General features: G+C 53.4%; 5 protein-coding genes and 1 pseudogene across 17 annotated transcripts; 4 read left to right on the top strand and 2 right to left on the bottom strand.

Annotated features, from left to right (window-relative positions):
* Positions 1–15,880: 15,880 nt before the first annotated feature.
* LOC121446836 lies at positions 15,881–22,095 on the bottom strand. Of its 3 annotated transcripts, none has more exons than XM_041649670.1 (5): positions 21,952–22,095; positions 20,944–21,017; positions 17,330–17,497; positions 16,796–16,927; positions 15,881–16,110 (listed from the first exon to the last, which is right to left on the bottom strand). In XM_041649670.1, exons 2-5 carry the CDS (start codon positions 21,014–21,016, stop codon positions 15,974–15,976), a joined length of 510 nt encoding a protein of 169 aa, XP_041505604.1. In that variant the 5' UTR covers position 21,017; positions 21,952–22,095; the 3' UTR covers positions 15,881–15,973. The 3 variants fall into 3 exon arrangements, with proteins under 3 accessions (XP_041505604.1, XP_041505603.1, XP_041505606.1); XM_041649669.1 differs by having other exon boundaries at positions 21,982–22,065; XM_041649672.1 differs by lacking the exon at positions 21,952–22,095 and adding an exon at positions 21,656–21,679.
* On the top strand, positions 19,162–19,661 carry LOC121446885 (annotated as a pseudogene).
* Positions 22,096–22,187: 92 nt separating the features above from the next.
* Emc8 (ER membrane protein complex subunit 8) lies at positions 22,188–37,517 on the top strand. The gene is made up of 5 exons (XM_041649668.1): positions 22,188–22,546; positions 32,466–32,542; positions 34,406–34,475; positions 34,971–35,065; positions 35,374–37,517. Exons 1-5 carry the CDS (start codon positions 22,325–22,327, stop codon positions 35,531–35,533), a joined length of 624 nt encoding a protein of 207 aa, XP_041505602.1. The 5' UTR covers positions 22,188–22,324; the 3' UTR covers positions 35,534–37,517.
* Positions 37,518–58,356: 20,839 nt separating this feature from the next.
* CUNH16orf74 (chromosome unknown C16orf74 homolog) lies at positions 58,357–80,267 on the top strand. The gene is made up of 4 exons (XM_041649673.1): positions 58,357–58,485; positions 61,815–61,863; positions 77,694–77,846; positions 79,853–80,267. Exons 1-4 carry the CDS (start codon positions 58,399–58,401, stop codon positions 79,909–79,911), a joined length of 348 nt encoding a protein of 115 aa, XP_041505607.1. The 5' UTR covers positions 58,357–58,398; the 3' UTR covers positions 79,912–80,267.
* Positions 80,268–96,985: 16,718 nt separating this feature from the next.
* Gins2 (GINS complex subunit 2) lies at positions 96,986–106,966 on the top strand. Its single transcript, XM_041650957.1, has 5 exons — positions 96,986–97,431; positions 97,518–97,632; positions 101,933–102,032; positions 106,058–106,184; positions 106,489–106,966. Exons 1-5 carry the CDS (start codon positions 97,324–97,326, stop codon positions 106,603–106,605), a joined length of 567 nt encoding a protein of 188 aa, XP_041506891.1. The 5' UTR covers positions 96,986–97,323; the 3' UTR covers positions 106,606–106,966.
* Gse1 (Gse1 coiled-coil protein) lies at positions 106,889–447,332 on the bottom strand. Of its 11 annotated transcripts, XM_041650945.1 has the most exons (17): positions 445,290–447,332; positions 326,619–326,808; positions 135,495–135,713; positions 125,541–125,740; positions 122,120–122,292; positions 121,591–121,788; positions 120,730–120,921; positions 120,187–120,518; positions 119,254–119,578; positions 116,956–117,563; positions 115,798–115,910; positions 115,307–115,577; positions 113,952–114,065; positions 112,981–113,352; positions 111,767–112,045; positions 110,310–110,413; positions 106,889–109,771 (listed from the first exon to the last, which is right to left on the bottom strand). In XM_041650945.1, the coding sequence occupies exons 1-17, from the start codon at positions 447,210–447,212 to the stop codon at positions 109,637–109,639; spliced, it is 5,748 nt and encodes a 1,915-aa protein (XP_041506879.1). In that variant the 5' UTR covers positions 447,213–447,332; the 3' UTR covers positions 106,889–109,636. The 11 variants fall into 11 exon arrangements, with proteins under 11 accessions (XP_041506879.1, XP_041506881.1, XP_041506883.1 ...); XM_041650947.1 differs by lacking the exon at positions 113,952–114,065; XM_041650949.1 differs by lacking the exons at positions 326,619–326,808; positions 445,290–447,332 and adding an exon at positions 196,407–196,562.
* Between the last annotated feature and the right edge of the window lie 39,875 nt (positions 447,333–487,207).

Below are 487,207 nucleotides of genomic sequence, written 5' to 3' on the forward strand. Positions count from 1 at the left end.
TGACTGCAATGAGCTCCTGTCTCCTCCCACCTTATATTCCTCTCTCCACTCAGGCATAACTCTCCGGTCTCCACCTCCGGAGTGCTGAGATTAAAGGTGTGCACTACCACCGCCTGGCCTCTGGTGGTGTAGCTCTGCACTCTGATCTTCAGCCAAGCTTTATTTGTTAGATTACAAACAAAATATCACTACATAAAATGCTCACAGTGGCAAAGTTTAGGCACAATAAAAATGAACTGTCAAAGCCAGGCAAGGTGGCACATGCCTGTGATCCCAGCACTTGGGAAGCTGAGGCAAGAGGATCCCACTGCTGCTTCCACAGTGAGTCCCAGGATAGACTGGGCTATGAGACCAGTCTCCAAAAACTACCAACGATTCAGGATGATTGCTGAAACTGGAGTACCTTTGTCCTTGGGACTTCCATGTTTAAGATCCCCCTATGAAATGCTTCCTTGAACACTTTCAGCTGGCCGTCCATCCCACACTGCTGTGGAAACCACAGCAGAAGCATGCTTGACAGATGACAGGGTCTGACGACCCAGCTGAGTCTGTGCTGTGGCTTAAATTACATGCAAAAATATACAACCGAGAGGCATAAAATGCACCGACATTGCCACCGCTGGAAAACAGGGATGATGGTCCTGTCCTCCTTTCCTTCCTGCCTTCCTGTTTTATTTTTCGAGACACCATAGCCCAGGCGGACCTGTAACTTATTACATTACCAAGGTTGGCATTGAGCTTAAGGTGATCCTCCTATCCCAGCCTCCCAGGTGCTGGAGTTTGGGGTGTACACACACCACTGATTATTTTCTTATTCTAAACATTCTGTAGCAGGGCCTTTTGCAAAAACTTCAGAATGAACTCCATACAACCCAAGGTGGTAATAGGCAGGAACCAGGAATAGAGGGCACTGTACCATCAAAGGAACAGAGTCCCAAGAACGAGTCACCTGCTCCCTGGGGAGGCAGGCTGAGAACCTTCTAGGAGAGCCACAAGCTCCAGGCCAAGGGCTGTCAAAGGCAGCCTCCCACAAGGACAGGCTCTGGTAGGCATTGGGGAGAAGACCCCATCTTCCTGCTTAGAGAGTCTCGCAGTTGGGCCTTAGTCCGAAAGCTAGCTGCCAAGCCTTTGTACTCAGTCACCAAATGACTGGGCTTCTCCAGAGGATGCAGTGGGCCACAGCCCCTCCTGGTAACAAGCAGGAACAGAACTACAAACCCCCCAAACACCCCAGCAAGGCCTGGCTCTGGAGGGTGCTTCCTGCCTGGTTGCGCCTGAAGGCCAGCCTCTGTGCCAACGCCAGGCAGCTGTGGTGCCCATGGCTTGTGGTTGCCTCAGCCCCAATCTGGGCTCCTAGTTGCTCAACCCACCATGCTTTTCCTGTTCTGCTTTTCCCAGGCAGGCTGAATCCTGCTGCATGTGGCCCCCAGGGCTCTGTGGGTGCACACAGAACACCCCACGTCCCTGATTGCTTTTCCCTCCCTAGGTTGCTAAACAGCCTATGAAGAAAGCCCTTTCTTTTGCCTTTGTATTTTGAGGAAGGAGTAGGATGGGTCGGGTAGGTCTTAGACAGACTCCAGGTCCTGGAGATCAGCCCCTGACTAGAGGGACCTGTTTTCTCTCCTGCTCAAAGACGCCCCAGGCAACTCAGAAGCAGCTTTCAATTTTGCAGGCAAAGGAAGCCTCAGAAGCTTTGTCTGCCAAGTAGTCACCCAGAGCTCACCTACTAGGCAAGGGGAAGGGGTGGAGAAGAGCCTGTGGGGGTCAGGGTGGAGGGAAGCTGAGCATTGAGATGTGTTATTTCTTAGGCCCCCATGGGCCCCTGCATTGGCCTTTATGGAGCAGGTCCCTAGGGCAGCACTTCTCCACCGGTGGCACGACCCCCCTGGAGGGTCTGACCACCCTTTCACGGGGCTTGCATATCCGATATACACCAGATACTTACATTATAGTATATAACAGTAGAAAACTTTACAGTTATGATGTAGCAACAAAATAATTTTATGGTGGGGGATCACACTACATGAGGAACCATATGTAGTAAAGGATCACAGCGTTAGAAAGGTCAAGAACCACTGCCATAGAGTCCGAAGAAAAGGACCTGATCAATTCTTGCTCTAGTCCCGAGGAAAAACAAGAAAATTAGCTTAGTGACTGTGCCCCGTGAGTGTAAGACCAGACTCAGTTACCCCAGAATCCAGCCGAGTGCCCACTGACAACCTAACAGAAAAAAAGACCCTGCCTCAGCGCCGTGGTGCAGATGTGCCTCGTGCCTTGTATGAGGGTCAAGCCTCAGGCCCCTCAGGGCTCCAAGGGCACTCTATTCAGCTTGCAGGGGCCAGGCCTGTCCAGGCCAACCCACAAATGGCTGTTCCTCCTCCTCCACGGGAACCCTAAAGCACTCCTGCACGGAAGGAGCCTGCCAGGTTTTTCAAGTCCCAAAAGAAAAGCCAGGCTGTTCAGACATCTGAAACAAATACTGCCTTTCCTGATCCCCAGGTCTGGAGGATCTTTCTTCTGTAAACATCTGAGGGGTCTGTTCTCTAGAAACGGACAAAAAGGCATAACTCGCTCTCAGCATAAATAGCTTGGCCTCCCGCCACCCAGGTCCTGGCTTATATTACTAAACATCTGAAGGCGTGTGGAGGGCTTGTGGCCGGGGGCCAGCACACTTCTCCAGTACAAGGCTGGCAGTAACCAAGTCTTCAAGAGCATGAGTACCTGACCCTGAAGGCAGGGAACAGCTGTCCCATGCCTGTGGGTTCTGAGAGCACAGGGCTAGTGTGGACAAGCCTGGCTCATCCATCTCAGTGCCTGGGGAAACTCAGGGCAACCTCTGTACAGGTGTCCAGAAACTTCAAAACAGTTTAAAACTGAGTTTCAGTCTGAGATTCTCAGAGCCTAAAGGCCTACAGCAGAGACCATGGTCATAGGTGCTCCACTACACACCAGGATTTACGTTCCTGCGTGTATTCAGGAGTGGATCCTCAGCTTTGGGGCTCTCAAAGGGAGCATGACTCTAAAACACCAGCATCTGTGTGCCTAGCCTGGCTGCCTGCTATGAATAAAAAAAATCAGAAAAATAAATAAATAAATAAATAAATAAATCAAACTCCAGACACGCACCTGGGATCCCAGCACTCAGGAAGTGGAGAGATTCTCTGAACAGAGCCTGTCCCTCCCACCTGAACCTCAGACTGCAGAAGTCTGAGGAGGAATCTCTGTTTTAAGCCCTCACCCTATCCAGACAGTCTTATAAAGCTCCAAGGAGACACATACACATTTAGTTCTGCTGTCAGAGTTAGGGGGCCACCTGCTGTGATAAAACACCATGACCAAAAGCAACCTGGGGAGGAAAGAGTTTATTTCAGTTCCCAAGTCTCAGGTCCACCTTCCAGGGAAGTCAGGGCAGGAACTTAAGGTGGCAAGGTGGGGGCGGGAACTAGTGCAGAGGCCATGGAAGAAATGTTGCTTCCTGGCTTGCTCCTTGTGACTCACTCAGCCTGTTATAGCATCCAGGACCACCTAACCAGGAGCAGCACCACCCACAGTGGGCTGGGCCCTCCCATATCAATCACTAAGAAAATGCCACACAGGCCTGCTTGCCTTTAGGTCAGGCTGGTGGGGGCATTTTCTCCCTTGAGGTTCTCTCTTCCCAGATGACTCTAGCTTGCATCAAGTTTCAAGTTGACATAAAACTGACCAGAGGGAAGAAACCAGGCATGCCAACATGAGTTCATGGCCCAACTCCCAGTGTAAGAGCATGACTCTTCCATCCCAACATCCCAACGTGAGGGCACAGCTCCTCCATCCCAACATCCCAACATGTGAGGGCACAGCTCCTCCATCCCAACATCCCAACATGAGTACATGGCTCCTCCATCCCAGTATCCCAACGTGAGTGCATGGCTCCTCCATCCCAACATCCCAACGTGAGTACACAGCTCCTCCATCCCACATCCCAACGTGAGTACATGGCTCCTCCATCCCAGTATCCCAACGTGAGTGCATGGCTCCTCCATCCCAACATCCCAACATGAGTGCATGGCTCCTCCATCCCAACATCCCAACATGAGTGCATGGCTCCTCCATCCCAGTATCCCAACGTGAGTGCATGGCTCCTCCATCCCAACATCCCAACATGAGTGCATGGCTCCTCCATCCCAGTATCCCAACGTGAGTGCATGGCTCCTCCATCCCAACATCCCAACGTGAGTTGCACGGCTCCTCCATCCCAACATCCCAACGTGTGAGGGCACAGCTCCTCCATCCCAACATCCCAACGTGTGAGGGCACAGCTCCTCCATCCCAACATCCCAACGTGAGTGCATGGCTCCTCCATCCCAACATCCCAACATGAGTGCATGGCTCCTCCATCCCAACATCCCAACATGAGTGCATGGCTCCTCCATCCCAACATCCCAACGTGAGAGCATGGCTCCTCCACCCACTGTCCAGAAGTCTGCTCTTCCATACTCAAGCATCCCAACCCGGGGTTTTCCAAAAGAGGCCACAGGGACATTTGAGGAAGTAGTGGCCATAACGGCTGGGAAAGTCCTCTGGGCCTCATGACTCTACTTTCCAGGTGACCCCAGACAATCTAAAAAGGCACCCTCCTCCAAACTCCCCAGCAGGTTCTTCAAAGGGAAAATCCCATGATCCCCAGCCCTCCAGCCCAGTCAGCCGTAACACTTATGGAAGTGTCTGAGTGGCACCAGGAGCCAAGATGTCAGTAGCCACAAGACTCCACACACAAAACCCAGCATTAAAATCCCCAGGGGCCGCACCCTCTAACCACATACGGTCATCTCCAGTTGGGACTCTCAGCTACCCAAACACTGGCTAGTCTCCATGGCTACTAGAGAAGCCAATTCTTTGTAAGCCAGCTTCCGAGTTCCATTCTGACCCAAGGTCCATGCTGTGCGCTTCGGGCTAATCTTCAAGGACGAACACAGTCAGGTCCTAGAGCTGGCAGACCAGGGACTGCCCCCGACTTGCTTGTCTACTTGACAATTAGCATTTAGAAATGATCCGGTTTCCAACAGAAAACTAAGCTTCCTACCTCCTAGCACTGGAGTAAGAAGTGGGTGACAGGAAGCATAGTTCAGACACAAGGGAGCATAGGCATATTACACAATGGAAGCATCCCTCAGAAAGGACCAGCTGCCCGGCAGGTGCCAGGTGGAGGAGGGTGATGGTCATAGCCACACTCATGGTAGTAATCACGATGATGGTAATAAATTATAGTAATTACATTGATGATAATGATGCTGATGGTGGTGGGCGGTAGTTGTTATGGTGATGGTAACGGTGGTGATGGTTGTGATGATGATGATTGGTAACGATAGCGATAACCACGGCTGAAAGTGATGATGGTGGAGGTGACAGAGGTCGTGATGGTGAAGAGGAAATTGAGACTCCTATCCAGAGCCCTGGCTCCTTGGCAGGAGCTGCGCTGCAGAACTGTTACCCTCTTCTGTGAATCGCGCCTTGCCCGTAGTAGGTGCTCAAAAAGTTGCCGGTGGATTAGTTTGTTTTCCAAGTTGTTAAAGTGAAGGAGCTCCCGCACAGCTATCCACTGTGTGTTTTATCTGTGAAGCTGAGCTTTCCTTTTCATTCTGTGGTACAGCCATGTTTGTCCTGCTTATAAACAAGAACATTTTTCCAAACTTCGGATGAAAGTGATGCCCCCAAGAAAGCATGCCCTGTTTACAGCTTTTGGGACCTACATCGCTCCCACACACCAACATGTTTCTCAACCCTTCAGGCTTCGCCACATATGTCCAGAGGTCTCCAGAAAGTGAGGTCAGGAGCGCAGACACAGACTGTTGGGCCACTGTGGAGAAAACACTTCCCTCTCTGGCCCCACTGGCCTGCGTGTGAGCGGGGGTGAAGGTTAGCCCTGTGGAGGGGGATCTTCTCAGCTAACTGGAGAGTAATAGTCTACTACTACTCTGTGTTCTGAGCGGACCTGAAATGAGGCCATTCCCCAGCAACTCTGTATTCAGGGTCAAAGGACGTCAGGACAAAAAGGAAAGCCTTTGACCCAGGCCTAGCTTTTTGCCCCAAGCCCCATGTTATCTTCCACCTACTGGCCAACCTTTCTGAGTTATCATTTCCTGTTCCTCCTGTTCCTACAGGAGTGTCTGCAGCAGAGGTGGAAACAGCTGGATCAAATGGCAAAATATGGTCAGGGGTTAGTGATGTCTGAAGTAGCTGGGAATGCTTCTCAGCAGGCCTGAGGATGAGCATCCCACCCTTCCCTGGACAGAGCTTGAGGAAATAGACGTGGGGAGGCCTGCAATCCCCTTTCTCCTGGGTGCCAGATAGGTCTGCGGTCCCACAGATGGTGACACCTCTGTCACTTCCTTGAGGGTGGCTCTGCATCATCTGTGGAAGTGGCTATTTCTATTTTAAAAACCACAGCAGCATCCTGGAGCAGCAAACACACGTCCCGTGGATTGTCCAGATCAGGCAGAGGGCTTGCAGGATGAGGCCAGTATCCTGCTTAGAATTACTCAGCAGGGAAGACCAGGCCTGCGGACCTGAGTTCATTCCCCAAGACCCAGGCGGTGGAAGGAGACAGCGACTCCCACAGATAGTCCTCTGACCTTTCACAGGTGCTGTGACACACATACACCAAAATAACCAAATAAATATAAAGATTTTTTTAGAAACATTTTAAATTGTAAAGTTTTAAATTGAAAAAAAAAAAGGTCTGATAGTTCAGACCTTTAAATAGGGCAGTTTGTAAAGGAGAAGTAGGGGGGCCGGAGAGTCACTGGAGACCCAAGACAAGCACGGAGTCTTCACGCCCCCTGCTGTTCACTCTGGATGTGACAACTACGTTCTCACTCCCAAATTGCCAACTACTTTTCCTGCAGTTGTGAGAAATTACCCGAGGAAGCAACCTAAGAAGAAAGTGTTGATTTGGGCTCATAGTGCAAGGGTAGTTCTATCGTGGCTGGGACGTCATCCATGACAGCAAGAGCATGAGGCACCCGCAGTCGGGAACCAAGAACGTGAATGCTGCTGCTCCGCTCACTCTCTCCCTTGTATTCAGCTCCAGCCCCCAGCGCACGACGGAGTGGAGGCACCCACTTCAGTTAACCCAATCATGGCTATTCCCAAAGGACTTCTCCTAGGTGGTTCTGGGTCCTGCAGAGTTGCTAATATTAACCACCGCAGGCTGTGCATGTCCCTAGGTTATGCCCCAGCAGCTGGATCTTGGGGGAGTTAGATGGTGGCAGCCTCAGTGCCCCTTCCCTACCTGCCTGTTTCAAGGCAGGGCTCCCCATTAGGCAGGGCAGTGACCCCCGATCTTGCCTAATTTCCAAGAGACCGACAGCTTGTTAACGTCTGCTTGTTCCCTTGAATTCTGTTGAGCCTCTTGGGGTGGAGAGACCAAACCTACGTGTCCAGCCAGTTTCCCAGGGGACTCCTATGCTCACACCATTCTGGAGTGAAGGCAGTGACTTGAGTCTCCATTAGGACACTGGGGGACTTAACAGCCCGTACACTCAGACTGACCACCTCCAAGCTCCTGTCACTGTTGTCAGACAGTCCTTCTGCCACCTGCACTGTGGCAGCAGTGCAAATCCTAGACGGTCCTGGGCTCTGTTCCTGAGAAGGCTCAGGAGACCATCCCTCCTATTCCACCGGGAAACACAGGAGTGGAGGGGGCATGTGGGCTGCGTGTGTCCTATGTGAGCATATTGCATATTTAGTGAGCTTATTCTACCCCAATATTGACTCAGGACCCCAGAGATGTCAGCAAATCCTCATGCAGCACCCAGGGCTGTCTTGTCACAATTATGGTCTGAGCTGATTGGTTAAATGACCACGCTGTGGAACTTCGGTGCTAAAACTGGAAAGGTTGGTTCTGTGTGTAACCCTGGCTGCCCTGGAACTCACTCTGTAGACCAGGCCAGGTTTGCACTCAGAAGAGATCAGCCTGCCTCTGCCTCCCAAATGCCGAGATTGAAGGTGTGTGTCAACACACCCAGTGCCTATCAACCACAGGGCTTTGTTTTGCTTTGTTACGTTTTTTTCCAAGACGAGGTTTCTTTTTGTAACAGTTCTCATTGTCCTGGAACTCACTCTGTAGACCAGGCAGGCTAGCCCTGACCTCACAGAGATCTGCCTGTCTCTCCCAGGACTAAAGGTGTGCCCACCACTGTCCAGCAACTGTAAAATCCTTAAAGAACTCTGCACTCCTTCCCCAAGGCCGGGAACGCCTGCTTCCACTCTCATGCCCAGATCTCTCCTTGGTCATGCGTAGATCAACCTGACAAGGGCATTTTAGGGAAGGAGTGGAATCCAGAACACCCATCCCAAACCATGGTGCTGCCCACAGCCTGCTCTAGTCAGTATTTGAGTTTAGCTGCTTTCATTGCTCACTCATGGAGGAAGGGAGGCAAAAGGAGAAAAAGATGAAGTAATTTCAAAAGCCCCTCAGAGACGGGCCCATCCCTAGAGTTCGGATGTGTTTGATTACTCTCTAAGCACTTACTAAACTCCTGCTGTTTGCCAGGCACTGTACCAGGTGCTCCGGCTGAATTGGGCCCCAGCTTTGGTTCAGATTTCTGATGCTCAACTCGACATTAATTGCTTAGGTCTCAGAGTGCCCTCTGCTGCCCGGAGCTGAGAATACACTGCATGGAAATAGTACTTCCCAAAAAGATTCCTGGGAGCAGAAGACAGCCCCTTTAAAAGGCCTCTGAGCCCCTTTTCTGGGGCCAGAGTTGTGTGTCTCGGGAACGGCAAAGAATATAAGTATGTACCACCATGATGGCTCCTCAGATAAAGGCACTCAGTGCCAAGCCTGAAGACCTGAATTTTACCCCTGTGGGCTCTAGGACCACAGAGATATCTGTGTAGGTATCTGAGTAGAACGGATACCCAGATACCCACAAGTGACCTTCTGACTGCTACACACTCACCATAGCACATACGCACCCACCTCACACATACAAAATACACAAAAAACAAGGAATTTTAACTTTTCTGGGTTTTGTTTTTTGGGTTTTTTTTTTTTTTTTTTTTTTTTTTTTTGTTCTCACAACTTTATTCTCTATTGTGGTTCCCTCCATGAGCTGTTAAAGCAGCATGTTTGGGGGGTGGGGGTACCTTCAGTCGCAAGCTGTTTTCTTGACACAATGCAATACAGATGAATTAGTGGGAAGGTAACCTAGGCTCTCAGAGACCGTGCAAGGGTCTCACTGCTGAGTCTGGCTTTCTGTGCCCAGTTGTCTCCCCTCCAGGAGCCATCACAGTCCCCAGAGGGGAGCTGCTCCCCAGCGTGCTGAGACTCAGAGTCCATGGCCCCTCGACGACACGTGCAGGAATGGAACACTCGTTTCACTGGAAAGATCTTGACATTGGCAAATAATCTATGCCACAGACTTATATTTGATACTGGTTTACGGTCGGGGTTTTTGAGATTATGGGTTTAACGCAAGGAAGGCAGACTATTCCAAATACTTCCTTAGAAGCTTAAACCCCTGCATCAGGTTAATTGGTGACTTTTAGGTAAGATTGCCTCCGTGGACCCTCTTGACAGCTCCACAGGGTTGGATACACGATCACCTCCATTTTCCAGAGAGCCAGCTGCTAAACAGTGGAAGACGGTGGTGGAACAGGGATTTGTGCTGACGCTTTAGAGCCCAGATTAGTCCCCTTCTGTCGTTTGTCCCCATCACTGTTTTAAATAAAAAATTGCCACTGAGGTCACAGTAATACGTAGTTATTGGTGAAAATCTGCTAGTTTCCGACCCTGAATCTTTTTGGAAAATAGCACAGTTTTTTTATCTACAGGATTATTATTTTAAAACCAAACTTTGGGGTTTTTTTTATTCATTTATTTGTTTTTCCAAGACAGGGTTTCTCTGTGCCTTGGCTGTCTCTTTCTAAACCAGGCTGGCTTCGAACTTACTGAGAGCCACCTGCACCTCCCAAGTGCTGGGATTAAAGACATGCGTCACCACCCCCAAGCCCAGTCTTTTTGTTTCAATAGGATGTAGTCCTGGCTGTCCAGGAACTATGAAGAATAATAGTCTGGCCTCAGGCCCCTAGAAATCCTCCTGTCTCTCTCAAGTCCTGGGATTAAAAGCAGATACCACCATACCCCACCTCTAAAGGTTTCTTTTTAAATTATGTGTTTATGGGAGGCATGGCTATGGGAGCACAACTGCCTGCAGAGGCCAGAAGAGAGCATCAGATCCCCTGGAGCTAAAGTTGCAGGCAATTACCTAATGTGTGCTGAGAACCAAACTCAGGTCCTCTGGAAGAGCAGCAAGACCCTAACCTCTGGTCCATCTCTCCAGCTCCTAAATTTGCTTAGTTTTTAAGAAAAAACACAAAGCCTAGCGCTATAACTCAGTGGCCTAATACTTGCCTTGTGTGAGGCCCCAGAATCAAGGCCTGGTATTGACCAAAGGGGAACATTTGCACTTCTTGTCATGACCCTCCTTTATGACATGGTATGGGATCCAAGACTCCCGGACCCCAAGCCTCTGAAAGCCTCAGGTCTGAGGTAACTCCCCAACTGCCTGTGCTCGCAGTGACCCCCCTCTCAGATGCTGTTAGCCATGTAAAGTGCACCCAGTTAGGAAGCACAGAGGAAGTCTGAAGGAGCAATGTGACCAGCAGCCCCACTGCAGCTGGTCTCCCTATCAAACAGAGATGCCACACCTGATGCACAGGAACGCTGAGACCCTGCAGTCACAACAGACCAGATGCACAGCCACATGCCCACCATCAGGCCAGTAGCATGCAGCCCACACAGTAACATGCAGCTCACTCAGTCAAACTGAGTGCAGCAGAGCTGGGCATGGTGGTGCAGACCAGGAATCGCAACCCTGGGGGGATAACGGCAGAGGACTGCCATGCATCCCTGGCCAGCACACATAAACCATCTTGGTGGGGGGGGGGACATTTTCCAGCAACTTCAGCAGAAGGCTAGAGGTGGAGACCAGTCCTGAACCTGGAATAAGGTGAGTTGGTACTCAAAGGCTTCCACATCCTACAGAGGCTTCAACAGAAGCAATGGGCCCAGGGTAGAGACCAGGTTTACCTCTGGCTTAGGTCCACAAGCACAGGAGAAGTTCCATGTCGTTCTGTGGCCTTGGCAGAAGCTGCAGACCCAGAGTGTAAGAATTCTTCATGGTGAAGCTGTACACCCAGGCAGAAGGTCCACACTGACACTGGAGGATAGCCTGGGACAGAGCCGTCAACCTGAAGCACCAGTCCCCTGGGAGGGGAACAACAGGCAGCATCAAGGAACATGGCTTGGCAGTCAGCAAGGCTTCTACAAATGAGCAAGCCTAGGGGAGGCAGAGCCTCGAGGACTACATGTCCTGAGGACGTCATGCTGTTATTGAACATAGCTCTGCTTATTGCCCTCATGGTCACCATGTCCCTCATAATCTATGGGTTGTATGAAACCTCTCAGGGGGTTTCTAGTCCCTCACTGGGCAAGGTTTCTGGTACTTACAGTAATAGTGATTGACTTTTTTCAAGCATTGCTGCTGGAGCAGATTAAGGATTCAACCATCACCCTTAGAAAGACTTTAGACATGTAGATTGTTAGTAAAGTTAGGTTAAGATGTCTTTGTTAATGCTTTAAAGTGGAAAATCTTGGGAAACAACTTAAAGTTTAAAACAGTAGCAGCCTGGCTATTGCTGGCTGGTGCGCCTGTCTTGCTAGGATGGGTTGGGGTTCCTTGTACCCGTTTCCGCCCTCAGCGTCCTGGTGGGAATTAATAAAAACTGCTGAGTGGGTATGCACCGTGAGGATTTAGAGATGACTGTTTTCCATATATAAAAGTTCAGATTTGTGCTCTTTCAAGGTTTTTTTATAAGATTACATTTAGAGATAATTACCTTTTGAGATGCATAATAAAATGATTGATCTTTTCTTTGTAGCCACAAACTGCAGCCTGTCATTAGAAGAACCAGCTGAAGAAAATACCTTACTTGCTTACACTCTGTTAATCAATAACAAGTTGCTTGGTTATGAACGTATGTGGGTCGTTGGGGATAATTTGTTTTCCACCTGTAATACACAAAATGTTTAACCATGGAAGGGAGATGGGAAACATGCTGTTTTTCAATTGTATTCATTGTAACATGCTGTTTTCCAATTGTATTCATTGTAACATTCTGTTTTTCAATTGTATTCATTGTAACCATTCACTTAGAAACAATGTAACTACATTGTAGCAGAAGCCATCCTCGACTGTGGATAGGTCCCAGCAGGGGATGGAAGGAGTGGGGGGGGATTGAACCAGGCCATGATGGGAGGGAGACTCTTGCAGCCTGACTGGCAGCCAGAGTGCTTCTTTATTTATACAGAATTTAGTAAGCAGGGACATAGTCGTGTTGTTCCAAAAAAATAGATCATATCATTTTTGTTTTTGGACATGTGTTTCACTTCCTTTTGTTCATCTTAGTCATCATTAATAAGCTATGACAGAACAGAGTTATTTCCAATAATTTTCACTCAAGTTTTGACATCAGTGATAAAGTTATCTTTCATACCCATTTTTATTCATTAACCCATAACCCAATTTTTAAGAACCTAGAGGTATATGACAAGCTGTTCTCTGGTTAGTTGCTTTTGTGGCTACAAGAACATTAGATCAAAAAACAATCTTCATGCCCTCCAGGCATACTGCCATGTCCCAAACAGTGTATTAATGGTCAGAAATATCCTCAGGCCAAAGCTGCTGCAGTTATTCAAATTCTGGCGTAACACAATATTTACATCTTTGTAGAATACTTTTATCATCTTTCCACATCACTCTTTGCCCATCAGTGTAAGTCTCTGTGTATGACAGAGGTAACCAGCTAGTCTAACTTTGTTGCTGCCTGTGCCAGGAAATTGCCTGAGTGTATAGTGGGAAAAGACTTGCAATCTGAACCATGGTCAGCTCCTCTAGCCCACCGAATCTTGTTGTTCTTTTTAAGTTTACTTTGTTTTGATTATCTTGTTCCTGAGTACATACAGGGACAGATGTTTCAAAAATGTCTCATAGCCTCACAAAGAGACCTCTGGCTTCTTTACGTGTCACAACCTCCACGGTGTAAGGATGACTTCAAGTAGATACGGTTATCTCCCTAAAGCAGGGGAATAGTATACTCAGGACTGTCCTGGGGACGCTTAGAAATAGCGTTCCTGTTATGTTCAGAGAGTCCGGTTTTATCCCAGGCTTTTCCAGACCCAGGCCAGCTGGTCTTGGTGAGTTCCCAGTAGAACATCCCCATTGTCTAAGTGTGTGGGTGCACCCCTCACGGTCCTGAGTTCCTTGCTCGTGCTCTCTCTCCTTCTGCTCCTGATTTGGACCTTGAGATTTCAGTCCTGTGCTCCAGTGTGGGTCTCTGTCTCTGTCTCCTTTCATCGCTTGCTGAAGGTTAATATTCAGGAGGATGCCTATGTTTTTCTTTGGGTTCTCCTTATTTAGCTTCTCTAGGATCACTAATTATAGGCTCAATGTCCTTGGTTTATGGCTTCTGATCCTACTGCATGCACTGGCTTTCTGGGAGCCTAGGCAGTTTGGATGCTCAACTTACTAGACCTGGATGGAGGTGGGGGTTCCTTGGACTTCCCACAGGACAGGGAACCCTGATTGCTTTTCGGGCTGAGGGGGGGGGGACTTAATTGGGGGAGGGGGAGGGAAATGGGAGGCGGTGGCGGGGAAGAGACAGAAATCTTTAATAAATAAATGAATAAAAAAAAAAAATAGCGTTCCTGGGAAAAGGCGTAAATGATTCATAAGAACTTTTCCATCAATCCAGTATTCCCAAATAGTACAAATATTAAGTCTCCCAAGTATGCAACAGGTGAGATGAAAACCAAAGGTGGCATGGCAGCCATCATGCGGCTCAGCTTTGCTGGATCTTTGTCAAACAGCTGTGCTAGCTTTATGACTTCTGCTGTTCCCATCTGATATGGCTGTGCCAATACTGTGATTTTAATATTGCTTTAAAGATTTTGCTGGGGTATATAAACTGTAAGAACAAACTAAAGACAAGGGACAACAGGGTAGCAGAACACAACAGAGAAAGAATGGAGTAGAGCAAGCAACAGGAAGAACAGCATGAAGAACTAAGTTTTGGCCCTCAGGAAAGTCCTCGTGTGTCTGTCTGTCTGTCTATACAGTAGTTCACCTGCTTTGCATCTCCTCATGAGTTTCTCTGATCTGCTAAAGGCCTGCCATTCATCAGATCCTGACATGTTAAAACGTGTGTGTTTCTTTTTCACCAGTCCCAGAGAACTGAGTTTTACTCCTCCATTGAAAAGTCAATTAAGTGATTAGCCCACCGACTCTGAGGCTCCCCTTCATTCCTGAGCTGCTGAGAGCTGGTCCCTACAGCAGCAAGTTCCAGAGAAAGAGCCACCTCCACCCCATGACTTAGTCCTCCACTGAACACTACAAACACCACTGGGACCTGAATTTAAACAATAAAAAAATACAAAAGAAAAATGCAACCGAAAAACAAGGATCAGGTGCTTCAGCCTCCTCTACAAACCACTAACCCTGCAATAAGGTCCCAGTGAAAACAACCTGGACGAACTAAAGAATCTAAAACAATGACTATGTGTGTCCAGACAAGGAAAGACATGGATATGCTCTCAGAAAACAAAAGACAGAGACAAATGAAGTAAGGATGTCAGCCTAAGGTATGAGAACACAATTCAACAATAGCCAGAATCGCTGAAGAAAATCCAGACTGAAACAGTGCTGAAAATCAGAGCCAAATAAAAACACGGGGGGAGGGGGGGGGGGTTCTAGAGCAGCATGAGAAACTACAGCTGGGACTATGGCTCTGGGTTAGCTCACTGCATGCTGTCCAGAAAACCCAGGACCCTCTGCTCAGACTCCTTAGGCCAATACCTGTTTCTGTCTTTGCTAGGCTCCTCTAGGCCTACCTCTTGCTGTTCCTGCCACCAACCCAGGGACACAGCCACCCAATTGCAAGCCACTCTTTGAGGATCTCTTCCATTCTGGACAGGGTCTCTGGTGCTTACATGGGACAAGGTAACAGGTGTTCCCTAGGTGCTTGCCAGGGGCCAGGAGGTTACTCATGAAGCCATGGATCGCCAAGCTCCAGCTCTGTTGCCATCTTATAGCAGAGGCTGGCTGGGCAGCCATCACTTGACTGGGTCACACCCCAGTTCCATTACCACATTTGGTTTTGTCAGGGTCTCTGTAACCCTGACTGGTTATCACCCTGCCTCGGCTTGAGTGCTGGATGGCAGAACACGCCACCATGCCTGACCAGCTGTTAGAACCCAGCCTGCTCTGCACAGCCTAGTGGTTACCTCCCTTCAGTGGTAATTTTGAGACGGAAAAGCCCCAGGAGTAATTCATGGTAACTTCTGTGTGCTACACCAGGATTCAACCATGAATGTCACAGCTCAAATCTCCCAGATAACAGGAGTCACACAAATTTCATTTTTGTTGTTTTGTTTTCAAGACAGGGTTTGTGTAGCCTTGGCTGTCCTACAACTAGCCCTGTAGATCAGGATAGCCTCTGCCTCCCAAGTGCTGGGATTAAAGGTGTGAGCCACTGCCACCCAGCAATTTGAATTTTTATATGCTTTCCCTCAAGACCCCCCTCAGAACATTTACCCATCACAGTGGGTAGAAGAAGCACAGCCATGCAAGCCTGGTGACCTGAACCTGATCCCCAGAACTACATCAAAATGGAGGGAGAACACCAACTCCAAAATTGTTCTGTCCTCTGCATGTGCATCCTGGCAACACACACTTCATACACAGTAATGCAAAAAACTTAAAACCCTCTTTACCTCCACTATGAGAAACCTAGCATCTCAATTCATTTAGTAATTATCAAAGAATAAATCACACGGGCGTCACGTAAACTGGTCATTTATTAGCATGGACCTTTGGACACAGCGGCTTCCAGCATGCCGAGTGAGGGGAGGGGGCTGGCAAGCAGCAAGGTCTCACTTCTTCCACTCGTTCTTGTCGTAGTCCCACTTGGCAGAGAAGCCCTGAATGGGGTTGGCCTTCATGTCCAGCATCCGCTTGGTCTGCATGGCTACCCAGTCACGATCAAATGTATGAGGGATAGGGCCGTACACTGCGATGCAAAATGACTATGTGAGGAAGGATGCCCTGCTGGGAGGACACAGCCCAAGCCAAGCCACCTGCCACTCAATCCACTCACACACAGGCTTTAATCCAGGGCACTGAGAATTCCTATCTCAGAACCATTCTCTGCTTGTGAAAGGTCAGCACGGAAGTCATTATGCATTTAGTTGGGCATCTTCCTTCTAGCTGCCAGTGGCAGACTCTGCAGGCTGGCTCAGCATACAGCCAGTGGGTGCCACTCATAACATCTGTTACTAATCTGCAGCTACACTTACTAGGGGTGGGCCTGCTCAGAATGCAACCTGACCTGATCTAAAGAGAATGCATGTTAGAGAACAGGCAAGCAATAATGTCCAAACAGTATGGCCTTAACACTCCAGATACTCAGGTACAGCTAGCCATGTAGCAAATGGGCTCCTCCTAGCTCCTAACACTACGAAGTCCTCTGAGACTTATTAAGCCGGTCCAGTACTACTGAACATGGCATGCTGTACAAGCAAACCTACCCTGCCCTGCCGCAAGAATGGCTGGTCATACGAAAGGCAAGTTCTAGCTTATAACTGTTCCCATGACTATAGTTTCTCTATCCAAACTGGGCCTGGAGGTCATGTGAAGGCCTCGAAGCACCAAGAGCTAGAGCTGTCCTGGGCCACTCCTTCTCCCTCTCCACTTACCATAGTGCTTCTCCCAAATCAGAACAAGTGCAGTGAAGCCAATAAAGAACATAGCCAGGCCCACAACTGTTTTCCACTCGTTGGTGCTCCTGTTCATCTCAGCGAAGCTCTCATTAAACTGGATTCGGTACACTGAACAGAAACATAAGCAGGGTAAAGAACTTACAGAGGACTCAGCTCCTGTCCGGATCCCAGGGTCAGCACAGGCTAGGCCAGGACACACAAATGTGCACAAATCTGCCCTCACACACCAGCACATATAGGAGAAACTGCAGAACTGACAGCATGCAAAGACCTCTGGATATGAGGTCAGCTTGGCTCTTCCATGCTTTCACACCACATGGAGAGTATTTAGCTGATCTTTTGGCAAAGCCTGTGTACAATCTCCATGGCCTGCTCCTCACCAGGGCTAAGCCAGCAGCATCAATAGGGATACCCAGAAACTCAGCAGGGATATCTGGTCTAGCACAAGCAGTCACACACATGCACCTATACTTGTTGCTACTGAGTTTTCGGGCAAACCCTGATACTCACATTCAACTTTCTCATCCCTGGACAGGCTGCTCCAGTCTGCCTTCTCCTTCTCCTTCAGGGCCTTCTGGCTGGCAGACAGCTGCTTGACATGTGCCACATCGGGCAAGGGGTAGTCACGCCGATCAACATAACTAGGGAGAGCATAATCTTCACTCTTCACAACACTCCCTAAAACACATTGGATGAATCTGAAAACCCATGTGGGTAAAGTCCAGGCAGAAGGGTGATTGCAGGTCAACGGTTAAATGGAAGCACTTAACCTAACCAAACCCTCAGGTTTATAGTCACTAGAGGTGGGATCAGGGCTGAGGGTTATTTACTGGACAGGCAATTGGACTAAAAATGAAGTCCCAACTGCAGGGACTCATGTACAGAACACGAAACTCAAAAAAGGAAAGGCAGTTGCTGCAGGGTACAGTGATAGCCCACTGAGACTCCAGAGACCACTCAGAAACTGTGGGTCTGATACAAAAGGTGTCAACACGGAGTCACCTACTCATTTGTTGATTAACAACTTACCAAGTACCTACTGTTCACTAAGGAGGCTGGCTCTATACATATGGGACTGTCAGCAAACAACCGAGCATTCCTACCTAACCATGCGCTTACATTCTGTAAGTGAGAAACAAGCAAGACCTAACACACGGAGTCACATGCTAGGAATGCACATGTGGCAGGATCCTGAACTTACCAGAGGAGGTCGCCCTGGAAACTCCAAGGGAAGAACGATGTGCTCAATAAGCAGAGCCAGGTAGGTTCAGTTCTGCTTTCCTTCCAATTTATGCTCACTTAATACTCACCAAGTCAAGTCAGCCCAAACTGAGCAGTGGAAAGAGCCAGAGCTGAGTGGAGGCTCTTTCTTGCTACTCCACTGCATCACGCGAGCATGCACCTGTGCATCCCACAGGACACATCAGGACAAAGCTCAGGCTACAGGAAACAAGTTGGATTGTCCCCTCATGGTTTCCTGCTGCTAAAAGTTCTAACTCTGTCCGACCTGTCTTAGGGACAAAGCCTTGATGAAATACGTTGCTCCCCATAAGCTGAGCCCCATGCCTAAACCTCCCAGATCATGTTGGTAAACATCACTAAGCCTTAAGCAAGGCTATGATCCTTCCAGGTGTTTATTTGGTGCACAAAAGACCAGTGAGAGTCTGTTCTGTTTAACCTCATCCCAAACGAATCTGAACCAAAACAGCCAGAATTACTTTTCCATTTTAACTCTTAGCATCCCATAAAGCTGGGCATGATCGCACATGCCTCTAATACAAGCTCTTGACAGGCTGAGACAGAAGAATTGCAAGTTCGAGACCTGCCTGAACTACATAGGGAAAAACCATCTCAAAGCACAGGGAAGATGCTCAGAAAAAGAAAGGCAGCTACTGAACACTTCCACCAAGTTCAACACACCCCACCCAAGCCCTATTTCTCCAGGCATAAAACACTTGTACTTTACATCAAAGTAGATGTAAATTAGAATGAGAATGTCCTTGAACTAACCATGGTGATAATAGCACATACCAGCAACTATACTAAAAACAATGAGAAGCATCCAATTTAAGCAAATCAATATATTGTGTGAATTACAGCTCAGCTATTAGACTGCCATAAACTCTCATGGTCTCAGAATACACTAGCCATAAAATGGCGTATTCTAGACCAAGAGTGGTTAACATATTTTCTAGGTGCACTTCAGAGTTTCGTGCTTATCCTTGGATCAGAGAAAACCAAAGGCTCACAAGCCAACCACTGTCTTAAAAGAGACAGAGGGTCCCGATCCCACAGTCTACTTCCTCCTAGATGCAGCCACTTGTGCAAGACCAGGTGCCACCATGCCCAAGTGTTCCAAGCGTGACAAAGAGGTGTATTTGCTGAATGACCTCACTAGGTAAAGACTGGCATCACCCACACCTGAAGCGTGAGAAATATGGTAAGACGCTGACCTCTGGGGTCTATGCTGAGCATGAAAGACAAGCCCTACTACAAGCAACCTTGCTATGCAGCCATGTTTGGGCCGAAAGGCTTTGGGTGAGGTGGAGCTGACAGTCTTACTTCCAAGCAGACCCAGGTTGTGGAAACCCTCCTCCCTGCCTAGGCACATGCCAGGTCTTACCCTTGGACATCAGGGGTTCCCAAAAGCCCTTCACACCCTAAAAGCTGAATCTTTCAGAGGAAATTAAAAAAATATTAAAAGGGAGACAGAAGCAAAGATTTTGAATTCAATAAGGTCACTTCTGTTCTCAACCAAGATGAGTTTTGCACAGCTTGTGAGATCTGTTAGGTCTCAGCTCCCTTCTTGTTCTCGCAGTCACACTATGAAGACCTCAACTGACAGCAGTGCCCCAGTGGCGTTCCACCACACCCTAGTACTGTAAGCATATGCTAACCATGGAGGGCTCCTATGAGGGTTAATAAAGGAAGAGTTTTCCTTTTCCAAACACCTTTCACTAATGCTCAGCCTGCGTCCACGGTGCCAGACTAAACAGTGCGCCTCTGGGACTCTCACTGTCTACCACTGCCTTCATCTCACCAGCCCACTCCACAACTGCGAGCTCCTTGGGGAAGGTCCACCTCTCACATTATCTTCTCAGTATTTAACACCACTACAAAGAGTATGCTTCGTGAACGCAAAGCGAAAATGCTGCTGAGCCAATCTCAGAACTAAAACCTTGTGTGTCTGTACATTTCAGGTGAGAAGGTAGATGCTTAGACTTCAGGAGCTAGTCCATGACAGCAATGAAATCCAAACACAGCTCAGACCCAAGCCCACCTTTGCTTCCATTGCTTCTGTGACGCCAACAGAAGGGGACTTGAGAAGTTTAGAGTGGGAAAAGAATTCAAGTCAGATATGGAGACGCTCTCTAGAAGGGACAGAACTTTACATGTATGGTAATGCATCTTTAACCCCAGCATTCAGAAGGCAGAGCAAAGAACCCCGGGAGGTCAAGGCCAGTCAGAGCTACACGACAGGGAAGGAGGGGAAAAAGGAAAGAAGGGCATCTTTTTTTAAAACCCCACCACACTTTTAGAAATAAAGCAAAGAAAAAACAGCCACAATTCACAATCCCAGAGAACCTAGACAATAATGCGGGCCCTAAGACAGACATACATGGATCTAACGTACAAGGGAAGTAGAAAAAGACAAGATCTCAATTGGGAGCATGGGGACCTTAGGAGAGGGTAAAAGGGGAGGGGAGAGAAAGGGAGACAAGATCTCAATTGGGAGGGAGCATGGGGACCTTAGGAGAGGGTAAAAGGGGAGGGGAGAGAAACGGAGGGGAACGGAGAAAAATATATAACTCAACTAAAACAATAAAATAATGATAATAAGCAACAACAAAAATTAAAACCCTACCACAGTGTCTTAGACATAGGAGCAAAATGACATTAAGTTAATCTATTTGGAAGTAAAAGTTCTTAGCTAGGCATGGTGGTACACGCCTTGAATCCCAGCACTTGGGAGGCAGAGGCAGAGGCAAGCAAATCTCTGAGTTTGAGGCCAGCCTGGTCTACAGAGTGAGTTCCAGCACAGCCAGGGCTAATAGAGAAATCCTGTCTTGAATAACAAAACAAAACAGATAGACAGACAGACAGAAAAGTCTCACTTCACTTACCATGTGCTCGAACACACACCGAGGTGGAAATGGCTCTCTTGCCAATTAGGCTAAGTGTCCTTGCAGCCAACATTCTGAAAGACAAAAAACGTACACTTCTAACAATGAAAGAAAACACCTTTTAGTGTGCTTCTTGCCATAGAGCACTTATGAGCTACATGCAACTCATTCTTCCAACGTTAAATGATTTTTTGTTGCTATGATTTCATCAGACTTTTAAAGCACAGGCTGCTGGCCTGTGTGGCTTGCACCCTATCCTCCTCTACCTCATAAGAGCTCGCATTACAGGCCAGCAGCACGCGCCCAGGATCCGTTTTTATAACCGATGCGGACGCACGAAGTGGCGCAGGATGAGTTGGGTTTTCTTAGTCTGCATTTACAGAGCGCCCCGGATCAAACCAAGGGCTGTAATATACGGCTTTGGCCAATGAATCAAAAACTCGGCTTCTTAAGAAACAATTAGACAAAATTACTAAAATAGCGAGAACTCGACAGAGCACACGGTGCAGCCACGAGCTGTTCCTCGCGCTGGCGTTGGAAACACCGCCCGCAACTGGATTTTACTTAGAAACGACTCGCGCGGAGACTACGGAAGGGCAAGCGGAGGAGGGAGGAGGCCTTCCAGGCCCTGGCCCACTTCCCGTCCCTGCGGCCCACAGGCGATCTCGATGACCCTGTCGCCCGCCCCAGCGACCGGAGCTGCAGGCCTCACTTCTGCACAGCCTCTCGGAGACACGCTCCCCGAGAAAGGACGCCCGGGGCGGCAGAAACCGTAGCGTGACGTCAGGGCTCGGCTGGCCGCGCCTAGGGCCTGGTGGAGCGGGAGCGCAAGAAGCGGGCCAGGTCCTAGCCGAACTAGCCAGCGGGGACCCAGGAAAACAGACCCGCCCGGGAAGCGGGCGCGCCAAGGTCACTGAGCGGCTCAAGTCCCGGTCCCGCGGGCGCCTCAGCGTCACCGCTGCCGCCCCGACGCTCCAACTCGTCGGCCCCCGGCCACGCCGCCCTCACCCGCTGTCAAGGGCCGACACCCGCTGTCACCTGCCACCTCTGCCCTAGCGACCGCCTCGACCGCCCTCTACACCCCGGCAGCTCGCGACCGGAAGAGCAGGGCCAGCACCGGAAGTGCAAGATGGGGCCGCGGAGCACCGCGGGATCGAGGAAGCCCCTCCCACACGCGTCGGGCCGGGGGCGTGGCGCCGCAACTGTCGCGAAAAGCCGCGCGGGTTACGCTGCTTTCCGGCAGGCGCTGGCAAATACGCTTTCCGGCGGGCGGGTCGAGGAGGGAGGTTGCTAGTGGAGGCGTGAATTTGCCTTTGGGTGCAACGCGGTCGTGTTTTGTACCTTGGGGGCCTCCTTGGCGAAGTGAGCACCCCGACTCAGCATGCCGGGCGTGAAGCTGACTACACAGGCCTACTGCAAGATGGTGCTACACGGCGCCAAGTACCCGCACTGCGCGGTCAACGGGCTTCTGGTGGCCGAGAGGCAGAGGCCGCGCAAGGAGCATCCGCCGGGCTCAGGCAGCCACACTCTCTTCGTGGACTGCATCCCGCTTTTCCACGGCACGCTGGCCCTGGCGCCCATGCTGGAGGTGGCACTCACCCTGGTAAGCTCGAGGTCAACGCGGGATTCTGGGCTGGGCGAAGTCAGGTGCCCTTCTTTCGAGAGGCGTCTCCTCTTGGGTAAGCAAGGTAACGTGCTCTCACGGTTTTGTAAAATTACCAAGAAACCGAGTGTGGTGTGCATTCTTCAAACCTGCGCTCGGGACATGAAGGTGGGTGGAGCTCCGTGAGTTCGAGGTCAACCTGGTCTACGTAGAGATACCTGTGATAGTTAACACTGCATTTAAAGTTTAAACTAAGCTTGAGTAACCAAAAAGGAAAAAAAGCCTCAAGCATGTAAACCCCTAGCATGGCTGTACCCTGTATCCTACCCCAGACGGTGAAGACTAGTTTTTAAATCGACTGATCTTGAAGAATTTGCTCTTCTAGCAAGCTAGTAGGTCATAAAACTATTCCTGCTTTTGTAATCAAACTTGGCTTTCTCTGCTCAAAAAATAAACCCAAAATTATAGCTTTGTGATTTTTGCCTTTATAAGCCCTGGGCTGATAATGGCTAGGTGCTACGTCTCGGGCACTCGCTCAGATGAAGACCTGATGCCAGTGCAAGTCAGTCCTCGTGCCAGTATCTCAGTCAAAAGCTCCATCTTACCAAAATGTATTCATGAATGACCCCAGACCCATAACAACTCTGCCTCAAAGAGGTAAATAAACAAAAGTTGAAGTAAACAGTAACCCCTCCTTAAGAGACTTTAGCCTGCCTGAGCATGGCCGCCATGACCCTGGAGGCTGAGTTTGCCCTTCTCCCCCATTCTCTCTGCCTTGCTAAAGACTGTGAGATTCCATTCTCGCAGCTTGCCTGAGCAGCAGCACTCACCACAGCTCCGTTTACATCTCAGATTGAGCTCTGAGATGAAACAAGAGCTGGCAGGGGTGACGTGCCACTTCTGGCCGTCCCCGCCCCCCAAAATTTTCTAAACGTGTAGCCCAGACTAGCCTTGAACTCTCAATACTCTTCCTGCTCAGTTCCTGAGAACTCATGAACAAGCATGCCTTGCCATCTGTTCATTTTGTTTTTTTGGAAAGGGTTTCACTTTTGTAGCCCTGGCTGGTCTGGAACACTATGTAGACCAAGCTGGCCTCCAAAATACAGAGGTCAGCCTGCCTCAGTCTCAAGTGCTGGGATTAAAGATGGTCACCACTGTGCCTCTCTCATCCTTTTCTTAATTTACATTACAACATTACAACACCAAGGGAAATGTCTTACCAACTATAAGTGCCTTTAGGTGATTGTCTTAAATTTACCGAGCATATTTTTTGAGTATTTTGTTGTTGTTGTTTTGGTTTGATTTTGATTTTTTGAAACAAGTTTTCTCTTTAGCTTTGGGACCTGTCCTGGAACTAGCTTTTGTAGACCAGACTGGCCCCAAACTCGCAGAGATCAGCCTGCCTCTTGTCTCCCAAGTGCTGGGATTAAAGGTGTGTCACCACTGCCCAACAAATTTTTTGAGTGTCTTAAAAAATTATTGCATGTATTTTGTTTTTAAATTTTAGATTCTTGGGGGCTGGGCAGATATGTGGGTGATATTTATAAACTCGTGAATTTTAGTTTCTGAAGAAGTGTACTTTTGGTACCTGAAGCATGGCTGAGGATTCCTATGCATTTTCCAGGTCAGTCTTGTTCAGTTAGCAAAGAAGTTGCGGGTGACTTAATATTGCAGGTTTCTCAGGCTTGAACCCAGGACTGGGTTAGACTTGGATCTGCAGTGGGCTGACAAGCTCTATACAAAAGAAACAGCAGCTAATAGCGGGGTTGGGGAGGTGGCTGAAGCACTTGCTGCTCTTGAAAGGAAGAGGTAGTTCCTAACACTCAAGTCAGGTACCTACAACTATCTCTAACTCCATCCCCAGATCTGACTCCCTCTTATGACTTCTGTGGGCACTGTACTCACATGCCCATACCCACACAAGAGGCAGGCAGATTGCTGAGCCATAGCACATGCCTTTAATCCCAGCACTCGGAAGACAGAGGCAGGCGGATCTCTGTGAGTTTGAGGCCAGCCTGGTCTACAGAATGAGTTTTAGAACAGCCACAGCTACATAGTGAGACCATGTCTCCAAAAAAGAAAGAAAGAAATATAAAATAAGATTTTTTTCCCACCTTAAAAAAATCAGTTCATCCGGGCTGGAGAGATGGTTCAGAGGTTAAGAACATTGCCTGCTCTTCCAAAGGTCCTGAGTTCAATTCCCAGCAACCACATGGTGGCTCACAACCATCCGTAATGGGTCTGGTGCCCTCTTCTGGCCTTCAGGCATACACACAGACAGAATATTGTATACATTTTTTATATATACATATATATATGTGTATATATATATACATTTATATATACATATATATTTATATATGCATACATATATATATATATTTAAAAAATCAGTTCATCCAAGCCTGGGGGTTAGGATAGTCAGGATGTTTAAGCCAGCCTGCCACCCCAGGCTTTGTGACCTACCCTGGGGCCTTTACAGGCACCAGGAGGTTCTGCCTTTCTCAATCTCCACTTCAAGCCCAAATCCACTTTTCAACTTTTAGCATCAGGAGTTCATTTGACTGTCTTAGACTCTTTGCACCAAATGCTCTGCCTATTCTCTCTTGGTGCTACTCTCCTGCTGTATCCCTGAGACAATGTGGAGCCTCTGAGGCCATGGACTGTCCTCCCTCGGGCTCTTTGTTGAATCCATCCTTTCATCTCCTGCCAGCCTCTAGTCTCAAAACGACCCTTATCCTCTGCAGCAGGCTACGGTTCCACTTGAAGACCTGCAGTCTAACAGGACCTCCCCAGACTGGTGTTCGGTCTGTCCCCAGGATGTGGCCCCCATTCCCACTTCTTTTCCCTCCCAAACACCCACCCCAACTGTCCCCACTACTATTCCTCCTGCAGATGCCCCTGCTCTGAGTATTCTCCCCCACCCACGCTGGGACTGTCTCACTAGCCCCCATTGCAGCCATAAATTGAGTTTATTAAATTTGTGGTGTTTACTTTTCAACCATGCAACCTTGTACACCAAAGGCTGTGAGAAGTCTCTGGGTTTGAAGCCTGCTACTGTTAAAATATGACTGTGGAAGTTTTAACAGCCGCAGGACTTATGCAGCTGTGTCTATGAGACCCCCCACCCATCCTGGTGGCTCCCTCTGCTGGGGAGCACACACTGAAATGATTGTTGAACATGGGAAAGCTTAGCTAGCCAATTTCTAACATGCAGTCTGGCAAAGGGCAATGTGAGAGTCCTTTAAAAGGATTTCTATTATTATTTTCCATTTTTTAAAAAGTCCTTGCATTTCTGGGTGCTTTTCATTTGTTTAAGTACTTATGCCTATTATTTATCCTCAGCCCTTTGACGTAGGTAGTGAAGGAATTACCTCAAATAGCAAAAAAAAAAAAAAAAACATAAAAGTGTTGGTAGGAAAATTAGCATAACCCTGTTTCTCTAAGCCCGTTGTCTTTTTCTCGTGCCTTGATTTCTGCTGCTCTGGGCAATTCTCTGTACATTCTGCTCAGATGACTTTCTTGCTTACCATGGTGTGATTTCAGGCCAGTGTTCTTCCTGCCGTCTCCATTCCATGCTCCACAGCTGTTGCCCCATCTGCCCTGGGTGTTCTTCCTCAGCATATGACCCCTCTTCCCTGCTCATTAGCCTCCCAAGCTTCTCTTTCAGGGAAAAGTCACAGCTGACCTGAGAAGGAAACTCAGGAAAACTCAGCCAAGGCTTGCTTCTTGCTACAAACAGGGAGTTTTACTGGATGACCCTCCGTTTGGTCATGTGGGATCAGGAGGGAGGGAGACGCTTAGCCTTGCCCATTCTCCTGTTGTTATGGAGTCACCTGAGGTAGATGGTGATGCTTACATAGAATGTTAGCAGGCTTGCAGAGAGGGGCCACCTCTGCAGAGTCAACAGGAATCAAGGGGTTGACCCTGGCCCCTCAGCAGGTCTCCCATGTGACTGGCTCCGAACAGCATAGAGGACATTAAGCAGAGGGGGCAGGTCACACCCCGTAATTGCTTTCTCCTTCCCTGTGAAGGATATGGTGTCTGTATCAGTTCTGTGTTTGCTGCTCCTCTTGTGGTCTCACAGACTCCATTTTAGGGGCCTGGGTTTCAGACAGCCGTGCCAGGAAGATGGACATGAGCAGAGGTCAGCTTCAAGGTTGTGCTTTGTCATGGCCCGCTTGGGAGGGGCAGGTTACTTGACTGTGTGCCGCCACTCCAGGCTACCCCCACTTTTCATAGGACACATGGGCTAACTCTGGTCTGAGGCTTCTGTATTCCTGGACACTGCAAAGCCCTGTCCAACAACCTATCCCCATCCTCACTCATCTGAAGCTGCCCTCATCCATTTTTTAATTTTGCCTTATTTACTTAGGGGCTAGAGAGATGACTCCATAGTTGAGAGCACTTGCTGCTCTTCAGTGGACCCAGTTTGGTTCCCAGCACCTATGTCAGGTGGCTCACAATAGTTCATGACTCCAGTTCTAGGAAGGCTGACGCCTCTGGCCTCAACAGGTGCCTGCATTCCTGTACACATACCTACACATAATAAAAACTAGTAAGTCTTTAAAAAATAAATTTTTATTTTGTGTGTATGGGTGTTTCCCTTCATGTATGTTTGTGCACTCTCTGCGTGCATGTGGTACTTATGGGAGCCAGGATATCAGAAATCACCTAGGAGTTACAGTTGTGAGACACAGCGATAGGTGTGGAGAATTAAACCCAAGTCCTCTGCGAGAGTAGCCAGTGCTCTAACCACTTGGTCCTCTCTTTGGTCCTTCTTTCCCTGTTAAAACATGTTTCCCTGCCTCTGAGCTCTGGTGGTGCAGGGTCTGTTCCTCGGTTAGTGGAGAGGCCATGTGCAGGTCTGTGTTGGTGGAGACGTGTGCACAATGTAAAAAAAAATGTTGCATTTCCTAAAGCCAAGGTGGGACTTTTATGGCCTGGTTTGCTTTAAACCTCCCCACAAGGTCTAGAAGTTCTAGGTCACAGCATTATTTCTCCCACTGATTTGGTTAGGTTCCTGGGATCTTCACATTGGCCTGTGTCGTCAGCAGATATAGGCAGGTTGAAGCATGTGTTAACATTTGTCACAGGTATCAGTCCCGTGTCAAGTGCTGTCTGTGCCCAGGTTCAAGATGGTACCATGTATGTTTGAGGCAGATGTGAGTCCTGGACCTTTTGGCCAAAGAGCCAGATTTGACAGCTCGCTGAAGGCTGATGCTGTGCTGTTGGGGAGTAAATTTGCATTGCACCCCAGTAGTAAGTACAACAGAGTTGTGGGCGGAGAGATTGTCCCTGCTTCTCTGTGTCAGACCAGAGTAAGAATAGGGATTGGTAAACAAGTCAGTGGGTAATGTGTGAAGGCAAGCAGACAGGAGGATGTGACTGTAGGCCTAAGAAGGCTAGAAAAGGGGTGTCCAAAGCTCATAGAAAGAACCAGCCTTGCCATGGGATATCTTATACACTGTAACAATTTTGTCATAAGTAAAACACTGATTGGCCAGTAGCCAGGAAGGAAGTATAGGTGGGGCAATCACACTAAGAGAGTTCTGGGAAAAGGAAAGGCAGAGAATCAATCATCAGTCAGACAAAGAAGAAGAAAGATGCCTTACTGAGAAAAGATACCAAGCCACGTAGCTAAACAGACAAGAATTGTGGGTTAATTTAAGTTGTAAGAGCTAATTAATAATAAGCCTGAGCAACTGGGTGGTGGTGGTGCACACCTTTAATCCCAGCACTTGGGATGCAGAGGCAGGTGGATCTCAGTTCGAGGCCAGCCTGGTTTACAAAGTAAACTCCAGGACAGTCAGGACTGTTACACAGAGAAACCCTGTTGTGGGAGCTGCGGGCCTGCTTTTCATCCCGCCCGCCCGGCTCCCACATGGCTAGCTTTACACCAGAAATAACAACACACAAATTGTATTCTTTTAAACACTGCTTGGCCCATTAACTCTAGCCCTTACAGGCTAATTCTCATATCCCAATCAACCCATCTCTAATAATCTGTGTAGCATCAGTCTTACCGGGAAAGATTCAGCATGTCTGACCTGGCAGCTTGCTTCATGGCGTCTGCCCGGGAGAGGGGAGCATGGCCTCTGCTCCAGAGAGCAGAGCTGTCGAGTCTGAGCTCACTTCCTCTTCCTCCCAGCGTTCTGTTCTGTTTACTCCACCCACCTATGTTCTAACCAATAAAATGGGCCAAGGCAGTTTCTTTATTAGCCAATGACCTTCCTCCATCAAAACCCTGTCTTGAAAAACCAAAATAATAATAATCATCATAATAATAAAAATAGACCTGAGCTAATAGGCCAAACAGTTTATAATTAAGCTTCTGTGTGTTTCTTTGGGACTGAATGACTGCAGAACCAGGCAGGACAGAACCTTCCTACATAGCCTCATCCCCATTGTAGACCTGAGATGATGAATTAACATTGTTCTGTGCCACTGTGTTTGAGTGCCTTGTTTCAAGAACAGTAAGTGGCAAACAAGCAGGCCCTGAAACAAGGGGAACTAGCCCTAAGGGCTGGGAGAGCTGGCCAGATGTAGGGTCACCTGCAGGAAGGACAGGCAGGTCGGCTTTTATTAGAAACAGCCAATGGATCACTTAGGTTTGAATTAAGGTAAAGGTGCCAAACCCAAAATTTAGAACAAGGCCCACTGATGCAGTATGGGGATAAATTTGGGGAAACTTGTAGGTAGGGACAATTCCAGCACCTATTCCCTTAAGATGAGATGGCAACATGTGACTAATCTGTGGGGATTTGTGCAGTGGAGCCATTATAAATGTTTGGGGACATAATCCTAATCGTTTGGGTGGATGACCAGCATTTTTAGCTGGTTTAGTGAGCCCTGGTTTTGACCCAATATGGTAACTCATGAATTCTCAGGAATTTGGAAATATTCTAGTCCACATGTGATTCAGGGACCCTAAGACTAGACCTGTCATGTCAGCTTTGAGTCATGACGGAAACTGAGACCAGAAGGAGAGTCCAGCATTTAAAGCAGGTTTTAAACACACATTTTTTTTAAATATTTGTTTATTTATTGTGTATATATACAATGTTCTGTCTGTGTGTATCCCTGCAGGCCAGGAGAGGGCACCAGACCTCATTACAGATGGTTGTGAGCCACCATGTGGTTGCTGGGAATTGAACTCAGGACCTTTGGAAGAGCAGGCAATGCTCTTAACCGCTGAGCCATCTCTCCAGCCCCCTAAACACACATTTTCTAGAGACAGGGTATCTCTGTGTAGTTCTGTCTGTCCTGGAACTCTCTAGACCAGGCTGGCCTTGGACTCAGAATCCATCTGCCTTTTCCTCCCAAGTGCTAGGATTAAAGATAGTCTTGTTGTGTGTCCCAGGCACCCACCCTGTGCTGTCAACAGGCTTCTGGCTGCCACAGCCGCCAAGTGCTAAGATCACAAATGCATGCCATTATGTCCAGCTCACGTTGTCGGGCATTGGATTTTCTGTTTAAGATTTAATTTGTGTGAGTCTGCCATGGGCAGGCGTTAGACCTGCAGAAAGCTAAATCAGATTGACAACTGTATTACAGAGCCGGCAGCACTGAAAATCTGCTGCCTGCCCCTGTTGGAAGCACATGCAGGAGACTAAGTGTGCTACACTGCAGAGACATGGGTGTATTTACACCTGCCCAGGTGCCCATTTATGGTAGAAAGCTCTGACAGGCATCACTACCAAGTCGCTAAGAACTTACTCCTCTGTCTTATAATCAGAAATGTCTTGGACCACATACAGACACATCTGTGAGGTGTCTGGAATACCTCACTATTTGCCATCAATATGGACATACTCCATTCTCAGATTAGTGCTATTAGTCATTTTAAAATACAAGCTTCCAGCCGGGCGGTGGTGGCGCACGCCTTTAATCCCAGCACTCGGGAGGCAGAGGCAGGCGGATCTCTGTGAGTTCGAGACCAGCCTGGTCTACAAGAGCTAGTTCCAGGACAGGCTCCAAAACCACAGAGAAACCCTGTCTCGAAAAACCAAAAAAAAAAAAAAAATACAAGCTTCCTCAGCAATAGAGGTAGCCAATTACTTTGCTAACTCGGGCAATTTTGTAAAGCATAATTCCTTATGGGGCTCTTTTAAATCTGGAGCTCCTCATAGGAGTAATCATTTGCTCTTGTTTTCCCTTCTAGTCATCTTCAAATGTTTAGGATTTGCTATCCATTCAGCTCAGAGAAATATTCATGTTTTTTGGTTAAACAATAATTTTTAAATGACGGGCAGTGGTGGCGCTCACCTTTAATCCCAGCACTAGGGAGGCAGAGACAGGTGGGTCTCTGTGAGTTCAAGGCTAGCCAAGTCTACAGAGCTAGTTCCAGGACAGCTAGGGCTGTTAACAACACAGAGAAACCCTGTCTCGAAAAATCAAAAAAAAGAAAAGAAAGAAGAAAGAAAAGAAAAATAATAAAAAAGGAGATACAGCTCAGAGTATAACAAAGCTATTCTGGGTGCATCCTGGAGATCAGAGCCCCAGGAGGGTTGTCTCCAGAATGTCCCTTGCTGCTGTGTTTCTGCTGTATTTGGCATGGTGTGATTACTGTATGACTGGATCCCACTGTATCTAGTACAGTGTGATTGTTTCCTGGGAAAATCTCACTTCTCACTGGGCAGTTTACTTGCAGACCATAATGAGGATGTCTTTTATAAAAACAATAATAATTACTTAGATCTATGAATTAATTGAACTTTGAGTTTAAGATACAGGTGGTTAAGACAGTAAAGATGATTAGGGAAATGATTTAGGTTATTCTCCAGTTGCTCCAATAAAAGATACAAAGAAGACAGTATAGGCTAACCCTTTGTTAGACGTGAGATCTACAGAAGACAAAAACAGTAACAAGGAAGTTCCATGCACTATAGACCCGTGAGTTCTGCCTGTGGAGAAACAGGCTGATGATCAGAGAAAACAATTCCGTCCCTACAGCCAGGTTTGGCCTGAGCCCCTCTATCATGGAGCTTACAGAATTAGTCACAGGCCCTGGTGTGCACCTTGAAAAAACCAGGTTGTGAAAGGAGAGTAAATGACCCTGTTGTGTAAAGGAAAATAGGTGGCGGACTGGCCACTGTTGAGTGTTTCTCTAGAGCAGAAAACAGAAACGTGTTGCACTGAGACCGCAGACTGCGGCCTGCCAGGACAAAGGAGCTGGACTACACTTGGCTTGCTTAAAACTTTGTTAATTGGTTATAAAAGAACCGTTGCTTTGGGGTGAAGAACATATAACTTGTGTTCTTACTGTGATTTTTTCTTGCGTAAAGATTTTAATTTCTTTTTGAAAAATATGTGGCTTATGGCTAATGAAGTAATCTTTTCATGCATAGAAATCTTTGTATTAGGAGGTATAAAAGGGATCAGAGAAATAGAGAGGAGGAAAGATGTAAAGGAAAACATTGGAAAAGAAGGATAAAGAGGATTAGGGGAATGTTCAAGGGGAAACAACTGAAGAGACAAATGGGGTAGAAGAACAGAACAGAGAAAGATAGAAAAAGAACAACCAATAGGTCCTCAGAAGAAGTCTCCTGTGTGCAGCTCTGCTGACACCACACCTCCTTTGCAGTTTCTCTGAGCTTCTGAAAGCAGGTCTGCACAGCAGCACCACAGATGCTGTGTGCTTTAAAGAAATGGGGAATGAATCAAGATGCTTCCCTCTCCAGTCCACACGGCACTGCTCCGTGCTGTCAGTCGCCAAGGACCCCAGCTGCTGCACCCAGTACAGCCTGTCTAGGAGGACCCTGCTTCTGGGTCCTGCCCTTGCACATTTCCCTGATGCTCGTTTCGTTGTGGTCAGGAAAAATGCAAGGGCTGTTTGGAGTCTGGCTTGTCCCACGTGTGGTGGGGCTGTCACTGAGACCTGGTGCTAAGGTCATTTTCCCATTTGTGTTCCTCTCAGATCGACTCATGGTGCAAAGAAAACAGCTATGTGATCGCCGGCTATTATCAAGCTAATGAGCGTGTGAAGGATGCCAGGTACGGGTTGCACACCTGTGGATGGTGGGGTTGGAAGCCATGGAGCCATCCCTGAGGTGCTTTTGACACCCCCCACCCCCCCACCCCGGCTTAAGTTTCAAAGCTTGTGTAAGCCCCCACTCGCTTTATCAGGTGTGTGGGCAACTGGCCAGATAAGTAGCTAGGAATTCATCCATGGCTCCTCTGTCATGCAGGGAGGGAACTTAAAGAGGGGGAGCAGCAGCCAACCCTGCTTGTGTCCACCAGCCTGTTGCCTCTCCAAAACAAGAGGCTGTGGAATGGAAGGCAAAGTAGCTCTCTTGCGTAAGTAAAGTGGTTTGGGATTTGGAACTGTTAGAATGGGACCTTTGGTAAAAGTGTGGTCTTTGGCGCCTTAATTGGCACCAGGTTCCTGCACCAAAGATGCCACCACCTCAGCTCTCTTGAACAGTATGATAAGTTAACTGTCTGCTGTCAGCTTCAGACTGGGTCCCAAGAGCCTACCAAAGGACACCTTCAGTCAGGGCAGCTTAAGGAACTCATGGACAGGCTACTCAAAGGGGGTGGGCCATAGATAGAACTCAGGACCTGTGTGCAGGGACCAAACAGGTGACAGCAGCCTCCATCCCTCAGCCCTCCAGGGCCATCGAGGAAGAGCTGGTAAAAAAGGCCACTTCCAGAGGAGCAACATCCTTTGGCCACAAGACATGGCCAGCAGCCAGCCTGATAGGGAAGGGAGGCCCAGATCAGTCAGTACTGATGTCCCTCTTCCATGCCCTCTGCTGTCCTCCAGAGGCTTCCTTTGGCTGCAGCCAGCTAGAAGCCAGGGGCAGCTGGAAAATACCCACACAGTAAGTACTGGGGTTTTCTTGTGTGGTCAGATGGAGCCAACAGACCCCAGTGTGCTTCTCTGGTATGGATGATGGGGTGGCCCACGGGCTCTTCTAGAAATAAAACAGTGAGTTGGAAAATCCTCACAACAGTCACTGATAAGGCTTAGGAGTATCCAAGAAATGTGCCCATCTTATCCTTGGAGGCCTACATCCAGACAGGGATTCTTATTAAGTAAGTTGATGGCCAGCTAGATGCTGGGCTCATTGGGTACATCAGGGCACCTTCTGGGACCACCCAGATCCTGTAGAAGCCCTGTACTCAGGTCCCATTTCTTCTGCCACCTCTTGTTCTCTGTGCCTTCTGGCCCTTATTCTGCCTCTAGGTGGGTGACAAGTACTGTTCAGCCTGTTACAAAAACTGCTCTGGAGAAGGCTGTGGATGCCACACAGCTAGCCCTGTGCAGAGCCATGTGGGCCCTTCAGTTGACCTGTGAGGACCCTGAAGGAAAGCGGCTACAGCAGCTAAAGTTCAGGCCTACCCAGCAGCATGGCTAGAGAAGCTTTGTCAACATGAGATACGAGTGTCACTCGTTGGTCAAACTAGGATGGCATCAAATTGAAAGCTCACGGCATAGAGAAGATGTGAAATGACTTAGAGTCCTAAAGGTGGCTTGGTTTAAAAAGAGGATTTGGTTGCCAGGGCCCTGAACCTACTTGGGTAGCAGGCATGTAGAGACTCAAGCTCATATAGTCCACAGCCCAGCGGGTCATCAGCCTGCCCTAGGCAGCACTCCATTAAGTCCCAGAAGAAGGAATAAGCCCCATCCTTTTAGGAGGTGCCCTCAGGGTTCCCTCTCCAAGGCCCGCTCTGGCAATGTGCCCCATGGTCCCAGTGGCATTCATAGCCCCCAAGTCATCTCAGTGAGCCACTCAGTCAGTTGGCTCCATTGTTGCCTGTCAGTTCAGGTGTTGGTGAACTATACTGACAGAGGGCCTATTTGATGACTTGGTTACAGTATGTATGGTAGAGCTCATGGGTCCTTCTCTACAGCCCAAACCAGGTGGCAGAGAAGGTGGCCTCCAGGATCGCTGAGGGCTTCAGTGACACTGCACTCATCATGGTGAGTCTCATTCCTGCTGCTGCTTAAGCTTCCCTCGTGTCCCAGCTCCGGGCCTCAAGTGTTCCATCACTATAGTGGGCTGGGTACTACTGCAGGCACAGCACTGCGGTGGCAGGGACCACTGAGAAAAGCCAGTGTATCCTAGGGAGTCGGGGAATAGCCTATGTAGTCTTAAGAGTGAAGACTGGGCAGTGGTGGTGCACACCTTTAGTCCCAGCACTCAGGAGGCAGGTGGATCTCTGTGAGTCCGAGGCCAGTCTGGTCTACAAGAGCTAGTTCCAGGACAGCTAGGACTGTTACACAGAGAAACCCTGTCTGGGGGAAGAGGAGGAGTCTAGTTGTTGGAAAGGTGGGGAAGTGCCTCACACTCACTCTGCTATAGAGTTCTCTTGGTGTGAGCCTGTCTGTGCTATTGGTGCTGCTTGCATAGGAGCCCAGGAAGGCATTGCTCTTCTCAGCCCCGTCCTCATGCTTGTCACGACCTCATCTTCTCAGGTGGACAATGCCAAGTTCACGATGGACTGCGCAGCACCTACAATCCATGTCTACGAGCACCATGAGAACAGGTGGCGATGCAGAGACCCACACCAGTGAGTGCAGTGCCCTCCTACAGGGCCTAGACTGTAGGGCTTCTATGAAAGACGGGGTCTGGGTGGTACTTGCTGGTCTCCACACGGACCCATGGCACAACACTCCTCCTGTGTTTGGTTTGATTTCTGATGACATGGATTCTTCAGCCATGTCCCTCTAGGTTCTTCAGTGCCCTGTTTGGAGGGGACCTGTCCATTAACAAGTGTCTTGGGTCCATCCTTACGTGTTTCCCAGCAGCTGCTCTGTCCTTAGCAGCCTGTGTGGTCTTGGGGTGGGCATGAGGCTGATTCTGCTGTCTGCCCTGCAGCGACTACTGTGAGGATTGGCCAGAGGCACAGAGGATCTTAGCATCGCTCCTGGACAGCCGTTCCTATGAAACACTTGTGGATTTTGATAACCACCTGGATGACATTCGGAACGACTGGACAAACCCTGAGATCAACAAAGCAGTTCTGCACCTGTGCTAGAAGAGAGCCACCACAACTGGACACTGCATTACAGAGAAGAGAAAAACCTATTTTTAAATTTCGAGTAATAGTGGACTAAAGTCTGTGGTGTGTGCCTTGGAAGGGAAGTCCAATCGGCATCCTTCAGGGGAAGGGGAGTCCAATCGGCATCCTTCAGGGCAGGGTTGTGGAGAGGTGTAGGCCGCCTAGGCTTTGGGTTCTTTTTCTGTGCTGCCCAGTCCTGCCCATCAGAGCTCTTTCTGCTTGTCCCAGTTGTTCCCATTAAACAGTTCTAGCCTTTTATAATCTAGAAAGGGTGCATTTCCGTCTTTACTCTGGTGAGTGTGTAATGCATCAGGCAGCCTCGTGGACTGTTGGAGCATCATCTGATCAGCCAAGTTGGTGTCAAGGCTAGGAGCTGTGGGCTCCACAAAGCTGCACAGGGGAAAGAGCCAGCACCGCTGCCTGAGAAACCTCACTGTACAGTGAACACAGCACATTGGTAATGAGAACCAAGATGCCATGAGGAGAGGAAGCTGAGACCTTGAACATTCCCAAAACCTGACTCAGCTGCTCTGGGTCTTCAGAGTGAGACCTGCTTTGTATTTAAAATAAACAAAAAACAAACATACAAAAAGAAAAAAAAAAAAAACCCTAGTGTTCAGTGTCTCTGGGATGTCCCAAGCAATGTGCTTGTTAGCTTGGATCATTTGACCAAGTGTTCTGACCATCTTAGGAAATAGTAAGAAGACTTTTGGTGCATTGTATGTTGTCCTTTGAACTGTTACACAGAGAAATAGTGCCTTTCCTTAGGCTTCATGAGGCTGGTGGCAAGGGTTGGTGACAGCATTCTCCCCTTCATTCCAGCACCTCTTCTTGCCTTTAACTGTTTTGTTTTGCTCTTGATATTGTTTGTTGGCTGGGGGAAGTGTTCAGTTTCGGTGACTAAGAATATACCTTTGCCGTCCTGATTGACTTGGTGTTGGCTATCATGTGGAGGAGCCTGGCCTTGAACGTGCAGTGATCCCTCTGCCTTTGCTTCTCAGTTACTGTGATCAGCACCCCTCCCAGCTCTCCTTAACCTTTCAAACTGACCTTGTCAGTTCCTGAACTAAGGAAGGTTGAGACACCAGTCACCATCCTTCCTCACCCTCATACAGAGAGGGCTTTTCAGGCTCCTCTGTATCTGAGGACAGCCGTTGGCATGTGCTGGAGCCAGAGTTGGGCAGCAGCTCACAGTTCTTCTGTCCAAGCCAGATATGGTGCCCATGCCTGTGTCCTAGCACAGAAGGGGAGGATCTCAAGTTTGAGTCCAATTCTTCGTAATGAGTTTCAGGCCAACTGTAGAGTGAGAACACGTTCTGAAAACGAAATCTGAGGGCTGCAGGTCACTTGCGTACCTTGTCTTCAGGGACAACTCCCTTAGAGCTGCAGCTGGCAAACAGTTCTGTATAACTCGCACGTCAAAGAACAGGAAGCTGAGGCAAGAGCTGAAGCAGAAGCCATGGAGGAACTTACTAGGCTCGTTCTCTGAGGTTTGTTCAGCCTGCTTTCTTACATGATTCAGACCATATGCCTGAGAGTAACACCACTCAGTGGGCCCTTCCACGTCAATCATTAATCAAGAAAATAACCCACAGACCTGTCTACAATCTCATGGTAGCAATTCTTTAATTGAGGAAGGAGGTGACTAGACTATTATCAAGTTGACAAAACTAACCTGCAAAGTATTTGTCAGGATTTTCTAGAGAAACAGTTGATGGGAGTGTTTCTTATTCTATAGATACATTTATGTAAAATGGGATTTATTAGAGTCACAGGTAATGATCCAACTATTCCAACAATATCTGGCAACCAGTGGATAATTCAAGAATCCAGAGTTCAGGGCTGGAGAGATGGCTCAGTGGTTGAGAGCACTGGCTGCTCTTCCAGAGGTTCTAAGTTCAATTCCCAGCAACCACATGGTGGCTCACAACCATCTGTAATGAAATATGGCGCCCTCTTCTGGCACGCAGGTATACATGGAGGCAGAATGTTGTATATATAATAAATAAATCTTTAAAAAAAGAAAGAATCCAGAGTTCAGTCCAGAAGACTGGATGTCTCAGCTGGTCTTAAGTGTACACTGAAATCACAAAGAAGTAGGCTCTAATGCCATTGAAAGAATGGACTTGCCAGTGTGGGCAAGAGTAAGCAGGCAACAAACAAAAGCTTCTGTCCTTGTTCTTTATATAGGCTGCCACCAGAAGGTGTGGCCCAGATTTAAGGTAGATCTTGCTACCTTAAATAATAAATCAAGGAAAATCCTCACAGATGTACCCAGCAGCTTGGGGTTCAATTAATTCCAGATGTAATCAAGTTGATGACCAAGAATAGCCATCACAAGCAGACAGTTGTCCCTTGTCAACTTGACATATAAACAGCACTATTAAACCATAACCTTTCTGTTCTTGTTTACCCCCAAGTTGCTTTGGTCAGTTGTAGCACAGCAATGGAAACTAAGCTAAGACACCATTAACAAGTATAGTAAAAACTATCAATATAAAATTTTCTTAAACATCAGAAAACTAGAAAGGATTTTGAAGGTCTTACCGTAAGGCAATGATGAAAAGGTAGGCCTATATCAGTTTAAAATTTTTTTAATGAGTTTTCCCCTTAATTTTGTTTGTTGGTTTTTCTGAGAAAGGGTTTCACTGTGTAGACCAGGCTGACCTCGTCCTAAAGATCTACCAGCCTCTGCCTCCTGGGTCTTAAAGGAATTTTTCACTTCTACAATTGCCTTTAAGGATTAAGGATACTGGCAGACAGTGGTGGAACATACCTTTATTACCAGCACTGGGAAAGCAAAGGCAGGTGGATCTATGTGAGTTTAAGACCAGCCTGGTCTAAAAGTGAGATCCAAGACAGCCAAGGCTACAAAAAGAAACCCTGACGTCGTCGTGTGCCCCCCCCCCAAAAAAGTGCCGGGCAGTGGTGGACATGCCTTTAATCCCAGCAGTGGCAGGCAGATCTCTGTGAGTTCAAGGCCAGCCTGGTCTACCAGAGCTAGTACCAGGACAGGCTCCAAAGCTACAGAGAAACCCTGTCTTGAAAAGAAAAAAAAAACTAAGACCAGGTGTGGTACTTGTTTTTAATCCCGGCACTCTGAAGGCAGAGACTGGCAGATGTCTAAGAGTTCTAGGCCAGCTTGATACATAGATGCAAGACAGCCAGAGCTATGTAGAGAGACCCTGTCTCCAAAATAAAAAAGGATACTATCCAGGCATGGTGGCATACACGCATAGTCCTGACACAGGCTGAGAAAATTGCCACAAGTTGAGGCCAGCCTGGTCTATATTGTGATTTCCAAGACAACCTAAATCTAGAAGAAGACTCCAAAAAAAAAAAGGAATAATACTAAAGGATGCTAATATGGAAAAACAGCCTCATCGGAAACTGCAGCTGAGGAAAAGCTGACTGCTAATTTAGGGGTGTGGGAGTGGCTCTGCAGATAAACACACCCCTTCAAGCCTAGCAGTCTGTGTTCTGTGCCTGGGACCCACTGTTAGAAAGAGGTTGTCCTCTGACCTCCACACGTGCACATAACTGATAAATAAATGTTATTTTTAAAGCCTTTGTGTAATTGGCATCATTTATTCTAGGAGCTTATTTTTCTGATGTCTGGAGAAACTTATTTCCGTATGATATTTCCCACTTCTGAAACGCCTGCTTTGGGCAGGATCTGTATCTCAGCTTTGGCAGAAAACTCAGTGGAGTGCTGCCCTGCCAGCTCACAGATGAGAGCATGGAAGGGGTGTGTGTGTGTGTGTTGTGCATAATTGAACCTGGGGCCTCATAACATGCTCATTGAGCTTTCTACCCTGTGAGCTAAATCCCCAGCCCTGTAAATACTTCTTCAAATTGGCTTGCAACTTCTCGTGTGCCTGTGATCCTCAATGGGACCGCTGTCATTCCTTCAAAGCTGTTTCTGTAAGCCTCCATCCCCCGAAGACTAGCTGCCTGAAGAACCACTCCTTGCAGGTTCCTGAAAGGCTGCAGTCTGAAGGGCTCGCTCTGGATCGATCGACTTCTCTGTTGCCTCTGCTTTCCAAGCAGGCAACACCAACACAGCTGAGACCTGACCCGTACTGGAGGTGAGCCTTGGCTCAAACTGTTGCAAAATGGAATAGCATGCTGTGTTGAGTGCTGGCTGCGAAAATTCCAGATACCTTCATAAGTCTAATGAATTAAACTTCCAAATACCTGTCACTTCCATGGGCAAAGCCCCCACCCATCAGGAGGAACTAGGAGTGGGGAGTCAACTGTTCAGCCTCAGGATCATCCTCACCTCCAGGTTCTCTGTCACCTCCCCCTGGGAAGGAACTGGGTATTTGTGAATGGATTCATTCTTGAATACTCTCTGGACTTCCGGCAGGCTTCGCCTCTTTGGGTGATGGCTTATAGAGCCTGGCAGATAGTGCCAACAGCCCTATAGTACTCTGGATAGTCCAGAATGGGTTAGGTGAATCCCATTTGCCACTTGACTCTGTGGCCCTGAGCATTTTACTGCCCACAGCCCTCTGATAACATCCACCTAGAGGGCCATGCGCAGTGGAGAGAATATGCTCATGCTGGAATATATTCAGGTGGCGTTGAAAAAGCTTTTAGCTGCTAAGTGTTCTAACATCTAGAATGTGTCACTGGTCAGATGCATCCAAGGGCACCACCTGGCCATAGACAGCAGTCAGTACTGAAAGGGTAAGAGGATAAAATATTCAAAAGCTGGCACAACTTTCACATCGTCCCACTGTTTCTATCAGCTGCCCCTTCAGCTAGTGTTGGTTTTGTCTCCATCTACAGACGCGGACACCAAAGCCTGCTCAGCCTGCAAAAATAACTTAAGTTCGCACAACAGTAAGTGATGGGTAGAGGAGGGGTTTTGAGCTGGCCATGCCTCTACCGGAGAGAGTAGCTCAGTGCTGGCTTGGCATGCGTGAGTGAGACTCGGGTTCAATACCCTGTACTGCAGAAAACCCTCTCTCCGCTCTCGGTTCCCTTCCCGCCCCGGCCCAGTCCGAGTACCTTTATTACAGAGCCAACAGGAAATGAGGAACGGACAGGCACTCAGAGCTGCAGCAGCCTTGCCGGCCCAGAGGTGGAGAATGAGAGGTGTAGTGGGTAACAGTCTCTGCTCCAGCCCAGGGGATGGAAACCTAAGGAGACTGGGGCCCAAAGCCAGCGTTTGCAGCCAACAGAGCCACAGTTGGTTTTGTTTGGTTCATTGTCTCCTGTGTAGTGCAGAACAACTCAGCCCTCCTGCCTCTACTTCCCAAATACAGGCGTGCCTGGCTGGCACCTGATGTGCAGCCAGGACTTAGGTATGTTTTTATCTAAATATCAAATAATACAGCTTCTAAACCAGGTGTGGTGACCCATACCTAGCACTTGGGAGGAAGAGAAAGGAGTATTGTGGGGTGGAAGTTAGCCTCGCAACATAGTGAATTTGAGGCCAACATGGACTCAATTACAAAAAAACCACAAAGGGGAAAAGTACTACTTCTAGGTACCCAGGGATTATGACCTCAAATTTGGCATGGATTTTTAAACAGGATGCATACAGGCGTGATCGATTGTACTACATTAAAATTAAGAAACTTGTTCATAAAAAGGACAGTTAGGCTGACATTCAGGAAAGCGGGACTGGAGAATGGCCTAGAAGGTAAAGTGCTGTGCAGCCATAAGGACCGGAACTCTAATTCCAGCACCCACGTGAAAAGCCAGACAGGCCGGGCAGTGGTGGCGAACATCTTTATTCCTAGCACTCTGGAGGCAGAGGCAGGTGGATCTCAGTGAGTTTGAGGCCAGCCTGGTCTACAAGAGCTAGTTCCAGGACAAGCTCCAAAGCTACAGATGAAACCCTGTCTTAAAAAAAAGAAAAAGGGGCTGGAGAGATGGCTCAGAGGATAAGAGAACTGACTGCTGTTCCGGAGGTCCTGAGTTCAATTCCCAACAACCACATGATGGCTCACACCCATCTATAATGAGATCTGGTGCCCAGAACACTATATACATAATAAATAAATTTTAAAAAAAAAGGAAGGAAGGAATGAAGGAAGGAAGGAAGGAAGGAAGGAAGGAAGGAAGAAAAGCCAGACAGAACCACAAGTAACTGTGACGCCAGCACTGCTAGGTCCCTGGAGCTCGCTGGCCAGTTTAGCTGAGTCAGAGCTCTGAGTCAGTAAAGAGACCCTGTCCCAAAAACTAATGTGGATTGGCTGGAGAGTTGGATGAGCAGTTAAGAACATGACCTGAGTTAGGTTCCCAGCACTCACGTTGTCTGTAACTCCAGCTCTAGGAATCCAACACCGTTTTCTGGCCTCTGCAGGGCACCCACACACACATGCACAGTGTACAGTGACAGTCACAGTGTACTGCCATCATGTGCTGGCACACCTGCTGAGGCAGGCCCACTAGGCGTGTTCATGTGACCAAAGGGCCACTGGCCCCAGAAGTGAGAAAGGGGCTGTGTGCATTTTAGGGACTGAGGAGTGAGTGAGTGGGTGGGAGAGTTCAGAACTTCAGGTCACTGAGAGCATCCCTCCACAGCTGCTTCCCAAGACCCTCATGTCCCATCCCAGCATCCCAGAAAGCTGTAGAAGCTGCCCAGGAGCCCTGCTGATGGCCAGGAGCCCTGCTGATGGCCAGGTGCCCTGCTGATGGCCAGGTGCCCTGCTGATGGCTGCCTTGCCCCTGGACTGCTTCAGTGCTCCAAGCTCAGTTCTCAGACCTCCCTTTTCAGTGTCTGATCTGGACTAATAGCCTCCGATGTTTTTGTTTCCATGATGGGGTTTGAACCCAGGGCCTCGCACATGGCAGACAAGACTCTTACTGCACTATTATCTCCGCTACCACATTCAATCACCGAAGCCTTCCTGGGATCACCGTTTGGGAAAATAGAGGGCAGGCAGAAGAAGGGGTGAATGGGGACCCTTCTACAGCAACGCATGAAGAGCTGTATGTAAATAGACAGGCTGGGGGTAATGGTAGGGGCGGTACCCTGGAGGCTCAGAGCAGAGGGAAGTCTAGATAGGGTTCCCACCTGCCCATCCCAGACTGCAGGGAGTGCCCACTCCTTCAGAGTTGGGAGCAGGAGAGTTGAGAGGAAGCCAGAAGCCCTTCCTGCCTTCAGCTACCACTGCTTCCTGCTCTCCTTCCCCTGGGGCCACTGTTGGAGGGTGGTGAGAGCTAGTGAGTGGACCAGAAGCCAGCATCTCGGCCAACATATTTTGTGTTATATGAGTAACCCAGAGTACCCAGGGTCCCACTAGACCACATCTAGTGAGTGTGGGGTATGGCCACACTAGCACCATCAAAAAACCAAAAACCAAACACCTAGGAAGGGAAAGATATTCCCAGAGAACCAAGAGAGATTGTCTGATCACATACAGATTTTCCCCATTATTGGGCCACAAACCAAGAGAAAGAGCACCCCCTGGGGCTAGGAGCTCGACCTTCCCTCTTCCCCAGTACCTACCAAGTTTATCTACTTCCTACTCTGCTCAGCACCCTAATCAATGTCCTCCTCAGCATCCTGTCTAACATCTACACAGAGTTTCGCTGTCCACCTTCCTTCCCAGCTTCCTATTCAACATCCCTGCTCAGCCTCCTGCTCAGCATCCCTGCCCAGCCTCCTGTTCAGCATCCCTACTTAGCCTCTTGCTCAGCATCCCTGCCCAGCATCCTCAGCATCCCTACTAAGCCTCCTGATCAGCATCCCTGCTCAGCCTTCTTCTCAGCATCCCTTTTCATCCTCCTGCTCAGCATCCCTGCCCAGCCTCCTGTCCATCATCCCTGCCCAGCCTCCTGTCCAGCATCCCTGCCCAGCCTCCTGTCCAGCATCCCTACTTAGCCTCCTGCCCAGCGTCCCTGCTCAGCTCCTTGCCCAGCATTCCTATCTAGCCTTCTGTTTCTATCTCTAACAAGATCCTAGAGAGAAGACTTTATCCAACACAAGCCTAATGCCTCGTCTCTCCTGGGATTGATTTGGGTGGGAGAGCAAGGGTCCATTGCTGAACATGGCACTGTCTGATATACTGTTTATTTTTTCCCAAGGGCCAGCAGCTGGAACAAGACCTTACATCCCCAGACAGTTCAACCGAGTTTGTTGCTGCCTCCCGAAGGAAGACTGAGCTGGTCATTTGGCTACCATCAGCCAATTTCTCTCACAGGATTCATGGCCCCATCACCCTCTCCCAGGCAGGGAGAACCACACTGATGGTGGCACACTGAACTCACCAGTCAGAGACTGCCATCACCACCAACTGAGGCAAATACCCTCCCCAGAGGACTGAGAGGAGGAACCAAGGTCAAGAGGCCTTCCCCACACACTGGTAGAAATGGCTACCCACCATCCCAGATAGACCACTATGCAAGAAGTCAGACAGTCCTTGGAGGCCTAACCTGTGCCTGGGGACAACCACCTGCACCTGTCTCAGTTAGGGGGGGCAGTGGAGCTAGGCACTCCCCAGATGTGTGACCACACAATTCTAAACACCAAGGCACATCTCAGGAGAGAAGCCCCTGTCCTTTCTGCAGCCTGCTTCTCCCAGGGTCCATAGCTGATGTACCAGGGTGAGGTATTGGCTCAGTTCTTACTCTGTTCACTTTTGACAGCTCCATGGTTTGTTTGCCTTTGTCTGTTTGTTGTTGTTGTTGTTGTTTTGTTTATTTTTCCGAGTCAAGAGTTTCCCTGTGGAACCTAGACAACAATGAGAACCCTAAGAGAGACGTGCATGGATCTAATCTACATGGGAAGTAGAAAGAGACAAGAAGCCGGTGGTGGCGCACGCCTGTAATCCCAGCACTCGGGAGGCAGAGGCAGGCGGATCTCTGTGAGTTCGAGACCAGCCTGGTCTACAGAGCTAGTTCCAGGACAGGCTCCAAAACCACAGAGAAACCTTGTCTCGAAAAAACCAAAAAAAAAAAAAAAAAAAGAAAGAGACAAGATCTCCTGAGTAAATTAGGAGCATGGGGACCTTGGGAAAGGGTTGAAGGAGAGGGGAGAGGCAGGGAAGGGAGCAGAGAAAAATGGAGAGCTCAATAAAAATCAATTTAAAAAAAAAGAGTTTTTCTGTGTAGCCCTGGTTGTTCTGGAACTCGCTCTGTTCCCTGTACCAGGCTGGCCTTGCACTCAGAGATCTACCCGCCTCTGCCCTTTGCCTCCAGAGTGTTAGGATGAGAGGCGAGTGCCACCCCCTCCCCATTATTTACTTTTTAAAAAAAGCTTTAAACTGAGTGTGATAGCTCCTGTCATCTCAGTCTTCAGGAGTCTGAGGCAGGAGGATTATCATGAGTTCAAGACCAGTCTCAGCTATATAGTGAAGTCCAGGCAGCCTAGAATACAAGATGAGACTCTTGTTTCAAGAAAAGAAAAAAGAAACCTCATTTAAACAAAATATTTGAGCTGGGTAGTGGTGGCGTGTACCTTTAATCCCAGCACTTAGAACACAAAGACAGATGGATCTCTAAGTTCGAGGTAAGCCTGGTCTACAGAACAAGTTCCGGGATACAAGGCTACACAGAAAAACCCTGTCTCAAAGAGAAAAGAAAAAAGGGCAGAGGGCTGGAGAGATGGCTTAGAGGTTAAGAACATTGGCTGTTCTTCCAGAAGTTTTTGAGTTCAATTCCCGGCAACCACATGGTGGCTCACAACCATCTGTAATGAGATCTGATGCCCTCTTCTGGTGTGCAGGCATACATGCAGGTAGAACACTATACGTAATACATACACACATACCTATATACATACATACATACATACATACATACATAAAGATAGATCTAGATATGTAAAGTGTTTGGGATGGTTGTTTCAGAAAGAGGCCTGGCTTGGCTGTCAGTCATACCCTAGGACTGAACAATCCACTCAGTCTTGTGAGACCCAGAAACTTGAGTTCAGGACAAGTCATGGTCACATCTGACCTGGCCAGGGTCACTCAAGAGGTGTGTGGTCCCGTAGCTGAGGCTTTCGGGGTTAGGGGAGCAGAGTTGGGACAGAGAGGCACCTCAGTCTGACCCACAGTATACTGCAAACCCGAGGCCTTTCTAGCATGCATGTAAAGAATAGCCCAGGATCCCCCGGGCTCAGCTCTCTCCGGCAGACTGCACGGGTTCTCATCCACCCTACATGGACGTGGCCACTTTTGACTCCAGGCCTGCTCCTAGGAGGTAGGAAGGGTGTCTTCGAACGTTCTCAGAGCTCAGAAGCTTGTGTGGCAGGCTGCTCTGATATGTGTCCTGGTTCCAGAGTGGATGTATGGACAAGGTTTTATGATGCCCTCGCTGAAGGTAACCTGGTCTCAGTTGGGCACCTACAGTCCCTGGCCTCCCTTTCCCCAGTCTGTCCTATTGCCCTACAGCCCTTCCCTGGGGCCAAGCAGAGGAGGCTCTATGCTCTCTCCCCAGCATGAGTTCTGGCACTCACCTGTCCCCTAGCCAGCCCTGTGGTTCTCAAGTGGATCAAGCCTCACAGGCCTGGGGAAGGGCATTCCTGGGAAGGCAACACCACGTGGAGCCAGAGTTCATGCCTAACACAGGCTTGGAAGTGTTCTGAAGTGAACCAGCAGTTCCCTAGCCAATCAGCTCAGATACCCGCAGGCTTGGAAGTGTTCTGAAGTGAACCAGCAGTTCCCTAGCCAATCAGCTCAGATACCCGCGGCCACCAGCAGACCTGCGTGTGGCTGGGGCAGGTGCATACTTAGCAAGGGGCTCACTCACTGCTCCTCAGCAATCCAGGGTGGTGACTCAGCACTCCAGACTCAGGGAACTCACTGGGTCTGAGTTCATCTCCTCTGCTGGCTTATACCCTCAGGCTGCATATAAACCTAAAACCTCCACTGTTGTCTGATATCCTCCTAGGGTCATGCCAGATGCTCACAGCTGCCTTTCCTGGGACAGATACCCACCAATGGCTCTCCCTCTTCCTCCCCACTGGCCCATGTTCTGCTTGGGCTCCCACTGGCCCACCCCTCTAGCCCTAGGCCGGACATGAGGATCCAAAGCCAGGGGATTAAAGCTTCAGACGCCACAGGGCACACACCAGGCCTGGGCTTAGGGATAATTTCCCTTCTCTGCAAAGGCCAGGCATTTAGTCCACATGAGCCAGGAGGTACGGGGAGCCGGGGAGCAGCCCGAGCCCAGATGGCCACTGCAGAAGAACAAGCAACTGTCCCCAGCCTGAAGGAGTTCCCTGAGGCTAAAGACAATCACTGAGCTCCTGTGCCAACAGGTAGGAGGGGCAGAAGGGGGATGGTCCTAGAAGGCATGGGGAGGACCCATCTTCAGCCTCCTGAGCTCTTAACCAGTCCTTGTTCCCTGTCACGTGCCATGAGTTCAGTACCCTCTTCCCAGAAGAAGGCTAAGAAGTCTCATCTTTACTTTGTTAAAGGGGCCACCCATGTGTTGTTGTTGGCTTATTTTATTTTAAACAGAAACAGTTTACATTCATTTATTTACTGTGGTGGGCAGTTGCCATGGTGCACATGTGGCGAGGTCAGAGGGCAACTTGCGGGAGTCAGTTCTCTCCTTCCACCATGAGGGCCCGGGATCAAACTCATCAGTCTTGATGGCGAGCACCTTTGTCTGCTAAGCCGCCTCTACCGTCCCGTGTTGGATGATTATAAGGTAAAGATGATGGACATCCATCCACACCTGTGAAAGAGCAGCCTGCCATGCTGCAGTCCACGCTTGCCCACTGTGAGCTCTGCCTGCTTCCATCCCAGTTGAAGTTAACGAGGAAAGAACTCACTTCTTCTCACTGCTGGCCGGCAGTGGGGGGGGGGGGGGGGGGTAGGATTTGCTCCACAGCCGCTTTGCTCCCGGAGATGAGCAACCTAACCTTAGAGGTTTCCTGGGTTCCTCCCCAGCAGAGGCACTCTCTTCCAGGACAGCCTATGCAGCCGGCCTCACTGAATGTCTTTCTGATTGGAAGACAGGAGGAAGGGAATACCAGCTGAGCCATATCAGCCTCCTTCAATGAGCTGGCCGGCCTTGGGTCTGCGGCCTCTGAGAGTCAGAAGTGGCTTTCTGGGCATCCATATAGGCTTGTCCGTATAAGGGATAGGTCCAGGAGGGCCTGTCAGCAGCCAGAGCAGCCACCTCTGACTCCCAAGGGCCCCTGGTGCCAGGGTGGAGGGTGAGTTAGCACCTGTAGACTGAAATAAGCCTCAAGCTGGGCCTGGTGGCTCACACTTGTCCCCTCAGCTTCCAGGAGGCTGACGCAGGACGGTTGCCACCAACCTAAGTTGTGTGGTGAGTTCCAGGCTAGCCTGGTCTACAGAGAGTGAGGCTTTTTCAAAAACAAAACAAAAAGAGGGCTAGGATGTATCTCACTTGGTAGAATGTTCTGGAAACATTCGTGAAACCCTGGTATTCATCTCCAGCATCGCATAAACCAGGTGTGGTAGGACACACCCATAGACCTAGCCCTTGAGAGGAGGATTGCCTCAAATACAAGGCCAACCTGGGCTACACAGGACCAGGCCAACCTGGGCTACACAAGACCAGGCCAGCCTGGCCTCACAGGATCAGGCCAAGAACAAGATTTTTTGTTTTGTCTCAAAAAACCAGTATCTTCCAAGCACAGAAGACCTAAATATCAGCCCCAGTACTCCCCAGATTTTAGTCTTCTGATTAATTGATTGATTGGTCTTCTGACATGAGTGTGTGTGTGTGTGTGTGTGTACACAAAGCCATTGCGTCCCCAGGGCAGAACTTCCCAGATGCCGGCAAACAACAGAGGACCGCACTGTCCACAGCTTCAGCTGTGAGGTCTCTGCCCAGTGCAAAGCCCTTCTGTTGGTTTAAGGAGCTGCTGGGTAGAGTGTGGAAACTCCTCAAGATTAGCCCACCAAAGCATTGCACAGCCAAAAGCTGTGCCCAGTCACCAGGTGACAAGGCAGCCTTGTTTTACACAGCCAGCTACAGGCAGTGACTGTCACTAGACCTGGATCTGCAACTGACTGATGCAGATAGCAGCTCTGAGACAGGAATGAGCAATCTTGGAATGTTTATAGCAATGATGGACTCGGTGAGGGTGTGTAGACAGACCCAGTGAATTTCACAGGCTTTTTAGCATTGTTTTTTGTTTGTTGGTGTTTTTTGTTTTAATTTGGGGGGGGGGGGGAAGAGAGGGTCTCATGTGACCCTGGTTGGCCTTGAGTCCCTGATCCTCCTGCCTTCACTTTTTGGGTACTAAAATTACAGGCACGGGCCACTATACTGGTTGTTGTTGTTGTTTTGGTTTGGTTTAGTTTTTGGAGGCAGGGTTTCTCTGAGTAGCCTGGCTATCCTGGAATTCACTCTGTAGACCAGGCTCAGAGAACTGCCTGTCTCTGCCTCCTGAGTGCTGGGATTAAAGGCATGCACCACCATCGCCCAGCTTCTAGTAAATCTTTTTTTTTTTTTTTTTTTTTTTTTTTTTTTTTTGATTTTTCGAGACAGGGTTTCTCCGTAGCTTTTGGTTCCTGTCCTGGAACTAGCTCTTGTAGACCAGGCTGGCCTCGAACTCACAGAGATCCGCCTGCCTCTGCCTCCCGAGTGCTGGGATTAAAGGCGTGAGCCACCACCGCCCGGCTTCTAGTAAATCTTAAATGGTGTCTGGGACTCTGCTGGTCTTTTGTCCAACCAGTCTGATGTCTCACAATCACAGCAGGGACTCAAGGAAAGTATCACAGACAATGGATGGATGGACAGGTGGGCAGATAGGTGAGCAAGTGCCAGATACCTGAAGTGCAGAGTGGCCAAGGCCCGGCAGCTTCCTCTTTGTTCTCAGACTTGCAATGAGGGTTGGAGCCTCTTCTCTCCTGCCCCCCATACCCAGGAAGTCTCAAGTGCAGTAGCCCTGGGGGGCCAGGGGGTGGTGGGAGGTTGAGCCTCTGCCCTGCAGCATTGGCCACCAGAGCCTCCTGTCCTAGGAAGAGCTCCCTGCCCCTCACCCTGCCGCAACCCCCCCCCACCCCCCGAAACTTTCTGGCACCATCCCCAGTGTGCTGGCTCAGAGCCTGCAGGGCAGAGTTGCTCTGTGGAAGGGTGCAGCCATCAGCCTGAATTCTCAGGGAGGAAAACGCCAGCATGTGGTCTGTCGACCCTGGGCACAGTTCCCAGGCCGGGGCCGGCAGTGTCTGGACACCATGGTGTCGCTTTGAAGCTGCCGGGCCAGCACTTCACAAGGGCCTGGGCTGGCACCCAGTTAGCCTGGGAATGAATGCTCACACACTGAGTTGGGGGACACATGAAGTTGCCCAAGCTCCTGATCAGAGACTGCTACTTTGTGCAGCTCTGGTCTGAGAACACGGAACCCCTCCCCCTTCACTCATTGTGCCTATCTTAAAGTGGGAAAGATTTCACGGAGGAATCTGTCCTGTTCTGTTTGCGCTTTGTCAAACTGTGAGCCTCTAGGGCCACTGAGCTGCATCCAGGCCTCTTTCCACTTCGTTGTTTTTTTTTCGTTTGTTTGTTTTTTTTGTTTTTTGTTTGTTTGTTGTTTTTGGTTTTTCGAGACAGGGTTTCTCAGTGTAGCCTTGCTTGTGCTGGCACTCGCTCTGTAGACCAGGCTGGCTTCAAATTCACAGAGATCCAACTGCCTCTCCCTCTGGAGGGTTGGCATTAAAGACACGTGAGCCACTGCCGCTGGGCTCCACTCTCCGTTTTGAGATAGAATCTGGTTGAGCTGAACTCACTCCGGCCTTGAACTCACTCTTTAGCCTAGACAGGCTTTTGGCTTGCCATCATCTTGCCTCAGACTCCGGAGTAGCTGGATGACAGGCCTGGCCACAGGGCCTGGCAACGTTTGTAGCTTTGTGCTCTGAGCTTACTGGTCCACAGCACTGGTCCACCCAGCCCCACCCCACTCCACTCCAAGATCTCCTTAGATGTGCTGAGCTCTAGCATGGACTTGGAACCTTCAAGGCCTTCTGCCATCTGGTTCTCTGTGGAGGTGTGGACAGGTGGAAGATGACATCGCTGTCCTTCAAGGACACCTTGGCATATGAGCAGAAAGACAATTCTGCAAAAGCTGCTGCCTCTCAGATGGCAAAGCTCCGATCTTTGTCACAATAGCTCACGATTTCCCAAATGCTGACTTGGACAATGTGAGTGTATTAACTCACCAAGGATTCCATGGGCTGCAGGAGGCTCAGGAATGAAGTCAGGAGCCGACAGCATGCCACCACACCCAGCAGGCGAATCCCATCACCACTCAAGCCCACTTGTGAGCTTCTCAGAGACTCACTTCCCTTTGCAGTCCTCACCCTAGCCTCACCCCACCAATCTGGGAGCCCTAAATTCCTCTGCAGAGCCTACCCACATCCCACATTCAATACCATTTGTTACGGGACATCTTTTAGCATTGATTTGAAGTTACAGTGTTCCTGGCTTTTGGAACTCAGTGTGGCCATGTGTGACATTGTATTCATTTGTTTTTGAGTCTGGTGTCTGGTGGACTGGATGTGATGACAGGAACACTGTATCCTGGACGAACTGTGGTCACTTGTATTTGACGCTTTTCTCAATATTCTAGAACTGTAGTTTCTTATGCTTCCGGTCAGTCTTGGGGCTGAATAGCACACCCTCACTCTTTGGCCACAGAGGGCAGTGCAGGTGGAAGCCAGCAAGCATTGAACCTGGCAGAGGCTTTCAGATTAACTTCACACCTGCGCAGAGATGGAGCCGACCCACATCCCCTCCCTTATGGTGACTGAGGGACAGTCACACTTAATCTGATCTGAGCCTCTTGGAACCTTCCACTCTAGGACAGGGAGAGCTTTGATATTTTCTTGTAGGCATAGAGCTCTTGTAGACCAGGCTGGCCTCAAACTCACAGAGATCTGCCTGCCTCAGCCTCCAGAGTGCTGGGTTTAAAGGCGTGTTCCACCACCGCCCAGCCCAGACATTGGTTTGTTCCTTGAACTCTGGGACTTTTTTCCCCTTAAAATTGTTGATTCAATTCTACATTTATTTATTGTGTATATATGTGTGTGCCTGTATGTGTATGGGCCACAGTGTGCTTATGGAGGTCAGAAGATGTGTGGAACTCAGTTTCCTCCTTCTGTGTGTGGGGGCCAAACTCACGTTTTCTGGGTGAGTGGCAGACACCTTTACCTGCAGAGCCAACACAATGGCCCCTTGGTTTTATTGGAAATGGATTTCACTTCAATACAAAGAAATAAATTACAAAGAAAGAAAGACTGACTTTAGATTTTGGCTAGGGATTGGAGACCTGACTCCTGATAAACACGGGCCCTGTGTGATGGTAAGCTGGGTGCCTAAGAGCCCTGTGTGTCCCTGCATTTTTCTCTCCCCTCATGTCAACTCTGCACCCCCCTCCTGGGCAGCTGCAGTCTGTTTGCCTCTTCCTCTCTCACACCCTTCTGCTCGGGTACCCACTGTGCCCTCTTCCTCCTTGCTGGAGGCTCTGGTGGCTGTTGTTGGTACGGTCATTAAAGCCACCCATTAGAAGTGCACAACTCAATAGTTTCAGTTAGCTGACAGCTCTCCCAGACCTTCCTGGGTCCACCTGCAGCCCTGGCAACCACTAATCCGATTTCCATCTCTGGATTTGCCCGTTCTCGGTACTTCCTGTCAGTGAGATCACACACGACACACATTGTGGCCTGTTGCATCTTCTGGCTTCTTCTCCTGAGCACCATGGGTTTGGGGAGACAGGGAGGGAGGGTTGTTCTGCTTTGCTTTTGGAGACAAAGTCTGGTTGTATAGCCCAGGCTGGCTTTGGACTTGAGATCTTGTCTCTGCCCCCGGAGTGGGGGTCGGGGCATGCTTCATACCCACCGGACAGTGGGTTTTGAGGTCTGTGTGCAGGACAGTGTCGGTACCCCAGTCCTCCCTCTGTGGCTGCCTGAATACTCTTGTGTAGTTTTATCTTGAATAGCAACTTGACACACCTGGGAAAAGGGAGCCTCAAGTGAAGAATTGCTTCCATCAGATGGGACTTGTGGCCATGTCAGTGGACATTTTCTTGATGATGTGGGAGGGCTCCGCCCACTGTAGGTGATGCCATCCCTAGGCTGGTGGTCCTGGGTAGTATAAGAAAGCAGACTGAGCAAGCCAAGGAGAACAAGTCAATAAGCAGAACTCTAAGGCCTCCGCATCAGTTTCTGCCTCCAGGTTCCTGCCTTGAGTTCCTGCCCTGGCTTCCCTCAATGACGGACTATAAACTGTAAAATGAAATCAACCCTTTCCTCCCCAGGTTGCTTTTGGTCTGTGTTTTCTCACAGCAATAGGAGCAAACTGGGATAGTACTCCAGAGTTTGGATGGACCGTGGCTGTTGTTTCCATTCCAAGCTATTGCAAGTGTGTTACCAGAATGAGACACAGGGTACTTTCTTTTTTTTTCTCCCCACTTGGTTATTTATAGGTAATAGTGTACTGTGTGTGGATCTTTTTTTTTGTATTTTTTTAAAAATTTTATTGATATTTATTGAGCTCTACATTTTTCTCTGCTCCCCTCCTTGTCTCTCCCCTCCCCACTTCAACCTTCCCCCAAGGTCCGACATGGGAACTTTCAAAGGACAACTTTAGGGTGCTGGCGGTAGCTCAGAGATTAAGAGCACTGACTTTTTTTTCCAGAGGTCCTAAGTTCAATTCCCAGCATCCACCTGGTGGCTCACAACCATCTACAACGAAATCTGATGCTCTCTTCTGGCCTGTAGCAGACAGAAACAGTGTATACATAATAGCTTAATCTTTTTTTTTTTTTTTTTTTTTTTGATTTTTCGAGACAGGGTTTCTCCGTAGCTTTTGGTTCCTGTCCTGGAACTAGCTCTTGTAGACCAGGCTGGCCTCGAACTCACAGAGATCCGCCTGCCTCTGCCTCCCAAGTGCTGGGATTAAAGGCGTGCGCCACCACCGCCCGGCTTAGCTTAATCTTTTTTAAAAAGAAAAAAGAATGACTTTAGCTTTTAGCCTTTCCAGTTGCAGGGGGACTCAGCCTCTTGAGGATGGAGAGCACTCCCTTGGCGCAGGTCTTTCTTATTTTCTCCAGTTTATACCTTTAACAAGTTTATTTCCATATCCCCAAAGCATCCTAATTAAGCTTCCGAAGGGACAACACCAAATGCAAATTCGATTAAGGAATGTCACCATGTGCAGGATTTTTCTCAACCAAGTTTTGCCTAGGCTTTGAACCCTTAGATTCCCTGTGTTAAAGAGAAGGTGCTGAAGACAGGGCAGATTGAGGCGACGCTGCAGAGGCAGCCAGCTGTACAGATCTCCCCAGACCTCTTTCTTTCTCTCTTCCTTCCTTCCTTCCTTACTGCAGAGGCAGCCAGCTGTGCAGATCTCCCCAGACCTCTTTCTTTCTCTCTTCCTTCCTTTCTTACTTACTTACTTATTTTGGGGGGCGGGGGAACTAGCCTTGAACTCAGAGATCGGCCTGTCTCTGCCTCCCAAGTGCTGGGATTTAAAGGTGTGAGCCACCACTGCCCAGCAGGCTCCTATTTCTAGTTTCTCAATTCTGAGAAATTTTATAAATTCTGGCACCTGCCCTTCACCAGATAGATAATCTGCAAGTACTGAAGCCCAGCCTGTGGCTTTTCTTCTTCTTGTTTTCTTTTAATTAAAAAAAAAAAGTTTTTCCCAGCCAGGTATTGTGGTGCATACCTTAAATCCCAGCAATCAGGGGGCAGAAATAGGTGAATCTCAGGTAGTGAGGCCAGGCTGGTCTTCAGAGTGAGTTCCAGGACAGCCAGGGCTGTTACACAGAGAAACTCTGTGTTGAAAAACAAAGACAACAATAAAAAAGTTCCCCCCCCTCCATACAGTATATTCTGATCACGACTGTCCCCTCCCCTAACTCCTCCCAGATTCTCCCCTCCTCCCCTGAAAATTTTCATTATTATTTTAAATTCTGTGTGGGTATATATATATCTGCATGTTGGAATTGTTATCCCAGGTCATGGAGTCCCCCAGCTAGGAGACGGAGTCCTATATGTAAAATCAAAGAGCCTTTATTCTTATACAAGTTCGAACTCAGACTCTCTGTGTGTCCAAAATATTGGTGTGAAAGGAGAGGAGACCCAAGCTCAGTTGGTGGGGGTGGGGTTTCTATAATACCAGAGGGGTAAGGTCTAAGGTTCAGGACTCCTGATTGGCTGACATTTGTCTAGGGGCAGAAACTGGAGGCAGGAGCTGATACAGAGACCACGGAGAGATGCTGCTTACTGACTTGTTCATCTTGTATGCCTGCATGTCAGAAAAGGGCATGAGTCACCATGTGGTTGCTGGGAATTGAACTCAGGACCTCCGGAAGAACAGCCAGTGCTCTTAACCTCTGAGCCATCTCTCCAGCCTGGGGACAGCTACCTACCAAGGGCTGGACCCTCCCCCATCAATCATTAATGAAAAAAATGCCCTACAGGCTTTCCTGCAGCCAGATCTTAGGGTGGTATTTTCTTTTTTTTTTTTTTTTAATTTATTTATTATGTATACAGTGTTCTGTCTGCATGTATGCCTGCAGGCCAGAAGAGGGCACCATATCTCATTATAGATGGTTGTGAGCCACCACGTGGTTGCGGGGAATTGAACTCAGAACCTCTAGAAGAACAGCCAGTGCTCTTAACCTCTGAGCCATCTCTCCAGCCCCCGGGTGGTATTTTCTTAATTGAGGTTCCCTCCTCTCAGATGCCATTAGCTCGTATCAAGTTAAAACTAGCCAGCACAGGGTTCACCGTGTGGTGCACAGCAGCACCGTGCCAGGCTGCGAGGGCTCCTGACTCTCTGGAATGCTTTCTCTCTCCCTTCTCATCCTCCCTGTGACCCCCAGTCCGGTGCTCCTCACCCCAACGAGACAGAGAGGCTGAGTAGCTGGCCATGGTCTATCATGCCATAGTCCCAGCTGAGGCGGACTTTCTCAATTCAGTCTCTGCCTGGCCTACAGAGGGAGACCCTGCTCTTCCAGAGAACCTGAATTTGAGTCCCATACCCACATGGCAGCTCACAGGAGTCTGCTGTTCTAGGGGACCTGATGCTGTCTTCTGGCCTCTGTGGGTATCAGGAACACAAGTGGCACACAGACATACGCGAAGGTGAAACATCCATATACATAAAATAATTTTAAAAAATATATTTAAAGCCAGGTGGTAGTGGTGCACACCTTCAATCCCAGTGCTGGGGAGGTAACGACAAGTGGCTTCCTCTGAGGATGGATGCTGGCATCCACTGCAGTCCATCTTAGTCCTGGGGACTCAGGCTTTCCTTTGCCCTCCCACTTAGGCCCTTGCAGAGGGCTACTGTAGCATGCCGGTCAGGCCCTGCTCTTTATACTGAATGCCCAATGGCAGCAGGGCAGCCATCCTGCCCGCATTTCTGGGCTGCCAGAGGAGCAGGCAGAGTACTAGATGGGGCTCCATGGTTGCAGGGAACTAAACAGGAGCAGAGGGTTGAAGAGGAACAGCCAGTGAGAGGCAGGGGTGCCCCCACACCCACCCTTCACCCTTCCGGGCTGGTCACAGCCAGAACTTTCTCAGCCCTTTTCTAGTCTGCCTCCTCTGCCAGGCCAGCCCCACCTCAGCCTGGAGGGCCTCCTGATGTCTATATTTCTTGCTCTCCTTGGTCCTCAGAGTCTAATGCCAAGAAGGGCAGATATACCTGGCACAGGAAGGACTTGGATCCCGTAGAACGGCACACAGACAATTGCTACGGAGACTGATAATCCTTGGGGATGAGGACCAACCGTCCCACTGACCACACAGATGGAAGGGGTCCCAGACCTCAAAGGGGACCCAACTTCACAACCACCCACCCAGGATGCCCAGTCTGGCCACTGCCCTGCCCTAAAGCTTTAGACGATTCAGAGATGGCTTCCCAGGTATGAACTGATTATCAATGTCTCTGCAGCTGTTTTCCGCTGGAGGGTAAGGTGACCCTCCTCCTCCAGAACTCAGGATCCCTTCCAGAAGCTTCCAACAGCACCCTGTCGAAAAATCAGCCATGCACCTAAGCCCAAGTCCCAGCCTGGATGCCAGATGGGCTCTGGACACTAAAGTTTCAGGTCTTTATTGTGGCCAGCTGACACTAAGTGATTGATTACCCCTTCCCAGCCTCGCTTGACCCAGCTAAGTCAGACTCCAGGCTGGACAAAGTTGGGGACATTTACCACGTCTGCTTTCACTTACTTTTTCTTTGGATGAGACTTTTGCTTGTAGCCTTGGTTGGTCTTGAACTTGTTATGTAGCCGAGGATGACCCAGATGCTCCTCTACCCTCCACCTCCAGAGTGCTGAAACCACAGGGTACCGGGTTCTGGTGCTTGCCATGCTAGGCAAGAAACCACCAAATGAGCCCCACCCACAGCCACTCGGTCTCATTCTGAGCTCCCCAGGTGATTCCTGCAGGTGGCTCAGAGAGCAGCTAGAAAAATACTCAAGGGTTCTTATCTAAGAGCTGTCACACCCTAGGGACAGAGGTAGCTTTGGTGCTCCTGACATCAGGGGACCGTGCTTCTGGCATCCAGCGGTGGATGTTCGGGGAGCAGTTCAGCCTCATGCAGGGAGCGGTGGTAGAGAGAAAAGTCATAGCCCAGAGGGCTGAGACCCAAGCTCTCAGAGGCTGTGTGGAGGAGCCCCATCTCAGTACAGGCAGGTGACAAGAGCATCATCCTGTCTCCTCTCTGTCCTCTGCCTGCCCCCCCTCCCCCCCCCCCCCAGAATGACTGGTGTTCCCTTCCTAAAGACAACTCAGACGTTCAGTCCAGAAGTTCTATTTGTGGGATGGCCTGTGACCTCCCTAAACCAAGGTTGCCACAATGAGGATAAGTGAGAATAACCGTCTAGCCTGGGCCGGTGTCACAGGCCCATGGTGATAGCAAGGCCCCTTGTAATATTTGGAAAATAGCACAAGATGTGGAGACCTGGAGCTTGTAGAGTGGGCGTGGCACTACAGGCTTGTGACAAAGAATTGATATAGGTAGGTGAGTGGGGCTTCAAGGAGGGGCCCCTGAGAAAGCCATTAAGACACAGATCTGGACACCACATCTATGGTTGGAAGTATGTGGGAATGTGATTCAGTGCTGAACACGTGCTGGGCTTGTAGAGGAGAGGGAATGGGGGAGCCATGTCTTTTTATTTCTTTTTCTTTTATTTTGGTTTTTCAGAACAGGGTTTCTCTGTAGCTTTGGAGCTGTCCTGGAACTAGCTCTTGTAGACCAGGTTGGCCTCGAATTCATAGAGATCCACCTGCCTCTGCCTCCGGAGAGTGCTGATCCCACCACCACCCGACAGGGGAAGCCATGTCTTATCTCTGGCACTGAAAATATAAAAACAAAGAAGCCAGGGCCTTGGCCCCTGTTTGAGATCCCAGCACTTGGGAGACAGAGGTCAGAGGATCAGGGGTTCAAGGGCAGCCTGGGTGGGATACAAGAGCCCCTATTTCAAATAATACAAAGGAAAGCATGATGCTAGCTTTAGGGGTAGGGAGTCGATAGCCAGAGTCGTCTTAGCCTGAACCTTCAGGTCCTCTGCCAGCTGTGGCAGATGGAGGCACGTGGCTAGTTAAAATGCCAGAACCCAGCAGCGGGGGAAGCCCGCGGGTCACAATGCCACCTGAACCTCCCAACCGCAGCGACGAGCTGGGGGCGTTATTTCTACGTCTCTGCAGGAGAGGCGGAGCTGGACGCCCCTTTCCCTCTATAGCACAGGGGACAGCCGACTGGTGCCCAAACTTTCCCGGGTGCTGGGAGCGCGGCTGGGGTGGGGGAGGCGGGCAGGGAGGCGCGGCAGCCGGGGTTGTGACTGCGCCCAGGGCGGGCTGCGGGGCGGAGCGGCCTGGGCGGCGCCGCCCTTCAGGTGCCGGGCGGGGGCCCAGGCAAGCGCTGCTGCGGGGAGAGCAGGCCGGGCCATGACCCCCGCGGTCCGCGGCTGCAGGCGTGTCGCCTGGTGTCCCGCACGGCCACCAGCGTCCGCGCCCAGCGCGCCCCAGAAAGCGGTGAGTGCGCGCGCGCCGTGCGCGCCACGGCGGGCGCACCGGGACCTGGGAGGGACGTGGGGAGGGACCCAGGACAGGGGACCCCTGTGCCGTGGAGACCAGGGACGGTGGGGATCCCGGAGTGTGTGTGTGGGTAAGCCGGGACGTAGAGACCGGGGGTTACAGAACCCCGGAGGGTAGGTACCCCCGGGTGGGGTGAAGACACGGGGGGGAGGGGCTGTGGAGACCCCCAAGGTGGTGGGGACTCCAGAGTGATGGGGGACCCTTTGGTCCCAGGCGTCCCACAACTTTCCGCAGACTTCGCTGTCCAGCTCGGCTCCTTTTGGCCGAGTGCCTGGCATTGGGCGGGGGCGTGTCCCGCGCGTGGCAGCCTCAGGCCCCTCTGTGCAGCCGGCTTGGCTGTCAAGTAGCAAGTAGCGGAGCAGTCGGGCGAGGTGGGGGCAGGAGGCCTCGGGAGGAACCGCTTCCCTCCACCAAGTGTTTCAATTGTATTATTGATGAGCTGCTTCGCTTAGGGGCGCCCAGTACATCAAAGCAGCTTCGCGACCGCAAAGGGCGACCCGCGCAAGGCAGGCACTTCTCTTGGCAGGGCTGGCCTGGGGAAGATCTGGGGAGGGTGTGCGTATTTGAAAGAGGCCCGGCAGCTCCCCTGGGGGACTCTGAGGGCAGGAGGGACTTCTGGCCTTTGCCAAGAGAACAGGGTAGCAGCAATGTAGAAGTCATTCCGGAGAGAGTATAGAAATATTAGAACACACCCGGTTTTACAGATAAAGAAACTGAGTCCAAGGCTGCTTCATATGAATGGCAGACTTTGATGTCTCTCTTCAGCCTGAGACTCTTCCAGGAGATCCTCCCTATCTTGGGTTGTGCTACCAGCTCAGAGCACCCCTTACCTGTCCAGACCCCTTTCCTACCCAGGCCACAATGTAGACTGGTCCTGTCTAGGCCATACCCAACTCCGGTCCTGTCCTGGTGCCCCTCCCCCGGGTCCGGGTCCTCTGCACAGGAAAGAGGCCGTGTATTTATGGAAAGACTTAATCCCTCCACCAGCCCCAAGGCCTGGAAAGCTGTGTCTAATCTGTCCCTGGAAGGCCTCAGCTGGTGGGCACACACCAGGCAGGAGTGTGCCTCCCCTAGGGAGGTGTAGGTCACTCAGGAGACTCCACTCGTCCTCCTGGGCTGAGGACGCTGAGATGTTAGTGCTTAGCCAGCAGTAGGCCCATGCCAGGCCTGCGCTGGCTCTTTTCACACTCACACCAGCCCTCTAACCAAAGCCTCTTCTTGTCCCCATTTTAAAGGCAGGAAACTGAGGCAGGAGAATAGATAAGGCCAAGTGTTAGCCTCGAGGTAACAGGAAATGGCTCTTATCCAGGGAAGGGAAAGCCAGGCCAGCCCTGTAGAATCATGGGAAATGAACCCACCATAGAGACTGATAGAGAGCCCTATCAAAAGAAACTCAATCTTCTTCCAGGCCCCACACAGCCTTGGGTTCCTGATAGTAGCCACTAAGGTCACAGTACCCATCTCTCCCATGTCCCTGTGTCCAATCTTTCAGAAAAAAAAATTTTATGTGCATGAGCATTTTTGCTCGCATGCATGTCTGCCCCATATACATGCATGGTGCCCTTGGAGGGCACCGGATCCCATGGAGCTGGAGTTACAGATGGTTGTGAGGTACCGTGGGAAGCTGGGAACAGAATCCAGGTCCTCTGCATGGCCCCTGAGCCATCTTCCCCTCACCCACCCTCCATGTTCAGTCTTGGCTGCTATAGAAAACACGGGACACTCTCTTGCACACACATGGTCAGCTTTAGTGTTTAGCAGATGTTTTTAATGGTGTGAAGACAGAGTGAGGCCCGAGTGCCACGAAGTGGCCCAGAGCAGGCAGCAGGCAGGTGGGAAACCGGGGCTGTTGGCCTCTCTGGCCTTGGCAGGGAGGTACCACACAGCCAGCACTGTTCTCAGCATGGTGCCTGGGCTGAACTTGAACGGATTCTTGTCCTGTTACACAAATGAAGTGACTTCCTAAGCAAGGTAGAAACCCAGATGTGGGTGTGTTCATCCTGCTTGAAGCAGGAAACAGCTCCACATGGGAGCTTGGGAAACAGCTAAGGGACCAAGATGCTCTGCCCAGCCTCCTCTTGCCTCTCAGGTCCAGGAGCTAAGCCGATGGTCTGGCTGCTCCTGCCTGGCCTGTTAAAGGAGGGCTTTGTTAAGGAGATGGGGCACCATGCCACTGTGACTCAGGCTTTCTTGGCAGGGTAGGTTCTCCTAGGAGAGGTGGCTGGACAGCGCCATGGCCAAGGGGGCTTCCGGCCCAACTGCCTGCTTAGTATTCCTTCCCTCCACTCATGACAACTGGGGTCGGAATCAGAACTATGGACACAGTAGCCATAGAGAGAGTGAAGAGGCCCAGCTCAGGCCAGTGGCAGGTCCACACCCAAGTGGGACCCAGGCATCCTGCCTTCAGCCTGGAGCCTGTCACTTGGGCTGTTGTCCTCCCTCCTCAGCAGCTCTAGGTTTGTGTGACCCTTAGAGCCCAGTCTTCCCCAGGCACAGGCTGGAGACTGCCTTTTATGCACCCCATAATGGCTTTTTTCCGGGGCTGCGAACTTGTGAACGCCAGATGGTGAAGTCACTCCCGATGGACGCTGGTCCACTGAAGACCGCCATGCCCACTCTGTGTCTCTTCCCCTGCTTCCTCCCTTGACCGCTCAGTTGCTTGAGTTCTAAGAAAGCAGTTGCAGGAAAAGGTCAGGAGAACACGGGTGGGAAATGTTCTCCTTCTCATCCTCCACAGCCTGTTAGAGTTCAACCCATTCCAAGAATCTGTATTGAGAGGACCAGGGACTGGGCTGCGGCTCAGGTACTGTGGGTATGCCCACTATGCACAAGGTCCTGGGTTCGATCCCCGGAGCCCCAATGAATCAAGTAGACAATGAGGCCAGTGACTAGAAACTGAAAAGTCAGCAGAGCACCTGTTAAAATAGAGAGATTGCCTGTTGTGGCAGGTTTCATCTGCCCCCCAGCCTGTGGGTCCTCCATCCCTGAGGCTGACCACTGTCCTGTGGCCCCTGAAAGGAGAGACTACAGGGTGGTTTCCACGCCCTCAACCCTGGCCAACCTTGCCTGAACTTTCCTGGACAGCAGCCCTCTGCCCCAGCACACACTCAGCCCAGATGTGGTCAGCAGGCACTGTGACCTCACAGCTGGCTTGTTTTACCACTGCTTCCTATTGTGTGCCCAGCTGGCCAAGTAGGGGCCTGGCCACCCGTGGCCACGACAATGACATCCCCTGTCCCGCTCTAAGTGCTCTCCTTTCTTCACAGGCCTGCAGCGGTGACAACGCCATGGGGCTGAAGCCCTCCTGTCTTAAAGGTAGGACAGAGTGTGGGGTGCTGGAGGCAAGGGGACTGGGAGAGCAGAAAGGGGGAGGACTGGGGTGGAGATAGTACGGGGGGGACCCAGAGGCCTGGGGTACTGGCCTAGACTGATGGGACCTCATCTGTAAAGGCAGCTCGTATATACAGTAGGTACTCTATAAATGCTTATTCTGCCTCTGTGACCTCTTCCAGGCCTTCTTTCACCAGAGGTTTGTGCCCTAGGGCTTCAACTTTCTCCTCAGGCTTCAACTTCCTCCTCAGAGGAGAAGTCCTCGAAAAAGAAGGTAGCTAGGAAGGGGGAAGCCAGAGCAAGAATCCAGGCATAACTTGGGTAACTGCTTCCCAGGACACGCTGGAAACCTGCCATCATCCAGCCAAGAGGTCAGCTTGGTTAGTACTGGGAGAAAAATAAGGCCATCAGAAAGTTCTAGAAGGGTGCATATCAGTGAGAGGTATTGGTGGAGGCAGCACAGACCTCTGTCCTGATGTCTCCCTGTGACACAGGCATGATCCCCACCCCCATCTCCCAGCCTTGAAGTCCAGACTTGCCCTGGACAGCCCTGCAAGGTACCATAGGCCCCACCCCCAACTGCTTGTTGGCATCCAGCTTGCCATGGTTCCATCTGTCCCCACAGCTCTCCTGGGCCATCCCAGCCCTAGTTCTCCACTCACTGCTGCATTTTCTCTTTCTTTCTTTCTTTCTTTCTTTTTGTGACACGGTTTCTCTGTGTAACAGTCCTGTTCTGGAATTTACTCCATAGACCAGACTGGCCTCAGACTCACAGAGATCCACCTGTCTCTGCCTCCCAAGTGCTGGGATTAAAGGTGTGCACCACCACTGCCCAGCCCAGTGTGTTTTCTTGATGGCCCCTGCCAAACACATCACTACCCCACATGTTGAGCCACTGGCCTGAACCCCAGGTTCTCCTCCCTGCCCACCCCAGGCTCCCCTCCTCGCCCTCCCTAGGCTCCCCTCCCCAGCCTTCCTGTGCACCTCTGCCTTCCAAGATCAGCCTGCTCAGAGGTCTGTGTTCCCCAACCTGTTCAAAGCTCTGGAGACCTGAACAACAGCCTTGATTTCCTTAAAGTGGGGTCACAACAGGACATGGCTGTGGGGTGTCCAGAAGTGCCAGGCTCCGAGCACCCAGGCTGCCACTGGGGTATAGCTCTCCTGATGATTTCATCCCTGGGCCCTTCTGTTCCCTGGGTTTTCCAGCCCCTACTTCCAGGTCTTAAGAGACTTGAGGTCTCTGAGTACTAGCTAAAGCATTGATTGCAGTTAAGATGAGCAAGATGAACTTCTGGGAAGAAAGAGAGAGCTCTTTCCCCCAGGAGAACTGCAAAGGCTGGGAAAGAGTGGATGGATGTCTCCTGAGCTTCCTCTCACTTTGTGGGTGGGGTAGGGGAGGGGCAGATATAGGACAGCACTTAATTGGCCCAAATGAAGCCTTGTGCCTTGGCCTGGGAGGGTGGAGCATCTTGACTGACAGCTCCACCAGAACTGCTAGCAAGAGTACTGTGCTGATCTCAAGGTGGCCAGACGTTGGAGGAGCGGAGTCAGCCTTCACTGCACTCCAGGGCTGGTGCTCAGAATGACCAGTGAGTGCACAGGTTAGGGATATAGACTGCCTTGCTGCTGTGTGGCCAGGGCCCCTGACACCCTGCACTTCTCTATAGTGTCAACAATTCTAATGCCTTGTGTATGTGGACCCCAGGATTCTTAGAGAATCTAGCAATCGTATGCATGGTGTAGTCAGACTTTTCTTTGACCCCCCCCCCAGCTCACAAATAAGAACACTGAGACTTATTATTAATTATGAAAGCTCTTTTTGTGTGTGTGTGATTTTTTTTGAGACAGGGTTTCTCTGTGTCGCTTTGTTGCCTGCCCTGGAACCCTGGAACTAGCTCTTATAGACCAGGCTGGCCTCAAACTCACAGAGATCCTCCTGCCTCTGCCTCCCGAGTGCTGGGATTAAAGGCGTGTGCCACACTGCCCAGCTCCCAACTAGCTCTTATAATTTAACTTGTTTTTAGTAACCTATGTTCTGCCACATGTCTTGGTTACCTCTCCTCTTTCTGACTTCTTCAGTGTCTTGCTGGCATCTCTTGCACACCTAGATTCATCCCAACACCTCTCTCTCCCCGGAAATTCCACCTGTCCTCTCCCACCTAGCTACTGGCCATTCAGCTCTTTATTATTAAACCAACCACAGTGCCACGCCTTCAAAGAGTGTAAACAAATACTGCACAACCGCGTGGGCCAGTTTCTTGCCTGGCTCTGTTTACTGAGTAATGCCTTTCCCAGGCTCAGTGCGTTGTGGCATGCATCTGTGTGTCGTAGGGGCCAGATGTTTCATTGTGTGGATTTCCAGCCAGCTTTGCATTGCTGCCACAATATACCTGAGAAGAACAAGGTACAAAGATGAAAGGTTTATTGCAGTCCATGGTTTCGGAGTATTCCATGGTTACTTTGAGCCTGTGGGTAGGGACTGTGGAGTGCTGCAAATGAGGTGCCGGGGCTGGAGGGACAGCTCAGGGGTAAAGAGCACTGGTTGTCCTTCCAGAGGACCCGGGTTCAATTCCCAGCACCTACATAACAGCTTACAACTGTCTGTAATTCCAGTTCCAGAGTACTCAACACCGTCATACACACATGCAGGCAAAACACCAGTGCACATAAGTTTAAAAAGAAAGAAAGAATGAGATGCCCATCTATGACTGCTAGGAAGTTAGAAGGGTTGGGGCAGAAGCCACAGTCCTAGCATATACCTCAAGGCCATGTCCTCAATGACCTAACTTCCCATGGGCTTGCTTTTTACAACTATTCTCATGGTCTGGGGACCAGGACTATGACACATGGGCCTTTTAGGGGAGTTTAAGATCCAACTAGGTATGTACCTGAAATCCCACCATTCATGGGACTTAGGCAGGAGGGTTTCTACAAGTTTGAAGCCAGCCTGGGCAACATAGTGAGCCCCAGGCCAGTCTGGGCTGTGCTGTTACCCTGTCTCAACAAAAAAGCAGTAGACCATGGTCCAGCAGGATGGGACGTGTTTTCTTTCTCTCCCACCCATCAGTGGGATCTTGCCTGGTTATATTAGGATGTCCAAGATGGTTCAACCCGGACCTAGACTATCTCCCCAACAGGACCCACCTCTATCCTACCCCACCAGAAGCCTAAAAGCCACTGTGCACCAAGGACCTCTGGAACAGGAACTTTGAAAAGGGTCCCTCCAAGGTGTCAGCTCATATAATTTTCCTTGCATGCTTTGGGTGTGTTGGACCTTGGCCTGCCTCCAGCTAACCAGCCTTGGTCCCTGGAGGTAATGAAGCCGAGACTTACCCACCAGCCAGACCCACCATGGTGGAGCCTGGATACACATACACACACACACACACACACACACACACACACACACCATGCAGCGTGATATTGTCCACACAGGCCTACTTGTGGCTCCATTTCCTGTGTGGCCTGCTCCAGTACAGCCACAGGTTTGGCTCCATGCAGTGCTGTGTGCTGTCGGGTTTGCTTCCTTGAGACACTGTCTCATATAGCCCAGGCTAGCTCAAGGTCTATGTAGCCAAGGATGACTTTGAGTTCTACACGGTTGCTTATATAAGTAAGCCATATAGGATATTTTGGCATGATGGTGATGATGATGATAACTTGTTTGGAATATATTCCAGGAGTCAGAATGGTCAAATGACAATAAATGGCTGTTTTACTTGGGGGGCTTAGCCTGGGAAAGGCTCTTGTCTGTGAATTCCATATGGATTAAGTCATTTGTCTCCCAGACAAGGAAGCTGAAACCCAGAGAGGGAGTCCAGCTTCCCTGAGATCACACAGCTTTGGCGCAGGCTGTATTTGAACTCTTCCAGAAGCCTTGCTCTAGCCACTCCATCATCTGCCTCCATCCTCAGGCAGCCCTTCTGTCTTCTCTGTCCTCATTTAGCTCCCCTCCCTTTTAGCTTCCTCTTCCTCTTTGCTTCTGAGTGTACAGCTGTTGGACTCAGTCCACCCAGTTCCAGGATGCTGCCTCTGTGAGGTCCTCAGACTGGTTAAACCTCCAACACCTTGTTCTAAAAAGGCTGGATTCACCCTGAGCCAATTCACCCCAGAGGTGGAGGGGGTGAGTCACTCATGGGGCAATAGGCAAGGGACCCAGCTGGGACCCACCTAGAGCCTCTGTCCCTCCATCCCCAGGACTGCCCCTGGGGCTCAGCTGTTCCCAGCTAATCTTTGTAACGCTCCCAGCTCCAGGCCACATCAGAGCTCCAGAGCATGCACGCAGCACAGGGCAGCTAGCTGCCCTCCTCTGCACAGCACAGCATCCCGCCACCCCAGAGCCTGGCTCAGCTTAGCACTCCAGACTCATTTCCCGTGAACCCCTGCACCAGGACGGTCCTGTGTGTGTGTGTGTCTGGGCTCAGGGTTTTCAGGGAAATATGAGACATCTTCCACCCTGTCACACCGTGGATGGAGAACCATCTAGAGAATTCTATGAACTGCACATGCTGAGGGCTCACCAACTGACAGTACCATCCCTTTGAGGCCAGGACACTCAGAAATTTGTAGCTGTCATGGGGGTGGACCCTGGAGGCAGAAGGATGGTGAGCTAGAGGTTAGCCTGGGCTACACAGTGAACCCTCAGGTTTTTTTTTTGTTGTTGTTGTTTGTTTGTTTGTTTGTAAACCCTTGTTCCTTGTTTTAAATATATAAATTTTGGGCTGGCGAGATGGCTCAGCAGTTAAGAGCACTCGTTCTTGCAGGGGACTTGGGTTTGGTTCCCAGTGCTCCCACGGGGGCTCACAATTGTCTATAACTCCAGTTATGGATGTCATCATCCTGTCATCTTCTATCCTCTGCCAGCACAGACCTATTTGCAAACAAATACTCATACACAAAAAATACATAGTTATTCTTTTAAAAGATAATATATTTTTTTAAAAGACTTTTTTTTTTTCGGGTTTTCTAGACAAGGTTTTTTTCTGTGCAACAGCTGTGGCTGTTCTGGAACTCTCTTTGTCAACCAGGCTGACCTTGAACTGATCCGCCCGCCTGTGCCTCCTAAGCGCTGGGACAAAAGGTGTGCACCACGTGCGTTCAGGTAAGGCCAGAAGAGGGTGTCAGATCCCCTGGAGCTGCCTGATGTGGGTGCTGGGAACCACACTCAGATCTCGGGTCCTCTGCAGGAGCAGCAAGTGCTTCTGACCATTGAGCTGCCTCCCAGCCCCAAATCTTTTCTCAGTGGCACAGTCTGGCTCCTACAGTGCCACCTGCCTCGGTGACCCCTACTGCCCACGCCTGTTCTTCCCCAATAATCCGCTTCCCACCACTTTTGTCTCCTTCTGCCTCGGGATCTTTGCACCTGCTGGTCTCTGCCTGAGATAGAGCTCTCTCTCCATAGTCAGGGTGGCTGCAGTCCAGTCCAGATTACTATTGGGGTTCCTCGGTTTCTCTCCTGTACCCCTTTCCTCTGCCAGCCTGGGCTTTATGTTCACATAGCTATCCGTGTTTGTCTCCTCTCAGGAACCCCGCCCGGTGATAGCACATAGCAGATACTTGGTATGCTTGTTGGCCAAAGAAAGCCTGCCCGGTTTACAACCGTGGTCTGGGCTCTACTCCCAAAGTAGGCATTTAGCCTCCTGGAGTTCCATGTGTGCCTAGCTTCTATTTTGGGCTCAGATACACCTAGAACCCTACCCCATGGCGGTGGCATTGCCGGGCATTGAGGTTGGGAGTTGCCCAATCCCTTGGAAGCTGGAGCCCATTTTATAGATGGGGACATTAAAAGCCAGGAGGTCAAGGTCATAGTACAGCAGAGATGGGAGGTGACTTAGAAGAAGCAGAACAGGGTCCCTCTCAGGTGAGCATCGCAGTGGGGCAATGTCCAGCTCCCTGCCCCATGCTAGGACTTAGCCCTCCTGTCTCTCTGTCACCAGTGCTTAAGCTAAGCCTCAGCAGCACCCGATGGCCTCAGGAATTAGGGCAGATGCCCTCCCTAATCGCCAGTGCCACCTCACCCCTGTCTGCTGGAGCCTCTTAGTGAGGACCCTCAGCTTGAAGCCACCCTGGACTCAGAAGTCAGCCCTCCATTTGCTGTGTATCTGCCCAGACTCAACCCCGGTCAGGAGGCTAGCCAGCCTGCTCCTCCCGAGCCCACCTCGCTCCTCCCCAATTTTTAAAGAATATTTTTGGCCAAGTGTGGTGGCACAGGCCTTGAATGCCAGCACTCTGAGGCAGAGTAGATAGTAGTTCCACAGGGGTGGTTTGAGATCAGCAGGAGCTACACAGAGAAACATTGTCTCCAAAAGAATAGTCCCTCTGTGTCCCTTAACGGTTTGACGCGTGTACACCGTGTGTCCCTTAACTGTTTGACGCGTGGACACCATGTGTCCCTCAGTGTCCCTTAACGGTTTGACGCATGTACACCGTGTGTCCCTTCACGGTTTGACGCGTGTACACTCGTGTGTCCTTTTATGGTTTGACGCGTGTATACCATGTGTCCCTTCACGGTTTGATGCGTGTACACTGTGTGTCACAAACATGTCCACAGCTCTGCACAACCACTCCCCCAGCATGTCCCTAATACCTTAGTGTTCTGTTCTAACACACTGGGCCCTTGATGTTTTCAGGGCTTTGTGGCTCCAGTCTTCCTAGTGTACAAACAGGAGTTCTACAGCTGTCAAGTACCTGCTCCAGGCCTTGAACACATCTGGGTCACTACCAAGAACAATGCCACACACACACACACACACACACACACACACACACAATTTTTCTTGAGACATAGTTCACACTGTAGTCCAGGCCGCTCTGGAACTTAGTCTGTATTCCAGGATAGCCTCAGATTCAACAGCCATCCTCCTGCCTCAGCCTCCCATATCCTGGGATTATACAGCTCGCACTTGTGACCCTCAGCTGAGGTTGATATGTGCCTGTGTCTGTGGACGTGTGTTCCACAGTGAGAATGTGCCAGATGTCAGAGAAAAGCCCCATGGAGTGAGTTGTGGTGACCATGCACATTGCCATCTCAGCATGCAGGAGGCAGAGGCGGGAAGATCAATTCAGGATCTGCACGGTAGAGCAAGACCTTATCTCAGGATATAAGCAAGTGGTGCACACTACTTTAATCCCAGCACTTGGGAGGCCGAAGCAGGTGGATCTCTATGAGTTCAAGGCCAGCCTGCTCTACAGAACAATTCTCCTGTCTTCCCCTCCCACCCTCTCAAGTGAGGATGACAAGTGTCTGCTCTTCATCCAGGGATGACTGATGTGTGCCATGAGTCTGGCTTTGCTTGTTTCCTGTGGTTAAGCTCTTATGGTCACTCCCATAGGGTGGCCACCTTTGTCCATTGTAGGGTTGACAGGCTGAGGGCCAGGAGAAAGGGCCAGAGCTGATCAGTGATGAATCCAAGCTAGACCCTGTCTCCTGCATGGAACCCTTGCTCTCCACAGCCGAGACCACAGCAAGATGGCAGGGACAGGTTGCTGGGTGTGCCGGGTGCAGGCAGGAGATCAGCCCTTAGCCTGAACTCCCTGCCAACCTCTTCACAGGCTCTGCCCAGTGCAAGCTCCAGCTGCAGGTCCCTGACGCAAGCAGGAGCTTTTCCCTTAATTGAAAAGAGACTTAAAACCATTTCTGTTGGGGCCCAGGCTGCCGTGAAAAGGTGAAAACTGCCAGCGCCGCCGGCCATTGCTGAATCTGTAGTAACGCTAGGCTTTCCCCGTGGTGGGAATTATAAACCGTGAAGGAGAATGAGGATTTCATGTCTGGATCTCTCACAGGCCTTGACCCTGTGCTTTCTCCAGCATGCCCTGCCCCAGTGCCCTCTTCTCCGTCCCTCCTGCGGCTTTGACTGTTCCCCACCCCTACCCCCAGCAGCCTCCTGAACTCTCACCGTCTCCCCTCCAGCCACCCATGGCCTGTTGTTTGTCCTTGTCCCTCTGTGACCAGACTCTGAGTTTCTGTGCCTATGTCTCCAGGACCCAACATCATTTCCGTGTGACAAGTGCTCGGCCCCCAGAGCTGTCCCTTCTCTCCCCAGGCAGACCCTGAAATTTCTATGGCCCATTCTTGGGGAGGACGTGCGAGTGAGAGGTCACTTGGCAGCTGCTTTTGGAAAAGGGGGTGAAACGAACACGCAGGACAGGAGGTTCACTCGCTGGCTTTTATTCTGAGGTAGGCAGGGACGTGTCTCGCCCCCCTGCTGGGAGCTTCACCTCGTTCTCGGACATGGTTGCCTAATTGGCACAAAGGGGAAACATGTGACCGAGCTTCAGGAATGCCCAGGGTTTGGGAAAACAAGAATAAGGTGGGGGAGGTTCGTGGCATATTGGCTAGCTAAGAAAAAAAAAAACCTCACTGTTTCTGTTGCTGGGCCCTGGAGTGGAAGGCAGGAAAGGCTCTGTGGGCAAGCAGAGAAACGTCTGGGTGGTCATTTTGCTCTCGATTGTGTAGCCAGCACACAGAGCACTGCCTGGTACACAGTGGGTACCCAGAAAATGCCAGTTGTCGGGGCCTGTGCTCCTTTCTCCAGGGCTTCCCGGGTGCCATGCTGAGACTAAGCTCTTGTTCCTCCTGCCTCCACCTCCCGAGTGCTGGGATTACAGATGCTCAGGTCACCACGTGGTGTTGGGGCTGGGCAAGCTCTCTACCTGCTAAACTGAATTGCCACTCCTAGAATAGTACCATTCTGTCTAGCACCCACCCCAGTGGTACTCAGAGAACAGTAGAGCATCTCCACGTGGGTGCCATGGCATACCAGGGGCCTGATACTGGTTGATTTGATGAAATCTGCCGAAGAGTAAACCACCTGGCGTTAGTAACATCTGGTGTTCCTGGGAGGTGCATTAGGGGGCCAGCTCTGGGGCTACTCGCTTGAGTGGCCTGCTATAGAGTTCATGACAGACGGCAGTCTAGCTCAGTGGTTCAGCTGATGCTGCGACCCCCAATCATAAAATTATTTTCATTGCTACTTCATAACTGTAATTTTCCTACCTATTGTTATGAGTTGCGATGTCAATACCTGTGTTTTTCGATGGTCTTAGGCGATTCCTGGGAAAGGGTCATTTGACCTGTGGTCTCAATCCACAAGTTGAGAGCTGCTGGTCTGGCCCCTCTGTGGGGTCATTATATACCCCACCCCCAGCAGAGGAGAAGACAGAGGCTGAAACGGGTGGGACCACTGCCCAGGTGGATTGAAGCCCAGATGTCTGTATCATGCTGCACTGTGTTCAGGAGATTGGAGCAGAGCCCCTTGTGTGTCGAAGTTGGTTTTTATGTGGCGAGGGAGGCAGGCGGTTGGACAGGATCCCAACGAGCCAGAGTGCTGTTTTACAATGAGCCAGTAGAGGGCGCCTGCGAGCCATCATGCCTGCTCAGGGCGGTAATTTGTCTTAGGGGGCAGCCTGAGTCTGTTCAGGCCTGAGAGATCTGGGGAACGCTGAAGGGATGGAAAGTAACCTTGTGAGCTCACCTGGCCCCAAGCTTTAAAGAATGAGACCTGGGGCTGAGGCAGGAAGGGTTAGAATCACAAGAGGCCATGCCTCCTCTAGATGGCCTATGATCCTAGTTCCCTCTGGTGTGAGGATAGAGACAGTGAACATAAAGGCTCTGCTCACCTCGGCTGGGGAGGCTGCAGCAGGAGGCTGGCCAGCTTGGTGGGGAGATGGCAACCAGCTTCGTGACCCCCAGGCAGGCCATGCCATCCATGTGTGTATGGTTTCCATATTTTACAGCCGGGGAGATCAAGGTTCAGAGAGTCAAGCTACCCATTTCCACAGCCACCCTGGTTCAAGGGTTCCCAACCCTGACTGTGAATCTCCAGGAAGCTTTATAAACAGCCAGTACCAGCTCAGAAGGCATAGACTCAGCCCCTTTGGGCGGGGGAGGGGAGAGATTCCTGGGTAAACTGTTAAATCCCCCAGAGTGAAAGCCAATAAGAGAGAGGAAGAGGAGGAAGAAAAGCTGGGTGTGGTGGGGTACACCCGCAATTCCAGCAGGAGTTGGGGGCAGGAGGGTCAGGAGTTCAAGGCCAACCTTGGCTATGGGAAGCCCTGGTTCAGTATCAAAAGAAACTTCTCAGAGAATCCCCAGAGGCAGCCACGGGGTCGCCACAGCCACAGACAGCAGAGCTAACCCTTTAGCTTGCAGCCCAGCCTTGCCTAGCTGTGTTTTAGCTTCTCTGAAGGCAGCTTAGGCTGTGGCTGCGGGGTCTGGTTGACTGAGGTGGTGTGTAGAAGGATGCTCAAGGTGGGGGAACCCTAGCGCTTGGCACAATGCATGAAGGCCTCCTGCCCAGGCTCCAGACCTAATCCATGTCTGGCTCCCTGGCCAGTCCTGTGCCCTGCTTCACCTGTCCCTCTGGAAACAGGCTTCTGATCGCCTGAGGCAGTCCCAGAACTGACAGATGACAGCTCTGACTCCCAGGGTGACTGGCATTTGTTTTTCAATCTTCACTGTTGTCTAATCCTCCTGAGAGCTTTGCCCAGAGGCTGCACAACGGGGCTGAGGGAGCCAGGGACCTGTCCCTCCCTCTCCCTTCTTCCTTCCCCCTCTTCCCTCTCATCTCTCCTCCCAGTCTCCCTTCATCTTGCCTGCTTATACCCCCTTCTTCCTTCTTCCCTCCTCCCTCCTTCCCTCCTCCCCTCCTCCAGCATCTCTCCTGGGCCCACTGAGCCCCAAAGACTTCCAGCATAAGCTGTGGGCTCCATCCTCAAGCTCCAGACCCTGCTGATGAGTGTAGTTACTGTGTCAGAAGCGGGGTGGGGGTGAGGAAGGAGTTCGAGTGGGAGGCTCCTGTGTCACTGTGGGGTGATCCGCACCATCTTTTGTTGAGGTCTCTGGAAGCCATAGGGACAGGACTGCCAGGCCAGAGCCAAATCCCCAAGCCCCTGCATTCAGTCACATACAAATGGCCCAGGTGTGCACACGGTCACATGATCAGGCTCTGCTCCCAGATGTAAGGGTGGCATGACAATGCCCAGGCTGTGGGACTCTGCTGGCTCCCTGGGACGTCAGCCTTGTCCTAGACCCACTTCCTGGGATCATCCTGGATGGACTGCAACAGGAACTGACCAGCCACAGGCACTCCTCTCGGACCTTTTGGCTGCCTATAAGTAGAACTTTATCAGGATGGGCGCGTGCCCTGCCATCCCTGTAAGGTCCTTCGTTGCCACCATCCACAGAGGCAGAGCGCTGTAGGTGACAGCCTGCTGCCGAGGTAGTTACCGCAGGCTCTGTGCAGGGAGCCGTGTGTTCCGTTATTCATGATTTCCAGGGACAGGAAATGTTGGCACTAAGAGTCGTCATCCAGTCTCTGGCTTAGGGACCCTGGCTGCCTCCTACCAGCTGGTCAGTCATGTGCAAGTTATTGCTCTCTCTGGCCCTCAGCTTCCACATCTGTGTAATGGTAGGGTAGCACTTGGCAGAGAGAGCTGTGAACTGAGGGGAAAAGACTGTGTCAGCCCCGGGAAGTTTGGACCCTAGAAACCACCTCCTGTGTCCTGGCTGTTTCCCACGCTGGCTCCTGCGTGACACCACCATGCTAGACTGTCTCAGCCAGGAAGTCTGCAGGTCAGAGGGGGAAAGGGCTGAGGCACTGCCAGGAGCTTGTCAGGTCCCAGTGTGCGAGAAGGAGAGGGTCACACTGGCCACACACCCATCACCACGGTGACTATTTTCCAACAGAAACGGATGGGTTTGCTTCTGATTTTGTCAATAGAGAAGGAAACGCTGTGAGGAGACAAAACTAAAGCCAAGGGTGACGTGGAGTGAGCTCTCACTCCGCCTCCGGCAGACGGAAAGCTTCACTGCGCAGGCAGATGAGGCCTGGAGCACCAGCTGGCAGGTCATCTGCCCCTGGGCTCCTTCTTGGAGGCCGGCGGGGAGGAGTGACCTGAATTTGGATCACATGAGAGGCGAGTGCTGCTCCACAGAGGTTTGTATCCTGCGGGGATTTTGAGCTGTGACCTCATTGGTCATGGCTTCTGTTGGCTGTCTTCCAAGCTGTCAGAATCCTCCATCAATGGTCTGGAGACTTCTCCCGGGAGAGACTTCAATTGTTACTTAAGGTACTGGCGACTAAGTGGCCAGCAGGTGGCGCCCTCCTATGTGAGGAAGCTAGGTGCTAATCCCACCCCCTTGCACGAGGTCACCCACCCTGCCTAGCCAGCTGCTCCCCAGGCCCCCTGGGATTGCTAGAAGGACGGATGGACCTCACCCGTCTGTGGAGTCACAGATGGTGCTGACCACCCTCTAACCCTGCCCACCGTGTCACAGTACACGCACAGGGTGGATGTGTGATGCTGACGTGCGATGGCACTCAAGAGTCCTTACCTGGGAAGCTGCTGTTAGTGGTTTTACTCTTTCCTCTTTTGACTTTTTTGGGGGGCCACCACCCAGGTCCCAAATAAATCACACACGGAGGCTTACCCTTAGTTATGAATGCATGGCCTTAGCTTAGCTTGTTGCTTGCCGGCTTTTTTGAAATTATCCCGTCTATCTTTGGCCTCAGGGCTTTTATCTTCCTTCCTGTATACCTTTTCTTCTTACTCCTTGTCTGCCTGTGTCGCTGGTCCCTAAAGTCCTCCTTCCTCTCTGTTCCCAGATCCTTTTACTCCCAGATTTCTCATATTTATCCTCTGCCTGCCAGCCCGCCTATTTCTCTCTCTGGCCTTGCTATTGGCCATTCAGCTCCTAAGACCGTCAGGTGTTTTAGACAGGTAAAGAATCACAGCTTCACAGAGTTAAATACAAAAAAACAAAAGTCACACCCCCTTAAAATAATTTCCCCAACAGGAAGCCCCTTGAGCTTCAATGTCCTGTTCCACCGTGGGTTGGATTATATCACCGCTAGATTTGCATATTGGGAGGTTTGTGGGAGCTCGTGCCTGCAATCCTAGCACTGAGGAGGCTGAGGCAGAAGGATTGGGGGGTTTGTGAAGCCTGAGATACATAGAAAGACCTTGTCTCAAACCAAAAGAAGGAGAAGACAGGACAGGGTTTTAACTAAAATGCCATTTATTGGGTATGGTTCATCAGCCAGGGTCAAGGTGACTCTTGACTGGTCAATGTCTTGTTCAGTTCTCCAAGGTGACTTGGACAAGTACTGCCCCGGTACCCGTGAGACAACTACTGGGCTTGGATGTGGCCTTACTGTGTGGTGACATGTTTACAGACTTCTATTCTTCCTGGAGCCCTGGATCACTGCAGGCTGAGGGCGGGGATATGGAGATCGCTGGGTGCCTTTTCCAAGGACCACAACACTGTCAAGGCCACTAGGTCTTTCAGGGGCTCCTCTTCCTTTCAGCCTTGAAGGGAAATGTACATCTGGACTTCTCAGCCACCGGTTTAGACAGACCTTCGGGGGAGTCACAGGCCTTCATGCAGAGTTAGGTGGTAGACAGAAGCCATCCTACCATGCTCTCCCGTGGCCCTGACCTGCTGGGGTCAGAGCTAGCAACAATTCTCTTTAGTTTTTATTTTGGTTGGTTTTTTGAGGCAAGGCTAAAATCGTGTGTGTATGTTGTTCTTTTTGTTGTGATTGTTGTTGTTTCTTCTTTAATTGTTATATGTGCATTGGTGTTTTATTTGCAAGTGTGGCTATGTGAGGGTGTCCGATCCCCTGGAACTGGAGTTACAAACAGCTGTGAGCTGCCGTGTGGCTCCTGGGAATTTAGCCCAGGTCCTCTGTTCAACCACCGAGCCATCTCCTGCTCCTTCCCCTCTACCCCCCCCCCCCCCAGACAGAGTGAGTCTTGGCTGTAGCCCTGACTGTCGTGGAACTCACTGAGATCCATCTTCCTCTGCCTCCGGAGTGCTGGGATTAAAGGCGTGTGCTGTCTCTACTACCCAGCTAGCTTTTGTTTCTTGAGATAGTCTTACTGTGTCTCCTGGCTAATTGTAGTCTCCTAATCCTGCTGCCTCAACTTCCGAGCATGCCTCCACCACTTCTGGCTGTAGGAAACATGGTCTCCAGGACCTCGTGCACTTGGTGGCTTCCAGGGGCAGTGTCTGACCTCCCACATAGCCAGCGGCTCAAGGCAGGACAAGGACTGACACTTCTGTCATTCTCTTCTTTAGAATGAGTCCCCTGAGTCCCCTCCCCTCTAGGACTGAAGCTCCACAGCTTGGGGACATCCTGATAGTGACCAGGGCTTACCTGGAATGTGGTAGAGACAGTTACTCAGGACTGGGTGATTTTTTTTTTTAACTAATTGTCCCCTTCTCATCCTGCGTGGCTTAGTTCTTCAAAGCTAACTGGGGCCAAGTGGAAATGAAGGGAGGACAGACACACAGACAGAAAAGCTGGAATGAGGTGGGCTGTGCTTGTTCTGATGGGGGATAGCTACAGTGTAACCGCAGCATGGAAACCAGGTGCATTTATTACGTACGGAGTAAGGAAGGGTTTGCTAGTCTTGGTGCCAGGTCTCTGTAGGGGAGCAACATCTGAACTGTGAATGTCTGGGAGAAGGAAGATGCTATCAACCTTCCTCCTCAGACCCGGGGAGGCTTTGCCATTTCTGTGGATCTCAGGTACTGGGGCCTGTCACGTGGCTGTGCCCACATCAACAATACACATTCACTCAGGGCTTCCTCTACTCCCCGCAATCTGGTGTTCTCTGGAGTCAAGACAGGACCCCGGAGTTCAAAGGTTTCTGAAGGTTTCGATTATTTAATGTAAATTTAAAGCTTGTCACTTACTCTACTCCAGACTCTGCTGGGCTCAGGCCCTCAGCAAAAGCAGAGATAAGAGCTGTCCCCTCCGCCCCTGTGACTAGAGGAGCACAGACAGGTCAAAGAGGTCATGAGTTCATAGCTTGGGCTGTCTTTCCCGAAGATGGGCATGCTATGCTGGCTTTTGAGGGATGGGTAGGAGCTCATTCCCCTGGCAAAAGAAGAAAGTGTATATCAGGCATGGGACCAGCATCTGCAAAGGTGTGAAGAGGCTGAAGGACTTTGTGACTCTTGGTTCTAGGTGTGAACAGGTGTCCCTCCAGATGGGACTCTAAGGTCATCTCTCCACTAGGGCTAGAGAGATGGCTCAGTGGGTAAGAGCATTTGTTGCTCCTCCAGAGGGACCTGGGTTTAGTACCCAGCGCTTCCATGGCATCTCACAGCCTTGAAACCTCCATGGGCACCAGGCACTTGGTTCACAGACATTTATTCAGACTTTCAAAAATATAAAATAGAATAAATAAACCTAAACTTAAAAGAGGGAAACCTTTTCACGCTGTCTGTGGTGGTTCATGCCCGCAGTTCCAGCGCTAGGAAGGTTGGGGTAAGAGGATTGCCTTGCATTTGTGTGCTGAGCGAGTTCCTGGTTAGCCTTAACCTGGGCTAGAATGAGATCTAGAAAACAAACGAAAACAAACCACAACCCAAATCTTTTCCTCATGCAGGACTTCTCAGAGCCTTTGACGGGCGGAGTTGTGAGCGTCCAGCAGAGGATAAAGTAGATGGGTTTCAGCCACCATATATATGGTTCCCAAACTTATTATGAGGCCCTTCCTGGAGCATCTCAGAAGTCAGATGTTCCAGGGGACAGACCTTGGGAAATGTTGCTCGTACCTGAGAAGATGCCACCACTCCCATGCATAGCTCTAGGGACAGACAGAGCTCAGTGCCCCCGTGGAACTGTGTAAGGTTGGGGATACATTTCCCCTTCCTGAGTCTCAGTTTCCCTATCTGTGCGGTGAGATTGGCAGTGTCCCTTTGTGGAGTGTGGCCACTCTTCAGAGGAAGGCAAAGGGACTGACTTGGGCAGGTACCACCCAGAGGGCCTGATGCTCTCTCTGTCATATCCTGTATCCCTCAGGCTTTAAGATGTGTGTCAGCAGCAGCAACAACAGTGGCGACAACCATGACGAGGCCCCTGTGCTGAACAACAAGCACCTGAGTGTCCCCAACATCATCATTACACCCCCAACCCCGACGGGCATGGGGCTTCCCAGGGACTCCAAGCATGCAGGTGAGGCAACACCGCTATGCGGAAGACTGCTCCCAGGATCCCTTCTGTGCCATGGCCTGACCTGGTTCCCATCTCCCCCTGAGCTTGTTAATGTACGGTCAACGCTGACAGCTCCATTCTGGGCCCTTTGTCATGATGCCAGCCCTAGCTAGATGTAGCTTGTTGGGCAAGTGTGTGAGCAGCCCTTGCTGGCAACCAGGAGGATGATGGATTTCGTCTGGGCTGGCCCGCATGCCATATCTTAGCCACTCACTGGAACTGAAAGATGCACCATCCCTGCCCACAGCAGGGTGTCCTGTCCTCCATGGTGCTGGCTGCAGCAGCTTGGTCAACAGGAAAGACTGGGAAACGGCCCCACGCCAGGCTATGGCTGTCCTTGGGTCTTCTAGATATGAGGAAAGGGAAGATATGAAATGTTCCTAGCCAGACAGCATACAGGGTGGGGTGCAGACTGGTGTCTCATCTGCCTCCTGCTGATGCCCTCGGAGCTGGCAGGTAGACTCTCTTGTGCAATGAACGGAGTTACATTGAGTCAGGCCTGGCAGGGCAGGCCCACAGTCCCAGTTATTGGGGAAGCTAAGGCAGAAGGATCACAAGTTCAAGGTCGCCTGAGCTCCAAAGAAAGCTTGGGGCCAGCCTGGGCAACTTAGCCAGACCCTGTATCAAACACGGACAAAAGGGTTGCTTGTGTTCAGTGGTGGAGTTCTCGAGGCCCTGGGTTCTGTCCGTCTCCAACACCGAAGGGGAAAAGGAGGCTGTTGGTGTGGGGACTGTTGTGGCTGGTGGCCCATCCGAGGAAATGGGTCATTTTCTCACAGGTGCTCAGAAACAGACTTAGTGTAGATCTCGCCCCTTGACTACAGACGAACAAACTGAGGCTCACAGAGGCTGATGAGCAAATGATGTAGAAACTCCATTGAGTCTCCTAGGGCGGGGAGGCATCATGGTGGAGCAGGCCCAAAAGGAATAGGTCCCAGGGTGCGATAGGAATCCGGCAGGAGGGCAGAAGAACCACCTTTGTTCCTTTCCACTCTCAAGAGAGAACCAGCTCAGATCCCAGAGACCCACCCTGGGTCCCTGCAGAGGGCAGCCACACCAGTTACCTCATCAGGCCGCCCTCTGAAAGGACCTGCCAGCTCTCGGCATCTCCACACCGAGGGGCCAAGTTTCCAGCACACAGAGCCCAGTCAAGCCACAGTACCCACCCTCCTTCGTGGCCTTCCCCAGGCTACGTGATGGATGCACACCCACTACTTCTCACTCCCACACTGTGGGCTGTAGCTCTGCTTTAGAGAAGAGGGAAGGAAGGGATCCAGAGAAGGCCAGCGACTCACCGGAGGGCCCACAGCAAGGTGCAAGAAGAACTAGGCTCCCGCCCATGGCTTCTCTGCCTCACAGCTAGAGTCCAGGCAGACCCAGAGAGGACATCAGAGACCTGGTCCTCAGCTTCACCGTAAGGACACCTCTCTCTGGGCCGCAATATCCCCCTCTGGAAAGTTCCCAAGGTCTATACTTACCACAGCATGGTGAGGTGACATTTCAGGCTGAAGCTGAGTGCTTAGGAGGCTCCTGACCCTTGGGGGAAGTTCCTTTTAAGTTTGAACAGCTGTGGGGAGCATGGGTTCAGAGAGGTGACCCACACAGTCTCTCGAACTCACACTTTGGTTCCACCGAGTTTCCAGATGTGCTACTGTAAGTTCCCCTAAGCCTCAGTGTCATCCTCTGGGGACGACAAGAAGAGATGGAGGTCTCTTGACCTCAGAGAAACATTGCTAGGCTGGAATAGGGCCCGGCGAGATGGGAAGCCTTGATACCTACTCTAGGAATCCTGAGGAGTTTCTGATCTCTCCCAGTTCCCAAGAGGACTTAGGTGGTGGGGGACTTGAAGCACTGGTGGTCCTTCTCAGCCTTTGGTGGTGTCCTGAGATAGAGAATGTTAGGCCTAGGGAAGCCGACAGAGGACCTGTTAAGGTGAGCTCTTCCTGATGCCGATCCCTCTCTCCTAGTCTGGATGGATGAGGCCATGTTCTATCAAGATGACGGAGAGCTGGACCCTGAAGCCTGAGAAGTTACCTGGTGGTAGGACCTGTGTGGCAGCTTCCTGCCTCACTGCCCCTTGCCCCAGGTGTTGGGGACATGGCTACCGGAGCAGCTCAATGAGGACAGTGAATTGGGCCCTGGACCGGGACAGGAGCGGTCAGAGGAACACAGCAGGGCTCTGGCCCCAGTGGAGCAGACATCTGTTACCTCCATGTTCTCGCCAACCCAGACCCCAGTTTTGTGAAGAGGAGGTGACCCTGCCCTACAGCCACTGTGACCACAGACCCTGGCCCTCAAGTTCACAGCACACAAGGACTTCTCGCCAGAGCAGAGCCTCTGTTTTTTACAAGTTGTTTTACAGGTACAGAAACCACGTCCTGAGCGAGATTTATAAAATAAAGCACCTTTGTGACTTGTGGGGTCCTGCTTCTTGGTTTGGGGGTGTCTACCTCTCCAGGGTGGGGGGCAGGGAGGACATCACAGGCAGTTAAGGCTGGGAGCACCGTGTGTCCACACTCTTGGCTTTTTCTCAAGGAGCGGAAATAAAAAGCCCACAGAGATGGCAAAGCAGCCTGGGAATGTTATTTAAAGGAAGCGACAGGCAAGCTGGGAGCACACTGCAAGGACCACCCACTGTCGGTGAAGACAACGGTGCTTCCTTTCCTGAGTGCAGCAGTATGAGCGGTAGGGTCACTTACTGAGGGACATCTGTGAGGGTTGTAATACTTATTTTTTGGGTAAGAGTGTTTGTCTCAGCACACCCACAGACAGTACCCACAGAGGCCAGAAGAGGGCATTGGATCTCCTGGAACTGGAGTTATAGGTGGTTTGAGAGCCACCGTGTGGGTCCTGAACCTAACTTGAGTCTTCTGCAAGAGCAGCCAGTGCATTTAATCATTGAGCCATCCCCCCAGCCCTAGCTTTCTGCTTTGTTCGGGGTTTAGGTCAGATAATCATTTTTCTACTATGCAACGTTCCTTTCTCATAATGCAATTAAGTTTGATTATGTGCATGCATAATTATGCATAAACTTAAAATGGCAAACAGATTTTCTCTAAAAGCTCACTTGGGGATATAGTTTTGCTTTTTTTTTTTTTCTTTTGCACACATGCCCACAACCAGTTCAGGCTGGACTGACCCTCCTACCCTAGGACCAAGATGTCTTGGGTATGTGTCTGAATAGGAAATATCCAAGTTTGGTGGGGCATCCAAGGGAAGGGAAATTTGACCCATTGTTCAGAGAGGGGTGTAGATGTCGCCTGATGCAGGGTCTGAGGTTGGTAGGTGCATTGCTTGGAGAGGGGTGTGTGCCTAGGATATGCAGGGCAAAGCTGAGGCGGTACTACAAGAGGGGGTGTGTGTAACCCAGCCTGAGTGAGTCCCCGGTCACTCAGAGCCCAAGCCGACCTTCCCACAACTTGAGTCAGGTATTTGGCGACAGCCATATAATAGTAATGACTACGGTTGAATTTTCCCATGCTGACTATTTAGGCTCCAACATGATTTTGAAGGGACTTTAATCTTCAGACTACAGCTATAGCGCCAATGGCCTGAGTCAAAATTGCTTGTGGGCTGGTGAAGGCATTTGCCACCCCATCCAGCTCAGTGACCTGAGTTAGACTTCCAGGATTCACACAGTGGAAGGAGAGAACTCACACACACACACACACACACACACACACACACACACACACACACACAACTTGTCTGAGCTGAGTGTTAGTGGCACATGCCTTTGATCTCAGCACTTGGGGGAGCAGAGTAGAGGCCAGCTTGGTCTACACAGCAAGTTCCAGGCTAGGCAGGGTTACACAGTAAGACTCTCAAAAAAAAAAAAAAAGTAGTACAGTAATAAAAAATAAAAATTTTAAGTTTGTTTACTAATTTTGAAAAATCTAGAAAATAGAGTCTGACTCAATGACCATAGCGTTAGTTTTAACAGAACTTCAAGTATTGTTAATTGTTATCCAGAAATTATGCAAGATTGTTATCCAGAAAGATCATACATTTGCAAATATCCAGAGACTGGGGAACAGCCAACCAGAGCCACACTGCACTCTGCACATGCAGCCCCAAGCAGGGAAGGAAGGCTGCACCACGCCGCTGGGCTGTCTCTCCCCTGTTCTGCTCACCTCTCTCCCCTCCTGCCCCAGCTCAGGCTCTGGTGCCTCTCTCAAGGATGTCTTTGCTCTGTATTGACTTGTGTTGATGTCTGCTCTCCTTCTGCCTCGGCCCTTTTCACCAGGGTCCAGGCCAGCTCAGTTTACCTTGATGGCAGAAGGCTAGGATGCTCCGTCTCTGCTTCCCCTATGACCCTGCCCTTCGTTCAGCTGCCATTTTACTCTCTGATCTGCCTCCACGCTGCTTAGCAACCTCCACGGGCTTCCCGCTACCCCCCAAGAGAACAGAGCTCAGCCTCACTCCCCCTTCATTCCAAGCTAGACCCATGGCTGTCTTTCCCCTTCCTGTGTGCTCTCTGTTCTTGTCATTGCTGCTGTGGAACACCCCAGTGTTGTGACAAAACCTCTCGTCACAAATCTGTAACCTGGGCGGAACTCAAAGAGACAGCTCCTCCCTGTTTCATGAGACTACAGCTGAGATGTGTCATGCAGGGCTGAAATGTTGACATCTAAGGTGACCCACCCAGGAGACCCATCTACCCACCACAAGGCTGGTGAGTTGGTCCCTGACTCTTGCTTTCTCTCTACAGATGGCTTGGGCTTCCTTGCAATTGGGTGGCCTGGTTTCTGGTGAGGGCTCTGCAAGGACCTTGTCTCTCAAGTCACTTGGTGTCACTTCAGCCGTGACATGGGGCTGCGGGGTACATTCCCAACCTGAGGGGAGGGAACAGCAATCCTGGTTTCTCGTGGGAACTGTGTCAAAGGCACAGTGGCAGAAGCATATGGGGAGAGGAGAGGCATGGCCGTCCTATTTGTGAGACAGAGCTCTCAGGAGCAGGGCCAATAGAATGTATATATATGCATACATACATACATACATACACACATTATATATACATACATATTCTAGAAGGGATTTATTAGATTGACTTGCAGGATCCGGGCTGCCTGCACAATGTGGGGGCTAAAGGCTTGGGAGTTCCCTAGAACAAAGAGATGGGTCTGATGTCTGCCCAGGGCTGCTGCAGCGAAAGCAGGAAGTGCAGGCAGACACAGGCTGCGCCCTGACTTCTTCAGATCTGGGTTGTCTGCCCCCGCCATCTTCTGTGGAAACACCCCCATAAACAGGCACCACTCATGGGTCTTAGATGGCTCTTCACAAGCACACAGGTTTTGATTGGTACCTCTATATATGTATTTGCGGATAGAGTATGTGCACAGGTGTCATGGCGCCCATGTGGCCGTCAGGGACAACTTGAGGGAGCTGGGAGCTCTCCTACCCACGCATCCTGAGGGTCAACGTTCTCATCCTGACAAGCACCTTTACCTGCTGAGCCATCTTTTCTTTTTCAGATTTGGGGCTTTTGTTTTGTTTTGTTTTGTTTTTTGTTTTTTGATTGAATTTCTTCGACTGGCTGCCCTGGAACTCACTCTGTAGACCAGGTTGGCCTCAAACTCAGAGATTTATCTGCCTTTGCCTCCTGGGTGCTGAGATTAAAGGTTTGCGCCATCATACCTGGCTCTTTAAAAAATATTGGAGATTTATTAATAATAATTAATAATTCTTATTTTATGTGTATGAGTGTTTTGCTTGCATGGATGGCTGTATGTCGTATGTGTGCCTGGGCTCCAATGAGGGTAGAAGAGGACATCAGATTCATTGAAACTGGAGTTATAGATGGTTGGGAGTCCCCATGTGTGTCCTGGGAATTGAACCCAGGTCCTCTGGAAGAGCAGTCAGTGCTCTTAACTGCTAAGCCATCTCTCCAACCCCTTGTTTTTAATTTTTAATTTAATAGGGTGGGGTCCCTATGTGGCAGGGTGGAAGTCAGAGGACACCTTGTGAGAATCGTTCTCACCTTCCACCGTGGGGCTGGGAGAAGGGAGCTCAATCACCTTCCACCGTGGGGCTGGGAGAAGGGAGCTCAGGTGCTCAGGCTTTGCCTGCTGAGTCTTCTTGTTGGCTGACCCCTTCTACATATCTTTTTTTTTTGTTTGTTTGTTTGTTTTTGTTTTTCAAGACAGGGTTTCTCTGTAGCTTTGGAGCCTGTCCTAGAACTAGCTTTTGTAACCCAGGCTGGCCTCGAACTCACAGAAATCCGCCTGCCTCTGCCTCTCGAGTGCTGGGATTAAAGGCGTGCGCCACCACTGCCTGGCCCCTTCTACATATTTTAAGTCATGCTGTTCTTGTGGAAACATTGTGAAATGGTTTATTAGTTTCCTTTTCTCTGTGACATTACTGTGTCACAAAGTCACCCCCCCACACACACATACAACCAGAGTCAATGACTTTAGCTGGGAGCACTGATCTGCCTCTCTAGTATGTGGCTTGGTGGGAGCCCTGCTGGGAGCCCTGAGGTTTGGGCTACATCAGGCTGCAGCTAAGTTCCACTTTCCAGCTGGGTCCCTCCACTAAGTGACACTCAGAGTCTTTTCCGCAGTCTCAACCTCTGGGAATACAGATGTGCTCCAACACACCCAGATTGTCTCAACAGCGTCTAGGTGAACCTCGAATCTGTTACTAGTTGAAGATTCAGTGGCTGGCAAGATGGCTTAGTGGGTAAAAAAGCAGTTGTCACAAATCTTGATGACCTGAGTTCAGTCCCTGGAACCCATGTACAGGTGAAAGGAGAGAACCGACGCCACAAAGCTGTCCTTGGACCTATTTGGTAAACACACGCACACTCGCGTGTGTGCGTGCACACACACACATCATCATCATCATCATATCATCATCATCATCATCATCATCATCATCATCATCATCATAGTATTGGCACTGGCTCAGAAGGATGGTTGTTGTTTGTTTTTGGAACAGAGTCTCCCTGTGTAGCCCTGACTGTTTTGGAGCTCTCTAGGCTGGCCTTGAACTCACAGAGATCCACCCACCTCTGCCTCCCAAATGCTGAGATTAAAGGAATGATCCACCAAAGCCTGTTTTTCTTTTTCCTTTTTGTTTTTCCCCTTCATTTTTAAAGTTTTATTAATTTTCGGCAGCTATTTAATGCATGTGGATGGTTCTTTGCCTGTATGTGTACCACATACATGCAATTCCAGAGGAGGCCAAAAGAGGGCAGAAAATCCCCCGAGACTGGAGTTACAGCTGGCTGTGAGCCACCATTGTGGAACTGAAGTTGGGCCCTCTGCAAGAGCAGCTGGTGCTCCAAACATTATTAACTTAAGCTGGGGCTTTAACTTTAGCTTTCCAGTCCCCACCCAACCCCCCTTTTGGGGACGGGATCTCACCATATACCTGAATGAGTTCAAAACCAGCCTGGGCTCTACACCACACAGACCAAAAAAACCCCATGAATCTAATCCTGAGACCCTGGTTCAGGGCTGTATTCTCAGGGGCTGAGGCAGGAAGACAGATAATGCAAGCCCTGTGTGAGACTGTCTCAAAGAGTCAAAATACTGGGGCTGGAAAGGTGGCTCAGAGGTTAAAAACACTTGTTGCTCTTGCAGAGGGCTGGATTCCCAGCACCCAAACGGCTGCTCACAACTGCCAGAAACCGCATTTACAGTGCAACTTAAGCCCTCTTCCAGTCTCTGAGAATGCCAGGGCAGACAAGGAAGCAAACACACACTTATACCTAAAACATTTTTATTGTTGATTTTTTTTTTTTTTTTTTTTGAGACAGGGTCTCTCTGCGTAGCCCTGACTGTCCTGGAACTCTATGCAGACCAGCCTAGACTCAAATTCACAGAGATTCACCTGCCTCTGCATTCTGAGTGCTGAGATTAAAGGCATGCACCACCACACCCAGCTTAAAACAGAAATCTTAAAGCATTGTGAACAGCTCCTGTCTGCACTAGGGTGAGCGGAGATCATTGCCAAGGCTACTAAAGAGGAAACAGATAGACAGGTTCTGCTGCTCGCAGGCTACCAGCCCAGCCCCTGAGTGTGTCCAGGGACAGTTTTCAGGCTCCCGGAGACAAGGACCGGTCTGGTCTCAACGCTTGGGATTCCTGCCTTTTCCTGCAGGAAGAGAGCTGGGGAGGGGGAGTGTGAGAACAGATGGGAATGTAATTTTTTAATGACAGCAGCAGATGGTAAAAAGACACAAGAGTGTATTCACACCATGTCGGAGCCATGTGAGAGCGCCTGGCCCAGCCAGAATATGCACGGTGGGGCTGTCGCGACGGGCTCCCCCGCCAAACCCAGGAGGCGGGCCAGCTGCAGGCAAGAACAGGCCGCAGGGAGGGGTGGAACACACTGCCAGGCTGCAGGCAGCCACAGGTGGATGGGAAATACCTGTGGCCACCTGGTGGGATCTGGGATCTAGAGACTTGGTGTGCTGGCTCTGCCAGACATGGAATTACTCGGAGCACTGGGCTTCAGGTGCCCACCACTCCCGAAGGCTAGACTCTCATGGTAGCTCCTCTGTCCCTGCTGCCCAATGCTGATGCGATACATTGCACCGCGGACTCCACCCACCTCAAAATTCCTGCAGCAGTATAGATAGCAGCTGGGCACAGCGGCTCACCCCTCTGGTCCCCACACTTGGGAGGCAGAAGCTTCAAGTTTGAAGCAAGCCTGTGCTACTTAGTGAATTGCAGGCCAGTCTTGGTTACAGACTCCCTCAAAAACAAACAAACAAAAAAAAAAACAGAGATAAGTTAAGGCTGGGCTTGGTGGTGCATTCCTTTAAACCCAGCATTTTGGAGGCAGAGGCAGGAGGATCTCTGTGAGCTTAAGGGCAGCCTGGTCTACAAGGCGAGTTCCAAGACAGACAGCCAGGATGGTTACACAGAGGAAACAAACCCTGTTTTGAAAACAAACAAACAAACAAAAAAGTTAAAAAAAATAAATTAATTAATTAATTAAATGTAGATAATGTCACCTTACTTACTCCAGCTTCCTATAGTGCTGGGGCTTCCAAGGTCAGTTTCAAAGTTTGTTTTATTAAAAACAGCCTTTCCCCCAAACATTTATTTACTCTGTGTATGCTTATGTTTGGGGGTGGTTGGGACAGTGCCTGCCACCCTCAGTGTGGAGAGCAGAGGACATCTTTGTGGAGTGTGTCCTCTCCTTCCGCCTTTAGGTAGGTTCTGGGGACCGAACCCTGGCTGCCTGGATTGCACAGAAAGCCCCCTTACCCTTTCCTAAGCCATCTGGATAAGCCAATGCCTTATTTATTTGTTTGTTTTTGAGACAGGGTTACGTCTGTGCCAGGCTGACCTTGCCTTTGAACTTCTGACCCCTGCCTCCACCTCCAGAGCCCTGGGATCCCAGGCAGGTACCACCAGTCTCCACTAGGACTTGCCTGCTTTTCTTGAGGTTAGGTTGGAGCTATGGAAGTTGTGGATTGTGTAGGGAGGAAGGCAGGGAAGGAGAATATCCATTGTCCATTAAGGGTGACATCAGAGACATCTGTCACGGCTCAGGGCTGGAGGTCACGCTGCTGCAGAGTGATAGTTTTCCCACCACTGGCCCCCAAGCACAGTTGCACTGAAGGGGTGGACCTCAGGAGGTGCCTCCCAGAGGAGGGGTCCTGTATGCCATTCAGAGTTATGATTGCCTCAACACCCTCATTTATTCTTGTTCATCCTTCATGCTAGTGTGGACCTTGGTATCTTATACTTGGGGTTATTATCTGACAGCCTTGGCTCGAGTCGCCGCCGGGAGCGAATTCTGTTGAGTCGTGTGTCCAGCAGGGGGCTTGGCGTGGGTCTCATCTTATCCAGGGGCCAGACCTGTCATCTCCTTTCCTCTTCCTCTCTCCCTCTTTTTCCCCCAACTTCCCTCCGTTCCCTTTCTCCCTTTCTCCTCTCCTTGATCTGTTTGTTCCTAAGATAGTGGCTTACTGTGTGGCCTGATCTTTTAATCCTCCTCTCTCAGCCTTTCGAGTGCTGGGGTGGTAAGCATCCATCCACTGATTCTATATCTTGGGGAACAGAAGGGAACCAAGCGCTGATGGTTTTGGCCCTCTAGTGGCCGGAGAGGGAACTGCGTTGAAGGTTGCGCCACCCCAGGTCACTCAGTTCACAACTGCCAAGTCAAATCCAGTGAGACACTTAGTGAATGAGGAATGCAGTCTCATTCCATAAAAGTACCAGCTATCGTTAGGAAGCAGCGAAGGAGCTAAAGAGACGGCTCAATGCTTAAGAGCATTTTCTGTTCTGTTTTCACAAAAGACACAGGTGTGGTTCTCAGCCCCATGCGGGAGACCCATAACTTCCACCTCCAGGACATCTCTATGCCCTCTTACGGCCTCCACGGCACAAGCTCCTACACATAACTAAATAAAATGAACCTTTTTTTTAGTTTTTTGTTTGTTTAATTGATTGATTTTATTTTCGTTTTTGTTTTTGTGTTTGGTTTGACTTTTCGAGACAGGGTTTCTCTGTGTAGCCCTGGCTGTCCTGTAGACCAGACTAAGAGATCTGGCTGCCTCTGCCTCCTGAGTGCTGGATTCAAAGATGTACACTACTCCTATCCCACTGAAATATTTATAACAAAGAAAACAGTAAGCCTGTCACTTGCTGCTATGTCTGCAAACAATACACTAACTGAAAAAAGCCAGGCACAAAAGACAACCTCCACACTGTCCCTCGTGACCGTGGAATGGGAACTCTGACCTCAAGAGACAGAGAAGAGAAGAAAGATAAGATAGCAACCTGGAGCAGGGCCTGGGGGAAGGCAGGGAACGGGAGAAAGGTAGCCAGGGGCCACAAAGAGTGTACAGACGGGTGAGAAGTGGCCTCTGGTGGCCGCTGCCCAGAGTGGTGACCACAGGTAATAGCAATGTATATTTTGAGCTAGACACAGTGGTATACTACATGTGTAATGGAGGGACTTGAGAGGCTGAGGAGGTGGATTTTATTTCAAGGCCCCTTAGTGAAATCCTTCCGAATAAAACAAATCAATACCAGTATGTGTTTCCAGATAGCTGGGGAGTGGGGATGGTTTTGGTTTTTGCCATGTATGGAACCCAAAGCCCTGTGTATGCTAAGTGCCTGCTCTGGCCCAGCCCAGGGAGTCTCATCACAAGGAAAGACCTGTGTTTTTAGTTATTCCTTCTTTTTTTTTTAATATTTATTTATTTATTATGTATACAACATTCTGCCTCCGTGTTTGCCTATGCGCCAGAAGAGGGCGCCAGATCTCATTACAGATGGTTGTGAGCCACCATGTAGTTGCTGGGAATTGAACTAGGACCTCTGGTAGAGCAGCCAGTGCTCTTAACCACCGAGCCATCTCTCCAGCCCTAGTTATCCCTTCTTGATTGATATTCCACAATATGTACACATATTGAACCAGCATGTTGGACTCAATAAGTAAAGGATATATGTAAAATGAATATTTTATTTTATTTTATTTTTTTTTGATTTTTCGAGACAGGGTTTCTCCGTAGCTTTTGGTTCCTGTCCTGGAACTAGCTCTTGTAGACCAGGCTGGCCTCGAACTCACAGAGATCCGCCTGCCTCTGCCTCCCAAGTGCTGGGATTAAAGGCGTGCGCCACCACCGCCCGGCTAAAATGAATATTTTAAATGGATGTTTACATTTTTACTTATGAGCCAGGTGGGAGTGGTACACACCATTAGTCCCAGTACTCGGGAGGTCTATAGAGGCAGGGGGATCTCAGTGAGTTCAAGCCCAACCTAGTCTACAGGGTAAGTTCCAGGACAGCCCAGGGCTACAGAGAGAAACACTGCCCAGAAAAACCAAACCAAAACAAAAAGAGCACTTGCTGCTGTTGCAAAGGACCCAGGTTCAACTCCCAGAACCCCATCAGGCAGCTGATGGCCACCTGTAATTCCAGGGGATCAACACAATCTCCTGGCTTCCTTGGGCACTGCTCCCACAAGGAGCTGGGTGGTGGTGGTGCACACCATTAATCCCAGCATTTAGGAGGCAGAGGCGGGAAAATCTCTGAGTTCAAGCCCAGTCTGGTCTACAAAGCAAATTCCAGGACAACTAGGGCTATAAAACAAACAAACAAACAAACAAACAAAAAACCCAAATACTCTTTCTCTAGGTTCACCAATACATCCCTGTTAAGTCCTTTGTTTTGTTTTGCTGTTTTGCAGTACCGGGTATTGAACCTGGGGCTCTTCAAATTCTAGTCACATGCTCTGCCACTGAGCCATATCCCCCAGCCCCTGTCTCCTAACTGGATGCAAAATCATACCAGTGCCTCCAGCCAGCTCCAACCCTTTGCCTCCTGGGGTAGGCAGGCTATTTTCCGGAGCATTAGAGAATGAAGACACGGTCCTGACCACCCACCTGAAGTAGCTCCTGTTCGTGTAATTTGTCCTCTTGATACAATGTTGAGGCAGAGGTGGTCTAGATCAGGGTGGCCTGTGGGGGAGTGTCTTGATCGATATGGGAAGACCCAGATCGAAAGTGGGTGTCAACATTCCTGAGGTGGGGCTTTGGGCTTCTAAGAGGAGAAAGCTGACTGAGCAGGAATCACAGATGCAGGCCCTGCTCTCTGCTCTTGGCTGTGGGTGTGACATGGTCATCTGTCTGCCGTCCTGCTTTGATGTCCCTGCGACAATGGGCTGTAACTGGGAACTGTGATCTAAAATGAATGCTTCTGTCCTAAGCTGGTGTTTTTTTTTTTTTCAGGATATTTTCTTACAACAGACATTAAACTAGAACAACATTGCCCAACTCCTCGTCTTTGTCTGCTCTGCTTCCCCACTGCCCACTGTCTCACCTCCCCTGTCCCTTCCCTTCTGTTCACAATGACTCCACATTCACAGAGGCCTCATAGAGGATTCCTCTTTGGAGACCTTCAGAGCCCTCAGCCTGGGTGCTGGGGTGGCCCTAGGAGCTTGTTAGTATTCAGGGACCTGGGCCCCGTCAGATGGCCTGAATCTGGGCCTCACAGAGGAACCTGTCACTGGTAAGGAGGGGTGAGTCACACCGTTTAAAGTCGACCTTTTGAGTATGTGCCATTCAGTGACTTCTAGTAAATTTACAGAGCTGTGTAACCGTTACCATCAACCCATTCTAGGACATTTTATCACAACCTCCGACAAAGAGTGAGTGCCGTTAACAGTCTTCTTCTCTCTTCCTCACTCCTGACAACGGCAAATCTTTCTGTTGCTAGGGCCCTGCCTGTCGTGGACGCGTTGTTGACGGAAATCACACCGCACAGACTTTGGTGTCTGGCTGCTGTCGCTGCTTTTTATGATTTTATTTTCTGTGTATGAATGTTTTGCCTGCACATATGTCAGCGCACCATGTGTGCCCAGTGCCCAAAGAGGACAGAGGAGGGCTTCAGCTCCCCCCACTCCCCGAACTGTAGCTGCAGATAGCTGTCAATCACCATGTGGATGCTGTAATCGAACCCAGGTCCTCTGGAAGAGCAGACAGAGCGATCTCTTTATTCATGTGTCTGAGGTTTTTTTTTTTTTTTTTTTCCTCTTCAACACCTCAGGTTTTAGGCTTTTCTTGTTTGTTGTTTTTTTTTTAAGATTTATTTATCATGTATGCAACATTTTGTGCCTGCGGGCCAGAAGAGGGCGCCAGATCTCATTACAGATGGTTGTGGGCCACCATGTGGTTACTGGGAATTGAACTCAGGTCCTCTGGAAGAACAGTTAGTGCTCTTAACCACTGAGCCATCTCTCCAGCCCTTGTTTGTTTTTGTGTATACATGTGTTTATATGTATGCAGGTGCATGTAAACATGTGCACACATGTAGAGACCAAAGAACAACCTCAGGTATCACTCCTCAAATGCTATCTGCATGGTTTGCTTTTGGGAGAGGATTTCTTACTGGCCTGGAGCTTGCCTCAAGTCATACAGGATGCCAGTCTCGTGAGAAACAGAGGTCTGTCTGCCTCTGCCTTCCCGGAGGTGTGATTTCCAGTGTGTACTACCGTATCTGGCTTTCGTTGTTGTTTTGAGGGAGTGTCTTACTGTGTAGCCCTGGCTGGCCTTGAACTCACATGAATCTGCCTGCCTCTGCTTCCCAAGTGCTTGGGTTAAAGGTGTATGCCACCACACGTGGCTGACTTCCTGGTCCTCATGATTGTATGGCAAGCGCTTTATCAGTGGAGACATCACGGAGGCATCATAGAGGGGTTTTGTTTGTTCATTTACCCTTTTTTTTTTAATTAATTTGTATTTTTCATGGATATTTTGCCTGCACGTATTTCTGTGCACCACTTGCCAGCCTGGTTCCTGCAAAGGTCAGAAGAGGGCATTGTGTTCCCTGGAACTGGAGTTACAGACAGTTGTGAGCCACGTGAGAGCTGGGAGTCAAGCCAGGGTCATCTACAAAAACAAGTGCTCCTAACTGCTGAGCCGTCATCTCTCCAGCCCCTGATTTTGGTGCTTGTTTGATTTTTTTTTTTAAGGTTTATTTATTTACTATGTACACAGGGTTCTGTGTACATGTACACCTGCACCAGAAGAGGGCGCCAGATCTCATTACAGATGGTTGTGAGCCACCCAGTGGTTTCAGGAAGTTGAACTCGGGGGCCTTTGGAAGAGCAGCCAGTGCTCTTAACTGCTGGGCCACCTCTCCAGCACCCGTTTGGTTGTTTTTGCAGAATCACATGATGTATCCCTGATTGGCCTGGAACTTTCTGTGTAGATGGGGCTGGCCTCGAACTTACAGAGATCTGCTTGCCTGTGCCTCTCCAGTGCTGGGGTTACCAAAGATGTGCAATACTATGTCAGGCTTATTGTTTTGTGTTTTTGTTTTTACAGTATTACTATATAGCTCAGGCTGGTCTGGAACTTACTATATAGCCCAGAATGGCTTTCAGCTCAGTCCTCCCGCCTCAGGCTCTGGTGTGCTGGAATTGCAGGCATATGTTCAACCAACATCATGTTGGGGGCTTATCTGTGCCTTGGTGTGTAGCAGCTGCTTTGGGCTGAGTATTACCCTTGGCATGGGTTAGCCACCTTTCTTCTCCTGCGTATCTGCTGCCAGGAGTTGGTCACACCTGCATTTTGGGTGTTAGGAAACTCACTGCTATAGAGAGACAAACAAGCATCCTGGCACCACCACTGTGGAGAGCACAGAGTGTGCGCAGTCTCATCCATGCCCCACCAAAAGCCTGGGGGCTGCTCAGTAGCACCGCCCCCATCTTACAGGAAAAGACACCAGATCTGCCTGCTCTTCTACCAGCCCTCCTGTCTGTCCCCTAGCCCCACTGTGTGCTCCCCTAGCCCCACTCTGTGCTTCCCTAGTCCCACTGTGTGCTCCCCTAGCCCCACTGTCTGCTCCCCTAGCTCCACTGTCTGCTCCCCTAGCCCCACTGTCTGCTCCCCTAGCCCCACTGTCTGCTCCCCTAGCCCCACTGTCTGCTCCCCTAGCCCCACTGTCTGCTTCCCTAGCCCCACTGTCTGCTCCCCAGCCCCTGCTGTCTGTCTCCCAGCCCCATTCTCCACATTACTTTCGTTGCCTTTGCTCTTTTAGAGACTGTGCAAACCAGGAAGTGAAGCACAGCCAACTTGGGAACACAAATATTTGCCAGTCAAGAAAACACTCCCCTGTCAATCAAAACCCAGACAAGCTGGCACACATACTCCGCAGGAGCGGGAGGCAGCTTCTGTTTTGGCATGGTCCAGGTGGCTGATGGCTTCTCCCACTCTGAATGCACCCTGAGCTTCTTCTAGCCTCCAAAGAAGATGAGGAAACTGAGGCTCAGAGTAATCACTCAGCGTCCAGTGACCTTTACTTCTTTTGAGAATAGTTGTATGAATTCATAGCTTCATAGAGGGGACAGAGGGTTTGCGAGGGACAACTTCCAACACAGCTAAGTGGCAGACAGGCTTCCAAGCCATGGGGGTGGGCAGAGCTTGATCAGGGCTTTATTACAGCTTTTCAAGGTCCCTGCAGGGAGCAGGATACAGCCCAGTCAGGGGCCATAGTTGAGATGCAGCAAATTTTCTGCCTGGCTACAGAAACCCAGACTGCACATCCCTTATGCTGTGTGGATGTGTGTGTTTTGCTGGGATGGAACCCAGACAGCCTATTTTTCTATTGCTGAGATAAGATACCATGAACAAGTCAAATTAGAAAAGTAAGTATTCAATTCGGGGTTCACTTTCTGAAGGTTAGAGTCTGTCACCATCTCGGAGAAGAGCGCCTCGGCAAGTAGCCAGGCATGGTGCTGGAGTAGTAGCTGGGAGCTTCCATCCTTATCCGCAAGAGAGCGCACTGGGAATGATGATGTGGGCTTTTGAAACCTTAAAGCCCATCTGTTTGGGATCTCCAGCTTGGGACCCCATTCCATGCTCAGGTCTCACTCCTCCTGTTCCAAACCCCACCCTCAGTGTACAAAACGGTGGCCCCGCCCCTGGAGCTTCCCTCTTCAAACTCTGCCTCTGAGAAAGTCTGCCAAATGTCAACTCCTCCTTGGGGCTGCTCAAGACCATGCCTATGGGCTCCTTAAGACCTGGTAGCCGTATTTGTCCTGTGATTCCTCTCCTGCCCTCCTGAGGGTCACCCAGGAGTTGCTTTGTTCTGTTCATTAAGCCTGGATTTAATAATTTGGTTTGACTGGCTTATTACATCTGCGGTGGTGGATTTCCATAATCATCACCCCTAGTACCACACCTCCTCCAACAAGGCCACACCTCCTAATCCTTCCCAAACAGCTCCCCCAACAGGGGACCAAGTCTTCACGTCTGTGAGCCGTGGGAGTCATTTTCATTCAAACCACTACAGTAGGACCTTGCACACCGGAGGTAACTGCTCTGCAAAGGTATGCACCCGTCCTTGGGTTTCTTTAGTTTTGAGATCGTTAATGCTGTATGGCTCAGGGTGGCCCCAGCTGAAGACCCTTCTGCTTCCACCTCTGAAATGCCGAAATCTGAAACAGATTACAACTCACCCCTGGGCTTAATGGTGGGGATTTCCATAACACACATCCTAATTGTTTTTTTTTTAATTAATTAATTATTTTTTCACATACCAATCCCAATTCCCCTTTTTCTCCTTCTGCTCTCCCCCTTCCCCCTACCTCCCATCTGCTCTTCAAAGAGGTTAAGGCCTCCCTTGGGAAATCAAGTATGACTGTCTCAGCCCCCTCACTGAGGCAGGACTAAAGAAAACCCCTCCCCCGCCTGTGCCTAGGCTGAGCAAGGAATGGGCTCTGCAAAGTAACCTCATGCATTAGAGTTAAGTCTTGGTCCCACTGCCAGTTGCCCCATATACTGCCCAGGCACCTGTGTTCAGGGGGTCTAATTGGTCTTAATAATAAAAACTCAGAGTCAGATATTAGGAGCTGAAAGCTGAAGGATCAGAGAAGCAGAGAGGCAGCCACTAGAGAGTCTTTACCTCTACCAGTGCAAGGGGAAAATCCTTCCCTACAAATCCTCAGACCGCGTGCCCCAACTGAATCCTCAGACTGCATGCTCCCATTGAATTCTCAGACCGCGTACCCTGACAGCATCCCCAGACTGCATCTCTGACTGCATCCTCAGACTGCCTCTGAGCTCCTGTCTCCTCCTGCCTTATATTCCTTTCTGACCAGCCATATCCCTTCCTGTTTCCACCTTTCTAGTGCTGGCATTAAAGGCCTGTGACTCCCAAGTACTGGGATTAAAGGTGTTTCTTGTTTAAACTGGAACAATCTCACACAGCCCAGGGTGGCCTTGAACTCACAGAGATCAGTCTGCCTCAGTCTCCCAAATGCTGGGATTAAAGGTGTCACTGCCTGGCCTCTATGGCTAACTAGTGACTTAGCTCTGCACTCTGATCTTCAGGCAAGCTTTATTTTTTTAAATATTTATTTATTATGTATACAATGTTCTGTCTGTGTGTATGCCTGCAGGCCAGAAGAGGGCACCAGACCTCATTACAGATGGTTGTGAGCCACCATGTGGTGCTGGGAATTGAACTCAGGACCTTTGGAAGAGCAGGCAATGCTCTTAACTTCTGAGCCATCTCTCCAGCCCCAAGCTTTATTTGTTAAATTACAAACAAAACATCACTACCGGTTTCAAACTTGGGTCCAGCCCCTCTTGCCCTTACCAGTTGTGGACTAACCACTCCCTGTGAGCTACCCTGATCTGCTGCCACCCTGCTGGAGTCATCTATCTTACAGGACTTCGGATAGTTCAGCTCTTCTCACCAGACTCGACTCAGAATTTCCCTGCAGCGCCATAGTAACATGGAGACTTTCAGGGATTTGAGCGTTCTTGGCTCACCTAGGTCCACTGTACAGAGGGCTTGAGGGCATCAGGTTCTGAGGTGTAGCTCGGCAGAAGAGGGTGTGCTTAGCATTTTTCAGGAGTAGGGTTCAATTTTTGCAGTCGCAATGATAAAACATTTGTAGAATTGTCCCCTCAGGTGACTGACATTTGTTTGGTTTGCTACAACTTTGATTCTGGGCTCTGTCCCAAAAGATCAGACAGGAACAGACAGGGAAGTCCCATTTTTTGCTTTTATTAACCCATGTTCAGAAAGGGCAAAGACTGTAAAATTAAACGGAAGACCCTTCCCTCAAGATGGTTTCTGCTTTAATCCCAGCACTCGGGAGGCAGAGGTAGGCGGATCTCTGTGAGTTCGAGACCAGCCTGGTCTACAGAGCTAGTTCCAGGACAGGCTCCAAAGCCACAGAGAAACCCTGTCTCGAAAAACCAAAAAAAAAAAAAAAAAAAAAAAAGATGGTTTCTGTGTGGACCAGTTAGCCATGTCCCAGGTTCCGGAGCTGAGTTTGGGATGAATGTGTTTATTTCTGTATCTGCGTTTAGGGCTGGTGAAGACAAGGCTCCAAAACTCTACCCTTTTAGAGTGGAGGCAGGCAAGTGACTTGAGCTTGCAGAGGGCTGCAAAGGAGCGGGTTGCGGCAGGTGCTGTAGGGGAAGGGGCGGGTACAGGAGAGACATGGGCGGGGCAAGAGGCGGGGCCGCGCACAACTAAAGAAGGTAGGGGCGTGGCCATGAACACGGGCAGGAGGAGGAGTCGTGTGCGGTCGGAGGGTGGGGGCAGGACTGAAGACCAATGAAGAAGAGGGGACGGGGCTAAAGGCGGGGCCGGGAGAGGGTAGCGATGCCCCGGGCGCTGGGCCATCAGGGGAGTAACTAACTCACGACCCCGCCGAACCAGGATTAAGGAGGCCTGGAGTCTGCGGATAGGAAAGGGTGAACCAGAGAAGGGCGGGGCCCTGTTATAGTTCTCGGCGGGGCTTGAGTGCAGCCGCGCTCTGACAGACCAATCCGCGAGCTCGTACCAGCTGCAGATTCTTGTCTCGGCTGCGAAGGTCGCAACGTCTCTATAGGTCGCCGCAGGCCGTCTTCCGGTAGGGTGGGCGTGTCGGGGGCGGGTCACCGCGTCGTGGCGGGAAAGCCGTGGCCCAGGCTGGACCTCTGAGACACGGAGGGACGGAAACGGATCTGATGTGTGATCTCTTCACCATGGACGCCGCCGAGGTGGAGTTTTTGGCCGAGAAGGAACTGGTGACCATTATCCCGAACTTCAGCCTGGACAAAATCTACCTGATCGGGGTGAGGCGGGCGGGACGGGGCTGCGGCCGCGGGGTCACGGACAGGTCACCGCTCCTTTCCACCTGGGGTCTGCCTTGTCCTTGCAGGGGGACCTGGGGCCCTTCAACCCCGGCTTACCCGTGGAAGTGCCCCTGTGGCTGGCCATTAACCTGAAACAGAGACAGAAGTGCCGTCTGCTACCTCCAGAGTGGATGGATGTAGGTGAGCTTCCCTGGGGTCCGGGTGGGTCGGGCTTGTATCTGGATCTGCCTTCTTCCTCGTTCCGGGTTCCCGGACAGCCGACTCGTTCCAGTGGCTCGTTGATGTGTAGTGTTTGTGATACTTCTAGTTCCTATTTGGATTTTAGATATTTACCTAGCCTTAAAATCAAAGATGTGGGGCCGACGAGATGGCTCAGTGGGTAAGGGCACTTGCAGCAAAGCCTGAGAACCTGAGTCCAATCCCCAAAATCTACCGTGGGAGGAGAGAACCGGGTCCTGCTGTTCTCTGACTTTCCTATGCGCTCGACAGCATACAATAATAGTAAATTTTAGTTTATATCTGGAGCAGAGATTCAACTTTAAAGAAGCATTTTAAGTTTTTCTTAGTTTTTTTTTTTGTTGTTGTTGTTGTTTGTTTTTTGAGACAGAGTTTCTCTGTGTAGCCCTGATATCCTAGAACTCACTCTGTAGACCAGGCTCGCTTGGAACTCACAGAGATCCGACAAGTTTTGTTTTAATTGAGTGTCAGCGTGCTAGGAAATTCTGTTACAAAGACTGTGAAAATGTGCAGTTAGTTTTGTCAAATCGACACAAACTCAAGTCACCTGGGAAGATGGAACCTCCACTGAGAAAGGTCCACGGAGAAATTACCTCCATCTGACCAGCTTGTGAGCATGACTGTGGGCGTTTCCTTGGTTAATGACTGACACGGGAGGCCCAGCCCACTATTGATATGGTTACCCGTACACAGGTGGTGCTGTTGTACAAGAGGACAGGAAAGCCAGTAAGCAGCCTTCCTCCATGGCTCCTGTTTCTGTTCCTGCTTGAGTTCCTGCCCTCACTTCCATCAGTGATGGACTGCCATCCGGCCAGATAAACCCTTTCCTCCCCAGCTTGATTAATGGTGTTTATCATAGCACAGCAAAGCAAATTAGGACCGGCACCCTACAATGGGTTATTATTCGGCCGTGTAAAGGAATGGGCTGCTGATACATGCTTCAAGGTGGATGAACCTGGAAAATAGGATGTTGAATAAAAAAGCCAGGCACAGCAGACTACAGATCGTATGATTCTGTTTATGTAGGCAGTCAGAAATAGAACCACAGGCACGGAATAGTGACTGCTTAGGTAATGGTGGCTGGGGAAGTGATGGAGGAGTTATGGGGTTTTTTTGGGGGGGGAGTTGATAATGAGATTAAATTGATGGTTGCACAACTCTTTATTAAAAGCCCTTTGCACAGTTTGATTCAGAAGTATAATGGTAGATTAACGATGTCTCTGAAGATGTTAGAAAAAAATGAAAGAAGACATTCATGAGCCTTTGCAGTCTTTCTTGGTCTTGTTTTTTGGTGGGAGAGAGGTTGTGCATCACGTGTTGATTGGAGGCAGCTGAGAAGACCTAGAAAAAAGCTTAGTCACGGTCAGTTTTGTTGTCAGTTCAACAGACACACCTGGAAACAAGCGCCCTCAATGGAGACATCAGCTCCATTAGATTGGCCTGTGGGCATGTGTGTCGGGCAATGTGTTGATGCATGCCGGAGGGCCCAGTCCACGGTGGGCGGGCCGTGCCACCCCTAGGCAGGTGGTCCTGGGCTGTGTAAGCAAGCAAACTGAGCCAGCCAATGAATAGTTTTCCCTCGTGGTTCCTGTTTGAGTCCCTACCCTGACTTCCCTCCATGGTGGACTTTGATCAGTGAGCCAAATAAACCTATTCATCCCCAGTTTGTTTTTGGTCATGGTGTTCATCGTGGCAAAGGAAAGCAAATGCGAGCAGACTGTTTAAGCCAGTCGCTCCCAGGTAGAGAGATGTGTTTGAATTTAGGCCTCTTGTTCCCCGTGTAAAGGAGTGGATGACTCACAGTCCTGAAACTGGAGACCCCAGTTCCTGTGCCTCAGGGGGCAACTTTAGCCCCTCTGTGTGTGAATCTGTTAGAGACTCATTACTGGTTTCAGCTGGCCCAGGCCCAAAGTCAGAGAGGTGGGCAGAGTTCTGTGCTTTTGCTGTCCAGGTGAGGGGCAATCAGATGGTGCTGGTTTGGGTAGCCTGTGCAGGAGGCCTGTCTGCTCTGGGACTTCACATTCATAGAATGACATCATGTGCCATGCTTCTCTGACTTCTCTTGTGGGTGTGTGGCTTGCAGATGGCCCCATGGCCACATGTACCTTGTCTCCTGCCTAGCTGCTCCCTTGTGTGAGTACTCTGCATCTGCTCGCCCGGTCTGCGGGTGGGCATTTGGGTTACTTGCCATTTATACATCTTTATTTTTATTTTATATGTGTGGGTCATGTGTGCCACATGCATGCAGTGCCTTTAGAGGCCACAGGAGTTTATCTGATCCCCGGAAGTGGGGTTCAGAGCTGCTGCATGAGTGCTGGGGTCCAGACCCAAGTCCTCTGGAAGAGCAGCAAGTGCTCTTAATTGCTGAGCCGTCTCCTCAGCCCATTTCCCAGTTTTAAAAGTCGTCATTGTGTTTGTGTGTGAGCACGTGTGCCGTGGACAACTTGTTGAGTCAGTTGTGCCCTTCCTGTGTCCACCTTCGTCAGCCTTGCAACAGGCACCTTCATCTACTGAGCCATCTCGCCAGTCTCCAGGGCATTCCCATTTTTTATGATTTTGAATGAGACTGTTGGAATTTTCTTGTCTGAGTCTTTCAGTAGATAGGTGTTGCTCTTTGACTTGTTGGGACAGGGTCTCATGGAGCCCAGGCTGCTCCCTCCTTGCTATGTAGTTGAGAATGGGTCCCCACCTCCCATGTTGCTGGGTTACAGGTGTCTGCTCTGCCGCACGCTTGTTTTCCTTAGGCAGACAGATACTGCATGTTGGGGACTTGGGCCACAGGACAAATGATCTGAAGTGATAAGCAGCAGTTAGTTTACAACTTTAGGATCCCTGGGAAATGTAGATGAGATCACATTGTCCCACATCCTGGCCAGAGGGTTGGCATCGCCAGTCTGAGTGGTGAAGACACTGCACAGATGTGTTTATCTGACTCAAAGGTAGAAGGAAAACTAATCCCGTGCAGCGGGTCCAGTCCAGTAGTGGACCGCCTGCCTGGCATGTGTGAGGTGTGCAGGAAAAATCATATCATTGCTTTCATGGCTGTGTGGTGAGGCTGCTTGCAGCTGGCCTGGGTGCTTTCAAGGGAGCAGTAGCAGGCTTTACTGATGTCTGTGTGGAGCACCAGCTCTTCCCTAACCCTAAGAGCTGGTGCTAAGACATGCCCAGCTGCGGCTTGAGGCTCAGCTCTGCTTAGATGTTTTGTGAGGTTGGCAGAACACAGGGCAGTGAGGGGGCCCAGGGTATGTTGTAGTCTGAGCCCACCATTTTAGGGGTGCTGGATAGCTGTCCAGGTGGAAGTCCTTCATGTGAACAGTGGGACATAGAGGCAGGAGTTGGGGAAGTCCTCCAGGAGTTTCGGGTCTCCACTTGGGCAGAACGAGATGGCTGGAGTGTGAGCCTAGGGTGTGGCAAGGACTCACCTGTGGAGCTCTGGACTCCAGCACTGAGAGGTCACAGGTCATTGGCTACAGACGTGAGTAGAAGGCAGATAGATCAGGAGGTTCAGGGGTAGTGGTGACATCAGACTCTGTTCTTCCCGAGCAGCGCTTGCAATGCGTCTCATCTAAGATAGGAATATCCCACCTCATTTGTATGCAGTGTAGTTGCTTATCGGCCATGTAGGCAGTACCAGCACCTGGGCAAATTGTAAGATTACAAGTGTTTTTCTACCAGGTGGTAGTGGCGCATGCCTTTAATCCCAGTACTTGGGAGGCAGAGGCAGGCGAATCTCTGTGAGTTCAAAGCCAGCTTGGTCTACAGAGCGAGTTCCAGGACAGTTAGGGCTGTTGCACAGGGAAACCCTGCCTTGAAAAAAATAAAAATAAAAAATAAAAAGTTTTCTTGGGACTGGAGAGATGGCTCAGTGACTAAGAATATTAGCTGCTCTTCCAGAGAACCTGAGTTCAATTCCCAGCAACCACATGGTGACTCACAACCATCTATAATGGGACCTGATGCTCTCTTCTGGCGTGCAGGCATACATGCAGACAGAACACTCATATACATAAATAAATAAAAGAAAGCAAACTTTTTTTCAGCCAGGAGTAGTGATGCATGCCCTTAATCCCAGAACTCTGGAGGCAGAAGCAGATGGATTTCTGAGTTCAAGGCCAGCCTCATCTACAGAGCAAATGCCAGGACAGCCAGGGCTACACAGAGAAACGCTGTCTTGAGAAACAAAAGAACACATGTCTTCTCTTTGTTATGGTGTTGGTGAAGCACATTGACCTCTGCGTTTCAGAGAAATTGGAGCAGATGCGAGATCAGGAGCGGAAGGAGGAGACATTCACCCCAGTGCCCAGCCCGCACTACATGGAGATCACCAAGCTCCTGCTCAATCAGTGAGTCAGCGCACAAGGCTGTGCATGCCCTCTGTGGACTCGGATTCTCGCCCTCTCTTCATACCCATTCCCATGGTGGCCCAGCCACCCAGTTTCTCACCTAGGTGACCTGGAGAGGTGTCTCTATGCAGGGTGATGAGGCTATCTTTCTGTTCTCTTCTGTTCCTTCTCTCCCCGCCTTGGATTCTGTATGTCCAGGCCTGTCAGTGTGCATGCTTTGTTTAGTCCAGCTTTGCCCGGAAGTGTGTGCATCCGGGTTCCCTGTGTCGGTGTCTGCGTCTGTCACAGGAGTGGCCAAGGGCCTCATGTGGGCCTTGGTCTTGAGCTATAGAGATGTGCCCTGCAAGTTCTGGGTTTGTGTGTCCACATCTGCCCCAGCTGTCTGTCTTCTGCTTGGTGCTGCCTGTCTGCAGCTTCTAGCTTGTTTCAGGTCAGTGCTCACAGCGGTCACAGCTGGCAGGCGTTGTCGCCCCTCTCACAGCTCTGTGTCTGTAGGTTTATGCTCCCACTGGATCTTCGGCAGAACAGGTTTGCTTGTCAGATAATGGGGTATTGCTATATTGCATACTTTGGTTCTCAACTCTGGGCTTTAGTGGTCCTACTGCCCTAGCTCCTGGCCTAGCACCGTGTCTGCAGCACTCTGTTCTGGCATTTGCTCCAGGGCAGTTTTGTCGTCTGCTGTCCGGCTGTGCCATTATGCAGCCTGTACTAGACAGGCAGGGACTGTCCCCACACGGGCTTCATGAAGGTTTGTTGAATGAAAGCGGTGGGTGCCTGAACCTAACGTAATGAGCCTCCAGCTGGACCGCACCTTTCAGCAGGTTCAAAAGCAGATCTGGCACCAAGACCAGAACTGTGCCGCCCTCTTAGATCGGCTGGGCAGTAGGGAACTGTGTCACCGCATGTCCAAAGGTGAACTCAAGAGGGATGGGTGGCTGTAGGTCACCTATTCCTTCCTACAACAGTATATTTACTGGCTGGGCGGTGGTGGCACACGCCTTTAATCGCAGCACTTGGGAGGCAGAGACAGACGGATCTCTGTGAGTTCAAGACCAGCCTGATCTACAGAGCTAGTTCCAGGACAGGCTCCAAAGCCACAGAGAAACCCTGTCTCGAAAAACCAAAAAAAAAAAAAAAAAAAAAAAAAAAAGCAAACAAACAATATACTTACTGTTCTAAACATGGTCACATGGTCTGAGTTCCCCTTTGGGTAGGGAAACGTGACCCTGTGAACTGGTCACAGTCAGGGCCTGTGGGAGTCCTTGGGGCATAGCAGGGCCTGGTGGGGCCAGAGAAGGCACTGAAGGAACACAAGCGTGAGGAGAGCAGCAGACTGTCCCAGAGGAGCAAGGCTTGGAACCAGGCTGGTGCTACCAGTATAGAGAACTTTTTCTTGACGTTCTGTTGTATTCTACTCTGCCAAGAACCTTATTGTTGTCCGAGTATGGTAGTACACTTTTAATCCCATCACTGTGTAGGGGTGGAGGGTAGAGACAGATGGATCTCGGAATGCCAGTTTGGTCTACTTTAGGAGTTCCAGGCCACCCAGAGCTATACAGGAAGACCATGTCTTTTAAAACAACAACAAAAACCAAAGCCTTACTGTGTAATTTATTTAGTTAAGAAACCCAATTAACATTTTTTCAGCTTGGTGGTGATGGTACACACCTTAAATCCCAGCACTCAGAGGCAGAGGCAGGCAGATTTCTGAGTTCAAGGCTAGCCTGGTGTACAGAGTTCCTAGACAACCAGGGCTACACAGAGATACCCTGTCTGGAGAAAAAAATGAATGAATGAATATAAATAAAAATGTAAAAAAACATTTATTTTGTGGATACCTGTGTATGGCATGGTATGCAGTGCATATGGAGGTCAGAGGACAACTTTCAGGAACTGGCTCCAGAGTCTGAACTCAGGTTGCCAGGCTTAGCCACTGATACCTTTACCTGTTGAGCCATCTCGATGGTCTGGGGACCAGTTTTACTTTGTTTGGTAGTTGATAAGGATCTGGAGGGGTTTTTTTTTGTTTTGTTTTGTTTTGTTTTTGAGGCAGAATTTCTCAGTAGCTATGGAGCCAGTCAGACCAGACCAGGCTGGGCTCAAACTCACAGAGATCTGCCTGCCTCTGTGCCCACCCCCACCCCCACTGTGTGCTGGGATTAAAGGTGTGCGCCACCACCACTCAGATCTGAACATGTATGTTCATCATTCTATACCACAGACCTGCCTGCTACTCCTGTGTTGACAGGCTGGGGAGAACCCCTAGTGATGGGCTACAAGAGTCCCCTTGCCTCTGTCTTGTGTGAGCTTCTTTCTTCAAAGGTTGGCTTCTAGTATGTCGTAAAGGAAAGTTGTTACTAACTGCGACCTTAAACTCTGCAGACACCCGCTACTCTGCGGTTTTCGTAACCTGTGCTCCCCACAGTGGCAGTCCCGTTTCTCTGCCTTTTGTGAGCACTTAAAGGGCTTAGCACAAAGCTTGCCCTTTTCTTCCCCTGTGGTGCTGGGTAGTGAGGTTATGTCACTGGTAAAAACAGGGGATCTGCTGACCTGAGCCAGCTTGAGATAAAGTTACATAGCACAGAATGTTGTTACCTAAAGGAAGTGTCCCCAGCCCAATTTTCCACTATTCTTTTTTGTTTGTTTGCTTTTCGTGACAGGGTTTACGGGAACTCACCTGCAGACCAGACTGGCCTCGAACTCACAGAGATCCACCTGCCTCTGCCTCCCCAAGTGCTGGGATTAAAGGCTTGCGCCACCACCGCCCAGCTCTATTTTTTAATTACATGTGTGTATATGTCTGTGTGGGGCATGTGCATGTCAGTGCAGCTGCAAGGAGACAGGAAGAGAGTATTGGATCTTCCAGAGCTGGAATTACAGGGAGTCTAGCCATCCCACATAGGTGTCTGGGAACTGATTGAGCCCTTTGCAGGAGCACCAAGTGCTCTTAACTGCTAGCCTTCTCTAGCACCTCCAATGTGTTATCGTTTTGAAGATTTATCTTTATGTGTCTACGTGTCGGTATGTGCATGTGAGTGCAGGTCAGTGTCCTCAGGCCAGAGGTGTGGGATCCCTTGGAGCTGGGGTTAGAGGTCGTTTTGACCCATCGGGCATGGGTGCTAGGAACCAAACTGTATACCCTTCAAGGGCAGTGTGTGCTGATTACTGAGCCATCTGTAGCCTGTGTTGTTGGTTTGGATTCGCACACTCTACTCCGTGACCAGGTATTCTCCTGTCTCAGCCTCCCAAGTGCTGGGAGTAGTCACCACTTCTGGCTCTCAGCATTTTGCTTTGTCAGATCTGTCATTGTGTATAGCCACTGGACATGGACAGTGAGAATGAATGGAAACACTGGGTACCAAGCTTACCTGCTGACATCCCAACCCTCAAGGAAAGAACAGAGCCCAATACTCTCCCAGGTCCATGCAAGGCTTTTTTTTTTTTTTTTTTCCTTCTCACCTTGAAACAGAGTCTCTAGCTGTATATCCCAGCTTTCAACTTCTGGTTCTCCTGCCTCAGCCTTCTCTGAGTGCTAGGGTTACAGCCATGTGCTACCATACCTGGCTCAAGCTTTGTTTATCTACACGTGTGGCTGTCTGTCACAGGTGTTTGTGGCCTATGGTTTATAAGCAGTTGTGAGCTGCCTGATGGATGCCAGCAACACAACTGGAATCCTCGGGAAGAGCAGCAAGCACTAACTGCTGAGCTGTTTGGGGCCGCAAGCTTTGGTTTTAAAGCAGCCATTGTGCCTGTGTTGGGCAAGCTCACCAAGTGCTCCTATCTGTTTTGCCTGTGTGTCTGTATCTTCAGTACTGTGTGTTATCTTCAGTGCTGTGCGTCTATGTTATCCTCAGTGCTGTGTGTCTGTTCTCCTCAGTGCTGTGTGTCTATGTTATCCTCAGTGCTGTGTGTCTGTTATCCTCAGTGCTGTGTGTCTATGTTATCCTCAGTGCTGTGTGTCTTATGTATCCTCAGTGCTGTGTGTCTTATGTATCCTCAGTGCTGTGTGTCTATGTTTTCCTCAGTGCTTCCGACAACATTCCCAAGGCAGACACCATCCGGACACTGATCAAAGATCTGTGGGACACACGCATGGCCAAGCTCCGGGTGTCTGCTGACAGCTTTGTGCGACAGCAGGAGGCACACGCCAAGGTAGGCATGGCTTTCCTGTCCCCGCCCAGTGCCAGTGGGCACTGCCAGCCAGTGTGAATGCTTCCAGGGAGTTGTCAGGGCATTCTGCCTGCTCAGCCATGTAAACAGGGATTTGAAGCTGCTTTGAATAATAACTCATGGGGACTCGGGATATGGCTCTTGGAGAGCCGGCCTGGTGCACACAGGCTTTTGAGCTTCACCCTCACACCCAGGAGTACACAACTCATTGGCTTACAAGCGTCTGCTCAGTGAGATTAGTTTTCTGAAGTCCAAACCTCCTCTGCTCACTGGTTTTTTGTTTCAGCTGGATAACCTGACCCTGATGGAGATCAACAGCAGTGGGGCCTTCCTCACCCAGGCACTTAATCACATGTACAAACTCCGCACAAACCTCCAGCCCTCCGAGAGTACACAGTCTTAGGACTTCTAGCTCGACTGAAGAGGCTCTGGAGAGATGGGTGTGGACACGGGTGGAGGAACTCGGCTTGCCTAAAGCTCAGCTTCCATCGCTGTAGAAGCCACCAGCTTCCCCGTCTGTGGCCCAGGACTTCTGGAATGAGCACGGACTCCTGCGCATGCCATGCACAGCAAGTGTTCAGTTAAGTTCAGCGTCTTCAAGTTTGACCTGTGAGAGCTGTGTAGTTGAGAACTGGGGGGAGGGCTGGGTGGTGGCACTAATATAAAAAGGTTTTCCTCTTAACATGATTTAGGAAGATTTTATTTTTGGGATGTTGTCAGAAATTACAGCAATATATTCATAAATACCTAATTACTACATTCAACAAATAATATTACAATACAGTTAATTCAAACAAGTACACTTAGAACGGGTTTAATTTCACAGCATCTAAACTGCCCCCAGAGTGACCGAGGCACCTGTCCTCCCTCCTGCCAGGGTCCACCGCCCCAGCAGCGAGGCGTAGGGCACACACAAGTACAAAACTAGTGAGATGCCTCCTCGGGTCAAGGCAGCCTCTAGGGTTGAAGTTAAGCACTGGATTAGACAGTGGGGACGGGCTACGGCAAGTAGTGAAGTCAAAGCTTGAGTACTTGAAAGAGCACAGCCGGCTGCTGAGTGGCTAGCGCACACCTGGGAGGTGCTGAGCCTGCTGTGCGGGCCATCTCCATGCTGGGTTCTGGACGTGGGGGCAGGGGTGGGAGGCATCTAGTTTGCAGTTCAGTTTAACTGATATTTGGCAGTGCTGTGAGCATGGCTGCAATTCCCCACTCGTAGGGCAGTGCTCCTCTGGGTACCTAGCCATTAAGTGTTGACAGTCCTAGCTTCCTCATCTGGGATGATGGCAGGCCTTACCAGTTTGGCTCTGATGATGTGGAACAAATCTGATCTGATGAAACACGGAGCCATGGGATCTAACACTGGACTGGTTCATCACAAGCTTGGTGAATTCTCAGCCAGGAGAGATGGCAGCTATCCCTTGAAGGTGAAGTAGGAAGATACGGTCAAGGACTAGGATTCCCAGGTACGTAGTAATTTTCTAGTCCATCCATCCTAGAGCAGATCTGTTGTGGGAAAAGATTGGGAGAGGCTGCCGGGGACTATGTGTGGTACCTGGACGGGTGTGCTGTGTTTTTACCTTCATCAGTGTCTCAGACTATATGGGATGGGAGAACCACGTGTGTGTGGTATGAGTGGCATACTTGCCTGCCACCTTACTGGCTTGTACCTGGTTCTGATTGTCACTTTACTTGTGAGCATGAGAATATTCAGGGCTCCACAGGCAGGCCAGGGCGTTTGGAAGGGACATAGGCATTGCCAGGTCAGTGGCTCAGCTTGTGCCCCAGGCCCACCTGGGAGGTTATCTCTTGCATTGGGTCACACACTCATTCAGGGGAATTCCTGTGAGATAAGGAGAAGGGGGCTGTATGTGCGCCTTAAGTTATGGGGTCTACTTTTCCCAAAGCCATTACCAAGCAGATTAGCAAAAGCTTCCGGTCATCGGTGTGGAGTTTGGACTGGGACAGGAACACTAAGGTGAGCGCAAGCAGCATCTAGTTAGGAGCTCGGTAACTTTGTCCCAGGGCATGCAGCCTCTGCTCACCTGAGCCCGTCTTCAGTTGGTGTAGGACAGAGACCTCAGCACCCCCCACCTGCTGCTCCTGTGCCAAGCCGCACTTGTTGACGGCTGACAATACTGGTGGCACTTTCTTCTCTGGGTTTGCTACTAACTAGAAGATTCTTGGCAGGGAGACAGCAAACTGCAGGGGGCGGGCAGGCAGGGGCTGCCGGCAAGCTGCTTTATACAACCATTAAGCCTGGTGGCAAAAGGTAGGCTCAGCCTCCCCTCCCCATCCTCCGCGGAGTGGAAGAGGTTCTCTTAGTTGGCCAACCCTGACTGAGGAGTTAAGCTGGGAGATCCCTGGTACCGAGCTCTCTGCCATGGCTGTGCTGTCACAGCTCAGCTCCCACAGCTCTGCCTCAAGCTCCTGCTGCATGTGGGTCACTCATGCTCTGAACACAACTAGCCCAGCCCCAGGTGCCCCTCAGCCCTGCCATGTGGGATGATACAGGTGAGCTCTTCTATTTTCTAAAAGGAACTTCAGCATTTTAATGTCCTGACCAGCAGCAGCACAAACACTAGAAGCAGGTTGTTTTTTTTAACCAGAAAAAACAAAAACGAGAAAAACAAAGGAAACCCCCAAACAGGAAAAACAAACAAAATTCCCCAAACCACATATTAAAAATGGCAGGCTTTTTATAACAATAATTAAAGTAATAAAAACATACAAAACTTTTTTTTTTAATATATACACAGTACAAGGCTGAAGCACCTTTGACTTTTCTCTCAAAACATGTTTGTATGAAAACGCCACACAGCGGTAGCAATCCAGTCGGTGGGCTATCAGTGGACAGCTCCACCCGTCTTCCCCAAGGAAAACAAGGTACCTTCGGGTGTGGGTTTGCCTCTTTTCCTAAGAGCTGTTCCAGGTTGAAGCCTTGACTGGCTTGCATGCTCCTGGGACCTGTGGCTTTGACGATGGCGCAGGAAGGTGACTGATCGTGAGCCCTTTGCTTGTGTACACCCAAGGCCTTCTCAGCGCAAGTTAGTCTTCCTCCTGGGAGGAAGGGGTTAACACTCCTAGGGCCGTAGCAAGAGCGAGCTGGGCTCTTGGCACAGCAACACCAGAAACAACCGACTGGCTCTCCCTCAGCCACATGCATGGTGGGCATCAGTACTGGATACAAAGAATGTGGGGGGAGAAGGAATAAACCGCCATCAGAAAGAGAAACTGAGTCTTAGTTGAGACAGGGTGACTCGATCACACTGGAGTCAAGGTGACGTCCTCGCTGGAGCCTGGAATTCTTCGCTTCATGCATGGCACGTTCTCAATTTGTAAGCTTCAAACCTCCCAGTGAAAAATATTAAATATTCAAGGTAATAAAATAGATAATATTTCTATGCTATAGGTTCAGCCTAGTGCAAGGGAAATCGTCACCTCGGATATCCCTTAAAGTAGCCCCTAGGCCAGTGCATGGTGGGCAAAGCAAGGCACTTCCGTAAGTGGTCCAGCTCCGCCTGGAGCCGCTCCCGCTCCGAGACCATCTTCTGTTTCTGACTCCGAAGCTCCTGTGGAGAAGATGTACGTCAGAACACCATTGGTACATACACCAGAGTGAGTGAGTGACCTGGGGATTGCTAGAATATTCTTCCAGCAACATGTGCTCCTAAAGAACCAGCGTGTACTGCTTTATGCTGACATGGCTCAAACTCTGGATGCCGGCCAGGTCTGACCAGCCTTGTGCATGTCCCTCTGAGGGTGGGAGACACCTCACTGCCACAAGAGCTTTGTGTGTGTGTGTAGCCTTGGCTGTCCTAGAAATCACTTTATAGACCAGGCAGCCTTCGACTCAGCTAGACCCACCTGCCTCTGCATCCCAAGTGCTGGGATTAAAGGTGTGCGCCACCACCACCGCCCCGCAGATCTTTTTATTCCATATTTCTAAAGTAGAATCTCACTGTGTGGCCCAGGCTGGCCTCACAGTCACAGATCTGCCTGCCTCCTGGGATTAAAGCATGTGCTGCCATGTCTGGCATTAGCTTTGATTTCTTGAGAGCAGACTTCTCCTCTCTGGGGGTGCCTGTAAAGAGCCCATGCCTGACTCACCGCCATGCTGTGTGAGAGCTGCTCGGCAGTCAGGCTGAGGCTGTAATTCTGGGCCTCCAGCCGCCGGCACTGTGTCTGCAACACCTGCCGCTCCAGGTTTTGCTCTGAAAAGACAAGAGGAGGGGATGCATCCATCAGCTCTATATGAGGCTCTGTGTCTTCAGCTGCACCAACTAACAAGTCAAAACAGCCACTCCAGTGCGGTGGGGAAAACCTGGAGTCAGAAGGCAAGGTTAGAGTCCGGGGAAACTAAACTAACGGCTTTCAGATGGACTTCACACCAAGTTGCTGGCGATGGTGGTGTGAGAGCTGAGGCTATTAGAAAAGGGCCAGCGTGTGCATCTCTCCAAAGCTAAAATGATCCTGATAACAAGCTGTCATTAATGGTGGAGCAACCAGAGTAGGAAAAGTCAGCTCAAGAAGGGAAACAGCCTGCAGAGGAAAAGCTTAGGTTGTCTCAAGTTTCACAAGCAGGACAAGAGCCCCACCACCCAGGTCCCAGGTGGCACAATGACAATGGAAAACGAGGACCCCACCTGTTACCGGGGTTAGCACAACCATGTGGCAAAGCTCAAGCCCCAGAGTTAGGCTTGTGTTGTCACGGGACTGAACTGTTGAGTTGGAGGGCTAGTTCTCCGGTCCCAAGTGGAGAGAGGGAAACCCTCACACAGTTATTGTCAGGGAGTCAGTTAACAAGACCCCGAGATTCATGCAGCTGCTAAGGACAGCCAGAGTGGTGCCATAAGGGAGCTTCTGCCAGACACAGGGAAGTATCCCAAGAGCCTTCAAAAGCCCTGTAGACCCCACATTTCCCTCTACTCCAAACCATTTGCGATGCTACTGAGCCCTGTTTCTACATGCCTTAGAGCAGCGCACAGTGAACCCAATAATCCCAAAATGAGGGCAGGGGGGAAAGGCGGCCGCTTGGGAAGGGGCTCCGGCTACCTGTGTGTCAGTATTTGTTCCAAAAATACCTTTCAAGGGGGTGCAGTAGCAAGCATATGCAATGTTTACAGCTTGGTCATGTGCCAAATAAAAAAGCGTAAGATACAGGAGGAAGTAACTGATAAGTAGCTGAGGCCAAAGGCAGTGCACTGGAGTAGTCTCTGGACACTGGGGAGCTGGGTACAAATGAGAGCAGTTTGGGTGTGCTGAGGTGTGTGACTCAGGCTGCTTTCAGGAAAAGCATCTAGGGGTAAAGTGAGCTGCAAAGTGTCTAAACTCCTTCAGTGTGGGCTCACAAGCATGGTAATCAGGACTGGCCAGAGCTTTGCTATGTGTACAAGTCAGCTGCATTCTGCCACCCCCCCTTGAGCAGGGCCTCAGGGCTAGGGCCATACCTTATGCTTGCCCTGCAGGAAAACCAATGTCTCCGCACAACGACTCAAACAGCCCCTGACTAGCAAGGCTCCAGTGTGGACCAGACTTGCTGATCATCCCTCCCCACAAATCCCTACCTTCTATGTGTTCCTGGTAAGCTTCAAAGATTGCCTCAATCCCTTGCCACTGGCGCCTGGGGGCTTCCTCTGCTTCCTCGTCACTGTCATCTTCAATGTCGTCCTCAGAGTCCTGGTCCACCTCCTGCATAGGGGGGCCCTTCCTCCCAGCTGGGGGCTCCTGCTGTCCATTGTGCTGGGGCAAGGGGACCCGGCTGGAGGACTGCAGCTCAGGAATGTTGTAGTGGACTGCCGTGTCGACCTTGTGGTTCTGCTCTGCAGACAGCACAGCTGAGCTCCCTGAAAGTCACCCACAGAGACAAGCACATGTCAGAGCTCTGATCTGTAAGTTTGTGAGCACAGCCTCCTTCGAGAGGGCAGAGGTGTTCCCGAGGATCAGGGATTGTCCCTCCAACAGGAGGTGGCTCAGCCCTGCTGGTGGCCTCACCCCTTAGATGCCACTTCAGAGAGCGCATCCATCATAAAGAGCAGGGAGCAATCTGCTGCCTCTGGCCAAAGCACATGTCCCCAATAAAACCACAAAAACCCAGTTAGCACATCTCTCCTGGGGGCCTTTCCCTCACAGGCGAGGTGACATGAGGCCAGAGGTCAACACTGGTTTTCTGCCTCTCTTGCTCTCCTGTCTTGTTTAATCTGGCTGGCTAGCAAGCTTCAGGAATGCTGTCTCTGCCTCTAGTCAGCCACCTGAGCTCTTGCCTTTTGCTCCCTGGGCCCCAGCAGCAGTCAGTCAGCTCAGTGAGGGACACTGTGAGCTCAGTGTGAGCTTCTTAGCTTGGTGTGGAACCCTTAAACAGGACTGGGCATGGTGACTCAGTTCTCCCTGCTGGGTTTGCAAACACTTCACCTGTGGGGAACGGGCAGGGAAACTACTGTCCTACAATCACTGGGCCCTGGGGGTGGGCACATAGTACCTTGGCAAAGAACCAGAGCGAGACCTCCAGAATTTGTGGGTGCTGGGAAGGCCCCTGCTGACACGCAGAAGACACTTTGGCCCTACTGAACTGTCATTTGCTAACTAAGGTGTGTGGGTCTTGAGGCGGTACATTATGTCCTGCTACAAGCCTGAAAGAGATCGAGGCTACCCTCCCCCACCCCCATGCCCAGTGAGACCTCTAAGTGCTTCACAGGCATTAAGGTTTGGGAGGTACTGTTGGTATGAAAATGGCCCGTGGCACCCAGCACTAACAGGCGACAGGGGACGTGTGGCCTGTTACCTTTATGCTTCTGCAGCGCCTTCTGTGTGGACTGCAGTACAGACTCGTGGAACTGGTGTGCAAACTCTTCTGCCATGAAGGGCTCCCAAGGCTTGCTCTTCCCGTTAATGCTGTGGGACAATGGCACAGGAATGTCCTTGGGCGCAGCGCCCCGGAGATAATGAAGCATGCTCAGGCTCTTCTTGCCCCCAGGGGCCTCACTCAGCCTGGCCTTCTCACCGCTGCTAGGAGCTGGCTCCTGGACTCTCAAGAGCTCCTGGGGCCGGAGCTGTTCCAGTCTCCCAGTCTCCGCGGCCTTTGGGGCGTCTGACACGGAGGCAGGGACCCCGGCAGGCTGATCTGTTTCCAGAGGAGCTGGCTGTGTGGCTGGTTCTTTGAGAGACAGAAATGAGGAAAACATTACAAGCTGTGGAAAGACAGGCACAAGGAGCTCACATTTCGCAGAAAGACCCGGCGTGTCCACCCTATGTAAACGCTGTGCACGAGCTAGAGCCTCGAGAGTAGCGTGTTTAGGAGCAAGTCCAACTGTGAGCAGTTCCCAAGGGACAGGTGGGAGAGAACAGCAGGAAGTGCCGAGAAGGTGAGAGTAACTTCATCCAACTTAGGAGAGCAGGTGAAGAGACAGCAAGAGGGACCCCTGGGCTTCAGCTTTCTTCAGCTGGAGAGCAGCAGAGAAGAGCGAGAGAGCAGGTGCTGGAGTCTGGAGAGCCAGGCAGGATCTGCAGCGCAGCCTCCTCTGGGGGAATGGCAGCTAGTGCCACCGCCATCTGGACTTCATGCCCGCCTTCTAATTTGCATTGCGTCCTAAGGCCCTGCTCAACCAGGATGGCAGTAGACCACACAAGAGGGATGGAGAGAGAAGCCCAGCTTCCAGTAGGTCAAGTTCACCACGAAGACGAGACTTTGAATGCCACTTTTAACCCTGTGGCCCAAGCTACAGGACGCTGGAGGGCAAGGTGCCCTTGCCTTACCACTCAAGGAGATGGTAGGACTGTCCCTCGCAGAGTTTGTCACTGAGTCTGCCACTGCTGCGGACAGTGCCCTCTGCTTGATTGCACGGAGCATCTCAACAAGCCTCTCTTTGTCTGTGAGGAAAGCAGTCCGAGGTTAGCAGGACTTCTGTGAGGGAGGAAAGGCGGGCTCTGGCCACCGTGATTGGCAAGTACAAGCCCTTTATACCAAGAGGCACCAAAAGCAAGCACCACGGCTGGCTCTGCAGACAGGAAGAAGGTGACGGCAGCCAACTCTTTATTTTCCCTGCATGGCTCATACACTCCAGGCAGCCACATCTACAGCCACGAGCAGCAGCTGCCTGGGCGCTTCCACGGTGACTTTCTTCTCAGCAGATAATCTGAAGACCAGGGGTGGCCCCAACACAAGGGCACCCCCAGAGACCAGGGAGGGTCACAGCCATTTCCCGTGAAGGAGAGCGTGCGGCAGATCCCCGCTTAGGCGACTCTTCCTGCCAACTCTGAAACTTAAGAGCCTTCAGTGCTGCCGACGTCCTTTAGACAAGAAGCCAGGTGGAAAGTCGGGCTTGCAAACAACGAGGCCTGTGTCCAAGGCTTGTGCTGGCAGTCAGCCCGTCACTAACCCTTGCTAGGAAGGCAAGACCTCCACCATGCTTGTTAAAAAATGGAAAAAGAAACTGCCACCTCCAATAAAGAAGCATGTCAAACCGACTGAAGACCTGGAGACACTGTTTTCCGGTGACTCTCTGGAAGAAGCCAGTGCCCTTAAGGGGCCCAAGGCTATGTACATTAATGCCTTAGCTCGAGACGGTGTTGAGCCGATCAAGGAAGCCTCAGCCTTCTGTGGCAACGCCATATCTTCTATGCTGTGAATTCCAGTTCCAATCTCTCTTCCAACATGGCCCTAGGCTACTAGACTGATCTGGAAGCATCTTTCTGGGCAAGTTGTGTGTTTACTATGTGTTGGCTGGGCTTGATATCTACAGGTCACCCGTACATATGGCTTGCTCTTCAGGATGCCCAGCATCAAAAACAGTGCTCCGCAGAGCTCACTGGTGTCCCCAAGGGGACACTACAACAGGAGGCAACACCTCCTGTCAATCCTAGTGAAAGCCCTGGAAGCACCCTGTTTCAAGAGGCCCCCTGATCAAGTGTTAGAGGATGCAGGAGGGGCTTGATAGGCATTGGCTGTATACAGTACATTAGCCTTCACATCCCAATAGGACATGGGCTAGAGCAAAATGCGACAGGGATGACACCATGGGATGGGCCAACCAGAGCAGAGAGGCCACTCATTAGCCCATGCTACCCAGGAGCCCCCTGGCCTATGTGTGCAGGCCAGAGTAAGGCCATACCTTTCCTCTTCTCTGCACTGATGTGTGTCAGGTTGAAGAAGGTCAGGAACTTCCTCTTCTCCTCAAAGTTAGGGCTGTTGTTCATCTCATCGGGGCTGTAGCGAGTGGACAGAGCCAGCCTGGGGGAAGGCGTCTGCCGCTTGCTCTGAACCGCAGGTGGAGATGGGCTTCTCTCTCTCAGCATCCGCCTCCGCTTCCGGCGCTTCTGTGCTACCAGCTCCTCCTTCTGCTGCTGGGTGGTCAAGCCAAAAAGTTGCAAAAACTCTAACTTCTAGAAAGGGAAAGAAAACAAACGAGTGTGAAGTGCCGTCGCCAGGATGCTTTTACTGCCCCAGGGGTCCCGCGGGCTACAGTCTGAACTGGAGCTAGGCAGGCCACAGGGGAGCAGAAACAAGGGCCTGTGGGATTTGGAGGCCAAGAGATAGGCCCAAAAGTGGGGACCAACAGCCCAACCAGCCCAAAGCATGCAAGAATTGAGAAGGATCTGTTACCTCAGAGGATGTATCCAGTTTGAGGGGTGGCTGCTCAGCCACGCAGCGGAGGTGTGCCCTGACCTCCTCCTCATCGCTCTCGTCATAAGAGTCATCGAGGTCATAGTAGTACCCTGATGGCAGAAACAGATGCACTGAGCCAGGCTCAGAACCCAGGATGCTCCATGGACACGTGTACCTGGGGGCATGTGAGTGAGACCACAGGCCAGGCCTGCTGGCACCTGTGAGAAGCCTTGCTAAGAGAGGGCCTGCTTTCTTCCAGTATGCCTGGACACCTGCGGTGAGCTAAGGATGACAAGTACTGAGCTTCTGTGAGACTCAGAATGGGATGTTCCCTAGACCAAAAGTGGAGCATGCCTGACAAAGGCCTGTGTCCATGCTGCCCCTCTGTTGTGAGCCTCATGGGAAGGCAACTAAAAACTATGGCGCCCCCATTCCTTTTCAAGGCGAACTGATAGAAAAGCCCCAGTCAGGCCCTACAGCTACCACAACCAGCACACAGGAAGATGGCCTACATCATCCCCAGCTATAAGGAGCTAGGTGCAATACCAAACAGGCCAATCAATTCCAGAGGAAACAAGACTGGCCTGGGGCACTCATCCCCATCAGGTGTGTGCTGTGCCACAGCCCCCGCTGGCTCTTCTGGCCTTCTTGGGACCTCAGGGAGCTGCTGTCTCTACTTTGTGGGGGCAGGAACAGTGCCAGCTGCTGTCCCTTATTTCCTGGTGCACATCACATGCCAGCAACCGTCACCTATCAATACTGTACATCCATGGCACTGTCTGGTGACAGGCTGTAGCTTGTCATTTTAGGATAATGTGCCTCACAGCAGGACAGGCAAGGGGCCCTGAAACTGCTACCTTAAACCAGTTTTTACAAACTGCACTGGAGCTGGGCGGTGGTGGCGCACGCCTTTAATCCCAGCACTCGGGAGGCAGAGGCAGGCGGATCTCTGTGAGTTCGAGGCCAGCCTGGTCTACAAAGAGAGTTCCAGGACAGGCTCCAAAGCTACAGAGAAACCCTGTCTCAAAAAAAAAAAAAAAAAAAAAAACTGCACTGGAGATTTGAATGGGAGAAGGTGAGCAGCTGGCACTGGGGTCTCCTGTCCTGATAAATCCCCACCCCTCAGGCAGGTCGGGACCCACTCAGGAGCCAGACCTTTCTCCTGAGCTTCGCGCCGCCTGCGTTCCTCCAGGTCCAGCTTGCTGACCAGTCTCCGGCGTTGCTGAAGAAACTCGTCATAGATGTATGCTGGGTCAGGGCCCCGCGGTGTGGGGTGGCAGTAGGGCGAGCCTGGCTTCAGGGGCCCACTGAGCTCCCCGAAGGGGGTTGCCTGGGAAAGGGAGGGCCGTTGCTGGCCCAAGATGGTCTGTGTTGATTTCTCCAGTTCTGCAAGGAAAGGCCCAGGCCCATGGGGAAAGGTCTGAGGCTCCAGACTTCCTGCCTCCCGCGGTGGCGGCTGGTATTTGTCCAGTGGTGTGGCCTCACGCTTCCGGGGCTCCTCTGTCTTCTCCGTGCAGTAGACACGCTCCACTTTTACCAGCGGCACAGCTGCTGGACGGCTCGGCTCAAAAGCAGTCTGGTGGCTGTGCAGAGAGTGGCTCTCAGCCCGCCGTGTCTCCAGGGCATTGTCCATCAAAGACACTGGGTTCCAGAGGGCTGTGGGCACAGTATGGTGCTGGGGCTTGGGTGAGATGAGGGGTGGTGGCCCACCAAAGTGCTGTGGGGGTTCGCGGTTGCTCTGGTCATGCCGGTTTGGTCCTGGCCTGGGAAGAACATACTGAGTCATCAGTGATGGGAACAGATCTGCCTACCGGCTCCTATAGCACACCCAGGGTAACTTGCTGGGCTCCCCAGACTGCCTGTGAGTGCAAATCCCTGAGGAGAGTTCATCCCACCTCCCCGGGAGAGTCATTTCCTCCTGGAGGTGAAACTCTGACATCACAGCCCTTCCTCAAGATCTATCAAGTATGGGCGTGAGGGCAGGCTAGGGATGAGCCAGGGACACTTAGCTTTGGGTGTCCACCTAAGCCCAAGACTTCCCACAGGAATGGAGGCTGTGCTGCTGCCCCCCTGTGGTCCCTGTCAGAACTGCAGCAGTCCCAGAGCAGCAGCTCGGCCTAAAGGACCTTAGGGCGGTCCAGCAAATAAGCAGCTCACTTCAACAGGTGTACTGCTCTTGCCCAGTCTGCCCAGGACCCTCACCCCTTCACCATGCCATCCAGGACACCCTCAAAGCCCAGGTGGAGCTGTATCTGCAGGCTTCTACTGAGATATACTACTAGTCAAAATACAGACAACTGCAGCCTTGGGGACCCAGTCCTGATTGGTAGTCTACAATGCAACTCCCACACTTAAGACTCAGGGAGCACTGTAGAAGTGGAGGAAGACTGTAAAAGTCAAAGTACAAGGACTCCTCTAGTAGGCGGTGCCATCTAGACACAGCAGGGAAGCTGTCACCTACACAAGGCTGCAATGTTGACAACACTAGAGGACAGGCCAACACAAGGAAGTTGTCACAAGGCCCTACCGCTATAGAAAGAGCCACAGGCAATCGATGGCTGCTTCTAGAGGAAGAAACATCCAGGGACAAGCAACTGGGTAAGTTATCCAATCCCAAGTGGTGAGTCCTAAACTCATATTCATAAGAGCAACACACAATGGATGTGTGTATGCGGAACAGTAATAGTTGCAGAAGAGGTCATGAACTTGCGGTGGGTGTACAGGAGGAGTTGGGAGGGAGGGGTGGGAAAATGTGAAAACAGCACTTATGAATGAAATTGTCAAAAATCTTTGGTGCATTGTAACAGAAAAAACAACCTATAAAGTACAGTTTCAGGAGCGTTTCTAAAGCTTAACATTTCTTTGAGGGTGACATGGGCTGCTTAGACCCATGCTGCCCAGTGGGCCATTGCTAAACTCCTAGGGTCTTCCCTGGTTGGCTGGGGCACCATTTAACACTCCTCTTGCCGACTCAAGCCTGAGACTCCCTTCAAATTCAAAAGTAAAGGGATAAACAAACACCACATACCAGAGCCAAACAAAGTTCCTAGCTAAGGGTATGTGGCCTGCCCCTTCTACAGCATGGCAGCAAGCGAGACTAGGCTGGTCCCTGTGTGGCGTGGGAGCTCGAGTGGAGATGGCTGAAGAGCCGAAACACTCAAGCTAGACTCATGTTTAAGGCTAGCAAGGCCTCAGAGTAGCCTCCCTCCACTTGTGTGAGGTGTGGAGGGCCAGGGCTGGGCATCTAGGCCCCTTCCAATTGCAGCCCTTTCTCAACATGGAGGACAGGGAGCATGAGGAGCCGAGACTTACGCTGCTGGAGTGGGGCAGAAAGATGAAGCAGGGCGTGGGATGGGCCAACAGAAGGGACAGGAGTGCAGACACTCTTTCCCTCCATCCCTGACCTCTGAACCAGGAGCACCCGCCTCATGCGAGGTTCCACTCAGGACCCACCTGGTGCTCTCAGGCCTGTGTTCCACCTCTGTGGGCACCGCGGGCCGGCCCAGGTCCAGGTGCTGCTCCAGCACCTGCTGCCGGAACTCGGACACCTGGGACTGGCGGTCTTCCTTCTCTTGCCGCAGCCTCCGCTGGCGTGCCAGCCACTTCTCCTCCTCGTTGGTGCGCTGGATCAGCAGGGCTGTGGCAGCACTGTTTCCCGGTAGAGAGAAGATGCCATGGCTGGAGATAAGGCTGGGCACGGTATGGTGCGGGGCAGGCACTGGGTGCAGGGGATGCTGCACAGGCTTGGGTGCCTGCAAGCCCACATCCTTCAGCTTCTCTGTGGGAGAAAACACTGTCACTGCGGGAGGCCAGCACACCCTCGCCCCTGCTCAAGACCCATGACTGAAGGGGTTTTGTAGGGCTTTCGCTCACAGCACATGGTCACGTTTTTAGGACTCATGGAGGGCAGTTGTTAAAACTGTCATAAAAGTAGCTCAATTACAGAGATTTTCATCAAATAAATTATATTCAAAACAAGGTTGGGATGGCTCATGCCTGTGCTCCCTACACTCGGGAAGCTGACACAGGATGACTGCTCTGAGTATGAGGTAAACCTGAGCTCCAGGCTAGCCTTGGACACATAGCTACGGCATATAATTGACTAAACAAGCCAAGGTCAGATCTGGGGCATCTCAGCAGTGAGTGCACAGTGCACAGCAGGCCTCCACCATCAGCACAGCAAAAGGCAAAGACAAACCTAGGTCCCAAAGCAGTGCTTCGGCCAGTCACTCCTTCCATCTTTAGGGGCACCTACATCTACCCAGGGTGCCATGGCACACCTCTTCCCAGTTTGGTGCTCAGTGTTTTGCTCGCTGCAATGGGACAGCACCCCTCACATGCCAGGTAGGCACAGGTCTTGCCCTCCACACAGCTCAGCTCAGGTACCTGTTCGGGTTGGGGTCAGCTGCTCTGAGGGCTTGGGCCGCTCCTCAGTGGCATGGCCCCGCAGTCCATGCAGCTCGGCCACAGGCAGGAAGGTGGGCTCCAGCGCCTTGGCAGCCAGCAGGTCCTTCTCCCTTGCCCGCTGTTCACGTTGGCGCTCCAGTTCCCGCTCCCGCTCCTTCTCCCGTTCTCGTTCCAGCTCCTTCTCCCGCTGCTCTCGCTCTCGCTCCCGCTCCCGTTCCCGTTCCTTCTCCCTTTCTCGGTCGGCCTCCCGCTCGCGCTCACGCTCCCGTTCCCGTTCTCTCTCCCTCCGCAGCTCTTCGTCCATTTGCAGTCTGGGAGACAAGCAGGGGGCAGCATGCTGAAGGGGATGTGCAGAAGGGGCAAGTCCATGCCCCAGCTCAAAGTGGGGCCAGCCATAGACAAAACCCTCTTCCTCTCACCCACACATGGGTACCCCCCCCACACGGAGTGCTGCCAGGCCAAAGCCTGTTAAGGACCGAAGCATGCTCTACCGCCGTCCCCTTGCCTAGAAGCACAGCTTACCTCTCTGCGCTGAGGCTCGACATCCGCTCTGAGTGCAGCGCGGCCAGGGACGAGTGTGAGAGCTCAGGTGGGTAGCGGACCCCAGAGAGATGCAGGTGCATAGCTGATGGGTGCAGTGGAGGCAGGGAACCGGGGGTGGGGATGGGGTAGAACGGAGACCTTAAGGCTGATAGGCAATAGGAGTCATCCATCCTGTAGAGAAAGATGGGAGTGGTGTGTGCCAAGGCCGCAGTCACAAAGGATAAGCTTGTCTAGCAGAGGTAAAGCTCTGGACTGAGTCCCTACCACTGCAGGAAAAAGGCTGAGACCCAGGCCTGGGGACAGACGCTTCTCTGCTAGATGAGTCCACTGCTAAGCAGACTCAGCACAGCAGAGGCCACAGGCAAAGGACATCTCTACATGGTCAGAGTCCACTAGGAACCGGCCACATTGGCACCAAGGACCTCCCAGATCCTGGGAAAGTGGGCAAGAAGGGCAGACTGGCTGTAAGCAGAGGCCTCTGGTGTGACACTGTGACAAAGGCCAGTCAGGCTGGGAGTCTGCAGTTAAGAGGGCATGACTCTCACCATGGTCTCTGTCACACTGCCCACATTCATAACTGCTGTTAGTGGTTACTGGCTGCTGGCAGGCTGATGTTGAGACATGGGAACTGGGGAGCATCAGCAGGTGGCTCAACTGAGGGCCAACAGATACGTTTGGACTAAACTCAGCTGGGACCTCAGGAAAGCTACAGGGATGGACCAAGTCTCTCTTGAGTGTGTCTGGCTTCAGGCCCTGGCAACTTCTGACCCAGCCCAAGAGGTTCTGTCTTGCTGAGGACACAACAGCACATGCGTGGACAGTGTGTGTGGGATGTCTCACCTGAAGGCCGGGTGTGGAAATGGGTGTGGGGCCAGGTAGCTGGGATGATAGTAGGCAGCAGCGGTAGCTGGGTCCAGGCCAAGCGGAGGCAGGGAGGACATGCGCAGGTCCTCGGCGGTGTGATAGGGCCGGAAGCTTCTCAGGTAGTCCTCAGTCACAGTGCTCGGGGGCACCACGTGGTGCACAGGCCGCTGGAGGCTGCAGGAGAAAAAGCAGGTGAGCAGAGGACCCATTCGAGCTGGGAAACACGTCACACTCCTCAGTAGCTCGAAGGCTGCCCCTGACCCCAGCTCCCACCAGGGGACATAGCTGCTAGAGGAGCTCTCTGTCCCTAGACCCAGAGGATGGGCTTAAATGTGGTTAGGGCAAGGGCTATGTCTCAGCATGGAGTGCACCACAAGCTCAGATGGGGGCCAAGGACCTGGGGGCAGAGCAGGCCACAGAGGCTAACAGCAGCACTCTAAGCCAGCAGGTGCAAACTCCAAGCCTGCCTGAAGCCACTCTATGTCCTCCTTAGTCTGGTACTTACTTGAGTGGTTGGAAGCGGGAGTCCTGTACAACTGAGCTGGGGGAGAGGCCGAAGGGGTAGGGGGTGCTGAGCAAGTGGGAGGGGATAGCTGGGCCTGCCGCCTTCTCCTGGGCTAGAGGAGGTTCCACAAGCAGGCGCTCCCGACCACTGCTGCTGCCTCGTGAGGCAGAGTCCTGTGGGAAGAAGAAGCAACATTAGGGCTTGGGGAGCCATCCAGACGCACAACAAGGCCACTGTTTAGCTCATATTCTAGAAATAACCTTCCTCTAATAATGTTCTCTTTACAATAAAAAAGTGGTGTTCAGGGAAAAAGGCATGGGGTAAGGTAAGTGTGGCCTCCCACAAGCAGGTCTACCAGGGCCTGGCTCTGCCCCCGAAGGGACTCAGTGATGCCTCAGACTGCTGAGTCCCAAGACAGGGGCATGTGAAAGGATCTGCAGGATAGGGAACCCCTACTTCCCACAACCAGTCCCACACAGGGTAGTCATGGGTCACAGCACACACTCTGGGGACCTGCAACTCAGGAAGAGTGTCTCCCAAGATGCTAGCTATGTCAGCAGCCATCCAGGACACTGGGGACACTCTTGCATTCATTTCGGCTGGGGGCCCCAGGAGAGGCTCGCTTCAGGCACAAAGTGAGAGATGGCAGTAACCCAGGGTCTGGAGAGATCTAGCTTCACGGGTGTCCTGTATACACAACTAAGGTGGCATCTAACCTGGAGAAACCAGACCAAGCAGCCCTGCCTGCCTGTGACTAGGAAGGAAGGCTCATGGCAAAGCAGTGGCACCACTAGGACCATGGGAAAAACAGAGACCATCACTTAAGGAGACCTGGCAGCGTTCTCAGGCCCCTCCCTCACACTGCAGGTCAGAGGCCCAGCATGAGCAGCTAGCAGTACACAGGGCCCTCTTGCTGATACTTGATGAACCCGTGGTCCGACTCGAAGGCTCATGGTAGCCAGGCCTGCCAGCTCTTCCTGGACTAATGTCTTGTTTTCCAAGACCGTGGTGGCACCCCCAGGTCAGCCAGCAACATGAGGGTGTTGGTCACTCAAGCACATGTAAAGACACGAGGGGAGGGGCTACTGTTGTATCACAGCTAAGCCTCTGTGTGAACTGAGGGGGCAGTTTACCATACCACAGCACTCTCCAGCTCCATTCTCTCAGAGCCTAACACAAACCCTCCTGCTCCCCGCAGACAGACAGCCACGATTAATTGAGGGAGACAGGCTGCTGATTGAATTTTTAATGAGCAGCAACATCTGTTTCCTTCCCAGAGTAGAGCAGCAGGCTGTCTCAGTTCCCTGTGGGGTCCTCATGGGTTCATGACCTCTGACCTGCCCTTCTCACGAGGGGCATGCACCCCAGCCACACCAGGACAAATGAGGAGACCCCAGTCTCCCTAGAATGGTCACCAGGCTGCTGGGGGCACCGTGTCCTCTCTCATCAGGGCCTGGCTGAACTTGAGCCAGACACCGGGGAACTAGGTCAGCTGGGAGCTAGGGTGCTGCATGGGTGATGAAGGACGGGAAAGACCAAGCTTGGTGGCCACCCAAAAGCACTGCGCGCCGGTGGCTATGGCAGACAAGACACATCTGCAGAGCTGTTTGACACAGCTGCATCCATGAAAGGCAGCGGCTGGGGGAGGAGGGAGCTGTCATTCTCCAGTGATTAGAGCAAGGTCTCCACAGTTGGGCAAGTGGGACATGCCTGTTAGCTTCAAAATAGACCGCTTTTCATTTCATCTCTCCTCGTGCGGCTTCTACTGCCTGGTCACCCCCTGAGAAGGGCCCCGGAGCCATCCCCCCTTGACTTCCAACAGTGGATGCAGCCTCCAGAGGCTCCTAGTGACTCATGGCCACACTGCAGGGAGAGCCGCATCCCCGCCCTCCTGGAAAGGATTAAACTCTCTGCTGAGCTCTGAGCATCATCTGCTCATCCACCGAGCTTGTCGCCCTCCCTGGTGGCACGCAGGTCTCATTAACTGCAGCGTGAACTGCTGGAGCGGAGCCATCGCGGCCCTTCTCTGGGTTACTAAATGTTTCTGAGGCGGTAAGGACCCTCTGAGGACAGTGATGGGCTCCAGGCACAGCAGTCACGAGGCAGAGGCACAGGGACAGGGGACATGCAAGCACACGAGGTGTCTTGGACCTGGGCCAAGGGCTCCAATCAGTGGAGGCTCCAGGCTCAAGTCAGGAACGGGAAGTGTCCTGCAAGCTTCTCTCAGGAGTGAACCCAGAGCCAGGTAATCACCAGATAGGCCGGCTGCCCTGGGAAAGGAAGCTGTTTGGAGATTTACGTAAGGGCTAAGTTCTAAGAGAAGTCCTCAGACAGGAGATCACAGTGGCAGCTTCTTCAACCTCTCTTAAACCAGCATAGGGTGGTTTTAGGCTGCTCTGAGTCAAGCTGAGATTGCTCTGAGTCAAGCTGAGATTCAGGGACAGACTTACTGACAGGCTTCCCGGGGTAAATGCTACTCCAGGTGCAAGAAGAAGGTGCCAAAAAACTGGTCCCAAACTTCTTTTCGGAGCCTACTGGATGCTTGGAGCACTTTACTGGGGACCAGGGACACCCAGCAGACTGGAGGGGCAGATGGAGGTCACACCCTGCCTTTCCTGTCCCAGCCCAGCTGGGGAGAGGTGCTCCTTCCCTTCCCCCTCCATCTTTGTGGTTTAATTAGTACTTCCTAGCAGTACAATCCCTCTGGGAATGGGGCTAGAGAATCCAGGGAAAGCCACAGCTGACAGCAGTTCTTAATTAGCCAGGCCCCTCCGGGCGGGCGGGCGGGCGCCAAGCGGGTGGGAGGCACAGCAGAGTAAAGGGGAAGCTCCAGGCATTGACTCTTCCAGTTCAGTTAGCTTAGTGAGTGACCAGCTGAGGGCTGCAGACGCACAAGACCCCTCACGCTGGGATCAGGCACTAGGACTATCAGTTGGCTTACACTCTCATCCCTAATCCCCCAAAGCAGGGATAGCTATTGTCTACCCAGGGACCCAAGGCTCAGATACCACCTCAGGCACTTTACTGCCCCCTCATCTCTCAGCCTGATGCCTATGGGTAAATCTGTCTACAAAGACCCCCCAAAGAAGTGATTACAGTCAAGGCCACCCGAGGACACAGTAAGATACCATCTAAAAGTAAAGGAACCTCGCCAGCCCCTCCCCTCCCGCTATGGCCTTCTAAACCAGGTTATGTGTCTGCTGTACTCTGCCACAAGCCTGATATAAGGATAACCTTAATCCGAGCATCTTCCAGTATGGGATGCACATCGAGCCCACCTTGTAGAAGAATCTGAGGACCAAAATGAAGGGTCATCCTTGCCCACAACCTCAAGATCCTGACAGCTGTGGATAGAAGTCAACTCCTTTCAGGGACATCCCCTGACCCCATTTTGTCTACATCTCTGGACTGGGTCACTCACCTGGCGGCTCTCACTTCTCCAGACTCCATTGACGGTTTTGGTGGGGGCAATGGTGACCACAGGGGGAGTGCTGGGGACACTGTGACCCCCAGGGGGGACAATGATGGGACCCATGGGCACTCTCTTGGGCGTGCTGGCTGGAGAGCTATGGTTGGTAGCTGGGGAGGACACGGGGGATGATTCGCTGCTCAGTGAAGATCCTGTGGAAAGAGAACACAGAAGCTCAGGAGCTACATCACTGCCATGCTGCCCACTGTACCCACACGTCTGCAATTCCAGAACTCTCACTGGAAGTGACGCCCCAGGGTGGCCAGGCAGGGAAGAACCCAGTAACACCAGCTACTCAGTATAGTCCTCTGCACCCAAGAAGAGTGGGAAGCAGAGGCCAGGTGTGGTCAGCAGCTCAGTCTCCTTAAGTACTGGGCATCTTTGCTGGCCTCCCTGTCATACTGCCTTTTAGGCCTAGAGGTGGGCAACTAATTTTAAAAAATCTGAGATATAATCCACTAGTTTAAAACCGTGTCAACATGCTTCAGTATGTCCACCATAGCTGAGTGAATACTAGAACAGCCTCGCCCCAGAGAGAGACAATATTCCTTCCCCCACATAGCGAGAGAGCAGGCAGGAGGGGGGATGGGCAGCATAATTCTTGGGGTGCCATTCCCACTAGGACATGATAGTTGGGGATGACTTCAGTCAGATGGCCAATGCTGACGTTGGGACAGAGCTTTGCTCTGTCTGGGAAAATTCTGCCACCTGCAGAAACAGCTCGTAAAATTGTGCAGAGCAGCCCCCTCCCCAAACAGTTCCCAGTCAAGCAGCCCTCTTGTTCACATGCCTACCTACCAGGGTCTGACCCAGGTAGGCAATGAGGCCTGAGGACCATAGCCTAAGGAAGAACCCTCTAGTTCTCAAGATGGGCAACAAACCCACTGCCCATACATACCCTAAGAACTCTGTAGTCTCTGCCCCATGGCTGGGCAGGGAAAACTGCTACAGTGATAGCCCAGGAAAAGGCTTCTAGGATCTGGAGCAGGCAAAGCACAGAGTTGGAGCAGCCAGGCCTGGCCCTGAGAACCTTGGGAACAAGGTAGCTATCATTCATGAGTTAGGGGAGGCTTGGCATCCAGCAGGAGGGCACCCCTCTGTGCAGCTGAGAAATCCTGCTGTCAGCAACACCCTAGGGTCTGCAATGCCAACCCAGGTATAGGTCCAAAAGTAAGGGCTCCTGTCAGCCACAGACCTTGAGAAAGTCCACGCAAGTATGACATGATTCATGCCTGCAGTCACACTAAGTGGAACTGAGGTAACACTAAGTACTAGGCTGGCCTGTTCTATGAATGCTCCCGACAAGAGAAGCCACCAGGAGCAGAAAGAGCCAAACTGAGCACACTGTGGGGTACAATCACCTTATTCAGAGACACAGTGAGGCAGGGGGCCAACTTTTCAGACAGGGTCTTACTACATAGCCCAAGCTGACCTGGAACTCACCACCAGGTGTCTCTTCGACCATGCCAGACTTAAAAACTCAATCACTTTCAGGAATTCTAAATCTCCCCAAACAGCAATCTGCTTGTGTTTGCCACCATCCTTCCCAGGAGGCCCATGGTATAATGCACATGTCTTTTTGTTGTTGTTGTTTTTTCGAGACAGGGGTTCTCTGTAGCTTTGGTGCCTATCCTGGCACTAGCTCTTGTAGACCAGGCTGGCCTGGCCTAGAACTCACAGAGATCTGCCTGCCTCTTCCTCCCGAGTGCTGGGATTAAAGGCGTGTGCCACACCGCCCGGCTTTACTGGCTGTCGATTTTTGTGTGGCTTTACAAGCTGTCGATTTTTATGTATGTTTGTGTGCAGGTGCACATGTGTGTGAATGTGCGAGCAACGGTCAAACTACAACTTTGAGTGGATTCCTCAGGAGCAATGCTTACTCTGTTGTTGGTTTTTTTATTGTTGTTGTACTGTTTTGGTTTTGGATTTATGAGACAGGGTTTCTCTGTAGCTTTGGAGACTGTCCTGGAACTAGCTCTTGTAGACCAGGCTGGCCTTGAACTCAGAGAGATCCGCCTGCCTCTGCCTCCTGAGTGTTGGGATTAAAGGCATGTGCCACCGCTGCCCGGCTCACCCCCTTTTTTAAAGATAGGATCTCACTCTAGAGCCCTGGGCTGGTCTGGACTCATGGCAATCCTCCTGCCTTTGAATCCTGAGATGAAAGGCGGAGCCATTTCAAGCAAAGCCAGTCTGCACGCATCACCAACATCAATGTGAGAACACTTTTATAACCTCCAAAGAAACAGGCGTGCAAGCCTTCAGCCATGTCTGCTCCACCCCTGCATCCAGCATCTGTGTGGACAGATTTGTAGGCCCTGGGATTCCCTGGCCCCTCCTGTTTTATGGCGTTCCTTGTACCAGAACTCCATCCATACTTCAAGGTTGCTGACCTTCACACCAAGGAGGACTAGTCACCAATTTTTCAGCCTACCCGGCAGCTACTGTGAGCAGTAGCTACCTCACACTGCACAGACACTAGCACACAGGCAGGGAACATGCTATCTGCACACTAGACTGAAAACAGTTAACACTTGCACACAGAAGTCCACCAGCAACCAAAGCAATGGGTGGCTCACACTACCCAGCTACCTGCAGAAGCTGGGCCACAGTTGAGGATAGGTAGATGGAAGCGACCCTTCTCAGTAAACAGGGACCTCCCAGCCCCTTTGTACCTCAGTCTGTATGGGAGGAGCCCCCAAGGCAGTCAGCTCGACTGGGCTCCATCCTTCTCCTCCCCGTCCTAACCCAGGCAGGCAGAGGACCAACTAGTGCAGGGCAGGATCTGGTGTGGTGCTGGCTTGGAGAGGATGAGGCTGGCCATGGACAATTAGCAGCCTAATCCCATTGGAGGTGGGAGGCCAGCGCTCACCAGCAAGAGCCTTGGGATCAATACCTCACAAGGCGCTGCCAATTAGTGAGGCTGGCGCCTGGCTCCCAGCCCTGTGCTCTCGCTGTGCTGCCGGAGCAGGCGGGTCCGCCATCACTGTAATTAACTGCCACTATCCAGCCGGAATGGCAGAGTGGGTCAGAGAGCTGGAGACAGCCTGCAGATGAAGAGGCGCGCGGTGCCTGCATCACCTTTGCTGCCTGATTCCACAGATCAGGCCGAGACCCTATGGGTGGCGCATGTTATTAACAGCTGAGCCCCCAAAGACAAGAGCTATCTTGGGCAGCCCTAGCCAGCTAGTATAGATACAAGCATAACCGTACAGACAACTGCTGAGCGTCAACGGAACGTCTCTCTTCCTGAATCCGTGTGCGTGTGTTTGTGTGTGAGAGAGTGATTTCAAGGGTCTTTCTTAATTGTTCTCACTGTATTCATTGAGTGTCTGATTGAACCTGGAGCTCAACTACTGATGTATTGTGACTGGCTAGCTTGCCCCGGCATCCTTCCATCTCTGCCTCCTAGGGAGCTCACATGGGCACAACGGGCACTTTATCCCCAGCTCCCAAAGCCACAGGCCTGGGCCCGGCCAACAAGGAACACAGGAAGTGAGGAGGGTAAGGGCTGTCCCACATAGCCCTGTGTATCTGCGGCTTGACTCTGTGGCACAGTACCTTGCTCAGCAAGGGAAGGGAAGAGTTGCTGAACCAACACAGTATCAGAACAAGCCCGTGGCTCCCAAGCCCAAGGATGGCTTGAACAGACACAGCCCACCCCTTCTCGTGATGGAAACAGGGTGAAGGATTCTGGGACAGTTAGCAAGTCCACAGAGGGTCTAGTTCCAGCCTCTGTGAAGAAAGGACCCACTAAGTCCCCGCCCCAACCACAGGGCAGGCAAGCCCAGAGGTCCCTGCACCTGTTCTTATGGCCGGCCACTCCTGTCAGGTATCCTCTCTGTCCCCATCAGCTCTGACAAAGCCTCTGAGTAGAGAAAGCTGTACTGCTATGCATTCCACTGGGCCTGCAGCCTGGTGTCTGGGCTGGTAGAGGGGTCCCCCATCTCAGGGACTGTTCCTTTCTTCCCGGTAGACTTGAGCTACTGCCACCGGGCCAGTCTGGGAGGGGGCACATGTCACGGGATAAGAAAATCCAACCAGCTCTATGGTCAACTGTTGCGTGTGGAAAGTGAGTACTGGCAGTGAGAGACCTAGGACCAAGGCACGGTGACCCCAGGCAGGGAAGCCTCTGGACCGCCCCCCCCCCCCACAGGTCCCCGTGTGGTAGGCACAAACACCCAGGCATGCAGCAGCAAACACTAGAGATGGTATCAGTCATGACCCGCAGCTTTGAGGAGAGATAGCCAAGCAGAATCACAGGGCAGCCATGTGCTGCTGGACAGGCCTCGCCTCCTGCTCCACCAGCAGGTCTTCATGCATGCTGCAGACCAGAGGGTGGGTGGCCTCGGTGCCCAGCTGTGAGCCAAGGGGGATGTTGGCAGCTGCTGAGGTCCTGTACCCAGGACCAGTCATTAAACCCAAGTCAACAAGGAGGAAGGTGCTGAGATTTCAGAGGAACACTTTCCAGGGCTACTCGACGGGCCAAGAACATGATTGCGGCACACAGCACAGATCCGGAAGAATGGAGGCTGGGAGGGGGAGGAGCCAGCAAGAGTCCCTTGGGTTGGGCTCTGCCCCAACACCATCAGGACACTGGAGGGGGCGATATATAGAGAGAGGAAGGGAGGCAGCAGAGGGGGTCTGGGGAGGGAAAGCGAGGGGATGTCATCTTGGCACCAGCCTACTTGCCTCTCCTGCCACCTGGGCCAGCTGTGGCTACAGACTCTTCCTGGCCTCTTGCACGACAGCTAGCCCCACTGCTCACACCTGAGCCACAGACAGTCGGGGCTCCAGACACCCACTGAGACGCCTCCGCCCTGCCAGCCGCAGACTGACAGGCAGGCAGGCCCGCCAGGCAGGCCATTTGTTTCGTTGCTTTCTCTGAAAGAGGCAGATTTACAAGGAGATGCACATAGGATGTGTAGCCTCCACCAGCCCACCCTGTAGCAGATGCAAGCAGGTGGGGGCTACCTGCCTCAACACAGAGGGGTGTTCTCCAGCCTCGGCCTCTCTGGGGACTGGTATGGATTTCATCCACCACCCACAGTAACTAAATGCCCCTGGGTTACAAGGTCTGTGACAAGACAGGCAGGCGGCGAAGGCTCGGAGAACTGGGGATGTCTAATCGGAAGCTCAACCACTGCATCCCACCCTGTCAGCTTGCTCCCCGCAGGTGCCCAAGTGGCGAACAGTGGGTACAAGAAGGATCTTCCTCCCCTCTCCCCCATGTACTTCCTGGGAAAGAGGGGGCCCAAGGCTCCAGGTGTCCTGGAACCGAGGGTACACATAGCTCTGAGTGCTGTGTGGGCCTTCCGACAATCAGCTAAGGACATGTGGGCTCCCGTTGCAGCCCCGCCCCCCTCAGCAGACGGCACCAGGGCCCCATGGGAGATGAGCAGATTGTCACACAGCTTGGGCCCTCCCTGGCAGCACCCGGCTTTATCTCTCACAGGTGGGGGCAGTGACGAGGGGGCTCTACAGCTTGCTCTCCATAGAGTCCAGGGAGCTTTTGCCTAGGGCAGCTCTGAGGATTGTCTATGGGGCCAGGCTGGAGGCTTGAGACATGGCTCCGGGTATCAGAGTTCCCAGAGGCTGCTGCCAGGGGCTCCCAACACCCCTCCTTACCCAGTAGCTTAACAAAAAAACTGAACACCCTGGGGACCCTTGCTCAAGGCAGCTGTGCTAATGTCTTGGAGCTGGGAAGCACAGAGAGATGAAAACCCCTACAAGAGCAGCAGGGTGGGCAGGGCCAACGGCAGTCTCTAAAACAGGGCTCATTCACCAGGAAACATGAGCTCTGTGCTGAAGAGCCTTTGCCGGGGAAAGGGCAGTGCCTCTGACAGGGTGAATCCCATCCTGTGCAGCTGAGAACCTAACGCTGTCACAACACACAGATGGAAGCAGCTTCGGGACGGCTGAGCAGCCTGGGGACGGTTTTCGGAATCTACACTGATGGGAGCAGCTAGCGCAGGACAGATCCAGGGGTCCAGCTTGGGGTGGGACTTACTCAAGCCCATAGCCTAATGCTTCTTCCAGAAGCCAGTGTACAAGCTGGGGTGCTCCCTGTGTCCTCCTTCCTCCTAGGAAGCCCATATCTGGCATCATAGGGAGGCCAGAGGACAGTGGACCTGCAGCTGCCTAGGCCTAGTCAGGCCAAGAGAACCACAGCAGTGGGAACCACAACGGCTCACTAGGTTCCCCTAAATTTACAGATTGAGGACATTAGCAAGGGTTTAAGCCAGGAGGGGAGGAGCATAGCCAGGGGCAGTAAGATTGGAAGGTGGAGAGGCTGGAGAGATGGCCCAGAGGTTAAGAGCATGGGCTGCCCTTCCAAAGGTCCTGAGTTCAATTTCCAGCAACCACAGGGTGGCTCAGAACCATCTATGATGGGCTCTAGTACCCTCTTCTGGCATGTAAACATGCATGCAGACAGAACACTGTATATGTAATAAATAAGCAAATCTTTGCCAGGTGGTGGTAGCAGATCTCTGTGAGTTCGAGGCCAGTCTGCTCTACAGAGGAAGTTCCAGGATAGGCTTCAAAGCTACAGAGAAGCCCTCAACAACAACAAAAATCTATCTATACCTATTGGAAGGTGGTATAGATACAACCGAACCCCAGAAATAGCATGGGGGAAGGAGTCAGGGCCACACTCATTATGCAGTCTATGCCTATTCTGTAGTTTCTCTCTAGAGCAAAACAGACTACATCAGAGGCACCCACTTGTCCTAAAAAAAAACAAAAAACAAAAAACAAAAAAAAAACAGACGCTCAGAGAATTAAGCCAACCTGCCAGGGCACACAGCAAGTAATTAAAGGTGTCAGGATGTGAACTGGAGCTGGCTGGGTGAATCTTCTGGCCTGTCATACCTTGGCCTTCCCTTAGGCTAGGGCTCCCACCTGGCCAGCTGGGCGTGACTGAGCCCCTTGGGGCCAATGGAGGACTTGGGAGGGGCCAGCTTCTCTTCTTTGGGGCAGAGCAAATGAGGCGGCAAGCTGATTGCATTGTCTGGATTGAATTTTTAAACTGTACCCTCGAGACACGATGAAGACATCAGCCTAGGAGAGCACAGTCAGACGGCTAAAAGTACAACGATGTTTCCAGGAAAGGTGGGCATGGGACAGAGCTTGGGGTGAGGTCGGGGGTGCAAGGAGCAAGCCCCTGCAAAAGCAACAGCACCAGCTCTGAAAGCCACCACCCCTCCACTAAAGAGCCTTCCACTGCTGGAGTGGGCCGAGAGCCACCATGGGCTTTCAGGGTAGGCAGCTCAGAAGCCTGCCTTGTAGGGGCCTCCAGAACACAAGCCTGGAATTGCCTGAGATCAGTGTCCCCAATCTTCAGGCTCAGCTTTCTCTCACAGTGACCCGGAGGGAGAGTCAGAGTCAAGAGCCAAAGCGAGACATTGGGTGGGTCCTACCTGCCTGCCTCCCCATGGGATCAGCATGGGAAGGCTGGATGTCCTGCATAGAAGGATGCAACAGCTAGGAACCACATGGCAGATATACCAACCCAACCTGGCACTATCAGAGCAGGCTAGGGACTGGGGACTTGGGGGAGGGGCTGAGGGTAGATAGGCAATCCTGCAGGGGACACAGAAAATGTTCTGGAGTTCCAGGGAAGGTGACAGCCGCACAACTATTAAAGGTTGAGAGGGACTGGCTATATGGTTCCGGGGTAGGACTTGCCTAGCATGCACAAACAAGGCTTGGGTTCCATCTGCAGCACTTTGTAAACTGGGTGTGGCAGCCATCAAGAGAACAGAAATTCAAGCTACACAAACAGTTCCAGGCTAACCTGGGCTACAAAACACCCCATCTCAAGAAAATATTTATAAACAGGGCGGTGGTGGCACACGCCTTTAATCCCAGCACGCACCAGGGAGGCAGGAGAAAGCGGATCTCTAAATTTGAGGACAGCCTGGTCTACAGAGCGAGTTCCAGGACAGTCAGGGTAACATAGAAAAAAATCCTGTCTCAAAAACAAAAACCACCACAAAATTTAAAATGTGGCTCGGGGAATGAAGTAGTCCGGAAGCACCTACCTGATAAAGGTTCTGATAATCTGACAGTCCGAAGCCCAGGAGGCAAGTCCAGCCCTCCACAGCCCTCAGCCTAGTCCTCCTGCACCACAATGGTGGGTACCGAACAAGGAACTTCCTCCTCCTAGAACCGCTGGCTTCAGCCCTAGCTCCAGCTGTTCAGGTCCTTGCAGAAGTTCTCAGCAGTGGACAGGAGGATTCACTACTGTGACCCCCTCTGAACTTTAGCTTTAGCATCTGTATGACACACCATCCCAGCAATGCCACCAATCCAACAGCCTGGTCCAAGCTGAGGTGGCGAAGAACGGCTAAGGGTCCTGGCAGATGGGGGGGGGAGGGTAGGCCTTCGCTTCACTCTGCTGTCAAGATGCCCAGTGTCCAGCAAGATAGGAGACCAAGGCCCAGGCCCAGCTGGACACCAGAGTCAGTGCCAGGATGTCCTGGGATCCCCAGGCTACCTTGTGTGTACAGACACCAAGCACCCCAAGTCTGAGATCCCCATCTGTATGTACATGGGGAAGATTCAGGAGACAAGTTGGCAAACACAAGTCTGAGTCGGCTGCACTGCTGACTACTCCATCGTCCCTGTCCCAAAGAGGCACAAAGTTCCTGGGCACCAGGTGCCCAGGTCATAGCCAAGAGAGGGTAGGCCTGGGGGACACTGCACCTGCTGTCTCCCATCTACCCTATTTCCACCCACCGAGGCCTGCAGCCTCTGGCACTTGGCCCACCAACCGGCCATAGGATTGCACCGGATGTGATGTTGGGAGATGAAGAAGCAGATGTGGCCAGCTTCTTCAGGGCCACCAGAGCCAGGCCAGCATCCAACATAGGTGGGCTAGTTCAGGTGTGGTTCTTATCAACAGCCCCCCTCCACGAGATAGACAGAGAGGCCTGCATTGGGTGGAGGTGGACCACCTTCCCCCTGCTCTGGTACCCCTATTGCCCATTTCAGTCACGTCCCCACCTCTGCCAGCACCCAGAGTAAACTTCCATTCCTCTGTCGAGCCTGAGTGTAGGCCATTGATGGCTCCTGAAGCATCCCTGGGGTCCAGGGCCTTGGGACTTTGAGACAAAGCAGATGGCACCTGGGTTTCCGTACTTTGGCTACCTGCCTCTGAGCAGCGAGTCCAGGAGGTGCCAGAATCCAAAGGGCTCAAGTGTGCAGGAATAAACTGACCCATCTGTGCCATTGGCACTCCCTGACCAGCATGTCACAGGGCACGAGAAGTGCCCCAAAAGCAGAGCCAAGGGGGCCTAAGAGAGCCTTGTGTGCCAACAAGAAGACTAAATTCAGAAAGGGCCAGCCTTTGCCCAAAGCAACACAGTATGTCCCAGCTCAGAGCAAATCTCTGGACCCTCTAAGGCATGTGCCCACTCGATCACAAAGAAGAGCCAAAAGGATACAGGCTACAGTGGCTTTGGCTATACCGGAAACCCCATGTCCTCTGCTATACCAGGGATGGGGAGGCACACGGCTGGCACTAATTAGGTCAAATAACAGATAAGAGGCTACCCGAGTGAGGTGGGGCTCCAGGACGCAGCCACTCGGAATCTACCACAGCCTTCCCCCATGGCAAGTCCACTTGCCCACCAAGGAGCTCCTACAGTGGCCACTGAAGCTAAGGAGGGCAGAGGCGGGCAGAGGCAGGCAGAGAGGAAGGCACAGCGAAGCAGGGTGTAGGTCTGGGGTCAGGAGCTAGAGTTATGATGACGGCTGCATCCAGGCTGGTCCTGCCTGGATGCAGTGTGGGGTGGGACGACACGCAGGCTGCGCAGTTGTCTCCTGTGGCCATGCCAGCCAGAGATATGCACTTTGTGGGTGGGCAGGGGGCATCCCATGAGCTGGTGGCCTGGTGCCTCTTACCTCTGGGCTCCTCTGCCTGTTTGGCGAGTTTGCGCAGCGCGGCAGCAAAGCTGGAGGATGGCGCGGCCTGGGCCGACAGCGTACTGCTGGTGGCCGGGCTACCGGTGGGCACCAGGGCGCCATTGAGTGGCGAGGGGGTGAGGGGGTTGACGGTGGCGGTGGTCCTGGTCGCCGTGGAAAGCATCCCTATTGAAGGGGACTTGGGCTCATGGCTCATGCCTGAAACAGGAAAAGAAGAACCAGTGTCACCCAGAGAGCAGAGCGCCAGCACCAGAGGGGCTGCAGCGGCATGCAGCAAGAGCCGAAGGCCACAGGAGCAGAGCACAGCCAGCGCTGCAGACAGCAGGACCCATTCCCACAGTCCAACTGGCCCCACGGGTGTGAGGGCACCCCAACGATGCTGGCCCCTGGACCAGCTCGCCAGAACCAAGCCTAGAGACGGTACCCCAAAGCGTCATATCCAGGGCCCTACCAGACCCAAGTGTTGAGGAGGGAGACTGAGGCAGGGTCTGGAGCACAGAGCTGAAATGACCAACGACAACACAGCAAGCAGCTGACAGTTACAGAACTGGAACTACCAGTCATCTGCAACAGCATTGAAGATGCCTGCATAACTGCCCCATATTACAGAGAAGGAAACCCAAGGCCCCAGTGGGGTCAATGCAAACGCAGCATCTATCACTTCTCAGGCCAGCCTGGGGTCATACCTTCCCTACATTCTCTGACTCTCCAATCTACCTCAGATGGGAGGGGTTGGCAGCAAAGAACACAGACAAACTACAGCCCCTGGTGAAGCCTTCCAGTCCTCAGGGCAGATAAGACAACACTCAAGCCACAATGCCAGAGAAGAAGCTCCCACAGTTCTTGGCAGAGTCCCGGTTTAGGAGGCCACCCCAAAGGTCTCATCCATGACTGTGAGCCAGACCTGCCCAGCTAAGCTTTCAGTCCCTGACCCAGAGACTCCAGGCACCAACCTTGGGGCAGTTTATGATGTAGCACAGGGTCTGGAATGAGCTGTTAACCAAAGCTGATCAAAAGCCAAGAAACGCCAATTGGCACACAGACCTGAGCCTCAGCCTCCGCCACTGCACAGCTACCTCAGGTGCCATCAGCTCCTCCACCCCAGCAAGCCGGCACCTGCCTCTAGTCCTCATTCCATTCAGTGAAGGTGTCCTTGGACTCATTTCACAGATATGAGTGGGTAGACCCAGCACAGGGTGGCTCAAAGTAGGACTGGGACCACTCCAGCGCAGCGCTATGTCCTGTGTGACACAAGCTGCCTCAGACCCAGCTACCCACACCAGGTGGGTGCCAAGGCAGATGGAGATGCTGAGAGCTGCAGCTCACTGTATACAGCTGCAGGCTTATCTTCCGAATCTGAGGAGGAAAACGTGCCACTGTGGGGACTTTCAAGATGCCTAGGGGGTCTGGGCAGACACGCCAGGCCCAGTAGGCGTGGGGAGATGGCAGAGAGCCGGCAGAGCACAGAATGTGTGGTGAGTAGGACCCCTCCCCCTCTGTACCACATGTTACCAGTGTCCCCATCATGCTCCTGTGGGGGACCCACTCCTGGGGACTCCAGCAGCCTCAGGTCCAGAGCATAGCTGCCCTTCCTCCCATTCTTAGGGGGGTCCCCCAAGCCTAGGTCCTAGAGGTATCAGTATGTTCCCAGCATGGGAAACTGCTCTCATGTCAGGTCACTTAAAATAGAATGCCAAATGAGCGGCTTCATTAGGGGGAGTCTAAAATTAGCATCGCTCCTCACATGCGCACATGGGGCTGGTGGGGGAGGGGTGGGGAACAGCTTTGGGTACCAGAGAGGATACACTGCCAAACTGGGGGTGCTTAAGAGTCCCCTCACTCACTGGCCTAGACCCATCAGAGCTGGTGCCTGTTCTGTGTCTGGCATCCTCTGAAGACAAGCCACCTCCAACAGGCAGGGGCACCAGGAGAGGTGGGCATAGGATGCTTGCTCTCCCTGCCCTCATTAGGGGGCATTTATTAACTTCTCTGCTCCCAGCCGTTGACTGAACCCTCATCTATGAGATCACCTCATGTGAATTCATTATCCTAACAGCTGGGAATAAGCTCTGTGGTGCAAGGGCCATGATGGATGAGGCCAGGGGCTGCCTGCACAGTCCACGCAGCTCAGCGGGGAAGCGAGCCTGGATCTAGGCTCCTGCGCCACCCTACACAGGCTCCTTCCGGTTGCTTTGTCCAAGCATTCACTCGCAACTAAATCAGCTTTAGCTTTCTTCTCCCTAGATCCATCCAGAACTCAGCTGAGAGCTCGGGTTTCTGCCAGAAGCCACTACGAGCACCCACAAAACGGCCCAGGACGGCCAGGTTGCCTCGTGTATCCTGCCTTGCCTGCCCCACATAGAGTGTTTCCTCCCCTTTCTCTGCATAGGTTTCTAACATGGCCAGAAGCATCATTGCTTTCGGACCCTGCCAAAGGTCTGACCCCAGGGTACCAGGCAGGTGATACTGTACAATTCCCCTCACTCCCATCCTGCACTGCTGACCCCAGCGGGCTTCACGGCCAGGGCGGTGCGCGGGGGGGGGGGGGGGGGGGGCTCCAATGCCACTTCCCTCCTGCTGTATGTCAGGAGTTATTAATCAGCCCAGCCTCCCTCCCGTTGAAGCCGTAATTACTGCCCCTTTCATCCCAGCTCCTCCCAGCACCAGACCTCAGGCTTGCTCCTTCTGCTCTGTAATTACCAGCTAATAGCTGAGATGAATTTTCTGGAGGCCCGGTTCAAGCACCAATCCGCCCCCTCCTCCCCCAGAAGCCCCTCACCCCGGGGTAATTACACCCAGGGAAGCTGCACCCAGCAGAGCCGAGCTCTCAGGCAGTCTGGACCTGGATGCTCGCTCTATCTGCCCCTCTCCATCATTTCTCATTACTGCACACTGAAATGTTTGTGAATAGACAGGGGCCGGCCCAGCCCAGGCTGCACACCCGCCCCCCCCTTGATCCCCGCTACCCTGAGGGTGATGCTTCCGAAGCTCTAACAAGGCTGGGGTCACCCTGCTGCAGGGACCCGGCGGCTGCAGTAGTACGGGGTGCCACGTGATCCTCCTCAGAGCCTGGATGGCTTCATAATAAATTCATTATTATGTGTGCTGCTGGCTTGTTTTGAGGGCACCCATGTGAGGCAGCTTCTCCACTGGTGGGGTAGGGAGGCCTGCTGATGTTCAATGGTGAGCCTAGGGCCCAGGCTGCTACCGGTGCTCCCAAGGTCAGTTCCCCCAAGGTCTCCCCCAGCACAAGGCATCAGAGCAGGGAAAACAGCAGATGGTGGCTCCTGACCCAAGACCCTGAAAGCAGAGAAAACAGCAGGCAAGTGGGGGTGGCCTGGATATGACAAGGGCTCTGATCTGGGGGTCAAAGGGGAATAAAGCAGCCAGGCATAATGAGGGAGGCAGAAGAGACTACTCACGGCTTGGAGTGCAGTTAATGCCTAAGCAGCCTCTGGGGTTCCCTGCAGCCACAGCAGGGCAGAGGATGGGGACACCCTGGGTTTACTGACACTCCTCAGCATTTCCCTGTCCACCACCAAGCTGTCAAAGGTCCTGCTGACTTAGTGTTCAAAATACTTGGAGTACTGTGCGACAAGAGGGCCACATGAGTGGCTCAAAATTGTGCAAAGAAATGGTGTGCAAACTTGTCACCCCAGGTACTCAGAGGGCTGAGGCACGAGGACCGCAGGCTCACTGCCAACCCAGTGAGACTTAGTGAGAACCCATCTCAAAACAAGTAGTAAAAAGGCGGCTGAGGAGGTGGCATGGGGAGTCCCTGAGTGTAGGGCCCAGAATGGCAAAGTAAGGGAGGGAGGGAGGGCAGGAGGGTGAGAGGAAGGAGAGCCACAAGGCTCTACAGCTGCAGGAGGAGAGGGTGAGACAAGAAGGCACCGCGCTTGGCCAGTATACGCTTGGCCAGCTGACAAAGGCCTCCGAGAATCACCTGATGAGGTACAAAGCAGTAGATCAGGAGCCTCAGAGGTTCCCAGGCGGCAGCAGGGATGAAAGGGAGGCAACAGATGGCAACGACATTTGACGCGATTATTCTAAGTGGCTGCTGTGTGTGAGAAGCCTGGCGTGGGCAGAAGAAGGGCTGCAGAGCCACCCACACCAGCTCGGCAAAAACCCACCAGAGAAGAAGGCCACTGAGGTCGGGAAGCCAGCAGTGAGGGCTGAGGCTACTAACAGTTCATAACCCAGCAGCATCCCTGATGGTAACCTAACCACAGGCGGTGGAACTAGCTTGGAGTCAGGCGTGTGAACGTGCCTTCTGTAATAGTAAGGCTCCCTCCCTGCAGGTGCCCTTCACATCACAAGATCCCACAAACCAACCTGAGCAACAGGCAGGAGGCAGAGCTGATCCTGTCCTTCTACAAATCCCCTTGCCAGCTGCTGCTAACACTGTGGGCAGGGACTAGGGACCTCGCTGTGTCCTGTCCTCAGTGTGACTACTGTACCTATCCCATACTGCCTCCCGGACATAGATGCTCTGCCATTCCCCAGTTCAGCTAGGTGTTTTCCCCAGAGGGCAACTGAGGCTGGAAGAGAGCCACACCTTGTTCTAGGCTCTGTCCTGCACCACTGAACTGGCACCCACTGGGCAGGAGGAGATGCTGGGTTCAGGGACCCTCCAGCAGCACCTGGCCTCAACAGTGCAGACAGCTGTCCTGGGGAGCCCACCACATGCCATGCCAGTTACATGTGGACAAGGAGGACAGGCAGTCTGCTGCTAGGCAACATATCCCAGCAGCTTCTGTACACCGCAGCGAGCCCCATGTGGCCCAAGGCACCTTCAGACACCTCATAGGCCACAAAGAGCTCTTTCAGCAGACACTGCTGGATTGCACCTCAAATCCCAAAAAGAAAACGCCCAAGCTGTCCAGGACTGAGGCTATGTGCTTTCAAGTTTCCGTGGGATGGAGGCCTGGAGCCAGCAGGTCAAGGCCAGGGCCCTGAGTGGTCGAAGCCTGCTGGGAGGCTACAGGCATGTGAAGCCCAGTTCCCCAGTGATTCCCAGGTCCCCCCAAGACAGGCCCTCCAGTCCCACTTCCTGTTTCGGCTGGAGGAAGCTGAGCAGGCCCAGGGGACTACACGAGAAGTTGGGACAGAAGTCCTAACTCAAAGCCTCTCCCACAAGGCCCTGTACCCAAGCCGGAGCTAGAGACCAGGCCATACACCAGCCACTACTTCTCAGCACATTAACAGGTGCTAGGTGCCAGGCAGATTCCTGAAAGAGGGCTGGAGACAAGGCTAGCCAGGCTGGTTCCCGCTAGGCAGAAGGTAGGTGTACATATACCCTAATGGAAGTCATGCTCTACACTGAAGTTCCTTGGTCCCAGCCAGTCACCAGCTCTGCCACAGGTCGGGCAGCCTTTGAGGGTTACCTTCAGCTTTCCCGACCAACCATGCTCTGGCTGCATGGGACACAGTGACCTGAGTCTATCTGCCCTAAAGTCATGTCATGTTGTTTAAATGAGAACAGAGGGACAATCTTAAGGCAGAGTTCAAGTCAAAATGAAGATTCAGTTTCGTTCAAGCCACAAAATTACAAATCCCCAAGTCAGGGGGTCCCACGATTGTCTCTCTAGGTCTCATGTAGATACACTCCCCGGCTCTGGCCTCACAAGCAGACAGGGCAGTATGCAGATTCCAGGAACTGGAGACACAGGGTCCCACTAGGACCCTCAGGTTCCATTCCACGATGTTAGCATGCTGACTCCTTCCTGAACAAGAGGAAGTGGGGGAAGGACCCACCCAGGAGCATCCCTCTTCTCCGACTGCAGCCTGTTAACCCAAATCCACCTGTCACTCAAATCAGGTTGTGGACTTGCCCAAGATTGTATTGTAAATAGTTAAGTTGCTCTCCCCAAGGTTTGTCCCGGGGGGCCTGCAGAAAGGTGCTGACCACCAAGCCTGATGACAGCTGGAATTTGAAGGTGCAAGGAGAGAACCAACTCACAAGCTGACCTACACACACACACACACACACACACATACAAAAGAAATGTAATTTTAAAATTAAAAAATATCCACTTGGGGGCTAGGACGTATCTCAGGAGCGGCCTGCTTGCCTGGACACAAAGGTCCATTCTACCAGCTGTTCTAAGTGGCAGCTGGGTCCCTAGTGCAGTGACACATGGGGACTTGTGTGTAAACTGACAATGTACATGAACCTGGACTACAGACCCCTGCAGCAGAGTTCTGAGGAGTGCCCCTACAAGTATCATCTATCTAGGACAAAGTCACTCGAGGACTGAAAGAAAGCTCCAGAACATTGTCTCAATATCGGACTCTTCTACCATCTTCAAAACCCAAGATGCCATGCCCAGGCATCATTAAATGTCTCACTGGGGTTGGGGGTGGAACTAACCAAGTACCCTCAGGCCAAGATGGACTCCTTGAGAGAGAAACTTCCTCCACAAACAGCTACAATCCCGGACAAAGAGGTTACTATCTCTAGATTGCACGTGTTCTTTGTCCACCTGAGTGGCCAACCATCCACACCCAAATAATCTTGGCAGCTTAGGCATACCCACATCCTGCAGAATTCTAATGGGGAAACTCTGGTGTGCAACCCAGATTTGACCCAGCCCTGTAGCAGGATGGCCTAATGCCTGAGACCCAGGCTACTAGAGATTCCCATGTGGGGAGGCAATACTCACAGCCAAGGGTGGCTAAACACAGGATCAATTTCCCTCATCAGCACCTCCACCCCAGGGCAGGTGAGAGCCAGCAAAGTCCTGACCTGAAACAAATGGGACCAGCAGCTTGGGCAGGGATCCTCAGTGTTGGAATATCGGCATGTTCACCATGAGCTCCCATGGAGAAGCAACCCAAGTCTACATACAAGACCCACAGATGCGTCCTACACATGAAGACACGAGGTCTAATGTGAGTTTATTTACTTTTAGCTTGCATCCCCTCTGAGAACAGTACATGCTTTAAGTGCTGTCTCGCCAACCCCAAGTCCGAAGTGATCCCACAGCCTCCAACACGCCAGATCAGTAACCGTTGCTAGGCCACATTCTCAACCCCAGAGTAATTTTAATAATTTGAGGTATGGGACAGTTTCACAGTATAGAGTTTTCTACTGTGGAACCAGGTCAGTGTTTACAACTGGTTATGATTTTGGAGTGGTTAGGGGTTTTGGTTCAGGGCTGTTTAACCAGTCTTAAAGACTTAAAAGGCTTATCTCCACATTCCCTTCCCACTTGGGAACTGCCATGCAGGTAGAGGCTTGGTGCATAAGGGATGGACACCAGGAAACTTCCAGTCAACTTCTCAGAACCCCCCAGCCCACTTCCCCAAATCCAGTCTATTTCATGGGCTCTAGCTGGAAACAGCTGGGCATGGTGGCGCACAACTTTACCCCAGCAATAGGGAAGTAGGGAAACAGAGGCCCATGGTGTGGGCTCAAGGCCAGCCTGATCTACATAGCCGTTGGAGGGTTCGAGGCCAGCCGTGTGTTACATGGTAAGACCCTGTCTCAGCAAGATAAAACAAAGTAACAGATAAGACTGAGGCTCCTAGCTATATCACAAGTAGAAAATATCAAGAATGGAAACTGGGGGCTGGAGAGATGGCTCAGCGGTTAAGAGCACTGACTGCTCTTCCAAAGGACCTGGGTTCAATTCCCAGCACCCTCACAGCAGCTCACAACTGTCTGTAACTCCCAAGATCTGACAACCTTCACACAGACATGCATGCAGGCAAAACACCAAGGCACACAAAATAAAAATAAATTAAAAAAAAAAAAAGAATGGAAAGTGTATTTACAACCATAACCTACTGAACATGGTAGTGGTCCACAAAGTTCCCCTTACAACCAGCAGCTAACCTGGGACAGCAGCTGCTTCCTGGCACCAGGAGAGGTGGCCACCCCCAAACAGCAGTACCCTAGAGGAAGGTTCCGATTCATAGTAAGTGAAATGAATTTGTCTATACTGCAATCCTAGCAAGGCTCTAAGTTCAAGGCCATCTTTGCTACACAGTCAGTTGGCTATAGTTGTCCAGCCTGGGTTACAGAAGACCCTCTCTCAAACAAAAATAGCATCCCCCAAATGGGGGGGGGGGGGACTGGGGAAATGGCTCAGTGGTTAAGAGCACTTATTATTCTTGCAGAGGACCTGGCTTGGGTACCTGGAACCTACATGGTGGCTCACAACCATCTAACTAGGGAATCCAGCACTTTCTTCTGGCCTGAGATCACCGCATGCTCATGGTGCACATATACACCTGGCAAAACACTCATACATATAAAATGAAAACAAATCTTAAAGAGGGGGAGGGACTGGTGATAGGGCTCTGTGGCAGATGCCTTAAATGCACAAGGTTGTAGTTTCCATACCCCGCCCCTGGCCCCAAAAAGAAACAAAAAAACTGAAGTGTGACTTCTACCCAGTGTGCACTGCTTTCTGTCATAAAGTTCAAAGTGTAAGTTGAGCCATCTGAAGCCTTCTGCTCGGCACCTTGAACCCAGAGACTGGCAAGTAGCTAGTGAAACCAGAGCTGCGCTTTAGTTAAGGGGTACACTGCACCTAAGAGATGAGGTCTGAGGCCCCAGGACTAAGGAATGGTTATCATCCTAGCTCTGCTTACCAGACATACACTCTGGGAAAAGAGAAGTTGGGGAAGGGTCACCTGGATGGGAAACAATTACAGCATACACCTCCCCAACCCAGGCGAGGTCAGTGGTCACCCTGGGGCATTCCGAAGACTGACCAGGGTCATTCCTGGCCATTCAGGGACTGGGAGCTACAGGGATGATACTTAGACCATTTTCTTAACCCTGTAGTGGGGACCAGACTCCACCAACAAACAGGTGGCAGAGTACAGGGCATAGACCTCAGGTCTTAGCACCTGGAGGAACACCTGCATGCACTCACTATATGTGAGTAAAACACCACACCCCCAAGGCAAAAACACAAAGCCAGGCGCACACCAGCAGCCCATGGCAAGAATTCACTCTCGAAATAAGTGTTTAAACAGGGTCTTCATTTCACACCAGCCAGCAACCTGTCCCTTGGGGAGAGATCTGGAGTAGGGACAGGACAGAACTTGGATCCTGGCTTTTCTCCAAGCTTGGCAGACTGCCCCATGGGTCCAGTGTCTGACCACAAAGTAGGAGACCTGGTTCGGGAGGCCAGAGCTCATCTGGATGCAAAGACTCAGGTTATGCCCATCTGGCTGCAAAGTGTCTGGATTCGGGCTGCCCAGCACACCCTGGGAGATCCTGGGAAGACACCTGCCCCAACTGTGTTGCAGGCCCCAGTGCCTGCCCCCAACACCACTAGGAAAGGGAAGCCAGCATCAGTTGGAAGGAGCTCCGAAAGCTGCCATCTGTAGCCTCAGTCTGCCCCAACTTGTGAGCCTGTTGTCCTCAGTTCAACACATGGATTTTCCTTTGGGACGGCTTAACCTGTCCAACATCAATATGGCTCTGACCAAAAGCGCACAGATCGATTGTTTTTATTGCTGCTTGCATCCACAGGCTCACCATGCGAGTGCAGAGGCAGAGATGAGGGGCAGGGTGTGCTGGAGCGCCTCCCAAATTCAGCCCTGAAGTCTAGTGCACGGTCCCTGAGGGAGCAGCAGGTTGGGAGAGGGTATGTTTGTGCACACAGGCACTCCAGCTGATTTTGGAGATCCCAGGGGCAGGTGACACTCCAGAACAGTGGTAACCCCACCTAGCAGCATGGCTCAAAGGCTTATTTATATACAGAAAAAGGGTCCCCCTTCTGCCCACCAAGAGGACAGAGTATCTAGATCTACGTTCAAGTTCCAGGGACACTATCACCCTTTATGGGAACTGTGGGTGCCAGGTGTCCCATAAGCACCAGTAACACACACTTGATAGTCAAGGCACCTGCCCAAGCCCACACACAGGCTGAGAGAATTCAGAGCAGCCAGCCAGCTAATCATCCCACCCTTAGGCTATGTTAGTCCCTTCTCTTGCTTTGCTGGCCTCTGCCCACTCTGGGGCACACGAATCATTGCATCTGAGCATCCCCGAAACAGGACTTCCACATGTCCATCTCACAGCCCTGGAACCCATCTGTAGCCCCTCCCTCTGACCTGGCACCTCCTAAGTCCCCACTAATTACAACTTGAGCCAACTGCAAACCCACAGGGAAGGGCTCAGGACATAGTTAGACCAGATACAACTCAGGTCCAGATCATCTCCAGGCTGACGACCTTCCAGCAGGAGGACCAAGGGTGGGAGTGGAATAAGACAGTGCAGAGGTCCAAAGCCAAGCATGGTTGGGATCAGGAGTTCAAGACCAGCTGGTAGAGTGACTGCCTGGCAAGGAAAAGACACCGAGCTCCATCCCCGCCACCTGATAAAGAGTGGCGGCACACTTTAATCCCAGTACTCGGGAGCAGAGGTAGGGGAATCAGAAGTTCAAGGTCATCTTCAGACTGCAGGTTGATACCAGCCAGGGCAGAATACCTCATCAGAGAAGAACAGAGACACAGAGACAGGAGACAGAGCGCTTGGGCTACACAATGAGAGGCTCTGTGAATAAATTAGTTCAGCTGTGGTAATAGCCTCTAAACCCAGGAGAGGCAGACAGATCCTGAATTTGAGGCCAGCCTGGTCCACAAAGTTTTTGACGCCAACCAGAACTACACAGTAAGACTATCTAAACACAACAAACAGGGCTGGAGAGATGGCTCAGCAGTTAGGAGCACTCGCAGCTTGCAGAGAGGACAGTGGTTTGATTCCCAGAACCTACACTGTGGTTCCCAATCAACTCTAACTCCAGTTTCAAGGGAATCTGACGCCCTCTTTTGACCTCTGAGGGTACTGCACACATGGTACACAGACACACACGCAGGCATTCATACAAACACATAAAAATAAATCTTCTAAACAGTAAATAACAATATACAGATGTTAAGTCCCACCACAGACACAGAGACTTATTTGAATGGAGGCATGGCCTGGATATGAGTGTTTTTTTCTAAACTGTCGTCAATAATGATACTCCTGAGCCAGAGCCCCCTTTCCACACAGCCCACATCCAGTTAATGATGGCTCCTTCCCCAGAATCCCTTACAGCCAGACCCCCTTTTTTCACAGTTCACGGTAACTGAGAACACTCTAGTGTTCAAGATTTCCCCGTTAGCTACAACCACTCCTTCAGGCCCGAGTCCCAGTCTCCCTGAAGCTAGCTCTCCTCTATTCCCTAAACAGTGGGCACACAGAGACAGGCACCAGGGAGGGAGGGGCAGGTGTCACCTAGAGCTGGCCAGAGAATCAGGGGCAACCTGTGCAATGATAGGGCCTTTGCCAGACATGGCTGCTCAAGGAGCTTCACCTGGCTGGGGTGGGAAGAGCTGTAGCAGCCAGATTAAAAGGCACCCCAAGCGCAGATTGGCAGCCGCCAAGTGCTGCTGCTGGATGCACTCCCGTTTCATCTGTCTGCACACCCTCCCGGCGGCGCGCACAAGGCTGGTTCAGAGGAGGCGCTCGATATTCTCATTGACAGGAACACTCAGGCTGTGGCCTGTGTGTCTTGGGGGGGGGGGGGGGGCGGGGAGAACGGCCAGTGTGGGGAAGGGAAGCCAGCAGCACTGGCGGGCTGCACTTGGCCAGGCCTCGGAGATCTGAGACTCCATAGGGGCAGAAATTAAAGCGAGTCGGCAGGTCGGCCGCACAGCCACCAGGCTGAAATGTCACCTTAAACACCGATCTCTGCAGGTTAAACATGCTCTCGCCCCAAGAGCCCAGGAGAGGGAGGGAGAGAGGGAAAAGAGGTGGGTTGGGCCTAGCCGAGGGTTTGTGGCTGTTGCCACAACACTGGTAATTAACATGCCCCCCCCCCCCCCCCAAGAGGCTTCCCATCCAATCCCACCAGGCTTTGGAGTTACCCAGCCTGGGCATTCCAAGGCTGCAGATGGGGCCAGGAAAAACCGGCCTTGCTGGCTCACTCCACAAGCCCCTGCGGGTTCCTGGGGGCAAGGGGGAAAAGTGGCAGCTGGCTATTACTCACCCGCGTCTCTAGGAAGGGGAGGAGGCCAGCAAGGGGCTAAGGCTAGACCTCTGTCAGAGTAGGGAAATGGACCACACCTGCCTGAAGGGTCAAGGGCAGCTAGGGACTCAGTGGGCTGGGTTGGGAGGTGCAGGCCCCAGGTCTACCAGTGGTGTAGCCCTCTTCGCTCCTTCTGGCCAAAAATGCAGAGTCCCGAGGTGGCTGCAGTTCTCAAACCACACAGCCCTGAGATCTGCAGCTTCCAACTTCCTCCAGAGACAGGGAAGTTACGGCCAGAGGCCGCCAGCCTGCCAGAGGGGACAGCTTTGCCAAGAGCAATGGAGGCTTCCAAAGGGTCAGGTTTTTTTTTTTTTTTTTTAACTTTCCAGCCACCCTAAACCAATTAAAAACCACCTAGAGGCATCAGAATCGCCCCAGGCCAGTCCCAAGGTTAGCTAAACGGGACGTGAAGAAGCCCAGTTCCTATCAGCTTTAAAATGCTAAATTTAAGGAACTACACTCCCCTTTCAACCCTAACTGGCCAGGATCCTAATAGCTGCCCCCAACAGGTCAGGGCCTGCTCTGGCCTCTCTGCCTTCCTGGTTCAGAGCCTGCCCTGAGGCAGACAGAACAGAGCCCAAAGCCAGGCCAGGCCTCCCACCTCCTTTCCGAAGGCGTGGCTGACCCCGGTCTCGGGCTGGCTGCTCACCAGAGACCCGCTCCCCCCCCCCCCCCCAAAGCCTCCTCTGCTCCAACTGCCAGACCAGGCGACAAAAGCCAACCTTGTACCAAGCCATCAGGGCACCCCCCAGGAGGTGGTCAGGCGTGACCCGGTGGCTGTGAGAAGTGTTGAGCAAGCGGCTTCTGTACAGCAGAGCTCCATCGAGTGAGCCTGCCAGCAACCCTGTTCCGGTCCACCCGGTGGGGCGTGACACCCAGCACAGCAGATGACACACGCTGCCAGTCGGAGCCTGTGCCCCGGCCCCCCTCACCTGTGGCGGGGCGACTGAGTGGCTGAGTCAGACGCAGCCAGCGCCTCAGGTTCCCCCGCCTGCGGGTGGGGGCGGCTGTAAACACAGGCTGAGCAACACTTAAGTAGCCAAGCTTAAGTAACACGGACGCCCAGAGGAAGGCTGCTCGCCAGGGGGGCCCTGTCTTCCTAGAGAAGAGGGGGTAAACCAGTCTCAGGCTGGAGATTGAGACACAGCCAAGCGCCCAGCCAGGACCTCCTGCCTCTTTGTCCCCCGGTGCTGGAAATCGGCTTAGGCCCAATGCTCCCTCCTAGAGCGAGGCTGCGCCTTTTGTTCCGGTCCCCTTTACAAAAGGATCTTGGGTTCCCCCCCCCCCTCCATTTGGTGGTCCCGCTTTTTGTTTTCAAACCCCAACCTGTGTGGGCCCCAACCGCGGCAGATAAGACACCGCAGGGGCTAGCAAGCGTTTAGTGTGCTTTAAACATACGAAGACAAAGGCTGGTTTGCAAGCGCCAAACCGACCCAACTCGGGCTGGCACCCCCACCCCGGGCGGCAGGTGCGCGGGGGCGCCCCTTGCTCGCTCCCTGCTCCGATGCCCAGACCTGCGGCCCCAAGCCTACTCCGCGCGGTCCTAAGCGGCCCCCGCCACCTCCCCGCGCTCGAAGAGGCGGGCAGCGGGGAGGGCAGCCCAGCTCCCGCTCCGCCTCCACGAAGAGAATTTAATTAGCCTGCCGGAGAGGCGGCGGGCGACGAGGTGTCTCTGGTGCTGCAATATAATTGAATCGGCTCCACTCGGGCGGGCCACTCGCCGTCAGCGCGGCCGCGGGGGGCGGGGAGGCGCATCCAGGCGGAGCGGGAAGGGCCGGGCGGGGGGCGCCGAGGCCCTTTGGGCGGCCATCCCAGACAAGGCAAGCCGGTCCCCAGCACCTGCCTGGGCGCCCCCGCCCCATCCAAAGTTTTGTTTCAACCGCGCGCCCCGTAGCCGCCCCCGCGCACTTTCCCCGCGCACTTCCGCGGCCGCAGACCCCGCTGCACCCAGCGCGCGCGCGCAACCGCGAGTGAGGCTTCGGGTCGGCCGCGCGCCCCGCGCTTCCAGCCCTCATACCCGCGGGACCTGGCCCCGGCCGTTGGCGCCCCTCCCGAGCCCACAAACTTGAGCGGGTGGGGGAGCGAGGGAACCCCCGCCAGCCCACCCACCCACCCGCGCGCTCACCTTTCATGCCAGGGCTCCGCTGCTCCGCCGCGCCTGACACATACCGGAGCCACCGTCGCCCGGGTTGGTCTGAACTGCTTATCTCACCCGGGGCTGCGCGGCGGCGGCTCGGCCGCTCGGGGAGGTGGAGCTTCCGGGGCCTGGGCCAAGAAACACCTGCTGCTGTCGCCGCCGAGGACACACCCAAGCGCAACGCCGCCCACTCCCCGGCCCCGGCTCGCTCGCGGCGGCCTGACCTCAGCCGGCAGGAGGTGTCGGGTTTCAGCCGCAAGCGCACGCGCGCGCGCACCGACGGACCGCCCGGAGCACCCAGCAGGGTCACAGCCCGCCGGGTAGGTGCCTCCCCCGTGCTCCTGGCGACCCCGGCTGGATTGTCCCGGGATCTCAGAGGCTCGGAGGCCACTCGTCGCCAAGAGTAGAGAGGAGTGGCTTACAGCATGCCTGCCATATCCTAGCCTCACAGCCGCCTCCCCAAGCGCCTGGAACAGTGCCTGGCACCTGGCCACCCACTAAGCGAGGGGAGGGATAAACCCAGCGCTCAGGAAGCCTTTCCTTGAGCTGGGTGGAAGGGACCACACAATATAGGCCGTTGACCTCCCAGGTTCTCCAAGATGTGTGACCTATTACCCCAAAGACTTAATGTTTAAGAGCTCAGGCTGCGAGCCTCTGACCCAAAGTTTTACAAAGTATCCGTCTCGTTTCAAGCAATTTTGGGGGAAGGCCATACGGCAGGGGTCGAGTTCTTTAAGAAGCCCATGTTTGAGAAGCTGTAGTCCACGGAGGCGCCGCTGCGCCAGGGGCATCATTAAGTAGCTGGGGTTGCGGTCCGAGGCGAGGCCGCCGCCTCCAGAAACTGGCACAACCTACCGCGCCACCGGCCCCAGCGCACCGCCTTCCCATTTCTGGGTGCCCCCACCCACCCTACCTCACCCAGGCACTTCACGGGGATGACTCAGGGAGCGTCCTGAAATTCCTCGGCACCCACAGGCGGCGCGGAGAACTGTGGGCCCCAGCCTTCCCGCCCCCAACACGACGGGCGCGCAGGCGACCAGTCCCCCAAATAGCCCCCTCCCGCCACCCCGGAGGCGCGGACTCAAAGGGCTGGGCTGGCATCCGGGGTCCCGAGGCCGGGCCCGGCATGTAGGGAGCAGCCAGCAAGGTGGCAAGGTCGCCGCGAGGTCCCGAGGTCCCCCCCCCACCCCGCCCTCTCAGCACAGCTCTCTGATCCTCCGCTTTCATACTTTCAAGCCCGGAGGCCACCGCACCCGGGGGGGGGGGCACCCCAGCGCCGCTGAGGGTTTCAACTTTCTACCGCGGTGCCAACCCCAAACCTGCCCCGGGACATGCCCGCGCAGTGCTCCGCAGGCGCGCGCCGCCTCCCCCGCCTTCCACTCCGCCGCGCCAGCCGGGACAGCGCCGGGAGCGAGCGCGGGCGCCAGCACCCCCGTCCATCTGTTCCCGATGACGCCGGCGGCGGGCAGCGTTCGGGGCCCGCGCCAGCAGAAGCCGCCGATGCCGCGGGGCGGGGGTGCATGCCGGGCCAGTCTTACACAAGCCCCTTGGCCGACCACAAACGACTAGGGAAACGGGCGGGCAAGGGCAGGCCGAGTTACTGCTCCTACCTGCGGCCACCCGGTCCCTGTCCCCCCACACGCGCCGTGGCCTTCGGTCCACACGTTAATCTGCGCCACCCCCGGGCAGTGTGGCCCCTGCAAGTTTACGATGCTCGCGGTCCGGCGGATGCACCGGGCTCCCCGGGCGTCGGGGATTCCGAGGAGGAGAGGCGCCTTCACCCGCCGGGAAGCGCGCGCAGGAGGGGGAGGGGAGGACAGGGAGGTGTCAGGAGAAAGAAACAACTGGCCTCGAGCCGTAAAAACAAAATGAAAAACCTCCCGGGCGGGTCCAGCCCCTTTCCCACCTGGATTACTGGCTGTGGGGGAGGGGAGCGACATGTAAATGAGCAGCTCGCACCTGGCTGCGCTGCCTGCAGGCCAGGTTCCCCAGGTAACAACACCGGGCTCTTCCTACAAATCTTGTCGCACCTTTCTCCCTTGGGAAGGGGTGTCTTGGAGGCCAAGTCCGTTCACCTGTTTGCTGGGGACCAGACTGGCCAATCAATAAATTAGTGGGTGACCGCTACGAACTACCACCTGTTTTTTTTTTTTTTCGAGCTGATCACTCCCTCTAGTACACTCCGGTTCTACTAAAGCTGTCCCCTGCAACCGGGGCTTCAACTCAACTTGCCCAGAAGTGCTCAAGGTTACAAGTCTGCAGGTGAACCGGGCATCCTCCTCAGCTTCTTTAACCGGGAGTCAGTCCAGCCCAGACTGTCCAAGGTAGCAAGAGTGACAGACACCCCTAGTGGCCACGTGGGGACAGCAGCGAGCCAGCTATGTGCACCCAGGCCAGAAAATGCTGGCAGCCACCAGGAGATGGATGGCACTCACTATCAACTACACCCTGCCCCAGGAAATCAGTAATCCCAGAGCAGGGCCTCTGAGTTTTATGGGTGGAAACTGTCCTCCTGCAGCCATGTGGCCCCTTGCTAACGAGCTGTGCCCTGCACGGAGCCTACTAATTCCTGACTCCAAGGCTATGCTAACCTCCCCTGGCTGCCCTCCCCCTCCCTGAGCAGCTGCTCCACTCCCACCAACAAGGCTAAACCACACAGACTTCCCTCTGTGGCTTTCTTTTCTGTTTTGTTGTTTTGTTTTTCCCAGACAGGGCCTCTCTGTGTAGTCTTGGCTGGCCTAGAATTCACAGAGATCCGCCTGCCTCTGCCTCCCACATGCTGGGATTAAAGGTGTGGTCCAACACCGCTGCCTGGCTTCCTCTGTGGATTTTTTTCCCCCTCAGTTCCCATTTGCTTGGGAAAAATTGACTGAGAAAGGATTTGAGACAGAAAGTGCCAGGGGCAGTCCCAGGGAGTGGGAGGAGCCTCCTAGCTCACCCTCTCCTTCTTCAGCTCTCCTACTGAGGGTTCTGCCATGCTGGGCCTCTTAGAATAAAAAGCAGGAGGCCGGTCGGTGGTGGAGCACGCCTTTAATCCCAGCACTCTGGAGGCAGAGGCAGGCGCATCTCTGTGAGTTCGAGGCCAGCCTGGTCTACAAGAGCTAGTTCCAGGACAGGCTCCAAAGCTACAGAGAAACCCTGTCTCAAAAAACAAACAAACAAAAAAGAATAAAAAGCAGGAGCCCCTAGCCCCTCACAGGTAAGCTGGGTCTCTGCAAATCCCACCCTTTCTGGGAGCCTGGAATCTCAGAAACCTTCCCCAGGACAGATGAACCTCAAACCCGAGTCAGGAGGGGTTTCCAGGCCTAAAGGGGCTACCAGAAATAAAAGCGTGCTGCCACATAACCAGGACAGGTGTGGCACTTATCCACCGGACAAACACGCAGTCCCTGGGGCGGTTTCACAAGGCCTCCCCTGAAACAAAACTGAAAACGGCAACAGCGGCAGGCAGCTCAGAAAGACCAGAGGGCAGACACCAGAGGCTCACAGGTCAGGCCACGTGAGGCAGCAGGGCTAGGAAGGTGAGAGGGCAGGCTGGCAGATCAGGGCATCCCCACCAAGGTCAGGTTCCCACCTGAGCCTGCACAGATGCCAGCCCTATCTGAAGGGAGCCCTGGGTGCCGGGGTGGCATCTTGCCTTCGGGTCTTTGCTATTTTGCTTCCTTTGGGGGTAAGCAGGGAGACGTAAAACAAAAACCTAACAGGTGTGTTTTCCACTCTGACCAGCTGCTCTCACCAGAGGCGGCTGTCACCTCCTCTTAGTCACCTGGCATCTCCGTGTATCGGAGCCCTAGACTCCGACACAGACTTTCCCAGCACAGGGGTGCTGAGCTGTCATGGAGTACCCTCTAGGCTTGGCGAGGCAGGTGGTGACCTCCACTACCCAAGAATCAGGAGACCAGAGAATGTTAATCAACCTGCCTCTGGCTCAGAAATCAGAACATAAGCCTGCCACAGACAGTTACTACACCCGGCAGCATTCCCAAAGCCCCCTAAGAAAGCTTCAGCAGGGTTTGTCACCCCAGTGACTCCCGAGGCTGCGTTGGGTGGGGGGGGGGTGTCTCTGAGTTCAAGCTCTGCCCCATGAAGCAGCCCCGTGGAAGGGAAGGCAGACTTGCTTCCTCTTTTAACATCTATGCTTCTTTGATGTCTCTGGATAAACACTTAGTAACCTGAAAACCGTCTGGGTGGGGAGGGGGCTGAGGCGTAGAGAGAGGGGTCTGCCCAGCCCCCAGCCAGCCTCACCACTAGGCCCATGCTCTCTCCACTGCAGCTACCAAGGCCTCAAAGCTTCTCCACTTGCTCCTTCCCTGTCTCACATCAGTGACCATTCTTCAAAGCTGAAGTCTAGCTTCCTAGAAGGCTTTCCCATCCCTGCCTCCGGAAGTCACCTTTTCAGTCTGGCCTTGCCCATTCGGGTAGCAGCGGGCCCGGAATGATAGGCCAGCCAAGTCCTAAGGTCTCCTGGCAGGGCCTGGGAAGCTGCATTTATCTTTGCTAAACTGTTCTCGGGGTTAGAGGGTGAAGTTCTGTGGTGGTGGTGTTTCAGAGTTTCCTCAACCCAGTCTGAGTGTGTGGGGGGCAGGGAGACGACCCTGTTTCACAGCAGTGACTGCCCTGGGATGGCAAAGAGGCTCTACGCTCCTGGAACACAGGCGTGTTGACCCAGGACATAACAGAGGACAGCAGGACGTGGAAGGGAGCCGGTGTTCTAGAGTGGAGACCCGACCTCCTGCATCCATCTAAGACGCTGTCTAAGGGCTACTGGGGACTAAGGTCACCCAGGCAGCAGGAAAGGGTTAAGACCTGCCGGATCCCCCTCGGCACTTTGGGGAGTTTTCCTCTTAACCCTGGGCCTCGGCGCCACTTCCTGCGCTTTCAGCGCCGGCTCCCACCCGCGCCCCGCACACAGCTGCACTCCTTTGCAATCAGTTAACAGCTGTTTTGCATAGATTTTCAATTCTAATTGCCTCGCTTTGTGAGCGCCTCGGAGCCCCGGTGAATGGGGACGCAGTGGCGTACGGCTGGAAGGCGGGCGGGAAGAGGGCACTTGAGGGGAGAAGAAGGGAGCCAGTGTGCGCAGGCTGCCTGCCTTTATGTCTCTAAACACGAAAAGAATGTACTGGCCACCAACTGCCCCAGCTCCTGCATCTCCACCCGCAGCCTCGAAATTTGTACCAAACCCTGGCCAGGCCTCCACCCTGTGACACAGCCCCTTACCCCACCCCTAGTCCCCAGCCAGGAGCAGCTTCCTACCCGGTAGACTCAAGGCCCCTCCACCCAGGCTACCCCCAAGCCACTCCCCAGACAACAGCCTTCAGAGCCACCAGCTCAGAGCCCAGCTCCCTCCCTCCCCCGCCCCCCCCCAGCTCTCTAGTACTCAGATATGGGAAGCTAATTGGACAATGAAGTTGAGCAGGGAGGAGTCACGCTCTCTGGAGACAGCTGGCATCTATAAAAGAGAAATATTTGCATTTAAAACCTTTAAACTTTATATGGCTGGGCCAGAGCCAGGCAGGGGAGGAGGGGGTGGAAGGGGAGTGTTTGGACCCTCCAGGGAACAGAGATTCCTGGGAGAAGCTCTGGGGCGGCTGGTACTAGATTTATGTGACCAATGGCATGCCAGTGGGCCCTGGCCTGGTCCTGCTCAGAAAATCTCCTTTGACTTATGAAGTCCTGAGGAGTGCTTACATCAGGGGGGCCGAGGGTTCTAGCTGAACTACTGCTGTCCCAGTCTATTACCCCAACTCTATTACAGTGCCTTTCCCCTGTGGTGGGGACAGCCCTCTCCTGCAGCCTGCAGTCTCATGCCTATTCACCAGACACCCACACAGGACAGTCTGTGGGGTTAACATGTGCCATGGTGGTGACACCACCTGGGGGGGGCCTTGTCCTGCACACAGTGCCATCCAGGTGGGATGCCAGGTTTCCCATTTCCTTGCATGCCTACTCCCCATTTTTCACGTTGGAGAGAAACCTGGCCACATTTTCACCCCGCTGTCAACATTTGTGATGGAGAGCCAGGAAGCCCTGTCCCTGAGTGGCCTTATTTTAGCAGGCTTTTATGAAAGCACAGAACAGTCAGAATCTCATTGAGTCCTGTCTACCTGGCAGGCCCTGGGGGAAAGAAAAGCCCAGACAGACAACAGGGCCCTTGCTTCAAGGGCATGCAGTGTGCGTGTGTGTCCATGTGTGTATGTGTGTGCGCACGCATGCATGCACACAAATGTGTGTGTCCAAGAGTGGTGACCAGTAATCCGTGTGAGTTCCCAGCATCGTCTTCACCAATGTCAATTACACAAAACCCCATTTACAACGAGCAAGCTGCCCTTCCCTGCTCCTGTTCCTGTCAGATCTGGTTCCTGGGCCTGGACTGCCTGTATCCATTCTTGACATTGAGGACCGTGAAGGATGGACACCCCCTCATCAGCTTTCATTCTTCCTACGGTACCACCCGCTAGCCCTTGAACAGCTCACAGGTCTGTGTGGTTTCCCACCTACCGAGGGACCCTCACGCCTTTCTTAGGTGGCCTCTGGACCTGGTAGCGATCATTCAAAAACAAGCCGGACGGTCACAGCACATACTACCAAGTGCTTGAGAAACAGTTTCCCACTCTCACGAGCAAGCCTTGGAATACAGCTCCCTGAGTGCCAGTTCCTGCTAATAGGAGGGGGACATTAGTACGTGCTGGACTTCAGACAGCACCACCCACCCCCACCTGGGGACAGGAACCTAGAAAGAGCCACGCTCAGGGACCAGGATTACCATTTGAATCACCAAATTCCTTCCATGGGGCATGAGGAGGAAATGGTAGGGAATAACAAAATCAATAAAGATAGAGTTTGATGAGTGACCAAGTCACCTCTTTATCCTGTCCTAATGGTACAAGTGTCAGACCAGCAGCTTAGAAAAGAAAGCACAGCCCCTTATGCTTTAGGTCTCTGGACTTGGCTGGTCACCCCCAGACACATCTATAGGTCCTCAGTCCAGTCCACCTGTGAAGCAATAGCCAAGTAGCCAAATTATGGTGGAATACTAAGCCGTGAAAAAATAATCGGGTCCTGATATGTGTTCTATGGTAGCTGAGCACAGGGACAAAGAATAGACACAATCATACATGTTCATTCCAGTACCACACACAGCTGCTAAGGGGTGATGATAACCTAGGAAAGCTGGGGAATAAATTTGAAAAGTATGGTATATCTATTCACTGGAATAGTGGTTGGTCCTAAAAAGGAATGAAGGCCAGGTATGGTGGTTTATGCCTATAATCCCAGCATTCAGGAGGCTGGAGCAGGACAAAGCACACAGATCCAGTCTTAAGGAAAAGGAGCCAGGTGTGGTACCACAGGCCTTTAATCCCAGCACTTGGGAGGCAGAGGCAGGTGGATCTCTGTGAGTTCAAGGCCACCCTGATCTATAGAGCAAGTTCCAGGACAGCCAGAGCTACACAGAGAAACCCTGTCTCGAAAACCAGATAAAGGAAGGAAAGAAAAAAGAAGCAAGCAAGTTTGAACACAGACCACATGACAAGCCTGAAAAACACGGTCCTGAGGGATAGACACCAGGCCCAAAGGGTGTCACACGAGTCCCAAATATGCAATCTCCAGAAAGAGCAGATCCATACAGGCAGACAGCAGATGCATTAGCAGCTACTGGGGGAGGGGTGGCTGCTCTTATGGGGGCCGTTTCCTGGGTGACGGGCCTGCTCGGTTCAAGAAGGACAGGCGCGTGTGGTTGCACAACACTGTGTACGTGCTAAATGCCACTGGACTGTATCACTCTGGGTTGGCTTTTGTTTTTTGTTTGTTTTTTTTTTTTTTTTTTGAGACAATAGCTTTACTCTGCAGCCCAGGCTAGCTTGGAACTCAAGACCTGCCTGCCTCAGTTGGAATTCCAGGTGTGAACACTGTACTTTTGTCAGTGAATTATTTCGTGTGTATATGTGTGCAGCCCGTGCAGCACAGCATTAGGGTGGAGGTCAGTGGACAACTGTCAGAAGTTCTCTTTCTACCATGTGGGCTCTGGGATCGAACTCCGGTCATTAGACTTAGAGGCAGACATCCTAGCCCACTGAGCCACCTCCCTGACCCAGCCAGCACTGGACATTTTAAAAGGGTGTCTGTCCTCCCCCAACATTTGCCTTTTCGATTTTCTATATAGTTGAAAACGACTTGGAATGCTTGATCTTCTTCCCTTCCCCGCCTAAGTTTTTGGAATTAGAGGTGGGGTCACTGTACACTTTAAAATGAAAGTCATGGACCAGGACAGAGTGGGTGTTTTCCAGGGGACCCCAGTAGACCCTGGAAACTCCCCTTCCTCTAGCACCCTTGCCTGTGGACATTTCAGACATATGGTCACAGGAAACAGTCACATGCCATCAAAGTCTTGCTCCAGGGAACTTTCCCAGGCTGGCGGGTGCTCTGTGGACACACACACACACACACACACACAAACACACACGCTGAAGTGGCATTAGCATGTGGCTATGAACCCTCAGGATAGAAAGTCACCATGTTCCATCCCTCCTGCCGAGGTCCCCAAAGCTATAGGCCTCTGTCTTCCCCAGCCTCAAGGCCTGCAACTCTAAACAGCTAGGGGTGGTGACACTCCACACAGGACTTCCAGCCATTCTTGCCACCTGCTGCCAAGCAGACAGTGGTGACATCGGCAGGACTGGGGGATGGGGTGGAGCAGCCCAGGCAAGAGCAGGGGGAGCCAGGTAGGTAGGAGGCCCCAATCCTGGACCCCTGTCCTGAGGAAGAGTGGCCAGGAGGGGCTCATGTTCTACCCCATGGGTTTATTTCCACCTTCTGAACCAGAAATACAGGAGCCCCCTCCAGCACATTTTAGGAGTGACCCTGTGTTCTACAGTTGAGAGGAGGGGAAGGGCAGGCCATCCTACAGATACAGCCACACATTCCAGGAGACAGAGGTCTGGGGTATCCCCCAGGGTCTCCACACGCACCTGCATAGACCCTAAGGATCCCTTACAAATGTACTTGGGTGTCCAGGCTCTGTGGTTCTCTCTGCAGACTTCAAAGCCAATTGAGAGCTGAAACTGTTCGAGAAGGCCCCCTCAAACCACAAACCTCCCTGCTGCTCCTCACACTGACTCTGGTTGAAAGCCCATAATGGACCCATGCTCAGCTGACTGCTAGGACCCTTTCCGTGCCTCTGTGGCCTGAGACACACACAGCCTGTGTCACAGCTGCAGACCACGAGGCTGGTGTTTCACCCAGGGAACATTCTTCAAGAATTACTCTCTTGTTTTTCCTTTAGTTCTTTTGAAATAGGGTCTTCTCCTTTACCTCCCAGCTCTCAACCCTCCTGCCTTAGCTTTCTGAATACTGGGATTACAGGCATGGGCTCCCAGCTGGCTGGGCTCCCCTTCCCCACCGTTGTTTCCCATCCTCTGATTCCCGTCTTGATCTTCCCATTGCCTGTCATCAGAGTCCCAAATTGTCACAGACACTATGAGATTCCAGAGGCCTTTATGACTTGCAAACTCCAGGAGGGAAACAATACATAGGCGAGTCGGCCCTCATGTCCCTGGGAGCGAGCCCTTCACAGAGTGAGTGCTTGGAGAGGAGGTTCTGGGGTCCTCGTGGTTAAGGCCAGGTCTTGTCTTTGTAAGCTCTAGGCAACTGCAAGGATCCTTTGGCATCTGCTCTCATGTTTATGTCATTAGAAGTTGGTGTCAGAGGTTGAGTCACTAACAAGAGAAGGTTAAACACAAGCCATTTCATCGTGGGAAGTTCTGGGCATCAAGCTCCTGGCCCACTTCCCAGTGCTCCTGTGAGTGGCAGCAGGCCTCAGCAGCAAGGCCTAGTCACAGACCCTGCCTCAGTTTCTCCCCATCCTCAGGCTCTGCCTTTTCCCAGATGGGCCTTCCCTTGCCCCCACCTAGTGTTGCGCCTGGGTCATGTCTGAAAGCAAGCACCTCTTCCCTACCTGTCGCACAGAGCAGACACTGGGGTGTACGTGTCCAGCCTCACTGAAAACTGCCCCAGAGGGGCCACTTCACCGGCATCCTCTGACCCCCCAGCGACCTGGCAGGCAGCAGGGACTGCCCTCTCCCGCCATCTGCCATCTGTCCCTTTGCCTCCAGTAGCAAGCAGCATCTCCTAGTTCATTGAGTGGCCTTTCTCCTGGGCCCTACTCTGGCTCCCCGAAGGCTGTATCATCTACTATCTCTATCCTCAAGACCACATATTTGGAATCTAGACACTGTATTTCTAACCTCCCAGACCCCACGATGGGCCTTGGAGAAGTTCAGCCCCTCCCCAAGCCCCCAGCCTCCTCCTCTCTCCACCTCTGTTGCATCTGGAGCCCTGCTTGGGCCTTCCAACCCTCCACTTTGAGCAATTCCCCCATCTATAGTCCCAGACCAGAAAGTGCACCTCTTCCAGGGATGTGACACCCATCCCCCTTCACCAGGCCCTATTTTCACCAGGCTCAGAGACCCAGGCAGGGCTACAACTTTCACCTTGATATGAGCACCTGGAGAGGCAGAAGCCTCTTTCCGTGCCCAAGTGTACCCCCAAAACAAAGTGGTGGGAAGAGGTACAGGCAGCCCTGGAGTACTCAGGAGAGCCTGGTTCAGAAATGACCACACTTGCCTCCCAGCATCAGGGTGGCACATCTATGTGGCATCAGGTCCCTCCTAAGAGCCTCAGAAAATGAATGTGACTTTGTTTCGTACCAGCCCCAGTTGATCTTAAAAGCCACACACAGCCCACACAACACACCCTAGCATCGGCTAAAAACTAGGCTGTGTTCTCAGTGCCAACCACAGACCAACACACTCTCCTGGAAGTGACAGGCCCGCAGAGAGCAAGGCCCAGCTTTCCCTTAGGTTCTGCTGGCTCCCCATCTCAGGAGCTGAGCCCCCCTCCCACTCTCGCCCTCTGCACTGACGCTGACCTGCCTGGCTGGCAATTTGAGCTCAGGGTTAGCACAGCCCAGCTCAGGAGTTCTATTCCTGGCTCATCCAAAGAACTGCTCCTGACCTTGGGAAAGTCCCCCATGCTGCTCTGCCTCCTCCCAAGCACCCCTGTTAATAAACCAAAGTAACACTTTAAACCCAGGCTCTCTTCCAGGCTGCTGTATAGCGTTGGGTGGTCTAGAGAGGGAGCTGGGTCCCTGGCCAGATGCGCAGAGCTACAGGAAGACACATTTACCGAAGACCTGAAACCCCTCAGAAGCCACAGACCAGAGGGTCACAGCTCCCAGGCCTGACCATGGAAGACTTTAGCAGGCCTATGAAATGGGGACAGCTGTCACAATACTGTCAGAGAAAGAAGGTACATAAAGAGCTTTGCCTGCTCACAGTTGGGGTGACAGCCTCACCTGTCCCCCAGGTGACAAGTCTGCACAAGTCAGATGGGAGCAGATGGAGAGATGGGAGAAGGAAGGGGAAAGGGAAGGGGAAAAGGGGGGAAGAAGGGGGAGTAAGGGAGGAGGAGCAGAAAGAGGGGGGAGCAGGAAGAGCAGGAGGAGCAGGGGCAGGAGGAGAGGGTAGCTGGTGCCTACAATGGCCGACAAGGTAGCTCAGGGCCACAGCAGAGCAGAACACAGACAAGTGGTCTACAGGCCACCTTGATGGCTACTGTGTACCTGGCATCCCCTGGCTCCACCAGCAAGCACCCATTGGCCAAACCACCACATTAAGGCTGAGTCACTGTCCAACCTGCCTCTATCAGACACACCTGTGAAGTAGGAAATCTGGGAGGCAACATCCTCAAACCACCCGGCTCTTAGCTGGACCCTGCCCCCCTTCCCGCTCCCCACTCCCCAAACGTCAGAACACTCTAAGACACCAGCTCCTTCTGTCATCAAGCTGTGGTGTGATCCTCTTTTTAAAATTAATTTCAAGTAATTCACCTCCTTCCCAACAGGATCTGAGGAAGTGTTAGGAACTTCTGTTTATTCTTTTTACGGTTTCTCCAAGAAGCTCCTGGTAACAGAGGGGAATTACATTCAGAGAGAATTGGGTCCCTGGAGTAAGTCAACGTTATTCATTTAACAACTTCTGTGGGTGCTGGAGATGTGAGCGGGCCGTACCCAAAGATGTCTCCTGTGGTTACTGGGAGATTTAATTCACAACAGCCAAGGAAAATAATTAAGAGGTGTGGGAGGGGTGGGCCGGAGGCAGTATGGCTACAGGGGGGAGGGGTGGTGTAGCCTCGATGGTGCTAGCACCAATCACCACCCTGCCACCCAGGGACCACAGGTCACAGGTCTCTGTGTTCATTTGAGGATGGTCCACTAAACACAGTGGTTAGTGCCTCAGAGTCCACTAAATGAACATACATGTCCCCACATCACCCAGTCACAGGGAGTAGCCCTAGTCCAGGGTGCCCCTCCATGTCCACTTAGGGATACCCTCCTGGCCTTAGTTGGGACTCTTACAGTGACAATAGGGCTCAGCCGTCCCCATGTGGCTGTGTGAAGAGCTGGCTCTGTCTTAAGCCTCCATGGATCAAGCGGGGCTATTCCCAAAGGGTTAAAACTGTCTTTTAACATGCATCTTGGGTGGCAGGCACCATGGGAGCCAGGCAAGAGGGAGGTTTACCTTCAAAGCTTACACTGACATAGAAAGAGCCAGGGAGGTCTGAAGACCAGGCAGCCCACCAAGCTGCCCTGTCTAAGACATCACAAGCTATCACATGGGGACAAGAAGCTGGAGGCCCCCCATAGGGTGTTTGCCTGGAGAAAAATGGAGAACCCTATCCAGTGGTCAGTTACCAGCCGTGATATCTCAGACTGCACCAGCTGCTTTCATGTCTGTGGTTTTACCACAAAGTCCATAAACCTGGGGAAACATGGACAGTCCCACCATTCCTAGATGCAGTGGGACCCAACCGCCACCAAATGGCCCCTGGATGGGCCAGAGACTCCAAGTGACTGGATCCAGGCCACACTCCACCACAGACAGCAACTAAAACACCAATCCAGGCTCAGACCACCCTCCCTTATCCAGTCAGGGACAAATCCAGAAAGATCTAGCCTGAATCCAGTTACAGCTGAGGGCAGCCCATCTTTGTTGATTTAAGAATGCCTCTGAGTTGTCACAGAAAAAGCTGTTACAGCCCCCTGTGGCCACTAAGCACCTGGAATGTGGTCGGGATGACTGAGAAACAATTGTTGGGTTCATTTAATTTCACGTTTCTATAGCCACGTGTGGCTAGCGGTGCCAGTGCTGCTGGGACTGGACATTTGGATCTAGCAAGGGCCACAGTCTGTGAGCCATGGAAAGAGGCAGCTGAGCCCAGTGGTACACATGTGCTTACAGACACAGGCAGAAGGTCTGAAGAGCCCAGAGCCCAGCCTTGGAGAGTGTGGCCCCCAGATCGCCCCTAGGGTTTGAAAAGCCAAGTCTAGAACATTACAAAAGCCACGGTTCCTTCCCCACCCGCAGTGAACTGCTTTAGGACCTCACCTCACAAGGCAACACGGGGGTCTGAGGCGAAGGTTGGTCGGGTCCCATTTTCAGGTTGGGTAAGGAGACAGATGGGAGAACAGACATAGAGGGATCATGGAAGGAAGGACGGAAGAGTGGGTGGCAGAAGAAAGGAAGAGGGATAGAAGGAATGAGAAAAGTATAGGCGGGTGGATGGTTGGATAAAAGGGTGGATGGAGAGGTTGATGGACGATTGGCTGTTGGATGGATGGATGGATGGATGGATGGATGGACAGGTTGATGGATGGATAGATAGGCAGATGGATGGGTGCAGAGGTGGCCTTCATTCCCATAGTGCTTTAAGTCTAAATGCGTAGCCTTGAGCACCTAGATTGTCCTCTGTGGAGTTGGGAAGGCAGAACTGGATATTGGAGAGAAGGGTAGCTCCATAAGTCCCTGTGCATGCAAACGCAGGAAAGCCCTAGAACCAATGCCCAGAAATGCTCATCAGGCCTTACAGGGAGCAGGTGGACTGGGAAGGGGCTGCAGGAGTGCCATGGAATCTTGGTGTCCATCAGTTTTGAGCCCCAAGGAGCATGGGTCTGGGGAGGCACAGAGGCAGCCCTTCTCCTACGCCCTACCTACTTGCTCTCCCAGAAACCATTTCTGGGTTTGCCCCACCACACACTGGGCTCCATTTGGGTTCTGGGCATAGTCTGTGGGCTGGTAACAAGCACTCAGAACCACATCTGCCATGAGGCACCGGGCATGCAGAGTGGTTCTGACCTGATCTGTCTTTTGATCATAACAAGCCCGTAAGCGCAGAGACGGGAGTGAGGGTTGGGCTGGAGAGCCTGAGGACCTTGACCAGATGGCTCAGCCTGGGCATGACCCACTCAGGTTCGGAGCAGGGGAGGTGCTGGATGATACAGTGAAGGCGCTGGTCCATGCATGCATGAACGTCTCTGAGGATGGGCAAATGAAGAGCCACTGGAAGCAGTCCTGGTATCCAGGGGGCTGAAGGCCGGCAGACCAGTCTGAATGGCAGGCAGCCCCCAGGAAGGCCCAACCAGCCCAGCATCCCAGTTCCCCCGGAGACTTGGCTCACAGATGGGCCGACAGTGTGGAAAGAAAGGAGCTTCCAGCAAACAGCAGATGGACGTGCTGACCATGGTGGGCAGGGAGGTCTGCCTGCTCCAGCTCTGCCCACCAACCAGCCCCCTTGAAGCCCCAAGGAACGGGGGAGACCCAAGCAGACTCTGCACAAGTGATCCCACGTCCAAACAGGCCAGGCTGGGCCCCCCTCCCGTCAGACCCAAGCAGCTTCCCTTTCTGCAGTAAAGCCAGAACTGCCTCTCATACACATTAACCATGCAGGGTGATGAACGGCAAGTGTGAGGCGCGCCTGGCTTGGGGAAGAGAGACCCCCAGCAACCGGGCAGTTTTCCAGGCTCGGCTTCAGAGCCCCTCCACTCAGCCCCCTCCGCCCCCACAAGGGAGCAGCAGTGTGCTCTGTCATCAGAACCGCATTGTTCTGGCCAGAAGAGAAACCGGGTCCAGCAGATGGCAGGTGAAACAGAAGCAGCTTGCTGTGGCCAAACCAATTATTTATCTAATTATGATTTACCACTTAACCACATGATCTTTCTGCAGAGTTGTGGGCAATTAAAACCAGGGTGCCTGTGTGGATTATGCAAATGGGCTGCAGCCCAGCAGAATAAAATTGGAGATTAGACATTCACACAGGCTGTGCTGGCCTAGGGCAGGGCCTGGGGTGGGGGGGAGTAGGCATGGAGGAGAGGCTGTGGGAGGCTTCAGGGCGGGGCGGGGGGGGTGGCAAGGAAGGGGTAGCGGTGGAAATAACTCCTCCCTGACTCTGCCCCTTCCTGGCTGCCCCCAAGATGACATCAGGTCCCTTGGGAAAAGAAATCACGGCATCTGGCCTGAAGGGCGAGGTGGAGAGCCTGGTGTCACGGGTCTGTTCGATCCTGGTTGAAGCAACTGAGAGCAAGCTGCCAAGACCATGGGCATCCACCACCCCTGCTTAGCTGGATGGTTCTGGGGGAGGGGAAGAGAGGGTGAGGTGGGGGGAAAGGTTTGGTTCATTGTCTCTGTCTCTGAGGCTGGATGGGGCAAAGACCCTGCCCTGGCAGTTCTGGTAAGTTCCTTTAGTCACATTCCATCTGCATCTGTGAAGTGAAGCCACTGTGGCCCTTTTATAGGTCAGGAAACTGAGGCTGAAGGAGCTCACGCTCACGCAGGTGGGTGGACCTCCACAGCTAAGCCCAGCTCCTAGCAGATCTAGGTTACCGGCCTACTGAGAGCAGGGCAAGGTGTCTCTGAGCCTGTCCCTCCAGCCAGCTGCCAGACAGGCACCACCTGCCAGGGCACCCAGTGAGAACGGGTTTGTTCAGGTAGGTGACAGTCACCACAGTGACACACCCACTAGATCAAGGTATCCAGGTTGTCTCAACTCCTTGGCTGGTCACCCTGCTGCCACAAGCAGGCTGCGTGTGGTCTCTGAGCTCAGTTTCCAAATCTTCTAAGGGATTAGAGAAAGATGAAGATCCTGACTCCTTTGCAATTCTAAAAGACACAGGATCTTAGGACACCTAAAAGCCATCTGGTCTCCCTGGGTTGGCTGAGCAGGGGGAGAAAGTTCCAAGAAAGAGTGGGGCAACCACTGGGGATGTTGGGGAACCCGCTCTGAGCTGGCTTCCTCTGATCGGAAAGCCCCGTGCATCCTACACAGACTTTTAACTGATCTGCGTATGGAGAGTCACAGTCATCATCTCTCAGACACAGAGATGGTCCACAGTTTATCCGAAGAGCCAGATCTGGACTCTTCATAGACTCACTGCCCAGGGGAGGCACCGAGATGCCAAGTTCCAGGTGGAATACTGAGCATAAAAGCCAACCTAAAAGCCCCAAGGGGTTGCCTCCTCTGCTGTGATCCCATTCTGGGATCTGCCTTGACTAAGCAGAGGGGCTGTGACTGGGTCCATGGGACACCTGTGCTGGATCACGGGCCTTCACAGATACTGGTCACGTGGGGCTCTTCCCACTCTGCCAGAAGAGCTGAGATGGTGGCCCCAGCCACTGCGCAGCCTCAGGCTGATACGAGGTAAAGTACACCAGAGCTGCCACGCCTCAGCTGTTCAGTGTGAAAGTGCAACAGTCATGTGGCGGGGGTGGCGGGGGGTGGGGTGGGGGGGCACTGCAGAGCTGGAACCTTCTGTCCTTGTAGCCCTGGGTGGACAGAAAGTAAGTCATGGAGAAGAAAGACTGGTTCCTATTTCATCCAGATGAATCTCCAGCGCTTTCAAAAGCTTCGACACCACAGGAATACCCCCACAACCCTGCTGCTAGTACTCCAGGTCTGTGATCCCGAACTGAGTCTCTGCCCATACCATGCCAGGAAAGCAGTACCCATGCTCGCACTGGCCTCCCTGGAGCAGGGGAGAAGACGGGTATCCTTTGGGACGCAGGCTCCTTGGGGGCCAGATTCTAGACACACACACATCATATATGCACATGTGCATGCATACACGTCACGTTCATAAATAGCATTCCCTTGGGAAACCAGTGGATGCCAAGAATCCTGCCCTGCCGGAAACAAAGCCCTGCCCACTCGGCATCCCAGCCCTAACAGGTTCCACTCATGCTAGTACCCAAAGGCTTTAGGCCCTCCACCCTCATCCTGTCTCTCTCAGATAAGCTGGTTTGCAGCTCAATAGCCCTGTTCCTCCTGAAGACCATTGAAACTGCCCTCTCAGGGACCTGGATGGTGTTATGGATCTCCCAAGTGCATTCTGGGACCTGAGAGAGAAGCCGGGAAGCATGCATGCTGCTGTCAACAACGGTCTGAGCCACGGGGAACGGCTGAGGTGATAGGAAGGAGTTACCTGGGCCCACCCAGCCGCACTGCACCCAGCCTTCTGCAAACTAGCTCCTTCCCCAGCTGTGGAACGCTCACCCTGTAGGGTGTGAGGGAGTCCACGAGGTGAGGGGCCACCTCCTTTTCCAGGAAGGCATGCCCTGCTCACAATGAAGAGCAGCTCTCATGCTGCTCCTGCCCAAAGGGGATGTTTGCAGCTCAAGAAGTCCAGAAAGAATGTTCTTGGTCATCCTTCTCGGTGAAGCAAAGGCCATAGATGGGAGCCATCAATCCTGGGAAATAATGAAGGTCCTGGGTTCTGCTGGTTCATCCACGGTAAAGGACTGCCTTAATCGCCTCCCCCAGGGAGCTGGCCTGGTTGTCCAGGCTCAATTACTGATGCAGCAAACTGACCAGATGTGGGTCTCTGGCCAGCCATAAAGGTGTTTACACACTGACAATTAGCGGCCTCAAGGACCAGGAAGGGTTACCAGTTCTAAGGTACACAGTGGCAGGGGAGGTGGACAGGCCATAGTGGGACACGTCTGGTGTTTCAGGTGGCTCTAAGGCCTATAGCCCAAAGGGGACACTGCTCCCAGAAGCCCAGCTCTGTCTTGGTGGGAACTAAGTTTCTAAAAGCAAGGAGCCAGATGGGGACTGTGCTTAGCCCTGGGACATTGCTGAGGAGTCCTCCTGCCGCCAAAGGACTTCCAGCGGCTTGTAATAGGCTGAAGCCAGCCAGGCTTGAGGTCCAGAGCAGAAAGGCCTAGGAGGAGCTGGAAAGACCTAGGAGGGAGCAACACTAGGTCACAAACTCTGACTCCACACCCCAGTTCTCTCTACTGACCCCCAGTGGATCCACAAGCCAGGTTGTCCCTAGCAAGCCCTACTCAGGCCTCCGCTCTGGAAACCATGCCAGGAAGAGAAGCCATGCTACCTACATGGTTGAAGCAGACCTGAAGGTGGACACCACAAACCCATCCCAAGTCCCAGCAGGTGCACGGTGCCCCCCCCCCCAGCCCCTGCCTGAGGAGTCTGACCACCCAGATCCTCACGTGTGCAGTCCGGCGCCCCATCAGTTCTGCTGCGATATATTTTATGAACGTGCAGATGGTGCGGTGAGGGCCAGGGGAAGGCTCTACCTTGGGATAAGAAATTAACACTGGCGAATAGTGAATTTACGGCGTATTTCTTCATTTCCCTTATATCAATGCCATCTGCCAGCAATTGGGGCTCCACATCACCGTTTACCCCCTCTTTTCTCCCAGCCGCTTTTTCAATTTTTTATTCCTCTTTATTTTCATCTAGTGTAGCCTGGGACCTACAAACACTGCGCAAGGTGGGGAGTAGATCCACAGACCAGAACATCCCAGCTTTGAGGGATCCCATGCATTGAACTCCCCGCCCCAGCAGCCTTCTCGGGCCTGCAGGACACAGACACACACTTGGGTCATGTGAGTCAGCTGGAGGCCAGGCTTTAACCAGCTCTGCCTCTGCACGGGGTAGGGTAGTAGAGAAGCGCTCATCCAGCCTCCCGGCAGCTGGGGCCACTTATTCCACTCTCTCTGTTTTCTGGAATTATTTAAAATCAAAAGGAAGCTGCCGCAAGTTGAGCCGCCCGCTCGCCTGGGGAACACGCTCAGTGGGGAGGGTCTGTGGGTGTGAAGCAGGGAAAGAGACGAGAGGTGACAGGAGAAGGGAGCCCTGGAGCCCAGGTGGGAGCCCAGGTCAAGCTTTCCACAGGCAAAGCTCAGAGGAAGACGGTGGGAGGGGCGAGGCCTGGGAGCCCACCAAGTCCGGCTGCACTTTTGGCTAGGAGGATTGGCTGCCAGACAGCTGGACTGGCCCTGCTCCCAGGAGGTCAGGAACTGATCCTAGAGCCCCTGTAGGAGCCAATATCCGGGGCCTGTGGGAGGATAGACAACCCAGTAGGTTAAGTCCCCACCCCTGGGACCTGAGAACAGGGCCTTATGTGAAGCAGAATCATCAATACTGAGACTCGGGCACACTGGGGCCATCTGAGCAACTGGAAGAAAGTGGTCGTGTAGAATCAGGACCAGAGGCTTCCTTCCTTTGAAACACTCAGAGGAACCCGCCTGTGGGTGTCTGGCCTCCAGGAAGAGAGTTGGATGCCAAGCTTTTCATTCCAGACATCAGAACTGAATCCTTAAGTTCATTCCAGCAGGCCCAGGGGCCAGATCTATGAATGGAGACACCATTGAGGTTGCATGGGTGACTGATGGGAAATTGACTTTAAAAAAAAAAAAGCTGTGGTTTGGAGGCATCTCTCCATGTAGCCCAGGCTGGCCTGGCTCTCCTGACCATCCAGCCTCCATCTCCCCAGTGCTGAGACTGCAGCCGCACCGCACCCAGATGGAAATTTACTATCAATAGCAACACCATCTGTGTTTAATCGCTGCCAACTCCCACCTCCCACTGGGGCGCAGTTTATCCTCTTGCCCCCATTTTACAAGTAGGTGACTGAGTCACAGAGAGGTTGAGTCCCTTGCCACACAGCTAATGAGCGGCAGGGGCAGGAAGTGAACCCAGGCAGGTTGGCACCCAGCCCACATTCCTCACCGCAGTCAGCGGGGCACCCCTATGCAAACACGAGGAACACCTGTGTTGCAGCTGAAGCCTGTCTCCACGGCCCCCAGGATAGGAACCAACACTGACGTCAGCCTAAGAAAGGAGGCTCAGAATGGACCAAGGCCACAGGTGGCAATGGAAGGTTCTAGACCTGGGCTGGAACAGACCCCAGAACTGGCAACCGGATGCAGGGAAGTCTGGAGGGGCCGTACGTGATGGTGGAAGCCACTGTGCCCTGCCCTACAAGCCGCAGGCTCCAGGCTCCAACCCCAAGCTGCCTGTGACCTGGCCTACCACATAGTCACCACTGAGACAGAAGGAAGGGCGGAAGCCCTCAGAAGCATCACCAGAGCCACCTGGACAGGTCTAATCTTCAAAGGCTCTGGAGACTAACAGGTAGACAGGCCTCTGGGACCCAGGAAGCGATCCTGAGTCTAGAGGTCAAGGCTTCTTGGGGCCTCTTAGGCCCTCCTCAGACAACATCAGGTAGGAGCTGCAAGCATCAAAGCTTAGACGGCCCTTTCGGGCCTCACTTTTAAAAGATGGCTCAGGGCTGGAGAGATGACTCAGGTGGTTGAGAGCACTTGTTGCTCCTCCAGGGGACCCTGGGTTTGATTCCCAGCACCCACGTGGCAGCTCACAACCATCTGTAACTCCAATCCCATGGGATCGGATGCCCTCTTCTGACCTCCATGGGCACCAGGCATGCACACCAGGGAAAGCACTCGTAAACATTAAACAATAACAAATAGATCTAAATATAAGCAAATAAAAGATGGCTCGTGGGGTGAAGGTGTGATTCAGTCTCTGGGACCTACATGGTAGAAAGAGAGAGCTGACTTCTTCCTACAAATTGTCCTCTGACCTTCACTGACATGCGTGCAGCCTGAGGGTGTGCAAACACACAATAAATACAGACAGTAAAAAGGGTCCTTGTAGCTTTTCCTCCCTTCCTTCCCTACCTCCTGCTTCTCTCCCTTCCTTATGTCTCCCATAGCCCAGGCTTGCCTCTTGCTGGCTACTGTAGTCCAGGATGACCCTGATTGCCTGATCCTTCCTCCAGTTTCTGAGTGCTGAATTACAGGTCTCTGCCACTGTGACTGGTTTATGTGGTACTGGGAATCGAACCTAGAATTCCATGCATGCTAGGCAACCATTACTTCAACTGAGCTGTGTCCCCAACTATCTTCAAAACTTTTCTTCCCTGAGAAGCTGAGGGTAGTGCATGACTGGATGTGGGCTCAGGACACCAGGTGTCCTCTTTCCCTGGGTTATTTGGGGTGGGTCTCTTAAGGATCACCGGATTCAAGAAGCCCCACTGAGAGGGCAGGGGACGATGGGAGCTGGATCATTCGGGGAAATCTCAGGACACCAGGCACTTGAACCCAACAGAACACTCCGCCCTTCCCCCCTTGTCCTGCTGCTGCCCCCGACTAACTCTTCCCGCCAGAGGGAAGCCAGAATTCGAGATTGGAGAATAAAATTTGATTTGAAAGAATTTTATGGCTCAGCCCAACGACAGCTTTAAATATTAAAAAGGCATAAAACAGAAGGAGGATGGGAAAATCGTACCAAGTACCAGCCTTGCTGGCATCTCCAAAACACATCACCTTGTGCGAAGGAGCTTGGGAGAGAAAAGGCTGCTGGGGAGGCCACTGCCTCCCCACCCTCTTCCTCCCAGATCTCCCAAACCTTCCCTAGACAGGTAATACATCCATTATTGATGGACCAGTACCCAGAGAGTGTAAATTACTGAAACAAACACACCATAATTAGGGCATTACAGGCGGCGTGGAGGGAAGGCAGGGTGTGCAGCGCTTGGCTGCGCCTTTCATCTTTGCAGGTGTTCGGGCGGCCTAGCCAGCAGCCCAGCCTGCTTACCATATGCACAGCCCCGCTAGCCAGTTCTCAGCTGGGAGGCCTATGAGGGGGGAAGGGGAGACTCCATCCTGTCCCCCACCAATCCAGGAGAGAGACCCAGCCAGCCAAAGCAGGCCTCCAAACGTGCAGGGTGCACACAGAAGCACGCACACAAAGACCCGAGGCCAGTCTGGGGGCTGTGCAGCTGGCAAGCCTGTGTCCTTGTCCCCATGCATGCCCTCAGGATTTCATGACAAGAGGGAAACTGATCAGGCAGCCTCCAGCCCCATAATTAGGGCCAATTGAAGGTGACAAAGGAATCTACAGACATCACAGTGGGACGTGGTGGCGATGAAGGCGCTTTGAAATGGTGGTCTGTACTTAGCGGGTTATCACCGTCCCTACATAAAAGCTGCAGCTCCCTCCAAAGCCCCCACCCCCACCCCAGCCACCACCAGGGAGGCCAGGGAAGCTCCAGACGCCCCTCTCTCTACCAACCGCCTTTTCTGGGTCAGGCTTCACTTGGGTGGCACCACCCGGAGGGGGGGCTGGGCCTCTGCTTTTGTTTTTTGAGTTTGGACGGTGGGAAAGACAAAAGGTAAGCACGGAAGGCAAGTTCAGGAGGCTTTGGGTTTGGGCGTGGGGTGGGAGCGGTGGAGTAGGTGGGCTTGCAGGCTGGGGGGGGGCGGGGGTTGAGTGTGTGACTACTCCTGCGTTTATGGGTGGGATTGTGTGTGTGAGTTCACAATAGTACTTAGGTGGTGGATGTGAGTTTATGTGTGCCCAGAGGCCCAGTGTCTGGGGTCGGTAGCCCGTTCATTCTCGTTTTACTTTCTAAAGAACAAACAAACAAACAAACAAAAAACCAAAAAACTAGGACCCAGGCTGGGGGTGTAGCTCAGGTGACCTGACCTGCAGGAAGCCCTAGCAGCAAACCCAGCACAGTAAAAACAGGGTGTGGTGGCACAAGCCTGTAATCCCTGTAGTGGGGGGAGGGGGAGGCAGGAAGAGCAGAAGTTCAAGGACATCTTCAGCAACACAGTCAGTTCCAGACCAGCCTGCGCTGCAAGAGACCCTGTCTCAATATAAAGTAATAAAAACAAAGCCACACTCGACTCTAATCGGAGAACTTTAGTCGTCGCGGGCAGAGAGAGATGCGTCTGGGGATGGAAGCTGTTGAGGGCACCGGGCTGCTCACGTTAGGTTACACACAGCTCTCAGTGGGGAGTCTAGGAGTTCCTGCCAAGAACTAAAGGATCCTGAATGCTGGGGTAGCCCAGCCTGCTGTCTCCCAGAATCTCAGCTGGAGAGCCTGGATAAGCATCTCAGAGGAAGGAGTCCCCTGGAGGCTAGGGCAGTGTTCTGCAGAGGAAAGCGAGGCTCCAGGAAGCTACCCCCAGCATATCCCCAGCTGGGTCCCTGGGGCTGTGCCAGCCTGCTCACACACACGTGTGCTTCACTCCTTGTGCCCACGGTAATCTCCGACTTTACAGCAAATTATTAAAACTCACTTATATTTAATCTGCCTTCTGGAATTAATTGAATTTTTACGCTCAGCAAATGCCACAGTTTGCAGGGCCTCCCGATCGCTGGCTCGGAACAGCTAAATGACAAGGCAGCCGACCAACTGTGGGCTGTGCAGACAGGCTCCAGGGTGAGAAGGCATTAAGAGACGAGGGGTACTGCCTGGGACAGGCCATGCCCACTCCAGATGCCCTAAACCGTGAACCAGAGGCAGCTACAACCGTAAGCTTGGAGGCCTGAATTTGGGGCACATTGGCCGAGACATCTGCTCAGGGGTGATCTGTGCAGAGCAGGGGCTTCTCTACACTCTAACCGTGCAAGGAAATGCCCATACCCAGGGTCCTCCTGGTACTGTCTAACTCCAGCAAACCTTGCCCTGTCCTGGTGACCCAGCCCCCAAAAGAACCAAATTCTGGTCCTGAACTTGATATTCACAGGCCAGGGTACCTCCCTGACCCCCTAGGACCCCAGCCAACCTTGGCAGCCAAGTGCCACCCTGGCGGCAGAGGCACTGGGAGCTAAGGTCACGTGGAATGCTGGCATGCTCCTTCTTGTGGAGACACATTAATCAGGGGTGCTGCCACCCTGGGAAGAGGGGCAATGTTTTCTAAGCCTGTGCGGGTGCTAAATGCATCAGCGCACACTTGCCGCGTTCAGAGAGCTAGGTGAGATGACACCAGGCTCCTGCTGGCTCGGGGCACTGACTGCTCATCGCTAGTGTGAGTGCAGAGGTCCTGAGGAAAACCCAGCACCTCCACCGAGACACACCATACCGCAAGATCCACTTCCTAGAGCAGCCCTCCTCCCGTCTTGGGGACTTTGAAAAATGCAGATTCCCAGGCTAGCCCCGCCTTCCCATGGGAGATGTAGCCCCGGGGGCGGTGTTTTCATTCAAGCTGGAGCCCTGACAAGGGACTCTGGGTTGGATGGGGACAGGACTCCATCCATCCTTCTCAGGGCGAGGCAGTGAAAAGGAGGCTGGCGAGGTAGGCAAGAAATCAGTCTAATTTGCCCTAGGCTCAGAAAGTCCCAGGCAGCTGTGTGTCTCATTCCAATTTCCCCAGTATCTGTCCCTCAATATGTAGCCAAGAGTGGGGCCTCCTTCCCAGCCTTGTGGGGCTCCCCACGGAAGAACAGGCTCACCAGCTCTTCCCACTCTCTGGAAAGCTCTTCTTAACTCCAACCTTTCTCGGCCATGGCCAGGGCTCAGATCTGCCAATAGTAAACAGTTCTCATCCTGGCTGAAATTGGCATCCATCACCACCTTCTCCTGGCTTGGCAACCCGGCCATTGATGCCAAGACATTGGCCTTATCTTCTCTGCCTGCCTAAGTTCCAGGTACTCAAGGTACCCCTCCCCTGCCCCCAGCCATCAGTTCTTCCTGGGAATCAGGTTGTGGTGCTTAGGCCTGTTGTACCAGCTACTTGGGAGACTGAAGCAGGGCGGTAGTAGGTTCAAAGGTCAGTCTGGGCAACTCTAATGAGACTCAATCTCAAAATAAAAAGGGAATGGTGGCTCAGTGGTAGAGCACTGGCTCAGCGGGTGTGCCGCCTTAGGTTCGATCCCTAGTACCGCCTCCTTCTCCAAACTCATCTGCATGTCAGGACCAGCATGGAGGCAAAACCAGCCAACAGCTCCCTTGCCTCCCAAAAAATAATGAGCAGGCCTTATGCCCCTGCTGCAGCAGCTGTACCCATGAAAACACAGCAGGGCATCCTCCATAGTCTTACGGGCTGCTGGTCCAGGATCAGGGTACAGGCGGTCTCTGTGCAGAATGCCGGGGGATGTCACACACACACACATACACACACACACACCCTGTCAACCCCCTCACTTCTGCAGGTGACTCAACCTCCCTGGAGTGACTGGGGAGAGGACAGGGAGGGGGGGTTGATGTGTGCAAAGGCCAAGGCCCTGAGGCTGGAGCTTGGCTTCTGGAACAACTTCTGCTGAAGGGGCAGGAGGCAGGGGAGGGGTAAACTGAGGAAGGCAGGAAGCAGCCAAGGTCAGGGGGAGGCCCAAAGTTGCTCTTCCTCTCCTGAGATGGTGGCTATCACCCCACATCCCACAGGCTCTTGCACCCAGCCCCTGCTCCTCCCTCCCTGAGTTGGCTCACCCTTCTCCGCCTCCTACCAGCAAGTGCTCCATTGGGAAACTGGAGTATCCTACCGGCTCACAGCTGCCTCTGGTTCTTTGCCTCCCCTAGAGCAACGTGAGCCCAATAAACGTCCGAAGAGCATTCGAGAGTTGGAAAAATCCATTGCTCGAGACAGAAGCCAATTTCCATCCCCAGGGCCTTGGCACCTGCCATCTGATCACATGGCTTATTCTTCTCCAGGGAGCTCTTGGACTGCCCTCTTCCTCCATCAGAGCCTAAACAAAAAGCCATCCCATCGAAAGCATGCTCACTGTACCTCTCCATGACCCTAACTCCTACCTTTGCATCCACCATCCCCATTACAGTATGAGCACAGGTACACAAAGACATCTCCCCACTGTGTCACTCATTCTAAGCCTGTCTTCTGATTCCAAGTCATGTGTTCCCCCAGCACAAAAGGATCAAGAACCACTATTGGGCACACCCCCAGAGCCCCCCAGCCAGTTCTGGTCTAAGGCCAGAGTCAGGTTCCTTGGAGAGCTGGCCAGGAGCAGAAGGCCAGACAACCTGCCTCAGTGGGTCTCCAAAGCTCAACACTAGGAAGCCCTGGGTCTCTGGGACACGCCCCTTTGACCCCCACATGTCACCTGTGTTCTCCAGCCCACATCCAGTAGTGGTCCAGGCTCCCATAGACTTAAGCAGCGCAGTCTCTGGGCCAGTGGATTACCATATATCAAGACATAATTCTCCATGGAAATTTACAATACAAAGCACCCCCACCCCAATGGCTGTAGAAGGAGCCAGGACACAAAGCACGGCTGTGTCTGGCAGGACCCCAGAGCTGGCCTCAGCCAGGCTTCAATAGAAGTGGGTGGGTCCCTTCTTTGGGAGCCTTTTCCACACTCTGGGCAGAAGCCCTGCCCTTGGGGAGGGCCCTCTGGTGTACTGCTCTTCCAGAGAGGACCTCACCATTTCCCTGCCCTGCCCCTACCGACTCCGGAACCCTGAAGCCTGGGCCCCGGGCTGACACTATTGGGATTTCACTCACAAAGGGCAGGGCAGGGAAGCCTGCTGTGGAAAGAACCCTAAACCCCAGGCTCCCTACGGACTTGCTACCTCCATCCAACTGACTGACGAGTGTGTGCTCACTATGTACAAAGGTCATCTATCCAACTAATGGACATTTATTGATCACTCACCCACCGTGTACCTAAACCACGTCAGAGATCAGCTGCAAAAGAGAACAAACAAATCGGACCCCTCAGTTTTGGGAGTTTTTATCGCTTGGCTGGGAGACACCCCCATCCCACCCCTAGTTCCAAGGTGCTTTCAAGAGCTGCAAGAAAATCTGAACACCATGGGTGAGGCTGACCAGGGCACAGGGTGATAGTGGTGGGGGTGGGGCTCTGAGAGGAGGTGGCTTTTGAGCAAAGGTCTAAATGAGCAAGCAACTGTGCGTGCAAAGGCCGAGGCAAGACCACACGTGCACACCATGGGCACAGTGGGGCAGATGAACGTGCGTGCCCAGTACTATAAGGAAGGAGGTTCTGGTTCTAGAGACTCAGGCTAGGTGATTTGACCCTAATGGACCAAAGGGTTCGTGACTTAGGGCAGGGCAGATGCAGGTCTAAATCCCACCTCTAAGATCCTGGCCTCGGACCATCTGCACAAAGCAGTCAGCCCTTCTGGGACTCTGCTCTTTGCAGAAGGAAGCTGGTAACGGTGACCACGCACCTGTTGCACGGGTGATGGCCAGTGAAAACCAGTCCAGATGGGGTCCAGAGAGGCCTAGCACTGGGGAGATGGGTATTCACGGCCAGACTTCCCACCCTGCATGAAAACACAAAGCTGGCTGGGGTCATCTGTCCATTTGCCATAAAACCCCAGAGAGGCCCAGCCAGCAGCTGTTCTGGTGCCATTTCCCAGGTGTCAACAGGGTATGTATGGCCAGGATCCCAGAGGCGAGGCCCCCACCAATCCCAGCAGCTTGCTGGCCAGTCTAACGCTGGGAGGAGGTGGCTTACCAAGAACCACAGGTCCATCACCGCCTATGACTCTGAGAACAAAGACCTCAGCTTCCCCAGGCTGCTGAACTGTGGATAAGCAAGAGGGAGCTGGAGGTACAGCTGTAGCATCCTGGGGCCCAGCACCCACCCCTCCCACACACAGCATCCCCCCAGACCCAACACAGTCATTTCAGATCCCACACAGCACTCCCAGATCCAGCACAGCACCCAGATCAAGGCCCTGTTCACAGGCAGGTGGAGGTCAGCCCAGCCAGTAATGTACTAGGAAGAGCTGATGGCTTGTGGACCAGCCCGGACAACTCCACTGGAAAAGCAAAAAGCCAGAGGCAGCAGTAATCTGAGTCCTGGCCTTCATCAACCTTGGCCTCTCCCTGAAGTCCCTGGCCACGGGGAGGAAGACGCGCAGCTCTGAAGTCAGGCAGAGGTGGCCATCTGTGCAGAACAGCTCCTGGAAAACAGCAACTCTTAGCCTCTTGTCCTATGCTCAAGTCCTGCTAGTGCCTGGGGCTCTCTGGGGGCTCTCTCCCTCCCCGGTGCAATGGGAACATGGGTGGGAAGACAGCAGGCATTCAACAATTCCCAGCTCTGCCAGGAATAGCACAAAGGACTGTGGGGTGTCAGATGTCTCTGGTGCTGACCAGGTATAAGGACGGGAGGTTTGTCCCTGTCAAAGGTCTGTGTTCTGCTGGCTGCCTCCACCCCCGAAAGTAACAATTTGTGCCAGATACACTGAAGAGTGCCTTGGGTGAGTCCCTGTCTCCACGTCTCCACAAGGGTCCTCTCCTTCTTCAACACCAATGTCTTCTCTTCTTGGACCCCAACATCCCTCACCATGGAAGGAACCCAGTGCAGGGTTGGGTAACCTGACCTGCAGGACCTCAACTTCCTGTCTGTGATACTCCAGGCAGGGTGACACTGAGTTTCCTCACTGGGTACCTGTGGTCAGGGAAAGGTCTGTCAGGCTGCACGCACCAGCCTGTGATGGCCACAGGACAGCTCAGGATTCCTGTGGCATGTCTCTCAGTGACAACGGGTACCCACCTCAAGGCAAGCTTGGAACAGGGAGCCTCAGGGCATCTTGGCTTCCACGGAAAGTGTACAACTGTCCAGCAGATGTCAGAAAGATACTTCAAATTGTACCCTTCCTAACACCCAGAGCAGACACACCTGCACAGCACCCAGACAACCCAAACCCTGACCAGCATCCCAGACTCCGCATGGCACCGGGATCCCACGTGAGACCTCTCAGACCATGTCTAACATCCAAGACCCTAACCAGCACCCAGGATCTGGGAAGAGGTCCTGCACCAGGGAGCAAACTCTGGGCCGGTGGCTGGCCTGGTTCAGGGCCTCAGTAGACCCCAGCCAGCCGGAAGATGCTCAGGACCCTGGGGAAAATGCAATGGGCAGGGGCAGGCACAGATGCAAGCTCAGTCCTGACGAAAAGTCTTGTAAAGACAGTGCTCTAGATCTCACAAAACCCAGTTATTTTTTTTTTTTTTTTTGGTTTTTCGAGACAGGGTTTCTCTGTGATTTTGGAGCCTGTCCTGGAACTAGCTCTTGTAGACCAGGCTGGTCTCGAACTCACAGAGATCCGCCTGCCTCTGCCTCCTGAGTGCTGGGATTAAAGGCGTGCGCCACCACTGCCCGGCAAAACCCAGTTATTTTCAAATTCCAGTTCCATCGCAAAGCCTCGGCAATGGCACTGCTGGAGCCCAAGACTACCCGGTAGTCTCCGGCTACACTGTGTACTAGCGGCTCAGGGCAACACTGCCCTCCGCCAGCCAGTCTGAACTAAGGACTAAATTCTGATTCCCAGGTGACCGCTTGGGGAGATCAGGTCTCTCAGTGCCACTGGCTGGCCTCCGCCTTGGTCTTGCTCCTGACTCCAGCCTGGCCCAGGGCTGTGGGACCAGCAGACTGGCTGGGGCAACACTGCCTTCCTGAATTCTGCTGTGCTCAGAACCAGGCACTCATGAACACAGCTGTCAGACGCACTAAAAACAGGAAGAAAAGAAAACCCCAACAAAACGGAGGCAACATACCAAATGCCAAAATACAATGAAAATCCGAACAGCTAAAACAAATATAGCCATAAAAAGACGGGAGCCCTCGCAAAGCCATCTCTACAATTAAGCAGCTTTTTGCTATACACTGACAGTCACCTAATTATACCACTAATGACAGTTCAACCTGCTTCGAAATAAAAGGCCAGTTTCCACAACAGGAAGCCAGCTGTTAGTTACACATGTCAAACATCTTTAAAGCGTTATTATTAAGGGGGAGAACAAAAAAAACACCCTATAAAATGAGCGCATCCATCTCACGCCCCACTCCATGAAAAAAAAAAAATCACAATTAGCTATGCGCTTCTGCTCAATAATAATAAAATGTGAATTCACAAGGATAGGGGGAGAAAAGAGAGACGGGGAAGCCGCCCCCTTTGGGGTCGTCTGAGGGGGCTTCCCACTCTGTGGTGCAGAGTCTACTTCCTCCCTCTGCATTTTTTTTTTCTCCCTCTGCGTTTTTTAATTCCACTTGGTGAAGCAGTCTCTACAGGCTGAGAAGATCTCCCCGGGGCATGGGGGTGAGGGGCTCAGCCAGGGCTCCTCCAGCAGGAAGCCCTGTCAAGTGCCTGTCTGGGAGGCAGTTAGCAGCAGCCAGAGCAGCAGCAGCAGCCGCAGGTCGCTGAGGTGGCAGTGGCCTGGCCGCCCCGGCCTCGTAGACATATGCTCGGGCTATTCCCTGCCAGCATGTCTTCAAACCGTGTGCGCCTTTGACATTCTGGAGGCGTAATAAACACCCGCGTTTCTCTTCTGACAATAGCCGAGCGGATTTAATTAACTGGGGCGGAAAGGGCTGCGGCGGGAGGGGTTGGGAGCCAGCTACAGAGTGGGGATTAACCTTTAAGACCAGCAACTGGGAGGAACATGGGATGTACTCACTCATATTTGGTTTCTAGCCATAAATAAAGGACATTGAGCCTATAATTCATGTTCCTAGAGAAGCTAAATAAGGTGAATCCAAAGACAAACACATAGGCATCCTCAGGAATATTAACCTTCATCAGGCGATGAAAGGAGACAGAGACAGAGACCCACACGGGAGCACCGGACAGAAATCTCAAGGTCCAAATCAGGAGCAGAAGGAGACGGAGCACGAGCAAGGAACTCAGGACCACGAGGGGTGCACCCACACACTAAGACAATGGGGATGTTCTATTGGGATCTCACCAAGGCCAGCTGGCCTAGGTCTGAAAAAGCATGGGATAAATCCAGACTAGCTGAACATAGCGGACAATGAGGAATACTGAGAACTCAAGAACAATTGCAGTGGGTTTTTGATCCTACTGCACGTACTGGCTTTGTGGGAGCCTAGGCAGTTTGAATGCTCACCTTAGGAGACCTGGATAGAGGTGGGCAGTCCTTGGGCTTCCCACAGGTCAGGGAACCCTGATTGCTCTTCGAGCAGATGAGGGGGGGGAGGACTTGATCGGGGGAGGGGGAGGGAAATGGGAAGCGGTTGTGGGGACGAGGCAGAAATTCTTAATAAATAAATAAATTAAAATAAAAAAAAAAAAAAAAAAAAAAAAAAAAAAAAGACCAGCAACTGGCTGCCAGGGGAAGGGGGACAGTGGCCCGCTGGGGGCTCAGGGCAAGCTTACTGCACCCATGGGAGCACTGGGGTGGGCAAAGCCGACGCAGAGAATGGCGCAGGGCGCGCGGGGGGGGGGGGGGGGGGGCGGATTCGGGCTGCTCCCTCCCACGCTGGCTGCAGCTGGGCCACCTGGGAGCTCTTAGGTGTGTGTAGGTCTCTCATCAAGGGGTCTGAGGCACAGGAGGACCCTTCAAATCCAAGTCAAGCTACAAGACGAGGTACATCTGTCCAAAGGCACCCTTGGGAGACAGTGCAGCAGCCCGGAGAGAGGTTGGGCCCCTTTGTAGGCCACAGCGGCTCCTGGAGCCTGACCTGTTGTGGCTGTAGGTAGGATTAGGCTCCAGGGTCAATGGGGCAGGAGGGCTGTGTCAGGGGCAGTGAGGGTGTGAGAACTGCTAACTGGCACAGCTGCTGCCAGGATCCCTCCCGGTCACTCTCTCACCTCCAACTACTGTGTGACCCCAGACAAGTGTTTTTCCCTCTCTGAAGTGTGGCTGAATCGTGGGCACTGGGTCTTTCCCAGGCTTGGTTCTTCCTTAGACAGGAGGGAGGCATTCTGGCTGCCTGCTAGGGAGAGCCATTTATCCTTACAACTTCCACGGCCAGCCCTTGATAGCTTCCTCTCTCTCAAGAGTGTGCAGCCAGCCGGGCCAGCTCTCTGACCAGCTGGACGCCCTCCAAGAACAACTCAGCCTGGGGCTGCCTGTCACAGCCGGCAGAGGGAGGCAGGCGCCCCATGCTACCAAGGTGGGCTGGTTTCTTCCAGACTATGCCCAGGGAAGCTGAGCCTGTGGAGGAGCTGAGCCCATGAAGGTCCTGCGTCTGAGCCTGCTCCTACCGTGAGATCTGAATACAATGGCCCAGTCGCCCACCATCCCTACTGTGGTCTCTTTTCTATGGCAACATTCTGGTAGCAGCAATTTCTCCAGAATTTCCATACTCAGAAGCGAAGAGAGGCCCTGTGCTCAAGATGAGTCCAACCTGCCATCAGCCGCCTTTAGTCCCAGCCCTTGGGAGGCAGAGGCAGGTGGATCCCTATGAGCTTGAGGCCAGCCTGGTCTACTTAGAGAGCTCCAGGCCAGCCAGTGAGAGCTTGTGTGTGTGCATCTGAGAGTTTCCCAAGGAAACAAAAGCTGGGGCCTGTTGGCTACCCGCTCTTGACTGGGCCCTGTGCTGAACCGGTAGTTACCACTGGACACCCTAGCATTTACAAACAAAAATTTTTGTTGTCGATTTTTATTTATTTATTTATTATGTATACAATATTCTGTCTGTGTGTTTGTCTGCAGGCCAGAAGAGGGCACCAGACCTCATTACAGATGGTGGTGAGCCACCATGTGGTTGCTGGGAATTGAACTCAGGACCTTTGGAAGAGCAGGCAATGCTCTTAACCGCTGAGCCATCTCTCCAGCCCTTGTCGATTTTTGAGACAAGGTTTCTCTGTGTAGCTCTGGCTGTTCTCCAACTCACGGGTCTACCCACCTCTGAACGCTGAAGTTAAAGACACGTGCCACCAGGCCTCGCTTGAGGTTCCGACAGAAAGTGGCATCGTTTAGTGGCCCTGCGAAGCAGCCACTAAGGCCCCACACAAAGAAATGACCACTGTCCACACAGGGCCCACACACTGGCTCTTCAGAGCCAAAAGAGAACCCAGTACCACAATGGAATAGTTTATAGCCACAGAGATAAAGATCTGTGCCATGCCCCAGCAAGGATAAGCTCTGAAAGAGAAGATTCCAAGAGCGCATGCATCTCGGGTCAGGACCCAGCCATGGCAGTTGTGAAGAAGTGAAGAACCGAGAACACACAACTACAATCTGAACGCAGCAATTTAAACCCTGCTCTACCACTGCCTGTCTGTGCAACATGGAACAAGTCACTCAGCCTCTCTGTGCAGTTTCCTCTTCGGTGTGAGGCTGAGGGTGGATGAATGAATCCACAGAAGCCCCTCCAGTCCCGACCTCTGATCCAGGTCCCCCATAAATATAAGTAGCTTTTCCATACACCAGGTCACATCTGTAACACAACACTGTCTCCCATCCCTACCTCTGGTCACTCACTCTTCCCTTTGGATGTCTCGGGTCGTCAACCTGCTTTTATCCCCAACAGTAGACCCATGTGCCTTCCAGAAAGCTCCAGCAACCCTCAGGTCCCTTTTGGGTACCTTATTAATGATAATCACATTGAGGAAGAACAGTACTGGGGACCCCCATATGGGTGTCTCTTTCCAGGTCTGCTCCCTCTAACCTACCCTGGAGAGAAGGAGGAAGGGACGCCTGGAGGAGGGAAGGCAAAGCCAACGCAACCCCCAACCTTCCTTAAAGGAACTACCTCCTGGGGGTTCCTGTGCACACCCCAACCTTACTTCCCCGTTTTGTGTACGGGCACCACCAGGGTGTCCCCCAAGCTCTGAACGCGCATGCCTCGCAATGCCAGTGACCTGCCCCAGCAAACTCATAAGGACACTGTAGGCACAATCTGCCTACCCTCCCCAACCAGGTTCTGTTACCTTTGACTTGTCCCTCCTCACCCCTCAGGTGTTTAGGGTCGGGTTTCACCCCCCAGGAGGTGCCTCTGGTCCTAGTGACCTTAGAAGACCTTAGCTGCCAGCATCTTACCTGCCCCAGGGCTGAGACCAGCATGGCCTGTGGTACTTCCTGGTGACAGAGGCCATGATCTCTATCTATGCAGGCCAGATTGGGAACCAGCAGGAGCCAGCAGTCCCTCTCAGGAACAAGAGGCATTATGGCTCAACTGCTAACTACTAACTGCCTCAAGCTTCTGACATAAAGCCAGGTGTTGGGTCTGGGGTAACCATGCAAATCTAGGCCTGCACCTAGGCTATGGTCTGGGAAAGGTATGTCTACCTGGGGGGGCTCAAAGGTAAAGCTCACATCTGGCTCCTTGACAGGTCACAGCCTGAGCTCTCTTCAGCAAGATCCAGGAGGATCCTTCAGAGCACCCAGCCCAGCTGTGACTCCTGAGAGGCGAAACCCTGTCCCCAAAACCCCTTCCCATAATGACCCACACTCATTATCTGCATGGAGCACCACCTCATGCAGGAAGTCCTCCTAGTCTGCTCCAGGCTGGACTCTGGAATATCCGTGGATCCGGGCGCAGGGAACTCACAGCCTACTGTCCCTCAAGGCCCGTTCTGAGAAGAGCCTGGGAGGCAAGACCTATGGCTGACTTTCACTCCTCCCCACTGCCTGGGCCTGGCATAGCCAGGTGTTAGGGAACTGTCCGGCAGCTGCCAAGCACCCATGTCTCTATCCAGCCAGGCAGGAACAGTGCTGCCCGGTGGCTGTTTGCTTAGCATTCTGCCCACTCGGCTCACCACACCGGTCCAACCTGTTGGCTGGCTGTCCACTCTGCGCCCTAGCACCCTGGAGGTGACGGAGCCTTGAGTCAAAGGTTTCTGACTCTGGATAAAAACCCAAGCGGGCGGACGTGCTGGTTTCAAGGCTTCCAATAAAATGCCTTGTGTCACCCTTGACCCTGTAGGGCAGGTGTACAGTGGCCACAGTCATCAGCAAGGCCAGGGGCTGGCCAAAGGTGAGCTCCTGGAAGCAGCTTTTTCCTGTACTCTGGGCCCAAAGGATATTCCCAAGGCCATGGCCCTTGAGAGCCATACTGACCAAGGGCCAAGGTCTTCAGTGCTCCCTGGCCCCGAAGAGGCCCGGGGACTGACCTTTAATCCCATCTGACCTGGGGGCTACCTCTCTGGACAGGCCTGCGAGGGCAGAGGTCAGCTCAGCCTGTGAACCTAGGGGGGTAGCTCACAGTGGGCCACCAGATACCTCACTCCTTTCTGCACTCCTCCTTGCCACCCGATGTTCAGGGGGCGACTCCTTGGCTCCATGCCCTGGTGGCCTGTCCAGGCCTAGGGAGGTGCAAAGCCTGCAGTGAGAACATAGAAACCCATACAGTTCAGGCTGGCTCTGAGGGGCACGACAGGCTGGATGGCAGAAGCAGGCAGCCAACAGCCTGTGAGGCTGGGAGCACTGCCCTGCAGATCTGATCCTTGGAAGATATAAGGAGGACGGCGGCCATCACGTAATAACTCCTGCACCGTACAGAACTGGAGAGCCAGCCCTGGGCTCTCAGGCTTTATTTGCTTATTTTATTTTTGGAGATAGCGGTCTTATCCTGTAGTCCAGGCTGGACTCAAACTCAAAGCATCTCTCCTGCCTTGGTGTCCCAAGTGCTGGGATCACAGTTGTGTGCCACCATTGCCGGCCTCATCAAGTGCGTTAAGTAAACAAACTCGCTCTCCGAATCCTAAGTAGGTACAACAGAGGCAGGAAGTTCAGGAAGCAACTCGCCCAAGTCCTCCCAACAGGGATTCTGCAGATCCAAATCCTAGGCTGCCATCCAGATGTGGGGGTGCAGGTCTGTGACCTCACCACTCAGGAGACTGAGACAAGAGGATGGAAGATTCAAGGCCAGTCTGCGTTGTATAGAAAGATCCTGTCTGAAACACAAACTCTTGGGCCAATTGGACAGCTCAGCAGGTAAATGGACTTGCCACCGAGTCTAATGGTCTGAGTTCAATCCTCAGAGAGCCATATGGTGGAAACTAATTTCTGCAAGTAGTCCTTTGACCTCCACAGGCACACTGTGGCCCAGAAACCCCCCACCTCACAACACAAGATAACTGCTAAAATTTTCACAAAACAGCTCTGGCCTCTGAAATCATGGTACCCTCTAGGGTCCCACAGCATGTCACAGACCTGGGGCTGGTGGACGAGCAACTGATAGGGAGGAGCTTTGAAGCCTGGTGAGGGGACAGTCTGTGCAGAGGTGTGACTGGGGCAGGTCAGAGCGGGACAGCCTTTCTAAGGCCTGACCTCTGGACAGAGCTGCCAGGCAGGGCAGGGAGGAAAGGGTCCTGTTGGAGCAGCCCGAGATGCCAGTTGGCTATGACAGCAGGCTGCAAGGCAATGCCCTCAGGTCACAGCAGGGAGCAGGGAGGCCCAGTGGCCCTCTCACCGGGTTCCCAGACCCAAAGGGCATCTTTTTTTTTTTTTTTTTAATAAAGCCCTGGCTGTCCTGGAACTCTCTCTGTAGATCAGGCTGGCTTTGAGCGCAGAGATCTGCCTGCCTCTGCCTCTCAAGTGCTGGGATTAAAGGTGTGTGCCATAGCCACTACCACCAGGCCCAAAGGCCATCTTTTAAGGGGACCTTCATCCGGGAATGTCCCCTATCTGGTCCAAGGAGTCACTCGTCGTGGCTGTGTCTCCACTAGTGACAGGGAGTGTCTGACTTCTGCTCCAGCCATTCCAACGTTGGCCACTACAGTGAGCTGTGAGTCACCAGCCCCACCTACAGCCCCAGCAGTGGGAGGGGAGGTTCCCAGAGCTTTGCCCGCATGTATCTGGGTCAGGAGCTTGGCTGGCCGCTCCAGCCACTGATCAACCCATGCTCAACTCATCCATGAATATTCATGAGCTTATCCGGTTCCACACTTTCATTTCTGGCCCAAATTAATAATTTACCAGGGAGGTTCATAAAAAATCAGACGTGGTTCATTAGCAGCTCCCTGAAAGGCATCTAGTCCTCCCCTCACTCCAGGGAGGGGCTGCTCCTCCAGTGACCAGAGCGGCACCCTGCGCGTAGACCCTCACGCATCACTTTCACAGGGATGCTGAGTTGGGGGAACCCACACAGAGGTGCCCAAGCTTCTCCAGGCCCACAGCCTAGACTGCATGGAAGCCCCAAAGGCAGACTCCAGAGGACAGAGTCTAGTCCAGGCCCAGAAGTTAGGCCTCCTACCTGGAAAAAGCAGGCTTCTCAAAGAGCCTGCAGCAGGCTGACTCTCCTCCCAAGAGGCAGCTTCCACAATCTCCCATCCCATCAGCTCTTCAACGTGGTGGTTCCCGCCCTATCAAGGGATGGATTCCTTCCAGCTGAACGTGGCCTGGCGGGGCTCCTCCCTCTCTGCTAACGGACAGAATGTGGTGTGGAAGAGGCTCTGGTATCTGAGGCCAGGCCCTAGGGGGCCATGGGGCCTCTTGCCTGCATAAGCCACCACAATTCCTGCCATTAATTACATCAGAGGCTGTGAGGAAGCCCAGACCTCACTGAGCACCTAATGGAAGAGGATGCCCCATCTTGGCCCACTGAGGCCCTCACCTATAGCGAGAGCCAACAGCCAGACCTGAAGGTAGAAGGGCCCTTTAGACACCCTGCAGCAGGCACTTCTCCTCCCCCGCCCCTCACCTCCTAGCTGTGACTGCAGTGGCAGGCACAGGGGGCAAAGGCCAGTTCACAGAAGCACACTGGTGTTGTCTTGACTCCATCTGGCATCCTGTTCCCAGCGTCCTGGGCTAGTAGGTTTCTGGTCTGCACAGCTCAACTAGTTGTCTTTGTCCCAGGTGGTGACGGCCCTCTCCCCCAGTCTCCCAATGTTGCTGTGTCCAGAGCTGCCCACAAGGGAACTTTCCCAGCATGGAGGTGGGGGAGGGGACTAACACCTTGTCTCCGGGCGTCTGAGGATCTGAGATAAAGGTGAGCTGAGGCGATGATGCTCTCAGGCTCCTCGAGTGGCAGGAAGTGGTGAGAGCCCCTACTGGGAGCCCCTGCCGCGCAGCTGTGGGTCTGACAGCACCCATCCCCTCCACGCCTCCGAGAGTTCCATTAAGACCCATGCTGCCCACCCTTACCCTCTTTCATGTCCCTGCTGCCCCCCCTTCTCTTGTCAGATAATCACAGAAACCAGCAAACGGTTGACACGGTTACCAAGACAACAGAAGTTAGGCCTGTGAGAGGCCTGGGAGCTAATCCTAAATGAATTACAAGCCAGAGTGACAAGGGGGTGGGCAGTGTCGGGGGCAGTTCAAAGAAGACTGGGTCAGAGATGAGGTTCCATCTGCCCGCAGCTCCGACATTGCTGGGTGAGGCTGGAGTCCTCAGGGGGCAAGACGCAAAAGCATTTATAAGAACCTAAACTTCTTCCTGGAGAGGATCCAGCCAGAGAAACTCTATCCCACAAGCCTCAGGGTCTGTTGGCGTGGGAGGCGGGTCAGCGTGGGAGTCTCCAGGATGAGCTATTTCCTTATCTGCGACTTGTCACCTGTGACCATTTCGAGAGCAGAGGCTCCCTGGCGTCTTGCAGGGGCCCACAAGCAATGCCCTCCTTCAGGTTTGACATGATCAGGGCCTCTGCTCTGGCACCCAGGGGTGGCATGAAGCCACAGCTGAGAACTAATGACCCAAGAATAGTCAGCCCCCGATTCCAGAGCATTCTATCCCTTCTTCCTGCACGGGCGTTTACTGACTTTCAGGACAGATGATCTTCAGTGGGATGCATGGCTAGTCTCATGTAATAGACAAGGGAAAGAACGGTGAAATAACCCGCCCAGAGAAGACACACGGTCAAGAAGCCAGGATGGAAGGAACAGGTACTCTGCTCCCACCCCCACCAGGCTCCCTGCTTGGGCATTGCTCCAGTAGAGAAACTGACCGCCTTCCAAAACCTGTGGACCTCTCAAAGACACCCTAAAACCCCCTATAATCATCACTCCCTTATCCTCCAGTTCCCGGAGTGAGTCAAGGATAGCAGGCAAGACAGCCGTGCTTGAAGCCGGGTGATGGTGGCGCACGCCTTTAATTCCAGCACTCGGGAGGCAGAGGTAGGGGGATCTCTGTGAGTTCGAGACCAGCCTGGTCTAGAGAGCTAGTTCCAGGACAGGCTCCAAAACCACAGAGAAACCCTGTCTCGAAAAACCAAAAAAAAAAAAAAAAAAAAAAAAAGAGAGAGCCATGCTTGAACCTCACGTCCCCATGGACGATCTCTGCTCGTCATGACTCCATGCCACAGAACAGCCACAGTGGTCACCTGGAAGCCAGAGGATCTGCAGAGGTGACAGCCTCATGCACTGAGTTCTCCCACCCTATATTTATCCTTCCTTTCCCTCGGCATGGCCATCCCTGGTGCCTCAGGGCCTCTGCCAGAGCCTCCATGTTTGAGCACCTGTCCATCAGATCCCGGGAGGCCAACAAACACCTTCTCTTTCTGGTATTTGGCCACCCAGGACCCATATCCTAGCTCCCTAGACACCTCTGTGCCTCTTTCAGAGTTACACAGGACCGCTCTACACAGGACGATCCTTCAAGACTTCTCAGCTGTACCTCTATATGCCTGGGCTCGGCACACTGAATGGACAGCTTCAAAACATCGGATAAGCTGGGCACAGTGGCCCAGCACTGGGAGGCAGAGGCAGGGAGATCTCTGTATGAGGCGGGTCTGTCTCAAAAAAAGGCCAGGTGGTGGTGGTGCTGCTGCATGTCTTTAGTCCTATCATTCAGAAGGCAGAAGCAGGTGGATCTCCAAGTTCAAGGCCACCTTGGTCTACAAAGCGAGTCCTAGGACAGCCTAGGCTATACAGAGAAACCCACAGGCCAGGCAATGGTGGCACACGTCTTTAATCCCAGCACTCAGGAGGAAGAGGCTGGCGGATCCCTGAGCTCGAGGCTAGCCTGGTCTACAGAGTGAGTTTCAGGATAGCCAGGACTGTTAATATAGAGAAACCCTGTCTTGAAAAACAAACAAAAAATTAAAACAAAGCAAGTTCCAGGAAGGTTCCAAAGATACAGAGAAACCTGTCTCGAAACTGCCCCACACACAAAAAAAGATTAAAAAAAAAAACCAACAAAAAAACAAAAAGCAAAACTGCTGGGTCAGGCCAGCAAACTGGCTCAGTAGGTCAAGGCATTTGCTGCTAAACCTGAAACCTGACTTCATCCCCAGGACCCACATGGTGGGAGGAGAGAACTGACACCCACAAGTTTTCCTCTGACCTCCATACCTATGAAGGACCATGCACACACCCACACACACATAAATACAGAGAAAAACAAATCAAAAAATACTGGGTTCCCTTTGCTCACAGCAGAGCCCAGCTTTTCTGACATCAGATGTGTGATGACATTAGGGTACTCCAAGAGTGATGCCAACACTCCACTGGCCTCAAATCCTCTGTTACCACGCCCACGGATGCCACAGCCCCAAGAGTCTGGTCCAGGACCTACCCTGCCTCCTCCTGTTGATCCTGGGCCCTGAAAACAAGGTCCAATCTTCCAGCCTCCCCTAGATCACAGAATGAGACTCATGCAGGACGTCAGGGCAGTGTGGCTCCTTTCCAAAGCTCCACTTTCTCCCACCTACCCCCCTTAGGACCTCTGACTTCTGCAAGAGCCCAGCTGTTTTTTTTTAAGGCACACAGACTCCAGAGCCCTGCCCCGAAGGCGTCATCAAGGAGGAAAGCTGGGGTCCCCTCATGGACACAACCTTTGCCCCCCACCTCCAACAGAACCTTCTCCTTTTCTACAGAACCAGAAAACCCCTCAGACATAGCACTCAAAATCTGTCTGTCACCCTGATACTCAATCCATGTTCCACCTCAGAGGGTGGAATTAGGCCAGGCACACATGCTCCCACTGTCACCACTCAGTGGCACGGCAGGGTCTGGCTTGGGCCAGGCCTGCATGAGCCCAGTCTGCACTGGCTGTCGGGAAGAGGAGCCAGGCAACACTGGTCCCCACAGACAGGGAGGGCTCGGCAGTCTGACCTCTTCCATGACCAAGGGTCTGTGACTTCCTGACCTCACAGGCCATTAAACCAGTAGCCAAAGGCTGGCTGGGCAGCAGGCCAGGCCTGGTCAGAGGGCACTTCCGGCCTCGCTGTGGGTGGGGACGGGAGGAAGGCAGAGTAAGCATGATCCAACAAGGCCAGGGAGTCCAGGGACTTGGGGCAGGATCTGGGCCTGGCTGCCTGCCAAACACCCCCATTTTCAGAGTTCTACCCAGCGTGAGAGACAGCAATGAGGCCCCACGGAGCTGTACAGGGCCTGGCCCTGGTGGTGGAAAAGCCGGAAAAATGAATCTTCCCCAAAGACGTGTTAAAAAAAAAATTCTCACCCATTCTTTCCCTTTTACCCCAAGCCTGCGGGGATCTAAATATTGCCACACTTTGTAATTTTACGAGCAGACCAAGCTGTACATCACAGTTTTATGTTCCTAAATTAACAAAAGGACCTTAAATCTATATGGGGCTCTTAAAGAAGAAGAAAGAACACGATGTCTAAATTATTCGCTCACTCCCAACTCCCCTCTTCCCTTCTTGAGCCCAGCGCCCAGTGTTTCCTCCTTAGTAAATGGACCACCAACTGGGGGAGGCGTCCCCACTTGCGAAGTCCTTCCTGTGGGAATCACCCCTAGAAAGCCAGAGTCTGCATTCCACTTCTCTAGAGAAAGGCCAGCCACTTCAGGGAGTGTAGTGTAGTGTTGGCCTAGCATGTTCGAGGCCTTCCCTGTGCACCACCTCTAGACACACACACACACACACACTAGGGGCGCAGGAAAGGGCATTTTAAGGCAGACCTGGAGGCAATCAACTGTAATCACAACACCCAGGAAGCTGAGATGGGAGGATGAGAAGTTCAGACCATTCTGGGGTGCAAAGCAAGTTCAGGCCACCCTCAGCTACTTAGGGAGCCTTTGTCTCAAAAATAAAGACTACAGCCGGGCGATGGTGGCGCACGCCTTTAATCCCAGCACTCGGGAGGCAGAGGCAGACGGATCTCTGTGAGTTCAAGACTAGCCTGGTCTACAGAGCTAGTTCCAGGGTAGGCTCCAAAGCCACAGAGAAACCCTGTCTCGAAAAAGCAAAAAAAATAAAAAAAATAAAGACTACAAAGAGAGTTGGGGAGATGTAGCTTGCTGGAGCATTTACCTGGCATGTTCAAGGCTCTGGGCTCAAGTCCCAGCGTGGAAAAACAAAAAAAACCAACCTACGTGGTTCTTCCTGAAGAGTGTGGGAATACCAGCTTTACCCAGGGGCCACAGAAAACTGGAAGACACAGGCCTGAGAGACTTTCTGGCAAGTGTCCTCAGCTCCAAACTGCCGAGGTGGACAATTGATTAGATCTCATGAACCCTGTCACTTCGATGACCCACGTCCACCACCAGAAGAAAGCAGACAGAAAACACGGAGCTTGGAGTAAATACCAGAGGCTGAGACCCTCTGGCTCTGGCTGGCTCTGCTGGGGACAGTATGCCTGGCCAGGTCCTCCCACTGGCCACTGTCCTCCGTGGAGGAAGTGTACCCTTCATTTCCCTCCTCGAGACAGAACCAAGCATCCTCAGGATCATTTGCTCCCACAGCGGGAAGAGTCAAGAAGATAAGAAGTCAGAGGGGCAGATCAGATCGATGCCCTCCTGTGGCACCGCAGAGACACTGAAGCAGGAGGGAACCTTAATGAACATGAAATTGAGCAGGACGAGAGCCAGACCCTAGTCGGAGGGCCTGAGTCACAGCTGAGACAAAAGGGGCCCTGGCTCTCCCAGTTGACAGACCCAAATGTGGCAGTCCCTCCCTAACTCTCAGGGGTATCCGACAGTAATTAGTGATTGCCCCCAAAGAGCTAGGTGTGAGCCCGATGCAATCACCCCTGAGTGTGAGCTGAAAGATGCTGCCACTGTAAAAGGGGCCACACCTTTTTCCAGGCCTACACTAACCCAAGAGCAGGTCTCCTTCAGACCCCTCAAATCTCAAAAAGATATAGTCAGAAGATGGGTGTAGGCTAGCAAGGGAGGCTGCCCTGGTTCCTTGGCCTGTACAGCCTACACCCCACAAGTCCTGAGCACAGTCCATATCCAGCCTTACACATAGGCTGGACCACTCTGGACACAATCTCTGAGGGCCTTTACTCTTCCATTACCCCAACTTGTGGCAGGGTAAGCTGCTCAGTAAGGACCAGGTCAGAAATGATTCACTATGATCTCAGGAGGCCGTTTTGGGGCACAGAAGATGTCCCAAGGGAGATAAGGATAATTCTACAGCCACCAGCCAGGGTCCTCTCAGGCCTCAGTTCCTTCGCTGCAGGCCTCAGAGCATCATTTCTGACTATGGACAGGGAATCCTGGGGGAGGTGAGGTCACCAGGAGTTCAGCTTGGGGCCAGGGCAGGGTCAGCCAACAGCTAGGAACAAGATAAGGGGCCCCAGGAGGGCGCCACCGCCAATACCAGCCGCCATCCCTCCCTGACGGGTCAAAAAATATTTATTAAGCAGAAACTCTGGAGCCAGACTGCCTGGGGTCAGGGGTCAGGGCCCAGCTGAGCCCTTTGCTGCTCCTTTACTGCTCGAGTGACCTCACTCTTCCTTGTGCCTCAGTTTCCTTTGCTGTCAAGTGGGGCAGGCATAGCCTGACCTCCCAGCGTTGATTGTTGAATGAGCAAGTCTGGCACGGAACGCGCCGCGTATGCAAAGTGGCTGCAACCTCTTCCTTCTCCGTATTTTATTATTCTTTTTATTTTTTACGACTGCCGTTATTGGTCTGGCAGCAGGCCAAGCAAAAAGGAGACACTCAGTCTCCGCCTGCATGGATCACAAAGTCCTGTGGCGTTCAGGGACGTGGGGATCCAGGCAGACACACACACAGGAGAAAGCTGGATAGGGGACCGCAGAAAAGGTATGTCATCTGTCACCTGCAGGCCCTGTGCACATGTCCTGCACCTTTCTCTCTGCAGGGGAAGCTGACTGGCCAAGCCATTCCCTCTAGCCGATGAATAAACACTTCTCAATGTGAAGTCAGGAAGCCTGGCCCAAAGCACCACGTTCAAGTCCCCGCTCCGCCAGTAAATCCTGTGAATTTCTGCGAAAATGTTCATTTCGGTAATAATACCAATTAAAACCTTAACAAGTACAGTAGTTACCCAAGCAGCCAATTGATTTTATACCCTACCACTTGAGGGTGGAGGAAGGCACACAGGGAGTTTGAGGTCAGCCTGGGTTATACAGCAAGTTCCAGGCCAGGCCGGGATACATGGGACTCTCAAAAACAAAACAAAACAAAACAAAACACACTCCATTCCTCAAATCTTCTTCATAGGCTCCTTACACCAAAGATGGACAATTAGCCCAGTAAGCGATCTTAGGCCTGGCCAGTGAACCTGAGCTCCATCACCACTGCTCAAGCCCGCCATGGTGATGAGAGAGCCATCAGGGACGCCATGAAAGCACAGGACTGCCGCATGCCAACGGAACCTTCACACCATATGACTACTGGATCTTAGGGAGACGATACTGTGGATCCAAGTCACTGAGGGGAAAACCGAGGATCTCTGGGAACTTTCCTTACCTGCCAACGCTGAGGCTGGGAAGATGCAGAGTTGGACTTCAGACCCATTGTACAGTCTGGCAAGAGAAGCCAGTATCTAGGGCCAACCTAACTAGGACCACCCTCCCACTCTCCGGCAGTAGCTGGTTGGTAGGTTCTGGCCCCTGGCTCTTGGTGGTTGGTTACAGGCCCTTTGCTAGGACCTGATCTTGAGGACAGAAGCCAGGGCCCAAAGGCTTGGGACAAAACCTAGGACTCAGATTCCAGGTCCTCTGTGGGCCAACTCACTGCCTCTCAACTAAAACTATTACTGACCACAGCTGACCAGACACCCGCTGCTCTGAGGCTTGGAAATCCCCTCCCGAAGTGGCAGATAACAGATCCCACAGTGACACTTCCAGAATGGGCCAAAGCTGGGCCTCTTGGGCAGATTGGTGAGGAGGGTGAGGTAGCAGTGCCCATCTCACAGGGTGTATGGGAGGGTCCCCAAACCACCTGCAGCTGGGATGATACACACGGCAGGTGTGCCTAATACTACACTCCGCTCACAGGGTGGAAAACCCTAGCGGGGACCTTCAGGAAACAAACTCCAGAAAGTGAAGAACCTTCATCCCGTGGCTAATTTAACTGAGCCCTCCTTCCTGGGGAGGGGGCCAGGCCCTCCCCTCTCGAAGGATCAGAACTAGCAGGATTCACCTTGCTGACCCGACAGCCTAGGGCCTAATCCCAGCCAAGGCTGACTCCTCTAATCGCTCTGAATTTCCCAGTGTGACACTTCCTCCTTCTCTTTAGAGGCTCCCTGTGTAAATACAGAATCAGTCACCTGACAAGCAAATCACCAGGCAGCCCTTGGGTGGCAGGTGGAGAGGGGTGTAGATTTCAAACACCTGCCCTTTTGAGCTGCCCAGTACTCAGGAAGATTCCTCTTGCCACCAGCCACCTCCAAGGCCCTAGAGAGGCGCTGGAGAAGCAAAAAGGAAGTAGCATCCCCGCTCTCCTCGTCAAAGATAGTAGGATATGGCAGGACTCTGAAGGGGCTATGACATACACCTTCCCATGGGGACATGGCTGGGCTCCAGAGGACGCCTGCCCTCCTGCAGAGATAACACTGTTGGAAGCTGGGAATTCCCTGCCCTGGCTCTAATTTTGGCTGGACCTCTGAAAGGAAATATGGACGTGAACTGAGGGGAACAGGGAGGCCAGCTAGAAGCTGACAATTGCTATTTCAGATCAGACCCTGAGGAGGAGAGACGGGATTGTGAGTGGCTGAGAGATAATCTTCCAATAAAAACTGCCTGGGGCCAGGTGCTGTAGGCACACACCTTTCTGTGGCACACACCTTTCATCCCAGCACCAGTGAAGCTGAGGCAGGGGGATCTCTGAGTCCCAGGCCAGCCAGAGCTACACAGTGAGACCCTGTCTCAAGACAAACAACTGCAAGGGACTGGAAACTCCAGGAAACAGACCAGATTTGTCACAGGGTAGGGCTGGACACTGCAGGAGCGACAAAGAAACTCGGAGAGCAACGTACAACCATCCTGCAGGCGAAATTAACACCACTATCCCCCCTCTTCCATGTAACCCTTCATCTCTGCTACATTAACTCAGTGACAGCCTGTGCCCTGGGTCAGGGCAACCAAGGCCAGCTCCGTGGAGCTGAGTCCAGCCCAGGCTGGTTCTTGGCTCATATCTCTTCTTCTACGAGGACTCCAGAGCGATGGGGGCCTGCCAAGAGCCTCAGGACCCAGAGAACACACAAGGAAAAAAAAAGGCAACGTTAACCCAACACCCAGCCACGTGCACCTTTCCCTAGCAAAATTATTCCGAAATAATCTTCAGGGAACAGCAGATCATATCAAGCACGAGGGCCCCCTGACCCCTACTTCTACAGCACCCCAACACCTCTGCATCTCACAAATGCCCTAACTTCAACAGAAACAGTGTGCCAGGGCTCAGGGAAAGACGAAATAAAAATCCAGCTCATTCTTAGAACAAGCGGCCACACGCAGCCCAGCCCTCCCGACCTGCGGTCACGTGGAGTCGGACCCGGGGGTACCCGAGGGGGAAGACACCCGGAGGGCCGGGTTCCCACGCCCGCCTGCTCGCCCTGGGCTCTCCTGCTTCCCTCGCGCCCGCGTGCAAATATCTTAAGGGTGGAGGGGCTCCCCACCTCTCCCGCGGTGGCCCCCGAAACTGAAAGTTGCAGGGCAGCGGCTGTCAGCGCGCACCGAGGCTCAGGAAACAGGAAGCCGCGCGCGCTGCGGCCGCGGCCCCTCCCGGCCTCGCACAACAAAACCTTCCAGGGAATCGGGAGGGGGCGGCAGGGCCAGGGGGGCCTCCCAGGTCGCCGCCCGCGGGAAAGTAACTTCACACCCGCGCGATCGCGCCCTGGGCTCAGCGCCGCCGGCTCCGCGCAGACAAAAGGAGCGAGACGCGCACCGGGCCGGGCGCCCCACGCGGCAGCGCGCACCGAGCGGGCAGCCGAGCCGCGCGCCCCTGTGCGCCCCTACGCGCCCAGGCCTGGAGACCCGAGGACCCGGCGCACCACTCGCTTACCTGGTAAGTAATAGAGAGGCGGCTTCAGTCCAAACATGGCTCAGGTTAGAATTCCATAGTGGCCAGAGAGGGACGAAGAAGGAAATGAGGGAAAAAAAATCAAGCCCAGCAATGAAACAAAACCAGCGTCCAAGCCACGGCACTCAAAAATGTCCAAAACAATAAAATAAAGGCAAAGGTGCAATACCCCGAGCGCTGGGGGTAGAAACCAGTTTGTGTGTTCTTTCCTTTCCCCTCTCCAAGAAGATCAAAGGCTGTCTCTCAGTCCAGCGCCCGGGCAGGTTCGGCCACCTCGGCCGAAGCAGATCCACAGTGAGGTAATTGACCAAGGAAGGGCCGGAGCCTCCACAGCGGACCGGCGTCTTCGCCGCGTGTGTATTTTCTGCCTTTTGGACTTGAGATGCAAATTAAAAAAAAAAAAGGAGGGGGAGCTGGTGGAGGGAAGAGGGCGGGAGAGCAGAAGAGAGAGAAAAATAAAAGGGGGGGGCGGTGAGGGTGATGAAATTGGGGGGTTAAGGTCTTCAGGGATTACTCATTGGAAAGAAAAAGAGACAGGAGAGAGAGAGAGAGAGAGAGAGAGAGGAAAAGGGAGAGAAAAAAAGCACCCCCTAAGACGTGCGAACAGCAATCTCGCCTCCATTCAGCCATTTGAATGTCAAGGGCGAGGGTCAAGAGACCTGTTTCCAACAGGGTTTCACGTTCAGAACCAGAAGGGAAAAGGAAGGGGGGCGGCGGGAGGGGGCATCTGGTTGCCAAGGAGAAATCGGCTTTGTTTTCGTTTCCCCTTAGCTACTGGGTGAGGAGGGGCGGGGTGCAGAGAGGAGGAGGGGGGCGCTCGGCAGGGGTGCTGGGGGTGGAGAAAATTAATACCCAAACAGCCTAGAAGTACCGAGGGGCAGATTTCGCCTAGTCAATAGGAGAGGCGGCGGCGACAAACAAGTCTTGGGCTAGGGACGCTAGCGAGGGCAGGCTCCCCTCCCCCCTCGCCACCAGCACCCCCCCTTTTTGGTTATCTCCCCGCCCGGCGTCCCACCACTGACTCAGACGGAGGGGGTGGGGAGGAGGGAGAGGAGGAGGAGGAACTCGCGGGGGCGCAGCCGGCAGGAGCAGGAGAGCGGGAGGCAAGAGCGCGCGGCGGTGGAGAGCCCCTCGATCAATTTTCATGCAAGAATCATTATCGGTAAATTGGAAAGCTGGCTGCCTGACAGCAGATTTGTCTCTCCTAATGAAAGCGAAAGGGAAGGGGCGCAGCGGCGGGCGGCTCCTTCCGTCTGCGCAGCGTCCTCCCGGAGCTCCCGGCTGCGCGCCGCGGTGACGAAGAGTCCCACTTGCGACCTGCCCGTGCGCGGCCGCAGAGCCTTACAGACCAGACCCGCCGCCGAGGGCCAGCAGCGGATGCTCCCGCTTCGGATTGCACGATTCTCCCCTCTGTCCGGGAGCGGGCCGTTTGCAAACAGTGGGCGGCTGCGGGCGCCGCGGGGCCCCCCTCTGGCTGCCCAACTCCGCGCTCTGGCCGCCAGCCCGCCCTCGCTCCTCCCCACCCACGTCTGACAGCTGCGGGAGCCGGGAGCACGACCCCCCCCCCCCACACACACACACGACAGTGCCCCGGGGAGGCCGGGGCCGCCCTTTGTGCAGCCCGCTGGGGGCTGTGGAGACCGCGCCCGGGAGAGCTAGGGACGGCGGTTGGCCTCTCTTTCCTTTCCTCCCGCCCCCCCCCCCACGCCCTACCCCTTAAAAAATCCCTGTTGCAAGTGTAATCAAATGCTTGATACCATCTCCCACACTCTCCTGCACCCGGGCATTATCAGATCCGGGAAGGCATGCTTCCAGGCAAACAGACCTAATAAATGCTATTACTGGGACTCTGCAAGCCCCGGCTGCACCATAGTAACGAGTGCCCGGCTAATTTGGTTTAAGCAAACGACCGACTGCACTGAGCGTGAGTGTGGCGCCTGTATCTCCCCTCCCCAGCCGCCGTGCGTTCACACCAGCTCAAGAAGGCCCCAAGTGATAATTCCCCAAATCGAAGGGGAAAAAACCCTGCCGCCAAACCACATCCTGTGCGCTCATTGTCCAGCCCAGCGATTTTAAAGAGACAGCATCCATTTACCCACACACCAGCCCCTCTACTAAACGCACGCGGCAAAGCAAGTATCAAGATGCGACCATTTGTGTTTCAAGTCCTTTTACTGAAGCTCTCCCCCACCGCGGTGGCGCAACTGACTGGGATCCTAACTCGGTGACACTAAAGGTCACCTTTTGACCCCAGATCCTCAAGTCCTAGCCGGCAGGTACGCACAGCAGGCGCATGGTCGTGCCAGGCGGGGGTTTCTGCCACGGCTCTCTGATCTCGGCACCCATCACGGGTCTCCAACCAGTGTCCCCAAGATCCTAATAAACTCGGTGGCTTCAGATGACAGCCCAACTTCCAGAATACTGGACACCAGAGGAGATCTCTAGAGGGCACTTTGAGGGAGGTGGGGACCCAGTGTGCCTTCTGACTCTGGCTGCACGACCTCTGCGGCCCCGAGGAGGGCGCTGCAGTGGGCCTCTGACCGCTCTGCCCCACGTGACCCCAGAGGTCAAGCCGGGCCCTAGGCTGCAGCCCTTTGTTTTCAGGGGCGGGGCTGCCTGTAAGGAGAGGACACACAGGCGGGGCTGGAGTGTCTAGGGCCACCACCTCCATCACCTGCCTGCACGATTCAGGGAGCTCCGGATGGTAGAAGAGGGACCAGATGCCCCCTACACACATACACCCCGCCCTGACCTCTCAAAAGTACTTAGGGGGAAAAATAAAGACTATTTTTAAAAGACCCTAAACTATCAGTTTGTGTTGTCACTCTTTTATTGGTTTTTAATTCTCCGGGATTACGGGAACAACAGTAGTAATTAATACGAAACCTTCCTCCACTGTATATGCTAATGGCAGGAGCCATAAAAATTAATTTGCAAACATGTCATTACACAATAGCTATACAGGCAATAAACCTGTAATTATGGGCCAATCACAGGCAGGGTACAGAGGGAGGATGCTCCCCCAATAGGCTGGGCACCCCCCTCCTTTCCCTGCTAAAAGTAGAGGAAGTCATTCTGAAAGGAGCCATCCTTCTTGGAGCCACCTGTGGAGAAAGAGCTGTCCAGACTGGAGTCCAAACTGCCCGGCTTATGTGCCAGCTCCTCGGGCCAGTGGGGACCCATAGCGGGCAGGGGAGGCCTGGGAGAGTGCCGGGCGGTGGAAGAACAGGCAGAGGAGCCCCACTGTGGTGGGCCAGCTGCACCTAACATCCCTGTATCACTCACTGTGCCTCCTCAAAGACAAACCTCTCTCCTAATAAGAATTCCAATGCCTGCATCCAATTATAGAGACCGTGCGGGCCAAGCCCTAATTGCTTAGAGCCGCACCCTGGGGAAGGAGGCTAGCTGTGTGCTGTTACTGATAGCCTGGCTCCTTTGCCCGAGCCTGGAAGCTCAAAGTAGGTTAGTGATAGGAACTTCTGGAGGGTGGAACACTATGCACTCTGCTGGGGGAGAGTGGTCATCCCACAGCCCACCCCCCCAAAACCTGGTGCCCAAACAGCCAGGAATACAAAGCCCCCTCCCGCCCCTAGCAGCCAGCTCAGTGCTGGCTGTCTTTGAATGGTTGGGTTGTTTGACTAATGTGGCTGAACAGGGTAGCTGGCTGCACTTTCTCTTTCCCACTGGCCCCTGAGGCTTTGCTGTGGTGGGTGGACCCCATCACTACAGCCATTCATATCCCAGGGGGAGCCAGCCCTCCATCAGGCATGTTTGTGGCCTCCTTCAGATGGGACACGAGCCCAGTGCTCCCACCACAAACCATGTGGGCACACCATCACCAGCTGTGGGTGTCTGGATAAGGCTATTGCCTCCCTGGGTTTTACCCCAGGTTTCTGTGCAAGGAAAGGTGGTCCTTGACTATCTCTGTCCCTTCTTCTCCCAGAGTCTGCTGAGCCAGTATCCCCTCTCTTTTTAATGTGTGGAGGGGTTGATGAAGAAGAGGCAGCAATGGGGAGGCTGGACCACCCAGAAACCATCCTTCCTCTGGACCTTTTGAGAGGCAGGGACACCACAGGCCATTCTTCCTCTTAGCTCCAGAGAGACACCACCCTGAAAGCCACCCAAGATCAGGAAGAGAGGTGCTGATGACATCACCCCCCATTTGTCAATAGGAAAGAAGGTAGGGGTCCAGGTCACCCTGAGGAGATGCATGAAACCAGGAGGTCCCCATTCTGAAGGTGCAGCACCCACGCTAGCTGCCCCTTCAACACAGAGGGGCCCCTATACTCTAGCATGCTACTCTTGCAAGGGCTCAGATACAGCCTAGCCAGTCCCAGTCAGCTGAAACACAGTAAAAATAGACTCTCCCACATGCTAAGGCAGGCAGCTCCCTGCCAGCTGTGCCCATCACCCATCATGTGCCATGCCCCCCAGGCCAGGAGGCCAGCTTGCCTCCCTGAGGAGGTGCACAGAAGGAGCCCTCATGCCATAGACTCTAGGAAAGAGCGGAGCCTGGAGTACCAAGGCTGCATGGTTCCTAGGACATGCTGGATCCTCCAGATGCCCACCTGTCCCCCTTAGCATGGTGGTGAGGCAGCAGGCACTTCCTAGGAGCTCAGACTGGGCCAGGCGCTGCTCCGACTACTCTTCATAGGTGACCCAGCGAATCCTTTGGGCCATCTTCAACGACTCAGAGCTGGTAGATGGCTAGAACTAGGGTCTGAGCCTCGGAGGCCTGTGTCTAAACCCTGTGTGCCCTGTCTCCTCATCTGAAAGTTGGGGTGAATCACTCACACATGCCAGGAGAAGACCGGATGTGGGTGCTTCCAGCACCTGGCCTGCTCGGGGACTCCACAGACAGCTGTGATGACTCCCCAGGCTATGGAACAATGGAGACACCACCAGCAGTGAAAGAAGGGTCTCGGTAGGTTCAGCTCTGTCCCCCTGCTCTTCAGTGGCTTTGTCAGCATTTGGGGGACTTGCCCACCCCCACCAGACAGACCCGGTGTCTTGTGACTTTGCAATGCTTAATGCTAAGCACCAGCGGTGTGAGGTCAGCTGCCCAAGGGCACAAAGGGACTGGTGACACCGGTTTCTCCCTCAGGCTCTGGTCCTCAGGTGACAGCAAGCCCTTGAGATAAGTAAGTCTAAGATTGTGAGAGAAAGGTCTGTGCTCACAGCTGGCTGTGACAGCTGTGTGTTTGGAATTGTTTCCTTCTTTGTGAGAGGTGTCTGTTTTCACACCTTCTCCCCTGACCAGGTGTTGCCCATCTTGGGGGTCTCACAAAAATTCTGGGGTCCAAGCCTGGTCCTGCCCTGTGCAGTGGGTTAAATGGTGGCCTGCCAAAGACCTGGCCGGGTACCCGGGCCTGCGACCTGCTTCCAAAGAAGTCCGAGCAGGTTTGATGAAGTTTAGGATCCTTCCTGAGTACTGGGGTGACCCATGGAGAGGGCCAGGTGAGGTGAAACACCTGTAATCCTACCATTTGGGAAACTAAAGCATAAAGAAGAAAGGAACACCCAGCTGACTACAGAGACTGGCAAGACTTGGAAAAGGGAGGAGCTGGGCTTGGACCATCCCAACACTGGAGGCAGAGGCAGGAAGATCACTGGAGATTGAGACTAGCCTGGTCCGAACCATAGACTCTTCCAGGGCTACATACTGAGACTTTTACCAAACATACAACACACACACACCCCGACACACAAACACACACCCCGACACACACACACAATCACCGAACACCAAAAAGAGGAGAGTATAAATAGAGTGAATCAGGAGAGAAGCCATGTGAGGCCAGAGACAGAAGCAGGAGTGATGGAGCCACAGCTATTGAAAGCTGCAGCCCCAGGCACTGGAGAAGTTGAAGCGCCTCTGCAGCCTCCGGAGGGAGCAGAGCTGGTGACTCTGACCTGACTTCAGCCACTGGACAGTCAGAAAGTCTCTGGCTTCACAGAGGTCACTCGGTTTGTGGTGATTCATTACCATAGCTCCAGGGGCTTCATCTCTCTGGTCCCCTCTGTAACAGTATTCTGCTCCTGTTAGCCTGCCCCCAGAGAGGCTCAAGTCAGCTGGCTTGTATCAGGTCCTGGGCGGGGAGTGTCAGGAATCCTACAGCAGCCTGGCCCCCAGAAACCAACAACCCTATGGGACCTGAGGCTTTCTAGCGTCATGGCTACCCTCCTGGTTTCAAATGGTGACACACATGTCTAGTGGGTTTTGGGAACAGGCATGGCCCAAGGCCATCAGCGTGGCCATCTGCCTCAGAGACAGATCACCTTCCTGAGGCTCCACCCAGGAGCACAGGCTCTGGTTCCTGGAGGCTCCGTTAGGTCCAGGACACCAGTGACCTTTCCTTCCAACCTCCCCAAATTGTGGGACCTAGTTCAAGGCAAGAGAGGAGATGGAAAGCCTGGCTTGCCATGTCAGGCCTGGCTAGGAGAGATGTCCCATGTGAGCCTGTGCTTGCTCTTTCTGGGGGTGCATGGGCTTCAACCCAGTACTGAAGATAGCAGCACCCCCATCAGCTCTTCCACAGTGTCCATAGCAAAGGCCCCTGCCCCACCCCTTCTCAGCTGTCCATCACACAGACATGCTTACTGTCAGGTAACAAGTGTCCCCCCAAGTGAGGCCTTCAGGATGACTCTGACAGTGTCTCCGGCACAGCCCAGCTGTCCCCTTAGCAGACATCAGCTCCTTTCCCAGCTCCGGGTCACATACTTCAGCTCTAAGAAGACAGACTCATCACTGCCAGAAGAGTAAACCTGTCTGTCTTCATTCTCCCCATTCCTCCCACGAGATGCTAAGGCCAGAGAAGTCAAATGGCCCTAAGTCACAAAGTCCAGAAAAGGAAATCCACAGATTAGACCCTACACAGAGTGACAGCCAGCCAGGTAGGGCCTCTTCCTCTCCCAGAAGCGCATTTGAGGTTTAAGGTTTATCTCTGTGTATTTGTGCATGCCATGGCATGTGTGTGGAGCTCAGAGGGCAGTTTGCCAGGGTTGGTTCTCTCCTTCTACAGTGTGGGTCCTGGGGATCTAACTCAGGACATCAGAACTAGCAGCGAGCACTCTGCCTGCTGAGCCAGCTTGCCAGCCCTATTTGATTTTTATTGACTGAACCGTTTCATTTTTGCAGTGTGAGGTCAGGCCCCTGGACTCTTCTTGTTAGTTGGCTCTGTTTCGGCCTTGACTTCCTCTTTGATCTTGGAACCAGCAACAAGATTTTCCCCCAAAACTTCTTGAGTCAAGATTTTGCCTTATATTTTGGGCCAACCTTGAATTCTTCTGGTAAGACCTCCAGGACAGCCACCACATCTAGATAAAAATCTTTTCTTTGTTGTCTTTTTAAAAAATCATTTATTTTTTATTGCATGCACACACTGGTGTTTTGCCTGCACGTGTATTTGTGTGAAGGCGTTGGAACTCCTGGAGCTGGAGTTACAGACAGGAGTGAGCTGCCGTGTGGGTGTGTTGGGAATTGAACTCGGGTCCTCTAGAGGAGCAGCCTGTGCTCTTAACCACTGAGCCATCTTTCCAGCCCCTTGTCTTGTTTTTATTTGTTGTTATACTATGTAGTCCTAGATGGTCTTTAACTCAGAGAGGTTTGCCTGCCTTTCTTTTTTTTTTTCTTTTTTTGAGACAGAGCCTCTCAGGATAGGATGACAGCTGTATACTTGGTTTATGAAGTGCTAGAGATGGTACCCAGCCTTTGTGCAGGACAGGTAAACACTCTAACAACTGAGCCACACCCGCAGCTCCAAACCCCTTTTAAAGCCTCTGTAAAAACAAACAAACCAGCAGAAAACAGTTATTGCCAGATAGTGGTGGCACACGCCTTTAATCCCAGCACTCAAGAGACAGAGGAAGGTGGATCTCTGAGTTTGAGGTCAGTCTGGTCTACAGAGTGAGTTCCAGGCCAGCCAGAGCCATTCTGTCTCAAAAACAAATAAACAAACAGCCATACATGTTTCACTTTTTTGTTTGTTTTATGTATGAATGTTTGCATGTATGTGCAACAAGTGTGTGCAATGCCCTTAGTGGCCAGAAGAGGGCACTGAATCCCCTGAACTAGAGTTACAGGCAGTTGTGAGGCACTATATGGGTGCTGGAAACTTGACCTCGATCTTACGCAGGAGCTGAAAGTGCTCTTAACCTCTGAGCCAATTCTCCAGCCATCGAACCTCGTTTAAATGTAGCACTATCCAAGCTGGACTTCTTGGTGCCTCAGGCCCTTTAATCCTACCACTTGGGAGGGTGAAGCAGATTGGATTGGGCTTCAGAGTGAGCTGAGGAAACTTAGTGAAGTTCTATCTCACAATAAAAAGTAAAAATAAAAAGTAAAAAGAAGGCCGGGAAGTGGTGGTGCACACCTTTAATCCCAGCACTGGGGAGGCGGAGACAGAGACAGGTGGATCTCTGTGAGTTCAAGGCCAGCCTGGTCTACAAGCTCCAAAGCTACAGAGAAACCTTGTCTCAAAACAAAACAAACAAAAACAAATAATAAAAAAAAAAAAAGTAAAAAGAGGACCGAGGACACAGCTCAGTGGTTAGCACTTATTTAGCTTGTACAAAGCCCTGGATTCAATCCCTAGTACTAAACAATCAATGAATGAATACTCAAATCACTGAACCAATTAAAAAGAAAATCCACCAAAGGAGAAGCAACATGTGTGAGGAAGGGGGAAGGGATCCACTGCTCCCTTCCACCACCTTGTGGAGCTGAGTCTAACTTCCCATCTACGGCCTGGGCTTCAGGAAGTCGCCAAAAGTCTGGGCAAAGGGCCCAATCCCCATGGTGCTCCATGTGGACTGGCCAGCCACAGGGCTTATCTTTGGAAGTGGCCCTCTGCTGTCTCACATCTTGGACTTCCTGGCCACATCGAGACCTCACAGTTCTGGTCAGATAATGTTGTGCTTCAACATAGCCTAGAAAGGAGCTGTTGGAGCCCCAACAGGTAACCTGCAGAGGGCACAGGTAGACAGCCTCCTCTGTCCTGGCTTTTTGTCCTTTCGCTCTGCCTCCTACCCTAGGTCAACCTACTAGGTTTTCTTCTCACTTGAGGGCCTCTCTATCACCAGTCTGTGGCTGTTCAATGGGAAAGGCCTGTCACTCACACAAGTCAGCAGTGATGCATACCACGCAGTTCTCTGGTCTCCAAGGCATGGTTCCTACAGGCTGGCTCCTACTAGGCCCTGCTTCTCATAATGCAGGGCAAGAAAAGAAAGTCGGGCACACAGCTCCTCCACACCTCAAAACCAAATGCACTGAGTCACCTTGTCAATTCTCTAGCTTGTCAGTGGCCACAGGGCCTGTCTATCCTGGGCTGGCCCTCCTGGGGCCTGAACAAATACTAGGGTCCTGGACACTTTTCTAGCCTGGGATGTCTCCTGGGACAGCCCTTGCATTCTGCCTCGGGCACTACAGGGCTCTCAGGTGTTAAATGACAGCCTCAGTTGTGACAGTCAATGTGTCCCCTGGCAGGACCACCTTGGAGAACACAGCTGCAGGTTGAGAATCACTTCCTTAAGTCCCAGATAGGAACTGGAATCACTTAAGGCCTGGTTCACCTCCGGTTACCGACCTCAGAGAGCACTTGGCCTCCTCTACCCCTGGAGGTACCAAACTGGGAGCTCAGTCCTCTAATGCAACCGATTCTTCCCATTAGGATAAAATCGGTGGTTTCTGGTGGGAAACTTCACAGGAGGAGGCCAGCTCCTGAGTGCCCAGCCACCAGAAAAAGCCCTATCCAGGCCAGACTTTGGACCATGAGACTCAGTCTCACTAGATAAAGAGGCAAAGCCAGCCAGGCTCCGATTCTGGCCTGGACACTTGTCCCAAGTCCATATCCAGGGCTCCTGGGTGAACTATCCCAGAATTGCCTCTGTTCCCCACCAGGTGTAGGACACAGCTGGATGCCAAGGAACAGATGGGCTGAGGGGAGGAAGGCTCCAGCAGCCTTCTTGCCCCACCCCAGAGACTGTGGCTCTGGCCTTCTTGTGCTTTCTGTATCTTCTGTAGGTCACTTCAACCAAATGATCAGAGGGCTTTCCAGCTTGGCACGTCCAGGCTTCAGACACACAGACATGCCATCTGCTTATCTTGGCATTTAAGAACCAGACCGGGCTTCCGAAGAAAAGGCTGCCCTGTGCTGCTTGCTTCTCCTTTGCCTGTAGACCCGAGAGGGTGGCTCTCCCACTTCCTGCACCCTGGCCCAGCCCTATTTGCTCAGAAGTGTTAGAAAGCAGAAGTCAGCCAGTGGGGGAGTTACTGAGCAGACCCTGAAACCCTGGACTTCATAGGAAGACCCTGCCTCAACAACAGCATAGCAGGTAAGAAAGGCCGGTGAGCTAGCCCAGTCAACAGAGTGCTGGCCTGGCACTCCTGAAGCCCTGAGTTCCATTCCCTACTACACAAACAGGTTGCAGGGGTGCATACCTGTAATGCCAGGACTTGGGAGTTGGAGGGAGCGGGTAATCAGGAGCTCAAGGTCATCCTCAGCTACTAAGTTCAAGGATAGCCTATGTTAGACCCTGTTGGGAGAAAATAGAAAAAAAAGAAGAAGCAGCATGGTGTTGGGGGTGTACACCTGTAGTTCCAGGGCTTGGGAGGCTGGACAGAGGATCACTGCAAGTTGGAGATTATGTTTGGTTACACAGTGAGTTCCATGCCAGCCTGAATGAGACCCTGTCTCAAACAAACCCAAATAAATAAGAAAATGAAGCATGTAACTTAAAAATTAATAATAAAAGGCCCTGTGTCCTGTGCTTTGAATTGTTTAATAAAATTTTTTTCAGGGGCTGGAGGGATAGCTCAGCAGCTAAGAGTTCCTACTGCTCTTCCAGAGGACCTGAGTTCAGTTCCTAGCACCCAGGGTGGGTGGCTCACAACTGTGTAACTCCAGCTCCAAGGGATCTGATGCCCTCTTCTGGTTTCCGAGGGTACTGCACTCATGTGCACATACCTACATCATACAGATGCACACGTAATTTGTTTGTTTGAGACAGGTTCTTACTATGTAGCTTTGGCTGTCTAAAACTCATTCTGTAGATTAGGCTGTCCTGGGACTCACAGAGATCCACCTACATCTGTCTCTGAGTGCTGGGATTAAAGGTATGTACCACCAGGCCTAACTAGACATCTTTTTTAAAAAATTGCCTCAGCCAGGAGGTGGTGGTGCATGCCTTTAATCCCAGCACTCAGGAGGCAGAGGCAGGCAGATCTTTGTGAGTTCGAGGCCAGAGCAAGTTCCAGGACAGGCTCCAAAGCTACAGAGAAACCCTGTCTCGAAAAACCATTAAAAAAAAAATTGTCAGGCGGTGGTGGCATACACCTTTAATCCCAGCTCTCAGGAGGCAGAGGCAGGCTGAACTCTAAATTCAAGGCCAGCTTGGTCTACTAGCAAGTTCCAGGACAGTCAGTGCTACACAGAGAAACCCTCTGTCTTGAAATACCAAAACTGTAAGAAATAAAAATAAAAATCTTTTGAAAAAAATTCTTCAAATGACACTCAAGGCTGACCTCTGACCTCATATATACAAGCATAAATATACACACAGACACATACCAAGGTTCCTCAAACAGCGGCTGGTTAGACGGCTCAGGCATGGGTAAAGAAAGCTGTATCCAAGCCAAGACAACCTGAATTCAGTCCCCAGACCCCACATGGTGAAAGGAGGGAACCTTCCAGCTCACACAAGTTGTCCTCTGACCTATACACACACACATACACCCAGTGTCACACATAATAAACAAATAAATAAATAATAAATAAATAAAATTTTATTTTATTTTTTTAATATTTATTTATTTGTTAAGCCTGCAGGCCAGAAGAGGGCACCAGATCTCATTACAGATGGTTGTGAGCCACCATGTGGTTGCTGGGAATTGAACTCAGGACCTTCGGAAGAGCAGGCAAAGCTCTTAACCACTGAGCCATCTCGCCAGCCCTAAATAAAATTTTAAAATGTTCCTCAGGGACTGGAGAGATGGCTTAGTGGTCTGCTCTTTCAGAGGATCCAGGTTCAATTCCTAGCGCCCTAGTCTGTAATTCAAGTTCCAGGGGATCTGACGCCCTCACACAGACATGCAGGCAAAACACTAATGCACATGAAATAAAAAGTAGTAATAATAATAATAAAAAGTTCCTCAAATACACCGGCCACATGGTCAGACAACCTGGCTGTAAAATCAAGTGTCCTAATTTAGGACTGAGCGTCAACAGCAGTCAGCCAAAGCAGGTCTAGAGCTAGCTCTCTGAGGGGCCAGGGTGATGAGCCCCGTTAGTTGCCCAAGGCAGTTAGCAGAGAGGGGAGTGTGGTTGACAGACTGCAGCTTATCCATCCCCTATGACACTCTGTGCAGAGACAAGACATAATGAAAAACCAGCCGAGGCCTGGAAATGGCCTGCACCACGGAGAAATACAGCACTCAGGCTGAGGCGGAAAGCCTTATCCTTCAGGCCAAAGCGAGCCCCCCCTGCCGCTATAATTTCAGCTCTCAGGCTTTATTAGGCCTCGTGGCCTCTTGCTCAAAGCCTCTGCCAGGAACTCTTTCTGTGGGGGCAATTTTGGTGCCTGCAATTAGCTGAACAGGCATGTTTGTCCCCGCTAAAGCACTCAATTGCAGGTATAATTAGGTTTCTTCACCCCTGAAATCTGCGGAGAGTGCCCGCCTCGACTAACTGCACCCACAATTAAGTGCTTACTGCATATGGCTGGAGCTGGGGAACGCGCACGTGGCTAATAGCGGGGACAGCAGACAAGTTTGCAAAAACAAGATGCTGCCACAGAAATCCAGCCTTTTTTGCATTTGTTGTTCAAACTGCTCTGTCCAGCTGGGAATAATGCGGAAAGACAAACACGCCAATTAGGCGAGGTCGGTACATAAATAAACCAGGCACTCCTTCATTAAGCCCCTTACAGGAGTGGGCGGGCCTGAGAGGGGACTCATGGGGGAGTCGGGAGCTGGGCCCAGTCCCCTGGATCTAAGCACCAGGTGTGTGTGGTGTGTCATGCTGGCCAAGATGGTGGACTGGGGGGGCCCTACCTACTTCAGTGAAAGCACATGGAGACTTGGGGGCTGGAAAGGAGCAAGTGGGAGATGGGAAATCACAGGCCCCAAGGGCAAGAGGGACATTACACTAGGAAAGGAAATGGCATTGTCTTCCTCCAAGTCCAGAGAATGGCGGGGAGGGCCATAGCCTGCCTCTGTGCGGTAGAGCTTTGAGGGCTGGAGTTACAGATGGCCGTGAGTCACCATGTGGGGCTGTGAGGCCTGCACAGCCTCCTGGAGAGCAGGTGTGCTCTTCCTGACCCCTCTTCCTACTCCTGCCACTGTGACCCCACTGGCACCGGAATCCCGGCACTCAGGAGGCAGAGGAAGGTGGATCTGTGAGTTCCAGGACAGCCAGGGCTACACAGAAAAACCCTGTCTCAAAAAACAAAAATAAAGAAAGGAAGAAAGAAGGAAAGAAGGAAGGAAGGAAGGAAGAAAGGAAGAAAGGAAAAAAAAAGATGGTGGTACCCAAACCAAGCCATCTATCCAGGTCTCTCTAAAATACCTTCAGCCAAGATGCTGGCCAGGCCCCCAGCTGCAGCCAGCTTATTTGTTTGTTTGTTTTTCTTTTTTTTTTCAATTCAGAGTTTTTCTGTGAAACAGTCCCGGCTGTCCTGAAACTCACTCTGTAGACCAGGCAAGCCTCGAACTCACAGAGATCAGCCTGCCTCTGTCTTCTGAGGGCCGGGATTAAAGGTGTGCGCTACCAGTGCCCAGTCTGCAGTCAGGTTTTAAAAAGGAAAGGGCATGGGGCCTGATAGGAGGCAAGCCTCCACTGAGAGACAAGAGGCTTCTGCGATCGTGCGTGACTTCTGTACACCCTGCTTCTAGACTCCCACCAAGTTGCCACATCGTCCTGAACAATAAACCTGACAGATAACAGGCCCCAGGCAGGCCTCAAAGAAAGCTTGCCTGCTTTTCCTCTTCTTATTCCTCTCCTCTTCCTCCCCTCTCCCTCTAGTGGCAAAGCTTTGATAACAAAAATCCTATGATCTGGGCTAGAGAGATGGCTCAGCAGTTAAGAGCACTGGCTGTTCTTCCAGAGGACCTGGGTTCAACTCCCAGCACCCACATAGCGACTGACAACCACCTATAAGTTCCAGGGGACCCAGATACCCTCTTCTGGCTTCCTCAGGCACCAGGCACAGCACAGACACACAATTCAGACAAAGCACTCGTGCACATAGAATCAGGAGAACCTCCGTTGCCCATGACCCAGCCAAGTGGCCACAGAAGGCTCCAGAGTGTATCTGCAACAGAGCAGAACGATCACTGTGCCTTCTTTCGCCTTCCCCTTTGGGACTGGGTCATCTGCTCTCAGTACAGCTACATATGAGAGAGGCTGGGAGCCCAGGAGGGTGGCCACCTAGAAGGTTGGTGACATGTTCCACAACAACCAGGAGACCTGGTCTCAGGAGCCTGTGTTCCTACTGAGGCCTGGCTCCCGCATTCCACCTACGCTAGCATTGCCAGTTGCTTTGAGCCCCAGTGCTGTACTGGCTCCCCACAGGGCTCCTTCTTCCACCCAGGTCTGGATTAGGATAACACTCCCTGGGACCTATTCCAAACAGTCGTCCCCTCACAACTCTGCCCCTCACTCCTTACTCCAGTCTGTGTTTTAACATTTAATCTCTGGTTTTACACTTACTGCTTTCTTTTTCTCCATTATTTTTTTTAAAAAAATTTGTGTCTCTGCATGTGTCTTTGTGGGTATGCGCATGTCAGTGCAGTGCCTGCAGAGACCAGAGAGGGCGCTGGATCCCCTGGAGCTGTAATTACAGGCAGGTCTTGAGCCACCTGGTTTGGATGCTGGGAATTGGACCCAGATGTTTTTGAGATGCTGGGCATGGTCATAAGGACTGGTGTGGGCAAGAGTGGGGCTGGCCTCTCCCCTCTACTCCATTGGGCTGGCCTGAGACTTGAGGCTCACCCACTGTCTCTGGTTCCCTTCTCACTCTCCTGGGGCTCTTGCCCCTCGAGCCCTTCCAAGACTTCCTCTGTCAATACCAGTCTTAAGTGACATACAGTCCCTTGCTTAGTCAGTGCCCTAGTCATCCGCACCCGATCCATCCTTGGTGAGCCCCAGAGTCCTCCTTAACATCTCACCCCTGTCCCAGTGCCCCCCAGGTGGTTTGGAGACCACTCCTTCTCACAGCTAAAATGTCGCCAGATAGCCTTCAAAGCCATATATGGGCAGTAACTATCCTTGAGAGGGTCTGGGACCACACAAATCTGCCACGTGTGGCCTTTCTGTGCCTCAGTTTCCCTTCTGTGCTGAGTATAGAAGTGTGGAAGTTTCTAGGTCCCTGATGCTACAGGAAGGTCCTACTGTACCTGGTAGCTGACCCACAGCGGGTTCCCAGGGGAGGGACAGGCTGCTTTGGGCTCAAAGGAGCCAGTAGCCCTACTGCACTTTGGCCCCATCTCTAAGGAATGAGCTGAGAGCCCCCAGGCCCTGGCTAAGTCCAGAAGTGGTCCTGCTGGTCTACCAGAGCCTCTGCAATTATATTCCTAGCGGCCCTTAGAGTGTTCATCTTGGATGATTATAGCCCAAGCTGAGGCCTAGACTAGCGGGTGGTCAGGAAATGGCAGTCTGAAATATAGCGGGTCCCTAAGAAATGCCTGCCTGGAAAACAGAAGGCACTTACTGAATGCACCTGGGGTAAGACCTGAGGTAATCTACAACGCTCTGTGACCTCTGACCCAGGGCCTGGGCCCATCAGAGAGCTGGCTGGGCGGCTCACCCACTTCTCCTTTCACTAGCCACCCCGCCCCGCCTTATCAGCAGAGTCCCAGCCGGTAAGTTCTGTAAGCCCTGGGTGACAGTGGTTTTGCTTTCTTCTCCTCATCTCTGGGAAGCCTGAGAAGAAGGCGACCTTTACCCCCTCCCCCTTCCACTCACTGGCACAAAGATTCCCGCAGTTCTGTGACCCTGTGGCCAAGCCAAGGAGAAGAAATGCCTAGGTTGGGCTTGCTCCCGGACACCCTGAGGCTCCAGGGAACAGGTGGCCAAAGGGCTTGTTCTGACAAGGTGCAATCCTGGCTCTGAACTTGCTGGATCTCCATCGTGGCAACCACAGGAGACCAGGTTGATCAGAGGCACAGGCAGGCCTGATTCAGCTCCCTAGTCTAGCCTGATCTCCCTGGCTGAGATCCTGTGGGACAGGACCTTGTTACAGTGTATGTACCATGGCCCCCAAAAGGAAGACTACAAAGAAAGAAAAACAAAAGATGGACCTCCTCCCAACCTGCTGCGGCGGGAGGGTGGGGGGACGGGACTCTAAAGATGCTATGCTCAGTGAAACAGAGACAGACCTGTGGGGTAGGTAAGTTGCCCCTAAAACAACACTCAGAATGGTCACAGGTTCAAGGCCAGCCTGGGTTATACATACAGCCTGGGCTACAGGGTGAAAACTTGTCTCAGAAAACTAAAACTGGGGCTGAGCTATAGCTCAGTTGGTAGATTGCTTGCCTAGCATAAAGGACACCCTGGCTTCCAATGAAAAAAAAAAATCACACAAGGTGGTACGTGCCCAACAATTCTAGTACAGGGAGAAGGAGGCAGAGCTTCAGAAGTTCAAGGTCATCCTTGTTGACGTAGGTATTATAGTAAGTCTGAGGCTAGCTTGCCTAGGAGAGAGCACATCTCAAAGACCAAAATAAAACAACAAAGAATCCTCAACTCAGGAAACCCTGGGTCTCAGAGGCTGCTAGGGAGGGGCTCGACCACGCCCACGTCCTAGCTAGCACCTTCCCTAACCAGCTAAACTCCCAGTGATAGCCCCAAGGCAGAGTGTGAGTGTAGAATTACTTCTTAAATTCCAGCACCTCATCTATGTCTCCCACCTAGAGCCTCCACTAATCTGCTAAACTCAGAAGCCCCTTCCCTCTAAAGTCTGTGTCCACCACATCCCAGCTTTAACACTCCGAGTGACCTGTGTTACCCAAGGGGCTGGTGTTCCCTCAGATCTGTCTCCCCGAGTCTGTCTATTGAACGGGGGAAAAAAACTGATATTAATCAGTGGGTGGTGATATTTCCCATAGTTCCAGAGCTGTGAGGAACACAAAGCCGAGGTGCAAACTACATTACAATGTTCGCATAGACTTTGAATGGGAAGCTAAAGCCTCCGCAGGGCGAGTTAAACACTACCTGCCACTGACTGTCGTCCCCCTGAACAGACATCCCCTCCAGCCACACCCCATGCCAAGCCAGGCACTGTTGTTGGAAGACCTCATTCAACCAGAAGCATTGTCTGCAGCTCAAGTTCTACTCCGTGGTGGGGCTGTTTATCCCCCATTATCCTTTTCCTGTCCTAGGTCCAGCACCTGGCCCCTCCCTGAACCCATTGTCTTGGGACTCAGGGCCATCCGGTCTGTCTTAGGGGAGGACAAGGGAGCCCCCCCCCACCCTGTTTCCTCAGACTCCAAGTCTCTTGACCAAATAAACACAACCACACAAAAGACATTCAGGCCAGACCAGGAGCCGTGAGGGGTAGGGGAGGCCAGAAGGGCTGGCTGGGGGCCAAGGTCACAGAGCATTGTCTGAGAGGCCATGGGAGCCATCCCTGGTCTTTGAAAGGTAGAGCCACCCCAAATCTGTCTATTAGCAGAGGCTAGGCTGAGGCACCTGCATGTCCATCCTGGAGAGGAGGATGCCTTCTTTGGTCCCCTCCCTGACCCTATATGTACACGATGCCACACACTCCATGGAGCCTCTCATGTCCTTTGGGCACATTCTCTACAGGAGTGACAGCCTACCACAGATGAGGACCAACTGCAGCCCCATGAGGACATCCCTACATCCTCTCCCCAGGCTCCCTGCTCCCACCACCACCTGCCCTTCTAGCCCCAGGATCCTTGGTTGGGGCCATGAATGTCACACTGGCAGATGGATTACTGTTCCCAGCACTGTCCCCAGGATAGACCATGGAAACATGATCACCGTGGTCTCAGGGTCTCTGTTCTATACCTCCCAGGCACCCACAGAGGCCTGATGATGGCCTCACCCGCTCCCTGTGTGAGTGCCTACTGCTCTCCCATGGCCTCCTGGTACCCTCTTCCCAAAAGGCATCTGCCCTGAAGTCCTCCACCTGGGCCTGACCTAGCCAGGCTATGAGTAGATAATTATGGAGACAGGATACTGGTTACCCTAGAGCAGGAGGTGAAAGCAAACCCAGCAGCAACTTAGGCCCAAGTGGCTCAGCCAGGCATGGAGGGGAAGAGATGACCCCAGGGTACATCATACCCTCTAGGTTAGAGAAGGCAGGGTAGCAGAGTGCCCCAGGATGAACTTTTGGGCTGAGGTGAGACCTCCGGGCGAAACACCTTGTACCCAGAGCTGGATCCTTCCCAGCTCTACTCGAAAGAGGGAGTCAGCCAGGCTTGGTAGTGCACACCTTTAAACCCAGCACTTGAGAGACAGAGGGAAGTGGATCTCTGTGAGTTTGTGACCAGCTTTATCTACACAGTGAGTGCAGGGATAGACAGGGCTTTGTAGAGACCCTGTCTCAAAAGGCAAACCAAACCAAGCCAAATCAAAAAGGGGAGCCACTCTGGGGCTATGATCATCCCCTCCATGTCGGATCTGTGCGCTAACCTGGCTGCTTTAGGAGACTTCGGAAGGGAACTTTCCATTTGAGTCTCAGATTTCACCGAGCACACTTTATCCCTAGGTCCTCGGTGCACTGCAGTCCTGGGTGGTGGTGGTGGGGCAGTTCATTGGGTTACCACCCATGACTGGATGCTAGTAGGGTTTCCACAAGGGCTTGACTTCTCCAGGGAAAATCTCAGAGGAAAAATGGCCCTCTTCACTGCTCTGGGCTGTGCTGCCTGCCCCTCCTGCCTGCTCAGCTACAAATCCTCCAGCGATGGCCTCTTTCAGACATTCCCAAAGCCCCCTCCGCCCCAGATGGCGCGTGCACTGGGCTCTGATAAGACGGCCTCTCTGGAGCGGATCCATTCACGCCCTTGCTCCCCGCGGCCTCCGGCTCTCATAATTCCTTTCTGATCTTACCCAGGGCACCCAGGCAGGCTGTGAGGCAGGCAGGATAATCCATTTTAGAGATTGATCAATATCGCTAGGAGCCTTTTAAATGGTTCCACGGGCTTCAAGGAGCCAGGGCAGATGGCTGAGCTGGAAACCAAGGAGCCAGGGGATGACGGGAGGGCAGGTGCTGCCAGTGTGCGTTTCCAGACAGCCCTCTCATTTCCAACTTTGAGTGTGGGTTTCAATCAAGGTAGGGAGGCTGAGTACATGCAGGCAGGTTGTGCAGCGCACCATGGGCGAGGCAGTGAGGACCAGCAGGCTGTGCAGTGCACCAAGGGTGGGGCAGTGAGGACCAGCAGGCTGTACAGTGCACCTAGGGTGGGGCAGTGAGGACCAGCAGACTGTGCAGTGCACCTAGCAGTGAGGACCAGCAGACTGTGCAGAGCACCTAGCAGTGAGGACCAGCAGGCTGTGCAGCGCACCTAGGGTGGGGCAGAGAGGACCAGCAGGCTGTGCAGTGCACCTAGGGCGGGGCAGAGAGGACCAGCAGGCTGTGCAGGGCACCTAGCAGTGAGGACCAGCAGGCTGTACAGTGCACCTAGCAGAGAGGACCAGCAGGCTATGCAGTGCACCTAGGGTGGGGCAGAGAGGACCAGCAGACTGTGCAGTGCACCAAGGGTGGGGCAGTGAGGACCCAGCAGGCTGTGCAGGGCACCTAGCAGAGAGGACCAGCAGGCTGGTGTGTAGCTGACTCATATATCTCAGCAGTACCTAGGCACCTACAGAAGGCCTTGTTCCACTCTAATTTGCACCAAGGATCTTATAGGACAACACTGGTTTGGCTTCAAGGGACAGAGGTATGCTGGTAGCCAATTGCCTGGCTCTGGGTTCCAGACATTTTGTCCTGTCTCTACCCCTGGCCCAGCTCACAGTCCCAATAGAGCCCTACCCACAAACAGGCCCGTCCCCACTTGCGCCGGCCATTGTATAGGAAGCCATGCTCAGCAGCTCAAGAGCAGAAGGCCAGAAGGGCCAGAGATTCCCAGGTGAGATGGGGGGGAGATGTTCCCAGGTAACTGGGGCCACCTGGCTCCTATACTATTCCCAAGAGGGATGCACACTGGGGCGGCCAGCACTTCAGAGCGAAGGTAGGAACTCAGGTTTAAGTGTGGGAAAAAAAAATAAGTATAAAGGACTAGTTTTTTTTTTAAAAAAAGATGTATTTATTTATTATGTATATAGTGTTCTGTCTACATGCATGTCTGCACACCAGAAGAGGGCATCAGAATTCATTATAGATGGTTGTGAGCTACCATGTAGTTGCTGGGAATTGCACTCAGGACCTCTGGAAGAGCAGCAAGTGCTCTTAACCTCTGAGCTGTCTCTCCAGCCCAGGACTAGATTTTAAAAATACTAGCGCTAGTCTTACAAAATAAGACCCTGTACTGAGGCCAAGGAAAACACAGCTGCTGACCACAGCCAGGCCAGTGAGGTCCCCACCTGTCCCAGCTGGGGCGCCTGCCTGATGCCCAGCTGCCCTGGTGGCCTTCACCACACACAGTTCCTCATTGCTTTGCAGAGACCACCCTCACCCCAACCCCTCCGTGGCAGGGCCCCTTTCACCTGCCCACACTCCACAGTCCTTAAAACATTTCCAGGCTGAAGCTGAGCCTCCAGGCCCCTGCTTCCCTAACGCACTGCCACAACCTCCTCCTGCCACCCACGCCCCCTGCAGACTGCTCGAGGAAACCTGCTGGTGCCTCAGCCCAGGAGTCTCAATGGCTTCCACTTGGGGTGAGTGGGAAGTGGCTTCTCACAGTATTCCTCTCTTCCACCTGCAGGTCCCCTGTCCCAAGGCTTTTCTCTGCCTGTGGCACCTCATCTCCAGCCATGCACACGACCTTGGAGTTTCAGATAACAGCAAAATGCCTAGATGGGATTGCCACCCATGAGAGAGCCTGTCACCCTGGTCTTCTGCTGGGCTCTGCTGAATAGTCTTTCCTGACTGTCATCAAGGGACAACAGCCCTGCCCTGAAACTCCATCCTTCACCCCCTTTCATCCCATTCCACAGTCTCCATAGCAACCCACTTGCTTGTCTCTGGGTGCCTCCCAAGGCAGGGTACCTGTCTCTGTTTGGCTTGGAATGGCACCCGGGGCTGACCTCCGTGCCTGTGGGTGCCCAGTATGCCACTCCTAAGTTCTTCTTCCCTGCCCACCTCTCTGGCACAATCCCAGCCCTTCCTCTGCTTGAATGCCTTTTCCTGGATGCCTGTTTTCTCCATGCCTAGCAGGCAAACTCTAACTCGCTCACCGAAAGCTGTGGCGAGCGCCTGTTCAAAGCAACATTCCTTTATCCCCTTCACTTCCAAAGCAGTGACCCCTCTCTTCCAACAGTCACCCCATATGCATTTGCTGTCATATAGGCCATCTATTTCTTTTTCATCTTTTATTTATTATATTTACTTGGTATTGGGGGTGGGGAGCAGGTGGCACACGTGACAAACAGTGCACGCCACAGCGTGAGGACAAGAGTCAGGTTTCTCTTTCTGTGATGTGAGTTCTCGAGTTCAAATCCAGGTCCTCAGTCTCGGCAGCAAGCAGCTTTACCCGATGAACCACCCTGCTGGCCTCTATGTCCATCTTTGTGAGCACTTTATGTCACGCTCCTCTAGATGTCATGTGTGTGGGGTTTACAGCTAACTACTGTCCTCAGAGGGAATTGTGCCTTGTGCCCTGCAGAAGGCTTCTGTGCCCCTAATAAGTGACCATTGCCTCCTCTGCAGGCTAGTGCCGTCTCTGAGCCCGTGAGCCTCATCTTGGGCCCCCCACCGGCTGCTCTGGTCCACCTGCAGCTCTATAGGCAGGTTGTTCCTTCATGGTGGTGTACAATCAGTCTTCATAACTCTCTGCTTTCAGGGTGTGCACACAGGTGATGGGGGGGTCCTGGAACAGGCAAGGAGAGCAGCCGGCGGTGCCCATCAGGCTCCCAGAGGTACCTGTGTGCTGCCACTGGACCAGCCCCTCCTCTGGACCACCTGGGTGTCACAGGGGATGCAGGGGGAGGCCTGTGGAGGCAGAGAGGGGCTGTCCCCAAACCCCACTCCTTGGGTCGTGTTTAGCCTGGCACTTCCACTATGAACTTACTTTACCATTTACACCGTGGCTGCTGAAACAAATGAACTCACTGCACACTGACAAGTAGTAATTCATCCAGTAGAGTTCTTAAGACATCATCAACACCATCTAGCAATAAATGGTGGCCTTTCTGAGCTAAAGGTGGGGACAAGTTAAAAGCTTAAGCCCAGAGCTGTAGAGATGCATCGGTGGTTAAGGACATGTCCTGCTCTTGCAGAGGACCAGAGGTCAGTTCACAGCACTCATGTGGCAGCTCACAACCACTTGCAACCCCAGCTCCAGAGGCCCGGACACCCCCTCTTCTGGCCTCTGTGGGCACCGCATTCATATGCATCTACCCCCTCCCCCTTGACGCCCATGTGTTGGGCCCCTCTTGACATATGTGCAGCCACCAAGGGCTGGGTTCCCATGCCCCTCTATAGACCCTGTCCTTCATCTGCCACATGGGATCAGGATACAGGCTCACCCCAGAGGCCTAGACCTAGCATGGAGTAAATGCTGCTGGTGCCAGCAAGGCTTCTTATAGGGTGCTGGGCACAGGGAGGTACAGAGATATCTTATCAGTGTGTCAGAATTGGAGCACTGGCAGCCCAGTGCCCACAGGCTATGGAAGGAGATTGAGGTTCAAGTAGCTCTATACAGCTTAGCCAGGTGCTGTCACCCTGGAGCTAGAACATCAGAAGCACTAAGAGGAAATCCACAAGTGCTCCCTGGATCAGGTAAGTCCAGCCCGTTCCTGTACTGGCATCCAGGATGTAGGTAGGAGGTTGAAGTTGGACCCAGGCTCAGCCATGGGCACCCTCATTCAACTAGGTCTGAATGCAGGTACTAACATTCAAGACTTCCAGCAGGCCTGCACATGTAAGACTTACTATACCTACTTCAGAGGAAGAAACTGCAGACCAGAGAGGTTTAGAAGCTTGACTAGGATCAGCAAGCAACTAGGGAAACAAGATGTCAATCAAAACATCAAAACACTGTGAGAACAAAGAGCTGAGTGTAGGTATGGCTCACCCAGCTCTTTTTCCTCTCTCTCTCTCCCTCCCCCCCCGCCCCCTCTCTTTTTCTGAGACAGGGTATCATTCTGTAGCTTTGGAGCCTGTCTTGGAACTTGCTTTGTAGACTAGGCTGGCCTTAAACTCACATAGATTCACCTGCCTCTGCCTCCTGAGTTCTGGGATTAAAGGCATGAGCTACTGCTGCCCGGCTTCACCATGCTCTCGAGAAGCATGCAGAGTGCTCGGGATGAGAACCTGTACTTTGGGCTCTGTATGTAAGAGCTGGCTGGTCTCCACCCTGATGAAGTCCGTCAACCAACCATGCACCAGGATCAAGCATCAGTGGACAAGGAGGATAAGTCTGGACCGCCTGGCTCCCACAGCTCTTGGTGACCTCAGATCTTCAGACAGCTTTCCTACAAGGCCATATTCCTGATGAGAGGCTACCCTGGGCCTGTTGACCCTCTAAAGTGAAGGTCCATGGTTGGAGGAAGAGAGAGCAACTTGTATCTCCAAGGGAGAGATGTCTATCATACTGGGATAAAGATGGGGCAATAGAGTTGACTATGGTAGGGAGGCCAGATTCCTATGAGCAGGAGTTTCCTGGGGTTCAGGACCCACTAAGTCCCTGTTTCTGTGCACGGCTGTGGGAAGCTGGAAGCTGCTTGGTGTAGTGGCTGACAGTGTTGTGACCAGAGGTGGCTTGCAGCAGAGGTTGCAGGAAGTGGTGGCTACCTCCAGGGGATCCAGGTCTGCTGAGGAGGATGGGGTTTGGGCCCTCATAAGCATATCTTCCCACTCTGAGTCACTATTGGCCCTTTCCACAGGTGATGTGGGGCTTTGGGAGGGCCTGAAAGAGCGAGAGGGCCAGCATGTGAGGTAGTCTGTCATTTCACCCTCCCCGGGCTGTGCTATTCTGATCCCTCTGGGTACCCAGGATGCTGAAGGCTTTCAGATCCCTCTGGGGAGCTGCGTATCCTCAGTTTTAAATATCAGGTTTGGACCAGGCTCTCAGGCTGGAATGCGAACAGATCCAAGTAGTACGCACCTGTGGTACCAAGTCCCCTGAGGAGTGGAAGAGGTCTTCAGGTCAACAGGTGCCCTAACTTCCTCTTTTGCCTGCAGCACCTCTGTTGTGACAAAGGCTGCAGAACAGGGCACTGTCTCAGGCCCGATGTGCCACCCATCATGGCTACCACACACAGCCTGAGCTGCAGGAGCAGCCTGACAACACAGCCCAGAGAAGGCTGACAATCTTTTCCAGAGACACACAGCCAGCAGGAGGCACCAGCAGGCAGGATCCCGGTGTGTTCTGTGCTCAAGGCCTGAGCTCTGACCGGACTTCACCTCATTGCTGAGGGGAAAGTCAAGCCCAGCCCCCCCATGAGGGAGCAAATGTCCTACAGACCAGCTCTGGGGAGGCTGGGAGGCTGTGGAATACAGAGCCTCTCATCATCCAGGACCAGCAGGCTCCAGCTGAGAACTTTAATTAAGAGAAGAGCAGCTGGTCCTTCAGTATAGGTGGGGGATACATGGCCCAAGCGAGACACTCAGGGGTCTGAGATCCAGTGTCATCCTCCACTCAGGGCTCTCCTTAACAGCCTGGAGGCTAAGACTGTCCCTTAGCTCTTCTCCTTGTCTCAGGTTGTGGTGGCAGCTGGGCAGGTGTGGGAGCCTTCCCTGGGGAACTCTCAGGTTCCTGCAGTGACCAGGGAGCCTGCCAGGGTTACCCTGAAACCTACCTAGGTTCAGAGCAGCTCAGAGGACCCTCGCCCCAGTATTTCCTGGGAATTGCATCATCTCCAGCTGCTGGGTTGGGGGCGGGAGGAAGCCTGGGCTCCCTTAATCAGTCCCCAGGGCTTTTCCTACCGCTCCCAACCCAAAGGCCATTTCATCAGCCAACACACTGCTGCCTTTGAGAGGACCCCCACTGCATCTGGCACTCACTTCCACACCACAGGCAAAGCCACTGAGACACACAGGACTCAGAGGAGCTGGCCTATTCCCTCTGCTCGTGGCCAGGACAACCTCAGTTATCCCAACTGCAGGATGGGCACGTGCCTCTTACGAGCCACCCACTATGCAAAACGATGCAGAGGGTCCCTAGGGCTGAAGGGGACTTGTGGCAGACTGGCCCACTAGCCAGTGACGGAATGTGGGGTGTAATGTGGTCAAGGCGTGTGGCACCATCACAGCTCTGGGGTGGGGGTGGGGCAGGAGTGCAGGGGCAGATGAGTAGGATCCATAGAGAAGTAGCTTCCTGGTATGCCCCCGATCTAACAGGCCTGTTGAGGGGGGAGGGGAGGGGCTGCTGAGGCTCTGAGGCTGGGGCCAGCAAGGGCAATCCTGTAAGTCCTTACAGCTCCCCACTCCCAGGTCTGATGCAAGAGAGAGTGGGTATGGCCTACCTTCCAAAGGCCCTCACCCCACGGACCTCTGGGAATTCCTGGGCTGCAGCAGGAGGGCAGAGGTAGGTCCTTTCCTGCCTCCCCTACTGGCCAGGACTGTCACGGCATGTGAGCGCCGCCCAGTCTCCTTGGCACACTCAGTGGCTGCGATCTTGGTGCTGCCAGGGCCTCATTAGCACAAGATCTTAAAACAGCTATGTGGAAGCCCTGTGCGACCCCCTGGGCTGAGCGCCAGCAGGCTCTGCGTTGTCCTAAGTGGGAAAGCCGACAGAGAAACTGGCCAAGCAGTCTCTGCCCCCAACAATCGTCCTTCAAGTGGGGAATCCCTCCCCACCACACACTTTCAAATGGGAGCAGCGCGCGCGTGGGGAAGGGAGTGAAACACATCCAACAGACAGCAAAGGGACTTCAGAGATAGCCAGGAGAATAGACTGGAGTTCAGAGCATTCCCCAACAAGCAAAGATCTGATAAAACAAGGCTGGTACCCAGGCCTCTTGACACCCTAGGCTTAGCCTGGGGCAGGATTCTCATCAAAGAGGAGGGGGACCCAGGATGCCAGGGAGGCGGGGCCAAGGGAAAGCGGTCTAGGTCCTCAACACGAGGGTATGGGGGGAGAGGTACACACAGGTGTGGGGCTCTTTTTAGGGTTGTTTTTGGTTTTGAGACAAGGTCTCTGGGTAGCCCTGGCTATTCTGGAACTGTGTACATTGGGCTGGTCATGGACTCAGAAATCTCCCTTCCTCTTCTACTTCCTCTTCTTCCCTTTAATCCAGCTGGGATTAAAGCTGCTTGTACTTCAGGGCAGTGGTGGCATATGCCTTTAATCAAAACACTAGGGAGGCAGAGGCAGGTGGATCTCTGTGAGTTTGAGGCCAGCCTGGTCTACAAGAGTTAGTTTGAAAGCTACAGAGAAACCCTGTCTCAAAACCCCCCAAAAAACCCAACAACAACAACCAAACAAACAAACAAACATAAATCTGTGTGCACCATGCCCAGGCCCTTCAGGTTTAAGTGTACACTGAGACAGAAAATAAGTCCTTAGGCCAGTATCCCTGCCTTGGGACTCCGACAAGCACCCCTGGACAGCAGCCAGTGGTCAGGTCTTCTGAGGCTGTATTGAACCCAGAGGTCTCAGGAAAGTCTTGGACAAACTGGTCTTCTGGATCCTCAGACTGGCCAACCCTTAGCCCAGGCCTCTTGGCCCTGAACAAAGCCCAGTTCAGTCACATCTTCCAGGCTGCCTCTGGAAGGGCTGAGCAGGCACCTGCAGCCTGTTGGCATCTGACTCCAGCCATGCCTGGATCCTGCAGCTAGTAAGCACCTTCCTTGCCCAGAAAGGGCTCCCTTAGGTGCCCACAAAGCCTTTTCTTCTGCATGAGGTGGCAACAGAATCATGGTGTGGGGTGGAGCTCTTGTCCTCCTGACGGCAGGAAGTTAAAACAGGAGCGGGGTCCAGAACAGTTCCTGAGGGGGAGGATAAATCCTTTGCTCCTTGGGATGCCTGAGCCTGCCGCACACTCTGCTGAGGTCTGAATTTCATAGCAAGACTGTGCTGTTAGGGGAAAGAGCATTTGAGATGCAGTGAAGTCTGGGGTGGGGGTGGGGGGTGGCGAAGCCTCAGCTTGAAGAGGCTTGTTTAAAAGAGGCCCAGAGGCTGTGAGTCCCCATCATGAAAGGCCATCCTAAGGGGAAAAGGCCAGATCTTGCAGGCAGACAGTCTGCTCCAGACACACTAACTGTGCTGTAACTCAGTTGGCAGAGCACTGCCTACCATGCACAAGAGCTCCAGGTTCCCTGAATCCCAGCACTCAGCAAGTTCCGGGCCAACCTAGGCTACCCTAAATGCTGTCTCAAAAAAATTATTTTTGGACTCTCCACTCATCTGCCAGGCTCCCTCGGCCCTGAACATCTAACCTTCTGAATTATTAACAGTGAACTTGGATGGAAACCACCCCATCTAGGGTATTTTGTTATAAGCGTCTAGAGTAGAGTCCAGACCACCCTTTTGCTGCAGAAGGCTGGGAACCCAAAACGTGACAGGTCATATGGGGCATGCCTTGCCACATGCAGGGGATGTGAGAGAAAAGTACCACATCCTAAACACGTGCTCTGGCATCCCACGCACTGGCTTTGGGAAGAAAGGAGACCCGGCCTGATCACGAATGACGGATCACGATGGATCATGGGTGACTGAGTATGATGAGGTGGGGATGTCACAGCTGACCATGTGCATGGGACGCTCAGAGCCCACAGGGTCCCAGGCACCCAGTATGACCCCACAGAGGCCCCGAAGTGTCCCAGGAAGTGACTGGTGAAGAAGGGTACCAGAGACAGGAAAAGGTCTGTAGACCAGGTAGGTTTCAAACTCAGGGACTGCCTGCCTGCCTCCAACTCCCCAGTGCTGGGATTAAAGATGGGCACCACCATGCCCACCTGACAAATCCTTTTTATGCCACATCATATTTATACCTCCACTCTGTGGGCACACATCTGGGGCTCTGCTGTGCATGTGCACACTTCTGGGGCATGTGCGTACTGGCCGTCTACCCCGGAAACCCTGAGCAGTGTAAGATCAGACATGCTGAGCTTTAAGACCAGCCATCTTTCATTCTTGTACAAGACACAGCTCTGCGGTGCCCTGCGTTCCTTTTTTTAACATAAAGTAAAACTGAGTTGTGGCGGGCAGTGGGTGGTTGAAGATAGAACTGGGGCCAGAGGCTAAATGGGTTTGCACTGACTGAGCCTTGACTTCCTGCTGTGTGACCTTGACAGAGTCAGAGCAGTCTTGGTACTGGGATCTCTGGTTTAAAGCACTGTGATGGGCACCTCCTGGCCTCACAGGTAATGAGGTGACACAGCAGCCCCCTGGCTACTTGGTTCCCTCTCCCACCTCCCACACTTAAGGATCCTTGCACACAGAGAAAGCTGACTCCGCCAGTCACCACCAGGCCCTTCTGCCTCATGGCCCACTTGGGACCTGGAGGCAAAGATTCCCAGGTTGCTGGGACAGCGGCCATCACGGGCAGGCCCTGCAGGAGGAGATAACCCAGCTGGCAGCACGCTGTGCTGGGCTGCAGCTCACACATCTGTTAGAGCATTCAGGCTGGGAGGCTTGTCCCTAGTGCATCTTGGGGACAGTGGCGGGAAGTGTGAGGAGGCAGGGCTCTTGACAAAGACAGGTCCTCTGCAAGTGGAGATAAAACTGGGGGCACAGGGCACGGAATCAGTTGTCAAGCGCTGCTCCACATGCCAAAGGGGGCGCAGTGGCCTCCCCGGTCACAGGCTCGTATTGGTTGTGATTCACCCAGGAGCCGAGCTTTATCTCACTCACATTATTGAGGCCATGAGGCAGACACTTGCTGCAGCCTGCGAGACTCCCTCAGAAAATATTAATATGTAAATGTCACTCTCCGAAGACCAGAAATGAAATGAAATGACCGCCGTAGGAGGCTCCGCCAGGGAGATAAAAAGGAGAAAGGAAAGGCTGCGCGTTGCCTGGCCTGGAGCGGGCTGTGGATCAGGAAAGGGGGCAGGCAGGACCTGGGGAGGGACGCCAATTTTTAATCATTTTCAATGCCTTCAGCGTCAGCCTTGAGAGCCTGTGGAAGCTTTCAGGCTGAGGCTGCAGCATCAGAATGTCCTCACCCCGAGGGCTTCCCAGAGCTCTTGGGACCTAAGGCTCATTTGGTTCCTGCTGGCCCTACCGCCCACTTCAGAAACAGGGTGGAGGCTAGGAGAGAAGTGGGGCCAGGCACAGGCATGTGGACTTAGGGTTTTCTCTTTCTTTACCCTAGAAGAGGGTCTGCTCTTTTTAGGGGATTCTTCCCTCTCTCTCATCTTGCTCGTCTCCAGCCCTGAGGACAGTACAGTAGGAGGTAGGAGCCCAGAAGGGAGACATGATGAACATGGCCTGCTACTCCAAGTTCCCTTTCCAGCCTGGGCCCAGGAAGGGGTTGCTGGCCCTGCCTTCTTTCAGCACCAGACTGTGTGCCCTGCTGGAGCGCCTCTGGGGTCTCGGTCCCCAGTGCCAGCTGATCACTCTCGAAGGGCTCAAGGCCCTCCTATGTGTTGAGATATGGAAATGGCCTCACCCTCAGGTGGCACTGTGTCTCTCACCTGCCCCCAGAGAACTCAGACAGCCAGCCTGGCTGCAGAGCCCCTGAAAAGGGGGGTGAACCTCAAACCTCACCTACTCCTCCCTCTCACGCTGGGAAACAGGTACGGCCCTTGTCCAGCCTTGGATGTCATTCCGGGTTTCCCTAGAGCCCTGTCTTTTCCTGTCAGCCACTACTAAACCACACCAGCAGATAGTGAGGCCCAGGTCCCTAAGCTCCAGGGAGCCCTGTACCTCACTTTTGTATTGTGCCAGCTGCCCATGAATCCTGGATGCTAGGCCTGCATAAGGAAAGGCTGGGGTCCAGGGAGCTGAGGGGATGCCAGTTGGACCTTGTGTCCCCTGCTCCCTGGGCACCATCCAAGGCTGAGGACAAGTTCCATGAAGCAGATGGGGCAGAGGTGTCCAGCTCTCAACACGGACAGAAGCTCTGACTTCAGGAAGCTCGGGCACCAGGGAAAGCATTCCGTATTCACAGACGTGATAGTAAGGCACCCAAGAAGAAGGATGGCTCTGGACTCCCCAGACAGAGAGTTCGCACACATGATAATACACACCCACAGACACACACACATGTACACATACCCATGCGCAAGCAGCTTCACACCTGCTCATGCAGAAACACATGTCAACATGTGACGCATGTCAACATGAGACGCTGTACAACACGAACAACCCACAGGTACAAGCTCACACATGTATAGGTAAACACACAAACACAACATGCACCCAACCTGGCAATCCTTTGACCTCCCAGCCCTGGATTCCACTTCCCAGGATCCCTTCAGTGTGCAGGGAGCCTAGAAAGGGTGCATTTTGGAAGCAGTGCAGTCCCAGCACCAGGAGGTTGTAACACCCCTAGACACCAGGAAAGAGGAGGAGGGGTTTTGCCATGGGCCAAGGCAGTCTGACTTCCTGGGCCTTGACCCTGATCATATCCTCACGGGGGTGGGGGCATGGAAGCCTGAGAACCTGCCATACACAGCCACAGCTTCTGGCACCAGGGCTCTTCCTGGGAACAATGCATCCGTCCTGCACTGTGAAGAGAGCTGAGTGCGCAGTGGGAAGGGAGCTGGCAGGATTCCAGGGGGCCATGCCAAGCCTCCAGAGGCTTCAGGCTTCATGCTAGCCAAGGGTGGGCCGGGGGCTGCAAAGCCAAGCCTGCTAGGCCCTCAGGACTGGCTGTCTTTGCCAAGAAGCTGCTTGGGAGCTGAAGAGCAGGGAACACACTCAGGCCAGAACCCCAAGGACACAGGGGAGGGTGGGGCTTCCTTGGAAGGAGGCTGCAATGTGGGTTGTTTCCAGGGAAGCCCTGGCTCAAGTGGTGACCTGTGAGCATCTTTTTCTGGAGCTCGGTTGGTGGTGTGTGTGTGTGTGGGGGGGAGATGGAGAAGGGAGTGGGAGAAGGGGACGAGAGATTAGTGGGCTCTGCCAGCCCCTTACTCTAACCCAAGATGGCTTCCCTTCTCCAACCACAGTTCTCCTGGGCTCCTAGACATCCCAGTGGCATTCTAGAATCTGTTTGGGATTTGGAAGACCTTTGTTTTGTGTTCTGTTTTGTTTTAAGAAGCCTCCCAGGGCTTCTTAAAGCCATACAGCAGAGGAGTAGATTCTCAGGCTGGACCCAAGTCACACCCTCTGGGGAGCCCAGGTTTCTGTGTGTGAGCTCCCAGGGGACTCTGATGCTCAGTGGAGCCTGGATCAGGACAGCTTGAGGCACAGACTAAGGGCCTCCCAGAGGGACTTGTTCTTAGGAGAAGGAATGCAAGGTTCTAAGTCTTGCAGCAGTGGGGCAGACTCAGAAGGAGCCAGTACAGTGAGAGCTCTACTACTGGGATTTGGGGGTCACTGGAGCACCTCCTGAAACTCTCGGTAACAGGGATAGCCTGTGTTTCTAGGTACAGCCCACTGGTGACAGCCCGTGTCATAATGACTAAGGGAACACTGGGTACAGAGAGGCTGAGCCAGTGGCCCAAGGTCACTTAGTTGCAGCCACGGGGCTAGGGAAAAAGGGACTCTGGCAGACTGCAGGCAGGGCCCAGGATTTCAGTAGCAGGAAGAAGCAAGACATCAAAACAATGGGAGGTACTGAGGGATGGCAATGAATTACCCCAGAGGGCACCAAGATTGGTGTGTGTGCACACGCGTACTTGTTCTTAGAGGCTTCCCAAAGGTCTTATGGTGGTATCTAGGCCAAAGGCCAGGGGAAGACATGAGGAGGCACCATGGGTGCAGGTGGCCCTCTTAGTCATGACCTGTCCGAGCATTTGCACAACACCTAAACCAGCTGGAGAAATTGGGGCTCTCAGTACCTCTCAGGTCTTGACCCCGGCTCAGGCCCACAGTTAAACGAGTTCTGCCCCCATTCTACCGTTCCCAGTGATGAAAGTGGTTTGGTATCAGAGGAGACTCTAATGTGCATGGTGTGAGGACTATTACGTGCCTGTAATTGATGTTTACCTAAAGCAGCTCTCACAGCTACTCCAAGTGGAGGTGAAATACAATCAACCAGCTTTGCCTCCAAATGAAGAGAAAACACCATATATGCAAAACTACAGAGCGCTACCTGGGGAGGGGCTGGTGGGCACTGCGGCTCTCATTCTATAGCCCAAACGGGCCTGGAACTCACTGTGTAGCTTAGGCTGGCCTCAAACTTGAGCAATCCTCCTGCCTCTGCTGGAATTATAAGTGTGGGTCACCATGCCTAGCTTCCCAGCTGAGCACGCTGGAACCTGAAGTTCTAACCACGCAAATATAAACGATGCCTGGGTCCAGCTGGACTGGCAGGTGTGGGTCCCTCTGAGAAGTCAGGCCCCAGATATTGACTCTGTGGTTTAGTTCTAGGATGCCTTGCTGAGCTTCAAGGGTGCCTGTCCTCTAAGCCGAGCTTAACCATCTGCAGGGTGAAGGTTCCCACACCTAGCCCTGGGTCCCTTCTCCCTGCCTCTCTCCTCCTCTCCTTCCTGCCAACTGTACCCACCTTATCCTACTAAGCCACCATCCAGCAAACTAGCAAAGAGCCCAGGCCACAGCGATAACGAAGAGTAAGGAGAGGCAGAGGGAAGTGCCGAGCACAGCAGCCTCCTGTGCACATACAGACAGAGGTGGACAAGTATCTTCAGACTTCACAGTGATGGCTCTGGAAGAAATAATACATCCTTGTAGAGCCAGCATTTGTGGGGTAGCACCGGGGATTCTAGTAGCCATGTGGTTCTGATCTCTGCCTTCTGTGTCCCACGGCAGCCTCACCGCCCCCTAACATACATGATGTCTACCTGGACACCCAGGGTGCTTTCACCTTATAACCCTTAACCCCATCTGGGAAGGCCCTTTGTCCAAATAAGGTCTGGTCCTGCTTCTGCATCCAGCCAAGATAACCTCAGAGTCTAGGCATAGCTCAGACCCTCTCCCACCCGCCTGCCATCTCTCCTGGTCCAGGCCCTGCTCTGGTTATGACACAGTCATAAAGAAACCCAGAACAAGCCCCGTCTTTGTGGAGCCTTCACAGAAAACCTCAGGAACTCAAAGGTGTTCAGGTTTGGTGGGGATGGCAGCTCCCTTTAGAGTTTATTTGTATGTGTGGTCACGCATGTGCCACAGCACTCACGTGGGTCAGAGGACAGCTTCCAGAAGTCAGTTCTCTACTCCTATGTTTACATGGGTCCCAGGGGTCAAGCTCAGATCCCCACAGGGCCAGCACCTTTACCTGCTGAACCATCCTGCTGTGGCTTACTTTTGGTTTGAGACGAGGTCTCATGTAGCCAAGGCTGGTCCTGAATTCCTGGGTGCTGGGATTATAGATGTACACCACCTGATGCAGCCAGGGGCCCGTGAGCGCGTGGACGGAGTCATTCCAGGTAAAGGAATGGTAGGTGCAAAGGCCCTGGGACCAGGGTACAGTGTGTTTAGGAAGGGGGAGGGAATGGGAGTGGGGGAAAGAGCTTTGTAATTCTTTCACTTTCACTTGGATGGGGCAAGGGACCCTGGCCATGTGGGTGTGACCTCCCTCCGAGGCTGTGCTCCCTACAAGTGTCCTGTTCTTACAGAAATAACCTGTCCCCTGCTGAGGATGAAGCCCAGGGCAAGTCTGTTCTACACAGCTGTGAGAAGAAGGCCAGGCCTTTAGCCTGGGGGAGTGTGCTGGGGAGTGAGTTCATGCACACACACACCCCCATTCTTTCTCTCTCTCTCTCTCTCTCTCTCTCTCTCTCTCTCTCTCTCACACACACACACACACACACACACACACACACACGGGCTCTGGTTCCCAGCAGGGTGTGTGTGCGTGTGTGTGGCTGCACCATGCCACCTCCATTAAGGATTTATCAGCCCAGAGGGAAGAAGTGTTTAGCTCTGAGCCTCCCGCAGTGGGGTCCCCAGCAGTAGCAAAACTTTGCTTCTGGGAATAAAATGGAAATCCAGTCTCTGGGGCACAATGAAAAGTCAGCTCATAAAGTGTTCTCCTTTGGAGAGGCCAAGCAGGCCTGACAATGGGGAACAGAGGGCGCTGGGGACACCCCGGGACTTGGAGCAGGCACAGGACCACAGTAGAGCAGTCTTGTTGCCCTCCCTCCCGGGCCCCACCTGCTCAGCTCTGCCTAGCCTAATAAACCCTCTCTCTTCACAGTCACATTCAATGCGGTCCCAACAGAGAGTCATACGTCACCAAATCCGGCAAAAATTTGTACTAAATTGAATCAATCCATCTTGGAAATGGCTCTTGTCAGCTTCTGTCAGAGAACTGTCTGCAGGGGATGGAGGGATCAGGAGGGGCCTTCAGGACGTGAGGACTGGGGAGGGGGGGGATGAGGGGGCTCTCACTTCTAGAAACTTCCAGGGCTGTGGCAGCATCTTGTGGAGTGGGAGGAAGAGGCTTGGGGAGTACCTGCAGTGGGATGGGAAAGGAGGGAGACGAGGGTCCCATGAACGTTGTACTGTCACCTCTCTGTTCCCCAAGAGCTATCTGGGATCACACTAAGTGTCTGCTGTATGCAGGGTAAGTGGATAGCAATGCAACCCCCAATCATTAAGTGCCTGCTGTATACTGTGTAAGCTGACAGCAATGCAAACCCCCTAATCACTAAGTAGGCTGTATACCAGGTAGCTGATAGTAGAGGAGGACCAGCCAAGCGGAACACAGACATAGAAATCAGAAGAGAAGTTTCCCCAAGTCCTCAGCATGGACGAGGAACCACTTCCAGTTGACCCCACAGGCAGGCTGTGTTCTGGCCTGGCCCAGCCTCTCGCCTTTGAGCACGCAAACCCACACTAGGAGCACCTTCCCATCTCCAAGAAGCCCAAGCCACCACTCCTTCCATGTCCTGTTCCTCCTGTCACTCCTGCCACTCCCGTCCCGACACTATCCAGGTGCTGCTGATCCCCCTACTTCACGACCAGCCTCATCCACACACTCCAACTGGCACCACTTTGGAGACACGGAACTGGACATGCACGTGAGCGTCTGCCCAGGTTTGAGGGATAATGTAGGACACACGGATCCCTGAAGTTCAAGGTCAAGTTCCCTTGCTTTCAGACAAAGCACTGGGTTCCTGCCAATCCCTTCAGCATGCAAACCAAGCCTCTCAAAGGGGACCTGCCCTTCTGCCTGAGTTCTGGGAGCTGCTACTGAGTACCTGCCAAGGGAGACATGCTGGTTGGTGCCACCCGGAAGCCCACCTAGGCAGATGAGAGATCAGCACAGCTTGTCAAGACTTAAAACCCTCACAGACAGCCCCCTTAGTGACTCTCTACAAAGTCCCAATAGCTCTGGTGCTCCCAGGAGGTCCTAGCTCCTCCCTTATTCTTTGATCCCCACTGCCAAGACAGAATCGGCAGCAAGTTATAAACGCCAGTCATTGTGGAGGCCACCTGCCCCAAATGAACACTGACTACAGGGCTAGAGAGGACTTGGGCCAGTGACCAGGGGTTACGGGGAGCTGCCCCCAATATATGCCCTCTGAGTAGCATCTGTCTCTAACCACTGAAAACCGGAAGCGGGGGCTGGAGAGACAATCCATAAAGTACATGCCTTGTGAACAGAAAGATGTGAGTTGATAACTAAGCTGCCAGGGAGGTGGTGGCACACACCGTTAATCCCAGCACTCGGGAGGCAGAGGTGATCTCCATGAGTTCCAGGCCAGCCCGATCTACAGAGTGAGTTCCAGGACAACCAAGGCTACACAGAAGAAACTTGTCTTGAAAAGTAACACACACACACACACACACACACACACACACACACACACACAGCATACAAATGAAAAGGGTACTTGTTAGATTCATGTATTCTTCAAATGTACATGCTGGATGTTCTGGCCCTCAGGATGGGGGCATTGGGAGACAGGCCCAATATGGTAAAGATCACAGTGTGATCTTTACCATATTGGGTGCCCCTGTTCCTATCTTCCTGATAAGCCTATCAACACTCCTGGGAGGAGGGCAGATCAAACAGGTCGTCAGATCAGCCTGCACTCTGACCTTGGACTAAGGCCTTTAGAAGGTTGAGCAAGCAGGCTTCTGTCATTTAACAGGTTTTGGGGTTTTGTTAGTTCAGCCCGGGCAAACTGCCACAGTAGTTTCTGACCAGAAAGGGGTGATCTGAGGACTTAAGTGGGGTTTCAGCTATGCCATCTGCCCACTCCCTGGGGGCCCAGCAGCCTGCTGGGGTGGAGGCTGTGTGGGGTTGTTTATCTCTGCTTTACCACACCCTGGATTCCATTTCTAAACTGGACCAGAAGCCCGCAGAGGGCCAAGGACAGAGGTCTACAGGGATGTATTAGCAGGCACAGGAAGACGAAAGCAATCTTGCCTGACACAAATATAGATGAATTCATGTGGAGGAAACCCACAGACTGGCAAATTAAAACGCGGTTCAGGCTGGCGAGTGCCGAGGACGCCGGCTGATGGATCTTCCTGACCAGACAGCCAAACCAACCTGATATGTCACCACAATACACTGTCAAATCCCGCCCGTCCACCTGCAGGGGCCGAGGGAAAAGAAGGGCCAGCCTGCCACGGCCACAGGGACTGTGAACCCACAGGAGACGAGGGCAGGGCACACATATTGATCGTGGCTGGGAAGGAGGTGGATGCTACTCAGGGCACTCAGTGAGGGTGAAGTTGAGGGACAGAATGGTGTTTATGCAGATCCAGGATGTCATCACATGCATCCTGCACAAAGCTGATGTCCAGGAGAGTTGAGCTATGAACTGTGAATATCTCTGCTAGCAAACGGAAAGACCACATGATTCAACAGGTGGATGAATGGATAAATGGGTGGGTGTATAGAAGGTGGATAGATGGGTAGATGGATGGGTGGGTGGATAGATGGGTGGATGAATGGACAGATGGATGGGTAAATAAACAAATGAAGAACAGTGGCACCTGATAATAAATGCCAGCCATTTCTATTATCACTGTGTTCCCACCCCTCCCCAGGTTGGAACAACCTTGACAGTGTTCCATCTCTACCTATAAAACAAAGCTAACCCCTTGGCCTGTCCCAGGCTTTCCTGCTTAGGCCAGCCCCCTTTCTTTATCCTTCTATCTTTAAAACTCATCTCCCCCATCAGCCCCCTCCAGAGGTCTCCAGACCCCCCACAGGTACTGCTGTTAGCTCCTCTGGGCTGTCACACGTCCTTTTGTCTGGGTCAACTCTTCTCTCCTGATGGGGGATCTTTCTGGTCCCCCAGGCTAAGTGCACTCTTCTGTGTGCTGCCCTTGCCCCCCATGTCCTCATTTACATCCCACTGTACATCCCCTCGAGCAGCCATACCTGCTATTTATGTTTACATGCCTGGAATGAAACGAAAGGGATACAGGTTCTGGTCTGTGCTACAGAACCTAAATGCTCCAGAGACACATGGGGCCATGCCTGCTGCCAGGGACAAAACGAAGTAGGATTGTCTGCTGTCAAGCAACTTCAGGCCATGCTGCCACAGAACAGGTAGGTGCCTGTGATCAAGCCCTCAGGGACTTTGGCATACAGGAGACCATTGGGGCAATCTGGACCTCAGTTGGGTTCTGTCTGTTCTAGTCTGATCCCCAGATGGTGAGCTGGAGGACCATGACATTGGCTGTGCCTGGATGATGCCCTCAGGCTTAAAATAGTGCTAGTGGGCCTGGGTCTAATTCTGAGACTCATTTTCCTTGAATGACGAACCACAGTAAGAACAGCTATCCTGCCACCCTGGCTCCCCTGTGAGGCTCCACTCCTGTCAGCTGCAGGGGTTCTCACTGTGATCTGGTGTGTGCAGACTTTGGAAGCAGGCCAGAACCTCAAGACCCCAAGCTCTTGGGATGTCGGCGCTGGGCAACTCCAGCCTCAGATGTATGACTGGTCTGGCACGGAGACAAAATCCCTAGTGGCCATGATCCATACGACATATAGAAGCCTATCTATTTCATTGCCCTCGGTGGGCTCCAGCCCATTATGTCATCTCCCCGAGCAGCTCTCAAGTGGCTCCAAGCATGGCCAGTCATGCTCAGGGGAGGCCTGTACTGTGGTTGTCAGCAAGAAGGGTGGGTTGGTCCATTAGTCCCAAGGACAGGGCAAAGTGAATTAACCAGCCTCCGGATGGAGAATGGGTAGAGGGCAGATCTAACCTGTTCAAGGGATGGAGTACAGGGCCCCTGCTGTATGCATGGTTCAAGAGTATGCGTGACTGAACGAGGCATGCACGGATGTAGGCATGAGCGTGTTGGTGGAAGCTGTGATAAGACTGGACCCTGAAAGAGCTCTGTGCAGTGGTTGCATCCTTTCAGCCAGTCATTCCTGGAAATTCTGCATGTACTGCACATAGTAGCCCGAGGGCAACAGTGCCCTGGCCAAGAGAGCAGAGATAGCAGGCTGCCTACCCCCTCCTCCACAACTCTGGCCGCCTTGTCAGATGTTCTATGGGATTCTGGTGTCCCAAAGAACGTCCATGCAAAGCCACTGGAGTTGTGGTTTCCGTAACCTACAAGGAAGCTTGCCTGGTTTTTAATCTAAACATCTCCCCCAACTGTCGCTGCAGGAGCTGACACTGCAGAGCCCATCCGTGGCTTAAAGCAGGTGCTGAGGACGCCTCAGAAGACAGAACACAAGCCCCACACACTCCACACCTGCTCTGAGGAGAACAGGTAGCCTTCAGACCACCTCAGGGAGCTAGGCCTCTAGGCTTCAAACTAACGGTCCACAATTCAGAGTCTGGTGGTGGGGACAGTCGAGTAAGATAAGAACCTGCTTCTCAGAGGGGACACACTCCAAGATGGGCCCCAGATGTGGGAAATGACATCAGGGACTCCAATATTTGCTGTTTTTCTTAGACATGATAAAGCTTAATCTATACGTTACAGTAAAAAAGATTAATAACAATTAAATAGAAGTTATGACAGTACTATAAATAAAGTTATTTTAAACATAAATTATTGATTGTTTAGAAGTTTCCATGTGTTATTTTGAGATTCTGTTGACCAAGGTAAGGGGTGCCTGTAGCGTCAGAAGGCTGACCCAGTTCCAAATGGACTCTACAAATTGTCAAGTGTCTTTTGTTTAGTTTTATTTATTTTGAAATAGGGTCTCATGTAGCCAAGGGTGACATTAAATTTGAGCCAAGTAAGATCTTGAACTCCTGACCCTCCTGAGTGTTGTCTCCACCACTCCTAGCTAATGTAGTTCTAGGAATGAACCCAGGGTTTCATGCACACTAGACAAACACATCACCAACTAAGCCACACCCTCAGCCCCTTAAGCCCTTTAAGCCACCCATCCACAGATATCTACTTTGGGGGGGGGGGTTGCTCAGGGCAGTGGTGGCACACGCCTTTAATCCCAGCATTCAGAAGGCAGAGACAGGCAGATCTCTGTGAGTTCAAGGCCAGCCTGGTCTACAAAGTGAGTTCCAGGACAGTCGGGGATACATAGAGAAACCCTGTTGCAAAAAGCAAACAAACACAACAACAACAAAAAAACAAACTTTGGGGGGATTTCCCTTTCAGAAGATCCAATTCTTAGTCCCTCCAGATAGCGCCTGCTATTCAAGTGTCTGTTCTATCTGCCTGCCTCAATCCTAAGGGTGGGGTGTAAACTGGGGTCCTCCTAGCTGCTCCCACCAGGTGGAGATCAACAACAGACCCAGACCTGGGAGAGATTTGTGGGCAGCAGGGTGAGGGGAGGCAGAGCGTCGGGGCAGACATGCTTTCTGCAGGGTCAGCATCCTGGGCGACCCCCGCTGCACCTGACTCTCCCTCCTAACGAGTGAATCGAGAAGGGTGACCATCCATCTTCCTCGCCACCGGCCCTAATTAAGCACCAGCAAATTCCCCAACCAGGCTGCCGCGTCCCCGGCATAATATGTTATTTACCTGCGGCTAATAGTTTCGCCGGTAATGATAGCCTCGTATCAAATGACCGCCGTTTGGCTTCTGACAGTTTTAAAGACCAGTCTCGGGGACACTACAGTTTCTAATTACAGGGTCTGTCATCGACGAGGTTCGGTTCAACGCCACCTCCTTCTCCCGCGGGTGACACTTCTGTCCAGACAGGAAATTTAAGCTCAGCCCCGACAGTTAAGGTTAAAAATACTGCTGTGTGCAAGCGGCAGATCATAATTTGGGTCGCTGCCGTGTTTAATTAATTGGACTGTGGCAATCAGGACTCCGCGGGCCGTAATTACAGGCAGGGCGAGAGGCCCTGCTCCCCTTGCCGTGTCTTACAGCTGTAATTTCACAGAGGCTCTGACCTGGCTCTGGGCTGGGCCCCAGAGCTCTCTCAAGGCAAGAGGTACTTCATTAGGCCACCATGATTTGTGAGGCAGGGCAGGTGGAGGCCGGGAAGCAGGGACAGGGCAGCTTGCAGCTGTCCGCACCCTTCCCAGGGAGGAATGCCCCTCCAGGACTATCCTGGCAGGCAGTTGTTGTGGGAACAGTGGCGGAGACAAAAGGATCCGTTCCTAGATGCCAGAGACAGCCCCAGCTGCAATCCTAGCTCCAGACCATGGACCTTCATCCCGTGGTTCCCTGTGTCTAGCACCCTTCCCCAGCCCAACAAGGAGTCCTCCCACTACATACACCAGTGGCTTTTTGGTCTACCCCCTCCCCCCAAGTTCCTCCTGCCTTTGCTATGATAATCTTCCCCCACCACACCCCTTCTCCTTCTGAGACCACACCACACCCAGTTTGCCGCCTTCCCTAGGTCACAGTCACAAATGGTCCTTATTGCCCACACTCCACCAGGCCAAGATGACCTTGCTCGAGCTTCAAGGAGGGTGTATCGTCAAGTTGGGTTGTACTTGGCCCTTTCGGACTGTGCCAATAATGAGAGTTCCCCTGCCCAGGGGGCTCCTCTTGCCCTTGACCACAGGGGACCCACAGCTATAGGGGCTAGCCAGCCAAGAACAAGGACCAGCTTCCGACCCTGGGGGAGACATGCTACTCTGGAAGCCTCTCTACCCATGGCTGCAATGGTCAACATCGGGGGCTTGGAGACCATCCTGCCAAGATGGCATGTGAGATGAGCCTGAGTGTCCTTCATCTGTGACCTGGGCAGAGTGCACGGATCATCCTTGGGAGAGGAGCAGAAAATGGAAGGGGTTCAGGGAAGGCTTCAGAAGCTCCACTACCTAAGCAGCAGGAAGCTGAGAGGACCTGGGCCATCCTTGAGCAGCCACGAGGATCAACGTGGACCAGAACCAGCAGCAATTAGCAATTTCCTTCCTCTGACACCCCACCAAGCCACCTCACTTCTGTCTACTGATGCCAACATCCTGCTAAAGAGGTCTCACAGGGCTGCGGTGAAATCTTGTCCTGAGCAGGGACACTCATTCACTCACAGACGGTTTGAGCTGTGTCCATGTCATTGCTCTACTGCTGGGACACCATGATCGAGGCAAGTCTTACAAAGGGAAGTATTTAACTGGGGGGCTTGCTTACAGTCTCTGGGGCTTAGCCATTTCCATCATGGCAGTGAGCACAGGGACAGGAAGCATGGTGACAGGCAGGCAGGCATGGTGCTGAAGAAGTAGCTGAGAGATACATCCAGATCCATAGGCCAAGAAAGAGACTTTGGACCTGGCAAGGGCTTTTGAAATCTCAAAGGCCACCCTCAGTGACACACTTCCTCCGACAAGGCCACACCTCCTAAACCTTCTCAAAGAGTGATACTCCATGGTGACTGCTCAAATGCTCTGAGGGCCATTCTAATTGTACCACCACAAGCTGCATGCCACCCTGTTCTCTTCTGCGGGCTCCTGTGCCCAAATCCACTGCCCGCTGCTTTAAGTGATTGCTCTTCCTGGCCTGAAGAGGCCACAGCTCCAAACACTGGAGTTTGGAGGGAAGACGTGATGCCCATGACAGCCTCCTAGTCCCATCATGTTCCTCTCCGCAGTGATGATGACATCACCAAAAGAGCATATTTTTCTTTTTCTATTTCTTTTTTCTTTCCTGAGACAGGGTTTCTCTGTGTAGCCCTGGCTGACCTGGAACTCAAAACGTAGACCAGGTCAACCTCAAATTCAGGGACCCAACTACCTTTGAGTCCCAAGTGTTGGGATTAAAGGCATGTACTACCATGCCTGGCTGAAGTGTTTCTTTCCTTCCTTCCTTCCTTCCTTCCTTCCTTCCTTCCTTCCTTTATTCTTTCGAGACAGGGTTTCTCTGTAGCTTTGGAGCCTGTTCTGGAACTTGCTTTTGTAAACCAGGCTGGCTTCGAACTCACAGAGATCTGCCTGCCCCTGCCTCCCGAGTGCTGGGATTAAAGGCGTGTGCCACCACTGCCCAGCTTGAAATGTATATTTTTCAAAAGATACACTGCAGCCCAATTCCTGTGAAGAAGGGCCTCATTTGGAAACAAGGTCCTTCAGGCCCCATGAAGTCACACTGGAGTAGGGTGGCCCAGAATCAAGCCTGACCCAGGACCTCAGAGGAAGAGGAGGAAGGACAAGGAGGAAGGACTAGGTCAGGTACACAAGGGCAGACCCCAGAGGGAGACCATAGTGATGTAGCCACAAGTCAGAGGACATCAGACAGACACAGGCAGCCACCAGAGCTGGCAGAGGTAGAAAGGACATGACTCTGGGTGGCAGGCATGGGAAACATGGCAGGGTGGGGTGCGGTGGAAGGGTTGACACCCTCCCTGCAACTCTGGTGCCCATAGCTTTAGACCAGATCGGTCCCTGGCAAAACGCACCCTCTACCCTGGCCTTTGGTGTGTGGTTCCTATGGAGCTGGGGGATGAGGGGGTGGGGTACAGACATGCCTGCTTATGAAGAATCGAAGGCTGGGCGGTGAGGCCCTGGAGAGAGCGCCTTCTGAAGAGCCAAGTGATTTATTTCAGCCAATTACTGTGTGCTTCTCTTCCCAGGACCACATGTAATTGATTGAAACCTATTGAAAACAAATTAACCAGCGCAGGGATGCAAAGATCTGGTTATCACTTCCCTGGAGGGCCGCAGGGACCACGAGCCACGCAGCGCTGCATCTACTCCCCCTTCCCCAGAAGGATGGGGGATAGATGAGCAAATACTGCCAGGCCCTGCAAGCCATCTGCACCTGCAGTCTGCTCTCCACCGGGTCTTCCTGGGGGCCGTGCTAGGCTATCTGGGGGTGCACCTAGCTTTCTGCTGGGGAGCCCGGGATCTATGTACCAATAGGGAGTAAGAACCTCCACAGAGTTAGCTTTCAACGTGAGAGTTCTCGGGTCCTAGTTAAGGAAGACATCAGGCTTTGCCATAACACGCTTCTTGGTGTGTAAGGTGTGTACAATGGTGTGTAAAGGGTGGTTATGGAGGGGAGCAAGACTCCATTTTACCACCAATGTGCCAACAACTAAGGCTATTTTTATTTTTTTAAGGCAGAGTCTTTCTACACAGCCCTGGCTGTCCCAGAACTCACTATGTAGACCAGGTTTTTGCTGAAACTCAGAGATCCGTCTGCCTCTGCTTCCTAAGTGCTGGGATTAAAAGGCGTGCACCGCCATGCCCAGCTGTCCTATTGCACTTTCATTTCACAGGCATGGAGGCATGTGTCTTTAATCCCAGGGCTCAGAGGATGACTGAAGAATTTAGTCAGAAGGATTCAGAAGAATTGCTTGAGGTAGAGGTCAGCCTGGGCTACACAGTGAGTTCCAGAACAACTTGGGTTACAGAGTAAGATTTTATTTCAAATTTTTTCTTTCTTTTCCCTTCCTTCCTTTCTTTCCCTCCCTCCCTCCCTCCTTCCTTCCCTCCTTGTAGTCAAGCACTGTAGTATCTTCAGCTCATCTACTCAGGAGGCTGATGTAGGAGAATCACTTGAGCCCAGATGTTCAAGGTCATCTTAAGTGGCAGAGCATGACCCTATCTTGAAGGGGGGGGAATGTCAGTTTTATATAAAATATATATAATTTACAATCTTATAGCTCAGTGATAAAATGCTTGCCAAAGATGTACAATTTGAATATATTCCCGGGATTGCAGAAAGGAGGGAAGGAGGGAAGGAGGGAAGGAGGGAAGGAAGGAAGGAAGGAAGGAAGGAAGGGGGCTGGGTGAGGAAGGGACGGAGGGATGGAGGAAGCAAAATACCTACTTCAAGTCCTCTTTTTCTTGAGTGGTGTGGGGATGGACCTGGGCCTCACGCATGCTAAGCACACACTCTGCCTCTAAGATATGCCCAGTGGAGCCTGCACAGTTCCTCCAAACACAGTTCAGGCTGTCAGGCACACCTGTATCCCCTGCATTTTAAAAATCTCTCTCCTGAACTGATGACCTTCTGAGGCATGGCTGGCAGATTCTGGCCAATGCCAATCCTGAGCCAGACCCCCATGCTCACTCTGCCTTCACTTGGCTACCTCTAGTGCTCAGGGTTACCTCCAGGCTGTCCCCTCCCCCCCCCCCCCCCCCACTGTAGGAGCTTCCCACTGTATAACCTAGAAACCTCAGCTCCCAGAACAAGCCAAGCCTCCAACAAAGGCAGGTCACACTACCTGCACCGCCCACCTCCACCCAGACACCTTGGGATCTATTGACTCTAGCTGGCCTGGAGAGATTGCTTCTGTCCCTGTCACCAGGACAAGGTGCTCACTGCCTGTCATCCTGCAGGTGGCCAGACAATCTCTTCAACTTGAGCCTTACCTATGGCTGTCCCTAGCCAGTCATTCAACAGCTCAGACAGAAGACAGGGTCCCAGCCCCTGTAGAGACCCTGGGCATCGTCACCGCTGCCCTGTCACCATTCCAGACTCTTCTTGCATTTTTCCCACCTCATGTTGTCTTCAGAACAGGAAAGGAGGAAGAAATTCGGGCTCCTTCAGGCAGCTATCCCTTTGTCCCTGATGTTTCCCTTGTCAGCCTCTGAGGTAGAAAGGTCAGAAACACACATAAAAATACGTGTATCTTTCTGGCCTGTGTGTTTATCTACATGTGCTTTATGTAGTATGTGTGTGCACAGCTATGGACATGCATGTGTGTGTGTGTGGCAGATTCACACATCTGGTCTGAGCTGAGGCCTGACTTGGAGACGGGTGAGGATACCAGCTTGCTACAGACCACACAGTATCCCGGCTGGCCACCCACCATGCATAGGTCCCTGGAGATCATCAGTAGGAAAAAGCCTCTACTTCTTCTGCCACAGTAGATAATATGAGACACCGTTAGGGACCAGAAGGCCTTGGCAGGGCATGGCTGAGGACTCACACCTGTGATCATCTATTCCAGCTGTCCCAGTGGCTAGCTCTGCAGATATATACTCTACAGATGAGGAAACCAGGCCTCTCACTTCAGGGCACAAGTGACCCCGCCTGCATCACAAACCGCTGTCTGTTGCAGAAGTATGGTCCCAGCTGTTCCTCGGATGAGCTCTGCGGCCGAATTTCCCCTGCAGAACCTGCTCAGGACCCAACAAACAGCCTCCTGTCTTGTTTTAGCTGGGCCTGGATGGCCACCCTAGCACAGACTCACCCACACACGGCCCTTGGACCTCAGCGGTCCCTGTGTCCTCTCCCCATCCCGCCAGTGTCATAATCTCCCATTTGCTCCTCCATCTCCCTCACTGGAAGCTGCCGTGAGGTATTTACGGCCCTGCTCTGGGAGAGCCTCGCAGTGGCACCGTCGTCCCAGTGCGACCGATACAAACGCTATCACTCATGCAGCATAAACCTGTTGTAACATCCCCATCGGCCGGGAAGGTCACCATCACTCTTCCTGTGACGGCGCTAGGGAGATGGATGGTTCTGGGAATTACCGCCAGCTACAAAGCGAGCACCTTTCACCTCCCGGAGCAGGGGTGAGTTACTGTCACTGTGTGCTTGGCCCCAGGGAAATGAAGCAGCAGACCCCTGCACTGGGCTACACCCCAGGACCCCCAGGAGCATCTGACTGTCCTGCCGGAGAGCCCTCCACCTCTGGCCTTGAGCAATTGTGTCCTGGGCCTGCAGAGGAAGCTGGAGGCAGGCACCAGTGGGGGCTTTTGATAAATGAGGAGTCAGACCCGAGGACAGGGATGAATTACCCTGGCTCTGGGTGTCCTTTCGGGCAGAATGAGCTGTCCCTGCAGATCACAAGCTTAACCTTCCCTCCTCCATCTCCAAGAGGCCTTCCTTCGTCCTTAACTCCCTACACGGCTTAGCATTTGCCTAGAATCTTCTCTCGAGGGTTTAGTAGAAGAGCGTCAGCTTGGGAAGTTGTCTAAAACAGTAGCTTTGTGCTTTGAGCCATGTGTCAGGTTACACAGCCAACACCAGGGCCTGGATGCCCACTCCCCTGCTCTCTGCCACACTGTAGACACAGTCTCCCAAACCAGCTCCATGTGACTTCAGGAGAGTGGCCACCAAAGGGGCCGAGACTCTACCCCAAAGAGCAGTGCTGACCTGGGCCAACTGTGCCCTTGCTACAGCAGGCTCCAGCCTGACCGCCTGTGACGAGCAGCAAGGGCCTGCACAGCGCCATAGCCAGGCTATGTGGATTGCCATCAAGGCACTTTACTCTGCCAGCCTGTGTCCCAGTTATTAACAAGACACAGTTCCACTGTGAGCCCAGAAGTTTGAGGTTCCTAGGATGCACAGGTCCCCAGTTCACTTCCATCCATGGCTCCAGGACATGGTCTCTGTGGAAATGCAGACTTAGCAGATATGAGTCAGGGTAAGTGAGGCTCCCTGAGGAAGGCGACCAAAGAGCTGCATGGAGGGAGCCATGCACAGAAGCATACAGGGGCCTAGGGATATGGCTCAGTGGGCAGAGAACTCAGCGAGCAGCACAAAGCTCTGGATTTCATCCCCAGGCATGGCAAATACCCTTTAATCCCAGCACTCAGGAGGTGGAGGCAGGAGGATCAGAAATTCAAGGGCCTTCTTGGCTACATAATGAGCTGAAAGCCAGCCTGGGATACATGAGACCATGTCCCCAAACAAAGGGGAAGGGGAGGGGTTCTTGCTCTGGCAAAAGTCCCAGGTTGGGTTCCCAGCACTTATTTATGTGGTAGTAGTTCATAACTGGCTGTTACTCAAGTTCCAGGGGATCTCATGCTGTCTTCTAGGCTCCAGAGGCACCAGGCACATGTGGTACAAAGACATACATGCAGGCAAAACATTCATACACATAAAATTAAAATTAATAAAAAAAAACATGTAAAAAGCCTAAAAAGAGAGAGGGAATGGTGCAAAGATAGAGACAGACAAAAGCCAAGTGCGTCGAGGGGAAAGCCAAGTGCATCGAGGGGCACCTGGAGCTACCTGGAGCTGGCAGCGTCTCGGGCTCCCCTGCCTATACCTCCTTTAGATTCTGGCCCCCAGAAAGGTGGGAGAATATGTTTTTAACTTAAGCATCTGTTTACGGAAGGTCTATTCAGTATATCAGAGAGTGGAAACGATCTAGTCCACCAACAGAGGACAGAATAATGAAAACACGGCACATAGAACATGGAAGACTATTCAGCTCTAAAGAGAAATGAAGCCACAAAACCTGCAGGAAAAGAGCTGGACTTTAGAACGTGTGTAGTTAGTGATGTCCGTGTCAGGAAGCGCAAACCCACATGCTCTCCCTCACCTGCAGAATCTAGGTGACAACACACGCATACACGGAAACAAACATAACATGTCATGGAAGTTAACACGCGCATACACGGAAACAAACATAACATGTCATGGAAGTTAACACGCACATACACGGAAACAAACGTACATGCCATGGAAGTTAACACGCGCATACACGGAAATAAACGTACATGCCATGGAAGTTTTGGTTTTGGTGTGGATAAGTGCATAAAATACATTCGATAGTGAATGTATAAAATCCAACGGGAAGCTCCACGGCTTCCATGCTGAGCGTCTATGCGCACTGCAGAGCTCACTGAGTGGTGTAGTCTTTAGGTATGGTTAATTTCCACGTGGGCTTTTTATTTGCAACGTTTTAAAAATAAAGGGGTGAGTTTCATTTGCTTGTTTGTTTTGTTTTTGTTTTTGTTTTTTCCAGACAGGGTTTCTTGGTGTAACAGCTCTGGCTGCCCTGAAACTCAAAACTCACAGAGATCCCCCTGCCTCTGCCTCCCGAGTGCTAGGATTGGAGGTGTGTGCCACCATCCCTGGAGAAATGAAAGTGTTAAAACAACCAATGTCTGCTTTGGGTTAGAGGTCAAGGTTACCTGAAGAACTCAGCTTCTCCCTGGGAAGAAGCCAAGGGAGGGGTGTGCCTGGATACACCAGCCCTCTCATTGGATTCCTTCCTGCAGATCAGTGTCCCCTCCACAGGCTCCTCTGACCTTCTGGTACATTCCAACTCCAGACCTGTGACGTTTTCAGCTTACTGCCTTCCCTACCTGATGCACACACAGCAGCTCCTCACGGATTCCTGTCAGGTGGCCCTCTACCCCACACTTCAGCCCAGCGCCATGCCAGGCAGCCTCAGGGAGAGCAGGCTCAGGAGCCCTCCTGAAAGTCATCGTCCCTTGGGGGACAGGCATCTTATCTAGAACATAACTGGGTTCTAGTCTCAGCTCTGTGTAATCTTAGGCATGTTGCCCAGGTTCTCTAGGTCTCAGTTCCTCATCTGTCCAATGGGACAGTAAAGAAGTTGCCTTGTAGCATCAAGAGTATCTGTTAACAGGGCAGAGGCCCTAGGGACAGGGGCAGTAAACGGGCCCTACGTAAGCCTATGATGACAACCGCAGTGCTGGAATTCTCTAGAAGACAAACACAGTGTGTCAAGGGGAAGGGATTCGAGTGGTGAGGGAGACAGGAGGGACTGGCAGGAATGTTGTGCCAGAGATGGACCACAGGGAGGTTGCGCAGGTTGGCTGGGTGGCTCTAGGCCAGCATTGGGCTAGGTCACCAGACTCCATTTTATTTGTAGATCAAATGAACCTGCCCTTGAGGATGTCCCCATCCCAGCCAGAAAGCCTATTTTAAAGAGCAGGAAAAGCAAGTTAACTCAGGCTCAGCCAGGTGTGACTGGCACTGGGCAGGTATGGCAACTGGGTGTGGCCACTGGGCTTGGCTAATGAGCTTGCTCTTCAGGCTAAGGGCCAGCTTCCTAGCCTGGGGGTTCCCAGGAAGCAGAAGCCTACTGGCTCCTGGGGTACACAGAACACTTCTACACGCATTCAGGGACAAGGTACTGAAGGTGGCTCCTACTCAATGGAGTCGAACTGCCTGATATCAAGCCAGCATGGTCTGTGTCCCCATTCAACCTCCAGACGTCATCAGCAACTGTGACCCCTGAGAAAGGGACCTTGCCCAGGCTGCATTCATTCAGTCGGGCCTGGTGTCACTCCCCGTCTTGGCCAGGGCTACTGCTGTGATGAAACACCATGACCAAAAACAGCAAACTGGAGAGGAAAGGGTTTATTTGGCTTACACTTCCATATCGTAGTCCCTCACGTGGTTTCTAGGCAGCCCGTGCTGCTCAGCCCTGTCTTCCCCTTTCTCTGTCGTTTCTACCCCTGTCTGCCTGTTTTCCTTAGACCTTATGGACTTAGCAGCGGCCCAGGCTAGAATGGCCTTCACTCTTCTATTCCCTCTGCCCAGAAGACTCTCCTCAGAAACCTGCTCTGGGATCATGCCCTAGCCACCTCCGACCCTGGCTCCCACCCACTCTTTCCTAAGACTACCCTGACCCTTCACCTCCTGCTCTACCCTCCACTTTGACCTTTGAACTCCCATGTCTCCAACTCCCTCTTCTCATTTCGGTCCTGAGTTCACTGCCTATCTCAGGGCCCAGGAGGCCCTTTGAGGCCCCCAAGTTCCAGGAAGCAACAGCCATGGTGTCCTGAGAGTCCTCATCTCTTCTCATGGCCGTAAGAGGCATTCTCGATGGGGTCTGGATGGAAGCTCACGGTCAGGGTGTTCCTGAGAAGTTCCCACAAAGGACAGCACCAGAGGGAGGCTAGCTGTATGGGCTTCAGGCACACAGCTAATGGCTCTTCCTGTCACAGGGGCTGCCAGGAAGAGGCCAGCCTCAGGGACCACCAGGACGAAACCTCGGCACCAGAGGGAGGGGAGGGCCTGGCCTGGAGTGGATGGGTGTCAGGAAGTAATGGCTGCACCCCCGTCTGCAGGCTGGGTGCTGTTCATCTGACCATATATACACACGCTAATCAGCTGTGGCTGTGGCACCCAGCTCAATTCAAATTGATTTACCGAGCCTGGAAATGGATACAAATGTGATTAAAGGCCTTTTATTTTACATAGGTTCTCTATAAAATGATTGAAATCAATTGCCCGGCAGGCCCTGCGCTATTACTGCACAGAGCCTGCCCCACTATTGACGGATACGGTGCCAGGAGGCTGAGCAGGGCGGGGACAACACCCACAGCCTAGCCCTGGGTCACCCGCTGGGGTGGCTGCAAGCATCCACCGGGGTGCCTCTTGATGGCTGCTGGGCACCTTTGGGGAGGCAGGAAGAGCCAGTGGGTGAGGGAGCAGGCCCAGGAGGAGGCGTCGCCATGGCGACAGCCTCCCACACCATCTTCCAGCCCAGATGCCTCCTGTCTGTGATGGACAGAACCTAGGAGGCTGGTTCTGGATTCCAGCTCTAAGAAGCGGCAGAGTGGACGCGTCTACCCTACCTCATGTTCCTCTCAGGAAGTCAAGGCCAAAACACAGGTTGGGCAGCTGTGTGACAGCTATGTCCCAGTCAGTTATATCCTCTACTCATTGGATGTGTGCAGAGTCCTAGTGGCTGCTGTGGGTTTGTTCCGGAATCCTCAGGTAGTGAGAGGTTGGGTCTGCCACCTGCCCTAAGGAGCTAGCCAGATCCGCCAGCTCATCAAATGTCTGTGGAGGCCACCATGTGATGACACCGATTCAGGCAGCTTCCCTCCTGGATCCCGAGACAAGGATTCTGGATCCCTGGGAACAGTGGGCCCACATTCTAGGAAAAGCACCTCCCTGCCTCTTGGAGCAGGTGGTAGCTGCCAGGACGCTAGGTTTGCCTCCACATCATTTCCAGCACCTTCCTCACGTGGTCCCTTACCATGTTTCTGTCTCCACCTTTAAAAATATTTATTTATTTTGTGCAGACTGGTGCTCAGCCTGCATAGATATATGCCTGTGCCCCACGTGCATGCCTAGTAGTCACACAGGTCAGGAAAGGGTTTCCGATCGCCTGGAACTGGAGTTATAGATAGTTGTAAGCCGCCACGAAGGTGCTGGGAACTGAACTCTGGTCCTCTGCAGGAGTAGCCAGTGCCCCAGGAGTAGCCAGTGCCCCTTAACTGCTGAGTCCTCTCTCCATCTTTGAGGTACTTTATAGCATGACTCTGGGAGCACTGGGACCCTGGAAATGAGCAGGGGACAAAGAAGTCCGGAGGAGAGCCACTGCTCCTGGCAGGGGTACCACTAGCATCTCCTGTGCACAGGGTTCCAAGAAAGCCAGGGTTTGTACCTGTCAGACAAGCATGTGAAACTTCCTAAGCAGCATCCACTCCACCACACCTCCACAGGTAAGTGAAAAAACAGCCTGGGTCAAGGGGGAGGTGGCCCCGAGTTCCACCTGTGTTCTATGTTCTGGGCTCATTTATTCCCAGAATGCATCATAGGCCCAGAAAGGGAAGGCAACTTGCTCACAGTCACCCAGAAGGGTGAAGCAGGTTCTGGTCTGCTTTCCCCAGCCAGGGTAACACAGGGGAGCAAGTGCCCTTTCCCACAGCCCCAGGTCCTCACCTCTGCCTCTGTTGCATTTTCTGAGAAGGGAAGGAGGGAGCAAGCCCCACCAGGCTTTGGGTACAGCCCTCAGCCATGCCTGCCTGCAGCCAGCAGTTCCTGCAAGGCCTGCCTGCTTCCCGCAGGCTGAGCCTGCACCACCGCATTAAGGACAGATGGATTACAGCTAATGAGCCTGCTCGCACCATTAACACTGGAGCCTTCCCTGGATTAAAATGCGCACAGCCCGCCGGGCTGGCTTGTCACTCTCGAGGTGGGCACCTCGGCTGCTGGCTGTGCGTCAGCGTACCCTTAATTGCTCTTGTAATTGGGTCGCCTCGCTCCTGGGAACCCTGATGCCACCCTCAAGGGATGGCAGGCTGGTAAGGCTGCCTTTTCCATCCCAGCTCTAGCCCCACCCCCCAGGCAGGGTTCCCTGGGGTTTTACTCAGCCCCCTCCCTGAAGGTCTGCTAGGGCCAGACCGGCAGATGCCTCATCCCCAGGATTGTGGAGAAACGACTGGGTCACCCATCAGCTTCCCAATTCTCACAGCCTCTGGCCTATAGCATACACACAGACGCCTCTCATGCAGCACTACTTCACACACACACACACACACACACACACACACACTTCTACACACTTCTACACACTCCCACACTCACATGTACATACTCATAACTCCCTCTCTGTGGGATGAAGAGGAAATCAGGAACAAGAAACTGTCTGGGCAACAGGGTAGGGCTAGGAGGCCCTGGGCCAGAAGCCAATTGTCTGCCCTGACTCAGCTGTGCGGTTCAGCAAGGTTACTCGGTCTCTCTGTGCCTCTGTTTCCCCATCTGTGGAAATGAGCATGTACTGTGTGAGTCGTCAGATCTAACAGGCGTGGCACACGAGCGGGAGCAGCCTGTCATCGGTGTGCTGGGTTCTGTCATGTAAGTGACATGTATACAGAGATTCTGACCTCAAACTCTCAATAATCAATTCAGGCTGGCCTTAAACATGTGGCCATCCTCCTGCCTCAGCTTCCTGCTAACTCATGTCTATAAGAAGCCCGAAGATTATGAGCAGGAACAGGACCAAAGGCTGCTCCCAGATGCTTTCGGGGACCTTTGGGCTCAGCAAGGTTTCAGAGGCCAGGGGAGTATAGCAAAGGACACTCACTGGAGTGTCCCCATATGATAGCTCAGGATGTCATCGCCCAGGGTGCTTCCCACACAGTAACATGGTCACTCTGTTCCCTCAGGAATCCAGAGCCATTTCACCCAGTGTAGAAGAGCCCAAGGACTCAAGGATCCACTACAGCCCCAGTCAATCAAGCCCTGTCTCCCCTAGGCCTATTTCCCCATGTCAGATCTGGACAGCTAGGGTATAGTATCACACACACACACACACACACACACACACACACACACACACGCTATCTGGGTGCACAGGCGACAGAGTGTTGTGGGAGGCACCAGGCAACGGCTGGCAGTGGGCAGGAGCCGAGGCCTGTCCCCAAGGTCTGAATTATTCACACACAATGGCACCCTTACTTACAGCGCAGCCACCGACACCTGCTGGTAGATTATGTGGGTTCCGGCTGCTCTCAGTTAATTAAGGGAACACTTGTGCCAGTGACTTCTCAGGTGTGCAGCCAGGCGGCCCCAGGTCTCATCCCGCCGCCTCAGAGACACTGGATCCCCCAGGACCTGCCAGGTGGGTAGGAACAGTCACTGAAGCTTTGCTGGGCTCACAGGTAGGGCGGTTGCCTGTCTGCTACAGGGTGGAGGCCGCGGGAGCGGGCCAGGCCTCGAGAGCTGCATGGGCTGAGTCTGGATCGTGCTGGAGGCTGAGCAGAGACCATGCACGGATTCTCTCACCTGACAGAGCTGGGCACAGCCACAGGCACTGTGCGCTGGCAGGTTCTAGCAGGTTCTGGCAACCTTCTAGCGGGGTAGGAGCAACAGCCAACATGAAACATTTACAAAGGCCTTTCGTAACCATCTGTGCTGGGAACAGAGAGGTGGGCTGTGAGCAACCACAGCCTTTCTGCCCAAGACACCAAGACCAATGAAGGACTCTGATGGCCCCATCAGGACCAGGTCCTGAACACCAAATAGGGACAAGGACTAGGGTGGCCCACAGACAGGCTATACAGGAAGTTCAGGATAGGCGTGTGTAGCAGGGGGCCGTAGCAAATCCTACCTCTGTGACTTCCAGCTGTGTGACCTTGAGGTATCACTAGGACCTCTCTGTGCCTCAGTCTGCCCCCCAACTCTACATCTAATGGGAAGAGGAGTTCTTGTTGTACCTTTTCCGTTCTTGCCTCATCATCTCCTATGGTCCCTAGGCACACGGCAGAGTCCACTGGATTTCCATTCTTGACAAGGTTCCTCTGAACTGTATTGACTTTTTTTGCCTTCATCCAAGAAATTCCCATGTGCCTCCCAAACCCTCCTGGAGCATCCTATCCCTCCACCTCGTCTTCCCTGTGAGGCCCAAGCCTCTCTCACCACTGCGGGCAATGGTAGTTCACACATGGTTTATCTTGGCGAATTTTCCAAAAAAGGAGGTACTCCTGGCCACCATTTTGCAAAACACCGCTGCAGTGGCTGAGCCATGCACGCACAGGTGGCCAGCAGCAGAGCCTGAGTCTGAACCTGGGACGTCTGGCTCGCTTCTCAGCTGCCTCTGAACGGGAACATGAGGAGAGGAGAGAGGGAGAGGCTTGGCTGTTTCAAGAAGGGCGGGTGTCAGGAGTGGCTAGACCCAGTGGATCTGAGAGAAGAAAAATGCTGAGACCTGAGGCACAAGGCAGTCAGCTCAGAGAGAAGCAGGACAGCTTACAAAACAAAACTGAAACCTGAGCAGAGGACGCAGTGTGATCCTGGGAGGGGACCATGGACTGTGGTTTCTGCCTGCATAACCCCCCCACACCCCGACACACACCCACACGCTCAAGTGCTGGCTCAGCATGAAGCCCAGCTGCTGGCCTGATGATTATTTCAGGACTACAGGGGCAGGTGGAGAGCTCTTGGCTTCTAGCTGAAATGGGGGGGGGGTACCCAATGGGTATCAGGCAGAAAATCAGGCTGGGGGACTCTTGGGCCTGCCTGGCAGACTCGGCCACCTAACCTGGACCCAGCCTCCCCAGGGGCCTTGGCCATCCCACCCCCGCTGCACCTGCTGTGGGGTGACACCTCAGCAGATTGTTCTCACGGTCCCCAGGGAAAGCAATTGGACACGGAGCAGAGGAGCTACCACTGTGCTGCGTCAATTCTGGATGGCCAGGGAGGCGACAGGTCCTGCTGGGCCTCTAGGACACAGAATGATCCCCTTCAGGGGAGAGGACCACCTGAGTGCAGAGCTAAGACGGCAGGCCTTCAAGGACCCAGGGGCAGGCTTACCCTTGAGTCAAAGAGAATGGAGTTTGGTCGTGGTTGCCCCATGTTTACACGAAGCTCTAGGTTTAATGTCCTTCATCACACAAAATGAGCTGGGGTATCCACCTGCAAACCCAGTACCCAGGAGTTCAAGGCCATCTCAGCAACACAGCAAGTCCAAGACCAGCCTGGGCTACATGAGGCCTCACCTCAAAACAAACAACTAAAAGTTAGTTGTGAAGTTAACCGCAGCCTCCACACCAGGCTGGGATGTGGGAATTCAGGGGTTTTAAAGGCCATAGACCGCCCTTGGGATGCAGGTATGACTTGGGTAATGTCCAGTGCATGGTGGCGGTGACTTCTGCAGCCAGCTCCTCCCTGTTCTTGGTGTCCCCCGGGGTCAGCAGGAAGTCTACCAAACAGGAAGTGAGCAAGTTAGAAACCTCAGAGCTCAGAGAACTGAAAACCCGTGTCCACCCTATGCACCAGGGACAGGGACTAAGAGCTGGGGACAACTCCTGCCCACTGAGAAGTAACGACCGTGGCGGTACACACGGTGGACCATTACTTGGCCATGAACAGGAACAAAGCCGTAAGACATGTTGCCAGGGTGAGACTTGAAAACATGGTTCTAAAGGCTGATTGGGATGATGTCATTGTGATCCAAGTATGTCTGAAATGGAGGCAGGGGGATTAAGAGGCCAGTCTGAGCTACTGAATCATAGCCTGTCTCAAAGAAAGGGAGGCGAGATTTTACAGTCTGTAAACTAGATTTGTGTAAAGCTAAAAAAAAAAGCAAAAACAAAAAAACCTAGCCCTCCTTCAAACCTGGCAGAAACCAGGGCTGCCCACTCGGCAGGAGCTCTGGGTACAGGGCAGGTGGGTGCTGCCATTCCTTATGGGAGATTGCACTGCTTTGCCTGTGGTGACATTACTGAAGTCAATACACAGATGGACAAATGCTTGCCTGGAACCTGCATTGAGCATCTGGTCCAGGCTTCAAGGCAGATGCTGAACCATGGGGACCCATCAGTCCCACGCTGCTGCGACTCGGAGAGTTAAGAACTCAGGAAGCCATGGTACAGTAAGCCTGGAACTGCATAGTGAAAGCTGGGACTAGCAAGTGCACAGAATCCTGCCCGGCAGAACCCAAGGAACAAACCATAGTGGGCACGGTTTCGCACAGGAGGAGGGAAGGTGGCAGGCGAAACCTGCATGACGATGGGGGTGAAGGGTGGGTGTCCTGCCTTACCGGGACTGCTTCTGTTTGAAGGTAGGACACCAGAAACCCCAGGCCAACAGTTCTCTGCCTGTCTTCTCAAGTGTCTCTCTGTCCATCTTCAGTAAGCCACTCGGGCCTTCAGGCCTGCAGACCTCTTGTATTCTGAGCAGTACTCATGTCTCAGTGAAACTTGTCAAACCCTGCCTGCTCCTTCCTTCGCCACTCACAGTGGCCCAGGTGGCCCACTGCCCGCTGCAGTCCAGCATGGGCTCCTTTTCCGGACCCCCAATTTCAAGTTGGGCCCATCAGAAATTCTAGGAGCACAGTCCAGTGGCCACCAGGGAAGCCACCTGGATCTTGCATCTCAGAGCCACAGGAGAGAGCCGCTCCTCCGAGTGAACCCCAACTCCCACCCCACGCCCACCAGGTCTCAGCTGTAGGCTAAAAAATGAACAAGGGGGACACAGGGTTCTCATGCCTCAGCTCCCAGTCAGTATACCCGAAACCAGGCTGCCCTTCCAGACTGGGGTGCCACCTGCTGCTGTCCCCGTGGCCTCCTTCCTGCTCTGGAGCCACTTGCTGGACAGATCTTAGCCTGTGGTGCCTTTGGTGTCCACACCCAGACCCTCAGGTGGTGGGGATGTGGAAACAGGCTCTCTGAAGATAAATTAATCGAGATAAGTTTCAGGGTTGGGGTGTATCTCGGGGCTACAGTGCCTGCCAAGTGTGTATAAGGCCCTGGGACCCATCCGCAGCACAAAAACAACAAACAACAAAGGTAGGTTTGTACAGGAGGAAGAGCCCTTAGTCCCGTGTGATTGGCATTCACACAAGGAAAGGACTTGTCTGTCCTCAGAGATGAGGACAGGAAGACATGATGAATCTGTGGAAGCAGAGTTTGGAGAGGCATGGCCATCAGCCAAGAAATGCTGGCCACCACCAAGAGCCAAAGGTAGTAGGAAGGAGCCTCTCCTGGAGCCTTTAGGAGCCTTCATTTTGAGCTTGGGCTGCAAGAGTATGGACTTCTGTTGTTTTAAGTCCTACAGTATTGTCTGTGCAATTTGTCCACAATAGGAAACAAATTCATCTGGAGACACAGCTCTCTCTGGGGCCACTATGCACAGCGCCCCTAGCTCCTCTCACCAGAAAACCAAGTCAGATGTAGTGACATCTTTAGTTGTCATACCGGAGCATGTGATGAGCAACTGCTCAAAGACCAGAGAGTCACTCTGACTGGTCCTGACCATCAGCAATGTCATTGTTCCTCAACTGATGCTGTGTGTCTCTGTGTGTATGTGCACCACAGCAGTGCAGTGCCCACAGAGGCCAGGAGAGGGCACTGGATCTTAACTGATGAGCCAGATCTCCAGCCTTCATTTTTCTCTTTTTCAAGATGTGGTCTCACGTAGCCTAGGTTGGCCTTGACCTCGGTACGTCTCTGAGGATGACCTTGAACTTGTGACTCTCCTGAGATTATAGGCATGTCCACTATATGCAGTTTAAGTAGTGCTGGGAATTGAACCCAGGCCTTTTTGCATCCTAGGCAAATATTCTACCATCTGAGCTATAACCCCAGCCCCCACCTTCATTTTAAACTATGCTAGGCTGAAGTGGGATTTTCCCCATAGCCTCTGATGCCCATGACTGGAATAAGGTGGTCCTTGGGATTAGAGGAACCATAGAGGAATTGCTACCAACAGACATGGTGAGGGCTGGTTACCCTGTGCTGGTCAGCAAGGGCTGGATATCCTTAGGTATGGGTCTGGGCAATGAGGGGCCAGGGTAGGCAGGGGAGGACCCCAAGGTGGCCCTCTATAACAGCCAGGCTCCCTGGTGTGCCACAGAGGGTGCACCATGCTGGCAACAGGGGCCAGTGGTACCCCTTCCCTGCTTGCACAGAGCTTGGGCGGGCTGTGTGCCTGCCAGATGGCAGCTCGCCACGTGCCGGAGAATAATCACTGTTAAAAATTCACTGGATTTTCTTTTCTTTTTTTAGGTTCCGTTTGCACTCTCTGCTCCCTTCTCCAGAAGGTATTAAGCCACTACCGGTGGCTTTAATTGTCTCTAATTAAAAGAAACATCACCTGGGACTTGGGGCTTCTTTGCTCAGAGGCTATGGGGGGGGCAGAGAGTTGGGGAGGGCACCCTGAGGCACCTTCATGACCTCACCTGGCCCATGTTACCTGCTGGAAACCTCAGGTGTGTTGGATGCAGACCACTGGCATCTTGAACCTAGGACCCCAACAAGCAGCAGTGAGGGGAACCCCAGGGGTAGAGGCATGGAAACGGGGGTCAGCATAAAAGACTATCTGAACTCAAGACTCCACACAGGTCACGAGGAAGGAATCTGGGTCCCCACTGTCCCTGCTTGCTAAAAGCTATTGCTGACGCCATCCCTAGACTGAAGCTCAGACAGTTGCCATGAGCTGCCATGTGGGTGCTGGGAATTGAACCCAGGTCCTCAGGAAGAGCAGCTACTGCTATTAACCGCTGATCCACCTCTCTGGCACCCTAGTCCTGGGATGTTATTTAAATGATACCTTATTTTAAAATATACGAGCTGGGCAGTGGTGGCACATGCTTTTAACCCCAGCACCTGGGAACCAGAGGCAGGTGGATAGATCTCTGAGGCCAGCCTGTATTACAAAGTGAGTTCTAGAACATCCAGGACTACATAGAGAAACCCTGTCTTAAAAACAAAAAAAACAACAAACCAAACCAAGAAAAATACATGGTCTGTGGGGCTGGAGAGATGGTCCAGCAGTTACAGAGCACTGGCTGCTCTTCTACCAGACCCAGGTTCAATTCTCAGCACCCACCTATCAGCTCACAACTGTTTGTAACTCCAGATCCAGGTGATCTGGCGCCCTCTTCTGGCCCCTGCTGATACCAGCATACAGGTGGTGCAGAGACATGCATGCAGGCAAAACAAATCAATAGAATTTAAGTACACACACTCCCAGGGATGGGTGTGTAGCTGCCAGAGCTCTGGGGAGCTCCTTCCTGTCTTTCCAGCTTCAACCTCAGGGACCCCTGACTTGGAACCACATGCTCTCAGTTCTGCCTGTTTGTCACGTGGCTTTCCTGTGTCCTCTGTCAAAGGACTTGGAGCCTTGTCTTCACCCAGGGCAATTGCATCTTGATTCCCTGAGTGCATCATCTGATTCTATCTGCAAAAATCCTCTTCCAAAAAGGCTGAGGTGAGGGTCTAGGTGGACAAGGCACTAGGCTAGGAGCTCTCTGACACTGGCTCCTCCCAGAACTTGTGAGAAACAAGGGCTCCCTCTGCCAACATCTGCTCTGATGGTCTGTGGCTGGGTGGGGTGGAGAGGCTGTCTCTCCCACAAAGCTCTCCAGGGCCTGGCTGTGAACTGAGGCCTCCCAAAGGCATGGAAGGACCTGAAGAACAGCTAGGCCAGCCTGTCACAGACTCAGGATCTTTCCCTGTAGTTCCCATTACTGTCGTCAGAGGACCTCCAGACAGATGTATTATAGACACCATGGGGGGAGGCACCTTCCACAAGGGGTCTGGAGGGACACACAGCAGGCAGGTCTGCGACCTCAGCTTCTGCAGTGTCTGGTACCACCTGCAAATGTCTCAGTTCCGGCACAAAGAGGGTCAGTGGCCACATTATTTACTGTGGACCAACCAAGGGCACATGGAAAGACCATGCTCGGGCTAGAGATTTGGCAACCACAAGCATTCTGCACCCTCTTCCCATCAGGCCCCTTCCACGAAACCTGGGTCACCCCAAAGTGGAAGACATGCTATACTGTGTGACTCCCGAGATTGCCATAAGCAAAACTGATGGGCCTCTGGGGGTCTCTCTGGGGACCCCTGCTCCGAGAGACTGGCCATGTACAATGTCCAGCCAAGAAGACTATGTGTAGAGATGAGAGGGAGAGAGAGACCCACAGGTCTGGTCCCACTGTCTGAGTCTGCCCACCCTACACAGACAGAGGACCTACAGGATGAATCAAAGCAACCCTACCCAATTACATGTGTGCAAGACCCCACGGGCGTTGCTGGCCGTCCCCAGGTTCAGGGGCAAACAAATATCAATGGCTTCGCGCTGACTGATTGGAACCCGTCAGGTACTGATGGGCCCACAGCTGGCAAGAGGCTACTTGATGTCATAAACCTGCGTGGCTCCGGATCAGAAGGAGTAGTCCGGTGGAGACACGGCTGCGCCTCATGGACCAGCACAGGAGCCCTGGGTCTTAGCTGACTGAGCTGGGAACCCCATGACCTTGAGACTCAGCCCTGCCTCTTGTTTGGCTTCTTCCTTCCTTCCTGAGATTCTCTGAGAGGGACTTCTGTTATCTCTTGCAAGCATGGACATGGTTTGTCTGGTTGGCTGCCTGGAAGCTGCAGCAGGAAGTGCCACCCTGAATACTCCACCCACCGCGGAGTCTGCCACCAGGGTGTTCCCGTGTGCCAGCCCCACACTCAGGACTGCTCATCGCTCACACCCAATCTCAGCTGCCTCTGAGATTGGGACCCTCGGTGCCACCAAATGTTAGTAGCAGAGCCCAATCTGGCCTGTGCCTGGCAGCTGTGACAGGGGTCACAGCTTTCAGAGAGCTCACTAGGTCCTGGAATCCCTCCTGCTTCACGGAGAGCAGATAACCATGTCTGTTCAATGTTCTCACTGCTGTGACAAAATACCTAATGGAAATCAACTTAAGGGACAGTCTAGTGTGGCTCACGGCATGAGGGTGCAGCCCATCATCGTGGGGAAGGCATGGCGGCAGGAGCCTGAGGCAGCTGATCATGCTGTGCCCACAGTTAGGAAGCAGAGAGAGGTGAATACTGGGTGCTCAATTCACTTTCTCCTGACGCAGTCCAGGACCTCTGCCTGGTGCAGCCTACATTCAGGGTGTGTTGTTCCCACCTAATTAACCTGATCTAGAACCCCCAACAGGTGTGCCTGGAGGCTGGGTCTCCTAGGCAACCCTAGAGTCTGTCAGTTTACAGTAGATCATAGCGGCTTTGATTCCTACACACAGCAAACACATTTTCTGTCTTCTGGAGCCCAGGCTCACACCAGCACCCTGGTGAGCTCACCCACCCCAGGGGACTCCCCAGATACCCTCAAGAGCCCAATACTCAAAGTGCCAGCTGAGTAGCTCAGAACAGAAAAGAGTCATTGGTCCAGCCAGAAACACCATCCGTCTTTATTCATCCAGCAAGCAGTTAGTGGACACCTACTGTACACTCAGCACCTCATGTTCTTCCCTTAAGGGACTAATGGTGGAGAGAGACAGGCATATGCCTATTGGCTCCACTGAGAAAAACCTAGCACAGACCCTGAGGTCAGGAGGAGGCAATGGTGGCATTCGGGCTGGGTCCTGAAGTACCTAGGAAAGTAAAGAGACTGGCCCTGCACTGAGGTGGGCAACCCGCAGGCCTTAAATCACAGGCCTGCTGGGGAGTCTTCTGGAGTGGCTGACACAGTCTCCAAGCCACAAACCTGGGCGACAAGAGTCCAGATCACTCAGGTGTCACCCTTCATGGTCCTTCACTGGCATGCCACCTATGTCCCTGGAGAGCATGGCACAGAGAAATCAGGCAGGGCCAAGGTAGGCCCATCTTCCCCCGCTGCATCATGGGTAATGAAGGGCTGCCTTTCTAGCCTTGGTGACGGCGGCGACTGTGGATGTGACACCGGGGTGGACTACCAGTCCACTTCGAGGCCCAGCTGCCCTCACTTCTCACAGATGGGGACAGGAGAGGGCACCAAGCCCGTGCCAGCCTGTGAGACTAACACAAGGACTGGTGGGGGACAAAGGTGGGGGACAGAACCCGAGTGCAGTTACCCCACTGAGTCAACACTTCCTGTGTAGGTCTCCCCAGTCCCTAGCTGCTCCCCATTGCTCTAGCTGAGCTTTAGAACGAAACAGAGAGAGAGCTGCCTAACCCTGGGGAGGCCTTGCACACACCCGCCCAAAGCAGTGGGGATGGCAGAGGGGACAGGGGAGGGGAAACGACAGGATTAACCAGCCATACACAGCCAACCAAGCAGGCGGTTTGCCTGGCAGATGGTGGTCCGGAGCTGAGGCCCTGTGACCATTCTGTCCAACTACCCCGGGGAGACTGAGGCTCTGAGCCACTGTGTGACCAGGCCAAGGTCACACAGCTGGTGAGAGGCCTTAGAGGACCTGCCAAGGCCTCCCTCCACCAGCTGGGAATGGGGGAAGAACAGCCAGAGGGAGCCAGGCAGGGGGAGGCAGGGAACAACCCGGAAATAAGAGGTGAGTTTTGGAGGCTTGCCTGGCTCAGAGAAAAGGCCGCCCTGGTTGTCAGTGCTGCACACCCCCCCCCCCCACCTCTGCTGCTGGGGGAGCCCTGGAAATCGCCTAAGCCGACATCTGATGGCCCGGATTTGTCTTTAAGCTTTTTTCTGCCCACTGGACTATAATCAACTGCTCAGAGTCTCTCCACAAATGCCTCCCCCTGAGTTCCCAAAAGGCAGAAAGCTTTCAAAGCTGCAGTTCAAACAGGCAGGGAGTGCACACGGAGAGGGGGCCAGGCATGGCTGGTAGGCCAGGGGGAGGGCGGCCTTCCCCCTCCCAACACCAACACACCTGGAGGAAGAAGCCACTGGGGGAGGCGGGACCCCAACCCTGAGCACAGGAAGCTGTTTCGGAACCATCAACGATCCCCACCCATGTCACTAGAGCCACTCCAGAGGGGCCTTGATGACTCTGGTGACCGTCCAACCCAGTCCCACCAGCCTCAGTAGTCCTGACAGCCCACTGCCCTCGGCCTCAGAGTCCAGCTAAGCCCTCTGAGGTACAGACATGGTTTTGTGATACTTTCTAAGTCTCCTCTGCTAACTGGGGGCACTGGCACTGTAGGGTCCAGTAGAAGAAAGGGCTATAGCAAACAGGTAATAAACAGGGCTAAGGCCAAAGGTCTCTCTACCTTCCCCACCTGCATGATCAAGATGGTAGATACGTGCCCTGCCCCCAACTCTTTGCCTGTTAGATCTTAGCCTGCTGCTTTGTCCTTGGTACAGGAGGTCAGGGGTTGACCCCTACCCCTAGGCTGCCAACAGTCAGGCCATTGGACACTAGTTCAGCAGGTGCCAGGTGGCCTCCTCTGGCCTTTCCCACCCATAGGCCTGGACTTGAGGAGGGCCACAGGCACGGAGGACCACAGGCAGATGGGAGATTTTTCAGTTCAAAGTAAATGGCCGGCTGCTTTCCCAAGTAACAGACTAAGGAGGATGGGGTGTGTGGGGAAGTATGCTTGGCCTGGAGAAGGTGTGCCAAGTAGGAGAAATCAGGAGGGCTGCTAAGGTCTCCGTCCTCCCCTCCCAGGGTACACACTCATTGAAGCCCTGGAGCAGAAACAACCGGGCCTTCGTGTCCATCACTCTGCACAGCCCACTCTAGGCTACAGAGACCAGGGGACTCTATGAGGGGCTTCCAGGCGGACGGCAGGCGATTTAGAGTTAGCGAGGATGTAGCCTCCTCTGGCTCTCTGGAGATGAGGACGGAGCAGCACTGAGATGCCTGGGTGTGGTGGGTGGAGCCTCAGGGACTTGGGGTCCCTGTGTCCTGCCACCCTCTGCTCGCTCCAGTCCCATCTCGGTCACTGCTCAGCTCCCTAGGCGCCCTGCCCGCCCCGCTCTGTGTACTTGATAACGCTTGTCAAGACTGCTGAGCTGTCCTGACCTCTCCCCCACCGCTGCTAATTAAGGCTCCGCAGTGACAGTTCAACTGCGGAGCATCAAGCTGGCGGCTCCAAAGCCTCTAATTGGGGCCGCTTTTCATTCTAAGCCTGCGGGCTGGGGCTCCCCAGACCTGGGCCCTGGCTCATTTTCCTTTTGTGTTTTCCATCTGAGATGAGGGGGGAGTGGGAGTGGGAGGAGGAAGAGGAGGAAGGGAGGGAAGGAGGAGAGAGGAACAGGGCCAGGTGGGGCTTTTCCCTGTTCCCTTTCTCTGCCCCCACTGAGCTCCTGGCCTAGGGGTGAGCTCTGCCTGGGGGCAGCTGCAGGGGTGTCCCCCTCCCAATCCCAGGCTTCTGGGACCCTGGTGTTTGTATGTGTGTGGCCCGAGTGACAGCTGCCCCCACAGAATGGCCTCCTCCCTGGGGCTGCAATGCTCCGCTCCAGGCCCCCACTGGGGCCATGTTGGCCTCCCCTTCCTACCTAGTACAGGGATGCCGCCTCTCACTGGCTCTCAAACTGCCTTTCTCCTCCCGCCCACTAAATCACTGTGGCTTAGAGCCTGAGAGCTGGGTGGGGAGGGGAGGGAGTGTTGCTGCTTTCTGGAGCTGCCAGAGGCAAGGGCAGTAATGTCACCTGGGGGGACCAGGAGGAGTGCGTGGACTTCAGCAGGTGGAGTGGGCGGGAGTGGGGGAAGCCACAGCAGCATCTAAGGGCTATCCTGGGATTCACTGCAGGGGGATAGTGATTCCCACTAAACCACGTTTTTTGCTTGCACACACTCTCCTCCAACGCCACCCCCCCACTCCCCCGCCTGGGCCTCCAAGGGGGACTCACACCAGACAAGGCTCGCACTAGACCATTCAGGCCCCCACTCCTGGTAGGGGCTACCCACCCCACCACCAGGGGTCTCCATCTTAAAAGTCCCAAGGCTATGGGGGGGGGTCTCAGTAGGGGATGGGTGATCTGTACTACAGGGACAAAGTCTACATTTTTGAGTCAGAACTGGGGAACGGAACATTTCTGGCATCTTGTGGGGGACACCAGGAGAGTTCCTATGGCAAGGAATCAGATAGCAGTCCTGAGATCGAGACACCAGGGAAAGCCAGTTCCCCACAGGCACAGGATCTCATCTATACTGAGGCTGGAACCGAGCAAACAACCCTCAGAGGTGGTGGGGTGTATGGGTCCTGGCTGTCTCACCCACTCTTAGGCTCCCTTCTCCCCTCAGACTGTGCAGGTTGGAGGAGAAATGCTTCCTTGTGAGCGCAGATCTCAGTTGCCCACTTTTCTGTTTTGGGGCCCACCCTGGTTTCTTGAACTCACTCCTTGCCACAGTCATGGGTACTGAGCCACTCCAAGGCCATGGTCCCTGAACACCACCATGCTAGCTGGGCAGTTTTCTTTTGTACCCTCCCATCTCACCAAGTGCTATGCAATGGGCCATCCTGTCACCCTGCCCTCAAGGACAAGGTATGCTCACCATCCTCCACAGAACCCGTCAGTATGAGGACATCAGACATTTGATGACGTCATATTAGGACACTATGAGGACATCAGACATCAGAATCCCTAGAGGCTGGCCTGGGCTTCCCTAGAGTGTCCTGTGGACACCCGGGGCTATACACTGCTACAAGGAGTAGGGACACAGGTGTCCTTAGGTGGCCACTGGCCACGACCCTGGTATCTCAACCAGTATGAGAGTACCTTATCCAGGTAAAGGCTGGAGACCAGGGGAGGAGTTTAGCAGAGGGAAGTTCTCCTCTCCTGACATCAGAAGGTCCTCAGAACTTGAGGGAAGATGTGTCCCAGGCAGGACCCCAGGGTCCTCCTACCCACCCACCAATAGAATACCAGGGACTACAGGTTCTACTCTCCCAGGAGCTCCTAGGAGTGGCAGCTGGGCCATCAACCTTCCAGCCAGGCTTCTCCAGAGGGGCAGGTATAGGTTCCTCCTATACATGGAGAAGGGTGGAGTCTTTCCAGGGCCTCATCCAAGCCTCACGCTGTAGAGGGCCTTGATGTTCTCATCTGAATTATGGGCACACTGGATTGAAGGACCGCACAGCAGCCTCTCCCTTTAAGTTCTGTAGCACAAACCACTGTTCCTGCTCAGGTCACATGTGGTAAAGGGACACAGCAGAAGTCAGAAGGTGGCACCCGATGTCTCCAGGCTGCACAGGTATCTCCACAGCTTGTATCTGAAGCTCCCTGGAGCACACTGAGAATGTCTGACTGCAACCAGGGCGTTCAAGGACAGTTGTCTAAGCTGCTCATCACACAAGAGCACCTGGGTGTGATGGCACCTTCTAGGCATTCATCAGCAGGCATGGCTAAGGGAGGGCTCTGCCTACAGGAAGGGGCACAGTTTTCTCATACGCACAGGGGATCCACACAAGCAGCTGCTGCAGGCTCTGCTAGGGAAGGGCTGATGTTCCCTGTACTCTCTTGCCTCTGAAGCCCTTTGCTGGGGAAAGTCTCCCTTTCTACTCCCAACCCAGACATATAGATGCATGGCTCTGTTCCGGCCTCTGTTCTACCTGGAGCACAGAACCCCGCCTCTTCCCAAATGTCCCCCAGATCAGGCAGGGAAGCACAGCTGTGTGTCTAGAGCTGAGGGTCCCGGAGATGATTGGGCCCACTTCTCCCGCTTAAGCCCCTGAGTTCCAGGGCACAGGTTGGCAGGGGCTGGCAGGAAGTCCAAAGCAGACAGGGCAGGGAGTCAAGAAAAGAGCGGCATTCTGTGCCTGAGTTTCCTCAATATGCATAGGTTGATAATGGTGACCAGGGGTCTTTGGGTATGAAGGGGCAGTGTGCAGAAGGGTTCATAGTGCAGTCTAAGCGGGAACTTAGTAGCCACCATCAGCATCATGGAGACTGGGAAGCAGAGCGGTGGCCCACCCGGGGACACCTCACTCATATTATCCTGGTTACCATCCCTTGCACACAGTTACGTTGTTGTCTGATGCCTACATGGTGAGACAGAGCCAGTCTCATCCCTATAATGTGAGGACCTGGCTCCTGTCCATCCTGCCAGATGATGTGCTGTGCACGGCCCTCCGATCAACGGTCCAGCCTCGCTCTACTTCCAAGCATAGAACAGAGCCAAGGCTAAGTTCTGGTATCAAGACACATTTAATTGGGCCAGTGAGATGATGCTTGCTGCCAAACCTGATGACCTGAGTTACACACACACACACACACACACACACACACGCTCACACAAAATGCTAATAAATATAATAACTTTTTAAAAGGATGTGTTGTATCACCCTCAGGGTGACATCAAGGGCAGAACATTGATCTCAGAGGGCAGGAGAGAAACCCACGACTAGATGTGTCCTCTCTGGGGCTGGGCTGCAGCATCCCTGGTATTTGTGGCCCGGCCACAGCTGTGTTGTAGGCCCTGAGGGGAGCCCCCTTCCCACCTGGCCTGTGGAGCTGAACTATCCTCTCCCACCCCCACCCCCTGCTCCATAAGCTCCATAGAGCCTCAGCCCTCCTCCCATCTTTATCGGGCTGTGAACAGTCAGCTCCCCACAGTGGCCTGGCCTGGCCTGGGGCAGACAGGCTGCCCTTTCTCCAGGGGTCAGAGGCAGGGCGGCTTCAGCATCCCCAGCAGCAGAGATCTCAGAACACCTCCTGAGACCCATTTATCACAGCTGCCTCCAGCCCAGCTGGCAGGGCCTTGGGGCTGGCCAGGCTCTTGTCAGCATTTTTCCTTAGAACAGATGCTTGTGACGCGGAGGGGAGGGGATCTTCTGTTCCTATTTGGGAGCTGCCTTCCTTGTGAGGTCCCAGCTGGGCATCGGCCTGTCTTGTAGCCCTATTCCTGGCCAAGGCAAGGTGGTGGTGGAGGGGGAGGGCATTTTCCTTCCTCTCTCAGGCCTCTTTGGCAGGGAGTATGGCCATCTTTCCTATCTGGATTTGTTCCACCGACGGCAGACAGAGCAGAAGTCACAATGGGAAGACGAGGGTGGTGGGAGTCCCCATAAGGAGGCACAGTAAAATGCTGGTTACTGTTGATGGCGTTCTAGAACAGGCCAGAGAGCAGAGGTGATAGTGGTGGCAGCTGGGGCACCCCTGTTTAACACAGTCTTGTAGGGTCTCATCTCCATCTTCTCTGTGGCTATCTATCCTCCAGATCTGAAGCAAGATTCCTGAGCCACACCACCCTGCCTCCCACCCCCATGATCCTCAACAGGACTGTGGTCACCCCGTGGGCTAATTCGCAGGGGTTAGCTAAGTGGAGAGGGGGCCCACCCACGCCCAGCAACCCTACGTCACAGCTTGCACCTATGGCACACCACTAACATCTGGGAGCCACAATCACGTCTGTATGTAAACTGGGATACTGTGAGCATCTATCTACTCACAGTCTGCAGAGGTCACATGCTATGCATGCTGGGTCACACCTAGAGTGGGAAAGGACACATGGGGTACCTGGGAAGGATGGGGGAGCTGAAGGTATGAGTTCTGTTGCTGATAGAGCTAAGAAATGTCAGAGGGAGGAAGGGAGGGAGGGAGGGAGGGAGGGAGGGAGGGAGGGTGTGTGTATATGTACATGTGGAAGGCTGCCTGCATGCCTGCAATGCTGGGTCACACTTCCAGCCTGTAAGAAATGGAGAGACCAACACCTCAGTGTGGGAAGTGTTGGCCACTGAAGGCAGCTCTTCTTGGGCCAGCAGCTCTCAGACACTCAGGGTCCTACCCTGCCTCTGATCTTGGCCAGAGTTATACCACAGGTAGGCATGATATCCAAGCAGAAGAAGCCACCGTGCCCCATGGTTCCTGGCAACCCCTAAGAGCCCAGGACCCCTCAGGATGGATGTGAGCAGGGTGTAAACAGGTGGAGCCTGCCTGAGCCCTAGCCGCAGTCTGCGACACTGGGTGACTTTAGGCACTGGAGTCTCTGCCTCTTGATGGGCACAGAAGACCTGGGAGCTGCTGTGGGGAATAAGGAACCTACCCACAAGCACATACCATACCTTTCCTATACCACCTGGGTGTACCCGAGTCACCCTATTTATCCCCACCCACCCTGAATTTCACAGGGCTCTGCATCTGTCATCCCTGACCCCCTGCCGCAGGAGGGAACTGACCCTGAATAGAGCAAAACCCACGAGAGGAGCCTACATCTGCTTCCAGAGTTCCCTTTGGCACTGTAGTGGGTGGCAACATGGTCCCTCGTGTAACTTCGTCTAGAAATAGAGTCTACAGATGTGATTAAATGAAGGATCTCAAAGTCAAATGGCCCTGGATTAGGGTGGACACTAACCCTAAGTGCCCTTACAAGAGGCAGAACAGGAAAAGAGCACACGGGAGGAAGCCATGTGACAATTGAGGCAGCAATCCATGCTGCCATGAAGAGTCTGCAAGCCAAGAAATGCTGGGCATGGCCGGCAGCCGCCAGTACTGGGAGAGAGGCCGGGAACAGATTCTCACCCAGAGTCCCAAGAAGGGAACAGCCTGCCACCACTGTGATGCCAGACTTCCTGAGGACTGTGAACAAGTAAGCGTGGGCTGCCTGAAGTCACCCAGCTCTACAAACTGTCGCCACAGCACCCTAGAAGCGGACATACACCTGTCCTAGGTGCCTGACTCTTCTAGACCACACAGGGGGTCTTACTGACCAACCCTCCAGTAGCAGGGGACAGACTCAAGGGCATATCTTGCATAGAGCCTGCCAGGGTGACCAGCAAACGTTCCAGAAGGATGGCTACCCTGTACCCAGGAACATTACCTGAGCAACCAGATACAGAGCATTGGCTGCCCACTTTACAGACAGCATAGAGGTCAGCATTGTTCTCCTACAGCACATAAGCAAGCACTGTGTGTTATAGTGGAGCAATGTTGGCCTCTCTAGAGAAGGACGGGGATGGTAACAGGTAAGTCCAGGGTATCTCTAGAGAAAGACATAGAATCCAGGCTGTTTGCTAGAGGCAGAGCCAACATCCCATGAAGACTTCCCAACTGAGAACAAGGGACATGGAATGGCCAGAGGATCTCTAGGCAGGTAGGGTCCACCCGGTGCCCCTTTGGGTCAGAGGTACATCTGGGGGCCTTCTAGGTAAGGATGGGGTACAAACCTGGAAAAGGAGGGGGACAATACAGAGGTGGGACTCCCCTGGGCTTAAGACTCTAAGCTAGAGGGGGCTGGAGAGATGGCTCAGAGGTTAAGAGCACTGGCTGCTCTTCCAGAGGTCCTGAGTTCAATTCCCAGCAACCACATGGTGGCTCACAACCATCTATAATGAGATCTGGTGTCCTCTTCTGGTGTATATATGTTAACAGAACATTGTACGCATAATAAATAAATCTTTAAAAAAAAAAGACTCTAAGCTAGAATCACCCAGCTTTGAGGTGGGAGGACACAAGCTGACCCCAGCCCTCAATAAATGGGGCTCAGCCCTCAGTCTTCACTGACAGACTCTGCTCTTATATACCTCCACCTCTGCCCCCAAATGAGGGTGCTCTCACCATGCCCTGCACCTCACCCCGCCTGGCTGCACTTCAGTCACTCCCAGAACGAACTATCACCGCCAAATGCTAGCACACATTGTCTGTGCAGCGTGGGAACTCACACACACTGCAGCTACCTGGTGTACAAGGTCTTCAGGAGGGAACAAAGTAGGGGGGAATGCTGGCAAGGGGCCCAGGGTCTCCACACCCTGGGAGTCCATGGCAGAACTCCCCACATAGCCTCCTTTCTCCCCGGCCAGATGCACTGATGCCCACACCTCTAGAACTTTCTTCCCATATGGCAACAAGAAAGGATGGCTTTGTAGGTGTCAGCCCTTTCTCCATGTCCCATGTGGGGGACTTAGGCCAAGGAAGCCCATCTCCTCAAGCTCCTGGGTCCTACAGTGTCCTTTCCTGTGGCCCGCTTTGGGTGTGCCACTGAATGGCTGAGCATGAAATCTTCTGGGTGTGACTACAAGGCCCCAAGGGCAGGAAGTTCCCGTGTCCCCACAAGGGTACTCCAGCCCCCTTACAGGGGTCTCCACTCACCCGGCACAGAACTCACGCCAGGTGATCTACAGCAGAAGAGACACACTCAATGAATGCTTGTTCACAACACAAACAGGATAAAAATCCCACAGTGCTGTGGAGATGGACACCTCTGGGATGTCCTCGACACAGAGGCCCCAGCTCAGGGCCTCCAGGACATGCAGGTGAGGACAGTCAAAGGCTTTCAACTGGGGACATCTGCACCTTCAGCTGTGAGAGTCAGAGACCCATCTAGGCTTCCAGGAAAATCTGCGTTCTGCAGGCCAGTGGCTCCAGCACCCCCAAGGGACTGAGAAGCCCCGGTGGCTTAGGCACAGTACCAGATCAACCCAGCATTCTTGGGTACAGCCTGGGCACCGGCAGTTCTTAGTCTGCCCCCAGGTGATTCCTGAACTGGCAAACACCAGGCCAGAGGGTGAGCATGGTGAGGGGTGCTGGGGTTGGGGGTGTCACAGGGTGGATCAGAGCTAACTGCCCACATGTCAAGGATTGGGACAACAGGGTGAACAAGTAAGAGAGGCTGACAGGGCCCAGAACAGCCAGGTCAGCGGGGAGACAGCTCAATTCTCACACACTGGCTGCCACTGCAGGGCCTTGCCAGGCCAGGGTGGCACACTGTTTCCACACACCTCTCCTTCTGATTATCTGTGCTGGCTGCCATTTGCTGACTGGGACAAAGACATTTTTGGCCGTGGTTGAACCTGATACAGATTCAAGTGTCGGGTGGGGACACACAGGGATCAGGAGGAAGAAGCTGGGGCAGCCACTGAGAGCAGCCGGGCACTGGAACCAATGAACCATAAGACCGACCTAGCTCCTGTCTCCCAAACAGGAGAGACTTGCTGCAGGGTTTCACAGTAATGCTCCCCGTCTAGACACACCCTAGGGACAGCAGTAGACCTGGGGTGGTGGGGGCTGTGGAGGAACCAAAGGGACAGAGCGTGCTCAGGGTGGGGACTTGTGCACTGAGTGTGGTGGCTTTGACAGGACTCACCAAGTCATTGCCTGAGGGTTAAATCTTGATAATCACTGTCTGTTCCACGCTGGGAACGAGCCCAGGGTCTTGTCTCAGGCAAGGGCTCAACCTCTGAGCTCTGGATAAACCTGCTCCCCCCCCCCCCCCCAGGCCTGAGGAGCCCATACTGGCCTTGAACTCTTTCTGTAACTGAGAATGAATGACCCCTGACCCTCTGAACCTCTTGCCTCTGCCTCCTGAGTACCAGGATTACAGGTGTGTGCCACCACACTCGGCTTATAAAAACACATAAGGCATCTGTGAGTGAGCAGATCATAAAATAAACAGGGCTGGGGTTGAGCCCCTGCCTCAGGGGCCACCGGGAGAGCCCTGATGAGCTGCATCCTCAGCGCTGGAGGCCCTGTAGTTATTTGTGACTCACTCCCCCTGGGACAAACTTAGTTGCCAACTTAAGACAATAACAAAGTATCAGAGTGGCTCTTCAAGACCAACCCTTTCGTTTCACCGGGGGCAAGGCTCAGAGGAGTCAAGCTATCTCTCAAGTTCACACAGCAGCTCTCCCGATCTCTGGGCAGGCTGCCCCCTAGAGCACTACCAGCCCTGGCCACATCCTCAAAGGCCACTGATTCTCAAGAAACACGTCTCAGCTGAGCAGAACACAAGTCTAACAGGCTCCTGAGCCTTGATCACACAAGACGGGGTGGGGCTTGCTGCTGCTTGCTCAAATTTCCAATCTATCCTACTTGGCAAGCTCTCCCTGCCCGTGCGCAGTAGGGAAAACTGGCTTTGTGTGGCAGGGTGGTGACCACTGCCTACTGTGGAAGCCAGGGCTCTGCTCTGCCCTCATGCCTCTTGGGCCTGGTCAGCAGCTGGCCACTGTCCCAGGGAGGCCCTTAGTTTCCCAGCCGCCCCTGGCTTTGTTTACCCGGGCCCTTCCAGGCCAGGAACCATCCGGAAAAGGCGGTTAGGCTGGGAACAGCTGCCTGGCGCCTCTGAATGGCTCAGATGTGGTGCGCGGCAGGGGCCGGAGCCAGTACGCTGCCGCTAGGTGAATCGGCTGCCGTTAGAATCACCAAGAGCAATTAAAACGAGAGGAAAAACAGCCTGGGTCCTCCAGAGGCACCCGACCAGCTGCTCCCTGCTCCCACTTCGCGGGCCCCTAGGGGTAGCTCGGGCTCCGGTTCCTGCCTGGCTCCTGCCCGCCCCGCCACCTGCCTTCCGCAGAGTCAATATTGACAGCCCCTGAGCAGCTCTCCGGCTTGCCAAGGGTTGGGGCACCGGGAGACAGAAGGCTCCGGATCTCCACTCAATTGCTGCGTGGAGAGATGAGATATTGCCTTCCTGACCCAAAACCGGAGTTCACAGCTGTACTTCATTAGGCTTCTCCAGGAGGCCCAAGGAGAGGCCAGGGCTCACCTGCTGGCAGCAGCTGCCATTGCCTCCCTCCCTCTAGCCGCCCTGGGCTCCCGCCCAGGCCTCAAGGCAAGAGGGTGGGCAGCCCAGGATGGTCGCCAGCGCTGCCCCGACCTCCACAGCCCTGCCAGCTTACGTGAATAATTTTGCTCAGATGGGCAGACAAGAGGGAGAGAAAATGGTCACAGGTCTGGAGCCCCCAGAAAGTGATGATGGTGGGAAATCTCCCCCCAAATTCCTTACTTCATCTCTCTGGGTGACATGTTCACTACACGGTGTCAAACGGCTGGGTACACAGTAGACGCTCAATATATGCCCCTTCCTGTTCCCCTTTGCAGCCATAGCTGCCTTTGGAATGCCCACATCTTGTACCTGACTTAAGGATAGCGGGTTCTGTGCTTTGCATTCATATCACCCAGAGAGTTTCTAGAAAGATCCAGAAGGAAGCTGAGGGTCAGCCCACGCCCACATTTCTCACAAGGAGGCCTGGATGCTCAGCCAAAATCAAAGGCTTTCTCCAAAAGGCAGTGGTGCAGCAGTCAGGGAGCTCCTTCAGGTAGCAAAATCCGATGGCCCAGTCTAGGGGTCAGCTCAGACAGCCACCAGGCTTCCTGCCTCTGCTCACCGCAGCTTTGCCCTCTACCACACGACACCTGTCAATCATGCCACAGCAGGCTCCGAGGTGTCCATGCTGGGACTCTGACCCACCACAGGAGCATGGAGGTTGGCAAAGAGAAGCTTTGCAACCCTGAACAAATTACTTGCGCTCTCTGGGCCTTTACTGAGTATGGACCACATGGATTGAAGGCTGTGCTTTGGGAGGCATGCAAGAGCCTGGAATACCAGTCCAGCTTTCTTCTGTGCCCCCCACATGTGTTTCATGTCCTGGGGGGGGGGGGGTGGAGCGGTTGATGCAGGAGGTGGGAAGGCAAGACATAGGAACATCAGAACTTCAGTCTCAGCACAGAACCCTGTGTGATCCGAGGTGGTGCCCATGAGGCTGGGTCACCTTATCCAGCCCCGAGGAAGCTGCAACATGTTCAGGGCTGCTGTGGAGGTGACAGGAACTTAGGCACTGAGGACCCCACCCCTATCTCGGGCCCTTGTCCCCAAAGGATGCCCTGACAGCTGCAGTTTCCAGGTAGGAAAACTGAAGTCTGAGGGGACTCTGGACCAAGGTCAAAACAACCAGAGCTGAGACTTGAACCCTGCACTTGGGTGCCCCAGCTTTTGACCACTATAAACTTATGTGAACCCCCTTCTGGGGACTTTTCGAGCCACTGGGACCCTATGATGGCTGGAGCTGGTGTGTGTGTGTGTGTGTGTGTGTGTGTGTGTGTGTATGTACATTTGTGTGTACATGTGTGTAGAGGCCAGAGGTTAATATTTCCTGTTTTTTTTGTTTTTTTGTTTTTAGACAGGGTTTCACTGTGTAGCCCTGGCTATCCTAGAACTCACTCTGCAGACCAGGCTAGCCTCACACTTGGAGATTCACCTGCTTCTGCCTCCCGAGTACTGGGATTAAAGCCATGTTCATGCTTGCATGACAAGCACTTTACTGACTGAGCCTTCTCCTTAGTCCCAAGAAAAATCCTTACAGGGAGCATGGTCTCAGTATGGGGCCCACACGTTGCTCACAGACCCCCAGTGCTGGTGGCAGAGTAGGCAGCAGGCTGCCAAATTACTGGGGAGCCTGAGGGTCACATAGAGGCACAGACTGAGGCAGGGTCGAGGGCTGGACATGAGAGGCCACACTACCCAGAGACCCACTCCGTTAATAAAGGTTAATAAAGATGCACAGCCCATAGGGTACCTGCCATGGAGTCATAGAGATGGATCTGGGAGGGCTGAGGAGGGAAGGGGGTTGCCCCTGAGCAGACCTGCAAGGTCCTGAGTGACAGTGAGCTTGAGGAGGGAGGCTGCAGATGGCACATAGGAATAAACTGAGGCTTGGAGCAGCATGTCAGTTTGCCAAGGGTACGGATGCCAGGGTCAGGGAGCAGGCACTACCCCATGAAAAGCGCCTCCACAGGCCTTGTTCACACGGCTCCAGTCAAGCTCAGCTTATCGGCCTCACCATCACCCAGTGGAGAGCTGGCCCTGGAGAAGGTTACCCATGCCCAGACACCCTTCTCTTCACATCCACCCAGGGCCTCATTACAACTCTGCCATCTATGCTGGACCCCGTACTGACTCCAAAGGACGGAAAACCGGCGATGCTAGGTACCTTCATGCCTTTTGCTCCTGGGGAGACTGTACCCTCTGCTTCCCTACACTGATGTAGATTCTATCCTTACCCCAGACTGGAGACGGAGGTGCTGAGGTGCCCTGCTATTTCTCACAGTACAGGGCAGAAGCAGGAGGCCCCGCCAGAGCTCTCTACAGTGGAGGGAGCAGTCAAAGCCTGGGATATGGGCCACTCTCAGAAAGGACCTCAAAATAGTACCAGGTCCAGTGTGGCGAGGGGGCCATGGTGGCATAATGCTCACCATATACATGCCAGAAATAGCTCCCAATGCCACACTATTGGGGCTCTGGGGAGCAGTCGGTGTAGCGAGTAAACCCATCCTACAGATGTGATGTCAACACACAGAGGTCGGAAGACCCGTCCTGTCCAAGGACCATAATGACTTTGGTATCCACTGCAAGTTCCTGTAAAAACCTTCAGAGGTAGCTTGGGAGCAGTGCAGAGGAGCAGGCTTGCCTGGGAGATGGAAGTGGGGGCGGCTGAGGTCAGCTCCTCCTCCTGCCCACCCGGAGAGGGCCACCACTGCTGGCGCACTCCCCGCGAGGCCAGGCCTTGCAAAGGAAGCAGAAATCTGTCGTTAACACGGTGCCAAACCCGAAGTGGCTGCTCCCAAGCTGCAATCCAATAAAAGTGTGACTTGTCTATTTATCATCCGCAGGGCTTTTTATCACAGTGCAGATGGTTGCTACCTTTAGAAGCCTTGGCAGCCCGCTGCCAGCCGCCCGCCACGCACAGCTTCACTCAACAGGATCTGGGACTGCACCTGCGGCCGTGAGGGACCTGGGGACAGCCACTGGCCATGCTCAAGGTGGCCTTGCTCTTCTTCACCTCCTCACAATGCTCACCAGCTGCCCCTGTCAATGCTGATGGCTTCTGGGGCGGCTTGAACTCCCCGGTTTCTGCTATGGCTGCACCTGGGGCCATCCTTTAGACGCTCCACATGGTTGCTGCCCTTGAGGGGAAAGCCAGCAAGGACAGTACCCCATGCCAGGTTACTCAGAACAAGGGGCCCTCTTTGGATCCCTCCAGAGAGTAAGACGGGAAGATGGAGCTGAGAAGATCAAGGGCTTGAGCAGAGCAAGCACCTGGGCTCCCCCCACAGGCGCCTGCGTGCATGGGTACAGACAGCAGGGGTGTCTGAGGGATCAAAGGCTTTTCGAGAGCTCCACTGTGGGCATCAGGTTGCACCTGTGCCTGTGAAGAAGTCACCAGCAGGGAGGTGGCAAGCAGGCAGGAGGACTGCTCACGGGGCCTGAGGGAAGGTGGACCCCTGGGAAGGGCAGATCCCTAGCCTCTGTTCCTACACCTGAAACATCTGCTTGTAAAGATGGCTCCCACATGGCTCTCCAGATGGTTCTAGACCCTAGAAGTCAGTCACAGGACACAGGGTCTCCACCCATCCAAATCCTAGTCGCAGCTGTCCACGCCTGTGTGTGTGTGCATAGCACATGCATTTGTGTGCACTTGTGTGCAGGGGAATAAAGGAACTGGCGCCCCACCCCTTTACAGAAGTCAGGTGGTAGGGACACAATGCCTGGACACTGTCAGATTGGAAGAGTGACCTTTGCTCTTTACTGAATCCCAGAAGCCCCAGCTCCTGCCTCTTCCTGCTACTGGGCCATCTCCTGAATCTCTTGACCTTTCCACCAGACAAGAAACCTGGCTGTCTAGACCAGCTGTGGGGTCCAGCACCTCTGCTTCAGCCCAAGCCCCCCACAACACCACTCTGTAGTGAAAGTCTGCGGCGGCCAGTGCCTCTTCTGGGCTCCATCTCTGCCTCAGGGATGAAACCAGAGCTTCAGGTTGGGGACCCCAAAGGTACACAAAGACTCCTCATCACAGGGAGGGTGGGTGACAGACAGTGAGACTATGGGGCAGTGGCTGGCCTCGACTTCCAGTGATGTGTCAGCAAGTGCCAGCCTGCCTCATCTGCTGAACGCAGCGAGCATCTGCTACCCACCTTTCCTGGCAGGCTTCCCTTTCTGTGATAATAAAGTTCTGCCCATAATAGCGATGGCGCGTATATAGCTGCCACTGAGGCCAGGTAGGGATCTGAGCACTCAGCTCCTCTTTCCTCCCGCGGCCTTCTAAACACTGCCGGCAGTCAACTGGTGGCATAGGCAGTCTCACAGCTGGGAAAGCAGCCACAGAGAGGTGGAGAAACTGGCCTAGGGTCATGGAGCTGGAGTCAAATCCTAAGAAGTTCACCGCTCTGCAGGCCTGGCAGGGTCTTGTATACTTCTGAGGGGGCGACCCTGACCAGATGAACCCCGTTCATCCTGAAGGGTTTGAGCAGTATACGGTCAGGACCATTTGGACTCAGCTGTCTTCTTGAGAGGGAGGACACCAGGTCTGAGAGGCAGGTTTTCCACGGTATAGGGGCATGTCGCCCTCACCCCACCCCCATCACCTAGGAGATTGGGCCATGCTCACTGAAGGATGATGTCTGTCTCCAGTCCCCAGAGATGGAAGGGATGCCTCTGCCCTCCATCAAGAAGCAATCTGAGGACTGGAGATGCAGTCCAGGTGTTGGAGGACTTGCCTGGCACGCACAAAGCCTTAGCTCCCGTTCCCAGTACCACACAAATGGGTACGGTGGCTCAGGCCTCAATGCTCAGCAAGTGGAGGCAGGAGGATCAGGCATTCAAGGTTATTCTTCACTACTTAGCCAGTATGAGGCCTGCCTGGGCTACACAAGACCCTATTTAACACCAACAAAACAAAACAATAAAGCAGAGAAGGCCCCCTGAGGGATGTCAGTCCATCTAGAGCACCGTGAGGCATCCGTGGCAGCCGTGGCGGCAGTGACCCAGCTACAGTGTGACAGCTGAGTGTTCAGACATTGCCAACTGTCCCCTTGAGCAAGTAGGATCATCCCTTCACAGAGAGGAACTGTCGCAGAGACGCAGCTCCAACTGCGCGCAGGCTGCGCTCTGCACCAAGCGCGTTTGGCAGAGACCCGAGGAACTCACTGCCGGCTCCCTAGGAAGACAGGCCTCAGGAGGGCAGAGCATGAAAGAAATGCATGGAGGAGGAGGCGGGTCCCAAGAGAGACCAGCGTGCCCAGTGGGGAAGATCACAAGCCACCCAGAGTTGGGCAGCAGCATGGACTGGACATGGGACAAAGAGCAGTGTTCACGGCCAGGCTGAACACCCATGGGTTCTGGGAGTGTTAAGTTATGAACAGCACACAGGGCATGCTAAGGAAAGCTAAGGGCCATGTTCCAATACAAGCCCCACTGACTCACTGTACCCCACCTTCTTGTCCCCCCGTCAGGGCCTCATGATTGGCCATACATCTCAGGGAGTTGTCAGACCTGATGTGATCTTAAAAAAAAAAAAAGACAGAGAGACCTTTGACTCCAGCATCCAAGGAGTTAGCATGGTTAGCATGTTCTTGGCAATGCTGACCCAGAGTCCTCCCAGAGTAGACGATGATCAGGATGGGTCCTGTGGCTGTCATAAGAGGCTTGGGTTCGGATTGCTGGCCCACCTCTAGCCCTGACAGACAGGCACACTCAGACAGACCTTCTGGAAGCTGAGGGAGTGCTTCCCCCAGGCAATTAACTGAACCTGGTCTAGATTATGACGCTGGGTAGAAGGGCTCGAGTGTCAGCCAGTGGGTCTGATGTGACTTGTGGCCAGCTTGAGCGAGCTGTACCTGCCTGTATCTCCCTCATTCAACAAATAAGATGATACCAAGACCCCCTCTCCAGTTTATCAGCGGGAGCCTATGTTGGAAGGAGGAACAGACAGCAGGGTGACAGCCAACTGGTAGGTCACTCCAGGACAGGTACAGTGTGGGTGTCAAGAGTGTGGGTGGGGAACAGGTGGAGCCACTCTGGGGGGGGTGTGGCAGAGCTCTGAAGGGCAAGAATGGCCTGTGCATGCCACTCTGCACATGGGTCTGCAGCCATGTTGATATTGCCACTATTTTATATTAACTCACATACTGTGCATACACCAGTGTGAACCTACATGCCTATGTCTATACCCTGCTGTTCATGTGTGTGCATGCTTCTTGGGAACATGCATCTGTGCATGGGCCTGTGAAGATCCGCACACGTGCACACGCATCCATGTTACATATGTGTTATGTATGTTAAGGCGAGTCTGGACCAAAGGCTCTTCAGAAGCTCAGCCTCCCCAACCGGGCTAGGAATCGCATAGGCCTCTGTGTGGTACCTCATGTGTGCTCACACTCAAGTGTGCACGTGTGTGTTCTTTGGCCTGTGAGTGCCTCCGAATAAAGTACACCTTCAACCCCGCAAGCCACCACCATCTGTCTCCCTGCCGCTTGGCCATTTGAGTCGCTGTAGGGGGAGGTGGAGACCTCCCTGCAGAGAGGACCAGATGGTGGAGTGGAGCCTTTCCCTGCTGCCCCTCCCTGTGGCCCACCCTGGCCTCTTGGCCACCTGGGACATGGCAGGGCGCCACCCTCAGCTCCGGTGCCTCAAGGCTCCCCTGACCCTTGGCCCCAGCTCCACCACAAGTGGCCTTTTGCCCCAGCCACATTAATCTCTGTCCAGGTCGGCTGGCGGAGGCAGTAGGGCAAGCAGGGCATGTCCCCAAGGCCTACAGACAGAGTGGCTGTCGAGTGACCCCCTCCAACAGCCCTGGCCCAGGAGCCCCAGAGGGCAGAGGGCAAATTGGTGAGCTCCCAAGTGTCCCTGGACCTTGCCGGGACCTGGAGGGGAGGCTGCCTTGACCCCAGCGGGTCATTGCTACAGGTCAGCTGGTTGTCTCTCAGCAGGTCACACGGTGGCCCTGAGCAGCACAGTCCTTCACTCTTTCACCAGCCTGCTTTACCCGAGGTTCCCTGGGGGACCCTCAAGGCAGCTGTCAGTCACTTGTGTAGTTATTCAACAGATAAGCTGCCACGGAGGCAATGCAGGACACAGGGCTCCCAGATCCACTGTGTGCCCTTAATTCTGGCCTCTCACTCCCCACCTGAAGAGCTTTGGCAATGGGACTCAACAGCACACGGGCCTGTTTCCCCAGTCACATCCGCAGTCTAGGCTGCCCCGAGGATTCGATGAGCCTCTGTGGACCAGGAGAGCCCTGCAGGCCTCCAGCTCATAGCCATCACAATCATTAAGGGCTGTGCCAAGAAGGGAGGGTCCCAGGCATCAGCAGAGGCAGGGCCCTCCCTCTGTCTTCTCCTGCCAGGACATCCCTTTTCCTTTCTACACCTCTGGAGGATGGGACCCGAAAGAACAGGAACAAAGCTGCAGGACCCAGGGGTTGGCAGAGGAGCCCTGATATCAGATGTGATTTTTATTACATCCTCAGGTGTGTGGGTCAGACTGGGGATGGGGTGCCATGGGGGAGCATAGGGAGTCAGGAGTGCTAAGCAGATTCTTACGCCTCCCTGACCAGGCTGGACTATGGTAGCCAAGGCCCTGGGCCCCTGTGGCATCCTTATAATGTATGCCCCGTGCCCAGGGCATTCCACACAGGACTCACTGATCCTCACACAGAAGCCCTTCTACCAGGAGCAGGCTTAGAAAGTTCCAGGCACTTGTACAAAGATGTTAACAGCTAAAGGGTCAAAAGGGGAACAGAGTTTCTGCACACACGACTAGCTGGTAGCCCTAGGCCTGGCGTTCAGCAGGAAGGAAGGAGCTGGAGAAAGGCGTGTATGGCTACATTCTTTATAGGAGGCACAGGCCCAGGCAGGGCAAGGGACAGGGCCCAAGTAATGACTGACGGGCATCCGGGCATCCGGGCATCCGTGGGTTGGTCCTTCCTGGGCTCTGATCCCTCCCAAGTACGGGTGGTGTGGGAGATGGTTTCCGTTCCCACCCTGTTATCATTTCCCTCCCAGGCATAATGTGGCCTTCTCAGCACAGCAGGGGACCTGGCATTTGGCCTCTTCAGGCTTTCTAGAAATAAGATCAAGGAAGGGAGAGCAGGAGTCCTAGTTCTGTTTACACATGAAAGGGCCCCCACTTCCTCCGGGGGCTGCTTAGAGGAGGGACACAGGGGCTCCTGTGACCCCAGGAGTCTCCTCAGGGGGCCCTAATGAGGTGGTCAGATGGTACAAAGAGGCCCATGAACGGCCACTTCCTTGCCTCCCCCCCCCATGGGGAATTTCATGGGTGTGGTAGCCTGTGAGGAAAGATGTACCACGCCTACCTCTGCCATCTGTTCAAGGCCAAAAGTCACAGGGTAGGAGTGAAGGGAGAGGGGAGGGACACTCGGTGGCCTGGCCCCCTCCTGTCCTACTCTCTCACACCAGATGTCTCCAGCCCACCCTGCTGCCAGGAGCCCACCGAGGTGGATGGGGCTAGTTCTGGCTGGGCTGGGCCTGTGGCTCCCTCTGCAGTCCCTGCACAGCCTAGCAACACGGAGACCCCACTGGAGATGACAGCTAGTACCTCCGGGCAGTTTACCTGCCCCTCGTGGGGGATCGTTCTGTGCCTCTGGTTATTGGGGTTTGGGGTCTGGGCTATGTGCATCTGGTCAAGCCTCCAGGGGCCTCTCAGAGGGGCACATCCTACCCATCTCTGTTCCATGAAGCTACCAAATTCTGCTTCATTGTGGCTCTAGGCAAGGAGTTACCCAAGCAATGTGTAGCCTTAGACTGCAGGTTGACAAATTCCTACTAGGGTGTAGATGGTTGAATGATGGGCCAGCATGGTGGAGCCCGAATTTACAGTTAGGATAGGGTTGAGCCAGTGTTTGCTGTGTGACCTAAGGCTGACGTCTTGAGACCTCTGGGCAGTTGTTTGTCGATAGGATTAAGGGTAATGCCTTGGTGGGGAGGGAACAGAAGGTTTGAACAGATGTTTTAACCCCGGGCCTGAGGGAGGCACCAGCCACCCTAATCCCAACTTCTGGAGGGTCTCTGGAGCTGGAGAGGTGCCACGGCACAAGGACATTTTTAGAAGCTGCCCAGCAGAGCCTCTACCACACAGCTGTGGAGCTGAGACAGGTTCAGAGTCCCAGAGACAGGATGACAGGGGGCAACGCAGGTCACGATCTTTGGATCTGGGCAGGGAAAGCAGGGAAGCTGGTCCACACCAAGCCACAGCCTCTTGCCCCTCAGCCTGCTGGGACCCTTCCTGATCTGCAAGGGACACAAAGAAGATGGAAGGCTCCATGTCCATTGAAAGCACCAAAATGGCAGCACCAGCCTTTGATCGTGAGCCCCTGAGGGACTCGTGACCATGACAGCTCTTTCTAGGAGCTCAGAAAGGGGAACAGAGAGCAGCTGAGACAGCAGTGGCACCCCTTGAAAGTACAGGGCAGTAGAGCAAGATAGGCAAAGGTGGCCTTGGACAAACTTTCCTTACTGGCTCAGACACTTCCTGACTGGAGCTGTGGGGCTGAGATGCTCCAATCCCCAGTCCTTGGTTTCCTTGTCTATAAATACAGGTAAGAGTCCCTTCCCATGGGGTTGGGGAGAGGCTGGATCAGTGAAGTGCTTGTCACAGAAACAGGACAACCTGAGCTGAGTCCCCAGAGCCATGCGTGTCGTGTGGACTTGTAATCCCACGCTGGGAAGACGGAGACAGGAGGATCTCTGTGGCTTGCTGGCCCACAGGCTTCTGAAGAATGACAATCAAGTTACCTACCTACCTATGAGCTATGTAGATAGTTGCCCTTGCCCATCCAGGCCCCCCCGGAACCACCTGAACCATGTGCAGAGAGGAGGGCACCCCAGCATTCTCTAGGAGCCACACAGGCTGCAGGAATGAGACACCGTCCCCAACTCTACCACAGTAAGTCTTGTGACTGTCTAAGTACTTCCCATTGCTGCACCTCTGTTTCCCCTGGTCAGGGGTTGGGCTGGGTACTACAGTTTCTTCCTAGGTCCATTCCTTTGGCACCAGGTATATAAGAATGGTGGTGTATCCTTTTGCAGGACTGAGAGCTCCTTTCTTCTACTACCGAGTTGACTGAGTATCCTGTTCAAACAATCACTTCTACTTGTCTGTTCACCAAACGTCCCCAACCATGTAAAGTCCACAACCGTCTGTTAGCCAACATAACTCTAGCAACTCCACCCACTGACATCATCTAACCCTTCTCTCCCTCCTTCTATTCCTTCATCCACCAAAGTCCACCTAGAATCCATCATCCAACTCACTCCGTCCATCTACCCACCCACCCGTCCATCCATCCATCTACCTACCCACCCATCATCTATCCATCTATCCATCCATCCATCCATCCATCCACCCACCCATCCATCCATCCACCCACCCATCCATCCACCCACGCACCCATCCATCCATCCATCCACCCACGCACCCATCCATCCATCCACCCACACACCCATCCATCCATCCATCCATCCACCCACGCACCCATTCATCCATCCATCTACCCACCCACCCATTCATCTATCCATCCATCCATCCATTCACCCACACACCCATTCATCCATCCAAGGTCTACCCATCATCACCATCAAACCCACTTCTGTCCACCCCACCCTTCCAGACATGTGATCCTGGGCACCTGGGAAACTGCAGGAGCAGCAAGGTGGAGTCCAGACCTTAGTCACAGGCAGCTTCTCTCAGCTGTTTGCAAGAGCTGCTGAGAATCCCACCTCTGTCCATATCTGGCTTCTGTTTATCTTTATTTATTTATTTACTATTTTTTTGAAGCAGGGTCTCACTCTTTGTGGCCCTGACTAGCTTGGAACTCACAACCGAGAAAGCAGCCTGGTGCAAACCTGTAGTGATCTTCCTGCCTCTGCTTCCTGGGGTGACAGGCGTGTGTGAACGCTGCAGTGACAGGGCTGTGTCAGGGCAAACAGCCAGGACTTGACTCTTGGCCTTTTGCTTGTCCTTGATTCCCAAAAATCTCCCTACAGGAGGATCTGTGTCAAGACTTCCAGGGAGAGAGGAACTCAGGGTTCCCTCTGGGTTCCCGTGTTAGTCAGTGACAGAATGTTCTGGAAGCTTTGCCATCCACTCTGCCCTCAGTGCCTCGTCTTACCACACTCCCAGGACTTTATTAACAGCCTATTAGTGGGTAATAAATAAATGCATTTGGATGAGGAATCACCCAGGGGTGGTTGACAGGGGAGGAGGGGCAAGTTGGGATGTTGGGTGGGTATCATCTCAGAGAGTGTCTCTCAGCACCTGCCCAGGTGGGGATGCTCCTGCTGGGTCCCTGCTGTGCAGTGGGTCCTGCGCCCCTCCCCGCAAGCCTCCCTCTCATTAATCTTGATGAGTTTTCTGCTGAGTATTTTTCCAGGGTTTTCAAATCGCTCACTAATTGCAATTAATCACTTACTGAAACAGATGTCAGGAACAATGGGATGGAATGGTGGGGGCTTGATGAAGCTGTCAGGAGAGGGTGCGTGGGTGGCTGGGCGCTGGGTGCTGCCCTAGCCTGCCCAGGTGGGCTAGGGCGAGCCTGAACAGAGGGGCGGGGGTGCTCTGGGACAACAGAGGCAGTCACGTGAAAGCCTAGGGTCAGAGGGGAGACAGGTGGATGCTGAGGGCTCCACACTGCCCCCTGGAGGCCAGAGCCCCTCCTGGCACTCCAGAAGAGGCTTGGGATCAGTGCACAAGGCTGGCCCATCAGACTTGGGCAGTGCCATTCACCTTATAATTGTGTTTTTAGAGTATCGTAACATTAGAGATCAGATTCGAGTGCTTGAAAAGCTGAGGCAGGAGGATGCCACGGGACCCTGTCTTAAACAAAACCACATTTGACAGGAGAATTTGGACTTCTGGGTTTTCTTTGGAAAGTACAGAGGTAGCATTGACTGAGAGCCGCTGCCTGTGGCTGACACATTTATGCACCAGACACCCGACTCTCAGAGACCCTCCGGCTGTCAGCAGCATTGGTCACTGTGGTCTCTTTGTGGACTGTCTCTCTGTCTCTGTCTCTCTCTCTCTCAGCAGAATTCTATGTAGCACAGGCCATGGATGACCTTGAGTTTCTGATCTCCATCCCCCTGCCTCCCCACCCCTGCCTTTCTCATGTGTTGAGGTGACAGACAGGATCACCACGCCTGGTTTCTGAGGAGCTGGGGTTGGAACCCTGGGCCTTGTAGCTACATCTCCAGTCCTGTCTCTGCATCTTACTACTCCACGTTATTTTCACGCCGACTTCATTCCCTACTGTCCCCCCCCGAATATGTTTCCTGGTCTGCACAGCAGGCTCTTGCATCATGGGCTGTAGGGACTGTGGCAACATATCAAGTGTGTGTCTGGGGCCTGTCATTCTGGGGGTGTGGGGCAGTGCTAGACATGGCATACCGTGGTGCCCACAGCTCGCCCCTCTGTCTCTGCTTTTTATCTGCTCTGCCATGGGCACTGTTGGCAGCCCCGGGGATGTGCACTGAACAGGATGCACCACTGATGGAGCTGACAGTTCGGTTCGGCAAGGAGACAGAGAGCAAGTGTAGCATCCGTAGCCTTCAGGACCCAAGGCTGAAGAAGGCAGAGCAGAGAAGGTGCTAGTGAGCCCTCAGAGAAGAGGGAGGCCTGGCAAGGCTGGGCACTGAAGGGGCCGCGTAGTCATCTGCAAAGGCCCTGGGGCAGATCTGAGAAGTTGGGGGTATTCAGAGAGGACGGGGTGTAGGGCCAGTCATGTGAAATCTAGGCGCCAGTGTGAGAACTCTGGCTTATGTCCCCAGAGATGGGGGCATCATAGGCAGGATCTAAACAGAGTGGTGTCATGGCTGCCTCAGAGCACTGCACGGGTGAATACGGAGAGTTCTAGACTCTGTGCCCTCCATCTCCTGGAGTATGTTTCTGGTGACCGTCTGGCTCTGTCTTGGATCCTTCCCAAGAGTCCTTGCTCTCCAGGTGTAAGACAGCTGTGTATACAAGACATACACAGAATTTGTGCACATTTGGCCAGCAGAGGTAAGGCTGCGAACTGAGGAGGGCAGGAGCCCACTTGGGGCCCCTAGTATCTGTTGCTGAGATGTGCCCACAGTGAATCGCGTGGTATGCGGGTGCAGACACCAGAGTTGGGGAGCATCATGCACACAGGGGTCGCACCTGTGTGTATGTTCGCCATTTGTCACTAGATGAAGGGGTTCCTTAAAACAAATTTTTACATTTATTTACTTATCTATCTATCTATCTATCTATTTATTTAAATGTGTGCACACCACGCATGCCATGGTATGCCTGCGTAGGTTGGAGGGCAACTTTTGGGAGCTCATTCTTTCTTTCTACCATGTGTTTGCCAGGGAATCAAACTTAGGTTATTGGGTTTTGTGACAAGTGTTCTTATCTACTGAGCCTTCTCACTGGCCCAGGGATCTTCCCCCACCCCCACCTCTCTGTCACATCCAGGTGACAAGGGCAACTTCTCCATGGCTGTCAGTGCCCAGCTTCACAAGTCTTACCTATGGAACCAGAAGTAGTTGCCTCTCATCCCTAACCCTCCCCAGTTGGTCCCTCCCCTGGAGGCAGGTTTCTGGGTTACCATCACTGGGGGTTGGGGTAAATCCAGTGGAGCACCCCAAAGTAGTGGGTCGCCTGCTGGGCAGGTGCCTGATCAGACACTGTTCTTGTGCTTGCAGCAATCCTAATCTTCTCATCACCCACAAGACTCAGGGGGTAAAGCACTTGCCTAGCATGGTATAAACCAGGTCCAGCACGCACACTGGTGAGCCCAGTACTCAGCAGGTAGAAAATATCCAAAGTTCAAAGTCACCCTTAACTACATAATGAGTTCAAGGCCAGTCTGGGCTACCTAAGACACTGTCTCAAAAAGAAAAATAACCCCACAGGGACCCAAGTCACCTTGCTGCTGGGGTGGGAGAACCAGGACCAGCAACAACTCCGGCTGCCAACACTAAACATGAAGCACCCAGGGGAGGATCCTGGGCAACCCACAAGGGAAGACGACCAGTTCACAGGTGCTCAAAGTGAGTGTAAGGGCTGAAGTCACTACCCAGACCCCCAGAGCTAGTGAGCAGCGGAGCCAAGCCCGAAATCTGCAAGGACTGGCTCGAAAGCCTGGACCACACGATAGATGCCTGACCCTCCACTACCCCAGCACCATCCTTTGATGGTACCACCAAGTCAGACTGCGTCAATGGCAAAGCCAGGATGGACTAAGGCTGAGCTTCCCCTGGAGCTCACCTGTTTGATCTTGCAGACACCCAGAGCTCAGAGCTTCACCAGCTTGCTGGAACACAATGCTGCTTTCCATCCATCCATCCATCCATCCATCCATCCATCCATGCATGCATCCATGCAGGGCCAATGACATGGCTCAGCAGAGAAAGGCATTCACCTAGCCATTCAGCAACTCATTTGTCCATTCCTCCACTTTCCCAACCAATTATCTAACCATCTATCCTCTAACCTTCACCCATCCATCCTCCCACATACCCATCTATCCATCTACCCACTCCCCCACCCTCTCATCACCCGCTTGCCCATCCATCGTCTGTGTGCCACCTGCCCATCATCCATTCTTCTCTCCCTGCTTCCACTCAACATCATCTATTCAACATTTCACTGTTCTATCCCTTTATTTCTCCAAACATCCATCTGTATATCCATCCATCCGTCCATCCATCCACCCACCCACCCATCCATCCGTCCACCCATCCACCCACCCATCCATCCATCCATCCATCCACCCATCTATCCACCCATCCATCCATCCTACCATCCATCATCCATACACACATACCTCCACCCATCCACCCATCCATCCACACATCCACCCATCCATTCATCCACCCACCCATCCACTCACCCATCCATCCACCCATCCATCCACCCATCCATCCATCATCCATCCACACATACCTCCACTCATTCTTGGAGAGAGCACTCAGCAGGGTGGGTTATGAATTTTGTCTATCTAAAGAATGAATCCTGGTAACAACAGGTTGAGCAACCATGGACAGATCACCTCACCCCTTCATGCCTCAGTTTCCCCTTCTGAGGAAGGGAATGACTCAGCACGGGTCACTCAAGTTCCTACCTGTTTCTTTTCTTGCTGTGGGTTTCCACTCAGCCCCAGGCTTCTCTTTGCAAGAGGAAACAAAACAACCCCTCCCTGACATAAGAGGGCAGGAGAGAAGCTGCCCCACACAGCTCAGCACTGAGAGCTTACGTGACTCCGTGAGGGTGGCTGGCTCTCCTGACTTGTCATGGAGAGGGCAGGGTGGCAGTGTATGCATAACACTGTGCTTACTATCCCATACCTGCAGCTGACTTCTAGGGCACGCTCGAGCTGTTGGATGACTGAGTCACACTAGAAGGACCTGGCGCCCTCTACTTCAGGAGGTCACGAAGTTTCAGAGGTGACTGTCCCCTCAAGGTCATACCCGCAGACTCAGCCCAGCAATGCCCTCTTCCAAGACAGGGCCTGAGTCTATGGATCTTATTTCTCCCCCAGCCTGCAGGTAAAGTTGTCTCCTGCAGGCACTTGCTCCACACTCCTATGTGAGTACCCTTTTACCTGTGACCCCCAACACCTCTCCAACACTGCCCTGTGATAAATCCACTCTGTGAGGCCACAGCGTGGGCTCCTGTCCCCTGGCTTCGGGGAAAGAGCTGTCAGCTGTTACACAGCTGTGGCCATGAGGGAGAAAGCAGGGACACAGGAAGGAGACAGGGATGGAGCCCCCACCCAGGGTGGCAGAGCAGAGCCGAATGCTGTCTGCCTGGCTCCAGCTGCCTGGCAGGTGAGGCGAAGCCCGCCTGCCACCGAAGGGGCCCTGACACATGTTCAAATAAATATTCCGCAGCAGCGATGCTCCATATGTATGACTTCGTGGGGATGATTTTGCTGCTGATGGCTGCGAGCGACAGCTGCACGGGTCGTGCTGGCAACACAGGCGCGTGGTGGGGCGGCGAGGGGGGCACCACGGCATCTGGCGACTCAGGGGGGGCAAGGCGCTGTGTGCCTGTCAGGGCTCGGCGTGGGTACATCAGCGATTCCGGGGGACGGCTAGAGCAGGTGTTTCCAAGCAGCCTGTTCGTAATAATTACTTTTAGATTGTTTTAAAGTGTTTGAGCAAGATCCTGGCGGGCTGGCAGGGAGGGAGGGAGTGGGCTGGAAGACCCAGCAGGTGAATCCCACCCACCTGCGGGCACACACGTGGCCTAGGCTGCATGCTCAGCATGTCCATGTTCACATATCCGCACCCTGCCATCCCAAAGCCCAGGCCTGGTGAGCTGCTTCCAGAAGGTCTTGTCCCTTACTGGGAACCCTGTCTCCTCAAGACCCTTAAAGAAAGGCAGAGGTCAGGGTCCATTTGTTAAGTATTGCAACTTACAACACTCCCATCCTGTTAAGCCTCCACTTTTAAGCAAGTAGTATGTCAGGGTTCAGCCTCTGTCTACTGGCTCCACAGCCTGATGGATGGACAGAGGATAGATGTGGACAGCTGTTCCTGGGGATGGGAGCTATAGTCTGGTTTCTTCAGTGCAGTGTTTCTGAGAAGTGTCCATCATCCGTGCTGAGTAGACAGGGTAGGTCCTGCCTCACCTCTGCCACAACTGGAATATCAGACTGGACTGCCACCTGATCCGGACACACAGTCTGAGATTGTTCTCTGTAAAGCCCCACATGGACCACAGGGGCCAGGGCTGACTTCCTGGCCATGTTCAGTCTCTGCTACAAAGATGTGCCCTGGAGATGGGCCAAGGGGCCTCATTTAGGGAATACATGGAAGGTTCCTTAGGGTGAGAGATCCAGTTCCAAGACGCAGGAAGAGCCATGGGTGGGTGGATGGGCTGATGCTCCCAGACACGCCCACATGCACACTCAACATGGCTTCTCCCTGGCTTTGTCCCAGCTTGCTCTGTAATCCCTGTCCATGGTCCCCTCTTCTCTGATGGCATGTTGCAGGCTGCCACTGGACTCTGTCCCCCAAAGGCACTCAGGGATCTGGCCATACTGACTCACTGGGTAGCAGTCCAAGCACACCCCAACTGACTGCCCACGAGGGGGACACACTCAGGAGGGATTCTGGAAGCTCTCCAGGGATCAGTGGTGGAGAGACCACACAGAGGATGAGGACACACTGGGTGTGGCCTAGGGCCTGCCCTGTGGGACCTAGGGGACTGTTTTTCCCATAAAGGGTGTCCATGCAGATTTAGAAAGGGCTCAACAGCCTTATTCCTTTCCTGCTGAGATGGGCCTCCCTGGCCATGTCCAGTTCACAGGGTGAGCAGAGGAGCCGCATCTTAGTGACAGTCTGAGTCAGGACTCTGGTCCCAGGGGGCTGCTCTGCCCTGTTCCCCCAGCCTCAGCTGAATGCCCCTTGGCATTCCTCTATGGGCTGAGGTCTGGTGCCAGGGGAGTTTACAGATTACCAGACACGTCCATTAGCCGCTCTGGGGGTTGTGTGTCTGTTGCCAAGACAAAGCACCCAGGTAGAGAGCAAGTGGGTGCCTGGTCTGCCCTACTGGAACCCTTTGAGTCTGCCTAGTTAATCAGCAATCATAGGCTCCCTTCTACCAGCCTGACTCCCAGGGTCCACTGTACCAGCTGTGGGCAGTGGTATCCTCAGATGTTATGGGAGCCTGTGTAGCTCCAGGCCCAGAGTACCCCCTGAAGCCCTAGGAGCTTACCTTGGCCCCCCTACTGTTTCTCTGTCTTTACTCCCTGACCCCAGCTCCCAAATCACTCAGTACACTGGGGCCACAGGGCCTTTGCACCTGCAGTGACCTTGCCTGAGATGCTCTCCCTGAAACCTCCCGCCTCTCTAGGCTACATGGTTATCTCCTGTACAGGGTCCCCAGCATAGTGCCAGGCCAGGAGTGGCTGCAGAAACACCCGAACGGGGGACCCCAGTCAGTGACTCCTCCCCCTCCCCACCATCCCCAGGCAGCTCTTGTCACTAGGCCTCCCGGGGAGGTGTGTCATCCCTCATTTAGTGGGCGAGGGGGGCACCCCCAGCTCCCTCCCCACGGAGTCTTTCACTGTCAGTCTTGCTGGGCTGCCTCTGCAGAGAGGATCTTCCTGACAGTCTCCCAGGCAGGCCTCATCTTTTATTCATGCCGATAATGTCAACCATGTGTGCACACCGCAGAGTCACTTAACCCATTAGAGGAACTACCTTGGCGGCACGCCACCGGGAAAGCTGGGAGTGGATACGACCTGGGCAGGTGTCCCCAGAGGGCAGCTGGGCATGGGTCCACCTGGGTGGGACTGGGACAGGAAATATCCCACGCTTACCAGGTAGCCATAGAGGTACTGGCACATGTCCAAGGAAGAGGTCCCAGGACATGGCAATGACCTCTGGGGACATCCTGAGATGGGATGAGAAAGCCAGGACGCCTTCCCTGAGGGTTCATGGTGGCTGGCTACTGGCTCTTTCAAGATGAAGGGCAATTCCTAAGGGAATTGGTAAGCTGGAGACACAGCTGGCCTGCCACCTCTACCCAGGGGCAGTCAGCAAGACAGAAATGATCCACGGTGACAATCCTCCCGACGCGTGCGCGCCCACCCCAGGTGGAAACCGCTCACTGGGCAGAAGAGGCAGCTGCCATCAGAAGCCGCACCTTCTCTTCCCTGCCGGGTCAAAGCAGCCTTCTAAGTGTTTGTTGGCTGAGTAAATGGTGTGCTGAGCTGAGGGCCCTTGCGGGAGATGGGGCCATGCACTTTCCTGTGCCTCGGCTTGTTGAATGATGGGGTAGAGAGGGTGGTTCCCATGCAGGCGTCTAGAAATTTGATCTTCCCACAGCCCTGGCAACAATGAGAGGCAGTTATTATTCTCCTCTACAGAAGAGGAAACTGAGGACACAGGGCTAAGAGGCAGGGCACCCCATGCTGAATGAGGTGGCCTCACACACAGTAGGGGTGCTGCAATCTCCATGGCACCCCCTGGTGGAGGTCATCAGCACTGCGGCTCCCCTCTCTTGGGGACCTGGTGGGGCCTTCTAACCCTCTCTGCTCCCTAAGGTAGGTGGCTGCTGGGTGATCCAGATGGCACATAGCCTGGGGTTGGGGAGCTCAGGCCTGCACCCACCCTTGGCTTGGAGTTTCTGAGACCCATGTCTCTTGAGATAAAGAGAGGTAGGAGAAGCCTGGCCGGGTTTCACTGAAGCCTTGGGCCACAGGAAATTGTCAGGTCCACCCTGGGAGGCCAAGAGGAAAGTGGGGGAAGGGTTGGCTCATCAGAGGTTTGGGAGCATTCTTCCTGCCTCTCCCAGCTTCCAGTCATCACCCAGATCCTCAGGACTTTGCTTTCCTTGTGGTGGAAGCTCAGCTTGCCCTCTCTGTGCCAGTCTTCAGTGAACTCATGCTAGAGAAACCTTAACTCACAGTAAGCTCTCCTGACTCTCCAGGGAGATTGGACAAGGAATCATGACCCCACAGTGAGCCAGGGCTCAGCCCCTGTCCAGCCTCCCCTTAGTAACTTCCAAGTCCTTCTCTGCTCTGGCCCCATGGCTCCCTGCCACGTTCCTCACCCAACAGCAGCATAGATGCCGGTGTCCTGGTCACATAGAGGCTTGCATGCCATCCCCAGATCCACCCTATGGCTGTGCCCTTCTCCCCAGAGTCTCCCCCTTGGCTTAAAGCTCCCTTTCCCATCATCCATGTAGAATGGGAGTGGTTTGGGCACTGCCACTTTCAGGAACTCTCCCTGGTTTCACTTCAGGTGCGTCTGCTGTTCCTCAGTTCCTTATCTGTGGCTCTCTCCAGTTGATGTGAGGTGCCTGCAAGAGAGGTTTGTCTCTCAGCTCACATCCCGCACTGACCACTGTGATCCTGTGCAGTGGACCTTCCGAGGAGACAGTGTGGTTGGTAAAGAGCTCACAGCACAGGCATGAAGATCTGAGTTCAAATCCCGGAAGCCACATGGAAAATTCAAGCATAGTTCTGTGTGACTATAATCCCAGCGCTGGGAGGTGGAACCAGGCAGGTCCCTGGAGCTTGTGGGCCAGCCAGGCTTGCCTACTTGGAGAAGCTTAGGCCAGTGGGAGAACCAATTTCAAAAACAAAACAAACAAAACAAACCCAAGGTATTAGACTGGAGAGATGGCTCAGCTGTTAAGAGCACTGGGTGCTCTTGCAATGTACCCATGTTTGATTCCCAGCACCCACATGGCAGCTCACAACCGTCTGTAACTGTAGTCCCAGTGGATCTGATGCCCTCTTCTGGCCTCTCTGGGTACCAGGCAGGCATGTGGTACACAGACAGACAGACAGACAGACAAAACACACCATACGCACAAACTTAAAAATTAATAAAGAACAAATTTAGAAAAAAAAAACAACAAATTAAAAACCCAAACGTGGGGTTGGGGTGGTAGAGGAATAAGAGATGACAGAGTGATGAACGTGACCAAAATACAGAACACCTGTGAAATTCACTCTGTAGCCTGGGGGGGGGGGGCTCAAGCTAACAGATCTTGAAGTTATCAAAGAATAGATTAACAAAACAACAACAAAAAACCCTCAAAGTGGACAGTAGCACCTAAAGAATGATACCCAAGGTTGTCCTCTGACCTCCACAGGGAAACACACACACACACAGAAACAGAGACACAGACACACAAACTCACACACACACACACACACACACACACACATAGAAACAGAGACACAGAAACACAAACACACACACACACACACACACACACACACAATGTCTGTACACACTCCAGCAGCTCCAAGCAGTTCCATGAGCCCTGCAGGGGCCCTGTCAGGGATCCCTACCAGTTTCAGATATGGGCCCTGGACTTCACATATTTTTTTGTTTTCTGAGACAGGGTTTTGTGTACCTCACATATTTTTTGTTTTTTTGAGACAAGGTTTCGTGTAGCCCAGGATGGCCTTCCACTCACTGACCATCCTACCTCCACTGCCCAAGTTCTGGGATCAAAGGTCTGCACCCCACACCTAGTTTACACAGTGGTGGGATGGAGCCCAGGGCTTTGTGCATGCTCCGCAAGATCCTATCTCTGGAGCCCCAGCCCATTTGTTCACGGTTTTTTGTTTTGCTTGTTTGCTTGTTTGGCTGGGTGTTTTAGATAGAGCCTCTATATGTAGCCCTCACTTATAGCCTGGAATTCACTCCACAGCCTAGGATAGCCTTGAGCTAGCAATCCTCCTGTCTTACTTGTAAGTGATGGGGTTGCAATCATATGCTCCACGCATGGCCCTGTGGATGTCTTTTTAGTTCCTGGGTGATTTCAACCAGGTTTGGGCTGAAAGGCCCCGAACCAGGGAAGGAAAGGCTGTGCATTTCACCCCCGGCCTCACAACATGCCCCTCACTGCTGGTCCTGCAGAGACCAAGGCCGTGGTACCATCCCAGAGTGCCACCATTGCAAGGCATCTCCCAGTCCCCAGCTTGGCTACCATCTGTGCAGCCAGGACAGGGTTCTGCTCCAGACTTGAGTGTCCAATGCCAACTGGATACCACCAGGGATCAGGCAAGCAGCACTTGGGGGCCAGCCTTGCCTGCCAATTCCATTCCCGCCCAAAGCTCTCTCCTGGCAAGGAGACCTCCCGTAGGCCCGCCAGAACTTGGAAAGCTCTGCTCTCTCCCACAGCCAATCTCTCCCCCCTGGTGCCACCAGCCCGCTCAGAGGAGCCAGCAGCCTCGCTTAGCTGTCAACAGGCTTCTAGACTGTCCCCATCCCACAAGCAGCAAGGGCTGCTGGGACAGTCTGCAAAGGCCATGGACCACATCCTTTAGGTGGTTCTAGCTTGATATCTAGGGGTGACAGGGAGGCCAGGGCCTCTGAGCACTATTTCTACACAGGCAAGAGGGCTTCCTGAAAGAGGCGGGGCTTCCGCTTGTCAGGATGGTCCACACGCTGCCGGCTGTGGAGAGGCTACAGTGGCCCTGAACTCTCTCCTCCTGCCTACGGTTCCCATGTGCGGAGATCACAGATGTGAACATGGCTGCACTTCCGCATGTAGAGCAGGAAGGGGAACATTTGTTGGACTTCCCCAGCGTCCTTTCCAGATCGGTGGTACATGGGCACAGGTGATACGCACCTACGTGGACATGAGGACATGAAACTTACCCACATGCCCCTCTGTCTCGGATCAGTTTTTTGTTTGTTTGATTTTGTTTTTCAAGACAGGTTTTCTCTATTTGGTTGTTTTTTGTTGGTTGGTTTTTGTTTTTGTTTTGAGTCAGGGTCTCTTTATGTAGCCCTGGATGTGCTGGAACTAGCTCTGTAGATTAGGCTGGCCTAGAACTCACTGAGATTCGCCTGCCTCTGCCTCCCAAGTGCTGGGCTTAATGACGTGCGCCACCACCGCCTGGCTCAGATCATTTTTTAAGGAACACAGCCCATTCGGATGGTGGTCCGAGGCATAGGCGATGCCTACAAGGATGTGCGTGTTCTGGGACAGTCCCGCTAGCCCTGTCCCTCCTCAGCCTCCCTCACGGCTACAGTAAAGGCTCCTGGGTTTGGTTCCAGTCACCTTGGCCCTATAGATCACGCTTCATAGTGGCAGTCTCGAGGGAGTCTCTGGGCTTGCCCGGCCTGCCAGCTTTTAGACATGTGGGGATTCTGCTGGCCTGGCTCTTCTGAATCAAAGAGACAGTAACTGGGCTATGACCTGGGATCCAGTGGTACCAAAGCTGCTGCAGCCTGACGGCCTCTGCTATGAATATCAGGGACCCACAGGCCTGACCACTCCTACTGGACCAACAAACCCAGGAATGCTAGTGAAGGCCCCGGGAACTATGGAGACTGCATGAGGTTGGATTTCTATAGCTGCCCTGTGCACATGTGTGCCAGCCCTTCCAGGGTCACAAGAAGTTGGAGTAGACAGGACTTAGATGTCTATGTCATGGATAGCATTTGGCAGTTTCTAGGGGTGAAGGAAGGGCGTTAGCACGCAGCACTACAGGGTCAACTCCCACCAGACAGTGTGTCCTAACACAAGGGTCACTGTGTTGGCCTCTGTGCAAGCTCCTGGGTTTCCAAGTCATTCCAGGACCCGAGAGCTAGGGGTCTTCACACAAGTACCACAAGTATAAGCCAGGGGCTTTGATATTGCTGTCGCTTTATCACTGGGGAACAAGAAAGAATCTTGATGGGTACCCGCAACAGGGTGTGTCCACACCACCACCCTCACCCAGCACCCTGCAGAGACCAAGTGTGACCGACCTTACTGTGGCCAGTGGTCTGTCAGGTGTCCCCACATCTGCTGCCTTCCCAGAGCAGACTGGACTGAGCACTCGCTCCCAAGTCACCCACACCTGCTCTCACTGGGACTCTTCATGCACAGAGCAAAGGCTGGAGCAGCACTATATTCAACCTTGAGAAATTAGGCCGGCATCCCCACCACCCGCCCTAGGCTTCCCCCTCCAGCTCACTAGGAGCCCCAGTTCCGAGAGAGGCTCATATTTAATAACGCAATTTATATTCCACTCTCAACATAAACTATTGTAAAGGCGCTCTAATGTAAAAATACATCTGGCTTGTCAATAGTTTATCTTCTGGATCCGCATCTAAATCCCTGGGCCTTTTTGACTTATGGCTGCGCCAGTGTCTAATGAATAAAAAGGCGCAAATTATAGGCCCGGCTGTAATGCTCATCATAAAATTAGACGATAGTTGCAAAAGCCGCATTCTCCTGCCCACAGCGTGCGAGGGCTGGCCATAAATAAAGTGTATTTAATGTATCCCAGGGCCGCACAAACCTAGGAAACGGCGTGTTATTGCCCGGCCTTCTGCGGGTCCACCACGAGTTCAATGAAGTGATAACGGATCCATCATGGGGATTTATGTGAACTGTCTCCTTGCAAAGCCACGGCCTCAACACTGTAAATAGCCCACAATCCTTCCAGCAGGCCCGCCTGCCAATAAAACTGTCACGGCCGGGCTGGCAGCAAGCACCTTCAGGACAGGGGGGACAAGCTGTTAAGGTCTGGAGGCCAGCAGGGGCTGCGCTGGCCCCCGCCCCTTTGCTGCACAGGGAACGGATCTTCCTCCCAACAGAGCATATCCGAGTTACTGGATCCTGGGAGACGGGGGCTGAGCAGTTGACCGTCTGCCTCTGCTCAGGGATCCAGGGGGTCCCTGGTTTGCTGGTTCTTCCAAATTGGGATGAATGGTCCTGTGGCCTTGTTTGTCTGTCATTCACATCACATCAGACGAGTGACAGGTCCTGTACACACAGGAAGAAACTCCTTCCCCAGAGGGACTTAAGAACTGAAGGGGCCAGCACACACCAGCTATCCCAACCCACAAAAATCGAGGCAGAAAGATTGAGCTTGAGGCTAGCCTGGGCTACATGGCCAGGGCAGGTCTCAACACACACAATTTCCACGTCTAATTTACGGCAACTTCCCCCTGCTCTGAGACCCCGGGCACAGGCCCGCACACCTGTTTCCGGCCTCCTTCAGCCCATACCGGTCATCGGCACAGGTGTGTGGCAGTCTGCGAGGGGTGGGACACACAGCAGATCCTGCACGCCATAACCAGGTCCCCAAAGTGACGCACGAGAGGCAAGAGCTCTGAGTCCCCAACCCTCTTCTCAGCCCCCTGCTCTGTGTGCGCACAGGGTGTGAAGGGGACACCTATGGGACTCGGGCGAGATGATGAGAACCATCCCACCAGGCAGGGGTCTGTGGCAGAGTCACCCGCTGGCTTCCTCGTCTGCCACAAAGGGTTCACGTTTATATCAGATTGTTGTGGTCAAGCTGAATACCTGACCCTGCCTGGGGTCTTCTCTTTCATTTGTTCTGGCGAAGAGAGGTCCAGAATGCTCCCTAACTCATGGCATGATATCACTAGCTCTTCTGGGCCCCTGCGCCCAATCTGTGAAACAGGTGTGCGGACCTATGCCCAGGGTTTCGGAGCAGGGAGAAGCTGCTGTAAATTAGACATGGAAATTGGTGTGACCTCATCTGTGCAGAGACCTGCTCTGGCCATGGAGCCCGCCCAGCACACTAAGATATAGGTCTTACAGTTGAACCTTTGGTGTCTGGTTAAGAATTCAGGATTCTGGGGCTGGAGAGATGGCTCAGAGGTTAAGAGCGCTGGTTCTCTCTTCCAAAGGTCCTGAGTTCAATTCCCAGCAACCACATGGTGGCTTACAACCATCCAAAATAAGATCTGGTGCCCTCTTCCAGCCAGTAGGCACACAGAATGCTGTATACATAATAAAATCTAAAAAAAAATTATATATATATAAAATAATAATAAAAAATATATATATTAAAGGTGTAAACCTTTAATCCCAACACTCAGGAGGCAGAGACGCAAACGGATCTCATCGACTTGAGTCCAGCGTGGTTTACATAGTGAGTTTCAGGCCAGCCAGGACTACATAGTGAGACTCTGTCTCAAAAAAAATTAAAAAATAAAACAAATTCAGGGTTCCATGCAGGGGAGGGATAGACCCTGGAAATTTCCATGCTACAGTGGAAGGGACAGAGAGCATCTGGGGTGCTTGCTCTTGGCTACACAAGGGCTCATGGCAGATTCCCCGACTCCTGGGTTGTGCCCAGTGAGAGGTGTTGGTAGATCTCTGTGGGTCAGAAAATCTAACTGCTTGCTCTTGGCTACACAAGGGCCCCCTTTGCATCTGGAAGCCTGTGTGTTCTGCAAGCCCTACAGCAAATCCCAAAGCAATACAATGCCGTTGAGCAGTGCCTTAGGGTTTGCTGAAGTAGAAGGCAGGGACTTTCCCAGGAGACCACATCCATGCTCACTGGCTCCAGGTGGTTGCGGTGCAGGAATGAACTGTTCATATCCAGCTTGGGAAAGGTGGGGGGGCCTGGGTGTGCAGGTGGATTCAGATATTTCCAAGGCAGACGGACTGGTGTCACCCCCTTCCCCAACCGTCACAGTCATGAATGGCAGCTCACCCTCCCAATGGAGTTTCCAGTATTTATTTCTCATCAAGGTCACTTGTGCCTGTGGACAGCAAGGGCTGTTGGCTCACAGGTCCCAGTTGTGAGGGCCCAGCCCACCTGGGCTCCTGGTCAAACTAGCATAATCTGGCAACCTGCCTAGCTCGCTGCCTCCATTCAAACTGGCCTCTGGCCTCTGCACATGGCTTGGTTCCAGGGCTCACAGGAGCCTCCTTAAATGGGTCCCGCTTCCCACCCCACATCCCAAAAGAACATCTTTGGGTGGGAGGGTTGCATGCTGTTTTGATTGCACATGTAAATACAGACCCTATTTCCTGGGGTGCACCCCTCAAAGGCTGGGGAACTGGGATCGGGATCTGATCTTGCTATTTGCACACAGACTGCTGTAAACATGGAGGGTGGAAAGCTTGATCCAGGAGCAGGGTAGACCCAGGCCCAGCAGTTTCTTCCACTACAAGTATCCCAAGAGGAGGCAGAAGGGGACCCGCTTTTTCACAGGAAATGACTAGGCATAGTTGGCACCAGGCAGATCAGTTTCCCCGGCTATAAGACATGCACCAGCTCCAACCTGTATATAGTATCATGTGTATGCAGAGGGTACTCATTCATACACTTCTCAGCCAAGGACCCAATACCCCCACCACCCGTCTGTATACAGTAGCGGGTGATCGTGCCTTGGGTAGCCACCAAGGTTACCAACAGCAGGGCCTAAGCCACATGCCTAGGCCTGGCACCTTGGCCTCTCTGGGTCAGACAGTCTACCTGGCTCCTGACTCCTAAGAAGGTGCCCAGGTGCAGGTGGTGGTGGATCTCCGTGGGTTAGAAAATCTAACCAAGCCCCTGAGTACCCCATGTGGTTGGTGCAGCCACCGCCTGGCTCTCCTTGTAGCCATCTGAGGCTTCCTGAGAACAAACACTAAATCCTCCTGGCCTGTTCAGCTCCATTCCTATAAATAATAGAGAATCTTTTTATTTACTGACAGGTTGTAAAAGTATCGGGGAGAGTAATGTGAAGTGAGGGGCTGCTGAATAATAAATGGGCGGGTTCCACCCTCGACACCCTCCTCCGTCCTTCTGCCATCACCAGGGGCTGCTTTCTCTCATCCAGGAAGGGCTGAGAGGGGTCTCTATATATGGAGCTGGGACTCTCAGGGTGCGAGGTCTGGATTGGGGTCTTCAAACTGGACCTGAGGCCTCCTCTGACAGACAGATGTTTTCATGGTCAAAGGTGGGGAACCACTGCATCCCTTCCCAGACACACACAGAGATACAGATGCATACACAGACATACCTGGAGACACACTGAACATACACGTGAAGATACATACATGGATCAAAACAGAGACATACAGAGACACACAGACATACATGGACACTATCACAGATTCAGACACACTTGGAAAGAGACGACACAGACACACATAGTAGACACACAATGACACACAGATACACATATACAACCATATTCACATAGACAGCTCCCCTATCTCTGAACAGGGTGGGAGGGGCTTTCTGGTTCTTCAGGACTGCTGTGAGCCTGGCAGTCAAGCAGTCAACAGTGTGAGACGGGGCATGCCCATGGCAGGTCCTGAAGGAGGGCCCTGGTGGCCCCGGCTCTGATGGGGCTTCTCTGGTCCTGCACTGACGGCACAGGCAGCAGCTATCAGGGAGAAGGATGTTAAGCGGTCACAGCTAGGGCATGGGAAGCCTGTCCCACCTACCACAACTATCCTGGGGCTGTGCCACTCCCTGACCCACAGAAGTCACATTCAAGAGTGGGGACTGCGCCAAGGGCAGTACTCAGCACGTGAGTGTCCCCGAGATGTGAGTCAAGGGAATGAGGCTGGGTATTGCTATCAGCCCACTTTAACGCGTACAAACCGAGGCAGGAGCATGCTGGATGTTTGAGTTTATGAAGGAGCCAGAAGGGGCTTTGCAGAGCACCAGGGGGTGCTGGCTTTGAGGTGGGTGGGAGTACTCTGCTGTGCACTGGTGGTAAAGAAACAAACGTTGATACTGTGACGTTGTGAGGCCTGTAGTTCACACACAAGTTTAACAATCTGAGCGGCTGGAGAGGCACCTTGCTCAGAAACTCCTTGGGAGACTCCAGAGGGCTCTGAAAAGTACCACACTCATACACACACCGTACACACACATATATGCATATGGCAGACAGCGCACGTGCACACACGCATATATGTAAGCAGCAGAGGTAACTGATTCCACACATGCACAAACAAATGAACACACACCCACATCAGCTGGCATGCTACACACACACACGTTACATGTATCCCCATATGAAAGCCCACATTCATGTACCCCCCACTATGCAAATACGATCTCGCAGCAGGCCCGTAGAAATCCGGTTGTTTCCCACAAACCCCCAGAGTAGGTCTTGAAGGAATCTGTTCCCTTTAACTTCAACCGCACAGCAGCATCTGGACAGGCTCCTCCCCGAGGTCCAGCCTGTATTGTGCATGCTTCAGCATTACTACAATGAAATGCCCATAGCTGGGTAATCTTATAGAGAAAAGAGGGACTGGAGAGACGGCTCAGTGGTTAAGAGGTCTGGCTGCTCCTCCAGAGGACCTGAGTTCAATTCCCAGCAACCACATGGTGCCTCACAATCATCTGCAAGGAGATATAGTGCCCTCTTCTGGTATGTGGGCAAAACACTGTATACATAATAAATATATCTTTTTTTAAAAAAAGAAAAGGAAAGTTTCTGTAGCTTGCAGACTATCTAGTGACAGTGTTTGGGAGAGTCCTAAGGTGGCATAGCTGTGTGGAAGAGGGGGCAGGCCTATGGCCCCTTTTCTCACAAAGCCAGTAGGATTTAGTCATAGGCCCTGCCCCAACTGCCTATCAAATCCCAGAGTGTTCCCAAGAGCCCCACCTCTAAGATGGCAGAACAGAGTTCAAGGCCAATACAGAGCCCTCAGGGATATACACTCAAACTACAGCAAACCAGGTGCTCCCATTTTATAGCTGGACAAACTGAGGCCCCAGGTCACGAAGCAGTGTGTCTGGGCAGTGCGAACCCCAAGGATACTCCTACGGCCTGACGATCCCTCCCCTTTGGGAATCGAAACCAACTGACCTGTTGGCGGAGCGTGGGCCTAAGGTCCTTGTGAAAAATCAGTTCTGTGGGCTGAAGAAGTGGATACGTGTGAGGGCTACTCTTCCAGAGGCCTGAGCTTGGGTCCCAGACCCACCTATAACTCCAACTCCAGGGGCTCTGGCGCCCGCCTTTGACTCCATGAGCATCTGGACTCACAGGTGCACAACCACCACCCCCCCAACCAACATAAATATATACAGTCAAGAATAAAATAAATCTCAAGAGGAGCAGGAAGATGTTTCCAGGAGAGGTCTCAAGGTCATCCCAGGAAAACCGTCTCATTTAAAACTAGACATTGGGACCGCAGAGAACACCCAGCCAGTGAGGTGCTCGCTACACACGCCTGAGGCCATGTTCCACGCCAGCACCCACAGAGAGCCGGGTGCTGTGGATCATGGTCATAACCCCAGCACTGGCCATCAGGAGGATGGGCCCTGCCCTCCTCAGCTCAGTGCCAACACAAGGGCCCTGTCCCTAGAGAAGGATGAGGCCCAGGTGTTGAGCGGGCTATGCGAGAGGGCCAGATGGCTGCTGGCGGCAGGTGGTACCTCCTGCCTCGTCAGATGCCCTGGGAAGCCCAGGGCTGAGTCAGAAACCCCAGCTCCCTGTGTCGAAGGTGACTTTGGAACTTGTGACCTGGATGTGACAGCTCAGGAAGCAGGAAACCGGGGTGCTGCTCCTAGGATCCCTGACAAGCCCCTGGTGACCACGTGAGCCAAGCAGGGACACAAGAGGCTGGGCCTTTGGGACGGGTTGCCTCCCTTACGGGTCGCCTCCCTTACCTCTCCCTTGCTTGAGTGTTTTTGCCCTTTTCCCACCAGTCCCAGCCTCAGACTCTGCGGCTCTCTGCCCCCGCCCTCCTCAACCACCTCAGCATTTCTCTGAGTCTCTCTCTGCTCCTTCTCACACTTTCTGGCTCTGATTCTCTCTGATCTTGCAAGCTCTGTGGGGAGGGCACCCCAACTCAGTAGCAAAGGAGATGGAATCTTTTCAGCCAGCAGCTACAGCCCCCAGATGTGGCTTTCCTGCTTCCATCCTTGTCTGTGGGAGACTCAAGTCCCAACAGCTCCATTCCGTTTGAGCAGCCCCTGGATACCCACCATGACTGTGGAGGGGACTTGGCAATGACCTAAGAGCCCTGAACCAAGCAGAGTCCTTTCCCGGCTTTATAAAGGAACAGGGAAACTGCTGGGCCTGGGGGCCTTCCCATGGTCTCAGCAGCTCCAAGGGCACAGGAAGACACTGGCAGCTGATAGAGAGGGTCATGTGTTTACCTCATCCAAGTGCTCAGGACAGTGCCATGGAGCAGGGAGACAATAGAATGCTGGCACCATGGTGGCAGGAGAGAGGGCCTCGAGCCCAAGCCAGAATCCGTTCACTTGTGCTTGGACTCAGCTCTTAAAAGCGAACTCCCTCCCACTGGCTGGCTCCCCATTCCCTGCTGAGCTGCTTGGAGGAGGCCTTGCTGTGCTCCCACAGTGGCTGAGTCTGCATCTCACCTCCTCCTCACGGGGCACACTGGGTTCCCAACACAGATGGACCACAAGCTGGGAATGAGGACGGGCTGAGGCCAAGGAACCGGCAGCCTCAGAACTCGGCAAAGCTCTATTTGTAGCCTAGAAGTAGGAGACTGAGAGGGGGAGGTGGCATTGTGAAATTGTACACACACACACACACACACACACACACACACACACACACACACGTATATAGCCGGGGACAGGGCCACCAAGTCTTCAGATCTGGTTGGGGAACCTAGCCGGTCAGGCCTTCCAAGACACCCCTCCTTTCTCCAACTGCTGATCTATTCTGGGCGGGCTCTGGGCTCTGCTCCAGGCCAGGCTGGGAAAGGGGCCGAGGCTGGGGAGGAGGTAGCAGGGGTGGTGGTGACAGGAGCTGTTCTGGGCAGGCCCCTGGAGAGCGTGGGCAGGGGAGGACAGAGCTGGCAGAGGGAAGAACCTTTATTAAGAATGAGTCAAAGACCAGAAGGGTTTTCTCAGGAGCTCTGGCGAGAAGGGAGCCCCGGAGCCCGGCCACAAGGCTGGGCATGGTGCCCGGCCGCCGAGCCAGAGAGGGGGAGCTGGGCGCCGGCCATGGGGAGGTGTCTCCAGCCAGGACACATGCCAGCCTGGGGCCATCCTGGCTGGGCCTCCAGACTCTGAGGGCCCCTTTTCAGAGTCGTTCCACCCTTGTGTAACTGGAACCTGCTCTCCAGCCTCAGTCTGTCCACCTGTGCAATGGGAGGATCCCTCTTTGTGAGTCCAGACTGGAGAGCAGCCGCAGGCGTGGGGGTTGGGGGTGGGGCGAGGGCAGAACTCAGCTCACCTTGGATGTACCCTCTGACACGCCCTGTGATTACTGCTGTTTGGAAGCCCTGAGTTCTCAGCCTACAGCTTAGATTTTCTGGGCATGAACGAGTGAGTCCTAACTATCCATCCCCTTCTCACTCTGAAGTTTTTAGCCAGGTCCATATCCTTAGCCTGCCTGTCTTGCTTGTGACCATATCCTCTACCCTGGTTCCTTGCTGTGCCCATAGAGAACATCAGAAACTTCTCTCTGCGGGTCTAATTCCCCACTAAAGCTACCTCCTCTGGGATCAGCCTGGCAGTCAGGGAAGGGTGGTGCTTGGTGTCTGAAGTTGGCCTTATCAAAGTAGTAGCCACAAGGTGTACATCATGTCCTGTTGTAGGAGACCATGAGGGGGTTACCCAATCACAGCAAGGGAATTCATACCAAGTCTCCACAACTTACAAAGAGCAAGACAGAGGGCCTGGAGTCGATGCTCTTCTGAAGGACTCAAGTTTGGTCCCCAGCACCCACACGGTGACCCACAACCATCTGTACTTGGGGACTGGTCACTTTCTGACACACACAAACATTCAGGCAAAACACTCACATATCACTGAAATAAAATATCTAAAAAGAAAAGGAAGGGCCTTGGCTGCTAGCAGGGCTTAGGATTTTAAGGACAAAGGGAAAATCCAAGGGCAGAGTCGGTCGCATCCTCTCCCCCCAGGGACTGAGCAAGGCATCTGCTTTGAAGAACTGCTCCTCAGGCCCCGTTCCTGTTAGCACAGTAGCAGCCACCCCATCCTCCACGATTATTCGTGGATTCTCCCTTTACACCCATCAAATCGGAGCAATGTCCAGTGGGCTGCGCAGACCCAACAGGTATTAAACTTTAATGAGTGCTAATGGCCTTGGCCTACTTCACCAGCGCAGGGCTACTTACTAACATTTAATTTCTCAGACCTGACCCTGCTTCCTCCTCTCCTGCTTCCCCCCACCTTCCACGGCTCCTACCCTGCAGCTGGGCCTGCCCTTGAAGGTGTAGCTGCCAGTTCTCCAGCCGTTCACAGGCCAGCAGAAACAGCACTGCCGCCACCTGCTGTCGTCCAAAGTGGCCCCGGGCTCTCAGGTGGAGTAGACATGCCAGGGGGTTCCTAAAGGGGCACCCTCTGCTGTGTGTGGACACACCTCCCATCAATGCCGGAACCCACCGAATCCTAGTCCTGTGGGTCTACGTGTGCACCAGATGATGGCAAGCCCCTGGTGTCCCCTGGCAGAGGGCCGGGGTTCCAGGCTTTGCCCTCAGCAGGGAGTGGAGGGTAGGAGATAGGGGATACCGGACTTGTTCATGGTCCCAAAACTGGCCACTGCCTTGCGGATATGGGTTCCTTCTCTTTGCAATCACAGAGAACTGTGAAAGGTTCCAGAAGGTTCTAGACTTTTGTCAGCCATGGAGAGACGGTGCTTTGTGAAACGAGGCCCACAGGATAGATACCCTTCCAGGGTGGCACTTCCGTTCTAAGATGGGGATACATGAGAGGCATCTGTGAAGAGCCTATGGGGTGTGTGCTACGGTACTGTACAGATGGAGCTACAATGCCATCAGATGGAACTGTAAGCAGGATGCAAGGGGACAGCCTGTCTCACAGATATTGAGCCACCAGCCTCCCTTCTGCTCTTCCCAGTCAGGACACAGGACACAGACCAGAGCAGCCACAATTCTCTGATCTCCCAGGCAGCAGCTACGGGGACAGAAACAGCACTCCACTCCAAGTGGGAAGATCTAAGGGAGCCCTGACCCTTGCAGCCAGACCCCAGCTTCTAGAATCACACTCCTTAGGAAGCACCCAGGTTGCCCACCTGATTCCAGTTGCTGCCACTATACCCTGGCTGGGTTATCTGCCCAGGACCTCCGTTTCCTCATTCACCACAGCAGGTAAGTGTACTTCATAGGACTGTCACTAAAACACAGACACCCCGTGAACCCCTAAGGCTCATGCAATATCGTTCAGGAAGCAGCTCAGTTTGGAGGATGCTTGCCCAGCATGCACAAAGCCTGGGTTCCATCCCCAACACCACATAAGCCAGTGTGGGATGCACATCTGGATTCTTAGCACTCGGGGTAGAGGCAAGAGCATCAGAAGTTCAGCGATATCCTCAGCTATGGAGCGAGTCTGAAGCTAGCTTGGAATGCATGGGACCCTGTTTCAAAAGTCAGCAAATAAATGATACCAGACAATACATTTAATATTAAAAGTGCGTCGTGCAGGCACTTATACCATAGTATGCAAAAGGAGATCAGAAAGCAGTTTGGGGAGTCAGTTCTTGCCTTCCACTTTCCTAAAGCAGGACCTCTCTTGTTTAAAGCAGGACCTCTCTTGTTTCTGCTCCTCTGAAGTGTCCTCAGGGCTAGCTGGCCCTGGCTTCTGAGTGGTTCGGTTTCTGCCTATCTCACTGTAGGAACACAGAGGTTGCAGGAGGGCCAGCACAGCCAGCTTTTTATACAGGTTCTGGGGCTGGGGTTGAACTTGGGTCATCAGGCTTGTGTTGCCAGCTAGCACTTTGCCCCACCAAGCCGTCTCCCCAGCCCCAGACATAATGACTTCTATAAAGTATAATTCCCTGGGCATGGTGGCACACGTCTATAATCCCAGGACTCTTGAGGCTGAGGCAGAATTGTCTCAAATTCTAGGCCAGCCTGGACTACAGAGGTAGTTCAAAGCTAACCACGGCTACATAGCAAGGCACTTCCTTAAAAATGTATATCTTCATCAACGACCAAAGGAGATTTAACACAGATGGTGCAACTCCTGTTAAAACCTGCAGGCAAATGGCGTTCTGTGTGCTGGGACTAACAGGCAGCCCATGCCATAGCCACTACAAGAACATTCTCACACTCAAAAAGAAAAACCTTCCTGCCAGTCATTCACAGCTCCCCGGCCACAGGCCCTTAGCCCGCTTAGCTCCCCTCAGTTCCCCAGCCACAGCCCCAAGCCACATCTTCTCCACCCTAGACAACAAGTGGTTCACAGCAATAAGTGTGACCGGCGGGGCACCCTGTGAAGCCCGCGCAGTCCTGCTGTGGAAATGAAGTTGAAGTTCAACCAGGGGTCAGACTGTGAGTCTAGAAGCCCTCACAGAGGCCTGCTGTCTGCCAGCTTTCCTTTTTTATTTGTTCTTTTGGGACAGGACCTTGTTGGTCTTGAACTCAGGGGATCCTCCTGCCTCAGCCTCTTGAGCTTTGGGGCTAACAGGCCTGTTTTGTTTGTGTTTGTACCATCACAGAGACCCTGAGACAGGGATGGATTGTGAGGTTATTTAGAGGGGGGGGGGAGGTCAGGAGGTGAGAAAAAAGAACTAAGGGTCCCTGTGAGGTCCAGGTAGGGTCAGGAGCTCAGAGGCCCTTACCCGCCCTGTACCCTTCTTCAGGGAGTGACCGTTCTGAGTTGTCAGCTACCTGGCGTTGAGGCCTCAGCCCAGGAGGGTGTGGCGGGGAACACACTCCAACAAGGCTCCAGAGGCAGGTGAGAGAAGTGTGGCTGGATGACCTTGAGCAGAGGGGAGGGCTAGACAGCCCCCCCCCCCCCCCCCCCGTGTCTGTGAACCTGTGGTGAGCTTATTTCTATGTGGTCTTGCTGGAGGAGATCAGCCCATTACCGATGGGATTTGCATGCGAGCCTGGAGTCAGAGCCCGAGCCTGCCTGGAATGATGCAACCACAAGCCAAGGAATGCTGGAACCCAGCTGTGTTAGTCATTTCCTCACGAATGTGACAAGATATTTGACATAGGGTGCCGAAAGGAGCAAGGGTTTCACTGGGTTCGTGGCTCAGATGTCTCAGTTCATGAGTGACTTTGAAGTGTCATGGCAGAAAGGCCATGGTGTCATTGCTTTGGAACATCGTATCAGAAAGACATGCGGACTGTGACCTTACCTCATGGTGGCCAGAAAGCAGGGAGCTGGCAAGGAGCTGAGGTAGCTTTGTTAAAACATCCCTACTCGCGGGGCGGTGGTGGCACACGCCTTTAATCCCAGCACTCGGGAGGCAGAGGCAGGCGGATCTCTGTGAGTTCGAGACCAGCCTGGTCTACAAGAGCTAGTTCCAGGACAGGCTCCAAAACCACAGAGAAACCCTGTCTCAAAAAAACAAACAAAAAAAAAATCCCTACTCATATACCTGAACCCGTGCCCTTAACACTGCCACCTTCTGACACCGCCTCCCACCTCCCCAAAGCCAGCATTAGGGACCAAGCCTCTAAGGCATGAGCCTTTTGGGGGACACTTTGTGTTTTAACCTTAACTCCTAAGAGCTGGGGATACAGCTCCGTGATAGAGGCCTTGCCTAGACTGCATAGGCCTTGGGTTCAGTCACCAGAGCTACAAAGCAAAAGAAAATAAAACAAAAACACAACCCAAACCCTGATCCCAGAAGCTGAGGGACCACCAGTCCCATCAGAAGGAGTCTGACCCTTCCTAAACCTTGACCCCGACCTCCTGGGCTATAGTACTGTGGGAAGCATATTTCTAGTACTTCAGGCTTCAGCTGTGGCACTCAGTGATAGTAGCCTCTAGAAAATAAACCCAGCAAGAAACCGCTCCCCCTCCCCATTCCGTTTCCCCAAGTGACAAAGAGGTCAGAGTGTCAACTCCCTAGGGTGGCCACACTGGATGCACCAGCTAACCAAACTCGCTCAGTCTGAAACCAGAACAGAGGGGTGCATGTGACTGGCAGGGACCATCCTCTTTGAGGGCTGGCCATCTCCCATGGCCCCAGTTGCCCCATGGTGTGCTGGGCTGACAGCCCACCAGGGAGGTTGGCGCCTCTTTCTGTCAACTCCTGGCGCGCTGCGGTGGGCTGGACAGGCGCGGTAGGAAAGCAGACTGCTATCCATCCTGAGGGCCTGGCCCTGCATCAGAGTCTGTCACTCTGCCAGCCTCTCAGGACGCCCATGGAGACACGAGAGGGTAATGTCATTTCACCCCTGATCCAATAACCTTTGCATCTGGAGGTGGGTCTGCCGGCAAAGGAGCCGGGAGGGGGCCACGGACAGCAGGGCAAGCATGGTGCTCCCCAGGGGACAGGACAGCAGGGAGACACTGGCGTCAGCTCCATCCCACTGAAAACACCCCCACAGTAAATCCCAGGCAAGGGGCCAAGGCAGGGATGAAATACGAGCGCTTATAAAGCCAGACACCTTTATTGTTCTGAAATGTCTTCCAGCCGAGTTATAGGCCCACAGCTTGACCCTGGCCTGTCACTGCTAGAGGGGCAAGCAAGCTGGTTCTTGGAACTGGAGCTCTGATGGGAGGGACTGGCCGCCCTCACCAGGGCCACTCTGCCTGCCCAGCAGGCACCAGGGTCCCCAGCAGGAAGCTGACTCCACTTTCACCCAGAAAGTAATAAGGCTCCTCCGCCCACTTCTTTGCTGGTCACATGACTGGTCCCCTCCTACACAGGGCTGCAGGCAGTGTTTACCAAGAGCCTCCTGCTTCTGTGCCAGCTACTGCCCCCAAAACACGAGACTGTGCACATCTCAGGCCCCACCTACTGCGAGTACTGTCTGATCCCCCAGCCACTGGAATTTGCAGTTCTCCAGCCTTCCTGGGGCTCAGCAAGGCCTCAGTTTCCCCTAAGGTGAAACACAGCAAAGAGCCTTTGCATCTGAGTTCAGCCTGCCCATCTTGCGGTGTGATAGGAACACTGCTCCCAAGGCCTTTCTCTGTGACAAGGGACAGTTGCAGCAGATGAGGACTCGGGGCAGTGTGTGTTGGGAGGGACGGACAGCACGTGTGGGTGGAAGGGTAGAAGGTTGCACGCAAGAGGCATGCAGGAGGATCGCGGCCTGGAAGGGTCCCATCCCAGGAAGCTCTTGTGGGGAAAAGGAGTCCTTTCCCTTTCGCAGGGTCTCCAGGACAGTGAGTGAGAGGGAGGAAGAAAAGTAAGACCCTAGTCCCCTACTGCCTGAGGAGCTCTGAACTGCAGGTCTGCACACCTGTATGTAAATGAGATGCAAATGCACCCTCTCTGAAGTTTCTCAACCAGCTAGCTGTACAGGCCTGCCAGGCCTCATAGCCTCTCTCCTCACACAGCCCCTCCATCCCCCACCGAACACCCCTCTTTCCCTCCTTCTCCCCTTTTGATTTATGCCCTTACCCACCTGGACCCCTCCCTACCTTCCCCTCAACCGTCAGCTCTGTCTGTATTTATTGAGTACCTACTATGCGCCAGGCCATGTTCAGTGCTGGAGGCCCTGAGGCAGGACCACTGAGAGATGCCCCAAGGGCTCCCTTCTTGTCATGTTTAAAAAAAAAAAACATTAAAAGCCGGGTGGTGGTGGCACACATCTTTAATCCCAGCACTCGGGAGGCATAGGCAGGCAGATCTCTGTGAGTTTGAGGTCAGCCTGGTGTACAAGAGCTAGTTCCAGGATAGGCTCCAAAGCTACAGAGAAACCCTGTCTCGGAAACAAACAAAAACAACAACAACAAAAAAAATTAAAAACATTTGTGTGTGAGTTTGAACGCAGTATGTCAGACTTGGCAGCAAGCCCCTCTATGCCCTTAGCCATTTTGCTGGCCCTTGTCAGGCCTTTTGTCCTAGCAAGGAGAACAGTAACTAAGACAACAGCTTCTCCCAGACTGTCGCCAGGTACTGAATGAGGCACCTTCAGCTGTCGGGCCATGACAGGGACATCATGTCATACCTTTGTGATGCCCTCCCGCCCCATACAGTCGCATGCTTGGGAGCATTAGCACTAGAAGACCCAGAGCGTGACGCTGGGTGACTCCAGGTTCTGTAGGACTGTAACTCCCACACGGCTAGCACCTAATGAGTGTCACGGAGAATGTTCCAGAAGGAACCCGGCTTGGGGAGGGGAGCTGCTTCCAGCACCCAGGACAGGCCGAGGACCCCCTGTGGGTCAGGTTCCCTTTGAGGCTTTTCATAATGGGACTTGGTCTTCACGTCACCATTGTACAGGCAGACAAACCAAGGCCCAGAGAGGGCAAAGGTTTCCCAAGGTCACACAGCCAGCGGACAGGCTGGAACCCAAGCTGAGCCACCTAGATGAAGATGGTGTGGCGAGAATGTTGACAACAGATGGCACCTCTGTGCAGCAGCAGGCACCCGGCTCTGTCAGCTGCAGGAAGCTCACCTCTCCTGGCACTAATTTCCCTATCTGCATAGTAAGTAGAAGGGCGGGCCCAAGACTCCTTCACTGGCTGGGGAATAGGAGGGTGGGACCAGACTCCCGCCAGGCAGGATTGGGTTCCAGGCTTTCTCAGAACCTGTCTCTGTTTTGTTATTTATTTATTTTAGTGGAGGGCAACACACACACTTAAGGGCCCAGACGACAGGCTGAGCCGCAACATGGCAGGGGCCTTGGGTAGAATCAAATCACCTGAACCTGACTGGCTTAGGTGGAGGTGGGGGTGGGGGGTGGGAGACGACCTCTGAATCCACTTCCCTTCATCCTGAGGAGGCCCTGACCAAAGGGTAGCCCCAGACAGTTGGCACCAGGCACTCTGGCGCCTGCTCTGGGTTGTGTCCTTGGGGACAAGGGCCTCCCCTCCCCCACTCCTCTTTTACTCTCTCCCCTGACACCCCTAAAGGCACCCTCATCAAACTCAGGGCTGAGGCCGGCCCCACCCAAAGCCGGAGCCACCCTGGCCTGGGGTCACCCGCGGTCAGTCCTAATGGCTGCCTCCCTGTCCAGTCCTGTCTCTGCAGGGAGTGATCTATGGCCCCATTACCACCCAGGCCTCTGAAGGGCTCCAGGATGGATTACTGCCTGCCTCGCAGGAGCAGAGAGGCGGTTCTCACTCTCATCCATCAGGCGCAGCTGACCCTGAGGAAGCACAGACATCTAGCAGGCACAGGGGTGTGCACCCTGCTCTCCTGCCCAGGGTTCTCTCTCCACTGTAGCCTTCCTTCATCTGGCCCCTTGTTGCACTTCTGGAGACCCCCAAATGCTCCCTGTCAAGGATGGCAGTCCTGCCTTTGTGGCTACGGGTCTCCATTTGGTATTCACCTCCCTAGACAGTGCCTCTCACATCATGCCCATCTGGGGACCCAGGCAGCGTATCTAGCCCTGTGACCAAGGCCCTAGTTGCATGTGGGCCATATACTCCATCAATGGTTAGGCCCTCTCTCCCTCTAGCCTCCTACAAGCTGCCACAGGTCCAGGTGCTACCCCGAAACACCTGCTGGGCTCTCCCTGCCTGGCAACTGTCCCTAGGGCTATGTGGTTGGGTCCAGGGAGGTACAAAGGACTTCCACAGCGAGAACAGGCTTGTCCCCAGCTGGCGGAGAACACAGGGCCTGGGGCAGGTGTCGGAGAGCCAGAAAGCCTTACAAGAAGAAGCAGCTATGGATGGCCAGCCGCACCGAGGTCAGGCAGGCAGGGCAAACATGCCCAGGGCCCCGGCCTGCTAGATCTGCATGCGCTGCTATGCAGCATGCCTCCCGCCTCCCTCCCCTGTGCCTGCCTGAGAGCTCCAGGGCATGGCACAGGCCAGGAGAGTCAGACAGGCCTGCCCTGACCCCTCCCAACACACACCCCAAGACCAGTCCCCAGTGCTGGGCTCTCCCACTGGTTCTGTCCCTATGGGGGTGCTGGATTTAGTGAACCATCTCATAGGACCTCTGCAGGTGAGGCTCTGGGCATCTGAAACGCTTGGCCCACACACCTGGCTGCTAACCCTTGGCCTCCCGTGGAGCCGAGCTGTCATCTCCACAGGCCCAGGCTTGAGCCCCAGGGGTTGGACAGACAAGGGAGTCTGCTCCCACAGAGACAAGCAGACCACGCACACAGCCATATCTAGAGGGCATCATGTGCTAGGACCGTGCCTCCAGTTCAACTCAGAGAAGGTGAGGGAAGGATCTGAAGCCACACTGCAGATCCACAGTGACGGCAGGAGGAAGCCATTGCCCTTGGGCTCATCTCAGTCCCACAGAAAGGACAAGGCGGTCACTGCCCCAGCACACACAGCCTCCACAGAGATGGTGACCGCCCCACACTCTCCTCACAGTCCTTGGGACCAGATGGGTGTGACACTGATACGGCCCCGTTCAACTGGAGCTGAGAGTCAGTGGAGGCCACTTTGATGGCAGTCCCATAGAGGCTCTACATATACAGAGGGGACACTACCAAAGGACACAGCCTTGGAGCCCCCCCCCCCACTGCCAGCCCAGAGGCCAGTGGTCCACTATGATCCACTATGGTGAGGCCCTCCCATCCTGACCAGAGGTGGCAGGCGGTTCAGTCCTGCCAGGGCCAGGGACCATCAAGGTCCTCCAGGCTCCTCCTTAGCATCAGGTGGCCAGGGAGAAGCAGGAGTCCATTGAGACCAACTGCTGAGGAAACTATTGCTCAACTAGGCAGGCCTTGGGGAGCATTGGGGGAGGGGAGGAAGGGAAGGGGGAGAATAGGAGCATGGGTAAGGACTCTGTACAAGGTTGAGTAGGTACAGAGAGATGAGTACTTCCTGTCTGGGTGACCAGCACTAGTGGAGGCACAATAAGTATTGTCTGAACTGATTGGTGTGTGAGCTGAGCACCGTGTCAGGGAGTGAGGAACCCGTGCGGTTGACCAGCCCTCTGTGCACGCGCTCAGTACTCTGCGGTACAAGCGGTACGAGTGATCCGTTCCATGTTAGCAGTGAGCGCGGTGTACGCAGTGGGCCTCTGTGTTGAGTACCGCACAGGAGTCACGGCTGAGGACTGCTGTGTATAGTGAGCTCTGGGAGCCACAGGTACACCTCAGACTGAGACGACTCCATATGTGTGCATGCATGTGTGTGTGTGTCTGTCTGTGAGTTCTGCTGTGTGCCATATGGACAGCACCCTGGCCACTGAGCACAAGTGAGCTCTGTGTGTGCCCAGGACCTTCATGCCCCCATGCCCCCAGGCCCTGCGTGCTTGGTGACGGTCACAGGTGGGAGTGCTGGGTCATCCGCTCTTCCTGGTCCAGGAGGACAGTTTGCTGGTGTGGCATCCTGTGCTCTTCTTCTGAAGGACCCTGGTTGGCTCTGTTCCTCGCCACCCCTGCTCTGTGGCCTCTACCTCCTCTCTGCCACAGAGCCACTGGTGGGTGGCCTGGCTCCTCATAGGGAAACTAGCTATCTTTCCAGGGTTCCTTCCACGCACAGAAAGGTGATTTTCCAGAGTGACACACCCTGCAGGTCTCTCTCTGTCCCCCTTGGACAGAGGCACTCAGAGCCAGTCTTCTGTCTAAGGTATGGGAACTGAGCCCTGTCTCTGAGGTCCAGACATCTCTGGGGTTGACCCTGCCCCCATGGCAGTCAAAGGAAGGCCTGGGGACACAGATAAGGCTGGGGTGCAGAGTGGCGGGAACAAGCACCAGGCAGGACCGATAAGCTGTGAGTGGCCTTGGCCCACCCCAGGCCCTGTGGTCTGTCTGGGGACAGCAGATAGCACAGTGCCCAGAGTGTTGAGGCCTGGGCCTATGATGGGTGACAATGTACCTGCAGCCACCACAGGGGAGTCGGAGGCATGGTCAGCGGTCCTGAGAACAGCAAGGGACCTTGAGACTGACCAGGCCAAGAATCAGTCGCTGCTTCTTAGCCTCTCTCTGGGCCTCAGACCTGTTTCCCAGCTCCCTGTGGAGTTGTTCACAGCCTGGCCCACAGCCCTCAACGTTGCCCTACAGACCTATAGGAGGGGGTAGTCCATGGGAGGTCTTCAGGGCCAGCCAGGCTCTGGTCCTCAATCGTGGCGAGTCAACGTGACCTAAGGGCCAGCCTAAAGTACCTACTTGATTCCAAACTATGGAGCTATCCAAGGAGAGCCAGCATGATGTGGCTGCCTCATTCACATACTGGCTGTCATCCCCCAGCCTTAGTTTCCTGTGCTCCCACCTTGTACGTACATCACAAACATTTAATCTGCCCTTAGCAGCAGGTATATGTGCACCACTAAGTAAAATTTGTTCATTAAGAGTATGACTTGCAAACTCACTTGCAGGCACCTCCCAAAGACAGGAGCATATGGTGGTCAGAGGAGGATGGGTCACAATAGCCAAATGGTAGGTGAGTCTGGTGGTCACTAACCGGGGATCAGCTTGGTGGCAGGACCGTGCATAGGAGAAACGCTCCACTAAGCCTGCACTGTCCACCGCAGAAGAACCCAAGTGCTGTGTGACTTTGTGGCAGCAAATGTCTGCACCAGGTCAATGTGTGGTCATTGGGAGTTTGGGGAGCAGTTTGGTGAGACACAGTCCCTTTTCAGAAAATGGGTGATTGGTTTTATGACACTATGACCATAACGTGGCAAACCTAAACATGAGGAGTTCACCTCTGTTTAAAGAAAAATAAAGTGTGCTGGGCAGTGGTGGCACATGCCTTTAATCCCAGCACTCAGGAGGCAGAGGCAGGGGGATCTCTGTGGGTTCGAGGCCAGCCTGGTCTACAGAGCTAGTTCCAGGACAGCTAAGGCTGTTACACAGATAAACCTTGTCTCAAAAAACCAAACCCCACCTCCTTCCTGCCTCCAAAAATTGAAGAGCTGGAGAGATGGCTCAGTGGTTAAGACTACTGGGTGCTCTTCCAAAGGACCCACATGACGGCTCATGACTTCAGTCCTGGGGATCTGATGCCCTCTTCTGGCCTCTGCGGGCCCAGGCACATACGCAGTACACAGACATACAAACAGGCAAAACACCCATATATGTAAAATAAGTAAAAAAATACACACACACACACACACACACACACACACACTAACAAGCAGCTGACAGAGAGTCTTCCACACATCTAGAGGGTTTCTGTACTACCAGAGAGACAGGTCCTCAAGCGAACCACCAATACCCATCCCCCTCCAGGGTACAGGATGTTGTCACCAGGAGGGTTAGTGAGCGGCGTGATGGGCTGCTCTATGCAGACCCCTCCCTGCTGGGCTGCCCGTGATGTGACACCCCTCCTCCAGTCCCCTTCCCCACTAGAGGTTGTGTCTTGTGTTTTCCCTGTAGCCACCATCCTGTTTCTTAGTTAGCCCTACTGTTCCCTTGGTTCTGCAGGCTCAGACAGTCCAGCCCCCAAGCCCCACAGCCCTCAGCTCCCACCCTGCCCTGTCCCTGGCACCAACGACAAGGGATCTGTCACCAGGAGGCAGCTGCTGTTCCTGAGGAGAGTGACTGACCGCAGTGTTCCCTGGCCCGTTGGGTTGCAGATGTCCAAGCTGATAACCCTTCCTGGGGACAGGGCTGTGGGCAAAGGGCCAGAGATAAAGCTCAGTGACAGACTTCCTGCTGGGGCAATGCGGCCAGGGGCAGAGTGGCCAGAGGAACCTGGCCTCCCACCAACCTCTGCCTGCTAGGACAGGCAGCTCCTCGAAGCCCTCTGGTCAGGATTTAGGCACCAGGAGGGGCACCAGTCGTCCTAGAAGAAAGCCGTGAGCTCTAACCTCTGCCAGCTGCGATCTCCCAGCGCTGCAGGAAGGAGCCAAGCCGCAACCCTTACCCAGGGCCTGCACAGCGCGAAGACACAGCAGCCGCTTCTACACACGTTTGTCACTCTCTCGCATGCCTGCCACCATGAACTATCTCTCCCTCTACTTTCAGACGAGGAAACCGAGGCACGGGGAGATTACAGGACTTGTCCTAGGCCACACAGCTGAGAGGAATTTTTCATTTGTTTGTTTGTTTGTTTGTTTTGTTCTAAGACAGTCTTACCAGGTAGCTCTGGCTGACCTGAAACTCTCCATGCAGATCAGGCTGGCTTTGCACTCATGGAGATTTGCCTGCCTCCGTCTCTGGGATTAAAGGTGTGTACTGCCATGCTGAGCTAGCCTTGAATTTTAACTGGCATCTCTCTCCTCAGGGCTCTGCAGCAGCCAGAAGCCCAAACTTGAACCCTTGGGTTCAGAACCATTGTTAGGAGGGGACAGAGAAGGCAAACACCCGAGCCACAAAGGATGGTGGGCACTGTGCCTGGCCACTCTGCATGAGACACTCTGAGAGACACAGGTATCTCTGGTGCTCTGCCATCTTCCAGGCCCCCTTATTGTGTATGGTTCCTAAAGGGGTATCCTATGATCTACAGCCATTCACACATCACCCCCCCCTCACACACACACAAACATCCCATAATCAGAGTGACTAGAATTCCAGAACCTAAAGTCAAAATGGAAATGATGGCAGGCAGGATGGAGTTTCCACCAAACGCTCCCCACTCCATGGAGGCTGTGCAGGGCCCAACCTGCTCCACAGTAGCGAGAGCCACACAGAGTGAGCAGCACAGGCTGTTGCTGGGACACGTGTCCTCCTCGGCATTCCCTGCTCTTCCGTCCCCTCCCATTCATCCCTCCCACGTCCTGCTCTCTGCCCAGCGGGCCCTCCACCCGCACCAGAGGGCAGGGGCACCTGTGGCTTGGCAGGGCTGGGTGCCAGGGGCCATGGCACTCTCTACTTCTGGGCTCGCCTCCAGCTCCCAGCCCGCTGTGGTGACAGCCTGCCTGCCGTGGCTCAGAGAACAGAGTCAGAACTGTGCTCTTATGCCCCCAGCCAGGACCACACGCCTGGCAGGGAGGCAGGGACCAGAGCCCCAGCCCACAGTGGCCCACACCACCCAGCCACAGACTCTGTCTGTAATCAAACCTACCATTAGCGAGATGAGAGGCAGTACCCAACCTCCACCCTCGTCCCGCCCAGCTCTGGTAGTGACCATCCCCAAAGGCGGCAGAGGAACTGAGTCCCAGACAGCAGTAACTCAAGGGCTTGGGGTCCAGAGAGGTAGTTCCAGGTCAACACCTGAAAGGTTCCCCAGGAGAGAGAACATGATCTCAGGCTGTTCCTTGTAGGAAGGGCACGTGGATCAGGAATGTGTGGGGTACACTTTGCTATGATTCGGGGCCACTGCTGCTAAGGCCCAAAGAAGAAATATGAGGGCCTGGAGGGGCCACCGTGGTGGGGGACTGGTCCCCAAGGAAAATTTAGGCTTTTATCTCTTTTTGAGGAGCCTCTGTTTCTACCTTTATCAAGAGGGGGTCATGGTGGAGCTGGGGCACCGAAAGTCACTCCAAGAGGTTCCTGATAAATACCATTTCTCTCCTCAGGCTATGCTGGAAAGGGGACAGAGGAGAAAGGAAGGGGACTGGGCTAGCGCTGCCTCTGTGAGTGGAGGGGAGGGGGACTTACGTGACAACCTGCTATCCTGGTCTGGCTTGGGAGTGCTGGGACAAGTTTTCTGGGATCCAGCTTCCAAGCTGGCCAGTCCCTTCTGTCAAGACCTGGCCAAACACCAGCACACTTGGTCCTGAGAGGCCCATTCAGGCCCATGAGACCGGGGTGGGAATGGAACTGGTGTTGTCAGCTGACTGCTGGACACTTTCTTGCCGCTCTCCCTCGCTGGCTCTCTGCCAGGTGAGGTTCAGGAGTGTCCTCCCCCAAGGACAGTGTTGTCCCTGTTTCCCCTCACCTGTGAAAAGGTCAGACAAAATCAGAGGGATAGGGAAGGGGTTTAGGAGATGACCCTTGTACTCAAGAGTCACTGGGTAAGGAGAGTACAGGGCAATTCAAGGAAGCTGGAAGCTAACAGGCCCGAGCCTGTCAGGGGTCTCACTGACCCCATACATCCACAAACCAGCAGGGACACTGTCAACTCTGCTAGCATAGGAAGAAGCCCAGAGAGGCCAGGAGGGCAGCCCGAGGCACGCAGCTTTCTGTGATAAACCCAGGACTTATACCTCGGCCAGTAGTAACCAGAATTCTGCTTCTCACCATGATGCTTTCTCTGGTGGGGAAAGGGGTCCTCGTGGTCTTCTGGACCCCACAAGGGAAAGTGAGCTACCACCATCATCAAAAAGACAAGCTTATCCAGATCTCTTCTGCCCTCACTACCCTGCCAAAGTCCTTGTCTCTGTCAGATTCCCTGTGGCCCAGCAGGGCAGCCAGCAGGATACACAGGTGATACGCTCACCGAACTACCGTGATGACATGTGTAATAGTTTGTCCACAGTTCTCACGAGTATTCTCATTTGGTTGTGGCACCTGGGTGCATGCCAATGTGCTCAGCTCAGGCCAAGGAAGTCGGGCAAGAGCCCTTTGCCCTCATAACTAAGGGAAACATGGAATTCAGGGGGTTCAGAAGTCTGGGCACAGCAACCACCGAAGGGCCCAGGAGGAGCTGGGGAGAGGCTACCCTTTTCCTACCCGAGGCCAGAGCTCAGCACCTTTCTTCTGAGGCAATCTAGTGGCCACCTAGAGGCTGGGGACAGGCCTAGTGGCCAGCTAGGTTAGCCCAGTCAGGAGGACAGGGCCAAGGACAGGGCAGGCGAAGGGCCGTTGCACAAAGAAATAATCAGTACCCCAGACTCTGTCCAAGTCCCAGTGCCCCAGATGACCATGGGCCTGACCTACAAGAACATAGAACTGCTTGGAACTGGCCCCAGGAGTCGCCAAACATTGCCACCATTGCTGACAAACACCCTGTCCCCGTAGACACCTGTGGGACTCAATCTCCTTGAATACTTTCAGGGTCAGGTCACTCACTACCTAAAACAAACACTGCAAGCCAGGTAGACTGTGTCCCCTTCATAGTCTGTAAACTGCACTCCACACCAGGGGGAAAAGGGTCAGAACCAGGACCCACCACAGCCTGGGTCCCCACAGCCATCACTGTTGCTGACTATGAAACTCACTGGGATGAAGGAAGTGGGGAAAGGGACCAGGAGTACCAGGACCTCAGAGTCACCTGCTCCAGACACCCGGGCCCCAAGCACGCCTCTGACCTTCCAGGGGCTCTGTAGCCCCACATGGCTCCACGGTTGGTCTCCCTGCTTCTAGAACAGCAAGTGACCTGGAAGATGGATGGGATCAGCTCTGATTTTTTTACCCAGCTCTGCCCCAGGCTGACAAGCACCCTCAGAGAATGTGGGGCTCAATGGTCCTCATGAGCTGCCTGAGGGCAGGCTTGGTGCCAGGGTCAGCTCCAGGTCAGCCTGCTTTCCACAGCTATGGGTGCACAGGGTGAGGCAAGTTGTAGGAAGGTCAACTCAATACCCTACCACACCCCTCAGACTTTGCAGGCTGGCTGTGGGCCCCCAAAGCACTGTTTCTTCGGCCAGCACTCATATCCCACGTGGACCTTGGTGTCCCTGAGCCGGGACACTGCCACTGCTGAGTCAGGGCTCCTCCCTCTGCCACCCCACATCCGACTGGAGGCCTCCATGTCTGGGCATCAGTCCCAAAACCCACACTTCCTCCTCCAGGCTGGTGCAGGCTTTCCTTGAGACTCACTGTGGTGGATGAACTTTCCTGAGTTCCTCTGGTCTATGAGAAGTGACTGCCCCAGCCTGAAGCCTGGCCTGCTTTTGTGTGTGTGTGTGTGTGTGTGTGTGTGTGTGTGTGTGTGTGTGTGGCATGGTGGGGGGGCGGTGGCAGGGAAGTGGACAGCAGTGGCTTCAGTCATGGGAGGGCTCCCTTCTCCCTGCCTCTCCATTCTCCTCCTGCCATCTCCGAGTTAAGTCCACACTCAGAGATGGGTGCAAGCCTCTGCCCCAGCAGAGCCAGCAGGCCTCCTCCTGCTCCCCAGCACCCCGCCTGGCACAGCCACTCTGACTGCACACGGGAGCCAGGCCCTTGGTGGTGGCGGCCATTTCCCGACACTCCTGATTAGTTTAGTTGCTGGCAGAACTCAGCTGACCAAGACATTACAGCAGAGGAGGAGGCCTATGCCCTGGAGAGCAGAGACGACCCAGAGGGCTCACCTGGACAGCTCGCATTCCCGCATTCCCGTAATGACTCAGCACCGCTACCACAGGAGGTAAAGATAATAGGCAAGGGTCAAAGAAACAACTTCAGGGACAGGGGGTCAGGAATGTGTCAGCACGTGCCTAAATGCGTAAGACAGGGGGAAGGCTCGGAAGAGAAAGGCATACCGGAAAGGAAACTCCACAGAGCAGAAGACTGGGTGAGGGGTGGGCTCTGAGGGTTTCCCCAGGGGGGCTGTGGCAGGCTGCAGGCCACGGGGCCCAATGCATGCTCTTTGCTGGGGGAAGAGTATAGACGTCCATGGGAGACAAAGGGACACAGTCCACCAGAGGGAGGAGAGACAGAAGACTCCAGCATCTCTGGGTCTAGAGTCTTGTGTCTTTCCCAGGAGAACCCACTCTCTGCCCTATTCATCTGCTGGGGATCCACTCTCAGCTCCCTTCTCCCTCGAGCGCTTCAGCCACACAGTGCTGTTTCTGTGGCCTGCTCCTTCTTGGAGTCCATCTTAGTACATTTAGAGGAGAGGGAGCTGAACCTGGTGGGAGGTGGGGACGGGGACTCAGCTGCTTTGTAGTATAGGCTGGGTCCATTAAAAAAATAAAACAAAACAAAACAATCAAACAAACAAACAAAAAAACAACCTCTATCAAGGGTGATCTGTGAAGCCTGGTTCCTAGGGCTAACCCCCACCCACTCCAGGAGCTGGGCGGTTTGGGCGGCTGGCTGTGCTCCATTGCACCCCCTCCTGGGCCAGTAACAAACTGCATCCACAGCTTCTACCTAGGATTGGGCAAGAATCCACCCTCGGTCCCACCGGCTCAGCAAAGTGGCCCAGATCGTGGGAACCAGAGGGGTTCAAACGCAGGCCACCCTTACAGCATCAGCCCACAGGCTAGGCCCACCACCCCAGAGTTCTGGAGTGACCCCACTGTCCTGCAACTGCCTGAATAGAGACACATTTCCAGTCCACCCTGCCCATCCCCACCCAATCTTTTACTGTTTTACTGTTTACGGGAGGGGGGGGGGGGCAAAGACACCATCAGCCCAGCCAGGGTGACTGGTACGGAAGGCCAGCCAGCAGGCTCTGGAGGACTCGGCCTCATCCTGGAACTGTGAACAGAAGACCACCTCACAGGACAAAGGGCTGCAGCTGAGATACAAACCCTAGGCAGAAGGAGCATCCAGATTAGCCAGGCGGGTCGTGGCTCAGAGTCCCTACCATAGAAGGGGTTGTCAGTGGGAGGGGGTGGGGAGATGTACGGAAAGGGCCACACGTCAAGGACCTCAGAGGCTTCCAGAGGCTGGGGCAGAAGGGAAACAGATCTTACCATGGAGTGTGTAGGAGGAAATAGCCTGTGAGGCCTTAACTTGAAACCCAGCTGAGACCTCTGACCTCTAGCCTAAAGGGAAGAAGCGTGTTTGGAGCCACTAAGTTCCAGGTGACAAGTGACAGCAACCACAGGAAAGCGATGTGACAGGAAGGTTCCTGTTCCCAGACATATGTGGTACATGCCCTATCATTCAATAAATACACTTCTACAAGTGTTTGGAGGAACTCGGGGTCTACCACATCCTCCAAAACAGCTCAGCAGTGACCTTGAGGGGCCCTTGGCTGAGGTACACTAACACCTGGTCCTGTGTTTACTGCAGATTTGTTTATTTTTATTTATGTGTAAATGGACCACCTCCAACAAGTCCTCCTGAAGGCCAGAAGAGGGCGCCAGATCCCTGGAAACTAGAGTTACCTGAGGCCGTGCACTATCTAATGTGGGTGCCGGGAATTGAACCTTGGGTTCCTTTGTGAGAGCAGCCAGTGCCCTTAAACGCTAGGTCGTCTCTGCAGCTTCTCTTATGACTACCTCACCAGGGACATGAAACGTTCACTCGACCTTCAGAGATCCTGCACCAAGCACACATGCTGACCGGACTAGCCAGCCCAGGCTGGAGAGAAGGAAGGTTCTGGAGTAGGCTAAGTAGCCACCTGTGTGCACACAGCTGGGCTCACCAGACCTGACTTCCTCCTCCCACTGTCCCACAAGCCCCAGCTCCCATTCACCCAGTAAAAGCTTGTGGGTGCCCTCCCCTTGTGCTGTGTGTGCCAGGCACAGGGCACCCTGGTCCCTGCTTCCTGGAGGCCGCATACCTCCGACCTTTGAACCTCTCCCCCTAGAGACAAGCTAGAAGGTTAGGATGGAAGCCCCTAGGGGCACAGGGAAAGCGTCACACATATGTGGCCTTCAGGGCCAGGCTGGTTACAGCACTGTCTCCTTAGGGTATGTGACAGCCCCATGACACCTCACCACTTTGGTGGCTCCAGTCATAGTCTCTGTATGTGTTTACACGCATGTGCGTATACACAGGGGCAGGTGGACATGTGTGCACCCTTGCAGGTCAGACACTGATGTCAGCTGCCTTCACTGTCACCTTATTTTTTTTTAAGATTTATTTATTTATTATGTATACAACATTCTGCCTCTGCCCGCATGCCAGAGGAGGGCACCAGATGTCAGTACAGATGGTTGTGAGCCACCATGTGGTTGCTGGGAATTGAACTCAGGACTTATGGAAGAGCAGCCAGTGTTCTTAACCTCTGAGCCATCTCTCCAGCCCTGTCACCTTATTTTTTAAGAAAGGGCCTCTCATTGGTCTGGAACTCACCAACTAAGCTAGGCTGGCCGGCCAGCAAGCCTGGGGAATCCTCGGGTCTTCCCTTGCCCAATTCTGGGATCCCACCTGTGAACCAACACACCCGGCTTTTGCATGGGTGCTGGGGACAGAACTCAGGTCCTTATGCCAGCTGAGCCAGGCCCCTTTCCAACCCCTCAATCTGTCTTTTCCATCTGCAACCTTCTGGAGCAGAAGTTCCAGTTGACAGCAAATGTGGCCTCTGGGCCACAGCACACCAGGCACAGAGGTGTGTTGATCACAAGCCATCGGGACATCATTGCATCTGAGCCAACAGCTGGGTTACCATTTCCAGCTGCCCACACTAAATCCCCTTGCCTCTTTGTTTCATGAAAAACAAAACTGGCGGCAGGCACACACAGCCAGGCAGTGGAGTCAAGACAGCAGATCCCAGTGGGTAGAAGCCGTCACAGGAGGAAGGCGGATCCACGAGGGATGGGGACACAGGAGGCCTGCCAGCTCAGCAGCAGGAGACTGCTGCAGCAGGACCATGAGTTCAAGACCAGCTCGGACTCAAGAATGAGACCGCCACTCGACAAAACAAAACAATTTTTAAAAAGAGGAAGGGAGCACGGGGAGGGGCATCAGACATGGTTGCTCAGGACACTGATAAGGGCCAGGGTTTCTCAAAGGCCTCAGGGAACACCCCAGTCAGTGGATTCATCAGAACCCAGGCCTGGTTGAGCATGGTGCCACATGCCAGTCATCTTAGCTCAAGAGAAGCTAAACAGGAGGATGGAGAGTTCCAGTCTAACCTAGGCTACAGAGACAGGCAGACCCTGTGTCAAAACCAAACACCCACTAAAACAGGAAGGAAAGAGAGAGGGAGGGAGGGAGAGAAGGAGGGAGGGCTACCAGGCTCTGCCTAGGTCCTATGAGCCCCACTGTGCTGAGAGGATCCAAGGCCTTCTCTCTCTAGGTGAAAGGCCTCTCTCCCTGGCAGTGCCTTTAGAAGCTTCTAGATTTCCTGCCCTGACTTGCAAGCCAGGCTTCCAGTATTATGAGAAGTTCCCAAGAAGATAAAATTCATTGATAGTGGGAGCCAGACACTGGATCCCAGTTCCACTGGCAGCACTCAAGGGAGGGATGGCACGGTGCAGTGTGTGATGGGAGCCCAGGTGGTCCTGCTGCGGCAGCGGGGTGGCGGTGGCAATGAGCAGCAGCAGCAGCATCCCCTTCTGTACCCGCTGGGGCAGCTGCAGCTCACTAGCCATAGGCGACACCTTTGTGTGCCTGGTGCCACTGTGCTCAGCTTGCATCGTGCCCACTGCTGTCGTGGGCACTCTGCCAGCCGAGGACCCCCTGCCTTCCCAGTGACCGATGTAGCCTCGGCCAGAAGCCCATTTTCCTAACAAGGAAGAGGAAGGAGCAGGGTTGCTGGTGGCAAGCCAGCACCCCCATCCTGCGTGCTGGCTTCGTGCTACTCTTTAGACACGGCTGGCTCTGGCCTTCTCATGGTCAGTGCGCTACTTAATCTTTTGTCAGCTTGACATAAGCTACACACAGTTATCTGGGAACAGGAACCTTAACGGAGAAAAATGCCTCCCTCAGATTGTTTGTGGCAGGCCTGCACGGCATTTTCTTGATTGATGTGGTTCGGGCCACTGTGGGTGCTGCTACCCTAGGAAGGTGGTTCTGGGCTGTGTAAGAAAGGAGACTGAGAACGCCATGAGGAACAAACCAGTTCCTCAGGTGTGCATGTGTGTGTGTGGGTGCCTTCTCCTTCATTTCCTGCCTCCTTCAGAGGACTGTTCCTAGGACAGGTAAGCCAAACAAATTCCTTCCTGCTCAAGCTGCTTTTGGCCAGTTTTTATCACAGGGACAGAAATCCTAACTAAGACAGGTCACCATCCCTGTTCCCCCATTGCCCAGGACGATATCTGGCTTATAACAGAAGCTCTGGAGGTGTAGAACTTCACTCAGCACGCAGCAAACACAGATCTGAGCATGTAATGACGCCACGGGCCAACTGCACAGCACATGGCTAGGAAGGAAAGGGGGTGGGGTGGGAACGGCAGTTGGGACAGGCATCCCCACCTGTGCATGTCCACTTCTAGCACCCCATGACCCCACAGTCACATCCACTAGATGTGGCCCCAGCACCCCAGAACCCTCCAGAACCTTCCCCAGGGCTGTCGCTCAGCCCAGGGAACCTGATTAACCTAGAGTTGCTCCCATCCCTCGGGGACAAAGAAAGAATAAAGTCAGACTAAGGAAGGCAGATGGCACAAGGTGGGCCTGGCCCAGTGCTGTGAGGGAATGTGTGACCAGTTGCTTCAAGTTCTTCTGCCATGACATCCCCACCATGGTAAACTGGAGACTGAAACCATAAGCCAAACAACCCTTCTCCCCGAGGCTGCTTCAGTGTTCGGCCACAGCAATGAGAAACGGGACTAACACGGGAGGAATGGCAGCCAAGGTAAACTGGTGTGTGGTGGCCAGGCTTCTGCACCCGGACACTGGTGACAACGTGGGGTCCTCAGCTAGCCACTGCAGTGTGGGGACACTGGAGACGGTGGGGATGAGGCCACAAACCCTGGTCGTCATATGCACACAGGTAAGCCCCAGTTCTCCTGGGTAGGTCTCGGCCCGGTGGACAAACATGCCTGGCCTGACCATGGGTAAGGATGCTGACATGTCAGGTGGGGAGGAGCTGGGGCCAGAAGTGGCTGGGCCTGGCTTTGGGCACACACAGCTCAGCTCACTGGTGGGAACTGTAACTTCTAATGTCTCTGCTGGTAACACTACTCATCACGTGAGAAACTGTTACACAACCCAAGAGGGACGTGCAAGGCCACCGTCCAACAGGGAAGATGGCTACCCGCATGGCCATGCAGGAAGCACACTCCAAGACAAGAATGACACACACTCCTTTTGCAGAGTGTGTAACCTGCGCAACCTTGCCCTGCAGCTATCAGTGAGTCTGAGTGTTTATGTTGTGCCCATTTTCAAGGTGCCCATTCTGCAGCTGGAGCAGCGGAGGCTTCGGGACATCCTGAACTTTGCAACCTAAGGCTAGGGCTTGGAAACCTGGACACCAGTGCCATCTCCATGCCATCATCTCCCTGCAGTCACTTTATAGTGTGTATCACTTCTGTTCCAAGGAGCCTGTGCTCAGCACAGGACAACTGCTTTGAGAGCCCACGCCTACCTTGCCAGCTTCCATTTCATAGGTACATTAACATGGTTCTAGGTCCGACAAGATGTTCAAGGCTGTTGATGTAGTCAGACGCCCTCACACTGCAGGGACGGCTGCCCACCCAAGACTCCAAACCACATCCTCCTCCTCCTCACCAAGGGACTGGCCACCAGTCCAAGGTTCCTTTGGGCCTTGCTTGCTAGGGGAACCATGGTTTGGATCACCATGGTCCTCAAAGGATGGAGAAGTGAGCTGAAAGAGCCTGGCAGATGCCAGTCCTTTTCCCCATGGCCTAGAGTTGTGCCCACAACCAGCGGTGATTCTCCTAATGCAGTGCCCGTGGATCGACACTGCCCACACAAAGGATGTCTGGTTAGCCACCAGAAGTCTCACCATCACCATCCCTGACACAGAGATGGCCCTGTTCCCTAAGTGACACCAAATCTAATGAACTCTGGAATCTTGGTGGGTACAACCCATTGATTCCAAACTCACTGTTTGGCACTGGGATTCCTGGGGGCCCTGGTCTAGCCCAGGCCTTTCCCCAACTTCTATATATAGCATGCTTGCAGGGAATCAGAGCTGAGGAACGGTTGGCTGAAGTGTTTACAACCCTGCCAGGCAGTATATATCTCATTCCTGCCATGACCAAACCACCTTCGGAGAGGACTGACCGTATAAGTCAGGACTGGCTGAAGCCACCACAGCAAGGCTCTAGTGGGGCTCCCTTGGTGTGAAGCCCTAGAAAGAAGGGAAATGTGTGTGTGTGTGTGTGTGTGTGTGTGTGTGTGTGTGTGCGCGCGCGCGTGCATACATGAGTGTGCATGTGAGAATGTGTCCTAGGTAGGTCTATGTCTGATTGTGGCCCCAGTGTGACCAGACACCTCTTGCTCCTACCCCCGTGTCCAGTACCAGCCTCTAGAGGGAGTCAGTCCACAATGATGACTTGGGGTCCTCACCTAAAAGTCACTCTCTGTCAAGGACTCAAACATGACAAGGCCTATCACCAAGGGCTCCAAAACAGGGCTCCATACTAGAAACTGAAATGTCACTCCCAAAACTTGTGAAATCGGAAGTTTCTGGGTCAGAATTCATACTGCTGGGGATACAGGGAAGCAGATTGTAGGAGCCGGACACAGGGTTCACATCCCAGTACCCTACCATTGCCATGTGAGAGGGATGAGTACCTCCGCCTCCCTGAGCCCACCACACAGTATTGACATGAAATGGCATGCACAAACACAAACACACAAGCCTCTGCGTGCTTAGGTGTCACAGAACCCATGGACCACCAGCCACCAGGCATATCTCACAAACTCAGCTTGGGAGACAAGATTTGCTGAAGGTCCCTCAGCCCAAAGCAGGTGCACCTCTCCCCACACAGCAGCCCAGCTCTCCTATAGAACTCCATGACGAGGGGCTGGCCTGCCCTGGGGACTGTGGCATCACCAGGGACACTGTCGGGCCCTGCAGACACACCTCAGGGTAGACTTTACCTGGAAGGGTGGGTAGGCAAGACAGAGACAAGTAGGCTTTCAAGACCCAATCCACAAAGGTATGTTCTGGACCTCGGAGGGCTCATGCAAAATCAGAGCACCCCAGTTTCCAAAGGGCAGGCCGGCGAAGCTAAGGGAGGTGCTGCCCACATAAGCAAGCCATTCTGCCTATTGACCCGGGGAAGCCAGCAGGGCTGACTAAGCTCTGAGGCTCACACACAACAAACCTTTCCCTTGGTGTGGAAGCCAGGCCTGCTGTAGAAGCCAGGCCCACCCCTCGCCATGACATCTCACAGATGCAAGGCTCGGAGCATGCTGGATGAATATGCACGTGTAGAGGTTAAGAGGGTGCCAATCTCTGGCAGTATCTGCCCTGCACCCCCTCCTTTGCAGTCTGGCTACCCTGCCCACACCTGCCAGTGTCTGAAGCCTCCCAGGTCCCCAAGGCATAAGCACCTGGTCTGTTGGGTCCATCTGGGAACTGAGTCAATTTCACAGAGGAAATGAAGTCTGCAGAGGATGAACTGCACGATGAACACTCCAGATCAAAGCCTGGGCCTGCGGTGGTGCAAACACGTGTGCCACATCATCTCTGGCTTGCCTGTCACCTGACCCAGCTCCAGCTCCTACCATTTTCTAGCAAGTCATGCTACTGGGCTCTACCCCCTTGGTGGCGAGGCTGGTCCTTGAGTTTCTATTCCTCCCCAGGGACAGCATGGATCAGGCTCCCACGGAGTCTCGCATGGTCCGGTGTAGCTCTCCAGGATGTTAAGAAGAGGCTACAAGAATACAAATGTCCACCATGTCCTCAGAACCTACAGAAAAGGTCCTAAGATTCCACAAGAGATCCATGGGATTGGGAGAGCCACCCTGGCCACAGCTCCCTTGAAAGCCACTGAACGACAAGAGAGGAGTATAAGGGCATCAAGCTGGGAAGCCCCGGCATGGACATCCTCATGCCTACTGGTCCAGCACTAGGGAAGTCTTCACAAGTGCCTAGCATGGTTGGCACTCATACCCACCTTCCCCAGAAACAACCTGCAGGCTCATGTTTACTGTGACGGCGTTTACGGGCACGAACAATCAGTCAGTGCACGGGTAAATTCACCACAGACCGTGAAGTGAAAATTCCAAATCCCAACAAGCAGACTTGAGCCCTATAGCGCCAAGAGTGTGAGGTGGAACCAACTCTGACCTCAGTACCCCAGCTGAGCTCCAGAGCCACAGCCCAGGGGCTGGCTCAGGCCCAGTCTATATACAGAGATGCAAAACATGACGCTACCTGTGGCTATGAGGTCTGCTCCGTCTCCATCCCAGCTGTCCCGGCTATTCTGCTGGCTTGGCACTGGCCGTAGCTCTTGGGTGGTCCTGGTGCCCCTGGATAGACAATCTGTGGGGGGCACCGGCTGTAGCTCAGGCTCTGATGCAGGAGCATGGACAATTGCAGGTGTCTCCAAAGGGGCAGAGGTGACCTATAAGGAAAGAAGGGGACAAATGAGCCAGGAAGGAAAGAGGCCTTGGGCTATCTTGCTATTCCTTCCTTACTGTGGCCTGACCTCTGTGGTCAGCTCCAGCTGAGCTGGCTTCAGACAGTGATGACAGCCTGTACCCTCATTGCTTAGCCATGGACCCCAGGATACAAGATAATGGATACTGTAACACTATGTGTCCATCTTTGATATTGTGACATAGAAGGTCCTAGCTTTTGGTAGGCACTTTGGTGTCTAAGAGAAAGTTGTGGGGAGATGCACCAGGGTCCAACCTTATGCAGCCTGTCCCTGGGGACATCTATATGCCATTGTGCAGTTCACCACAGGACCCTGGTGTTCAGCTTAGGAAGCTGGGCTGGCTATCTCAGCTGCACCCCATAGATTAGTGGGGATGCCACTTCCCCAAGTCCTCTGGGGACCAGTCTCCTTGAGACCAGAGACTATACAGCATCCATTCTAGGTTCTGCTGTGACTGCTTTTCAGGTATGGGTGAGGTTCCCCATGCCACAGAATGAGTGGAGAGGGCTCAGGAACCCATGGACTCCATCTTTGGAATCTTTCATGGAAGAGGGGGGGGCTATTGCCTGGTGTCTTCCTCTTTACACCACAAGTCTGCCTGGCCTCACCTCCTGACACAATGGTTCTGCATCATGGAGTCAGAGGAACACATGAATGGTAGGTAACCTTGGGGACCAGACACCCTACACCTCTGTGGAATCAACCGTCTCTGCAGAGACATCCATCTGCACACAGGCATCTAGTCCCCACCAGGACACCCAACTCGCTTGAGTTAGGCTCAAAAATCAGAGCCCAATATATGGGAGTTAGTTCTCTCCTGCTGTGTGGATTCCAGGGGTCAAACTCAGGTCATCAGGCTGCCAGCAAGCACCCCTCTTGGCTGAGCTATCTCACTGACCCTCTTCTGAATGGATTTAAGTACCATGTACCCAACACAGAATTCACAAATTACCACAGTACCGTCCCACATCACCATATCCATCTCTAGAACCTTTTCACCCCCAGACAGAAGTGGCCCCGACCCCCCATACCACAGTACCTGGCTGTCTCCCTTCTAACCCCCTTCCTACCTACCACACACACTTCCTTCTGCCTGTGACCTTGACTATTCTAGTGGTCCCACACCCCTTCCAAGGCTGGGGAAACCTGAGGTTTCAAAAAGGGGCCTTGAAAAAGGAGACGGAGGTGGCAAGGGGTCAGCACAGGCCAGGGGGATTCCTGGGTCTAGGTGGGTAGCTGGGGCCAGCTCAGCTCCCAGCAGGCAATTTGGGGCACAGGGAGTCAGCCCCAGGCTGGTGGCTCCTCTTCTTCCCCACTGAGAGCACAGGGCTGGTGAGAAGTCATTTTCTGTTCATCCAGTTATTTTTTTATTTTTTTTTCCCCAGGGCTTAGTTCCGTAGGAGTAGCACACTAAGTGAGACGGATGTTCGGAGTTCCTGAGGCGAGCTTCGCCCCCACCAGCCCTGCAGGCAAGAGACGGATGAATTTACTGCGCTGTTTCCTGGAATGTTTTAATTTACAGGATCCATATGGAGACACTGCCCAGCTGCACGCCCCCATCCATACCCCCAAGCCGAGGGCAGGCGTGCGGCCTGAGCCAGGAGGAAGCACGCTGGGCCATGCATATCACTTTTCTTTATTCATTCATTTTCTCCTTGGGACTGGGGGTGAGTCCATTGGGGCAGTAGGGACCCCCCCAAGCTCTACGTAGCCCCTGTAGGGGCTTGGCTACTTCACAACCTTGTCCTAAATCACCATGGAAAATTCTATCAGGGTGAAACTAGAGAAAGACAGATACAGTGTTGCCACATCCATGAGGGGGTGGCAGAAGGCTGTGCCGCCAGCCAGGGATTCCTGCTTCCAGCGAGGGCTTATGGGTCAAATCAGGCAATGTCCTTGTGATGGCCTCTGAGGACAGGCTGGAAGGGGGCGGAGGGTTGCGAACACCCCTGGCTTGTTCCCTACCTGTGACCTGCTTTTTCTCATGGAGTAGAAGAACCAGCAGGGTCTTGCTGGGGCAAAGACTGGGCATACTGTGGCACCCCAGGAAGGGGCTGTGAGTATAGAAGTGGGAACTGGTACCGAGTCTAGCACACAAGGGGAAGGAAGGCTCTTTGCTGAGTACCTACTATGTGCTGGCACCAGTCCAAGTCTTTATACAGACTTACGCGGTGAACCTTCCAGCTGCCCCCTTGCCAGCAAATTGGCACAGCAACCTGTCTGAACTTGCACAGTAATTGGGGCTTTGAAGTTGGCTGTGACCTCAGTCAGCTATGAAGCAACTGGGGGATGAGGCTTTTAAACAGAGAGCAGCAGATAGGAGTCAGGAGTCATAGGCAGAGACAGAGGGTAGGGATGACACTTCAAGGGTTGGGTGGGAGGACTCCCCAAGAGGGGGAAGATCCAGGAGAGCTTCCTGAAGCAGGTAGAATCTGAACATGGCCTTCAAGGGGAGTAGGGTTTGGTAGGGAAGGACAGCAGCCTGGACATGGGGGATGTCATATCAAGAACCATGTGATTAGGCCCAGCCTGGCTCTATCTGTTCCTCTACCCACTGACCCATCTACAAGTCCATCTGTCCACCCATCCACCCAACATCCATCTAGTCATCCATCCATCTGTCCGTCCACCCATCAACATTATCTGTATGCGATGGTTATTCTTGGTTGTCAACTTGACTACATCTGGAACTAAGACCCAAGCGGCAGCCCTACTGTGTGTTAGACCTACTATGTGTTACTGTGACAAAGAGGCTATGACAGATATCAGCCCTTTCTTAAGGGGCCAAAAACCACCCCACAGGGCAAGACCATAACCCACATGAAGGTGCTCAGCAGCAAGGATGCAGAAGACGGCCCTACTCAGAGTCAGCAGGAGCCAGGCTGAAGGACACTTGTCCCTTCTTGCATCTCAGGTGCTTCTGCAAGCATCTGGTGCTACCTTTAAAGATTGTATTCTCTTTGTTGAGGAACATCAGCAACTGAGAAAACGATTTACACTTAGGTAGGAAAGTAAGGCAGGGCTTTGGAGCCATGCTATGTCTCTCAAAGTCATACACAGAGTTATCAAAGGCCCACTTGGGGACAGAGACTGGAGAGCAGAAAGCACATATCTCTGGGATAGCTTGAAAATGGTCGTTCACCACAGCCTTCTGTCCTGGAGTCAATAACCCAGACCACAGCCGTGGTCACAGAGCCATGGCTCTGCCCCAGCCGAGTCTCCAGAGGATGAGGCAGCCAGCACTGACGGCTTCACATGTCCCTGCCCTGCCATATGCTAAGCTCTAGAACCATGTGTGGCCTGGTCCTGCTGTCTGCCCAGCAGTGTGAGCCTGGATCAGAGGACCACATGCCGGTCCTTCTTCTGGCCTAGCTCTTCTTGCTATGCTATATAACTGTTGTTGGAAGTGATGACACTTGACTCCTCCCTCATCCCAGGGGAGCCTGATCAGGGTTAATGGATGTGCGTGGAGGGGCTGTAGATCATCACATGCTAAGTCTCCCACCCATCCTTCCTCACCTTCCCACAGCTGGACTGAACACAATTGCTAACGGAAAGCAGCCCTGGGCTACCTACCTGAGTCTCCTCTCTGCCTGGGTCCCCCTCTGGTCTCTGTAAAATGCCATGATGCCTGGGGCCTGTACTATTGTCCTCAGTTCCCTTTCCAGAGGACCCTGGCAATCACGGCATTACAGGGCCACACACGGGGCACACCTGGCTTTGAATGGTTGGCTGGATAAAGGCCATGGTCCCCGGAACCTCCATGGGCAGCAACCATTGAGTTAGTATTGGTCAGCTGGTGGCCAGGGGCCAAGAAGGATATTTCTATCTCTCTACAAAATAAAAAGGGGTTCACAGTCTGCCATCCATATCCCTCATGGACACCCACATCACCATGCTTTCTCCAGGGAATTCAAGTGGTTTTTGAGGATGCCATGCCAGATAATGTCAGGAGGGGAGGAAAGAGGCAGACACTGTATTCCTGTTCAAAAGGAGAAGGACATGCGTGTGCCTGTGGGGGGGTGTGCACGCTAGTGCATGGGTGCATGCCTGTGTGAGTATGTGTGTGTGTATGCCTTTGTGTGCATACTGTGCATGTGTGTGCATATGGATGTATGTTCTATCAGGACCCAATTCTATTTAATTTTTATCAGCTCACAAGGTCTTTCTAAATTGGAAATCTCTACTATCTTAAGTTTTATTGAAATACACTTCATATATTATACAGTTTATCTACTATCTTTTTTTCCCCAAAGTCAGGGATTGAACCCAGATTAATTCAGCAGCAAGTATTTCAATCATGCAGCTCTGGGTCTGGTGAGATGGCTCAGCAGGTAGAGCTGCTTACTGTCAAAACTGATGACCCGAGTTCAATCTCTAGCACCCACAGCAGAGAGAGAGACACATACGCGTGTCTCCATACACTAAATGCATGCACACGGTGGCACATACGTGTGTCCCCATACACTACATGCATGCACACGGTGGCACATACACGTGTCCCCACACACTACATGCATGCACACGGTGGCACATACATGTGTCTCCACACACTAAATGCATGCAATATAAATAAATAGTCCCAGTTAACGGCTTTTTGTAAATTTGTGGAGTTGTGGGGTTGTCTCCACAACCCGTTTTAGAACATTTTGTCCAGTTAACTCTGGGGACATCATCTTTGGAGCCTCCTTCCATCTCCCCCACAGTCCTAAAGGTCAATCTTTCTCTGTCTTCCCAGCCCCCAGGGCAGTCGCTCCGTCTCACCCAGGCTCTCTCAGCTTCTATAGCCAGTGCTCCACGCTGCCTTTATGTGCTCTCCTACTGGGGACATTTCACATTAATGGAGTTGTCACGTGGGACCTCTCGTGTCACCCTTTCTTGGTTAGCATCCGTCTTCCTGTCCCCCCTTGTCTAGCAAACCAGCCATGCATCTCTAAGAACAGGCTTCAAGCTGAGGCCCTGCAGCAGCCTGGAGGCTGCCAAGCGAGACACTGGGGTCTAGCACTAGCTGTTAGAGGGACTGTTCTTCCCCCTGGTTCCAGGCTCGCATGTATCTCCCAGCCTGCCTAGGGCCAGGACTCAGCAACTCTCCCCTGCTGGGAGATCTCAGTAGTGTGGCTTCACTTCCTCTACAGCCTGGAAGTGCCAACATGGTACTGCTTCCAAGAGGGACGGAGGAGTTTAGGGACTTAGCTGTTCCCACGCTAGGCAGTGCTGGTAGTCCATAACCAGGCTCATTTTGACAGTCCAGGGCATAGGCATGGGGGAGGTCATGAACTTGAGGATGTGCCTGTCTGAGCTCATTTAGCCAATCCCACTACTCACCGGCAGTAGTGGAAACTGAGGCACAGACTTCAGCCCAGCTCCCCAAGGACACTTAGATATCTAAGGTCTGAGCCACAAATTCAGAAGGGATTGTATACTGTCAGGTGCAAAAATGCCAGTAGAGCCCATGCCCCATCAGGCAGGACTAAGGTTGTGCATTGTAGGCAACAAGGTGGGGGTGGGGCAGGGGGATTGCCATCAGGATGCTGGTTTACCTCTCGAGCAAGGCCAGGAAGCTTAGCCGTGGAGCCGAGAATTACGGTGGAGGAGTGAGGGGCAGTTGGCAGCACCGATGGCACCAGAGAATCCCGTGCCACCCTCCTGCAGCCCACGAGAAGCCACACACAGAAAATAAGTCAAGGGTGGGAAGGAAGGTTGCTCCTTCTACCTCATAGGGCACCAGCCAGCCTCCAAAGACCTGCCAGGGGCATACAGGTCACAGGACCAGTACCAGCTGCCAATGATAGCGGGAAGGAAGGAAGAAGCCAGCTCTGCCCCCAGGAGCCCCACTCCCTTTGCCCCCCCTCCCCCAGGCTGCATCATCATTAGAAACTGCACTCGCTTCGCCCAGCTCCAGTGGGACTTGCAAGATGGCATGTCAGAGGCTCAGAAGCATCATTTGATGCCCTTGATTCCCTCTGATGGCTCCGTAATGTAGGCAGAGAACTCCAGATCCTGCACTAAAGGGGGGGGGGCTTCAGCCCAGAGCACAGCACTGCCGCGCGCACAGTCCCCGACCAGCAGACAGCTAAAGGGTTAGTGCGAGCGTAGCGGCCAGGCGTAATTGGAAAGTTATTAGATATGGAATACACACGGCACCCAGCAAATGAGTAATCAGGGGCTAATTAAGCACACGGCACAGCCGAACGCACAGGGGAGGCTGGTGGCTTCCACATCTGTGCTGGCAATTAGGGGCGCTCCGGCTGCAGCTCCGGCTGGGGCTGCGGTGGGCGCAGACACCCACTTGGCAAGGAGCGCAGCTGGGGGTCTCTTCCCCATCACTGACAGGCTGGAGGAGGAGTCCCCAAACCCACCAGTCTTGGGGACGACAGAAGGTCAAGGAGACAAAGGGCACACCAGAAAAGATGGGAGATTCTTGTCTCTGCTTTCCTGCCTTGCAGTCATCTAAGCGCCTGGACAAAGGAACGACAGTGTGCACAGAGCCAGGGCAGGGAACTGTGCAGCGATTCTGCCAGGTGGCCTGGCAGGGAGTGGGCCCATGCCATGATCTAGATAGGGAAATGAGTCTGGGATACGCAGAAATCAGGCAGCTCACCCAGCCTGGTCCCAGTGTCTGAGCAAGGGAGGGAGCAGTCATTCTTTGGAAGGCCACAGTTAAGGCTAAGGGAAGAAGCAGCCAGACACTCAGACAGGAGCCCAACTCCTTGTCTCTCCTAGGGGCCCATCTTCCACTCCTAGAAGTCCCCACTGTCCATCATCATCCACTGCTGGGCTCTGCTCATACAGTCCCTTAAAGCCCCACCACATCTGAGACAGGAGAGCTTTCTCAAACACCATCCACTGCCAAGTTGGTTTCCAATGCTTTGATCCAAGAGCCATGCGAGTGGCCCGAAGTGGTTCTCTATCACATGCCACTCTCCTTTTGTCCATCCACCGATATATCCACCCACCCACCCATCCACCCACACACCCACACTCCCATGCATCCACGCATCCATCCATCCATCCACCCACCTACCCATCCAAACTGTCCTTCAATCCACCCACCCATCCACCCACTCTCTCGCCCACTCATAAATCCGTCCATCCATCCATCCATTCGTCCGTCCATCCATCCGTCCATCCATTCATCCATCCACCTACACATCTACCCATCCAAACTATCCTTCAATCCATTCGCCTACCCACTCACTCACCCACTCACAAATCCACCCATCCACCCATTCATCTCCCACCCATTTTATTAGCACCTACTATGTGTCCGATATTGTACTTGGGATAGATACAGCAGTCAATGAAACAGCTAATGATCCCTAACCTCACAGAGCAGACAGGCAAGCTGGGCCAAATCTTCCACTATGAGTGTGAATGGGCACCGCGGTATTTTGTTTGCTGGTCAGTCTGAAGGAGGGAGGGGGAGACAGGCAGTAGAAGAACAGGATGTGGAGGATAAGTGGTCTGTGTAAGGGTGGCTTGGCCTTGGCAAGGGCAGAAGCCCCACAGGGAGAAGCTGTAATGATGGTGGGGCCCCTACAGCCTCTGGGGTACCTAAATCTGCAGGGTGTGCCCCAACGGGCTGTAGGAGGATAGACTCACTCTAAAGCTGCCTGGTGCACCCACCTGCTTGTCCCCCCCACACCTGGGCCATGAGAACGCAGTCTTGCAGGAACTCAACAGAGACTTGGCCAGCAGCTGTGAATGCCCCACCCACAGTCAAGTGACTGCACCTCTCTGGGCTCTGGCTTCCATGTCTGCAGAATGAGCAGCGTCAGCCACCTGGGTGGCCATGAGGGAGACTGGCCAAGTAAGGGCTCCATGGAGTGAACCAGCACAGATGTGAGGGTCATGGGCACACTGCCCAGTGTTGGCCAGTCCTTCCTGCCATACTGTTTTCTAAGCAACTGTCCCTGCCATGGCTCCAAAGAATGGCCCGACCAGGCTTGTGGACCAGGTTCCCAGGCAGGCCAAACTGGGTACAGGGTGCTGGGGAAGGGTACATAGTTTATCTGTCAGTCACCATCACAAGCCTCTACCCCCCAATGTCCCTATCCCTTATCCCCAAAGTCCCAACCTCTTCCTCAGTAAGATCTCCCAGACCCTAGGTCCCCTCCTGAGTAGAACTGGGCACTGCCCACCCACCACATCCAAGGACCATAAGGGGCATCAGATCTGCTACCTCAGACCATCCTCCTCCTCTGAGCAGTCAGGGTCTAGCCCAGCAACCCCAGGACACCTCAGGGAAGAAGCAAAGCTGAGTCACAGAAAGGCTATTTGCAGGGCTGGAGAGCAGGGTTTCAGGCCAAGGCAACTGCCAGAACAAAGGCCCTGTAACAGGGCCTTGTCAGGAGGAAGTCAGGGAAGCTACAGGACAAGAATGAAAGGTCTCCTTACCCTGGAGGCCTCTGAGTCACAGAGATATGTGATCTAACTCTCTCTCTCTCTCTCTCTCTCTCTCTCTCTCTCTCTCTGCGTGTGTGTGTGTGTGTGTGTGTGTGTGTGTGTGTGTGTGTGTACACGTGCATGTCTCTTTGTGTGTGTAGTATGCACCCATGGGCACAGGCCAGCTAGACGTCAGGCATCCTGCTGTACGGCTCTCCACCTTACTCCCTGGAGACGAGGTCTCTCACTGAACCTGGAGCTCAGCTGACAGCCAGCAATCTCCAGCCATCCTCCGACCTCCACCCCACACAGAGGTTGCAGGCGGGTGATTTATTATAATTATTATTTTTAATCGCAATTCAGAGCCTTGCGTTTGCACAGCAGGGGCTCTCGTGTACGTACTTACTGAGTCAACTCCTCAGTCCTGGTTTTCTCCTTTTTGAAATTGAACTTTTGCTGGTGCGTGAGTTTCAGGTGTGAGTGACGGGGTAGATCCACCCTGCGTGCCCTTCAGTCCTCCCCACAGCTGTAGCACACAATCTACAGCGCCTGTCACATGGGGCATGACAAAGGCAACCCACAGATTCGGTGCAGACCTTCAGTCTGGCTTTGACTGTGCACGCTTGCTCAATTCGCCACGGTTTCCTCCCTTCCACGGGCTCCTAGCCTCAGCCCGGGGAAGACCCGGAACATCCCACTGCCACAGCGTCCCTTCTGCTGTTTCCTTTATTCCCAGCAGGCTGTGCAAACGGGATCCCACAGGATGTGCCCTTCGGGGCCTTGTTTTTCTCACCACACAGAGCTCAAGGTCTCTTGATATCAGAGGTCAGTGACTGGCGCTGCTGGGCTCCTCAGGGAAGCTAAGCTGTTTGCTCCAGTGTCCCCAGACTCTGTATTCTAGAAGCTGAGCAAGCTGAGCGAGAGATAGGGAGGCTGCTTTCTCGCCCTTGGCTTCCTTCACTATACAGTCCCTCCTCCCTCTAGGCGAAGAGGAAGGATGTTCCCTCTGTCCCGAGAGTGTGTGCCTTGCCTTATCTGCTGCATCCCACTTCTGGGCTTCTCTGCAGGATATTTTCTCTGCTTTCCTGGGTCAACTGCAGAGTTCTTACTAGGAGTGGACTCTGGGCATGGTTCCCATCCAGACGCGGTTCAGTGACGGTTAGCAATCCATATAACTACACATGGCAGAGAGACTACAGACGCCAGCCCTAGTGCACCCAGGTTAATACAGAGACCAGGGATTGGGGCACACCTGGCAGGTGCTAAGGATTTGGGAGAGTGGAGCCTAAGGGTTTGCCAAAGGCCCCATCTGGGCCCTACTCCCCCCATGCCCATGACATAATCACGGCGGAACATACAGAGCGCCCACCCGGGGCAGTCAGTTCATCAAGCGCTGACAGCCGTCAGCAAAGTGATCAGGAGACTATTAATTTTTCTCCTCTCCCTTGCCAGGAGTGTAACAGTGAGAAATGGCAGTTGAACCACAGGGAGGTTCTTCAGAGCGACAAAATAAAAATAGCTCTAATTGAAGCTGATAGAAATTACACCCTTTGAAAACACGTCGGGATGCACGCTGGGGCAGGGTGCCTGTCACAGGCTCCTGGAAACAGGTGACAACCACAGCAAACAGGCTCACAGGGCCTCACGGCATCCGCCGGGTGGCTGCTGGGAGGTCCCGCTGCGCAGGGGGAGATGGCAGTGGAAGACGTGCAGAAGGGCCTCACCTGCTCTGCTGTCCGTCATGACAAGGGCACAGCAAGCCAGCGTCATGAGAGGCCAAGGTGTGGCCTGGGTTCTGGGCAGTCCAGGGGATGCCACCACTGCAGTCAGGTTAATAAGCCAATTACCAGCCTCTGCCTTGAGGCCCTAGTTCTTGGAGCCCAATACCCACGTGAATAACGGGGGATGCAGAGGGCCCTGGGCTGACCACGTGTTCCGTCCATGGTAGCTCATGGTCTGACGCCTGTAGGCTGGGTCAGTGGTGTGTGTGTGTTGTTCTTCTTTTTTACTTTTGTTTGTTTGTTTGGTTTGGTTTGGGTTGGGTTTTCAAGACACGGTTTCTCTGTGAAACAGTTCTGGCTATCCTGGAACTCGCTTGGTAGACCAGGCTGGCCTGAACTCAGAGATCCAAGGGCTCTGCCTCCTGAGTTCTGGGTCTAAAGGCGCGCGGCCCACGGCCCACCTTGTGTGCACGTGTTTATAAACTGAACGGAGATGAGATGATCGAGGGCAGACACACAGCGTCTGTTCCGCTCACTGCCTACCTTAAGTGCTTTCCCTGTGTTTAATTCACTCAGTTCCCACAGCAACCCATGAAGTCCATGCCCACTGTCACCACCACAGGTGAGGCTTGTGGTGCACACTTGGACAGACAGCCAGGAGCTCTGGGCCCTCACCTTTCCTGCCACCTTACCCAGGAGGCTCCTGGCCTGAAATGCCTGCGCTCAGAACGGGAAACAGCGGTCCTTAGCTCACCCAGGCATTTCCAGTGATAGCGACCCATTGTCCCTTCGCATGAGGTGGATATTGTTCAGCTCTCCCTCAGCCAGAGCCTTGAGCTGAGCCCAATCCTGCTGGCCAGACCCTGCCACTTGTGCTCTGTGCCAGGTGCCTGCTATCCCGGGCAGGAAGAGGAACAGACAATAAACTGTTTTTCTGAGTCCAGAGACCAAACTGAAAGGCATCAGAGGGCTCAGGGATAAAGGTGCTTGCTGCCAAGCCTGAGGGCTACGTGCAATCTCTGGAACCCCCAGGGTGGAAGGACAGAACTGACTCCTGCAAGTTGTCCTTTGGCCTCCACGTGCGCACAATGTCATGCACACATGCGCATACGCACACACACACACAGAGTAAAAAAATAATGTTATGAAGTTTTTTTTTTTTTTTTTTAAAGAAAAGCATTGGTATTGGTATGGGGGGCAGATGGCAGTCTTTCGCCATAGCCATGCTGAGACAGAACCTCCCTCAGGATGTAGCAGAGGGTCACCTTGAACTTCTGGTTCCCTTTTTACTTCCCTAGTACCAGAAGGACAGACTCGGGGCTGGCTGGTCTCTGGACACTGTTGGCTGAATCTGAGAGGCAGAGACAGGAGGGTCGTGAGTTCTAGACCAGCCTGAGCAGTACAGGGAGCCCTTACTTCCAAACACAACAAAGCCAGAGTGTGACACTGACCAGCAAAGGAGCTTTTATTCTTTCCTTTGTGCTGGGGGTAAAGAACCCAGGGCCTCCCGTGGGCTAGGCGAGAGTGCCACCACTGAGTCCCAATCCAGTCAGACTCATTTTTTTTTCCATCTGAAAGAAGAAAGAAAAGATCGGAAGGAACCCACACCATCGCTCCCTCCCATCTCAGGAAAGCAGCTAACACGGGAGACACATCTAGACGACAGCAATTTCTGTCCCCGTTCACGGCCGTCTTCCTTGAAAAGATCTGAGGGAATAATTGGCTGACGTGAGTCCTGGCTGAACAAAAAGGCAGGAGAGAAGAGCGGGAATAGCGGCTGTGAAGTTCACAGCAGGAAAGCCAGGTCATGGCCGGGAGCTCGCAGTAGGAACAAGGCCAGGTCATGGTGGGGAGCACGCAGTAGGAACAAGGCCAGGTCATGGCAGGTCTGGTCAAATCTGTTATGTGCTCTGATGCCATGGCACAGAGTCTAGCCTTGCGTCCACCTGGGCAAGGCCAGCAAGCCCCTCAAGAGATTGGAAGACTATGTCCCTCGTCGGAAACACGGATGATTAAACCCCTGGGTGGACTCAGAATGGACGGTCCCAAGGTTATCACGCACTAAGTCAAGTACCCCAGGCTTGCCACATGGCTCCTGGGCTGATGAACATTGGGATGCCCAGGGGCCAGCTGACTCTCCTCTGAGAGTAAAGGCCAGAGGACTGCAGAGTGGCGGACCTGGCTGGTTGCTCATGGCCCATGGCAGTCACTGATGCCCAGCTGCAATGCCGCTGCATGTCCACCCAATACCAAACAAAAAAGGTGACGAGAGATGGGCCACGTTTAGGTTTGCTGTGCTAGGTGGTGGTTTGTGTGTGAGCAACATTATCATAAAAAATACTGAAGCAGCATTACCTCCCTACTAAACTTGTGGCGGGGGGGGGGGCATAGGACTGTGTGGATGTGTGAAGGTTACTGAGCCTCTCTGAGCTATGGCTTCCTCTGTAAAATAACACAGTAGTGTCTGCCTTGGGGCGGGTAGGAACAGAGCTAAGACAGCCCCTGGAGATGTTTCTATTTGCTTACATTTCTGGGTCATCATGTATTCAAGCACCCTCTAAATCTTAGGTTGGCAAACTTGTTTATTAGGTAGGTATCCATTTTGTGCAGGAGGGGAGGAAGGTACAGAGACAAAGATTCAGCTGCCTCACATCACTGAGGCCATTTGCTCTGCAGCAGACCCCGCCACCCTCAGTCTGTACTTTAGCGTCTTGGCAAAATGACCCTTGAAAAAGTCCAACATTCTGGAGAGGATTCAGGGGCTGGTCAATTGTGCACGCCTGTGCGCATGTACACACGCTGGTAGCTCAGCAGCTCACGGCAGCCTATAATGGGCTGTAAAGAGGGGGGTCAGACAAGGGGTAGAGAGAGGGGGGTAAGCATGGATAGAGGGATGGAGGAGGAGGGACAGAGACAGAGCCAGCCCTGCAGTGCTTATAAGGCGGCAAAGGACCAGGATGTCAAGGTGCCAGGCAGGAAGTAGGAGGCCTGGGGACCTAAGAGTCTCCTACCCTGGGTCCCTTACTCTGGTGGGGGTCCTCTTCCTCTTATTCTCTGTGGTGTAGGAAAAGAGCCCAGGACCTTGAACAGAGACACAGGTGTTCTGCTAGGCCACACTCTGAATCTAAAATCCTTTCTGTTTGCTTGTTTATTCTTTATTTTGAGACAAAGTTTCAATATGTAGCTCTGGCTGTCCTGGAATCGCAATGTAGACCAGGCTAGCCCTTATAGAGATCCACCCACCTTTGCTTCCCAAGTGTTAGGATTAAAAGCATGGGCCACCACACACCCCCTCATCATGCTTTTTATTATTATTATTATTATGGATACAACATTCTGTCTGTGTGTAAGCCTGCAGTCCAGAAGAGGGCACCAGACCCCATTACAGATGGTTGTGAGCCACCATGTGGTTGCCGGGAATTGAACTCAGAACCTTTGGAAGAGCAGGCAATGCTCTTAACCTCTGAGCCATCTCTCCAGCCCTCATCATGTTTTTAAAGAATTAGAAAAGATATTAACCCCAAAGCACATAGTGAAAAATTGGTGACAATTCTCTGTAGACACCAGAGTGTGTTAGCACTACCTCTGACCCTGGTACAGCCCTGTTTAGATGTCCCAAGGGTGGCACACGCTACGAGCACTAGGTAGCTGTCCACAGGAGAGAGGTCTGCATGGGGTAAAGATGGTAACACGGCAGAAGAGAAGGGACCGGCTAAGAGACTGTGTGTACACACGTGGATTTATATAAACACTAGCAGATATGCAGACAACATACTTGCCTGTACATGTCTACATGTGTGCACACATGCATACATGTGGAAGGTGTGTGGGCCAGCATATACACAAAAATACATATACCTATATCTAGGTATGAATATGTGGGTGTATGAGGGTACATGTGTGCTCTGGGCATGTTGTATGCACATAAGGAGTGGGTATGCAATGTTGGCTGGCTTAGCTGACAGACTACCAGGCTGGGGCATGACCCACTCTGCTGTGTCTCTGGCACGCCCACACTGTCGGTACTCTCGTGGGCCTCTGAGGATCAGCATCCCCTGTCTTCTGGAGCAAAGCCTTGCTTGCCCCTTGCCTTAGTGCCAGACTCACAAAGGTCTGCCAGGTGAAGGCCATGTGGAGACAAAGGCCAGCAGCTCAGCAGCAGTCCCAACACTGCCGGAGTGGCTCCACCCAAGGGCTGGGAGGACAATGGCAGAGAATGCAATCTTGGCACTGCCATATCCTGCTGACCCAGGACCCTGAAGAAGGAAGCAGCACATTCCCGTCACTCCAGGACTTAGGAGGCTGGGGCAGAAGGAACTCCGTAAGTCGGAGGTCAGGCTGTTACACAATGATCAGTAGTAATGACAGGGTTGGCACCTTAGTGACTGTGTTGTCCCCCATAGCCTCCACAGTTGGGACAACTGTTAGGGAAGGATCAAGAGGTGTGGCCATGTTGAAGGAGGTATGTCACTGCGGACAGGCTTTGAGGTTTCCAAAGGCTCACAGCATTCCCAGTGTGTTCTCTGCCTCCTACTTGTGGATCAAGATGTGAGCTCTCAGCTGTCCCTGCTGCCAAGCCTTTGCCATTGTGGACTGCAACCTTCTGGAACTGTACGCCCAAGAAGGTGCTTCCTTTTATAAATTGCCTTGGTCATGGTGTTTTATCACAGCAATAGAAAAGTAACTAATAAAACAGCCCTCAGCCAGCAGGAAGTGCTGGCCTCGCTAGCTGTGGGAGGCTGAGCCTCTGTAACACGAGGGCATCCACTTCGGGGCAGGAATAGAGTCACATTCAAGCTGATGTCTGCCTCCTCCTATCAGCTTCAGCTGGGGCCATCATGGAGTCTGTCACTGCTGGTGGCCGTCCTACGAACCTCATCTCCACTATCATCAGTGACTGGTATGGGTCAGACAGCAGCAGTGAATGAAGCCAAGAAGACGGCGGCCACTTAAATCTGCTCTGCAGTCACCCCGTTTGACCCTCTGGCAAGGCCCAGGGCCACCCAAGCCATGCAGTGGTGGCACCAGACTCCCACGAGACTAGGCTAAGCCACACGAGCAAAACAGAGCCAAAGAAAACCAAGAGGGAGGAAATGGCGTGGTGGCACCACATGAGGGGAGGAGCAGTTAGGGGGATGATGTGACCCACGACCAACTGACCTCTACAACAGGGCTTGAGAGAGGGACAGGAGATCATGAGGGACATGGCGATCTCTGAGGACCAATGTGCTGTGCTGAGCCACGCGGCTACTGGAGTCTAAGTGGCCACTGATGGTATTCACCCATCATGACCCCCTCCACCCATTACACTGATGCTTCTTCCGTTCTTGGGTGGGACAAAGGCTGTGGGAGGTAAAAGGGGTGGGGATCTGAATTTGTTCCTGATAGTGATAGGCCAGACACTACCTGGGAGATAAATCAGACTTAAGAGCCTCCTGCAGGGGGCCTCTGAGAGCTTCCTTGGCATGGGGATCCCTGGCCAGGGCACCAGAGTGTCAGAAGCACAGGTCCACAAGGCACTGGGCAGGGAGGCAGCCTGAAGCTTCTCAGTGGGAGAAGGCAGGGTGCACAGGGGGGTGGGACAGAGGGTCACGGTGTCCACTGGGGTTCCAGGTACTCAGCGCAGCCACCCACAGTGGACAGTTGCCAAAGACAAGGACCCTGTGGAGGTAAATGTGGGCGTGAGAGAAGGGTCCCAAGCGGTGGGTCACTGTAGCCAGCATGGAGACTCTCGTCACAAACCCTGCTACTACTGTCCCTGTTGTCTAAAGCAGTGGTTTTCAATCTGGGGATGGCAACCCCTTTGGGGGGTCACGTCAGATGTCCTGCATGTCAGCTACTTACATTATGATTCGTAACAGCAGCAAAACTACAGTTATGAAGTAGCAACAAAAACAATCCTTTGGTGGGGGGAGCCACCACAGCATGAGGAACTGTATTAAAGGGTCGCAGCATCAGGCAGGTTGAAAAAGCCCTGCTGTAGGAGAGTGTGGATGGGGGAGGGGAGAGGCTCTATGTAAGTAATCCAGTGGTACAGTTTGGGACCTGGAGGAGCTGTGGACTCTGCTGCGTGACTTAGGGCAAGTGGAGTCGTCTCTCTGAGCTTCTGCGGCCCCGTCTGGAAAGCCAGAACACCAGTCCGTAATCTGTAGGGTCGGGGGAGATTGGGTGAAGAAGTACAAAATGCGTTGGAGCCGGATGGCATTCAGGTACACATGCCCTTTCATCAGAGGTCCCAGGATCTGATGACTGTCCCCCATCTCTCCCTCTCTCTCTCTCTCTCTCTCACACACACACACACACACACACACACACACACACACACACACCCCTCCTTCCCCAGAGCCACAAAGATGTAGTCCAGATGAGGACCTGAGCTCAGAGAGGTTAGGAGTCTTGCCTAAGGCCACACAGCAAGGGATGAATTTAATTCTTGCTAACTCCTGACTGGCTGGTTGGGATTACATCTAGCCCCAAGGCCAGGCTCTGAAAGTGAGCCACTGAGCTCTACCAGCCTGGGGCTATGCAGTGAAATCCTCACTTGTGAACAGGCTTCCTGAAACCTCTCAGACACCCAAGCAAGGGAGAGGGAAGGGAGGAGGGAAACTCAGAGAGACTGCCAAGACTGGGCCAGGGTACCCAAAGAGGGAGCAGGGCTCTGGGGATGGGGAGGGGCTGTGAAGATGAGTGAGGGGCTCAGAGGATGGGTGAGGACCTCTGAGGTGGGATGCAGGGCTCACAGGCAGAAGGGCACAGGGTTTCCGGTAGAAGCAAGTACAGTCACTGGCCTTGCCAAGGTACTCGCTGCCATGGCTGCTGTAAGAAGTGACCCCAAACTTAGAGGTTCAGAACCAGACACTGGCCCACTGACAGTTAGGGAGATCTCTAGTCTGACTTGATTTTAGGAGCTGAAATCTCAGGCTTGGCAGGGCTGGCCTCCCCACAGCCCTGGGGCCATCTGCTTTGTCTTCTCAGCTTCCAGAGACTGTTGTTGGCAGGGGCTGCCTCCCTCACCCTCCATCCTCTTAAGCCCATCACAGATCTGAGGTTCCGTTCTGTGCCTGCAGCATCCCTCCCCTTTGTTTCCTCACCCCACCCCCGCCTCGCTAGCCCTGTGCAATCATGAGGGCCATCTGCACACTCCCCGTCTTATGGCCCTGGGGATCTGGACACGGACACGGGGCCCTGCCTGACCTCACACAGCTGGCCTTCAGCCACTGTGGCTGTACCCCATGATCACTGTCAACAGGAAGGGTCCAAGGTTCCCCAAAGCCAACAGGCAGCTAGGAGAACCAGCCTGGCACAAGGTGGAAGAAGTGGGGGTTCCTTCAGCCTTCAAGGAGGGAGGGTCTCCCGCCCACCGCCTGCCCCCTCTGCCCCAGGCTGTCCCTGAACATCATTCCACCCTCCTCCTTGCTGGGCATTCCCCAGAGTTACTGTTTTAATGAGCTCTTGCCCTCTAATTAGCAGGTGCGGCTCTGAAAGGAAGCGCCTGGTGTTTACCTAGCGCGGAGCCTTTAATAACTGCAGCCCTGCAGGCTGGCTCCCTAATCCCCTCTGCAGGCGGGCTAATGAGCCTGGCACTGCCAGCCACTCCTGCCTCACCAGGCCAGCGGCGCCCTCAGGGCTCCTTACTGAGTTCTCCTTAGCCCTGCCAGGACCCCAGGGCCCATAGCCTCCAGGTCTGGGTGCAGTATGAGACCCCCACACCATGCTGATGGCACTCACCAGCTCCACGTCAGGGGAACTGAGGCCCAGGTGGGTGGGGCTGACCTATTTCAGAGCTGTACTGAAGGGACCATTGTCCCTAGGGCCCTAGGGATCTAGAGGCATAGGGCAGAAGCCACTAAGGAGCATGCAATGGTCAGGGGCTACAGAGCAGAAGGTATAAGCTAACTCTATAGCCTGGACCAAGGGCTCCCCTTCCCTGGCTGCAGGTGACAGCAACTGGGAGCACTGGGCAGTCTGGATCTGGACCCATCCAATCCGGTACTGGAGGCTTCTGGAAGGAGTTGTTGGTTTCAGCAAGGGACAGCTACCCCAGGGCAGCTTGCGGGCCTCATGCTCCCCTCCTCTCAGACACAGTGGGAACCATAGAGGAAACTGCACTCTGGCAGAATATTCTAGAACATAATGTGTGTGGGTTTTGTGTGTGTGTGTGTGTGTGTGTGTGTGTGTGTGTGCCTGTTTCTTTTTCCTTTTAAATAAATGGATGTGCCTTGGGGTTGCTAGCAAGGCAGAGGCCCCGCCCACCCATTTGGAGGCATTGAATAGCTTGAAAGGCCCTGGAGTGTGGAGGCTAGAGAGAGAAAGGCCTCTCAGCAGCCTTTGTGGGAAAGCCTCCTCTGGCCCCTGCTGGGCCTTTATCTGGCTCCACTGGCTCTGCCTGTAGTGGGGGCACCTCAGGAAGGTGGGCGGAGGGGAGCCTCTCTTCCTGCCCTCTCCTTTCCCAGGCTCTCCCACTCTGCCTCCTGCTCCAACCAGCAGGACCCAGGCCACTCAACACTCTGTGCCAGGAGCAGACAAGCACACATTAGCGCCTGCTGCATGTCACCCTGTGAGGTCATCACGACAGGGAGACTGAAGGTCTCTGAGGCCACTGTCACCACAGCCACTGGACTCAAGTGCGGCCAGTGGCCTCTGCTAGGCAGCTAAGGAGTAGGGACAACAGACACTCGGGCATCCTTTGGGCATGCCCTGCATCCCCAGCATCCAGCAGGGGATGTTTGACCCGCATTCTGTCCATCCGCATTCTGTCCATCCGCAGAGCAGGGAGACGGCCAGGGTCAGGTCACCTGCACACAGCCACCTGGCCTTCTGGTCACAACAAAAGCACAGACTAGATGTGAGCCAGACCCAGCTGTGCAGAAATTCCCACTCCATGTGCTCTTCCCAGACTCTCCCGGGCTGTCCTTAAACCTGGCAAGGGCAGGGCACAGAATCTGCAGAAGGGACTGCATGTGACTTGGGAGCCTGGCCCTGACAATGGCAGAGCTCCTCCCCACTTTCCTCAGCACTTTGGTTTTGGGGTTCCAGGAACCAGGAACTCCAAGTGCCTACAGGGAAGGAACAGGAGGAGTAAACCAGACCCGTCAGCCACAGAACAAGTTGGCAAGTGACTCCACCATCTTGGAGGTCACCCTACCATCTGGGAGGTCACCCCACCCCACCATCTTGCAATCAGTTCCTCCAGCCCAGGAAGGTGCCACGCTGGGGGTGACTTGCAACCCAGGGGTAGGAGGCTGGAGGCAGTATTCCCAGCAGGATCTGGGGCTTCAGCTGATGGGGACCCCACAGCAGTCAGCACGAGACAGATGCCTGTGAGGAATGCTTTGCTGACGAGAGTACAAAAGCACATTCACATTTACACTTACTCAGTTCTAGAAGGAATCACTTCCATTGTATGCACACGGCATTTGAGAAAAAGAGACATCGGGTCGCTTACTGGAGGTCACACAACCAGAAGTGGTGGCACTGGCATTCGGAGGCTGGAGGCTCCTGCCCCTCCCCAGTGGCAAAGATAGGCCAATGACAGCCATATGTCACGCAGGCCAGGACAGCCTTGATTTCTAGGAGAGCATTCTTCATAATAAAAGACATTATGTAGAACAGCCAACCCATTTTTCTACCCCTGTAAAAATTTTGTTAATTTTATTTTTTGAAAAGTGGACTTAAAATATCCTTGGTCGGCTCATAGTCTTCGGTGTTAGATGGGAAGCCCTGGCCCGGTATGTAGTCAGCAGTGTCTGGCTCACCCACAGCTTCTCCCCAAACAAAAGGAAATCTATGGTCATGGCGCCCTGAGAACCCAGAGAGAAAATAAGGCCTGAGTCAGAAGCAGACGAGCCGCAGGAACCAGCAGCGTGCGGTGCTCCCTGGCCCAGCCTGGTGACATAGGCCTGTCAACGCAGCTACTCAAGGAGCTGAGGCAGGCACAACCTGGGCTACAGAACAAATTCAAGGCTAGCCCGAGAAACTCAGCAAGACCCAACTGGAAAAAAAAAAAAAAAAGAAAAAGAAAAAAGAAGAAGGATGACAATGGGCTTGAAAGATACAGAGTCCCTGCCTACCTGCCTAGAATCCTCCAGCGGAGGCCTACCACCCTCTACAGACATCTCCATGGCGCCCAAAGGAAACCCGCCCACAGCAGTCACTCAGTATGCCCCTCCCACCTGCTTCCTGTCTTTGGGTTTCAGTTCTGGTCATTTCAGACCAGTGAGTCCCATGCCGTGTGGCCCCCTGTGTCTGGCTTCCCGTCTGGTACCCTGCAGCCAGCTGTCACACCTGGTCCAGCCCTCCACTGCTGGACTTGTGCGCTGTTTTCCCCAGTAGGCTCTGACTGAAGCTGCACTGATGCCTGAATTTCCACTCTCCTGGGAGCACTCCTGGGACTCGCTAGGTCACATGGTGGCTTTGGGTTCTTGGCCTCTCTTGGCAGGCCGCTGCCTTGTGATTCCCCCCAGGAGTAGGTAAGGGCTTGGGTTTCTTTATGTCCTTGTCAGCACTTACAACAGGCTATCATCGCTTTAGCAGCCTTTCGTGTGTATAGTAGCATCTCCAGTGGTTTTCCTGTGCAAAGGAACTAGGAGGTACAGAATGCTCCTTGTTGGATGTGAGGCCCCAGCCTCGCTAGCCTTGGAAGCTGTGCAGCGATTGGTCAGGTAGCCAGCCGTTCTGTTGTACATTTATAGGGTGGAGGAAAAGCAGCCACCAGACTGCCACACGGGACAGGATGACATTCTGGGCACAGCAGGAAGCCAGGCTTCCTTCTGGGACTGCCACACTCAGTCACAGGTTGTGCCTTCAGGGTACTGGCAGACCCCCACAGCAAGGGCCTCAGGCTAAGTCTGTACTTCACCCACAACTTCTCCTTCAGAAAGCCCTGGACACGCCTCTGCCCTATTCTAGCATCTAGATTACTGCTCAGAGTCTGACTCAGAAGCTCTAACCGACCAGTATCCAACCTCCAACCCTTTCACCTTTCACCCCACCAAAGGGCAGCCTACATGGGTAGGGCCCTGTCCCACCATCTCACGTTCTCTCCAACCATCAGAAGGCAGTAGAGACGCCTAGTGTTTGCCATCAGAAACGTCTACCTCCAGACCACATCTCCCTCTGTATCTGCTCCAAGGCCCGGCTTGGGGTTTGGACCTGGATCAGAAAGGCTCCGGCTCACCTGAGAGCCGCTCTGAGCAGCGCCTCTGAGGCCTGTCTCTGCCACAAGCCACAATCACGCAGGAGCTGCAGACAAGGGCTGCCTTTGCTGCTGACTCCTGGGGGCTGTTTTAAGAGCTGGGTGACAGAGTTTGCTTCCTGATGTGCAGACAGCCTGAAGTCACCCCAGCCTCAGTTTCCTCAGATGGGCAGTGAAAAACAACTCTCCAGCCATTAGGCTGCTGATAGGGAACAAGGCCTCAAGGGAACCTGAGCAGAGCCAGAAGCTGGCAGCCTCCCGGAGGTGGCAGGAAGCTCTCTACTCAGCCCGGCAGTACACCACTCTGGTGAAGTCATCCGTTTATTTTCTTTTGCAACAAAGTTTGCAAGTACAGGCACTGCGGCTGGTTACAACGTTTCCAGAAGGTTCCTCAAGCTCAGGGACACCCTGGGTGGCCGGCTCCACTCCCACTGACCCACAAGGCTCCATCAGACCCAGACTGGCCACCACCAGGCAGAGGACGCTGTGTGTTCCTGGAATGGGTGTCATATGACACAGGGCCGGCAGCTGGCAGAGGGTGATGTTGAACTTGGAAATGAACACTGGCTCTCGGAGGCTGCAGAGGCCCACCCAGTCCTAACCCCTGGGATCCTGGCTGTTGTAGGGTGCAGAAACCAGGCACCTCCTACAAGGCAGGCCCTGAGCCAGAGCTGTCCCCACACCTTGGTGAGGGAGGAGCCGGAGCAAGCCTGGAGCAGGTGTGGGCCTGGTAATTCTCCAGAGCAGATTTTGGAGCGGGTTAGAGCAGGAACTCTTGGGGCATGTCCTGACCTCTGAGCCTCAGCGTCTGTCTGTCCAGTGGGGCAGTGAAGGTGTGACTGACAATGTGGCTTATCCCTTTTCTTAGATTTATTTTTATTTTCTGTGTATGGGTTATTTGCCTAAGAGGATATCACCTTCATGTAGTACCTGTAAAGGCCAGAAGAGGGCCTCAGGAACTCTAGGAACTGAAGTTACAGATGGTTGTGTGCCTCCACGTGGGTGCTGGAAATAGAACCTGGGTCCTCTGGAAGAGCAGTCGGTGCTCTTAACTGCTGAGCCATCTCTCCAGTGCCCCCTTCTCTCTTCAAACACACATACATGTGTAAAACAGCCAAGAGCCAAACAGACAGACCTGAAGATCAGAGTATGCTATTGACTCTCCTCCCTTCCCTGTCTAGGCTTTTCCTAGCCTCTGAGAAGGCCCCTGGGCACCAAAGCCAGGAAGTGCAAGCCACAAGAACACATGTTCAGCCTACAGACTGATCTGAGAAGGTTCTAGATGCCAGGAACTATTTTAGGAACTGAGGACAAGAAAGTCACAAAGCCCTTATTCTTCTAGATGCCGAGCTATGGCAGAGTTTGAAAAAATAATCCACAGAGTGCAGGTGGCAAGCAGCCAGAAGGGAGGAAGATACAAGAATTAAAACCAAGGAGGGATTGTCCAAGTGTGCTCTGGGTGGGAGAGACAGCAGGTACAAAGGTCCTGGGGCATGCCGGGTGCTTCAAAGGCGGCCAGAGGCTCACAGGTCAAAGCAGCAGAGAAGAGGACAGAAGAGATGGCTAACCAGTAAGATCACATCTTCTAGGCCAAGGGTATTGACCTAAAGTGCTCCTTCAACATCAAGCTTCCCAGAATCCCATCTTTGTAGATATAGATAAAAGGATGGGGTCATAATGACATGGGGGGGGGGTCCAATAGAAGTATCTCTGAGAGAGGAGGGGCCAGGGAGGCCACAAAGAGTGACAAGGTCACAAGTCAAGAACTGCTGGAGCCCGTGAGCTGTAAGGAAACAAGAGGATCCTCCTGGGAGGTCTCCAAGGAGACAGCACCCTGCCCTTTCCCTGTGGCCTCTAGAACTGGGATTGAGCACATCTCTGTGGCTTTTGAGACACTCACCGTGTGGCCCACAGAATGTGCACGTGAGAGTCTGCACACAGCTGTGCCTCCTGACATCTGCTTGGAGAGCTCTCAAACTGACAGATGTGTGCGGGCAGCTGCACCAGGCTCTGAGCCTGCACAGGGCCCAAGGGACAAAATGCTTCACTGGAGGCCTGGGGTCCCCAGAGTCGAGTGCCACCTGTCAGATAAATAGCAGGTGTCCCAGGAGCCAGCTCCTCTGTGACACAGTGACCAGGCCCGTGGTCTACTCGGGCTCAGCATGAACAATGACCCAGTTGCCAGGTCTCACGTTGGTCCAAGCTGGGGACTGGCTGTATTCCAGTAACTGCTCCCTACGCAGTGACTCTTATCGGGAAGCCTCTGTAATGACTTGTACTGTACCAACCTACCCAGGTCACTGTGTCCTGGTATTGTCGTTGGCTTGGAAACCGTGACCCATCCTCTAGGGAGGAGGAAAGGGAAACGGTGAGGGACATTGAGACAAGTTCGTATCAAGGTTACCAATACCTTCTCAACTACAGAGGGCTGATTTCAAAGGATTAACCCAAGACCCGGAAGATAGCACCTATCCCTGCCTGGATCTGACCTACAAACCGCTCAGCATGCTGGGAATGTTTAGGGACAGAGTGGCCAGTGGCTGTGATGTGCTGCAGCCTTATACGATATGAGACCATGGGGCCCAGGGTCACAGAAGGTCAACTCATCCAAGCTGAGCAGATGGCTAAGGTGGCCAGGCACTGGTGGACATGGATTCCCCCAACCTCAGAGTGCCAGCTCTGGTTAAACCCCAGAGGGCCGAAGAGCTGAGATCTTGTTGATTTCCCAGTTTTCTGAAAGCTTCCTAGTCCTTTGTTAGGCTGGCAAATTAGAGAAGGTTCTAGCACCAATGGCCTGGTTAGTGGAAGGGACACGGTGAGGCAGGCAAGTTAAGGAGCCAGGACTGGCTGGACTCCTGCTTAGAAGCTCAAGCTGTGGGCAACAGGGTTCTCAAGTTCCGATCAGGCAGAACAGTATCAGCTGTCCCGCATTCAGTGAGTGTCAATCCTGTGACACCCAGGGGAGCCCGACTTCACAGGTACTGTGCCTACCCTGTGTGCTACAGGGACTTTGCCCTATGCCCAGGTTGAGCGTGTACCTCCACAGGTCCTCCAATGGGCACTGGAGAGGTGGCTCAACACTTAAGAGCACTTGCTGTTTTTGCAGATGGTCCAAGATCGGCTCCCAGTACCCATGTTGGGTGGTTCACAACCCCCTTTAACTCTGCTTCAGGGGATCCAACACCTTCTTCTGGCCTCTGTGGGCACCTGCACTCATATACAGAGACATATAAAAACAAAATACAATAACAATAATAATAAAATAGGAAACACAATTAAAAACTTTAAATAAAATAAAAAATTTAAACCATTTAATAACACATGCATGTGCATGTGCACACGTACTTGCACGCACCCCCCCCCCCCCACACACACACACAAAAACCCTTTAAGTAAAAAAGAAACCAAGAGCCTAAGGTGGTGGATAGCCTATGGCCTAGGTGTTTCCTGGCCCCCGTCACATCCCTGCTGTCTCGTGTGAAAACTGATTTCCCCATCTGGACTACATGGTGCCTTCTGCACCGCACTGGGTAGAAGCCAAGTCAGACAGGTTCTGCTAGCTTTCCCTATTACACACAGGAACCATCCTGGCCCACCTGGGATGGACCCTATGTAGCCCCATGGGGGTGGGGTGGGGTTAACCTCAGGGGTCTCAACTTTCAATCTTGCTGACTGATTTTTATGGCCTGAGAGCCAGAGAGCCTCCAGGAGGACACCTGCTGACCTATGAAAGGTCCCAGCACTGACCCTGCTGCCCCCTGCTGGCCTCCTGACGACTAGCAGTCTTTTCTACCCTGACCCAGCCTGCCTGGCACTCAGAGAGGGGTCATCCCTGAACCAAGCGGAAAGAGCCATCCACAACTGCCTGTCCTACAGAAGCCACAGCCTCCCTGGACTTCACCGTACCCTTGGGAGCAGCTGTTATGTGAGTAAGTAGACAGAGATCCAAAAGTTTCCATGTGAGGAACAAAAAAAGCAGCTCTGAGGCGAGTCCACATACAGATGACCACTAAAGTTCAACCCACAGAGGCCCCTGGGGTGCCTTCCAGCAAAAGCCTGAAGCCAGAGATAGGCCACTGGCCCCTCAGCAGTTAGTGTCTACAGTGGGAATGACCAGGCCAGCTTGGGTACTTCTATACCAAATAAGGATCTTAGCCTGGCCTTGGCTTTGCCCTGGGCATGTGGTTGGTGTGTCCCTCCCCCATCCTAAGTGTCTCCCTTCATCAGCAACAGCGGATGCAAAGGCCAGGACTGTTTGTGGCTTGATCAAGATAGGGAGCTTTGGAGCCAGGAAGAACTGGTCCCTCTGGCAGCTGAGTCTCTTGCAGATGCTCTAGAAGATAGAGGCAGGATGGCCCTCAGGGGAGCTGCCTGGGAGGCAAGATGAGACACAGCAGGAGAGAGTGCCAGCAGAAGCAGAGGGAGTGCAGAAGAGCCCTAGAGGCTATGTACAGGTAGGGGTGGGAGGAGAAGGAAGGAGCCTGTCTTCACACCACACGCATCCTCATGTGTATACACAGGTGAAAGCTTCAAATGTTCCCAACGCAAGCCTGAGCCCTGCACCGTGGCCTGTCGTCCTTCACAGTGCTCGGGGCTGAGTCTTGACTTCCTTGCCACCTACCCCTGTGAGTGTCAAATTAAATACCGAGTCAGACTGGGATGCTGGGGGGAAAGTTGCTCATCAGCTTGCACTTGGGCGACGTGAGCATCATGGGCCTCAGGACCCAGCTGCTGCTGTGGTGACAGATGACTGACAGGACGCCTTTCTCCTCTTATCCTTTCCACCCCACCACCTACCAGGTTCTCTGAAGGGAGCAGGAACAAGGAAGACCTTAATCTCTCTCTCTCTCTCTCTCTCTCTCTCTCTCTCTCTCACACACACACACACACACACACACACACACACACAGAATCAAGACCAGCACAGTACTGTAACATCCCAGGACCTGCTCATATGTCTTCGGTCCCTCAGGCTCTCTGCCCCACAGATGGCCATGACCAAGGGTCCTGTGCACCCAGGGTGCTTACTGACAGCTCAGTCGCCCTGGCCATGAGAGATGCCCAGGCGCTTCCAGTCAGTGCCCTATGGGGCTGAATTCCTGCCAACGTGTCCTGATGGTGCAGCCCTCGGTTGGCCCCAGAATCCTTGCTTCCCTCTCTCCCTGCCTGATGTCCCTCCAGCTGTCCCAGAATGACCATCAGGGCAGGAAGACCTCTCAGAAAGGACAGGGAGGGGGCAGGAAGGGGAAGTGGAGTGGGGGCAGAATGACTCTGCTGGCTTCCTGGGGCAGACAACATGAAAGGACCTGTTGTACGGGAGGGAGAAGGCCGAAGTGGTCTGGCTGCCACCCAGTGGGGCAGGCCATGCTGGTACTTCCACCAGGGTGGTCTCTGGGCAGTAGCAGTCCTGCCCAAACAGTGGGAAGAGGGTTAGGCAAGGTGCTCAGGCTTTGAGGAGGCAATACACGGCAGTAGGTGAACCTCAGGAGGGTCACCCAGCTCCAGGGACACTAGGAATCTTAGCTCCATATGGGCCATAGAACTCAATCTGCACAGAAGCAGATCAGGGAAGATGAGGCTTTGCTAGGGGGTGGGGGCAGAGATGGGATAAGAACCTCACCCCACAAATGGCCATAGAGTCTGGAGAGTCCTTGCCTCTTCCCTCCTGGGAGAGTACCCTGGGCGTTTCTTGGGCCTGTACAGCTAAGGTGCTGACTATACCCTCCGGTGGTCCTGGAGCGATGGTGAGATCTGGTGGACACCACCAGTCCTTCGTCTCAGGGAGACCACTGCTCCCCAGACCCATGGGCTCCATGGTCTGAGACCTGCTTCCTTTTTTTCCTGGGCACTTTGAGCATACCTTCCCAGAGTCTTATGTAGGAAATGCCTGGGCACAGATAGCCCTGGACAGGGAGGGGACATGAAAGTCTGACTACTCCTGCTCAGATGGCCAGTGTCAACCTGAGTGTACAGAATCTCCATGGATACACGGAACCCACTTCATGTCCTCAGGATCTAGGAGAGTCCCTCAGAGGTCACCAGTTGGGAAGACCCTAACTCTAGTGGCTGCTGCTCTCTGGACCCCCAACCCCCTGGCTCCCCAGCCCCCCAACCCCAGCCCCCTGGCTCCCCAGCCCCCCAACCCCAGCCCCCTGGCTCCCCAGCCCCACCCCCCCCCCAGCCCCTTGGCTCCCCAGCCCCTTGGCTAACACACAAAACTTGAGACAGAGCATGAAGACAGGGCCAGCGCCATTGAGCCTGGCATTGGGGCCCTGGCTAGGTCTAACCTAGTTTTCCAGGTGGTCAAAAGTTCCCCTGGGCTCTTGCACTGGAAACCCCCCAAACTGAACAGCTGGAGCCCCTCAACCAGAAAAGTCCAGGTGTCCTGGTGGGAGATAAAGCAAGCGAGGAGGAGGCAAACGACAGCGCAGGGTGGGTGTCTGAGGAGACGGGAGGCCCCGCACAGGGGTGGGGATGGACAATGCAACACAGAGTTCCCAGGGCACAGTGGTCGCTTGATCCCGATGGACAGTTACATCCCACAACCTTCGAGGGGGCCATAGGCTGCTATTGCCATCTTGGAGCTGGTCAGGCCCTCAGCAGTGACGTCACCGCTCCAGGGGAGCCTGTCCAGGGTCCTCTCTTGTATGGTGGGCCAGTGAGGCCTGGGGGCCTCGGGAGCAGCTGCAGGGCAGCTGGCAGGAGGCCAAGCCCTGCAGGGCTTCAGAGCGCCGGGATAGCAGGGGCAGTGGGGCGGGTCAGGGGTGAGGCTGTGCTAAGTGGCTTATGCAGCTCAGAGGCCGACTGACAGGCGGCTGGATTAACAAAGACGCGCTCTGTTCCCAGGCAGGTCATGTGGAAAGCTCGGCCGTGACCCCTGTCAGTTCTCCTTTTTTTATTTTTTTATTTTTTGTAAGAAGAGATGCTTGTTCCTGAGCCCCGGGGTGGGTGAGGGAGGGGTAGCTGTTACTTAGCCAGCTGTAGCCACATCAGCTGCCGGGCACAATGGACACTTCTCGGGTGTGTCACCCAGCCCCAGGAGTCCCCCGCCCCAGGCTGCCAGCCGTCCGTCCACTGCCTATCACAGGCCTGTCCGACAGTCGGCTCTACAGCACAGGCCCCCCGAGAGACAGCTTGGAGGCAGGAATGAACAACAGAGCATTCATCTTCAATAGTGTCTGCAGAGGGCCGCAGGAAGGACAGGCCCTGATGGCAGGAATACTGCTTCCGGGTAGCTCACAGCAGCCGATGGACCCGGCTGACCACAGTGGCATTCCTTGACATTACTTGTTTTTGGGACAGGCTCTCACGAGGTCCAGGAAGTCTAGGATTTGCTGTGTGGCTGAGGATGACTTTGGATTCCCGATCCTCCTGCCTCTACCTCCCCAGGGCTATGATTACAGGCTTACACCACATTGCGCAGCTAGTGGGGTGCTGGGGATCAAACCTAGAGCTTTGCACATGCCACGTGAGCACTCTGCCAACTGAGCTACATCCACGGCCTCCTTTCTACAGTTGCAATACAGTTAGTTAAAGGCTGGGGCGCAGTGTGTGCCCAGCATGTTCAAGGCTCCTGGGCTGCATGCAGTCTCAGCACTAAAAGACCAAATGAAGGAAGGAAGGAGGGAGGGAGGGAAGGAAGGAAGGAAGGAAGGAAGGAAGGAAGAAATATATGTGTCAACTTGAATCTGCCCACCTGGCCATCATTCCATCTCTAGGGCCTCACCAATCCATAGGCAGCCAAGATCAGGTCATAAATGCAGCCTCCTGGCCTGTAGTCAAATGCTAATCCCAGGTCAGCTTTGAAGTCCCATGAAGCTGTATCTGTGACCTGTCACCAGACAGAGCCAGGAGCATGAGCTGGGAAAAGTCTAATTGTCCCAGAGGCTAGCACTTCCCCTGTGACCGTGCAGGCCAGCTGGGAACCTCCTCTGTGGGTCGTGGTTAACAGCCACCTAGGATCTAAGGAGTGACCTTGACCTGGTGACCCCAGAATGGCTTCTGGTCGAAGTATTCTGCTTTAGACTGACTGAAGGGAAGCAGACAGAATTCAAGGCCGTGAACCGGTCGGACTTGGGCAGGCAGAGCATCAATGAAAACACATAGTCACTTTTTAAAAAAATTACATTTATTTATTTAGTCATTCATCCGCTTATTTGTGTGGTGTGTGTATGTGTGCATGTACCACTGTGTACAAGAGAAGGTCAGAGGACAACTCAGAGGGCTGGGTCCTGGGGACTGAACTCAGGTCATCAGTCCTAACAGGAAGTACACCCCGTCCAACTAAGCTATCTTGCTAGCCCATACTTGGTTTTTTTGGTGTTTTGTTTTTGTTTGCTTTTTGGCCACTGTCCTGGGTACTGAACCCAGGACTTCACGCGTACAGGTGTGTCCTTTATCCCTGAGCTACATCCCGAGCTCTCTTTAAGCGTGTTATCATTATGATTATGATTATTAGAGACAGTCTCAGTAAACCGTCCAAGCTGTCCAGGCAGGCCTTGAACTCACAATCTCCTCGCCTCTGCCTCCAAAGTAACTTTAAAGTAGCCCGTGTAAACAGGCTCAGCAAAATACGTTTGCTTTCTGGATGTCCATGGGTGATCCAGCGGGGCTTCCTCTCAAAGACCACTTTGAGGGTCAATATTTGTTTTTTTTTTTAATTTATTTACTCTATGTGCATTGGTGTGAGGGTGTCAGATCCCCTGGAACTGAGTTACAGACAGGTGTGAACTGCCATGCGGGTGCTGGGAATTGAACCTGTATCCTCTGGAAGGGCAGACAAGTGCTCTTAACCACTGAGCCATCTCTCCAGCCCCGAGGGTCAATATTTGTAACGGTGCCTACTGGCTGTCACGTGACAAGATCAGACTCAGCAAAGTCTCTGAGCACATTTGGGAGGAAGTCTCTAGATTGAGTTCACTGAGGAGGAACAACTCACTCTGAATGAGGGTGACACCACGGCACGGGCTGGGGTACCGGACTGGAGAAGGTGAGCTTGGCACCAGTGTTCATCTCTGCTTCCTGGCTGGGTGTTATGTGACCAGCTGCCTCCTGCTCCTGCCACCATGCCTCTCCTGCCATGATGGACTACACCCTCAAACCGTGAGATAAAACTAACCCTTCCTTCCTTACCTTGCTTTTCTTGGATATGTTGTCAGAGCAAAGAGAAAAGTAATTACTACAGTCTGGATTTGTTTTCTTTTCCTGACTGGGTACCACCACGCCCAGCCATGGAGGGGTGGGAGGAGGAGTCAACCCTTAATAAATGGGTAAGAACTTCCCCCTTACAGTAGGTTGAAAGAGGATGCCCACAACTCCTGGGAGGCCACCTGGCCTCATGGGTGATCTCAGTCAGACCAACATTCAGGCACCTCAGAAAGCAACAAGCTGCAGGTGCATGCCACCATGCCACCAGCTCCTCCTCCCCTACACATTCCACGGCCTTTGCCTGGAAGGTGCCAGCTCCTCCTGACGCCTCAGTTTCTTTAACTGTAAAATGGGAGCAACCTGAACGTGCACACAGTGGGTGCTATGAAGGACCAAGGAATGAGTGCAGACATCATCACTGGTACGCAGCAGGGTCTGGTCAAGTAACAGCCACCTCATGTGTCTTGCCTATGTGCTGGGTAACTGAAACCACAGGGTCAGTGCAGAGGAACACACTCCTGCGCCCTCTGGTGGCAGGGAGGGCTTCGTGCAGGAGACAGGAAGGAGCAGCACCTCCGCTGACCACCGGAGGGCAGCCACACCCAGCCAGCTCCATGGTAGAACAGACGGGTGTGACTCAGCAGAGAACCCCAAAGATGGGCCCACTTCCCGACCTCTACATGACTGGATCTGGGGCTGGAGATGCAGATGGTCCAACAGAGCGACAGCCAAGAGCAATGCCACAGGCGACGGGGAAGACCCCGGGTTACTTGGCTACCTCTTCTGATTGCCAGGAACATTCTAGGCCCGGGCCCAGACAGATGGTGGGCACCACGTCCTTCTCCTTCCTCTGATAGGGCCACACAGCACTTCCTACTGCAGGACAGGGGGAAGCTGTCACTACTGCCCATATTCCCTGCATCACTGGCCAGCTGGAACACAGTGGGAACTTTGGGACCCAGGAGACACAAGGCCAGGGCTCTAGGGCCACTTCCTGGACCACAATGTCAGCAAGGATATGCGGTTTTTGTTCGAGGCACATGTACATGTATTTGTGCACATACAGAGATGGAGACCAGAGGCTGCTCCCTGCGAACCTCCCTCAGGAGCTGTCTACCATAGGTTTTGAGACAAGGTCCCTCTCAGTGGCCTGGAACTTGGTAAGCAGACTTGCCTGGGTGGCCACTGAGCCCCAGGGATCCATCCTCCTGTCTACCTCATTACTGCCGGGATAACACACACACAGAGCACACACACACACACACACCACACACACACACAGTGCACACACACACAGAGCACACACACACACGCACACACACACACACAGAGCACACACACACACAGTGCACACACACAGAGCACACACGCACACACACACAGAGCATACACGCACACACACACACAGAGCACACACGCACACACACACGTTGCACACACACAGCACACACATCCAGCTGGATGTTTTCATGGCAAGCATTGCAGTCACAGTGCTATCCCTTCAAAGGGCCTCAGGCGGTAGCCCTGTGCTGACCTCAAACTTGTGATCCTCCTGCTGTCGCCTCCCACATTCTGGGATTACAGACAGGCCTGCAGCATCACCATGCCTAGCTAAAAAATATAAAAATATGAACATGTTCACTACAGGAACCATTGCGGACGTGGGGCTATTTGTTAAAGCAGCAAATGCCACCTGACTGCCTGCTATAGAAAGCCAAGGACTGACCTTGGGGAGTTCACACATTCCTGTGTTAAGAGGAGTCCCCACCCCATTCTGTATCCCTTGTCAGGGGCACCTATGAGAAATGCAGAATCCTGGCCCCCTCCCAGTCATTCCAGTAGGAAGCCCGAACCCTGCAGCCTTGTGGCCGCCTGACTCAGCCCTGGAGAAGATGCATAGATGCTCTGGAAGCTATTGGCCTCAGTAAATCCCCACAGACAGATCCATGAGGGGCCTCACTTAGGCAATGACGACCCATTGAATTCTGATAAGGTCGTCCCTGAACAGGTGGGATAAATCCTGGCTGGTCTCTGTCAGAACGTGGCTGAGTCATTCTGGATTAAATTAATAATGATTAATTGGGGCTCCTGAAAGCTGAACCGCTGGGGAGAAGATTAGAGCACGCGTTCAGGCAGTCTCTCCCTCCCTCCTCCTTTAGCTCTCCCCGGCCCCGCTTCTCTTTTACCTTTTCTTTTCCTTCCCAGAGCCCCCACCCCACCCCAAACACATGACATTCAGATAGGAAACGGAAAGAACACGATCTGGGTTGTGGGGTGGCAGCCCTGCCTGGGGCTGAGCATGTACGTGGGCAGGCAGACACCCTAGAACATGCCCTGCTCTAGAGGGTTCTCCTTTAAAGAACTGGTCAGGTCAGATGCCTGGGCCCCCCAGCTGGACACAGAGCGTGAGGTCCGCACAGCGTCTTGGTAGGTTTGGCCTCCCAGGCTAGGTGGAAAGGCAGGCAGGACATGGTCCTGTGTCCCGAGTCTTAGGTTCATGCGACAGGGCATGAAAGCCAGGGCCTGGGTCACGGGCTAGAAGGGTGATCTCATTCCATGGCCCTGACCAAGCTAGGGACCCTGGGGAGACAGTCCAGCTGCCAGGGTAGGTCACCACACAAATGACAGTAACAGAGATGCAGAGGGCAATGTCAATCAGACATCACCGTCCCCACAGGAGTAAACAGGACAGTGGAGAAACCGGGCTTGCCCCAGCACCGTCCCCTCCATGCCTCCCCCCAGGATAGATTGTCTTCTAAGCCATCATCACCTTTTCATCTGGGTGGATGCTCCTCCCACTGGGGACAAAAGTGCCTGCATCCGTGGATATCAAGGGTCTATACCTTCCAGGAACTGTGGGTATCAGGGGCCTGGCCTCCAGGGACTACCCATTCTGAGGGCTTCTTCATCTGCCCCCAGGAATTTGCTGAAGCCCTCTGAGCAGAGCACAGGCCGTTTCAGCCAGCTGCTCGGGTTATGAGCAAACACTCCCTGTGGAGGGTATCACTTTGCTGGACCCAAATGGCTCGTAAAACTAAGCTTGCGCTAGATCTGGGAGGTTTAACCATGAACATTCCTACAACAGGCTTGGCAGCCGCTCCGTACCCAAATGCCACAAGGAGAGGAGAAGGCACCTAGCCAGGCCCTGGGGCACCTCAGAGCTCCTAGCTAGAACCAAGATGGAAGGGAGGCAGCACCCTGGCCCCACTGTTTCCACGCCACATTCAAGACACAGGCTTCTAGACATGTCAGAGCTGGCTTCCTGCTGTAACTGGCGGTGTCTTCCTCCCCTTCACCTTGCCACATCCCAGATTCTGGGAGGCCTTGCCCAAGTGCCTGGGCAAAGCCCAGCTTGGCCACACACTATGAGGGGGTCACAGCCAAGATGCTGAACTGTGTAAAATCCCAGTCATGTCACACACAGTAACACAAGAGGAGAGGTGGAAACGCTTGGTCTACAGCCCAGCACAGAAAACGCAACTTGTGAGATGGCCAGCCAGATTTGTCTGTACCACTCGGCCAAGAAAAAGGCGAAACACTGACCCTATACAACACAGATGAAACCAGAACACACGATGCTTTGTGAAAGAAATCAGATACAAAAGGTCAGAGGTGTGAGATTCTGTTGATAGGAAAATTCCGTAAGAGGCCAAAGGTCAAAACAAGAAGTCAACCTGAAGAGGGTGGGGTGGCATAGGCCTGTAGTTACAGCACCTGGGAGGCTCAGAAGAACCCTGAATCCGAACATTATGAGCCCTCCCAGCGCTGCATAGGGGGCTGGGCTCAATGGGTAGAATGCTTGCGTAGCACGCGTGAAGCCCCGGGGTTCCATCCCTAGCACTGTACAACCGTGGTCCGGTGGCACACACCTGTCACCACACCACTCAGAAGGCAGAGGCAAGAGGATCAGGAGTTCAAGGTCATCCTTAACTATGTGGTAAATTTGGGGCCAGCCTGGGCTACTTGAGATGCTGTCTCAAAAAAATAAACAGCTTTTTAAAAGTAAGTGTGGTGGTTTGAATGAAAAGGGCCCCCACAGGCTCATTAGGGAGTGGCACGATTAGGAGGTGTGGCCTTCCTGGAATGGGTGTGGCTTTGTTGGAGGAAGTGTGTCACTGGTGGTGGGCTTCGAGGTTTCAGATGCTCAAGCCGGGCCCAGTGTCTCTCTCTTCTTGCTGTCTGCCAATGGTCGATATGTAGAACTCTCAGCTACCTGTCCAGCCCCATGTCTGCTTGCAAGCCATTCAAGTTGTCACGCCAAGATGATAATGGACTGAACCTCTGAAGCACAAGTCAGCCCCCAATGAAATGCTTTCTTTTATAAAAGTGGCTGTGGTCACGGTGTCTTCACGGGATGAGGACGTTGACTCACACAGTATGTCTGCTTTACAGGAGTGGTAGGGGACAGGGCAACTCTGACAGGGGACCGGGCGATGTTTGAGAACGAGACAGAGGCGTGGGTTGCCCTCAGCAAATGTATTTCTGTTCCCATGTCTCACAGAGCCAAAATGTAAGTCTTACGCTGTGTATTTTCACACAGTAAGCAAATGTAAACTTTAGTACAGTGTTTAAACTTTAACTTCTGCAGGGTAGAGTGGGCCACGCCACCTTACAGGCTCCACCTGAAATCTAAAATCAAAGGCGATTTGCAGGTGTCCAGAGCCAGGCGACTACAGACTTGGTCCCCACTGAATGACACTCACCTGGCTTCCTTCCCTCTCTGAAGGCAGAGGTGGGTGTGCAGCCAGCTGGCTTTCTCTTGGCTACCCACAGGGATGAGAAGGCATCCCAGGACAAGCTTCACCCAGGCCCTGGGGTGTCCCCTCCCCCATGTTTGGGATGCAGGGAAAACACAGCTACTGTGCACCCCAAGTGTCAAGAATGCAGAGTCCCAGGCCTGGTCAGACCTGCGACTCTAACATGATCTGGAGACATACTGTCTTAGTTAGGTTTTTTTTGTTTGTTTGTTTGTTTTTACTTTTGTGTTTTAGAGACAGGGTTTCTCTGTGAAACAGTCTTGGCTGTCCTGAAACTCACTCTGTAGAGCAGGCTGACCCTGAACTCAGAGATCCGCCTGCCTCTGCCTCCTGAGTGCTGGGATTAAAGGTGTGCGCCACCACTGCACGGCTAGTTTGGGGTTCTGCAGGAAGGGTTTCTTCTGTTTACACTTCCAGGTGCCAGTCCATCATTGAGTGAAGTCAGGGCAGGAACCTGGAAGCAGGAGCTGATGCACAGGCCATGGAGAGGAGCTGCTTACTGGCTTGGCCCCCATGGCCTGCTCAGCCTGCTTTCTTATAGAACCCAGGACCACCAGCCCAGGGATGGCACCACTCACAATAGACGAGGCCATCCAACATCAGCCGGTAATTAATAAAACGCCCTGCAGATTTGCCCGCAGCCTGATCTTATGGAGACATTTTCTCAATTGAGATTCCCTCCTCTCAGATGACTACAGTGCTTGTGTTAAGTTGACATAAAAACCAGCCAGTATACACATGCCATGTTCCACTGGAGCAGATGAAGGAAGTTGATCTTGGCTCCTCCCTGACCCACCACCCTCCTGTTCTGACGACCTATGATGACAGAGGGAAGACAAACTCATGAGGAGGTGCACACAGACCAGCCTTGTCAGGCATCATTGGGAACCATTAGAGCCAAAGCCCCGCAACATTTAGATAGATGCTTCAGAGAACTGCAAATGCCTCACCCCATGCCGCTCTCCCCAGCTTAGCACAATCCTCCCTATCTCCAGGGTCTCCCGGCTCCTCCAAAGGCTACCCTGCAGAGCATGGTGGCCTCTGGCCCTGGGTATCCAGCGTTTGTCTGTTAATATGCCTGCAACTTCAGCGCCCCCTAGTGGGAATACTGGACACTACAGGTTCACATCCCTCCAGTAGACCTTCTGGAGGAGGGCTCCCCATCACCACGCTGTGCTGGCCAGTGACCTCCTGAGTCGTCGTGTCCCCCACACCCGGCCTCATGACAGTCACAATCCATGTCTGGGAGGCACTAGTTAGATGAGAGAAGAGTGTCCAGACAGAGGCAGGCAGCATGGGCATTGGGTGTGTGTACACCATTAGACATCCAGGGGCAGGGGCATCTGCTGTCCTCCAGTTGTGAGACCCCAGGTAAGCCTTGGGCCTCAGTTTTCCCTAACTGTCAAGCGGAGAAATGATCACCCCTTCTTGTCAGGACCTCCAGAAGCCACTCCAGGAGCAGGGATGAGTCAGGCTGGGACATGGCCTCAGGGTGCAGCCAGCTCCCCACAATGCCTGTTGGAGTGGACAGCTCTTCCTTCAACCCAGGGGCAGAACACACAGGACAGGACAGGGAAGTCTGGATACCAGGGAGGGATGGAGCAGAGCTCCTGAAAGACAAGAATTCAAAACTTTTGCTCACTTGCTTCAGGAAGGTAAAACAGTGCTGTCGAGGCAGCAAGCCCAGAGGCTCTCTTCTGAGGTGACCAGGTCAGGAACTTCAAGGAGAGGAAGAAGAGAGGCAGCCTGACTTCCTGACTCTGTTCCTCTATCCCAGAGCCAGGCCAACTTCAGGCTTCCAAGTGGGCAAGTGACATATCCACTTTGCCTCAGTTCCCACATCTGTGCACAGGGTGATGCCAAAGACACCTCCACCCCAACCCATCCCACCCCACACAGGCAACTGGCAGGGTTCCAGTCTGTTGCTGTTGAAATCATGGGACCAGCAGAATGGCTCAGTGGTAAAGGTGCATATTACCAAAACTGATGTCCTGAGTTCCAGTCCTGGAATCCACGGGGTAGAAGGACAGACTCCTGCAAGCTGTCCTTTGACTTCTAAACAAGTACCATAGTATGTCTGAAAACACACATACACTATACACCACACACGCACACACACCCTACATACCATACACACACATACACACACATACTACATACCACACACACAAACACACACTACATACCTAACACACACACTACACACCACACATATATACAACATACCACACACATACACCACACACACACTACATACCACACATGTACACTACATACCACACACACACATATACACAAACACACTACACCACACACATACACTCACACAAATACTAAAACATTTTCAAAGAAACAAGAAGAGAAACCACTGCATGGCCCTCCCTCAGATCTGGGCAGCTGAAGAGCCTGCGGTTTCTGGTCCCTTCACTGGGGTCACACTTTGTGTTGCCCACTGCGTGAGCTGGTGATGCTGCGAGGCGGAGAAGATGCCACAGTATAAGGAAACAGGAAGCAACCAGACTGTAGAGGCACATGCCTTTAATCCTAGCGGAGGCCGGCGAATCTCTGAGTTCGAGGCCAGTCTGGTCTACAGAGCTGTTTCCAGGACAGCTAGGGCTACACAGAGAAACCCTGCCCACAGGAAGTAACCCAGAAACTTCAGGATGGTGTGTGCAAGGCCACATCCCATCTTCCTTGCATCTGTCTCAGTGCCATTATGGCTTTGTGCATGGCTGGCTGTTCTCATGGGTTACTACAGAGAGGCATGAAGAAGAAGAGCTCGCCCTAGCCCCAGGATACATGACCTGCTGTACCATGTGCAGCCTGGATCTCAGCCGACAGCCTTGTGTAGTGTGACAGACGCAGCTGCACGTGGCTGTCCTGGCACAAACGAGTGGCAGAGGTGATGGCACACCCCTTGTTCTCTGCAGGCCACACACCTCAGTGGCAGGAAAGAGACTCGCTTGTGCGGCAGCTACAGACCAGGGCCAGGTGAAGGTGGTGCTGGACACTGAGGAGGGACAGTCACCCTGCTGGGTCCCGGAGTCTTCAGCTATACCAGGAAGGAAAGGTCCAATGCCATCCACAAGGTCTATACTCAAGCCGCTCTCCTTGGTCATACCAGGCCAAGCCACTACTCTGGTGGAGGCCTGACACCCCTCACAGGGAACGCGCCCTGGCTTGAACTGTTCCTCATTGCCCAGAGCACTCTACCCAGGAGCAAGACACCAGCCTTCCCCTCAGCCCACCCTGAGAGACGGTCTCTCCTACATTCCACACTAGGTGTTTGGGTCCCGTTTCCTTCAGAGACTCAAGCCTAAGCCTCTTTCCAACAGTCCAGAACAAAGGCAAGGCCTACCTTCCCCTGCCATTTGCCAGGCTTTAGGGGGTGCTGGTCAGGCCGGAAGGACCACCTCCTGCACACCCACCCACCTGTTTGTCTGTCTGTCCATCCTGAGGATTCTACCAAGTTCTAAGTTTCTTTCTTTCTTTCTTTCTTTCTTTTTTTTTTTTTTTTTTGGTTTTTTGAGACAGGGTTTCTCTGTGGTTTTGGAGCCTGTCCTGGAACTAGCTCTTGTAAACCAGGCTGGTCTCGAACTCACAGAGATCCGCCTGCCTCTGCCTCCCGAGTGCTGGGATTAAAGGCGTGCGCCACCACCGCCCGGCTCAAGCTCTAAGTTTCTGAAACAAATGCAGGGCAGGGCCTATTTCCTGATACCACAGACAGGGCCTGGTGGTACTTAGGTCTTGGTCACCTTCATTTCTTCCTTCCACAAGCATTTACTGAATGTCTGCCATATACAACCATTACTCTAGGCCAACCCAGGGCCCACAGGGCTAGTGGGGCTCAGCAGGGGTCAGAAGGGCAGACCAGGTCCTCAGGTGACACGGAGCAGGTCAGCTACACACAATAAGAAGTGTAGTGGGCCCCAAGATGGGGAATCTCAGATAGGGTGGGCAAGAAAGGACTCAGAGAGAGTGACAGTAAGGGAATGAGTGACATTTGGTAGAGGGCCTGGCAGGCATAAAGGCCCTGAGGTAGCGACTGTCTGTCTACAAACAGCAACACAAGCAGCTGGGATAAAAGGTGAGCATGGGGAGGTGAGACCTGAGGTGGGGAGGGGGGGCAGGCTGGTCCCAAATGGGCTGTGGTCACTGGAAGGACCTGAGTGTCATTTAGCTTTCAGGAAGACCCACAGCGCCATACACAGGCGCTGCAGGCCAGGCAGGCAGCAGAGGCCCAGCAACTCAGGCCACCCGAGAGACCAGGCCACTGAGTCCCGCCAAGCGTGTCTTGCACAATTTCCAAGAGCCAAATCTGACACCGCCATCTGCCTCAGACAGGCCCCAGTGCTCAGCCTCCAGCTGGTCCCTTGCACAAGCCAGCTTTCCATGCCGCCACGGAACACGCATCTGCCTCCGCCAGCTAATCCCCATCCCAAGACACAGGGAGGACAAAGTGAGGCCAGAGGAGCAAGCATGCAGGCAGGGGAAGCCCTTGGGTTTTCTGTGGCGGCACCAATGCAGAGGTCTTAGAGCGGCCGCTGTGCCCTGGGAGGTCATCAGGCAGTCATTCATCCCTCCTCCGCAGCCAGCTCCCTGCAGAGGGTCTCAAATGTGCCTCTCCAACTGACAATACAAACTCACCTGGTTTACACCTCCCGTGACATCAGAACAGATGCTCAAACAGTCCAAATCCTTCATCTTTCAAGAAAAAAAAAATCAATGCAGCCCAAGGGTTCGACCACTAACCTAATCAATAAGTGGGCTACTGTGCCCAAGAAGCACTCGCAAGCTGAGCTGCTGACAACCATGGCTGGAAGTGTCACATCTGAACCCATCAGCAGGTTCCAGCTTCTGAGGCTAGCGCCTTACAATGATCCTGGAAGACTATCTCCCATGAACAGACTGCCTCTGGGCACACCTTCTAGCCACTAGGTCCCCAACTCAGTGAAGTCGACACCAGCTGTGACTTCTGGGACACAGTGACCCCACTGAACCCGCAGATGTGGATGCTTCCCTTTTATTTCCCGGAGTCAACTATTGTGTTGCTTCAAATAAATATCCCCGTCTCCAGTGAGTCACCTGGCAGGGGCACAGCAGGCTGCTGACAACCCATAGGCCAACCATCCTGAATGCAGGAGGAGGGGAACAGAAAGAGGCTCCCCGTGGCCCTGAAAGCAGGCCATGGCTGATACTGACTCTGCCTCCTGAAGCTCACTGACCTCCTGGCCTGGTAAGAGAGGTTCACACATTTGCCTGGGGTATGCACTCAGGAGGGAGCAGCTGCAGACAGGGGAGGCTTCATCGGGGTCTGCAGGACAGACTGGGGCCCTCATGTATCCCACCCTGGCGCCCACTAGCAACTCATATTGTCCCTGCTGCAGCTGCCCACTCAGAGGCGGGCCAAGGCCTGTGTGGGTCCTCATGACAAAGTTGGGAGCCAGAGGTGTTTTGTGGCAACCTTCCTGGCCTCACTGCACATAAGACCAGAGCGAGTCTCGGCGCTCCCTCAAGCTGGGATGCTGCTGTAATTGCTGGTGCACTTCCAAGTGTACTGATAGGTTGATCACACCCACTCTGGTGGTTTGAATAGGAATGGCCCCCATAGCCTCATGTGTTTGAATGCTTGGCCCATAGGCAGTGGCACTATTAGGAGATGTGGCCTTACTGGAGTAGGTATGGCTTTGTTAGAGGAAGTGTGTTACTGTGGAGGCGGGCTTTGGGGTCTCATGTGCTCAAGCTAGACCTAGTGTATCAGTATCCTGCTGCTGCCTACAGATCAAGATGGAAAACTCGTCATGATGACAACGAACTAAACCTCTGAACCGTAAGCCAGCCCCAGTTGAATATTTTCCATTATAGAGTTGCTGCAGTAATGGTGTCTCTTCACAGTAATAGGAACTCTAACTAAGACACCCACCAAATCAGAACCTGGTCCCCTAATGACAACACTATGACTTTCACTTCATGAAGTAGCTGTCTACAGCACAGTCCCACAGAGGTAATGCCACATTACCTCAGAACCTCACACTGGAGACCCATGGAGCCCTCTGTCCTACCTTAGTGATAGCCATCACGTGTTTGTGGCATCTGCCAGGTTGAAAGTGACTAATTTCCCCTTAGAAATGAACGAGTTTAAAGCATTCAGGAGGCTGAGACAGGAGGATAGTGAGTTCCAGCCTGGGCTACATAGTCTCAGACACAAACCACAATAACAAACCATTCACAAAATAGTAAACAATATTTAGAGACGCTTCAGGATGACACTCTTGCCTCATAGCCCTACCCACAGGTCTGGGCATTGTGAGGACTCTTACCTGGAACTATCATTATGGGCTGTTTGCAAATGGTTTTCTATTTCCGATCTTAAAATTCTGTGTTTCAAAGCTTGGCCTGCCCCACCCAGGAAGTAAAAGCGAGCCCCTGCCCCGGAGGGTAAGTCCCTGGCATCGGCTAATGACAGGGGTGTGCGGCAGAGGAGGGGGCCAGCCCTGCCAGTCTTGTGCCGTCACCCAGGGCCACCATCTCCCCACCATCTCCCCACCATCTCCCCACACTCGCTGCCACTCTGTAATCATGTCCCACCATGAGCCATGATCTCCCGCCACAGAGGCGGGCTGAGAATCCAGACGGCAGGTTCTTACCTCTCCTACGAGCCCCATCAGCGCAACCCTTAATTGGTGCCCAGGAAAACCCTGTGCTTTATGCTGCAACAAGAGTCCGGGGGCCTGGGGCATGCAGCTTGCAGAGCTCAGGTATCCTGCCAGCGGCTTGCACCTGCCACCTGCTACGCAGATGTGAGCAGAGGCCACGCCACCCCGCAGCGAGACCTCACCCCCTCATCCGGCTCTGCCCTCCCGTCTCCTCTGTTAGATCCCTCTGCCTGTCATGTTCTTTGTCCCTGCACTGTAGGAAGTGATTATACACCAAGAGCCATCCTGCGCACGCCTAGTCACTGTCTCTCAGTTCTCCAGGCCTCCGACCTGCGGGGCTGTCACCTGAGCCAGGAGTCTGGAAGCTACACAGCTGGCTGTCAGTGTGGCAGGGTGCTTCCCCCTGTCCTCACAGAGCTGAACTGAGATTCAAGGATAAGAAGATGGACCCAACAGGACCTAGGCAGAGAGCACTGGGGGATGAGGGTGGACTGAAGCCATTATGACTGTTGCTTTTTTTCTTCTTTTGAGATAGGGCTTCACTATGTAGCCGGCTGGCCTGGACCCCTCAGTTCTGCCTCAGCCTCCCAAGCATAGGATAATAAGTGTACGCCACCCACATTTGTCTGTGCCTGAGTGTGAGTCTAGTTGCACTATCCCCTGGCTACGTGCCCTTAGGTGATGGCTGATGTCTCCGGGCCTCAGTTTCCTGGTCTGTGAGATGGATTTATAAAACGGGGTTGTGTCTATCCTGCAGGCATCTTTGTTCATTATGGGAGCTGACTGAAGTCAAAACACCAAGAACGAGATCTGGCTGTGGCACTCAGGACTGCTGCTGCAGATCAGCCAGGGAGCAGCCTCAGTGAGGCTGCACAGGGTGACCTTGACGGCAGGTTCCGTGGGCCAGCCTAGCAAAGGTGACTAAGGGCTGCCTGTAGTGCCCTCAGACACCCATTCTGATCGTATCTCAGGTGTACCTTGGCCTGGTACCCCCAGCCCTTAGCCCTGCAGTGTCTCATAGTCACCCACAATCAAGGCAGAGGGAAAGAGAAAGAGAGGGAGCAGGAGAAAGAGAGAGACAGGCAGAGACAGAGACAGAGAGAGACAGGAGAGGAGAGGGAGGGAAGGAGAGAGGGAGGGAGGAAAGGAGAGAGACAAAAACAGAGAGAGACAGAGACAGAGGAGAGAAGAGGGAGAGGGAGGGAGAGGGGTAATGGGAGAGGAAGAGAGAGAAGGAGGAGAGAGAGAGATCCACCAAGAGAGTAAACAGAGCTGCAAGGCGAGGGCCTAAGCCATTAGCCACTCCCTGAAGCCATGCCTGGCCCCAGCACTGGGTTAGAATAAGTGTGGAGAGGGGTGTGGGGTCAGCACAGAGCACTGTGGGATGGGACAGGGACTGGTGTCCAGGAACCTGGACTATGACAGAAGGAAGACCTGGCTAACCTGGCCTGGGTCTCAGAAGTATCACAGCAACTTATTTGGGCTCCTGAGGTCTCACTGTGGGCCAAGGATCTGGACCATGATAGGAGGAAGGCCTGGCTGCCACAGGCTGGGTTCTGGAGATAACACAGCAGCTGCCTTAGAGGGACCTAGGTGGCCAGGAGTCTTATGCACCATATGAGAGCACCCCAAAGACACACTTTCCCAGGTAACTACAGGAATGTACCCAGGCCCAGGGTACTTAATGGCCACCTCCCAGGAAAACCCAGCTTAAGGGACAGAGGGGCCACTCCTAGGCTCAACCCTCAGATTCCTGAGTCCAAATGTTTGGGCCACTTGGTGTGAGGTTAATGAGACACGCAATACTAATGATGGAAACCTTATACCATGGCTCTTAACCAGAGATCCGCCTGCAATGAGGGCAGAGCCATGTATGTGGCCTCAGGAAACCCTGGTGCAGAACATATGTAAGATGCTGAACAGAGACAGGCGGTGGTGGTGCACGCCTTTAATCCCAGCACGCGGGAGGCAGAGGCAGGCGGATCTCTGTCAGTTCTAGGCCAGCCTGGTTTACAAGAGCTAGTTCCGGGACAGGCACCAAAGCTACAGAGAAACCCTGTCTTGAAAAACCAAAAAAAAAAAAAAAAGATGCTGAATAGAGAGGTGAGCACAGTGACAGGTACAGATCTACGCTCATACCTACTCAGAGGCTGAGGACCACATATTAAAGGCTAGCCTGGGCTACAGAGTGAGTTCAAGGCTAGCCTAGACTATAGTGTGAATTCAAAAACAGCCTGAACTACTCAGAAAGACTCCATTTCAAAATAAAAATAGAAAAAGGGTTGGGGAACATGGCTCAGTAGTCGAGCACTTGCCCGGCAGGCGTGAGGCCCTGGGTTCCATCCTCAGTATTAAGAAAAAGAATAGCATGGTAGACAGAAAAGAGAAGAAATCTAGTTCAGGATAAACTCCAACGGAAAGCTGAAACTTTGTGGGTACATCTGATCAAGGAGACAGTCACACAGCCCCCTTTCCTCCAGGGTCCCAAAGCAACCAGACATGGGAACCTTAACTGCATGTTGTCACTGACACCAAGAGTCTGAGATTTCCGCGCCCCTAGAATAAGCAAGGACCCCAGGTCAGGACCTGGGGGTGTGGGGGCAACTTTACAAGCCTGGGGGAGATAGGCCTTGACATTAACCAACCCTGCGGGAGGCTGAAGAAACAGTGAAAGTATGTGACCATCCTGCAAGCCAGCCTTCCTCAAGCCCAGCCTCCCTGTCACCTTAGTCCCACAGCAAACACACACTGCCCCAAGGCCTACCGGAGAGAATGCGCTGCTGACAGTAGCCAGCCCGAGATCCTAGGGCTTCTGGAGCAAGACCCTGACCCACCACAATGAGAGTGGCCCCATTCCTGTGACAGACAGAGCTCTACTGAGCTTCCTTTTGGAACTTCTGGAGTGGAGGTTCAAAAGGAGCAGGAATCGAGACATCACTCACAGCCTGCAGAGCGTCTTAGTCCCCTCTGCCCTCTCACTGTCAGGGCACACCTGAGCTCTGCCGTGAACACCAGCTTGGAGCAGTCTCAGTTCTTAGGACTCCCCATTTGGGGAGTACAGTGAATACCTTTCAGAAGAAAACAACAAAATTGGATTCTCTGAAAGTAGCTGGGGGCTCCGGGACCCCTCAATGCAAGGCTGTGAGCCCAGGCTCTGCTTCCTTCCCTCCCTCTGCCCCCTGGGCCTTGGTTTAACCACCCACGGAGGAGATCTGAGTCCTAATTAGCTCCTTTGGAGAGGTGCTGGGAGGGTTAATTAACTTGAGGCTGCAGCTGGGAGCTGGAAGCTGGGCGGGGTGTGAACACCACCAGCCACCATTGAGTGGCCTGTCCTTTGTAGCATAAGAATGGGGACCTGGCAGGATGGCTCTTGCACTCCCCAGGCCTCAGCTGCCCCGTGGGGCTCAGGGCTGACAGGAGTGCCCACCGGCTGGGCAGTCCACATCATCTGTGTTCAAAGGACTCTTTGTATGGTGGGCGTATCAGCCACGATCTTCCTAGGCTTCTCCTGTGTCTTCACAAAAGGACATGTAGGGCAGCAGGGTCACCTGGCCACTCTCCTGGCTGCTCGGTGACCTCAGAGTGGCCCGGAAGCTGAACCTGCCAGGAGGACCTAGGCAGGCAAGACCACCTTGGCCACCAGCTCCGGCCACAGGACTCTGTCACCTACTTGCACCACCTCTTCTGCCTGGCTTTCCAAGACAGACAGATGTGCAAGCAGTGTGCTCAGAGGACATGCCACATGGGAAGGTGCTGGCAAGGGTGACAGATTTCGTAATGGAATCACAATACTGTGGGGGGAGGGGACACAGCAAATAAAGGAGACCACGTGGCCTAGCGGGGTCCACCATGAGTCCCTGGGGGTGGGGCGCTCCTACAATGCTCCCTCATTGTAGAAGTGGAGCCTTCATGCTGATTTGGCCAGTGAGTCTCAGCCTGGAGCAGAGGGGGCCTTGTTCAAGGTCTCAGTCAATGGGCAGCAGAGCCTTGCACTACACATCTATCTGCCCGGAAGAGCCTGCCCACCTCAGCCAACCACGTGCTGGGAGGCTGTTCAGGGACAGAAGACTGGAATGTTCTGGAACCTGAATAGAGCCAGCTCCCCTCAGATCTGTGGGTGCAGAGCACAGAGTGACTGCTGGGCCCTGGCACCACACTGCAGAGAAAAGGCTGCCAAGCCACAGCCTCCTGTCTGCATTTAGCTCAGCCATCAGGAACCCGGCTTCCCTGAAGCCTCCACTCTTAATCTAGGCAGGGAAGGCCTGGAGCCTCCTAGATAAAGGCAAGGAAGCCAAGGGAAGCCTTGAGCTGGAGAGATGGCTGTGTGGTTAAGAGTGCTGGCTGCTTTTCCAGAGGACCCAAGTTTGGTTCCCAGAATCCACACTGGGCGGCTCATAACTGCCTGTAACTCCATTCCCAGAGGGATCTGACGACCTCTTCTGACCTCTGCAGTTACTGCATTACATGCATACACACACACACACACACACACACACACACACACACACCAATACATACATACATATAAAACACAATAAATACCCCCCTCACCAATCAGAACAGTGCCTGTGCGTGTCTGATCTGATGCTTATAGCCCCATGGCATAGGCAGGGCACACCAGACAGAGTGAAGGGGAAACTGAGGCACAGGGCCACAGAACTGCTTTGAATGAGCTGCAGGCTGCTGGCCAATGGAGAAGGCTGCAGAGTGACAGCTGTGACCCCTACCCACCCCAAGGCACTGCCGCAGAGGCAGCTGAACTGGCGGTTTCCTCTCCACAGCTCCACTGGCTACCTGGAAGCAGCACTGTACTTCAGCACGTTTGCTTGTTTATATTTTTATTTAATTATTATTTTATTTTATGTGTATGAATGTTTAGCCTGCATGTATGCCTATGTATTATGTGTGTGCCTGGAACCCAAGGAGGTCAGGAGAGGGGGCCAGATCCCCTGGAACTAGAGTTACAAATGGCCGTGAGCCACCATGTGGGTGCTGAGAATCGAACCCAGGTCCTCTGTAAAAACAAGTGCTCTTCACCAACAAGCTATCTCTCCAGCCCATGCTTGCATTAAACAAACACAAATAAAAACATGCCAGGTCAACTAGATGGGTCAATGATTAAGACAGCCCCTGACAAGCTGACAACCTGAGTTCACACTCTGAACCCACGCGGGAGGAAAGATCCAACTCCCACAGATTATCCTCTGACGGCCACATGAGCACCAGGGCACACAAACACTTGAGAATATATTTTAAATACCCCAGGAAATCTGTATTCAAAATATCAAGTTTCTGTGAGTTCCTGTTTATAAGGGGCCCACTCTTGTCTCAAGTAATTTTTTATTTATTTTTTGAGATAGGGTTTCTCTGTGTAGCACTGGTTGTCCTGGAACTTGCTATGTAGACCAGAGATCTGTCTGCTTCTGCCTCCCAGGTGCTGGGATTTAAGGTGTGTACCACTACGTCTGGCTCAAGTGAATTTTTTAAAAAATCTGCAGTATTAAATCCAATGTCCTCTTCCTCAATGCTACTCAAAGTAAGTATAGAAACACACAAACAAGCCAGGCAGAACTGGTGTACTTCTTTAATCCCAACACTCGGGAGGCAGAGGCAAGAGGATCTCTGTGAGTTCAAATTAGCCTGGTCTATAGACTGAGTTCCAAGACAGCCAGGGCTATACACAGAGAAATCCTGTCTTGAAAAACCAAACCAATCCAAACCAAAACAAACACCCTACAAACAAAAATAAACACTGCCGACAGGGCTTGGAGCACCCAGCCTCGGATGAGGGGTTGCTAAAGCCTTTCCCATACCGCTTGCCAGCTGGGTTTCAGGGCTCAGGAGCAAGAAAAGGTCTCAGCAGAACACTGCACCAAACTGGGTCACAGGAAAGTGGCCCTATGCCTCAGGGGGCCCAAAAGCCTTCACCCATCTGGGCCTCAGCCAGGGCCTGACACCCCTACCCGCAGACACATCTCTAAAATGGGGTCACAACTTTGACTGGCACATTTTGAGTCGACTTCCTGTCCACTGTGTAATAGTTCTGACATCTCAGGGCACATGCCCGGAGCCCCCGCTTTCCTGCTCCCCCCTCTTCAGCAGCACCAGCTCTGGAGACTAAGTAGAGAAATCTGTTCAGGGTATTTGAATGGCATGGAGCCAGCTTCCAGCAAAAGCCTCCCACTGTCCCGCAATGTAGGGCTGTGCTCTCAGTTGTGAGACCTTAGACAAGTGAATGTACCTCTCTGTGTTTACCCATCGACAACTTGGAAATGTGAACCTCAGCAGGGAACCTAGTAGGTTTGCCTGTACACAGGACACTCACTGCGCCAACATGGTCACTCCCATGCTGCCCATGGCTAAGATGGAACCACAAGATCCAAGTATGTAAGAAGATCCCCCTCTCACTCTGCCAGTCACTAAACCTATCTGTGCAAGAATAAAGGGGGGGAGGGAATACAGTCAGCTGCCCCTCCCCCATCTTCCCAGACAAGCTTCCTTTTCAGGGCATGGGCGCCATCTACTGGGGGCATGGGAATTGGCACCTGCTTCACCCTTGCCCAGCTTGCACCTGGGTCAGGACCCTGGGCTTGAGGTGGGATCTTTCAGAACCCCTGTTCAGTTCCCAGGTTTCCTACATCCAGGACAGACCTCTGGAATTTGACCTTAGGACCCCCCCCACACACACACACACACTGAATACTGTCAAGGTGAGACTTGAATCCTCCTTTGCAGGGGTCAGCAGCTGCTACTGTCCTGTCTCCCACAGCATGCATGGCTCCCAACAGGAGGTGTGTGATTGCTCAGGTCTGACAGGAACGCTGCTGGGGGCACAGCTGCCGGGGGGGGGGGGGGGGCATGGGCTTCAGGAAGCTGTGACAGGACACTGTGTGCCCAGAGGCTGCAGACAAGGCTGAGTCCCTCCATCAGCCACAGAGCAGGACTGGGAGGACAACAGTCTCCCTGAACCAGCCCCTGGGGATAGTGCCAATCCCCTGTGAGAGGAGAGCAGGCGCTTGGGCCCTGCTAACACAGCTGAGACCCAGCTGCTCATCCATGAGAGGTGCTGGACACCAGGGGATTTGAGGCCCTGCTGCAGAGCACCAGTGAGGAGCTAGCCTGGCGTTCATCACGCTCCTGAGAGTGCCCCTGGTGAGGAGCAATGTGGGCATTAGAGCCCCAGGTTGTAGCGCATGGTGCACCAGATCTTAGGGGGCCAGGCTGCCATCTCTATTGGGTGCAATGAACATGTCAGCACACTTCCTTCCTCTCCTGTGTGGGCGTGGACATGTTTATGCAATGCAATGTTCACATGTATGTGGAAGCCAGAGGCCAATGGCAGGTATCACTTCTCCACACTGTTTTCTGAGACAGGGCCTCTCACGGAGGCCGAGGCTAAGCTAGCTGGTCAGCGAGCTCCAGGGATCCTATTGTCTCCACACCCCTCCCCCAGAGTTACAGATGCATGGCACTGTGCATACACACACACACACACACACACACACACACATTAATTTAAAGATTTACTTTTATGTTTTGCCTGCATGTATGTCTGTGGACCATGTATGTACAGTGCCCACAGAGGCCAGAAGGGGGTGACAGGTCCCCAGCACCTGTTAAGAGATAGTTGTGAGCCACCAAGGGCATGCTGGGAATCCATCTCAGGCATAGGTATATGAAGCAAACACGTTCCTGACCGAGTCCCATCCCCCGCACCCTCTTCAACTCTTTCCATAGGATCTAGACTGCTGGCCACCCAGAGAAGTAAAGTACACAGTCCAGCAGTGCTAGATACATGCACATGCTCATACAACTGCTACCTCTGCCTGTTCTAGAACGCTCTCACAAGCCAGGAAGAAACTCTGCACCTCCCAGGTTTTCCTGGCACACACTCCCTGGCTGCACTTCACGTCCAGTGTGTCTGGCTTCCACCTCTCCCATCATGCTTTGGGGTGCACCCACACTGTATCACAAGCCATGCCTCCTCACAGCTGAGTGAGCCCTCAGGGCACGGACACACCTTCCCGGGAATGCACCATCTGCTAACAGACACTGGCATTCCCTGTCACGGCCTCAGACAGTGCTGTGAACCGCGCCCCCGTTCCCAGAGTGGGACTCTGCCAGTGTAGACGACATGACAGAGTGTGCCATCATGGGATGGGGTGCAGGCTGACTTCCAAAATGGCCTGGTGTTCAGTCTGCCAACCGCTCCTCCCTCACCTCCTAAAGGACAGGGACCCTGGGTTCCAGAGATGCTCAATAAGTACCTGGCACTGGACCCAAACTGTGAAGGGGAGGCTGAACCTGAACAGGTCTGGGGCGAGAGCTGCGGGCTCTTCAGCCACACTGCACACTGGCTGACTGGGTCCTTGCCAAAGGGACAACTCCACTCACTCACTTCCTTGTTTTGAGATACAGTCTCCTAGGCACTCTCCCTACGTAGTCGAAATTGACCATGAACTCGAGTCAATCTTCCTGCCTCAGACTCTTAAGTGCTGACTACAGGTATGTGCCATTCCTTCCATGCCCACACCTGGTGGGGCACTGCCAGGGGACAACATGTGCCCAGCTTTTCCATGTGTGTGGGGGGGGCGGTCAAGTCAAAGAGACGGTGGCTCCTGCTGACCTGGGAGGTTGGGCCTGTGTGGTGGGTACTGGGCATGGGAGCACTACACACCCAGGGAACAGGAGCACTGCACACCTGGGCATGGGAGCGCTGCACACCTGGGCACAGGAGCACTACACACCTGGGCATGGGGGCACTACACTCCCCGGGGACCGGAGCACTACACACCTGGGCACGGGAGCACTACACACCTGGGCATGGGAGCACTACACACCTGGGCACGGGAGCGCTGCACACCTGGGCACAGAAGCACTACACACCTGGGCATGGGGGCACTACACGCCCAGGGAACAGGAGCACTGCACACCTGGGCACGGGAGCGCTGCACACCTGGGCACGGGAGCACTACACACCTGGGCATGGGGGCACTGCACACCTGGGCATGGGGGCACTGCACATCTGGGATGGAGCAGGGAGACTATGCAAACCAGTTTCCCCTAAAAAGGGAACTGGGCAGAACACTAAACAAGAGTCCAAACGCTGTCCAGGGATTTAATACAGCATACTGAGGCCCAAGTGCTCAGGCAGAGGTTCCCAAAGGGCAGACTCCAAGAGCACGCACCCACCCATGGGTGCAGAGCAGCAGTTCTCAACCTGTGGGTCGTGATCCCTTTAGGGGTCAAACAACCCTCTCATGGCGGTCACCTAAGACCATCGGAAAACACAGACATTTATATTATGATCCATAGCAATAGGAAAATTACACTTAGCAGCAATGAAAATGAAAATATTATGTTTGGGGTCACCACAGCATAAGGAATTGTATTAAAGGGTCACAGCATTAGGAAGGTTGAGAACCACTGGTGTAGAGGGTACAGGGAAAAATAACACCAGCCATGAAGAACTGTGAGGAGAGGGGAGCCTGGCCACACATGGTCTGCACAGATCCAAGGATGGTCACGTGGTGTGCACAGACCCAAGGATGGTCACATGGTCTGCACAGACCCAAGGATGGTCACATGGTCTGCGCAGACCCAAGGGTGGTCACATGGCACAATGGTGGGTGATACACTGGATGTGGGCTTCTACAGGGCTGTGACACAGCATGCTTCCACCACCAGAGGGAGGGGCATGGGGGCTTGGAGGAAGTTTCTGTACAAGGTGACCTACAAGTGCTGGCTTGGCCACAGGGTCCATCAAGTTCTGGGTGTCTCTGGTCGCCCCCCTGGAATAAAGATCACTTTAACCAGAATGCAATCCTTCGTGTGACTGAGCAATCAAAGATGATACAATTTATGGTTGCCCAAGACAGTATGAAGGGAACACAGTGTGGTTGTGTGGCCTCTGCAGGTCTCTGGCCAGAGTCTAATGTCCTAAGACAGCATTAGCTTCTGGGTTCTAGGATGGGGCAGAGGTGAACTTCTCAATAAAGGGCTGTCAGACCCGGCCTGGTGGCGTACACCTTTAATCCCAGTACTCGGAGGCAGAGGCAGGCAGATCTCTGTATATTCGAGGTCAGTCTGATCTACAGAGTGAGTTCTAGGACAGCCAAAGATACACAGAGAAACCCTGTTTCAAAAAAACAAAATAAAACACACACAAAAAAAGTGTTGTCAGGCCTTGGGGGTGTCCCTTCTTTCAGGCCCCTGCCAGAGCCCAACTGCTGACTCCAAGGGTGAGTCAGGACCAGACTACGCACATGGCACACACCTCCCTCCCCTGAGCCGTGGGAACTAACTGTACAGGGCCACAGGCAGCCACTGGCTGAGCAGAACAAGTGTAAGAGGGAACACAGGCTGAGAGGAAGCATCCAATGGGGTGTTAGGCCAGTTCCTCCGTGGGAGCTGCCAAAGCACCACCCTGCTGGGAGCCCTGGGACCTCCTGGGAGGGGGGCCATATGTCTGAGGGGGCTTCTTTGGCGGGGGTGTCACCTTTCAGCTTCTACTTCCCTGTGAGACACTGAGTCGGGGTGGGGGTACAGACCAAACCTAGACAGAGGTCCATGGAGGTGATCTGCAGCCTCCCCTTGGCCTCCTGATCTCCAGTGAGTGATTCCTTTGACTCCTCATGACTGGGATGAGCCCTTAAGAGACCAAGAAATAGCAAGCAGCCTTGCCTAACCCAGGCAGCTCTCCCAGCCAGGCGGCCTGCAGGTCCAGGTCAAGGCTCCCATCTCTCTCTCTGTCTCCAGAATGGATGGGCTGTCTGGCAAACCAGACGGGCCCATTTAGAAGCCACTCGCTCCCTCCTCCAGCACCTCACCCACTCTGGAAACACCCAGGGCGATGATGTCTCCAGCTGGCGGAGCTGCTCCTCTGAGATTACTAGATGGATTTTTCCTCCCTCTAGTGTGTGGTTCCTTCAAGGCCCCACGCAGGACTGAGCGCTAACAAAGCAGCCAGCCCGCGGCAACATCAATCTGACAAATACAACAGCCGGGCGCTTTGACTGAGTACAATCAGCCCCCACTGGGCCGCTTTAATTGTTTCCAGATTCTGAAAATGTCTGAAGAGGGCTGCAAATAGGAGAATCCAGCTCCACTGCTGCGGCTCCACCCCGCACTGGGGCAGAGTCGTGACAGCTAAGGCCATAGGAGGAAGGGGCACTCAAGACGATGGCTGTCACTGGCATAAACCTATAGAAAAAGCATCACCACCCATTTGGGCCTGCGGAGCCTTGGCCTCTTGAAGGCCGAAGGCCCGAAAGCTGGGATGGTGTGGGCACTAGTGAGCACGTGACCTTTGGCAGGCAGCCCTCGGGGAAGGTGAGGGGATGAAGGTTTGATGCCCAGGCTGTACCACTACTCTTGCCTTTTTTGAGCTCCAGCCATCAGTCCTGAAAACTGAGCCAGCTCATCAGACAGACACCAAAGCCCTGAGAAATGGCCTGACGCTGGCTGGTTGGTGAGATGTCGAGGGGGTGATTCAGTCCTAGATACACACCCACACAGAGATACACACACATGCCACAGACATGCTCATACACTTGCCCAGACACACTACACTCCTGACTTGACTCCTTATGTCCAAGAATGAGATTGCCATCTAGGATCACACGCAGGTGGGGGCTGCAGGTGAGGAGAGGTGGCTCCTGTATAAAATGCAGTCTATGGGGGTAGGGTGGGCAGTCTCTAAGGGACCTTGGCCCTCTCATTAGCCTTGTCACCAGGGGGAGGAGGATGAGACAGGTGGCTTCCCAGGAATGACTATGTAGTTCTCCTTCTGCCCCAAACTTTCTTAAGCCTCCATAGCCACACCCAAGTCAGGGACCAGAAAGCCACCCAAGGAGAGCACTGGACCCCAGGAACCCATTACTGCCAGGTGAGTAGAGAGAGAGACGACTAGGGCAGAGAGGAGGCAGGGTGCAGAGTTGGCTAGCCCCTGCTGACTGACCCACCCGACAGCCCAAGGCCCAAATGCTACATGGAGCTCTCTCTCTCCACACACACACACACACCACACAGACACACAGATTCCCCACAGACATACACTGCACACACAAAGACCCCCACATAATATCACACACACACACAGACATACACACCACACTGACACCACCCCACATACACCATACATACATAGAGACCCCACACACATACAGATCCTCCACACCCCCATACCCTCATAGACCCACACACACACCCCACACACAAAGACAGGCAGATACACACCACACATACCAAACACACACAGACACACACAAACACCACACACACAGCCCCCCCACATACACACAGCACATATATACCACATACACACAGAAACACACACACAGAGAAACACACACACAGACACACACACACACACAAGTGTGTGCATGCCCCTCCCTGAAACCTGACCACCACCCAGTGATATCAACACTTCCATCATCTGCCCCTTTTGCAGATGAAGAGACCAAGGCTCAGGGAGGCCATTTAGCCAAGGCCAATAGTCCCAGGTCCCAGAGTCCATGCTTAATCACCTTGCTGCTTCTCGCATGACAGGTATAGACAGGCGTGTATATCTGCAGACCACACTGGCTGTGTGGGGAACGGCTGCCTACAGCAGGTTCAGAAGGATGAACAGCAAGAGAAACAACCAAGAGATCAGGAAAACCACAGATGTGTTTAAGAAAATAGCTAAGTACAGAAAGAAAGGCAAGTTGATGCCTAACACACAGTAGGTACTCAACTGCGTACAAACAAAACAAATGTTTGTCCATGTGGGCGCTGGGTGTGTAAGAGCACTTTGGCACAACTGAGGATGCAGTCGGGCCCACATGTGCGTGCATGTGCATACAAGATGCTCTCCTATCCCCCCAGCACCCCTCCCCTGCTCTCCTATTCCCCCCCCCCCCAGCATCCCTCCCCTTGGAGCTCTCAGGGAGAGAGCTCTGAGGGCAGCTGGGAAAAGAGGCTCAGGAGAACAAGGTAAAGAAGCAGCCCACTGCACCTTCCCCTGGATTTTACGGTGGGGGAGGGGAAGAGGAAGGGGACAGCTGGGAAGCTGGCTGGGGGGGGGGGGGGGACTGTGAGCTCCGTCTCAGGGAGGGGAGGCCTCTAGAGAGAGTCGGCGCTGCTGCTCTGATAACCTTCAGCCCTGACCTCATTTCCCGCAGTGGCTTCTGCAATTTCTTCCAATTTTCCACATAATTAGCTGACCAGGAGATGCAGGCCCTGCTCTGAGGCAGGAAGGAACCAGCTGCTCAGAGCTGGAGGTGGGAGGGCATGGCAGAGAGCAGAACCACCCCTGCAAGCTCTGAAGCTCTCAAAGCAGGCAGGGGACACAGGACGCCTGCAGAGCCGGGTTGGAATCCTTGCTGCTTAGCTTGCAGGGGACAGCTCCAGGCCAGTCCTTACCTAGGGCTTCTAAGCACAGGTCAGGTTACAGGTCAGAATGTAGAGGGCTTGTGTCCACCAAGGCTTCCTGGTGTCTCTCATTCCCCAGAGGCTCCACATGCTTCTCCTTCCTTCCTTAAAGAGGCAGGAGCACAGGGACGGGGAGTCTGCCCCCCCCCCCCCCGCCCCGCCAGTGGTGACTCTCACTGATGTGTTCTTCCACAGTCTTGCCATCTGAGAAGTGGGCATGGCCCAGACACCATCTTGGTGATGGGAGGGAGGAGATGAGGGCCCTCGGGAGGAGCTTCCTGCTCCTCATGTGGATAGAGCCATTGGGGAGGCCAAAGCTAAGCCTGGAGGGTGAACCTCAACTGCCCTCAATGCTCCCTCCATGCTGGGTGAAGAATTCTGAATCATTGCCAGAGGTGGGGGCCGAAGGAGTACAGGCCAAGCACTCCCCGTGGCCCCAACACCCCTCCTCACTCCTTAGGCTTCAGTTTACCCAGTAAGCCCCATGTCATGTCTATAGAAACAGTTCCCATAGAGAGAAGACACACCTGGAAAGAGGAAGGAGCCACACAACCCCAAAGTGTTAAGGGGCCAGCAGCTCTCTCCTCCTGGGAAGAACCTCTGGGATGGGCTATGCTCAGCTGACCTGAGTAGCCCGGAGCTCCTGAGACAGGCCTGTGTCTAACAGCCTGCAGTCACCTGCTTCTGCCCTAAGAGCCAGTGCCACAGCCTGGAATCTCTCACTCCCAGTGCCCAGAGTTCACACTATAAATACTCTCACCCAGTCAAGGATGGGGCACCCCAAATGCCATGGCCTGGGTGCAGAGACTCAGCCTTGCACCGTGTCTCTAAGGCTGGCTGGTGCCCTTTGGTTTGGCCCAGGTGGCATACACCTTGCAGCCCCTGGGATTTGGCGACAGTCAGACACCTGTTTTCTGTGTGTAGCTGAGTGTGCCAGGGTCTGAAGGGAGCTGACCTTCTGCAGACATTCAGGACTCTGTGGATTGCGACCTTGAAGCTCTAGCCCCATCACAGGGGAGCCGCCAGTCTAGAACCTGCCAGTGATCTGGCCTTGCTCACCTCTGACCAACAAGGGCCTGATGGGACGGCCCAGGGCAGGGCTGCCACAGCCAACTTCCTCAGAGGCCTCTACAGACGCCCTCGCATCAACAAGCCTGCCACACCGGAGGCTGGCGCAGAGATGTGTGCTAATTAGCTGTCACCAGCAAGGCACAGGTCTGTCCCCCTCCCCAACAATCTCACCGGGGTCGCCCTCTGCCGCCGTGTGTCACCATGCAATAAAAGGATCCGTGTTCAAAGAGGGCTCACTGACAAGAGGCTGAGGAGCCTGCCTGACACTCGTCAGGGAGGGCAGGTGCGAGAGAGCCACAAAACACAATTAGCCATTGCCAGCCTTTAGGAGGATGCCACTCCAGAGGAGCAGACTCTACACTGGGGTCTTCTGAGTGACAGTGTGAGGTGGGGATGGGGCACAGTGACAAGGTCTGTACTCTGGAGTTCCTGGTTCTGTCCTAGCTTGGACCATGGGCAAATCACTCACTGACCAATCCTTGGTGTGCCAACCTACAAAGCAGAGGAGGTGACTGTCGCTATGCCAGCATGAGGGATCTCCATCTCAGGTGGATGCCCCATTCTGTGTTTACTCTCGGCTGATTCCTACCCCAGGATGCAGGCCGGGCCTCACTCTCCTTTCATCCTGCAGCAGAACCTGGTTATGGATGCTCCTGCGAATAATACTGCAACCAGAGAGAACAGGGGCCCCCGAGTCTTTCCATCCACAGCCCTGGATCGCCACGGCCACAGGATGTCAGAAGGGGCCAGACCAGGGATCTAGAGTATATACTGGGCAAGCACAGCCTAGAGGACGCTCTAGCTGGCATCCAGCACCTAGCATCCAAACCCAGGCAGCTCCCTGGAGACCACAAAGGCCCTGTGAGTTAGCCTGTCGCTGTGGAAACCTGCCGCTTCTGGAGAAGCCCAGTGAGTGGATGTGTTTAGCTTGAGTGTCAAGGTCTCTAAAGCTACGTGTGAACACAGAGTGATGGACCACAGGGTCTGGCCGCTGGGACAACTTCTTCTCATGTGCCACTGCAGGGACAGGGGCTGCTATGGGTCTTCCATGGATGGACCCAGTCTGGGAAGTCATCCAACCTCTGCAGGCACTTTCCTGGGAGGGTGGTTTCACCCAGCCCTTCCCAGAGCCTGTGCTTCCAGGGGTTCACCAGCCCCAGATTCCTGTAACCTTCCCTGGGTCCCTTCCATTGCCACTGGTAGGGGAGCCCTGACGATGCAAGGGGTTTTCTTCTCCCTGGGGAGTTGGAGTCACTTCCAGCTCATCTCTGGGTTGTCCGCGAGACCCATGCAGCTTCTAGCAGGACCACACAGCACTGCATTCCATGCCCTGCGGCCACTCGCCCTCTCCCTCCCGCCATCCCAGATGCTTTCAGGATGAGACAGCCCCAGGCAAGGCCCCTTCTTCCTTGGACCTGAGCAGCACTAAGCCAGCTGCTTGCCCTCTCTGTGCCTCAGCACCCCAGAGTAAGATGGACCGCCCATAAGGGGCTCCAGCCTCACTGGCTGGCCCACACTGCTTGTTGTTAGCTCTGTGGCCTTTAGTTATGGAACTCTGGAGCTCCCAGGGGAGGGGTGCACAACAGCTGGGCAGGACAGAGAACACAGCAGAGCAAAGGTGCGGCTCACAGTACGGCGTGGCATAGCTCACAGTGAGACTGTTCAGAAGAGGGCCCTGGAGTCCCTTGGAATACCCTAGGTGCCCCAGGCACCCTGTCCCCAGTTGCTGCTTGCTGCTCACTGCTCTCTGGCCAAGCCCTCAAGGCCGCTGCTTGGCCACCTGCCCCACATTCTTGGCCCTGAGCCCTGGCAGCCCCCAGCACAAATCAAGAGTCAGCCTGGGCTCCAGGGCCTTTGGACCCTCTGACGGCTCCCTGTCTGCCTGGCAACCCAAGGGCCTCCCGCAAGAGGCCGTGGCCTATAGAGATGAAGGGAACCAGCACCCATTGACATTCTCAAAGATCACCATGGCAACAACACAGCAGCCAGCTGGCAGGAGTTGAGGGAGCACAGAACAGCAGGCGTGGGCTCCCCTTGGGAGAGAACCAGGCAGCTGGGGCGCAGGAGGCCATGTGGGGTTGGGGCTCAGTCCTGTGAGTACTAATGAAGGGGCAGGTGCTTGGAGGACAGTGTGGGGACACCGCTGGGCACTCATCCAAGTGGCCCCGATATCTTTGCCTTTGTCTCCAGGGTCAGCCTGGGGCTGCCTCCTTGAGAAAGGGTTGGTGGAAGGTCCCTCCATACTTGGAGGCCAAGGTGCCCAGCCTACTTCTGTACCTATGGGACAGCAGTGGTGGTGGCAGCAAGAGAGCTGGTCTTGGCAAAGCCACTCTGGGGAATAAGATAAGCAGGCTTGTCAACCTCCCTTTTAGAGGCTCAGGAGAGACCCAGGTTGCCAGGTCTCACATCCTGCATGTGGCCCAGGAAGGCCCACGAGGAAGCCACGGAGAAACCTTGCCAGCTTCTCACCATTCAAGAATCCGGTGCCCAGTTGCAAAGTCACTGTGGCAGGAACCTGTGGGTCACATCAAGGGCCCTGCTCCTGCCACATCTAGCCCACTTTAGGTAAGTAGAATGGAGTCCCTTGGAGACCGGGGAGCAGGCTTAGGACCCATCTCTGTCTGTCCTTCTTCCAAGGAGCCGAGTCAACCCTCTCTTCTGGCCAGGCCTCCCGGGTACCCCACAGATGTGGCGCCCTGCTCCTCAGCTGGGACACTCACAGCTATTCTGTACCTAAGAAAAGGGGGTGCAGGGGGAGAGGAGTGTCCAGGGTTCCCCAGGCACTCACACCCATGGCTACCCTGCCCAGCTGGGGTGGAAAATGATAACTTCTGATGGTTTAGGGAAATGACGACCAGTTAGAGTCCCCTGACTTCAGGCCCGTCTTCTTTGGAGGAGGACAAGACGCCTAAGTGAGACGCTGCTTCTCACAGCTTTTCAGACATACTAAGCGATTCACAAATGCACAGAAACCCGCCCTCCTCATGTCAGATGCTCTGTGTCTGAGATTTGACAAAATGCAACAAAATAAGCTCCCAACACAGATTGTTCCAGAATGTTCTTCTCCTCAAACTCCAAGACTAGCACAGAAACCACCTGCCTTGTCTCGCTGACCTCCTCACGTCCTGCCGCAACAATTCAAAGACCGACATGCCCAACTGGAAGAGCAGAGCCAGCCAGCAGAAAACCCAACAGAATGTTCCAGATCAGCACTATCCAACACAGCAGCCCACCAGCCACCCACGGGTACAAGGTACTTGAAGCTCAGCAGTGGGACCCAGATCTGAGGCTTGCATTGCGTGTTTTCTGAGCAGAGCCCTTGCCTAGCACAGCAAAGCCCTGGCTTCAATTCCTAGCACCACAAACAGTCATAAAAAATTAAATAAACTCTCAAGGCCACACATGGCTGGTGGCCTGCTGCTGCTGGCCAGCAGCTCTAGAGAAAGAAACCTTTATCAGTTGGTGTGAGCATGTCCTGAGGCCAGAGGAGGGCGAGTGAGGGGCACGGGTGGGCTGTGAGGCTGAGCATTCGGCTGGGTCGGCAAGTGCCCTGTGGTGACCACACAGAGGCCTTGTTGGACTGGGGAGCTCTGCCAGGAGATGCACAGCATCCCTGCGGTTTCCAGGCTGCATGGAGGTAATACTACGGAAGACGAGGAACATTGGACCATGTAAAGGTGAACCCAGCAGTGGGCTATTTCTTTCTATGAAGCCACCTATCCTTGGTCCCCAGAGATGCTGGGTCTCCCAGGCAAGGCCTGCATTGCCCTTTCCCCGCCACACTCTACTCTTGAGTGCTTCCATCAGGACAGGCCCCTGCAGTCCCGGGGTGTTGGCAAGGCACAGTCCCCTACTTTTGTGGGGGAGGGGGAAGCAAGGCACAGAGAGGCTAAGAGGCTTGGCTGAGATCAACACCATGCTGGTCAGGGGGAGATCAAGGCTAGGAGGACTGTCCTTGGGCCAGTGGGCCTCAACCCATCAGCATGCACCATGCTAGGCCTTCAAGCCTCCCGAGGCAGGCATTGGTGGTCGGCTCTGCGGCACACAGGGGCTGAGAGGCCCTCAGGAGGTGCTGACAGCAGGCTGGGCTTCTGCCACTCGCTCCATCCCGCTTCTCACTCCCGCTGAGCTGGGAGCTGGGAGCTGGCAGCACCAACTGTTGCAGCGTCTCCCACTCCCAGCCCATCTGTTTGGTGTCGGCTCTGAGGCAGCAGGGCCTTGGAGAGCTGCAGCAGGGGCAGGCAGCCCCCGTCGTCTCCTCACCCCAACCTGAGGTTAACAGGGGACACAGGACTCAGCTCATGGCAGAACAGGCCAGATGTCTCTCTACCTCCAGCTGCGACTAGATAGTTCCCTCCCTTGGTCTTGGCAGCCACACGTATGACAAGGTCACAGTGTGTGTCCTGAAGCTCTAGAGCCAGGGCTAAAGCCCAGACAGGCCCATCCCCCACCCCCTCCAGGCCAGTTTCCCCATTAGGTCCATCCCACCACCAGGACTGTCCATCAGGCTGTCCCTCTGGCTTCCAACCAGGCCCACAGTTCCAGATTCTCTGACCATAGCGTCTGACCCATCCACCTGTCCTGTCACCTCAGAAGCAGTTACTCCTGTCCCCTAGTGGGTGACTGACTTGGAGTCAGAGCAGATAGGTGGGGCCCAAGCGTGGATGGGGTGACCTCAAGGCATGGCTTCCCTTGTTGGCAACAATTAAGAACTGTAGTCCTGAACCATGTGACTCAAAACCCCACCTCGGAGGACCTGGGTACCCTTCCCTATGCAGCAGCCATGCTGAGGGCAGCAGAATACACTAAGTACCCACTGTGCGCAGGGCTAAGCCTAGGAGGCTAAAAGAGAGTTCCATCTGTAGGGACCTGAGCTGAAAGTGGTGTTGGGACAAGCAGCTCAGACAGGGTTTCCCCGGGGAAGAAAGAGGAGTTCTCAGGGCTGGGAAGGGGGGACCTCAATGAGCACCCAGGGCAACCTCTTGCTCCCCGTGACTCAAGCCAGTTGTCTGCTTCTCTGAGCCCCAGAACATACAGAAGATACAATGTGCACCTAATCCTGGGGTGGTTAGCTCAGGCCTGGCTGGTTATAGTGCGGAGGTGGTGGCACAGGAGCACCCGCAGATCATGCCTGCATCTCCCCCTACCCCCATCCCCTTGGAAATCTGGCCTGTGCTTACTCTAGCCTACACTGCAACCTCACACTGCCCTCCAGTTGCCTAGATCCTCCTTGGTCACCAGAGCCCCAGGCAGCTGGCCTCAGCTCACTGTAGGCCTGTGCTCAGCAGACCCCTCAGCAGGAAGCACCCTCCCTGCCTGCTCCTTCCCACACAAAGCTCTGGGACTCTTCCAGCAAGAGGAATCCTTCCACTGAGTTCTCGCATCCTGGACGCCCTCTAGTGGCAACCACACACCATTGGCTTCTCAGCCTTGTGGCCATCCCCCTGTCCCCAATCTGTCCACACTGCCTGAAATGGAGCACCTAGTAGGTGCTGCACACAGACAGCAGAGGAGGCGGCAGCCCTGATCCCCTGTCCTATCCGTCATGGAAGGCTGAGGCTCTGCTGCCCACAAGGGACAGTGACATCTAGCTGGGCACATCCTGTCAACCCTGAGGCCCCAGTACACCAGGAGTTTCCCAGATGGGGACCGGGTGACCCTCCAGGAAGGAAAGCAGAGGGGTGTTCAGAAGAGGCAAGCTCCACGGGCTCACTCCCTTCACCACGTGCCTCTCCATGGGCAGCATGTTCCCACAGCATATGCCCGCCATACGTTCGCCCGCCATGGCTTCCGCAGTGCCTGGTACAGCCTGCTGGCAAAGGCAGGCCTCTGCCTGGAGACGCTTAACTGTAGCAGGGAGCATCTGGGGGCCGAGGATAGGTTTTCACCTCACCCCCGCTGAGCAGCATCTGTGAAGGATGTGGCCTAGGAGCCCACGTCATGGTCACAGGCCACAATGACTGAGGCCCACATGGGCCAGGCATGGAGCTGAAGGTACAGGCAGCGTGCAAGGGCTATGGGGCCCTTCCACCACTTGGTCTCCAGTTACATCTGTCACTTGGGAAGGAGAGGGGTTGTGGCTGCGACACAGGCTGTGGGACTCATTCAGGAGGCTTGAGCTGCTGCTTTGAAGGCCTCTACAGCAGCTCCGTGAGCAGCTCCTATCCCACACCCACCACAACCTTCAGGTCATCTGGGGACCCTTGGCCTACTACTGACAGTCTTCTCCCACTGAGCTCCCCAGAGCCTTGGAATCTTCGGGCGGGCTTAGAATTTGCCCAAGGAGTTGAGGGGTAAAAAATACCAAGGCTGATCTCAAACCAGAAAGAACCTGGGGGCTAGTTTCCATGACAACTCTCTAAGTGATGGAGAAGAGAACATTCTAGAGCTTCACACCTTGAAGGATGAATACTAACAATGCTAGGGGGTAGAGATGTGGCTCATCAGGCAGTGTCTGTCCAGCACACCCAAGGCCCTGAGTTCCATTCTCAGCACACACAAGCAGGTATGTGAAATTCCAACACTCGGGAGGTGGAAGCAAGGGGATGGGGAACAAGGTCATTCTCAGCTACATACTGAGGCCTTCTTGGGTTCCAGAAGGCCCTACCTTAAAAAAGGAAAGGTTTGAATCCTGCTTTAGTCACTCAGTGTGTGTGGCTCAGATGAGGACACCCATCTCTCTAGGCTTTGGCATCTCCTCTAAAACAGAGTTAATGGCAGTTCTGACCCATGTCTAATGGCCTGGTTCACTGGCCTCTGAGGGAACAGCTCCAAGTCCAGAGGGCAGAGTAGGGCCCTGCAGAAGCTACAAGGGTGACCCCACCAGCCCATACACACCCCAGAAGGATGAAGATAGGGAGCCAGGCCAGGGAAGATGGACACTGTGCATGCCAGGCCACTGGGGAATCCCTGTCTTCTGGGTACAGAAGCCATCAAAGGAGGTCTGCAGATGTTCCAGCAGACAGCACCGGCCTGGCCCAGGCAGGCCCTGTCAGGGTTTTTCTTCTCTGGACTTTGTACACCAGTGTTGACAGGCCTGTCTGCTGCCTCTGGCTGGGTGACCTTAGGCCTTGGCACCTGCTGAGCCCGGTGACACAAAACAGCAACATCTGTTGCTGGCTCAGGTGACAGGTGCCACATCCAGCAGGAACTGACCTTACTGTGTAGGGGGTAAAAAGACTGGCTACAGGGCCTGGTCACTCACTCGGTGTTTCCTGAGTACCGACTGCTGTCACTATTGGTGACTGAGAGGGGATGGCAGATGAAACAGACAAACGTCCTTCCTTGAAGGGACAGGCTGTGTAGCCCTTCAGAGAGACGACCGTAAGGAATGGCTAGGATTGACAGCTGTGAAGTGTCCCAAGAGACATTTTGGGACAGGCCATTCCTGGGCATGTGTCAGAGAGAAGGAAACATCCATATAGCCACATAGATGTCTATGCAGGCAGCTCCCAGATATGCCACTCACGACAGCCCACGTGGAAATGCAACAGGCTGGGCAGGTCACACTGTGGAATACTACTGAGCCACGGAAGGAACGAAGCACTGATGGGTGATGGTCACCATGTGGGTGACCCCTGCATACTCAATGCAATGGCAGAAGCCAGACATTAGGTCCACACACAGCAGGGCAGCAACTCCCTGGGAGCACCCAGGTGACTCCAGAGGCAGATAGGGGACTATGGCTGCCAGGGCTGGGGAGGGAGGAATGGGAAACAGGCACTAAGGAGACAAGATTGGTGTTCGGAGGGTGATGGAAACATTCTAGAATTAGACTGGTGATGGCCACACAGTGTTGTGCACATTCTCAACCACTGACTGTGACACTGAGTGGGTGGCTTGCATGATCTGCGAGTTATATCGCAATAAGGCTGTCATAGAAATAAGAGAAAAAAAAAGAAAAAGAAAACCCCTCATTTACAGCTGCTCATACAAATGCCAGCCCTACACAGGGAAGCGTGCTGAATTATAAAGCCGACAGGAGCCAGCACATATTGTTCTTATGATCAGAGACACAGGAAGGTGCTGGCAGGCTCTAGTCCCATAGGAGGCAAGGGAGGGGTAAGCCTGCCCTGCGCCCAGTAGACTTCTCAGGGCTCCTCCTCGCCCTCCCACCTCTGCCCAGCCCAATAGGAGGCTGGAGACACCCTGTGCCCTGTGGCTGCCCAGCTGGAGCTGGACCATGTGTGCAAAGGGGACATTGTTAACATTAGATGAGGGGGGCTGGGAAAGATTTGATGGTGTCAACAGAGGTCTGAGTGCAGCAGGGTAGTGGGCTCTGCCTCTCTCTATTGTCGCAAGATTCTCACTTGGAACCTTGGAACAGAGAGGAGAGGCCTCCTGCAGTCCTGCCCCCATCCTGAATCCTACCTCTTCCTGGCCCCACCCTTTCTGGGCTTAGAAGTTCTTTGGCGCTTCCAGACCCTGGGACTCAGGAAGGGATACCTTGAGGGAGGGGAGACTCTAAGTCATGGGCACAGTTATGCTCCCCTTGGTATGGTATAAGCCAGCGACTGGCCATGAGGACACCACTGCCAGTAGGGACCCTCCCATGCCTGGGGAAGACAGAACCTCCTCCTAGCCAAGTGAAACAGGGGCCGTGCTGACTCAGTGCATGGGCAGAAGGGCTTCAGGCATGGCTGCATCCAGATACCCAGAGACCTCAAGGAGCTGGCTATTCTGACTCTCTCCTTGAGCGCCCCTGCCAGGACCCCTGAGGTCTCTAACCGGAAGGGACACTGTCTGCCTGGCGACCAGATCAGATCACTCCTGACATTGACTCTGCACCCAAAGAGAAAAGCAGGTTCCTAGCTAAAGCCCTTCCGAGTGAGGGACAGGGGTGATGCGACACAATGCTAGCGCATTCCCCGCATGGTTCCAGCCAAGACAAGGTTCCCAAAGGACTAATGCGGGTGTGTAAATATTAGACACTTCTGTCTCCTTTGAGGCCAATTACACAGATCATGGCGGCTCCCCCAGGACGCTGCCTTCCACCCACTGTACAGTCATTAACAGTCTATTAGGAACAGCTGCCTGGAAAGGGAGGCGCGCACACGTGTGTGTGTGTGTGTGTGTGTGTGTGTGAGAGAGAGAGAGAGAGAGAGAGAGAGAGAGAGAGAGAGAGAGAGCGAGCGCAAGAGCCAGTCAGTGAGGCCAACAGTGATCCAGAGACACTTGTGTCTTATCTCTCTAGACGAGAACATTAAAGACAGAGAAGGAGACAGGGAGGGGAGGGAGACAGGGAGAGATGGGGGAGCTGGGGATACATACGGGGAATACAGGCAGATGGGAGAAATGAGGGAGATGGGAAGAGATGGGGTCAAGAGATAGAGGAAGATAGGAAATGGGAGGGGAGATGGACGGAGGTGGAGAGATGGAAGAGGAGGAGGAAGAGGAGGGAGGGTCAGCAGCAGCAGGAGGAGAGGGCTCGGAGTCCCGGCCTTCCTGCCTTGCATCCTTAGGAGGTGAAGGCCACGGCTAAGATCTCCCCCTACACCTCAGCTAGGGAGAGCTGCAGGGCTCCACAAGAGGCCCCTGACACTATGCTCACCCTCAACCCTACAGGCTGGAGAAAGGAGGCTCCCCTGGAGAAGCCCGCAGGCAGAGCCTCTGGTGCGGGGCCACGTGTCACACAACTCTGGCTGCATGTCTCCATCAGAGATTATGGCTCAACCCCAGCAGGTCTGAGCCCCCTTTAAGATCAAGACAGACCAGGAGAGGGGTGTGCAGGGTTCTGAGGTCACCAGCTAGAGACTCCTGAACCCCAGTACATGCAGGTCCTTGGTTAGTGGCTTGGGGACAATGTATTAGTTCAGGATAGAGGGACCCGAGTCAAGGTGGGGAGAGACAGAGGCAGAGAGAAGCCACAGGAGCCAACCAAGACAGGCCTTGGGCCTCAGCTCATCCCATCCCTTCTGTGAGTTAGGCTTCACCAGAAGCAACAGCCTCCCTCTTTCCACCCATTTGGTGCCACTGCTCATTTGCCCAATGTCCATCTGTCTGTCCATTTGAACAAATGTCCCCTTGCATGCTCCTCACACTGCATGCAGATATAAGCAGGGCCTACCCATGTGGGACACACAGTGTAGACATAGGCACACTGGACACTTGCGGTCACAGAGGACCGCCTGAAAGGACAACAGAGCCAAGAGGCCACAACAGTCCATAGTGGTAACAAGTACCTTGGCGACCTGAAGGAGCAGGCAGCTCTGGGAAGAGCGAGAACTGCATTCTATACAGTGGAGAAAGAGAGTGCAAAAGGCCAGAGGATGGAGTATACTATGACGTTAAAGAGGACGGTAGCACTCCCACAGCCAGGCCCAGCCTCAGAATCCCTGCCTTGAGGACCTCGGGAAGTGACCTGATGGGGCCCTCTACTAAGTTAGCTCCCTAGTTTAGAGATAGAGCAGCCTTGTGAAGCCTCGAGGTAGTGGCCGGCAGAGGATGGGGTATACAGAGATGGTCTCATCTCTGGGTTTTTCCCAGAAAGTCCCCTTTGCAAGTTTGGAAACCCAGGACCCCTGGCTGCCTCCCATCCCTCCAGGCTGCTTGGAATCTGGGGCCTCCTAAGGAGGATAGGGGTGGAGCAGCCTGGCGCCTGAGTCCCCACCTCTGGGCCCCGTTGGGATTGGGGAATATCAGGCCCAAGCCCCACAGTTCCCTCCTCCACGGCTGGGAGTAATTAGGTGACCAGGATATAAATCACCACTTGCTCCTGTGTATCTGCTAATCACATCTCCTGCAGAGAATGTGTGTGTGTGTGTGTGTGTGTGTGTGTGTGTGTGCGCGCGCTCGCGCCTCAGGAGCACGGGCATGTGGAATCCCTGCAGCTGGGGTATCCTACAAGGGGTTCTCCATGGCACCCCATGTTCCCAGAGAGATGGGATGCTGGCCTGTGTACATCTCACAGTCACACACACACAGCCCTCCACCCCACCGCCCCGCCCCCACTCTCATACACAACCAGGCCCCATGAGGCCCAGACAACTGAAGGTTGGGTTCTGGTGCCACCTGGAGTCTATTTCTGGAACTGCAGCATGGAAGAGGCTACCCGGAGGTATTACTCCCTCCTCCTACACACACACCTATAGGGGGTTAGCTTCTGCTTTCTTAGGATGGTCTCTAGTCTATGTCAACTTAGGTTCTGTCACATATAAAGAATATAAAATAGATTTAAGAAGTAAAGGTTAGGACATGGAAACTCAACCATCTAAAGGCCAGAACTGAGTGTGTATGCACAGGCGTGCGCTTGAGCGGGCCACAGCTATGAGGTAGGGCAGTGTCTGTGGGGCAAATGCTGGCTATGTGTACCAGCACACACTGTGCAGCCGGACAAAATTGGGGTGGCACAGGACACCTATGCACCCAAGCTCCCTTTCTTGAATGATGCTAGCCAGGCCTTAGCAATCCTCACTACTCTGTCCATGAGCAGCACACAGAGCCCTCAACTGGGACACATTTCAAAGATAAAGGAGATAACAGAGCAAGGGTCACGTGACAGTGTTCTCACCAAGCAGGAGCCCAGGTGGGAGGATGACTCACTGTCAGTCTAGAGGGGACTGTCTTTTGTGTCCATCCTTTGCAAAGTTAGAGACTAGCTGTGCACCCCACTTAGTGGTGAGCTCAGCCCCCAGACCTAGGCTGTGGTCTCCAAGATCACCCTGCCCCCCACCACTAAACTACCTCCCGCTGCTCTCTTCTGGTCTCTGGCCTCCAGACAGTGTCCTGGAATCTTGGAAGGGGCATTTTCTTCTCTCAGCATGCCCCATGACTCAGTTTACCCAACAGTGAAACCCTGCAGATGTCTGCCCCATAAACTTGTTGTCTGCAGGCCGGGTAGTGTGGGCCTCCTCCCATTTCCTGCAACAGATGTGGCCAAAGCAGAACCACGCTGCCACTGGACTCTGTGTGGTGAGCAGTCCCAATCTGTCCAGGGCCTGATTCCTCCCACCCCCAACTCTAGCTGATGACGAACAGGACAGTCGGAAAGAGCCAGCCCTTCCAGCCACCCTTGTTTCTGTAGCCAGAGATAAAGACAGTCCTTAGCAACATGGTGTTTCCTTTCAGACCAAAGGCTTCCAGAAGGTTAAGTGCTGAGGCTCAGGATGTGACTAAACCACACAGTGTGAATAGCCATCCTATGGAGATCAAGGGCCTAGGCTGATGGGAGTCGCCATTCCTGCTGGGACATTCCCACCTGCCCTGTGCCCCACACCTGTATGTACATGTCTGTGGAGACACGGATCAGTTCCGTGCCTGCCTATTCCATCCCAGCTCTGACTACTGCACTGGGGCCAATGGAAGCACCTCAGGGTGACATGTGACCACAAGCAAGGGCCTCTATGTGGTCACACAGGAATACTGCATCTGTGAGAGCAAAGGGACAACTCTTCCCCCTCCCCATGTGGCATAGCCCTACTGTCTTCCTGTGACCCTTCCTCAAAGGCAGCCTCTAGAAGCTTTGAAAGGGAAAAAGGGCCCACATTCTGGATCCCAGCCCTGCCCACACAACGGTTCTAGCCCAGCAGGACCTCTGGGTGCTTCCAGAAGTGAAAGATTATCAAGTGCATGGTCCTGGTCCCCAACATGGTGGCCTTTGTCACATCAGCAATAGAAAGCTCATGCACCTGCATGGGACTTTAAGTCACTTACTTGCTAGGCCCCTCCCACCAGTCAGAGAGGGGTCAGAGCCTCCTGGTCCACTACATCCGGAGAGGTGACATATTCCATTGGCCTGTCACACCCACTAGAACTTCTGTCCCCACTGAGACTCAGTGTCTGTTTGTAAAATAACAGAGAATAGCGCTCTCCTCCCTGGGACACAGGTCAATCAAACTAAGTTGGGAAATACAAGGATCACAGCACAGCAAGAGGGCTGACGTCACCATTCAGACAGCAGGGTTCTATAGTCCACTCCCAGACACTGCATTGTTTGGTCACATGACACCTGTTGTCACCTCTTTCCAGAGGTGTCAGGGGCCCTCCATTATGGATGCCATACCCAGCCTGGCTCACACTGGAGCCTCAGGCCAGCCCACACTGAGATCCAAGTCCTGCAAGACCTTGAAGTTTCTTGGCCCCAGTGTGTGAGGCTGAGGCAAGAGCATGGGTGGGGGAGGTTCACATGGCAGCCCCACACAGGCAGGGGAAAGAGATACGCTGCCATGGCTTCTATACATACAGAGTCCTGCCCAGTGTGGCTGGGCCTCTGGCACTGCTGGGGAACCTTTCCTCAGGCTGGGAAAGGAAGCGCAGACACAGGGGAAAGCTGTCACACCAGCGTGATGTACCCACACCAGTTCCTGAGAACCAAGGGGGAGGCAGACGGGGACCTAATGACTGCCACAGAACTGCCATACGCCGTGGGGCTGCTGCCGTGGGTTTCCAAGGGGCGGCACATGTCCTCCACACACAGCTACCACAGCTGCCAAATGCTCTGAAAAGCCTGCTGCAGGGGCTGAGGAAATGGTTCTCTCAATGAAGTATCTACTGTGCCAGCACGAGGGACTGAGGTCAATCCCAGACCCCATCCATGGAAAGGGCCAAGCACAGTAACATATACTTAGGATCCTAGCAGTGGGGGCTTGCTGACCAGCTAGCCTGGTCTAAAACTGGTAAACCCTCAATCCCAGTGAGACCATCTCATAAAACCAAGGTAGACAGTGCCTGAGGACCGACACCCAAAGAGGACCACCTCTGGCCTCTACATGCAAACACACACACACATCAATCAATAAATAAAAGCCAGCTGTAGTCCAGAGAAGCCACCTGAGAGATGCTAACAGCCTGAAGATGAGAGGAGGGGAAGGGGCCAGTGGTCACCAATGGGGTGGATAATGTCAGCTGGGATCTGATGCTTACCCTGCTGCAGACCCAGCCTGACCTGCACTTGGCTACCAGGGACAGCGGACTGTTGCCTGAGGCCTCCCCTGCTCTAGGGTGACCACATCGTTATGGCTCCTCCACAGGACAAAGGGGAATAGGTGCAGCTGGGGACAGAATGGGACAGAACAACCAGGACGGCTGGGGACACAGACTCCCCCTGTTTTACATTCCCTTAGCAGAGCACAGCTAGGGCTGACACCCCCCACCCCCAAGTTGCAGAGACATCAGTGTGGAGGGTGGGTGTCTCCGGAACACCACCCTTGGATGCCTGCCTGGGTGGGAGGCGAATGTTCTGGAAGAAAAACAAACAACGGCTGGGGGTGGGAGGAAGCAGGCAGCAGATGCTGGCGGGAGGCCTTGTGAGGGACGGCACTGCGAGCCAGTGTCCCCTGGACCCAGGCCTGGCAAGGAATGCTCCTGGGGCCCTCTTGCACCACCCACCAACTCTCCTTGGCCAGGTAGCCCTAGCCAGTTCCCTACTGTCCACTCAGGGCAAGAATTCTGACCCCTAGATTATTTGATCTGCCCATGCCTTTGAGTAAGCAGCAGGCACTGCTACCCTCTAGACTGGAAAAGCAGATAGCCCTCTGGCCCCCATTCTACTCTCCATCACTTTTGATGGCTCCCTAGAACTTCCCAAACAACATCCCTACCCCTAAAGGCATACACTGGAACTCCCAGTGTTCTCTCCAACTCCCTTCCTCAGAGTCCAATCTCCCCCCCCCCCTACCCTCCAGTCTCAGAGGCAGCCCTACAATGTGAAGGGGGCCTCACCCCTCTACTCTCCTTCAACCTGGGTCCAGGTTTTTGCCCTCTCTTCCGGGGGCCCAGTGACTGCTCTCTCAAGCAGTCTCCAGAAAACCTTGGGAGAGGGTCAGATATACTCCAGGATCCCCTAGGGGAGTGGGAGATTTAGCCCAGGCCTCCCTGGGAATGGCTACAGGGTAGATAGATGTTCCCTCACTCTCTCTGGGCTGAAAGGGCATCCTTGCCTGGGGTTCTGCTGAAACTCTCCGCTTGAACCTCCCAAGGTTCAGATGTCCCATCCCAAAGTTCGAAGAGGTACAGGGTTCTGGGAACTAAGAGCTGTGGGACCACCTGACCCAAGTCCAGGCCCTGGTGGGGTCTCTGAAATGCTGCCCTTCCTCATAACTCCTAGTAGCCAGTCTTGCCTTCCCTGCCTGCCCAAAAGTCGGCAGCTTCCACAAGAGGCCTTGGAGCCCCTCCTGTCGAGCTTGTAAGAGCTTTGTTGGACTCATTCCCTCCTGGAGGTTGCTCCTCCAATCAGGCTGCTTAAGGAATGATGCTTCAAGGCCCTGGGTGGTGAGGTCACAGAACCAGGTCACATAGCTAGCAAGGGACAGGGTCTGGGCAGAGTGAGGTCACAGGACCCAGTCATACAGCTCGGAAGGAGCAGGGTCTGGGCCAGGAACACAGATGGTGGCCTCCAGAGTCCTTGGTGGGGCTGGCGGGTGTGGACCATGCTTCTTCCCTTCATCATTGCTCTGCCCTGGACCAGAACAAATCCCCTTAGGGACACTCATAACAGACGTGTGGGTGATGATGAGCTACGGAAGCTCGCTCCGCTCACCCCACCCCACCCCCGCGGCATTGCAACCCTCCCAGGCCTCAGTTTCCCCATTCTCTGCCGTGGTATTCACAATGTGGGGTTCGTAGCATCCAGGCTGAGTGGTCCTCTTGCAGGCCCAGCCCCAGGCAGGCCCCAGGCCAGGAGGAGCCGGGAGGGGCCGGGAAATCCGGGGGCCACGGCCCGGGCCGGCGCCGGAGGGGGCGCCGGCGGCCCCAGGAGCAGCCCCAGATGCTGCCAGCATTCCTGGAAGGTAGCGCCAGGCCAGCGCCGCCAGATGTGCCTCACAAGCAGCTGCCCCGCGCTAATAAGGTCAGCGCCTGGCTCCAGCTAGCCGCGCACCGGCGGCGCCTCAACGCCTGGCACCGCGCTGGGGAAGGGGCGTGGCTGGGGCGTGGTCTGGGTGAGGGCCAGGGAGCTGCCCACGCCCAGAACCCCACCCCACCCCATGGCCTTGGTCTAGGCTGCAGCAGGACCACGCCCCTCCTCTTCCAAGGCCACGCCCTTTGCAATCAGGAGGGCGGGTGAAGACTGTTTTATTGGGTGTTTCCTGGCTCGAGTGGGGGGGCACCCCGTTCTTCCAGCAGAGCCAGCTGCTAGCAGAGGCCCCACCCTGTCCCCACCTCTCTCTGCCTCAGAGACACCAGCACGCCTCCTTCCAGGGATGTGTGGTCACCTCTTGGCGACCTGGGGTTCAGGGAACCATCTGGGAGGCCAGGGCCTAGGTTTGTCTAGGTCCCCACAGGCCCAAGGGCAGCTCCCACCTCCCCTAGATAAAGGCTGCAGCCGCCTTTGTTTCTCTGGTGTAACCGAGCCAGATGCCTCTAATCCCCCAGCTGGGCCAGATTTGCAGTGGCTCTGGGGCCTCCCCGGTCTTGACGCCAGGCTCCAGGCCTCCAAGGCAGCTGCGAAGGGGGGTGGGGCTGGCATCTTCAGCCTCTCCCGTCTCCTCTCAGGTTCAAGGGCAATCAGAGTCATCAGTTTAGGGATACTTCATTCCTGGCTGGATTCCAGGGTTCTGTAAACCAGGGTCAGGTCACCCCTCACACAGCTACACCCGCTTCCCTGTCCTCCATTTGCAAGCCACAGAAATCCCTGATAGTACAGATTTCCCAACTGCTCACTCGCTCCTCCCAAGAAGCTGAGATGCTCGCCCTCCGCTCCCACAAGAGGCTGGTGAACCTACAACATTGCACAGACACAGGAGGGGCTCAAAGAGGTCCCAACACTAGTAAGAAAGGATTGTTCTTTAATACAGAGAAAAGAGACCAGAGATGTCTGGTGACTTGCCTAAAGCCACAAAGCAAACAAGAGCAGGGAGAAAGAACACTCGAGGGACATACACAGGAGGAAAGAGGGTGCGTGTCCTCACAGCACAAGGGATTCTTGCAAGTGTGGCTTGAAGTCACCACCATCAGGACCCCTCCCCCGTGGTGAAACGCAGGCTCTGGCCCTGTTCTGGTTCCTTCCCAACCAGTCCAGGAAAGGGGACCTGGGATCAGCACTTGTTAGCACCTAGAGCTGGCTATGAGCCTCTGTGTTTGAGGAGTGGCTTTTCATGTTACACCTGAGGTTCCGGCCAGGCAGGCAGCTGAGGTGAGGGTAGGAGAAGCCTGGAGGGTCCTGGATATTCCCAGCCCCTTCACAAGGCCTCCTCTGCCAGGAGTCAGGCAGACGCCAAATACAGAACCTGCCAGAAATGTCTGACGCAGGTGGGCCTCCTTCCAAGGACATTCATCATTCCCCAAGTCCCTGTCAGTCTGTCTGTTCCCACCACTTCTATCCAGTCCACAAGAGCCATAGCCACCACCACATGGATACCTCACACATACACAACCACACTCCCTACCCTACAACTGCACCCCCCACACATGTACATACCCCTACAACCACACCCCACACACATGTATATACATCCCCTACAACCACACCCCACACACATGCACACACCCCTACAACCACACCCCACACACATGCACACACCCCTACAACCGCACCCCACACACATGCACACACCCCTACAACCGCACCCACACACGTGTATATACACCCCCTACAACCACACACCTATAACCACACCCACACATATGCACACACGCCTACAACCACACCCCACACACGTGTATATACACCCCCTACAACCACACACCTATAACCACACCCACACACATGCACACACCCCTACAACCGCACCCCTCCACATGCACACACCCCTACAAACAAACCCCACACACGTGTATATACACCCCCTACAACCACACACCTATAACCACATCCACACATATGCACACATACCCCTACAACCGCACCCCCCCACATGCACACACCCCACAATACACTCCATAGAAGCACACCTCCATAGTCACACACCACAGGCAAACACTGCACATATGCACACATATACACCCCACCCATGCAGACTCCTCATAGGCATACATCCTCACAGGAACACACATGGACACCTCCCCACAGAAACACACATCTCCACACACAGGCACGCCTCCCACACATACACACCCCTGCAGGCATCTTCACACACACACAGGCCAACACCCACACATGAAGGACTTACTATACACCTCTCACACAAGCATGAGTATACCCCCAACACAGGCATGACTTCACATATACACGCATACCCCTTACATAAGTGCAGTACCACCAGGCAGGAATGCGTGCCCCACATAGGCACACCCCCTACACCTAGGTACACACGTGCACTGCTCGGCCCACAGAATCCAGTTTCCACTCAGCTCATGAAGGAGCTACTTTTGTTGTTTCTCGAGACAGGGTTTCTCTGTGTAACAGCCCTGGCTGTCCTAGAACTAGCTCTGTAGACCAGGCTGGCCTTGAACTCACAGAGATCCGCCTGCCTCTGCCTCCTAAGTGCTGGGATTAAATGCACCACCATTGCCTGGTGAGCTACCTTTTCTTAAGAGCAGAAAGAAACAGGACCAGCCATCTGACCATCCCCAGGAACTTCCCTCTCAGGTGTGCCTGGAAGCAGGTCACCATCCTTTGCTTTGTCCATACATCCATCAGCACAGGGCCTGTCCAGTCCCCAACCCCTATGGAAGCTCTGACTGATGGATGAAGAGACTCAGTAAGAAGGGGAGATGAATGAACGATGGCCCTCAGGTGTGACCACCTTGCCCTGACCCTACAGGCTATAACCACCAGGGACACCAGCTAAAGGTCACATCACTGATCCTGCCCGCCACATTCTCACCCAGGCCATACAACGAGATGTTCCTGCCTGTGTATCCTCCCAGACCCAACCACTTTAGTTAAGGGCATGCTGGACTAGTCACTCCTCATTCATTCATTCATTCATTCATTCACTCACCCCTCATTCATTTGCTCAGTCACTCAAAAGAATACCAACACAGTCCAAATCCTGTAGGAGAGCTGGGTGGGGAGTGGCACCTTCTCCAGCTGTTAGGTCAGGGTGGTCCCCACAGGAAGTGATCTGCCATAAGACTAGAGCTGGCATCCCAGTAGTGGAGCCTTCTAGAGTGGCCCTGACAAGGACAGAGGCACCCTCTGGGAGGACCTCATTCACCAGGGCCTGAGAAGGGCAATGCTGACAGGTGGGCAATGTTCTTCTCCAGTAGGACATGGCCCAAGGAGCAACTGTCCTCTATTGCGCCCATCTCCATCGGAGGGTACCAATCCTCCTGACATGTGTTTCTGCCCTCCACATGGTTGGCTGAGGTACAAAGGGCATTGCCGGCAAAGATGGAACACTTAGCCGTGGAAGATTTCTTTGATGTTCTTTGGGGGCTCAAAAGCAACTCCCATATAAGGAGTCCTCGGAATGCTCAGTCATGTGAGCCTGTTACCCAGGGGGCATCCTAAGGCCAGACCTGCCTGGCTTTACTGCCAGAAGCAACTGTCCAATGTCCTTTTTTATGTCCACCACCTCAGGGCCAACACAGCTCAGCCCAGGACTGGGTACACACTCAGGGAAGAGTTACCACCCATCAGCACCAGGTGTCCCTGGAGGGGTGGCTTTCCACTGCTCTTGCCAGCTTTTCCATGGCATCTATATTAAGATGACCAGGCACCATTTGCTGCTGGGAGACAGCATGTATTACACAAGGGATACTGAGAGGTTTGTTCTGACCTGAGGAGGGGACAGAGATGATGTGAGAAGCAGGACCGGAAAGGGTTTCACAAGGTTTGAGCTGAGGCAAGCTGCACAGAGGAAGACTCACACAGCTAGTAAGGGGAGCTCTACCAGGAGAGCCCAGAAAGGCAGGGGGAAGGGCCATATACAATCAGTTATTCCACAATGCACCCACCCGTCCATGGTGGGAAGAATGAGAGTGGCGCCCCACCTGTTCACATATTTGAATGCTTGGTCTCTAGTTTGTGGAACTGTTTGGGAAGGATTAGGAGGCGTGGATGTGGTCTCATTGGAGGTGTGATACTGGAAACAGGCTTTGAAGTTTCAAAAGCTCACACCATTAGCATTAGCTTTCTCTCTCTCTCTCTCTCCCCCTTTCCCCACCTCTGCGTCCTGCTTATGGATCAGATGTAAACTCTCAGCTACTGCTCCAGCTCCCGGTCTGTATACCTTCACATTCCCTGCCATAATGGTTATGGACTCTTAACTCTCTGGAACTGTGAGCCCCTAAACTAAATGCTTTCTTTTATAAGTTGTCTTGGTCATAGTGTTTGATTACAGCAATAGAAAAGTAACTAAGAGACAATTCTACCTATGTATTCACTCACCCACCCCTCTATCCATCCTATCATCCATCTATCCACCCACCAACCATCCATCCATCGACCAACCATTCATCCACCCACCCATCCACCCACCCATCCACCCACCCATCCACCCACCCAGCCATCCTCCATCCAACCACCCATCCACCAACCACCCATCCATCCACCCACTCATCCACCCACCAATCAAGCAAACACCCATCCACCAACCAACCAACCAACCAACCATCCATCCACCACACTCTCATCTGTATCTTGGAAGGTTTCCATCTTCTCTGACAGCCCCTGACTCTCCCTGCCCATGGGATTGTCAACCAGCACACTCTGTCTTCTTTACAAGCAGAGCCACGTGTCCCAGGCCAGCAGGTTAGAGACTGCTCAGGGGCACTAGTTAGGAGTCTCTGCCCAGCCCCCAGGATCATTAGACATCAATTTCCAACTGCTGGTGGCCGTGTCTGACAGCACAAGGCAGCACTCGACAGACCCACTTGGCTGGAACAAGGTGGAGTTGGGTTTGTGTCCCTTCCATATAAATAATGCAGTGGGTAAAAAATCCTTCTAACACACTACAAGATGGTGCCAAGTTAGAACCTTCTAGAAGCCCAGCTGAGCCAGCTGCAGACATATAAAAAAGTTAAAGAAGGCCTATCTTCTCTCCAGAGACTGACCCTGCAGTGCTCAAACACACAGTTCAGAGCTCAGACCTTCACTGTCAGACTGGGGTGAGAGGAGGGGCAAGACCCCTCAGCAAGCCTCAGTTTTCCCATATGTATGTAAAAAGAGTTCATCTGCTATAGCATGGGGCTGCTGTGTGATTAGAGACAGAACAGGCATTGCAGGCTCCCACCCAGCAGCTATCTCCATCCAGCCTGGTCCCAAAAAATGTCAGCTGCACACATCGCCAGAAACCCCACAGTCACACACAGATGGTGGTTCAGTCCTGGATAATGGGATCTATGGTTGCTATAACCTTCTTAGATATACTTTCTTCCCTTAAAAGGAATGAGGGAGCCCTCGGTTCCTTCCCACTATGCTTGTAGATGCTACTGTGTGAGAATGTGATGCTTGGAGCTATGGCAGCTATGGTGCAACCATGCGAGAAAATGGGAGCATCACTTTGGCTTTACTTGGATTTTTGACAAGGCCATTTGATGTACACATGGGGCTCCAGATGACACTGCACACTCCTGCAGACTACCGCTGCCCAGAGGTACGCTCCTGGCAGAGATGCAGAGGGGTTCTTGGGACGATGGCTCACTCAGCAAAGAGCTTGCCGTGAGAGCACAGTCACGGTCAGAATCCCCAGTTAAATCAGTAGCTGCAGGTTCACCAAGAAACCCAATCTCAGAAAGTAAGGTGGGGCTGGCGAGATGGCTTGGTGGTTAAGAGCAGTGGCTGATCTTCAGATGGCCTGAGCTTAATTCCCAGCACCCACATGGCAGCTCCCAACTGTCTGTAATCATTTCTGGGAAATCTGATGCCTTCTTCTGGCTTCTGCGGGCAGTGCGTGCCCATGTGCACAGACACACGTGGGGATAAAACACCCATTTATACAAAATAAAATTTGGGGGAAAGGTAAAATGAAGTGAAAAAGAGGTGGACACCCAACATTGACCACTGCCTTTTGCACACACATGCATGTTATCAAGCGGGGATCCTGTCCTTAGCCAGAGCTTAAACCCCAGCTTTACTAATTGTTTGCTGTGCAATGTCAGGCAGGTTATTTAACCTCCCTGTACCTTGGTTTCCTTCTCTATAAAGCACAAATGGTATTTATGAGTGCGAAATAATCTAGCAGACATGAACGCACTTAGCACAGCCCTTGGCACACACCAGGCATTGTGTTAGCCAGCACAGTCAGAGGATGTGGGGGCATGAAAGAGGAGGGAACGCCTGGGAAGGCTGGGGGTGGGGTGGGACACTAGGCCCAGGCTGCAGGAGCTGAACAGGAGCAGCGAGTCTGTTCCCAGCCTTGGCAGCACCAGGTCTATGCTGACTGGATCCTGTGAGGCCTGCCAAGGCTGCTGCTGGCTCCAGCCTGCCGCTGGCGGGCCAGCAGGAGCTCATGAGGCAGCCTTACAGCCACACCGCCCCCCTGGGCAGCCACGGGTGAGCACTCACAGTCCTGCCCTGCCTGCTCACTGGCTCCCGGGCTGGTGGCTTTCTCTTGGGTGGGAAAGAGATGCCTCTCTAGCCCCTAGGGCATGTGGAAGCAATCCCAGCTGGCAGCCTCCAATGTCGAGGCAAACACAGTTGCCCTGTGGTGTGGCATAGGCCCAGGTCCTGCATGACTGGCCACAGGCAGCTTAATTCTTTCCATGTGGTGCTCTAACGAGGTCCAATGCCAGTGCTTCCACCCACGAGGAAACTGAGGCAGAAGCCAGCTCCCAGCTCTGGCATGATTTCCAGAGCAGAAGTTCTGTACGCCGTGTCAGCACTGACCCCTCGTCTCCCGGAGCTCAGCCAGTGGGTCCTGTCTCCCCACTCACCTGCTAGTCTATATCCCTGAATGGATAGACAGAAGGATAAACAGGTGGACAGGTAGATAAATGGGCACAGGACAGAGGATGCATGGACAGAGAGGTGGATAGAGAGATAATGTGAACTGATGGATGAGTGAGTGGAGCTAGGTGGACTGGTGGATGGATAGATTGGTAGGTGGATGGGATGTTGTATAGATAGATAAGAGGTAAAGGTGGCTTGCTGGGTGGCTGGGCAGATGAGCTTCGGGTGGGACTGAGTGCTGCCTGAGTTATTTATTCCTTTCCAGATGACCTCAGGCTTTTGGCACATGGTAGTCCCTGTCAAAGAACCCCACTCCTAAAATCTCCCACTGATTCCCCAGGAATGGGGTGGGGAGGCAAGGCAGCAGGTAATATGGTGTGGCGTAGACAGGGGACAATCCAGGCTGACCACATGCCAGGTCCTGTTCCAAATAAGCTCCATGCAAGTCTCATAGCCAGGCATCAGCTGTGACCTCTGTTGATGCCCAGAGGGGCGAGATGCTCACTAGAGGTCACCCAGACACAGGGACAGAGCCAGAGTTCCCACCCAGCGTCTCCCATCCCATTTTTAGCCTCTCTGCCACAGCCCCCGAGGTTCCGGCCAGGCTCCACCAGCCCTACTCCAGCTCTGGGCCAATGACCTGCTCACCTTTCCTTTTCATTTTCCTAAAATCAATCGCTTTCTGAGCTTTGTTAAATTAGTTACAGTGCTCGAAGGAGGAAAGCGGCTCTGGGGATGGCAGGGAAACCATGGAGAGTGAGCCCCGAGTGTCCTTTCCCAGGGACTCTGCCCTCTAGTGACAGAGTGCTGGCTGGGAGGGACCAGACCATGACACCGTGGCTTCTGTGTCACGCTGTGATCACACAGGAGATAAAGCAGGTGGCTCAACAGCCCCAGGAAACAGCTGCAAGAGGGAGGTGCACCTTTGACAGGAGAAGACTCTGTCCAAAAGAAAGGATCCTCCTGCCACCAGCCGTGTGGGACCACCAGCTAGCCGCTGCCCAGCCTGCCTGACACAGGAGTCACAGCCTCAGAGAACCTCAGCAAGGCCTCCCTGACTCTCGAGTTCTGCCCTAGGGAGTCTGAGAGGACCAGCGTCTGCTATCCAAGTGCTAAGGATGTCTATCACACAGCACTAGACAGATGTATGCATCCTAAGGACAGAACCTCTGGAGGTGGCCACAGGGCCAGAGTGCCTGATAAGGGGATGAATCCATCAGGCAACATTCTAGGGGGACATCTCCCAGAACAGAATCCAGCAAAAAGTAGGTGCTCAACAACCCTCCAAAGTGTGAATGAGAGGCAGGATTCTGGATTCTGCCCCAGGCTCAGCATCCAAGAAACCAGGGAGCCGGGCACAAACTAACCAAGGGAAGCTGTGAACTCCCAACGGGAGCACACGCGGCCAACACGCAGAGCCTCAAGCAGAACCCAAATAGAAAAAGCGCTTAGCTGCCAAGCAGACCGCGGATGCTTAAATGAGTCTGGCTCCAGGAACCTTCCTATGTGCTTCCCACTTCCTCTCCTGCCTCCCCTGCCCCCTCCACACCTACCGTGTCCTGCCTCGGGTCATTCCCAGCATCTGGAAGGTGGCCCTCCCCCAGGAACCCCATAGTACTTCCTTCTTTATGGCCTCAGAGACATACCACATGCCTCTGCCCTAAACATCCTGGGAACCATGATGGCAATGGCCACAGGACATCCTTTGGAGATGTAAGAAAGTTCTGGGATAGAGCAAGGGCAGTGGTCACCCAGCACTGGAACCTGTACGCCATGGATGGTAGTGAAACATCACCAGATAAGCTCCATGTCCTGGCGGTTTTTACCACAATTCAAACCAGGGTTTGAGCCGGGCGGTGGTGGCGCACGCCTTTAATCCCAGGACTCGGGAGGCAGAGGCAGGCGGATCTCTGTGAGTTCGAGGCCAGCCTGGTCTACAAGAGCTAGTTCCAGGACAGGAACCAAAAGCTACGGAGAAACCCTGTCTCGAAAAATCAAAAAAAAAAAAAAAAAAAAAAAAAAAAAACAGGGTTTGAGGGCCGAGCCTGTAGCTCAGTGGGTAGCAGGCTTGCCTAACACACGTAGAGCCCTGAGTTCCACCTCCAGCATAGTGAAAACTGAGTGTGGTGCTACCTGTCAAGCCAGCATTCAGGAGGTAAAGGCTGAAGGATCAGAGGTTCAAGAACAACCTGGGCTACAACAGACTATAAGAGGGAAAATTGAAATTGAGTGTGGTAACACATGCTGATAATCCCAGCTCTCAGGACGCTAGGGCATATTCCAGTCTAGCCTGGGCAACACAGTGAGGGCCTTTCCAAAAACCAAGGGCTGGGATGTAACTGAATTGTACAGTTTGCCTAGTACACAATCTCTAGCATCATAGGTATAACTGTGTGTGTGTGTGTGTGTGTGTGTGTGTGTGTGTGTGTGTCAGTGTTGTTAAAGGTAGTGATGGCTCCATTTGGCACCAACGAAGTCTGGAGTTCAGGGGTCACATGGTGGCAGTGCTAACCAGCCTGGCCTACCTCTTCTGAGATGACAGTTTGACAGACCATGTGGCTCCTGCACCCCATACAATGAAGCAAGAACTGCTCTTGGCACAATAACCAGGATAGAGACTGGCAAAAGCACCCCCCACCCCCCCCACCCCCAATGAAAGTGCAGTTCCACACACATGCTCTGGACGAGTACTGCTGCGCTCAGGGACCAAGCAGTGAGGAGGAGGGCACAGGTGGTGATGTATGGGACTCTGGGGGGATCTGTGGTAGGCAGGGCCCCAGGGGCTACCAGGCAAGTGGTGGCGGGGTGGGGGAGCAGTGAAAAGAGAAACAAGCAGGCGAGTCCCAACCCAGGGAGCTGAACCCTCCTGGGACACACATTTAATTGGACCATGTTTCCTGCTTGTCAGGCCTCACTCGCGTAAAGGCACAGAAACTGCCTGCAGTTCCCAGACAGAGCTCCAGCAGATGCCAGCATGGCTGTCGGGTGGGACTTAGACATCAGCATCCGCGCAGGGTTCTTGTGGAATCTCCAGAGGCTACGATGGGTAGAGAAACCATGGGGATTGCTTGGAGGGCCTGGGTGATGGGGTTTGTGTCTTCCTGGCCTTATGCACCTCAGAGTCCCCCAAATATCCTTCAGGGTACCAACCTTCTTGAACAGATGTGTCCCGGAGGTCATGGGGCAGGGCAGGGTATAGCCTCAAGAACATGAGTTTGCACTTGCTTGGATGTTGGAGCACAAAGAGGCAATGGCCCCAGGGGTTGCCCCCTATCACCATGATGTGACCCACGAGCAGGGATGAGAAATGTGGTCTTTCCCCAAACTTCTGAGCCACAAGCCTCTGGCTTGGGAAAAGAGGCTGGAAAAAGAAAGAAACTGCAGACGCTGAGCTGCCCTGAGTCAGGGTGGCCTATGCCTCTCCCACCCTCCCCAGGCTGGTCCAGCTGGTCCAGGATGATGCTGTCGGATAGAGGCTGGGAAGGCAGCTGAGTCAGAGACCCTGGTTCCAGCCTCTCCACCCAGAGACAGAGAGATACCTAGCTCCCAGAGGCCCTGATGAGGCCCCAGTGCCTTGCCCAAGTAGAGGCTATGCTGGGGGAATTCCATGCAGCATCCCACCTTGCCTTGGAGCTGGGGTAAAGGGGAAGCTGCTAATTACAACCTTTGGCAGGATAGACAGCAAGGCTGGCCTCCCTGGTGTAGGTGAGAGCTACATGGGTTGGAGAGCCAAGCTGGGTGAGAGGAAGGCTTAGGAACCTGCTGCCATGTTCATCCTGGGAGATGGTAGGGGATGGCTCACCCTGTTCAAGCTGCGCGCGTGTGTGTGTGTTGCGTATCCGTATGTGTGTGAACTGTAAATCTATACCTCTACATATAAGAGGTGATGTGCGTGCATGTTAGTGTGTAAGAGCATACAGTGGAGATACGTGTAAGAGGGAGTAGGTCTCTGCATGTGGACATACGCAGTGGAGGCATATTGAGGGGTGTGTGTGTGTCTGGAGCAGCTGACCTCCCCAGTAAGCCAGCTGCACAGTAGGCTCCTCCCACAGCACAGGCCACCCCACCCCCAGCAAAGAGGGACAGCTGCAGATGGTGACCTGTGACCAGAAGGCCACTTCCCTGGCCTCCCTGCCTTTGGGCGGGCTGGGCCACTTGACCCAGAGGCTGGCTCCAGGATTTTATAGCTGGGGGCCTGGTTTTCCCAGCCACAGGCGTCTCAGAGAGGGGACGGCCCAAATGCCACAAAGGCTTGGCTGTTCTCCCATGTGCCTTGCTGGATGGGGGAGGGGCTTCTGGGGGAGCAGGAGGGTGGGGGCAGGGTGTGAGGAAGCTGGAGAAAGTGGGGAACAGGAGGATGATTCTGGAAGGTTCCTGAGACAGGGAGGGGCGGGGAGGAAGCAGTTGGGGGATATAGAGACAGACACCCAGACTCACACCAGGAGGGGTAGAGAGATGAGGGAAGGGAGCTTGGAGGAACTGGGAAGAGGGAAAGACTGACCCAGCAAGACAGAAACAAAGGGGCCAGGCCTGGAGAAGGCCCTAGAAGGCCTCCATGTGTGTGGCGGGGCTGGAGTTCATACAGGGAGGGAAGAGGTGGGTTGACGACCAAAGTCATTGAAAAATTTTTGGCGCAGCTGCCTGAGGCTTCTGGCCGCGGGCCCGGCTCTGAGCTGAACTTAAACAAACCCCACCACAGCCATCTGCTTGATTTTAAAATAAATCAAACAGTCTGTGCGCGGCGCTGATCGGGTTTCCATCTGCGCGGCCGCCACTCGCCGGCCTGGAGCTGCGCTTGCCTCTCCCAGCCAAGGCTCCTGGCAACATGTGGCGGGTGATTCCTCCAGGAGAGGACACCGACCCCCGCCAGCCCCGTGGCTCCAACTGAAACCTAGCACCATTTTTACAGCCACCCACTGCTGAGGGGACCAGAGCAGGCTGCTGCACCACTGTGGCTTCTGGTTGGAGGAGATGGCAGGGGATTCCCCGTCAGCCACGCAGGGTTTGGTGCACGGAGGGTGCTTGAAGGGTTCAGCCAGGAGCACTCCACTTCAGGGAGCACTCCACTTCAGCTGTGAAGCCACAGGCCACCAGGTGGGGCAGCTGTAGCCTGCTGGATGGAGGACATAACACTGAAGGGGTCACCTGAAATATCCAAACAGAGCTCTTCCCCCAGGCTGGGGTCACCCTGGAAAATATTACTGCATGCTCCCCCTCAAAGAAAAAAAGTTCTTGTCAGGAAACGAGGTCAGAAACAGAAGAACCCAGCTCTGAGCCTTGGGGAAACCATCTGTAAACTGGGTGCAAGTACGGACAGTGGCCCATGTCGTGCAAAGGCAGCAACCCAAGGATGAAATGCTGGATGGAAAAGGACGGCCGCGGGGACAGGTCCAGTGAGCAAACATGGAGGATGTAATGATGACATGGACCACAGGCCAGGAGGAGACATGGGCGAGCCAGGCAGGAGCAGGGGTGGTGAGTGTGTATTACATGCAGTCATGAGAGGGGTCTGGAAGGCATGTAAGAAGGTCCCAGGTGGCTGGACCGTGGGCCAAGGGCAGCAATGCTGTGAGTCCTCCTGGGATCCAAATCTATCCAAATTATTTTCAATCTAACCAAAGCTTCAAAAAAAAATTTTTTTTTTTTTTTTGTAAAGATAAGGTCTGGCTGGGCGGTGGTGACACAGGCCTTAAATTCCAGCACTTAGGAGGCAGAGGCAGGTGGATCTCAGCAAGCTTGAAGCCAGCTTGGTCTACAAAACAAATTCCAGAACAGCCAGGACTGTTACACAGAGAAATCCTGTCTCCAAAAACAAAACAAACAAAACAAGATAGGGTCTCGCGTAGCCCAGGCTGGCCTTGAACAATTCCTAATCCTCCCGTGCCACTACACCCAGCTTCTGGGATGTGGAGGACGAAGCAGAGCTTCATACCTGCTGGTCTGAGCTGCGCCTCTAGCCTCTATAACTGAGTTGTTTTTTTAAATTCTCACAGGACTTCAGAATACATTGAATACACTCTCTTCCTGGTTATAAAAACATACAGAGGGTGCTTACCAGAGCAAAAACCTTTTAGGGGTGCGAGGATGACATGGACATGAGTCACGCTGGCCACGATGGGGCAGAAAGATGGAGGGGATCTGAAGGGGTGGAGCACTGTGTGGAGGAAGCGGTCCCAGTGCCACTGCCAGACAGCCATGTGTCCCAGCATCACAAACCTGAGCCTGTGCAGAACCACTGTCTCTCAGGAGCCCACAATAAAGGAGCAATGCAGGTCCCAAGAGGGTAGGGACACACAGCTGGAGGGTGGGTGACTCTTGTGTTCTAGACCCCAAGTCTGCGATACATTGTGAACACCCTGGGGAAGAAAGACTCCCACATCAGCCATTCAGAGGCATCTCAGGGAGTTGGGAGGCCATGGCCCCTCCTAAATCTGGACCTCTCACCAGCTGCCCTACCCTGTCCCCCAAAGTCTGCAGTGGCCATGGCAATGATACCCATTAAACACAGAAAAAGCCCTGAGATGCTTTTGAGGAGGGGAGCTCAGGATTACCCCAGTGCTGAAGGACCCAAGATTATTATATGGAGCCCAGCTCCCACCCAGTAGCCGGGCAGGGTATCTGGTCCTCAGTACAAACTACCCCACGCCAGCAGACTTGTTTCAGTGTCTTCACTGGGTCCTGATGGGGAGACACATGAGCACAAAGGAGCCCCCATCTCACACGGATCCCAAGAATGCATACAGGGCAGGTCTGGAGGTCAAGCTGACAGGGGTGGCCAACACCTCCTCTCCTATACATGTATGTGCTGTGGTCAGGTCAAGTTCACCCCAGGCCTGGGACCTTGGTCAGACTCATGGGGCTGAGGAGTCAAGGATGAGGAATCTCCCAGCTTAGCCTTCCCTGCGTACCCAGTGCCATCGAAGGAGGGATGAGACTTCAGACTGAGATTTTCCCTCCGTCTGCCAATCAGCTTTGTGTTCGGCAGTCCCAAAGGCTACCTAAAGATGAGAGGGCACTGGTCCCTACCTCTTGCTGTACCACAAGATAGTTAGATTAGCCGAACGCTGACCAAGATATACCCCTCTGTTTGGGGACACTGAGGCAGAGAAGAGGCCCATCAACTGTTGTAATTATCCTGGGACCAAACAGGAGTCACACAGGACCCAGCACCAGAGCCATGCTGCCCCCCCCCGCCCCGTATTCCTATCAACTTCCTCTACCCTCCCACATGGCTGCCTCAAACATTCCCAAAGACAAGTTAAGAGAGCCACAGAGAAAACTGGGGGTCCCCAGGCAGGCTGGGGGCTCCCTGGGCAAGCAGAGTTTCAGGGCATTATTAGCTCTTCACAGGCCCTCAAAGTCACAGCTCAGTCAAAGGAGCCTCCCACATCAGTTGTGTGCCCATGGAAAGGCTGATCGACCTCTCTGTGCCTCGGTTTCTCATTCGAGCCATGGGAAGAAGAAAAGAAACCTCCTCTGGGGTTGGAAGGAAGGCTGCAGGGGTCAGGTCACGTCCAACCTGCAGAAGACTAATTAGTTTGTACTTATTGACTGTCTAAAGGGCAAAGTTCTAGCCTCTCACTTTGGCAGACAGTTTTATCAGCACCATCTATAACCACAGGGGGCGCAGAAGCTTTAATTCAGCTGCATTCGCAAGTCCCTGTAGGGGTGGGGGCTCTGTGGAAGAACAAGAGGAAGGGCTGAGGCTCGGGATGTCTAGGGATGTCTAGGCAGTTGCTGGGGACAGGCAGCGGCTTCCAGGGACCAGGGTCTGTGGCGGTTTCTCTACTGTTCCTGACTGACCCTTGGGTCCACAGGCTTCTTCCTGTGGGATCTCTGGTCTCCTGGCCAAGGATTTTCCCTAGCAACTCCACACCAGGAGACTCTAGGCAGGCCAAGTCCCAGTGACCAAGAGACTGAGCTCCATGTCTGTGTCACAACCAGCAGCCTGTTCTTGTTCTTCAACAGAACTGACACTATTGGTAACAGGGTTGGGGGGAGGGGGGATACGGTGAGGAGGGAGGGGTGGAGAGAGTCCAGCCTTCCAGCCGCTCAGGCTCAGCAGGAACACCCGGCAGTAACAGCCATGGAAATGCCTGCTCCAGGAGGGCAGAACAGAGGGCAGCACGGAACAGGTGTTTGTTGTGAGAATCACAAACAGGCAGGCTTTGTGTCCGAGTGACCCTCCCGCAACCCTGCAGGGCGGAGACTATTTTGTAACCATTTTACAGTTGACAGCCATGAGGTGTGGAACAGCCGAACGTCTTGACCAAGGACACAGTGTTTCAGAGCTGAGGAGCAGGAGGAGCCTGACCCCTGGGACTACAGAACTGAAATAATAACCACCCAGCTTGCTGAATGATCTGTGCCTGCCTGCCTGCCTGCAGCAGGGGCTGGTGGTGGTTCTGCACTAGCATCAAGGCTCTGAACAGCAGGCTCTTTCCTCCATGGCATTTTACCAGGTTCTAAGCCCTTACCTGTCCTCTTCCCCCAGAACTCAAGGAGGGGAGGGCGGAAAGGGAGGGAAGAGAGAAGGAAGAGAAAGGAGGAGAGAGAGAGAGAGGGAGGGACGGAGGGAGGGAGGGGAGGGGAGGGGAGGGGAGAGAGAGGAGAAGGGAGAAAGAAAGGGTGGCAGGAAGGAAAGAAGGGGGCAGATGAAGGGAGGAAGGGCAGGGGTGCTCAGGGAGGACTGATTATTTCACTGCCCACTGTCCTTCCACCAGGCTCCTGCCTCTGTCTATGTCCATCCCACGCTGTGCATCTGATCTGCTTGGGCACATACAGGCCACAGAGAGACAAGGGAGGCCCCCCCAGGGCCTGTGAAAAGGATGGCAAACAGTGTGTGTCATGTGACACACACTCTGGAGGGTGAGCCCACAGTGGTGTCCGGCCTGGCTGTGCCTGCCTCATCCACAACCAGAGCCATGGGGCTGGTGGTCCTCCAGCCTCAGCCATGGCTCCACCTGGACCTGGGTCTCCACACCACTCTCTGGGCGTAAGGACAGCAGCCCCAGACTTTGTCTTAACTCAAGGACATCTGCAGATAGATACCGTTTCTGCCTAGGAACAGCTCTTAAGCTTCGAGGAAGCCTAACTGAAGACAAGTCACCCAGCCTGGATGTCTTCCCCAGCAGGCACCTGAGCAGTGAACAGAAGCCCAGGCTGTAGACAGAGGAAGGCAGATGGCCCAGGGACTCTATCTCTCACTCCTCCTCTGGCTCTGGGGACCCCACACAGAGAGGCTTATTATGGGATACCGCATGCCTAGCAGGACACCCCCAGGACAAGCTCTCAGCCTGGCAGGAGACTGTCACGCTCAATAACATGCTTGCTTACTCTCTCCCATGTAACACGGGCCCAGCCATCCCAGCCCAGAAACAAGCTACCAAGGACTCTGCCCGTCCTGGCAGTGTCCCCAAGTCCTCTGCCTCAGTCAGAACCTACTTGAGGCCTGGCTCTGTGCTCCTCAGGGCTGTGGGCTCCTCCACACACAGGGTGTGAGCACCTCGCCGAGGAAGCCACACACTGGTGGGTTTAGGGTAAGGCACACAGTCACAGCCAGGGACAATGACAAGTCTGTAAAGGTGTCTGGAGAATGTCTCATAGTCTGTGCAGGTATTCAGAATAGGGGGCCACGTGACCAGCAACACGGTGAGGGGCCACACCATCCCTCATGCGAGTCTGTGGGGCACTGCTACCCCAGTTCAGCCGTTGTGATAGGTACTACTGATGGTCACTCCCTCACAGCCCTTCTCTCTGGACATGCGTGCCCGAGGGACCTCTCTCCTCAGCTGACATCTAGTATTGTCCCTGGCTCCTGAGTGTCTGTCTTCCTCAGATACTGGGCCATGGCTTCCTGTTAGGACCTGGTCAGCATGGAGTAGGCCACCCACATGTCTGTTTTATCAGTCACCTTCTAGAAGGCCTGGTTGCCACTGTCACACTCAGAAGCACAAGGTTAGACCATCACATTCAAACTTTGGGTCACAATTCCACCAAGAGTGGGTTTTATCCACCACACAGAACTGAGACGGCAGAGAAGCCATCAGCCCCTGTGGCCTTGAGATCTTTAAGTCCTAAGTCACTCCACTCAGTCAGGGTCAGGGATAATTCTCCACGGTGTGACTGGAACACTCTGTGGCTCACAGAGCCCAGGGGCTACACATAGCAGGTGCAGCCTCAATCACACAAACCAATGCCGCTAAAGCCAGGGCCCGAACGATCACCAGGAAGAGACTGGGGTCCAGAGTGGCAAAGCAACTTCTCTGGGGTCACACAGCTTTCTCAGGGTTCAGCCAAAACAATTCCTCTGGGTAATTCTTCTCCTGCCTCTGTTTCCCACGGACTTCAGACTCCTGCTTCCTTAGTTGTTCAATGCAGACTCACACCAGCGACTCTCCAGGGACCTTCTAGCCTTAAGTCCCAGGCTGGGGCTATGCCACAAGTCTTCCTTGTTCTCAGGCATCCAGGTTCATGGACTGAGTGTCTACCAGGTTCTCTGGCTCTCCAGCCTGCAGAGGATCATTGTGGGACTATGCAGCCCAATCCTATAAACCAACCAGTAAACCCCACTTATAATTTAACATAGATATCCCATTGACTGTCCCTCTAGGGAACCCGAATAAAAACTACTCATCTCAATATCCATTTTACTGTAGCCTTGAGGCTGGCTGTTTGGCACCAGCCTCTGTGACCACAACTTGGGGACACCTCTTGGTCACTTTCTGGGCCGGGCCTGGTGCCTAATCATTGGTGGGTCAGGCTCTCCCAGCCGACCCTGACACTTAGCTGCTCCCACTAAGGATCAAGCAGATGGCTGGGCTTTTGCTTCCCAATCTGGAGATCACACAGAGGCTATGCCTCAGATCTAGGGTTACAGATGGTGGGTCAAGCAGCTGTGGGGAACATGCCCTGCCTGGCATGACCTGTGGGCCAGTCAGATGCCTCCGGCACTGCTAAAGCCATTTCTGGAACTCCACACTGCTGCAGAGGGCTCAGGTCTAACGTGGAAGAGAAGGTGGCAGGAAAAAGAGCCAGAAGACAGAGCCACACACCGGCCAGGGAGGGGAAGATGGGGAAAGAGCCAGGACAGACTCCAGGTCTCTCCGACATGGTGGTCACTGGAATGGTGGTGAGCAGTGTCCCCACAGCTCGGAGCAATGACTCCATGATCTAGATGATCTAGGCTCAGGTCTCAGCAGTGCCCTGACCACCTGTGACTCCATTGGGCCTTGGTTTCTTCATCACCTACAAAATGGAGTTCCAGGGTTGGCATATGACTCTAGCCCATGTGCCTGCTGTTGTCCAGGCCCCATTGGAACTGATGCTCAGTAAACTTGGGTCCTACAGAGGGAATGTGTACCCCACCCCAGTCCCACTGAGAGAAGATGTCCATGCTTTAAGGGGCTGCAGAGCAGAGAAATGGCTCAACAGATAAAGGTGCTTGTCTTCACTCTGACAACTTGAGTCGGATCCCTAAGACCCCCATGGTGAAGGAGAAGTGACTCCCCCAAGTTGTAATCTGACCTCTATACACATACCCCTAAAATAAACAAATAAAATATAACAAAAATATCAAAAAGGTCATTGAGCTAAAAATGGACGAAACAGAACAGGGGGCCCCCAAACTGTGGCCGACACCGAGGTCCCCTAAGATCATTTAAAAAAGAACAGGGGGTGCGGAGACAAGGACACAGAGGAGTTTGGAGAGAAAGTAGAAGAAGACAGGGTCGTTCATGCTGGTGCAATCTATGGGCCTGTGTACTCCAAGGGTCCTGGTGACAGGTGATACCTCTGAGCCCTGAGCTACGGTGACACCAGGGGACCCACAGTGCCTGGCAGCCTTGGGGACCTCATGGCAACAAACTGGCCAGAGCTATGGGAGGGAGGGTGAGGTCCAAGCATGTGGCATGGCCCCTCTCCATCTAGAACACTCAGGGCAGAATGGTGAGGACACAGACACCGCTGGGCCAGCCATCAAGGAAATGGAGGGCAAGACATGGGACTCTGACTCCTCAAAATCAGTAACCCACAAGGACAAACGTGAGCCACCTGGCTCGCCTTCCCATGCTGGCCACGCCTATGACAGCTATGGCCTGGACACCGTCCACCCTAAGATGCCCTCGGCACTCATTAACCCTTCCTATAGATCCCTGAGTAAGGCCTCAGACAAGAAGCAGGTCAGGGAGCCCAGCCCAGCTTCCCTGTAGCGAGGGCACAGCACTGTCCTTTACAACTGTGCCCGACACAGGGGTCTGTGGGCAGTGCCCCAGACCCAGCCTCCTCCACAGACTGCCCACCATAGATGCACATGGCACAGCACATGGTGAGTTTGGTAGGCAACCAAATGGGCAGATGAGCAGCCTGGAGGGGCAAGCGGGACAGGTGTGTGTGTGTGTGCTTCTCTTGTTCAAAGGACACAGTAGAGACTCGGATTGCTCACAGGCCTGGGTCTGATCCAGATTCCAGGTGTCCCCCCTCCAGCCACTCATGAGGGAGCACACAGTAGGGATGAGACACTGTGGACAGGAGGCGTTCTCCAGTCAGAGCTGGGGAACCAGGGACACAGTCCCAACCAAGCTGCCAGCCCAGATGCATCTGGCTATATCACTGCCCTCACAGGCAGCACACACCCGGCCTTAGCAGGGTGTTGCCAAAGGACTGAGTGACAGGGCAGAAGGGCTGAGTGCCACCGGATTGTGGGCACGAAGATCTCAGGCTTCCAACTCCTGGTGTGCTCACCCCCCTTGGAATACCAGCCCTTCTGGCAGAGAGGGTCAGTGGGGACAATGTCACGGGGCGCCCCATCTTCTGCCTCTCCCGGGAAAGGATTCTGCTCCCATCTTGGAGACCCTTCACAGTCTGCCAAGAGCCTGGACAGTAAACGCATCACAGTGAGGCCAGCCTGCCAAGGTCACTGGAGCCAAGATCGACTTGCCTCAGGCTGTAAACAGTGGTCTCAGAGGCCTGCTGGGGCTGGGAACTTGTGCTCTGCCTGCCTACCCTGGAGGGACAGTGACTATCTCAGCAGCCTGCATCTCTTCCTTTCCCAAGAAGGAACCAGGAGTCTGTGGGTTGAAGGCCAGGAAGACGGCAAAACAAGCGGGAAAAGCGCTAGGAGGTGGCAGCCCCTCTCCAGGCCCACGCTTGACCAAAGGAAGTGGGGCTTTTTGTCAGCATCCTGACCCTACCGCAGGCTTCCAACTGCATCGAAGACAGGCTGGGGTTCTGGCGAAGGATGCCAGGCTTGATGAGGCCTCATTCAGTGAGAGCAAGAAGCCTCTTCCTACCCACCCTCTGGTTAAATCTGGCTCCACGCTCCCAAGCCCCAGGCATCTCAGGAGGCAAAAGCAGACAGAACCCCGGGGAAAACTGTCATGGGACACAGCCTGTGTTCGCACACATCTCCAGGTCTCCCCACCACCCTTTTGGCTGCCTCAGAACCTTTGAATGTGCTGTCTCTGACACCTTGAATGTTTCTGCCTCCCCACCCCTTTGCCTGCTCCTACCCATTCATACTATTCATACCTGGGGTTGATGGTCCCCTCATGCAGGAGGTCCCCCCAAGATATCAGACATCTTTTCCTGTGTTTCCAATGCTTCCTCCCTCTCCTTCCAAGCACACACCCAGGTGGCAAACTTGTATCACGTGTGTAACCTGGTCCCTCACATTTGCTTGACCCCTGGAGGCTTGCGGGGAGTGAGGACCGGTGAGGACCGGCTTTGCCTTCGCTCAGCAGGTGTTCCCGCTGGATAAGGACTTGCCCCAACAAACCAGTGAGTGACTCAGATGATCATGTCACCAGAGAATGGGTCCCAAGGCTTCCCTCACATTTCCCAGTCTTAGTTCAGGCCCCTGAAGCTCCCTGCAGCAGTGGGGGGCCCACTAGGAAACCAAGGAGGAAAAGAGAAAGTAGACTGGGGTGGGGGTGGCAACCCAAGTGCACTTACTCCAGCTGTGCAGCCCTGGGCCAGCACTCTAGCCTCTCTGTGCTTCAGATCTCTCGTTTGTAACATGGAGGGGATGACGGCTCACAGCAGCACTCCGAGCTTCACGGACGGGACTGTGCATAGGAGGGACTTCTGTAAGAGACACAGGCACATGCCCAACAAGCAAGCCACCTTTCCAGAATGTTCCGCGGGGGTATCTCCCCAGAGTGCTCCTGCTGGGGGCTTCGACTATCTGGATCATAAAGTTCTAGGTCCATAAGTTCCCCATCCCAGGCCCCATCTGATGCTCTATAGAACAGGCTGGCTGTGGCTGGCTGGGTATGCCCGCAGGCAGCTCTGATCAGAGTCACAGGAGAGCTGAAGTCACATGAAGCCACCCTCTAGAAGCTCAACCTGCTAACTGGGAACCCTAGAGAGCCCAAGGAAGTCAGCGGCTCACTGCAGCCCCCTTCAAAGACAGCACATGGCTTGTCCTCCCTCAAGGGGGGGGGGGGGCTGGCAGGCCAGATCCTCAACCACAGAGGCCACTTGATATGCCAGGATACAGGGACCAGGAAGTCAGGAGCAACATGTGCTGGTCGCAAGGAAGCAGGTGTTATCCACAGCAGCCTGATGCATCCTGAAAAGGGTCCACAGAGTGGCCTTTGGTGCAGTAAGCCCATCCCCAGGTAGGAGGGGGAGTGAGAGAGGGAGAGAGAGGGGGAGAGAGGGAAAGAGAGAGAGAGGGAGAGAGAAAGGGAGAGACATATGGATGTGGGAACCTATACCCGAATGCAGCCATAGGGCGAGACCTGTCAGGCTGTCTGTCCATCGGCACTTAGTGGGGAGAGAGCCACACTCACAGTGAGTAGAAGACATCAGGCATAAGGGTGGCAGCACCTAGTTCACAGAAGGTGCAGAGCCAGGACCACCAATGGTAGGGTGGGACCCAGATGGGGAGTGAAAAGCTGTGGTGAGGGCTGCTCAGCTCTGAGGCCATACGACAAATGCTATTTGCTTTTGGTCTGTTTTGGGGTGCTGGTGATGAACCCAGACTTCACCCTGCGTGCGTGCTATACACCCACGCCTAGCAGCATACACCACAGCCTTGATCTGAACCTCATCCTAGAGCTTCAATGAAAATCCTTCTGACCCTGGGGCCTGGGTCGCTTCATCTGCAAAGCAGGGGGATCTCAGGTCCCTCCATGCTTCCTTCCTTGTGTCCCTTGACATGGAGCCTTAAGACTGAGGCCAGAAGCCTACCGGCCAGGGCCTACAACATGAGAGTGGTGTCTGCCCAGAAAGCCACCTGGGTCGCCTCATCTTGGTTCTGACAGTCCCCATGACTGTCCTCAGTCTGAACTCTGACAGCTTCTGCCACAGCCTGGGACTGAGCCTATAACGACCCACAGCTGCCCTTTGGCACGTATGGTCTGTCCACTGGAGACTCCCATGTGTGGGATGTGTGGGATACCCAAGCAAGAGTCAGGCCTGGGGCCTCCCCCCAGGGCCATCCGAACAGGACACGGAAGACAGTTGAGCATGGACAGTGAGACCTTCGGCTAGGTGAGAATTCAGGGCTCAGGGGTCTCCAGGGCAGCCTCCCAAGGACAGACCCTACAACAGATGGGTCAGGGCCATGCTCCCCTGGGACATGGATGGACTAGAAAGGGAGGAAGAGGAAGAATGAGAGGGAAGAGAGAAAAGGGGAAGGAAAGGAGATGAGGTGGGGGGGGGCTGGAAGAGTGCAGGACATGGCCTTCAGGGCTTCCTCACAGGGCTGGGGTGCAGCCAGGAGGTGGAGGCAGGAGGGCCCTAGCTCTGGCCTTCTGTCAGCAGAGCCTGGTTCCACTGTGGGCCCCAGAGCCCAGCGTCTAGACTGGGATGTGCCTGGCAAGACAGTGAAGGGCTCTGGGATTACTGGCCAGGCTCCTACCGCAGGCGGGCAAAGATGGGTAACTATGCTTCAGCTTGGCCTGTGAGATCCAGGGCCTCTTTACAGAGAGGAGGACGATTTCATCCACAGGTCCTGGGGTGCAAAGGGAACTCAAACGCTGGTGGCCCTATCATTCTGACAGGGTCCATGTTCTCTTGAGCTGGCCAAGGGCCCTCCTCATCCTCATACCTCCGCCCGGCTGTGGCTCTGTGCCCAGGCCTTGGCTCACCAGCAGTCAGGCAGCTGCTCCCTGGCCTTGGGGACAGGACCCTGGGAACAGTGCCACCACCCGGTGCAGAGCAGGGCGAGGCCCCATAGAGGATGCCGTCAAGAAAGAGGGAGGTCTTCGACACACAGTGTGATTCCTGAGTGGGGACAAAGAAAGGAGGCTCTGTCTTTGGCAAGGGATAGCTGGCACCAGCCCCTCCCACCCAGGTCCCCAAACAGCCCTGGCACCTCACACAACAGGCAACGGAGCCACCAATGGCGTCCACGCACCTTGATATCTAAGCTTGCTGTGGCCTCTGTTCTTCCCGCTAGCACATATGCCAGAAGTTCCCTTTTCAGAAGCTAAGATCAAAACAAAACAAAAACAAAAAAAAAAAAATCACTTAAAAAAGAATCTCTTCCCACCTGCAGACAGTAAGAAAAATATATCTAGGGAATTATTTGATTTTGACTTTATACTGTGGGACTGGGTCTCACGATGTGTTGCAGGCTATCCTTGAACTTGAACTCTGTAGCCCAGGCTGACCATGAACCTGGGATCCTCCTGCCTTCACCACCTAAATAGCTGGAAGGAGGCCTACTGGTAGGGCGTTCACAGAGCTCCGCATTCCTCATCTAGAAATCTTACAACCGAAAGGCTCAGAAAACTAAAACCGAAACAAAACCTCCAGAGTATGTGCTTCAAACCACATAAAGACAGACATGTGGCCGGCCACCTACCCACTCCAACTCAAGTCCATACCACACACATCATATGCAGGAACCAATGTTTAGACCACAGGGCAGCTGACCCTAGTTGGGGCACAGTGGTAATGTACAAACAGGCTGTCAATCAAGTCAGGCCTGGTAGTGGAACTATAATCCCAGCATTCGGGAAACTGAGGCAGGAGGATTAGTACAAGTTGAAGGGTAGCCTGGGGAACTTAGTAAGACCATGCCTCATGATGAAAAGAAAATGGTGAGCTGGGGCTCTCGTTCCATTGCAGTGTGCCTGTCTAGCAGACAGAGGCCAAGGATTTCACCCCAATACTGCCCAGAGCAAACAAAAACCCCAGTGGGTGTTTTGATAAACCTCTCTGGTCCTAAGGGTCCTGGGTTAGAGATTACAGCTCCACTGGGTGAAAAGAGACCACACTCAAGTCTTTCTACAGCTTTCCAAATGTTGATTAGCACCCAGAGACATCAAGTTCACGGAACAGAGTGGTGTGGCTGTGCTGGGGCTGGGGACCAGGACCTAACAAGGCTAGAGAATTCATCTGGAAAGAGCCAGTGCTGGGGATGGGTAGGGACCACGAGGACACTTACTACCACTGGGCCAACTAGCATAGCTGGACCAGTCCAGGTCACATTACATGAGCTTTATCACAATCAAAACATTGAGGTTTAGGCAACATGCCAGTCCGAGAGTCTCCTGAAGGAAGATTAAAAGTGGGACAAAGGTTGGGCGGTGTTGGCGCTCGCCTTTAATCCCAGCACGCAGGAGGCAGGTGGATCTCTGTAAGTTGGAGGCCAACAACCTGGCCTATAGAGTGAGTTCCAGGACAGCTAGGACTGTTACACAGAGGAACTCTGTCCCCTGCCCCACCCCCCAAAAAAATAAAGGTAGGACAAAGAGCACACTTTTCTCTACATATAACCTTGTCAGCCAGCATGCATGACCCCCTGGCTACACCACACTGTATAAGAGTTACCTATCCCAGGCCACAGTCCAGATGTTGAGATTTGGGGACAACTGTTCCAAGCTAGGGTTTTGCCCCATTGTGAACTGCTGTGTGACGAGAGTGATGTCACACAACACCTCTGAGCAGTGTCCCGAGATGGTGGGTACAGACCACCACCTGGGCAGGAGATCACGGCCCTTAGATGTTCAGTAAAATAGCTGGCTTATAGCAGTGGTACTGGAGCGCTGGAGGAGCCCACTGGGATAGAGAAGAACATAACATCCAAGATCCTCCTGAGAGGTCCCCACGAGCCGCATGGAGATGTTCCATCGGCTTCTCAAAAAAAGTACCACTGCAGGGGGAAAGTGAGACTGGTCCATTTGGAGGAGGCAGGTGGGGCAGAGGGTGACAGAGGTATTTGGAGTGGGTGAGGGAGACAGTGGAGGAGGGCTGACAAGAGAGACAGGGAGGTGACAGCCCCTTGCTATTCTTACTTAGGGAGCGGAGAGAAGAGGTGAAGTCAGGGTCAGTTGGTGGCCCTGTCTTCAGGCGAGCAGTCAGATGCCCTCAACCTGGCAGCCTGCAGTGGCCACCCACACAGCCCCTGCCTGGTGCTGGGACCACTGCAGTATGCTACACCCTGTTGTCCAGGCCACCAGCCTGCTGATGGCATCTACCCCTCTAGAGGGGTCTGCAGGTCTCTGGAGCCCCCGAACACTCCCCAGCCTAGGGTTGTGGGGACACAGTGCCCCCTCTGAACAGAGTGTCCCAGTTCAGTTCTTTTTGGAGGCAGAGCTCCCAAACTTAGCCTTCACAGAGAAACACAGATGGAGGCGTAAACTCTGGTTCCCACCCAAGGCAGACTGACAGACACAGAAGAAGTGGGGGGTGGGGGGAGTCTCGGGGAGCACCCCTCCTTCCTCCACTTCGCCAATCCTCTGGGGTCAGATAAACACAGCAGGCGTTCTGCTGTGTGTCCCCGGAGCGGTGTTCATGTTTGAACACCTCCCTCCTGCCAGGCTTCTGGTCAAAGCTCCAGCTGTCCCTGCTCACTCCACACAGCCCTGCCACCAACAGAAGGACTGCTTGTCCCAGCCAGGCTCCACCCAACAGGGGAAGCCACAGGAGACAGCCCTGGATGCCAGCCCAGGCTCCATGGCGCAGGCCAGGAACCACTCAACCGACGGGGGCACCACCATATCTGCAGAGGTCAGACGTCCAGAGCGAGTGGGTACCACTGGGGAGACTGCAGCAAAGACCAAAGACCCCAGGGAGCCACCCGGAAGCCATCAAAATCTCCCCATGCAACCTGACCAGCAGGATCCAGGCCACCGCCTGTCCTGTACGGTAGATGCACCTGTGTTCTGCCTGCTTACATCCTTGCTACCCACCTCCAGGAAGAGACAACAGCTCCTGATGAGCAGGGGGTCCTGTTTCCAAGGCTCTGAGCCCGCCCCTCCATTACTGAGCCTAACCATAGCAGGTACAGGGATGTGGTGCCTGGTGGCTTGTTTGGTAGTCAGCTGTCAACCACTTACAACCCTACTCACCCAGCCATCAGGGGGGGTCTACTTCCCTAACAGCCAGGAGAATGTGTCTTCTCTCCCCCTAGGAAATCTGGGCCAGAAACAGAAGCCCCTGCCTGCTCACAGAACAAGCTGCCACTAACAGCATCAAGAAACTGTACCACACAGAGAGACAGCCACTTCACACCAGCAGGCAAGCTGTACCTCTCAACCAGGAAGCTGAGGCAAAGCCCCAGGCTGCCCACCACTGGGCTGCCCACCCTCCAGAGACCTACCCCCTCCCAAACTTCAGAAAACACCCTACTTGCCAGTAGATTAGGGACCCTGTTCCAAGCTGAAACTGAACAGGGGCCCACGAATGGGGCCGGTCCTGGTGGCCTGGTATACGGAGTTTACTTAGGGTCTCAGAAAGGCTGACACTATTGGCTACTCTCTCCTGTCTCTCAAAGAACAATGTGAAGGACTACCCAGATTGGGATTCCAGGCCCTAAACTGGGGTGACATCTGAAAGCTGGGAGGACTCCAAGCATTAAGCCTTCCCCGAGGGCCCGCAGTCCTCCCAAGGTTGACCCCGGCATAATTCCAGCCCCGCTTGGCAACTGTTTTCCCATCTGTCCGGTTTTCCCACTTGACTCCTACACCCAGGCCTTGCTCTCCTGTATGCACTAGGTGCTCAATAAATGACCAACTGCTCATCAGAAAACGCAGAATGTACACAGCTGACAAAGTCAAGCACCAGGGCTTGTGTGGGGCTCCCAGAGGACTCCCTTCCCCAGGACTTATCTACAAGACTGTCATCTCCAAGTTCTCTGACACAATAGAAACGCCCCGGCATGGCTAGAAGAAACCTAAGCCAGGCTGACCTTCAAATTCAGTTAAAAATGGATTTTGCTGATCCTAATAAAAGATCCATTTAGCTCCTGAATAAAGGAACAGATTCCTGGCAGCCCCACCCCGTCTAAACATGCCCTAAACCCGGGCTCCAGGGCTCCCTTGCAGGCCCAAGAGAGATACAGAAAGTTGATCCCCCACCACTGTGCTAAAGGGGTGTCTGTTCAGGGTGGCTGCTCAGGGCTCCCCAGGCCTGGCCACCAGCAGGCTATGTCCACCCACCAGGGAACAGCTCCAGGAAGCCTCTTCTGGAATCCAGAACTCTCTCCACGCTCCCTGTGGGCACAAGGAAACAGGCGCCAGCCACCCCCAGACACAGCTCCCTTTCTCTCTGGAGTTTAAACAAGTCTGGGGGCAGTCACCACAGTGTGTCAAGAGCTCAGGAGCCTGTGAGCCCAGGGTCACAGGCCTCTCTGTCATTCCTCCAGGGGAGCTGGTGTTTACAAAAATCCATGCAGGACCTTCCCCCAGGGTCCCCTAAATCCAGACTAACAGAGACAGGCAGAGAATAGAGGACCTGCTGTTCCTGCCAGAGATGAGGTCAGCCTAATACCGCTCGCTCTCTCTTCATGGGTGATACTGAAGATCCCAGAGCCTCCTTATGTAGCTGAACCACACTCCAGCCCCTCACTGGGGGATTCTAGGCAGGGGCACCACAACTGAGCCTTGCCCCAAGTCCCCACAGGGGGATTCTAGGCAGGGGTTCTACCATCAAGCTGTTCCTCAGCCTCTCAGTGGCAATTCCCAGGCAAGAGCTCTGTGGATAAGCTACAGTCCCCAGTCCTCTCTTCAGAGTTTCCGTTGAAGAGAGGGTCTCCTTAAGCTGCCAGGCCCAGCCTGAATTCACTCTACTGCCCAGGTTAGCCTGGAACTCTATCTAGCTGAGGATGGTGTTGCAATCCTCCTACCTCAGCCTCCTGAACAGCCATAGTGATAGATCTGAGCCACCAAGTCCCTTACCTCCCTCCCAGGAGACCATCCTATCGCTACCTCCACTTCCTTCCTCAAATCTCAGAAACCCACTTGGCAGAGAGCCTGTCCTGCCCCAGGGCGACAGAGCTCCCCGACCCCAACACTCTCCCTACACAGTATTCAGTGTTTGCTGGGAACATTACTGTGTCAGGCACCAGGCAGAGCAGATCCCTAGGGCTGGGGGCATGGAGGATGGCGGTTCATGTACACCCAGCATTGGTACGATGAATTCATCTAAGCTGAACCAGACTGTGTCCAAAGGGATGGAACAAGGGACCTCAGGACAAGAGAAAGAGCTGCCAGCAGAGAAACAGCTACCAGCCAGGTGCAGAGGCACACACCTGTCATGCAGGCCACCACCTGGAAGGGGGCAAAGTCTTAGCTGGGTTCAAGGTCAGCCTGGGCTACAGCACAAGTTCAGGCTATAGGGAGCTATATAATGAGCTCCAACAGCAAATTTGCTGTTAAAAGTTTTAAAATAGGGGCTGAAGAGATGGCTTGGTTAAGAGCACTGACTGCTCTTCCAGAGGACCCAGGTTCAATTCCTAAAAACTACAGGGAGTTCATAACTGTAACTCCAGTTTCAGGGGATCTGGTACACACACACACACACACACACACACAACACTAATGCACACAAAACAAACAAACAAGTTTAAAAATAGGAGAGCAAAAGAGCTGGAGAAACAGACAGAGTAACGTCTAAGCTGGCTTTCTGAGCGGTGGCGCGGAGTCCTGGAGCTGTTCGGACGACCAGCTGGAGGAGCTCAGGAGGTTCACCTTGGCCACCGGGAGCTGGGAGCCGTGCAGCAGCGGACAGGCGCACTCACGCTGTGCACACTCGGCCTTCTGGCTTCCGCAAGGGACTTCCCATCGCATGCTCCACGGGCTGGTAAAGAAACAGAGGGAAGCATGCCAGCTCACGCGCTGGATGCTTGACTCTAGACAAGCAACTTGGCTGCTCTGGGAACCTGTGAGGCCCCTCCTAGCTCTCACTCCTCCCTGGCCTGTTTGCCTCTCTCCTCTCCTGCCAACTCCTAAGACCTGCTATGAACACACAATGGCTTCTTATTGCTCAAGTGAATGGAACAAGGCCCTCTGTATATTAAAAACAAACAAGCAAAAACAAACCATCTGGACTAGAGAGATGGCTCAGCAATTAAGAGTGTTGATTACTCTCACAGAGGACCTGAATTTGGTTCCCAGCACCCACATCAGGGAGGATACAACCTCATGGGACTCCAGTTCCAGGAGTATCTGACGCCCTCTTCTGGCCTCCATGGGCACTGCACTCACATGCACATACCCATACATGCATATATACATAATTAAAATAAATCTTTTATTAAAATGTGAAATTTCAGAAGCCTAAACTAGAAACTCCAACCGTGTATTCTTCCCATCCATATACACACAGAGACCCACATGGCACCTAGATGTCACTAGGCAGGTCTGTCCACTGGTGTGCTGAGAAGTTCAGGACCAGCCAGAGGCCAACAGAACAGGGTACCAGTCAAATACCCTTAGCAAGTGGTTTCTTCCTTGTCAGGTGCCGTAGAACTCAGATCCACACACATTCACAAATAAACACATACACACAGACAAATGCATACACACAAACAGACAAAGGCACAGGCATACACGCAGAGGGACAGACACACACGCAGAGACACGTACATATACACAGATATACACAGACATACCCACTCACTCACACACCACTGCCTCTATAACTGGGGGCCCTGATCTTCATCTGCAGGCAATTCTGATGCTGCCGGCCCAGCTGTGCAATGTGGTGACAGAAGGGGTCACCAGGGTCAGGTGAGAACGAGGGGCAGGGTCACAGGTCCCCCTGTATCTTCTCTCACACAGGACTCTGCACTAAGCGAGATGGAAAGTTTTGGAGGAAGTCGAGTGCTTGCCAGGACTCAGCTGGCCTCTGTGGCTACTCCCCGGGATAAAGGCCCCTGTGCAGGACGGAATGAATGGGAGCTAAGGGCTGAGCTGATGGAGAACTACAGTTAGCATTCAGTAATCTCTTACTCTTAAGGGACATGTTTATGAGACAGGTTTGGGGTTTTCTTTTCTGCTGTTGCCGTTTATTTATTTTCTGTGTGAATTGGTGTTTTGCCTCATGTATGCCTGGATGAGGGTGTCGGGTCCCCTGGAACTGGAGTTATAGATACCTGTGAGCCGCCATGTGGGTGCTGGGAGTTAATCCCAGGTCCTCTAGAAGAGCAGTCAGTGCTCTTAACCACGGAGCCGTCTCTCCAGCCCCACAGCTGGGATTTTCTAACTTTGCTGTGGAGGTCTGAAGAGCTTAGTTCATCTGAAGCACAATACTGGACACACTGCATCCAGAAGGTTCCCCAGGATCAGCTGAGCAGCACACCCAGGCCCTCCTGGCCCCACAGCCACCAGCCACCTCCCCCAGCTCCCACAGCCTGAGAAACAGGGGCCGGTCAGTGTGCCACGAGGCCAGCTGGCCAGAGCTACAGTAGAGGGCAGGCTCCTGCAGAGCCAGCACATCTGGGAAGTCAGACGTCGTCATGGGTGTCTTCGTGACCAGGACTACTATAAAAGCTGGGCACCTGGGAACACCTGATCCAGCCGTGAGTCCTCTGACATGGGCATCACCATGATCTCTGCTCTATAGTTCAGAAACAACAGCACAGAGAAGGTGAACAACTGGCTAAAGAACACACAGTGAGCAAGGACAAGGCTCAGACTTGAACTAAGCATCATGCTCTACAGCCCACGGCTTCAGACAGGCAGCTGTGGCATTAGGCAGAAAGTTCCAGGGCACATGATGTCTGGCATCAGAGTCACGTTCACATGTATGCATCCATGTATGGATGCTCCTGGAGCCAAAACACAGCTGGAGGCAGTTCCGGTTGGGGGGGTGTCATTTTCCGGACTGCCTTTCTTTCCTTAGACTCAGTGTGAATACATTCATATCTATAACCCTGTCCTCAGTGACCGTGTCCCACTCTGTACCTGGCCTGGACATCAGAGGCTACCAGGCATGGAATAATCAGGGCTCAGGATGGCGGCACCCAGATTCCCTCTCAGCAGGGCGGAGAAGGCGCTGAAGATGCTATGAGGGAAACTGAGGGTGGCGTGAATAGGACGGTGTGGATAGGGTGGTGTGGACAGGGAGGTGTGAATAGGGTGATGTGAACAGGACGGTGTGGATAGGGTGGGGTGAACAGGACAGTGTGAATAGGAAGCGTGAACAAGACGGTGTGGATAGGGTGGTGTGAACAGGACAGTGTGTATAGGACAGCATGAACAGAACAGTGAGAATAGGGTGGTGTGAACAGTGCAGCCTCCAAGTTGTAAGACTGGATGGTGGCCTGAATGTCCCTCCTCTGTTCCTTTCTGATATTCCTAAAACAGCAAGAGAAGAACACAGCTGGTTACTAACTGGACATGCATGGGGCTTCTGATATCAGAAATGGCTGTAAGTACTGTCCATGCATTAACTAACCCAACCCCTTCCTGAGGCATTTACAGATGAAGACACCAAGAAACAAAGAAGGAAAGCTGTTTGCACACCACCCACCCCTCAGCTTAGGAGTGCTGTAGCATGGGTTTTTTGTTTGCTTAGATTTATTTTTATTTTGTGTACATGAGTATTTTGCTCCCGTGTGTGTACACCATAAATGTGCAGTGCTCAAGGAAGCCAGAAGAGGGCACCACTGAATCCCCGGGAATTGGAATCACAGCCACTGTGTGTGACTACTGAGAACCAAACCAGGGTCCTCAGGAAGGAAGAACAGGCAATGCTCTCAATCACTGAGCTATTTCTCAAACTCCTGGAGCTTATTTGTCACCATTAAAATGAAGAAGTTTCAAATTTTTCACTGGGAGCTGGGGAGAGAGACCAGATGGCAAAGTGCTTGCCATGCAAGCCTAAGGACCCTCTGAGTTCAGATCTCCAGTGCCCATCTGAAAGCCACGGTCAGCAGCATGCACCTGGCTGGGAGGGAGGCAGAAACAGGAGGCTCCCTGCGGCTCCCCTGCCAGCTAGTGTAGCTGAATCATTGAGTCCCCTCCCCACCCTGGCAGAGAGTTAAGGCGGCAGGTGTTCCAGGAAGGCCATAGTAGATATTGTCCTGTGACCTCTACACACACATGCGTACACCCAAACGCATGTATACATACATACACACTCATACACACAGTCATCTGTTGACAGACAGGCTTGAACATGAGAAAGAACATTATCCATGCGGACCACAGCATGTTACACTATGCCTTAAGACCTGAAGTCCTGCCAGCAGCAGTCACTCTGCTTCTCAAGCCTGCAGGCAGAAAGGGGGCGGGGCGGCCTCTGGGGAAAGCAATCCTGCTCGGCTCAGCAGTTCCTCAAGAGGTGAAGCCCAGAGCGGTGACCTGACCCAGCCATCCCACACCTAGCCATAGGCCTGGCAAGTAAAGAACAGCCGAGTGCAATGGCACACACCTGTAATCCCAGCACTCTAGAGGCTGAGGCAGGAGGATCACTGCAAGGTCAAAGCCAGCTTAAGCTACACAGTATGAGTTTATGGAAGAGAGAGGGGGCAGAGGAGATAGTCACATGAGAACTTGTGTATGAATTCTCAGGGGACCGGGGAGATTGTCCAATGGCTAAGAGCACCTGCTGCTCTTGCAGAAGACCCAGGTTCAGGTCCCAGTCCCACCCTGAGGCTCACAACCATCTACGACCACTGTTCGAGCTCCTCTTCAAGCCTCCAAGAACACAAACATGCAAACATCCACATATGTGAAAAAAAAAGTAAATCTTTTAAAACAGACAAATAAAAAGAATGTGACTATCCACCCCCAGGTGAGCAGATAATAAAGTGTGGTCTATGTATAATGGAGTATTATTTGGTAATGAAAAGGAGTGAAGTTCCGATGTCTACACTGATGTGGAAACCTGAGAACACCAGGGTCCATCCCCATCTGTATGAACTGTCTACAGAAAACCCACAGAGCCCACACATTGTGTTTCCAGGGCCTCAGGGGAGGAGAAAGGGGCCTTTACAGGGGTGCTGAAATGATCTACATTAAACAGTGCTGCTAGCTGCAAGGTCTGTGTGTCCAAAACTCACTGCAGTCTACAGCTTTAGAGAAACTTTTACATGCAAATTGGTTCTCAGAAAAGCTGCAATAAAAACCAAATTTCTCATACCACCAAGCTACGCCCCGAACCCAATAACTTTTTAAAATAATGAAACTCAGACAGAAGAAACTGGCCAGGGCTCTGGCTGGCCTCCAGGCTGCTCTAGGGGTTCAGGGGGACCAAGGCGGTCACCCTGACCTGGGGAGTCCCACCCTCTGAGTCCTGAGCTAAGGATCCCACAGGGGCTTGGCAGATGTGGGAGGGGGAAGAGGGAGAGAGGGAGAGAGGGAGAGAGGGAGGAAGAAAAAACACTCATCCATCACCCACTTCCATGACCTCAAGAGAACTCATCTTGTGATAGGCAGGCAGACAGACTGGGATAAAGATACTTAGTAGAAAAGTATAGAAATCCCCACACATTTTAATTAGTGGATATTTTATATGGTGAGCAAAAGCTAAAGTTACCAGATGCAGACCATCCTCAAACTGGCCCAGCACCTCCGCTAGGAGTCGAGCACCTTGGAAGTCTCTGCTCCTGGAATAATGCCATCCTAAATACATTTAGGTAAGGGGAAAATGAAGTCATTATACTCTAATCTCAAAAAATATAATTAAAAAAATATTTAAGTCCAGGGACAGTGAGATGGTTCCACAGTTAATGCCACTTGCTGCCAGTTTGAGGGCCTGAGTTCAATGCCCAAAACTCACCTGGTGGAAGAAGAAACCAACTCCTGAAAATTGTCCTCTGACCTCCATATGTAGACTGTAGTATGCACAGACATAACCCTGTGTGCAGGCACGCACACACACGCACACACGCGCGCGCGCACACACACACACACGAATAAATCTATCTGGGCACGGTGGCTAGTGCAGGTCTTTAAGCCAGAACTCATTCGGTGGGGTCAGCAGGACCAAGAGCTCAGGGTCACCCTCCAGTATACACTGAGCTTGAGTCCAGCTAGACCAAACTACTCCAGACCTTGTCTCAAAAAAAAAAAAAAAAAAAAAAAGAAAGAAAGAAAGAAAACAAATGTAGGGCCTGGGCTCAATGGTAAAGTGTTTCTGCACAAGCATGAAGCCTTGAGTTTGATCCCCAGAACTCACAGAAAAGCCAAAAGCCAGGCATGGCGGGTCACAGAGAGGCAGAGACAGGAGGATCCAGGAGTTCACTGGCCTGCCAGCCTAGGTAAATTGATAAACTCCATGTTCAGTGAGGGACTTTGTCAAAAAAAAAATTATGTGTATGTGTGTATATGTGTGTGCTTATGTATATACATACACACATATATTCTTTTAATTATATATAGAGCCCCATGTAGCAGCATACACCTTTAATCCCAGGACTTGGGAGGCTCACTGAATTCAAGGCCAGCCTGGGCAACAGAGCAAACTCTAGGCCAGTCTCAGAAAGAAAGAAAAAAGGGGGTTGGTGCTGGAGGCTCAGAGGCTAAGAGCTCTGGCCGCTTTGTCAGAGGAAGGACCCAGGTTCAGTTCCCAGCACCCACATTGGTACCTTACAACATCTGTAGCTCCAGATGCCTATCTGGCCTTTTTGGGCACCAAACATGTGGGCATAAACACACATGAAAGGAAAGCACTCATGCACATAAAATAAAATAAGTAAATCTAAAAATAATTTTTAAAGAAAAAAATAAGAGAGTGACTGAGGAAGGCACTAACACTGACCTCTGTTCCCCAGACATTCACACGCCACACACAGTGAGGTCTACTACCTTCCTTAATTAGATAAAGTGGTAATGCTCCCCCCATAAAAGACATGGCACTCTCCCTTCCCAGTGGCCATACAGCCAAGGATGTGCTTTGGAATTCCTGATCCTCTGGAGTGACAGGCTTATATCAGCATACCTGGGGATCAAACCCAGGGCTTTATATGGGATGAGTGAGCATTCTCCCAACTGGGCCACATTCCCAGGTCCAAGAGAGAACATTTTGATCTTTCCAGCACCATGGGGGAGGTCAGATGTGAACTGCTGGCCCCCAGTGGAGGGTTTGGCAAAGGCCTGGTATGCTCACAACTGTTTCTTCCTAGCTCATCAAGATGGAGCAGGAATGGTCTCATTTTAAGTTTGGAAAGATATTCCATGTCCAAAGAGGATTGCTCAAAAAACTTCAGAGAGGCACAATTTCTAGAATGTAAACTTCCTGATAGATTAATAAAACTTACAAACCTCCAGCTGGGGTGATAAGAAAGTAGGAGGCAGCAGCGGACCCCAAGACTGGAATGAGAGGAGTCATCACCACAGAACCCACAGATGGCACGGGAGCACGAGGGGAGGGCAGATGAGTTTCACCATGAAAACCAGACCACACTGACACAGCACACACATTCAGAAAGTAGAAATGACCAAAGCTGACCCAAGAAAATTCGCAGCTCACAGGAGGACAGACGGATGGACGGGGGGACACACACAGGGACACACATACATACATACATACACACACACACACACACACACACACACACACACACTCCACATGATGACAGTCGGCCACCTCCCCATCTGTGATGCAGGAACTGGGTGTATGGCTGCAGAGGGCTCCTCCACATGATCCTGGGTGAGCAGGTCCTGGCAGCTGTGCCTTGAAGACTTTCTATTTGTTGTGTCTTTTAAAGGCACACTTCATGCCATCTTTATTGTTTTCTTCCCCTGCCCTCCCATCTTCTCTAAGACTTTGATCTTGCTAATTGCGGTTTTGCCAACGGCAACGCTTTTCAGGAACTCCATTCCCAGGCTGCCAAGAAATCGGAAGAAGAGGCGACAGAGGATGGGCGCTGGCAACTCTGCTTCAGCTGGGCTCTATGTGGTTGGCCAAACAGGCTGACACGCACAGGTCAAGAGCTGTGACCACCAATACCTAACCAATGGGTAGTTACCAGCAAATGTGAAAATGGTGCTTACGGCCAAGTGCCAAGGTCAGTCATCAGGTAGGGGTCGAAGAGGTTAGCAGATACTCCCAGAGAAGGAAAACTGGCAGGAGAGCTGGACGGTGGGGACAGCCAGAAGCTCAAGGAACAAGAGGAATCAGCTGCTGGAGTATATGCAAAACAGGGGTCCCCACCCTGTGAGTCTAACAGCACCTACTACCCCCAAAAATCAGAATATGCTATGTGCCAGGACCTCGCACTGGGTTCTGAAAGTTAGAAATATCCATGAGAGTGGGAAATAGTGGCTCTCACCCATAATCCCAGCATTAGAGATACTGAAGGAGGAGGAATTCCATGAGTTCAAGTCCAACCTAGGACACTGAAGGAGACTATCTCAATAAAAAAAAGGAAAAAGAAAAAGCAAGAAAGGTGTGGGGATGGGTACAGTGCTGAGGACCACAGGTCTCTATAAATTCTTGATTCTTTTTAAGGTTTATTTTATTATTTACATATGTGTCTCTGTGGTACATATATACTTGTGGGTGGATGGGCACCTGAAGAGGCCAGAAGAGGGCATCAGATCCCTTAGAACTGGAGTTACAAGTGGCTGCTGGGATACGAACTCACATCCTCTGAAAGAGCAACAAATGCCCTCATCGAGTCATCTCTCCAGCCCAAACTCCTGATTTCTTTTTGCCCCTTCCCATCTATGTGGGAAGGTCAACAGCCACACCCAGTGGGGATCTGAACTCCCAACTCTTGACCTCAAAGTGCCCCACTTCCCACATTCCCTTCTGGCTCCTGGGATCATGGCAGGGTACGGAACCTGTGCCTTCAGGCGATAGCTTCCAACTGTAATGGAGACCAAGGACAGGAGGGACAAAGCATACTGGCTAGTTTTACCCCAACTTGACCCAAGCTAGGTCATAGGAGAGGAGGGATCCTCAATTAAGTAAATGTCTCCATAAGATGAGGCATTTTTTTAATTAGTGATTGATGGGGGAGGGCCCATCCCTTGGTTGGTAGTTCTGGATTCTATAAGAAAGTGGGCTGAGCAAGCCAAGAAGAGCAAGCCAGTGAGCAGCACCCCTCCATGGCCTCTGCATCAGCTCCTGCCTCCAGGCTCCAGGCCTGTTTGAGTTCCTGCAGGGATGGATTGCTATGTGGAAGTGTCAGTCAAATAAGCCCTTTCCTCCTCCAGTTGCTTTGGCCATGGTGTTTCATCACAGCAATAGCAACCCAAAGGAGGCGAATAGAGCCCTGGGCTACACATGATGTCCAAAGTCCTCTACAGACAGACAGACAGCAGATGTATTGGCATTCTGACCATTATGCAACATCAGGAGCTTTCCTGGGAGCCAGTATGTGAGTGCTCCTTCATCCCTTAGATGGGCACTGAAACCCAGAGACAGGCCAATGGAGGCTCTGGTCCCAGGTGCCCTGGCTGCAGCCAACTGTTGAGAACAGGGTCATGGACTTCCTGTCCCTGCTTCCTATGGCTATGTCTCGTGTTCTGGCCACTCTGGCCCTTGTCAGCAGCATCAGCTGCTTTCCGTCCCAGCCCTGGGAGGTGGGTTCTGTGAGTGTCCTGGTGTGGGAGTGAGAAGGCAGAAGCTCAGTGAGTGAGAAGAATAACCCAGCAGGGAGCAGGGGGCATCAGCCCCTGGCTGTATATAGCAATTGGCACCATGCCACCTGCAGCCTCAGTTTCCCCTCTGGATCCTAAACGCCAAATGCTGACATCACCCTTCATGGAGATCCTGATGCTGATGGGTGGTGATAGTCAGGTATCAGGAAGCTGGGAGGGGTTTACAGGGAAGTGTGAGACAAGAGGGGCCACCCTGTACCCCTTCTCACATTGATTCTCTAGGGTCCTGTGTACAGACTACAGCCACCTCCATCAGGGGGTGGGAGTCACTACCCCAGCCTTAACCATGTGCTGCCTGCAGCTGCTGATACTGCACTCCACTGTCCTGGTTAAGGGCCAGGCACAGGGCAGCCTGAATCACAAGGGATCAGTCATGCCCCTTGGGGCTCAGAGCCCCTGGTCCCTACAGACCACAGAGCAAGCCTGTCAGCTGGCCCACTCCCTGCTACCCAGCAGAGTTGCAGGTGACAGAGGCAGCTGCTCCCCAAAGGTGTGTGTGTGGGGGGGGTATTTTGTTTGGGCTGTAACAAAGCTCATCTGAAGATCAGAGTGCAGAGCTACCCATACTAGTTAGCCAGAGAGGCCAGGCAAGGGTGGCACACACTTTTAAAAGAGGCAGATGGAGCTTTGTGAGTTCAAGGCCATCCTGAGCTACACAAAACTGGAATCAGTCTAAAAGAGAAACAGAGCTCATACCTTTGATCCTAGCACCTGGGGAGGTGGAGACAGGAAGATATGGCTGGGTGGAGAGAGGAATATAAGGTGAGAGGAGACAGGAGCTCAAGCATTCAATCTGAGGATTTATAGAGGCAGGGTAACCCATTCAATCTGACGATTTCATAGAGGTAAGACCTAGTGGCTGACTGCTCTGCTTCTCTGATCTTTCAGCTTTCACCCCCTAACATCTGACTCTGGGTTTTTATTATTAAGACCAATTAGAACTCATGCTACAGGTGTAGCCTGGCAGAGTCTCTGCATCAACCTCCGAACGGCCTGGCTCTGATGGCACTTGGCCTTGTCAGTCACCACAAGGTCATTCTGAAGAGGACCAATTTCCTCATTAACTTACCCACCCAAGACACTTGTCCCTAACATCGTCCTGTCCGCATCCCACACACTGAGGTCATACTGGGAACACTTCCGCTGCTTCACAGAAGTCCCCGCCTGGGCACCACAGCTTCCAACTCTGCTTTACCAGACACTGTGAAGCTGCCACCTACAGCTACCACCTACCTCTGCTGACTCATGCTGGCGCAGACCTCCCAGCACCGAGCCTCCATCCACCCACCCACTGACAGTAAGTGGCCAGTGGGGCCCAGACAGTTATCCCAAACTGAAGGAATTGGAAACCATTCCCCCAGAACCCACCAACCAAAGCCACGTCTGCCCCCAACATTTGTAACCAGGACAAGGGCTGGCTCAAAGAGTAAGAAGGGGGAATGGCAGAACCGAGTCTCACACACACACAAGAGTCTGCTGTGAGGATGAGGACAAGGTTCTGGGGTGTGCTGCCCCCACATGAAGGTACCCAAGGCAAAGCCCAATGCCCCAGGACACTCCATGTCACTAGAGAAACATTGGTGTACTCTCAACTCCCACAGAAACGAGGTCATTTAAGTCTGTCTCCAGAAAGGCCCTCTCCAGGGGAGCTCACACGACCCAAGGTACAAAGTCGGACTGCTGGGCCCTGGTGGATGGGTGCCCGCTGGCCATGCCAGGGCTAGGACTAGTACAGAGGCAGGTTTCACCCTGCCACGTATGGCTATAAGGCACATGCAGCTGTACAGATGTGCTCTGAGGGCCTAGGCCAGTGGTTCTCAACCTGTAGGCTGTGACTCCTGTGGGGTCAAATGACCCTTCCACGGGGGTCACCTAAGACTATCAGAAAGCACAGATATTTACAGTACAATTAATAACAATAGTAAAATTACAGCTATGAAGTAGCAATGAAAATGAGTCTATGGTGGTGGTGGGGTCATCACAACATGAGGAACTGTGTTGGTAAAGGGTCACAGCATCAGGAAGGTTGAGAACCACTGGTCTAGGCCCTGCTGTTCCCAGAACCCCTGGATGTTACATGATTGGATAAGAGAGAAAAACAGCATAGAACCGTGACACGGAATCTTCTGGAGGGACCTGCAACAAGGGGAGTCTTAGAGTGGGAGCCTTAACCAATCAGACGTAACCCACAAATTACCCTGGGGGTGTCAAGCTGCCCTGGGCTCCCTATGAGTCTCTGGTCTCCCTGGGCTTGATGCTAGGATGAAGGCCAAGATCCCTGAGTCCCATACCCAGGTCTTGTCACCCCCACAGAGGGTCTGGCGGGTTTGAGGGGCTCACCATATGGGGTCGGCATACTGACTCCTGGTGCTGTTCTGTCTGGAACAGTGGCTCTCGGTCTTCCTAATGTTGCAACCCTTTAAGACAGTTCCTCGCTGGGCAGTGGTAGCACACGCCTTTAATTCCAGCACTCGGGAGGCAGAGGCAGGTGGATCTCTTGTGAGTTCAAGGCCAGCCTGGTCTGCAAGAGCTAGTTCCAGGACAGGCATCAAAGCTACAGAGAAACCTTGTCTCAAAAACACAAACAAAACAAAAAGACAGTTCCTCATGTGCTGACCCCCCAAATTATTTCGTTGCTACTTTGTAATTAAATTTTGCTACTGTTACCAATCATAACATAAATACCTGCTATGCAGAATGGTCTCTGACAACCCTTTGGAAAGGGTAGTTCAACCCCCAAAGGGGTCATAACCCATAGGTTGAGAACTGCTGATCTAGAAGCTGGTAGATAGTGGCTGACTGTAGACTCTTCTAAATCCAGGCTGGGAAGGTAGAAGCCTGGCCCTAGCTCCTGCCAAGCCCCTTCAAGTGCCACCTGTCCCTAGGACACAGGATATGCCTGTTGGTGACCCTACTCCAGCCTTGCCTGCCCTGTTGGTCCTGAAGTCTTAGGTTCCTCAACCTGGTCCTCTAACCTGCTAAGAAGCAAAGACCCCACTGCCACAGGACACCCGTCATCCACAGCATCCCTGTGTGGCCAGAGGACGGACAGACAGTGTGTGTGTTGGTGGGGGCGGGGGGGGGGCAGACTTACCACACCAGCAGATGGCAAGGGGAGCCCAGATAGGAACGTAGTGGACAGCAGGGAGGATGGCAGGGAAGATCAGAGGCAGCTGGACACATGGTCCGTCCTCCAAGTGCACCGTCCCCAACCCATGTCTCCTAGAACATAGTACATGCCTCTGCCCCTCAGAGAAGAACAAGGCTTCTGTAAGTGGCACTCCTAGAGTTCTGGTCCCAGAAGGTGAAGCCTTCTCTATATTCCTCACTATACATGCCCATTTTACAGAGGGAGAAAACTGAGACCCTGGTAGACAGGCATCCTGCCTGCAGGCACTGCAAGAGCTGGGCTAGATCCCAGGGTTCCCAGTGCTTGTGTCTCGAAGGGCAGAATCTGTGTGAAGCTGGGGACTGAGGAGAGGGCAGGTCCCTGGCACAGCACTGTCACACACGGTCCATCAGCTTGTGTGACAGAGAAGTCACCAACAAAGTGCACATAAGTTGAGACTTGTGGGTCCTTACAGCATAAGTTGTTCTGACCTGACTTGGTCATCCTCCCAGAGACAGAATGTCAGTACCTAGGCTGCAGCACTGTATGCCAAATTTAAATCAATTTAGAGTGTGTGTGTGTGTGTGTGTGTGTGTGTGTGTGTGCCGCACGTGTGGATGGGTATGGGAGCCTGGAGGACAGCTCTGTGAATACAGTGACTTCTCTCCCACACGCATTAGGGTCCCAGGGATTGAACTCAGGTTCCACGGCTTGTGCAGCAAACACCTTTAGCTACTGAGCCATTTCGTTGGCCATGTGCGGTGAACTTCAAACTCAACCCTTCAGAGGTCAGGCTACCATCCTTAGCCCCACAGCAGGGCGCCCACACACCACAACCCATGGCCTCACCTTCCTTAACCCAGGACTGTCCTGGACACGGGTCCTACGACTGTGACAGATGGGGAAACCAAGTAACAGTCACGTGGCAGAGTAGAGGCTCCTTCATACCACCCCATGTGTGCCCAACACAGGTAATGCAGCAAACAGGAAGCAAACTCCAAAATGCTCATCTCTAAGGAGACGTCTTTTCCACATTCTGCCTGGACACAGATGTGAGGGACAAAGGGACCTGAGCCCAGGATGTGGGCTCCTCCACGGCCATGAAGACACAACCCGAGTTACCATCACCAGGTCTGCCAGGGATTCTCCCTGCAGTACGAACTTCTCCAGGGCAAGGTCCCAAAAGAGCTGCGCAGACAGGAGGCCTGCAGCCTTACAAATGCTCCTGGCCTTCAGCCCTGCCCTCTTCCCCACCCTGCTTCCAGGGAAGGCTCAGTTTTTAAGACCTTTTGCCTCCACTTCCTCTTTCTCAGTAGGCTCCAATCTCCTCCAGGTTTAGCACAAGGCATCTGGAAAATTTATTCTTCTGAACAGAAGGCTCCCACACCAGCAAGGAAACCTAGACATCCCTTTGGAAGGGGGGCAGTCCAGGGTTCAGAGAGGCCCACAGCCCAGCTGCCCAGCTGCTGCCAAGAAGAAGATGCCAACACTGTCTGACACCTTCCAGAAAGAGCCTAAGCTGGTATCCCAAGGGCCCAAGGCAAATGGTGATGGCCAGGGCCTCCCTGCAGAGCGGGAAGCTGGTGATGGCAGCGTGCCAAGAAGCAGGGGACAGATGTGCAGCCACCCTGACAGAGCTCTGCAGACCTGTGATGTGCTCACATGAGAAGCACCGTGACAACCAGGCTTGGGAGCTCGGCCAGGTGACTCTTGGCAACAGGCCGGGGTACAGTAGGTACCCAACTACAGGCTCCATTAGTCCGTGCTGCCCACGGTGCCTGGGAGAGGACAAGGTGGTCTCAGGGCGGGCACCTTCTCACCGATGGGAGCAGAGGATGGGAATCAGCCAAAGGCAATACCTGACCATGTGGGGGAGTAGAGGCAGGGGGTACCACTTTATTGGTCAGGCAGAAAAAAGTGGGGGAATGACAGACAGCAGGGCTCCTCCCACAAGGGCTTTCTGAGCCTCTGCCCCTAAGAAGTGCCAGTGTCTGTGTGGAGGAGGAGGGCACATACACAAGTCACTGGCCCTCCAGAAATGGCCACCCTCACAACAGAAGGACAAAGGGGTCAGAGGGCAGGGCAGGGTAGAAAGAGGGACAGATTCCAGAGTAGATGCCCAGGCCCAATGTTTACCTTGCAGGAACCTGCTGAGTGACCATGGGCAAGTTATTTAACCTCTCTGGGCTTCTTTCCAAACTAGGACAGTATGGGGGTTAGAACCTCCATAGGAGCATTTAAAAGATATAGTGACCACAGATACAGGAAACACAGCAACCTGGGGGTCAGCTCCTCATGAGACTGTCCCCAAACTTCCCTTACAACCTGGCCATCCCACCACTTATTCTGACAGGACAGACTGGGGGCAGAGGCAGCCATTCACAGCAACAGACAGCAGCAAGGCATGCTGGGAGGTAGGGGAGCCACACTCTGACTCAGCCATCGCAAAGCAACACCATCACTCGACTGTGGAAAACAAGGCTCAGAGAGGTCAAGGGTCAGGCCCAAGGTCACACAGCCCACTCCTTATAGAATGATTTACACCAGGTCTATCTTAAGGCAGACTTGGGGTCTTTACATAGTTCCCATGAGGTGGGGGATAGGGATGCCAAGCCTAGAGAGGGCCCTCCCTGGCCCAACCTAGTCACTGCCAACCCATGCAGCAACCAGGATGGTATGGCCTGCAGGACACCAAGATCTAGAAGACCAAAAGATGGGGTGGGGGGGTCCACTGGCAGCATCCCAGACACATCATATTTCAGATGTTTCACGCTGATTCACTTGTAGGAGCACCTACCAGGGTTCCAAAATACCAGAAGGTTCTGGAACATGCCATGTCCCCACCAAGTGGGTCCCCTTGGCCCTTACAAGGCTCTCCTGATTCGCAGCTAAGTTCTCAGGCAGCACACAGAAAGAAAGGGAAGCCAACTGGACGCTCAGGGACCCTGGGGGAGGGAGCAGGGGCAGCTCAGGAAGCCAGCGGGGGGGGACAACGGAGAAGCTGTGCCTATGCCTCCACTCCCGACAGCCCAGGAGCCTGGCCCTCTGCACGGCCTCCACTTGTCTCTGCACTGCACCCAGTCTGGCTGATGGCCTCACGGCTCCCAGCGCGCTGCGGGGAAACAGCCTTTTGGACCTTCTGTGCCTGTTCCTCCCCAGGGACACTGCAGGCTGTGCCTGCCACCGGATCCCAGCATCTGGAACGGTGCCTGGCTCAGAGTAGGCGCTCTATAAATATTTGTGGGATAAATGGGAAGAACAGGAGCGCAGAGGAAGGGCAGAGGGCAGAGGGCTCCTTTCCGGCATCCTCAGACCCTGGGAGCTGAATGACTCCTCCCCCCACATCGCTATAGTGGAGTCTGAGACAAGCCTGCCCCCCCCCCCCCCACTGCAGCACAGGCCTGACTGCAGACACATCCCTGCCCCTTCCACACCTTCATTCAAGCTGAATACCCTTCAGCAGAGAGGACAAGCTCTTACTCCTAGTAAAGGCTAGCAGATCTGGTACTTTCTGTCCCTCATCTCCAGATGGCTCTCCTGAACCCCCAGGGCTCCAGGGTTCTCCCTGTCTCTGTACTTTTTGCTACTTTATGGGGTTCCAGTGAGTCTCAGGCAAACTGCTGGAGCAGGGCCCAGGGGGTCACGGAGGTCCTGAGTTCAGGCTGGAATCCCCCAGCCACCTGCCGGCTGTGAGGGTCATGGGACTCACCTGAGTCTCAGTGTGGGGAGTAAGAAGGTTCATGGGACAATGTGAGGGCCACCAATAGGGCAAAAGTTGACTGGATGCTCAACTCAGCCCCCAGGGACACGGGAGGGGGCTGTGGGCTACACTGATTGCTCTTACTTCCCACCCCTGCTGCCCTGGGACCCAGGCATCTTTTGATTACTTGGGTTCCTGGACAGAGGTCAAGTTAGCATCAAGTAGGCACTCCTCAGAGAAAACTCCACGCCCCCAGTGAGCGTCAACCACCCACACAGGGGCACCGGCTTGGGCGGTGGCCTTACTCAGAACTGCCCTGTGCCTTCTGCCCAAATAGAGGGGCGCCAGGAACAGCCTCAACACAGTGAGCTTGGCCTGGCGACATTCAAATGCCCCCCATTAGTTTAATTATCAAAACGTCCCTACAAACCATGTGGCCCGTATTCTTACTTCTCAGCCAAGAGAGCTGAGCCCAGCCAGGATAAGAACTTGTTGGCAGACAGCTCTTGCAGCGAAGACAGGGGCAGGCCGGGACCAGGCCTGTCCTGCCCCAGAGTCAAGCTCCTCTCACACTTCAGGCCTTGTGGAGCTGTGCCTCCCAAGTCTCAGCAACAGCCTCAGCCTCGGCTGCCACACACCTGTGGCTAATGAAAGGCTCGGTGTCTTATGCCAGAAGCAGGTGATTCCCTTTGCCATCAAAGCCTTAAAGACAACTCAAGACCAAGGCCAGCTCTGGTAAGGAAAGATAAGGGCACTGTGTGAGGCAGGGGCGTTGTAAGCCTGGAAAAGGGATACCCAGGCAGAACAGGGATTGCCTCATAGGTCAGCCTCCGTGTGCCCAGGCATCACATGCATGCACGCACACACACACGCACACACACGCACACACGCACGCACACCCATGCACAATTAATTGCAGGACCAAAACACTTGTCATACAGCCATTCCTGAACTAGACCCACCTGCCTACCCTTGTGTCTCTCTGAAGGGCCCTATCCAGCCACTGCCAAACAGGCCTCTGCCCAGAACAGGACAGTCTGTTTGGTAGGGATCAGGATCCCAGCCCAAGGGCAAGACAGTGAGTATAGTTCACATATGCCTGCCTGACGCCCCTTCCCGGGAGCCACCTGGCCAGTCCCTGGCCTGGTTCTTACGAAGCGAGGTCCCAATGTCCCAGTGCCCTGACTGTCTCCTACCATGCAGACAGCTGAATCCTGAGAACAGGCCCCAGGCCTGGGCCAGCTCCACACAGCTGACTCCCAGAGAAGAGACTAACCACTGCAAAGGTTGTCTAGGCCACCATCCCGAGTCCCATGAGACAGTGCCCCACGCCTACACGTCTGGAATCTGTTGCCATCTGCTTCGTAAAGCCGCCAGGAAGACTCAAACGAAAGGCCCTTGGGTGGGAATCTTGGGAGGAGCGAGCTAGCCAGGAGCTGGTGAGAGGGACTTCCCACCGGGACCTCGGGGTGACCTGCGTGGCTACGCTAATTACCAATGTTATCGGGCGGACAACAGCCGTGCCCTGAACTTCCTCCATTTGATAGATTCGCAGCAAACACGCCCAGCTTCAGCCCCGCGCCTGCTGATTCCAGCAGTAGCTATTCTTCCACCCCTGCCAGCCCCCCAAGACCCTCGAACCTCCTGCCCCAGGCCTCCAAGGTCAGCCAAGCTAGCAAGGGGTTGGGACCCACCAGGCTGAATCAATGATGTGCTGCCAAAGAACAGAAAACATCTCTCCTCCCGACCACACAGATGCTCTAGGAGAGGAAAGCTACTGTAAGGCTTACCTTTGTTACTCCTGCTGCTGGGGAGCTCCAGCCCATGGGAGCAGGATTGACGAGCCCCTGACCTGCACAAACCAGGGTCCCACAATCCACGCAGGCACCGATGATCAGCTGCCGGCCGTCATCCACCAACAGACTGTGGCTGGCTCTCAGGGTATACAGGAATAAGGGCAGCCTGGCCACTCTCACCGACTTCAGCCCCAGACACCGTTTCTTCTCTTGCTGACAGAAGAAGCACACGAATGTGTCCACCTGGTACTGCCTAGACCAGGCGCTGACACCCTGGTGAGCACCTCTGGCTTCATGCTGCAGCCACTGACCCAGCAAGTCATGATAGCAGAGCACACAGGTGGCCACCAGGCCGGTGGAGTCTGCAGGCCTGGCCCGCGGGGCGGGTGGATAGACAGTGAGGAAAGGAAAGAAGGGCTCCTTCTCGCCCAGGTGGCTAACGGGGTTCATGCTGAGCTGGAACTCCTTGCCCGGCCCCAACTCGGCCCCGCAGATGTAACAGACGGCAGGCGGACCTCCCTGCGCAGAAGCGGGCAGGTCACTCAGAGTCGGGTCTGAAGCAGAGAAAGCTTGGTGGTACCTGCCCAGGAAGCCTTGCACTGAGTTGATAAGCTCACGGTTGTGTGATGCTCGGTACAGAGCCCAGACATCCTCGAGGACGCTGTAGCACTTGGGGCAGCTGCGAACCTCACAGCGCTTGTTGGGGGGCCGAGCGTTGGGTGGGCAAGGCAGAAGGCTGAGAAAGGGGAAGTGCATGGAGCTCCCCGAGTTGCCGTTGACGATGCGGGAGGGCACTGACCGGGCATCCCGGGTACAGTCTTCCCCGCAGAGGTAGCAGGCCTCCCGCAGCAGGCCGGCAGCGGGGGCGGGCCCCTCGTCTCTAGGGAGTCTGCGGGCCTTAGAGGCCATGCCGGGGGCGTGGCTGTTCAGGGGAACCACGTAGAGCCGCTGCAGGACAGGCACGTTGGCCAACTCGAAGCTCTGCCACTGGTGCGTGAGGGACGAGAAGCAGCAGGGACACACGAGGGTGCTGCCCGCCTCTGTGATGGGCTGGGCGCCCGGCGGGGGACTGTGCAGCCAAAGGAAGGGGAAGAAGGGCGCCTGTGAGGGGGCCTCTTGCTTCTGCACGTGGATCTGATGCTGTGAGGCTGGCGACAGCGCCGACCCACAGACGTAGCAGCAGCGGGCCTGGTTGTCCGCGGGTGTCCGGGGAGGCCGCTCCAGGCCCTCGTCCCCGAGGCTCACGGCGACGTCGCTGCCCTCTGGGGTGCTGCTGCGCTCAGGGGGCCCTGCGGTTCGGCTAGGGGCGGCGCTGTCCGTGCCGTCGGGCACAGTGGGGACAGGCCAGGGCTCCTGTATGCCCCTCAGCACGCTGGCCCGCGGCTCGGGAGCCCAGTGCGTCCCGGGCCCCGTGCGCTGACGCCGAGCTCCGGGCTTGGTGGCGTCGTGAGCATCCTCGGGCTCGGGCTCCGGCTCGGGCTCCGGCTCTGGCAGCGCGTCTGCGTCCGACAGCTCCGACAGCTCCGAGTCGCGCGCGTCCTCGGCGTTCCACTCGCGGGCCCCGCGCCGGCCGCCCGCACTCGCGTCGCACTGGTGCGGCCGCTTGAGCCAGTACACGCGCTTGTCCACGGGCGTGCGCGCGCGCTCGAAGGCGGCCCACTGCTCGGCCAGGAAGCAGCGGCACACGGCGCACACCAGCACGCAGCCATCGGTCGCGCTCAACCCGCGGGCCCCGGGAGCCGGCTCCTGCTGCTGCAGGAACGGGAAGAAGGGCTGCGCGGGGCCCGCCGGCCTCACCGGTAGCTTCAGCTCCTTGCCGCGCGCGATGCCGCCGCCGCAGATGAAGCACGACAGGGCCGCGCCCGCCGCTGCCATGAGCCGCTGCTTGCGGGAGAGCGGCGCCGCCCGGCCGCTCATGGCCCGGCCGCCGCGCCCGCCCCCGCGCTCCCCGCAGCTGCCGCTGCTCCGACCGCGCGCCCCGAGGCCCCGCGCCCAACTCGCAAAGTTTGGCGGTCGGCGGCGCGCACGCGGCCCGGGGCGCACGGAGGGTCTCCGCGGAAGTGCCCGGGGCTGCCGAGTCCCCGGCGGGGGGCGGTGCGGGCCCAGGCGGCGCCGGAGAGCGCGCCCGGAACGTGGCGGTGGCGGCTGTGGCGACGAGCCCCGGGCGGCTGCGGCGGCCGCATGTGCGAGCTCCGGCGCCGGCCCGAGCGTCGGGTCATTTAATTGGGGAGGAGGGAGGCGGGGCGGCGCGGGGCGGAGGGCGCGGGAGGGAGGCAGAGGCGGGGAAGCCCTCCCTCGCACCGCCCTGCTGCCCGCCTCCAACCGGGCTCCTCCCCCCCTTCCCGACTCCGACTCCTCCTCCTAATCCTCCTCTCCCTCCCCTCCTCCCCTGCCTCCTCCTCCTCCTCCTCCGAATCCTCCTCTCTTTACCTCCTCTCCGCCCCTCTTCCCCTGACTCATCCTCTCCCCTCGGTGATCCTCCTTTTTCCTCCTCCCCTGACCTCTTCTCTCCCCAACCCCCCCCCCCCCGTCCTCCTCCCTCCCCACCCTCTCTCACCCCCCTGCGTCCCAAACTATGGCACAATAGCGCTCAGCTCCTCTGTCTATTCTGTGTCCAGCAGGAGCCCGCGGTGATTCATTGCTCCAATTAGGGGCTCTGCAGCCCGTAGCTCGGGCTGTCTGAAGGGTCTCCTTTGGGACCCACGAAACCCATCAGCCGCTGCCGCTGATCTTTAAGGAAAGGTCAAGCCGGACGCATTAGAGCCAGGTGAGGACCGATGGGTACCAAGGGAGGCTTGGGAAGGGCACCCCCCCAACTCCTGCCCGCAGAAGCTGAGGGAGGTCCTGGACCTTCCATAGCCCAGGGTTGGAATCACCTTTCTGAGTCCAATGCCCTAGTTTTAGAGACAGAGGGAAGAGGACTTGTCTCCTGCCATCACCCTGGAGACAGAGTCCTCACAGCCTGCCCCCACCTCCAACTGACCAGGGGCCACAGAGTCACCCTAGGGGTAGGAGCAGAAAGGGTACTGTGTGTCTTGTGACTAAGAACTCAACCTCTCTGTGCCCTTTTCCTTCTTGTTAAAGTGTTGCAGCAGAGACCACAGATGTCCACGACTTAATGTATTGTGTACAGATACGTTGTAGCTGTTTAACAAAGAGACAGACCTGCATGCCAAGTTAGCATTTACATGCTTCTTAGCTCCTTGCCCCAAGAAGCAAGTGTGGGATGTCCCTCCCTTTATGACTCAAAAACAGGGGCCAGGCAGGATTCAGACCCAGGCAGCAGGGTTTTGCATAGAGCGTGCAGCTTCCTCAGGCAGACATCTGGCCCCCGTCACCCAGAAGCTGCTGGAGACTGTCCTTGGCGCCTCCCAAGCACACAGGCCCACACATGTACACCACACACACACACACACACACACACACACACACACACACACAGCACAGATGGTGCCCTTTGGTTCAGACTGGGCCACCAAGCAATCCTGAACCTTTCTGGGCCTCAAGTCTCCCATCTGTAACAGACCCCCTGAAGCTTCAGAACTGTGAGCCTCTACTTTCCAGCGGCTTCCAGCTGTCTACCCTGCCTAAACCGGGGCCCCCAGGGACAGGAGCCCCTACTTGGTAAGCTGACATGTAAATAAAGACCTCCTGCCCCGTGTAAATGGGCAGGAGAAAGGCCTCTTGGGAATCCTTGACATTCCAGGGCTCCAGATGCAACCGAATGGGGTGTCAACATGGCAGAGCATGGGACTCTTCTTTCCCTAGCCCAGAAATGTGCTGGCTCAGCAAACTGTCCTGCAGAATTTTTTTTTTTTTTTTTGGTTGGGGGGGATAATCCGTGGCTGCTGGCATTGTTCATACCTTGCTAGAAGAGAGGCTATGAATGGGAGCCCCCTCATGAAGGAACCCTATCTCCCCTCTTACTGAGTAAGGGCTGGGGGCCTCACCCCATAGGAAGGAGTCTGGGGTAACTGTTCCTGCCCAAACCCAGCAGGTTCCCTGGAGATGAAGGCCCCTCAGCCTGGTCCAGCTGCCCATCTTCAGAGCCCCCCAGGCTCGTCTGTATGGGCTCAGCTGGAGTTGCCCTTGTTCCTCCACATCTGTTCATCATTCATTTTATTTCCTGTGCCATCTTCTGCTTCCTGCATCCTTTCATCTCTCAAAAGCCAGCTTCTCCCAGGTCCATCCTGCACACTGGATAGCCAGGACTGGCTCCATACCTGGATCCAAAGCCCCAAACTCCATTCTGCCAGCTGTGTGTGCCTCAGACAGAGGCAGACCTCTTACCTCTACAAACCCCAGTCTCCTGCTATGTGCAATGGGCACATGCTCACTATACAGTGGGCCAATTGAGAGTCAGAGAAATGCCTGGCACAGAAGGCTGACAGGACAGGAGGCTGTGGTGTGCATGTTAGCATGTGTGTGTTAGTACACACGTGTGCTGTGTATGTAGACATATATGTGCATTTGTGTGTGTGAACAAGTACAGGCATACATGTGTGTGTTGTACATACATCTGTGTGTGTTAATGCATAATTATATACACACGCATATGTATTTGTGTGTGCAAGTCCAGGAATACATGTGTGTGCTCTGCATGCCTGTGTTTATGTGTGTTAATGCTTGGTGTTATACAGACATGCATTTGTGTTTACATATATGCATGCAGGTATACATGCGTGCACTGTGCAGGCATGTGAATGTACATGCATGCATGCTGATGAATGTGCATGTTTGTGCTTATGCTTCTGTATGTGAAGTGGGCAGCGGGGCAGATTTCTGTTTCTCTCAATGGGTGAATGACTCAGGAAATCCCCTGGCACAGATCAGAGAAGGAAGAAGACAGGTGATGTTGCTGAGTCATCTGGGGGTGGGTGACATGGGGGCGGAGCTGCAGCTCAGCCAGACACACCAGACTGACATCACAGCAGCATTTACTAGCTTTGGGGGGGGGGGGGGGACGACACGACACGGACAGACTTCTGACCCTCTGGGTCTCTGTTTCTCCATCAGGAAAGCAGACCTAAAAGAAAAGACACGTTTTTCTAGGACTGGGAGAAGCAGAACCTAAGCAATGCTGACAGGCCAGGCTCTCCAGAGACCAAGGCAGGAGAATCTCAAGTTCGAGGCTGGCATTGGCTACACAGTGAGACCCTGTCTCAAAGGGAAAGAGCTGAGGGACCCAGGCAAAGCCCCCATGTAGCAGTAATGGTTTCCCCACATGCTGGGTAAGCGCTGAACACAAGTCTGGGCCCTGCAGGGGCCAGCTCCTGAATCCCCACAGAGCCCCGAGGCTGTGCTGCTGTGGCTTGGCTTTCAGATGAGAAGACAGAGGTTCAGAGTAAGGAGAAACCAGCCCCTAGGAACAGCAGGTAACACGGGAGAGCACACACACCCAGTCCCCCCACCCTGGCTCCTATGAAAGCTGGTAAGAATGGTTGCCCTAAGTTCAGCATGAGTCAGGGATGGCCAGGGATGGCCTCAGAGTACCAGCTCTCTTCTTTCATGTGTCCCCAACTGTGCATCTAAGGAAACTAAAACTCTCACAGACTCTGTCCTGGACACAAAGCCAGCTGTGTGGTGCCAGATGCTCAAACGCCAAGACGCCTTGGTATCTACTTTGTCACAAAGTCATCCCAGCCCCCAGCCTGGCTGTTCACATGTTCGAAGCTCAAATCTGGTTTGAGCCATCCATGCATGCCTGCCAAGAGTCACAGCATCTAGACTCAGGGTACCCAGCAGAGTCATCCCCCTGCCTGTGGCTGTAGGGGGTCCATGTTCCTTCCATACCTGTCTCTATTCAAGGCATGGGCAACATTGCAGCTCCCAGCAGCCCTGGCTCAGGGCAAGGAATACAGAGCCCACAGGTTCCGTGGAGACATGCAGCAGAGGGACAGAGCATCTGGGCACAGCTCACATTTTTGGCTTCCGGTGGGGCATCTCCCGGCCTCCCCCTAGCTGTCTCCAGCTCCCAGCACCACACACTACTGTGTCTGCTTCCGGCTGTGTCTCCCAAGGGGCCAAGCCCCAGCTGGCCTGCCTTGCACTGTCCTAGTTTCACAGGGCTCAATCAATGTTGGAACCAGAGACACAGGACTTCAAACCTCATGGTGCCTTCTGTTCTAGAATCATCAGGCCGTCTGGCAGGATGACACCTTCTGTAATCCCAGCACCCTGGAGATGGACAGGAAGTTCAAGGCCAACCTGGGCTGCATAGTGAAAACCTGTCTCAAAAATTAAACCTTGGCAGGAGGCAGATAAGAGCAAAATGCGTTTTATACAAACATGGAATTTTCACAGAATAAAAATATTAAAAAATAAGGCTGGTAATGGTACACACCTTTAATCCCCATGCTTGGGAGGCAGAGGCAGGCAGATCTCTAAATTCAAGGCCAATCTGGTCTGCAGAGCAAGTCTCCAGTTTCAAGACAGCCAGGGCTATACAGAGAAACCCTGTCTTAGAAAACCAAATATATAATAAAAAATACAGTAATATATATAAAGAAAAAATTTTAAAATCCCACCAGCATCATCTTGCCCCTCTGTAGTCTTCAGTTGCTCTGTCCTTCATTCTTTCCAAGAACCTGAAATCAAATCGCAACTATCCCAAGGCATGCAGTTTTCCCAGTCTGCAGTTTTGACACCAGTGCTCACCATCTCTTTTGTAACTTCTCTTGTCCTCTGTGTGCGCTCCTCCAGCATCCTTTCCAGGACCTGGGTGTGCTCCTCCAGCATCCTTCCCAGGACCTGGGTGCTCTCCTCCAGCATCCTTCCCAGGTCCCAGGTACCATCTGTTCATCTGCTTCTACGAAGGCAACCTGGGCCCTGTGCTTGCCCTCCAGCTAGCTGGGGACCAAAAGAGAAAAACAGGTCTTTGGCTGCCCTTTCTTTCCTTGCTCTTCCCTCTCCCCTCTGCTCCCCACCTCCCCTCCCCCCCACTTCCCTTCTTCCCTTTCTGTCTGGTTAGAGCAAGCACTTCACTACTTTCCACAGAAAGAGCTTCAAACATGGCAGGATCCTGGCGAATAATATATCCTCCTCAAAGGGAAAGAATGTTACTATGAACAATAAAAAAACAATGCCTAGGTGGCTGACCTGGGGCCTCTAAGCCAGTCATACCCATTAACACTTGACAGCTATGACAACAATGCCTGGTGGCTGAGGAAGTGTTGCCTCTGCTGTAGAAGCTGGGAATCGGGTCCCCAGAAGCAGGGACTTGTTCAAAGGTGCAATTCAGGGTAACCAGGTGAGACTGGTGAAATTGTGTTGCATTTTAGGGATTACATATGTGTGTGTGTGCATACATACATATGCACACATTTTCTATATATACACACACACACACTGTGCACGCACATGCGTTTGAGCGTCCATGCATGTGAGCCTGTGCATATGTGTTAAGAGGGAGCGACCTGGTTTGCTTTCTATTGCTGTGATAAATGCCATGACCAACAGCACCTTTGGGGGAAGGATTTATTTGGTTTGGTTTTCAGGTCCTGATAACATTCCATCATTAAGGGAAGTCGGAGCAGGAACTCAGGCAAGTACAGGGGAGGAGCCATGAAGGAACACGGCTTACTGCCTCACATTCAGCTTCCGTTCTTAAACAACCCAGGACCACCTGCCTAGGGATGATACTGCCCACATTGGTCTGGACCCCTTTACATCAATCACCAATCAGGAAAAAGCCCCACGGACCTGCCCACAGGCCAGTCTGATGGAGGCAGTTCCTCCGTTGAGGTTCTCTCCTCCCACATAACAATCGTTTGTGTCAAAGGGACAAAAACTAATCAGCAGAGAGGACAGAGGGGTCTGCCACATCATACTGTGGAGGTCAGAGACAATTTGTGGGAACTGGTTTTCTTCCTCTATGTGGGTTTTTGCCTTAAAGTCCAGGCGTCAGGCTTGGTGCCAAGTACCTTTACCACTGACCCAGCCCACAGGGCCTTTTGTTGCCCTTCGTGTGGACTGATTCCGTTCACTCATTAAACATGCAGCTTCCACGGCGTGCTAGTAATCCCATCTCAGCAGCCGCTGCTCTTTGAAATACCCCCATCTCAGAGCAAGGAAGCAGCAGCTCACAGTCCCCCTCTGGGTCCTCAGACAGCACAGGCAGGAGCGTGTCATACTTTGCAAAGGCCCTTGTGTGAAAATCCCAGCTTGTGTTCACAGCAAAGGGTCCCGGCATGAGGACCAGGAGACAACGGCTCATGGCCCATCCCAGCCCTCCTGCTCAGGAACTCGAGGGTGCCGCAGTGAACTCCAGAGCTTTGCAAAAACCTTTTGATAAATGAACACAGGGCTGACCTGCACGGGCCTGACAAGAAAGACTCTCCACATAAATCTTGTGTGTGCTTGAAACTTCCCTCCCCACTGGCATCTCCAAGGCTCTGATTTGTAGCGGAAAACCCTTGATGTGGTTGGTTCCCAAGCATCTAAGCCCCAGAAGTGCTAGAAAAGGCAGGACATGTGGGGAGGAAGAAAGCAAAGACAGACAGCGAGAGTAACCTCCAACTGCTCAGTGTGCCTAGCACACAGTCAGTGGGTGTATTGGGTGAGCCAGCTTTACTCTTCCACTATGACGAAGACAACTAACTAATGTTGCCAAGTGTTCACCAAGTGCTGGGTGCCTACTAAGCACCAGGGGCTATGTTCACTTAATATGTGAACACTATTGTTAGTTTTACTGATGGGGCACTGAGGTTCCAAACAGTGGTCCCATGTCCCCAAAGTCACAGAGCTGGGAAGTGTCAGGGCTGGAATTGAACCCAAACCATCTGGTCCAAGTGCCTTGCTCTAACCCAGCACCCATAATGTACAGTGCCTGGCCTGCAGACCCTCCTCCCCAAATCCTTCCTCATAATGTCCTGCCCTGGAAGCTGGGCATCTTGCTCATCATCCTGCCCGTGGCTCCACTGGCAGCTGTATCTTCAGCCACGTCCCCAGACCCTGGGACCCAGAGTTTCTCAGTGGCTTCCTCAGGCTCTGGCCTATAGGAAGGCTGTGTCCACAGCCCTGGAGTCTTTCCATATGCTCCTCTGAGTCACCAGGACCTGCCCCAGCCCCGACCGTCATCTTGGTCTTCACTCTGGAGTGGCCGACCTGTCCTGGACTTGTTCACACTGCCTGATGCTACACTGGAGAGCAGCACCTCGTTTTCTTCTGTGGGGGTCTTACTGTAACCCCAGCTGGCCTTACACTTCAGCAGCCCCCCCTGCCTTCTTCCCCTCCCCCAGGGTTGTGATTACTGGAGTGGGCTGCCAAGCCTGGCTGGGTATTGTGTTTTTGAAAGCCTCTTCCTGACGCTCCTCGAAGTATGGGACCCACAGGTGCACCTCACTAAGTTTTCACAGACCAAACTGGGGTTTGACCAATGTATTCTGCCTCCCCAAGCACCCCGCCCCCTTGCCAGCATCCCTTATCCAGTTCCAACCCAGCTACAGAGATGACAGTTCCAGACTACACGGTCCACCATGAAGATGAAAGTTCCGTGGTTTTGTGGCTGAGTGTTCACGGAGCCACGTAGCTAGTTCTATTCGTCGACTTTTGAGCACCCAGCACCCCCACGAGAAAGCTCCACATAAAGTGCCGCCCCACTGGACTCCCTCCAGCTGCTCTTCCCCCAGCTTGGAGTGCCACTCACCCACTTTTGTCTGTCTCGGGGTGTCACACAGGGGATATGGCTATGTAGCCCTGGATGGCCCAGAACTCACTATGTAGATCAGACTGACTTCATATTTACAGAGATCCACATGCCTCTCCTCCTGAGTGCTGGGATTAAAGGAGTCAGTCATCAATCCTGGCCTGGCCTTTTTTATTTTAATTTTTTAAGCAAGATCTCGGGTAGCCCGGCTAGCCTTTAGTGCAGTAGTGTAGAGAACGGCCTTGATCTCCTGCCCCCACCTTCTGAGTGCTCAGGGGACAGGAGAGCCCTACAATACTCTGCGTGTTTTCCCTATCTCAGGGCTGGGCTGTGTCCCCTCTGTGTGAAGGGCTGCAGCCTGTGCACGCCCAATGTCTTTCTTGTGGTCCCTCATTATGCCTGATTCTTCCTGCTCGGGGCTCTCCGTGTATTCACGTGCATGCGTGTTGCTGGGGATGCAACCCAGAGCTCTGTGCGTGCCAGGCAAGTGTTCTGCCACTGAGCCACACCCAAGCCCCTTCCCTGCTGCTGCCCAAAGCACCGACTTATCCTTTGTATTGCTGTGTGGAAGTCCACTGGAGGCTGTGAGGGTTGCTCTTGCCTCTGGGCGGGTCTGTGAAGGCGTTCCCAGGAAGGATGAATTTAGGGCTAAAACTCTGCAGCAAAACTCCATAATCCTCCAGGCCTTCACCTCCTGGTTTCTCAGCCTTTCCAGAATGCAGGCAGCTGTCACTGGACTCCCAAGTCCTTCTTGTGTATGCCTCTCCAGGGAACCTCCCTTTATAATAAACACCTTGTCAGTTCTGGCCCCTGACCCCAGCATCCCCGAGAACCTGCTAGTACAGTGACTGGCTGATCTTGATCCCTAGGTGGGTGGAGGAGTTCCCATCTGAGACAAGAGCTGATGGTGTTTTCCTGCATTACTCTGACTGTGTCTTTTGTTGACAGCATGATACACTTGTTGGGTGGACACCCAGGAGTGGAACTCTAACCCCAGGGAGACATGTAGGCTTTCTGTACACTAAACAAGATGTCTCAAATCTCACCGGCGGTGACTGTCATTCCGGTGGCTGACCGGCTCCTGATCTCAGCCCTTCCTGATGATGCCTCCCTTGGCTCCTAGGCTCCTGACAGCCAGGTGGCCCTGCAGGTCTCCCTGCTGCTGGCCAGGCACCCCTGGCCCACCTGAGCAGCCTATGATGTCCGTATAGGCCCAGAGACCAGGATCAGCGTCTGCTTTGTTGGGCTGTGCAAACACGCATGCTCCCACCCTGGCTCTGAAACTGTGTTCCTTTCGCAGGCCAACCATACTCAGACTGAAGAGCTAATACATTTTCTTTCTTTCTTTCTTTCTTTCTTTCTTTTCTTAGATTTATTTATTTTGTACACAGTGTTCAGCCTCCATGCCTGCAGGCCAGAAGAGGGCACCAGATCTCATTACAGATGGTTGTGAGCCACCATATAGTTGCTGGGAATTGAACTCAGGACTTCTGGAAGAGCAGTCAGTGCTCTTAATCTCTGAGCCATCTCTCCATGCCCAGAAATACATTTTCAAATTGCAGCCTGCTCAGGCCCTAGCACAGGGGTTCTCGGCATTTCTAACTCTGTGACCCTTAAAACAGTTTCTCATGTTGTGGTGACCCCCCAACCATAAAATTATTTTGTTGCTACTTCCTATGTGTAATTTCACTGCTGTTAAAAATCATAATGTAAGTATCTGATATGTGACCCCAAAGAGGTCGCGAGTCATTGGTGAAGAACCATTGTCCTACCATCACTTAGGTCCCTCTGGCCTCTGAGGGTAGCACCTGTCGGGAACACAAATGCACAATCCCTGGTTCCAGCTGCTCTTCAGGCTGGGTAAAAGACCCCCACCCTGCCGCTGCCACCAAGTCCAAGATCACAGAGGTGGCGGGCTGGTGCTTTGAGTGAGGTCCTTGTCACTGTCATCTGGTTTTGTCACTGTGATCTGAAGCCTCCACAGTCTGTCTCAGCTGTGTATGAGTCACCCGATCCTCTCTGCATCTGAATTGACAGGTATGGTTTCCAGTGACAGAGAGACTAAGCACCTTCCCCAAGATCACACAGTTCCTGACGGGCTGGGATTCCAAGCCAGACTCAAGGGAACAAAGGCAACAGAGAAGGCATAGAAGACATATAAAACCCAGGGCCAGCACAGTACCTCCTCCGAGGTCACACAAAATTATGACGTCTTTCCTAAATCCTATAGATCTTGCCCCTTGGGAAAGGTCATGATACCACCAATGTGCTTTTGCTATGTTCTTAAAATCTTTTCCTTGGAGCCGGGCGGTGGTGGCGCACGCCTTTAATCCCAGCACGTGGGAGAGGCAGGCGGATCTCTGTGAGTTCGAGACCAGCCTGGTTTACAAGAGCTAGTTCTAGGACAGGCTCCAAAACCACAGAGAAACCCTATCTCGAAAAAACAAAAAACAACAAACAAAAAACATCTTTTCCTTGGGTCAGCAAGATGGCTCCAGAGATTGAAGGTGCTTGCTAAGTCTGACGACCTGAGTTCAATCCCTGGAACCCACATGGCAGAAGGAGAGACTGGACTTCTGAAAGCTGACTTCTGACTTCTTCATGAGTGCCATGGCACATGTGTGAGTTTGTGTGCGCTCATGTGCACACATACATGCACGCAAGTGTGCACGCGCGCACGCGCACACACAACTAACTAAATAAAATTGAAAAAAAAAAGAAGCAGGCATATTTCTTTGAGTTGGAGGTCAGCCTATCTCAGAAAAAGAACAGAACAAAAGAGTTTTTCCTTGACATCACATCTTCCTGGGGACCCGGAGGTTTAGTTCAAGCAAGGGTCAACCGTGGCCCTGAGAGAAGCAGAGGAAGCAGGTTGCATCCCAGAGGCCCCCACAGCTCCAGCTGGGTGCCTCGGTCTACCCTCCCCCGTGCACAGCTATTGGTATTGATCAAACTGGAAAACTGAGCTGATGGTAAAACCTGGAAAGCGGAGGCGGACATGAACAGTATATAATGGCCCCTGCAACTGGGCTTGGGGGCAGTGGAGGCCTGGGGAGGGCGGGTGGCCAGGGCTCTCTCTGATCACAGGGACAGAGCAGGCCACTTGGAAGCAAGGAGAAAGCAAACGGTCACCATGGTGACTGGCCCCCTGTACACTGACTGCTAAGGCTTCATTCCACTGTCAGTGTTCATGGGCTGGAGACAGATGGAAGAACCCATGCCTAGGGTACAGTTTGGGCTGGGTAGCAGGTGCCTGCCTACTTTCCCCTCCCCTGGACCTGACAGCCGCTCACCCGTCAGCTAAGCACACCCTTTTCAAAGCGCAGTTCTCGTGTAGAGCTCCATCATGCCCCAAACCCTTCTTAGACTTCATCATTCTTGGGTTAAAAAGCGAGTTCTATGTACTGCCCCACCCAGGAGAGGTGAGGCTCGTGGTTGTACCCTTCTCAAGGGTACCATGTGCTCCACACCTCAGTCTTTGCACCTCCCTCACTGTGCCTATATCATTTTTGACTTTCCCTTGGTCCACAGCTTGAGCCTATGAACTCTGTTTCCCAGAATCCCTTGCCTCTGACTTCTACTTGGAACAGTCAATGGGAAGACTGGAGATTAGAGAGTAAGGGATGGCAAAGCTTGCTGTGGGCTTGGAGTGTCCCACCCCCACAGCCCCCCTCCCTGGGCGGTGTCCCTCTTCTGGCTTCTCAGCTTCCCCCAGCACCTATGTCTCAGGCCTTCATTTTCCTTGTTCAGCTGAGCTTCCCAGCCTCAACTCCCTGTCTTACAGCCGCCCCCCCCCCCCTTCTTAGATGTCCTTTTCTGGTAGGTAGTCATGCAGGCCTTTGGTTTCTGGGGAGTGTCCCCACCTCCCAGGAGCCTTCTGGCTGAGGCCTGGCTGGGCTGTTTGTGATTATGGTTTCAAGAGTGTGGTTACTTGATTCACATCTGTCTCCTCCAAACTGACAAATTCCACAGGGTGAGCGGCCAGCATCTGTTTTTGCTCAACACTGTAGTCTAGCACACAGGAGAGAGCCTGCTGCCTGGGCCTAGAGCAAGCAGGGTAGCAGGACTAGTGTGTATGCAAATGAGAGGCCTTAAATGCAAATGAGAAATGGGAGGAGCTTACAGCCCAGCTCCTCCTGCCCAGGGAAGCGTCCACTTTCACACTAGCTGAGACTCCAGAGTTTCTCCCAGCTGCTGAGAGGGGGAGGGAGGGTGGGCATAGATGGATGGATTAGTGAGAGTGGGGAATGGATGATGGAAGGATGAGTGGATTGGTTGGTGGGTTGGTGGGTGGACAGACATAAATGAAAGGAAATACTTAACTCTTGAAAACTGGTGAGCAGTAGCTGAGTATGGTGGTCCATGCCTATGATCCCAGTACTTGGAGGCAGGAAATCAGTCGTTCAGCTGATCCTCAGCTACATAACAAATGTGAGGCCAGCCTCAGCTACATGAGACTCTATCTCAAAGGAAAAAAAAAAGGCAAAACCCAGAAAGGTCTAGTGGGAAAGATAGGCAGGCTGAATTAAGACAAAAACTAAATGCCCTCTGGAGTAGAGGCGCCTGGGAGCGCCTGCTGTGTCCTGTGAAGTGTGCCAAAAGGTCAAGGGGGACATGGCTTCAGGTCTGCATGGTGCTCTCTGTGTTGAACAAGATTAATGACTTGGTTGGGAGCCACTCCGAGGCTACCAGGGAGCTGCTGACAGCCCTGTACCTGCCGAGGGGCACAAGCTGCTCGCGGGGCAATGAGGTCAGGCTAGGATAGCATCTGCTCCCTTTACCCTGATTCCAGGCTGGACGAGGGTCCAGACTCCAGACTCGACAGCAGTGGTTCCCAAACTTCCTGATGCTGTGCCCGTTAATATACAGTTCCTCTTGTGGGGACCCCCAACCATGAAATTATCTTCATTGCTACTCCATAACTGTAATTTTGCAGCTCTTATGAATTGTAATGTAAATATCTGTTTTCCAATGGTCTTGGGGGGGTGTCACGACCCACATTGAGAACCATTAATAACTAATGCTCTAAAGCATTTTAGGCTCCAGAATGGGTCTGAGCCTGTCCAAAATGAGTGAGGACTGTGCTCTGGAGACTCTCTGAGGAGGTTAGAGCTGTGGGGTACCATGAATAGCTGTGACTTTTGAGATGTGTCTGAAAGAATTGTGGGGTCTGAGGGGGTAACTCCGTCAATAAGGATTTAACAATCCTAAGACCTCATGTCCCCAGAACCCACATGGAAAGTTGAGCAGAGCAGACGTAGTGGCCACTTTTAATCCCAGAGATTAGAAGGTTGAGACAAGACCCTGGAGCAAGCTTAGGACAGGTAAGCTCTGAGCTCCCCTTGAAACCCTGTGCCCACGAAAAAAGTGGAGACTGACCCGGAAAGACACCTCATGTCAATCTCTGGTCTTACACATGCTCCTTACACGTAGGTGCACCCCCAAACATGCAAACAGACAGCCACACATACAAGCACTGGGATTGGTGGTCCCAACACTCAGGAGGCTGAAGGAAAGGCATTATTATGAACTGGAGGTCAGCATGGGGCAACAAGGGGAGGAGCCGCACCAGCCCTCAGCTGTCACTCATCCACAGAGGCTCTGGGAGCCTCGGCTTTCCCCCAGGACACCTGCGGGTGGTGCAGGGTGGCAGAGAGCAGCCAGCACACAAGCCCTGTGCATGGCCGGACAAGCAGGAAGTGTCAGTGTGGCTGTGATCGAGGAGGAGGGGCCTAGAGTTCAGATTTGTGGATCTGAGCACCATAAAACACTACCTCGGGCCAACCGTTAACCAAACGCATCGGCATCGTTGTAGCTGAGACGTGAATCTCGGTACTGAGTAGGAGAAAGTAGAGGCTATAAATAGCTTCGTGTCAGCTTAGGGCAGATTTTTGTGGCCAAAAAGTAACACAAATTATTTTATTTATTTACTTTTTTGGTAAGCATTTTTGATTCTGGAGTTGTGGGTCAGGGAGCCCTTCATGACAATGTAGTCCTCCAAAGGATGCTGTAGGAGAACAGTTTGCCTAAGTTCTGACAGGAAGGCGGTTAAACCTCCCCCTCCCCACTGTGCGGTAAAAGGAGGTTAAAAAATTCTATGAATCCACAGAAAAGCCTGGAGTTGGCCTCAGGCCTATTCCCTGGAGACCAGCTGGGTTTTCTTTCCTACACATGGGGTTTTCTTTTGTTGGTTGGGTTTTTAATGAGACAAAAATCTCACCATGCGGCCCAGGCTAGACTCAAACTCCCAATGGTCCTCTTGCCTCACATCCAGAGTGCTGGGATTACAGGTGAACAGCACCATGTGGGGTTTACTCCTGGATGTTCAAAGGTTTCCGTGCGGCCCATCTGACAGTTCTGTTGTTGTCTAAAACAGTAATAGTTTAGCCAAGTGTGGTGCACACATTTGTAACCCCAAAGCTTAGGAGGCAGAGGCGGGTGGATCTCTGTGAGTTTGAGGCCAACCTGGCCTACAAAATGAGTTCCAGGACAGCAAAGGCCACATAGAGAAACCCTGTCTTGGAAACAGCAAACAATAATTGATAAATAAATTAATAAATACATAAACAGTTACAGTTTAGTAACCTGTACGCCAGGTGTGATAGATGGCCCACATTGGTGACCCCAGCATCTGGAGGCTGAGGCAAGAGGCTCTGGAGCTGCAGGTCAGGGTTAGCTAGACATCTAAACCTTGTCTCAAAACAAAGCAAATCTTAGAATCCCAAAATGTCTAGCAGGGGATCTCTGCAACTGCAGAGTGGCGGGTGTGAGAGGACCAGGGGCTACTCTTCCCGGGCTGGGGAGAACCACACAAAACCTCCTGGGTCTCCTCAGGGTGTTCCCACCCCAGTGTGGAGAATTAAGACTAATCCCTGACCCTCATCTCACTGCCCAGCCTCTCACCCAGGGTTATCTTTTGAGAGCTTCTAGGCACAGAAACCCCCTCCCAACTGTGGACACCCCAGAGGCTCAGGCAGAGAGAGTGAACAGGCTCACTGGGCGGGCAGAAAGGCAGGCGGGAGGGGGGGAGGGACACGGACAGCAGGCGCTAGCGGTGCCACAGCACGGGTTGCTGGTTCTCAGCCACCCCTGCAACAGGTGGCTTGCCATCTGCTTGGGCTCCCGGCCCAAGCCACGTGTCCAGCCCTCTTGAGTTTAGCCTTGGCTGCAGACTCTGCCTGAGTTCATACAGACAGAAAAAGAACTTGGTGTGAGCTGTGGGGCCAGAGGACAGAGTGCAGGTCACTCGCGTCAGAGAGGGAAGCTAAAAATGACCAGGGACATTTGGAAAGTCCCTCTGTTTGGCCCTGACCTTCCTCCCGTCCGCCCCCTCCCTTGGTTTTTTGAGACACAGTCTCATAGAGCCCAGGCTGGCCTGGCTCTGTACGTTTGTGGGGATTACCTTGAATTTCTGGTCCTCCTCTCTCCACCTTCCTAGTGCTGAGATTACAGGTGTGCATTGCCATGCCTGGTTACTGCAGGGCTGGGGCTTGAACCCAGGGCCTTGCGTGTACCATACAAGCACTTTGCCAACTGAGCTACATTCTCAGCCCCTGACTGCCCTCTCTGTCATCACTGAGATTCTGTAGTTTGACTTGAAAGGCTATAGACAGGTGGACCCACCAATTACACAGTATTGGTGTCCATGGAGCCCAGAGAGGTGAAGATACCTACCTAGGGCCACACAGCTTAGCCACTCATCCATTCTCATGGGGTCCCTAAGTATTTATTGTGGTGGCTCCTTCATGCTGCAGAAATGAGGTCCCTGGTCCCTCGAAACCAAAACTACCCAGCCCTGCCATCAACCAGGGAGTTTTTCTAAGACTCTGGCCCATGTCTTTGGTGTGTGAGGGGGAAATGCTACCAATAAGACCCCCAAGGGCTGCTTCAGGGAAAGAGATCACTGTATCCAATGCGTCTTTCTGTTCAAATTCAGCATATGTGTCCCCACTTTTGGTTTAGTGACCCAGTATCCCCACAGTCAGGGCTGCTAAGGCTGGATGATTGAACCAATTGCAAGCATACCCAGGACAAGCCTGGGCTAAGCCTCGGGCAGTAGGACCTGCAGATGACCACCCCCTCCCTGAACAGACATGCTACAGCCTGTCCCCTGAGCTGGGGCACAGCTGTCACCCGTGCCAACAGCCAGGACCCTGGCATGTGGCACCTAGTCGCAGGCTGAAGCTGGGGAGGCATATGGCTTCTGACCCCTCTGAGGCAGATGGGCCTGGGAGCCAGGGAAGCCAGAGTGACGGCTTGGACCCCTTAGGCCCACCTTCCAGCCCCCCCCCCAACCTTGTCTTCCAGCTGCCATGCTCCTTTTCCAGCCCCTGTGGCCTGCTTGTCCACCTGGAATATTCAGGAGAGCCGCTCGCCTGTGGCAGGATGCACACAGTTTGTGTGTGAGTGGGGGGGTTTTCTGATGATCACATGGAAGGACATTTTGTTAAGCAACTGAGAACAGAATTCTGCAATTCTAAGGAGCGGGCGTCCCTAGCAGATGTCCACCTTCCTGGGGCGACGACTCAGCCATTACTGTGGCCCTCCGGTTGGAGGTAACCTTGAACTTGGAGGTTTGGAGAACTTGCTGGGGCTGGAGCTGGGGCTAAGTCTTCCTGGGTCTGCCTAGGAAGCTCTACTCTCAAGATGCTGGGGGTTCCTCATCTCCAAATTGGGGTCAAGAAATGCAGCTGGGAGGAGGCGGGAAGATCTGAGGCGGGAGCCAGAGGAGTGGGGAGTTCCTGCCACCCTTCAGACTCCCATCTCCTCCTGCAGAACCCAAGACTCACAGGCCTGGGGAAGGCACTGGTGGCGAAAGAGAAAAGAAGTGGCAAGACGGAGATCCACCCAGACAATCAGTTTGGACCTCCAGCCCTGCCTGGCAGAGGGTCAGAACTCAGAGTTCCTACCCTAGGAATAGCCTGCCCCTCCCAGGCCTCCAAGCTGACAGCCTCCCACCACCCGAGGCGCCAGAGTGCCTGAGAAAAGCTGGGGGGCGGGGCCCAGGAGGGAGGCCCAATTGGGGGCTTACTTTCCCGAGCTGGGCTGGAGCCCAGAAGCAGGAGGGCCCGGCCCCTCTGACTGTGTGCAGACCAGGACAGACAGACTCACAGCATCCAGGGACCAGGGCAGTCCATCCAGAGACACACAGACAGACGCGTAGAAATAGGGATTCTGACTCAGTGACAAAATGGAGAGATGCAGGAGGGACACAAGACAGAGAAGAGTGACTCGGACAGATGTCTGCACTGAGGTCTGGTCACGGTCACGGTGGCCCCATAGGTTCCCATATGCTTGAACTCAGGCTAGTGCCAGGCTCATGCTGTGTCCCACCCAGGCAGCCCCAGCCCATCTGAAATGACTTTGACACCTGTACAGCACTCAGAGACATACCTTGACCAGAGTCATCTGTGTCCCCAGCACCTCTGAACCTTCCCTGGACCTTCTCGAGTGACCGCTGGGCCATCTGCCACGGACTTCTTGCCTCCTAGAAAGCCCTTCACACCCAGCGTTTAGAGCAGGCAGCGGGTCTGACTTCTGTCACCCTGTGTCGTTTCTGAAACTCTCCTAAGCTACCATGTCCTGTCACTTTTCCTTTTCCATGCTTGACGCCAAACTTGACAAGTGGTATTCCATTCGGTGCCGACCCTGGTCTCTTGAGGGGAGGGTGGAAGGGGCACTTGGGAGTCCCAGGTGTGGAGCTATTGTAAATGAGGCTGCTGGAGATATCTGATGCGGCAGGGGGTGAACATTAGCAGCACTAAAAGTGGGATTGCTGTGTTGAGCATCAGGTGAGAGCAAGCAGCTGTGTGTCCCTTCTCTACAAGGGAGATCAGCGAGAGCCTGGGGTGCGGCTCAGGGGTTAAACACTTACCTAGCAAGTGAGAAATCCTGGCTTCCACCCAGTCCTGCAGCAACTGGGTGTGGTGGCAGAAGTCTGTGACCCTAGCACTCAGGAGGATCATTAAGATCATTTAGCTACATAGGGAGGTCCAGGACAGCCTGGCTGATCGAGGACCCTGTCTCAAAGGAAACAACAATATGGAGATTTAAAATAGTTGAAACAAAGTATAATGAGGCATGCCTTTAATCTCAGCACTCAGGAGGCAGAGGCAGGGGATCTCTGTGAGTTCCAGGCCAGCCTGGTCTACAGAATGAGTTCAAGGCCTCCTGGTGGGAACTGTGGCAGCGAGGCAGGTGACATGAAGCGGGGTACGCGGTCCCTGGTGAGAAAGTCCCAGGTTTGGGGACTCCTGTGTGTGTTTCCCACTCCTCACCCCACCCCAGAACACCTCCAAGCTATGTAGCCGCTCAGCAGATGTGGGTTAATCAAGAGCGATTAACTCTATGATTATGGTTTCCTGAAGCTCGTGAAAACCCTGCCAGGAAAGCATACGATGGGGTGCTGGCGGCTGCGCTGGCCTTCCTGTCCTTATCTTCAAGACATCTTCAAAACAGTCCCATCCGATGGGACTCTCTGACAGTTTCTTACCCATTAATCTAGCCGTGTTTACAGAGCAGGAAGCCAGCAGGGGCTGTGGGTCCCACCCAGGGTCAGCCAAGAGTCCAGGTAAGTGGGCTGCAGGCTCATCTGGTACAGACCCACCAATAGACTGGCTGTAGAGCCGGGCCCCCTATGCCAGGTTGAATTTAGGTCTGAGGCCATCGCTCACTGGGTCCATGTGCATTTGCCCTGATTCCTGCAAGCAGGAAGGAAGGCCCACAGGGATCTAGGCTGCAGGGCAGAAGTAACTAAGGCACAGAAAATCAGAGACCTGCCCGTGCTGACTATGCTGGCCACAGAACCCATGGCCCATCACCTTCCCCGAGCTCAGACTCTCATGCTCAGGCCCCAGACTAGCCACTCTCTTTGTGGTGACAAAAAAAAAAAAAAAGTCCTACAAAAGCAGCTTAAGGACGAAGGGCTTGTGGCATGAAAGAATGGCAGCAGAAGTCTGAGGCGACTGTAAGTGTCATCCCCAGTCAGGAAGCAGAGAGACATGAACACTGGTGCCCAGCTCGCTGTCTCCTTTTTATTCCATCTGGGACCCCAGCCATGGGTGTCTCTTCCTCCCTCAGCTCATCCTGTCTGGAAATGCCCTCACAGATACACCCAGAGCTGCGCCTCCCTGGAGACTCCAAATTCAATCAAGGTGACAGGAACCATCTCTGAGTTGGGTATGTCCTAATTCTTAGAAGCATCCCTTCCCACCTGCCCTGCCTCCGTCTTGTCTGCATCTCGTCTGGTCTTACTGACTGCTCCCTCAAGTCACCATGTCACTTCCTATCCACACTGGGGAGCACCTCCCTAGGGATCACCAACCCATCTCCAAACCAATGCTCCCAAGATGGGAAGGTTGAGACATCAGACCCAGACCCAAGAGTGGCCCACAGGCACTGCTGCTACAGTGGCAGGAACCACAGCCTGGAGGCACCTAGCTCAGAAGTTCGGGAAGGGAAGGGAAGGGGAAGAGGAAGGGGAAGGGGAAGGGGAGGGGGAGGGGGAAGGGAGGGAGAAGGGAAGGGGAGGGGAGGGGGAAGGGAAGGGAAGGGAAGGGAAGGGAAGGGAAGGGAAGGGAAGGGAAGGGAAGGGAAGGGAAGGGAAGAGTCCAGGTTGCTTCCCAGAACTCCAACAGGATCCAGTCCCTGGCCCCAGAATGTGACCTCCTGTTTCTTCTTTCTTCCTCCTCCATCTCCCCCTCCTCTTCTCTTTCTCCCCCCTTTCCTCCTCTGTCTCCTTCCCCCATCTCCTTCTCCATTTCTTCTTCCTTCTCTTCCTTCTCTTGTGCTAGGCACCAAACTTAAGACCCCATGTGTATATACCAGTCAAACACCCTACCACTGACTTATGCCTCAGCCTTCCACACCAGACTTCTGACCCCCACAACTGATAGAATAAATGCAGGCTGCTTGAAGTCTCTCTCTCTCTCCCTCTCTCCCAGACTAGCCTGGAAATCACTGTGTAACTCATGCTGGCTTCAAACTCATGACGGTCCTCTTGCTTCAGCTTCCTGAGTTACAGGTGTACCAGCCACCACATCTAGTCTACACTAGCATCACAGTGACACCGGGAAACTGATTCGGTGCCTTGCCTGGCCTGCCCTATTGCTGTACAGAGTCCCGACTGTGCCCACCTGGCCTCCCCACCCCCAGCTTGGCTCAGCACAGCCCCAGCACTGAGTCCTGAAGGAGGTCTTGGCTGCCCCAGCCCAGTGAGTCAGCCCCTGGGTTGTCACCATATCTGCAGCTCCTCACACTCGTTCACCTTACCTCCAGCCTGACTGTAATTTCCTCAAAGGCAGGAAGCCCCATTCAGGCGTCTTTGTTTTGTCCACCCCCTGGCAAGGAGGGGGAGCCCAAGGCCAGTTAGAGCACTGTGCAGTGTGGTTCCCACCAGCATCTCCTGCTCCCCATCCCCTCAGAGCTCTGTTCCAGCCACCCCGTCAACCCCCTGCTGCATCAGCCCTTCTGACAGCAGTGGTCATGCCACCCCTCTGAGAGGCACTCTGATCACAGTCCGCCATGACACAGTCTCCCATGGCACCTTCTAGGCAGAAGGCATGTCATTTGGGGGCTCACCATCCCTTTTAAAGCATACTCCTATGCTATTCCCCAGGAATGACCACCGACTGGGCAGGCAAAGACTGCTGGGTAAATGCATTCTGGCATCTAGCCCAGCCCTACCTGGCCAGCAGAGGGACATTGTTGAGCCATGTCCCCTCCCTGGGTGTTTCACCATTGCACTACAGAACCTGCCTCTAGGAACAGCGAGTCTGATTAAGACATCGTATCTGGGGCCTGATACAAGCTTAGCCATTAGATGTTCATCTTGTTTTCCTTGGCCATCTCACAGCCACCAAGGTGTGCCCTGCACCCTGGGTCTGCAGGGAGGCATTTATGTTTTTTTTTTTTTGTTGTTGTTGTTGTTGTTTTTTTTTTTACAAGCATCTTCAAGACAATGGAAGGCTAAACTCAAAAACACCTGTCCACCTTCACCAAGGTGTGCTACCAGCTTGGGGGTGGGCAGCCACCTCACAGGCAGCTAACCGACTTATCTGTAGGACCAGTCTCCTGCTCTGGGCCCCATCATGAACTCAGGCTGGCCCACGCTGCTTATGCCCACTGTGGCCAGCAGCAGGGATCAGGGCCATGAATCTGCCGGCCACTGTCACAGTGTTCCCAGAGCTGTGTCAGGACCCTAGTCTGTCAGTTACTGTGACAAGCAGAGAAACGATTTGGGACAGGCAGAAGAACCAAAAGGCCTCATGGACCCTCAGACCAGACCTCAGGCCTGACTCCTGCCCTGGCCAAGTCCCAACCCCAGCCCCTAGGCCCTCTGAGGCTTTCCTATGGAATTTCTGGGTGGGTTTGGATCCAGGCCACAAGGAACATGTATCGGAAGCTCAGTGACAGGAAATGTGGTGTGGCCTTGGCTGGCTTTCCAGGCTGTGGCCTTGAGCCGGCTGTGCCCTGGGTACTGCAGTCACTGAAGGTTTCAATGAGTAGGAAGGGCTTTGGTCCCTAGGGCTGGCACTGACTCGTCCTCCCTCCCTGGCTGGCTGCCCCAACACCCTGTGCAGAGCCCGGTTATCCACAGGCACTGGGTAGACACCACATCATCAAATCTTGTTTGGGCTGTGAATGCCCAGGCCTAAGCCAAAGGGCCGAGAGGGCAAGGACTGACCATCCAGGGAGGACTGGGGCAAAAAGGGGAGGGATCCTTTTACAACTCACTCTTCCTGCCATGTCCTCAGTACGAGGGGTGGTGGCCCAGAGCCATGGGGAGGGTATGAAAGGGTCGTCGGGTGGAGAAGGGTCACAGCTGGATCAGGCTGTGGCTGTACTCACAATTTCTGTGCTGGCTGCAAATACAGAGGAACCATTGGCAGAGGTGACAGCTACCCACCTCAGAAAGAAGGAGCCAGCTAGCACCTACCACCACACAGCATGAGGCACTTGAGAGAACACGCTGGGAGCTGGCCAAGCACCACGGGATTGGGGGGGGGGGGGCTGGAGGAAGTGGCTCCCAAGAGTCCTCTAACTCTGGCCCCAAAATGAAGAGAATACCCCATCCTGAGTGTCCTATTTGATGAGCTAATAGCTACCCTGACTCTGTCCCCTGTCCCTGACCTTAACCCGGAGTCATGGGACCCTCTGGGGAGGTTCCACAAAGATCTGTCCAGCCCTGGGCTGCAGCAGGAAATCCGGAGGCCAGCATATAATTCATTACTTTCGGCTACCCAGGGATCCCCAGGTACAGGACTAACCCAGGAGATGCCCCAGCCCCTCCCCCAGTTTTATGGCCTTGACCATCCTAGTTCTTTCAAGGGGGGCAGATGTCCTTTCAGCCAGTGGATCAGGGACAACCAGCTGTCTACATGCAAAAGGATGAAGTCGCACCTCTGAGTCACACACAGTACAAAAGCAAACGGAGATGGGCAAAGATCTTCATGAAAAAGCTGTCCATACACTTAGAATCCACCAGGGGGCTCTGTGACAGCAGAGCAGGTGACAACAGGATGTAACTGAACTTCTATCACAGTGCCTGAAGACTCCTTCACAAAGGCCAAGTGGAGGCTATGCATGTTTTTAACGGGAGGCAGAGGCAGGTGGATCTCTGTGAGTTTGAGGCCAGCCTGGTTTACAAAGGGAGTTCGAGGACAGCTAGAGTTGTTGCACAAAGAAACCCTGTCTCGGGGCTGGAGACATGTCTCAGTGGTTAAGAGCACTGTCTGCTCTTCCAGAGGTCCTGAGTTCAATTCCCAGCAACCACATGGTGGTTCACAACCATCTGTAATGAGATCTGGTGCCCTCCTCTGGTGTGTGGGCATACATGGAGGCAGAATGTTGTATACATAATAAATAAATAAATCTTTAAAAAAAAAAAAAGAAACCCTGTCTCAACAAAAACCAAAACAAAACAAAACAAAACGAAATCCTTCACAAGGTAAGCAGAGGCACTGGAGAGATGGCTCAGCGGTTAAGAGCACTTGCTGCATTTATAGAGGGCTCGGGTTTGGTTCCCAGAAACCACCTGGCAGCTCACAACCACCTGTAACTCCAGTTCTAGGGGATCTGATGCCCTCTCCTGGCCTCCAGGGGCGCCAGGCATTGAAGAGATGTACACATGCATACATGCGAAACACTCATATACATAAAATAAATAAACCTAAAAGAAAGAGGGAGGGAGGGAGGGAGAGAGAGAGAGAGAGACAGACAGACAGACAGACAGACAGACGGCAGGCCTGGTGGCACAGGCTTGTCAACTCAGCTACTCTGGACACTGAGGCAGGAGGATCACAAGTTCAATACTCACCTAGACTAGTCTCAAAACAAACAAGTGGAAAGAGAGAGCATCGTGTACAGCTCCTCATACAGGTCCTGAATTCTCTCTCCACTACTGGGGCGGCGGATATTTTTTTAGTCAAAAGACAGAATAAAGAAAATTAGAGCACACACTTACAGCTTTATAGAGAAGAGTCAATGACTGAATTTTTAAAAACGAGCAGATGGATGGATGGATGGATGGATGGACGGACAGACAAAATGTAAAAGACAAATGGCCAGCAAGAACACTAGCCACTAGGGGAAAGGCAGCAAGTGATGTGAGCAGGGGAGTGGCAAGGCTGAATATGGGGGTTCCTCACAAGGTTGAAGCTAGCGCTGGAGCCAGCATCTTTTCTGCTGGGTGTGGAAAGAAAGCAGTCACCCACACAAATATCTACAACCGTTAGCCACGACGGCCAGAAGTGGACACAACTGAGAACTCACCAACATTGAATGAGTACCATGGGGACTGGCTGTGTGTGGGAATATTACTCAGCCTTGAAAAGGAGCGGGGTCTGAGGCAGGAGCTACAGCAGGGAGGAAAATCCAAGACTGAGCGAAGGAAGCCAGACACAGGCAGCACAGCTCAAAGCTGTGCTGCAAAAGCTGTTGGGAACAGAAACATCTACGGATGGGCCAGGAGTGAGCAAATTTAGGGCCGGGGAGGTGGAGGGAAATGGGGACTGTTTGAGGTTCACAGCACAGGACTCGGGAAACACTTTCCGATTCAGGGCTGCCCGCCTTCAAAGACACACTGGGAAGTGCTGAACTCAGAGGCATGAGGGTGGGGTGCACAAGCTAAACCTCAGTGCCTGTAACAAAAGCCTCTAAGGCAGACTGCTCTCCAGCTGGCTCAGTCCCCTGCTGACCCAGTCCCCACTCTTCCACACACCTCCCTCTATGGCGAGCCATTTGCTCCGCTCCCCACTCCGACCAAGCACTTTGGAACACCCTCTCTCTGCTGGCAGGCAAGTTCACTAGAATGACAGAGAGGCAGGCCAGACCCCTCTAGGAGGACACATTGTGGTCAGACAGCCCTCAGCTGTCACCCTCAAGAGCCAGTTCACCCAAGGTCAAACAGTACCCAGGAAGCACAGGCTCTCAAACCTGCCAAGACTGGCCCACAAAATCCAGCCATCTCCGTGTAGCCAAGGATGACCCTGAGGGACAACCTACCTCCGCGGCTCCTGGGGGTCAGCCAAGGCTGCACTGTGTCCTTCCAAGGGTGTTCCCCTAACATATGTCCACATGGCACTTACGCCTCAGGGTCCTCCACCTACAGACAGGAGCTGCCCATGCCAAGAGCTGGAAATGCCCACAGTGGCAGAAAGCAAGGGGCAGCAAGGAGGTAGATGCAGCCCTCAGGGTGCAGGATGAGTTCCAGACCCTCAAATAAGGGCTGCTTGGTCTTCAAGGGCCAAGCCTGGTGCTGCCCCATCTCGTTTGTGTTTGCCTCCCATGGCCCATCCTGGGACCTGGGCCAGCATGGCGGAGTGCCAAGGGAATCCAAAGATCCCCCTCCCTGCTGTGACACTCCCTCCCATGCCAACACTTCTCTCTCTCTCAGAGTGATTTGCCCTTAGGGGATAGTTAGCCAGACCAGGAGGCCACGTTTCTGCTATCCTGCTCAGAAGGAAGCTGGTGCTGAGGGTGCAATTGGCAAGGAGCAGGCAAAGGTGGAGACCCAACTCTGGAGGACCGAATACACTGAGAGCCTGCAGGATCCAGCTTGGTGGCCATAGTACCCAGCCCTAAAGCTAGCTTCTCCTCAAAGGCATGTTAGGACAGTGGGGACCTCACCAAGTTTCCTTGCAGAGAGTGGCAGAAAGAGGTGACATAAACGAGACTCTATACTAAGTTAACCCCTCACAGGCTGGACCTGATGGGACGTGGATCTAAATAAACCCTGTTCTATTCAGAGCAGAGAGAGCACACGGCTTTGGGCCTTGGCCAGGTGTATGCAACCACAGCCTGTGGGCTGTGTGCCACCTAGGTAGTTATAAATGCCACCCAACACAAAACTGTAAACGTACTTAAAGCCATTATACACTGTTTTTACCATTAAAAAAACAATTCAAAGGCACAAATGTGTATATGCCATCGACCAACGTGAGATGCCAGAAGAAGGTGGGACATGCCTGGGACAGCTTTCTCCAACAAGCCCCAGGGGATGGCTGGTCCTGAGGTCAATGGACCAAGCTCAGATCACAGCTGTGGGTGATAATGGGAGTCTCTTCCCACACAGCCCGTGTCTCTCTTCTTGTTCCTCCACACACTGTCTTGTCTGCTTTGCTTATTTGGAGGTGCTAAGGATTGAACTCGGGGCTCTGCACAGTAGACGGAGCTCTGCTGACTGAGCCACACCCCCAGCCTTGACACTGATTTGTCAGTGAACAAGCCACACCATCAGTGGCTGCTGAGCTCCGCGCCACTCCCCCGCATCCCAGCAAGATGTGACCATTTTAAGTATGTCAGAAAGCCAGGCATGCAATGGGTCTACCCTTGCAACCTCAGCACCTGAGAGGCTGAGCTGGCAGAGTGGAGGGTTCAAGGCCAACCTGGGCTACATAGCGAAGCTCTCCAAAAGACATAAAACAAGGTGAAACAAGGTATTCTTCGAGGTAGGTCATTTATGCCACAGCAGGTATAGAGATTCTGCCTCCTCACTCCTGCAACCATCAAAGCAGACAGTGTGTGCGCTGGCTCAGCAGGGCTTGCCCAGGAACCCTAATATCCTGAGTTTGATTTTTAGACTCTATGCAAAGGCATAAAGCGACAACAGACTTCACGGAGTTGTCTGCCAACCTCCACATGCATGCTGTCACACACACATACACACGCACACTAACAATGCAAATTGAAACGCTTCTTAAATGGAAAGTTCTCTTCTTAGGATTGTCCTTCCAAAGGTTGAGGTGGGACAGGTACCTTAGGCAAGGCAGGACCTGGGTCACCTTGAACATCAGCCCTGCAGGAGCTGTGGAGACCGGAGCTCTGAAGTCGTGGCTCCCTCCACAAGTGAGACCCTGTCATATGTCCTCAGGCTATCTATCTGTCTCCATGTCATCACAAGGCTCTGGCCAGAACCCTTTATGATTCGTTATGCATCTCCTCAGGACTAGTGTGGAGATGAGGCCTTGAAACCACCTCTCTATGTGAGTGATCAGGGGACTGGGGGCAGCCAATCTGAGCCCTTTGATAACCTAGCCTGTCACTGTCAAGTCCACTGAACCCTCCTAGAGGCCAGGTGGAGGCCTATTCCTGGTAAAGAAACTGGAGTCCAGGGTCCTACTGCTGTCCTGAGGTCACGTGGTAGCATAGCTGCCCCGCACTGGCTTCCTATGTGCAGGGTGCAGCTCTGGTGTTGACACTTGGTCCAGGGATACCCGCTGGTTCTACAGGGCCTGGCTTTACCTCTGCTGCGGTAAGAAACTGTCCTGAGCACAAAGGGTTAATCAGGCTATGCTTCCACAGTATATGAGCGAGGGAAGTCAAGGCAGGAACTCAAGCAGCTAGTCAGAGGGAAATAATAATAATAATAATAATAATAATAATAATAATAATAATAATAATAATAATAATAATGACCCCATGCTGCTTGCTTGTCAGCTTCATGCTCAGCCAGCTTTCTTTATTCAGATAGAGTTTAGGGTCCAACCTAGGGAATGGTACCACCCATAATGGGCTGTGATAATTAATAGTCCAGACGACCCGCCATGCTCACAGGCCAACCCGATCCGGATCACTCCTCAATCGAGGCTGTCTTCTCAAGGGATTCTAGATTGTGCTGACAGTTAAAAGCACAGACAGAGTCCATCAGGACAGAGGCTCCTTCCAGACACCCCCCCATCCTTTCTGGCACCAGCAGCCACAGCTCACACGTTCTAGAGCCCTAGGGACCCCAAAGCCCTTGGCTTCATGGAGTCCAGGCACCCCGCATCCCTGTCCTGCATCTCCTCACCTGAGCCAAGAACACAGCCGCCGAGGTCCCTGAGGGTGTTTCGTCTCTGCACACAGCCAGTCCCCTGCTAGGAACACCTCTCTGCTCGTCCTCATCTCCCCACTCTTGAACCTCTCCCAGAAGCCCACCCGCAGCACCATCCCCCCAATTCGACGATCAGTCTTTCTCTACTGTCTTTCCTGCTCATTCTCGGGTCTTCTCCATGTGACACCCCCCCCCCCATAGGGATCCAGGCATGCTCCTGCCTCGCCCCACAGAGTGTCTTTCCTATTGCCATACCCAGACCCTGTCCCTCCGCATTTTTTCTGCCCCCCTCCATGATGCCAGAAGGGCTTCATTTTAGATCCAGGAGTACACAAGCTTCTCTGTGCCCCGAGGACCTTTGCACTGCTGCCTGGAGCATTGGTCTGCTCCTTACAGGGCTGAGTGACTGGAGGAGGAAGCCACAGGCAGATGGGAGAACAGAGGTCTGAGTCTCAGATTCCGAGGGGCAGGGCACACGGCTTTGAGGCTGGAGCCGGAGGGGCTGCTATGGGTCCCAGCCAGGATCTTCACTCTCCCTGAGCCCTGGGAAACCCCTTCTACTCCATTTCATTCTGGTATCAAATGCCATGATCCCTATCCCAAAGAGATCTGGGGCCAAAGCTGGATGCCTGCCATCAAGCTGGTCTTGTCCTTAAAAGGCCTGCGGGAGTGTGTGACATGGTGTGGAGATGCGGGGTCACAGCCACTCCCTAGCCCTTGTCCTCTGAAGTAGACATGGCTATGGAGAGCCTGTAAGATACTCAGGTTCCCACCTCTAAGGGGGATCTTGGGATGGCATGGGCCCCTTGAGCTGGGAAGGAAAAGTCAGGAGGAGGGGAGGGAAGAAAGGAGCAGAAAGAGGAGGAAAGAGAAGGTAAGATAGAAAAACCATTGGGAAAGGAGAAATATGGGGACAGAGAAGAGAGAGCCCAGAGAAAAGGCAGGATGAATATAAGAAAAGTGTAGAAAAGAGGGGGCAGTGCCCTTGCTGCGAACGTCCCCAGCCACCCCAGGCCTGCTGGGGACCTGGCGGCAGCCTCAGCTGGAGCCCTGCCCCACAGCCTCGCCTCTCTCCTGGACAAGGCTGGTTACACAACGGTGGTGGCCGGTGTCCAGCAAGCTGTCACGTGGGGTGTGGGGTGGGGGCTGCTCCCTCGGCGTGGCTGGGACTCAACTCCAGCCTGGAGGCCAGAGCGTTCCCAGATGCGCTGGCGGCTGTAAAAGGCGCTGGTTCCTGTCAGCAGCAGGGCTCCGGGAGGGGACCCCCAGCAGCAGGCTGGCCAGATGGCTGCAACATGCGCGCTGGTGACAGGGCAGTATGCACAGGGGTGTCCCTGCGCCTTCTCCTGGACACAGCGCAGGACCCCCCTTCCCCTGTCCTGCCCTCCCTCTATCCTGCAAGGCTCTGCGTTAGGCTTGGGGGGTCAGCAGCACCCCAAATCCTTCTCCATACTTGGAGGTGATGCAGCTGACCCGGGACTGCTCCCCACTGTCCCTCAGCTTCTTGATAGTTGCCTAGATCAGTAGTCTGCCATTGCACCTTGGCAACAAAGAAAGCATATAGCCCAACTCCAGCCAATTGCAGGTTCCCATTTTCCCAGCAATGATGATTGGTGCAGACGTGGACATGTGACCCAGACAGACCCAATTAGTGTCCTTCCCTGAGATCTTTCTAGGTAGACCCAGGTGGATGGGACCTGGGAACAGCAGAACTAACCAACTTATGTTTGGGTGACCCTCAGTCTGTCTGGTTCCCCAATGAGGCTAGGGCACATTGCCTGGGTTCATATCGCTGGCCAGGGCAGGTGACTCAGATGGCCCAACCACTGGAATGGGAAGGACACACAGGGCAACCCAGTGGCTATGAACACAAGAACCGTGAAATCATAGCAGCCGCAGGAGGCCACAACTGGAGCCCATTCCCTGGACAAGAGGGTCTGGGAACTTTCAGAGGAGGACAGGCCGGCTGGCAAGTTCAAATAAGGAACTCAAGGCCTTGGAGGAGAAGGGATGCTACACCTCCACCCTTAGCAGGCCCTTCTGAGTCTTCACCCCCTTTCTCTATAATGTGAATCCCTTGTAATTCTTGATGTTTGCTCCTCATGACAGCCCCTTGGGTCGATGTGAGGTCTCAAACCCAGAACAAATGGCTAACTGAGGTGCCTGTTTAACAGAGAAGTGGACCTGGCTGCCAGGTTCTCCCATCATCCCTCAGTCCCTAGCTGTTTCAGGGCATATGCCTGGTGTATCCTGCCCCCTACCCTGAACCCTCCAGTCCAGGGGCTAGGATGCCCTTCTCCCAGCTGCCTTCCCTATATAATCCAGACATTTTGGTTACCCAGCCCTTTCACCTTTTTGGTGATTGTACCTAGGTACCTGGCTCACTTCTTTCCCCTCCTGAAGAGACTCTGGAGAGCTCCAGCATGTCAAACATGGCCCTGGCAGGCCTTGCCCTTCTCCCCCATTCCCTCTGCCTTGTGAAAGCCAATAGATTATATTCCTAAAGCTAGCCACTAAGGGCTATTCCTTTATTTTGCCACTTCCCCCTCCTGAGGCTGACTACCAAGGTCCAGCTATCAAAGTATTGAAGTCCAGCCCCCTTTGGCTCACCAACATGCCCAATTAAAATGAAACCCCTCATCCCAACGCAGGGTTTTCTCTTGCCCCTTTACAAACCACCATTTCCTGTGTGCCACATCCATCTCCTCTCTGTCCAGAGGCAATTCTTTGTCCCTCCCCCTCCAGGACAAATACCCCTGTCCCCTCTCTCCTGTGTTCCCTTCCCCTTCTCCCTCATCCTCTATCTCCCATCTTTGTCTCTTATTCCCGGTCTCCCGGGGCAAATAAATCTCTTTTGTTCTGGGAACTTGGTCTTGGGGGTCCTGAGTAAATACAGTTTCTTTAACCTCTTGCTGCTCCTCATGTGGCCTGGCTCAGGGTCATGCCCGCTCTGGATTCGACCAGATGTCTCTGCTGGGCCCTGTGTCTCTGGCTATACTCTCCCCTTTAGCTACACTAAACCTCCTTCACCAAACCTGGGAGCAGCCATGTTCTTCCTTCCATGTCATTGCTTTCATTCAGGTGGATGCTATTTTGCCCACTTGACAGAGGAGGAGACCAAGGGTCACAGTGACCCTCTCCCCCAAGTTGCGCTGAGCCTGACAGAGCTGAGCTGGGATCTGGCTAGCTGGCCCCAGGCCAGTTCTTTCCTCCTGACCCAGTGACTCCTCCTGACCAGCTTGGCAGGAGACCAGGGAAGCCACCACATTCCACATGCTATCCCCTCACACCCCTTGACCAGCAGTGGTCTCCTCGTGTCTCCCTAGCCTTCCTCCTCTTAGCCTCCATCTTCTGCCTAACAGTGCCAAATTCACAGAGACCTCTGTCCCAGGTTGTGGGTGGTTACACGCATCCCTCTTCCCCTAGGTGTGCCCTGAAGAAGCCCAGAGGAGGGTGCCACATGGCCTCTTCCTCTAAGGACAGTGTCAGGACCTCTGTTCCAGCTGTAGCTGGTCACAACTCACCTATTGAGGAGCCAGAGTCATGAGTTAGACACACAGGGACATCCCAACCCTGGCTTGCTCCATGCAGGCCCAAGAGGCTCAGAGGTATTGGGATCCTGGGGCTGGTATGTCCCCAGTAAGATAGGGTAGAGATGTGATCAGACACTGTCTACTGGAGGCATTCTCTCTTTACTGTGAATTTAGTTGTGTGAATTTGTCAAAACACTTCTCAGAACCTCAGTTTCCCCATCCGTGCAAGGACAACAGTGACCCTCGGTGTCGGGTTGGCGAGCAGAGCCAAGCGGTTACCAAGGACAAACACATGTCATCCGCTAGAACAGTGGTGGCACCATTGCCCCAGCCCTCCCTTCTGTCCTAGAGGAGCAAGCCTGTGGCAGGGTGGAGGCTCAGGGTGGGGACCCAACACTGGAGGTGGCGCAGGAAAGGTGTGACCGGAACCCCTGGAGCCAGGACTACAGCTGGAAGGAAGGAGTCTCCAGGTGGCCGCCCTGGGCAGGCTGCCTGCAGGCACAGGGCCAGGTGGCTGGGCAGGGTCACTGGCCTCCGGAGACCCAGGGGTGTCCTTCGGGATAATGGGCCAAGCATTGTCCTTGATTACAAGAGGCCCTGGCCAGTGGTGTTGACACAGTCATTGTGCAGGGGTCTGTGGGAACTGATCTCAAGCTCCTGACTCAGTGGCAGCTGGGGTCGTGGCCTCGGCAGCAACCGTCAGCCCTGAGCTAGTGCTGTGGGGTGGAGTGGGGGCGTGGGCACTCCTGCTGCCATGGCTGACGGGGTTCCAACAGTGCTAGGCCCCAGGCCCTGGGGACACATCAACAGGTGAGGTCAGTATAGGGTCCTTGGTCCCTTGGGGGCTCCCAGAGAGGCCACAGGGGTGCCGTAACCTGACTTAAGCATCTCAGGAGCTGGCTTCTCGGGAAGTCACTGGAGAAAGCCCAGAGTGGACCAATAGGAGGGGAAGCTGAGGGCTAACAACCGAGAACCTAGCAGGCTAGGGTAGCAAGGAGGAGGTGATCCAGTCCATAGAACAGTACATACAAAGACAACCCTGTGAACATGACCACAGGCCTGTGCTCCTGCCAACTGAGATCTCAGCCCTGAGAAGGGGCTCCAAGAAGTAGGTGAAAGAAGAGATGGGTTGCAAAGCCTCTCCCACCAGTGGTCGGGGGTAGCACACAAACTCACACTACCAAGATCTGTCCAGGACCCTCAGCCAGTAAAGGAGAGGACAGGGACTCGCCTCTGGCTGAGGGGCTCTGTCCTTAGGGCCAGCAGTCTAGACAGACACCAAGCAGAAACCCGGCCCTGGTTTCTTAGGACAGGGGGCAGGCTCCAGGAGAGTGTCTAGGTTGTCAGAGCGGGTGACCTCATCCTGGTAGGATTTAGGATTCTGTGGGGAACAGAATGGGCTGTGCATGAAGCTGAGACCTGTGGGAATGTGCTCAGGGTTGGTTCTGGGACAAAGCCATGTCTCAGGGTTCATGAGTGTCCCTAAAATGAAGGCCAGGGCTAATGAAAGTGATCAATGTTTAAAGTGCTTGCTGTGCGAGTTTGGCCACCTGAGTTCAAGTCCTGAAGTCCACGTGAAGGTAAAGGGGAACGGTGAGGCTGGGGGTTGGATGCCAGCACCCATGTGACAAGCCAGGTGTCCTACACAAGCCTGCAACCCCAGGTCCAAGTCAGGTGGAGACAGGAGGATTGTTGGTGCATGCTGGCATTTGCCTAGCCTAGAAAATGCAAGCCCTGGGTAGGTTCAGAGTCCTGTCCTGTCTGTCGCCCCCCTCCCTCATGCCCCCATCCCCGTCCCCTCCCCTCCCCTCCACCCCCACCCCCACTCAGATGAACAGGCGGAGAGTGACAGACGAGGATGTGGCTGGTCTGTGCATACACACACAGACACACACACACAACAGGACACATACAAGCAGAAACACACAGGCACACCCGCCCACACACGGACACACAAAGACACACGTGGAATCTTCTTTTCATTCACACTCCGCTGTACATAGCCCTCCTGGTTAGCTGCACTGTTGTGGATGACATACGAACTCCAGAGTCACTCACAAATGTTGCCTGCCTGAGCTGTCCCCTATCTGTCTCAAGAGCTGACCACTAGCCTTCGGTGTGCTAAGGATGCTGGGTGGTACATCAGAAGCTGGGATATTCAATGTGCTGCAAGCTTGCTCTGCAGCACAAGAAATAGGGAGGACTCCTCGGTGCCTCAGTTTATCCCCTCTAGAAGCAAAATACAAAGCTGTTTGCAAGATTTCCCACTAGGGAGGACACACTGTCCTCGCTGCTCTGCTCCTGAAACTCTTGGCCCTGAGTGTCTCCCAATTCGGAGATGCCTGGAGCTGCGACCCCATTTCCTGTGTCTGCACACGCCCCTCCATTCTGGCTGCCAGAGAGGCCCCCACCAATCAGGCCCCTGAGACCTCAGAGGCCACTCATAGAGGAAGTCCCCTTCCGCCTCTCCCAGGCTGGACCCTGTGGTGTTTCTTTTGAAATTTCTTGGCTTGCATGGGGCAGAATGTTCTAGCCGGCAGCCACAGGCCTTCCTTCTTGGCCAGGGGACTTGACCTGCCACCGCCCACCACCACTGCCTCCCATGTCTCTTTAAAGAAAACACAGTGTGTCTGGGAGCTGAGACCTGACCCAAGCTCACCAATACCACAAGACATGGGGACGGGCCTGATGGCTCAGGGTCCCCCGTGACGAGAGGCAGGATGGGAGGAGTTGGCTGGCTGGCAGGACCCTGAGTGGCCCTTCCAGAAGAGAAAGCCAGCCCTTCATTTACCAGCTCCACCAGGCCTCTTAGCCGTGGGGTAATTAAATATTTATGTCTCTCTCTCCCCAAGAAAAGTGATAAGTCAGATTTCTACACCAGAGAGAGCGCCCAGGGCGAGGTGTCTGTGCCAAGAGCCATGAAGACAAAGCCTTCACTTCAAGCCACGGGTGCAAACAGCCCTCACCTCCCACCGCCACCACGGGCTCCACACCGGACAGCCAGAGACTCATAAGGCTCCAGGACCAATTAGGCTCAGTGCTGACGTCAAGTCTGGGGCAGGCTTTCTCGCTGCCTTGATATTCATGACACCAACAGATGGAGCAGGGAAATATCCCAGGGCAGGACAGGGCCCAAGGCCACCGTGGGAGTGGGAGAAGGGGGTCTCTGGGAATGGAGCTCTAGAATGTCATGCTACAGAATGTGCAGACAGGGAAGGTGTGCATACTAAGTGCCTGTTGTATGCCTGTGTGCCTCCATATGCAACAGCAGCAAGAAGGCAGAAGAGGGAACTTACTGTGTACCTACTGTTTACCTATAAATCCTCGTCTGCCATGGTGGCAAGGTGACGGGAGAAGATTCGCTTACTAAGTACCTACTGTGTGCTGATGGGTCCCTGGGCGAGTTTTAGACTGCTTTGTTTGCCTTGTTACGACAGACCTGGCAGGAAGATCTCCCTTGCTTCAGCTGGGGAAACGAAGGTGGTAGCAGCAGGATGGGACGGGTGAAGTCAGGGTGGGGCCTGGACCACTCCCCTTGCTCAGAGCACAGCTGCCCTCTGGAGCCCTCTTACCTGTGTCTGTGCAGATGCCGGGTGGGTGTGAGCTTCCCTGGGGATGTAGAGGTGCCGCCTGAGGGGTCTGTCTGGGAACAAGTCTCTACTGAAAGGGAGGTGAGGTGAAGATCCCATGCTTCTGTCTAAAAAGACCACCTGAAGCGGGGGGCATCTGAGTCGGCACCCACACGTGCCCACCTCCAGCACCTGCTGTGTGCACAGGGGCGTGTAGTGACGGGCAGCCTCGTCAGCACTGCCCGAGTCGGAATGAGCAGCAGATCCCTCTGCACCAGTCAGGGTCCACAGCACTAAATTTCATTATGTGCTACATCTGTGGCCCAGGCTTCTCGCAGTAGAAAGGGGTCTTCTCGCGATGTTATAAGGTGTCAGGAAAGAGACACTGCGTATACAATCCCTTAACACAGCCCAGGCTCCAACTGCGCTCAAGACAGGGTGCTGCTCCTGTTGTTACGTGGGCCAGTGGGAGCAGGGAGAGTCTCAGAGTAGCCAAGAGGCAGGAGCCAGGCCGACAGCTTACACGGTGTCTTTGTATGTCTGTGAGGACAAAACTGCCCTTGGGGACAGACAGAAGCTCAGGGTAGGCAACATGGCCTGTCAGGTGAATCCACGTTCCCTTGTAGGGAGAACCACCTGTCTGACAGCACCTAGCCAACCCCGGATGAGAAGAAATAACAGAGCTCTGTTAATGAGCGCCTCTGCTCCTGTCTTTTGTCTATGGCTCAGTGTCCCTTCCCTGGCCCCCTGCCAAAAGCAGGCGGCCCAACCTGACAGCTGCGGCATGTGGAAAGACTCCTAACCTGGCCAGGGGTGAGCCTGTGGGTGGCAAGGGTGGTGTTCTACATCCTGAATCCTGTCCCAGCTAGCCTGTCCCCCACCCCTGCCACATGTGCACATGCACACATGAGCATGCGCGCGCGCGCGCGCGCGCGCACACACACACACACACACACACACTTCCCCATCTCTCTTTTCCCTCTTGCAATCCAGACTGTGAGTAGATTGGAGGGGTGGGAGATGCCAAAAGGCTGCAAAGGAGGGAGCCCCTTGTGTGAAAGGTGAGCCATGCTACTTGGAGCTCCCTGGTGGCTGGGGAGCCCGAGATAGACAGGGCCAGCTGGGGGAAGCTTAGGCGCCAAGGTGGCCAAGTGGGAGGGGCCATCCCCACCCTGAAGCCCCTTCTGGGCTGTTTGCCACCCAGCCTTAAGACAGGCCTCCCAGGGAGATACTGACCCTTTGTGGCTAATAGTGGGCTTCCACCTGCCAGGAGGGGCCTCCAGACCCCCCCCCTTCCATGGATGGTTCTAATGTGTCAGTTCAGCACCTGGCACTAGGGCATGCTCCAGCCCTCATTCATTCCTTTGAATATACTGCGGTGGTAGCACAGTGGTCAATTCCAGGCACTAGGGACTGAAGAGAAGGACGGCAGAAAAGGATAGCAGATCCCTGCTCTCTGGGCAGGAGGGAAAACAACCGTCCCTACATATGGACCAGCAATGGAGCACAGAGCCTTGGCTTCAGCCAGGACTCAGGCCCTGGGATTGCCCAGGGCAGCTCTGCCAGGTTGGACTCCATGCCTGGCTGAGAGGCCTGTGGAATGTTCCTGACAAAGGATGGGACAGCATTGCCGGCAAAGCGCTCAGCATGTGCTTTGGCGCTCAGTAGGTGTCGTTATTACCACTTAGACGGTAAGCAACCTGCACAACAGCACCCGCAGGAACCTTCCAGCCCCCCCGTTCATCAAAAGCCTTGGTGTGCAGTACGAATGCAATTAAAAACACATTTTGGGCTTAGGATGTGGTTCCATGGGGTTGAGGGCTCACATGGCATGCACAAAGCCCTGGGTTGGGCATGGTGGCAAATGCCTGTCATCCCAGCACTCAAGTGGTGGATACAGGAGGATCGGAAGTTCAAGGTTATCCTTGGCTACACAGAGGTTTTGAGAACAGCCTTAGTGGATGAGACTATGTCCTCCTCCTAATTTTGGATTACCATAGTTGGCTGTCCAGCCAGATTAGCCAAAAAGTTGTGAATCCAGGTTCAATGAGAGACTCTGGCTCAGGAACAAGGCAGAGAGTAGAGCTAAACCCTCACTGCCTTCCTCTGGCCTCTGTTTGCCCGTGCACACAAGCACAACATACAAACATACAGCAGCTACATATGTTACGGTACCATGAGCACAGAGGTCCTTGGAGGCCTGAAAGCAGCTGGGCCTGGGGCAATGGCCTATGAGCCCAGCACTTGGGAAGCTGAGGCAGGATTGTGAGTTCTAGGCTAGTCTGGGGTACAGGGGATTTGAGACCACTCCTGGCTAGACAGTAACCCAGGAAAGGCAGGCACACAGTTGCCCTGCACTGTGCTGTTCAAGGGCTGAGTGCAGAGATCTGGTCAACAATGACACACTGAAGGGTGGATGTGGAAACGTCCCACAGTGTCATCACATTGGCCACAGCCAACCTTGGCTGCTTTAAGAGCCAAAGGGCCTTTGTCAGCTGATAGCCAGGTACTACACCAAGCCCTCCATCCTGGGGACATTTCTAAGCTCTGACAAATACTCGTTAGCCTGCTGCCCAGGCACCGTCCTCCATATGGCCGCCCTAGACAGATTTGATCCTGGGGTAAGCAGAGAGAGCAGGGCCAGGATGCTGGCCTGGTGTGGTGGCCTGGCTGTGGCCCTGGTCCCAGGTCCCAGCTACAGCTGAGGTGTCATTGAGCCTAGCATGGTGAATTACTCCCCTAGTGGACAAGCCAACCTAGCCAGTGGGGAGAGGGCCTGGCCAAGGGTCACTTGCAGTTCAAAGGACAAACTTGTGTAAAACCTCGGGACAGGACATGTCCCTGTGCAGCTAGGCCTGAGGGAGGTCACTCTTTGTTCCCTCTGATACAGGTGACTTGGACGGTAGCTGCTGGCCTCTGCAGGAGCCTCCTGAGTCGGCAGAGTTTGTTTTGGCCATTGTCCCACTTTCCCTGCCCAAGCTTGCCACCCTGACTCCAGCCTAGGGACAAAGGGAGAGGAATCAGAGTAGTCACCACGCAGTGTCATGCGCAGAGCAGGGGCTGTACCCGGGCCTACCTAAGTGCCCCATACTGTCCCCATTCTCTGAGGGAAGAGATACCTGACTAGTCCCTTTTCACAGATGGGAAAACTGAGGTCCAGAATCAATGCTGGCCACAGTCTCCAGTTGTGAGGCAATGGAGCTGGAATCCAACTTTTATTTTATTTTATTTTATTATTTATTTATTTATTTTTGTGTCATAAGTTAGATTTTCTTTTATTTCGTAGTCTTTTTTTTATGTTTACAGACTCTATTTCTTATTTATTTATTTAAGATTTCTGCCTCCTCCCCGCCACCGCCTCCCATTTCCTTCCCCCTCCCCCAATCAAGTCCCCCTTCCTCGTAAGCCCATAGAGCAATCAGGGTTCCCTGCCCTGTGGGAAGTCCAAGGACCACCCACCTCCATCCAGGTCTTAAGGTGAGCATCCAAACTGCCTAGGCTCCCACAAAGCAGTGGAATCAAAAACCCATTGCCATTGTTCTTGAGTTCTCAGTAGTCCTCATTGTCCGCTATGTTCAGCGAGTCCCGTTTTATCCCATGCTTTTTCAGACCCGGGCCAGCTGGCCTTGGTGAGTTCCCGATAGAACATCCCCATTGTCTCAGTGTGTGGAATCCAACTTTTAAATCCAGCTATTTATTGTATGTGTGGGCATACATACCAGAGGATAATTCGTGGGAGTTGATTCCCTCCTTCTACCATGGTTAGATCTCCAGAACAGAACTTGGGTCATCAAGCTTGGTTGCAAGTTCCTTTGTCCCGTGAACCATCTCATCATCTCCAGAGCTGGGATTAGAATCAAATAGTTTGGCTGTAGTGCCAAGATGGGCGGGGGTGACTAGTCAGGATACAGCACGAAATCACCAGCTATTTCAAACTGGGCAGGTGAGAACCAAGCTCCAGGAGGAAGTCAGAGGTTGCCATGTGTCCCATGGGCCTCACTTTTGATCTCAGGGCTACTCTGTCATCCCAGAGGCTGTGTGGGCTGGCCTGACTATCATCACAAGCTTTCAGACACCCTGGGTAGGAGGCTTTGCTTCCTAGTTTAGGGGATTCACAGAGCGTGCTGACTTTGCAGGGCCTCTGTTTCATAGCTGCACAGTGGTGGAACCCCAGCTTCTACATGTCATATGCCAACCACAAGGCCATATTTATCAATTGCACACAGCCTATCATCTTATACTTGAAGGTAAAGGTAGCAGGATCAGGGGTTCAAGGTCAGCCTTAGCTACATAGTGAGTTCACAATCAGCCTGGCACACCTGAGCCCCTGCCTCAAAAATAAATCAAAATCGACAACCCTCACCATCTGCTTGAAGGGAAGGGCCACAGGGCTAACCCAAGCTAAACAAGAGCCTGGCATTCTTCCACCCAGAACTTGGAGGCTGAGGCAAAAGGAACTCATCACAGAGTTAGCCTGGGCTTACAAAGGGAGACTCTGTTTAAAACACATACACCAGCACCAAGGTAGAAACTGAGCTCACACAGTAGGGCCTCCTGTGGAGGAAGCTCTGTGTCTTCTACCTCTTACCTCCCTGGCTCCTGGCTGTGGAGAAATGCCCCAACATTGGGCAGTGTATAAAGGCATGACTCTAGCCCTCTGCTCTCTGGAGACAGCCCTGTGACCTCATTCTGAGGAAGCAACCCCCAGAATATTATCAGACATTTGCCATGGAGACTTTCCCACTTTGAGGTGCAGGAGCCCAGAGAGAAAGACTGAGACCCGCGTGGCTGTTTGAAGCATCTTGTTGGCTGGGTTCCCCTGCTTCCCTAGACAGAATGTTCTCTGAGTGAACACAAGGCCCTGTGCCTGCTGTTCTCTCGCAGACATGGCCCAAGTGTCTGGTGACGGCTGTGTACACAGTAGGCACTTAGTTCGTACTCCCCCAGTGACAGATCACATCCATCTGAACATACGGCCTAGGATGGACCAGCGCTCAGCTCTCAGAAACTGCCCACGAGGACCCAGATGGCAGGCATACACATCCCAGTCTGGGTTCTCTTGTCCTGTGTATTGAAACCCTTCATAATAAGTAGGTGAACGTGACAGCAAGGTAGGCTGACAGAGGACAAGCGTCACACAGCAGGCAGGGACTGTAAGCAGGTGTTAGGAACCCATGAATCACCAAAAGGATAGTGGCAGGTGAGGGGAACACTCATGACTCCCAGATCATGGCTCCTGCTCCAGGCTGCCACAGAACTTCCCAGAGAGGGAAAGTAACCGCCCAAATCACACACCACACCTGAGGACAAGGCAAAGTCTAACTGAGGGCCACCTGAGCCCTCAGGTTCCATCCACCAAGTCTTCCTGGGGTTTTCTGTTTCTGGACCCAGGGCGATAGTGATCCCAGTCCCTCCTGGCCTTTGTCCTTGGGCGTTGAAGTTGCCACTGGGTTTTCAAAGTGGACACAGCTCAAGGATTTCCCTCTTTTTCCTAATTGTTCAAGACTGTAGCTGTCAGGGACTGCCTCAGAGACACCACAGGGGCCTAGGGATGAGAGAGGCACCTGGACTGCCGTGAGACATGCCCCTGAGACTGGAGGGAAAACCATCTTAGCTATGACAGGGTCCCACGTAGCACACACGTAGCTGTGGAGAACACAGCCTCCACAAGACGGTAGCTGGGCTCCTCTCTTGAGTGGGGAGTGACCAGGATGCATGTCCTTGCCTTCCTGAGATGCAAGCTGGGCCTCATAGTGTGTGTCCCTGTCCCATATGGCTCAGCAATATGTTCTTCTGTAGGGGTACACACACACACACACACACACACACACACACACACACACACGAGACAG

This window comes from Microtus oregoni, unplaced genomic scaffold, assembly GCF_018167655.1.
Source record: "Microtus oregoni isolate MIOR12 unplaced genomic scaffold, Mior012 000004F_ref0000308, whole genome shotgun sequence".
NCBI classification, from domain to species: Eukaryota; Metazoa; Chordata; class Mammalia; order Rodentia; family Cricetidae; genus Microtus; species Microtus oregoni.

Bases quoted from the DNA above. Each gene is read 5' to 3' on its own strand.
- LOC121446836 (XM_041649670.1), bottom strand. From the start codon at position 21,016: ATGTTGGCTGCAAGGACACTTAGCCTAATTGGCAAGAGAGCCATTTCC. The intron at 17,498-20,943 runs GTAAGTGAAGTG...AATGTGTTTTAG, and splicing joins GGTGTGTGTTCGAGCACATG to GGAGTGTTGTGAAGAGTGAA. The intron at 16,928-17,329 runs GTGAGTATCAGG...GTTTCTGTTCAG, and splicing joins CAGGGATGAGAAAGTTGAAT to TGTACCGAATCCAGTTTAAT.
- Emc8 (XM_041649668.1), top strand. From the start codon at position 22,325: ATGCCGGGCGTGAAGCTGACTACACAGGCCTACTGCAAGATGGTGCTA. The intron at 32,543-34,405 runs GTACGGGTTGCA...CCTTCTCTACAG, and splicing joins GAGCGTGTGAAGGATGCCAG to CCCAAACCAGGTGGCAGAGA. The intron at 34,476-34,970 runs GTGAGTCTCATT...TCATCTTCTCAG, and splicing joins GTGACACTGCACTCATCATG to GTGGACAATGCCAAGTTCAC.
- CUNH16orf74 (XM_041649673.1), top strand. From the start codon at position 58,399: ATGACCCCCGCGGTCCGCGGCTGCAGGCGTGTCGCCTGGTGTCCCGCA. The intron at 58,486-61,814 runs GTGAGTGCGCGC...CTTTCTTCACAG, and splicing joins CCAGCGCGCCCCAGAAAGCG to GCCTGCAGCGGTGACAACGC. The intron at 77,847-79,852 runs GTGAGGCAACAC...CCTCTCTCCTAG, and splicing joins CAGGGACTCCAAGCATGCAG to TCTGGATGGATGAGGCCATG.
- Gins2 (XM_041650957.1), top strand. From the start codon at position 97,324: ATGTGTGATCTCTTCACCATGGACGCCGCCGAGGTGGAGTTTTTGGCC. The intron at 102,033-106,057 runs GTGAGTCAGCGC...TGTTTTCCTCAG, and splicing joins ACCAAGCTCCTGCTCAATCA to TGCTTCCGACAACATTCCCA. The intron at 106,185-106,488 runs GTAGGCATGGCT...TTTTTGTTTCAG, and splicing joins AGCAGGAGGCACACGCCAAG to CTGGATAACCTGACCCTGAT.
- Gse1 (XM_041650945.1), bottom strand. From the start codon at position 447,212: ATGAGCGGCCGGGCGGCGCCGCTCTCCCGCAAGCAGCGGCTCATGGCA. The intron at 125,741-135,494 runs GTAAGAGGCACC...CTCTTTCCACAG, and splicing joins ACAGGCAGAGGAGCCCAGAG to GATCTTCACTGAGCAGCGAA. The intron at 115,578-115,797 runs GTAACAGATCCT...TTCCCTTTCTAG, and splicing joins AACTGGATACATCCTCTGAG to AAGTTAGAGTTTTTGCAACT.